The sequence below is a fragment of the Meriones unguiculatus genome, chromosome 10 (assembly GCF_030254825.1).
Source record: "Meriones unguiculatus strain TT.TT164.6M chromosome 10, Bangor_MerUng_6.1, whole genome shotgun sequence".
Lineage (NCBI taxonomy): Eukaryota > Metazoa > Chordata > Mammalia > Rodentia > Muridae > Meriones > Meriones unguiculatus.
This window is the reverse complement of record NC_083358.1, coordinates 69,379,532-69,956,247: the sequence shown is the minus strand read 5'-3', so window position 1 is coordinate 69,956,247 and position 576,716 is coordinate 69,379,532. Positions and strand designations below refer to the sequence as shown.

The window sequence follows — 576,716 nt, the reverse complement described above, 5'->3', positions numbered from 1 at the left end:
CTTAGTCTCAGTGTGAATTCCTCTCAAAATTACCCCCTCATATAATGCTCCAAGAAAGACAATTAAATGTCAGTGCACAATGCTCATCAACCCTACCCTGCAATGCCCTGCAATGCAATTGGGAGTCAAGGTTGCACCCTTATGATGCCCTATAAACTCATGTGTGCCCCCCTTTCTTACTCTCTCTCCCAACCTCTTCCTTTCATCCCATTTTGCTCTACTCTCTGTCTCCAACCCTTTTCCTGGAAGAGTCTAACACATTCTCAAAGGTCTTTGTTCTGGGTGATTTCACTCCCTAAAACAATCTCCTCTCTATCTTTCCTGCTTTCAGTATTGGCTCAAAGGACACACAGTAGCTGATGCTGACCTTGATGATGTCATTGAATGGCACAGCCCCATCTCTTACTCCAGATAAACTCTATCTAACATGCTTCTTTTGCACAGGATTCATAGGCTTTTCACTGACTACCCTACACCTTTGTAAGTTCCATGAAGACAGGGATTTTTATATTGTTTCCGTCATCCTGTACATTAAACACTCAGAATAATGCTTAGAAGCTAGCATTAATACAACAAGCTCTTCTAAAATGAACACATAATGCATGATTCCTTAGTGGGTGGGCTGAGGGACAATAACTGTGTCACTCTGTCCATTTGTTAGCAGTAGAGCTGTTTCACAGTCACCAAAGAGAAGCTCAGCTCTATGCATTTCATTTGCTTACCAAGGTATTCTTGTTTTACAAACTTGTATCCAAAAGAATTATGAAAATGGTCACCTTCTTTTGGGTTGTGAAGATTTGGCCTGATGTTCTCTGAAGTAATAGGCCACTCCAAGAAACACAAAGTATATATTCTGTTGCCATAATGAACTATGGGTTAGTTAACCAAGTGTTGGTATGTTTAGTGTCTTTCATACTAGTGAATTTTGACATTTCTTTTACATAATAGTTTTCCTAATAATGTAGTCCCATCAATACCATATCCCTGCCCTCAAACCAGGTAAACACAGTAGAAATTTTAGAATGGTCTGGATTTTCAGAAAATGATAAAATCCTGCCAGATGCTCATTCATGAACTTTTGTTATACCTCTACAGTTGATTGATTTCCATTCTTGCCTCTTGAAATACAACAATATCTAAAGTGGCTTTTAAATAAAGCCATCACATCAGCTAAAACAATATTTCTAGTGCCCATTGTCCACTTGTTCATAAAATGAATGTCCTCAACCTAAAAGAGATTATTTGTGCTTCTGATTAATCCCCAACAATTTTGTAGTAGTGTATAATATTTTTCATGTCCAAATACAGGTAGTGCCTTTAACTAAGGGAATTGTTGCTGCTGGTTGTGGGAATGGAGAAGCCAGGATTCCAGGATGACATAGCTGCTATGGAATCATCTGAGAAATGTGCCATTTGTGCTATTTCACATTTTCAAGAACTTCTCTGTGCATGTGTGTGTTTTGCAAATTTATATGGACTTGAACACAGAATAGTGAAAAAGCCAAGCAATGCTAAACTGGCTCCTTACTAGAAAGAAATAGTGAGGCAATCATGATGCAGATCATTATTAAGAAACAATGAAGAGCAGGTTATATAATCTCGTGATGCTTCAAAGAGAAGAGTTCAACAGACATGACATGAAGTTTTAAATGGCTTGCCACACAACCATAAAAAATAAAATAAAATAAACTATTGGGTGAGACATTTATCAGCAAAACATTTTTAGGATTCATATGATACAGCCAGAGTTGAGACAGTTTTCATGTTGTTTGCCTGGTTTTAGAACCAATGGCAGAAGCCTGAATAGGCAGCACAATATGAACTAGGAAAACAGATGACTGCTTTTTCAGTCTGGAGTTTTTTGGAAAATTGAAAGCATAGATGACAAACACTAGCAAGGGAGTTCATTCAAGACAACACATTCTCCTTTATGTGAAAAACATTATATTTCCTTGTCCCCATCCACTGTGAGTCAGCCAGTGTTAGTCAGCGTGATTTGCTTGGCATTCTTAGGTTACCCTAAGGAGACCCTTCTGGGAAGAACACTTCCCCTAAGAGAACGGCAGCTTTGGCAAACCTAGAAAATGAATGCAGTGCTGTCTACTATGAGGGGTTTTCAGAGAGCGTCACAGAGTACATTGACATTCCTCCCCAAGAAGCCAACTCTAAGACAAGATTTCTTTCTTGAGGTGATGAAAAGTAACCATCCTCAAACACTACACAGCAGTGACTCATGGTAAGATGGCAGTGTAGAAAACCAGAGCTGTGTGAAGGGACTGGTCTGCTGTGGGATTGTGGTAATGAATCATCACGTCTTTTCAATACTCCTCTCTTCTCATATTGGGTAGCTTCGCCCTTGATGGAAGACACTACGAACATTTTATAAACCAGAATTGGGAAAGGATTCCCTTCACTCAAATATTTTGGCTTAGGGAACTTCAAGTACCCATACCAACATTTCAACATAAAATGTTGAGTTCAACAGTTTAGTTGCTTTGAGAAATTTGGTGTATTTAAAGAAAATTTTACACACACACAAAAATGTGGAGAACAGAAATTTCTTTTAAAAGTTCTTACAAAACAAGTTAATTCTATGACAAAGAGAAGCCTTTCAAAAATACATTTTGGCGAAGATTGGTAGCTCATGGCTGTCATCCCAGCACCTCGGAGGTAGAGGCAGGAGGACTGTGTTTGAAGGACCATTATGGGTTATAAACTATACAGTGATTTGGTCTCTCTCTCTCTCTCTCTCTCTCTCTCTCTCTCCTAACTCACTTTCTCTCTTCATACATGTGTGTGACTGTGTGTGTGTGTGTGTGTGTGAATACATATAGATAACATATTTTGATACAAAGGAGAACAATAAATTTGGAGTGTCAACCTTTTCTCTTTATTCTAAGTATATAAATATGGACTTCCCTTAGCTCAATGGTAAGTTTTTGGAGAGTCTGTACTGAATAATGAGTTAAAAGTTTCTTAAATCAAAAAAAGCAAACAAACAACAACAAAAAATCTGCCACCAGGGATGGAAAAGAGCCTGGTCTATGTAGCTACATCTTTGACGCCATCAAGGATGTACATACTCATCTCTAAATCTTTTTGCAGGTGTCAGAAAATTAGCTTCTAGCCACAAGAGCAAGACATACACCTCAATATATGTTTTTCTTTAGATAGAGACAGTGGTATCAAGTGACAGGAAGGTGATGGGGGAAATGTTTTGAATAAATGAAGCAAATACTTTGTTTTTATTCTGTTTTGTTTTAACACAGAACTTTGTACCTAGATGGAATCAGGAATAGAGTGAATCTAGAGAAGCCAGTGGAGAGTCAGCAGGAGACTAAGTCTAAGTGAAACTGCATTTCACTTGCGTCTGAAAGCCTGCTCTGAACTGCAGCTCTGCCACCAACACCGGTCCTCCTCAGCAGCAGCACTTCTTGGAGGCTTAGCTTTTCATTTCTCTGCCCCCACAATGAAGGGATTTGAAGAAATGAACTAGTTACAATCATATGCAAATGTCTAACCAAAGAAGTTAAAGCTAAGGTGAGAACACACGATGACTGACATTTACTTTCCAAGGAAAAAGAGCCAAGAGATTTCCATTAGGAAAAGTATCCTTAGGATCTGGCATTGTTGATAAGCTTCTTGGTACTTGATAAATAAGAGAAATGCTTTAAGGTTTATTCAAACAAAAATGATTCACCAGTAGGCAGGAATATTCACACACATACACAGAGACTCAGAGAGAAAGAGGGAGAGGGAGAGAAAAAGATAAGGGATGTGCCCACACACATGCATACAGACTTGTTGGTAAGAGAAAATTCTAATTAATGATTGCAAACAAGATTGCCAAGCAGTATATATTGTGAAAGGTACTCAGTTTTCTCAATTTCTGTATAATCTTGATAACTTATAATACAATTTTAAATACACTCTGAATGATATAATAATAGATAATATAATCACCACTATACAATAATCAGAAGTGCCTCGTAGACATCACAGAATATCTCAGACAAAGATGGTTAAACTCAGTTGTCAACTTGATGGGATTTGAAATCACCATAGAAACAAACCTCTGACAGTTTCATAAGGGAAACCTTAGATTTTGCTAATTGAGATGAAAAACAAACAAACAAACAAACAAAAATCCCTACGTGGAAATAGCATTATTCCATGAGCTGAGGAATGCTCTGAATAGAACAGAAAACATTGAAGAGAGACGCAGCATTCACCACTCCCAGCTTCCTTACTTGGCTTGTTGTGGGGTCGGCTGTCTCCAGTTCGAGCTGCCATGACTTGTTCACTGTGAAGTGATGAACCCTCAACCGGAAGTACAAAGAAAGCCCTCCCCATCCCCATGTAGCGTTTGTCTGTTATTTTGTTATAGCGATGGAAGAACAACTGTCTTCAAGTTTTTTCTTGCTATTTCATAAAGAAAACCCACTAAGAAATCATGCTTTGCGTGTTCATTTTAGAAGTGCTTATTTCCTGAATGCTAGCTTCCAAGCATTATTCTGAGTGTTTAAAGTACAGGATGAGACAGAAACAATTGTAATAAAAAGGGGAAAAAGAAACTCATCCTATTTATGTGAACAGCTTCCAACTAAGATTCTTTGCAGACAAATTTCTAAACCTTGATGTGTACAGAAATTAGAAGCAAAATAGCAGCCAACTCTGTAGGTAGTATTCAATTAATGTAAACAAATGTCACTTTTTTAAAAGTTAATTTAATACTCTAGATGAAATAATAGAAGCAAAACTGGCTTTGAATTTACAGAATATAAATTCTAAAGAGAAAGTATGATAGATTAGAAAGAATTATACTTTGAAATAGATCAGGTCCAAATTTCTAAAATTTCTAAGTTAACCCTCTATGAGCATGCATTTCACTGTAGTCATTTCCAACCTCTAACTTCCCAAATGGTCAAATGAGATTTCCACTTTCAGAAAATTTACAAACATTAGAGATGCTACGTCTAAAACAATACCTAATCAAATACTATCCATCTCCTAACTTTGCTGTGCCTGTTCAAACTCCGTAAACAAGAGCACTCCCAAATCTAACACCCCCGGCTTTACTCAGCCTTTTCTTGAGATGCATTTGAATTGACGAACGAACGTGGACAAGCAACATCCTGCACATGCTCAAGCTTTTCGTTGTGCTGGGAACTTCATTCCTCAGCTTGTTATCCTTCTCAACAGCCATCAAGTCACAAGTCCTTCCAACAGCCAATGCCTTACCAGAAAAAAAAAAAAAAATCTAGGCTCTGCATGCCCAAACGGGCAAAGAATGATCTTTTATGAGGATTCATGAAGACGCATCTCAAATTTATCGTGAATCAATTCTTCTAGTGCTGATCTATTGTACAAATGATGTGTGGCTCATTGTGCTCTATTGAGAATACAAATCATTGTATTATTATCTAATTGCCAGATGTATAAGTCATCAGAAATATAGAAATTTAGGGAGAAAATTGTCATGGTACTAGGTTTAGGGGTAACTACCACAGGCATTATGACAACCACAACTTCTTCAGAGCGACCTGGACATGGAAACGTGTCTTCTACGTACATTGGTTGCAAGAAAATTTGTGACAGAGATTTGTCCAGTTGAAATCCTGAGAGTTTATGTAGTTCACAGAGAGTCACTTGACTTGTGCACGTGGAGGAGAACTTCACTTATATCTGTCAAGACAAAATCTGTGGTCAAGATAAGCACACGCAAGCCTTTTGTTAGGGTATGGACATCGTTCCTCAGCTGAATGTGGTTCTGCTTCTTCATGGTGGACATAGTCACAAGCTTCCTAGTGGTTTCTACATCTTAGGTTTATCTTTGCTTCTTTACTTCCTTTCACTTCTTGAGTCCAATCAGTCATCATATCTGGTAAATATATCCATCAAAATATCTAAGACACGTCACTTTAATCCAGACTCTCACAACCTCCTCTATGAGTTATTTCACTGGCTTCAGGATTCGACTGAATTTCAGACCTTCTGTCATCTACATCCTGACTGTATGATGCACAACAGTCTTACTTCCAACACTTAAAAAACAAAAAAATCAAATTTCTTACTCGGACTTAAGAGCTCATGAAAACTGGTTTATATACATCTCCAAATTCTATCATTTTGAAATAGAATTTTCTTTATTTATGTTGTCTTCCTGCTTCCTTAACTTTTCTTTCCAATTCCCCAACCACCACCCAAGAAGGTAAATATCCCAGGCTCTATCTTGTTTTCAAGTTTTCATGAGCTCATGAAAACTTTCATGTTTTATTTCTACTGAAATTATACCTCTGAACATTAAAATGTTTCTTTGTAAAACCATTGTGTTTCTATTGCTTCAGTCTCTGCATATTCTAACAGCTGCTAAGTATACCGTATACTCGAGTATCCATTCCAGGGTTAATCAGTTTCCCTAAATAACAGAATTCTGGTTTTGCCTTCCCACTTAAAACATCATTATCCACTTTATTAGCCAGATTCCCTGTTTACATTTTTTACTTTAGTTATTAAAATTTATTTACTGAAAATAATGATGTTTAGGGACCATTAACATTTATTTTTCTTTCCTTGGAACTTCTTTGTGTGAAAGCACTGAGACATAACAACTAGAATAATAGTGAATAAACACAAGCAAAATGCAAAACGGGGCAGTTGATAGTAAACATCTTGAGTAATAAATTACAGAGCCAATAGGGCCACATGATGTATATACTATCATGGAACTTTAGAGCCCGCACGAAGGCATTTAAATTTTTTTTCTCTCATATAATACATCCCAACAGCAGTTTTCCCTCCCTCCACCTCTCCTAGTACCCACACACCCACATCTTCTCGCCTAGATTCACTTCCCCTCTATTTTTCTTCAGAAAAGGTCAGGCCTCCCACGGATATCAACCAAACTTGGCATGACAAGTTACAATAAGACTAGACATCTCTCCTCATATTAAGGCTGGATGATGATATCCAAGAGGAAGGTTCAGAGCACAAGCAAAAAGAGTCAGAGACAGCCCCTCTCTCACTGTTAGGGTCACGCAAGCAATCCAAGCTGAAAGAATCACAGCACATATGCAGAGCACCTAGCACAGACCCATGCAGCAGCCTCGGTGACTGTTGCTTCAGTCTCTGTGAACCCCTATGAGCTCTGCTTAGTTGATTGTGTGGACCATGTTCTCCTAGTGTTCACAACCCCTCTGGGTCCTACAGTCCTTCCTCCTCCTCTTCCATGGGATTCCTGACCTCTGCCTAATATTTGGCTCTGGGTCTCTGCATCTGCTCCCATCACTTGTTGGATGAAGCCTCTTTCGTGACAACTGGGTTTTGGAAAGGCCCTGCTGTTTGAGGTTGCAGTCCTCCCAGTCTGGCTAGCCATTCTGAGCTCAGCGATAAGGTGCAGGACTCCCTCTCCCCAGCAGGGAGGGCCTCCTGCCCTCTGTCTGACTTCATCCGGAGTGTCTCTAGACATAAAAGCCCCTAACCACATCTGATATATGGCCTTTGACCCGGCTTCCTGCTAACTCCCTGAGCCTATAGGATAATTAGGTACTGTGTTCCCTTCATATGATAGGAGTGTGACGTTTAATGAAAAACAAGTATCTTAAAGTGCCCAGTTTTAACCAATTATGTACAGCAATCTTTGAGTTTCTCACCCCACACTCCCCAAGGAGTTCTCTGGAATTAAAGTTGAACTAGCTCCCTGAAGTGTTTCCTAGAGTGTTTGACCTCAGTAGCGCTTGCCAGCCTTCCAAACTCTGTACCTCATCTCGTGCCCCTCCTGCCTTTGTGGGGTGCTAGAAAGCAGCCCCCAGGAAGAAGGAGAAGCACAATTGGGCTAGGCACCAATCTGTTCTTCTGGCTGGTGTGGCCTGCAGTAAAGTAATTCAACAGAAATTTCTTGAGCCCTTACCTTGCGTGGCCACCTAAAAAAGAACAGTCTTTGACTCTGTGGAGCTGATAATAGGTGAAGGGTTGCTTTAATTTTGCAATGACACATCAGTTATTTTTAAACTCTCTAGAATTAAAAATTTCAGATCTAGGGCAACATGCCCCCTCTCTATGTCATACTGGTATGTTTTTTAAGTTCTAGGTAAAAATATTATTTGTCAAGGCTTAATGCACCTTTACTTAATTTGCTATTTACCAATGAATACAAACATCAGTAGTTATGAAGGTCCCAGATGACACTAATCATTTTGTAACTAACCCAGTTATTCTTTTAACTTATACTTTATATTCTTCCTTAAATGCCTTTAGATGAGTTACCTCAATGAACAGACATGCATTTTTGCTATATCCATGTGAAAATGAAAGCTAACCTTCTTTTTCACTGAACAGTGTAAGAAAGGGGCAAACGCCCCTTCTTTTAAGAACAATGTTGCATTTTATGTTCATTTGGATAAATTGCGATTTAACAGCTGGTTTAACTAAAATGTTTGCTTCACTTAAAAAAAGGGGGGGAGGCAAACATTTCAATTCCTGTGTCAATCAACACTGAAACTATTTAGGCAAAGAATTATCCATTGGGTCAATGACATGCATTTTTTCTTTTTTTACCAAATTATCATATAACAAACCAGAGAAATGACCATTTTATCTTATTGAAGCCCAGTATATTTTAATTGTTTACCTTTGTGTGTGAGTGTGTGTGTGTGTGTGTGTGAGCCTGAATATATATGTGAATGTCAGGCCCCAGGTGTCTATCCTCAACTTCTACCATGTGAGTTGTAGGGATCCAATTAAGGTTTTCAGGCTTGGAAGCAAGCATCTTTTTTTACCCATTTAGCATCTCACTAGCACATACTGAAACTGAAGCAGACCATGGTGGCATGTGTCCTAGTACTGGGGGCTTAAGCAAGAGGGCGGTGGACACAAAACCAACCTTAGCTACACGCTGAGATCCTCTGGGTGAGGCCCTGCGGGATTCCCCCCTTTTGTGTTAGTATGGCAATTACTATTGCAACTTTTCGGGTCTTGTTTAGGCAGCCATTTTGTTGCAGTATCATGGTTGAAGCTTCCCTAACATTTCTAGAATACGCTGTCTCATAACAGATTCTCTTCTGGTGCCGCCAATCTTTCCATGCTCTCCTTCGATATTCTCTGAACCTTAGGTGCAGGTTCTGTGTTGCAGATGTACCAAGTGAGGCCAGGCACCCCACGTGCGTTGTTCGTTACACTTTGACCAGTGGTAGTTTTTCTGTAATGATCTGTCTGTAGGAAGGAGAAGGTGGATAGTGCACTTCTCTGAACACATACAGATAAGTAATTAGAAAACAGTTAGGGATTACTCTGGTTTAGTAAAGTGGTCTTCGTAGATTCTCCTCTTAGACCCATGATCTCCCTAGCTCCAGATGGTTGGCCAGGTTTCCAGTACTAGGTTTAATTCCCCCCACCCCCCGTGGGCCATGTCTTACATCCACTTAGACAGCTGTTGTTTACTGCCAAGATATGCGTGGCACTATGGGAGCCTTAGGGATACCTTGCCATGTTGGTCATCGTTGGCCATGTTGGTCTTCCATATCATGGCGAAGTAGAATGATTGCTTCCCTCCCTTGGCAGCTTACATAGCACCTTTCAGTACTATTAAATCTAGTCCTCCGGGAGGAGGTTTTGAATCAGATCCAGCTTCTAGCCCCTATGTATTAAATGCATAGTGTTTTCAGCAATAAGGACTTACCTTTGAAAGGAACAAGTTAACTTTCCAGGTTTCTTTATAAATCTTATAACCCATATTAAACTAGGTTCTCCCTACTTTTCCAGAAAGCAGAAGGGCGAAAGGAGAAGTGGGTGAATTGAGACAAGACCCACCCTGTTGCAAAGGAATGCCAAAGCTCTCCACCCCACTGCTGAGGAATGTTGCCTCAACGGGGAGGGATGGGGGGAGCGGAACTGACCAGACCTGGCGCTAAATCAACCTCCCCGCTCCCCCCCACCACCCCGCATGCTTCCCTACCCGAGCTTATTCCTTTATAACCCCAGGCTTTTGTCCCCCGCTGGTTTGGGGGGCAGCCACAACACGATATGGCTTGAATAAACCTCTTGCATTTGCATCAATATGGTCTCCGAGAGTTGCCTTCATCTGTCTCTCCGGAAATTAGGCTTCCGCTAGGCCTAACACCTTCTACCTCTGAAAGGCAACCAAGAGCAACAGCAATAATAGCCTTTGTCGTTTTGGGAGTCTCCTGGACTCAATGACCAGCAACTAGAAAGGGGAGTTCTCATGTCTGGTAATACAGTGTTATTTGTTTGTTTGTTTGCCTGCTTGTTTGTTTGTTTGTTTTAGTTACTCTATGACTCTTGGAGGGGGGATTGTCAGCCTAACAGACACAACGTCATTTAAACCACAGGTATGTGTATATACACACACATTATATATAATATTAGGAAAATGTAAAATAGCATGATTCCTCTGGCTTTTTCAGACATCCTTAGTATTCTTCCCTTCTTCTCCTTATGTATTGACCTCCCATTCTTTTTTCCAGATTAAACCCCTCCCATTTTCTAATTTACCCCTTTGCATCACTTGGGTCCCTCTATCATCCTCTCTAAAGGCCCGCCCTCTCCCTGCATCTGCATAGTGCCATTTTACTTTCCAGGTTTCTTCAGTTAGTTCAGATTATAGGTTCACATCTGAAAATTTTGGATAATTTTTTTCAATACCATTTGTTGATGATATTATCTTTTCTTTAGTACATGTAAAAACTTTCAAATGCAATTAGAATTGTAGCTTCCATTTTTTTATTCCATAAAATGTCTAAGCAATACAGAATTATTAGCCTACTTATGAAAAGACTCCTGTTTAAGAAATGGTGGATTAATACCTTCAAAAGACTCCTTAAATTTGCTCATATAAAATACCTGAAATTATGTTAATTAAAATAAATCCATACAGATTAAAAGTAATCCACTGAGTTCAGACTTGGTGGCAACTTTTTGTGATATGATGTTGTTTTATAAGTATTGGGGATTTTACACAAGCAGAAGAGATAAATATCAACAGAAGGTTGAAATCTTAGCAAAGGTGGAGGCCTTCCTTGGAGTTTAACAGTCAACAATGCCATCTGAACAGAAATTGCATTTTCAACTCAGGTTACCCAGACCTTCACAAAGACCTCTTTCTAAATGCCAATAGCATGGCTATTCATTTCCTGTGGGGAACCATGGCTGTTCTCTCTATGGAAGCAATCATTTATAACACTAACAGCAAAGAAACCACTTTATTTCCAGGTTTCTGGAAAAAAATGTAAAACAAAAACAAAACAAAAAAACAGGCAGAAAGGGTGCGCACTGAAAAAAATGCACACTCATGAAATTTCAAGTTTGTTTTCCCATATCAACTGTGAATGTAAATTGAATATTTAAAAAAAGAAACTCAAGGGATTGAGTTTTTATTTTATTTTTTTATATCACATGCATTGATCATGGGCTGTACATCTGTTATTGGCTTATACAATTCCCAAGATATCTACTGATTTTTTTTCCCCAATTTTGTTTGGTTCTGTTTTGTGTCTTATCTTTCCCCATTTGCATTAGTCGTGGTCGTAACAAACAGAAGTGGTGGTTTCCTGAAATTTGGCTGAGTTGTTGAGTTGTTTTTAAAAGACAGAGAGATACTTTAGAGCTTGCAAATGTTTAAACAGTGGTCCTTTCTTCACAGTTCATCAAGAAGGAGTAATCTTTTTCTCTGACCCCTAAGTAAGCTGCACACTGTAAGCTCCCTATCTGCCTGTAAGGAAATAAAAAAGCATGGCATCAAAAGGCATCATAATCTTAGCATGTTTATTTAGATAAAAATCCCCATGTTCTTGACAACAGTGGACTTAAAGCATTTATAAGAACACTGAATTTGGTCAGAACAAGGGCCAAAGCAATTAAATCAAGCAGAAATATGACAAGGCAGGACACAAAAGTCAACACAGACCAGAGATCACAGAGCAAAACCCTAAACACTGAGACTGTTAGAAGAAACATAGGCAGCACCCTCCAAGATACTGCTGTTGAAAAGGACTTTCCTAGCCTATCAGGTCTCGTCAGGACTGCCTGCATTGTCTTCCTCTGTGGCCTGGCAAAGCTGAACCCCCCAGGGGGAGGTGATCAGAGAGCCTGCCACTGAGTTCATGCCAGAGACAGCCCCTGCTCCCCTTACTAGGGAACTCAAAGGTCCTCTCCTATCAATGGACTAGGGGAGGGGCACAGGAGGAGAAGAGGGAGGGAGTATGGGATTTGGAGGAGATGAGTGAGCCACAGCCAGGATACAAAATGAATAAATTGTAATAAATAATAATAAGTTTTTTAAAAGTTAAAATAAAGTAAAGGGCATTAAAGGTGGAAAAAAAAGAAAGAAAAGGACTTTCCAAAATTGAGTCCATTTACTTAGAAATTTAGGTTAACAATTGACAAGTAAACCTCAGAACGAAAAAGTCTCTGTATAGCCAGGAAACAATGGGGTAAAGGGAAAGAACAAAGAATGAAAGAAAACCCTTGCCAGCTCTGCACCTGATAGAGGACTAATATCGAGAAAATACAAACAACTCAAAGAACAAAGAACCAAAACCAAAACAAAAAAACACAACCCACTTAGAAAATAGGCTAAGGACCTGAAATAATACAAAAGAAGACATGAAAATTGCTAACATATATATATATATATATTCTTTAAAATTACAAAAAAATACAAAAGAAGACATGAAGGTTGCTAATATATATATGTAATATATGTATATATATATTCTTTTTTATTTTTTTATTAGTTACATTTTATTAACTCTGTATCCCAGCTGTATCCCGCTTCCTCATTCCCTCCCAACCCCACCCTCCCTCCCTCCTCTCTTCCCTGCCCCTTTCCAAGTCCACTGAAGGGGGAGGAGGACTTCCTCCCCATTCATCTGACCCTGTTTTATCAGGTATCTTCAGGACTGGCTGCAAAGTCCTCCTCTGTGGCCTAACAGGACTGCTCCTCCCTTGGGGGATGGGGAGGCCAAAGAGCCAGTCATTGAGTTCCTGTTAGAAATAGTCCTTGTTCTCATTACTATGGTTACTGAGCTACCATGGGCTACATCCGAGCAGAGGTTCTAGGTTATATCCATACATGGTCCTTGGTTGAATGTCAGTCTCAGAAAAGACCCTGTGCCCAGATATATTTGGTCCCTGTGGAGCTCCTATCCTTTCCCCATCATACTAACTCCCCTTCTTTCATATGATTCCCTGCACTCTGCTGAAGGTTTGGTTATGAGTCTTAGTGTCTGCTTTGAAACACTGCTAGGTAGAGTCTTTTAGATGCCTTCTGCGGTAGACTGCTGTCATACTTTCAATGCACATCCCATCTGTTTTCCTAAATGAGGATTGATCATCTTACCCTATGTCTGCTCTCTTGATTATCTTTTTTAGGTGTATAGATTTCATTATGTTTATCATATCTTATAGGTCTATATAAGTGAGTATATACTGTGTTTGTCTTTCTCCTTCTGGGATATTTCACTCAGAATGATCTTTTCTAGATCCCACCATTTGCCTGCAAATTTCATGATTTCCTCCTTTTTGATTGCTGAGTAGTATTCCATTGTGTAAAAATACCACAATTTCTGTATCCACTCTTCCGTTGATATATATATTCTTTAAAATTACTCAACATCTGAGAAAACAGGGAGAGGTAAATAAAAACTTAGGATTTCATCTTATGACAGTCAGAAAGGCCAAGATCAACACAATAAGAACCAGCAAACGCTGAGAAGAAAATGAGATGCTCCATCCCTGTTTGTCAGATTGCAAACTGGTGCAGCTACTATGGAAATAAATCACTGGTCATGAATTCTTACAAGGATAAAAATAGATCTACCATATAGCTAGCTGCTATTTGAGACAGGTCTCTTGTAGTCCAGGCTGGCCTTGAACTTGATGTACAGCCAAAGATGACCTTATTCTTCTACTCATCTTGTCTCTACCTTCCACCTTCTAGGACTGTAGCCCTGTTCTACCACACTTGGTTTATGTAGTACTAAACCCAGGGCCTCGTGCGCATGTGAGGCAGGTACCTGCCAATTGATCTACATCCCAAGACCAGCAGACAGATCAGACATAGTTTATCAGAAGAAACTATTTTCCTGGCTATACATTGCAGAAGATCTCTATGAATGTTTACTCAGTAAATGCACACAGCTGATTGTGAGACAGACAGACATGTGCTTAGCACGTGTAAGGAGCTTTCATTAAAGGACAATGAGAATTTCTTTACTGTTGTTTGGATGGTCGTGATGTAGGACTGGGAACGTTTTGTACTTTATTCCTTCTTGAAACAGACTGGAAATATCTTTTGTCTACTACCTTTTCTGAATTCTCCTCTCTCTCTCTCTCTCTCTCTCTCTCTCTCTCTCTCTCTCTCTTTCTCTCCAGGCAACTTTGTCAGTCTAACCTCTCCATGGCTGTGGTTATTTCTCCAATGTTCCCTTACCATAAAAATAAATGAAACACTAAAAGCTTAAGAATGGGCTCACATTCCATGTGTTAGCCTAGGACTAAACAATTCCTTTCTTGTGCCTGAGTGCCCTGATCTCCACATACCCAGGAGGACAGCAGTAGTAACACCTCTGTGTAGATGATGTTGTTTATTAAGACATCGCATGGAAAACAGATGGCGACAATCTACTCTCCAGTGACTGCTCTGCATGACCCTGTCATCACTAGCTACACAGTCTCATTAATCTTACTTTGTGCACCAACTGTGTAGCATCCCATTTCTGGGACATCCATTTATTCTGTGAGTTTCTCAGAAGAAAAACTACAATCATCTTCATCCAATAATGAGTTCTTGAGAAAAGCTGAGAATTAGATATTCTTCCATTATAGAATCAGACAAAATTCCCTTTGCTAGTCAGACAGCAATTGCACACACATTAAAAACAGGGATAAGTGAAATTACTTAGAGAGAAGGAAAAATGTTTTTCTCCATGTTTAGTGATATATTCATTTCATTTTTCTCTCATCTCTTATTAGAGAAAACTTATTTTTTTAGCATACAGTATGTAAAATAAATACATTTGATACTTTATATTATGGTTTTACTTGGTCTTTCAATAAATTTTAATTTATTCTCTGTGGTTTTCATACATTTTAACAATGAATTTTGATTATATCTATCTACCAATACCTCTCTCAAGCTCTGCCTAGTGCTTTTACCCCATCTCTCTTCCAACTGTATGTCCCTTTTATTGTTATTTTTTAAAATCTTGAGTTCAACCAGGTGTGGTGGTGCACTTATTTAATCCCAGCATTTGGAAGGCAGAGGCAAGTGGATCTCCGAGTTTAAGAACAGCCTGGTCTACAGAGAGAGTTCCAGGACAGCCAGGGCTACAAAGAGAAACCCTGTCTCAAAAAGCAAAACAAAAAACAAAAGAATGCCAGAAGAAAACAAAATCCTTAATCCATCAGCATGGATGATGGTAAATAACATTATATTTTTAAGCAAAGTGTCTTTTGCCTTATCCTCTTACCCTCCTGCAACCCTTCTCTCCTTCTAGCCTCCCCTTCCCAGATTCTTTTGAACTTTCATGCCCTTTGTGACTATAAATGTGAGTAAATAAATTACATGGATATATTTGATCAAAATTTCCAAAAACTAAACGACAAAAGATTTATATGATCTGAAGAGAAACCAAATACACATTTATTTTGTTTTATAGTTATCTCTTAGAAATCTATTCTTTTCGAATGAGAGACAGAAAGAGTGAATCTATATGGGAGGGGAGGTAGTAAGGAACTGGAAGATAGAGGGTTGGAAACTGTGATCAAGATTATTATATGAGAAAGGAATCTATTTTTAATAAAGGGGTAAGATTAAAACATAAAATGAAATATTCAAAGTTTCTTTCAAAGCAAAGTTAGGCTGTGCCAAAAATTGTTACCAACCATCAATAGTGACGTTGGGGTTACTATGCAGATGGGAAGGACCTGTATTTTTACTCTTGCCTTTCCTGTAAGCAAAGACTGGGAGAAGGTGCAATTTAGGTTTAATTTGACTTCCAAATTGAGGGTACCGTCTACTGTGGCAGGAAAGTGTGCTAGGGTTTATGGCAAAGCAAATATGTGGCTGAGACGCCTTACATTTCAGTAGATCGGGAAGCAGGATGGGAACAGGGTCAGGCTAAGTCTAAGTCCCATCCTGGGGCCCACTCCTCCAGCTAGGCCTGTACCTAACTACAGAGCAGCTTCACCAGCTGGGAACCAAGTGCTCAAGCACATGGGTGGGGTGCAGTCCATCCTGAAACCATAACTGCCCGGTGCTCTAGCTGCTCTAGCGTTGCCATGATGAGGCCTAGTTGTGCTGGAAACCACTGTTCCAGCCACAGAGCAAACCTGCTTTACCTTAATTGGCTCCAGACTCCCTAACCTTTATTTAAATCACATTAAATGTATTCTTCCTAAAATCTGGCAGGGTTGGAGTGTATAAGTGGAGATTCTCCTTCTCCCTCTCCCTTTTCTTCTCTCTCTCTTTCACTCTCTTTTTTTCTTTTTCTCCCTTTCTCTCTCCCTCTTCTCTCCCTGCCTCCCTCCTCCTCTTCCTCTCCTTCTCTCTCAACCTTTGTGTTCAGCTACTTGGGCACAGCTGTCCTCAGGAGTGAAAGAACAGGAGAGCTGAACTTGAGCTCAGTCTTTTCCTACAAAGCGCATGTGAATCACTTATCAAAGCACAAATCAAATCAACATTAACTGATTTTGTTTGGCTATTATAAGTGAACAAAAAATATATACGTATCAAACACTGCGCTCCATTGTCTAGAATCTGAAGCAAACCTGTGTCGCCAGGTACACACTCACTCCATTCCTTAAACGACAATTGCTGGTGAGGATTTAATTCCTGTCCCCTGGCCCTCCACACTTTAGACAAGAAAAAGGACACAGGACATCCAAGTCCCTTGTCCTTCCTTCTAAGCTAAGGATTTTGTCTTACGTTACAACCCTTCTACAGGATGTCTTCAGAACCTCAACAAAACATTTTGCTATTCATGGGGAAAAAAGTTGAGTTCCAAATTATCACTGCCTCTGCCTCCCATGCTTGTTACTTGCCTGCCAAACTAGAAACCCACACAGAACAAGACTAGCATCAGGTTCTATGGATGTCACAAGAGTCCCAACTTTTACACATCCCAGCAGCGCAGGTAACAGTGACATAGAGGGAAACATTTGTCTCCCGAGTCTCCCAGAGACAAACGGTGGGGACAACTGGGGCTGTCTTTCTCTGCTAAGAGAGCTGCAGCTCTCCTTCCTGGGTACACTGAAATCTTACATTATTCTCAAAAAGAACCTACAAATTCACCTAATCCAATCTAATGGCTTGGGCACAGTTTATTTTAATGTCTTTATCCTATTGACATACTTGACATGTCAGGAAACAAACAAACAACGAAACGCAAAGTGTACATAATTGGCTCTCAATATCTGTAAAGTAAAACAGGATCTTTGAATAAAATGTATTAGGAGTTTTTCAACTGTACTGAACATGCACAGACTCATTGTGTTATCTCCTGAATAATATAATATTTACACAGCTTTTACTGGTATCAAGTATTGTAAGTTATTGTGAAGTGATTTAGTGTACACCGGGAAAGAAGTCTGCATTTTCTATGCAAGTCTCATGTCATTTTACAAAGAGCTGAGTGAGCATCATGGACTTTGGTCTCCCTGGGTCCTTCTGGAATAAACACTAGGTAAATGATAGTGGATCATTACATGTTAATAAAAGTGTTTTTTTTAAATAGTGATATATGCTTATATATGCTTATATATCCATTTAATCCAAACAGCCATTCTTAGCTGTGTATCATTACCTCTGCTCTGCCTTTATCCATTCATCTTCAGATGAACCTTAGATTAGCCTTTACCTGATACTACTATTGTAAAGATTAAATGAGTTGGTGCAATTGTTTTTAAACAGTGCTCAAAATATGTACGTTACTGTTCTACAATTTAATAAATGTGTCTTATTATGTGTAATATGAGCTAGAGCCAATTAATTTCCTTATTACATAAATGATACTCTTGAAGTCCAGAGGGAGACCTGCCTTGACAACTTGGCAGTGATGTTGGCAAAGCCAGGACTATCCCTAGTGTGACACTTCCTACTGCCAACAGGACACAGTGGCAAACGCTGAGACACAGGCTGCTGCTAGGTATGAGGTCCTGGACTAAGGACGTCCCATCCGTCAGTTACCACAGTCCTGTGAAGTAACCTTAAAAGGCGACTGATGCTCCAATTCTAATCTTGTCTGTGAGAAAACTAGGACACACACAACTTCCAAGATGCTGAACTTACCCAACATTTCACAGCTAGCAAGCTCCAAAACTACATTATTTTTTTTTACAAAAGTACATGCAAACTTTATTCAAGATCACATTAATAACCAGACATCATGATTAAGCTGGTTTAATCCCAGGGATGCATCTTTAGTTCAAGGCGCGTAAATAAGAAAATATACCTCATAAATACACTGAAGGGTAAAAATCACAGTAGATCCAGAAAAGGCATTTGAAGAAATAAAGCATGTCTCTTTTTTTCATGCCTCCAATGACAGTTTAATTATGTAAAAACATTAACTGACATTCTATGTCTGCTGGCAAAACTCAAGCCATGCCTTTCAATTGGTTTGCTTTTCTTTCTTTAATTATTATCATTTATTACAATTTATTCAGTTTGGATCCCAGCTGAGACCCAGTCCCTCTGTTTTCCCAATTCCACCCTCCCTCTATTTCTCCTCCCATGCCCCTCCCCTAGTCCACTGATGGGGCAGTTCTCCTCCCCTTCCATCTGACCCTAGCCTATCAGGTCTCATCAGGACTGGCTGCACTGTTGTCTTCCTCTGTGGCCTGCCAACGCTGCTTCCCCCAGGGGGAGGTGATCAGAGAGCCTGTCCCTGAGTTCATGCCAGAGAAAGCCCCTGCTCCCCTTACTAAGGACCCCACTTGAATACTGAGTCTATGGGCTACGTCTGAGCCAGGGTTTTAGGTCCTCTCCACGCATTGTCCTTGGTTGGGGTATCAGTCTCTGCAGGACCCCAGAGCTCAGTGCAAAACTACATTTTAACTTAGCTATTTGTGGCTTCAAAGACTCGTTAATACCTTATCACATGAAGATTCCTTCATCTTAATGGTAACGCTCTAGTGAATCTCTGAAAGAATTAATTAAGCTTGTAAAGGTCATAAAACTCAAATATTTTCCTAGAGATTTGATTCGTCAAAACAGGAGTTAAATATCACAAAGAATCCAGTCTCTTCCCTTTCAGAGATGTGACCCAAATCCATCATGTGTATCCATGTCTACCGTCTGTCCTGCAGCTTCTCCTGTCTGTCTGGTCTACCTGCAGTGTGACACAGCCTCTGGGCCCATGTCTCCCTCAGCACACCTTCTATTTTCTTTCTGAACCATTCAGCGGCGCCCTGTATGCTCGTGGGAAGTCCTTCATAAGAGAAGTGCAATCGTAAGATCCCCAGTTCTTTCTAACTTGTTGTCAGGCTTAAGCACCGAGGCTTCTCCTGAGCCCCGGGCATCTATTTTCACCAATGTAGGAAAGAAATGACTTGGCGAAAAAAACAAATGTTAAATAGACTTGTTTATGAGCCCGGACAGAAGGTCACATTTCCCCTTTTGGATAGGAAAGAATCCTCAGCCGTCTTCTGTGTTGAAACAGGAAATTATCCTATCCATTCTGTTCTCCCCTAACTTCAGATATTGCTCATTACTGTTTCATGGTGAGTCAGGCCTGCCACAGTCTAAGCCTCCTCTTGCCTCATTGTCACCACCTGCTTTCTCATTGGCTCAACTGATGAAGACTTCAAGGCAAGCTGAAATATGTGTTTTACTTATTTTTGCGTTCAGACAGACGCCTCTGAATGAATGTTGGAAAGCTACAGCCACACATCTCGCTCATAAAACACAGAAGGCAAGTCTCCATAGTCAAGGGAAAGCTGGCCACTTAGAGAGAGAACTCCGAGTGTTTATTTCACAGACTGGTTACAGAAAGCGTACAGGCCATTTTATCTTTACATACAACAGATGCTTCCCATCTTTAGTTGTATATCTTTTTTGCCAAAGTCAGCTGCTGACAGGAGATATAAATGCTCTGTAGAGAGTTTTGGACAAAACGATGGTTAATTTTCCATCAACTCGCCTAAATGAGAGGAAGCCCAAATCGGATGGAAATATTATTTCTAAATGTGCCTGTGAAGTCTCCAGAAGAAATTAGACTGGGTAAAGATCAACCTGACCCTATGAATGGGCATCATTGAATCTATCAAAGGTCCTACGCTTATCATCATAAGCATAAAAGAAGAGAAAATCCGCCCTTTCTATTCTGAGATACTCATCTCTCTCCTTCATTCTTGCTTATCGTAGACCTCTGTTCTTAAGACTCAGATTTCAACCAAGGTTTAGAGTGTGTTCTCTTTCATTCCCAGGACAATAGTTTGGGCTGGAATGAGACCATCAGCCTTCCTGGGGCTCTGGCTGGCAGTGAGGGGATGGCAGGACTTATGAATACTCACATTTATATGCTACCGACTTTGTGTAACACATCTTTTTTTTTTCTATACATCTGTATGGATCCTACCAGTTCTGTTTCCCTGGAGAACTCAAATATAGGCAACTTAGGCTAACACCAAGGATCAAAGCTGAATAACAATGATTTATTAAAATAAAGTAACTATATACCATGCTGTACACTGGCTCATGCAATCAGCTTCAGAGTGGACCAATATCAAACAGGATCCAAGTTCACATTGAATTCTATGACAATGTGGACTTACAATTAATGGAAAACTGTTTTCTCACACAGTAGCTAAGGTAAGGGTCAAGTGGGGAGATTGTTAGCCAAGCCCTCCAAATTGTCTGTTACTAATAATTTGATCTCTCCAGATACTCATTTTCTCTTTTGCAAAGTGAGAAAATTGTAAAAGGTAATCTCCATTTTATCTTATCACTAAATTATGTTTGCTATCTGTAGAGAGCACAGGGATTGGTCATTTGGAAGAAATTATCTGAGACTGGTTACAACTATGCAGCATTTCCCTGGGAAATTCAGCAGGCAGGAAGCCATGACTTGCAATATTTGCCAATTCCCATGGTGCAAATATTTATACCTTTGCCATATTCATTTTGATGTTATTAAATACAAAGTCCTGAGGAGGAGAATGTATTTGACTCTTGAGAGCTGGTATGAATGAGTTACAGCACACTCCTGACTTAATTTCCTAGATCTAAGGTTTAGTCTCAAACTAGTTGAAAAGTATCCTTTATTACTTTAAAACTACTATCAAACCAAACCAAAGCTTTGCTGAGGAACATTTTCCTATTTGGACAAAAAGATACACAGTACCCATTTGTTTTGGCCTTGGGGAAATAAAAGTGCAAGCTAATATCCCTAAATGAATCACACAAAACACATCTCCATTTCACTTGCCAGTAAAGTAGGTTGCAAGTTTGCAAATTCTTACTCAACATAGGACCTCAAGTGAATACTTTCGCTCATATGGGCTGGAAATATTTCTTGTAACATCATGATAGATTTACACAAAATAAAGTCAAGGACCTAAAGAGTTTCAGATGAATGCATTCAATTGAATGCATGCAGAAATCTGCAGAAGACAAATATTCATTTCCTGAAGGCACCATCAAAAATATCTTCTGCACCAAAAGATCTTCAACAGACCTTCACCATTTATAGTACCAGCTATATTTAGAGTAGAGGGAGGCTTTGAAGAGAATGGCTCTTTACCCTGGGTACCCAGCAGTAAGCACACTCCTAGTACAAAGGCTCATATGTTACTAGTTTACTCCCCACATGGATCCCCGGAAAACAGAAGCAGAAGGTAGAAATGAAGGTGTCCAGGACAAAAACCAGTCAGAGTAGCATGCAATCAAGACGGCTAATGCTGCCAGCCACCGGACCTCCAAACTCTCCTCTGTGTCCGTTGCTTTTGCAGCACTAGATCACATGCATGACAGAAATAAGGAAGGAGGGTTTTATTTAGATGCACAGTTTAGAAAGAAATTTTGGTTCACCGGGACAGGGAAGGAAGGCATGGTGGTGGAAGCATCACACAGTGGCTTCACGTGAGCCTGTCCAGAAAGCAGAAAGTGGCCTTAATCTGGGGTAGGTGTCACTATCACACCCCTCACTCCTAGTGACCTAGTACTACCAGCCAGCTTCCGCCTTTGAAAGCACTGCAAGCTGGTGACTGAGTGTTTAAGCCTGAGCCTTTTGATGTCTTTCCTAGTCAAGCCATAAAACTCAGCATATAAAAATGCGCTTCAAACTATGCTGCCCTATGGCTTGAATCAGGACTATTTAATTTCTCCCTTTTTGTCACTTCCGTTAAGAGTGAGTTTGTTTTTGATTCACTACTTCATTGAAATAATTTTCAAGCAACTATTCTACATAGGATTAAAGACACCATTTGGGATGCACGCTCATAAACCATCACCATTATAAGAACCTCAAGCTTTACCACTGCCTCCTAAAGCTCCTCATGTCACTTTTCTCCTCACGCTTTTCTTACCTGATCACTGGGCAGCCACTAACTAGGCTTAGGCATTATAATTAATGTTCGTGTGTACATCTGTGAATTCTTAATGTACAAATAGATATCATCTGGAGGGAACACGCTCATTAAAGCATGGCATTTTTGTAAATGGGTGTGCTCAGCAAGTAACTCAGCATCTATATAGATATAGACCAGAACATTCTATAGTATCAGTTGTGCTATGATATAACCCAGCCTTGTTTACTGCCTGGGAGAAGTTTACGGTCTCAGGAACAACAAAATCCCATCTTAGCCACATGATCTTGCTGTAAAAACTATTCGAAGGGCAGTCTGACATGCTATTCAAATTTTGTTGCATTATTTATTTTGCTTACGCACTGAGGCACTTTCACTCAATAGCTCAACAATCAATAAAATAAACGTGAGAAACTTGTTGAACTTCCTTAAGATAATTTATAATTTTTTATAATTTTTTAGTAGAAAATAAATACGAAAGGGTAAAAAACAAATTTTCTGAGATTCGAGTAGAAAATCTATATAAATTGTTTGAATATTTTTATGACTAGTTCTTTATAAGGCAAGTTATTATGCAGCTTAGTTAAGAGCATAAGGCTAATGCTAAATATTAATAAATAAAATTAAAATGCCTCAGCCAAAGCTATTCTCTCTCAGACTAAAATTTAGGTAAGGATGAACTCTAATAATCCCAATGAGAGTCTTGTGTGGGTTACCTGAGTGAAATGCATTTAAGTCTTTTTTTTTTTTTTTTTTTTACTGTATTTCAGCTGTTCTCACAACTAGGAAGGATTTCCGAGGCTGATGCCTCATCCACCATAAATATTAATGAAATCCTCTCACTCACCACATTCATGCCTTATGTACATACTTGACATATTCAAGGATCTGAACTAAGTATCATGCCTTTACAAGCCTCCCTTTATCCAAACCAAGTCACCACTTCTGAGTATTTTAGATAGCAATGTCTAAACCAGAAAGCAAAAATGAGCATTTTTTGAGACAAGAAAAAATAGAGAAAAAAAAACTCATTAATTTAACTTGTGTATGTCATGTGAGCATCTCCTCCACCTCCTAATTAATGGTGCATAGATTACAGTATCATTTTTCTTACAAGTAAGTACACTTTGGAAAACATAAAGACTTTGTAAAAATGTTTATATGGTGTACTGTCAAAAGAACTGTGACTTGTGAAGTTCCTGTCCTCTCCAGGTCTTTCATCTCCCCCTTTTTCAGAAGATTCCTTGCACTCTGCCCAAAGTTTGGCTATGAGTCTCAGCATCTGCTTTGATACCCTGCTAGGGAGAGTCCTTCAGAGGCCCTCTGTTGTAGGCTCCTGTTCTGTTCCTTGTTTTCTCCTTCTGATGTCTGTCTTGTTTGCCTTTCTGAATGAGTATTGTTCATATTACCAAGGGTCCTCCTTACTTAGCTTCTTTAGGTGTACAGATTTTAGTATGTTGATCCTATATTATATGTCTCATAACCACTTGTAAGTGTTTATATACCATGTGTGTCTTTCTGCTTCTGGGATACCTCATTCCGATGATCTTTTCTAGTTCTCACCAGTTGCCTGCAAATTTCATGATTTCCTTGTTTTTAATTGCTGCCACAAGGAGAGCAACAGAACCAAAAAAATCCTGGCCCAGGGGGCTTTTTGAGACTGATACTCCAACCAAGAACCATGCAAGGAAATAACCTTGAACCCCTGCACAGATGTAGCCCATGTCAGCTCAGTGTCCAAGTGGGTTCTCTAGAAAGGGGAATAGTGTCCATCTTTGACATGAGCTCAATGGCTGGCTCTTTAATCACCTCTCCCTGAGTGTTGGGGGGCAACCTTATCAGGTCACAGAGGAAGACAATGCAGCCAGTCCTGATGAGACCTGGTAGGCTAGGGTCAGATGGAAGGGGAGGAGGACTGGGAGAGGGTTGGGTTGGGGGATGAGGGAGGGTGCTACAGCTGGGACAAAAAAATGAATAATTTGAAATAAATAATGAAAAAAAGAACTGTGAGTTGTTCACAATTAAAGAAAATTTGTTGTTGGTTTGGTTTTTGTTTTGTTTTGTTTTTCAAGACAAGGTTTCTCTGTGTAGCTCTGGCTGTTCCGGCACTCACTCTTTAAACCAGACTGGTCTTGAACTCAGCAATGTGCCTGTTTCTGCCTCCCGAGTCGTAAGATTAAAGGCATAAGCCACCAGGGCTGGCTACATGTAAGAGCATTATTTTTAATCATTTAAGGTTACCGTTCTACAGTGTATACATTACTTACTGTGCACTGTGGCTTGCTTGGTAGGCTTTCATGGAACGTTTTCTGTACAAGTGCAGCTTAGGGTAAGCATTGGAGAAACCAGAACTGTCAATCACAGGGTCCTATTTTCCTTAATGGAAGGAAATGAATGGTACCTGCTCACATGGAACACAGGAGTGAAAGGGATCAAACAACCTCATGGTGTTTTGCTGTTCTTTTAGGAGCCAGCCTCCATCTGAATCCCCCAATATCTTAAGCATTGGTTAGGCCCTAATCCTGAGTTTTGTCTCTCAGGGAACAGAACTCATCCCTACTAAAAAGGCCCCAGGAACTTTGCCTCCTCCATTAATAGAAACTCTCCTATGTTTGTCACTGATGCTTGCTCTCTGCTCTAGCCCTGAACTCTGGTTACCAGGCAAAAGAATTCATTCTTATTGTAAAGGTCACAGGTGCTGTGCTACCTTGCTAGGGAATTTCTATATAGCTATGCCCAAAGCGCTGTTGTGATAGTTGCACTGTGGAAACCCCTTCCCAAAGGGTTTCCATGCTTCAACGTGTAAGAAGAATGAATCATGAAGTCAGAACCTGGAGTTTGACCCAGTCCCTGAAAAGGTGGTGCTGATGTGGGTTTCATTCTTCACCTCAGTGACAGTCTCCAGCCAACTGTGATGCTTGCAAGGTACCAGACAGTTCTCCAACAGGATGAACAGGGAGACTAAACTAGTCAGAACCAATAGGTCTTATTAGTCCATCACTCTACAACATAGGAATCACAGAAAAACAAAAATTTAGGCCCAAAAGGAAGCACATCTAGATTGGAATCCTAGCTTTCTTTCCTTTCTTTGTGACAATTGCCAGACTGGTTAGCTTCCACTAGCCGCCATTTTCACACATGGACAAGATGAGTTGAATGATACACCCTCCTTACAGGCTACTAGTATATTCTTTGAACCGACTAGGGCCTGGCACAGGATGTCAGTGCGTGGAACAGTTGGAGTTGCTAATTTTTGTTGTTTGTCTGTTTGTTTCTGGGTAATTATCCAGAGCAGTACTGAAATCCACCTGAAGGGGAAAATTCAATTTAAAAGAGGAAAAGGTATTTCTAAATTAAAATTCTGATAGGACATTTTTTTTTAAAGAAATCAAGGTTAACATATGAGAATTGCACGTAGGCACACAGAGTGGAGCTTGACTCCTAGGATGCTCCGGCTCTGGTACCCTGACAGCTGAGCCAGCTCCTCCCACACAATGCCGCCCCTTATCACTGCCTGAATGTTCTTGATACTTGCTGACATCCATCCATATGTCACCCTTCATCATTCACTCCCCACTCACTGCTGGGATGGCACACTTTTCTTTATTCATAGGCTTTCAAAATTCATGAAAACCTTCAAATCACTGTCAGAAGATTCAGGGAAACCTTTCGGTTTCTGTTTCTAGCAAAAGAGGTTGACTTTTTCTGTAATAAATAGTCTTAAGAGTTTGCATTTTCAATATACATTTCTAAGAAGAAACTAATTTCTTTTGTCACTGTCTTTATGGGGGAGATAAATACTGAATTTCTGTCATCCTGAGCACTAAGAACGTAAACATAAGAATGCACATCATCTATATAAAATTTATTTCCCTTTTCTCCTTGACTTTTTTTCTAGTCCTTAGGCACTTTGCGACCTGCAAGTCACAACCTTGTGTGGTTTTATCTGTATAAACTCTGCTTTAAAGTGACGTCGTGAATTCTTTAAAAGAAAATGTAATTAAACTAAAGCAAAATGCGTTATTTTATTTCCTAAATATGTCTGGAGTCATGTAATCTATGAATGTTTCCGCACACCATTCCTTACCACCCTTACTCTTATTGTTTCAGTAATACCTTTCAGATATCACTAATAATAGCAAAAAAGTAATAATTATTTTTATCATGTTCCTCTTTTCAACATGCAATGTGTTGTATGAAGAAAACATACAACACATTGCATGTTGATTCAACCATAGTAACAGACTGAGCCCTTTTTGAAAACACAGGGTGAGGGGAGAAGGAGGTGTGGATGAGAATGAAGAAAGGAGAGTGGGAGAAAGTAGAGGGGAGAGGAAAAGAGGGGATGGAAGGGAAGAGAAAGAGAGGAGAGGGGATGGGAGGGAAGGGGAGGCAGGAGAAGACAGGTGAGGACAGGAGAGGAGAAGGGAAAAAAAATAGTTCCAGGAGCACAGCTCACTTGGTAGAGTGTCTGCCAAGTATATGCAAGTCCTCTAGTTTATGGCACAACATAAAACTAGGTATGTTGGTGCATGTCTTTAATCCATGCCTTTGTGAAATAAGCAGGAGGATCAGAAGGTCAAGGTCATCCTTGACTACTTAGCATGTTTGAAGCCAGCCTCTGCTAAATAGGAGACTCTGTTACAAACCTAAGAAAAAGAAGAGAAAAGAAAAGAAAAGAAAAAAAAGAAAAGAAAAGAAAAGAAAAGAAAAGAAAAGAAAAGAAAAGAAAAGAAAAGAAAAGGAAAGGAAAGAAAAGAAAAAGAAGGAAATTAAAAGTACAAGATGAAACTGAAACTAAATGCAAGTTGTTACTTGTTCATGGTTACTATGTAGCTCATGGTAAGGAAGGAGCAGAAGATCATCAGTATTCAGGGAATTGCTTTTGTTTTTTATATTAGTGTGTGTGTGTGTGTGTGTGTGTGTGTGCATGTGTGTGTGTGTGTGTATTAACTGAGATACAATTACTGCCCCTCCCAGCTACCCCCAAGCTCTCCTCTACTCTTAAGTTGGTAGCCTTTTTAAATTATATTTGTTGGACAGGTATGTATGTTCACATATATATAAATTCAAACTGCTGGATCCATTTTTGTTGTTTGTGTGTACATGGTTTCAAAGCATAGGCTAGGACATCCACTAAGGGGGCTCATCCCTGGGAAAGGCTAACTGCCTTCAAATTTAAACCATTTGTAAATGAGGTTTGGGCGTAGTGCTCCTCAGTAAAACTTTGCTGTATGGCCCCTGCAATGTAAAGCTAGACACTGGCCTGAAAAGGACACATGGAGAATAAAGGTAAGTTGATTGCTTGTCTTGCGTTAGAATGAGTTTGTCTGAGTGTCAATGCATTCACTTTCTAGTGTATTCATATGCAAAAGTGGTTTGTTCCATTAGTTCCTCATGTTTAGGATCAACACATAAAAATGCTTTTGAGACTATTTCTGATGCCTTACGGTTTTTTTTTTTTTTTTTTTTTTTTGGTTCCCTTAAAGGCATAGTGAATGCCCATCAAGATAACTCCCAGAAAACTGAGATGTTTCTTTTCACTACATACATTAAAGCCAGAATATTAGCTTTGCATCTGGGACCCATCACAAGTCCCTAAAGTTATGAACACAAGGCCATCTCTTTTCCTACAGGATAGCTCAGAACATCCCCATGGACGGTCTTTCCGCACAGTTTGCATTAGATCCGTGTGATATTTTGGAAGCAGTCAAGGGTTATATAACCAAGAGTTCACTGGAAGATCAGAAGATTATTCAGGAGGAGAGGGGTGGTGAACAGCCCTAAAAACCTAGGTCCCACTCCTCCATCCCACAAGGAAGCAAGGAAGAACTGACTTCGGACAGTTATCCTCTGATATCCACCTGCATGTGCACGCGCACATGCGTGCGTGCGCGCGCGCGCACACACACACACACACACACACACACACAGAATCATACACATACACTCACTCACACATACATATACTCACACATACATTCACACACACACATATACATTTGCTCTCTCACACACACAAACAAAATTAATTAATAAAAAAGCAGACATTGTAAGGAAATCTGGGTATTTTCATCTGTTTGTTTATTTAAAAAAAAAAAAAGAGTTTACTTTTTCTCCATGAATGACAAGCTGGATTGAGACACTTTCTAAGAAAAAGCCATGTGTTCTAGAAAAATAACGGAAAATTTAGATCTGTTTAGAATTGAAATGATGACACCATAACACAACACTTTAAGGGTCTCTGCCCAGTCTAAACAGCAAATACAGGTACAAAGTCAAGCCTAAACACTAAAACACAGCAATGTGAAAAGAAAACAAATAAAAAGATAATTATGTAGCACTCAAGGCCCCAGCAGGAAACAGATGTTACCCTCCGTAGGGTTTAAACTGTAAGGAAATGGAGGAGAGGGGACACGTGTGGAGATATAGCTAGGATTAAGACAATCAATAAGGGCGGATGAATCATACAGGGCAAGCGTCAGGGGAAACCCAAGGAGAGAAGGCAGCGGCACAATAGCATCAGGAAGAACACAGACTGCCTCAGTCACAGGCTTGTCAACACTGAGTCAACTCTCCCCAAACTAAATCCATCTCCATTTTCCAACTCACTACTTGAGCTGCTATAGGCTGAGACTCTCATTATCTCAGAAGCTCTGAATGTACCATAGTGATTCTGATGGTTGTAGTTCATTATCCTTCACATGTTAGCACCGTGTTACTTACCTTCTCTTCCCTGCTCCTAGCAAAAACCAAGTTCGTATCCTCCATACAACTGCTCTGTCTTTGTAACAGCTGGACTTCGCATGGTTCTCAACCAACAGTATGGGTCTCCATTACTAACTAAAGTCACAAACTTCTGCCATAAGCAAGAAGACACTAGGGAGTGACCTGTGAACCATATTTGGTATTCATCTAGCAACAAGGTGACACGAAACCTTGGTGCCAATCCTTCACTGCTCAGCTGAAATATATTTCACCCACTTGCTCTGGTTTCTTGGCCAGTGGAGCGTGTTTCTTAATTGCCAAGCTTTACCTGTGGATATACTGTGTATTTGTATAGAAGAGATGAACAGAGGCTTAAAATGTTCCTTCCTGTCTGAGTAAGCCCTTGGACGCTCTAGTAATCTATCATCTGAGCTGGGCAGCTTTGGTCTTTACCCCAGTGCACAAACACTTGTATCATGGAGCCGAGGTTTTACTGCCCGAGTCCCCAAGGCTGATGGCTCACCTATCTCAGAAGACTGGCAGCCACTTATCGACATATAAACACGGAAATCTGTATTTACTTTTTGATCCACTGAGTTAGACATGAAACCTTACTAACGCACAGCTAGATGACTCATACTAAGTCCTATCTGAGGCTTCGACATTTGCAAAAGCATGTAACAAATATCGATGCTAATACAAAATATTCTATATTCTCTTCAATTATATAACTGAGGCCACTCTTCACTGTTTAAGATTTTATCCAATTGGCAAATTCTGTATGCGTAATCCTCTTGATTTGTACTATGACAAAAATTTAAATAAAATATTTTAAGAAATATAATTTAGTTTTCCATTGAAAGTATTTTTTATTTCTAATCCTTTAGTAGAACTGATGATGAATTTCAACCCATGTATATCAGACCTTATGAACTCCACCTTCAGATATCTTCTGGCCTCAGCAAATGCAGTTATGAAGTAAGAGAACAGGACAGTCCATCAGATTTTACCACAAGAGGGCTGAGTTTTCTGATACAGTCTCTGTACAAGTTTTCTAGTACTTTTTCAGTGTTTGCAAAGACTGTGTTGGTGCCAGGTGTTATGTCATCAGAACATCAAAGCATTGTCTCAGTTCATGCCCCACACTGTAGCAGGCTAGAGGAGGGACAAACAACGCAGAACACAGAAATGATGAAATAATGATCACCAGCTAGAATGTAAGGTGGCTTGGTGTTAACCTGTTTCTCTTGATGACAAGTTCTCAGATATAAGTAACATCAATTCTTAAATAAAAGCAAAACATAGATGATGGGGAAGCAATATCTCTTTTAATGGGAATGCATGATACATAACTTTTTCCAGGAAATTTATACAACACTATAAACACTGGTATCTCTACTGTAGCTTTCCATAACTTGAGCTGACCAGTTGTGCTGATAAATGAGTCCTCAGTTCTTGTCTCAATCAGAAAAAAGCTGCTGGGTTTCTTTAGACCAAGAATGCTGCTGCTTGCAGATCTTACTGTTTTGATTCTGAACAGTCCAAAAGTTCAAGGCAGCAATTTAATAGCTAAAACCCAACTGCAGTAGATTAATAGTCTCCCTTAAAAGAGTAACCAGAAAGCACTGTAAGGAAGGTGTCTGATTGGCTGGCAAATACAGCTGTCAGTCACCATGTGTAAATGGAAAATCATCTTTCAGGTCAACTTCAAATTCAGTGCAAATGGATGTTCAAGTGACTTGGGAAGTGCTTCTTTCTCCCTTGATATTGGCAGGTGTCTTAATACTAAGGTCCCAATAGATGCATTTATTAAATTTCATTAAAGTGATAGGGTTGGCATGATCTTTTTTGTTTTCTCAAATCTGAAACTCATCCTTTGTCATCATATTAACTACCTCTGGATGAATATGCAGGGGGGAAAGAAGGTGTATGTTCCTTCAACCCCTTTCTGTCTCTGTCTCTTTGTCTGTCTCTCTGTCTGTCCTCTCTCTCTCTCTCACACACACAGCTATCACCTTGCACCTGTCATGAAAGATACCAAAGATATGTTACCAAAACTCTGTCTGTACTGCAGCACAGAGCAGGAGAGACCTCTAACACCTCAGGAGACCATCACTGCTGAAAATAGAAGATGGCTCTTTCTGCTTTAAAATCTGAAGATCCTCTCTCTATATTTGATCCAAATCAGTTCCATGGTAGTTAAGATCAATTAAATTGAGGTCATGACCTTATTCTATTTGATTTCGCAATATTTTTATGAGCTTAATGTAAATATACAGCCTGCAGTATTGTGCTTCCTAAAATATCATCATGTGGTATTCGCGCCGAGGAACTGGACTCCGTAAATCCTATCACAGGAGTTATATACAAGCTCCCTTTGAAATAATGATTGTGATGCGCCTGCCACATTATTTACCAGCTCCCATCATCCATTCAGAACCCCCTCATGCACCCATACACCTGTACAGGACTCCCACTAAGAAAAACAGGTATATGTGCAAAGCAAGAACAAAAGGAAACGAAACTCAATACAACTAAGTCCTTGAATCTCCTACCAGCCACCTTCTTTGGTCACAAACATCCTTCCTACACCCTTTTGTGGTCAGTAGCCAGTTTACAGCACTCCATTACTAACCAGAGTTAGGGCTCTAATCCCTCACTCCTGGAGAGCTGATTGAGAACACAGGTGCACCTTGAAGACTCTTCAGAGGTGGCATAAATGATAGAGGCCCTTTTCTTTTCTTTTCTTTTCTTTTTTTTTTTTACTTATAGAGTTTATTGGGGCTTACATTTTCAGAGGTGAGTTCATCATGCCAGGAACATGGCAGTTGGCAGGCAGGCATAACACTGGTTCAGTAGCTGTGAGATTACATCAGATCCATACGCATGATGCAGAGCTTGAGAGAGAGCTAACTGGGAATGCATAAACTTTTGAAACATCAAAGCCTGCTCCTCCCGATCACACATCACCTTCAACAAGGCCAAACTTCCTAATCTTTCCCAAACAGCTCCACTCACCAGGACCAAGCGTTCAAATACACAGCCTAAGTGGGGCCATTCTCATTCAAACCACAACAATGGAAGGCACAGTCTCACAGTAGTCCTTGCCCTTTGGCTCTTGAATCTTTATCCTTTCTTGTTCTCTAGTTTTCAAGAAAATGTATCCATTGCGGCTGGGAACACTATTGTCAATTGTTCTCTGCATTTTGACCAGCAGTGGCATTTCAGAAAGCTGTAACTAAGACCTTACTTGTAGCTGCATGTCATACTGACTTTCGTTCCTGTCCTGTAGCATGTGAAGGGAGAGACCTGAGCATGTGTTTCCCTGTACTTCTTTGTACTTTCACTCTGTTAATGGAAGGATGATAACCTCATTTTCAACAACACGGTACTAAACATCCATTGCCTCTTGGAGGTGATAATGTCTGCTGCTATGCTAACACAGACCCTTGGGGGAGGCTCAGCAAGTGGTCTAGGAAAGTAAAGTCAACTCTCTCCGGAATTTTGTGCAACAATGCCTTACACCCATTTTGTAGCTGAGAAGCAGGACTGAGGGATAGGGCTGGATGTGATGTTAACTGTTGTGCAGAACCACCATGCCACCTGACCTTTAGTGTGTGATTGGGCCTGCTTTTCCCTAGGGTGAAATGCTAGAAGTTTAATGAAACTTGGTGAGCAGTTCAATCACACACAGTGCATGCGATCTCTCAAGGTCAAGATACTAACAAGAAATCCATGTGCAGAGTACAAAGACAGCTGCACACATGCCATCTTCTACCACCCTTTCTCAAGTCACACCAAAGTCTTTGCATCTTCTGTTGCCAGTTCTTTCCTTACTAAGAGATAGAAAATAGTTGGCCTTGAATAACCTTAGTTTAAAAAAAAAAAGTGTGTAGGAGCAGGCATTTATGCTTTTCCTTTTAAGGCAATATTTTAAAATGTCATCACATTAACTAAAACAATCGTTGATGGTAGCTCTCCATGCATTTCTTCATTTGGTGATTGTCCCATGAGTACCTACTGTGTGCTATGCCTTGCCCTAGAAGTTCTACATATCATAGTACAGAAATAAAATCCAGCCAAATGGGTGTCATAGCTGTGTTCAGAACCTACGATACCAGGGATTTGCCTCAGGCAAGACAGAAGGACAGTGTGCAGTAGGAGAGGTCTAGAGAAGACAGAGAAGGCATCTGGCAGATCCTGCTGGAGGCTACTGGCTTAGGAAGCTGCAAGTTACTGGTCAGAGTGAGGCATCCTGTATGTGGGTCAGGCATGCTGGTGGCTCTCCCTGCATGGTCCTAATTTGGAAGCAGGGACAAAAAAATAGAACTGTCAGTTGTGAGCCAACTCCTGAGTGACCAAACTACGAGTCACTGGTTAGCCTCCTGGTGGTCACCAAGACAATGTGACTTTCTGCAGGTCTGACTGACAGCAAGCTGCTTTCCAGAGTTACTTAGATTACATGATGGTTTTGATTGCTTGGAAAAATTGCCATAGGTGTGGCCCCAAGTTTTAATTTTTTCCTAGAGATAATGTAACCATTGTCAGTTTGCTATAGATGGCCTAAGCTTTGTCAGTTTATATGTGACCAAAGCTAACAAAGAAAAAAAAAACTGTCACAGAGCAAAGAGGCATTTTATATGACTTTTGTCTTTCTTGGAAATGTTCCTGTTTTAACTGCTGTAATCATTAAAGGACATGAAGTCTTTTTCCTTAAATTTAGTACTTCAAAACTTGAATTTTTTAGTACAGACATGCAGACTATTAAATATCCATTCATTTAATATATGCATTGTAAACTTCTAAATACCAGGCAAGCTGGAGGTAGTACCATGCACTCAGTGATTTTTTTTTATATAATTAGAGAAACAAAGTTAAATTTCAGAGTTAATAAAAGTTAGGATTTTTTTTGGTTTACTGCATGGTAATAGATGCTATAAAAAAAAAAAAAACTAGCAAAAAAAGAGAATGCCCTGTAAAGACACATGACTTCCCATCATAAGTAGTCATAAACTGGGTAGTTGAAGTTGACCTCAAAGAGATGATGACATTGGGGAAAGAGATGTAGGAAGTGAAGACCATTAGTGTAGTAAAAAGCCACCTGTGTCAGTCTTTCTTAAAAATCTATCTTATTTGAGCTGTTTAGGCCTCTACCTCCCTTCTACCAACCCCTTCCCCCAAACCTTAAGTAGGAGAGAGAAAAGGTTAGTGGGTAGAGGGGGCTCAGATCCCTTTATTTCTTCTTGCTAATTAGGGCAAAGGGGTTCTTTTAGGACTCTATACCAATCTCTACCAACTAACTGCCGATGCAGCTCACAGGCTCCTCAATGCTGCACCCCAAACCCTTTCTCACTGTCTACTCCAAACCGTCTCTGGTCTCTGGTATCTCCAAACTGCTACCTGCTACACGCCAACACCCAACACCACACAGAACGCCTCTACACGCACCTCCTATTTTCTTTTTCTTTTTAATTTAGTTAACCTAGAACACAATGCTGGGCAATAATTACTCCCTCTTAAACCTCCAAGCCCTCATAGTTTCCTAACATTTAGATTTTACCCATTATACTTCCTTTTTGTGAAATCTTAGGTCTGGTTCATTCTCCATGTCCTCCAGCTCTGTTCTCCTAGCTCTGCCCTGGCTGGCCCTTTTGCCTCCCACTCTTTTCCTGTCCTCTAGCTCCTCCCCTCTTTCCTGTCCTCTGGCTCCTCCCCTCTCCCACTTACTCCTTCCTCTCTATTGTTCAACATTGTGGCTGGTTGTTTTATTCTGGATGTTTACACAAAGTTGAGACAGGTGATGCTTAGAATAAGTATCACAATGCAGTATCCGGATTGAAACCAGAGGGGGGGGTGATCATTATTTGAATGAACAAGGGTAAGGTGTATACATTTCACAGAATTCTGGCAAAAATGAGCAAGCTTAAATGCAGGACAAGTTGACTGCCAAACTGCCAAGGCAGGGTAAGCAAGTCCTAAATAGTTCCTGCTTCACATATATGTCTGTCAAATATTCTGAGCCAGAAAGCTGAACATGATGCTCCAACGTTATAAAGAGTTATGGGTGACTGTTCAGGCAGCAAACTGTCTCTGTCAATTTTTTATTGATTGAAAGCTGCTAACATGTACTTCCTAATTACTCTAAAAACTAACTTTATTCCTTCTCAAGTCTCTGATGTGGTTGAAGCCCAAATAGTCATAGTGCCACATTTAAGCTTAAGTTGTTTAGAAGTTAAGAAATGCACCTCCTATTTTCTTTCTCAGCTCTCATATTTATACTCTGAGTCCTGGATCATGCCCTTCTCCATGCCTCGAGTGGAGGGCCGTCACCTGCTGGCAAAAGCCATGCTCCGCACCGGATAATTAACAGGTGTGGACAAACTATATCCCAACTAAAATCCCACACTTGAGACTCAAACAAAAGCATATTTCCATAACACAAGAAGAAACCAACACTTCCATTACACAGGGGGACATCTAAGCAACAGGAATAGGCATCAGGACACCTTTGCCTGAGCATGTTGATGGTGTTTCCTGGGATACTAAGAAATCTGGTAATAGCTGTGATGGAGGGAATGAAGGATGGGGCATCAGAAAAGGACGAATCAGGGCTAACTGCTGGCCTTGTCATTTGGTTCTCATACAGACCTCTTTAGAGGGGTCAGTTGTGTACACTGAACTGTCTACCAGTGGGCATGAGGCCACTTCAACTTTATAATCACTTGCCATTATAATCATGAGTGCTGAGAACACTGCTTTAACTAAGAATATGATATTGACAGAAGAAATTTTAAAGCCCAGAAGAATCTTAAAGACCAGCTCAGAAATTCTGTCCCAGTCTTTTTTTTTCATAGGCAGATAAAGTGTTGGGACATAGGAGTTCAACCCACATAAAAATGAAAAGGATGGAGAGTTAGGGAGATGCTACCATGGGGAAAATTGGAAGATCAGTTTTAAGGCAAGTCCAAGGAAACAAATCAAGCTCATACCACAGTGTGCTGGGGAAGTGCATAGTCAGTATTCTAACACCCCTTTCCTTTGTTTCCTCACATTGAATAACTAGTGTTTTTCCTACCCTGTGATGAGGGATTGGGGGTCTATGGTTTTCTTTTCACAGAGGAAAGCACTGTACCTTTTCAAACCCTGAGAAATCATTAAGAACAAAAGCCTGAGGTTGGAGAAATGGTCCAGTGGATAGACAGACACAGATACATATAAATCTAAAAAAATAAAATAAAATTGATTAAAAAATAAAACAAAAACCTCAGGAACATTAGTATGCCTCAGCTTGAACTGCTTTTGGTGGAAGAGCCATTGGGGTGTTTCTTCACTGACTTGACACTTGGAGTTTACATCTTCCACAGTTTCCCTTCTGGCTATCTTTTGGTTTGAGTTTGTTTCTAAAGACTCCTCACTAGCCAGAGATTGTGGCTTGATTTGTGACCAAATGCTGCTTCTTCATCTCATGTGCTTTTTGAATGACTGAGCTGCTGCTGAGGCAGTGACTGAAGTAAAAATATTTCACTTCTGAGTTCTGATTCTCATTGGTCATTGAATCCAGGCCAGCCCTTTCTAGTCTCAACAAAGATCTTTATGACCCAGATCCTATTCAAATTTGGGACGTCTCCTTCCAGATCTCTCATGCACTCACATGAGGCACTTTACAACCACTTGGAGTTCCCTGTGAGTGCCTGTGAGCGCCTCCTGGCTTTGTTTTAGTCTTACAGCTTCTGTCTTTGGAAGTTCAGTACAGCTCTCCCAGAACACCTGCTCTTTTTAAACAAAATCCCAAAAGTTCAATTTTACTAACAAAGACTCAGGAGCCAGATGCTAAGGTGGGAGCCTACTAGCTCAGAGAGGCAGAGAACACGCCCAGCTGACCTTCCTACTCAGATGACGTCCCAGAAGGAAGAAGCCCCATCTACTTCCCCACGCTGTCTTAAAGACCCCTCCAGCTCCCATGGGGTAGATCTCAGGTGGGCTCAGGCACTGGTTGGGCGTTCCCTCCCATCTCTGCTCTATGTTCATCCTTGCTCCCTGAGACCCACCCCATGAGAGAAAGCCAACCCCTGACACTATTAATGACACAGCTATGCTTGCAGACAGGAGCCTAGCATGGCTTTCCTCTGAGAGGTTCCATCTAGCAACAGATTAAAACAGATGCTGAGACTCACAACCAAACACTGGGCAGAGCATAGAGAGCCTTGTGGAAGGATTAAGAAGAGTAGAAGAGAGGGGGAAAGATAGAAGGACCCAGAGGGTTCAGGAGCTCCACAAGAAGACAAACAGAGCCAACTAACTTAGGATGTGAGGAAGGGCTATGGAGACAAAAGCACCAACCAAGGACCATGCATGGACTGGATCTAGGCCCCCTACTATGTACCCAAAGGGCAGCTTAGTCTTCATGTGGGTCCTCTAGTAAGGAGAGCAGGAGCAGGGACTGTCTCTGACATGGACTCTGTTGCATGCTTTTCACTTCCCATTGGCAGTGCTGCCTCCGCAGGCCACCATGGAAGAGGATGTGCTTCTTCCTGATTTGACTTGATGTGCTGAGGTGTGTTAGTGTGTGAGGGGGTCACCTTTTGTGAGCATTAGGGGAAGGGGAATAGGGGGGAGAGGGAGGGAGAACGGGACCAGAAGGAGAGGAGGGAGGGGGCTACGATTGGGATGTGAAATGAATAAGTAAATAAATAAATATAATAATAATAAACTGAATGTTTATTATTAAACTGAATGTTTCTCCTTTCTACTTCCTGTGTGTTTCACTATCCATACTCTGGACTTCCTCTCACTCTCTATGTTTATTTATTTTTTCCTATGTCCACTGTCGGTCAACTGGTTGCTTGTTTCTGCCTCTTGACCTATGGTTGACTTTATTAAATCCTGTATACAGACAGTTCTTGGATTAAAGGTGTGTACTAGGGTTGAGCCACAAGTACAAACAGGTTTTTCCAGTACACAGTCTTGGGTTTCACAGTGCAATCAAACAGACAGCAGATGCTGCCTCTAGACTCCAGGAAGGAACAGCTTGCTGCCGGCCAGCTCTCATAGCACCAAAGCTCAGCACTAACCACATTTTGCTGAATGTCTTTCCTTGTTAGAGTTCCTCACTATTTTCTAAAATCCTGCAAAGTAGGCTACATTTTATTTCCCTATTTCCCTTCGTGAATCCATACCTAATGCCCTGACCATCATAATCTCATGTCCAGTGATTGTTAGACTGAACTGTATGTAAATAGGGTGAGGATTTAAAAAAAAAAAAAAACACAAAAACTAGAGTAGATAAAAACATAAGGCCCAGTACCGTACTCTCTTTTAAATTATGCACACAGTCACAATTTTCCTGTAGAATAAATTCTGCTACAAACACAGAGGGAAATGTTTATTGCTTGTCAACGTCAACTGGCTATCAACAAAATTTCTACAAAAGGTCTATGATAGAAATAACCACAATGACTGTTTCTTGCAAATAAAATCTAAATTTTTCACATGCTGGTTTTCTAAAGCTCACAACAGTACAAGCAAGAGCTGCTGTTATCTGCATTTGGCATGTGCAAAGCAGAGAGAGCTCAACTGTTTACCCCAATCACTTCCACAAAAATGTTCTCTAGACATCTGTCAAAGCACTTTCCAAAATGGTTACTTTGGGCACGGCTGACTACAATGTCGGTCTTTAAGTCACATTTGTTTCTCAGTGGAGAAACGTTACTGAATGTCAGTACCATCCAAAAGCCTGTAGCATCCCATTGCACCATGTTTTATTTGTGACTACGGGGGATGCTGCTTGCAGATAGGAAGCATCCATGAGCCATTTTTGTCCCCCACTGGACACATCACAGTTGTGAGCACACAGATTATTGAGGTAAACTTGCTGGTTAATTGTGTATTTGGAGAATTTTAGTGGAAGTTTCCGGTGTGCTCGCTCTATCTCTGTTTATGGAAGTGTACGTGTATTAGACACAGCTTATATTCACTGGAGGCCACAGCACAACTCTCTCCTCCAGTTTTGAAGCTCTTCAGTCCTCCATCCAGTTCCCTTGGCATGGAGCTCAGGCGCCGTGACAGGACATTCCATCCTTGTCTGGTGTTCTGTGTGCAACAGCATCTTTCCCCTCAGAGTGGATTTTCCCAATTAAGATCTGGACAAGTTATTGGTGTATTTTATGTAAGCCTTTAAAGATGCATTATCATTTTGCTGCTTCTGGCCATTATTTTTCCTGGATACATTTTATGAAGCTTCAAAATATTGATGCTGCTTCTTAATTGTCTAACCAAGTAGTTCACTTCCTGCATAGCTTATGGGTAAAACTTGCAAAAAATTAAAATAGTGATAACAAATTATCCAGGTCTTAAAAATCTTTGGAGATACTTAAATGTAGTTAAAGAGTAATTTTTAACTTCTTCCCTCCATAAAATAAAAACATTCTTTTTGCATCTCCAGATGCAGCACTCCGGAACAACTCTCCTTCATGTGCCTCCTCCATCCAGTTGTCAGCATTACAGCTGTTTACAGATTTGCAAGGACACCCAAGTCCCTGTTTGCCTTGCTGTAGGCTCATGGCTTACCTGTCACATTGGTGTACCAAGTGTGAAAGCAGACTTTTATAGTGTTTTTTTCTTGTGTTGTGTTCAAAAAGGAAGGGCCTTTTGCATGTGCAATCTAAAATTTCTGATATTTGTCTGCATTTGAAAACAAATATAATAAGATTAAACTCTGGTCAGTGTTCCTAGATAATGAGACCAAATCACATTTATTCCAAGATGTGGTTATGCTGAGTAGAAGACACACTACAGTCCAAATCATGCTGTAATTGGTTTTGTCTATCTGTATCCATTTGCACTATGCAATGTGAACTTTGTGTCCTTATTCTTTCACTTCTCCTTTCATGATAGCGAAGTAATTTTCCAATATGATGAGATATTAGAAATGGTGCATAATACTACAAGTGACATATTTTTGCTCTATACATACCCCTCATGAATCCTGACTGTCCTGAGCAAACTCATGCTAAGTTTGAGTAACCAGAGCTCAAGGTACTAATGACATCGAGACAGGGTGAACGATCTTCTGGTTGTTGTCTCCTAAAACCATTCTGAGCATGTGGTCTTTGGCCAGTTAAATGAGATGTGAAAAACAGATGCAAAAGGGAAAAAAGGCCAGGCATGGTGGCTCAGAACTGTATTTCTAGCACTTTTGGAAGGTAGACACGCAAAGTCCCTAGTTGAATCTACTCTGAGATACATAGTTTAACAGTTTGTCTTTAAAAACACAGGGAGAGAACCTTTGAGATCTCATCTGAGGAAAATTTACTGAGTTCATATAGCAACTTCAGGTGATTAATATAGACTTTAACCCCCACCCAGGAATTCAAGTACTTAATGACCAGCTACTAGCCTTATGACCATCTCTCAAATGAAGGCAGGATATACCTTCCTTGGAGAGTGCTGTGATTTGTCACTGAATGGTCCTGGCTTGTGCCATGACACTGACAACTGGAGAAAGGTTCTATGGTTTTTAATGCAAGGAGAAATGGAAACTAGCCTCATTTCTTATGTTTGCTCTCTGTCTTGCTTTACTTACATGTATTCATTCATCAATTGTTGTCTCTTTAACTCCAAACAGACATCTCAGCAAAATTCTTTGAAGGTTGGCAGCCAGCTCAGACTCCCTGTGGCCAAAGAAAGCCATGGACATCCTCACTTACTACAGCTATCCTTTTGTGAACCCCACCCCCAATATCAAAAGGGAAATCTTATTAATCGGTTGTCTTCATACTCTACATCCAACCCAACAGAGTTTTTACCTACTCAACTTCTACAGCATACCCTGGATTGTGCAAATCTCTCCATCACTACTATTTGTAATGTAATTCAGCCCACCATATTCTGGCATCATTGCAACCTCTCTTAGTTCATGTTGTGCAGCCACAGAATACCCCTGGCTGGGAAACGTACTGGCTGGCAATCAGGAGGCTGAGAAGGTCCAGCACTGAAGTGTCAGCATCTGGCAAGGGCTTTCCAGTTGCATCACCACATTGTAGAAAGAGGAAAAGAACAAGAAAGGTAGGACCAAAAGAGGCTTTGGTGTTTAACGAGAATTGTCTCTATGGGTTTATCTATTTGAGTACCTGGTTTTGGGTTAATGGAACTGTTTGGGAAGAATTAGGAGGTGTGGTCTGGTTGGAGAAGGTGTGTTACTGTGCACAGGTTTTTTGTTGTTGTTGTTTTATTTTTTTGTTTTTGTTTTTATTTTTTGTTTTTTAGGTTTCAGTAGCCCAAGCCATTCCCAGTTAGTTCTCTCTGCTTCATGGTTGAACCTCAGTATATGAGCTCTCAGCTTCTACTTCAGGGCCATATTTGCCTGTGTGCTGCCACGCTTCTCACCATAATGGTTACAGGCTTGGTCTAAAACCGTAATTTACAAATAAACTCTTTCTTCTATAAGTTGTCTTGATAGAAAATTAACCTCGACACCAGTATTTAATTACAGCATTCATTACAACTCTATAGATAGATCTTCCTGGATTTATCACCGCACAAAAGGCTTCATTTCTTTTTAAGGTTTTTATTTTTTATTTTTATTTTTTTCTGTTTGATTGGTTCTTTGAGAATTGCATACAACACACTTTGATCACATTCACCCCTTCTCCCAACTCCTTCTAGATCCATCTCCTTTCCCACCCACCTAATTTTGTGTCATTTTCTTTTAACCCATCAAGTCCATTTTGTGGTCATTCAATGAAGCATGGTTAACCTAATTCAGACCATCCTCTTTAAAAACAAATGGACAAACAAACACACAAAACAAATAACCTGACTTTCCTTCTTCTGAGGGCATCAACTACCAATAGTTCCTTATCTATGCTGTGATCACCTCCCCTTTGCATGCTGGGATTTTATTGTCTAGCTTGAGCTTGTGCAGGACTTGTGGATGCTGTCATAACCACTGCAGGTTCCCGTGTCAACCCATTGTGTCAAGAAAACAGTTTCCTTTTAGTCATCAGTCACTTCTGTCTCTTACAATCTTTCTGCCCCCATTTTGATTGCCCCCTGATTCCTGAGCCTTGGGAGGAAGAGGTGTGGTATAGATGTCTCAATTATGGTTGAGAAATCGGCATTTTTCAATCTCCTGTACCTTGGCTAGTTGTGAGTCTTTTTTTAAATTACAATCTACTACAAAAAGAAGCATTTCTGAGAGGGTTGAGAGATGTATGGATCTATGAGTTATAAGGAGTATAAATCTATAAGTTATTATGAGTCAGTCCATTCAATACTATGCCCATTTTGTATAGTGGCAGTTCTCCACTGGGGCCTATGACCTGTCTAACCACAGGTTCTTAGCCCTGATAATAAAGTCAGCTATGTATTCAATCTTGTGTGGTGGACCTTAAATCCAAACAGAAACTCCTACAATAATCATGCCCTGTTGCACCAGCAAACATGTCTTGACATGTCAGTCCTTGCTGAAGCTTGCAAGCATCATAACCATCTAAGGTTGATGATTCCTTTTCTCCTCCTATAGCATGCATAGAACCTTCCAGCACCCAACAGTACAAAAGCAAGCCAACCAGTAGAAATGAAGCACCAACTCAATACCACCTTGATTTTTCTGTATTCTATGACTCAGGTTGGAAGTGCCAAGGTTGGGTTTGGAGTTGTTGACTACTGAGATCTTATAGGTCCTCAAACATTACAGGCTGTTGCCAATGCCATTCTTCACCCTATGGAACTTGACAGGAAGCTTCAATTAATATTGTTACAACAGAAATTAATTGCTAGCTGACTTTCGGCCAAAGCAAACCTACAACACAGCATTTCACATGCCAGGATATTTAAAAAAGAAATCATTCAGATCATTGCATTAAATTTAAAATACAAACCTGAGTTTTCCCTTTGAGAAACAAAGACTGATCTTTCTTTTTCTTTGCTGACCCCGATGCTGCCATATGTCCCTCCCAACCCGCTGACCTTCAACAGTTTCTTTTCTCACTCTCAAACATGCCAAGTTTAGTCTGGCCTCAAAGGCCTTACAAAAATTTCTGGCCCACCTACTGAGCCAATTTCACACAGGAGAGATCCAACTGACCACACAGAAAACCCTGACTCTGCCAGGACCGTGGCCAGACTCAATGCTTTGTTGCTACCATTTAGAAACTTGTTCTATTTACTATTATTTTATTTTATTGTCTGATATTATGGTCTGTTTCATACTGTGTAAATAAATTTGTTTTTTTTTAATTTCTACTGTCAGTTTTGCTTGTTTATCATCCTTTTTTCATGACATTAGTTGTTGAATGAAATAATGGGTTTCTGCCATGACTTGCATGCCTGTCCCTTGCTCATATTTGCCCCCTCGCTATCCTAAGCTGTGTCCTCTCAACATCTTTAATTTCTTTATCTTTCTGCCTGTGTTTTGTAAATGAATTCCAATGTGATGGCAGATCACGCAGTGACAAGACACATGAAAGCTTCTTTCAGTCCCTTTACAAGCTGCAATTATCCATCAGCACAGGACTCTGGCGGGCTATCATATGTGGGAGTCAAGCAAGACTCAATGTGAGCACAAGATAAGCATGTGACAGCTAGAGCTGAGTCAGCAGGAGACTGGCACCTCCAAGGCACGTCTGTTAAAAACAAGGCCTTCCTTCAAACACAAGGAAAACATTGATCTCTTCTCAAAGGAAACATCATCCCCGAGTGTGGTGGCCTATGCCTGAGGTCTCAGCCCTTGAAAAGCTGTGGCAGGAAAAGAGTGAGTTTTAAGCCACTGTGGGCTCTGCATTGAGGCCCTGTCTCAAAAAAAGGAAATTACACAGGAACGAGAAGAGAAAAAGAAAAGATTAAAGCCACCAAAATACAGTTGGCTAGTACTGGTGGGGAGGAATTCAAAGGTACCTGGTCAACTGTGTTCTGTGTTTCCACTGTCTGCTAAGATTGGAATACATATCCCAAAATACCCATAGACAACTGTGTAAATACTCAATAATTTTGATAGTGCCATATGACTTAAAGATTCCTATTTTTGCATTTAATAAAAAAGAATGCCACATTCATGCTGGTAACTGACTTTTAGTACAACAGCATTAAATAGGAAAAGGTCTTAGAACAACAGAGGGAAGTTTTATAACCTAGGCAATTCAGTGGCACCCCAACCCTCCTCTCCTTTTTCTTCCTCCTTGTGTTCTGAACAACAGACCCTGACTACATTTTTATTTTGTTTTAGAGCCTACAGACTATGTGTCCTGTTCTGCTTGCATGAGGAGCCCTCTTCCAACTTTATAGAGAGGACTCCTTTATATCATCCACATGTCCTTCCAAAAGCAACTGTGGAGCTAGCAGCCCTCGGCAGAAACTAGATAGATCACCACATACTGGTCTAGAAAACCATCCTTCCTTAGCCAGCGGCACCACGCCATGTGGAGATGTTTGCATACATGTTTAGCTGATGATCTGTGTCCTCCCTCTGTGGAAGCACAGGAGCTTTCCCCTTACCTGTACTCAGAGCTGAGAACAGGAGCTGGCAGTTACTAGGCCCTCAGAAAATATGCACGGAGTTTGTAAACTCATAAATAAAATGGGTACCACACTAGACTATTAAATAATACTTCTTATAATGTGATCACAAAAAATGTATTGCACTATTTATAAACTTTAGAAAGTAAAGAAAATCAGTTTTGAAACAGGAACCACGGATTAATTTGGACGTTGGCACTACCTGATTTTTCACACACTTCTGTTCAGTGTGTATTACGGCTGGAATTTTTAATACCTCCAAATGCCTATATGTTAACAGCTTGTTCCTCACCTTCATACTACTGGGAGGTGACAGACATATTTAAGATGCGGGGTATGATAGAGGCTGCAGATCACTAGAGACATACTTTGGGAGCTGTTAACTTTCTTCCTTGCACATTCTGGGCCAAGTAGTGGACAGTTTGCTGCAGCATGCATTCTCCATCACAGTTCTTCCTTAAGAACAACAGGTCTGCTTAACTGTGGACCAAAAACCTCCAAAACCATGAGCCAAACCTTTTGCGTACTTCAGTAGAATATTGTGGATTTTAGCCAGAGTAAGCAGGAAGACGGCTTATGTTGAATAGCCGGAAACATAATAGCTCTTGCGATATTTCTCTGCTATCAGACTACTACATAAATTTAAATGCATACATTTTTATTTAAAGTCCTACTTTCTACAGCTGTTAATATGTTTCCTCTGGATGACCAACTACAAGCATCAGATGACGACTATGTTGTATTTATTTTATTTTGCAATAGTTTTCTCATCCAACATCCACGATACACAATGACAGAGGGCTTCACCTTCCATGTTACACTGATAGATAGGAAACAGTTGCCCAAAAGGTTCCACTTAAAGAGTATCAGGGTTACAGCTCAATTTGTCCAATACTTGTCTAGCATACTTTCCATCTCCAGCAATGTATGAATAGGTTTTGACGTCGCAAGCCTATAATACCAACACTGCAGAGTTGGAGGTAAGAGAATCAGCAGTTCACAGTGAGCTACACAGTAACTTTAACGCGAACCTGGGCTAAACAAGACCCTGTCCAAAAAAAAAAAGAGAAGAAGAACATTTTCCCTGACTGATTTCTGATGCCATCTATAGGTGGAACAATAGAGAGTAAGAGCCATGATATCTGTATTCTTACCCCAAGGCACTCACGAAAAGGGGAATGTACAAAGCTATAGCAATTTGGCATAGAATAAAAGTGTGTATCCTTTGTATTACCAAAGAGCAGTCATACCTGAGGAAAGGCTATGAATAGTTGTAAATGGTAATAAGAAATTTGGCAGACTATGAGAGTGTGTTAGCCCATGGTTTGCTATGAGATAGAATTTCTTGTAGAATATAAAATACATTACTATTCCTAATTATTTCAATGCTAACTATGTACTCATCTTTAGTATGAGAGACCATGACTTCTTCGAGGATACATTAAATTGATTTATTTGAGATATATTGAGGGTAAGAAGCAAGTTTAAATGTTAGAGAAGAAATCTGTTTGTCTTTTATATAAAGGACTCAAATAGTAAGTCTTTGCAATATGCTTCTAGCTGTCAAGATTTGTTTAGAAAATTTGTCATATCCGATTGCCTAGACCGAAAATAAGATAAAATGACTTTTTATCTTCTCATCACTAAGTGCTTCCATGATGACTGTCTAACAATTGTCACATTAACCATATTTCAGTGACTCTGAAGGGGGGGGTTCTTCTGATGGAGTAACAGCATCACTAGGAGCTCTGGGAGGTGCTGCTATAGAGGAATATTGAAAGCAACTCCACACAGACATATTCTACCATCTAGATGAAAGAGCAAATTCTTAAAACTCCAAAGGAAGGCAACAGTTAAAAAAATCTCAGCCTTGCTATCCTTCATCATATTAATGACTGGAGAAGACAAATCACTGGTCATATCATATGACTCAGAAAAGGGGACTTTACAGAAGTCATAATAACTGGTAAAAACTTGTTTGTGACTCACAATAAAAATTCCACATATAATTTTTTAAAACTCTTGAAACTCGGGGGGGGGCAAGGGGTAAGGAGGCATACTCCCTAAAATCATGATGCCAGGGAATTCTACCTTCACCAATATGACTCAACAAGCTAGAGTACCTAATACAAAGACCTAAGAAAAAGAAACAAAGAACCAACACATTTTAAAAATAATGTCTCTGTCTGAAGATAACAGTAACTTCTGAAATAAGTAAATATGTTCTACAAGGTCATGGGATACAACATCAACAGAAAAGATTTCCATTTCCAAACAGTAGCAATGTATACACGAGAATCAAGAATTACTGAATTGCATTTCTCTGATGAATAAGGACGCTGAGCATTTCTTTAAGTGTTTCTCTGCCATTCGATATTCCTCTACAGGGAATTCTCTGTTTAGCTCTGTACACCATTTTTTAATTGGATTACTTGATTTGTTGCTTTTTAACTTCTTGGGTTCTTTATATATTCTGGATATTAGCCCTCTGTCAGATATAGGGTTGGTGAAGATCCTTTCCCAATCTGTAGGCTGTCGTTTTTTGTTTTTTTTTTTTTCTGATGACAGTGTCCTTTGCTTTACAGATGCTTTTCAGTTTCAAAAAATCCCATTTATTGACTGTTGATATTAAAGCTGTGCTGTTGGAGTTCTGTTCAGGAAGTTGTTTCCTGTGCCAATGAGTTCAAGGCTTTTCCCCACTTTTTCTTCTAACAGATTTAGTATGTCGGTTTTATGTTGAGGTCTTTGATCCACTTGGACTAAATGAGCCTAAGATTTCAACTTACACCCATCAGAATGGCTAAGATCAAAAATTCAAGTGACAATATATGCTGGAGAGGATATGGAGAAAGGGGAACACTCCTCCACTGCTGGTGGGAATGTAAACTTGTACAACCACTTTGGAAATCAATATGGCACTTTCTCAGACAATTAGGAATAATGCTTCCTCAAGATCCAGCTATACCACTCCTAGGCATATATCCAAAATATGCTCAAGTACACAACAAGGACATTTGCTCAACCATCTTTGTAGTAGCTTTATTCATAATAGCCAGAACCTGTAAACAACTCAGATGTCCCTCAGTTGAGGAATGGATATAGAAATTGTACTACATTTACACAATTGAATATTACTCAGCAATGAAAAGCAAGGAAATCATAAAATTTTCAGGCAAATGGTGGAATCTAGAAAAGATCATCTTGAGTGAGGTATCCCAGAAGCAGAAAGATGTACAGGGTATATACTCACAAGTGGATATTAAACCTATAAGATTGGATAAACATACTAAAATCTGTACACCTAAAGAAGCTAAGTAAGGAGGACCCTGGGTAATATGAACAATTCTCACTCAGAAAGGCAAACAGGATGGAAATCGGAAGAGGGAAAAAACAGGGAACAGGACAGAGCCTACCACAGAGGGCCTCTGAAAGACTCTACCCAGTAGTGCATCAAAGCAGATGCTGAGGCTCATAGCCAAACTTTGGACAGAGTGCAGGGAATCTTAGGAAAGAAAGGGGAGACAGAAAGACCTGGAATGGACAGGAGCTCCACAAGGAGAGCAACAGATTCAAAAAAATCTAGGCAGAGTGGTCTCTTCTGAGACTGCTACTCCAACCAAGGACCATGCATGGCAATAACCTAGAACCCCTGCACAGATATAGCATATGGCAGCTTAATATCCAAGTTTCCCTAATAAGGGGAACAGGGACTATCTCAGACATGAACTCAGACCACCACTCCCCCTGAGGGGAAGTAGCCTTGCCAGGCCACAGAGGAAGACAATGCAGCCAGTCCTGATGAGACCTGATAGGCTAGGGTCAGATGGAAGGGAAGGAGGACCTCCCCTATCAGTGGACTTGGAGAGGGGCATGGGAGGAGAAGGGGGAGAGAGAGTGGGATTGGGAGGGAATGGGGGAAGGGGCTACAGCTGGGCTACAAAGTAAATAAACTGTAATTAATATAAAAAAGAAAAATTAAAATTAATAAAAGAATTAATGAAAAAAAACGTTCACAGTTGCTCAAAAAGAATGAATTTGATTAGAGCAATCCTGATGTAAAAAAATTTTCAAAAGAGGGAGATGCCCTTTTTTCATGGCTGCGATCCTGTGTAATGATGCCAGTGTCCCCATACATTAATAGGAAATCTTATACAATTTCTGTCAGTGCCTTAGTCAAATGATTTGTCGTTTTAATTAAAATAGAGTTACATCACTGTTCCCCTCCAGCCCTCTATGCTATTCCCCTGCAAGCATTTCCCATGTCTCCCCCTCAGGTTCATAGGCTCTTTTAGTTGTAGTATTATTGTTACATACATGTGTATTTGTTTGTATAACTGTCCTTATTATAGCTTACCATGTTCGCCGTTGGATACCCTTGATGATTTTTTTTCTTCTCTAGCAGTATATATAGTACCTTCTATCACTATGAAAGCTAGCCAGAAGGGATAAACTTTCTAAGCCAGTACCAGTTTGATTTCTGCACATTTTATAACTCAAATATGTGATATCTTCATCAAAAAAGATCTTACTAACCATGATAAATGACTATCATATTTTGGGATGGGGTTATATGGTAATTTCCAGGCCAACAAGCCCACTAGAAGCAGCCAATTTCTGGCATGGGTCTTTTGATTTGGTAGTTTATGGCATCTTGTAGGGACATTACAGTTCTGTTATAGGTGAATTGCAGCTAAGTTCTTTTCATCTATGTCTATATTTATATTTTAGGAGATTTCAAAATTTGGTAGTTCTTAGGACTTTTTTACACAAAGTCTTTAATGTCTGTTACACCTCCCCTATGCTCTCTTCATATCCACCGCCCTATTTAACAGTTCGTGTTCCATTACTGTCTCCTCCCTCTTCATATTACAGTGTTCTTTCTCCCCACTCTCGCCCCACTCCTATAGACCCTTACTAATTTACTGACCTTTGTGCATATTTCAAATGAAACACACACATCTAAAGATTCAAAACTATGATGCTGGAAAGATAGGTCAGTGGTTAAGCGTGACTACTGCTCTTCAAGAGGACCTGAGTTTGAGTCTAAGCTCCCAAGTCAGTTACTACTTGTAGCTCAAGCTCTGGGGATCTGATAAGCACCAGTGTTCATATGCACATACTTACACACAGACACCACAGAAAAATATGTATGTTTAAATACATATTTTAAAGTAAGATATATATATACATATATATATATGTATATATATATATATATTTGTATATATAAAGTATTCATGCTGGGCATTGACTTCCTACACTGGGACAGGGATGGTTATATTTCCTCTTCCAATTGTTCTCAGGCTTTGAAACTTCTACCTCTTTCTTTCACTTGAAAAGACACTTGGTACTACATTGGTTTGGTCTCTGAGATAACCTGGGATAATATTGTCTTTTCAGCACTCTTAATGATATTACTACAAAGTCTCGGAGATAGATATACAGATAGATTTATATATACATATGTAAATATATATGTAATATATATACATTATATATGTCTGTTATATATACCTATACATATGTACATATATGTCCTAGAACTAACACACATTAAATACCTTGTATAAAGAGTCATAAGAATTACCAAATTACCCAGAAAGATAATTGTCAGCAACACACCTCAATTTTCAATGTTAGCTTTGAATCCTAAAATACATACATATACATGTCTATATTTTTATATTATATTTTATATATGTGTGTGTGTGTGTATGTGTGTGTGTGTGTGTGTGTGTTTTAGGATTCAAAGCTAACATCCAAAACTGAGGTGGGTTGGTGACATTTGTTTTTCTGGGTCTGGGTTACCTTGCTCAGAATAATTGTTTCATGCCACATTTATTTAGCTGTGGATATTATAATTTCATTTTTCTTAATGGCTAAATAAGTATTCCATTGTATAAATATACTCTGTTTTCATTTTCATTTATTCATTTATCTGCTGGTGAACACCTAGGCTGTCTGCACTTCCTGGATATTAAAAATGAAGCAGCAATTAACAAGGAGTAAATATCACTGTAATAGAACATAGAGTCTTTGGAAAATATGCCCAGGAGTGGTATAGTTGAATCTTCCTATAGACCTAATTCCATCTTTTTGTGGAATCTCTACACTTGTTTTTAAAGTAGGTTTCATTCCCACAAATAGAAAAAAAAAAAAAAAAAGCATTCTGGTTACCAACACCCATGCCAGCATTTGTGATCATTTGTTTTGCTTTGTTTTTTAATTTTTTCCATCCTAGTCATTCTGATTGAGGTGAGATATAATTTCAAGGTAGTTTTACTTTACTAGTTTTCTGATGCTAGGGATATTTTACAGCTCAAAACATATTTCTCAGCCATTTGTGTTTCATCTTTTGAGACCTTTATGACTAGTTCTACAGTCCATGCTAATGGGATTCTCTGTTTCCTTGATGTTTGTTTGAGTTCTTTGAATATTCAAGACGCTAACGCTGTAAGGTGTGTAGCTCAGAATGACTTTTTCCTAATTCCTTGGCTGCCTCTTTACTCAAATGCTTGATTCAAAGAGAAATGTGAGAATAACACAGGAAAAATTCATTCTACCGGGGATTAAGAACCATACATCTATCCTAAGGAAGAAAGTGTGCTATTGGCCAAGGGATGGGCATGCAAACCAATGTAAGAGACTAGAAAATCCAAAAATAAATTCACAGAAGTGCAGTTATGGAATAACCAAAATTAATGTTCCTCCCGTTAGGTTACACACCATTGTCACTGAGACTTGGTAGTTGATATTTTACCAATTTATTTTTTATTTTATTAATTACAGTTTATTCACTTTGTATCCCATCTGTAGCCCCCTCCCTCAGTCGCTCCCAATCTCTCCCTCCCTCTTCTTCTCCTATGCCCCTCCCCCAGTCCACTGATAGCAGAGGTCCTCCTCCCCTTCCATCTGACCCTAGCTTATCAGGTCTCATCAAGACTGTCTGCATTGTCTTCCTCTGTGGCCTGTTAAGGCTGCTCTGCCCTTGAGGGCGGGGGTGATCAAAGAGCCAGCCACTGATTTCATGTCAGAGACAGTTCCCTGTTCCCAATATCTTTAAGAATATTGAAAGAACAAGATTTTCCAAGGTTATTTCAGAGACCAATATAGTCCCAAGTGTCTTTGCAAATGAGAGGGGGAGGTAGAAGTTTCAAAGTCAGAAAACATTTAGAAGAAGAAATATAACCATCTCTTTCCTAGTGTAGTAAGTCAACACCCAGCATGAAGGGTTGCACCACTGTACCTTAGAAATTCTAGGATGACACAAGCTCATTCCTTTCTAAGTGACCATATGAGAACAAGAGAAAGAATCCAGTAGCAAATGAAGACAAGCGTAAATTATTTTTTGAATTAATCAGGATAGATGTTCATTGTGCTATTGCTTTTAGGAAAGTTAGTACCTTTCAATGGTGTAAAATATTACTCTGCTGACTAATTTTAGTATTGATTTATCCCATTACATATTGTTAAAAACTGATAACCAATAAAATAATTCTTTAGTAAAGGAACTATTACTGAAAAGACAAAACCTTCTAAAAGATATTTTATATGCTATTTCCTCATGATTGTTGAGTTGCTGAAGCCAATTGGCTCCTAAAGAAATAAGAGGAAGATTAATTTGTTGAACATTCAAGCACAGAGAAATCTGGGAAGTAATGGTTATTTTAAAAGCTTCCAAATATATTTCTCAGCCAGTGAGGAAGTAATCATAGTTTACGTGTAGCTCTAAATTTTAAGACTTTGTGGAGTCTTCTGATTGTACAGGTCCACAGGTTTCTTGGTGATGGAAAGACACTGCTTGTCCATGGCTTTATCCTAGAGATGTTGGGTCTCTCTTGGGAATGCTGTACCTCACAAAGGTTTGGGTGCAGTTAGTCTCTGAAGGATGACATCTGACAATGCCAGTCACTGAATGGAGATTTTGAAGCCTGAGAAATCATTGTTATTACCAGGACATCATTATGAATACAAATCCCTTGGCTCCGTGTATCTGAAGCTGATCTTGTGCCAGATTTGTTGAGCACAGGTATTTGTGTTTCCGTCTAGTCATCAAAATTTCCCCAGGTCATGGTGACATTGAGGTAAGTTTGGTAAGCTCTGTGTAAGAAGCTGAGGTAATCTCCAGAGGCTATATTTCAGTGTTGCTACACCCTCCAAATGCTTTTCATAATACGTTTGTTTAAAGACCCTTTAGTGGATACTTTTCCATTGCCAAGCACAGAACTGCTGGGATACAGAGAGGAGCTCTGGAGACTGTAGACCTAGACCCCCTGGCTGGTTCTCATGTGGACCATTACAATACAAAAAAATTATCTGAAGGAGACACTAGACAGTAGCTAAATATAGTAACCCACTATGTTCAAAGACTCATCAGGAAATATGAACAATGTAACTAAATCTATCTTGAAACCACTTCCTCCTTAATAAGGATGATAAAGACAAAGAGAATAATTATTAACTTTTCACCATATGGGATGAATCATGCTCATTGCCTTTTCTGTATCCTACTTAATCCCTCCATATCCCTGGGGATGGATATCGTCATCGGGTGCGGAGCTGAGGTTGAGACTGATTAGGTCAGAGTTGTCAGATAGGAAGCATATTCTTGTCCGTCTCTACCTGAACTGCCTCTGAAGTCTGACAATCTTCCTTTCCACCTGCCTGGGGTGTGGGTGCGGCGGGAGAATCTGTGTCTGCTAAGCTCACTTGCTCATTTTTAGTTCTTTCTTCCTTTGGGCTATTCTCACCTCTAAGAATATTTAGACACTCTGATATTTTCCAATTTTCTCTTCTTTTCTTTTTTGATTATTTCAGTTTTGGATTCTAGACGAGAAACAAAGAAAAGATAGCATTTTCTTTCTGAATTACAAAGCCTTTAAAAACAACAACAATAAAAACCAAACCAGATCTATTGATGGCCAAATTTGAGCTGAGTCAGTCATCACAGTTATGCCTTATCCCATTCATATTAGACTTCATTGTGTAATCAGATATTTGTACTAATCTCCACTTCTAAACATGGAGCCTATCTTAGTTAGGGTTACCACTACTATGATGAAAGATCACAACTGAAATAACTACGTTGAGAAAAGGTTTATTTGGTTTACATATCTGGGGTCACAGTTCACTGAGATTTCCAAAGCAGGAAATCAAACCAGGCAAGAAACTGGAGGCAGGAGGTGATGTAGAATCCATGGAGGAATGCTCTTCCCTGGCTTGTTTCTATGGCTTTTTCATCTCACTTTCCTATAGAACCCAGAACCAAGAGCCTGGGGGCAGCCCTACCCACAATAGGCTGGACGCTCCCCCATCAATCACTAATTTAAAAAAAAAGGCCTACAGACATCCCTACAACCTGATATTATGGAGTAATTTCCCTCAGATGATGCTAGCTTGTGTCAAACTGACATACAATCAGGCAGCACAGACCCTGATTTCTCTGAATGCCTGTGTCACTGCACTCATTCACCTGCCCTGATTCCAATGTTTTCAGTATCAAGGAGGGTCACATATCAGTGCCATACAAATATCACTGCATAATTGACAGCACACATTCATGCAACTGTTCCCTTTAAGTGTGAACACTAAATTGTGCCAAATTTTACTCTTCTCACAAGGGACCCTCCAAGGACAGCTAGTCCATCAAGTCTCCATCTAGGATACAGAGCTTAAGCCAAAGGTGGGAGCAGCTAGACTTTCTACTACAACAGGAGTGAAATCGCTTTCCTGAAAACAGACAAGGAAATCTACACCAAAAAGGTAATAATCATAAAAACTGCGGCTCCTTATCTATGAGTGAATATTAAAAGGTTTTTCCTGGTCATAGCTAAATATAATACAAGACTTCAGGATTCCGGCTCGATTTCTGACAATGATTACTAATATTGATATTTTTTCTTTTGTCTTAAAATGTATTTGGACAACCATGTTTTTGTTTGTTTGTTTGTTTGCTTTTTGTTTTGTTTTGTTTTGTTTTGTTTTGTTTTGTAATACAAAAGAACTGTCAGTGCCTAAGAAGACTTTCTCTTGTCACACGTTTCTGTACTGTCAAGGACACTGTCATCAGATTTAGTTATTTCTAAAGAATCAAGTAAGTTGCCTCCTTTCCTCTTCCAGAACCAGGGAAAAAAAAAAGCTATCTCTTTTTTCCAATTTTCTAAACAAAGACATAAAACTTAAAATATAATGAATTTATCGCTTACAGTAAGATTGTAGAATATACAGGGATTTTTAGAAACACGCTATACAAATCCTTAACCTATGTCCTATCTCCATACTTAAATATGCCATTTATAGTCTTTCATTAACTCATAAATGTGATTCTCTTAAAAGAAAATTTAAATGTGAAATCTGCAATATGTGAATATAAATAGTTAATGTGCAAGTGATTGTGTGGGTAACTGAATGTGTGTGCATATGTGTGAGTGTGTGTGTGTGTGCATATGTGTTTGTATGTGTGCATGCATGTGCAGAATTGAATTATCATTGTCTCATTTAACCAGTAATTCTGAAACATAGGCATATAGCAACAAACATGGTAGACATGATCTCTGTCTCAGTTAGGGTTTCAATGCTGTGAAGGGACATCCTGACCACAACAACTCTTATTTAAAAACAAACAAACAAACAAACAAACAAAACATTAAATTGGGGCTGGCTTACACTTTCAAAGGTTTAGTTCATTATTTTGATGGTAAGAAGCATGGTGGCATGCAGGTAGACACAGTATTGGAGAAGGAGTTGTGAGTTCTACATCTTGATCCACAGGCATTAGAAGGAGACTATGTACCACACTGGGCATAGCTTGAGCATAGGAGACCTCAAAGCCTGCTCCCACAGTGACATACTTCCTCCAAAAAGGTCATACCTCCTCCAACAAGGCCACACTTCCTAATAGTGCCACTCCCTATGGGACAAGCATTCAAACACATGAGTCTATGGGGGCCATATGTATTCAAACCATGACATTCCCTTTCCTAGAATAGCTCATAATACAGAGAATAATGAACCAAAATGAAGGTTGAGTGAAAATCCTTTATGAAACCTACTACTTCATGGATCAATTAAAAAAATATAAGTTTAAAAAATTACAGGGCCCTGGAGAGATGATTCCTTGGTTAAGAGCACTTACTGTTTCATAGTGGGCACACGTTCAGGTTTTAGTATTAGTATCTTGGTCAGCTCACAGCCGCTTGCAACTTCAGCTACGGGAGATTTAATACCATGTCTGGCCTCTGTAGCATTCTTACACATGTGACATACACTTCACTCAAATACATATATTCAGAGAGAAACACACACACACACACAGAGAGAGAGAAGATATACTACGTGGACAGGTAGTACTGTTTCTATAACTCAAGGGTCATTAAACAAAAATAGTATTGGGTGTGGGGGGTATTTCCTTATGAGTTGTTGGAAGGGACCAGAGACCTTTCAAACAATACATCTTCTTGCAATTTCTCTTATTTTCCCACAAAAAAATTATGTGATAAGACCTCATTGCTAAAGACATCACAAATTTAGAGAAATCGAGGTGGAACTGATGAATCTTCTTGCCTGCTGGATGGTTTCCATAATGTGATGCCTACCGGTGCATAAAAGGTATCAATGGTCTTATACAACCCACAAACTTCAATGCCAATCTAGAACCAAGATATGCTCACTGGTCTAATAATTATATTATGGTTATTGGAGTGGCCAGCTGGTCTCTGATTATTTTGAAACCCATTACACAGATAATTCATGTCTGGTACAACAAAGCCAGTCAAAAACAAAAGACAAACAAATATCTGTGGCAGTCTTAAGTTCTAGAAGGGATCTTGCTATTGTTGTTTAGCTAAATTGACATGGCACTAAACTGTCTCCTAATTAATTATGTTTGTATCCAGAGACAAAATGCTCCAATTGGTCCTAATCAGAAGTATTTTTCTTCGCAAAGAATGCCTGTTGAATGTGGAGACTCATGGCTTCTCTAGGTGCTAAAAATAAGCAATGGTTGACTGCTTCTCCCTGGACAAGATGTTTCTACTCAGAGATCACCACAGAAGAGAAGGCTGAAGGAACACAAGAGCCAGAAGGTAGGGAGAAGAACTGAAAATGTGATATTCTTGGCACAACACCTCCTTTAAAAATTCTTGTGAAACTATGGCCTTTCACAAGAATGGGACTGTCATTGGCCAATTGTAGGCTGGGGAGGGGATTACAAGGCCCCAGCTGTCCCTTGTGAACTACTGTGCCTTCTGTGTGAGGGACAGTCATCATCTCCAGTTGTGTACAACTTATGAGTCCACCAGAATACCATGGGCAGTTTCAAACCCATGCTCACACAGATGGCCCTGGTTAAACCAGTGAGTCATAAAAAGAAGAAGAGGAAGAAGAAGATGAAGAAGAAGAAGAAGAAGAAGAAGAAAAAGAAGAAGAAGAAGAAGAAGAAGAAGAAGAAGAAGAAGAAGAAGAAGAAGAAGAAGAAGAAGAAGAAGAAGAAGAAGAAGAAGAAACCATGAATGGGAATAGGGGACTTTCAGGAAAGAAGGAAGGAAACAGGAGTGGGTGGGGCTGGGTTGAAAGAAACCAAAACCCATTAAACTCAAGCATTGAATTGTCATGGAGCAAATTTAACAAAATTAAACTTTAAGAAAGGAGCAAATAGGTGAGGGGATAGCACAGATGTATCAGCACACAAAGGGCCGGGGCAACAGTAAGGAACGGACTGCTGCAGGTGTTCTGACGGTACGTGGTCCAGCAGTTGTGTTTGATCACTGTGCAAGTCTGGCTGCTCAGCACACACTATCTTTTACTTCTTTTTGAAGTCAGTCTAAAATGAATAGTCTAAAAGATCTAACTAAGAGTGATTTATTCGAAAGAAACAAAAATTCACTATGAGTAATATTCTAAATCATGGTTTTTTAAAAAATAGTTCTAATTCCTGGGGTCATCGCAGACAGAAAACAGTCCTGGAAGGAGAGCTAGTGACACACGCATTTCTCTTGGTGCAGGAGAGGCATCTGTGTCACATTAACTCCACTACTTTTTTATTTTTATTTTTTTGCATAATAGTATGTAGGTTTGTTATATTATTGACTGAATAAAAGGACAACCTGAAATAAAACTTGCCCAGCCAGAGATCACCTCCATTGTACTGGTTTTGTACTATATGCAGTACAGCACCAATCATAAAAGCATAAAACAGCCAGTGACTGGCTTTCTGCTAGCTGCTGGAACTGAGCCTTGGAATTGCATTCCTACGTTAGTCTATTATCTATATTTTCTGGGTAGATAAAGATGATACTGGGTGTCTAATGTCCACTTACAAGTGAGTATGTACCATGTATGTCTTTCTGCTCTGGGATACCTCACTCAGGATGATGTTTTCTAGATGCCACCATTTGCCTGCAAATTTCATGATTTCCTTGTTTTTAATTGCTGAGTAGTATTCCATCGTGTAAATGTATCACTATTTCTGTATCCATTCTTCTGTTGAGGGGCATCGGGATTGTTCTCAGGTTCTGGCTATTATGAATAAAGCTGCTATGAACATGGATGAGCAAAAAAAAAAACTTGCCCAGCATGGAAGAATGACTTCTATGAGAGTAGAATTTTAAGAACCCTACTGAAGGAAGAAGTCATTAGCATATATTTTGTTTTGTTTTTAACATCCTTCTCTAAAATCTCCACAGGTGCTAGTATTTGATGGAAGGTGTAGGTGAAAGAGCCTGAGAGGGGAAGAGAGAATACATTATTACAAATGGAGAAAAGTGTCATCAGGTGCTTGTCTTCACTTAAGTCCATTGAAGCCAAAGCTGACCATTGGGAGTGAGATGGAACCAACTTCCTAAGAAGGATATCACATGATGCCAAACAACCAGATTTTCTTAATGCCTTGCTCTCTCTCCAGATGACAACCTATGGCATCTCAAAACTAAAAACCACTTTTATGACCCTTTTCCTATTTATTTCACTAAAAGGAGAAAAAGAGAAACGTTCTTAGATTTCCTCTTTTCACTGTCTAAAATGAAGATCTTCAATTCCCATCTATTGCAGAAAAAGGATCTAGAGGTTAAGTCAGCCTGGGCAACATGCTAAGACCTTATTAAGAACAATAATATTACTGTCAAACTAAAACAAAGGATTGGACACAATTAGATGGAGACATTTTAAAGTCAAGATAGGATGACTGAAGAGGTGATGGTGTGTTCATAATTCATGTACTCTCTGGAGGGAGGCTTTTACTGGCCTTCCTCCTTGTTTTGACATAGAATACTTAGAAACAGAGAGAAATAAAGTTGTGAATGACTTTACGTTCATCTGAAGCTCAAGACGATGCCTCGGCACAGATCTCTTACTTAAGAAAGAGTTTGAGAATTCTAGATATGGGCTTATCTGACACATAGACTGGGAAGGAAGGAAAACAAATAAAGTATCGATAGTGGCATTCCATGTCATCAGTGACCACTTGTTCCAAATGCAAATAAATTGTGGTTAGTTAAGAGAAGTGGCATTCACCCATGTGTAGCAGGATATAGAAACCCTGTAGACAGACACAGTAAATCTAAAAACTTAGGAAAAAATCTCTGCTGTGCATCTAGCTAACATACCAGCTACGTGAACTGCCCAACACTTAATTTTTAAAGGATAATCACAGAAAGACCAAGAGCAGAATGCCTTGCTTCACTGTAGAATGGAGATTGTGGCACAGATTTGTACACACATAGCCTGGACCTCTTCAAGTGTCTAACTTTGATGTCTGGAATTTTCCCTAGTTGAGATCATTGTTTTCTGGCAACTGTAAAAGCTCTTACATTCAAATCAACATCACTCATCCCTAATCCAGGAGCAATCTACAGTTGGTTACTACTTGAAAATAAAAATTTAGTTTTCTGCAAGGGAATCTCACTGGGGAAACTCTTAATGGGCATAGCTCATGCCCAGTAGTAGATGGCCCCAAAAAATTAAAAAACAAAGTTAGGGGCATCTTTGGAAGTTCCTGGTCATATAATGTTATGTCATTGCTTTTTTTTTTAAGTTTTTCTTATTTTTATCTTTTATTTAGTTTTTTTAAATTTCTTTTTCTCTTTTTCCCTTGTAAGTCCTTTTCATACAGATTATGGCTGCTGGTTTCCTGCTTTTATGGCATTTATAAGTGTGTTCAGTAACTCTTCAGACCCATGTCACTGAGCTTCAGAACTCTTTATTAATCCAAAGTGTGTTGATCAGCAGTTCTTTGTCTCTCAATAAAGTTGAATTAGGTATGGCTTACTCAGCCAATTCCAGGTATAATAATTTCCCCTGGAAAAATAACGGCTAAATTTAATATTTATTCTTGTAGAAGAAACATCAGTGAGAGGGAAAATTATAGAAACCAGACTGTAAAACATAAAAACACGTCCCAGAATCCAGCTGGATCTGTTTTAAAAGGCATCAGGTGTATATGCTTTGTCAGCTAGTCACGCACTATACTATTGGCCTGCTGTGTAGTAGGCTCCATAAGAAGCAACTGCTGTCAGACACTCCACCTCCCCCCCGGCTAGCTACAGAGATTAATCATAACTCTGAGTAATAAATGTAAATTTAAAATGTTCTTTTGGGCATCCAGACAGAATCTGTGCTGTTTATTATGTTTTCCATCATCAAAATGCCTCTTCCAATCACACTGTCCTACTCCAGGCACAAGACAGTCATCCTAAGCAGACTGTGTTTGTGTATTGGGGGGGACTTATGAATGTTTTTTTTTTTTTCACGATCTCCTGGAAGTTTAAATACTTGGCAGCATCTAACAGTTATATCATGCACACAGGGTGAGTTTCTGGGTAGTGGGGAGGGCTAGTCTTGGGGTTAACAGTACAAGCAGCAGCAACCCAGAGATGTGCAGACAATAACGGGATTGCAAATACCATCTACGCTGGGTGCAAACCAGTTTCTGCTCCTAGAGGAGGATGAAGAGTTCCTGCTAGACACATCGTAAGGATTCTCAGAAAACAAGTTGACCATGGTGGAAGGGACACTCCTAACTCACACCCCACACCCGAGAAAGTTGTTTTTCACTGACAAGAAAATGAAGTAACTTGATCCTCCTTGCTGCTACCTAAGGGCCTGCCACTCGGAGCTGACTGTTGGCCCAAAGTGTTTCTTATTAACTTTTTTTTTTTCTCTGAAGTTGCTTCTTCTAAGTTGCTTGTTTACAACAATAAGGAAAGTCACCAAATAGGCTATTATTCGAGCCATCTGCAGGAACTAATGTCAGGGTTTGATAGAGTAGAATCTGAAACCGGAAGTGAGTCTTAAGAATAGAAGAGAAGCTGGCAAGTAACTGGATTAAAATAAATATTCTGAGGACGCTAGACCATGCTTGATCACATGGTCATCAAGACCGGCGTAAGTACCTTGGACACTGATAATCTGAGGCTCCTCAGAATGTTAATCAGTGTTTCAGAATTCCTTTGGTTCCCTTTGTCTTCCTAATGTTTAGGGTAACTAGAATGGTAGAATTGCAAGTCATCATTACTGATAAATTCCTTTAAAAATGGCAACACTTCCATCTTTGTCCCTGCAGGTCTTGTACACAAGACAAGTTTTAGATGAAAGTTTTTGTGGGCGGGTTGGTGTTCTCCTCCCTCCACCAGAAATCTTCTCTACTTAGAGGTATCCTCATCAGTCTCCACGGCCTCTGCTTAGCTGGAGTCCCCTCCATATCCTCACAGAGCCTGTTCTGGCTTAGTCTCCAGCTTGTCACAGAGATGATCCCACACACAGTTTCTCTGCAGGCCTTCTGTCCTCTCGCCCCCACTCTCCCCAGGTCTGAGCTCTACTCTTATTTCTCTCTAGGCTTCCTCTCCTACAGATTGAGGGACTGTACAACCAATGTCTGGCCCAACCCAAGACCCGTTCCATGTCAGAGAGCCAACCCCAGACACGATTAACCATACTCTGCTTGTATAGCTATAACAATGCTATGCTTGCAGACAGGAGCCTATCAGAGTTGTCCTCTGAGAGGCTCCACCCAGAAACTGTTTTGAAACAGATGCTGAGACTCATAGCCAAACACTGGGTGAAAAATAGGGAGTCTAGTGGAAAAGTGGGAAAAAGGATAAAAGAACCTAGAAGTGACAAAACCTCCACAAGAAGACCAACAGAGCCAACTAACCAGGGCACGGGGGGTGGTCTGTGGAGTCTGAAAACAACTAAGGACCATGCATGGACTGGATCAAGGTCTTCTACATATATGTAGCTGATGGGCAGCTCAGGCTTCATGTGGGTTCATCAGTAAGCAGAGCAGGGACTGTCTCTGATATGGACTCTGTTGCCTGCTTTTTGTTCAGTTCCCCCTGATGGGACTGCCCTACCAGGCTGCATGAGCTGGGAGAGATGGGTAGGGGGACTCCCCTTTTCTGAGGAATATGGAGGTGGGAGAGAAGAGGGAGAGTGAGCTGAGAGGAGAGGAGGGAGGAGCTATGACTGGGATGTAAAGTGAATAAATAATTAATGAAAAAAACAAAAAAATAAAATGGCCACGATGAAATTATCGTCCCCATTAATAGAAAGATGAATTGGAATTCCTAAGGTGGGAGCATTTTTGTAAGAAAAATTGCATTTCTGTACAAGATAAGGCCAAAGCTATTCAAAGAATACCAAAAAAGTAGATCTTACCCATAGCTAATTTGAAGGTATTAAAGAAGATTTTGGAATTCATGTTCTTGTTCATCTTTTATTTTTATGGGCTTACAAAATTTCTGTTTCTGAAAGGTAGCACATGAACTGGAAATATCCGAAAGAGGACGATTAAAAACTTTGATAAGTTGGTTTGACTGATTTAGTTTTTTAACTGTGGTTAATATGAAACACTTTGAGTAAAAAGTCAGTTCTGTGTGGAAGGTCCTTAGATAACAGCAAGGAGAATGAAGTTATTTCACTATTGGTCAATTTCCTAAGAATCCTACAGTAGCTAGAATATTTCTGTATTGCAAGCATTTCAAAGTCATGGACTCACTAACTCAATATTATATATCTCCTATCACAACAAATACTCCCTCCTTTACCTTTCTCAAGCAATTTTTCTAAACAATAGATAGTCCTTGCCATCAGAGTTTATTTGATTACAACAAGGAGCTTAAATTTTATGGCTACATGCATTTGTGCTAAGCTTGTACCCATGGCCCTCGTGCTTCAGCATTCTGAGCACTGGGATTATAGACACACACCACCTCACACAGCTAGAAAAGACATTTAAACTATGACATTTTGATTTACTAACTTGGTACATGCATTCTGGAAAATAAAATCAAGATCAGTGGTGAGAGGAGACAGTATAGATCATAAGTATCTAAACACGAGGAACAAAAATTCCAATCAACATTTTTTAAACTTATATAAAACATAAAAAATATGCAGTGGTGGGTAAGGGAAGTGGCTCAGTGAGCAATCCTTCTTGCAAACATGAGGACCTGAGTCTGAATCCTCAGAACCCATTCTGAAAGGCAGGAATGGACCACCATGCACGTAATCAGACGCTGTGGGGTGGAGATAGGTAGATATATGGAGCTCACTGTCTGGTCAGACTAGAAAGAACTGTAGTCTTCAGGTTCGGTGAAAATCCTGTGTTAAGGAAATAGGTAGAGAATGATAGAACGAGTTAGATCCTTCAGCTTTTCTCTGTGTGTGTATGGGCTTTTGCTCACACATGTGTTCCCATGCACACACATACATATACATGTGCATACCACAGAAAGAGAGAGAGAGAGAGAGAGGAGAGAGGGGTGGAAGGATAGAGGAAGGGAAGATGGTTATAATGATCTTCATTTAGTTTTTGGTTTGGTTGTTTTTCAAAGAAATCATCCAAGAAGATTCCACTTCAGTCTTTCATTGCTAGATGCAAGCTCTCTAACTATGACAGACAAATATAAATGCACACACACCCCATGGGTGACAGCCAGGTACATACAAGGACACATTTCATTGTGTAGGATAAAAGCTCAAATTTGAAGTGAGTTATATACTATGTATCAATGGAACTGATCCTACAGAAGATCATTTATTGTATCACCAAGCCTAAGCCTCTCTGACTCTAATAATGAGATACATAGTAACTTTGTGGGGTAGTCTTATGAATGCCTGCGCTGGATAGTTTTTGTCAGTTTGACAAAGCCAGACTCATCTGAGAGGAGAGAACCTCAATCAAGAAAATGCCTCTGTACGATCAGTCTGTAGATTAACCTGTAGGGCATTTGCTTTTGTTTTTGTTTTTTTGTTGTTTTTTTTTGTTTGTTTGTTTTAATGACTGATGTTCAAGGACTCAAACAATTGTAGGTGGCGCCATCCTTGGAGAGGTGGTCCTGGATGGTGTAAAAAAGCAGGCTGAGCAAGCTATGGGGCCATGGAGAACAAGCCAATAATCTTCATAATTCCAAGGCCTCTGCCTCAGTTCCTGCTTGTCTCCAGGTCCCTGCCCTGTATGAAAACAAGTTCTGATGTCCCTCAGTGAAAGACTGTTACTGGAAGTGTAAGATGAAAGAAAGCCTTTCCTCTCCAGATTGCCTTTGGTCAGGACGGTTTATCACAGCACTAGAAATCCTAATGAAGGCAGTTAACCCTTACTTTGACACAAGGAATTATTTCTGATTGGAGGTAATATTATAAGGCATATTCATGTAAGGAAAAAATGTGCTGATAAAAACATTTTGTAAGTAAAAAAATAAAATAAAAGCAAGCTTATCTCAGAATATTAATCTATTAATCTGTGACAGGGTAAGGGAGAGCTGAGGCACACAGTTGCCCTTTCACTGGCTGCATGCCTGAGGAAGAGAGACTCTCACTTGCTTCGTCCCTGCTTGATCAACATAAGAGCAGCTCAGACTTACTGAGTTGAAGAACGTAGCTGTATATCCTCTGAACTGAAGTCCACCAAGCCTTCCCTTTTCACATCAGCATCAAAACATAACGGACAGAAGAAAACTAATTCATCATGACCCAAGTCACGGGCTCTTAGAGAGACTTCATCAGTGTGACGAGCCTTTGGCATTTCTCTTCTCATTCTGGCTCAGTTCTATCAGAGACATTTTAAGCCTTGCTATTTTCTCCTCAGCAAAATCAGTTAGTTACATTCCATCAGTGTCACAGATCAGCAAGATGTCCTGTTATCAGATGACTAAGCTTCCTGCAGATGTCATGTGCTGGAGAGCAGAAGGGTCAGCATAGTCTGGCATCGAGTGAGGGAGCTTCACCCACCGTGGGCACACATGCCGCTGCTCCTGCCGCGAAATGCAAATTGCTCCTGATTGTCCTCGCCCGCTGGGATGAGTGAAAAAGGATTGCAGATCAATAGCTGCAACAAGCTGGTCTGTTTGCCCCAGTGTAAGTAGCACATCTGGAGCTGCAGCTGCAATCAGCATCATCACTGAGGAAGTTTGGGATAATTAGCTGTCACTTTCCGTGGCCCCTCTGATTTGACTAGCCAAATGATCAAGTTTAAATAAGGACACCGTAGGAATCACCATCATTCTCTCTCAGATATTTGATGATGACATCAATCTGTGCGGTTCCAGGGAGAATGAAGCTGTGGTTTTGGTTTATTATCCCTGCTGGCAGAATCATTTGAGTGACCAGTGCTTGATCTTAGCTGCTGTTTAGGCTTCATCCCACAGGTCAGGAATTCTACTGTGTGTTTCCTGGGACTCAGAAAGTAAGTGCATATCCCACTCTAGCTAGGTACTTATGGTAGAAATGATTCTGTAAGCACAGATCCCCCACAGGACAGTGAGCATGCCTGTGTTAGGATTACTAGCAGGGTGCTTGCAGGCTAAGTAGTATTTACAAGACGCTGCAGGATGTGGTGGAATTCCAACGGATACTGCAAAAGCTTCTGTCAGTAGCAACTGTTATCTCCTGTCATCTCTGAAAAGATGATGGGGAAGGAGCATCTCTTAAAACCCAGAAAAAGCAGCTTAGATCACTCAACTGGTAAAAGTGCTTGCATTGCAAGTGTGAAGAGTCGAGTTCAGATCTGCAGAAGTCATGTAAGTGCCCGAGAGCAGGCCACACTATAACCACAGTACTGAGAGACCTTGTCTCTAAAACAAACAAACTAACTAACTAACCAAACTAACAAACAAATGAAAAACCAACACAACTCTTCAAAAAGCCTGAAGGAGACACCAAGTGCTGACCTCTGGCCCCTACACAGCATATGAGTGCATACACTCATGTGTGAGGAATGACCAACCTGAGTTTGTGAAATCACAGTATTATCACAGGACAGTACTCATGAGGTAACCTTGAAGAAGGAAAGGCAGAACTACCTTCCTCTTCCTGCCACTCATATCCTGTTGATAATCCCCACTGGCCAGAATTAAGTAGAAGCTATAGAGCAAGGTGAACCAATGGTGTAAAGGAGATGGTGAATATCCACGAGCAGAAGACAGGGAAATGGAGACTAAGGCAAGATTAGGCGAGGAAGAGCAACCTTTGGTTCACTTACACAAAGAGTTTTCCTTTTGCTGCTGACTCTGCTCTGCTGGCAACTGCCGCTATTGCTGGCGGCTTCTGTGAAATCCTTTCACCTCCAAATTTCCTGTAAGGGGCCTTTCCGGTCTTTACTGTTGCAGATTTTCCTATGGATGCATAAACCTCAAAATCTTCATATCAGTATTTTCCACTAAACGTACCTGAGGTGCTTCCCCTTTCCCTGCCAAACCTGACCGATCCAAGAAAGTTACCTCCATTAGAGATCGTTTCCTAGCCAAAAAGTTTTCTAAGAGAAACAAAACCAACCTATCTTTTTCCAGTTGCCCTGATTAGAAAGATGCGAGCTGTGCACAGAGAGAATGTTTTTCTTTTGTTTCCATGGAGACCAGGATGTTGAATGAATGCTTATGGGAACTTACAGTAACATTTAGCCATATTTAAGATAGCACAATCAGGCCAACACAAATGCATGTATGTAATTCTAATTGGCAGAAGAAATGAAGCTAGAGGGTCTTAAAAGCAGGATTCCTATAAAGGAGTCGACCTTTTTAATTCTTTTCTTCAAGCCAAAATCCAATAAACAGATAAAACCTATACAAAGTTTGCAGATAAGGAAGTCTAATTATTTCAAAACAAATGAAAAGTAAGGACCAAAAATAAATTAAGAGTCACTTTGAAATAAAATAAAATAAAGAACTATCTATAGCCAGGCATGGTAGTGCATGCCTGCACTCAGCGGGGCAAAGGCAGGCAGATTGCTGTGAGTTGGAGGCCAGCCTGGTTACAAAGTGATTCCAGGACAGCCAAGGCTACACAGAGAAACCCTGTCCTGAAAAATGAACAACAAACAAACAAAAAACAAACAAACAGAAAACAAAAATAACTATCCACTGTGTGGGTTTTGATATTCAATATGTAGACACAAAAGTAAAGATGAATCCTATATTAATTTTGAGGAAAATTATGGCATTTAATCTTAGATTTTAATTTTATTTATTTATTGGTACATGCACAGTGTACAGGTGCCCACAGGAAGCCAGACACATTGGCTCCTCTAAAGCTGGAGCCATCTAGCATGCATGCTCTGGCCTCTGAAAGAGCAGTGCATGCTGTTAACCCCTGAGACACCCTCTCCAGCCCCAACATTTACTCTCCTCTCTAAGTCTTCTTTGTTGTTTTTCTTCCTAATAATCCTCTTGTCTACTGAATGTTTCTTTTCTCTTTTCCATTGTTGCTTACATGCTAACTCCTCACATAAAAGTCTTAGCTTTGGGATTTCACATGTACTTGTTCACTGTTTACAACCTTATCCATGATGCCAGGAGTACTTGCTTGGACCCTTACAAGCCTGTTGTTAGGTAAGTTCCGTGTGCCTTATCCTCCCTAACTCTTGTAACAGGTTTCTGAGTTTATTAGATTAATATTCTTTCAAATTTATAGATAGGAAATGACAGTTTACTGCCAAAATCTACGAACTAGAAGAGTGGCATATGTCTGTTGCTTCTATAAACTCATTCTTCTTAACTCTAGATTCTCATATCAGATATATTTTCAAGCAAACCTGAGGCCAGTTTGGGGGCAATGTTCTTTCTCTGGCTTTCTACAGGGACGTTAGAATTCTGTGTTTGCCTCCCCTCTGTGAGTGCTCTCATTTTTTTGTAGTTGTATTGCTGGACACAGAACCCAAGGCCTTATGCATGCTAGAAAGGCACTCTACCACCAGGCCCCAGATGCCTTATTTCTTATTATATACACCTTAATATATACTGCCATGAGGAAAAGGACTGTATTCTATCAACTTTGTCAGGACGAATAATTTACCAGTCGAGGTTAAAAGTTCAAACTAATTCTTTAGCACGAGCTGAATGTGTTGTTACTCCCACATAACAGTGTGAAGCTAGAAAGAAACTGTTCATGACGTCCTTTCGTGGGGTTTCTGAATTGGGAGCTTTGCCCTTGAATTCTTTAGCAGCCTTTCATGTGTGATACGCAACAGTGGAGAGTACATGGCTTTGTAGGCACGGAGGAAGCACGGCAGCTAGCAGTAATTTAGGATCAGATTATTCAACACCCTCTTGCTTCCCTCCCCAACTCTTGCTGACGGAGGGAAACAGCTCTGCACACAGTTTTGCTCTTTCCTCTAGTCACTATAAACAGTAGTAATGACCTGAAATTAAAAAAAAAAAAAAAAAAAAACTAAAGAAACTCTAGCAGTGAACACACACTCCATTTTAGCAACTGAAAGCATTTTCCATCAAGTGCCCCTTTAGTCCAGGGATCTTTTAGTGCTTAGGAAAGACAACCAAGTAAGCGTTGCTATATTCTTATTTATCTGATAAGCTGCTTCAAAGCACCACTGAAAGGGTCAAGGAGGGCTCTTAATCCCACTGAAAGCCAAAGAAAAATAGGCCAGACCATCACGCCACTTTCAGCAGAGGCAAAAAGTAAATGTGCTCTGAAGTGAGCCTGAACCCATCTCGGTGATTATCTGAGGCCTTCTAAAGGCGCAGAGGCAGCCTTCCCAGAGCCTTCTGCTCTAGCTATGGGAGAATTGCCACTGTCTCTTGCATCTGTGTTGCCTTTAACAAGTTTAGAAAAAATGATTCGTAAAGAAGATTTTGACTCCAATCTTCTGTAATTGATACACTAGATGTCAGAGAATGATAAAAAATTCACGTTCTCTCTATAAGGTGTGCAGAGGCTGTCTCTGACATGAACTCAGTGGCTGGCTCTCTGATCATCATCCCTCTGGGGGCGGGGGTGGCCTTGCCAGGCCACAGAGGAAGACAATGCAACGAATCCTGATGAGATCTGATAGGCTAGGGTCAGATAGAAGGGAGGAGGACCTCCCCTATCAGTGGACTAGGAAAGGGGCAGAGGGGGAGAAGAGGGAAGGAGGGTGGGATTGGGAAAAGATGGAGACGAGGGAGGGGGCCACAGCAGGGGTACAAATTGAATAAATTGTAATAATTAATAATAATAATAGAAAAATACAAGTATCATAAAAAAGTTCACATTCATATTTAAACGTTCATCAGTTCAGTGTAAAGTCCTTTTAAAGATTTTTGAAAATGTAGTGTAGATGTGTGTTTTGCTTGCATGTTTTGTCTGTGACAACCTGAGAGCAGTACCCTCAGAAGAGGGCATGAAATCCTCCGGAACTGGAGTTACGTAGGTTGTCAGCCACCATATGGGTGCTCAAACCTGAACCCAAGTCCTCTCCAAGAGCAAAAGGTGCTCTTAACCAGCGAGTCATCTCTCTCTCCAGCTCCTCTACATAACTTCTGGGCCTTGGTTTAATTCATTCAGTCTTGAAAAAGAGAGTCAATATGTTTCCAGTGTGGGGACATCGGTTTGCAAAAGGCCATTTGGTATTTTTCCACACTGTTCCATATGCTGGTGAAGGTGGCAGACATTGACATATATCTTAGTCTAGTGGACTTCAAATGAAATCTGGAGAGGACTTACCTTTGAGTAAGTCCTTTTCTTTCTGATTACATTTAAAGTTCATATTCCCATAGAACAGTTTTAAAGCCAAAATGGCTTCTATTTCATTTGTGTTTAACAGTTTAGAGAATAAATTCTAAATAAAATATATATGATAGTATATCCTTCTACCCTGAGAACTGCCATTTATATGTTCATGCTGCCTTCCAAAGTTATTTGGAAGGAGATTTTCCCAGTAACAAATAAATGGTGCTAAAAATGAGTTGAACAGCTTTATGGCTTGTTGGTCATTTTCTTGGTAATATCTCTGATCATTTCCAATACTTGCACACAAAATGAGTTTTCAAGATGGGAAATGACATTGAACATTAAGGTAATGGGTTCAAAAATTGAAAGCCAGATTTATATAACTGAAAAAGATCATTTTCAATTGGTATAAAACTCTACATTTAATGAAAGAATGTTCTTGAAGAAATAACTGCAGTCTTAAGAGCTGATAATCAATTATGCAAATATTTGTTCCCAAAAGTGATTAAAATCTAATGCAACCATTTAATTCTGATGTGTAACTGACAAATTGAAGTTAATTGGAAATATTAAAAATTTTAAGTTAAGCTGAGAGAGCCCAGATGGTCTAGCAAAGAGAAAAACTTGGTTAAAAATTTTAAAACATACTGCAAAATAATAAAGTCTGCTTTGAAGGATAAAGCCATAAAAAATCTCATCATCCACTCGAAATCATTTTTAAGAAAATATCATTGACTTAGAGACATAGACAGGCTGTCTTTTCTTGATTGTCAGTACTACAGAAAAAAAATAGTGAATTCACATGCTCTGTACTGATCATACATTTCACATATTGCCTTGAATGTAGGCTTGACTTCGAAGACATCTTAATGCAAATGTGTCCACTAGTGTTTCAAATGTCTTGATAAATTAGGTACAAGTTATCAGTATTATCTTTGCTGTATGTGTAAAACCTTATGAAGCAACAAAACTATAAACAATAATAGAAAAATACGTAGCCTCCTAGTGTATGTCCTAAAATGCTTCCTAAATGCATTTACATATAAACTCATTAGTCAGCATTCAGCATCTTACTTAATTCCTACAACCACTTTATGAAGAGAGCTGAATCCATTTTAGAGAAAAGAAAACAGTTTTTAACAGTCTGGCTTTCCCCAAGTCATTGGGAGAACAGCCAGTGGCGTTGACATCTGAAGACTGTTAAGTTTCCAATTTCTGTTTTTGGAGGGCTCTGAAAAGAAAAAGTTGATGCAGAAGGGGTGCTTCGGATGCTTTGTGTAGAAATGTATTTATACCTTACTTACAGGAACTGCTGGAGTACTTGCCTATCCTGTTGGCCGAGTGAAGAGGCCATTGTCTAATAGAAACCTTACTTTCTGTTGAGTGTCACTCGTCAGACATGGTTGGAACTGGAACACAGTAGTGAACAGAACAGGTAAAAGTGAATAACTAGCCAGCAGAGAAAGGTTGAAAGAGTGAATAAGAGGAACATTAAAGAATTTTAAAGCTAGTAACTATAGGTGGGTGTGGGGATGGAAGGGAATAAAGGGATGTACATAGTAAGTGGGTCATACCGTGAGGAGGCCAGATCGGGCTATTTTTGTTGATAGTGGCTGGGTGTTTTTGTTTTGTTTTACATATCCAGGGACTGAACTCAGAACACCATTGCCATACTAGCTTCAGCTGTCAACTTGACTCAACGCTAGAGTTACCTGGATGTGGGGAGGGGGGTAAAGTGGAAGTTTCTGGTTTCCTCAAAAACTTAGTTCTGTCACGTGATGTTTTGTTGCAAGCTGGGCATGTGATGTTTTGCTGGAGGTTGGCTTGTGAGAAGGCATGTGATAGTTTGCTGTGAGCTCTCTCATGGGAGGAGAGTGACTTTGGCCAGCTGAGAACATCCATGGGTGGATTCTGAGGAGAGGAGATATATAGAGGCCTACGCACAATGAGACATTGCTTTTTGGATTGACATTACTGCATTGATCTTCGTGATTCAACACTTGACTCCACAGAGAAAAACATTCCAGAGAACTTTTGGGGCAATCCAATTGAGTTTTGTGACTTTCACCGACTTTGTGTTGCTGCTTGGTGTTGGCCTTTAGACTGGACTGCTGGTATCCTAATGACTGAGTTTGGTAATCCCCTAAAGACCCATAGACCCTCATCAGCAGAAAGTAGATAAAAGAGGTCTACAGCCCTTTTCCCTACTAATCTACCTAAGGCCAGGGCACTTGGAAGGGAGGTAAAGGTGTTTAAGATCCCTAAATAAGGTAGGTTTGGTTAAAAAACAAACAAACAAAAAAAAAACAACTAAGCCCACAGGGAGGAACGCAATTGATGAACTATATCCAGTAGAGTGGTCTGTGAGGTATTTTTTTTAACTACTAATTCTTGTAGGTGGACATAGTGGCATTATTGTCACAGTGGTAACCAACAGCTGTCTAACTAGACTTGAGCCCCATTTAATTCGAAAAAATAAAGTCAGCCTCATCCTGTAAACCTAGTCAACTATCCATGCCTGGAGAGGTCATCAACCCTAAAGGTAAAGCTGCTACTACCCTTGTCCTTAACCAACGAAATTTCTCACGGTATTGTAAACACTTATAAGTACAGATAGGCATTTTTCTCACCACTTATCAAAGCGTTCTTTTGCAGCAGACAGAGCTGCTACAGAGAGCCACAACTGGTCAAAATGAGATAATAAGTAACCAGCGCCCAGCCCCAACTTGTATATGTACAAGTCAACCCCTTTACCTGAAGCTCAATAAATATCGAAGATCAGTGGGAAGATTGTAAGAGCCAGAAGTCCAGGACATCTGCTGCAAGATACTGTCTCCTAGGCATAAAAAGGATGCTGCACCCGTAAAATCCTAACAATGTTTGCCTAAACATGAGTTGCATAATGAGAACACCAGATGAAATGCAGCCCCATGCAATCAATTGCACCTGAGACAGAGAGATTCAGTCTTCTCCATAGATGAGCTTTCTGACAGGTAATCCAGTCCCAAGTGGTCAGTGCTAAATGTAAATATGCAGAAGTAACATTTAAAGAGCACAGTAAGTTTTGGGTTTTGGTGTGTTTTTTTTGTTATTGTTGTTGCTTTGTGCGTGTGTGTGTGTGTGTGTGTAAAACAATAACTACAGGAGGAAGATAACTACAGGTTGTAAACTTGAGATGAAGTGGGGGAGCACAGGAGAAGGTGAAGTGAAGAGAAGAAGGGATAAAATGACAGATTTAGAACTCATGTCATATATGAAATTCTGAAGATAATTAAACAAACAACAAAAAACAAAACAAACACTGAAGGAGATGGAGAGATGGCTGGCTGCTCTTCCAGAAGACATGAGTTCCATTCCCAGCACTTATGTGACAGCTCATTAAATTCTATAGTCCCAGGAACACCCCTTTATGGCATTGAGGGTACCAGGAACATATGTGGTTTGTAGACATATATGCAGGCAAAATACAGAGAGAGACACAGAGAGAGAGAGAGATTTCTTAAAGAGCACTGAAAGAAAAGAGTGCACGAAGTTGGTGCTGCATCTTGACTACTAGATCCAGGAACCGGGAAGCTAGGATGATGTAGGTAGAAGCATGAGTGGGTAGGAATGAGTAAGATGGAAACTTGGTGATGGTGAGCAATCATGTCACCTTAGTCAGAGTTAAGGATCTGAGACTTTCCCAAAGGCAAAATGAAGAAACATTACAAAATACTGAATGAAAGGGAACCTGATTTTTACAAGATTTTTCAACAAGTGAAAGAGCAGGAAAACAGGCTCAGGAAATCCACAGAGAATTGGTGGCTAGGACCCCAGTGCTGGAGAGAGAGAAGCAACCTGACTCCACCTTAGCTTTGAAGTTTGACATCAGAAAGATTTTACAATGCCTAAGTGTAGATTGTAAGTTTACGGAAGTCAGGAAGGAGACATTGTAGAACTCAGTGATGACTCCTTTTGGTCTAAGAAAGGATGCACTTGTCGAGGCTTGGGTGTGAGTAATTAGTCTCTGGAAGAATTCCTCAGAAAAATTAGACTACCGTTCCCTGGAGTCCATAGAATTAAATTTTTTTTCCATTAAAATGTTTGCTACAATCAAAACCTTAAGTGACCCCTAATGTCCCATGTATTAAAAGGCTCATTTCCAAGTCTGGTACTTTTGAGAGGAGGAAGAAACTTCAAGAGATGAGCACAACAGCAGGGTTTTAAGTCCTTGGGGCAGTGCTGGGGGCGGGGTGTATGTGGGGGAGTGGGGTGGTGTTGGTGAAAATGCCTGCAGAACCCTGAAGCTCTTTTGCTTCTTTTATGCCACGCGTAGAGTCATTTCCCCCACTGCACACGGCTGTTCTGATATGTTGCCTGAGCCAAGGAAATGAGATCATCTGAAACCTCTAAGGCAGTGAGCTAGGACAGACCTCTTCCCTTTGAAAGTTGACTATCTTGACTATTTGTTGTGGTGTTTGAAAGCCAGTTAACATTCAAAATTGCTACTTATAATGGACGTCTTGTCTGAAAATAAATTTATTGATGCACATTCTTCCCAGGACTCTCCACTCGGCGCTCATGTGTGAACAGCACCGTGCGGCCTCTACATGCAACCAGCAAGCAAACGGTCTCTCTTTTCACTATGGTAGTTTAATATCAGCATTGTCAGGCAGCCACTCGCTGGTACAAATGCATAAGAGTAATCACTTACCTCATTTCTCTGTTGAAATTGGTTATTAACATCATGGGCCATTACCTTACTATTCAAACAAGTCCTAATCGTGTCCTATCACTCCACTACATCCTAATTTCTTTGCAGTACAGAAACTCAAAAGCGTTGCAAGCAAATGCAATTTACCAATTTTATTACCTCCCAGACTCCACAAGCACATCACTTCTGGTGTTAATTCACTCCCCCTTTAGATATTTATCACCTGAACTTTACTCTCAGAAGTGTCAATATGGCTCAGGCTGTATATATATATACATATATACATATATATATGTATATATGTATATATATATACACATATATATGTATGTATATATACGTATACATATGTATATATTTATATATACATATACGTATATATACATACATATATATGTATATATATCCACATATATTTGTACATATATGTGTGTGTGAATAGTTCTGCCTGTTTCCTCTGTAGGTAACTTTTTCCCTTTCTTTAGAACTATATTTCCTTTTTTGACTTACAATATATGCTTAGACAAGGATATGTTCTGATCTGATACAGGAAATATAACCAATCAGTGTAGACTATTTTTCTGATGAGGAGAGATTTAGAAGTTCTCATAATAAAATGGAAATACAACATAAAAAGGCATACAGGGAGTATAATGAAAACACCCTTAAGAGCACTGTGTTCAGCTCCAAGTGCCTACACCTAAAAGCCAGAGGAATCTTGTAACACCAGAGGATGTACCCCAAGGTTTAAAAAAGAAAAATAAGGGGGGGGGGGGACAAAAACAATAACAACAACAACAAAAAAAAAACAAGCCAACTTCAGCCCAACAGATGAGAGAACAATGAAAAACTGAATCTGAGACCAAAAGGTTTTATGAAACAGAGCTAATTATTTGAAATAATTAGCAAAAATTAATGAATTATTGTCTAAACTAACCTGGGGGTGGGGGAGAGAAAGAGGGGTTTAAAGTTCTGAAGATTTAAAAATCTTCAGAAAAAAGAAAATATAAAAACAGATAACATTGAAATACTGAAAATCATAAGGAAAAAAATTTAATGGTTTGATGAGACAGAGCTAATTATTTGAAGATACAAACAAAATTAACAAATTCCTAGCTAAACTAACTCAGAAACAGGGGGTCAAGTTCTGAAGATTTAAAGATCAAAAAGGAAATATAAAAATGTATAACACTGAAATACTGAAAATCATCAGGAAAAAATTTTAATGACACTGCAAAAAAACTATAAAACATTTTCGATATGACACACACGTAATACTGTTTACACAATTTAATCATTAGTATATAAAATCATAGTAAGATTGCTATAGTAATACAAAGGTTGTTTTTCTCAACAATCGAAAGCTTTCAGTGAATTCATAGCTGAATTTTATTGGCTCTTAAAGAACTAAGATTATTTATCCTCAAACTATTCCATGAGAGAGGAAGGAAAGAATCCTTTCCAACCTTGCTCTACAAAGCCAATATTATCAAGCTGCCAAAACTTGATAAGAGCACACCAGAAAGTAGAACAGAAAACTGTAGAACAATATGCCTGATGAATATATACTCAATAACATAAATGCAAACTCAGGTTAACAACGCACTGAAAATGTCATGCACTGCACCCAACACGTTTTATTCAGGGATGGAACTATAGTTCAACATATGCACATTGATAAACGTATGATAGTACATGAATAGAATAAAGAGCAAATATAATATCTTTTCAACAGATGCAGGAAATGGTCTTAAATAAAGCTGAGCATGCCGTCATGGTAAAAACCCTGATGAATGTACGTATAAAGGTCTATGCTATTGCATAGCAACAACTACCTACATACTGTGTCCATGTTCTACAAATGGGAAAAACTGAAGCCATCTCCTCTAAAATCAGCAGCGAAATAAGGCTGCTCATGGGTACCACCCTTTTTTGAAAAATATTAGTTGGTGTCCTAACTAGACAGTCAGATGATAAAAGAAAGAGAAGTACAGGTCAGAAAGGACCAAGTCAAATGACCTTGTTTGTAGATGATGTGATGCTCTACCTAAAAGGCCATAAATAGTCCACCTAAACTTTCTAGGATAGCAGAGAGAAAGAAGATGCTAAGGTAGGACAGGGAAGTGATGGAGACTTGTATGAGGAATTGGATGAGGAAAGGGGCTTATGGACCTTATATGATTGTATATGTATGAAATGATCAAAGAATAAAAAATCACCAAAAGAGTTTTAAATTTGATAAATGTAGAAAAATAGAATACAAATTCAGCATCCAAAACAAATGAGAAGCTGCTCTATATTCCAGTAATGAACCTTTTGAGAAAGAATTAAAGAAAACAACCTCATTGTCTAAAAATTGAAAAAAAGGAAATTCTAGGAAAATACCTAATCAAGTACATGAAAATCTGATACAATGAAAATCACCTAACACTACAGAAAGACAATTATGAAAAGCCCTCTTGTGCTGATGGGTTGAGAGATGGCTCAGCCATTAAAGGCTAGGCTCAAAACCATAAAAAAAGGAGAAAACAGGGAACAGGACAGGAGCCTACCACAGATGGCCTCTGTAAGGCTCTACCTTGCAGGGTATCAAAACAGATACTGGGACTCATAACCAATCTTTGGGCAGAGTACAGGGAATCTTATGAAAGAAGTGGGAGACAGTAAGACCTGGAGAGGACAGGAGCTCCACAAGGACAGCAACAGATCCAAAAAGTCTGGGCACAGGGGTCTTTTCTGAAACTGATACTCCAGCCAAGGACCACTCATGAAGATGGCCTGGAACCCCTGCACAGATGTAGCCCATGGCAGCTCAGTGTCCAAGTGAGTTCATAGTAATGGGGACAGAGACTGTCTCTAACAGGAGCTGATTGGCCTGCTCTTTGATCCCCTCCCCCTGAGTGGGGAGCAGCCTTACCAGGCCACAGAGGAAGACAATGCAACCACTCCTGATGAGATCTGATAGACTAGGATCAGAGGGAAGGGGAGGAGGACCTCCCTTATCAATGGACTGGGGGAGGGTTACAGGTTAGGAAGAGGGAAGGAGGGTGGCATTGGGAAGGGAGGAGGGAGGGAGCTACAGGGGGGATACAGAGTGAATAAACTGTAATTAATAAAAATAAAAATAATAAGAAAAGATGAAGATTCTAAAAAAATACATGAAATAGAAAAAAAAAAAACTTTGTGTGACACCCCAAACTATGGAACATAAGGACACACTTCCAGGTACTGTCACAAGCAAAGATTTCCTTAACTCTAATAACTGCAGAAATAAAAGCAAGTTGGCAAGTAAGACTTCATCAAATATCACACACACACACAGAGAGAGAGAGAGACAGAGAGAGACAGAGAGAGAGAGAAAGACAGAGAGACAGAGAGTCAGACAGAGAGCAAAGAAAACAATCTACAAAATGGAAGAAAATTTTTCCAGTGACTTATCAAACAGACAACCAATATCCAGAACCCATAAATAACTCTAGGCCCTTTCATGCTCACATTGCGGGGCTGGATGACTCAAGCACCAAACAGAGAGAGCTTCAAGGATTTAATGTTTCCTGCTGGGTTTTAGATCTAGTTTGGGTCCAGTTTCTCCTTTGCCTTTATTCCTGCCTTCTGGGTTAAGAATGTTTACTCTGTAACACTGTATCTCCAGAGTTTGTAATTTGCTTTTGTTTCATATGGATACACAGCTGTGAGTTTGACATGAGTTTCAGAGGAGACAGGCATTGAAAGAGGCATGATGAATAGTTCTTGGACTGTTAAAGTCCTGGAAACTCCTGGGTATAGGGCAGATGGATTTTGTATTAGGAGATACACATGAACCCTTGGAGTCAAGAACAGAATGCTATGGTTTGTATATAAACCTTGAAAAGGTTATGTACTAAAGAGCTAACACGATATGCAACATATATCTAGAGTTTTAAAATTAACAATAGCATCAGTAACAAATCGATTTTTGTATAGATTTTGCTTGCTCCAAACAATGATCCATGATTTTAAAGAGAGAAATCAATAGGGCCAGGAGCTAATTCATAAAACATTCTTATTATATGCTCAATTGAAACCAGACCAGAATTTGTACTGTAGCTGAATTAAGTGGTGATTGTGGCTAGACAGCTCACTTAAACAATAGAAATGTCAGTGTTGTCCAGTACACATAAAAATAATATGTTTGGGTGCAATAAAGCTAATATAGTAGGATATTATACTTAATCTGATTTTTACATTGTTATGTTGGTAGCAACAATAACAACCTAGCCAGCATCACTGTAAGCTAGACGTGTGGCTGTTTTACTTATTTCATATTTACAAATGTCTGTGACACATAACACTGGTAATCTTTATGTTTGGAAAAATAAGATTTAAATAATTGGCCAGCATTGTACGGCTAGTTGGTAAATAGTAGCCCAGAGTTTACTAGACACAAATTCATAAACTTTAACACATATTTTCTCCTCTTTGTATTGGTATAGCTGCCCCATTTGTTTTGCATTAATTTACATAATTTCTCCCCTGTGCTAGCATAACTGCATGAAAGCAAATTGAGAGGTGTCTTTCCATTCTTCGGGGCACAGGGCCCCTGTCTTCCCGCGGAGGCAGATCTCTTCTGAGGGCAACACTGTTTAACCCTTGCCCATAGCATCTGAGATAGCAGATTACCCAAGCCTCCAGTATCAACGCACTCACTATTTTTATATTGGGGCTTTATATAAGACTTCATATACATCCGGGAGGACACACATACACGGAATGTATGAGTTGGAGACGCTGTCTGCCATGCTCTTGGTAAGGCAGTATGCTAAGTCATTTGCAATTGCAGGTCTCCTAATGAGACTATTGCCTGGGAAGAAAACACTGTCCTGAACCAACATTCTTGGCAAGAGTGCATCAAGCGGGAAGTCCCTGGATTTCTGAATGTTTTTCCAGTTTCTACTGAGACAGAATGATATGAATCTTTTCCTCCATTTTTTCGTCATGGATACAGATAAGCCTTCGCCTACGTGAAACACAGTTTACAGATCACTGCTGTCACTGACTTTGACAACTCTAGAAACTCCCACGTAATGACAACCATGAAACTTATCTAAAAAAAATTACCCACCTTCTCCCTTCTCCCCCACACACATGCAATCCACAGGACTCTCAAAAATCAGCTGGAAATTAAGTTTAAAATTTAAAGTTTATAATGACTTATAATTGTTTTTCTTATCAGACTAAGACTCCAAAAATACAGTTTTTAATCAAAAACACTTGCTAGAATTCCCCTGAGCCTATAGGAAGGTGACATCTGCAAGAGTAGTTATCCTATGCTTAGCGTCCTACCTTCTTACAGCTTCCCAGTTTTAGAAGTCAAAAAAAGAGAAGGATGCTCTAGTCAGAAAAAGCCTGCCAACAGAATCAGTTCTAGGCATTTACTGGGTATTCTGGGTAAATTTTTCTTAACCACAAAAATCTGGATTTTTGTTTACTAAACATTATTTTCTCTTCATTGCATCAGGGTCTCACGTTATAGCTAAGGTTGGGCTTGAATTCCACAGCCCTACTAATTCCCAACTCATGATTCTCCTACCTCGGGGTTCCAAGGTCTAGGATTACAACTGTGTTTCACAATACCCAGCTCTTAACATGATATTGACTCCTCATAACCCTTCAGTACTTTCTTTTTTAGAATTAAATTGAAAATAAACACAAAATATATACATAAAACCTACATTAAAATGTGTCTACCACATACACACACATGCTTACTCACATACATGCAGGAATATGTACATCAAAAAAAATCCATTACTAGTTATTTCTCCTCTCAGGTTGCAAGAAAGCAATGATAGCCCCTCACAGATAAGGGGGAAAAGACCCTCTCATAAGATCTCAGGGCCCTTTCTCTTGCCCAAACCCAAAGGAAGCTAATGAACATTAACGTTAGCTCCATTCCACAATATTCTTACTGTTTTCAAATCATGATTTGCTTTTGAGAAAATGTCCTTCTCCCCCTCACCCCCCTTTTTTTTTCTTTTTTGGTTTGTTTTAGGCATTTGTTTCTACAATTTCTACCCAAAACAAAAGAAACAGCAACTTCAGAATTATGGATGGTAGTGAAATTACAAAATGTGCTCAATCCTGCCACGTAGCTGGTTCTTTATAATGTATGTTATGCTTCCTTTTTGTCTTTCAAAATATATGACAAGCTGTTTCTTATAGGTCTGTAGTAAGAAAGAAAATTTAAAAAAAACAGACCAATTCATTCTAATGAAGTCTTTATAATGTTTAAAAGTTACTATTATTATGACATATGATTATGTGTGTAGAGTTGTACCTGTAGGCTCATGCTCATACATCAGTACAGATTACATAGAGAAGTGATATATGGTGGTTTCCTGCAAGCTGAAATACCCTGTTCTGAGAGGAAGAGGATCATAGGAAAATAAACAAACATCCCAAGACTGAAAGCTGAAACTTAGAAGACTTACAAAGCCCATCCCCCAAGGTTGTAGAGACATGTGATGCAGTGTGGGGTGGCTTTTAAAAATGCCAAAGCCAACCCTCAGTGCCACCCTTCCTCCACCAAGATGCTGGAGAGAGAAGATACTTGTCTCCTCTGTCCCCTCTGCAGAGAGAGCAGGCAGAGAGAGCCGGGGTTGCTGCTGTCCTGTGAGCCTCCCCTGGTCTGGGATGGCTTGTTCGGTGATATGGCTGTCTTTGGGTCATCCATGCCACTGAGGTAACCCCCACCCGAGCTCCTGTTAGTGATCCCAATAAGCTTGCTGAGTTGGAATTTGGTAAAATCCTTACTTGGCTTGCTGTTTCCCTCTATGGGAGGAGTCTGCATCTCTTCCTGTGCTCAGATCACCCAAGAAAAAGTTTCTTACTAGGAAGTAAGTTTTCCCTTATTCACCTTACCAGTGTGGCTCACACAGCCTCTTAAGTATGTCATCACTGGCATGATCTTCATGGAAAATGACTGAGACCCTCAAAAATATCTTATTATGGAAAATGAAACTTTCAGAGGAAGTAGAAGAGATTGCAAGTCTAGTGAGAAAGTCACCAGCCTCTGCTGCCAAGATCCCCAGAGCAAAGCCCAGTGTCTCTACAGGTCCATGCAATTATGCGCAAGCATGGGCATATCCATATCCTCTCCATGGCTGTCAAGATGGAATAAGCATGGAGGGGAACAAAACCTCCTCAGAAAATGATTGAATGCTAGGCAGTGAGTCACCAGATGAAACTTAGCCACAAAAATAAATAAATAAATAAATAAAGTGATGCATGAAACCATGGAGGAATAGTTTCATTTCTTTATGCCTCACTTTCCTGACCTGAAAAAAAATGAATGGGAAAATGTCCATTTCAAGAATTTCTTCTAATGATCATTATAGACTAAATGTACCTCTCAAATTCATATTGATGCCCTGGCTCATAGAGTGTTGGGAAAAGAAGCCTTTTGGAGAAAACCAGATTCCCATGAACTTAGCAGGTTTGAAGTCTCCTGGTAAGATTGTTGCCATGTGCACAGAGAGACTGGCATGCTCACTTTCTCCATCCACCCTGTGACTCCATAGCAGGAAGGCAGCTATGGGAGCCAGCAAAGGAGGGAGGCACATGCAAGCTCCTTCATCCTGAACTCCCCAGCCTCCAGGACTGGGAGAGATGGATTCCTGCCATTGATTCAGGTTCTCCAGTGTCTTTTGCTTTGACATCTCAACGGAAAGAAACAGGGAATAAGAAGTGGAATGGGACAGTGGCTCTCTTTTTGTTAAGCGGCTTAATTTGTCAAAAACATTTTTCAACTCCATTGTCCCGTGTACCCTATTGACCAACATTACAGCTAACCTGTCATAGTGCTCACCGTATCATAAGAGAAATAGTACTATATTCAAAGTTAGACTTCACAAAGCGTTGTTAAGATGGATGGAGCGGCACATTTCTGTAATCCCAGTAGTCAGGGGGCTGAGCTACAACAATCAAGAGCTCAAAGCTAGATGGGGTTACTTAGCCAAACCCTGTCTCGAAATAAAAAGAATAGTTGAATTGTATAACAAACCTGTGTTTGGTAATTGTAATAATTCCATATCCTATAAGTGACCATGTTTGCAAAGAATGTTGATAGTCTATAAGCGTAATATATACCAAAAATTGCTTTGACCTTTTCACAGTAGTTGAAATTGCCTTTTTTTTTTTTAGACTGCTCTAGAGCTTAGTTTTGTATGAAGGTGGGTCACTGTTCTATTGTTGTGAAGAGACCAAGGCAACGCTTATAAAAGAAAGCACTTAATTGGGGCTTCAGAGGTTTAGTCCATTATTATCATGGTTCAGAGCCTGGCAGAACACATGGCACTGAAGCAATACACTGAGAGCTTTACATCCTGACACATAGGCAGAGAGAATCAGAGACACAGAGACAGAGATAGACAGAGACAGATGGCAGAGAAACAGACAAAAGACAGAGACACTAGGCACAGTGGGGGCGGCTTTGAAAATGGCAAAGCCCACCCTCAGTGCCACCGTCCTCCAACAAGGCCACACCTACTCCAAAAGGATACTATACCTTCTAAATGTTCTCAACCTTTCAAACAGCTCTACTCCCTTTTGACTAAGCATTCAAATGTGTGAGCCTATGAGAGCCTATGGGGCTGTTCAAAACCCCACAGTTTTGTCAGGACTGGCTGCATTGTCCTCCTCTATGGCCTGGTAAGGCTGCCCCCTCCTCAGGGGGAAGTGGTCAAAGAGCCAGCCACTGAGTTCATATCAGAGACAGTACCTGTTCCCATTACTAGGGAACTCACTTGGATACTGAGCTGCCATGGGCTACATCTGTGCAGGGGTTCTAGGTAATATCCATGAATGGTCCTTGGAGCTAGGGTCAGATGGAAGAGGAGGAGGACCTCCGCTATCAGTGGACTTGGAGAGGGGTTTGGGATGAGATGAGGGAGGTAGGATGGCATTGGGAGGGAATGAAGGAAGGGGCTACAGCTGGGATACAAAGTGAATAAACTGGAATTAATATAAAAATAATAAAAATTTTAAAAACCCACAGTTACAGAGGTAGCTCAGCAGTTAAGAGCACTTGCTGCTCTTCAAGAAGACTTGAGTTCAGCTCCCAGCACTTTTGTTTAGTGGCTCACAATTGCCTATTAAGTCCAGCACCCTCTTCTGGCCCCTATGAACACCTGCACATGTGTGTCATACACTCATACATACACACACGCACACACATACATTAAAATAAATTTTATACAGAAAAAAACAACGTCCAGATTGATGTCTGCAAACAGTAATGACTACAAATTCAGGAATATCCCGTACTTCCTTTTAGGTTTCTGTCCAAAACCTTTGGCATTTTCCTCAGCAACATTCCCTGCCTTGCCTGCTCAGCTCTGCTCCTGAAGTCTTGCAAAGTCAATGCAGGCAACACTATTGGACCCTCAGTAGAGGATCAACCCATAATGTCTACTTGACCATGGAAACACTTTTTGATTTGTCCAACATGGTTGCCAAAAGACACTTCTTCCCAAAATCTCTGGGTCAGTGGCCCTTGCAGGCACAGTGTCTTCTGCCACATGAACTCATGGGACTCATGGGAGATCTGGACATTTGGGAGTCTGAATCATCAACTTACATCACATTTGAATGAAAAGCCCTTTGTCAGTCCTGCATCAAAAGGAATGGTTGGTATTTCAGGCATAATGTATAAAGATTTCGTTTTATGCTTTATTTATCTTTGCTGCTGCATTTCACTTACCATAAGTCACCATTCCCAATTTCCATCATAATAACAAAGTCAAGCAGAATTCCTTGATTTCTTACGCCTTGTTTGCTTTGCTTGGCTGCCTTTGCTTCTTAGTAAATAAGCTTTATTATCTAGACCAAATTTAGTTCACAGTGAAAATGAGTGGAATGCAAAATGGGTTCTTAGATCCTTTTTTCCTCTTTCAGGCATAGCCGGCACCACTGCAAACACTGCATGGCCCCGCAGCACACATGTCATGACTGGTGAACCACATGGAGACATTGTCACCTAAGGTTTATAGTTCACCTTACTTACCTTTCCAAGAGTAGAGTCAGGTACATTCTATCGGATTTGAAATACATGATATGTGTTCACCATTAGATACTATCCAGTGGACCAGAGTCACGGCCTTAAAAGCCTCTGATTCCTGCATGATCCTCTCCCCCTTCCTGTCAACCTTGCAGCCATTAGTCTACTTATATCTAGCTTTACCTACTCCAAGTCGTATTACTGAAACTGTACATTATGCAGCCTTCACTGATGACATTTAGTAATTATAGTTCAGGTTGCTTTGTGGCTGGATTTCTTTTAAGTACTGCATAAGAAACACTGTAACTTCTTTGTTATTTTAACAAATCATTATCAGCTTGGTGAAATTTTTTGAGCAGTTATGGTTTATTGTTTCAGTTTTCTTACTAGAAATAGGTTTGTTCATCCCATCTCTTTTTGTATGTTACAACTGATTGTATCTTGCAAATAATTAGTACAATTTCATCTATCAAATTTGCAATATATCATTGCTCAGAGTAGTCCCTTATTACCATTTATCTGGGAATCCATATTGACAGCCACCACTCATTTATAATGTTAGTGATTTATGTCTTTTGCATTACGTACTTCACTAGAGAATGTACATTTTATTGGTTTTAAAGGAACCAGTTTTTATTTTCCTGAAAAATCTCTATTGATTTTCTGTTTCAATTCCATTGATCTCTGCTCTAATTTTACCATTTCTTTTCTTCTGCCTTAATTGGATTTGCTTTCATCTTCCCTTTCGAATTCTGTAAGATCCAAGCTTAGATAACAGCTTTTAGGTCTTTCTTCTGTTCTCACAGAAGTTAAACATCTCTACTGTGGATTTTGGAAATCTGAAATGCTCCCAAATCTGAAATTACCATACCCAACCTTGTATGACAAGTCACAGGAAAAATGTGTCTGAATAACACCTAGTATTTCTCTGGGGATGAAGGGATACCCTCTTGCATGCATGTACAGATTCTCCATGAAATAATGCCCATGAGGGTAAATAAGTAACAATTATTTGAGTCAATGTGCCAAAGGCAGTTTCCTCACAGTAACCCTAAGACTTGTGAGAATCATCAACTATGCATTTTTTATGGTAACTATTGTGATGTTTCTTCCTCTTTTCTGTTCTATTTCTTTTCTTTATGATGTTTATTATCCTTCCCATGGTGTAAAGACATTGAAAGAGCAGAAAAGGGCTGCACATATTCTGATAAAATGATAAGAAAGGAGAGCAGCATTTCTCTCTGTCAGTGGCATAGAATCATCAAACCAAGAGAAAAGCAGAACCACTGTTTAAGTGTAGAATGGCAGAGAAAAGAACACAGAGTCAGAAGGGCTTTAAACTTGTGAAGTTCTACGCTAAATGTAATGAACAGGAATTAAAGAAAAATAGAAAAATTCTACCTACAGCTAAAATTGGCATTCTCCCTTTTATGCTGAAAGAGTGGATCCACCAGCACTGTCTTCAACACCTGAACTAATAGCATGCTAATCTTCAAGCAAGCCATGTTGTACTATGCTGAAATAAAAATAAAGGAAACTATATAGTCAAGAAGCTAGTTACAGAAAATTAAGAAAACAAATACGATCTTGAATATTTGCAGATTCCAACAGTAACAAATCCTTTCCAATCATGGAGCAGTGAGAAAGTTCACTGATGAGCTGGCCAGTGTCATTACTGATGAAAATCTGAAGCCAGAGCAAGCCCAGAACACTGATGAGACAGCAATTTGGGTGTCAGTGCTTCAGAAAAACACTGAGTGCAGCTGATGAGACAACCTTACAGAATGAAGAAAGCCAAGAATGCCATGGGGCTGTGCTGAGCTAAGGCATCAGGCATTCATCAAGGTAAATTTGCTGTGATAAGCGAAAGCTCCGTTTTCTTGCTGCCTTAAAAGAGTGAACTTCTTAGCAGGGCCTTATCAAGCTAGCAGAAAGCTCAGGCTTCTCTGGGACATAGTTTCAAATTGGTTTTATGAACATTAGCGTCTGTGGCTCTTGTTCACCACAGGACTGGATGAGAACTGCATATGTTGTTATTCCTTGACAGCTGCCCTGCTCATCTCCAGCTAAAATTTTCACCAAAGTTATGTCTCTGCCATGTAATGTGCCTACATTGTGACCACAAATTTAGTTATGGAATCAAGATATGATTATGTCAATTCAAGGTGAATACGAGAGCAGCACACTGGCGTTAGTGAACAGGGGCTGGAGTGTGTAAGGTGTTCAAGAGGTTTAGCCTGAGGATGCTACATATGCTACTGGTGAGGGTTGAAACACAACCAAAGATGGAGTTCTGCATGTGGTCAGAAACTGTACAGTGATCACGACGAGTGAGGCAATGGCTTCCGGGGATTCTGAATATCAGAAGTAATAAAAAATAATACCCAACTTTTTATATAGGCAAAAATATGCCTCAGGGTACATCAATAGACTAGAGAAAAAAAATAGCATTTTTAGTATCAGTCAACCAGGCTTCATTGTTTGCTCCTTGACTGATGATGACATAGCCCAAAATGCCTCAGAGTCAAATAGTCATGATAAGAGCAATGCTGAAGATGATGCTAACACAACAGAAAAGGTGTCTAGAGGTCAGGTTGTGATGATTTTGGATGTACATGTTGAAGGACTAGAGCAGCGGAGCATTCAGAGCACAATGACAAATCCTAGAAAACACAATCAGAAACTTCCCAAACCAAAATCACCTTAATAAGGTAAATGTCTGGTGGGAACATTAAAAGGCCATTGAGTGGCCTATCTTCTCTGTCTAGAGGGCCTTCTTCCTTGTCCCTCGAGTACTTCTGATGTTTATTATCACTAAAAATAAAATACAGGAAGTGCACACTGGGCTTCTAATCAGTGCACAGCACCTGTAAGTAGAGGCTGAAAGCTGCTCTTTTTCCTTACTGTTGTGTAACAGCTTGTGAAGGCCTTCGGACCCTGCTGCTGTGATGTGTGCTTAGCTTGAACACATGTCAATGACCGTGTTGATACTCTGCTATAGAGTTACGATGAACTACCTGTATGGGAACACGTGTTAAATGTTAATTGCTTTATTGCTAACACGTGAATTCAAAGTGAGGCACGATAGTGATGACGACAGCTGCAGATTGCCTACACTAGGGGAGGGACCCCTATGCTGTCTATGGTTCAGTGTACGTAAACTCAGTTCCAGGCACAGAATCATTTACAATATATGATGAAAAATTTAGATGGAACATAAACCAACCCCATGTTTATATATGACTTCCACTCCAAATATATCTCTTCAGTTATGAAATATTCTGAAATCTGAAACACTTCTAGCCTCAAGCTTTTTGATATGAATGACACAGTCAACATACATATTTTTTGATGAAACAGAGACTTTGGAAAGAAGTTATTTTTTAATGAAAATGATTATAAAGGCTGGGAAGTGAACTCAGCGGTGAAGTGTGCTTGCCGCTGTTGCAGAGGTCCTGGGTTCAGTTACCAGAACGCATGTCAGGTGACACGAGGGCCTGTAACTCCACTTCCAGAGGATCCTAAACCCTCTTCTGGTCTCTGCAGGAATCTGTGCATGCGTGCACGGTTCACATACACACACTCAGGCCCACCCACATACACAAAAATAAATCTATGAAAACTTGCGTTTGAATTTAAAAGATTTTTTTTTCATTTTGAAATGTTGCTCTTTCTTCATGAGGATATTCTAAAACAGAAATAAGCAATTTAACAACTCCCTTCGATTCTAATTTATTTTTAGTAAACACCTTCGTTTTTTGTTTTGTTTTTGTTTTTGTTTTTTGTTTTGTTTTCTCAAGACAGGGTTTTTCTGAGCAGCAGAGACTTGGCTGTCCTGGATTCCCTTTGTACACCAGGCTGGCCTTGAACTCACAGAGATCTTCCTTTCTAGTGCTGAAATTAAAGGGATGTGCCACCATGTCTGGCTTAGTAAATATCTTTTCTGCTTGATATTTGATTTCTTGGCTTTATCTACTTATTCCTCATTGTAGTACACAGCACAGAAGAGGTCCTCACTAAATGGGCACTGATTAGAGAAAGAGAACACACACATACGCACGCGCGCACACGCGCACACACACACACACACACACACACACACACCCTCACTAGTAATTCCATTAGGTATCAAGTGACAATTTGAAAAAAGATAAAAGCTGAATAAAGTCCTCATTGGGTCTTAAATGCGTGTGTCAATAAGCAAAAATCTTACCACCTATAAAGAAATTTTATTATCTGGAATAATTCTGAAAATATTTGTTTACTTTTTAAAACGAGGAAAATATTGAAGCAAATAATGAAACTAAAAAATGTAAAATGGAAAGAATTAAAACACACACCATAACAAATGTTATACATGAAAACAAATCTGTAGCATATACAAGATGTTCATATATGTAACATTACAATTTGCTTATAAGTTAGTAATGATAGAACTCACAGAAGACAAGATGTGCATTAACATCAAGGGTGAAACAAGATACTCTTGGCTTTCAAGAGTAATCAGGAAGTATACAAACACACGTACAGAGAGAGAGAGAGAAATTTAAACACAGGGCACCATTTTCACCTACTGAACTGACAAAGCCTTAGTATTATGGTGAGAGTAAGTATAAAGTCTTAAAACTTATTTTTTTTATCAAAACTATTTTTTTTCTTATTTTAATTTTCTTGAGGATTCCATACTTACAGTAATGTGTTTTGGTAAAACCCACCCCCACTCCTCTACAACTCCTCTCCTTGCCCCCATCTTTTCTTGTCATGTCTTCTCACTCTCTTTTTAAACCCAGATTCCACTTAATGTTGCCAATACAAGTACATGGGTGCAGGGAAATCTATGTACAGAAGCATGAGGCGTTACTTCCTGAGACCGTCCCCTGGCTGTGTGGGGAGTTTATCTTGCTTGGTCTTCTACAGGTCTCGTGCATTCAGTCACAGCCACTCAGAGTTCGTATGTAAGAGCCCGGACATGTCCAGTAAATAAGGTTCTGCTACAGACATCCCCCACCTCAAGCCCTTGCAATTTTTCTGCCTCTTCTTTCACAATGATCCCTGAGCCTCAGTTAAGGGGATGATATAAATGTCCCACTTAGAGCTGAGCACAGTGGTCTCTTTCTTGGCACACTGAACAGTTTGGGGGCCCTGTATTAATCACAGCTTCTGTCAGATGTGTAGCTGCTAAGACCACCCATTGGGAGAAGAGGCTACAGAGAAGCAACTGTCCAGAAAAATCTGAGGAAGACAATATCAGTAACAATAAATGCAGATGAGCTGATACGCATGCCTTGCTTTCTTCTCCTGCTCTTTAGCCTGGAGAACATATTCTTTAGCTGAAAAACTAAGTAGACTGCAACAACAACAACAACAAAAAAAAAAAACTATGTGAGTGGCTGGAGAGATGTCTCAATGGTTAAGAGCACTGGTTGCTCTTCTGGGGAGCCAGGTTCAATTCCCTGCGCTGACACAGGGACTCCCAATATCAACTCTTGTTCCAGAAGATCCAATGCCCTCTTTTAGCCCCTGCCACAGGCAGAGAGGCCTACCTTGGAATGGGTTGAGTCTTTTGAAATCTCAAAGTCTACCCCCAGTGTCACACCTCCTCCAACAAGGACACATTTCTTAATCCTTCCCAGATACTGCCACCAAGTACCATATGCAAACATATGTGTGGGACCATGTTCCTTCAAACCACCAGAGGATGGCTTCTTTGGGCCTCTTCTGGTGCCAGGCACACATGTAGCGCAGACATATGCATGCATGTGAAGCCCAGGTACATATGTTTAAACACATGAAAATAAATACGTTTATTTTAAAAAGGATTGTATAAAAATAACACGTGCGGGAAATCTTACTCCACCCTTGAACATCAGTGCCCTACATCTACTCCATTATAGAGACTATCAAGGCAGATATAAATCAATACTAAGCCCAAATCTGGTCATCCAAGATTCCACCTTAAACGTTAAAAAATATGTAGATTCAAAATAAATGGATGGAAAAAGACAGACCTTGTCATTCAATAAACTCCATAGGCAAAGAAAGTCAGGCAAAAAGAGGGACATTATCTGACTATATAAGATCAGTTCTCCAAGATGACATCTTAAGAACTTTTAACCTGCATGCCCACAGCATCACAATATATACTATACAATATACAATATACAATTAACAGGATCTCTTGGAGGGCATCTGTGAGTCCACTATTTCAGTCAGAGTTTCACAAACTTCTTTCAGAAACAGATAAAATTGGTAAAAAATGATAATAAAATGAGTAAATGGGGACATAGCCCGACAGGACACAAGGTAATAGTGCACAAATGCCACCCACAGACCCTATCCAGAAGTAGCTGAACAGACATTTGTCCTAGGTACATAAGACATAGACTGAACTCAGAGCTAAATAGCAAAAGAACAGACATCATAAAATGTCTGCTCTCAGACTACAGTGTAAACAATCCAGAAATCAATAAGAGAGGAGTAAGTGAATAAGTCCCACATGACGGAGATTAAATGAAACATAGTTCAAAGGATAAATCTTGAGAACATTTTTCAAATATTTTAAACTGAAGCTGAAAACATTTTACACATCAGTGCATCATTTTCTTACAAAGCAAGGACACTCCTAGTCTGTAATCCAGCAATTGGGCTGCTCAAGCGCTGACCCCGGTGAATTGAAAATTCATATCTAAACAAAACCTTGCACATAGATGTTTTTTAACAACTTCATTCAAATATCCTCAATTCTGGAAGAAAGCAAGACAGTTATCAGTAAATGTCTAGATCAAATGTGGTTTGTCACACAATGGAATACCATTTAATACTAGAATGTTGAGCTACCGAGCAGTGAAAATACACAGAGAAAATTGAAAAGAGAGAAATCTTTTGGAAAAAATCAACACCCTGCATGATCCTGATTGTATGGTTTTCTAGAGAGCTAAAAGATGAAGACAATCAAAAGAGAGGAAGCACCCGTTAAAAGCTGTGCATAGCAGCTTGTCTCTGTATTTTTTAATGCTGGAAGAGTACAGTGAGGTTTTATTGGGGGGTAGGCCTGTGTTGGGGTGGGGATGGCATGCCAGCCAGTCTAGTCATTTAGTAAGTTCCAAGTGTCTCAAAAAGGAAGGTAGAAAAGCAGTGGAAGAGAACACCTGACATCAACCTCTGGCCTCCACGTTTGGCCACGCAGTCACACAGGCTCTGCAGACATGCATACACCACACACAAACTCTCACCATACATATACCCACAAACACACACACACAAGAACTCAATGAGAGCATATCTAGTGTGTGTGTGTAAACTGGAGTCACACACCTATAATGCATATATATTACTTTTTATGTAAAACATAACATGGTATATGTATCTTTAATGTACTTTATATGTTTTTATAGATGAAATAATTATTCTTTTGCATTTTTAATTTTATTTATTCACTTTACATCTTGATCAAGAACCCCTTCCTTTCTCTTCTCCCTGTTCCACCCTCCCTCCCATTTACCCCATCCTCACTCTCTTATTCCTCAGATAAGGAGAGACCTACCCATCCAGCCATCCCAGCTCATCAAGTTGCATCAGGACTGAGCATATCCTCTTCCCCTGTGACCTGGTGAGGCAGCCCTGCCAGGAGGGGAGTGATCAGAAAGCAGGCAACAGAATCCATGGCAGAGTCAATCCCTGCTCCCCTTACTAGAGAACCCACATAAAGCCTGAGCTGCCCATTTGCTACATCTGTGTAGGGGAACTAGGTCCAGTTCATGAATGATCCTTGGTTGATGCTCCAGTCTCCACAAGCCCCTCCAGACCCTGGTTAGTTTGCTCTGTTGGTCTTCTTGTTGAGCTCCGGCACCTACAGGCACCTACAGGCACCTACAGGTACTTCTATCCTTCTTTCCACTTTTGAACAAGACTCCCCATGCTTCCGCCAATGTTTGGCTATGAGTCTCAGCATCTGTTTCAATCCACTGTTGGGTAGAGCTTCTCAGAGGACAGCTATGCTAGACTTCTGTCTGTGACCGTAGCAGAATACCGTTAATCCTGTCATCCCCTGGGGTGGTCTCAGGTTGAGTCAAGCATTGGTTGGACATGCCCTCAATCTCTTCTCTATCTTTATTCCTGCACATGTAAATTTTGGTCGAGGTTTTTGAGAGTGGGTTGGTGATCCCCTCCCACCGCTAGAAGAACTGTCTAGTAAGAGGATCCTCTTCAATCTCCATGAGCCCTGCTACTAGGATCTCAGATAGAGTCACCCCCACATCCTCCCTGAAGCTTACCCTGTCTTGAGTCTCTGGCTTATCATAGCGATTCCTCCACCCACTGTCCTGCTGGCCCTGCTCTCCCCAAGTCTGGTCTCTGCCGTCATTTCTCTCTGGGCTCCCTCTCCTATCTTGATCCCTCTCTTCAGCCAACGAAATAATTATTAACCTTGTACTATTGGTAATTGGAATCCAGATTTTTTGCTTTATGAAGATAATAGGACAAAGCAATTGACAGATATATCTACACATTAATGACTATTTTTGTAGATTTCCTGCATGAAATTGGTAAGAGTGAAAGAAATGTTTTTAGACTTTGGATGTATTCTACGTTTGGACAATAACCTATGCAGTTACTGCCAGGTTAGATGCCTACAAAGGATACATAAAAATGGTATTACTCATGATAGATTTTAACGGGTTCCATACTTTAAATTTTAATTATTTGATCAAAACAACATAAAATATAAATGTAAAAAGTATAAATGACTAATAAACCTATGAAAATTCAATTTTTTTCTGTTGTCAGTTGTTCAAGTATTCCACATTTTGTTTTCATTTTTAAAATTTCCATTTATCTAACATTGATCCATGTTCTGACATTAATGCAGCAAACATTTTTCATAATGTGCCACTGGCCCTTTATTTAGTATTAGAATTTTAAATTTCTGTTAATCAAATAAATTCATTCTGTTATGGATTTTGTCTTTATAAATGTTAAAGAAATTCCTTTATACTTTTTTAGCTTTAGTAAATCATAAATTGATTATACTTAAAGTCTTTGCTATTTGTTAAAGAATTTTTAATTTATCAAAGTTATCTATACATATTTATTAATATCTCATGTCTTAAAACTGTGAGTTATTTTTTATTTCTAAAATCTTCAAATGCATGTGCAGTGGAAAATAGTATAATAGCCACTTACATACTGTATTTGTCAAGGTTTCCCAGGGGAACAGTGCTAGTAACAGACTCATAAATAGGAAGAAAATTTAAAAATAACTAACTTAAAGAATTGTGATGTTTGATGAGCCCAAATGTTGATGGAGAGGTTATTAGACCGGAAAGAGCTGGAGTTCAAAGTCCAAACTGAGTCTACTGGCAGAATCCCCACTTGTGCCCGGGATGTTAATCCTGTATCTCTCAAGGCCCTCAACTACTTGGATCAAGCTCACCACATCACAGAAGACAACAAACTTACTCAGAGATCACCAAAAGCCAAATCTCATTTGAATCCCATGCAAAATACCTCAACAGAAACATGGAGACTAACGTTTGACCAAATATCTGCACATCATGGCCCAATAAATGGCCCTATGAAAATTAGCCATCATCTAGATATGAGAACTGTTAGGCAGAGCATGAAGAAATTCTAGGTTATATGAGAGCCTGACTGAGAAGAATCAAGAATATTTAAATATTAAAAATACATATTTTAAAAAAATGGTTTAGTTGCAATCTATAGTAGCAAAACAGTAAATAAATTTTACTAAATTTTGCAGTGTTTTTATTTGTTTTTATTGAAGCTAGGTCTAACTATATAGTTCTAGCTGGCCTGAAATCCATTATATAGACCAGGCTGGACTTGAACTCACAAATATCTACCTGCTTCTGTCTCCTGCATGCTGGGATTAAAGGCATATGCCATCATTTCTGGCAACTACTTTAGGTTTTATTCTTTTTTTTTTTTCAATGCAGTTTATTCAGGAACCTTGAACAATCTTCTGACCCTGGGGAAAGCCAGCCCACAGCTTATATAGCCTCTGGGTAGCCAACCCCAGCGTGCCACGTGGGCAATGCAGATAGGTCCACATACATGGAAGCAAGCCAGATCCTCAGCCTTAGCCAAATGTGGAGTTGTTTGTGACAGAGAGCACTCACCATCGGGAAGGTGGAAGGTGGAAACCAGCTCTCTACAGTTCCCCCTTTTTGTTTTAGACACATCTGGCAAGAGTAGAGGTTTGATCTCTGATATTAGAAATAAATTGGGACTTTGTACCAATGTTCATTTAGGTGTCATCCACCCAAAGAGCATCAGACCCGTCCAATACCTTTTTCTCAGAGGCGGGACCTGGGGCATCAACCCGCATGCAATCAGACTTGCTCTTCTCTGGGTCGAAAGTGGCTGACCTTGAGTGCAGTGCTTAGCCTCACATCTTGAGCATAACATTTTAGCTTTTTATGGTAGCCAACCATGCTTGGGGAGACTGTCCTGCTTCAATGGCTGTAAAGGCCTGAATGGTCATGACTGCATTACGCTGTTGTGAGACTCTAATCTTGCATATATACCACAGGCAAACCAAGGAGACCAACACCAGAAGGCCTGCTAAAGCTCCCATGCCCGCCCATTCCTTCAGATGATTCATGGCTGCAGCAATCCATGATGATAATCCTGTGGCTAGTCCTGCGTCCACTCTGGTAGAATTTGCTGTGATAATGGCCACTCTCAGCTGCTCCATCGTAGTATCGAATTCTCCAGTCCAATTACCTAAAATATAGCTAGACAATTGTTTAGACAGATTTGCAGCACAGGAAAAATTCTCATGTTGTATGCTAGTGACACAAAGTCCAGCATACTTTCATTGACAGCCAGGTTGAGCGATTTGCCATAGGGTATCAATTTGCTCCTGCACGAGGTCAATCCTCTGATTGAACACCATCAAGCTTCCTTTTAGTTGAGCATTAATTCCTTTATGTACAACTAAGGCATGAGCTACATTGGCTAAAAGATTATTCAGGGTCTGAGCAGTCTGCCCAGTATGACTCATGGCTAATGCCACGGTGGTAGCTCCAAAAGCCGCCAATGAGATGGCAGTAACAGTGCGGCTGTAGTTCCAAGATCCCTTTTCTGTCTGAAGAGAGTCATAGCGTGAGGGGCATCAACGGGTACAGGCACCCAGCGAGGCATGTGAGTATAGGTTTTATTCTTTATTTGTTTTAAATCTGTAATTTTTGTTTATGAGTATTCTTATAAGCTGCTATATTTCCAGCTAGCTAATATTTTCTCTATATTCTTAAAAGACTTGTCTATTTTTATGTGTACAAGTGTTTGCCTGCCTATGCAGAGTCAAGAGAAAGACACTGGATTCCCTGGATCTAGATTAACATGCTGTTGTGAACCGCAGTGTCAGTGCTGAGAACCAAACCTATATCATCTACAAAAGCAGCCAGTTCTGTGGATCATGGAGTAATCTCTCCAAGCCAGTTGTGTTCTTTCTTTTATGCTAACTGAATCTCTTCAGAATGGCCCATAAGGCCAGACAGTTTTGAGGAGCTTCACCTTATAACACAATTCTCTTGAATTTTTTTCTTGCTTTTTGATATAAAGTGAAGCTCTCCATACTGACTGGCCTAAATTAAAAATCAGTTTTCAATAAGTCATTCTTGATCCATGCATAGTGGTGCCTGCCTTTAATCCCAGCACTCGGGAGGCCGAGGCAGGCGGATCTCTGAGTTCAAGACCAGACTGGTCTACAAAGCGAGTTCAGGACAACAAAGACTACACAGAGAAACCCTGTCTCAAAATTTTGCCCCAAAATTTTGTAATAATAATTATTATTATAGAACAGCATTGGCATACCAACCTCTGGGCACTGACAGTACTCATTGTTTTTGAGACATTACCTCTCCAGGCCTCATTGGTGTACAGAGCTAGGAAATCTACATATTTAAAATCATGAGTTTGGCCAATTATTGTTTGACTTTCTCTCAATCTTTGTTCCCTCATTCTCCCTGCACTTCTTGTAGGGAGGGTAATTTTTAGATCACAGGTTTTGTTGGTAGGTTGTTATTCCCTTCCTTCCATTAGTCCTGCCTGGCTAGAAGGTGGTCACTGCAGTCTTCATGTCCTACCTCCACCGTAGGAGTCTCTGCTAGAGTCACACCATATCCTCCCAGGAGCCTCCAGCTGGACAAAGAGATGCCCCCGCAGTGTCCCTTCTTATTCCCAACCCTCTCACCTCCCACTCCTGTTCTCCCCACATCTGATCCCCATTCTTGTTTCCCTCCCCATTCCATCTCCTGCCCACTTCCCTCTCTTTGTCCACTTCTGCTGTCTATTCTATTTACTGTTCTGAGTGACATTCCAGCACCCTCCCCTGGGCCCTCCTTGTTACTTAGCTTCTTTGGGTCTGTGGATTGTAGTACATTTATCCTATATTATATGGCTAATATCCACTTATAAGTGAGTATAAACCATGTGTTTCTTTCTGGGTCTAGGTTACCTCACTAAGAATGATCTTTTTTAGTTTCATCTATTTGCCTGCAAATTTCATGGTTCCTTTGTTTTTAATAGCTGAGTAGTATTCCATTGTGTAAATGTACCACAACTTCTGTATCCATTTCTAGGTTGAGAGGCATGTAGGTTGTTTCCAATATCTGACTATTATGAATAAAGCTACTATGAACATAGTTGAGCAAATGTCCTTATTGTATGGTGGAGCATCTTTTGGGAGTTGTATAGCTCTATCTTGAGGCAAAACTATTCCCAGTTTTCTGAGAAAGTGCCAGATTGATTTCCAGAGAGGCTGTACAAGTTTGTACCCCCACCAGCAAAGGAGGAGTGTTCCCCTTTCTCCACATCCTCTCCAGTGTGAGACCGACCCCACAGTAGAGTGCCAGCTTCTGTCACTAATAATAAAACTCTGTTATACTTTCAGACAGGAGCCTAACTTGCCTGTTGTCTGGGAGGCTCCAACCAACAGCGAATCAAGACAGATGCTGGGACCTGCAGCCAAGCATGGGGCAGAATTCTGGAGGTCCTGTGGAAGTGCTGGGGGGAAGATGGAATAACATGGAGGGGCAGGAGCCTCTCAAGAAGACCAACAGAGACAACTAGCCCAGTCCCATGGGGGCTTTCAGAGACTGAGACATCAACTAAGGCACATTCATGATCTGGACCTCGGCCCCCTGCACACATGTAGCCAACAGGGGAGCCTGGCAAGGAGAAGGGGTGGGGAAATGTTTCCAACATGGACTCTGTTGCCTGTTTTTGGATCACTTCCACTCGGCAGTGCTACCTTGCCTAGCCTGAGGGTATGAATATATTCTTCGTCCTGATGTAATTTGATGTTAATACAGGGAGAGGGGGCTCCCCTTTTGGGGGGGGAAAGGCAGAGAGGAAGAGGAAGGAGGGTAAGTTGTGGGACATGGAGGAAGGAAGGGTGGGATCACCCTCAGGATGTAAAATAAATAAGCTAATATATATAATTAAAAATAAAATCATGAGTTTATACTGATAATTGCAAGTTTGGTTTCTTTTATATTTACCCTACTGTTATGCCCGGAAATTTTACCTTTGTAATCATCTTAATGAAAATAATATTTTCTTATCATACAAAACAGTAATGTTTAAAAAGCAGTAATGTGGTCACTTCTACTCATTCTTTATTATCAACAACATTACCCCTAAACCTTTCAAAATCTAGAACATTCTTCTACATTAACCCCATATAATTTAAAAGCTATTGTTACGGTTCTACTGTTATGTTCTCCCCTTAGCCCAAATTTTTTTTTTCATGAAATATTTACTCTCTTTATACTATGATCAGTACAAAAGCTCTTTCCCACAATTTTCTACATTTGCCATTTCTTCCTTCAACTTTGGACACCCAACATCCCATTTAAACCAACAGATTTGAAGTTTAATAATAGAAAAACGTGCTCTTTGCTTTCTGAAATATGTTTAGGCTTTAGCCTTCAGCTTGTCAGCTTTATTTTGGTGTATGGGGGGAGGTGTATGTTGTTTACATGTGTATGTGTGTAAGTGGTGTGTGTGTGTGTGTGTGTGTGTGTGTGTGTGTGTAAGTCGGACAACAGCCTCATTTGTTGCTACTCAAAGTGTTGTCTGCTCTATTTTGAGTTAAGTTGTCTCAGTGATGGTAGACTGGCTAGCCAGCAAACCCTAGAGAGCCAGGGGCCTTTCTCTACCTCTGCAGTGACAGAATCACAAAGAGCCTCCATTCCCAGTGTGTTTGTGTGGGTTCTGCAGATGGAAAATAGGTGGCAATGCCCCTTGCTAAATGAGCCATCTCCCACCCCACTCTGTAGATTCAGAAATACCAAAGTGGAACGTTCTTCTGTGACTTTGCCCCTTTGTTCTCATGCCTTCATTAGTTTTCTCTCTGTAGCCCCATGACTTATAACACATACTTTTATTTAAACTCTACCCAACATTTAGACCATTAATTTACTTAGCACCAAACACACATTTCTCTGCTTAAATTTTCCTACTAGCCTAGAACATTTCTCTGAAATTGCCCACATACATAATATTATATTAGATCTTTCATGTTCAAGACAATCTTTTACTGTTCCTTTCCCTGCAGGAAATTTTAGCTGAATACCACTACTTGCTTGAGCATTTGTAGATATTGCCACGATGTTTTTCAGGCATTAAATGATGCCGCTAACTGAGCATTCACACACCAATATGCTCTTATGTCCTTGAAGAGGATTTTGAACTTTTATCAGGGAAGCCCAAGGGAGCTTATCTCTGATGTCTTATTACTATATATTACTATATATTCCCAAGCTGATCATTTAGTATATAGCTTCAATCTCCCTTAATTTCAGAAAAGTTTTCTTGAATTATAATTTGAAGGAGCAATTGTTTCTCATTCTATTCCTTTCCTCTTTGGGGGCTTTATTTATGGGTTATTTGTCTTATTTTATTTTGCTTTCATACCAATATGTTTACCCATGTTTCTCAGACTCCCCCATTTAAATTTATGCCACTCTACTGTCCAATCTTCTTTGTCCACCTCTGTGAGTCAATGGACTCCCTTCATCTCTAGGATGATTTAAGATTATTTGAAGTCTCTCTCTTCAGTTCTGTCAGAGATCCTTGTGTATCTTCTTGCTATTTAAGGTACTCTTTGAGTTTTCCTGTTTGTACGTCCTAATTGTTCTTTATATTCTCAATTTTTAATCTTCAATTTTTGTATTTTACTCTTGTTTCAACTTTTTTTATGTTGTGGCAGCATTTTTTTTTTTCATTTGCAAAACAACATTGACTTTCATCTATTTCCTTATAGTCTCACCATATGGGATTTGGATGGTTTTGTTTCCTTTTAACATATTTTAATAATGCTCATTATTTTTAGCATTTTAATTAGAGGGTGTACTCTTGAGAGTGGGAGACAAGGCCAAATGAGTCTGGCTTTTCTGGTTTCTCAACTCAAAGGTTCCCTCTTCTACCTCCACCATGAGCAGATGCTAGTTTACCACACGAGCCAGTCTGTAGGCAGGTTAGGTTGGTTCTTCTTTTATGTCCTGTTCTACCAAGGCTAACTTAATAACTTCTGGTTGCTGCTTTCAGAGAGTACCTTAGTGTCCAGATGCTCACTATGCGAACCCTGCCTATGAAGTCCTGTTTGCCTAGGATGAGCCAGTCTCCTGCACTTTGAAAGCAGCTTCCTTCAGTTCCTCACCTGTGAGTTCTCTGAGAAGAACTGTCTTACAGTTCCCCGAAACAATCCACTTGGAGGATCACTGTCACCTGAGCTGATATCGGATGTCCTTGTCGACAGCCCCTCTGTCTTCTTTACAGTTTTCTGTGCATTTTTTTTCCAGATCCCATGTAGCACTAGGGGTTCTATGTGATCCCCTCACTGCATTTGAACTTGAACATATATATTCCGTGCCTTTTGATGGTGGTGTAAAATTGGCAGTGAGAGATTTTATTTGTTCTCTGTTTACTGTATGTGCATCTTAGAAAAAGACATTGGGTGATTCCCCTCTGGTTCTACCTTAAGCTAAAGTTTCTATATTTCTTCAGTTTAATTTAAATTTAAAATTTTGCACTTTTCAGAAGAAATTAAGAGTAGTTGTTGGAATTCAGAGTATGATGGTTTTTCTGTACCATGACTGAGTGGAACTCTCGTGGGGAAAGATTTTTTTTTTTAAATTTATGTATTTATTATTTATACAGTATTCAGCCTGCATGTGTGCCTGCAGGCCAGAAGAGGGCACCAGATCTCATTACAGATGGTTGTGAGCCACTATGTGGTTGCTGGGAATTGAACTCAGGACCTTTGGAAGAACAGTCAATGCTCTTAACCTCTGAGCCATCTCTCCAGCCCCCGTGGGGAAAGATTAATACACCAAAGTTAGCATGTTAATACAGCAATCAACACTGTAATTAAACTAAAAAGAAAAGTTGGAAGAAAAAAAAGATGTCTGATACCTATGACTGACCCAACTGATATTGAAAATAGACCAACAAGATCAGTGCACAAACAGTGGAAAAAAATTGAAGATGATAAAAAGATATAAACAGATATTTTAATCCAAAAAACAAGTTTCCTGATCAATGAGTATATGAAAGAGATCTTATACCTCATCTGTGGTTGAGGAAATCCAGTCAATACACTACAAAAGGAAATGAGGTAACATATCAGAAAGAGACAGAGGTGTGAGAACAGTCAGATTCTGATGCACTGACGTCGCGTGCAAGAAATTGCAGTGTGGGTTTGGAGGGCTTCTGTCTGCTCCCTAACCAGCATGCTAATACCACTACCGTAAGGGATAATCTACTTGGCAAAATCGTATTAAATAGTAAAAGGTAATCTGTGTGTTTTTCAATATGTGCTACATGATTTCACATGTTAAAATTTTTGTATTGATCATTAGAATGGAAATAAAACAGACTTAGAATTTTGGTGTTGTACTTTAACAGAAGTTTATAAATCAAATTAAAGTTAATAGAGATGGAAGCTTTAAATATCAGATGAAAGTAAACACATAAGACAAGCGTTAATGACTTCAGATGACTCGTTGAGTATATAAAAAGTAAGGAGAAATCCACTTCATACAATTAATAAACAGTTTATGTGAACGTAAATCATCATAAAAAAGCTGCAATAAGTAGTGGGGATACAATGGAGGTGCTAAGGCCAAGGAAACAGAGTGCTACTTGTCATAACAGAAAGGGAATTCAAAGAAAAACAATCTGAATAAGACAGTAGAGAAAGCATATACCGAATGATGAGTCTAAACCTTTAAGTAATGTCCCACCAAAAACTAAAGCCTAAGACACAATTGTTAAGGCTGGGGTCTGCCTACTGAGAGGCTCCTCCCCCCTTCATCTGCATTCTGAACCAATTAGGAAACACAAGGGAAAACGAGTGAGACAGATGCCAATTAAATTAGTAAAGCTGAAATGAGACAATATGCCTTTCTTTTTTTTTTTTTCCCCTGGGGATGCTTAAACTCAACTACAACGAATCCTGACCCAGAACAGCTTCCTTCCACACCACAGGTCTGCTCTGCTCTGCTGTGGGAAGCGCCCAACCCTAAGTTCACCAGATACCCAGGAGTGGGAGCATACAGACAACCTCTTCTTAAAAAGTGGTTAACAGAACAACAGGAAGTCATCAGAAACTACTGCTTTCTCCCCAGCTCACCAACTACTGCTTACTAAGAAGCCAGAGTGAGAATGGCAAGCAAAGTTCAATGCTGATGAGCTAATGGCCCAGCCTACATCTGGCAGACTGGTACTTGCAACAAGTAACCAAAGCAATTCAAATACAGGGTTTTTTGTATTATTATATTATTATTATTTTATTATTATTATTATTATTATTTATAATTCAGTCAAATACAGTTTTTAAGATAGCAACTAAACAACCCCCCCCCAGCCTTAGGTAAGTAAGTGATGTCCAGTTAAATATTTCTATTCGTTTAAGCCAGTTCTCAACCAATGTGTCACAGACCCTTCATGACTACAGTTATGAAGTTAACAACAAAAAGAATTTTATGGTTGGGGGCACACCACAACATGAGGAACCGTCTTAAGGGCCACAGCCTTAGGAAGGTTAAGAACCACTGGTCTAAGCCTTCCCCACAAGCGGATGAAGCCAGAATGAAATGTTTATGTGCCACACACTGTAAAAGCTTTTCAATGTTCCTTCACTCCACTGGCTGAGGGAAGATAAAATCCTTGACCTGGATGTTGCCAATCTGTTGCCCCAGAGATGAGTGCTCCGCTGTTGTCAACGTAGCGCCCTCAAAAACCATATGGAGCAGTTATATTTTCAGGTGTTCTCGGTTATGGCTGTGCAGTCCCCAGCGTGAATAGCATATGACAGGTGGCACGAGGAGATGACAGAGTGTAAACTCATGGAATTACACGGTGATTAGCTGGTGTTTGGTGATAGCGGAAGACTGCTCACAGAAAAATCTATTGTGCTGCAATAAGCTATCACGTTCAGACGGTTGACAGTAAAATCTGTGCTCACTGAACACTGTGACCATAGCCCAAGTTCTTGCTTCCCTGTGTTAGAAACTCCTTTCTGCTTTCAACCAAAATCCCTACTCATGCTAATTAAGCCAGGCGGTACCGAGTGGTAGCGAAAAACAGAGATAATCGGAGAAAAGGTCCACACCTTTCTTCTGGACCTCAAATTAAAAGTTTTCTGTCAGACAACGAGAAGCGAGCGGACCCAGTATCAAATGTTTTCCTACCAAAGCCTAATTCTCAGAAGTGATCAAAGTGCTTAAAATAAATAAAGGGAGAAAATGATGGGTCAGGCAAAAAGCAATTTTAATAATAAAAAAAGAGAGAGAGAGAGAGAATGGAAAGCCTTAACAATTTTTTTTCCAAAGAGTATTTTTTCAACATGTAGACTGGACTTTCAAGAGTGAGAAAGAGAAACAATATGAATAAAAATAAATAAATAAATTTATGACTTCTGAAGGCATGTGACTATTTCACCCTCCAAAATGACTGCCTAGTACCAAGCCAAATTGGCAGAAAGCAGGTAAAAAAAAAAATTGTTCAGGTCCCAGAACCACTTTTGATATTGGCTCCTAAGGATAATGCTGCAATGTTGTCCCAGAGAAGGCAGATCCACAGGCCACACTGAACATTCATCCAGCTAGTGAGTTTTGCCCAGAGTGGTGGTGATAGTGAAAGAATTTTTTCCAGGCGGGGCGGAGCCAAGATGGCGACGAGAGCACACAGTTTCTGAGCGGTGGGATACCTGATCTTCTGAGTTGGTGAATGGAAGGACCCCTAACCCAGGAAAACCACGGTGAGGCTTTCTGAACACCAGGGAACATCGCAGGAGGTGAAAACTTTGGCCTCCGGTCACCCGGAGACTTGCTTGGGGAAGGAGAGAAACGATCCTTTGTTCTTGCTGCACTCCCTTCCCCCAGACCTCCTTCCTCCTCGGCACAGCGGCACAGTGGACTCATCTTTCTCAGCGCAGACCTAACTGCCTGGGGTATACAGCCGCTGAGACGGAGCCCCAAGCACTTTAGCGGCAGACAAAAGCCAGCAGTACGTACCCCGGAGTCCCAGATTCGCGCAGCGGCTGCACCATCCTCCCAGGGCGCGAATCTGCTAGACACAATACTAGCTCCACAGGATCGCCATCACTGACGGTGTGGCCCGCCCAATCCCTCAGTGACAGAGAATACGCTATATACTCACCAAAACCAGGCAGAAACGTCATACAACCTGGACACACCAGGCGCTGTGCCTCCCAAGCTTGGAGAGCACGATGAAGAGATCCCAGGACTTCCCAGAAAGCATTGGGACTAGCAAGCCAGTCTCCAGTTACAGCGGGACGTGGCAGCGGAGCAGTACTGAACTGGCGGGGCACCACAGCCCTCCAGTTTAAGACTAACCAGGGCCAAACCAGAGAACAGAGAGCCTGGTTACCCCATCCCTGCTGAAGTGACCACCCTGAAATCTCCAGCTGCAGCAAGACCTCAGAACCTGGCAGTGACAGCAGCACAGAACTGGCGGAGCACATCAAAGAAGCAGGGCCAAACCAGAGAGCAGAGAGAGCCCGGATATCCCGATCTCTGCCAAGTGACCTGCCTGTAAGTGAGTGCACCCTTGAGAATCTGCAGTTCCCCAGATCCTAGGTCCTTCTAAATCAGAAGCCAGGCATCGAACCCCCCTCCCACCCACATACCCACTTTGGGAAACAGAAGGGCACTAGGGACATTGAAGTTCCTGCCCTGTGGGTCTGATTGAGGAGTTAAGGCAGTTAATGCCAGAAATTGCGCTGCGATCATCATAAGCGCCCACGACATATACAGTGCAGAGCCCCTCCCACACTCTCAGGGGTTCAACATTAGCCATCACTCTGTCCCTCGAGAAACACGTCCACACACACTTACACACACAGACACACACACGTGCGCGCGCACACACACGCTTGCATTTGCCCTGTTTGTGCCTGCGTACTTTCCTCCCACAGGTACAGCTAGTCCTCAGCACACGCTGAGAGTGCTCAGCTTCCTGAAGAACTCTCCAGATACCAGAGAGAGACAGCACCAGTCTGATCTGCAGAATCCAAAAACAAACAGGGAAGGTTTCAGATAAGCCAATGGCCAGGGGTAGGTGAAAGAACACTTCCAACATAAATCAGGACATCATGACTTCACCAGCAAACCCCAAAATCGATTCAGCAGAAGCACAGGAAAATGATTTTAAAGCCATGCTTGCCCAATTATATGAGGCTCATAAGGAGGAAATGAACAAGTCTTTCAAAGAGATGGCCAGTCAATTGGAGGCAAAGAAAGAAGAAATAGACAACATCCTTAAAGAAACATAGGCAAACATAGCCAAACAAATAGATACACAAGTAGAGGAAAAATTAGTGGCATATTAGAAGGAAATGAAAAAAGAAATAGAGGCCATCGTAGAGAGACAGGAATCCAAATTCAAACACATGAAAGAAATGGTGCAAGGCATGAAAACAGAATTAGAATCAATAAAGAAAACACAAAATGAGAAAACCCTTGAGCTGGAGAACTTGGAGAAAAGATCAGGAACAACAAAAGTAAGCATCACCAACAGAATACAAGAGATGGAAGAGAGAATCTCTGGAGCTGAAGACACACTTGCAGAAATGGATACTTCTCTCAAAGAAAAAGTAAAATCAGAAAAGTTCCAATCACAAAATATCCAAGAAATCAAGGATGCTATGAAAAGACAAAATCTAAGAATAATAGGAATTCACGAAAAAGAAGACTCCAGACTCCAAGGTCCAGAAAATATTTTCAAGAAAATCATAGAAGAAAATTTTCCCAACTTAAAGAAAGAGATGTCCATAAATATACAAGAGGCCTACAGAACTCCAAATAGACTAGACCAGAAAAGAAACACATCACGTCACATCATAGTCAAAACACTAAATCTACAGAACAAAGAAAAGATATTAAAAGCAGCAAGGGAAAAAGGCCAAGTAACATATGAAGGTAGACCTATCAGAATCACGCCGGACTTCTCATCAGAAACTATGAAAGCCAGAAGGGCCTGGGCAAGTATCATGGAGACTCTAAGAGATCACAATTGTCAACCCAGACTACTATACCGTGCAAAGCTTTCAATCAACATAGAAGGAGAAAACAAAATATTCCATGACAAAACTAAATTTACACAATATCTACACAGCAAACCATCCCTACAGAAGATACTAGAAGGAAAACTCCAATCCAATGAAAACAAATTCACCCAAGAAAACAGGGCATACAGATAATATCCCAACAAAAATGAAAAGAAAACAAGCAATGAAACAGGGTTAGATTACCGACTCCATTACAAAAGGAACTAACATGCATTGGTCACTATTATCTATCAATATCAATGGACTCAACTCACCAAGAAAAAGACACAGGCTAACAGAATGGTTAAGGAAACAGGATCCAACATTCTGTTGCATCCAAGAAACACACCTATGCAACAAAGATAAACACTACCTCAGAGTAAAGGGCTGGAAAACTGTTTTTCAAGCAAATGGTTCCAGAAAACAAGCTGGAGTAGCCATCCTAATATCTAATAAAATAGACATTCAACCCAAGTTAATCAAAAAAGATAAGGAGGGCCACTATATTCTCATCAAAGGAAAAATCCACCAAGAGGACATCACAATCTTGAATATCTATGCCCCAAATACAAGAGCACCGACATTCGTAAATGAAACACTATTAAAGCTTAAATCATACATTGATCCTAATACCTTAATAGTGGGAGACTTCAACACTCCACTCTCACCAAGGGACAGATGAACTAGACAGACACCAAATAGGGAAATAAAAGCACTCACAGAATCCCTAAATCAAATGGACCTAATAGACGTCTACAGATCGTTTCACCCAAACTCAAAAGAGTACACCTTCTTTTCAGCACCGCATGGAACCTTTTCCAAAATAGACCATATAGTGGGTCACAAAGCAAGCCTCAACAGATACAAAAGGATTGAAATAATCCCTTGTATACTATCTGACCACCATGGACTAAAGCTAGACATCAACAACAACAGAAACAACAAAAAGCCGACACGCACATGGAAACTGAACAACTTACTACTCAATGACAGCTGGGTTAAGGAAGAAATAAGGAAAGAAATTAAAGACTTCCTAGAATTCAATGAAAAGGAAGGCACAACATACCCAAATTTATGGTACACATTGAAAGCAGTGCTCAGAGGAAAATTTATAGCACTAAGTGCCTGCAAGAAGAAATTCGTAACATCACATACAAACAACTTAATGGCCCAACTGAAAACCCTAGAAAAAAAAGAAGCAGATACACCCAAGAGGAGCAGATGGCTGGAAATAATCAAACTAAGGGCTGAAATCAATCAACTAGAAACAAATAAAACTATCCAAAGAATCAGTGAAACAAAAAGCTAGTTCTTTGAGAAAATCAACAAGATAGACAAACCCTTAGCCAAACTAACTAAAAAGCAGAGAGAAACTATCCAGATCAGCAAAATCAGAAATGAAAATGGGGACATAACCAAAGACACTGAGGAAATCCAAACAATTATTAGGTCATACTACAAAAGCCTATATGCCACAAAATTTGAAAATCTTAATGAAATGGATAATTTTCTTGAAAGATTCCATCTACCAAAACTAAGTAGAAAGACTGAATAGCCCTATATCTCCCAAGGAAATCGAAGCAGTCATTAACAGTTTCTGCTCCAAAAAAAGCCCTGGACCAGATGGCTTCAGCGCAGAATTCTACAAGACCTTCAAAGAAGTGCTAACTCCAATTCTCCTCAAGCTATTCCACAAAATAGAAACAGAAGGAACACTACCAAACTCATTCTATGAAGCCACAGTCACACATTAATGTCTAATGTGTCCCATTGTCCCCATATCTCTTCAACATAGTACTTGAAGTCCTAGCCAGAGCAATAAGACAACTAAAGGAGATCAAGGGGATACAAATCGGAAAGGAAGAGGTCAAAGTGTCACTATTTGCAAATGATATGATAGTATACATGAGCAACCCCAAAAATTCAACCAGAGAACTCCTTCAGCTGATAAACACCTTCAGCAAAGTGGCAGGATACAAAATCAACTCAAAAAAATCAGAAGCCCTCCTATATACCAAAGACAAAAAGGCTGAGAAAGAAATTAGGGAAACAACACCCTTCACAATAGCCACTAATCACATAAAGTACCTTGGTGTGACTCTAACCAAGCAAGTGAAAGACCTGTTTGAGAAAAACTTCAAGTCTCTGAAGAAAGAAATCGAAGAAGATATCAGAAGATGGAAAGATCTCCCGTGCTCATGGATTGGTAGGATTAACATTGTGAAAATGGCCATACTGCCAAAAGCAATCTACAGATTCAATGCAATTCCCATCAAAATACCAACTCAATTCTTTACAGACCTTGAAAAAAAGATTCTCAGCTTCATATGGAGAAACAAAAAACCCAGAATCTCCAAAACGATGCTGTACAACAACAGATCATCTGGAGGAATCTCCATCCCTGATCTCAAGCTGTACTATAGGGCAACAGTAATAAAAACTGCATGGTATTGGCATAGAAACAGAAAGGAGGATCAATGGAACCACATAGAAGACCCAGAAATAAATCCACACACCTATGAATACTCGATATTTGACAAAGAAGCCAAATCCATTCAATGGAAAAAAGACAGCATCTTCAACAAATAGTGCTGGACCAACTGGATGTCTACATGCAGAAAAATGAAAATAGATCCATATTTATCACCCTGCACAAAACTAAAGTCAAAGTGGATCAAGGACCTCAACATAAAACCAGATACCCTAAATCAATTGGAAAAAAAAGTGGGGAACAGCCTAGAACTCATTGGCACAGGAGACAACTTCCTGAACAGAACACCAACAGCACAGGCTCTAAGAGCAACAATCAATAAATGGGACCTCATGAAACTGAAAAGTTTCTGTAAAGGAAAGGATACCGTCATCAAAACAAAACAACTGCCTACAGATTGGGAAAGAATCTTCACTAACCCTTTATCTGACAGAGGACTAATATCCAGTATATACAAAGAACTAAAGAAGCTGAAAAGCAGCAAACCAAGTAATCCAATTAAAAAATGGGGAACAGAGCTAAACAGAGAATTCTGACAGAGGAATATCGAATGGCAGAAAAACACTTAAAGAAATGCTCATCCTCATTAGCCATCAGGGAAATGCAAATCAAAACGACCCTGAGATAACACCTTACACCCATCAGAATGACCAAGATGAAAAACTCAAGCGATAACACATGCTGGAGAGGTTGTGGAGAAAGGGGAACCCTTCTCCACTGCTGGTGGGAATGTAAACTGGTACAACCACTCTGGAAAGCTATCTGGCGCTTTCTAAGACAATTAGGAATAGTGCTTCCTCAAGACCCAGCTATACCACTGCTAGGTATATACCCAAAGTTCGTTCAAGTACACAAAAGGGATACTTGCTCAACCATGTTTATAGCAGCTTTATTTGTAATAGCCAGAACCTGGAAACAACCCAGATGTCCATCAACGGAGGAATGAGTACAGAAATTGTGGTATTTTTACACAATGGAATACTACTCAGCAATCAAAAAGGAGGAAATCATGAAATTTGCAGGCAAATGGTGGGATCTAGAAAAGATCATTCTGAGTGAAATATCCCAGAAGGAGAAAGACAAACATGGGATATACTCACTTATATAGACCTATAAGATATGATAAACATAATGAAATCTATACACCTAAAAAAGATAATCAATTGAACGGACATGGGGTAAGATGATCAATCCTCGTTTAGAAAGACTGATGGGATGTGCATTGAATGTATGACAGGAGTCTACTGAGCGCATCTGAAAGACTCTAACTAGCAGTGTTTTCAAAGCAAAGACTCATGACCAAACCTTTGGCAGAGTACAGGGAATCATAAGAAAGAAGGGGAGTTAGTCTGATGGGGAAAGGATAGGAGCTCCACAAGGACCAAATATATCTGGGCACAGGGTCTTTTCTGAGACTGACATTCAACCAAGGACCATGTATGGATATAACCTAGAACCTCCACTCAGATGTAGCCTGTGGTAGCTCAGTAACCAATTGGTTTCCCACAGTGAGGGGAACAAGGACTATTTCTAACAGGAACTCAATGACTGGCTCTTTGGTCTCCCCACCCCCGAAGGGAGGAGCAGTCCTGTTAGGCCACAGAGGAGGGCTTTGCAGCCAGTCCTGAAGATACCTGATAAAACAGGATCAGATGAATGGGGAGGAGGTCCCCCCTATCAGTGGACTTGGAAAGGGGCACGGTGGAGATGAGGGAGGGAGGGAGGGAGGGAGTGGGAGGGAATGAGGAATCGGAACACGGCTGGGATACAGAGTTAATAAAATGTAACTGATAAAAAAATAATAATAATAAAATAAAAAAAGAATTTTTTCCAGAATTAGAGCTGACAGTTGGGGTAATTCTTTTTCAATGAGATTTCGTCATGATTCTTTTTTTTTCTTTTGTAAACATTTTCTTTCATATTATTATTATCATCATTATTTACAATTTATTCATTTTGTATCCCAGTTGTAGCCTCCAACCTCATCCCCTCCAGGTCCCACTCTTCCTCCCTTTTTCTCCCCTATCCCTCTTCCCTAGTCCACTGATAGGGGCAGTCCTCCTCCCCTACTGTCTGACCCTAGCCTATCAGTTCTTATCAGGACTGTCTGAATTCTCTTCCTCTGTGGCTAAGTTGTCCCATCAGGGAGGCATGATCAAAGAGAAGGCAACCGAGTTTATGTCAGAGAACTCTCTTCTTTCCTTACTAGGGTACCCACACTGAGACCGAGCTATCTATTTTTTTCATGGTAGCCTATACTTCCGTTTCTTTTCTTCCCTCTGAAATATAAGAAAGATTTTAAGTTCATGAGTTCCAACTTGTCATTATATGCTAATTTACAGAGTGGTGGACTTTATATATCAATCTGATCCTAAATCCCAGAGCAACAGTGAGCAATACTGCAGTAGTCAGGCTCCTAGTTTGGCTCTCTTGGGAGGAACTGACTGTGTTCTAGGTAGAAGAAGAGCTTACCAAGATCTATGGGAAGAACTAGAAGGGGAGACTCTAGACCTGATGACTTATCTGCTTTTACCCATTCCTTCCTTCTTTAATGGGTCAAGGATGTCGACATGCATTAGATAAAAAGATCAACATCAGACCTTCTTAAAAGCCAGAAATAAAAAGAAGCTAGGTGTGGTGGCTCATGTCTGTGATCCCGGTACTCTTTTGAGATGCAGGCAAGAGACTCAGAAGTTCAAGGCGAGCCTCAGATACCCAGACAATGTGGCATGGGCTAGAGTTACCTTAGAGGAAAACCTCAGTAGTTAAATTGCCTATATCAGATTGGCCCGTAAGCATGTTTACCAAAGACTTCCTGGACAGTTAACTAGTATGGCCTGTAAACATGTTTAATTGGCCTGTAGGTGTGCTTATGCGGGACTTCTTTGATTGTTGATATTGTTAATTGTTAATAGCCCACTGTGGGCAGTACCATCCGAGGCCATGTTTGTAAACCGTTAAAGGAAGCTAAAGTATGAAGCAAATAGGGGGCTAGCTAATAAACGGCTGTAGTTCTTCACTGTGAGATGAGCTCTCTGGCTGGAGGTCATGATGTATGTTTGGTTTGGTTTGTTTGTTTCACTTATTAGTCATGGAAACTCCAAAGCTGCAAGCTAGAGTAAGCCTTTTCTGCTCAAAAAGTGATCATATTGGCTATCTGTTCTAGTGATAGAAGACTGACAGAGATTGTGGCTAAGAAGTATAGTGGCTTTTTGCCATTACTATACTTGACATGGAAAAGCCTTTGGGATTTATTTATAGGAGAAATTTGGGGAAAATGTTTAGGAGAATACTAGGGGAAAAAAAACCTAGAAATCTTAAGTGTTTAACCAGCAGTCCCAAAGAGAGGTAGGTATGGAGAATGCTGAGAGAAATGCAAAGAGAAATGTGTCCTTCTGGATAAGTGTCGAGATAGAAAGGAAGGTCCTACTGAAAACTGGACTAGAGGCCACCTTTCTTACACCATAGCAAAGAATGAATATGTTTTTGATTAGGTTTTCATATTTTCTGAGATACTCGGATTGAAGTGATGACTAGCTTATATTCCACAGGAAACTTCAAGGCAGCACATTGCTAAAAGTACAGCACAGCTATTCTTGCCTTCCTTTAGCCATATTTACAGTGAGAATCAGGAGCAGAGAGCACAGACATATATGGACCATTTGAAGCTTAGTCATAAAAGGAGAGCAAGCGTCAGACACTATATACTGAAGTAGAACAAGTCATGGAAATGCATTATATTGTACCATCCTTGGGCTCCTAGCAGGGTAACATGAACATTTATATCAACAGTAAGGGGCAGAACTTGTCTTCCATTGCTAGCTCAGTTGACAAGCCTATAGTCATCCAACAAAAATATAACCATCACAAGCATGTGCCTTCATCTGTCACATTCTGGGATGTCGAAATCATTTCTAAAGGAAGAATAGCATAGAAAATATTATCTAGTTACTTTATAATACTTTCTTGAATTTTCATACAAAAAAAGAAAATTAAGATTTTTAACAAAATCATATTGTCTAATTTTCTGCTGTTATGCATCTTGCCCTCCTTCTAGGAAATGACTCCTACACATAAAAATTGGAATACAGCCTATTCTAATACATATTTACAAACATTTTCAAGCTAGCTTTGATTTTTCTTCAAAGAAAAATAATCCCTTTTATATAAGAATATTAGGATTTGTGATAGAATAAAAGTCTTCATAGAAAAAATTATATTTATAAGACATTATTATATTTCTCTACATTTTCCTGATCATACATCTACAGAATTATAGATAGGAATAGAAAGAACAGAAAAAATATTAGATAACTATAGATTTCATGGATCTTATATAGGAACTTATTTCAGAAATTCATTGTAAATTTCTGTATACTTAAGAATATTGATGATAGATGAACATCATCATGATCTATCATTTTCCACTTTCCTATAAATTCACAGTTATTGTAGTTCTCAAATCCTGCATGGCTTTTCAAACCTATAATTTTTAGCTTCTTACAAACTCTAAATGCTTATATTTCATATTCCTGTAAAAAAAATTAAGGCCTATTGTGTAAAAAGAAAGAATAAAAGTAGATTTTTATGACAAAAATGACATCCAATGATTCTTAAACACAGTTGTTCCAGAACTCTGATGATGATAAAAAGAATATATACATAAAGTACCAAGAGCCAGAACTAGAGAGTGTACAAGGGGCTTTTTATATCAGAAAGTTCAAGAAATACATCAATTTAAAGAAAACCTAGTGTAAACACTGTAATATGATGCAAAATTTTATTTCTAACAAAATCATGTACTGTTTACCCAGTGAAACAGCTTAAATTCCTCATTAAGACTTTGTAAGTCTACATAACAGAAACAGCAATACTTACCCAACTAAATAAAGTCATCTAGAAAGGTGAACTCAGTTGAAACAAATAAAGATAGTTGCTTAAGAATATTAAACAAGACTTATTAAACAAGTCTTTATTGAAAAAATAACAATTACAGAAATTAAACAATAAGTGCTAAAGTGTGATTTAAAAAAATATCTTTGTTTCCAACCTAAGAAAACATAATATTAAACTGAGGATAGAAGGATGTTTCATTAGTCAGCAAAACATATCTACATAAAAAATTACAAGAGCTGGAGAAATGGCTCAGCAGGGGACCTACGTTCAGTCTCCAGCACCCATGTGGCAGCTCACAACTCTATATAACTCCAGTTCTTGGGCATCTGATGCCGTCTATTGACCTCCATGGACACCAACCTCTCCCCACCCCATGAGTGTGTACATGCTCACACGTATCAATATCAAGTGAGGTGACCCAAATGCAGAAAGACAAAGCCCACATATTGGATCTCATATGCCAATCCCGTCTGTAATGTATAAGATAGATAGATGGATAGATAGATAGATAGATAGATAGATAGATAGATAGATAGATAGATAGATAGACAGATAGATGATAGATGAAGCAAAGATAAGTGGATAGATAGATATATAGACACATAGGTCGATAGATTCATGGATACATAGATGTGCACATTGGAAAAGCCTAAAAAACTAAAAAAGAGATGAAAAGAGAGCTAAAACAGTGATGAGGAAGGGCAAAAGAATACAGAAAACTGAAAGATGAAAATCCTGAGATTTTCAAAAAGGAAACCAAGCAAACATCTGCAAAGACATTCTAATACAATTAGCCTATTTTAACCAGCACCACATCTGTCTCGTTCCCAATGGGTGAAGTGCAGGGACCCTACAATTTTTTTTTCAATTCCTTGCAAGCCCATATTATTTAAAAATAAAAAGAAAGATTGCACCTAGCAGAGAGACAGCTACAGTTAATGCTATAAAGCAATAAAGTCACTCAGAAAGGTCCTTGCATATCTGATGGAAAAAATGACTTCCCCCAAAGAATTCTAAACCTAGTCAGTCGCTAAAGTATGTGCCTGAAGGTCTGTTTGGAAGGGACAATGGAACCTGGCCTATTTCAGGATGATCCCCGACTTGAACCTGTATTCATTGAATAAGATTAAACTGAACATAAAAGAAAAAGGAAAGAAAAAAACAGAAAGGCTCTGTGGGTAAAGCACTCCCTGTTCTACCCCAAGGTCCAGTCCCAGAACCCACAGTGGAAGAGAATTAACTAGCAAAGTTGTCCTCTGACTTCTGCTTTTACTCCGTGGTACAACCCACCAACACACACACCGTGTACCTACAATAAAAATAAATACGTTTTTTCAAGTAAAAATGAAAGTCAAAGAAACCTCTACTTTTTCTTGATAAGAAGTGACCAAAGCTTCATCCATCTGCAACTACTCACTTGTTCTGAATTTTTTAATATTAAAATTTTCTCATCTTTCAATTTCTGGGAGTGGTAGCTCACACCTGTAATCCCAGCACTTGGGGAAGCACAGGCAGGCAGATCTCTGTTCCTGGTCAGTCTTGTCTACAAATCAAGTCCAGGACATGCAAGGCTACACGGAGAAACCCTTTCTCAAACCCACCCCCCCAAAAAAAATAAATAAAAATTTTAAATTTCAATTTTATAAATTTTATTTTTGCATTTTTATTTCCCTCATTTTTCATTAATTCTTTGAGAGTTTTGTATAAATTACTTTGATCACATACACCTCCCTCCCCAAAGTCCTTCAAAATCCATTTCCCTATCCTTCCCTACCCACTCAACTTTGTGTCCTCTCTTTTTTAAAAAAATCATCAAGTACAATTTGTGCTGCCCATATGCTTGATATAAGGCCTTTTGCCTGAGTATGGTTGACTTCCCCGGAAGCAGAGCTTGATGGGAAATGGTAGCCTCTCTTGGTACTTATCAATTGGTTCTTTAGCTTTAGCTAAGGTAAGACATAGCCCAACTGCTATCTCCATGTTGAGAGTTTTGTCTGGCTTGACGTTTCGAAGGTCTTCTGCACACTGTCACAGCTGTGGGAGTTCATGCGTACAACTGCCCGCCATGTCTAGAAAACTTCGTTTCCCGTCAGGAAGGACATTGATAACAGACTCCATTTTCAGAAAGCCAGTGAGTGACAGTGCTCTTTTTGGAGGACACCCTTGTGGTTAAGCCTGGGAGGTGACTCGGCAGGAGACAGCACAGTATGGACAGAAATTCCTTCTGCCAGGCAAAGAGGCACCTCCTGCCTGGGCCGGACCAGCTCCCAGGAGAATCCCAGCTCAGTCAACACTCCTCATCCTGCTGTTGGCCCCTTTAATGACTTTTTCTGGCACTGATTGAGAAAATAATTTCCCAGTAAAAGGCATTTGTGCTAAAGCCATTGGCTTTGGAGCCTGACTAAGCCAGAAGAGCCGTGGATGGAGTTCTTGGGAAGTGGCACATTGGCTTCTTGCATTTGAGGACTCTTTAGTTTTTAGTTTGGATTATATATATATATATACATATATATATATATGGGTTGTTTTTTTTTAAATTTTTTCAAGACAAGGTCTCTCTGTGTAACCTTGGCTGTCCTGAAACTTGCTCTGTAGACCAGGCTCCCTTTAGTTTCAATTTTACTTAATAGTAATTCCAATATCAGGAGGAACCCTTCCATTCACGATGTGAACATTTGATCTCAGTTTCTGAGATCTATTTCCTGCTTCTTTCCGTTCCAATCCAAGTGAAGCAGATGCATGCTAACTTCAGTAGTCATCTTAGTGGGACACAAAGAGGTAATACCCCAAACATGAGAGGAGTAAAGATACTCTTTGACATTGTATTACAAAGGAAACTATAACATCTGTTTTAACTTGAGCAAATCTCCCTTTGCCTCATGGACTTTTATTTAAGAATTGGACATGGAAGGACTATAGGATTTCAAAGCCAGGGTTTTGCAGCAAGCTAACAGGTCTGGTCTCTGCTTTGCTATTTGCAAGCTGTGCAAGACTACTTAATGTCTTGTATGTCTCAGTTTCCTCTTGTGCAGGATGCAAATACCAACAGTACTTAGATCATAGCATTACTGAGGGTGGGGCAAGTGATTTATTATACATTAAGCACTTAGTAGAATGTCTAAAGCATAGTTACTGGTTTAGCAATTATGTGATGGGGAGTTTGGTCTAGACCTCAGTGGTTTTAAAATTACTCTAAACTATGGGACATTGGTTCACGTTAAATGCCACACAGATATCTAATAACAAAGCTGATGAAATTAGATATGTTTTCATCTGCAACTCCAAAGCAACAGAGATTTGGAGAATCATGCCTTCTATCCTTCCAAGTCTCCCCAGGTGATCCCTTGGACATCACCAAGAAACCACAAAACTATGAAGCACAGTTAAAGTACTAATAAGCATTTCCCAAGCTCTCACAGCTATGTGCCTTTGGGGACTTGTGGCCAGTAATAGAAATCTGACAACGGAGGCTTAAACAGATGAAGATTTATCCTCTCATCTAGAGGTCAGAAGAGGGCAGCAGCAATTACATGGCAGATCTCCAGTGTCATGAAGAAACCACATTTTCTGTCCTTCCAAGCTCCAGTCTTCAGTCACCACACTACTGAAAACTAAAGAGAAAATGAATGGTGATGTGGGGAAGTGGGTCTTTTAACAAATTTCACCCAATACCTTCTGTCAACATCTCAGGATTCGTCCCTCCATACAAAGCAGGCTACAGAATAACCTTTCACTAGATGTAGAATCCATAATTAGGAATTTTATTTCTTTTGATCAAGGAGGGTGTAATGCTAGGTCATCCCTTTCTACGGAATCATTTTAAAACATCACTGTGCTTAATGAGTAAAATGTATGCTAAGGTTGCATTTTAAAGCAAAAAGGTGAGGAAAGACGACTACATCAATCAAAATTTGACTTCCTGAATTGGCTTTGAATAAACCTTAACATTCACAAAGCTTCTATAAAAGTACATCAATTTCTCTAGTGATAAAAATAATCATCAATGAAGGTCTAATTGCTCTAAAAGTATTTTCTCCTTGGCCTGGGGAGTGAAAGGTTAAGTAGATGCTCACTACAGTGTGAGAGTTAATTAGTAAATTTACAATGTGAAGATAATAAGTAAGTAATTATAAAATCATAAGTAGAAATTGAAGACTAGACAAGGCTTACATAGCATGCAGGACAATGAACAACACATATTTTGTTGGCATTGAATGATGCATTCCTCTTTATTAATTTGGGTGTCTATTTCTTCATTTCTATCCTGGGAAATTTAATTCCAAGTAATAAATAAGATTTTATAAAACTCAGATATCTTTTGAGACAATAGAAAAGTTGTAGTAATTCAAATCACAGTAAGGGAGAAAAGCTTTGGATAGCTTTATAAATAGGTGTTAAAACTACGGGAATCTGAGCTCTTATGGATCATGTTCTACTAGCGAGCCACCAAGGCATGCTGAAACGTTTGAGGAATATATCTTACACCACTGTCAACATGAAGTTACAGAACTTTAAATAATATGAAAATACATTTATAGTCACATAATTTATTTCAATTACCTCAATGAATTGGATACTATCAAATATTTATTAATAAAATTCATTGAGATACAATTATTAACAGAATGTCTCCAATTTCTAAAAACTTTATGGTAAATAATTATAAAATATTATTTATACAAATAATAAATACAAAAAGCAAAGAAGCATTAAATTACGAAACATAAACATAGCTTCTGTCATACAACAAGACAAATAAAAAACAACTGCCTTCTCAACGTTGAATGAGAGGCCAAAGGTTTGCGTTGGAGACACTTCTGGACATCAAATATTACACGCAGGACCATGCCATCAGGCACAAAGCGTGCTACATTATTATTCACACTCCTCACTTTAAAAGGCTTTTTATACTCTGTAGGTATCCTTTTTCATTATTTAAAGCTTGATCATTCTGTTAAGACAACATAAACCTGCCCTGCGGCGCAGAACAAAACCTCAGACAGTCTTCACATGGTATTCATTATTCCTACAAATGCCTGCAAGAGAGATCTTATTAAACAAGTCTGTCTAGAAAGACCAATGAAAATCAACCTCTCCATTTTAGAATTGATAGACTTGGGATTTTTGGGTAGGAGAAAATATGCTACATAAATCAGAAAGAAAACAAACTCAGATTCAAGTCATAAAAGGTCAAAATGAATATAGAGATTTTTTTTTTCCAATCTCAAGTCTCCAAGAGAAAATATTGGCAGCTTATTGTGTATGTTGTGCCGATCTGTTCTATTATGTATGTGCTGTACTGATCTTACTGTGTGTGTGTGTGTGTGTGTGTGTGTGTGTGTGTGTGTGCGTGTGTGCTGTATTGGTCTTACTGTGTATGCTGTATTATCTTACTCTGTGTGTGTGTGCGCACGTAGTGGCCTTAATTCTTGCGTCTGCGCTGTACTTATTTTAATGTGTGTGTGCCATACTGGTCTCATTGTGTGTACTGCACTTATCTGTACTATGGTGCGTGAGCTGCACTGATATTGCTGTACATACTGCAGTGACTTCGCTTTCATCGTCACCAAGTTTGTGGAACATCCTCTCCTACCTTCTCTGCCTTTCTTATAAATTCAGTATTTAGTATCTGTGAAATGAAAAACAGCCAGAGTTGCCAGATAGATAGTTACATAGATAGATACATACATAGACACATAGATACCTAGATAGATACATACATAGACACATAGATAGATAGATAAATAGATAGATCAACCCTAGGAAGATGATGGCTACCAAAGGAATGGGCTAAAAGAAAGTAATTAATAAATCAATGATGAGCACTGGAATTAAGACACTGCACATGGGAAGAGGATTAAAGATACTACATAGTGAAAAGTGAGATGCCGCTGAACAGGGTTGCAATCAACTTTTTTTTTTACTTGATTATTTTATTTTATTTTATTTTATTTTATTTTATTTTATTTTATTTTCTCAATGCAGTTTATTCAGGAACCTTGAACAAGCTTCTGACCCTGGGGAAAGCCAGCCCACAGCTTAAATAGCCTCTGGGTAGCCAACCCACGTGGGCAATGCAGATAGGTCCACATACATGGAAGCAAGCCAGATCCTCAGCCTTAGCCAAATATGGAGTTGTTTGTGACAGAGAGCACTCACCATCGGGAAGGTGGAAGGTGGAAACCAGCTCCATCTTTAAGGCGCGGCATTACGCAGCTCTCTACAGTTCCCCCTTTTTGTTTTAGACACATCAGGCAAGAGTAGAGGTCTGATCTCTGATATTAGAAATAAATTGGGACTTTGTACCGATGTTCATTTAGGTGTCATCCATCCAAAGAGCATCAGACCCATCCCATACCTTTTTCTCAGAGGCGGGACCTGGGGCATCAACCCGCATGTAATCAGACATGCTCTTCTCTGGGTCCAAAGCGGCTGACCCTGAGTGCAGTGCTTAGCCTCACATCCTGATCGTAACATTTTAGCTTTTTATAGTAGCCAACCATGCTTGGGGAGACTGTCCTGCTTCAATGGCTGTAAAGGCCTGAATGATCATGGCTGCATTACGCTGTTGTGAGACTCTAATCTTGCATATACACCACAGGCAAACCAAGGAGACCAACACCAGAAGGCCTGCTAACGCTCCCATGCCTGCCCATTCCTTCAGATGATTCATGGCTGCAGCAATCCATGGTGATAATCCTGTGGCTAGTCCTGCGTCCACTCTGGTAGAATTTACCGTAACAATGGCCACTCTCAGCTGCTCCATCATAGTATCTAATTCTCCAGTCCAATTACCTAAAATATAGCTCGACAATTGTTTAGACAGATTTGCAGCATGCTTTAGATGTACAAAAAGGAATTAATGCTCAAGTAAAAGGAGGCTTGATGGTGTTCAATCAGAGGATTGACCTCGTGCAGGAGCAAATTGATACCCTATGGCAAATCGTTCAACTTGGCTGTCAATGGAAGTATGCTGGACTTTGTGTCACTAGCATACAATATGAGAATTTTTCCCATGCTGCAATCAACTTTAAAATAGAGACTGACTGACAAAAAAGACTTGTAAATTTCAGCAACCAACTGATTACCATAATCTGAAGAATAAAATTATTATGTTTGATTAAATCAGTCATGTAAAACAAGTCATATTATATGTAGGTATAATAACATAGTATGAATAGATCTCTCAATAAATATTAAATTTGGCTAGTAACCTAAAACATCTAAATTTCAGTTTGTTGTGGGTTTTCTTCTTTTTCTCTGAGACTGATTAACTATGAGACAATTCAGAACTGATGAAGTAAAAGCTAATAGAAAAGGTTAGACTCAATGAAGCAAAGGACAATTGCTATAAAAAGTAACACTTTGACAGATATTCTTTATATTGAGAATCATGATCTAGCATCTTATTAGCTCTAGAGGCCCATGCAAAAGGAGAAATATAGACATGCCTAGAACTCAGAAGAAATGGCTTATGGTGAGATCACACGGTTGCAGTCTTAAGCACAGGTCAGTCAGCACTGCAGAGTTAGCTGGACACTGAGTATGAGATCCTGTCACCCCATCCTACCCCACAAAGTGCAAAGAGAAAGGTATGATGGCATGACAGCCAACCTGCAAGCTAACACATACCTCAGTCGCTCTTTCCTAGTTCTTTATGCTATTGTATATCACACTAATCTAACAAGGTTATTCTTTTTGGAATCCCTTCTGAAGATCAAAAGTTTACAGAAAAAAAAAATGTTTAATTCTACATGTACTGAGGTTAATTGAAAAGACCCCATGGAAAGTATTTGCATTCTGTGTTCTTATCATGTCAAAAGATAATAATAACAATTAAGATCTACATTTCTTGTTTATATACAGAACTCTTGATAGAAAGTCCTAAAAATGTCTCTTTTACATTAAAATCAAATTTTGCACAATTTATTTGATGCAAAGTGGCAGGGCTATACTTGTTCAGCCTTTTTTTTTATTACTGCAATGAATTGAGGCAATCATTTTTAAAAGAATTAAGGAGCTATATAGCAGAGAGTTATAGAGGTTTAAAGTCTAGGTCAGATGCTCACATTGTTTGGGCTTTAAGGAGGGTGGCAGAGGGCAGAAGATCATAACAAGATTATCTCAAACTAGAACCAAAGCATATGTGGGGAAGAGTTGATTTGGGTAGAGCACCACAATCCATTTGGAGATCAATCATACCCCACTGACATAAAGATCTTAAAGGTCCTTAGCACATCCAATTATTGACATCTTGAGAACCAAATCTGTAACATAGAGGGCCCTTTCAATTTACAGACAAACGATAGCAGAGGAAAAAGAAAGGGAGATTCTTCTGGTGAGAGAACTAAGTCACTTGCTTCCGTCATAAAGCAGGAAAGCATGAAGACTGTGTTCTTGGAATAGAAGAGAAGGTATCTTTCACTGTACCATAGACTCAGTTTTTTCCTGTGCCATAGACTCAGTTTTTTTCCCAAGGCCTGAAAAGATAATAGGAGAGTAAAAGATAAAAAGGTCCAGCTTTACAGGGACCTGAAAAGCTTACATTTGTGTCTAGCATTGTGTTAAAAGGCCCTAACTTGGAGATTATGTGTGAAGATGGCTCCTTGCAGCCAACAGTCTTTTTATATAATTCATGTGCAATAATAGTGTAATCCTTTATATTTAGAAATAGCTACCAAATCACACAAAGAATTTAGAATGCAATAAAAAGATTGCAAGTCATCAAATCCCATTTCCTTAAGATTTCCAAAATCTCCTAAACCTAAGGAGGGAAAGGAATGCAAATCTGTTGTTACCAAAATAAAAAAAGAACAGTGTTAAAGACAGTAACAGTAACTGAAGTTTCATTTTCTATACACACACTGGAGGGCACAACTTTTCCTTTCTTTTATTTATTTTTGTTGTCTGTGCATTGTGTATCTGTGTGTGCTGGTGTGTGTGTGTGTGTGCATGTATGCTCACTTTTGTGTGCTTGTGTAGGAACAGAGTGTGGTATTGGGTGTATTCCTCTGTATTTCTCAACCTTATTATTTTAAGAGTATCTGACTGAACCAATTGGGCAAGACTAGCTGACCAACATGTCCCACAGTTTCTCCTGTGTCTATTTCTAAGTGTGTGACAAGCACACACCACCACACCTGTAAGTGCTGGGAGTCCAACCTAAGTCTTTTGTGTTTGCACAGCAAAAAGTTTACCATAAGCTATCGCCTCAGCCCTAAACATAATCTTTTCTGAGGAAATGTCTCTGAACTACAGGAACTCATCAAAAGAGTAAAAAGAAAATTATTATAAAAAAAATAAAAATAATTCCTAGTAATAACAATAATACAACTTTCATCAAGCCTAACTCTATTATGTAGGTACCTTGTGAATTTTAAAATCATAAAAAACACAACAGGAAACCTAGAGTTTATTGACATAGGTTAGCCACCAGTTGATAGGCACACACACACACACACACATGCTCACACATATCATACACACAAATATATACACACACCACACACACAAACACACACAGAGATTCATCCACACACAAAAGAAATCAATTTGTTTTGTCTTACAAGTAAATATATTGAGCAAAACTTCCTCCTTTATCAATTGTATGATTACAGTAAAATTGTCTAGCTTCTGGCAAGGATGATGAAAGCTTGTCACCTACATGTTGAATTATAACTACTTAGAGGTTGTTAAAGGTCTTAAATACAGAACTGTAAAAAATTTGAACAGTATAGATATGCACACAGTGGTAAGAAGGCCCTGAAAACCCAGGGGCAAAAGAAAGCAAAAAGAAGTTCAATCGGAGGAAAAAAAAAGTTACAGTCTGATCATTGAAACCACTGCAATGAAGGAACTAAGAAAGAAGAAAATCTCTGACCTCAAATGAAAGGAAGAGGTCTCCTGGGAAGAGGGGATGTCAACTGGGGAATTGGCTCCATCGGATTGACTTATGTACAAATCTGTGGAGTATTTTCTTGATTAATGATTGATGATGGAGGGCTCCACACACTGTTGCCAGCCCTGAGCAGGTGAGCCTGGATCAAATAAAAATTCAGGTTGACCAAGCCTTGGGAGCAAATCAGTAAGCTGCACTCCTCCATGGCCTCTGCTTCAGTTCCTTCCCCTAGGTTCCTGACTTGAGTTACTGTTTCAGCTTCCCTAGAGGAAGCCAAATAAATTCCCTCCTCCTTGAGTTGTTTTGCATCATCGTGTTTCTCAGAGCAAAAAAAGCAAACTAGAATACCAGAGTCCGAGTTCTACTGACTTGTGACCTTATCATGCTGTGTTGTTTTCGGGCTCACGTATTGTCAAAAAGCAATCTAAATGCACACAGCATAGCTCTAACCTCTGTGGGTTATGCATTTCTAAATCTCTCTATAGTGTGAAAATTGAAGATCACTGATTAAATACTTGGAGTTTTAGACCTCAGGGTTCCTAGAAGGAAACAGGTGGTATGTTAGGAGTGATCAATGACAATTTAATTAAAGAGTTATTTACAAAGCACAGGCGAATGGAAAAGAAACAAAAATGGTTTGCTGGAAAGTACCATGGCTGCAATGAATAATGAGCATCTTAACTGCAGAAGGAAAAAAATCACAAGAAATAGTCAGTACATGCACTCTCTGAGAGAACATTTCAACATCTATAACTTTTTTTTTACTCACATCTGTGACTTTTGCCATAGGAACAAAGCCATGACAAAAATCATATTGAAGAAATGATGAAAGGGAACAAGAAAAAGGAAAGTTCAGCAGAGCCTATTTATTTTCCTTTGGTTTCCCATGAATGTCTCCAGTTGAAAAGCTCAGGGAGATTCACACCCCTTGATTTGGTCCTTGAAAACCATCCTCCAAGGGCACAGTACAGAGGGAGAGCAAGAGTATGAAGTGGAGCCCAGCATGGAATGAACATCCTGTGCATCCTCTGCACATCTGAGACAGGCTCAGCATTTATTCAGTGCTCTGTTGAAAGTCAAGGGGACGTTTAGCCAAACAAGCTCCATTTTGCCCGTAATTTCTTTTGTGTATTGCTCATAACCAACTGATAGAATAAAGACGTTGAATTGTCAGTGCACAAATATAGAATGGAGTCTGTGTAAAAAACTGAGAGACAGACCACTCCAGGACAAGAGGAGATAATTAGAGAGTGAGGGTTTCACAGCATAGATCATTTATTTTGCACTATCATCAAAGTATATATGCTATAAAACTCAAATCTAGATGAAAGAATGAATTATACTGATATGAAATAGGCACAGAGAGTACATTAGTAAGAGACAGCCTTGGATCTGGAGTACTAGAGAATATCATAGCAATCCCAGTACTAACTGGAAATCAAGCTATAAAAACTGTGAGGATATTTTATATCCAATTTAGCCAGATTCAGTCTTTGCAAAGTAATAAAGCATTAAAAACAGGTTTTTATAAAGTAATATAACAACTTTGGCTGAACAGCAATGAACAGTTAAGAAATTATTGGAGGCTCAGTTAGAACGTTGAAAGAATTGGGACCGCTAACAGAAATACATCTATCACTATGTAATTCTCATATATACAAACAAATATTCTGCTGTTCGGCTTTTGTCTGAAACTAAGTATTGCCCCATATGAGGCATGGGAAGTAGACGTTGTTACAAAGACCTGTCCAAGTTGTTGAACTAATGGCTTGGCCATAGGTTAGAGGATACAACATAGGCAGGCTTCTAATTAACTGAAACTAGAACGAACCCATTGATCTTTGTCAGTTCACTTTGGTGAGGGTTATGGCTTTTATCAAGAAGCTAGAGGAGAAATGAACACCCCATGACTTACTACAATCCTTTAGACTATAGTCCTCTATTCTATATTCTTATATTCCCAATGGAGGCTAGTGGGGAAATAAGCCCTTAGACCTTCAGATTTGTCTCTGTGCAGTCTAGTTAAAAGAGTCTGAGATAAGGCAGCAGAACAAGAAAAAATTCTAGAGCTGAAGATCACGTATCTCTAAGTCCGGTTTTACTACAGCCACCTTTGCAAGTTCCCTGAAGCACTCTTAGGTTTAAGAGAACATACATGATGAGAAAAATCCTTATTGATAACTTTGGCCAACCAGCCCCCAGTGCAGACTTTAGAAACAGGACAGTATCCAGGAGGCTTCTTTGCCTGGCCTGGGAATAGTCAAGAGCTTTTAACCTGGGACGTATAGTGAGAGGATCTGAGGGAGTTAGAGCAGTTAGTTAGCAGTTCCCCAAAGGCAAGGGATGTCCGGGCCTTATCAAACCGACACATACAACAAAGAGAAACAAGCCATTCCCATGAGATCAGCTGTGCTGGCAGGGCTCATGCATTGCCTCTCCTCCTTCTCATTTTGACTCCATCACTTCCTTCTACCATACTATTTTAGTAGGTTTTCTGTTGCTAGGAAAAACACCACAATCCAAAGCCACTTAGGGAAGAACGAGTTTGTTTGGCTTACAAGTTCTGATCACAGTTACTCACTGAGATGAGTCAGGGCAGAAACTCAAGGCAGGAACTGGAGCAAAGGCCATGGAGGAACCCTGCTTACTGGCTTCTGCTTCCAGTTTACGACATTATACTCCCTTTCCTATACATCCCAGAATGACCTGTCCAGGGCAGCACTACCCACCATATGCCTGCCCACATCAAGCATTAATTAAGAAATTACACAATAGACTTGCCTATAGTCCAATTTGATGGAGGAGACAACCTGGGTTTGTGTCAAGTTGGCAAAAATCTATTCAGCACATAAACGGGACATATATTCCTTTTCGTGCAGTCTATTTGTAGCTGTCAAGTACCACTAAATGTAATGGCCTGAAGCACCATCCTATTTTCTCTCGCAATTTTGTAGCTTAATGGTGCTCTCTTTGCCCTTGATGCTGAACTACCCTAGAAAGAACATTGTAGATGGCTGGCAATCTACAGGTGCTCACTATTGGCAGGGGCTCACTGTAGCTTTTGTCCACAATGCCTACATGAAGCTTGCATCTGGTTCTTTTGTTCTGCCAGCTTCCTGGAGAATATTTTCCCACAGCAAACATCTGAATAGAAAGGAGGCAAAACTTCCAGTGAGGCCTCAACAGAGTTCCTCCACCCCGTCCCATTGGTAAAGGAGCCTTAGGGATGATCCAGAATCAGTAGAAAGGAACCCCAGCCGAAACAGAACTTCTGCTATGTTAGGTCTCACACATGCTTACACATGAAACATTCCTACCAGTACTCCCAAGAACCAAGTCGGGGTGCAATGACTAGGAGCGCTGCGATGGCAACCTTGAGTTCTCTCCCGAGCCCAGCTTTCTGGAGGAAACATGAGTAACAATAATGCTAAAGTGCCATACTGTCAACCAGCGAGAAGCTGTGAGCAAGTTGCTTAGTTGCTAAGTAACTAAATTACTAATCAGAATTCGCAAGTGGAAGAATACAGGGGAATAAAGAAAAGAGTCAAGGTGAGAATGAAAAATTGGCTCTCTCCAATAGAGTCTCACTGGGGATTCAAACCACTCTTAAGTGCAGGCCCCATGCCCAGCAATAGATGACCAACACAAAAGAAATTCAGTGGAGGTTCGTTGTCTCAGAATGTTTCCTCAGGACCTTTCCACTTTTCACCTTAATATACCACGGCTTCCAGGTAGGTGTTTTTTTAATGGGATTCCTCTATGTACAAATTCCTCTGTACAAACGTGTATAGCCTCAAGTGTATGTGTTCAGAACTACATGTGTTTCTTGTGTTCTGGGGGGTGAGGGGGCCCTTTACCGTCTGTTTGTTAGTTTTGACCTATTCCATTTTGTTGTTGTTTTATCTTATCTTGTTTCATTATTATTATTTAGATGTCTGTTTGTTTTCTAATGAGAGACAGAAAGGGTATGGATTCCGATGGGAGGGGAGGTGGAAAAGATCTTAGGAGAACTGGGGAAGGGGAAACCATAATCAGAAAATATTATATAAATAAAATCTGTTTTCTGAGATGAGGGAGCGAGGGAAGGATTGGGAGGGAAAGAGGGAGAGGGCTACAGCTGGGATACAAGTGAATGTATAAAATTATTTAAAAATAAAAGTAAATGGAAAATTTAAAAAAACAAAAAAAACCCGTTTTTCGTAAAAATAAAATTATATTAAATTAAAAAGTCAAGGAATAAGGATGTCCAAAATGAGATGAGTCCTGGGTAACCTGATTCTAAATCTAACATCCTGAATTCAGAGGTAGGATTCAGCTGGGCCTGAACTCCAGGAACTAGGGGAACTGATAGAATACTCAGCCTCCTTGTAGAATGTGAAATTGGCAGAGGGATATGAGTATGACCACTTTCACTATTGTTCAGGTTATACTTGGTATCATCTTCCTCTGTTCAACCACATGAACATGATCGATATCGTTTTAAATTGTAATGATAAAGAGATTCCTTAAGCTTTCTAGAAGTATAATCAATGGAATCAATGAAAACTGCAAGCAAAATCCAGTTATATAATGGGAAGAAATGGAGCTAAGAGAAGTTTGAGGAACATTGGGCCAGTGTGGCTTCTTCTATTTGAACTATTTTTCTTTAATTTGCTGCTTTTAAATATAGTTTTATAATATTTGTCAGAGTTTTGTTTGTTTTTTTTTTTTAATCAAAAGGCACCTCCAACTTTACAGTGGAAATCAACAAGAAAACCTATTTTCACGAGCAGTGAATTGCACAGGCCCTGTCTATGTCAAGACAACTTCATCTATAGTCGCAAGCAGACAGCTCATCACCAGTAGCCTCTCTTTGTGACTGTTCTTCTGTACTTGTCTTAACATTGTGTATTTGCGATTATTCTATTGGGTAGGGAGAGGAAGAAAGACTGAGAAGCAAATAATATCTAATGGCTGAAACAGGAGTCATCCAGAAAAGTTCCAGAGGCTCTAACTGCCTTGTTCCCACTGACGTCAGTGTGAATAATAAAAATACACTCTCTGGGGAGACTTTGAAATTTTAGCTGCCATATCATTGGAAATGTTTCACAGTGAAATTATGTCTCTAATTCCACAGCGAATAGTCATTGTAACCAATTCTTTTCCTTCCTCCCCAGCAAGCAATAGCATCCAAGTCACTTATCTATATGGATCACTTCAGTTTTGTCAACTGCACCCAGGGTAGAGTAGCGAGGCAGCGCTCCTGACTTGCTCCTTTAGAACAGTGCCCCCAAAACAGCTCTTTTCCCTTCCAAGCTGACAAACGGATTGGGCTTTGCGACATCTTCAACCAGTGTGCTGAGTCACTGAAGGAGAAAGCAAGAGAGGACTCACAGGAGTTTGGTTAAGGGTTGGTTCTTACAGGTGGAGTCTTAAGACCTGAAATACCAACCTTACACCTCCTCGTTGACAGAGGAGATAAAAGGGAAAACAGGTTGCTTTCTCTGGCTGTCTCCCCACCTCTCTCTCTCTCCTCTCTCTCTCTCTCTCTCTTTCTCTCTTTCTCTCTCTCTCACACACACCCCTGTGTGCACGTACTCTTTGGCTTTCTATTAGTTTTAACCTCTCCCATCAGGATCCAAAGAACATCTACAACATTAGATAATATAAATAATGTACTTGATAAATTTCCAAATGCCTTTCTGTGACCCTTCTAAATGGCATCTATTCACAGTGGGCATTCTACAGAATGATTGTAAGGATGAATGGCGTAGATGTTACTGAGCACCTCTTGTGCAAGAATTGTGCAATGACATAGGCATAAGTTATATATGTATATATACATTATACATTATAATGTAAAAATGTATGTACAATATTTGTATGTTATATAATGTCTAAACTATATATTAGCCTATCGGTGAATGCAGTGCTTTGGCTGTGGTTTAAGTGTTTCCCAAAAGTTCTGTGCGGTTAAGGACTTGGTCCCCAGGTTGGCTCTTAGAATAAGAAAGAGATACAGGCAGGAAGGTGAGAACCAAAGACCTTGGCCAACTCCCTCATTATACTACCCTTTTTATATTACACGCAGTAAGACAACTGCCCAAACCTTTCATCCAATTAGGAAAAAAATGGCTCACTGGCTGTCCCCCCAGGTCTTTAAAATGACTATCAAATACAAAGTCCCTGGCCATGCACGGCCATCAACCTACGACCTCTCATTAATGTTATACCAGTAGGAGAAGCAAATGTAAAAGAACACTGCTGTACTGCACTTATCCTGCAATTCCAAGCAACCGTATGTGTGCTCCTATGGCATGTTAATGTAACTTTCTATATGATTCAATTGTCATAAAAGGTGGAACTAGTCAGAAAACCCCATTAAACACTCCCATCTCTTCAACATCTCAGAGGCCATTAAAGAAAATTGAAACTTAGTAACTCCAGGGAAGACCTCGCTCATAAGGTTGCCTGTACTCCTTACTGGTGTGTATGCTTTTGCTTTCTCAATATCTTTCCTCCTCTAAATAAATACCTTGCTTTCTGGCCTTCTGTAGCCATTATAAATTCTTTTAATAACAAGAGCAAAAGAGTTCAGAACTTCCTAATAGACCCACCCACAAGAGAACCTTTGGGAGGCCCCCATTCCTCTGCATCCCTCAAGAGAGTGAGTTTCAAATGTCTTTATTGCAATCATAAAGGAAAGCATGTTTTATATAACAATTCTGCACCAAGTACATATTTATATAATTTGGGAGACAATTCTTTGCTGTGTGCAATGATTTCTTGTTTCATAGCATTAAAATTAATTCTGTTAGTTGTAAGTTATGACACTGAGTTCCTGGTTCACATACTTTTTCTCAACATTACATTTAGTCTTGAATGTGGTTCACTGCAGAGTCTCAGTTGTCCAGACATCCTTCACATGCTAGTGTGTGGTAGAAGCTGAACACGAGAAACCAAATAGTACTTCTGGATAAGCTCAAAAGAGCTCACCAGATAATTGTAATCAAGACTCCAGAAGGCTTTTTAAATGATGCAATGTGTGTCAAAGGGGTATGTTGCTAAAAGGTTTTAATTAAGTGAAAAAATGTTGGGTGGGACTACAGTTCCAATAATTGGAACTAGGTGTCTTTTTCAAATCTCAGTCAAAACCATCTAATGCTGAAAGGGCCTTAGGTTGAAGTAAAACTTACTCTCCAATTTTAATATCCCACTGCATCGTTTTACTCCTAGTAAGAAAGAACACAAATTTGAACATCTACTTTCATCACTTTGGTCACTTGTTGCTCATACTTTAATTCATTCACTCAGCTCCCTAAACATTTATGGATATATAAATGTTTTTTTTTAATTTTTTAAATTCATGGTTGATGTCTTCAAATTAAGCTCTCAGGTGTTGCTATTAATATAAGCAAATTCAACAAACCATCTATGAAGCAACATTTCTGGATTTTTTTCTTCTTCTTTGTTTGAATTTCAAGAATTTCATTCTTAGGAAGACTCATTTATTGATAATATTGAGATCCAAATAGTGAGTGACACTCATGCAGCCAACAATTACCAACTAGATGTTAAAACCAGATAGCAAAATCTCAGTAAAGTTCAGTAAAACTAATGAAAAGTGTTTTCATGATTGCAGCAAAAATTATTATTTGGACAATAATATATATAAGTTTTTATTTTTAATCTCAAAGAAAATGGGAGATTTTGTTTTATCTCCCAAAAGCCCAGCACATTTTTCATCTAGTGGATTACTTTACACAGAAAGTTAATCTTTCCTGGTTTTAACAGTGTCTAGTTCTGGATAAATATGTTGAATAGTGCTCAGTGAGGACCTGGCTTATGCTACACCATTGTCCAAAGACCTTAATGTTCATAAACACATTTAAGAACAGAGTAAAGAGAAAAGTCAAGGACAGTTTTACTAGATCAAGCTACCCAGAGCGGGATGATAAGAGGAAGAAAGATTTTCATGCTGCTTGTTAACAGCACACATCAGAAGTGGTGATCGTTCGGGGAATAGCTTCAGAAGGAATGAGTTAAGAAAGTCCAGAGAGTGTGAAAAAGCTTGCCGAGGCTTTGGCAAGAATCTGGAAGGAAAAGAGATTTTATGTTATTTGAGTGATTTAGAAAAGTGGACAGAGGAAAGCAAAGTACATTATCTGAAGAAGGGGATAATTATTCCTCCCATCTCTTCAGCATGTTCAAAGTGAAGCAGCCCTCCTGAGGCACTGCCTGTGACCAGGAAATTGACGAGAATAGTTAGATTAACTCTCATATTTTAGATTAAATCTTGTTCAGGGCCAGAGCATAATCATCATTAGCTCTGTAAATTCTTATGTTGCCCTATTTGTGTAAAATAACATTTATCATAATTGCCAGAAAATGGGGAGTTTTGCCCACACGAGAGCTGAAGAGAAACGAGTAGAAATTTGAAGTATAAAGACATTGCCCATGGGGCCTGAAAAAAAGCTCAGTGGATACTTAGTGTGAAGACTGGATCATCAGCACACACACAAAAGCCAAACAGGCATGCCAGCCTTCCAGCAAGCCTAGTGATTAGGATGGAGAGATGAGCTCCCAGGGCAAGCTGGCTAGCTAGACTTGCCAGATCAACAAACTAGCAAGTTCTGCGTCTCAGGGCACATCTACTTCAATAAAGTAGAGAACAGTAAGGAGAACACCTATGTCAACCTCCAGCTTCTGCACTTATGTGCACATGCACACATTCAGGGCCACATGCATGTGTCATACACAGACTTCCCCACCCACACACAAACATGCATATACGCGTGCAAGCATACCATGCACATATACACACAAAACAGCATGGCCACATCCCTTCACTCAGTTCCATATTTTCATATCTAATGATCATAGCTCAAATGTGTGCGTGTATGTGTGTGTGTGTGTGTGTGTGTGTGTGTAAACATATATATGAATATAAATGTGAGCAGGAAGTTGAATTTCTTCATTAACCAGTATGCAATAAACACAAAGGAGTCAAGGCACCATGTATAATATCATTACAACTAAGATACAGGCTCTCTGTAGAAAATTGTCTTAAGTATCCAACCAAGGACCATGCATGGATATAACCTACAACCCCTGCTCAGACATAGCCCATTGTACCTCAAGTATCCAAGTGGGTTCCCTAGTAAGGGGGACAGGAATTGTTTCTGACATGAACTCATAAGCTTCCCCTCCCCCATGAGGGAGGAGCAGCCTTGCTAGGCCACAGATAAGGACATTGCAACCATCCTGAAGATACCTGATAAGCTAGGGCCAGATGAAAGGAGAGGAAGACACCCCCCCAGTGGACTTGGAAGGGGGCAGGGAGGAGATGAGGGAGGGAAGGAGGGGAAGAATGGGAGGGAAAGAGGGAGTGGGCTACAGCTGGGATACAAGTGAATGTATAAAATTATTTAAAAATTAAAAAAAAATAAAAATAAAAACAGTGGTGATTAGAAATTACTTATTTCCTCTTTGTTGTGCTCTCCTGACAGTTATCACTTCTTCATATAAAAAAATCACAATACTTTAAGTGTGACAGGGATCAGTGCACTCAGAGATTTGCATGTTAGACAAGTGCTCTCCCACTACAATACAACCTTGATCATTAATGGATTTACAAGTGAAATGCCCTGCTAAGTGTGGTGGGATACACATGAACTCCCAGCTCGTGGGAAAATGAGGCAGGAGAACAAAGAGTTCAAGAACAACTTAGCTAACATGGCAAATTGAGTCAATCAACTTTCTACCTCAGTTTAAGTCATCTCTCCTTCTAAACACAATATACAGCACTAAAAAAATTATTCTATTTTTTGAAAAATGTTATTGTTCTGCAAATGCCACTAGATACAATTATCAAAATGTGTCCCTGACGGGATGTTTTGTTCTGATGTTGGTGCTGTGAAGCTTATTTACTTGCCAGTGAGCATTGTTGCTGCTGATAGTGGTGGTGGTGGGTTTGGGAGACAGGATTTCACACACCTCATGCTAGCATCCAGCTGAAGGTGACTTTGAACTCCTAATTCCCTCGCCTCTACACTTGGAGTCTACTGGCATACCATCCTCAGACACAGCAGCAAATTTTAAGCATGTCAGTTTTGTCAAAATTCATGGAAATGTATGTCAAGAAGAAACCTCACAAACATAAATTAATCATTTTCTATGAGCAGGACTTTTGTTGAGCCTCCGAGAAGTGGTACAGACATGTATTCCTTATCATCATCCAACAGACCCTGGAGAGGAACAAGGCATCCCACAGGGGCTAGACTGGCTTCTCAGAGCTGCTAGACTTCATGAATACTGAACTAGTTAATGACTGCCTTCCATAAGGAATCACAAGAGTGTTTTCATTCATTGTTTTGGTGCTGCAGACATGCAGAGATGATGATTTGCAAATGATAGAATGATATAAATGTATTCCCCAACAGTTCTGGTGGTATGAGCAACTACTCTGTCTGCTGAAGCAGTTTCTCCTCTAAGACATGATTGAAGTGCAATCCTCAGGTTGCAGAAGAGGGAAAGACAGAAGGCTCCATGAATCTCCCTCTCTGGGGACCTTAATACCTTTTATGGGGACTCTGCCTTCATGACTTACATCCTGCTAACCAAGCTATGTTACAATTACACCATAATAGATTGATACAATAATGCATTTTAAAAAAGCAATTAAGTTTCAACATGTATATTTTTGGAAATATTAAGGCATACAAAAGTATCTATTACTTGTGAAGCAAAGGACAACAAACAGCTTGGGCAATAAACTGAATAAATATGCTAGAGTTAAGAGAAAGCCACAGGGAGAGAGAGAGGTCCAGCTGGGCTGCCAAAGGATCCTAAATGGAATTTGCTCTGGCTACATCTACCTACACACATGAGCTGAAATCTTCACTGCAATTATCTATGGCAATTACAAAAGCTTTCCCAAGCAAGGCACAATTGGAAGCTTTAACATCTAAGTTCCATGTAGAGGTGTTACTGCTGCTAATTGTCACACATGGAAATAGAACCACACATGAGCAATCACATGGCAACCAACTAACAACAGCCAAGATGCAAACATGCTTAGTCATTGCCTGCCTAGAAGAATTTACGGGGCAAGCCAGAACCTGTGCCGAGGGGATCCACTCAAAGTTGTGCAGTAGATAACCTCTTACATAAAATCATTTCTTAAGACATTAGAGATGGCTACAAGAAAGAAATGAGAGGCGCAAGACCATTTGTTTCCAATTTTCTAAGGAAAGGAGACCATGTCTTAACAGTGAGCATTACCTGAGCAAAAGTCTGCCAGAAAAATGCAGATCCCAGCAGCCTGTAATATTACAGGTGAAGAAGGGAAAGATGGATCCTTGAGGTCTCAGAAGAGTCTAGCACCACATGGAACAATTAGATGACAGGTTCTAAGATAAGCAGTCCCTGTAGGCAAAGCTATAGCAGAGCAAAGAGAAGGAAGGAGGTGGAGAGAGAGGGAGGGAAGAAGTGAACATTAGAGCATACACTTAATTGTAGGATTGCCCAAGCCCTTTGGAGCTACATTACACTTCCACACATGCAAAAATGGCTGACACAGAACTGTAGATTCAATGTCTTCTGTCCTGGCCTTTAGTCTGGTTTTGTTCCCAATCCTACTTTCTCTGTCCCCATTTCTCCCTTTTGTGACAGGAATGTTATTTTGAGCCATTGTGTACTAGATGTGTATGGTTTTCTCTTTGATTGTCACAGGGGATTGTAAGAGTTGCCACAAACTGAAGTGGAGACATTGAACTTGAGATTTGAACAGTATTGGAATACTTTAAAAAATATAGGGGCTATTGAAGTTGGGCTAATAAATTTAATGATATATATATGATATTACATGATAAATTACATGACATTATATATGATACTTGGGGGTCAAGGGCTAAATGAGGACTATCACATGACAAGGATGCACTCAGGATTTTTACATTTAATTTTTACCTTGACTATATTAAAAATTGCCTGAGAGCTGAGTAAGGCATACCTCTGGGTTTACCTCTAAGCTCAAGAATCCATTAATCCTTGATGGATTCATTATATCATGCCATTGTTCAGATGTTGTAAAAGGTTCAATTGCAGTCCTGAAAGACCAAATGATGGGCCTGTAAGCGTATTTCTCTTCAAATATACATTTTATCAAAAACATTATTATGTAGCATTAGATTATAGAGGAAAATAGAATTGTACGTAAAACATACAAAGAAGAAATCAGTCTACAAAGTATAGTATTAAACAAATCAAGTTCTTAAGCCATTTATAAAATAGTGCTAGATTTTTTTTTTTAAGTACAACACACAGTATATTTGTTACATCTGAAGCAAGGGCTAATCCTGGGGAATGCTTCATGTTTCTTCGATAGAAACAAAGCGGATGTTCCTATTTCATATGTAAAACTAAAATAAAAAGCTCTGGGGAATGATAAGAGGATGAACAATTAATCACAGGAAAATAATAGAGGAAAAATTTTGTAAGTAGTAAAATACAGGTGAAATAAACACAGAAAAAATGACTTATGACTTGAGATCTATAGAGAACTCTGCCAAATGACACCCACACATTGTTAGAAGGAATACAAAACGGAGTAATTAAAGAAAGGGTCATTTTGCAACTGGAAGTATATATACTAGGTCTCACCATTTGCAGTTTTGTTTTTCAGTTTCAGTTACCTGTAGCCAACCATGATTAAAAATATTAAATGGAAAATTTGAGCAATAAGTAGTTCTTAAGTGTTATACTTTGTATCATTCTGTACTCTCATCCTAGCTACAAAGGACATGGATTTCCAGTGTGTTCAACACACTCATACAACATGCACTACATCAAACTTCCACGTAAGATCTACAGTAAGAACAAACCTTCCTCTGAAACTGTGAAAACAGGTTAGTTCCCTTTTGTAATTCAAACTTCAGAACGTATGACCACAGGATGAGAATAAATGTTTATTTAAAATACGAAAGCATTAGATTCGTGAGTGGGAAATATGAACGGAAAACGTGTTCTTATTCAGTGGTAACAATTTATTATTGCATAAACCATTAGAGCCTATATGAGGACTTCCGCCAGAGAACCCTCAGCACAACTGATTGCAAGCCATTTGCAACAGGAAATAATGTTTACAAGGATGCAGAAACAACTGAGGCTAAAGGTATAAAATTACCGAACTTACTGCTTCTGTTAATACACTTTTGCCATGTTTATGTTATATCCAAGAAACATGTTTCCAAATAAATTTTATGATAATTATCATAAAACAGAAAACACAGGGTACAAATATTTCAGTACTACTCATGTGTCAGATGGCCACTGGGGATCTTAGGATATATAGCCCTCAGAGGGTGGAGGGATAGTATCATCCCACTTAACAGCAATTCCACTGCTGGCTGTTGTTTGAGCCTGCAGGTAACATCCTTTGTTAAGTAACATATAATAACTACTCACTATAAAGGGTGTTTATAATATTAGAAGCTTACATGAAAATATCTACCAAGAGAGCCTGGTTTCATGATTCACAGGGTATTCTTCTATTCATAGATAAATCTATCTTCTCACAGGAAATCTTGAATATAATTTAAATGAGAGAGTATATACCAAATAGTATCTTGGAATGTCTCTTAGTTAAGGTTACTATTGCTGTAATGAAACACCATAGCCAAAAGAACTTAGGGAGGAGAGAGTTTATTTGGCTTACACTTCTACTGTTTATCAGGACAGGAACTCAAACAGGGCAGGAACCTGGAGGCAGAAACAGATTCAGAGATCATGGAAGGGTGCTGCTTACTGCTTGCTCAGTTTGTTTTCTTACAGCACCCAGGACCACCAGTCCATAGATGGCACCATCCAAAATGGACTGGGCCCTTCCCCATAAATAACCAATTTTAAAAATCCCCTACAGTCATGCCAGCCACCCCTTATGGTGGCATTTTCTCAATTGGGGTTCCTACCTCTCAATTGACCCTGACCTGTGACAAGTTGACATGTGTATTGACATAACCAGCACAATTGACTTATTTTCTAATTAACACACAAACACATCACTTTTCAATTAGAACCTTTCATTTCTCATTTGTTCCCAAGATTATACATTAATATCAACATTGTATTATAAACATTCCAAATTTTACAAGTCCTACAGTGTTTGAAAATGCAAACACTTAAAAAAATTCAGTCTCTTTAATATAACCAGTTTTGCTCAGAGCCGACCCTTCTTCCCCCAAGATCATCCTCTCCTCTTTCTTCATATCCCAACCCAAAACTCTGCCAGAAGCCATGTTGGTATCTAAAATTCAAGAGGCCATGCCAATACCCAGAAGCCAAGAGGCCATGCAAGATCCCCCAAACCCTGAACCCCAGAAGCAACACTGGCACCTAAAATCTCAGAGAACACAAAGGTTGCCAGAACCCCAGTGGGAATACCTTACCAGACCTCAGGACTCAGGTCACTGGAACCACAGGCCACTCTGGCCAGAAGATCAGTGAAAAACAAACAAAACAGAAACCAAGGGAAAAAATTCAACCAACAAATGTAAATTCAGCAATCAGCACTTAAACCTATAATTACTCCAAACCCAGATACTTAAACGGCAGTGTAAGAACACACTCAACAAAGGTCGGGGCAATATGGCACCCTCAGACCCACGCTATCCTACTAAAGCAATCCCTGAATATTCCAATACCACTGAAGCATAAGAAAATAACCTTAACACCAACATTATAAAGAAGAAGAAATAAATAAAGGCATTAAAGAAATTCAGGATAAACAAAAATAAACAATTGGAGAAAGATAATAAATCCTTTTAAAAAATTATTTATTTTTATTAATTATAGTTTATTCACATTGTGTTCCAACTCTAGCCCCCTCCCTCATCCCCTCCAAATCCCACCTTCCTTCCCTCTTCTCCACCCATGACCCTCCCCCAGTATACTGATAGGGGAGGTTCTTCTCCTCTTCCATCTGATCCTAGCCTATCAGGTCTCATCATCATCAGGACTGGCTGCATTGTCTTCCTCTGTGATATGGTAAGACTGCTTCCCCCACACTCAGGGGTAGGTGATCAAAGAGCCAGCCACTGAGTTCATGTCAGAAACAGACCCTGTTCCCATTGCTGGGGTACCCACTTAGACACTGAGCTGCCATGGGCTACATCTGTGCAGAGGTTCTAGGTTATCTCCATGAATGGTCCTTGATTGGAGTATCAGTCTCAGAAAATATCCCTATGCCCAGATTTTTTTTCTCTCCTACTGGGGCACCTGTCTCCTCCAGCTCTTTCTATCTCCCCCTTTGTTCATAAGATTCCTTGCACTCTGCCCAAAGTTTGTCTATGAGTCTCAGCCTCTGCTTTGATACCCTGCAGAGCAGAGTCTTTCAGAGTCCTACTGTGGTAGGGTTCTGTCCTGCTCCTAGTTTTCACCATCTTCAAATGTCCATCCCATTTGATTTTCTGAATGAGGATTGATCATCTTACCCAGGGTCCTTTTTCTTCCTTAGCTTTTTTAGGTGTACAGATTTTAGTATGATTGTCCTATATTATATGTCTAATATCCACTTATAAGTGAGTCTATACCATGTGTCTGTGCTTCTGGAGTATCTTGCACAGTATTCCCTATTCACGGATGACATGCTAGTATAAATAAGTGATCCCAACATTTCTACCAGGGAATGCCTACAACTGATAAACACCTTCAGCAAAGCGACTGCATATAAATTTAACTCAAAAAAAAAAATCAGAAGCTCTTCTATATATAAACGATAAAGGGGCTGAAAAAGAAACTATGGAAACAACACCCTTCACACCAGCCACAAATAATATAAAATATCTTGGTGTAACTCTAGCCAAGCAAGTCAAAGATCTGTATGACAAAAACTTCAAGCCTTTGAAGGAAGAAATTGAATAGATGTTAGAAGATGGAAAGATCTCCCATGCTCATGGATTGGTAGGAGTAACATAGCAAAAATGGCCATCCTGCCAAAAGCAATCTGTAAATTCAATGTAATCCTCATCAAAATTCCAACACAATTATTTATAAATGTTAAGGGAACAATACTCAACTTCATCTGGGAAAACTAAAAACAATCGTGTACAATAAAAGAACTTCCAGAGTTATCACCATACCTGATTTCAAGATCTGCTATATAGAGAAAACAATAAAAAGTGCATGGTATTGACATAAAAAAAATAGAATCAGTGAAATCAAAGCAAAGATCCAGACATAAATTCCCATACCTATGGACACCTTATTTTTGATAAAGAAGCCAGAATTATACAATGGGATAAAGAAAGCATCTTCAACAAATGGTGCTAGTCTAACTGGATGTTGGCATGTAGAAAATAGATCTATATCTATCACCCTGCACAAAACTCAAGCCCAAGTGGTAAAAGAGCAATTGGGGGATAGCCTTGAACAAAGTGGCACAGGAGACAACTTCCTGAATAGAACTCCAGTAGTGTAGGCACTAAGATCAACAATTAATAAATGGGACTTCAGGAATCTGAAAAGCTTCTGTAAGGCAATGGACATTGTCAATAGGACCAAATGGCAGCCTACAGATGGTGAAAAGATGTTCATCAACTTTACATCTGAACAGAGGGCTAATTTCCAAAATATATAAATAACAGTAGAAAGTGGACTTCAACAACCAAATAATCAACCTTTAAAATGGGGTACACATCTAAGTAGAAAATTCTCAACAGAGGAATCTCTAATGGTCAAGAAGCACTTAAAGAAATGTTCAACACCCTTAGCCATCGGGGAAATGCAAATCAAAATAACTATGAGATTCCATCTTATACCTGTCAGAATTGCTAAGCTCAAAAACACAAGTGACATTACATGCTGGAAAGGATGTGGAGCAAAGGGAACCCTCCTCCAATGTAGGTGGAAGTGCAAACTACTAATATTCTGCTGTACTTCTAGACAGGAGACTAGCAGTATCATCATCAGAGAAGCTACAATCAGCCTCTGATTGAAACAGGTGCAGAGACTCACTTCCAAACATCAGGGGGAACTCAGGGAATCTTGCAAAAGATAAGAAGGAAGGATTGTAGGAACCAGAGCAATGAAGGACACCAAAACAAACAAACAAACAAAAAAGCCCATTTAACCAACTAACCTAGGCTCAGAGGAACTCAGAAAGACTGGACCAATAATCAAGGAGCCTGAAAGGGCCATCAGGGTCCTTCCCTGGCCTCTCATAGTGCGAAGCCTCAGCTGCTCCATGACCCCTTCATGCCTTCAAAACAAGTACCACCTGGCTGAAAACTCACACTTTTCAAATTCAGCCACAGCACAAGGTACAACTTTGGCTGCCTCAGGAAACACTTCCCAGAAGATTTCACCTCAGTGATGCTGTTCTTTTCTTAATCATTGCTAATTTCTTAGCTCCAGGTGGCCAACATCAATTGTCTCAATAAAACAAAGGTTTTACTTCAGTGTTTCTGGTCTCTTGTTAACCACAGTCAATAATCTTCAGCCTCAGCTGACCAGAACCACAGATTCTCAACTCAAAACAGAAACTGGCCCTGATTCAGTCTTTAAGATACTCTCAAACTTCCTACTGGAACTTCATAAGCCAGGCTTCAATTATCTACATTACTCTCACTATTCTTTATCACCCAAGCTCCCACAGAACAGCTCACTAAACTTTGAATACTCAATGGATTTGCTAGCCCAAAGTTCCAAAGTCCTTCCACAATTCTCCGAAAAACAACGTAGTCAGGTAGGTCACAGAAATAACCTATGATCTTGGTACCAATTTTTGTCTTGTCCTAGTTAGGATTACTATTGTTGTGATGAAACACTAAAACCAAAACAACTTGGAAAGGAAACAGTTTATTTGGCTTATACTTCCACTGTTTGTCATTAAAGGTGGTCAGGAGAAGAACTCAAATAGGGCAGAAACTTGGAGGCAGAAACTGAAGCAGAGGCCATGGGGGTGTGCTGCTTAGGGCTTGCTCCTCATGGCTTCCTCAGTCTGCTTTCTTATAGAACCCAGGACCACTAACACAGAGATGTCCCCAACCATGTGTGCTTGGCATAACCTACCTTAATTACTAATTTAGAAAATGCCGTATAGTTGTGCCCATCACAGCCTAGCTTATGGTGACATTTTCTTAATTGAGGTTCCTATCTCTCAAATAACTCTAGCCTGGGTCAAGTTGGCATAAGGCCAGCATAAATGTTGACATAACCAGCACAACTGACCTCTTGTCTAATTAACACACAAACACATCACTTTTCAAGTAGAACCTTTCCTTTCTCATTTGTCCTCAAGATTAGAGCTTAATATCAACATTACATTATAACCATTCCAAATTTTTACATAAAAATTTTCACAACAGAATGTAAAGATTTGTTGAAATAGGGAAACAAGATTAACTGGTTTCATTCCCTTCTGTGATATATGAATTAATTACAAATACACTTAGCCAGAGTCCTCTTTCTTGATTAGTTTCTTTAGGGGAACAGATTTTAGTATGTTTATCCCATATTATATATCTAATATCCACTTATGAGTGAGTATATACCCTGTGTGTCTTTCTGCTTCTGGGATATCTCACTCAGGATGATCTTTTCCAGTTCCCACCATTTGCATGCAAATTTCATGATTGCCTTGTTTTTTTATTGCTGAGTAGTAGTCCATTGTGTAAATGTACCACAAATTCTGCATCCATTCCTCAACTGAGGGGCATCTGGGTTATTTCTAGCTTCTGGCTATTACAAATAAAGCTGCTACAAACACGGTTGAGCAAATGTCCTTGTTGTGTACTTGAGCATCTTTTGGATATATGCCTAGGAGTGGTATAGCTGGATCTTGAGGAAGCACTGTTCCTAATTGTCTGAAAACACATCAGATTGATTTCCAAAGTGGTTGCACAAGTTTACATTCCCACCAGCAATGGAGGAGGGTTCCCCTTTCTCCACATCCTCTCCAGCATGTGTTGTCACTTGAGTTTTTCATATTAGCCATTCTGATGGATTTAAGGTGAAATCTCAGGGTCTAATTAAGAAGGAGGACTCTGACTAAGTTGCTCAATCCCCATTCAGAAAGGCAAAGAGGATGGATATCAGAAGAGGGAGAAAACAGGAAACAGGACAGGAGCCGCCCACCACAGAGGGCCTCTGAAAGGCTCTACCTTGCAGGCTATTAGAGCAGATGCTGAGACTTATACCCAAACTTCAGGCAGAGTGCAAAGAATCTTATGAAAGAAGGGGGAGATACACAACAGTGTGATGCAGCCATGATCATTCAGGCCTTTGAAGCAGCCATTGAAGCAGGACATTCGCCCCAAGCATGGTTGGATACCATAAAAAGCTAAAATGTTATGCTCAGGATACGAGGCTAAGCACTGCACTCAGGGTCAGCTGCTTTGGACCCAGAGAAGAGCATGTCTGATTGCTTGCGGGTTGATACCCCAGGTCCCGCCTCTGAGAAAAAGGTATCAGACGGGTCTGATGCTCTTTGGGTGGATGACACCTAAATGAACATCGGTACAAAGTCCCAATTTATTTCTAATATCAGAGATCAGACCTCTACTCTTGCCTGATGCGTCTAAAACAAAAAGGGGGAACTGTAGAGAGCTGCGGAATGCTGTGCCTTAAAGATGGAGCTGGTTTCCGCCTTCCACCTTCCCGATGGTGAGTGCTCTCTGTCACGAACAATTCCACATTTGGCTAAGGCTGAGGATCTGGCTTGCTTCCATGTATGTGGACCTATCTGCATTGCCCACGTGGCATGCCTGGGTTGGCTACCCAGAGGCTATTTAAGCTGTGGGCTGGCTTTCCCCAGGGTCAGATGATTGTTCAAGGTTCCTGAATAAACTGCATTGAAAAAAAAAAAGTTAAAAAAAAAAAAGAAGGGGGAGATAGTAAGACCTGGAGAGGACAGGAGCTCCACAAGGAGAGCAACAGAACCAAAAATTCTGGGCACAGGGATCTTTTCTGAGACTGATACTCCAACCAAAGACCATTAATGGACATAACCTAGAACCTCTACACAGATATAGTCCATTAGCAGTTCAGTGTCCAAGTGGGTTCCATATTAATGGGAACAGGGACTGTCTCTGACATGGACTGATTGGCCTGCAATTTGACCACCTCCCCATGAGGGGGGTGCAGCCTTACCAGGCCACAGAGGAAGACAATGCATTCACTCCTGATGAGACTTGATAGCCTAGGATCAGAAGGATGGGGAGGGACATCAGTGGAGAAGGAGGAATGATGGTAGGATTGGGAGGGGAGGGGGGGCAGCTACAGGGGGGATACAAATTGAATAAATTGTAATTAATAAAAAATAAAAAAAGAGAAAAAATTACAAATACACACTGTAAGGTGCCTCAGCAGTTGGCACAGAGCATACCCAGACACCAAATTCTCTCTCACAAAGGAGCTTCATTACCCCAGGGGATGTGGGAGGGGCTGCTCCTGGATTGGACAAAGACACAACAGGTGGCTCTGCAGAAGTGGGTTTTATGGAGAAATAGGAAAGTCTATGTTAGTTGGTAAGCCCTGATTGGACAGGTTAGCCAATGTAGCCCAATAATAAATTTTGATTGCTGGACCTTGTAGTTTTAGCCAGGCATAATAGTGACTCAAGAAGGAATAGACCTTGGGGACCATCTTTAGCAATGTAATCTAGCCATTTAGCAAGGGAGAGTGAAGAGGAGTGGGCCCTCCTTGAGCCTGTTAGAGGCCTTCAAACACCCTAGAAACTTGTAACACAAATGTAATTTCAATGTTTACGGTGCGGGGAGGCATATAAATTAAGTTAATTAGAGACAATGAAGTACATACTTTTTACCTAATTCTCAACCAGACACCAAAAAGGAATGACAAAGGGATAGTATAAGGGAACCGAAGGCAGTATGTGAGAACCCCTTGAATAGGTACAGTAAGGCCCAAATCTCCTACATCAAGAGATTAGGGAATGGTGCAGAACAGCAGAAAGTAGCAAAGAGAACTATGCAAGAATGCAGCTGGGTGAGATGCTGCATAGATCTAGTGAAGGGACTCAGCTACGTAAGATGATCACACACATTCCAGACGAATATTGACCTAACTCTCACATCTCCTCCCCCAGACTCCCTTCTAGCACTAACTGAAGAAGAAGAGAGCAAGGAGTCTGCTTATGAAGTTCACAGATACAGACTCCATTTGTAAGGCAGCAACATGAATACACCTCAGTGAGAGTGTAGAAGGGTGTCAGCTCTCCCACTCTATCCTGGGGTTAAGGCCAAAGCTGAAGTTAAGGGACAAACAAAATGTCAGTGTTCACCAAATTATCATCTGGCAATGACAAATACTGACTTTCCTAGAAAGGCCATTACAAAATGGAATAAACAAGACAATAAAAATATATGTGACATAAATATGTCTTCCATCTCAAAAAACAGAGGTTACTGACATTATACTGCCATCATTCTCCCCACTTACATGTACAATGTATGTGTATATGTAAATCCCCTGGCTCAATACATCTGTTTTGCTCTGTTGGATTGCTCAAATATTTGTTATTGCAGAATCTCGTCTTTAGTGGAGTAGTGGAGGCGCTTGTTGACATGAACTACAAAGGAAAGTAGTAAGGTACCCAGCCCCAGCGATGCCTCCTTTCAGGTACCAGCCTTCCTATGAGTACACTAACTCTTCAGCCCTTCCCAGCAGCTAGGACCAAAGTATTCCATGGCCAGATCTGTCTGGCTATTGTCACAAAAGGATAGGAAGTCCAAAATATCTAGAAACATATGGTTCTTCAAAATCATTATTTCCTTACGTATGCGTCACATCAGAGGTATCATGCTTAAGGTCATGACAAGAAGGAACAGTTTTTAAAACTAGTTGACAGATGTCATCCCAATGGCAGTAATGCCAATGTCAAAACCTAACTTCTTACACAACTTGATAGACTAAAACCTGCAGCATAAATTGGCAATTATTTAAGTCAGGAGCCATAAAACACGCCCAGTCAGCCTTCCCTCCTTTCTGCTAGGCCAATTGTTTTTTGATGATGCAGTAACACCACTGAATGTCATATACATAAGCCCATTGCCGGAAGATGTGACTCATAATCTGTGGGCCCTGATCAACGGAATGTTAGGACAGGACAGAATGGCATTTTGCCATTCCACAAATTGAGGTGCTGAGTGAAGACTGAAGTCAGGGAAGGCCAGGGTAAACCTCAAAAAAAAAAAATTAACAATTTCCCTGAGTAAACACGCTTCTTTCGTTAATGAGCAGAGACTAGTATAATGATGACTTTCCAGTTGTCACGCCTTGAAACTGGTAACATTTTGGGAATGCAACACTGGTCTCTATGGGTGTCCATAGAGTTCTCCTCAAGATAACAATAAAATCAGATTTGGTAAGAACCTCATAAGACTGAACCCATATGCAGCCTCCATATTTACTATCACAGCCATTTTGCTCATGGATCATTGTATGATGTTGAGGAGCTTTAGACAGAAAATAACCAATAGCAAGTAGTAAAATCATTTTGTGGTCTCAGTTGTTAATAACCCTATTGATTATAAATAGAACATACACAGATACATATGATCCCATTAACAAAGGTTTGAATATGTATTCCCCACCCAAGCACTGGGCATCGGTTTTACAATTTTTCTTGTTTCATATCACTAATCCCTTAAACAAACAATAGCTATTGTTCATAAATAACATAAACAAGTGCTTCGAATCATCCTTCCTTCGACAGAAAGTAAGCAGGCAGAGAGCTACCCTAGTTCAGTTTACTTGAAGGGTTTTACTGCATCCTACTCTTTCAGAAACAACCTAAATGCAGAAGCTATCCACTTCCGAATCATAAAGGCGTGCTGTGCAGAGGCATCCACATGGACGATTATCCCATTCTTTTTCTGTATTAACTAGAAATAGGGAAATCCTTGTGACTGTAGATGTAGGTTAAGATGGAGACAGGGATGACTGAACCTCATGTTTATGCAGTGTGCTGTCACAGGCTGGACCTGTGCAAACAAAGAAAACAAATGGCTTCTATTTTACAACAGAATGCTGCTGTGAATGCAGTTTTGTGTTTTAATGGGTCCTAAGTCTAGCTCATTAGAAAAGGCTAGTACATCACAACGATATTTCCTATATCCTAAGAATAATGGGTTAACATTTGAAAACTCGCAACTTGTCATATTAATAGAGAAGCAAAGGATAATACATGATATCACCATTAGATGGCTAAAAAGATAAAATTCAACTTTCTTTAATGATATAAATTCTCAGCAAACTACCAATAAAAGATAAAAGGTGCTTATTAAGATCTCCACCAACCATCATAGTTAAAGGTGCAACCTTGGGAGATTTCCCTTTGAAATCAGAAACAAGGTAAGTATCCCTACAAAGACTGTTTTTATATAACATACTAGAAAACTCTGTCATAGGAATAAAGAGAGCATTCCTGAAAATGAATTAAGTTTGCAGTCAGGGATGGCGGAGTATTTCTATAATCCCAGCTACTCAAGAACTTGGGGGAGGAGGATCGAAATTTGAAAAGCAGCTTCAGTTACAGGGTGACTGTGAGGCCAGCCTGAGCAACCTCACCAGACCCTGGCACAAATCTAAATTATTTAAAAGGTACGGATGTGGCTCCATGTCAGAGTTTAAAAGGGTAAACAAAACCTCTCCTTATTTGTAGATGATACATAGTTTTCTTCATAGTTCTTTACCTTTACCATGCCACAAAAGCAGCATGCACCCAGTACAAAGCGCACTCCGACGTTTGACTTTCGGTCTTTTCCTGGTTTGCTGAGTGCTGTGCGACACTCACGGAGCAGAGGATCAACAGTAATTCCCAGCTCTCCATGCAGCTGCTCCATGATGCGCCTTGTTGCGCATTCTGATGCTGAGTAGGTTAGGTGCACTAACGACGTTTTGACCTAAGATATTTTCAAGAGACATTGTTTTTTTTTGGAATTTAACCCCATTATAGGCAGAGGAGAGTCTGTATAAACACATTTAAGCCTCCACAATAAATTAGCAGACAAGTTTTTGTTTTTTCATCGTTGTAAGAAAACGTCACTCACATCTAAAACTACATTTCTATAGCATTTCTATATGGAAGGTCAAGAATAGTGTTTACGATTCTAAAAAGAAATGCAATGTTGATTTTTGCCCCTGTAGTTTTGGCTTTAACGTCCTTCAAGAGCATGCCAAGACCACAAGGGGCCCTGGCTTGGGCCTCTTAGGAGCAAGGTCCTCTCGAGGCAGGCAGGAACTCAGTCATTGTCTGACCTGACCCTGCCCAGGCTAAGTCACCCTCATTGTTGTTCATGCCCAGCATGGCATGAAACAGTGAACACTGAGACCAGTTGTTTTTATTCTATTCTCTATCATGCAAAAGCTTTGAATAATCCATTGATCCTAATATTTTTATTGTTGGAGTCTTGTGACTTCTCTGAATAATTTGTTTTATCGTATTGTGTCGAGTTAATATCCACTAAGGATATGTCAATAAAGCTGCAATGCATAGTATAATATACAACAACAGTACAGGGTAAGTAGCAAGAGAAGTGCAAGCCCAAGGGGGCAGCAAGTAAGAGCACATGATGCCACAGATGCCAGAGACCCACAGCCAAACATTAGGCGGAGCTCCGGGAACCTTGCATAAGGGGACGGGGGAGGACTTGTAAGAGCCAGAGGGTTTGAGGACACCACAGGAGTACAGCCCACACAATCAACTAAACAGGGCTCTCAGAAGCTCACAGAGACTGAAGTGACAAACACAGACCCTGTAAGGGTCTGAGCTAGGTCCCCTGCATATGCGTTATGGTTGTATAGCTTGGTGTCCCTGTGGGAATTGGCGGGGCTGGGGTGTGAGGGGGTTCTGACTCTTTCACCTGTTCTTGGGATCCTCTCCCTCATATTGGGTTGCCTTGTCCTGACTCAACAGGAAGGGAGGTGCCTAGTCTTACCGTAACTTGTTATGCCATGTTCTAAGTTCTGTAGATGTCCCTGGGAGGTCTGCTCTTTTCTGAAGGGAAGGTAAAGAGGAGCGGATCTGAGGAAGAGGGGATGTGGGTGAGGGGCTGAGAGGAGTGAAGGGGGGGAACTGTGCTTAAGATGTAATGCATAAGAGAAGAACCATTAAAATAAACATCAGGCTGCTCTTGCAGCAGACTTGTGTGTTCCGTTCCTAGCTTCCACGTAGGTAGCTAATAACCAGCTGAAACTCCAGCTCCTGGGACTTTGATGTGTTCCTGTGGCCTCAGCAAGCACCTGAATTCATGCACACCTACTCATACACAGACACATACACATGCATAGAATTTTAAAACTAAAAATAATTCTAAAACAAAAGCACAACGATTGCAAAAGCAAGGGATTGGGAAGAAGAGGGGGAAAAAACATTGTCTTCTGGGCATGAGAGGATCACTACAGTCACGGACTCAGAAAAGCTCTGATTGTCTCTCTACCACCAGCATGAAGAGGGAGGGGCTCATGAGCCACCACCCCTCGCTGTAGAGCTATTGATTAATGCATGGCTTCTGAAGTAGGAGGAAGAGACAATTTATTTTAAGGGTGAATCAAGCACAGTAGATGGCCCAATGCAAAGGAATATTTGGTAAGCCCAAATTGAACCAGTGAGTAATTTAAAAGCAAGAAGAGCAGGAGTTTGAGAGGGAGTGGAAAGGTTGGGTAGATCTGGAGAAACTAGGGGATAAAATAGGGAGATGAGATGATCAAAACAGATTGTGTGAACTTCCCCAAGAATTAATAGAAATATACTAGGTGAAAGTATATTAATATATAAATCTAATGTATTGCCTAATATTATCTAGTATAGATTTATCTATACTAGATAATATTAGGCATTTTTTTATTTATTTAAGATATAAATTTTTTATCTTATTTATATAAATAAGATAAAAGGATAACCTGAAAGGAGAAATTTTACTAAATAGAGAAATTGAAAAATTTGTAAAATCAAGCACAGTACTACAGTGCTTCCTCATAATACATGAGGTCACCAATTTAACTTGGTTTGTGCTACAAAAGAAATAAACAAAATAAAAACATCGTAAGTATGCTTAGTGAGACTTCACAAGATAAAGTTGCTAAATTCTTGGGGATTGGTTTTCATGGTCAATGATATTCTTAAGTGATCCTCAAGACCTGTTTTCAAACAGTCAACCTCATTCTGAAAAAGTAACAAGCAAATTCTAAAACTTACGTGAAAAGGATAGTCGAGAAAACCGAAAAGGTCACAATGGAACACATGGAATTCATGTTCAGGGTGACCCCTGCCAGAGAGGGAAGTACAGAAAGAGCGGTTTTCTGGCAATTTGATGCTCAACGAAAAAGCACAGTTGGGGTTTAAAAGCAACCCAAGATTTCAGCGAGTTTAGTGGGAAAACATTATTGGCTTCAGTGATTCATAGAGCAGACAAAATCCTATTTAAAGCAAGGGTGTCCACTAAGCACAGCTGGATAGCTGTGTTTTTCAGGTGACTCAAGCAGGAACAGAATAACAAAATAACATTAAAAATATTTTTGTTTCTTGTTTTTTTGTTTTGTTTTGTTTTGTTTGAAAAAGAGAAAGAGTATAAAGTTGAATGGGTGGGAGGTGGGGAGGATCTGGACTCCCTGTAGGTAACTCCAGACCTGGAGCCTAACTTAGTTGGCAAATTCCAAAACATTGAGACTCTGTCTCTGTCTCTGTCTCTCAAAATAAAAAGGAGGATTGATATTAAGGAATGGCTCTAAGCAATGCCGTCTGGCCTCTAGATGCTGACACATGCAAATAGCCTCAAAAAATGTTTTAAAAAGTAATGAAACCAAACGATTATCTCCCATTCTGTTACTCTACCTTCCTTCCACTACCCGCTCAGGATGCCAAGGCCCTTTCCTACTGTTGGCTTCAAATCTGTTTTCCAGGACAACGACTCTGTTTGGAGATTTACCGGCTTCCTTTAAGCCTCAGTTTGACAGCTCTAAGCGTGAGTGGCTACATTTTGGTTTGGCCTCTGGAGGCTTCCCACAGATCTCAACTCAAAACAATGCCTACGATCATTCATTTCCCTTCCCACATACAAGTATCAATTCCAGGGGCATGAAAAATGTAGGAATAAGCCACATAAATAAGTAAACAAATAAAATATTAATACGGGATATAGCTTCATGACTCCAGTGCAGAGAGGAATTTCATGCGCAAACAAAAAGAAATATAAAATGAAAATTTGGCAGTGCAGGCTAAATTAAAATAAAGGACATTTCCCAAAAGGCAGCAAAAATGCCGAGACAAAGAAAATGGGGAAACATACAGGCAGTAACAACAATCTGGTTTGTTGTATCCAAAATGGGTTTTAAACGAATGTGAAAGAGACCTAAAAAGAAAATACAGAAAGTCATAAAAGGAAAATCTAAATTGCTACAAATTAAAAAATTAAGTAATTTTTGTTGATAATGGAAAAATTTAGACTAAAATAACATGATGGTATTTCAAAAGGCAAAATGACAAACATAATATAGCAATATTTGTCATATTTTGATAATAATGTGCATAAATGTTTACATATAACCATGTCTATTAATATCAAACTTAACATTAAAGAGTTCAGGATTCCATTCAGTCTTTGAACAACTCAGGACTGAAAAGTTTCTGTTTTTTCCTGTATTGTTCATTGTTGTTTTTATTTTAAATTGTTCTGATTTATTTATAATAAAAATTTGTTTTCCCACTTGAATTTTGTTGTTTCCCTTGTTGGAAGATCATGTTCTTCCTGACCCAAAAGACCATAAACCAGAATAATCCAGTAATAACAAAAGCTAATCTATAAGGTTGTAGGTTCCTCTTGCTAGGGTGTATACAAACTGGCTCTTGTCTATGAGAGAGGGAGGTATTGTCATTTATCCATGGTGTTATGGAAGGCCTAAGACCTCATCAAACTCAAGCAGCAACACAAATCCTTATGTTATTTCCCGGGGAGAGCACACATACTCATGACCAGGGAAGCCCTCCTGCCTGCCTTCTGCCTCTATCTTGGGCAGCTTTGACTATATGTTGCCAAAACAGCAACGGGTTCCAAGACAAGAAGAGGGGGGGCAGGCTGGCACCCAACAATGAAGATACCCACCAGACTACCCGAGTTCATGCGTGCTCTGGAGCAGGGGAAAAACTGGGTTGTCCCTGGGAGCACCAAGAGCTATATACACCTAAGAGCCAGCTGGATTATTTTCGTCTAATACAAGCTGGACTATGTTGCACACTTTCACATATGTGCTCCATTTCAGAGTTCGTGCAAACAATACAAACTACATCAAAATGATAACATTTTACACAGTTGGACTCAGTAATTTGTATTATAATATTAATTGCATGGTTTATTTCACCTGTTAATGTTGATACACGAAATTTTTAAATTACATGGGACCCCTGCTGTGTTTTCTATTGAAGAGCATTTCTGTGGAAACTAAAGTAGGGTTCCTGCTGTAGTCTGCTTTATCGTTATGATAAAACCCTCTGGTAAAAAGCAACGTAGGGGAGGAAAGAGATTACTTCAGCTTAAACTTCCGGGTCACAGACCATTTTTGGAGGAGCTGGGGCAGGAAGGATGCTGCTTACGGATCACTCTCTGGCTCATGTGCAGTTTTCTTTCTCATACAGCCCAGGACCACGTGCCTAGATACGGTACAGCCCACAGTAGAATGGGCCCTCCTGCGTCAATGAAGACAGTCTCTCACAGACATGGGCCACGGGGCTACAGGAAAATCGGATCTGAGCAAGTCTTCATTAAGGTTCCCTCCTTTTTGGATCACTCTAGATTACATCAAATTGACAATAAAAACTAAACCAGCACAGACCCCAACCTGCTACTCTGTGAAATAAACAGTACTGATGCTCAACTGTTGGTGCCTTATAACAATAGCCTTAAGCTTTAAACCGGGGTGCTCATTTTGAAAAACCATGACTTTTTCCTAAACATGGACTTCATTTTTAAATTAATTCATTTTGTTTTTCTTAGAAATTCGGGAAAGGAGAATCACTGGGCCCACTCTGTGGCCTGTTCCCATTTTCTAGAGAAGGAGATGGTACACTAGGAGGCCTTGCTTTAAAGCAGGCTAACAGGGTCAGCTGTAGCCATGGTTCTCTCGCCAGAAGTCAGTTCTTTTTATTTAATTAACTAATTAATTAATTAATTTCTTTATTTTTTACAACTTACTCACTTTGTATCCTGTCTGTAAGCCCCCAATCTTGTCTCCTCCCAGTCCCACCCACACTCCCTCTTCTCCTCCTATGCCTCTTCCCTAGTCCACTGATAGGGGAGGTCGTCTTCCCCTTCTATCTGACTCTAGCCTATCAGGTCTCATCCAGGCTGGCTACATCATCTTCCTCTGTGGCTGGCAAGGCTGTACCCCCCCCACACACACATCCAGAAGGAGGTGATCAAAGAGCCAGCCACTGATTTCTTTTCAGAGACAGCCCCTCTTCCTCTTACTAGGGAACCCACATGGAAACTGAGAAGCCTATGTGCTTCCTCTGAGCAGGGGTCTAGATCCTCTTCATGCATGGTCCCTGGTGGAGTATCAGTCCCTGCAGGCCACTCTGGGTCAGGGATTTTGGCTCATGAAGTTTGCAGGTAAATGGTGGGAACTAGAAAATATCATCCTGAGGTAACCCAAAAGCAGAAAGACACATATGGATATGTGGATATTAGACATAAAATATAAGATAAACATGTTAAAATCTATAGTCCTAAAGAAGCCTAACAACAAGGAAGACTGTAAGGAAGGGGCTGAAACCTCACTCAGGAAAGCAACAGGATAGACATAGGAAGTAGGAGTGAAAGAATCAGACTAACAGTGTAACCTATGTTTCTTTAATTGCCTTATAACTTATATTTTCAGATTTTAGGCCCATGTTAATTAAAGCCTCTTAGTGCTTCCCCAGAGAACAGAGGAATGTCAAAGTTCCTGACATTGGCCATCTTCGAGGGAAGAGATAAAGAAGAGAACAAGCAGAGATCTCTACTAAGTGGAGAGAAAATCACCAGCCAGCACCTGTGAGATAAACTTTGTTTGGAAACTGGGCCAAATGGCCCCTATCCTTCTCCTGTATAGCTCCTGACCTTTGACACAAAGCCTGTAGCCCCCACTCGTCAGAACAGACACGGGATGAGTTAATCATTCTCCCACCTTTAACTGTGGCTATATCTCATATGGCAGGAAATTCCAAACTGACTTGAAGATCAGGTATTTACCACAGGGCTGACCAGACCTAAGGGTGCCCAGAACCAACCAATTATTTTAAAAGTTAAATACCTCATCCAATCCTGAATTGCCAAGACTGCAACCCCTGAAAATTCCTGTGCCTTGTCCTTTAAAAACCCAAGGCCTTTGTCTCCCAGTGCCACTCCTTGCTGACCAGCAGGGGTGACCCCATTGAGCAATGGTCAAAATAAACCTCTTGCAATTTTGCATCTAGATCTGTCTCCAGAGTTTTCTTCATCCCTTCTCGAAATTAGGCTCATGCTGGGCCTAACAGGAGAAGACAAGGAACAGGACAGCAGCCTTCTACAGAGGGCCTCTGAAAGACTCTACCCAGCAGGGTACAAAAGGAGATGCTGGGACTCTTAGCCAAACTTTGGGCAGAGTATAGGAAACCTTATGGAAGAAGGTGGAGACAGAAAGACCCGGAGGTGACAGGAGCTCCCCAAGGAGACCAATAGTCTTCAGTTCTTAAAGGTCTGGTGTGTGGGCTTCTGTGACCTGCCTGCAGAAGGCAGGCTTGCAGATCTGTCCTTCAGTACAATGTCTCACCGTCAACTTGTTAGGGGGCGAACTGTGCCGTGTTTTGGTGATTGCATGACTGATATCTCATTCCATGGCCCATTTCCATTTCAGATTATGCACAGGAGAAATCTACGATTGCTAGCAGAGAAATCACCTTAAGAAACAACTGTTGTCAAGTTAAGTAGGTGGAGGAGTTAGATGAGGAATCCCCACTTGTTGAAAGAGAGGATTATGTTCCAGTCTGTGAGGATCCCACATCCGGGAGTTATTAGGGATGCAGGTGTGTATTAGGAAATAATTCAACACAACATGATTTGTTGATTCTTCTTAAGAAGGAAGCAGACGGCAGCCAGCCAAGCCTCAGAATCAAAAGTCACAGGAAGCTACAAATCAGTACAAACAAGGAAACCTTGCTGAAGTGGCCTGAAATCTGAGAAGCCCTCCCTCCACTTTGATGATCAGGTTATAATATGACCACCAGGAGCAACTTCCAAACATCAGCCTTTGGGATGCCCTGTAGTTGCTCACGCTAACCTGAGTAAACCCTCTATTTGCATACTTTGTCCTCTTCCTAGTGTCCCAATTTCCCCTTTATGACCCTTCAGCCATTTAGAGAGCTGGCCATTCAGAAAGCACACAATTGTACATTGTTTTCAAGCTCAGTGCTGCTCCTGACAGAATTATTGAGGAAGCATTATGCAAATCTATTGTTTACAAAGGCCATAAAACCATCTGGTCCAAGAGGTTCCCTGACTTCTGGACACCAGCATGGGTTGAACTTCCTCTGTCCTTCCTATTCTGGCTGCCAAGCCACTGTTGACAAAACACAGGTGAGTAGTTTCTCATTCCTGACCGGGCTTTCCATCCTGGCCTTTGCTTATTTAACTTTGTTCTAGTTTCTGTAAATCACCGTACCCACGTCACTTACCCTGCACAGGTGCCACACTTTCCCTGAGGTTTCTTTTGAAGACCTTCTGTGGATTTCTAGACATAGTCAAACATTTACAATTACATCTCAGAGACACAAAGCACATTTGTAGAAGGTCGTAAAAAGGACCTTGGTAATAAACCCCGGGGTGTGGCCATAGCACACAGACGGCAGCATCTAAGCTTTCACAGGTCATGGGCAGGCCTACATCTATCCACACATTTTTGAATTGCCGACCATAAGATGTAAAATTTCATTGCTGTGAGTAACTTGGATAAGTGGATTTCATTTCAAGATCACTGTATAAAATTATGTCTGATTTTCATTTTCTATGAAAATATTAGACTTTTAATTATGTGTATCACTCGTCTTTAACACTGCAATTCATCTAAATCATAGCGATTTCTGCACATGCTAAGACATTAGAATGCATTTCAGAAGAATCGGAGCATTGAAGCTGCATGCTGCTCTTTCTCAGGTACCAAATTCCCAAATAGAGGGCAGCTGTCAATTTAAAGAAGCTAAAACTCCTTTTTAATCTTCTTACTATGTATGTAAACACGAACATGAAGCAAAACTTACCCTGATCTGGTGATGTCCATAAAAAAACACCTGCTTCAGTATTTCTTTTTTCTATAATATATAAAACCTGAGTTTTTAAGGCCACTGTAAGCAAGGCTAGATTTAGCACATGATACTGTTAGAACAGGTTGGACCTTCGGCATGCCTGATCTTTGCAAGTTATAGTCAAACAGACAAGAGACTCTGAGGGTATTTTGGAGATAACAAAGAATAGATCATTTTCAACAGAACAAGCAACCATTGTTTGATTGTTATTTTTTTCGGCTTGCTCATATTTATCCAGTTTAGCTAAGTAAACGTGGTTATTTGAAATCCCTAACACCTACTGTTCTCATAATGGGACACCCTGTGTTCTTTACAAAGCTTATCTTGAGAAATGCTCATGGAAAAAAATGAGGATATGAGATCATTTTTTTAAAAAAAGTGAATTTTGTTAGTGCCAGAATCCTAGGCACTACCATTAGCTATAAAAAGAACTGGTAGGAGGAGGATGTGGCTCCTGCCCGAAGATATACAGCACTTCAGGCAGCCACATCCTGCCTGTGGCTGGGTCAACCCAAGTACCATATCTGCTGATATTCTTAAACAATAAGCCATCACCTGCTCTTGTAAAGGGGAACCATTGTAAACAAAGCAGCATCCTGAAAGCCTAATAGGTATCTACAGTTGTAGCAAATTTAGGGGTTGGAGCCTTGCAAGCATCATACAGAAATAAGAGAAGGATTGAGGATATCTTATGAAATATGGAGGTAAGCTATCACAGGAAAAAAAATGGGGAAAATGCACAAAAGTTCAAAGAAGTTATTCAAATTTAGTGCTTCCAAGACATTACAAATACCATTTTCCTTGTTACTGCATACAGTGTATGTGTGTGTGCAAATGTGCTCATGCTGATTAGTTATGATAGGACTGTAAAATGTCCCCTCAGATTCATGTTCTGAGTACCTGTTCCACAAATAGTGGAACAAAAGAGGTGTTGTTTCTGAAGCCTATGGGACCCTGGGAACATGGGTCCTGGCTGGCAAAGTGACATGAGGGGCACTTGGTTGGAGGTGTTTTTGTTTGTTTGTTTGTTTTTAACCTATCTCTGGTATGTATTGTCTGATTCCTGACCTATTGTCATGCCAGTGGTCAACACTGCATGCTCACACTGACAGAGACTGAATCACTCCACTACAACCCCCCAGCTATTCTGGCTGCAAACCTCTGAAACCATGAGCCAAAATAAACTTCTCTTTCTTGGAGTTGCTTCTGTCTAGCATTTTGCCCTAAAGATGTTTAGGAATTACTTTGACTTTCTAATTAATTTTATTTGTGTCTTTATAAAATTAAAGTCATGTGATAGCCAATTCACACAGGATATTTTCTAGATACAGATGGCATTAATCTCCTGTAGTCACTTAGTATAAAATTACAATTTTGCTATTACGTATTCTTTGAAATCACTGTATTTTTCTAATATTTCATGGCATCAATTATTCTCAAATATTAACAGAAATCAAAATGACCTTGAAGGCTTTGTGAGTGCTAGGGACCATTTCCAATTTCTAAATTAATACACATCAGGTCAGACCAAAATTGTGATTTTCTAATATTTCACTGGATGTTGAAGACAAAGCTGTTCATTACTTTACTCTAACTTAATCTTTCAATTGTGTATTTATATTACTATATTATTTTCATAAATAACACTAGAGTGAAAATCATTTTCCATAGCATGTTTTTACTAGATAAAATTAAGAAAATTGTTAACATTTTTGGAAACTTAATGAATATGACCTAACATTTAAATTCTTTATACCAATTTATATTATAGGTGGATATTCCTTTTCTTCTCCAAAACCTATGTGTTACATAATATATCCTAGATTTTCTAAGTTTAAGTCTAAGAAACATGTTATTTCAGACTATGGTTCCTTTATCTCAGGGAAATTGAAACATTTCATCATGTTTTCAATGTTTGCCAAAACTAAGAACAATTCCACAACTGGTTTCTTTTTGTTGTTGTTTTTCAAGGCAGGGCTTCTCTGTGTAGCCTTGGTGTCTTGGTTTCACTTTGTAGACCAGGGTGACCTTGAACTCACAGAGACCCAGCTGTCTCTGCCTCCCTAAGTGCTGGGATTATAGGTGTACACCACCACACCTCACCTACAGATCCTTTCTTAAAGCTATTTTCTAGGAATCTTTTGCATTTTCAGGAAATAAAACCCTAGTCATCATATTCATCATGAATATTTTCTCACTTTGCTGTTTGCTAGTTTTGACAGACCATTTTTCTTTTTCCAGCCTCTATAAAGACTTTTTATTTGGTTTTGGGGGTGTTTTATCGTTATTGTTGTTGCTGTTGTTGTTTTCTGAATGCTAGGACCAAGCCCAAGAATTCTGGTCATGCTAAACAAGTACTCTAATGAGCCACTTACATACCCCAAGCCAATGTTCTTTGTAATTTTTAAAAATTTGTTTTGCTTAAAAAATAGAGGTCTTCTATACATTTTCCCAGAGTTCTGCAAGACTCCCTGTGCTCTGCCCTAGTCCTGGAGGGGACAAGAGCCCCACAAAAAGACCAACAAAGACAACTAATCCAGACCCATGGGGGATTACACAGACTGGAGCAACAATTAAGGAGCATGATTGTCTGGTCCTAAGCCTCCTAAATGCCTGTAACCAATGGCAGCTTGATCTTCATATGAGCCCCAAGCAAGTGGATCAGGGACTGTCTCTGATATAGACTCTGTTGGCTGCTTTTGGATCACTTCCCCCTAACTGGCTGCCTTGCCTGGCCTCAGTGGATGAGGATATGCTCAGTCCTGATGTAATTTGATGTGCCAGGGAGGGTTGATATGGGGGCTCCCCTTTCCTGAGAAGAAGGGGAAGGGGGAGAAGAGGGAAAGAGTGGGAGGATGGGACCAGGAGGAGATGAGGGAAGGGGCTGTGTTTGGAATATAAAGTGAATGAATAAATATATATAAATAAATAGATAGATAAATAAATAAAATAGATGTTTTAAAAAAGAATACTTTACTAATTTTGCCATAATTCTATGACAGTTTCCCATTTCTTGAATTTTTTGCCTTTCTTCCCTCTCCCTTCCTCCCTTGTTTTCTCTTTCTTTCCCATCCTTTCAGTTTTTTTCAATTTTTCTTTTGTTTATTTGTTTCTTTGCACATGTTTTACACAACACGAATGAGCCCTGGACAGTTAATTGCATGCCACATTTGTTGAATTGTCATGCCTTTTTCTGTTATAATGTACATGACCACATTAAAATTTAATTTTCAAGCTGGTAAATTCATTTGGATGGCATTTGCGGGGAATATGAACTAATATAAAACTGTTGTTTTTAGGAACTTGCTTAAGGAAACACATGGATGACAACAAATGAGAAAACCAGAAATCAAGGCACCGTGAAGCCAAGTGACCTCTAATTTCAATATGTGTCTTGGCTTTAGCTTCGGTTTCTAAACAGGGTGTCCTTGTTTTGATCATTGCCTTTATGATAAAAGTTTTCACAGAGGGGAAAAAAAAAGACTCGTTGTCTTTAGCAAATATTGAGCGTCAAGCTTGCTTTTGCAGTTTGGAACAAATAGAAGCTCTTGTTTAAAAAAAAAAAATAGGCCAAGCAAGATAGCTCATCAGGTAAAAGAAATTGCAATCCGCCTGACATCTGATTTTAATCACCAGAACCTACATGATGGAAGAAGAGAACCACCTCCCAAAACTTGTCCTCCAACCCCTACATGAATACTGTTTTATATGCACCCACACAACCTAAAGAAATAAATGTAAAAATAAATAAAACTTCAAGATCTTACCACATTACTGTACAAAGCAGATGCTGTTACCATCCAGCCCGGCTTCTTCAGTTCCCTTCGAAAGTACCAAATGCTAGATTTTTTTTCTCAACCCATGATACCCGAGTCTTCTCTCGCTTACTTAGGAACATGACAGAATTACCTCGAGAAGCCAAAGAAAGGGAAAATAACTGCATAGCTCCTGCTTTGACAAAGTCAGATTTTGTTAACAAATGGGAATGTTCTTTTGTAAGCAGTCTATGATTCTATAATATCGCCACAGCTCCCTCAAAAAAAAAAAAAAAAAAAAAAAGACATAGCACTTTAGTTCTAAAAGGAGCAGAAAAGTCCATCACAGTATCCCACCTCTGGGGCAATGATAACCCCTCAGCATGTGTTCAGTCAGCTTGGACAATCAGGGTAGCTAAGGAATGCCCTGCCCAGCGGTCACAGTGGCAAAAACTGAAACACACGAGCTTGAGAGTCACAATTATTTTTACAATAGGCATCTTCTGAGAAGTCACATCTTCAGACTTTAGAAATACAGAAAATTGTTAGTAACAAAAACACACAGTTCAAAGTTAGTCATACTCAAAAATGATTTAGCAGTTGTGTCTGAGGCTGTTGGGTTTGTGTGTGTGTGTGTGTGTGTGTGTGTGTGTGTGTGTGCATGTGTGTTTTCTTTTCTTTTCTAGTAGTTTTGGCTTATAAAGATTTGTGAGGATTCACTTTAAGGTTCATAAAAATTGTGCCCAGACATTTCATCCTACACCTCATGTTCATTTCTTTCTTCTGTTGGCTTTCATGTTCATTAAAATAGCACCATACCTGACCTTTTCATTTTACTGTCTACACAAACATCAATAATGATCAGAACTAAAGCTGATAACAATCTTCACCATGCACTGCCATTTCAGTGGCTGTGACAGGGACAACTGACTAATCACACTGCTCTGTGTGTTCTTTTTCAGCTGTTTAAAGGCAAGGAGATGACTACACAAACAAACATCCTTCCTGAGCATCCAAGAAGGCATCTTGTGAAACCTTTCCTTTCCAGTCGGAATGGTCAAAAAGAGACGTGAATGTTTAAGAGGCAAGGTAACAACCAACTGAGGACACTTGGAATCTATTCAAATTGTTTCAGGCTACCTACTGATAGTTACTGAACATATGAGGATTCCAGAAGCCCTAGTCATTGCTATGATTAAGCTGAACACAGTTCTGCACAAACTGAATTCTGCATGTGATGTCTTTTCTGTCATATTGACATGGAAAATGAAGACTGAGAAATAAGCCACTTTGTTCTGAATGGAAGTTTAATTTTCCTATTCTTTCTAAGAATATAGTAAGTAACAACAAGCCACTGCATCTACTTGACTAGATTTTAATCAAAGCTATCTCGAAAACAATTTCTCCGAGCGCAACAGGTGCATCTAAAAATAAAATTTAATAAAATAAAGACACACAATATAGAATTACAAAACGTACTTACTTGCTCTATGAAAGTAAATACTTTTTACTTTAGATATATTTAAAGGGAATACATTTATTTTAAAAAAAATGTCTTTTTTCTGAAATATGTAAGGTCTTTTTTCCCCTATCACAAGCAGAGAGATTGCAACAGAGAGAACGTGTGCAGTGGTCACTGCTCTTCAAGAGTCTGTGGTGTTCTGTGCAGTCACACAGGCAGGAGACACCGTGGAGGTTTGCAAAAGGACTGTGGCTCTTCTCCTTTATTTTTCTATGCAGCGTTCATCACTACTACCTTCCCAAGAGCTGCATTTGGGTTTATTATATACTGAAAATGTCTGTACGTAGCTATATGAAATATAAATACTAGTCTCAGCTGAGTTTCTAATGAAGAGATAACTGGTATTCTATAATTTCCTTTTCACCCCCCTTCCAACTGTCATGATCCAGATCACACACACAGTTGGCCAATATCTGGCGGCGAGACTCTCTGCCTCCATCTGGGCTCTTCGCCGCCACCGCTTACGGATCACAGAACGCGTGCCCATTGTTCTCTCTCAGGACAGAATTCAAAGCACCCTGTGCCAAGAAGCCACTGAAGAAAGTTTAAGAGGTGAAACAGAATTAGCTCCCTGACCTATGCTTAGGTCAGAGGGTGAAACAGAGCCTCCAAATACAGCTGTAAAATACAATTATTTTGGCACTGAGGCATAATTCTGAAACTCAGCTAGATTTACCAAATGTGGAGGCCTAAAATTTGAATTTTATATAATTTCAAAGGGATGACTAGTCAGGAAGCCACATTTATACCTGTTCACAGATTGGCTATAGAGCATACAGAGTAGAAAGGAAAAAGTTAATTAACAAATTCAAGGCCTTTGACTATCAGTTTAATTAACAAATTCAAGGCCTTTGATTATCAGTGTGCTACTCTATGAAGATAGTATCAAAATCATTTCCTCAGAGGAGGATTCCTTGGCAAACAGAATGAATGAAATCATCCACACTGATACATTGAATACTTGTCTCAGGATAGGGCAACCACACATAGCAATTCCCCTCATAGAACTGTGCAAAAAGCTATTGAAAAATGTGATTAACTCACTAATAAAATCAGGAGAAAGGCACCCCCTTATTTTCTTATAGATTCACATATTTGAATAGCTCCACAGATAGATAGATAGATAGATAGATAGATAGATAGATAGATAGATAGATGTACAAAGGTATGTAAATAGGAAGATATTATGGGTAAAAATAGAAAAATATATAATAAGTAGATGATAAATATCAATGATTTTCTCAGTTATTGACATTTTGTTCAAATATTCACATACATATTTGCCATAAAATACCTGACCAATAAAGTGCATAAGAAAATTTGAGGTTCATAGTCCCAGGGTACAGTGCAGCATGGCTGGGGAGTCATGGTGGCAGGAGTCATGCTGTATCTGAAGACAGGAAGGACAGGGATGACTGTTCATGCTCCTCTGGGCGTCCTTCTTTTCACACGGTACAGACCCATGTTCTTAGAATGGCGCTGCCCGCACTCAGAGTAGTCCTACTTCCATTTCGCTCATGTAGGAACTCCCTCATAGGCTTGCCCAGAAGTGCGTTGCCTGTATGATTCTAGAGCCTACAAAACTGATAACCATTATTAGCCATCACATAGCACATTTTACAACTATTAGAGTTTGGGTTCTCCATGTGGCAGGTGGACTAATGAAAACAATAGTCTCTCTAGCCCAGTATTTCAACAGTATTTCTCCATAACTATCTGTGAGTCGCATTTCACATGAATGGAGCATCTCACAATATCTCCATGAATGGTCACAATTCATCTGAAGAGAAAGGAAGACCTTATTTAGTGGTGGTGGAGGGTAACAACCCCTGATTGATCGTCAAAATCATACCAAAAGTTCACGTGTACCTTTTGTTACTTTATATAGTACCAAGATTTTCCCCTGAAATACCTTTAGTAGGACGGAAAATTAAATAAAGCTCTACACTGAAGTGAAGAGATGGCATGAGAAAAACATTACAAGTTGTATAGAAGATACTCCATTTGGCCAGGTCAGGGTAAAGTATCCTATGTCCCTGAAGCTCAGGGAGGCCGGCTACAGGTCCATGAGCATTAGATGAAATTAGAAACTCCATAAAAGCCACACAAACCCTTGGATGGGTTCATTCTGGAAACCTGATAGGCATGACCGAGGAAAGAATCCTAAAGAGGAACTGAAAGGGTGGAGACATATACACAGCACATTTGCCTAGCGTGCACGAGGCTCTGGAATCAATCTCCAATGAGGTTAAGACAAACAAATCAGACTGCCTAAATGAAAGCCAGTTTACAGGTTAACATAGGATAATGCCATCATTGAAAGCCTGCATCGTTTTTATTCCAAAATACTGGAATCACGTCAATGGAAAAGTATTTGAGTGGTACATGGTATCACTATGAGCAATATCATTAATCATGAAGGAACTGCCAATTGGAGCTATAATAGTATCACTTCAGCTAGCGGGTTTTCTAACATTTGAAAACGCAGGCAAAGCATAATTTCCTACTATATTCTGAATCCTATCCTTACAGGCACAGATAAGTATAGAACCACCCCTCATCAAAGAAGCTTCTCTTTATAGCAAATGGAAACCATTACATAAAAACACAATGCAGGGACTCATGCACAGCACAGCCCCACGGGATAGATATTTTAGCCCTGGTATCCATGGACCATCAGGGAAGGGTGTGTGTGTGTGTGTGTGTGTGTGTGTGTGTGTATGTGTGTGTGTGTGTGTGTGTGTGTGTGTGTGTGTGTGTAAGAGCCAAAGGACAAAAACAAGGAAGTCTGCGAAAGTTTCCCCTAGATATGGCTGCATAAAAAAGACCAGAAGGGCAATATTAATCAAATCAGCAGTCTAATATTAAATGGGAAAAATCTTCTTAGGATCCTACTCCTAAGATAAAGAACTCCAGACAACTACTGATTGCTGGGAGAACACTTTCTCCTGGCGAGGAGCCTCCTTATTGGTTGTCTAATGCAGAGTAGTCACAAAAAGAGACTCAGCGGGTTATATTTATATATTTGTGTATAGATATTCATGTATGTATATATTTGAGAGACAATAATAATAACACAGCAAGAGGCTAGATTTTGACATTTTGTTGCCTGCCTTTTAATATCTATAACTGAAATAGAATGGCATCATTTTCCCCATCTGTCTTCTCCCTCCAGACTCTCCCAGGTACCCTTTCTTCAACCATTCCCATGACCCCCACTCTCAAGTTGATAGCCTCTATTTCTTTTATTGATATTGAATACACACATATATATTATGTATATACATGAATAAGTTCACTTTAATGTATTAATTAATGCGTATCTATTAAAGTGGTTTACAGAATGTGGTCGCGGTAGTACAGCCTGAGCTGTCTCCCAGCAGAAAGGCCAAAAACCTTGTACTTTTTCAGTCTATAATATTGTAATCAAGATTGAAAAATAACCAGAAAATCACTATGCCAGAAAAGGGAATTCACCCAGAAGTGCATAAATATAGTTACTTGATAATTGACAAAGTAACAAAGGGAATAAAATGACCAAAGACACTCTTTAAAATAAAATTAATTAAAACAGGAGCCTTATATTCTTTTACAAGTATTAATTCACAGTAGATGAGATCTAAATTATTGTAATATGCAAGTGTTACCTTTAATGTAAGCTAAAACCCAGGTGATCTGCTGTCTGGTAATAGCTTTTAGGTATCAAATATGAAAGGCATGAGCCACACAGATGCCATAGATGGAAGAAAATATTCTCAAAGACATAGCTGAGAACTGTTTTCCAAAACATAAAGAAGAATTCTCAAAACTCAGCATAAGAAAATGCACAGCCTTTCCTAGCACTAACGTGATACTCAACAGGGAAAACTACAGAACAGTTCCACTAAAATCAGGAATGAGACAAGAGAGTACATGTTCCCCACTCCAACACAAGGTAGACCTTGAAGTTTCAGGTAGAGCAAGAGGACAAGAAATAACGGGGATAAAAATAAAGGGCGTGGAGAGATGGCTCAGCAGTTAAGAGCACTGGCTACTGGTCTGGAAAACCTGAGTTCAATTCCCAGCAACCACGTGGTGGCTGACAATTGTGTATAACTCCAATTTCAGGTGATTTAACACACTCTTCTGGCCTCTTTGAGAAGAGTGTATACATAGTACACAGACCTATAGGCAAGCAAAGCACGCACACACATATTTTTTAAATCACCTTTTTATGAAAAAATGGTTAAAAATGGGATATTAAGAAGTCAAATTATTATTTTATTTTCAAATAACATAATCTTGTGTATGAGATATCCTAAAGGGCTCTACCAGAAAATTTTGAGAATAAACCCCCTCAGCAAAGTACAAAAATAAAAATATTATCTTATCTCATTTCAGCCAAAATGCTTATTAAGAAAGCAAAGAGCAAAAATTGAAGATGAGGAGAAAAGGAACCCTTATACACTGCTATCAAAAATCATTATGAAGAAATATGACTGTCATACATCCCAGCTCTACCACTCTTGGATATATACCCAAAACACTGCAAAGCATCCACAAAGACACAGGCACATCCACCGTTATTGGACCACTATTTTCAGTAAAGATATAAGACCAGTCTAGTTGTCCATCACCAGATGAATGGATAAAGAAAACATGTATTAGCAGACAATTGAGTTTTATTCAGCCATAAAGTAGAATGAAATTATGCCATTTGCTATAAAAAAAATTAAACTGGCGTCATCTTATTATATGAAATAGTTCAGGTGCAAAAGATAAAAGGTATGTGTTCTAACATTTGTCATTTATAGAATTTATACACATGCATGCAAACACATCTGTGCACATGTATATGACATAACAGCAGAATGGGGAAAAGGCCCTCAACTGGTCAATACGTGGCAAGTAAAAGACTGTAGTATTCCGCCTTGAGTGGGACTTCTACACAGCATGCGCTGGCTGACAATGCTCGGGTATCCTTGTGGAATGCAGGACAGAAAGACTGTGTGAGCCAGAGGCAGTGCATGACTACAGAGTCACAGTGTTTTCCAGCCACAAGAAGGCAGTTGTGCTCATGAGCTCATGATGACCGCAGCAGCATGCACAAGAGCACATCAAGATGGAAGAAAAATCCCAATATGGAGTCACCCTGAGTCCCAAGCCCTACCTGAGGAGCTGTTGGAAGTTGCCTGTTGCTGAGAGAGGGAGGGTCAGTTTTCTTTGAGGAGGTAGCCTCTGGTAAGTTACCCATGATCCAGCAGATGGCCCTACCTCCATGCACATACTGGCAGCCATTAAGTGGACTCATTGGGGAAGAAAATGGAACTTGGGGGTAATAGTGGTGGGAGAGCTGAGAATATTTGAGGGGACTACATTAGAGCATATTATGTGATTGTATGGAATTCTCAAACAGTACAAAAGTAAACAAATCATACTGTTTACTTTTAAATAAGTAAATAAAAGTGTATTTATACTCCCAACTATACCACATTTCCAGAAGATAGGGGAGTGCTAGGGGCTAAAAGGAAAAGGGACTGTGTAGGCAGAACACTGAGGAAATGTTGAACTACGGGACACTTCTATGTCACATTGCAATGGAGGATGCATGTCACTATGGCTTTGTCACTCTGGTAGAATGTCCAACGCCCAGCATGAAAGCCAATGTAAAGTAAGGACTTTGGGGTATAATGATGCCAGTGCACGCTTGGTGACTGTAACAAATGTGTCTTGGTCATACAGGATGTCTGCAGTGGCTGTGCATAGACAAATGTGACAGTAATATGGGCTACCCACAGTGAATGGGCTGAGAGTGTTTGCAGAACTCTTGAATTTCCTGTTCTGTATTTTGCTGTGAATTTAAACTTCTCTAAAAAAATAAAAATAAATAAAAAGCAATAAAGCTTATCACCATTTAAAGTATTTCTGATCGTGCTGGAAATTTTTGAAACGTCCTCCGTTGCTAGCGGGAATGTAAAATGGAGTCACTTTGAAACAATCTGGCAGTCCTTCGTAATGGGGAACACAGGGTTGGCATGAGATAGAGACAGAATAGAGAGTCCCAAAGTTGCCCATGTCCTGATAACCACAATCTGAAGAAAAGTCTCCTCCTACAGCAGGTTAGACTGAAGCGCACTCAGCTTAAGGTCGTGAGAAGACCATCTGCGTGTGCTGGTTGAACTAGTGTAACAGGAGGGTATAAGAATAGAGCGCCGTTGTGACACATCTACGTTCCTGTTTCCAGAAACCTAACTCGAGCAGGACAGACGCACAGCACAGGCAGGCCGCTCCTGCAGACTCACAGACAGTCCGCTTAGCCAGAACGGCATGTTCGTGGTTCCGGGAGAGATGCCTTCTGAGAAGAAAACGTTCCAGCTAAGAAGCAATGAAGGGGAGGAAAATCAGTGTCCTCAATGGACAAGCCCTTAGGTTGCCTGATCTCAAGTGGTCAGCCTTGGACATAAACACATATGAGCAAAGCTAAATGGATTCAGGAGGTTATTTGTGAGTGTGTGAGTGGGGGTGTGTGTGTGTGTGTGTGTGTGTGTGTGTGTGTGTGCGCGCGCGCGCGCATGTACTAGCATGTGTGCCTGGATGTGAATGTGTGTGGGGTCTCACTATAATAATTAAAGAAGATATCATAGATCATAGGAACACATAGAAGAAGTTGTAGGGAAGGAGGCAGGAGCGAGAGTGATACAGATGTAGTGCTCACGTACAAAATTCTCACAAAGAAAGTATCTTTTTAAGTTAAAAAAAAGAGAGCAGCTAACAAAGATGCCAACGTCTGACCTATACACACACCTGCGGAGTAAGCACACAAACACAAGCACACACATGCATGTGCGCACACACACCTTTATGAAGGAAAAGGGAGTTGCAGGACAGTCGTGGAAAGAAGTTTGATGATGCCAGCAGAAACCAGAGGGATCGGCTGCAGCAGTGCCAAATCTTGGGGGTGGAGAAAGGTGTGTCCTGAAACCCGGGAATCCAGGAAAATCTTAAAATGAAGAAGGTCTCGTTCTAACTCAGTCCTGATCTCTAGAACGCTGATGCCTAGACATGTAAAATAACATTTAAAAAAAATGTTTCATTAACTAAGTTTGTGGTATTTAATATGTTCATGGCAACGTTGTAAATATAAAGCACCATATGACCCAACAATCCACTTTGATATGTGCCCATGCCAACTGAGACCATGTGCACACGCAAAAATACAGGATGCGCGTTTGCAGCATCATTTTTCATCATAGCCAAGGAAAAAAAACCTCAAATATCCATTCATGCAGGATGGAAACACAACTGTTCTGTGTGCATATATGATGCTAATTCAGTACTGGAAAGGAATCGAAGGCTGGGGCCTGCTAGAATATGAGTGGACTCTGCAAGCATAATCATAAGGAAAGACTCCAGAAACAACATGCTACAAATCTTCTATCTTCATTTATGAACTTTCCAGAAGTAGCAAATCTATAAAGATAGAAAATATGTAAGTGACTGTTAAGACAGTACAAGACAGACAATGGAACAAAACGTGGTGACAATGGATACAAGTTTCTAGGGTGTGTGGTCACTGCTTGCACACCTTAGTAAATAGGTTTAGCACAACTGAATCACATAATTTCTGAGACATCTTATGGAATGTAAATTATATGTCAACAAAACTACATACACTTACATTTATGTAAGTACGTCTATGCAGTTAGTCAGTTCTATGTTAGATGCAGGGTTACTACATAATACAGATGAAATAATGGCACACCAGAATGCCAGCCTGATGCTGACAGAATTAATTCCTAGATATTTTATCTAGATATTACACCTCAAATTAATTTCAAAGGATTGATACTTGTAAGTTCACAAATTTCATTGCATAAAACTCTATACTGAAAAATATCACATCTGAATGAGTTATCAAATCAATGTATATAGATGCCTGGGAGCTGCCTCAGTGGTTACACTGTTTGCTGCACAAAGAGTGTGCATTTGAATCCCCAGCACCTACTTAAAAGCCAGTCATGGTCACTTTTTCAACTCACCACTGTACGGAGGCTGGGGGCAGAGACAGAAGGTTTACTGGTGCTTGCTGGCTGCCAACCTCGCTCTTGTAGGAGACCCTGTCTCAAGGAAACAAGAGGAAATGTGATAGATAGATCAAGACTCTCAACATCAAGACCCTCAACCCTAGGGCATCCATGTGCATGCAGGGCTTGAGGACGCACACATGGGCACATATACCACACACACACACACACACACACACACACACACACACACACAGTTAAAAATAAATAAATAATGATGTGTTTATTCCGCAGCCAGAGGGGTGAAACTAGCCGACAGGATCACAGCACACTTGAGAACTTCAAAGCCCTTGCTCTCCACGGAGCCACGCTGAAGAGCTGAGGAGAGATGTCTCTGAATAAGTGAACTTCCTGAAAGCAACAGAAAAATAGAAAGGCTTCATGTTACTATACACAGGAGAATTAGAAAGGTGAGTGAGTAACGGGGTTAAACTTACTGAGCCCGTGTGGACGGATCGTAAGAACAAGAGGTAGCGGGTGATTTTAAGGAAACAGACTTTTCCAAACATAACAGGGCAGATGAACTCACAGAGACTGTGGCAGCATTTAAAAGACCTGCACAATATAAAGCCATACAGAAAGGAGGAAAAGTGGGCACAAGGTCTCACCCCTAGCTTAGAAGCAACCCACAAATAGCAGCAAGTGGAAGAGGGAAAATCCTTTTTCTTCAATGGAGTGGTTTCTTTTTTAAAATTTTTATTAATTACACTTTATTCACTTTGTATCCCCTTATAATCCCCTATCTCCTCCCCTCCCAATCCCACCTTCCCTTCCCCCTTCTCCACGCATGCCTCTCCCCAAGTTCACTGATAGGGGAGGTCTTCCTCTCCTTCCTTCTGATCCTAGTCTATGAGATCTCATCAGTAGTGGTTGCATTGTCTTCATCTGTGGCCTGGTAAGGCTGCTCCCCCTCTCATGGGAAGGTGATCAAAGAGCAGGCCAATCATTTCATGTCAGAGACAGACCCTGTTCTCATTACTATGGAACCCACTTGGACACTGAACTGCCATGGGCTACATCTGTGCATGGGTTCTAGGTTATCTCCATGCATAGTACTTGGTTGGCGTATGAGTCTCAGGAAAGACTCTGTGCTCAGATTTTTTTGGTTCTGTTGCTCTCCTTGTGGAGCTCCTGTCTTCTCCAGATCTTAATTATTTCCCACTTCTTTCATAAGATTCCATGCACTCTGCCCAACTGTTGGCCGTAAGTCTCAGCATCTGCTTTGATAGTCCCAGAAGCTGGAAACAATCCAGATGCCCCTCAACTGAAGCATGGATAGAGATTGTGGTACATCTACACAATGGAATATTATTCAGCAACAAAAAACAAGGAAATAATGAAATTTGCAGGTAAATAGTGGGAACTGGAAAAGATCATCCTGAGTGAGCTATCCCAGAAGCAGAAAGATACACATGGTATATACTCACTCATATAGACATATAATATAGGATAAACCTACTACAATCTGTACACCTAAAGAAACTAATCAAGGAGGACTCTGGCTAGAATGCTCAATCCCCATTCCGAAAGGCAAAAGAGGAAGGACATCAGAAGAAGAAGAAAACCGGAAACAAGCTAGGAGCCTGCCACAGAGGGCCTCTGAAAGGCTCTGGCCTGCAGACTATCAATGGAGTGATTTCAACCATACAACAGGACAAGCCCCATGCTTAGGAGTAGTTGGCCAAACAAACCAGACTCCATATTTTTAGTGGCTTTTTTTCTTTTTCCTACTTTTTTCTAGAAAGAGAAAGAACTTGAAGCTTGATGGGAAGGGAGGAAGGAGAATCTGGGAGAAGTTGGGGGGGTAGAAAGTAATAAGGTAAAAATATACTGTATGACATTCTCAAAGGATAAAGTTTTAAAGAATAAAAATACTAATTGAGCCCAAAATTAATGGAGCTGACAGGACTAATGCACAAAACAGAGCAGTCACATGGCCAGAACTGTCTAGAGATTGCTACAGCGAAGTGCCAAGGTTGTGTGCTTTTGTAGGATTCCCACAGGGATTTGCCTCACCTAGAACAAGTTCACAAATGACATTCACAGTTTCTTTCATTCATCACCATTTATCCTTTCTATTCCGTTATTTTTTCCTTTCCTGTCACCTCTTCATTTTCAACATATGAAAACTCTTCAGTCTTTCACTGTTTCTACCCTTTGATGTATTCTGAAGTTGTGTCTCTCTTTCCTGGATAAATATATTTATTCTGTGTGAAACTAATTCCTTTCACAAAAGCCCTAAAATCAGTCTCTCTCTCTCTCTGTCTCTCCCCCCCCTCTCCTTTCTCTATAATTCTCTGAGATATACTTTAAGTAACTAAAGGGGAAAAAAATGCCCTTATTTTCTGTATCCTGTAATTGTCACTGGAAAATTTTTTTAAACAGGAATAGAAAAGAAAATAAGATTTAAAAAAAGAAAGCTGGTAATTTCTTGAAAGGAAGCTAAATGTTCCACAGAAATATGTGAATATTTGAGAAGATATACTCAATGAGAGTTTTTTTTAATGTGGCATTGAATAGGGGAGAACAGATAGTGAAGGAAATGGGTGGATATAAAGATTTAGCAGAAGAAGAAGAGGTGTTGACCTTTATATCCCCCAATTTTTCATTTTTAATCAAATGTTTACTCAAGTCTCTTTTGCAGAAAAGCTTTCAAATGATTTGGGTACAGAAAATCTGCAAGACAGCAAGGCTAGGCCACTGTATGACATGAAACTTACAAATGTAATCTAGCACATAAAAATATTCCCTACTTACATTTATTTTCTCTTTTGTCTGTAAAGTTTGCTTCAATAGTCTGTATCATTGGGCTTTTGTCATTTTATAATTACCTCAATCACTTCACTTGTTTCCTTTCAGTGGCTCATATTGACTGACCTCATAGCTACATTCTGCAATTAAAATATCTACAATGGCGTAAAGTTCTATCACCAAATCAATTAAAAAATGGAAATCCAAAAAAAAAAAAAATCCACCCCTGGAAAGATTTTTAAAAATCAAACAAACCGATAAGTCTGGTCCCTTAAGGGAGAAGGTGATCAAAGAGCCAGCCGCTGAGTTCATGTCAGAGACAGTCCTTCTCTCCTTACTAAGGAACCCACTTGGAGACTGAACTGCCATGGGCTACATCTGTGCAGGAATTCTAGGGGTTCTAGGTCATCTCCATGCATGATCCTGGGTTGGAGTATCAGTCTCTGCAAAGACCCCTGGGCCCAGATTTTTTATTTCTGCTGCTCTCCTGTGGAACTCCTGTCCTCTCCAGGTCTTTTTATCTACCCCTTCTTTCATAAGATTCCCTGCACTCTGCCAGGCCACCAAGGAAGACAGGGCAGCCAGTCCTGATGAGACTTGATATGCTAAGGTCAGATAGAAGGGGAGGAGGTCCTCCCCTATCAGTGGACTATTAGAGGGGCATAGGAGGAGAAAAGAGAGGAAAGGTGGGATGGGAGATGAGGGAGGGGCTACATCTGGAATACAAAGTGAACAAATTGTAATAAATAAAAAATACAAATAAATAAAATAAATGTGAAGATAAAGCTTAAAAAAAACAAACTTAGATGATAAACCACTAATATCTTATCCTGTCATGTGGTAGAAACTTGGCGGCGCTCAGCTCCCACCGCTTCAGCGGTGGGGGCTGTGTAGGCCCAAGCTGCAGCTTGTAATTTACAATAAAAAGACCCTTATGTGTTTTGCAAAAAAAAAAAAAAAGAAAGAAACTTGGCAAGGTTCATATTAATAATGTATCATGGAGAAGTTTTGAAATTGAACATGTGGAAATAAGGAAATGGGTAGCAGTTCAGTCAGTACTAACATGGGGATGTCACCGTGAAGGGCAGTTGGAAAGGAAAAAGATGGAGCTCTTTTCCTTCATTAGATGTTCTGAATGCCTTCTCCCTCTCTCTCTCTATATATATATATAAAAAGAAGAATGTGAAGGGGAGGGGAAGAGGAAAAGAATAAAGGCAAAGCCCCACACACCTGTATTGCCTGCAGAACAAAAAAAGCACTTGTACTGATGACATTAGGAACAGTAGTTTAAAAAGAAAAACTCAGACCCACGAATCCTATGAATATTGTGTGCATATTGTCATGAACATTCAAGGATGTGTGATTTTACCCTTCTTGCAACCTTATGGGTTAGCGGGAGTTCCTGGGTGGCAGAAAGGGAGTTCTCAGTGCACAGCAGTCCCACAGGGACCAGGCCTGTCTTATCTGCTTGTTCTGTCAAATCCCACATGGTGATACAGAGCAGCCTGGGAGGAGGCTGAACAGTAGGGGATTGAACCCTAACAGAAGTCTCTAACTTAGAAACATAAAATTCCCACAAGGAAGCCATCATGTATTCCCAAAGGCTCTTCCCATCCACAGTGGCTTCTGGAAAATGTCATCATTTGTCTTTAGGGGAATCCAACGCTACTGCAGGCATTCTCAATGCTTTACTATTCTAAAAGGCACCTGATTTGTTTGTATGTTCAACATCCCCAATGTCAGGATTGAATGTAGCAGCAAATCTTCATACCCAAAAGACTAGCGCTACAGGCATGATTTTGTCTCTTTCTCTTTCTATATATGTGTTTGTTTCTTATCAAAGGAAGAGACAGACAGGAGGCAGGGGAGAAATTTGGGGATGTGTACATCTCCATGACTTTAGAAAAGGTCAGGGCTGTAACTAGGATATATGCCTCTGTTTATAGTCAGATTACATTGTCATTCCATAACTTGCTTGTAGACTCACCTGAACCCTTCTCTCATCAGCATCCTCCCAGAAGGCAGCAGTCTCTGTCCCTGTATAGCTTTTAGAGAAGATAATTAATTCACAGGAAGATCCACTGCATTTGTTGCTGCTGACTGTGTTAGATAGGAATAAATGCTTTGAGGACCTCAATTAAATATTTTGACTTAAATTATTTTTACGGATTCCCTGTGTGCAAGGAAGATCAATGAAAACATCTGGACCTCGCCAGAGAGAGCGGTTTGTGGCCAGATGACAATGATCACTTGTAGCTGGGCAGGTTACAGCGTGCTAATGAGGGATATTTATACGACGCAGGATGTAACTTTTGAGAGGGCCATCTATTTGTTTTATTGCTACATGAAGCACAAACGTTAAATATCACTGGCTATTTGAGCCTCTGGGTAAAACAGCAGCTCTGTGCAGGGAGAAAAGATTTAGAGCCATTTTCACTGCGCACTGAGGGCGGCAAGGAAAGTCCCGCGCAGGCTGCATCCAAGAGGCATACAGTTCAAACACCAACTCCCGAAACTCAATAACGGTCTATTCTGTGAGCACTAAGTAAAATTTGAAAAAACGCAATGGTATATTCTCTTGAAAGTTTTGGCTTTGTTTCATTTTACTGAGATTATGAATATGTAGTCTAGACCTGGAAAGTCTACAAAAATCAAAATTACTATCAAAAGTTACTGTTTACATACAAGCTATTTTCAATTAGCTTGTCATATCTAGATTTCAGAGTTCTGTTTTGTTTTCTGAATTGAAAAAGAAATTGAGTGGCTGGAGAAAATAGCTCAGCGGTTGTTGAAGTCACTTGTTTTTCCAGAGAACTCAGCATGTACATGGTGGCTTACAACTCTCTGTAATTCCAGTTCTAGGTCTGGTGCCCTCTTCTGGCATGCAGATGGACCAGGCATATACAAATGTACATGCATGTATACTTACATAAGTGCCTGAAAAAAAAACACTCATAATAAAATAACTTAGAAAAGAAATTGAAATCAGTTCACAGAAGCAAAAAAAAAAAAAAAAAAAAAAAAATCACATTTTATAACCAAAATCTTTGTTCTCAGTAAGGAAGTCAGGCTATTCCAATAGAAAATGAAAACCAATAGAGACTTGTTACAGAATTGGTGCAAAATGTCAGTGTGTTGGGGAGAAGGAGGGACAACCCTACTCTCTTTTTCTGCTTCTTAACCCAAGACACTAAAGTCCACATTCACGGGGTGATTGTCAAAATTATTTTACCAGTCTTCTCATGCAGAAGACTAAGAAGCTGAAGACTCCATTTAAAGGAATGAAAAGGGAGAAAAAGAAGAAAAGAAAAAGAAAAGCCAGAGACATGCTTCTCACAGGAACACAATCATTTTCTTCAGTAACTATCCAAGTCAAATGATGGCTAGGAAAGGAAGTTTCACCTATGAATGACCTCAGCTGAAACGCAGTTCGATGTGTTCAGATTGACTACTTCCTTATATACATTAACAACTACAAACTGGACATTTCTGAAAACAATCCTGGAGATAATATTCTACGTTAACTATTTATCCTCCATGACTCTGCCATACTGTAAAAGGACTTCTGTTTCTTTCTATTAAAATATTCTACAGAATTACTTGTTTTTGGTTAAGTGCTCTGCTTCCTAAGAGTCCTCCTTCAATCACATTAATTTATGCATTATCTTGTGACTTTTGATTATGCTGATAACAACTTCTTCTTCCTACTCAGCAGGAAAGAAGAAACCACAGATAAAATAATAGGGAAACAAGCAAGAGAAGGCAGAGACACAGACAAAGAGGACTAAGCAGTATGTTGAGTTTCATTACACACCAGGTGTCTTCGGGATGGCTCCCAAATCTCTCTCCACTCATTCAGGCCTCAGAAAGGCTCAGAAGGGCTCTAAAGCAAATTCCACTATAGTTCTCAATTTAACTAAGGGGAAAACCTATGACTAGAGATATCTGGTAACCTGGCCAAGGTCCATAGCAGTTCTCAAAGTGCACACCTTCTAAATTGAGTACACTGACATAGCCTGGCCCTCTGTCTCTTCTTTATAAGGTCATCCTGTCTCTCTGTGTCTGGTTGGCGTAGCTTCTGGGAAGCTGAAGATGTGCTTCTGGGAAGCTGAAGATGTTCATTCCTTCCACAAGTGTCTACAGAGAAATATAATGTAGCATTAATTTGTCATGAGATCTCACACCATCCAACCTAACCTGGCATAAGCTTAAAGCTTCACACAACCCTTTTTATGTACAGTCCTTTTACAATAGATTGCCTTCTTAAAATCCCAGGCCCAGGATAAGGCCTCTCTTTGTCTCAGCTATCAAAATTCTTAATGGAGCCAGTGTAGCTGATATTCCTCAGTGTTGGGCCAAATTTGGCAAGGTCAACATTAAGCCTGTTTTTCCTGGTACCTCCTAGATTTTTATCAGCTGGCTGACAATCAAATGCAGTTCACAAAGCAGCAGCAGGAGCAGCAGTGGCCAGGAGCTTCTCAGAACTGCACAATTTTCAGGCTCACCTGAGATCCACAATTCCTATGCACAGCACACATTTGAGAGCAGGTATTATGGTATCTGGCCTGCCTCTTGGTAAATAGAAAGACATTATCTACACGGCAGATTTCAAACTTTAGCAGGCCCTGGAACCACACTGCAGGTGTGTTAAACAGGTTTGTGGATGTATAGAGTGGCTGATTCAGTGGGTCTGAGATAGAGAACTCCAAAACTTGTTTCTGTATGAAGTTGCCAGGTGTTAGGGAAGGCAGCTGAAGGAAAGAAACAGGAAGGACCTCTATTCTAGTTCTTTCTGGATTCTCTTTTCTCTGTATAGAGCTTTCACATCCAACCTCAGGGACTCATTTGTGAATATGCTCTGTGAAGCTACAACTTGAGAATAAAGTTTTGGCTCATGAGAGCCTACACATATTAAGGGTGGAGAGATAGAGAGGACTAAGTCCAATCCCTGACCTGACACTGGTATCTGGTAAATGTGGCCAACATTCGCCATCCTGATTCAGTATTGTCATCCACAAAGTTAACTCTTGATAAACATGCAATCCAGTTAGAAAAAAGTTATTTAAAAATCTCATAATGTTGTAAGTGATTTTATGATTTTTGTCCTGGGTGACTTTTATAACTATTTTCTGCTGTATTAGGCCCCAATGAGCCACAGGTTGGGTGTGCCGATTTAATTCTATGTGATAGTTCCCCAGGGTAATTTACTTCCATGTTTTATTGAGAGTTTCAAAATCAAAAACAAAATGAGGCAACAAAAAGGGAGAAAGGACTGAGAAAGACATTTCTGGGGTGAGGTAGAAATGTAGGACAATGGAAACTTCTAGGAATCTATGAAGGTGACCCTAGCCAGGACTTCTATTATGGGAGGATAACAGATTCTGAAATGGCCATCTCCTCTGACCAGGCAAGACTTCCAGTACAGGGATTGGGACACATACCTAGCTACAAAACCTTTGACCTACAAGTTGTCCTGCCTACAAGATGTGCTGGGGCAAAGGTGGTAGAGAAATTGGGGGAGTGACCAATGGGTATTGGTCCAGCATGAGACCCATGCCAGGAGAGAGAGCTCACCCCTTACACTGACTAAACGGCCAGGAATCAGAAGCTAGATAGTCCAGACACTTAGGATAGAACCAAACAATATCGGGGGGGGGGGGAAGCAATTAAATGTTTCCTAATGATATTTTGCTATACTAGCAGGTAGGAGCCTAGTGTAATTGACATCAGAGCAGCTTGACTCAGCAACGGATGAAAACGGATGCAGAGACCCACTGCCAAGCATTAGGCGGAGCTTGCAGGATCAGGGAGAAAGGATTTTAGGAGCCAGAAGAGACAAGGACAGCACAAGATAACTAACAGAATCAACTAATCTGGGTTCATAGGGGCTCATGGAGTCTGAGCTGACAATCAGGGAGCCTGCACTGGTCTGACCTAGGTCCTCTGCATATATATTCTGGTTGTATAGTTTGCTCTTTTTGTGAGACTCCTAACAGTGGGAATGGGGGCTGTCTCTTACTCGTCTGTCTGCCTGATTTTCAGTCACCTCATCAAGCTTTAATAGGAGGAGAAGTGCCTAGTCTTCCTGCAATACAATATGCCATGTTTGGTTGATATTCCTAGGAGGCCTGCCCATTTCAAATGGTAAACAGAGGAAAAGTGGATGGGAGCAGGAGATGAGAGAGACTAGCAGGAGACGAGAAGGGGGAAACTGTAGTCAGGATACAATATATGGGAGAAAATATTTTTTAATGTAATTAGTTTCTCATAGCTATATTATTGAATAAATTACTAAATAAAAACAATCATAATAATACAGCTGTAACTCATGAAAGAAATGTTTTAAGATCCTAAAACTTTGAACAGTGTGATTTATTCATAAAATACTTTCCATTATTCTTTAATACTATCCAGTGAAAACAATAGAAAAAAAAAAAAGAAACTGGTTTAATTAAGCCAGTTTTTTAACTGAGCAATACCTTTTACTCCTCAGCAGTGAAAAATGTAGTTTATGGTTTTATACTAGAATTTTTTTTAAGAAAGTCAACTTTTCCTTTCAGTAATATTTTTGTCTTTAATGACGACGGGGGGAAAACACCTGTTAAAATAAATCTGTCAAAATCCTGGATAAACTCCCTGCACATAAATGTTTGGATTTAAAACTTGCAGTATATCCAAGAGATGGAGCAATTGGAAACCAGTGTTATAATCAGCATTGACAAGTTGGCAGCCACAGAGCTTTGGCTGAGCTTAGTAATCAAGGGGTGTGGCCTTTAAAGGCCACCTGAAACCCTGGACATCTGTGAGCTGATGAGCCGGAACAAAGGTGACTGAGCGTGAGGCTCATTAACATCTGTGTCTTTAGAAATGGGTATGAACTTTCTGTGGGACTTTGTCTCTAGATGAAAACAAGAGTGTTGCCCGGAAGATGCAAACTCAAACCATTTCAATAGTGATAAATCATGAGTCACCCTTCCCAGGTTCTAACAGATAAAGACAACTGAATATGATTTTGCATTTCAAAGTTACATAACATATAATGAGCCAAAGCCAACAGAAAATGAGTGGCAGAAAAGAAATCTTAATAATTCACATTAGGGACATTAGTTATAGTGTCTAACAATATAAAAATGATAGGTAAAATAAAAGAATAAGTTAGACAAATTTAAAATAAATATTGTCCAAAATCCCAGGCAGTAATAAAGAAATAGAATTAATTTAGAGTAATAAAGAAATAGAATTACAATGAATGAAGGTGAAATTAGTTATGGAATATTACAGCCAATGATTAGCTTTAAACAAAAATTGAAAATAATCTGGTAAAATAGAGTATATATCTTGAAAACAATGTCAAAATACAATAAAATAAATGAAGAAAATAAGAAATGAAAAAACAAAAAAGGACACACAGTATTAAATGAAAAGACTATTGTATATCCAATTAACCATAAGAAAAGTTAGGCAAACAACAATTATAGAAGCCATAAATCAAAAACAATAGAGGTCATAATTTCTTAATATCAACAAGCAAAATGACGGCCAATGTGGAATTGTAAAATCCAGTTTTCTTTATAATCTACATACTTCCTAGTGAACAAACTAATCACAGATGACAGATGATCTTAAGTACAACATAAATTCTCCATCAAAATTGCAAAATCACAATAAATTCCACAACACCATCAAAGCCACTTATTTTTTCAATAATACTTTCACATAATTTTTTATTTTATATCCAGCTAAACTATCATACGAACAAATTAATTTTCTAAGAAAATAGAAGAGAGATAGTATTTTAAAAACACTAGGAAATGGAGGGGACAGGAGCTCCACAAGGAGAGTAACAGAACCAAAAATCTGGACACAAGGGTCTTTTCTGAGACTGATATTCCAACCAAGGATCATGCATGGAGATAACCTAGAACCCCTGCACAGATGTAGCCCATGGCAGCTCAAGTGTCCAAATGGGGAACTGGGGCTATTCCTGAACTGAAATCAGTGGCTGGCTCTTTGATCATCTTCCCCTGAGGAGGGAGCAGCCTTACCAGGCCACAGAGGAAGACAATGCAGCCAGTCCTGGTGAGAACTGATAGACTAGAGTCAGAGGGAAGGGAAGAAGGACCTCCCCTATCAGTGGATTTAGGGAGGGGCATGGGAGGAGAGGAGGGAGGGAGAATGAGATTGGGAGGGAATAAGAGAGGGGGCTACAGCTGGGATACAAGTGAATAAACTGTAGTTAATATAAAAATAAAAATAAAAAAAAAACACTAGGAAAGAATTGAAGACAAATCTTGAGTGTAGAATGAAAATCAATAAAGTCTAAAAGGATAATTATGGGTAATTATTGATCTCAAAATGCACTGTATGTGTTTAAACATATACTATCAACTAAAGAACTACAATCACATTGTAGTGACAACTGTTATTTTCATAACTAAAATTTAAAAATAAAACTAAGGAAATAAATTAACAGCATATAAAAATGCATTTTATCTAAAGGGGTTTTATCATTTATACTATAAAAGAAAGAAAACTCAACAGAAAGAAACAGAAACAGTTTTACAGAAACCGTTTTTAATTGGCATACAAAAATAAGGCACCAAGAAATTCTAAGACAGTGGAGAGTTCAGGATGTCTGCTTTCAGATTAATTAAAATGGGAATAACAAATGGATATAATTTAGATACAGGTTAGTGCCAAGAGGACATAAAACAAAAATAAATAAAATAATCACCCATAAAGACATCTTTAACATTAATACATATTAGCAACATATTACTTTGGAAGTTACACTCTTATTTAAGTCTGTATAGTGTTACTTTCATGAAGAAAAAGTAATATAAACATCAAGATAACTGAAGATTAAACATCTGAAAAATTCAGTTCTTTATAGATGAAAACAAAGAATTAAGCTTAGTGAACTTAATTGGCAGAATCTACCAGCATACATAACATATAATGTTACAAAACTAGAAAATTTTCACTAATAATGAGGAACAAAAGAATATTTGTGTTCTATTTATGATTCTGTTATATCCCCTTGTTCCCCAAAAGATTCTATAAACAATGGACTGAAGCTTTGACCCCAGGGTTCCAGAGGACAACACAGGATCACCCCAGGTCCAAGGCTTTGACTACAGAGCTCCCAGTGTTCACTCCCAGACCAAGGCTATAATCTCCGTGTTTACTGAAGTTTAGGGCTGAGATTTTTACTACAAAAGTCCCAGAGTCCACTGTGAGACTGGTTTTGACTCCAGGCACTAGCTGGTTCATTAGACTTGCTATTAGTTTATGGTCCAGTTTGAGGCCCTGTTTTCACCTAGACAAGGCCAGATCACCAGTTTCCACAGATGAACTTGCTACACATACCCCTCTGAGAAAACACACACAGCACAAAACAACCCAAATAGAGTTGGAAGAAATTAAAACTGGAAGAAAAATTCATTCCAGTGGACATGCTAAACACAAACTGAAACACAGAGGGCATGACACAACTGTCCACTATGACTCATCCCCAGTGTCTGAAGTCCCCTATAATGAAATCTGAAAATTATGAAGATAGTTTTTGTTTTTAAAATTTCCAGTCTCTGAAGAAAAAATTAGAAGAAGATATCAGAAGATGGAAAGATCTACCATGCTCACGGCTTGGCAGGATTAACATAGTAAAAATGGCCATCTTACCAAAAGCAATCTACAGATTCAATGCAATTCCCATCAAATTACCAACACAATTCTTTACAGACCTTGAAAGAAAGATTCTCAACTTCATATGCAATAACAAGAAACCCAGAATTGCTAAAACAATCCTGTACAATAAAAGATCTTCTGGAGGTATCTCCATCCCTGATCTCAAGCTGTACTATAGAGCAACAATACTAAAAACTGCATGGTACTGGCATAGAAACAGACTGGTGGATCAATGGAATCGAATAGAAGACCCTGACATAAATCCACACACTTATGGACACCTGATTTTTTACAAAGATGCCAAATCCTTTCAATGGAAAAAAGACAGCATCTTCAACAAATGATGCTGGTCTAACTGGAAGTCTACATGTAGAAAAATGCAAATAGATCCATACTTATCACCCTGCACAAAACTAAAGTCCAAGTGGATCAAATACCTCAACATAAAACCAGACACACTAAACCGCTTAGAAGAAAAAGTGGGGAATACCCTTGAACTCATTGGCACAGGAGACAACTTCCTGAATAGAACACCAACAGCACAGGCTCTAAGAGCAACAATCGATAAATGGGACCTCATGAAACTGAAAACCTTCTGTAAAGCAAAGGATACTGTCCTCAGAACAAAATGACAGCCTACAGATTGGGAAAGGATCTTCAGCCCAGATGCCCCTCAGTAGAGGAACAGATGCACAAATTGTGGTATATCTACACAATGGAACATTACTCAGCAATAAAAAACAAGGAAATCATGAAATTTGCAGGTAAATGGTGGGATCTGGAAAAGATCATCCTGAGTGAGCTATCCCAGAAGCAGAAAGATGCATACGGTATATACTCACTCATATAGACATATAATATAGGATAAACCTACTAAAATCTGTACACCTAAAGAAACTAATCAAGAGGGAGGACTCTTGCTAAAAAGTGCTCAATTCCTATCCAGAAAGGCAAAGAGACTGGACATCAGAAGAAGGAGAAAAGAGGGAACAAGTCAGGAGCCTGACATAGAGGACCTCTGAAAAGCTCTGCCCTGCAGACTATCAATGTAGATGCTGAGACTTATGGGCAACCTTTGGGCAGAGTGCAGGGCATCTTAGGAAAGAAGTGGAAAACAGTAAGAGGACAGGAACTCCACAAGGAGAGCAACAGAACAAAAAAATCTGACCACAGGGGTCTGAGACTGATATTCCAACCAAGGACTATGCATGAAGATAATCTAAGACCCCTGCACAGATGTAGCCCATGGCAGTTCAGTATCCAAGTGGGTTCCACTGTAATAGGAACAGGGACTGTCTCTGACATGAACTGCTTGGCCTGCTCTTTAATTATCTCCCCCAGAGGGGGAAGCAGCATTACCAGGCCACAGAAGAAGACAATGCAGCCACTCCTGATGAGACCTAATTGACTAGGATCAGAAGGAAGAAAAAGAAGTCCACCCCTATCAGTGGACTTGGGGAGGGGCATGCATGCAGAGGGTGGAGGAAAGGAGGGATTGGGATGGGAGGAGGGAGAGAATCACAGGGGGAGATACAAAGTGAATAATGTGTAATTAATAAAGAAAAAGAAAAGAAAAAAAAAGAATTGATGATCAAAGAACAATCAAACATATGTATGAATTCAATAAATTCATCCAAGACTTTTCTACAAGAAAGAGTCCAAAATAAGTAAAAAGTAAAACAGTATAATGTGAGAGAAAGTACAAAATATGAAGGTTAAAAAAAAGAAAGCATGGAAATGTAAATATTGAGAAAATATGAATGAAAAAATGATTAGAGTTTTGAGATATAAATTTCAGAAAGCATCAACAAGACAAGATTATGCAGAAGAATGAATTCCAGAAATAGAGGGAAAAGTTGAAATAATAATATAATAAATATATAATAAGATTTAGAAACAATCAATATTTTCAAGAAGTCTGGGATATACTCAAGAGGCCAAACTCGAGGATTCGTGGAGCTCAAAAAGAAACAAAAACAAAGTCAAAGGGAATAGGCAACCTATGTAATTAAATTACAGAAAAACTCCCCATACATAGAGAAAGAAATGGATATCTAACTACAAAAGACATTAAAAAATCTAAATGTATGTTTTTTAAAAAGCTCTGCATGACACACCATAGTCATGTTGTCAAAAATACAAAGTAAAGCAGTAATATTTGGTTTACAAATGGATAGAACAAAAAAAAAAATTGTTCCAAGTGTTCAAACATTTGTTCCAAAACAAATGTTTTGTGTTTCCTCTTATATGCAGGTGTTAGCTTTGAAGCTTTCAATATGTGTGCTACAATTCAAATAACCACAGAGGGTTAGCACCTGGTTAGAGACCAGGGTAGAAGAGATGATCTACGAAGGAAACAAAAATACAACACAGTGTTATGGAGAAAGAAAGTGGAAACTAGAATAGGAAGATTAAATAGGTAAGGAGATGGGAGAGAGAAGTAAAATCATGAGTATGATGAAGGATAAGAAATGTTAAAATCCAACACTAAAGATAATATGGGAATCTACTACTGTAGAAGCTTCCTAAAATATATACATACATGAAAGGAATATAAATGGAGTCACCAAATAATAGGAGAGACAATGCCCCAGTTAGATGTCTTAACCCACCTAGTAAAACTTCCAGTAACAAGAACTGAGTTATTGAGTTATTGCTCAAAAGGCATCTTGTGGCATCCCCCAAACATCAACGGCTATTGACAAGGCTGTTGGTAGTTCTCCACCACCTGATAATAAGGCCCTATTGCTGAAGGCAACGCTTATTTATATCATTGTGCACAGAGAAGTTAAACTGGTACCAAACTAGAAGCTTCATCCTTACTGACTACCTTTCATTGACTAGCATACAGGAAGGTAGTCTTCATGCCGCCCGAGGAGGGATGTAATCATCAGTATCACCCAGCTACAAACCTTGCAACCTGAACAGTGACCTGTGCGATAAACTGGTGCAATGGTGGCACAACTGTTATGGGATTAACCACTCACTTTTTTTTTTTTTTTTTTAATTTAAGGTTTACTTTGCCGGAGCCCATATCTGACACTTCTAGAATAGCAGAGATTAGAGATATAACATGGGCTTAGGGGAAATTTTGAAACTATTTTTCTGCTAAAGGAACATAGAAATGAAATGACTGTTCATGACATACTGCTAGGCCCACACGTCAGGGCCTCACTCAGCCATCATCAGAGAAGCTTCCTCTTGCAGTAGCTAACCATTAACACAGAGATACAACTGGGTAATGGTCAGAGAGTAAGAGGCTTTAGAACACTCTGCCCTAAATGGTATGCATTCATCAAACTCCTCACTGAAAGCTCAGAAATATATTTGGAAGAGGAATTGGAAAGAGTGTAGGAGCCAGAGGAGACAGGTGACTCTAAAGAAGCAATGTTTCCCAGGCACCACAGGACTATGCAAATTAACTCATAGATTCTGTAGCAGCACACATAAGACCTGCACAGATTCAAGACAGAAGGGGTCCCAGTGCTGAGAGGGGAAATGAACATAGGGTACCCTTCTAATCAGGAAGCAAACTGCAACTGATACCCACAAGTAAAGGAAAAACCAGCTTCCTCCAATGGAGAACCATTTGGTAAATCAACCACATTTCAGGGCAGGTCCCATGCCCAGGCCTAGTTGCCTAAGAAAAGAAGAACTCGGGATATTTTTGTGGACTTTTGTTTAGTTTTACTTTGTCTTGGCATTTTTTTTTTTTGTCTTCTTGGTCTTTTGCCTTTTTTCATTTTTGTGGTTTGTTTCTTAATGTACAAGAAAATTACCAACTCATAAAAATATGAATATTATAATAATCCCATTCATCAGCAATATAAAAGCAGTGAAATGATATATTTCAAGTTCTGAATGCAAATACTTGAGAATCAAGAAGGCTATATCCTTCTTGATTTTATTTTTTTTTCTTTTTTTTTTTAATTTTTCAGCAATTACACTTTATTCATTCTGCATCCCCCCATAAGCCCCTCCCTCCTCCCCTCCCAATCCCACCCTCCCTCCTCCCTCTACTTGCATGCCACTCCCCAAGTCCACTAATAGGGGAGGTTCTCCTCTCCTTTCTGATCTTAGTCTGTCAGTTCACATCAAAAGTGGCTGTATTGTCCTCTACTATGGCCTGGTAAGGCTGCTCCCCCCCAGGGGGAGGTGATCAAAGAGCAGGCCAATCAGATTATGTCAGAGGCAGTCCCTCTTCACATTACTATGTAACCCAATTGGACTCTGAACTGCCCTGGGCTACATCTGTGCAGGGGTTCTGGGTTATCTCCATGAATAGTCCTTGGTTGGAGTATGAGTCTCTTGGAAGTTCCCTGTGTTCAAATTTTCTTGTTCTGTTGCTCTCCTTGTGGAGACCCTGTCCTCTCCAGCTCTTACTATTTCCCAGTTCTTACCTAAAATTCCGTTCACCTGCCCAACAGTTGCCCATCCGGCTCAGCATCTGCTTTGATAGTCTGAAGGGCAGATTTTTTTTAATGCAGACACTCAGAGCTATAGTTTCCATGCAGCACTGTTAATATGTCCCATGGGATTTAGTTTACTAGGTTTTCATTTTAATTTATTTCCAATACTTCTCAAACTATTCCAAAAAGTAGATATAGAAGAGGTACCGCCAAACCCTTTTACAAAACAGTATTACTCTAATATCAAAGCCAATTATAGCCACACAACAAAGAGAGAACTATCATCATATATCCCTGGTGAACATAGATGTAAAACTTCTAAACACTTGCAAACAAAGCACTCTCACTATATTGGTAAGCTTTCTATTGCTGTGATGAACACCATGATCAAAATCAACTTGGGAAGGAAAGGCTTTCTTTGGCTTACACATTGTGCTCACAGTCCATCATTGAGGGAGGCCAATGTAGGAATTCAAGCAGGCTCTAAGAGGAGGCAATGGAGGAATGCTAATTACTAGACTGCTCCCCAAACTCAAACTTAGGTACCTTTCTTGTATTCTACAGCACCCCCTGCCTAAGGGTGGCACAACCCACAATGGGCTGGGCCCTCCAACCAATCATTACTCAACAGAACACTCCATAAATTTTCCAATAGGCCACCTGGATAAAGGCATTTTCTTGGTTGAGTTTCCCCTTTTCCAGAGTACCCTAGTTTGCATCAAGTTGCCAAAAACAAAACTGGGCAGCTCAGGCATATATTAGAAACATCATCCTCTGCAATCAAGTTGCTTTAACCTGGAGACAGAGGGATGGTTTAAATACTGAGGTTGATAAATGAAATAAGTTATATAGATGGACTTAAAACAAAAAATTACATGATTGTCTCAATAGACGTAAAAAAGGGCTTTGACAAGATCTAAAATGACTTCATAATGAAAATCCTGGAGCAACTTTCATAAGGTATTAAGGTCATAAAAACTGTATCTAATAATTCCACAGCCAACAATATCCTAAATGGAGAAAACTTAAGAGTGGTGCAGAAAAATCATATATTGCTAGCGGACTGTATCAGTTCAGTTGGGTTAAAAAGTAATTTGAAATGGCAAATAAAATTGAAGATATGCATGGCCTTCACCTCAGTGGCTCTTCTCATTTTGCCCGATACGCACATTTACCCAAAGACGAGCTCATCGAATGCTCATAAACAGCATTAGCTCTAACAGCCGCATACATAAATAACACAAAAGAAAATTAAAGTCCATTAATGGGATTTAGATAAACATTTATTTATGCATTAGACAAAATGTATATAAAATTTCAATGAGAGAGCTGGGGCTAAACATATTAACATGAATAAATCTTAAAAGCAATGTACAAAATGCAAGTCACTAAAGATATATACAGCGTAATAGCATTTGTATAGTTTTTAAAATGTAAAATAACACTGCATATATTTATGTAATTCATACATATGTATAAGACACAAAAAAGTGCTCTGAAAAGTGATATCAAATTCAAATGAACTTAATAGAGGAGAGTTCACAGGAAGATTCAATAGCATTCATAATCATTTAAGAAATGAATTTCAGAAAGCATCAAGAGTTGCTCCTTAAAATGACTGAAGCATGTGTCCTTGTTTTATTTTTCTCATACTGTTTTGTCACACTGAACTCATCTCTTCTAAAAAGAGAAAGCTCATTTTTCAACGTATGTCTAATTAATTACCTGCCTGTAAAGGCAGACACTTACTTTTTGCTGTTAAGCATACTAGAACATTATCTAAACTTTAGATTTTTCATCTTCATTCAAAGATTTTTTTCTTTCTTCTCATATGCAATTAACTCTAGTTGTTAGATATATGTAAGGTGTGACTGAGAACTGAACTCCAGGCTTTAAAATTAAAAAATACCTTTTCTTTTCCTTTTAAAATATTTAATATATTTAAATACAAATTGATTTATTTTTTTTTTGTTTCCCCGGTTGAATTTCTTTTAAATAAAAAGACAAATGATTTATTCTATACAGTTGTCTCCTAGAGGATGATATGAATACTTCCACCTATTCTAAAATCTGATTATGCCTAAGTATATTATATAAAATGAGATGCAATTTGCATGTAACTTTTATTCTCCCATGACCTGTATTTTCAACCATCTTTAATTCACTTGTGCTGCTGGAATAATTCAAGAACAGCGCTAAGCCAGAGAAATGCAAAGACACACAGGAGAGCAGAGTTTTTGGAAAGTCTGGAACTACACCTAGGCCCACAGCCAGACCACAGTTACCTAGATGTCTAAGGGCAGGGAACACCATGCTTGACACCACTGTTTCATTAAAATGCACTTGAAAACAGAATGACCTTTTTCAATTCCCTTTCATACAATTTGTAATTGAAACTGAATAGTGTTTTGTGTCAAAACAGTTTACTCAGAGCAACCAAACACAAATAATATATTTAATTATGCATATATACTGCTTAGGCCTTCAGAGAAGGAATATGATATTATTTCCTCAGAGTAAAATGTTGATTAAAGATACGTTCACGCACAAATTTTATTTCTACAGGTAGATTTATATGGGGAACGGCCTGATGACTGTTGGTAAGTAAACATGTGCATTTGTTTTTTTCCTTGAGGAAAGTAGACATCAGTAATTAGGTGACTCTGAATCGGGGACTTGACCTACAAATAAAGTGTATAGTACTATATACTTTCTACTAAGCATTTTTTTATTCTTTACATTCATAGCTTTTTTTAATTAATTTATTTATGTTTGTTTGTTTTTCAAGACAGGGTTACTTTCTATAGCCTCGGATGTCCTGGAGCTTACTCTGTAGAACAGGCTGGCTTCAAACTCAGAGAGCCTCCTGCCTCTGGCTCCCAAGTGCTGGGATTAAAGGGGTGTGCCACCACTCACCACTGCCTGGCTACTGTTTTATTCTTATGAAATAAACAGATAGCAGAAATGAGACTTCAGGTTGGCATTGTGGCTTATGCCGATAATCCTAGTACTCAAGAGCTGAGGCAGAAGAGACTGCCTCAAGTTCAAAGTCAGCTTGGGTTATATAGAGAGTTCTAGGCTACTGTGGTGCTTTGTATTTTTTGTTTGTTTGAGGGGGTTACTGATGCTTTTTGTTTGTTTTTATTTTTATTTTATTTTTTACAATTTATTCATTTTATAACCCAATTGACACCCCTCCCTGATCTCCTCCCAAATCCACTCTCCCTCCCTCCCTCTTCCCCCCATTTTCCTCCCCTAGTCCACTGAAAGGGGGAGTCCTCCTCCCTTGCCATCTGACCCTCGTCTATTAAGTCTCATCAGGACTGCCTGGATCTTCTTCCTCTATGGCCTGGTAAGGCTACACTGCCAGGAGGAAGTGATCAGTGATCGAAGAACAGGCAAACGAGTCCATGTCAGAGACAGTCTCTGCTCCCCTTACTCAGGTCCCCGTATGGAGACTGAGCTGTCTATGAACTACATCTGAGCATGGGTACTAGGTCCTCTTCATGCATGGTCTTTGGTTGGTGCATCAGTCTCTGCAGGTCCCACCGGGCCCAGATTTTTTGGCTTTTGTTGGTCTCCTTCTGGCGATCCTGCCTCCTCCGTGTCCTATCTCTCCCTTCTTCCATAAGATACCCTGCCCTCTGCCAAAAGTTTGCCTGTGCGTCTCTGCATCTGCTTCGGTCCCCTGTTGGGTGGAGTTTTTCAGAGGACATCTATGGTAGGCTCCCATCTTGTCCCTCTCTTCCACTGCTTCCGGTATCTTTCTTGTTTGCCATTATGAATGAGAAGCATTCTCTCTAGGGTGCTCCTTGTTGTTCTTCTTTCAGTCTGTAGATTGTAGTATGATTGTCCTATATTATACAGCGAATATCCATATATAAATGAGTATATACCATGTGTATCTTTCTGGGTCTGAGTTACCTCGCTCAGGATGATCTTTCTAGTTCCATGCATTGCCTGCAAATTTCATTATTTCCTTGTTTTTAATAGCTGAGTAGTATTCCAACATTCACAGTTTTTCAGCACCAAACGTATATCAGTCATTTTAAGGATCAACTCTTCTAACAGACTTGTGAACAAGCCAGTCAAACAAATCCTGCTTTAGTTTTAATTTAAATATACTAGTTTTAGAACAACTATTATGATAGGGTTACAGAATAAAATTTCTTTGATTTTTTAAATAGGAACTTTATTACACTAAAAGCCTGGTTTCTTATTTGGGAGAGAAAAGCAATTAATGCTGGATGGAAGGAATTCACAACAGTTTAGCTCACAGCTTCAGAGAGCTGTTCATTCCACAATTGCCTGGTCTTGAGTTTCTGCAAATCACTATGGAAGCTGGAGCGTGTTTAGGGGAAATGTCTGCCTCTTGGCAGACAAAATGCAGAATGTGTGGCAGAGAAAGGACCAAGACAACATAGTCCCCCAAGATGTACACTGACTGTCCTACGCCTCTAGGCAAGACACCGCCTCCCCAAGTTTCTAAAACCTCCCAAAATACTGCCACCAGCTGAGGACCAAGCATGGAACAGGTGTACAAGGAGGGGAATATTTCATGTTCAAATTTTAACATTCCTTCCCTAAATTCACAGGGCTATTGTGTGATGAAAAATGAGTCTCCCAGTAGTCTTCACTGTTCTAATATTATCCAAATATTTATATCCAAACTTGTTTAAGGCCCAAAGACAAGTTCTGCCTGTGAGTAGTTGTATGAATAGGAAAAAGAATGACATATTTTCACCCTTTAATCAACAAAGTAAATGTTTCCACTTCAAACAGATAATAGCAATGAATAATGGGCCTGAATCAAGAACAAACCCAGTATGATCAACAGTAAGTCCTCTATATACATGTCTCACATCAAGCACAAATGGTGGCTGGGACACCTGACCCTGTAGACTTTTCATTTGCAGCCTCTTTTGGACTGGGTTCACCCATTGTCTGAAGCTTTACTTAGCAGGGCTACATTCTATGTTGCTGGCATTTCTAACATCCTAAGGTCTCTGTTGGACTTTAGGGTCCAGTCTTGTTTTTGTCTTTTCTATTTATTTAAATAATATTTAGTTTAGTTTAGTTTAGTTATGTACATAGATGTGCCTGTATGAGGGCACAACACGTGTGTGAGAGCAGGGTGCCTTATGAGAACAGCCGTATAGGATCCTCTGGAGCTGCAGTTACGGGCAGTTGTGAACCTGCTGATGTGGCTGCTGAGACTCAAACTTAGGTCCTCTGGACCTAACTGCTGGTCCCCCTGTCCAGCCCAGGATTTACTTTTAACAGCTTCATGCATCCACCTTCTGCTGGGATCCTGATGCTCCTATGTGTTCATTCATTGCCTGGCCTCTTAGGCATGTTGAGGATAGACCTTTTGAGCATACCAGGGTGGAAAGAAAGTGAACAATAAATGGCGATTTTCATGGGTTTTTTGTGACATTTCTGATGTCTTAAGCTAACCTGCTTGCTGTTATTAGGTATAAATCACATGTATCTACACATACATGTTATCCAACACAGTCATTAGATTACTTTAATCTGTCTATTTATTGGTAAAGAGAAAAGGAGATTAAGGGAATATTTGGTGCATATTACACTGAGTTAGATGTGACTGTAAGTGAATTACATGTATTTTTTAATCTTCAGGACACTATCATGAGTAATAATCATTGGTCACATTCTTCAGACTAAGAAACCAAGACTAATAAATATTAAGTAGCCTGTCAGGAATCATATATCCAAACAGTATTTGCTAAAAGACAAAGCTAATATAAGAGGTTGATTTTATGTCAATTTGTTTAACCCTTCAGGTGGGTATTATGTCCTGGGTATAAAGCCACAACATCAGAACAATAAGAACTTTATTCACATAAGACCTCAATTTATTTACAATTCCACATCTACTATTTACCACAGAACTTTCAGGCAAGAAACGTAACCATTCAGAACTTTGGTTCACTCATACCTATAACAGAAAACTGAAGACATTGTTAGTGTTCCCCCTATGTTCTCACCATCCAGAACACCAGTCCCTCAAGTGTAAATGCTGAGTGACAGTGGGCCTCTTCCTCACTGAACTGTACCCAGCGTGCTGCAAACAGACATCACCATACGCCCCCAGAGAGCTCGACCACTAGCTCACGGCAGCTGAAAAGCCAAATCGATATGATACGGGCATGCAACAGTGCGGCTTAAACTCCCGTGAGGTAAGAGTGGAGCTGAGAATACCTTGAGACTACCTCCTTGCTTGCCTGCTCTTCCTTATGCTTCGCTGCTTTCCTTGCTACCTGACTATCATTTGAAAAGAAGCCCTGAGAAGATTCTCCTAAGACAGATATATTCACTCAAACATTAAGAATAAAATAAGACAAGTATCCATGAAACATGTTGTTAATTGTAAAGGATTATGAAATGTTTATATTTATCTCATACAAAATTATGAAACAAAGAAGGTTCAGCATTTTTACCTCTTTTCCCTAATATATCTTATTCTTTTCCCCTTGTAATAGCTTATAGATGCATTAAATGTTTGTGCTGTTCTGTCCAGCTTTCACATCAGAAATTTTGGATAATTTTATGTCTGGGTTGCAAGGCTATTTATCTGTATTCTTATGGTCTTACAATGACACTGCATTCATGGAACTTCAAAGGAAAAATGAAAATAGCCAGCTGTCCTTGGTTACACTGGTTGGTTCTGGGTAACTGTAATTTAATGATCAACAGATATTTGACATTTTCATCTGTGTATTCAAAATATTTTTTCAAATGATACTGTTTGTTTTAAAGATTTAAAGTAACATTTTCATAAATGTAGTTGTCTTTTTTAGGAAATTTACATTATATTTCTTTGATATATTTATCATCAAGACATTAAAGTGGCAATTCAACTTAGAGAAAAAAGGCTGCCAGACAACCTACTTGGCAACACTGTCTGTTATAGTTATTTTTACATAATTGTGTTTGTGTCTCAGTTTCTCTCTTATCACAGCTAGCATTAAAATAGTTGAGCCTGAACTATTAAGTTTGTTTGACATACTTTATGGCACAATCCTAAGTAGTAAGTACTCTATTTTTTTTTTGCTTTTGCTTTATTTTTTAAATTTTTATTAATTACACTTTATTCACTTTGTATCCCCCATGTAGCTCCCTCCTTCCTCCCCTCCTAACCCCTTTCTTCGTCCCTCTTCTCCACACATGCCCCTCCCCAAGTCCACTGACAGGGGAGGTCTTCCTTTCCTTCCTTCTGATCCTAGGTCTCATCAGGAGTGGTTGCATTGTCTTCCTCTGTGGCTTAGTAAGGATGCTCCCCCCTCAGGGGGAGGTGATTAAAGAGCAGGCCAATCAGTTCATGTCAGAGACAGTCCCTGTTCCCATTACTATGGGACCCACTTGGACACTGAGCTTCCATGGGATACTTCTATGCAAGAGTTCTAGGTTATCTCCATGCATGGTCCTTGGTTGGAGTATCAGTCTCGGAAAAGACCCCTGTGTTCAGATTTTTTGGTTCTGTTGCTCTCCTTGTGGAGCTCCTGTCCTCTCCAGGTCTTACTATTTCCCACTTCTTTCATAAGATTCTCTGCACTCTGCCCAAAGGTTGGCCATAAGTCTCAGTATCTGCTTTGATGGCCTGCAGGGTAGAGAGAGAATCACACCTGACTTCTCAACAGAAACTATGAAAGCCAGAAGGGCCTGGACGAATATCATGCAGACCCTAAGAGAACACAGATGTAGGCCCAGGCTAATATATCCAGCAAAACTCTCAGTCATCATAAATGGAGAAAGCAAGATATTCAATGACAAAAACAAATTTAAACAACCTACCCACAAATCCATCATTATAGAAGATACTAGAAGGAAAAATACAACCCAGGAAAACTAACTACATTCAGGAAAACACAGGAAACAAATAACCACACTACAGCAAAACTAAAAGTAGCCTAGCACACAAACACACTATCATAGCCAACAGCAGAATCAAAGCATCTAACAGCCGCTGGTCATTAATCTCCCTTAACATCAATGGACTCAATTTTCCAATAAAAAGACACAAACTAACAGAATGGATGTGTAAACAAAACCCAACAATCTGTTGCATACAAGAAACACATCTAAGTCACAAAGATAGACATTACCTGAGGGTAAAGGGTTGGAAGACGGCTTTCCAAGCAAATGGATGCAAAAAGCAAACAGGAGTAGCCATTCTAATAGCTGATAAAATAGATTTTCAACCAAAATTAATAAAAAGAGATGGGTAAGGTTGTTTCATACTCATCAAAGGAAAACTACACCAAGAAGATACCACAATTCTGAACATATATGCCCCAAATACAAGAGCACCCACATTTGTAAAAGAAACATTAGTAAAACTGAAACCACACATAGATTCCCACACATTAATAGTGGAAGACTTCAACACCCCACTCTCAACAAAGGGCAGGTCAACAAAACAGAAATTGAACAGAAACAATGACTCTAACAAAGATCATGAATTAAATGTACCTAATAGACACCAACAGAACCTTTCACCCAAACAAAACAGAAATTATCTTCTTCTCAGCCCCTCATGGAACCTAATTATTCTATTCTTAACCCACCAAGTTAGTCTGGCTTCCTCCCACTGTAAATCCCCAAGATACTTGCACTTTATGGCATTCACTACTCTGGCTCCTCTCGATCTCTCCTGGACCTCTGGCCATGACTAAATCCTTTTGTTCCTCTCTCTCTCTTCTCCTCTCCTGAAGGGCAGGAAGTCCAGCCCTACTCTTTTTCCTGCTCAATAATCAGCTGAAAGCTGCTTTACTGTCATATCAGGGGATGAATGGGGAGCAGTGTTTACACAACACTGAAACAAGAAATTCTCAGAACAAGGATTGCAACCAGATATGGGGAGTGTAGAAATCAGCATTTTAGTTACACAATAACCTTATGCCTACATCTCCCCCTTTTAGTCTAATAAAAGGCTCTTTTTCTTACAATAACAAATTATATGTAATAATTAATTTGTATTTTTGCACCTTCTGATAAAGTGTTCTACTATGCATTAATTTATACCATTAGAAACAATTTAAGTTTAACCATGAGACTATAACTATCTACTATTCAATCCCATCATAGACTTAAGAAGGGATAAATATCACCTAAATATTTAGGGAAGGTTTTCTGATCTATCTATTAAAGCTACTCTGGCTTTGCTATCCAGGTTATTAAGGGTCTATATTCAGAGAAGTGTTGTTTAATTGTTCTGTGGATGAGTTTTTCTTCTGTTGACCTGAGATGACCTATGTGAATTTGATATCAGGTCTTCTTGGGGCATTTATTGACAAGGGGTTACCTTGTTTATCTCTCTTTGATCTACATTTGTTAGTCCAGTTTCAGCCTTTGCCACACCTTCTGCATATTCCAGAAGGTGGGGGCTTTCCTTTTGGGTTATCTTAGAAAAAAACAAAAAACAAACAAACAACAAAACTTTGTTTTTAGGAATGCCTTGTCTACAACACCTTCTTAAATGACCTTGCTTACCACAATTAAAATATCTGAGAGTTTGGCTATCTTTAAAACTTCTACTTTCATCCTTAGGAGCATCTTTAGCCCTATTAAATGGTTTATCTAAGTTTTCAGGAGCTCTGTTTACCCTATCAGGCCTTGAATTTTCTAGTTGTTTTTGAGAGTAATCCTTTTTTGGTGGACAGGAAACAAATGGCCAATGTTATTTTCTGTCAGGCCTTGAGCGAAGTCCCTTTGTCAGTTTTTCAAAGTTAAGGAACTGCCTCCGATATCCTCGGATGCCCTACATTCATGAGCCATGTGACTATTCCTCCCACATCTTCTACATTTCACAGAAAAATCTCTTTCCTGAATTATTACTATTATAGAAGAACTTATCCTTAGGAACTCTTTGCTCCCAGTCCTTCAGGGAGTGATTTGAGTTTTCACAGCCACAGTAATGGGCATTTTGTATTTTGATGTCTGCTGTAGCTGTTTGTCAAACCATAACTGAATCAAGAACATTTGTTTCTACATCTGCAGTAGTTTTGATCCACTCAGGAAGAGGTACGGATCTTGCCCTCAAGGGTCTAAGAGCCCTTTTGCATTTAGCATTAGCATTCTCAAAAGCTAGGAATCCAAGTAGAATTTCTCCAGCTTTTGGATCTGATAGTGTTCTGTTCAGAGCTTTAGTTACTCTCTGTAAAAAGTTAGTGAAAGATTCATTTGAATCTTGGGTTATCTTGGTAAATTATTCCGGTTGTTCACCTTGTCCCTAACATTTAAGGCTACTGCATGAGATTGCTCTAGGACAGCCTCAGCAAGGGTAATCCGTACCCTTAATTCAGAATATGACCTTTACCTAGTTACTGAGCTTTGACAATGTTGATGCCTCTAGACCTATTTTGTTCCTCGTAAGTGAAACCTCATCTTTCCACCATGCCAGCCATTGCAATTGAAGGCCAGGCTCTAGAATGGCTGTCATCAAGTCTCTCCGATCTTTTGGAGTTATGCAATTCCATGTGGCCCAGTTATTAAATATCTGTTTAACATATGGTGAATGTAATCCATGATTCATTATTGCATTTTTAAACCTTTTCAAATCTTGTGCCTCTATAGGTTGCCATTTAAATTCTTGACAAGCCTATGGAGCTCTCCTCAACTCCGGGTACTTCCCTTATCAAAACAGGAAAAATGATTTTGTATTTTTTTAATAGATATAGGCCATCCTGCGGTCTTATTACAAAGTGGTATTAGAGGTTCTGGCTTGTTTTCTTCTGTCTCTATCTCAGTATCATTTTCATTCTTAATTATAAACTTCCCTAATTTCTCTTCTAAAGTTTGTTCCCAAATTTTATATTTTAATTTTGTGTTATTTCTGATACCTTAGCATTTTTCTCACTCGAATCTATAAATCCCTGTAATTTATCCAAGGTTTGTTTACATAACTCATCTTTTTCTCTCTGTTGTTAATTTTGATCCATAAAAATTTGTATCTTTTGTTCTAAACCTTGTTTCCACCTTCTAATTTTTTCATTTTCTTGTTTATTCTGACCTATAAACTTCTGCAATTTTCTTCCATTTTTCCATATTCTTCCTTTTCCTCTTTATTTTTAATTATAAAATTTTCTAAATCTTTTTGTTAGGTCCTTTTTAAAAAAAAAGGGGGGGGAAGGAAAGTCGTTATCAACATGGCAGAACGCATAATCTCTGTCCTTACATCATCTAAAATGACATTATATAAAGTCCAACAGCTTGGAATCATTGTCTTCCTCCATTTCCAATACAAAAATAATCTTTAATCTCAAAACCTCTTTCTAAGGACTTTACTTTCTTATAACCAGCTTCCCTTCTAGACCTTACCCGTTCAGATGGTTGAGACTTCTCAGTCTGTCTCTGGCTCCTGCTTCCAGAGAGAAACATTTTCTTTTATTCTGCCTCCCTTCCCAGATGCTGACTCCTACTCCACTGTGGGGAGTTATCGGGTCCATAAGTGTTCCCTCTTCTGGCTTGCATGAACCAAGCCAGCAACATCCCCTTCTTGAAGGGATTTAGCTTCTTCCCTGGCAAGTCAAGTCTGGCTTTTAAAAGCTTGCTTGTGTTAAAGAGCCACTTTCTTTCCTCTTCCTCAGTAAGGGCTTCTTAAAAAAACTGTTCTGCTCTGCCTCTCTCACACAGAAGGCCTTGCTGCACTCACTGCAGGGGGTCTAATCAGGAAGCTGTATCTGCCTTAGGAACTGTGGTGGCTTTGTTAAAGAACAGAACTAAGAAACTGTTTTCTGTTTAAGTTTAGATTCTATGTAAGTTCTGGCGAGATTAGCGTAAATTCTGTCCCACTTGGTACACCAAAATGTTAATGGCACTTGTAAAATTGTGAGTTTGCTTTGCAGTTCCTCTCTTAACCTGACTAGCACCCAAATAATTGAGACTCTATTATGGTGTTTGTTTATCAAGCATTATAACACAAACCTGGGCAATTTTTCATCTGTTCTTAACTCCATAAACTAGTATGGCTTCCTCCCATCATGAATCCCATAGATACTTGCACTTTTAAGGCTTTTACTGCTCAGCTGCTCTCTTCTCTTGATATATCTTAGACCTCTGCCTTAAGCCCTCACTTCCTCTTCTAACTCCTCCTCCCTTGGAGGGCAGGAAGTCCAGCCTGTTCTCTCCCCACTCAGTGATTGGCTGTAAATAGCTTTATTGGGATATCAAGGGACAATTGGGGAGCAGGGCTTAAACAACATTGAGATAGGGAATTCTCAGAACAAGATTAAAACCAGATACAGGGGGGGGGGAGGTTACAGAAATCAGTATTTGAATTACACAATAAGCCTATGCTTACAATAGTCCTTATTTGTGACAGCAGCAATTTAATGTAGACCTTTTCTGAGAAGAAAAATCTCCCTACTTTGTTTCTCAGTTTCATAAGACAACGCAAATAGGTGTCCAGATGATTACTCCACCTCTGACACAGGTAGGTGCCAGTAAGTTTGGGGGAGATGGATTACCTCACAAAAGGCAATTGCCAGCCTTTCACCCGCACAAGAAAAAGTGCTGTCTTCCCCAGTACCATCTTCTCCAGCTTCCTGCTTTATCTTATGGTGAGGCTCTCTTGGAATCAATTCTCAAATTATGTTGTTGTCTGAGCACAGCAGGAGGTTTTCACATTTTTGTATAAAACACAATGCTTGTTCCAGAACAAGGGGAGGCAAAGTGTTCCTTGAAAGGGAGAAGGGAGACAGAGGGGCAGATCACCGCCTCCGGCACACTCCAATAAGGTGTAAGTGTGAATCATACGGATGTGAAAACTTATCTTTGGAAAAGTGTTCCTTCCTAGGCAACTTCTGGGAAGCCTTCCTTCTTGTGTCGATCTTGTTACCTCAGCCTCTGGGTTACTGCTTTTCAGCTTGATAGCTGATATGTCATGGTATCTGCTGTCTCTACCCAAAATTCCTCCTAGACTTCACAGAAGAAAACATCGATACTCTATAGTTTTCTGGTGTAACGATTACTTACGACTTTATGTCTTAATGACAGTTTTAGGCTCATAAGACAGTAGACAGGAATGGACAGAATCTTCCCACAGCCTCCTGTTCACCCACATGAACATTCTCCCCATTAGAATGTCCTCCACCAGAGGGCATGTAAACTGATAAACTCATTCAGAAATAGCATCATCACTCACAGTGCACACTTTACACTATCATCACTGCTGTTGAATATTCTATGGGTTTGGCCAGATGTATAATTCCATGTACTTAAAATTGTCCTGCACAGATTTTTTTCACCAATCTAAAAGTTTGTTTGGTTCCATTCGCCAAGGACTACACTCTCCCTGTTATCTCCTGGGAGCTACTCATTATTCTACAGTTCATATAGGGCAGCAATTTGGAAGTGTTTCCCTCCCCTCGAGAGTCTCATGTGTTGGCAGCCTGGTCAGAAGTATAATGGTGTTAAGTGGTTCTAGAGCATCTAAGAGAAGAAGCCTTGTGCCAGGCACTCACATCATGAGGGGACATCTCCTTGAAAACAGATCAGCAAAGCTATCAGGGAACCCTAGCTAGGTCCAGAGAATGGGCTATAGAGAGTGAGCTGGGCTTCACAATCCCTGTGGCTCTGGTCTTACCAGTGTCCTTTTCCGTGTGTGTGACCATACCATTGTGACATTCCTAGTATCATCCCCCTGGACCTCTAAAACTGTGAGCTATGTGAGTGAGTGAGTCTCTCTCTCTCTCTCTCTCTCTCTCTCTCTCTCTCTCTCTCTCTCTTGCAAGGTACTCAGCTCCAGGCATTTTGTTATACAATCACATTAATATAGGTTCATTTTCTTTGTCCTGAAGGCCTGAAGATCACGCAGTTGGAATCCTCTAGAATGGACCTTCACAGATTGTCTTCTTTCATGCACCTAACTCCCTCACCCTTCACTTCTAGGGCTAAGTAAATATGCCGTTGTATGGTTGTATCACCTACTGAAGGAGATAGTAATTGCTTCCAAGTCTTCGATCTTAAAAATAACATTTTCTTGTTATTCGTTATTCTGTGGTATAGTTTGGCTCTGAAATGCTCTCCAAAGGCTTGTGTAAAATAAGACTTGGTTCCCAGCTTGATATGATTGGAAAGTGGTACAGTCTTCAAGAGGTAGAACCTAGTAGGAAATCTAGCCATTTATGACAAAGACTACTACAATGCCACGTATCTTTCTTTCTTTCTCTCTTTCACACTTTTTCCAGCCACATGGTAAATGATTTGCTTTTTGTGCCACGTGCTCATGCCACAACGTGCCACTGCAGCCCCAAGCAATGGGACCAGTCAGACATAGATTGAAACATTTCTCCTCTATAAGTTATCTAGGATATTTTGTTACAGTATTAAAAAGCTAACTAACACACACTGATTTTTCATGACTGAAACATGACTGAACTTTGGCACAAAACAGAAAAGAGTCATTAAAGTATCATAGGGTCATATGGACCTTAGGGGCATGCAGCTGGGCCTCAGGAATGTAGTGAAATCAAGAATCGGATTACCGGTAGTCATTCTTTTCTCTCTGTTCTCTTCTGTCAGTGTGAATCACATTTCTTTCTTCCTGTTGAACCCTCTCTCCACTTTTCTTACCCAGAAGTTGAATAGCGTGGTGGGTGAGGGCAATGCAGTGATATTCTAACCTTCCAAAGAAAGACTAAACTTACTCAGCTTTCCAAAGAAGAAAACTGGTAAGGGAAGAGGACATTGAGGGCTCAGTTTTGAGCCATGGAACTAGAGCTGGTGTCATGTAGAATCATGTGGATGAGTCATGTGTGAAATAAGTCTTTGAACAAATAAAACACTCAGTACACACCTAATGCTTTCCCAGGCTGGGGAGAGGACCCAGCTTCAAACACCTGGAACAGAGTGTAGTTCCAATTTTAGTCAAAGTATTTCCTGTCTTAGTAATACTTTTATTTTTCTTTAGTCTAACTATAAAGGAATTAACGGTTATGTTGTTTGACTCAAGACTCTCAGGAAATAAAACATTCGGGCTTTTTTTTGTTTTGTTTTGTTTGTTTGTTTGTTTTTGGTTTTTTTTTCTTTCTTTCAGAATTAAAAATGGGGTGATGGTGCGGCCATCTGCACATGAAATCACATAGTATCACATTGTATGGGATGTGTTCCTTCAATGCCATTTGGTTATTTGTCTTGCCTTAGCCCCCTTTCCAAGTTCTTTTCAGTTCTGATTGGAAGATACTCTCTGTGGTCCTCTTTTTCATTCCTCTGGCAGTTCCGCATATGCCTTTACCTCTGGCTACAGCTGTCCTAGCATTTGTCTGCATGTTGGGAGAGCTGGAGTGTTCAGGAAATTACATCCTTCCATGGTTATCTTCCTAAAGACCTCTGGGTATGTGCATCAGGCCCTCGTGGGTCCAGGTGTAAGGTGACTTATACATTCTCAGGCTCCTCTGTGGGATTGAGCCAAAGTTCCCATGTCTGTGGGTCCTTGTTTCATTCCTTACACATTTTCTTCATCAGATCTTCAAACGGTGGAATGAGGCCAATCAGTGTTATCTATAGTAATCTACTTAAAGCCAATTGATGACAAGTGAATAAGTGTATCTTTAAATCACCTTTATAGCAACATCTTGATTAATAATTAACTAAATGCCTGGGTATTCCATATTAGCCAAGCCAACTAACCATAATAATACAGGAGCAAGAAAATTAGAAGGGAAAATATGTTTTGCTAACTGACAAATCCAAACAGGATAACCACAAAATCTGCTTGGAATTAATCAAGCATAATGAAAAAAAATTATATATTACTAAATTGACAATATTAGCTTTTTAGAAAAGGCTATGCTTCACAAAACCATCTACTCATAACATTCTGTATATATATACATACATATATAAATATTCATATTTGTAGATAATATGGTTAGAACTCTTAAAATGAGAAAACTCTTTTTACTTGTAGCTGTAATACATTAAAAGAACTTTTTTTAAAGTTATTTTCTCATTAATTGGATTTGTTGCCAATTTCATCCAAGTATATAATGCACACTTACCAGTCTTACTCCATAACCTCTCTGATCTCACTCCCACCCAACCTTCCTCCTCCCTTCCAGTCCCTTTCCTATATTTCTATCTCTCAGAACATATAACAGGGACTAGGCAGTCTGTGTGACCATGAGTTTGAAACTATCCAGTGGAACCTGGTGGGTTCACCAATGAGTACTCAACCAAAGACAATGATTCTCCCGTCTCTGTCTCCCAGAATCAATTAGTAGCCAATAGATCAGCAAAAGGGGGTGGGATCCAACAAACCTCTCCTACATTCATGCCCAACCACTGACAGATCCATTTTTGTGCAGGACCAGTACAGACAACAAGAACTGTTCTGAATTTATGATGGCAGTGTCAGTGGTGTGCTCAGCAGATGGCATTGTGTCGTCCTTCTCCTGCCTTACAGCTCTTACGTTCTTACTGGCTTTTCTTCCAAAATGTTCCCCGAGCCTCTGGGCTGTGTGTGTGTGTGTGTGTGTGTCCAATGTCTTGTCTAGGGCTTGAGTGTTCAGCTACCAATTATACTCAGCTCTTGGAGCAGTCATGAGTCTCTGCATTCACAGTAGTTCACAATGTACAAGAAAGGTTTCTCTTATTATAAGAGGCTAGCACTCACCTGTAGATATAGATATTAGAAGATAGTCCGAGGCCATGCCCATTTAGCTAGACAGCAGTAGTTAGCTAAGCCAACCATGAGTTTGACAAGTACGAATGCCTTTTTGAGTGAGCCTTACACCAATCAGAGAACAGTTGCTTAACCCCATAACAATCATGCCACTATTGCTCAATTGGGCATATCTACTTTTGGCAGGTTGGCAGTGTAGCTTGTGGGTTCAGTAGGGTAAGACCATTTGATAAGGTACCTTTTGGCATTATGAAAGTGAGCCAGCAGAGAGGAAACTTTCAGCTCAGGTCCAGCTTGATTTCTTTGTATCTTGCAATGACCGTGTGTTGTACGTTGTTTCTGCAGGAATCCGGGAATTTTCATTTAGTTCTGGTCAGCAGCCAATATGAATGGCAGGAGCCTGTAATAGTTGCAGGGATCGGGGTTGGGGCATTAAAGTACAGTATTTGCCAGCAGTGGAAAAGGAAATAGTCCACATCTGGCATAGAGATTTTTGTAAACCTACTTTCTTGTCACACAGTTTTTAAAAAATGTAATCTATAAAGGGTTTGAGGGAAGAGAACTTTTTTTTTGTTTTGTTGTTTGTTTGTATTGGTTTTTAAAATCTAACTTCGTTGCACACTGCCAGCTGTTGTCAACTGCTACTCTAATACCGCCTCCCTACAGTGGCACTGGAATGCTGAGGCTGAAGCCCTAGCTTGCTAGGAGTTGGGAAAGATTGTAACAAATGATACTCACAAAAGGAATCTAGCATAGGGCCATAAGGTCTCCAGGGAAGAGGGACTATCAAAGCCAGTCCCAGCGCTGTGAATCTTACAAACATGGTAGCGGCCACACGATAGTGGCAGAAGCTTAGTATGCGAAGCAGAGCAGGATCCAAAATTATTCTGGGAGTACTCTTGTGTGTGAAACACAGGTGAGACCCATGCCTAGTCACTGATGTCAAATAGTAATGCCTGTCAGTCCCATGGGGTTGAGTGTATTAGTTAAAAATTCATGTGGGCACTGCTACCTTTTATAAATATTTGGTTTTCCTCTAATTGTGGACATGTGAGAGTGTTGCATACCATTGCTCTCTGTGAGGTTAGGTGTGGTCCAGTGATGAGCTCATGCCAACGAAATGTGAGTGTGGTCATTTGTGAGTGCCACTTCTGGCAGCGACTCTTGATGGCTGGGCCTCAACCCTGAGCACTCTGCTCTCCTGCTCGGTGGCTGTGGAAACACCTGCTGTTTTTTGTGCCATTTGAGTGTAGCCACTCAGATGACAAGCCAGTACACAAAGGATGGCGCTCTGCCCAGATCTGGACTTCAAGCTCTTGTAAAGCTATTGGTGCCCTCAACCTTTACTGTATAATATTCTTAAATGTGGCCATGACCTAGCAACTGGCATGGAGAATACTTAATAGCCCAAAACCTTACTTAGACTTTAGTCAAAGTCTGTCTGTCTTTCACTCTTCCTTTTGGCATCCTTTTTGCATTTATACTATTTCACTCTTTATTTTTGTCACTGAGTATGCTGTAAAGGAAACTGAGATGGGCAAGGACAGGAACAGAAGAGAGTCATTTTTTGAATGAAGCTTGAAAATCAGAAGGTACGGCCTGTTGAAACTCTATAGGGTGTATGTGTGTGTGGAAAAGGCCACCTTGGCTGTGAGAGATCTTACTAAATCACAGCATGGGCTTGTAAGGTGCATAACATATTTAAAGCTTCTAAAAAGTGTATCGAAGGAATCTTTTCTATCTTGAAATAAATAAGTCCTTAGGAACAAGAAGCATATTTTCGAGTTTTTTTTTCTCTGCTCTTCTGACCAATAACCAATAACTCTTCTCTCCAGAGAGTCATGTGCCATTGGCCACCTGAGCTTCATCCTGAAATACTTCTATTCAAACTTCCTTGTGAATTTGACAGCAGGCTCCACAAACAGGGCATCTGCCTGACATAGTTTTTTTTTGCGAGTTAGGTTGGGGAAGAGTTATGAGTCCTTTCCCTAGTTCAATGTCCACCCTTCCTGTTCCTCACGGTAACAGTGTTGAACAAGCTACTGATTACTTGGCAAGTGAGGTGACTGAACATCTTACCTAAGATAAGGATGCTGGCAACACAGGGGCCTTAAAGCAAATGCAGCATGATTTACACAGCTGCTGACATTCGGTGGGCTTGGACCGCAGATATTACCTTAAAAAGAGAAGGGAACTCTTTCGGATCTCCTCTAAGGAATCTCTGTGCTGCTCACTTCCTTCATGAAAGCTGCTGATGTCTAGCTTGACTTATCACCATGGAAGAGCTCAGATACTGCAAACAATAGAACTCTTTGTGCATTTGGAAAAAAAAATTATGAGTAATACCGTGCCTTCTCTGGTTCTTCACAAGCAATTCTCCTAACAAGGAGAGACACACCTTGCGCTGAGACCTGAGCTTCTGAATTCCACTTTTTAACCTGAAAGCCTGATCAAACTGTCATGAGGGAAAAAAAAGTCGTTTTATACGTTTAAAACATCTAAAACTGAAATTTCAGTTGTTTCATATAAATTTGTTGAAGTGCTTAATGTCAACAATAAAGAAAAGCAGAAAAAAAAACATATTAGATCAGTGTTATAACAGAGTTGCTGCAGGCACTGGAGGCCTAGCTGGGCATTTGTTAAGTCCCTGCTCTCAAGGTTGCTACGCCTCTGATTTTGAGAAGACAAGTAAATGCATCTGGTCTATACCTGTAACACCCTGTAACACCTGCCCTTCAAGCACAATGTCAACTCATCAAAGTGCTTTAAACGATCCCAAACTTAACATAATTAATATAAGTTTTAGAGTACAAAATGTGCTCTACATTTCTAGCACTCAATTCCTCAGTAATCATCCATTTGCTCAGGCCCAGAGATTTTTGTTTGTTGTTTCCTTGTTTGTTTGTTTGTTTTTGACTATTTTAAACTTTACAAATCATGTTTACATTCCCTGAGCAAGTCCTGTGAAGTCAACTTTTTAAACATAATTGGAGTTGGCTCTTTCTCTCTATTTTCTTCTAACATGTACAATCCAAAGCAACTTCATTTTAGCTTGGATTATGAAAAAGTCTACTGGCCTTTCATTTTCACTCCTTATCCTTACCACTGCATTTACTTTCATGTCTTCAGTTATGTCTTATCACTTTCCTATTAAAGTCCTCGTGCTAATCTAGAGGAAATGTTGGTCATCTTAGTGATTTATAGTGCTCTATGTAGTCTGATCTTAAATGTTCACAACGGGTCTTTCAAATTCATTCTGTTCCAGCAATCTATTGACAACCGGTAAAAAAAAAAAAAAAAAAAAAAGACGACAACAACAATAAACCAAGAATCTCATTCCTTATAACCTTTTCATCTGCAGTTCTTTTTACCTAGAACTTGTCACTTGTGTAGCTGCATAGCTATCTCTCCATCATGACATGATATATGTAGCACTTATATGTGTAATTGTTTTTAATTGTTCCTTTTCTGTCTTCTATCTCTGCTCACTTGAATATAAGTGTCATGAGATCAGAGGTTTTAGATTTTGCATGCTGTATTCCAAAGGCTTGATAAATACAGGTCGGAAATTAACTCACACTAAATATGTGCTGTCCACTGTTCATGAATATTAGTAAAATAAAACTTTGCTAATTGGACTTACAGGTAAGACCACAGAATAGAAACTGACTTCTTGTGAGTCAGCGAAGATGGGTCAGGATAAGAATATTATACTCATTTCTAAGAGGAGGGAAAGGAGAAAGGAGGTTGTAAATTAACAAAGTGATAACATAGTGTAAGGGAAAAGGCAAAAACCAAGCTGAGCACAACAGCTCCAGCTATGTGGCTTCCCAGAGTAGAGATGAGTGGCAGAAACCTCCGCCAACAGCAGTCTGCTTTCTCCTTTCTGAGTGTGATACAGACGGATCCCTCAAGAACAGGCCACTCAATAAAAAGATCCCCAAGTGAAACTAGAAGAGATCAAGCCAACACATGATAACATAATAATGCAAAAATAGAGTAATCACAAAGCAGCAAGGCAACATGATTTGCCCAAAAAGGCAGTTTTTCAACTACTGAATTCAAAGATACTGAAATAGGTAAAATTCCAGATGTAGGTTTCAAAAGATTATTATTAAAAATGATCAACAACCAGAAAGGATAAAAAGAAGCAGATGAAACACCAATAACATGGAAGAAAGAAAGCTTCTCAAAAAATGTGACTAGATTTTATTTATTTTTATTTATTTACTTATGTTAGTGAAAAGTTACAATATATTTTATTCATGGTTTCTCCTCCCCTATCTCCTCTCAGATCTTCCACACATCCCCATACATCTAACTCCAGGTCTTTTTTTCTTACTCCCTTTAGAAAACAAAAAGACATACACAAAAAAACAAAAACAAAAACAAACAACAACAACAACAAAAAACAAATTTAAAAAAAAGCATCAGAAACACATACACCAAAACAAAACACATTAAAATACAAAATTGGAAACCATAATGTACAAGCAAAAGACCAGCAAGATATATCTAAAGCCCAAACATGGCACTGTGAGTCAAAACATATCTACAAAAACACCACAGAGTTCATTTTGTATTGGTCATCTCCTGGTGGGCATGAGGCCTGCCCTCAAGCATGGATCATATGCCCTATGAAACTCCACTGGAGAAAACTATTTTTTTTTCTTTGCAAGTGTTTGTCAGATAGCTTCTTGGTTGTGGGGAGGAGCTCACATCTACCTCTTCCTCTCAGCACTGAGACTCCATCTGGCTTGAACATGTGTAGGCTTTGTGCATGCTGCCACCATCTCAGTGATTTCATATGTATGTCAGTCCTTCTGTGCCCAACTAGATTTTTTTTTTAAAGAAACCAAGAAACACACCTCACTGACAATGATATTCACAAATGTAGAGTCAAAGTATAGAAGTTAATCTGTCAAATGAATGAAAGTCAAAAGCTATTAGGCACAGCTATTTTGATAGCTGATGAAGTAGATCTTGAGCCAAAATTAATAAGAAGGGATAAAAATACTCCATATTAATAAAGAGAACAATGCATCTAGAATTAGAATTATTCTATACACACATATATTAGAGATCCCATTTTTTTTAAAACAAATACTAGTGAACATGAACATTCAATATGTCCTGATACCTGATACAATAATAGAATATTTGTGGGTGACTTTATTATTCAACTGTCACCTTTATAGGTCATGCACACTAAAAAGAAAAAGAAAGAAAGAAAACAAAAACAAAAACAGAAAAAAATGTTTAATTATACCTTAGATTGAATGGACTTAAGAGATAAACAGAGAATCTTCTAACTAGCAGATGAAGTATACGTGGTCTTCTGAACAGCTGAAGGAACCTTCTTTAACAGAGACCACATTCTAGGCCATCTATTGAGTCTTAACAAATACAAAAGGCTCAAACTAATTTCTTGATCTCCTCAAATCATACAGAAACACAACTAGGAATCAATAGCAAGAGAAAACACAGAGACTACATAAATACATGAAGACTGGATAATGTGTTCTTGAATGACCAATGACTCTTTAAAGAAATCAGGGAAGAAACTTAAAAGTTTCTAGAGTCAAATGAAAAGGAGAGCCCTATTGACTGGACTCTTTTGGAGGAAATCTAGGAAGTCCTGAAAGGGAAGTTTAGAGCTATGAATGCTCACACTAAAACAAAAGAGCAATCATTTTCTTTTTTTCAAGAGAGCAATCTTAAATAAATAACCTAATGATGCACCTCTAAGTGTAAAACAAAAAACAAAAAAATCCAAATCTCAAGAGATAATAAAGATCAGTGCTGAAATTAATAAAATGGAAAATAAAAATATAATAAAAATAAAAATAATATATAATAAAAAGATAATATATATAATAAAAAGATAATATAGAGGATCACTAAAAGTGTTAATTTTTTTTCAAAATGACAAATATTGGTAACTTCTGACAAATCTAACCACATGAAAGATAGAAGACTTAATTAAAAAGATAAACAAGACCTAGAATGTTACAATAGCTTTTAATCATTAAGAAATATTTTGGTAATTTGTATTTCAAGTAACTGGAAAAGATAGAAGAAACAGTTACATTCCTAGGCCTCTATACTCTACTAAAATTAGATCAAGATGCTATTAACAACTTAAACCGACAATAAGCAATGGCATTGAAAATAAGGATGGAGGCACAGCTCAGTTGATAGAACGCTTGGCTGGTGTGCATGATGCTCAAAGTTTGATTCCCAGCATTGCATCAAACTGAGTATGCCGATGTGTGGCTATAATCCCAGCACTCCTGACGGAGACAGGAGGACCAGAAGTCCCAGACTGTCCTCTGCTACACAGTAAGTTCCGGGCCACCCCGGGACATCTGAGACAGTGGAAGCTTGTGTACACGTGTCTGTGTCATATTATTTCAATTTAGTGTTTTGTTTTTTGTTTTTTTTTTTTTAAAGTATTCTAACAGAGAAAAGCCTTGCCAAACAGATTCAGTGCCAGATTCTACCAACCACTCGAGGATAGAGTAACACCAATATTTCTCAAACTGCTCCATCAGGTAGAAAGGAAAAGAATAGTACAAAGCTCATTCTCTGAAGCTAGCATTGGAAACTAGACAACAGCACAGCAATGAGAGAAAACTATGCTTTTATTTCTATTTCAAATGCAGAGATAAAACTTCTCAACAAAATGCTGAGTAACTGAATTTAAAAACACGTTACAGAAATTTAATTTATTCCAGTGAACCAAGAAAATGTCCAAAATCTGAAAATAGGTTATTTTTTTTAAATAGAATACAGAATATAGCATATTTAATTCCTTCTTTCATTTCTCTTTTCTCTTCCCTTATTTATTTATTTCCTCTGAAACTAACAAGATTCATGTTTAGGATTTTCATTTCCACGACAAAGTAACATGACTGAAAGCAGCTTTCCACGGAAATAATTTATTTCTTCCTTTCACTGCCTGCTAATAGTTTATCACAGAGGGAAGTCAGGACAGGAATTCAAGCACGGTAGAAACCTGGAGGCAGGGACTGAAAGAAAGGCCATGAGTGCTTCAATGGTTTGCTTCCTATGGCTTACAAATCTGCTTTCTCAAATAGCCCAGGATCACCTGTAGGTGCTATTATTACCTACTGGGACTGGGTCCTTCTATGTCCATCACAAGTTAAGAAAATGCCCTACAGAGATACTTACAGGCCAATCCTATGAAGACATTTTTTTTTTTTTCAATTAAGATTCCTTCTTCCCACATGGCTCTAGTTTCTTTTAAGTTGATATAAAACTGACCAGCACAGCACATAATAAAATGTACAAGTTGTTTTTCACTGTCTGTGATTTTTACCATTGGGAGAAATTTGTGTGGATCATTTCAATGCTGTGGATTACACCCTCCCCCCCCAAATCTGCTCTCCAAACTGTTATCCAATATTCACTCCATAAAGCTAATTATAAATTACTCTGTGTGGGAGCAGCACTTTGCACACTGATGTCTGCAAGGATAACATGTCTGTAAGACCTATACATCAAAACTAAAGAGAACTAAATGACTGAATCCTCTAAACCTCACATTTATTACCACTGAGCCAGTATCTTGCGCAGTTATTCGAAACATAACCAGTACATGAATCATTCATTCACAGAAGTAAAGATTAGATGTCCATGTATTAAAACAGAGAGAATGTTCTTAGTCTTCTGGTTGCTGTCTTATGTAATAGTGAGGTAGCACTTCTTTATTTTAGTAGATATTTTACTTCAGAATAAAATAAGTAACTATATTCAATTTCCTAGTGAATACATTTATAAATCCTAGTAACCAATGCAGAAAGGATTCTTCTTTTCCATTGAAAGCCTCATGAAGTCTTTCGAAGGAGGTAAGCAGCATTTCTTACTGTGGTATGAACAAGACTTGGTTCTTTTTCTGATACTCTGACCTACCCAGTGGCCTTCGAAGGCTCTGTATTCAGCTGAGGAAGCTTACAGGTGGAAGGAAACATATCCATCACTCTGCCTGGCACACCACAGACCACTTTAACCCATCTTATCAATACCAAGAACTAATCACACTGACTCATCATGGTCAGGCTGGGAAACAGAATTTCCCTGCGAGAGCTAGAAAGCTGCTTCCTAGAGAAAATTAAAAGAAGGAAGGAAAAGCACGTATTTTTTTGGTTCTTAGTGAATGAAATGTTTATCAATTTTTTTTTTTTAAATCTTGCTTTTTCCTTCATAAGCAAAGGACATTTCCAAAGTCAGCTTTTGGAAACTGAAGTTGTCACCTTGAAAATGTTAATTCCAAATGTAAGTTAATCATTGTCAGTGTTTGGGAGTCTAACAGGATTCTAGAAGAAAAAGGATGGTGGTAGCAGAGAGCTGGCCACCTGACTATCAGAGATTCCTTGGCTTCAGTTGTATCTGGACCTAGCTAACTCCTAGTTGACATGCCCCTGCACAGTGCTTACTTAAGATGTGTCTTCATTCTAGTGCTTATGGACACACACACAGACACACACACACACACACACACACACAACGTATCTGATGATGGGAAGATACGCTACAAAGTGATTGCCATTTGTCCCCCCACACCCAACACACACATACCTTAGCTAGGTGCTGTTCTAGACTTGTGGTGGACTCCAGGGTGTGTCTGAAAGGTGTGCCTTTAGTTCCTATCTCTATCATAAAACTTTTCAGTGTGGCTGACACTCTCAGCCTCTGATCCTAGTTCAAGGGTGCTTTTTCTGTGCTCAGGGGAGTTACTCTAAATAACAGTTGCCTCTGTGTGCAGCGCGTGGGTGAACAAGCCTTGGCCTTAAAACTGAGTATCCCCAGATAAAGTTTCCTGGTCTTTCCTGAAGCAGGCCTTCCTCACCCACAGGTCTTGGCATCCCTCCCTTTCTGCCAGCCATCTGGCCATGGACCAGCTTCCCAAATCTGCCTTGGCAACTACCTCTGCTCTAGCTGAGGAGGCTGTTTGCAACAACCCCTAACTGAGGAGATTATAGAGTCCTCTTGGAGGTAATTTTATGTTCCCTGATAATTCCACTGGACTAGATAGATCTTACTGGAGGCAAAGACCCTAGAGGTTGCGTATCAGGCAGCAGAGGCTGGCCACCAGGGGCAGCCTCCCTTTGCTGGTAGGATTTGCCCAAGCACTCCGTGTCTTCCCTTGGCTAGCATGACTCCACCAGGTTGCTCTTTCCAGCGTCTGCTCCAGTTTCTTGAGGCCACACACTCGTCATGCTTCAGCGCCACCAGTCTGCTATTAAAATTTATTTTTTCGGATTTGACTTTAATCTAATCCCTGACGCCAAAACAGTTCTCCTGGCTCCATCTCTTAGCTTCCTAAACCTTTTAATAGGCCTTTTATTGGGCCCACAGTCCAATTCAGGAAATAGGAAAACCCTGATATTGAAGGAATTTGAAAGTAAAACAGAAAAGACGAGGGTGAGACATTTATTCAGCTTTCTTCATAGTCTCCTTGCTGGTCCTTGTGGTTGGGGTAGGCCAGTGAGAATTCTGGCTGTGCCCAGAAGACTTTCTGAAGAGAGAGACCCTTCCTCAAGCCAGAGTGGTTTGAAAGGAACTAACCGGGATCTCATATTGTGTCCCTCACTTTCCTTCTTAAGAGGGACTGGTGAGAATCTACACCAAGGCTCCAAGGTCCTGCATGGATCTTGAGCACCAAGTGACTGACTGGAAGGAGCAGGAAGACATTTAGCGTCACCTATCAGCACCAGTAACTGCTTGCTCGTGTGAAAAGGGAAAAAGAGACCGCTCCTGTTTCTCCTAGGAGACCTGAGGGCTTCCTGGGTCACTGAGCATAACCAGGGTCCCGTAGGCTCCAGTCGGCCCCCATCCTCCCTGGATAGCCAGCCCCCGCGTCCCGCAGCGCCGAAGCACACTTTCTCCAGAGGTCCCCTCGTCCCGTGAAGTTGTGCACACTTGCTCACCACCCCACCAGCAGTAACCCGCGTCCACCTAGCCCAGGCAGAGCGGTCTCCCCAAGGTAAGCTGCTTAGGCTTCGCCGTCCAGGCCAATCTCCCTGGACAGCTGCGGCGGCGACAGCAGCTGCGCCGCGGCCCCGAGCTCCGGGCGCTCCTCCTTCCTCCCTCCCGGGGCTCCCAGCTCACTCCCGCGGGCCACGCATACACTCCCAGCGGCCACGACACGCCCGGGAGTGTGTGCGGGACCCGGGGTGCCGGCAGGCGCAGTGGTACCCCGCAGCCCTGCACCCCTCGGGTCGTGCTCCCAGCCTGGCCTCCCTCCTTCCGGACCACCCCAGTGACACCTGAGCAGCTACCCGGGCAGTGGAAGCGGCAGGCCCGCGGGACCGACCGGCACACCCGGGAGAAAACAGAGCAGAGGGCGGGGAAGCGGCGCAGGCCCCCGCCTTAAAGGTGACAGGCGCGCGCCCCAGCCAATGAGCTTGCGGAGATGCAGCGTGGGGCGGGCCCCGGAGGGCGGGCCCGGAGGAGGAGGTGGAGCCGGGAGCTGGAGGCGGGGGTGGTGAGGAGGAAGGGGAGGAGGCGGAGGCGGGCGCGGTGGTGGCGGCGGCCGGCGCGGCGGCGGAGGCGAGGTTGTGCCCCGGACTGTGTCCACCGAGCTCAGCGGCTGTCGCTCGTGCGTGGAGGAGCAGCGGCCGCCGCGAGGCAGAGGAGGATCGCGGACGAGCGCGGCGGCGGGACGTCCACGGCTGCCGCGGCCCCGGCGGCGCCCGGCGACGATCGGCGTGGGGGAAGCAGCGGCGGCCGCAGCGGCAGCCGCCTCTCCGCCACCGGGACGCCGAGGCGCGGCTGGCGGCGCTGACATCCGCGGCCCTGCCTCTCCTCCCTCGCCCCCGGCCCTCCCCATGTGATCGGTCTTAATCCCGGCCGTGTGCGCGCGTGGGGGCTCTCCATTGCGCGGCGCCCGGTGTCGGTGCCGGGGTGGGTTGCTCGCGTGCGCTTCTCCTCCCCATCCCCCGCCCCGTCCCCAAGAATAAAAGAAGAACCGGGAGGCGTGCTCAGAAAATAAATAAATAACCAGCACACACGCGCAGCCCGGAGCGAGGCGGCGGGGCTGGCGGCGGCGGCGGCGGCGGAGGAGGAGTGAAGGCGGCGGCGGCGGAGGAGGGACGCGCGGAGCCGGCAGTAACTTTCGAGCCAGCCCAGAGCCCGGAGCTCCAGCCGAGCGGTTTGCAGCGCGGCGGCGGCGGCGGCGCTGAGTGTCTGGCCCGCCGGTGCGGTCGGGGTGTGCAGTCGGACGGGACGAGCAGCGCGTCGCTGTGCCCCCCCTCCCGGCGGCTGGAGATGTCCGAGCCCAAGGCGATTGATCCCAAGTTGTCGACGACCGACAGGGTGGTGAAAGGTAAGCGCAGCGCCGCGGCGGCCCCCGGGGAGCAACCGAGTGCGGCAGGCGCCCGGCCGCCCCTCCCCCGCCCCGGTCGTCCCTCTCCGGCTTGCGCCGGGGACCTTCTAGGATCTCCTGCAAGAGGCGATCCCCCCCACCTCCTCCTCCGCCGCCGCCGCGCCCTGCCCCCACACCGCCCACCCGGCCCTAACCAGGGCATTTTGTGTGTGTGTGTGTGTGTGTGTGTGTGTATGTGTGTGGACGGGGGCAGCCCTTGGCAAATGGCTGAGCGGCTGGGAGGCGGTGGCGGGGGTGGCGGTGGCGGGAGGGGGGCGCCCGGGGAAGGGGGGTGACTGCTGGCAGGGTGTAGCTGCTGTGACAGAAATAGGAAGTGGGTGGCTGCTCGCGGGCTTGCATGGGATCGGGTTTATGGTTTGCTCTTTGTAGAGGGAGGGGAGGTGATTTATGGCTTTTTAAAAAATTAATAGGGCATTTTTTTTTTTTTTTTTAATGTGGCCGTGGCTTGCCGCGGACTGGCTCGCCCGGGCACGGTGCTCCAGGCGCTCCATTGCAGCAGTTCCCCCGGGCTGCCCCCCTCCCCCTCCGCGGGAAGGGCCTGCACAGGACTCGCGAGAGAGCGGGAGAGCGTGGGGGGAGCCCGGCTCCGGCTGCCGCGCGCCGCGGGGGCGGGGGGCCGCGGGGCCGCGTGGGGGCAGCGCCGGGGCGGGGGACGACCTGAGCCCCGGTCGCTGCCCCGGGATTTCCCCGCAGGGCCCGAGCGCCGCGAGCCCGTGGCGGTCCTCCGTCGACCTCCCCTGCCACCCATGGCTGACTGCCGCCTACCTGTCATTGCTCTTAAAGGGTTCCCTGCTGGTGCACGCCTCTAGGGTGGGAAGCTCACTCCGCTCCCTTCCCCCAAGCTCCTGACACCCCCTTGGTAACGGGCTATTTGGTTCTCTTTATTGCCAGGGATGACATGGATGTGTCCAACTGGTAGGGACAGCTCTGAGTTGCTGGCTAGGAGAAGCCCCGGGGGATGCGTGGGGTGAGGAAGGGGACAACGTGGTTGCCCTTTCTATCCTCCTGCGGAGGAGGGATCCCACCATCCTCGCTGTATTCCACCGTGGAATGGGGGAGGAACCGCAGATCCGCAAGGATTAAGTAGCGCCATTTATTCTTGGGGTCAGGGTGCTGACCAAAGCTAAGATGCAGAGAGATAGGGGTGGTGTGTGTGCGTGTGTGTGGTGTGTGTGCGTGTGTGTGTGTGTGTGTGTGTGTGTGTGTGATTTGGGCAGAGATGGTATCTTATGCAGCAGCAGAGCGTTCAGCTAGAGTGCAAAGCAATCAAGTCATTTGCGCCAGAACACTTAGGTGAAAATAACCCAGCGCCCAAGACCATGATACATAATATCTGGAGCTTTAGAAAGGATCCTTGCTCCTTTCGCATTTGCTCAGCTTTTAAAGTTGTGTGTGTGTGTGTGTGTGTGTGTGTGTTGTTATGTTCTCTTATGAAAGAATAAAAGAATAAAGTATCTTCTCTCCTTTTGCTGATATTGCAATCATTCCTACTTCAAAGTAGGTTTCATAGAGCCATCAGAATAAAGAGGGATCTGCAAAAAACAAAACAAAACAAAAAAAAGATTGTTAGGAGAGCTTCAGATGCACAGCTCTCTTTCTGCAGGCATGCAGCCTTGTGTAAACACTCGATGCAAATCCACTCCAAAGACCTGTGCTGCACCGAAGGCCTATGTTGACCTAAAAATTAAGACCTTTTGTGTAAAATACCAGAGAATGCCCAGTGTCTCTTTAATGTGTGAAATTTAGGTGTAGCACCCATCCAAAGATAACTTGTTTTCTAAACAATTAAGGTAATAGTTACAGTTCAGGTGATACTGTGTGTTTGGAATGAAAAAAAAAAAAAAAAAGAGTCCTGTGCACATGTAATAATACCACATTTCCGGTTTTAAATTACAAACTGTGGATTTTTAAAATGTGAATTTAGTTGACATTGTTGTCAAGTAAACCATATAAAACTAATTGCTCACCCATTTGTGATGTGTTTACCAACTAATACGGCAGAGCTAGCGTTCGGCTACTCCACGGCCCCTTTGCCTTATGTTTCAGTGTTGGCCTTGATAAGCAACTTCTCCCAGCAGTACATAGGCACACCCATCACTCCTAAATTTTGGTTTATATATTTTTGCAGAAGTGAACTATAGATATAAGCTGTAGACTCAAAATAGGAAACATTAATGTCCCACTTGTTTTGATAGGGATCCTACAGGATGATTCTGTTTATTAAAAAAAGTATTGATGACTCCTGAGCTTCAGGTGGGCACACTGCCATGGCTTTGTTTCTCTCATAGTTTCTGGCACATTTTATGTCATTGGCTTAAAGGTCCTGACACAAGCTTCCCGTCAACATTGTGCCATGTGTAAGATTTTCAGGATTAGTATTTTGAGATGATAATCTATTTTGATCCTCTTGAATACTGTATACAGGTCTAGCAAGTGGAAATCAACATGTACGCTGAGGCTGAGTGGGAAAATTATAGAATTATTTTTATATTAAAAAGGCATAGGATGTAGTAGACAAAAACATGATTTTTTTCTCCAGATTTTCCTGAGAACCCCATGTCAGTTGTCATTCTTGAAATCATTCCTTAACACAGGAAATGGCTTATTTTTGAGGGGCTATCTATGCTCTTGAGGCCTTTTATAAAATGTATCTTTTTATAAAATGTATCTGCAGCTGTATTTGATACATATAGAAATAGTCAGATCAGTTCTTTGGCATGCTGTGGCTTTTTCTACAGTTATCTTTATTGCTATGATCTGGCTTTTGCTGGATGACAAATTGCTGTTTACAAATGACTCCGTGCTTGTGGTTTTGTTTATAGTAATATGAAGACAGCCTTCTACAGCACTCTTGATTTGTGCTTCCAGAATGCAACTTTAGAAAGGTAGGTAGGTAGAATCTTAGCTTCAACTATGATAGTGTAGAGGCTTTTTGAATCTGCTGCAGCATGTGTAGAGTCTTTAAACTTCAGGAATGAAAGAGGAATGGTGGCTGAAACATTCGGTTCGATTACTTCCAGAAAAAAAAAAAAAAAAAAAAAAAGAATGACTACAACCAGCAAATCATCTGCCCATTTATTTGATCATTCTTAAATTTAAAACCAAATTCAAAGTTATTAGAATTCAGAGAAACATTTTGGTATGTTGTTTGTTAGGAATCACCATAATTTGTTCATTTATTTTTTTTGAGTATCCAAGCTGTGTTTGCTTGTTTTGAGAAAGACTATGTATGTTGAGGGCTTACTCCAAACGCAAGATCCTCCTGCCTCCATCTTCAGAGTTGGATTCCAGGAGTGCCCCTCCACTCCTCACATTGTTTTAAGGATACATGGAGAATACTGTCATCAGTAGAAGACAGAGGTTAATAGGGTAACGAGTTCTCTTCCCCACCCCCAACATACCCTATGGCCTGGTTTCCTCTGTAGTGTACTGAGAAAGTCTATTGCAATCTTTGTTTCTGGTCACTTTTCTCTGTCTTCTCAGTAATGTTCCTTTTTGGCTGTGAGTTTTTGCTCCTTGACAGTTAGAAGTATTTGGAGCAGATTAGACGGTGATGTCCAGTTTGTGGCAGTGTTCTGGCTCTGTATTATTCTTTTCTCATCTTCAAATGTTTTATAATGGGCCTTTTACCTTATCCCAGACTGATTATAGTAATAGACTTTTCAGAGTCTGGCAGGCAGTCAAAAGGGGAGATTCCTGGGAAGAGTCCTGTAGACTGTGCTCTGTTCTCCTCTGCAGATGTTTGCTTTTGGTTTGGGGGAGATAGCTGCCGTTCTACTTTCTGTCACCTTTGAACTCTGTGTAGTCAAGTACATGTAGAGAGGTTCTGGGAAGATGTCTAAGATCTTACAAGCAGAAATGTGCAGGAGCCAGGTACACTATTACTAAGTAATTGATGATGGAAGCCATCTGTATTTGTAGCTGAAAAATACTAGTGTAACAATTTAAAAAGAAAATAAGAACATGTTACCTCACTATGACCTTAATTTGCATGTGAAAACAAAGTAGGGGCTCTCAAGAAGAGCTCTTTTCAAACTCATTTTACTTATATTTTAATTAGTTGATTGGCTAACTAATTAATTTGCCATCAGTTGATTTGTTTTATTTGTCTGGCCTACCTTGGAGTATAGTTTAATTGATTTAAGTTCCTTATCATTAAATAGCAGATTTGGTGGGTAGAGTTTATGTCAGCACTGGCTGTTAGGAAAGGCATTTGCTAGTATAGCTAATACCACAAATGACATAGTTCTGACATGGATGATATACTTGAGTGACTAGCATACAAATTCATGCTGCTAATTATAAATTGGGTTGATGTATTCAGTAATATTTGCTTTCAGAATTTCTTAAAAGTGAACATAATACAAATTCAAAATGCTCAAAACAATTCATAAGAGGGTGACATTTAGGGAAACTCAAGTGGTTCTAAATGTTATCAACCTTTAGAAGAACTAAATACAATGTTGACTGTTGTTACTGTTTTAAAGTACAGAAATGAACCTTTGCTTTAAATGGATACTATATTTAAATATAGCCAGTAAAAGGCAACAACTTAGCTGCCTTGAAATCTAGACACAGAGGCTGACCGCAGCCAAACATTGGGCCATGCATAGGGAGTCTAGAGGAAAAGTGGGAGGAGGGATAAAAGAACCTAGAAGTGACAAGAGCTGTTTCCACAAGAAGACCAACAGAACCAACTAACCAGGACCAAAGTGATCTGTGGAGTCTGAAGCACCAGTCAAGAACCATGCATGGATTAGACCTAGGTCCTCTACATATATGTAGCTGATAGCAGCTCAGGCTTCACATGGGTTCACAAGTAAGGGGAGTGGGGGCTGTCTCTGACATGGACTCTGTTGCCTGCATTTTGATCATTTCCCCTGGGACTGCATTACCAGGCCACAGGGGAAGAGAAGAAACTCAGTCCTAGGCAGTTTGATGAGCTGGGGTGAGTGGGTAGGTGGGGCTCCCCATTTCTGAGGAGTCAGAGAGGAGGAATGGGGGAGGAAAGGTGGAATTGAGAGGAGGGAGGGGTCTATGACCAGGATGTAAAGTGAATAAAAAATAAATAAATAAAAGAATCTAGTTAGTGAGTCTTATGCTGACATTGATGTTGAGAAAAAAAGTCTGCCGTTTAGAACCAGTTTTTTCTTCCTGATCTGTTTAAAATGGTAATTATAGACATGTGAAGGTATGGTGTCTATGCTCTGCAGTCAACTTTGACAGCTGTCATCCTTAGGGTTTCCTTTATCCTTCTATGGCACTGTGTGAAGTTGGAAATAATTATGAAGCCAAAGAGTCCATTTGGAGTGTTGTCTTTGGGAAATAGTGTTGTTCCAGTCCCAGCCGTTAGTGAGTTTAGATCACCATTGTGGAGTCCTTGTATGGAGATGTTGGAACTTGGGAGTTGTGAAGGTAGGCAGAGAATGACTCAGCGGCAAATGTTATGTTCATTAAAAAATAATTGTGTCCAATTTTCAGCAGCTCACTGGTGCAGCAATCACCTGATGTTTAAGAGGGCTATGATGAGATCTTGATTTATTCTGTAATTGTAGGTTATATGTGTTAACGGGCCGCCTTCTTGTTTCATGTGGGATAAAGAAGGCGAGGTGCTTCTTTGGCAGCAATAATTCTCTCGTTGTTGACATAGAATTACAAATGACAACATGTGTGTTTTCAGGTCACTCTAGAATGGCCAAAATTGATAATATTCAAAGCCACCCACGATGCTGCTGGCTTACAGCAGTGACTTGTCATGGCAATTCCTTATAACTAAAGAAATGAAGGCGAAATTAGATGAAATGGTGGTGAATGTGAGACTAGGATGCAGGTAAGGAAATGATTTCTGTGAGGAAACGGGCTCTTTTTGCTTGGAAGCAGACACTTTTTGTTTGATTTAGCATCTTAGCACATTTTCTGTCCAGTTTGTTTTACCAAATCACTGGCTATGTATATTTGCTATATTTCTGTATTAGCAGAAATAGACCATCCTGCAGATATATATGGGAAAACACTTTAATCTTTTTTGATCTTGGCATAAGGTTTACTGAAGAAATACTGGTGAACATGGATTTATTTTTAAGGTGTGTAACTAGAGATAGAAATAGTATATTCTGTTGAAAAGTACTTTCATCTTGAAGTTCCTGCTGTTACTGATAATGACATTGGCTAATACTGCTGTTTTCGGTATTAATTTCTAGAGGAATTTCAGGTGAAACTATCACCAATGCTATCAGTTTTTTTTTTGTGTGTGTGTGTGTGTAGTGTGTGTATATGTGTGTGTGCACACGTGTTTTTTTTTTGGGGGGGGAGGGTATAGTTAGTTATCCAGTGAGGAGGCATGGGCCCTGAAATGGGATTTGTAATCTAAGTCTTTGGTACTTGTGTTTTTAGTGCTGCAGCAGCATTTTGTTTTGTTTTATTTTTACACTTCTTCCACCTCATATATGAAATTATCAGTTGACTTTCATGTCTAGAGCAGAACATACATTTCTCCCTGATTAGGGCTTCTGAAGGAATCTGATGTACCATCAGCTTGGGGACCCAATCAAACTTCTCGGGTCTCAAATCTACTGATAGTACGTACTAAGGGAGCAGAAACCGAGTCCTACATAAGCAAGTAAATCAATTATAAAAATGGCTTATTTTTTAAATTAAAGTAGATACTTTTGAGACCATAATAGGAAGGAATTACTGTGCTCAATTGCATCCTCACCCTCAGAGGTGCTGTGCCATATTTGCTGGTAGCTACCCTTGGATGTAAAGGGCCTTTGGGTTTCAGGTTGGACACAACGGGAATAGAACTTATGTGTTTTTTCCTTTTATTCCCTAATCTGTGCTTTGGCCTTGTAGTAAAATACACTGCAGCTTGATTTTTATTTAGACTTTGGATCTGGTTCTCTCTGAACTTCAGTGTCTTGCGGCTGGAAGTGGTGAGTGTACCAATAGAAGAGTTAGACAAGAGAGCAGTTACCAGAAATTTCTAGACGCTGCCTCTGGGGTGTGACACCCCATCTCACAGTGGTCCTCGGCTTCAGACATCGGCCTGCAGTTATGAAACCGGAAGAATGATTGTTGGCCTTTGGAGAGAAGGAGTTAGTGTGTGTGTGTGTGTGTGTGTGTGTGTGTGTGTGCGCGCGCATATGTAAATTAAGAAAAAGAATTCCGGGAGACATGCAGTCTTAAGACACACACAGAAACTCTTTCCTCAGCAACTGTGTTTCCTCAGCTTTAGGAATTAGTTCTGATTCAAAATGTGTGTTTATTTCTATGCAGCAACAGAATGCTTTTGGAAATCTCAGTCCACCAGATTCTAACGTATTTCTTAGGTTGCTACATATACTTGGAAGTGGGTAAAATTTGTCAATATTTCTATTCAGAGTTTTGTTTTGAAAGTTTGGTCATCAGACCTGTGGCGTTTACCTCAACGCTTTGCCTACTGTGTACCCAGAAAATACTTGGTGAATGATTTGAGCACTGTAGAGTTTTCATGTGTCATCTTAAGCTATAAACAGAGACAAATCCTGTTTGTTTTGGATGTTTTTATTTTTCCCCTGATTCTGTGTAAATGGTTGTATTTGGCGACTGGAAAATTCCTTCTTCAGCCCACTCAGGAACTGGAGGATGAGAAGGCAGAAAAAGGTGACACAGCTGTTGTGGAGGGCGGTTTTCTCATTTGAATTGCCCATGGCTGAGGAATTTAAAAGTTGTTTTTTTTTAATGTGAATTATTATCTTGAACTTGAACACTTTATTTTGTAGTCTTGGCTCTTAAAGCAATCAGTTGTTGACATGTCTGACAAGATGCATTACACATCCAACCCTGGGATTTTTTGATGATCTTTACCTGTCAGTTATTGTCCAGACTTTGGTTTCACGAGAAAGAAAACAAAACAAGCAAAGATCAAACCGTCTTTAGTGTGCATCTCAGTTTGTTATTTCCCGTAGTGTTTTGGAACTCACGAGTGCCCTTCTTGCCATTGTATCCTCTTGTCATCTTTTGGCCCTGACATGCCACTGGTCACCATACAGGTGGACGACGTATGGGCCATGAGGAGTTAAAAAACCATGGCACCAACACTGCTGAGTCGTTGCTTCTGCTGAGTGGGCTTTGAGCCATTGGTTGGCATTTGGTCTTTAAGTATCTTGTAAGCAATGCTATTTTATCAGATTAAATGAAAAGTGTAATCTATATTCTCTTCAAATGACAGAGCCCTAGTTAGAGTTTGTACTGTGTTTCATTTGCTTTAACAAAGACATGTAAACAGTTTGCTTTCTTTCTTTCTTTCTTCCTTTTTTTTTTTTTTTTTTTTTTTTTTTTGAATGATGAGGTTCAGCCTTGTTGGTTTCATATATTTAATGTTACCTTTCCTGGGTGGCCTGCTTCTAGGGAGAGCCATAGTTCTTTTGGTTACTCAGTTCCTGGCATCTAGTCTTCAGTTTATGCTCCTCTCTTGCACCCCTCCTGACTCCTTCAGATGAAGTCAAGGAACTCCCCCTAAGACTACTACAGGGACCACTTTGCTCTGAGCAGGTTGTTGCTATGGTTTGTTTTCTTGTCCACCTCTCCTCAGGAAGCAGAAAGCCCTAGATCAGTTGTTGTCAACCTGAGGGCCACAACCCCTTTGAGGAGCAAACAACTCTTTTATAGGTGGGGTCACCACAACATGAGGAATTGTATTAAAGGGCTACAGCACTAGGAAGCTGATGACTACTGCCACAGAGAGAGGAGGGCCTTATGCGCAGAGAGCATGTCCCACAGTAGGAATGTGATCCATAATTGTCATGTGTGTGAATTCATAGACAAACTAGGAAATGGATTTCAAATTTTTAAGTTATGATTTCAAGTTTTTAAGTTATTGAGTTCTGTTCTGAAGTTTTGTCCAACTTCAGTTAAGATTAGTGTACAGACATCTGATAATTTCTTGATTTGTGAGCCACAGGCCTGTGGAATGTTCTTGTTACCTGAGCATCATTTTGTTGCTGTTGTTTTGCTTTGTTTTGATTTCCCAGTGACTAATATGTAGGAATATAACTTGTTGAAGAAACTGTGGGAGTGTTTTTTTTTTTTTTAAGTGGATCTCTCAAAGGCAAAAAGTTAAAAGATACACAGAAGGCTGTGTACATCGCTCATTGCTGGAGCCTAGCTTACACAATATGCTACGTTGCATTCCAGGCACCAGGGATTGGGGAAAGTGTACAGATGACTTTTTCTCAGTGGTGGTTGATGGTGATTTCTCTTCTGATTAGTGATGCGAGTGAGTTACAGGAAGGCCATGTGACAAGTTGTGTGGCCTGGATCAAGCATCAGTTTTGTGTAAATGCAGATTTGTAATCGCGAGTTCACAAAACAAAACAGATGTAAGACGTCTCACATTTGTATAGGAAGTGAATGAGTACAAATATGCCAATAATAAACTTCTGGGACCAGTTTATGAACAATAGAGGCAGCACACAGTTCTCCCGCACCTAAATAGTGTTAGAAGAATGCAGCCCTTGCATGCACACCCCTGAGCCCCTTTCACAGAAGAGTCTGGAACCCGAGCCTGCCCACTCTGGATTGTGTACTTCCTTCAAGCAGGTCCACTGGGGCTCTCCAAGCTCCACGTTCTTTTTGTGCTAAAACGGGATCAGATAGCCCCCACCCCCAAAATATTTTCATTTCAAGCCATTTAAGATGAAGGGAACCACAGTAACCTGTGCAAAATATTGTTATTAACTTACAATTTTCTGTGTTCACCAACAGGAAAGGAATCTTTCTGTTGCCTCCACTTCTGGTCAGGAATTCTTTTTGTTTGGCTTTGTTCCCTATGCCCTTCCAGAAATGGATGTGTGAAACTTAGGAGTCTGTTGAAAAAGAGAATGATGACAAAAGGGTTTTTAGTTGTGACAGGATCTGGGAGATTTTGAATTCTGATTGAGAAGAAGCTGAGTCGCTCTTTCAGTCTTAGGTTCCCTCTTTGTGTGTGAGATCACACTCAGTTGAGCCAGTTTTTGGAAGCATCGGAAATGTAGGTCACAAACTGAAATAATCATTTAAAAGACAACCAGGTTAGGGATATTTAACACCAGAATAAATTATTTTGTCATTTTAGCATTGACAGGACTTGTTTTGAGTATAAATGTGAACACATATACTAAAGAATTTAGTTTGAATTATGAATTTTTTTTTAATGCTAGAGGTAATCTTGGGAATGCAGCTCACCGTCTGTCACAGACCCCACTCTTCTTTATTTTATTTTATCTCTTAGTCTTATTCAGGTCTGGGTCTGTGTCTGGCACATTAGCGTCTTGAGGTTGGAACGTGCAGCTGAATTTCAGCTAAAGCCACTGCTAATGTGAAACTCCTGTTCAGCCTTCCTGATGGATGGGAATCCTGCCATTTCAGGCACTGATCAAGTGAGAGGGCTCTCCCTGCTTCATCAGGCCTCTTACTCATCCTGCCATCCTGGACATCTCTGCGTGTAAGAAACGCTTCCACCCACCCACAGTTGGATTTTTCTACAAAGGAATTTGTTGCATTCCAGAGATGGTACTCTATCTGTTGTCTCTGAGAGAACGCAATCCATAGTAAAGACAGCGCCCTTGTTTCTAGGTCTTCTGGCTAATGAGCTAGAAACACAGGGTGGTTTCTGGGTCATTCTATATAGTCTCAGTAGTTCTTTAAGTCCAAGTCAGGTAATCGGAGTCCGTGAAGTTGGAGTTTTGGAGAAACTCCATCTTGGAGTTTCATGGCTAACCGGCTTTCATGGTCCATCAGCATTTTGACTTGGGTACCTTGAGTTTGTTTTTGCGCTTTCTTGTACCTGCATGCTGACCTTTAAACTGCCCAAGGCTCAGAAACTCCTCACAGATAGGCTGTGTCCACCATGCCATGTCCTTTGACTGGATAAGGATTGCCACTGTCATGATATGCTAAGCTTCGAAATTCCCTTTATCTTCTCCCAGTCCCTTACGGCTTTAGGGTGTCTAATACTTAATCCCTTTAAGTAGGAACATCCCAGGACCTGGAAAGTATTTGCATCTCACCAGTGACTTTCTGTATTCTTTCATTTCTATTGCAGGCAAGCGAGGAAGATGGTCTGATAGCATAGCACCGTGGTGGTCTGAGTGGGCTGGCTGAACAGCACTCCCCATGGTTAATTTCATAGCACAGCACAGTGGCAGATCAGCACCCTACTCTGTCAGAGCCGCTGTGCCCAACGTAAGGGCTGTGGCTAAATATAGCTTTAACGACCATTCGATTTCTTTACCCTGCTGGATTCTATGTGATTTGATAATATATTTCACTGAGATTTGAAGTTGGCCGTGGGCTTGCAGCTGTGGTATCAGAGAATATTGCTGCGTTAACTCTGCTCCGAAGTGTTAACCATGACAATGAGTGTTTCACAAGAGCCTTCAAGTTCCCCCATGAGAGGGTGCTCTCACCTGTGTCCTGACGGGAAGAGATGGAGCCACACAGCTACAGAGTACGAATGGTGGTGGTAGGGGATGGGGTGGTGGTGACGGTCAAGGTGCATGGCCTGCAGTGTGCTTGGTCTTGTTTTAAATCGTGTTCTGGAAACTATCCTTGGATTTCCCTGAACATGTTTGATGACAAGTCTTTTCTTATTCCATCATGGTAGTGCTCTGGCCAAGTGATGTCAAATCAGGTGCATCAGAAAGGAAAGAAATGATTAGGCCTACCATGGGAGGATATACCTTTGAGAGCCAGGGCTATACACAGAAGAAGCTTGGGACATATGGGAAGGTCTGGGGACATTTTAAAGTTCCCCTCTTCACAGTATCTCGCAGTGGCTACTTTATATGGACATTTTTAAAAATTATTTATTCTTATTTTATGTGCATTGGTGTTTTGCCTGCATGTGTATCTATGTGACGGTTTCAAATCCCCTGGAACTAGAGTTACAGACAGTTTTGAGCTGTCATGAGGATGCTGGGACTTGAACCCTGGTCTTCTGAAAGAACAGCTGGTGCTCTTCCCTGTAGAGCCATCTCTCCAGCTTCTGTATGGACATCTCTGATCAGGTAGGAATTTAAGAGACAATTGATGTTTTGAAACAAAACTTTCAGATATGACATAAAACATAATTTAGTGAATTCACTGTTTTCTGGACTTTGGTGCCCAGAAAAAAAAAATTCCATGTGTCAGGAACCTACCTTTTATAAGTTTCAAACAGCTTTCTATACTGTCTTCCCCCATTCTCAAGAAGATATGTTTCCTGAGGAAGATTACCAGGCTTATCCTATTGAGTATAAAATGGTTATTGATCCCTTATCAAAATGAGTTTGAAGCTACCTTTTTTTTTTTTTTGTAGGCATCAGACTTTTAGTGCCCACCAAAAGTAGCTTTATATATGTTCTAAGGCCCAGCTGACACTAGCTTATAATGGCTAAAGTCCCATATAGAAGACAAAAATCAATTTTAGATGACTAAGTAGCAGTAATGACTCACCCAGCAGGCGGTGCCATGCACAGAGTGAGCACAGGAAAGAGACTGATTGGCTCTCTTTAAAGGGTGGGGGTGGGGGAGGGGCTACAGCTGGACCACAAAGTGAACAAACTGTAACTAATAAAAAAAAAATGAAAAAAAGAGACTGTTCTTCTATTTTTAGCAAAAAGAATAGTAACCGATCTTAATTTTCTTGGCTGTTTCAAGTGACACTGAGTTTTTTTATTTTAAATTATCTGTGCCTCAGAGTATGGTGTGTGTATGTATGTATTTGTGTGTGTGTGTGTGTGTGTGTGTGTGTGTGTGTGTGTGTGTCTGTGTTTGTGGCACGCACACTCATGTGCGTGTTGATGCCCAAGGAGACCAGAGGCTTAGGATATCCTGGAGGAAAACCTTCACACAGTTAATTGTGAGCTGTCTTATGTAGGTTCTGGGAACTGAATCTGGGTCTCCTTAATGGCTCAGGGACAGAAAGTGGAGTGATGGGTGTTTTATAACTGGAATTCTGCAGTTACTCCAACTAAGTTGTGAGTGGTGTATGATGAAACACAATTGGGGGCATTTGAAGAGAGGGCTGACGTCAACCAGTTTTTAGCTATTGAAAAAAAAAAAAAGAACGAAAGTCTTACCCGGGGGTAATAATGCACACTTTTAATCCCAATCCTTGGGAGGCAGAGACAAGCCAATCCTTGTGCGTTTGAGGTCAGCCTGCTCTACGTACAGGGTTCCTAGGACAGCTAGAGCTAGATAATAAGACCCCATGTCTAAACGAAGAAGCACACAATAAATAGAGATTCATGTGAAATGGCCAAGAGGCTACCTACCTGTGGGAGCGGCCTTGCTTCACTTCTGAATAAATCTGGATTTCAGCCTTGCATTCTATCTGTGTCACTGCCTGTCCATGGCAGGAAGCCATGTGCCTAGGATGAATTTAGTTTTCTTCTTGAAAGAACTGACGGTGCTAAGTTTGCTAGGTGAGACAAGGAGAGAAATTTTATGTAGCATCGCCAAGCCTGGTTCCTTTTCAGAAAGAACCTTTGGTACATGGTAGGTGGTGTCGCTTTATTAGACAGCTCCTTTGAAAGCCAAGCTTTCTGCTTCTAGAAGTGCTTTGCATTAGGTATGTATTTCCTTATATCCTGCCCACCATCTCTCCTGATGGTCTGGGGCCTCTGCCCTTTCACAGCAACAGTTCATATTAGTCTGCAAAGTTCTCCAGTATCCAGGTTCTGTTCCCCTTGAACAGATGGGCGGTTTGGTACATGGATTTACTCCTCTGTTTTCTTTACAGCTCCTCATGACCAAGTCCTGCATGTTAATGTTCTTGTATCTCTTTCCTCATCTTTCCAGGCTGTCTTGTTTCTTTCAAGTCATAGGCTGATGACTGCGTGTAGACTGATGACTAGCACATCTATATTTACAACCTGTTTTTTTCTCTCTGGAATGATTTCTCAAGCCCTACGACAGTTGCTATGTATGGGTGTGGTGCAAATAAAGTGGGGAATCTGCTCGGTGTTTCCTGGCCTGGTGATGTTACCACCATCCATCCGGCCAATTAAACATGTCACTCACTTCAGACCTTTAACATGCTTCTATTCTGTTGCAAGCTCCCTCCTGACATCGGTCTCTGCCTTCGGTCTGTCTCCTGTACGTTAATTTTCTCACATTATGTCTAGAATTATTATTTTTTAAATGAAAAGATTATACAGGCTCATATGAGTGGCTAAGGGTAGCCTTATACTGGACACATAACTGAGGATGGCCTTGAACTTTTGGTCTTCCTACCTCCACCTCCCTAGTGTTGGGATTATGGGCTTGCTCTACATGCCCAGTGTATGTGATGCTTGGGACTGAGCCCAGGGCTTCATGAGTGCCAGGCAAGCTCAGGTACCAACTGAGCTACATTGCTATACCTAACCATTTCGTTATTGATCTTTGTTTTACTCATGTGTAGAAATGCGTATATTTGACCCTTCTGAATACGTGAAGTCTGAAAACGTTTGTTATAAACACATGCTATTTTGTATTGAAATCTCATCAACACCTCATTAGAGTGTCTGTTCCTGGCTGCAGAGAGAACATTTTTATTCATGAATTTAATGGGAATGTCTGAGTCCTATGTGATCAAAGTTGACTAAAACATACTAATGTACCTTGAATTAAAAAAAAAAAAAATCTGGACCTGGGAATTGGGTTCTGTCACTGAGTTGTAGCTGCAGCTGCAGCCCATTTTCTCTCACCGAGTTACCTAGGCTGGCTTTGCAGATGCCATCCTCCTACCTTGCCTAGGCTTACAACCCTGAGTCCTGATGTTGAGCTAAACTTAAAATCCACACTAGACCTTCCATGGATACCTGCAGCCCCTTAGCTTGTCTCTCTAAACCTCTGCACCTCTTAGACTCAGCTGTGTGCCCTCTGCCCTTTGTGCACACAGTGCATCACTAATATCTGCAGCATTTTTTCTCCTTTTTGGAGTGCAACTTTTCAGTTTATTCTCACACACTCCACCTCCCAGCTGGTGAATGAAATGCCTGGAATATGATTCTGCCTCTTTACCCCTTTAAATCAAATTGAAGGAGCTATACATACATACATACATTCATATATATATACATATATATGCGCAGCAATTTTACAGAAATGGTGACATAGGCATTTTTTTTTAGCATCATACTTTTAACTAATGTAGTCCATTACCTTCATTTACCTTCTTGTCCTGTCTTCATGGAATTTTCATGTGATAAATTTATAAACCAGCTAGGCCTTCTTTGTTGTAGACTGTACTTTCTGTATAATTCTAAGCACAACATTTAATAACTCAATTGGATTTAATCTTGCTAAGCTAACCCACATGCCTATGGTTATTTCATTTAATATTTTTGTTGTAATTTATGTCTGAGTAGATTTATCTGAGAGTTTACCTAAACCTGGCTACCAAATTAATTTCCACAGAAAACACATTCTCAGATTCCTATTTTAGGCTCTGTATATATACTATTGGAAAAAAATGAGAATGTGTTAAAAAGAAGCTTGTACGTTCTGTTTGAAAAAATGGAGAGTAGGAAGACAAGGAAATAAGTGAAAAGAGAAAAAGAACTGAGATTCTGGGATAGTTATTGCTCCAGTAGTTTCCTTTACCTTATTGGTATACTTTATCACAACTTTGAAAAAATATCCAGGGAGAAGTCTCAGTTGGTAAAGCACCTGCTGCACATACATGAGGTCCTAGGTTCTTGGCCCCAGCACCCAGGTAAAAGCTTACCTGTAGTGACACGTATGTATCCGGTACATTGGAGATGGTTTAGCAGTGTAGATGAGCTCCAGCCTTTGCGATGGATCTTGTCTCAAAGCATAAAGTGGCTAGTGAGTGAAGAGTGCAACTGAACCTTGATCTGTGGTTTCCACATGCATGTGTACAGGCAAACACACGTGTGCATTCTCATTTGCTCACATGAGCACTGGCACAAACCTACTCACATCAAGTCCAGGGACCTCACTCTGCACACACATTGTTGTGATTCCAGACAGTGGGGAAATGCATCTTCCATGATGGAGGAGGTTGGAGGGTGTTTCTCATTGGCCACTGTTATTATTTAACACTTAATGCTATATTATTTAGCCCTGTTGTTGGAAGAGAACACTTTATTAGTAGTTTGTAGGTTTCTTTGTTTCTCCACAGGCTCTTCCTCAAAGTAAGTAAGTGACACATGAAGTGACTTTATACTTTCGGAACTTTTATCCACAAATCGTTAATGCCATTTGAAGTCTGCCTTTCAAGAGGATGGTTTCACTCCCAAGTACCTTGCGTGCACACTGCAGTGAGCGGGTCCTTGAATAACTGTTTACTCAGCTATTTCTCCGCAGTCTTGACTACAAAACCTGAGATTTCATCCCAGTGGCACTGATTGGAAGAGAGATGCACAGTTTCTGTATGAATGAAAAAGAAACCTTATAAATAAATTTATTTTGAGGCAGGTTCTCCTTTTAAGCAATGATGTTTATGTATTTGTTGATATGTGTACATGGATGCAGGTGCCTCTGGAGGCCTGAACAGGGGATTGGATGCCTTAGAACTAGATTTCAAGCAGCTGTGAGCCTCCCATTGTGGGTGCTAGGAACTGAATGAACTTGAGTCCTCTGCAAAAATAGAACACCCACTTAATTTAGTTTTTACAATTGATTCATTTTATATCCCAATTGTAGCCCCTTCCCTCATCTCCTCCAGGTCCCACCCTCCCTAACCCCTCCCCTAGTCCACTGAAAAGGGGAGTCTTCCTCCCCTACCATCTGACCCTAGCTTATCAAGTCTCATTTGGACTGCCTGGATCCTCTTCCTCTGTGGCCTGACAAGGCTATGTCACCAGGGGGAACTCACTTAACACTTCAGCCCTGACTCAGGGAATCTTGTGGCCCAAGCATGTCTCTAAGTGGCTGTGTACCTGAGGATGACCTTGAACTTCTGATCCTCCTATTTCCCTTGATGCTGGGATCTGTTTATGCAGCTCTGGGATGAATCCTGGCTTCCTGCATGCTAAGCAAGCAGGCTTACTGAACTACAGCCCCCCAGAACAAGGACTTGTTTTTATATAAAGTTCTGCTGCTGCTGGAATTTCATTTTTTTTAAAGTTGGGGTGGGTAAGATGGGGATATGGGTGTTTTCTCCATTTTAGAAATATTTGAAGTGCATGCACAATAGGATTGGAGTATAAGTGAGGATTTACTGATCCGAAACATTGAGGTACTTGCTGGAGATACTCAGAGGAGACGTTTTTATTAGATCTTGAGTTTTTCCTGTTGTTGAAAACTGCACAATGAATCTAGTGCCGGTTATTGCACACTGCTGACATTCACTGCAGGGGCTTTGCTCTCTTAGATTCACTTCTATATTTCTGTCACTAAAGCAAAGAAAGGAAGCCGCACATAGCCAAAGTGAAAGCCACTTCAAGGAGACATCACATGAAACATTCTGAGGAGGGAGTCATGTGGTTTCATTGTAGCATTTTTAGATGCAAATGTGAACTGTTTTGAGATCAGAAAATTTCATTTATTACTTTCAGGATTCTGTGACCTGTTGAGTGCAAGCACAGTTGCTCTTTTAAATGGAATACATAACCCTTCTTGAAGAAGAGGGGGTAGCGATGGCCCTGCCTTCTAACGCTTTAGCCAAAGCAGGCAGTTGGAGAAATTTGTTTCTTGAGCCCCAGCTGATAAACATTTCTGATTGAGCTGAAGCTGGTTTGACTAACGTTGTGAAACCCCGTGGTTGAGGCAGTTGAACAATCCTTTGGCTGAGGTGGCTACAAGTCACAGGTATAACAGAGGATGTACACACTCCCTGCCTCCATCTTTAGGTCTCTACATTCAAATAGCTCAGTTTCTTACTGGGCCTCTCACCTTTCCTGGCTTCATGATGAGTACCTCTGCATGGGGGAGAATTTGGTGTCCTGCTCTGTCTGGGTGGGGTCATAGTTTCTTTTCTCTGTTGTGCTCCCCATGGATTTGTTTTGTGATCTTGGACTTCATTATGACTTCTTCTTCTTCTTCTTCTTCTTTTGGTTGTTTATAAAAGTATTTGTTAATGTATAGAACACGACTTTGGATATCTTGAGTTTTTAAGTAGGAGGACAACTGGAATGTTTTATTGACAGTCCTGGTTTTGTTAACAGTTTACTGAAACATAAGGTTTTCATGACTTGGAAAAACAAAATTTATATTACAATTTTCCTGCTGTGGGCATTTAGTACTACAGTCAGGTCTTTCTTGAAATAAGCCTTTTCTTATAAGGCACTACTGTATCTAGTGTTTATCATTATATACATGGATATTTTTACTAATCAGGAATATCAGCTAAGTCTGAACGAACTACAAATATCTCAAACAACCAGTGACTACACACACCAGTGGATTTATTTATGAACGAAGTGAGAAAATTTATGAGAGACAGTTGGGTTTCTTTTCCAAAAAGATGTGAATTTAATTCCTGGCTTAAGAGTAAGTTTTAAAGTAGGAGATAAGAGGCCAGTAGAACTCTGTAATTTCAAGGCTAACTTGGTCTATATAACAAGAGGTTCAGGGCAGCCATAGACAGTGAGGCCTTGTCTCAAAAGTGGCGAGGGGCGTTTGGGACAAGGTTCAGGGGTAGAGCACTTGTCAGGGACAGGGGAAGAGTCACATAAAGAACACTTGTCTTCTGAATCCTCTAGTAAATACCGTCTTTGAGAATATTTCACTGATTTTGCTTCCTTCTGACCCAACTTGAGTGAGTAGTGTATTTGTACTACACAAGAAGTTTTTCCTATTGGAAAAAGATATGCCTGTGTCTCATTCAGTTACCATATTGGAATAGAATCCATTGGACTTCCTGTACCACTCTTTATGTGTGTCACTGAGAGATGGAGATCAGCATTGATTGATGCAATGCGTGTGTTTCTGTGTGTGTGTGTGTGTGTGTGTGTGTGTGTGTGTGTGCGCGCATGCGCGCGCGCGCGCAAGCACTGTGCTTGTGATTGAACCCCTGGCCATGTGCCTACTAGGCAAGTGATCTTACCATTGAGTCATGTCCCTGTCCAGTGGAGATAAGTTGCTCAGGTGGGCCTACATTCACAAAATCCTCCTACCTTGGGCTTTTGAAAACCGGATTGCTGGTGCACACTCTGCCTGCTGGCTGGTTTTTTTTCTTTTACTTTTATGCTGAGCAGTGTATTGTTGCACTGGCTAAACTTTTGTCCTTTTCAGGGTTTCAAACTGTGAGGTTTGGTGAGTGATGGATGGGGTTTATTTCCACAATGATGGAATTACCAATGCTAATGTATATTTTAAAACGATTATGTAATTATGTTGCAGATGATGGTGGTTCCATCTGTTCTTAGCTGAACTTCTGTCCTATGGAGAGAGTTCCAGCAGTGACATTTGATTTTGATTGTTCGGTCTGTATCTAGCTTTCCTCAGTTACTCAAGGATTTTGTCCAGCGAGCAGGGGGATGGGAGGAGACCGTGTCACTTGAAGACACAGTGTTGCTGTCGCTGTGTTGTCTTGTCCACCCAGCTCTTCATGTGATGTGACCACAGCTTTTTTTTAAGGTTTAGCCTGGAACACAGAATTCTGGGATTTCCTGAGTACCCCTGTCCATTTCCAGCATTCTAATTTTGAACCTTAGGCGAGACCATGGGTGCATTGGGATCATGGCACTGACAATGCTCAGTCTTCAGGATTTGTCCATTTCTCTTTCATTTTGCCATTCCTTTGCTTTTACTGCTGTGAATTAGACACATTGGATTAAAGTTTAGTTGATGACTCATTTGGTGTCAAGGATTTTCCTGAGTGCCATTTCTCTTCATCCCTGAGGTAGTTTTGTGAGGTGGGTAAGATACAAACCCCTTCTGAAGTTTAAATCACATAAGTTAAAGGAGTTTCTTCTTGGCTACAGGGCCAATGAGCAGTGGAGCCAGAAGTGAATCCAATTTTGAAGAATTTTGAGTGTGCCTGACAGTTAAAGGATTAGGTCAGGTGGCCTCATGTACTTGTGAGGCAGAGTAATTATGAGTTTTTTCTATATTGCTTTTCTTTCTTTGAAAAAGAACTTTAAAGCAGGCCCCAGAGATCATGCTGTCAAACACACAGACTTTGACTGTGGGCTCATGTTTCCCTTCATAGCAAACCTGGAGAGTGTGTCCCGGCATGCAGAGTAGTAAATGGATAAAAGACATATCTCTCTAGAAAAGTGGTTTTATATATATATATATGTGTGTGTGTGTGTGTGTGTGTGTGTATACATATATGCATGTATATGTGTGAGTGTATCTGTTGTCGGTCTTGGTAAGTAACTCATTATTTGCTAATTGATTAATAAAATTCAGATGAAATAAGGAATAGAGAGTAGTGACTCTGGGCTAGGAACAATCACTCATGCTTAATGCATATTGGTTCATTAATTTAAAATAGCGCTATATTCTAAAATCATGTCTGCAGGGCCAAAATTGCTTCTCAAAATTTTATCTGTTTTACATAAGATTGAATTATTTTACATTTCCTTGAATTGTGAAATTCTTTCTACTCTGCCACATTTGGATGAGGTTTTTCCAAGACAGTCTCTCTCTTAAGGTCTTTTGAGGCAGGTTAGTAAAAGTGGCTATAGATTCAGGCCTGGGGTCTGCCAAGGAGTTGTTTTTTCTCTTTGAGTTCTCATATGATAGAAGTGTGATGGGTCTTTCTGGGGCTGATCCCACACATGTCCTTTGTTGTAATTCCATCACCTTGAAGGAGAATATTCCCACATTCAAGTTTCAAGGAGATATAATTCAGATTATAGCAGTAGCTATTTGCATGCATTTTGGCATAACTACAGTATCTATTTTTTTATGGGCATGATTAGGCATGTTTTTGCTGGCACAGAAATATGTGCTCTGTGAAGAAAGTGACTGTTATTTACTTAACATTTAACCATCAAGCCTAAGTATGTTCAATAGAGCTCATTTGACAAGGTCCTGAGGCCCAAGTATTGAAGGACAAATGAAGGAAGACGTTTTTCAGTCCTCATAGAGGTTGAGAGAAAGTGCCAGCCTTCTGCAGGGGGTTGGACGCTGAGTGGCCCTTGTAGTTGAGACATCATCTGTTGCAACAGCCACCTTTTGGCCGGCTTGTTTTTCCTCTTTCTTCACAGCATTGCTGTCGAAACACCTTTCTTTAGGCACTTGAGCTCTGCCATTTGTCTCTGCAGTCTCATCTTGTTTCTGTGTAAAGTCCAACTCTCTCCCTCCTGTGTTTGAGGCTCTCTTGGTGCAGAGCTGTCTTCATTTTGCCGCTCCCACAGTAGAGACCAGTTCATTGCCTCTTAGTCTGTTTGATATGGACCTCTCCTTTCATGCCAGAGGACAAGTGTATCCTTCTCCTTGGTCTTGAGACGAAAATTAAAAACTAAAAGTGTGTGACCATATAGAAGGTGAAATTTCTCGTCATCTGATGGGTATTTTTGTCTGTGTGAATATTTTGAAGCCTCCGGGCAAGAATTGCTCTGCTTGTTTATTGACACAACAATGCATTCTAAGGCAACACCCAGCACTAAATTGGCTTTGTGTTTCTTCCTTCAGATAAATGCGTGTGGCTTTCTGAAGCCTGTTTTTAAAAAGACACTACTACCACCACAACCTCCATAGTAAGAGCATAACCCTGCCAGTTAGTTGTACCATCCCCTACCTTTATAAAGATACATTTAAAAATAAGCATGCACAGACAGATTTATTGGGAAATCTGCTATTCTGGAGTTCAGTTGTACCATCTATAAATTATAGGTAAGAAGCATAGTTTTGGGTCACCTAGATCACTGGTGCACATAAAATCACACATCACATTTATTGTATTGTGATGATTCATTTGACCAGAAATAATACAAATCAGCAAACCTTCCTTGTCATGTGAGTGAAGATAAACAGGCATGCATGTTCTTCCTCCTACTTCTGTGGTACTGTACCCTTACTGGGGCTACAGTCAACCAGGGTTTTTCCACATTGTAAAAACCATACCCACCAAAGACTCAAGCTTAGAGTGCAAGCGAGGGTCCATCTGAATATTCTGTTCAGGACATTTTGTGGCTATGATAATCTGCTTCAGAATATGGTTTTCCTTAAGCACATATTATTTTGACTGCATTGAAATAGTAAGTGAACAAATTGTGTTTCAGCTGGTATAATTTTGGGTGACTTACCGGGAATGCTAACTCCTTTATGCTAATGTTATCTCAAATTGAAACTGAAATCAAAGTTGAGAAATCCTACTCCTTGAGCAGAAGAGATACAACAGTGCCGGGCATGAGTATTAATTATGAATGGCTTCTATGAGATGGATTTGTTTCCCAAGTTGTTCCTAACATTAATGTTTATTTATTTATTTTGGCTTGTTATCCTTCTGTTCATTGGTTCCTCGGATACTAGGCAATGATAGAGGGGATTTAGACACATGATGTCTTATGTATCATGATAGTCAGTGTTTTTCTAAGAAGCAAGTGCTGTTTGCATTTGGGTTGAAGAAATTGAGGTAAAGAGATTAAATGAGTCTTACCTAATGCAGATGATACTACAGACAACTTTATTTGTGGTCTATTATGCGAGGCTTAGTAGGCTATTTGCTTGCATTTAAAATAGGTTTACTTATGAAAACGTAACCCTTTCATGCTTTAGCAATTTTCAGTAATTGATGCTGTCTTGTTTTTAAATAAAGTTCCCCTCTTGATTCTGGACTCAACCTCCCAAAGTCGTTTGAGATTTCCTTTCTCTCCTTTAACATGCTCTCTGCTTAAACGGAGGGACTACTGGTGTCACCTAGCCTGCTACCCATTTAGAATTGTTTGGGATGTGTATTAGGTATTTTGCTTATCGCTGTGGCTGAACACCAGAAAGATCTCAGCTGAAGAAAGGCTCACTCTGACTTTCAGGTCAGTCCATGGTGACGTCATGCCAGCAGGAGCAGCCTGCCGTGATGGGGACATGTGGTGGAGCTCCATGCATCGCAGCTGTGCCAGGAAGGAGAGAGTGCGAGACTGGAGTCAGTGACGGGTTTAACCTTCTCAGACCTTCTCTCATGATCTAGGCCCTACACCACCAAAGTTGCATATTTTCCAACTAAGCACCCTCGTTTGGGGACCATGTCGTCTAACACAGGAGCCTGTGAGAGACAGTGGGTATCAGTCAGATCAGGTTGTGAAGGAGTGTGTTTTGGTTTCGTGTGTTAAGGAACCTGATGTGTGGTGTGAAAATTTTGGATACTCTTGTAAATGACTAGCTTACAGGACTTGGGGTTCTAAGGAATACTGGCACATGCTTGTGACTGGGAGTCCATGTTAAACTGGTCATTTCTGCTAATCTGTAGCTCTCTATGATGTTAGGGAAGACAGCCGAACTAAGATAAATTCTAGTCCCATGTGATCTTTATTTATGATAATTCCAATCCCCTTTGATATTTATTTTTTTTATTTTCTAAATTGGCATAAAAGCATTAGCTCTCATAGTGACACCTTTGAACAAAGTATGTTTTAGCGTGTTCTCCTGCCTCATCTCATCTCTCTGATACTTCCAATTCTACCTCTTTTAAAATAATAGTGGTAGTTCAGAGAAGTTTTTCTTCTTTTAAACTAGTTGCAGGTTTAAAGGGGTACTTCAGTCAGGGCCTGAGTTCAGTCAAAACCTGCAATAAGAAAAGTTTGGTGCGGTGGGGTGTATGGTATGTAGTTGTGCTCTCCTTACTGTGGAAGCAGAGACAGGTGGATAGCCCATGCTTGCTGGGTAGCCTAGGCTGACTGTCAAGTGCCAGTCCCCAGGCAAGGCCTTGTCTAAAAAATATATGGGTAGTGTTTGAGGTGCTTTCACCCAGGATTGCCTTCCGATCTCCAAATGCACATACATAAATGTATACCCACACACACACGCACACACACACACACACACACACACACAGTGGTGGGATGGAGAAAAAGAGAGAGGAGAAAGAGAGAGTTTCTTTTGTTAGTTTGGGTTAAGTGTGAAAAGAAAAATTATTTGCTAACAAACACTAATGCTGTCAATGAACTTACCTTTAAAGAAGTCCCCTCTCTTACGTTGCCATGCACTCTTGATTTAAAAGACTTTAAACATTTAGTTGAGTGGTTGCTTCCTCAGCAAAAGTAGGCCAGAGTATCTCCAGAAGTATAGAAAGCTGCATGGAATCATTTGTGAATGCAGAGAAGTGAGAACTGGCAACCCAGATATCACTGTCCTTTCCATGGCCTTTCTTCAGCTTCCAGTGAACTTAGTATGATGCCTGCCTGTCTTAGCAATTTATCTGGGATATAAGCATATCATTAATGTAGTCGTTTACTTACTTACTTTCATTCTAAAATATTTCATCATTCAAGAAGGGATACATGTGTTTTGAAAAGTTTAGTTGTGCTAAGGGGATAGCACAGTCTGTTAAGTTACTTGATTACTTGATGAGCAATCAAGAAGACTCAGGTAAAAGAACTAAGTGTTGATGTGTCAAGCTTGCAATGCCAGGGCCAGGATGTGGAGATAGGCAAATGCCTGAGACTTCCTGGCCAGTAAGCAGAGCATAATGGGTAATTTCCAGGCTGAAGAGAAAACAATGTACATGATACCTGGGGAACAATAGAGCTGTGCTTTCACACACACACACACACACACACACACACACACACACACACGCAAATATACTGTATATACATGTAAAAACATGCAAGGCAAAACTGTTTGTCCATGCAAAAATCACTAGAGTACTAAAAGTACTAGAAACTATAGAGTTCTCAAGCACATTTGTTATTGTTATTAATTAGTAATTTATATAGCTAAATTCTTTTCCTTCACTGTTAATCACACTTCAACTACTTACTTCCACAAAGCAAGAAAATAATCATCAGATTTGCTGAGTTAGTTCATGTGTGGTGCTGTCCTGCCTGTTTTTTATAGTAACCCGTTCAGTATCTAGAGCCACTCTTCAAAGGTGAATACTGTTTGTGTTCCTTTCCTATAGGCAAAGGGACTGAATAGCACAGTGAGTCACTTGCCACTGTTTGAAGGTTCTAAACTAACCCTGGGATCCCCACCCAATGATGAGTTTTGGAGTCCAGTGTGTGATTGTTCTGTAGCCCAACTTTGGGCAGACTGTGATCCTGCAGCTGAGGTTCTAGGATCATCAAATAGAACATAATCCAACCACCACTACCACTGCCACCACCAAAATGCTGAGGAAGAAAAGAGGTTCATGTTCATACTTTCTTAAGGTCAAACTCCAAAGAGCATGAAGCAGTGTCAAGATTAGACAGCCCTTCCTGAGTGTCTCTTCATGGTAAACAGTGATGGCAAGAATGCATGGACTATTAGGATTACATCTCCAGAGAGAGAGATGTAATGGGGCAGAGAGAGCTGGGTTGTTTTGCTCCCTTTGTCTTCTGTTGGACATTCATAATGTGCCTTCCTGGGGGCATGCCTTCTGAAGCAGTGGCTCCCACTAAGCCCCTCCCATTAATGGTTCTACACCTTCAGAGGGGAAGGACAGCACCCTGGTTTATAGGAAGACTCTTCTCATATGAGCAAGTGTCGGGGGCAGTTAAACCTTGTCTAGACTGTAGCGGTCAGCGTCCCAGTGCTATTTGACACCCCAGATGATAGGGAGAGTATTTTTCTATGATGTCATGTCTACATTTAATTTTTAACCTTGTATTTTAATCATGATCTGCAGATATCTGTGTAAATCTTAAAAGTGCGGTAAAGTAGACATGAAATGCAACTAGATGAAGGAAATTTGAAGACCATGGGGATGCTTATTATGTAGGATTATGAAGAGATAAGAAGTTTACTCACCTGATAAGTTTTTAGAAGTATATGAAATGGATGGAAAACTTACATGTCTTGATTTTGGATTAGGTTGCTGGAAGTTGAATTCTTTACTAATTTCATGCCCATGGGCACTTGTGCTGGCTGTGTGCCGGAACCCCGGGATGGTGTTTAAGGAACAGTGCTTATCTCAGGTGACAGTTCGGCTTTGTGAAACAATACAATGAAATGGACATTTGAGAAGGTTTTGGAAAGTGGGGAGTGCTTATGAAAGAGAAGTGATGGGAAGAAAAAAGAGGTGATGGATGAAGAAGGTGGGGTGAACATTAGGGAAAACTAGAAAATTCTCAGGACGTTTGTTGGGTTTTAGGAAAATCACTTTTTTTCCCTCCAAGCTTCTTGCCAAACTTTTGGGAAATCTCCATCTTTGCGTTGATACTTTGATGATTTTATTTTAGTTTTTTCTTCATTATCACTGAAAACTGACTGCCAGGGAAGAAGCCCGACTTGTAGGAGACCTGCCCATGCTCAAGCTGCAGATGCCCAAATCTGTCTTCAGATGCTGACTTCCCTGGAGTGTGCCTGAGACCAGCTGGGGAACTACAGACACACGAGGGCCCAGACTGATGCATCAGTTGTAACAACTTTCATATCTAATTTCTCGTCAACATTTTTGTCATTTTCTTCCATTCTCTATTTTGGAATTTACTCTTCACACCTTGCATGACAAAGACCCCTTTAAACTCAGTGATGCCGTGAGAAACTTACCTTAGTAACCATGTAACGGAGTCCCCTGTAATCTAACGCTGGAGAAATATTTCTCTCTCTTTTTTTAAAATAAACATTGGTTTTTCATAATAGAAATCGAAAACTCTCCCAAATGTAAAACCACATCAACCTTTTTGATTTTTTTCCATTAATGAGAAAAATCCAGTGGGGTAATACATTCTTCCTAAGACGTTACCCTGAATCTATTAGTCCCAGTTACCTTAAATTTGTTTGAAAGATTGAAAATATTATGAATAAATTAGGAAATACATGCAAATCCCTATGCAGGTCCATCGCATTCCCTTTAAATATCCATTCTTTTATTCTGGAAGAGTAATACTAAAACTAAATTTGAGCTTAGATTGCCCTCCACGCAAAGGGCACCACATATATGTTTCTAAGTGTGCTGTGGTGTCAGGTGAGTACTGGAGTTTTATCTATTGTAAGGAGAGGGGATCGTTGAGTGTTGCATGGATATAGAAGGAAGAGGTGCCATAATTCTTTTCGTGATTCTTTTAGTCTGGCCTCCTGGAACATAGTGCTGGCATTCCTTTTAGACCACATGGATGAGAATCTTATGCTAGAGAATCTAATGTAAGGTGGTCAGGTAAAAGGAATATGGTGATGAATTTATAGTCTTGCCATAGTAAGGCTGATAATCTACTTTTGCCAATCAAAAAGATAAATTTTTTGTCTTAATTTAGACTACTTTTGTATTAAGAGATAGAGCTCCTTCCTGTATAGAAAGGCCCTGAGCACTGTCCTTGTTGTGTAATACCCTCCCCCGTGCTTAGTGCTACACCTGATGACTGATACTGATTCTCACATGTAAATGTCAGTGGATAAAGAGACCTGGTGAAATAGCCAGAGGAGAAAGGGCATGGCCCCGGCTTTGCATCCTACTTACTGCACATTCTCAGGAAATTATTTAACCTTCTTTAGTCTCTCAGGTTCTTGTTCTGAAAAACCAGTTACAGTGTGCCTTAATCTGCTCTCATCAGGCATCTTAGACTATGGTCTGGACACAACAGAAATTGTTTGCTCATAGCTCTGAAGGCAGGAAACCCATGACCAAGGTCGCAGTGTGGTTGAGTTCTGGGGACGGGCCTCCTCACACAGGGATGTCTGTGAATGTTGTAACTGAATGTTGGTTCAGTTTGGGAGCTGAGCTCCACTGGGCCCTGTATATGAGAGAACTAATCCCTGTCATGGCTGTTCTACCCTCATGATCAACTCCCCAAGGTCACACTTCTTTCTACTATCATTTTCACACTTAGGTTTCAACGTGAATTTTGGGGTAAAAACATGCAGTGAATATTCTCTGAGTATAGGCTTTTTTGGGTGTGTCATTTTGCAGTTCTTCGAGCAATGCAGTTTAACAGTTCAGTGTTTGCATTATATCACTTTTAGGGAATCTACAGATGATTCAGAGTATCTGGAAGGATGGGAACGTAGAAACATCAGCTCAGTTTTTTTAAAGAAGGTGAACACCTGCAGAGCCTGGAGGCTTCAAGATTTGGGAACCAGTCTACCTTGAGTATCAAGGCACAGCTAGAAAGATTCATAATGATTTAGCACAATTATGGAAAAGAGCTCCAATTTACATTTCTCTATCTATCTATCTGTCTATCTATCTATCTTCCACCTATCTATCTATCTATCTATCTATCTATCTATCTATCTATCTATCTATCTATCTAATTTATAAAGGCAGGGTTTCTTATGTAGCCAAGGCTGCCATTGAACCCTTGAGCCTCTGTTTATACCTCCTAAGTGTTGGAGTTAACAGCCATGCCCAGTGAGCTAACTAATTTGGGTGTTCATTTTCCTTGTTTTATTTTTCTTTGATGCTTCTGAGTTTCTAGAAAATGATGTCCTTGCACAGAATAAATGAAGCTGTCAGGAGATGAATCATGCACATGGAGATGGGGTATCCCTTAGGCAAACTGAAAGGATCACTTTCAGAATCGTCATGGGAAGAAAGGGAATACCGCAAGGAGCTTGAAGGAATTCATGGGACTTGAAAATTGGGTCCTTGGCACCTTGTCTTTACGCTTTTAAGGCTAGTCTCAGGATCTTACATAGAGGCAATAGCTATTTAATGGATTCTGTTTTGTCTTGTTTTGTTTTTCCTTCCTAGGTAGGACTGTTACAATTGAGAACAAAAGTCAAGAACTAGCTGTTTCTAGACATGCTTTGGGAAAGTACAAATAAAATACATTGTGCCATGTTTCAGCAGTTTTTATGAAAGACGGAAAGAGTCCATGTTGCTAAAGAAGGTGTGGGTTCAAGGCATCAGGGAGTAGTTCAGCAGTAGGAATGGATGGAAAGTTGGTGCTGCTTTTCCCTTTTCTTCTGTGTGGCTCAAGTGAAGATGTAAAGCAAGTGTCTAGTGGAGATTGCTTCTGTACTCTGGAGCCTATGTGCCTGCCTCTGGAAGGTAACCTAAGTCTTAATGCTTCCGGCTCCATTTACCAGCCTGCAGCCCACTAAGCAGGTAATGCTGGCCAGCCAATCCCTGTGCCCACCTGTCTCCTCCACCCATCTTCTCCCAGGGCTGAGAACCATCATTATACTCCTTCTTTCTTGTTTGGGTTCTGGGGACTGAACTCATGTCCTTCTCCTTACAAGGCAAGGACAGGACTAAGCATTCTCTCCCTTACCCTTTTGCTCTCGCAACATATAGTGAGCTATATGTGTGTGTCATTAAGTCATTTCAGGACGTGGTCAGAGGCGTTGCAATGCCACTATAGCTTATCCCATAGGACAGCCAACAACATGAAACTTGTGTGGTAATGTGCATTTATTAAAGTGTGGTAAGTTAGAAATCTCCTTCAAGATCTTATTCTTGAAAATCAACATGTATTGATACGTCAGTGGTCATCTTTGCCAAAATTAGTTTTGAAGATCACTGTGAAGACACTTGCAAATTTCTGATTACTTACTTGCTTTCTGGATTGTTCACAGCTTGCATATAGAATTGAGGCTATGTTCTTGGGCATTAAATGCATCCAAAATTGCAGATCCCATCTGCTTTCTCTTCCAATGAATTGCAGGCTCTAGCTAGTGTTTTCCGCTGCACACTGCCAGCTTTCACCCCAGTGTCCCACTCAGTTGCAGAGCTCATAGAAGACAGTGGTTGGGATCATGTCCCACCCTTGTTTTCACATGGTCATTTGTCAGCTGGAGTTGACATTTAATTATTTGGCCCTCTTTTCTCATTGCAGCCACTTAAAAGAAGTCTTTTCAATGTTTTAAAATATCTAAGCAACATGGATCATTTGTGATTTTGCTCCTAGTAGAAGTCAGATTAGTATTTGCTTATGATTGTTCTAGGAATTTTTATTTAATGTCTTTTGAGGAGGAAGCTGTGCATTATACTTACTGTAGACTGAGAGTGCCAGGTTCAGCGTGCTACCAGTGTGGAGCACTACCAGCATGGAGCATCACCATTGTCGAGTGTCACCAGTGTGGAACTAGCTCCATGCATTGCTAGAGGCATTTTGGGCATGACAAGGGCAGGATCTTTTCTTGCAAACCTAACATGAAGTGTAAATGAAATGATGAGAAAACCACGTTAAATTCCCATGTCTGCCATGTTGGGAATGTTACCTCTACAAAGGGGTAGTAACTTCAGCCTTCCAAACAGAAGAGAACAAAATAAAAATGAGACCTTCTAAACAGCAATGTGCCTTGTGATGGAAGCAGGCTCTCTCTTTTCTCTTTTAAGTCAAATGTCAGTGGAATATCTCAGTGATCAGTACTAGACCCTGAAAACTCAGAATTTCCTGGAATAAGAGTGATGTACTCTGAAAAGAGGTACTCTGCCCAGGGGCTCCTTGTTACAGAAGATTACAGAGGCCGAGGAAATGGAAGAATTGCAGAGATCTGAGGTGAAAGATTTGGTTCGACTGGGAGAAGGAACCAGGTGAACTTGAAGCTTCGTCATGGAACTCTTCTTAGGATCGTAAATAGCAATGTACTTTTCATGTCGACTTGAAGTGATGCCTCTGCACTCCTTGGATATCTTATGGTCAGATGATTCCCATGTCACAGATGCTGCTTCTCTTGCGTCCAGTTTCTGCTGTCTCTGGTGCATACACAGGTCTGGGCCAGAGTGCTTAAGTTCCCATTTCCCACTGTGATTATCCTGTCCATTCCATCCTTTGATGGCCATTTGTCTGCAATGGTCCCAAAGCCAAGTAGTTTCCTTTTAAAATTAATTATTAAGTCTCATTCAGAATTTTTTTTAACATATGATGAGCTTAGTTTTTCTAATGACATTTTTATTAAAGGTGTTTCGATTCACTCCATCATGTTTCATACAACTCTGTACATTAAAAAGTAATGTAACAATTATAAGCTTATAACTTTATAAGCCAGTATAGCAATGAAAATAATGAAGTTTAGTTAAAAAAAACAGTGTAAAATAGGTTACTAAATATTTTAATTATTGTTCATAATTTGCTTTTTTAGTCTTAGGAAAATCTCTTCTCCCAATGAATTGCTTTTTATTAACTATTTCATCACAATGTCATGTTTGAGAAATTCTAGCTTTCTGTATATGTCTTACAGTATATAATTCAAGTTCCAAATTATATAATTACAATTAAAATGAAATTGAGCTTATTGTAAAGATCCATTTTATAAATGTGTATTTTCTTTTCTTTTTTTTTTTTTTTCAAATCAACAGGAAGTTATATCTTGGTCAGGTCATACCTATAATTCTAGAACTCAGAAGACTAAGGAAGGAGGAACACTAGGAGTTCGAGGCCGGTATGAGGTACACAGTACATTCAAACTAGACCAGACTCTAAAATGAGACTCTATCCCAAAGTAATTAAATAAGTAACTAACTGTAAAGAGTATCTGCACCATTTTGTACCATTTAATTCCTCCCTAATGTTCTTCTTCTAAACTGCTTATAATTAAAGAGACTCTAAGAAGGAAAATACCAAGCAAGGGGTAGTCATTCATTGATGTCATTATTACTATTTCAGTGTTTGATGATACATTGTGGTAGAAAGTAACTGGTTTAGAACTGAGTCTGGATAGCTGCACTGGGACCTTGTGTGGGTTGCCAAGCACCCCTGGAGTTTTAAGGGAAGTTTACATGGCCTGGCTTGGATGAGGTGTGACTGTAAGCAGACCCCAGCTTCGCCATCAGCACTGGCATTCCCACGTTTGCTGTTGTCTCGAAATGCAGAGATGTTGCATGAGCTGGGGTGCAGACATCTAATAAATGGCTCATGACCACACCTGACTTCCATTCCTAGAATGAGTACATAATTCCTTAAATGTACAAGGGTAAACTCTGAAGCAGATAGGCCAGGTTATAAAGATCAAGGTAGATGACAACAATTACAAGGCCCAGTTACCGTCTTGTCACATATGGGGCATCAACAAAATTCGGTTCTCTTCCTCGGGGACAGAGAAGAGAAAGGGTATGCATATGTTGGAAATGTGCTAGAAGCTGAGTGTACTCCACCCTGGTTTTAGAAGTTCCAAAACAGCAGAAAGTGTTCTGTTGGAATATTACCTGTATAAGGACTACAAGGGAGATGGGAAAGCATGATGTAATGAGTTACTTTATTGCTGTGACTAATTAAGGTAATTGAAAACTGACTAGGAATTCTTAATTTTAAAATTAATCTTTTTTCACTAAGCATATGCTTTTTATAATTTTAGTTGTGGCTTTAGAATTTTTTGTAGTTCTCACTATTCCATTTACTAAAATTTAAGATGTTGAATTTCAAATAATTTACTTAAAAAATACATTTAATTTAAATTTTATCTTGCCAAGGTTATCTGATTATCTGACAAGACTATGAGTAAAAAGGGTACACTTGCACTCTACCAAATTTTTCATTAATTATTCTCAACTAGATTCTTTTATTGAAGTATGTCGTACATCCAACAAGTTCTTATTTTTAATAGAATTTAGGATTTTATATAAGTTATTTTGTTTTTTGCAGAGAAGCATTTTAATATGACTATATTCAGATTTGCATAAGTCAAAGTAATTTTAAAAATAGGCTCTATTAATCATTACTGGCTACTGAGAAATCATTTTTTTTTTAGGCACCTTGTTTTTATTTTTGTAGCATTGTGTTAATAATTAAGGATTACAGAAGTCTTGGCAGTGGGAAGTAAACTTCTATGAGGAAAAACAGGAAGTTAGTCACAGGGCACTTTTCTTCTTACTAATGTAAACACCACAGCAAGGATTACTGGAGTAAACGCTGTATCCTCAGGTTTCACGTCAGCTGAGTAGGTGTTAGGTAACATGCTGAGTGGTTGAGTTTTTCTATCTGTTCATAGCCGAACAAATCATTTTATACTGATCTTTTTGAGTGGAGTATTGAATCATTAGGCCTAAATTGGTAACATGAACTTTGAAAATACAGGCGTTATATACATTGTCTATGCCAGAATTGTGTATATATGTGTGTGTGTGTGTGTGTGTGTGTGTGTGCGCGCGCGCGCACGTGCAGTAGAGGACCTGATCTTGTTGTTGTGACTGCTAAACATCCTTAGGTAAACTACCAAGAGAATCAACATGTCAGAAATTCATGTTTTCATTGTTAAGGAGAGGCACAGGGCATCTTTAGGAAAGATGTACAACCCGAATCATCCCGAACACCCTGGCAGACTCCAGGGGTGTGTGCTTCAGCTGCTCTATTGCCAAGCAGGGGCATTCTTTTTTTGATCATTGCTCGAGTTGACCATATTTTGGAATATTTTCCCCAAGTCCTAGAACAGTATTGGTTGGTAGGACCGTGAGGACCCTCACCTACTTGGCTTTTTGAGGTTCAGGTGTTTCTATGAAATATACATCACAGCTGTTTCAGAAGCCTGCCGGCCTCCATTGTGGAAGGATTGTGTTCCTTGTGTTCTATTATTTATGGGTGATTGTCAAGTAGGAAGAGGTGTCATTTCATAATCGGCCCAGGAATAAAGCCCCTTCGCAGCTGCAGCCACAGGAAGTCCCGGGCTAGCCGGAGAGCAACTTCGGTTTCTGCTTGAATAAATCATGTCTGGTGAAGGCTGGAGAGCACCGAGAGCAAAGCAGCTGCCATTGGTGAGCTCCTCAGAAAAGACGCAGGCTTCCCCTTTTCTGGTTAATTTCCCGGAGGTAAAAAGTTTAATCTCAAGCCTATCTGTATGTAAGTTGACCTTCAGAAGGGTTGCTTTACTGGAGTATTATGAAGCTTTTTATGACTGCGGATTAACTTTGGCTAATGTCATAAATCAAAATGATTCTGAATTACTGCATAAACCAGGATTTTGTGAACATTGTGTGTTATAGTATTGGGGTCGAATGATAGCCAAGCATGCTGTAGGCCCTGCTGGTGTATAACACAAATATTTGCCTGTTATTCAACAATTTTTTCTTTTTTTGTTGTTGTTGTTCCCGATTGTAAAATCTAGGGCTGTTTTGGCACAGGTATGTTTATCTTGGAGGAAAATAATTTTTAAAAATTCTATTCGTGTAGTGTAGAGATATTTTAATGTGAAAAATACAGACAATCTTGATAAATCACTTTTAACGTCACATTCCAGGCCAGACTTTTGGCAGTATGGATCTTTAAACTAGCACACACTGGAGTCCTTGGAACACAGAGACATGAGTCATTCGAGGTGTATTGTTAAAGTGTTTTGGGACACACCCAGCAGATGAAAAGGCTCAAAACTCTAAGATGCAATTAGGAAATTCTCCCCTGATTACTCAGTTACCATTGTGCTTTCTTTATCGCTAATTATTTTTAGATAACAGAGTCAACAGATGGGCAGCGCGGAAAGTTGCTTATGAAATGGCCATTTGGGGCAGCTCTGCCCGTAGAGCTAGAGAGTGAAGAAAATTTCTAAAAATGAGAAGTTAGTCTTGTAAAAGGCCGATACTTTGGTTTCAGCCTTCCTGCTTTCTTTGGTCTGAGAAAAAGCTTAGACAGGGTTTTGCTCAGGAGAAGGTTCCTTGAAGCAGGCGGCCAGATTCCAAGCACATCTGCTGAGCTAGAAATGTAAGAAAAAATGGCCACTGGGGACAGGGTTCTGTAGTTGACCTGGTGTTGCCATCTCAAATCCTGGACAGGTGGTGGTTATATAGCCTTTTGGAAATTAAAAACATTGCCCTTTTTTACATAGTCCAGGCAAGTGATATGGGCAGAGTTACTTTGTTTTGGGGTGTTGGTTTCTTGATCTGTGAATGCAAAAATTCCTCTTTAGCTGATGACCTGTCTAGCCTCCTGGGTTTATGCTGCTCTTCATCACTGTCAGTTATTTCTCTGAGTTATGAAGCCCTCCATGCCCAGTGTATGTTAATTAACCATCTTCTTTGCAAATGTTCCCTGTGTTTATTAAGTTTCTGTAGCTCATGTATGCATTGTTACTGTCAGTTTTGTGGACGAAATTTTTCTTTCATTCCACCAGTGGAGCTGTAGGTGTTTAGAAGCGAGCTCTAATTCAGAAGGGAGGTATAGGGAGAAAGCTGGCTACTGGCTCAAGCCTCACCTGAGGCAGCATTTCTTACATTGAAAAGGGCCTTCCCTAATTAGCTATCCCAGTATGCAATTAAATTAATGACAGCCAACAACTCCAGAAACCCCATCCATAATGAGCTAGCAAGACAATAGAATGTTCCATAGATAGGACAAAGGGCTGAATTTTTTTGCCCTCCAGAATCTGTAGCTTTGCCTTTGTGTCTTTGGTGGACTGTCTTAAGTTTTTTTGGCAGGCAGCGTTTCTCAATCCGTGGGTAGAGAAGAAACTCTTTTTAGGGGTCTGGGGGGTTACATATCAGATGTGCTGCATATCAGATACTTACATGCTGATTCATAACAATAGCAAGATTACAGTTATGAAGTAGCAATGAAGTAATTTCATGGTTTGGTGTCACCACAACATGAGGAACTGTATGAAAGGGTCGCAGTGTTAGGAAGCTTGAGAACCGATGCTCTAGTGAGTGTATGATTTCACAAGACATCCATGAATGTAATGTACCATCTGAGCATTTCCCCTCCTCACAGCGTCATCACAGCGTCCTGTGATGATTTGACTTGGTTCAATCAGCAAGGAAACCTGAAATTGCCGAAGGACAACCTATTGCCATTTTTTGAAGGAATCATGCTTGAGAATTGTGAAAAGCACCTAGAAAACTAGGTGAGGGTGGATGGTTTCTGATGTTATATTATACATATGCTCTTTAAAAATGTTACATTGTTAGATGCTGGAAACTATGTTCGTAAATTAAAACTTTATTATCCTTAAATGAACCCTTCCCCTACAATCTTTGATAACCTGTTACTTCTCACTTTTAAAGTAGGAAGATTGTAAATAATGTTCTTTTTTTTAAAAGAGCTTTTGACTAGGAAGTTCAGATATTCCAAGTCTTTTATCATATTTAAAGAATATCTTTACCTGTACTTTCTATATGAAAAAGGGTGACTTATAATTTCTCTGCATGTTTATACTTTAGAAAAAAAAGAGACCTTTCCATCAATTAGCATAACCCTTGCTGACATCACTAAAAGAACTATTTACAATTCATGGCTTGATTTCTTGTTGGTTTTCTAGAAATCTTCAGTTATGACTGAAAGTGCCCATGAAGTTTTCTTTCATGTTTTTTCCTGAGATGGGAAAGGAAGTCGTTCTATTTTTCTGAAAAGCACTAGATCCTATCTCATGCTCTCAGAGTTCTATAGGAAAGGCATATTACTTATTGCTCTGTTCTTAAACCCACCACTACTAAAAGTGTTAAGAGATGAGACTAAGAATGCACAGTGCCTTTCAAGGTCTCAGATACTTGGGTTTTCTGCCATGATCCTTGGAGCAGCAGCTCCCCTGTAAGAACCCCACAGAGTTCCTCCCTGGATGCCCAGACATGGTTTTAGGCCACTCCAAGCCAAGGAAGGGGATCATTTGCTCTGATTTCAGATAAGCAAATAAAATAAACAGACTGTGCCCATGTGGGAACTGGTTTCTGCTGTCTCTTGTAAGTCTCCTCAGGTCTTTGAATGGGTCCCATTGTTTATTTATTGTGCTTTTCACAAGTGCTAATAAGTTCACCCTTGTTTTACTAATAGCTTTCTTCTAAAGTGGCTTGACATTTAAGTTAACTGTCAATGGCCTCAATGTTTTCCCTTAAATTGGGCCAAGACTAACTGGCTTGTTTAAAGTTAGACAGCCTCATATAAATTGTGGCATATAAAAATAAGGGACATTTATTAGGCATTTTAGAATTTGCTTTCCTAGTTACAAAATGTAAGGTTGAGATAGAAACCTTGCTTTTATATTCTTACTTGTGCTAGTAAAATTAAGTAATTGAATGCAGATTGTAGAACCTGTAGAATAACTGAGTAGTTATAAGCTTTTAGTTAAAGTCTGCTAGATATATGGACATATCTTATTTTTCAGTGTAATTCTGTTTAAAGTCATAGAATGAAGAATTTAGATGAGCAAACCTGTACTTAAGGGAATGTTTTACTTTTAGATTTTTATTGCATTAATTTTAAAAGCCATAAATCAGAAAAACAAAGTCTTCATTAGTGGAAATGAAACTAAAACTGAAATTAAAGTGGAATGTTGACCTTGTACCAAGAATTAAAAATTGCAAACCAAGGCCTGTGTCTGAACAGAAAGAGGCAAAGTTGGGGAAGCAAGACCCAAGTCCTGCTGATGTGATGAAACACCATAACAATAGGACAACCATTGATCATTCAGTGGACAATCTCACATGTTATTAACAGTGTAAGTAAAGTCAAAGACAGTCTAAGGAGAGAGGAACCAAGGAAATGATTATTAAAGTATCCAGATGAGGATATCTGCAAACCTGCTGAGCAACTTTAGTCCATAAAGTGATTTGAACAGAGTTAATCACAAGGGGATACTTTGACTTCCAGAAGACTGCAGAGACATGGCAGGAGGTAGGTCAAGGCTTCAGGGCACTGGCAAAAAGTACAACAAACCAGCAAACAGGGATGATGAGATGGCTCACTAGATAAAGACATTTGCTCCAGAGCTTGGCAACCTTTTGATCCCTGAGACCCACATGGTTGAAGGAGAGGACCAGCTCCAGCAAATTGGCCTCTTCTTACTTTAACATGAACTCATGCTATGGTGCATGTGTGCATGCCTGTATTTGTGTGCATGCACACACATACACACAACATAGATAAGTTTATAAAAGTCTATTTTTTTAAAAAGTGAATGGAGCTGGCAAAAAATTCTGAGTGAGGTAAGCCAGACGCAGAAAGTCCAACAAGCATCAGGTGTTCTCTCCCACATGTGGATGCTTGCTTTGAATCTTTAGGTGTGTGTGTTTCAGTTTGAGTACCCACAGAAATCAATAAACTATCATGGAGCCATGAGGGTCGGGTGTTCTAGGAACGGGATATAGAGAGTACAAAGTCAATGAAGTGGGGAAAAGGGAGCAATGGAACATGAAGGGTTAAATGTGGTAGGGATGGGAGTCGGGGTAGAGGAAGGAATTTGAGCAGGGATAGCTGACCATAAAGAGTTTTGGAATCTAGATGCTGCCTAATGTGTATGTGCAAGTGACACACACACACACACACATACACACACACACACACACACACACACGAGTTTAAATGGAGTTATGCTGTAGTGGGGGAGGGGTAAGAGCACTGAGTTTCCTAGACACTGTAGGATATCAACAAAAAAGTCCAGTTTCTGATATGAGTTGTTGGTCAGTGAGTGGAGTCCTGTAGACTGTCTCCAATCATTATGCCATTGCTCTTGGATATCTTCCAGAACATGATGGTAAGACTATTGCTGAAGGTGACACATATTTGAGATGCAGGACATGGAGAAATCAAGCTGCGACTAACCTGAAAGCTTTATCCCTATTGGCTAGCTTTCCTAGTGCTGGGAGATTCTGCATGTGCTCTGGGGGAGAAGAGTAATCAAAGACTTCCCGAAGCTGTGAGCCTAGAGAGCTGTGACAGCAACTGCCCTGGCAGCATGTGCTTACTGGGTAATCATGGCAAGAATCTTAGGACCAACCTGTCACTTCAGATATGCCTGTTCCACAGGGAGGTACCCATCTCACGCCTGGGTCTTCTCACCGGGCCCAAAACCCCTGACCAGGTAGGTAAGAGAACCTAAGGGAGATTATAATGCTATTATTCTGCATTTACAACTGGTCAGTGTGCAGAGAATATGACACTGGAGTGCTTATGTCTAAATGAGATATCCGTATCATAGCCCTTCCCTGAAGGGTCAGGGATCATTAGGGAACAGGAGAGTGGGAAGACTGTAAGAGTTAGCGGCAGTCAGTGTCTACAGTAAAAACGTTCCTTGCTCAGCACAACAGGGCCACTGCACATACGAACTTGCAGTAGCTGGGACTGAAGTCAGAAGACTTGCATATCAAGCCAGCCAGAGTCCCAGTGTGAGGTAAGGTGGTGAGGAAAATCCCACCCTTAGCTGACGAGCCATTTGTAACTGATGGTTGCTGGGCAAGGGAGAGCCAGTTTTCTTCAGGGTTGTGGCCCTGAAGACTAACCATGTTCTAGTAGGTGTATGTTTCTACACGTATGAACATACAGCCAGCAGAGATTTTAAAGAAAACGTGAAGTTGGGATGTAAAAGGAAGCAGGGAGGCATGGAAGGGAAGGGAATAGGGGTGGATTTTATCAAGTCCATCTTGCTCATGCGTGACATTCTCAGAGAGTGAAGTGCGGCAAACAAACCCTGCACTTCAAACAAATCCCAGCTGATTTGAAAGGACACAACGGCAAACATGGTCAGCACAGGTGCAGCATCTGTGTGGTCAGAATAATACCAACAGCAGCATGCCTCCTGTATCCCATCAGGCTGGGAAATTTAAAAGGATTCAAGAAGACGAATGGATATTCACTGGCAAAGATATTGAGTAGTTGCCATTTTTTTTTCTATACTGTTAACAGGTTAGCTAAAACACAGTCTTTTTCTCAGAGATCCTGTCCTATTAGGAATGCCAGAAGATAGAGAGAAAGCACGTCTGTTAGTAAACTGCAGGTTAATAGTCTGTCAAAAGCGTATCAAAATGGAGTGACTGAGCACATTAGTGTTTTGTAGCGGTATAGAGCATATCTGGGTAGCTAGTCCCTTGACAAAAAGATTTTGTATGAACCCCGCGTTTGGCCCTAATGTGTGCAGTTTGTTTCTAGTGCCTTCTAATTGTTGTTGGTCAGGAAGGCTGGAGGCCTTAACTCCCGAAAGGAAGTGGTTGAGAGCAAGGGACTCATTCTTGTCTTGGTCTGCCCAGCTGCTTGCTGATTGAGCCGGGGGACTCAGTCTCTTCTTCTCTGTCGTGAACAGTTCCGCTGACTTACCTGCTTGGTATTTTAGATTTGGCATTTTGCATATAAGCACATCCTCAGGACAGCCTCAGAGATGTGTTGTTAGAGGATGCTGTAGCTATTGCCATATAGCAGGAGCTTTGACTTATGCTAATTAGGAAAGTTAACTCTCCTTTCTTTTGCTTTATCTGATACCAAAGTGCTTATAATCATGTATCATTGCAGCTTGATTTTCTTGTAGCATTAATGCGAGTCAAGACTCTCAAAATGAAGATGCTTCTGGATTTAAAGATGAGGACACCTCTGCACATAAAGACGATCGAACTGAGTGACTGACCTGTCTGGCCACACAGCTGGTTAATGACAAGGATGCTTCTTTATTTTAGCAGCTTGTCAGGGAATATTTCTGGCATAAACGAATGAGTAAATCTGTGTCCTTGCTCTAGACTCAGGCATTTATAGACTGTATTTCACATTTCCTTACTCTCAGGCAGGTAACAGATATTCATAGGTCTGAGCAGCATTTACCATGAAACTTTTTTCAAAGAAAAGGAATAGTCTTGCAAGTTTTAATCCTTTCAACTAAAATTGAAGATGTTGCACAAACTAAATGAAATGGGCCTCATTACAGCAAATATGTACTGATTTTCATTGTTTTAATTTGATAATTGGTATTTGCCTTGGGTTTCACATATGACTTTAAAACACACATATCCCTTAAAAGAAACAATTTGTTAAAAGGAGAAAGCATCATGTAAAGTGCATACGATAATACTTTTTAAAATTTGGAAGCCATTCTGTAACGACCTCAACAGTGTTAATTTTTCTTTAGTTGCGCTACTGTTAACTCAGATCTAAACTGGTCCTTACACGATCGCTCACTCACAGCTTGATTGGAAATATGTGACTAGGAAGTAGTGAATATCGTGTTGTAATTGGATGTTAATCAGTGAGTTTTTGTAGTTTCTTTAAATCTTGGACATTTGAAAGCTCTAATGTTGCTTTTTTGTGTCATTAGAGGTTATGTGTATTTGTGTAAGACTCATTTTATATAAAATAGTGTAAATGTAAGTGAATAAAGGTTTGGGAAATGTTCACCATGTTGGCATATTACATTGTTTTGAATGGTGATGGCTTAAGGATGTTTGAAATGTTTTAAAAGTAGAATCTTATCTCTTAAATTGTTTACTTAAAATGATACATTTTATTTTTTATTAATTTAATTTTCAAATGGAAAAAATTCTTCTATTTTTTTTCTTTTTTTTCAGAACTCTCCTCTGTGGTATTCTCAGAACTGTCTTTGTTATCCCTGATTTAATCTACAAAACAAAACACTAAAAATGATATATTTTAAATTTAATACTTTTTTTCTTTTCTTTAGTTAATAGTGATGGAAACAGTACTAATCTTGGTGTGGGGAGGACTCAGTTGTCGAGGGATAAATTCCTCTTGGGGAAGGGCACAGAAGTTTAATCTAGAGTAAATTTCAGAACACCATGTGAAATTATCTGATGAGGCTTAAAGTGATTTTCGGAATTAACTGAGAAAGTCATGACAACTGTTCCATCACCAAGGCAATTTTTTTTTTCACTAGTAGACTGTCATCACAGTTTATGTTTTGAGCTAATCTTGCCCTTTGTCAGGAAATCCCTAGCCAAGATGTATGTCTTTGCCAGCCTCTGATCCAAACATGTTTTCTGACTAATCTTCATAACATTTCTTATGTTTTATAATGCAACCGAGGTTCACATTTCCTGGATACAGAGAATACAAACTATGCAGGTGCAGTTTGACTTGACAGCTTGAAAATTTTAGTCTGTACATTTACTGATCTTTACTAGTTAGCATTGCTAAACAGTGGGTGATAGTTTACCTTCTTTGTTTTTATGACCCACATGACTTATGCATATAGAATGTATTCAGTGTGTTAGCCCTTTAGGTTTATTTACTTTTCCCTTCTTCTCCTGTTTTTGCAAGGCAGAGACCATTATCCTTATCAGATTTGCAAACTCACTGCCAATCATAAATCTGGGCAAAAGTAAGCCTTCAAATGAAAGCAGCTTCAAAAATTCTTTCTAAATCATCAAATGTAGAACTGTGCAGATACCAGTGTGTTAGTTTATACATTTTTTTTTTTTTTTTTTTTTTTTGCTTTATAGTACTGAGGACTGGATCCAAGGTCTCATGCATGCTAGGCCACATTCTCCAGTTCTTGATGATATAGGGAAGCTGCTACAAACATGGCTGATCACAATGGGATAAAAATAAACGAGACATTGTGATCAAAGTTGTCCATGAATTTATGTGGCAGTATTTACTACATGTTCAATATAGCATGGTGTTAAAAAAAAAACAAAAACAACAAACTCATGCATCCATTTCACTATTTCAGAGCATTGATTACAAGTATAATATTCTGATGTGTAGAATTTAATTATATATAATTATATACACATGATCTATTTGTCTGTCCCGTCCATGCATCCATCTAACCATCTAAAATTGTGCAATTTGTGCTATTGACAACTACTTGTGGCTGATGGAAAATAAAGGTTGACTTGCTGTAGTTTACCTTAAGAGAAGCCCGATTCTGGAGTTCTTAATAACATTGGCTGTTCTTAACATCTGTGAGGGAGTGCACTAATCCTGGCTTGTGCCAGCCCTAGTATCCCTAGGGGAGATGTTAGAATCTAGACCATTCGAACTAACAGCACTGGCAGGTGTGTCCAGCCTTCTGACAGCTTCTGTCACAAGGTAGGTAGCCAAGGAGTTTATGTTCAAGAACTGTGTAATCATGGTACAAAAAAATAAAACAAAACAAAAAACAAAACCCAAACCTCATAATGTTTTAGTTGGTTTCATGATTTTTATATTGTATTATGTTTTATTTCTATAGTTAGGGGTGCTCAGCCTGGGTTGCCGGTTGGACACACCTGGATCTCAACAGAGAAAGTTGCAGGAGGCACTTGCCACAGGCTACACAATTAAAAGAGAACAGAGCCTTTGAGCTTAAAAGCTGGCTTCAGATTCCTGGTCCCAGAGCTCTGCATCAGCAGTGTTCTCTCATTACTGCCACAGAGCACAAGCAGCTAAAGCAGTCAAACTAGAGTAGCAGTAAAGAGAATCTTCATAACAAGGCTTGAAAAACAAAACAGCCTTCCTGGTTTTATTTAAACTCACTTGGTGTGCTGGGCCACCAACCTTCAGGGTCTAACAAGAATACATAGCATCTTCAGTGTCCAGATTCATAAACCTCACCAAGGGGTGAGAGGAAAAGACAGCAAACATTCCTGCTCCAGTAGGGTATTTCACTGTTCTCTGCCCCCATCTGGGTTGTTTTGGGTGGGACTTGCTTCTTAGTCTCTCTCCCTAGACTGGTCACCCATTGGCTTCCTAGCAATCTGGGACCTGGCCAGTCCATTCTCGAATAGTAACGGCTGGTTTTGGAGCGATCATGGGCTGGGTTCTATGACTTTTCATGGATCTTCTTGTCATGCTGCTGACTGCTGACTTCTGCTGTTACTCTCAGACTGTGATGCAGTCTCTCAGCACAGGTTACGTCATGGTTAACTTTGCCCCATGTCTTGGGCCTGTCATTGGAAATACATGATAATTTTTGTCCTTATTATGCGTTAGGCACAGAATTAAGATGGGAAATCTTTATAGTGAGTGATTAATCGTACTGTAGCTGTAAAGAAAGAGATGAGGAGAGAAGCTGAGAACATGGCTTCTTAAATACTTTCTTCTCATGATTCTTTTTCCTGATAAATTTTTACATGACCTTTGGCATAGAATAAAAAACATTGGTTGTGCAAATCAAGTGTTTGCTGATAATAAATATTAAGGACATTTATTTTAAAGTAATTATTTGGTGTGTATGGTATGTTATGGTCTTTTTAAGGATAAACACAAATTTGCGTACTATTGAGATGGATGTACTTTTATTTTCATGTAAAAATTAAATCTTAATATTTGCTATTGCAGGGCATTTTTGGGGGGTTGACTGATACTTTGATTTTTAAAAGAAGATCACTTTGTCTAGAAAGTATAGTATAAGATGGAAAAATTTGCAGAAGCTGTGTTAATACCCAACCACAGTTTATGTAAAGATTATTTTGTATGTGAAAGTAAAGTCAACAACTTAAACAGTGGTTTTAAAACATTCTAATATAGTCCAAGACAAGGCCACACTGATTCGATACTTCCATGCTGTAAAATAATAGTAGTAAACTATTACAAGTCTTTGTTTTGCATAAGCCACTGTGTTTCTAGGAGAGCTGAAAACCGCGTGTGTGCTGTGAAAACCCTGAAGGCCTGGCATGCAGTGTTGGAACTGCAGTCCCTCTCTCGGGTGTGACAGTGTGCACTGTGCAGAGTGTGTAAGTTGTGTAAGTTGTGTGTTCAGCCCCCACGCTGCAGGGAATTCTGACCATGCATCATGGGCAAGTGGTGCGACATCAGCTTAATTATGCTTGAATTTTGAAGTTAACTTTTGCACATTGTACATCCAGAAACCTTTTACCGTGGCCCTAATTTTCATGATCCTCAGATTCATTTATGCGACCCCCATATGGGATTGAATCCCACAGTGTAAGAAGTTGAGGAATAGACAGACTTGTCCCTTGTCAGTGTCACTGACAGAAGCAACTAAACTTTATTTAAAAGGTGAGATGGGCCTGGAGAGGTGGTTCAGTGATGAGGAACACCTACTGCTTTTGCAGAGGATCCGTGTTTGATTCCTAGCACTCACATGGTGGTTCATAGCCATCTCTAGTCAACTCCAGTTGTAGGGGCTCTGACTTGCTTTTCTGATTTCCACAGGTATCAGATATGGTGTACAGACATACTTGCAGAGAAAGCTCTCACACAACTTTAAAATTATTTTTTGTTTTTATTTTTGAGACAGGGTTTCTCTGTGTAGCCTTGGCTTTCCTGGACTCTCTTTTTTAAACCAGGCTGGCCTGGAACTCACTGAGATCCACCTGCCTCTGCCTTCCTGAGTGCTGGGATTATAGGCATGTGCCACCACATCCATCTTAAATATTTTTTTTTAATTTTTTTTTTAGAACAAGTAATAAGAAAAATATTTCCAGAGAAAGAGGATGTAAGCAGTCCTGATGAGACTGGAGTCAGATGGTGGGGGGGAAAGATCTCCCCACTTCTGGGGACTAGGGGAGGAGAAGAGGGGGGACAGAGAAGGAGGGTAGGCCTGGGAAGAGACAAAGGAGGGGACTACAGTCAGTATATAAAATGAATATTTTATAAAAATAACACAAATATTTAATTTACTACTATCTTTGATCCAATTATACTTTGGATTTGAAATTTTTAAGTTCCAAGAGTGATATTGCACCCAATCGAATTTACACTTTTTAGAATTTCTGTTTAAGTTTATTTTGTTATTTAAATTCAAACATCTTTGTTAATTTCTTTTTTTGCAGATATAGTTTTGAAGGTTTGAAGTGTTGGCTAGGAGCCATTGATCAGCCCTCACTATTACTGAGTCTCCTGCCTCTCCCGTATGTGTGACTTTTTACTCAGGGAGATGCAGATGTAAGCTTTTGCGCAACTATAGTGATGAACTTTTAAAATCGTGAATGCAAGATTGAGAAAAGGAAAAAGTAATTAGACTGAAATCTCTAGGAAAATAAGCTTGTGCTCAAATCAAAGTACATGGCTACCAATGTTTACAGAACATCTGAGATTCTAATCTTTAAAGAGGCTGTGCACTTACTTGTTATTCTGTTTACCCTCTGACGTGTTTTGAAGCTGATACCCTAAAGCAAAGGTGATAAATTGGTTTATGAGATCATGTGATCCAGGGAGCTCAGTAGTTTGATTTATCTTTTGTTTTCTCAAATGACTGCTTAGCAGTAGAATGAACCAAAGGTAGACATTTGGAGGGATGTGGACAGGCAAGGCTCTAGATAAATCATGAACGTAGGTAAACAATTTCCAAACCTAGAGTGCCCATATTTAATTACTTAAATGCAGAGCACCTTGTCGGGAGTGGCAGACTTCCATCTTCCATTGTGAATGAGAAACCAGCAAGACTTTAAAGTGATTTAAAGTTTTCTGCAATTGAAACCTATTCAGAAAAACTTACTTTTACAAGTTGCTAATTCTTACAAAGGTTAGGTTATATCTCTTATTCCACCATATTTAAATGTACATACATGTTTTCTAAAGGGTAACATTGTTCTTCCTATATCTTAAAAGGCATGTTTCTATTTAGAAATGTAAATAAAACAGAATTCTTGACTGTTTTCAAGTCATTTAGAAAGGAAAACTTAGGGAGAAGGATAGATTCTGAGGCCTTATATTTGCAAAGAAGTGTTGGGTCTCTATTGAAATTGAAGTTGGCTTTCTATGGCCAGACTCACTGGGGACATGGATTCCCTATTAGAGTTGCAGGATTCAAAGCCAGTACTAAGGAGGGCTCACAGAAAGGGGTGGAAACATCTTTAAATCATTACAGTAATAAGTGCTTACATTGAAAAAGTTATTTGTCAATTTGCTAATTATCTAGTTAGATTTATTAGTGTTGACAGCAGCATGCTGTAACTCAGATCCCGAGGAGAAAAGTTTAAAGCAAAGTAATCAGAGCAAAGGAATTGCTTGCTTCCTTCTGTCTAGACTCGGTCTTAAATCATGAACTCTGTCATGAGGTTCTGAATGAGGGTCTTTGATTTTCCAAAAGAAAAGTTCAGGAAATATTATTTTAAAATTTCTGATGTCTTAAGACATGCTATATTGGAGGGGGTTCTTCTCCTATATTGGAGGGGGTTCTTTTTTGGTAAGTGTTGTGGACTATCAGAAACCCAGGAATACATTAGTATTTTTTTTTTCAAAATTTAAGAATTTACTGACTAACAATAGGATCACAGGTATCGTTGTTTTTATGGCATTGGTTTGCCGAATACGACTTTCCTTGATAGCTCAGGCTGAGACAAATACAAGTTGTTTATCATCATCGTCGATGTAGTTGATGTCTTTCTAATTTATTACTACTGCTCTGGGATTGATTGATCACACATTACACATAACATAGTAAATATATCCCTACTTACCTCTCTACCTACCTACTTTCTATGTATATATGTAGGTTACAGAATGATTATAAAGGGCTGAGAAGACAGAGGTGGGGAAACTAGTAGAAATGCAACGAGTCTGTAGTGGTGATATAGATACCCAGCCAACTGGAAGTCTCTGGAGGGGCTCTTCTGTGGCTACTGTAGAGTCATAGATTGGAGCAGAGTTGCACAGTTAAGTCTAAGAACGAGGCAGAAGGTCAGGACTCTGTCCAATGGATGGTTGAACAAATGGTCTGTATTGGTGAGCAGGATGGTGGGTGGGTGGCAGCAATTTGAGTAGGAATATCAACAGTGAGACAAAGCCAAGCTAAAGCCCCCAGGCAGTCGTTGAGTTCTCTGCCTGTTGGTCCTTGACAGACATTCAGGATGATGGGGTGACATGTTGCCGGGGCCATCACCATTGCAATACTAAGTGTTCACTTAAGTGATCCAGTTGAGATAATTCTATCATTTTCTTGATCTGTTGTGTGGAAAAGGTTCTCATGACTCTGATTTTAATATACTTGTGTGCCTCTCCAGTCTCCGTTCACTACAATGTTTTGATAAAGTGGTCCCCTCCTGCTCTCAGGAGTAGGTAATTTGTTAGTCTGTGCTGTGTGGGGAGAGCTGGGCAGAGAGTGCTGTTCTTGAATTCACCCAGATGCACAGATATCCTGCATCCCCCCTCCCCCCCAATGCAGGGAAAGCCTGCTCAGAATTGATGCCTCTCAAGGTGAAGAACAGTTTGAAAAGCTGTTGTTTCCCACAACATGGAGTAGCTTAGGATAGGGCAAGGCCTGACCTCCACAGTAAACCTTGTTATTAAACTTAGAAAGTAGATACATTTTTGAGAAAGCCCTTTAGCTTGATCACTCATACAGATGTTTAAGCCACTAAGAGGAGTGGATATTCCTTCAGACAAGCAGACCCCTTTCTTAAGTAACCGCCTGTAGGGACCATTGTCCATGTTTGTGTAACAATTACCCTCAGGTATATTTTATATTATGAGACTCTGTGATAAGTTTTTCAGTGTTTTTCCCTCAGTGGTTTCCAAGGCACGAATTGGGGTGGGTTGGGCAGAAGCTGCCATCATTTTCAGAGGTTGAATGAACAGGGACCCAAGACACTGCTAAGCATCTTAGAACACACAAGAAAGTGACACAACAAAGTATTCATTAGGCCCATGGAACAGTACAGGGATTGAGAAGCCCTTCCCTGGGTGAAGGGGCTCCCCCGTTTTCCCTTTGGTTTTAGGTATGACCATCAATGAAATGAATCTTTGGTCAAGTTAGCTACAGATGAGACAAATGATAGCATCTACTTAGCATTTACAGATAAAATTATAGTACTTGGGAAAACATAAGAAGTTTAGTAAAACATATTGTTTATCATGAGAGCTAGAAGGGGCTTTAAAGCTCTTATGATTCATGGCCATTCATGATTGGGTGCTGTATTAATAGTGGCCTGTACTAACATAGAAGAAAAGGGTTCAAGTGCTTTTCTAAAGTTTCTGAACTTCAAGTGAACTTTGGTAAGTTCACGCACCCTATGTGGTACTTTGTCTTAAGTGTCTGTCTCCTCTCCTCTCCACTTCCTCTACCTCCTTGAAAACCACTGTCATTCGCTGCCCCATTTAAGATGTGGTTGTCCCTCACATGAACTAAGAAAACAGATGATTGTTCTAGCTCCGTTAGTGTGATACAGAAGCTTTAAAAACATGCTTTCATTTCCCTTACACTTCTAGAATGCCTCAGGTGCCTACAGTCCTAGTGCTCCTGTTGGGAAATGCATACATTGTCCTTGCCCTCATGAAACAGGAGAGACAGAAGATAAATCAGCGAACACAATGAGAGCAAAACCGTAGGGCTATCTAAAATAAATGGGCCCGAAAGACTACAGAATCCCTGGGTTCTGTGGAAAGGAGTGAGCGTCATAGGGTGGTATAGATGGATTGCGGACCTGGGAATGGAGTCTTCCATCCACTCAGTGTGAGTATATTCACAAGGAAGGACGGCTGCAGCTTCCTGTTGCTGCAGGTGTGCGGGAGTGTGCTAGAGTAGGAAAAAGCCTCGAGTAAAAGACCCCGTGCCTTAGGAACAGAAGCCATGGCTGGGCTTGGTGTTCCTTGAGAGCTTGCAGCATGAAGGCCCTGAGCTTGCCTCTACCCTGTGCTCTGTCCTGTGCTGGGTTCTAGCAGTCAGTAGCTTAGGTCACTGGAAAGGGAGACCCACAGGAAGGTTCCAGGTGGTGGGGTTCCCTTACTTCATTATGTGGTGCTAGGAGGTAAGGAAGAAAATTAATGTAGTGGATTACAGTTCCGGGAACGGAAGCGGTCCTGCCCACCCTCTCCTCGCTGACCCTCAGGATGTACTTTTCCAGAGGCCACCTGGTAAGTGTGAGTTGTTTCTAGGCCAGCTTCTGTGCTAACATCACAAATCATGCGTTTTCGAAATAGCACAGTACCAAAATTATAACCTAACATTTTCAAACAATGGATAAGATTTGGACAGGATGGCCAAATATATATATTATATGTCCAAATATAATTGAAAGCCTATAAATACAGATTTTTGTAAAAGGCTTTAAAAATTTATAGCATATAATGTTGTGTATGAGATTCTCTTTTAAATAAAAAAAAAAAAAACAGTTCAGTACAAATTAGAGTCATTCATCATGAGAGAAAACCATTTTTTCCCCTTTAAGCTGTTAGGCATCAGCTCTTAAGACCAAAATTTCCTTCAAGAGCACACAACCCCTCCCCACCTCATATGTTGTTTGTTTGTTAGCTTTGATGTTTGTTACGTGTGCCACTTATCTTAAAATTCAAAGCTGCGCTTAGCTCTGTTTGGTTCACGTGTCTTTTAAAACTTAAACAAGTAAAATTGGCAACAGTCTGCTTGTGTAATTATCTTGCCCATCACATCACCACAGTCTACACATTACCATGTTTGGTAACCGTTATCTTCTATTTGCTATTGAAGGTATGTCTTCTAGCATTTCTGTTGCCTTTTGAAATGTCCTGGAGAATTACTGTCTTCTTAGTATTGTTCTTAAGGCATGCTGAACATTGACTGCATAGGATAATAGGTGAATGCTGTGTAAACCAGACTGAGCTATGCATGTAGATGACAGCAGAGGGCACAGCCCTCTATTAATAAAGGCCATGTTGGATAATGGGGAAAATAGTGTCAAGCTTGTACAAAAGGATACTACTTGCGACTTTGGCATATTAGGAAAACAATTAGTTAACTTTATGTGACAGATGAGAAGGTATAGAAATGCAGACCCATCAGGTTGCAGGATAGAGTGGATTAAATGGTAATGTATGCCACAATATCTCACCATTCTGAAGAAATAACCCCCAAGAGAACTCCCATTAGTGGAAACAAAGCAGAAAATTTCCTCAACCTGTTTGGGACTGACAGTTGAATAAGAGGTAAGTCACCAGGTAGCTCAGCATGCACAGGTATTGGATGTGGGTTTGAACCTGTCTAGTGGTACAAGCTGTACTGGTCATTCTCCTCTCTTGGGCACCCTCCTTCTCACCATAGCTTTGTTCTCATGGCCAAATGGCTTTGGGAGCCGCAAGCCTTTCCATTTGTGACTCTATATGAGAGAGCTTGCCCGCTCTTATGGCGTCTGGAGGACTGTATCAGGGATTTGGGTTCTGCTAGTCTGTCCTCATCCTATAAACCACTGTCTTCTGACTGCCTTTTCTGGTAGACATGGTTCTCATACATCTCTAACCTCATGCTGGCACTTTTATTGTTTCTTCCTGTTTTCTTCTACCATGCATGGGCTTTAGTAGTCGAAGGTGTGGCTTTGTTGGAAGAAATACTCATGAGAGAGCACATTTCTGCCTGTTTTTACTACTTCCCCATCATTAATAAATGTAGGTATTCAGGAAATATGTTATTAACATGAAGAAAGAATAAAGATAATATTCTGTACTGTGTCATGCTTACACTCATGCTGGGACACATGTATTCAATACATGAACAAGAAGATGGTACTTTAACAAGCAGGCAACTAAGATGTGGCCCTGGGGACAGACACTTGGGAGGAATAGCAATTTCATCTCGGATTTATGGTTACCACCAGCCGAGACCCTTGGTGCCTAGGACTGCACCAAGGTTGGGTAACAAAATGAGTCAAGAGGTAACAAATAAGATCTTCCTACTTAGGGCTTATCATACTAGAAACATGGGTATGTATCAGAGAAATAACTATTTCCCATTCTTTTGATGCCTTCCTTCCTTCCTTCCTTCCTTCCTTCCTTCCTTCCTTCCTTCCTTCCTTCCTTCCTTTCTCTTTCTTTTTCAAATATCATAGATTTCTATTGACTTTTCTCACTCATTTTTTAAAACTTTAGGTTGTCCTGTTGGCATAATACGTTCTTGTCTACTGACAAATGACTGGCACATTCCTGGCTTCAGGATGCCTTCTTCACACCAGCCTAGCAACATAGTCTTAGGGTAAATAAGGCCATTTCGTTGTTATTCTTAAACTAAGTAGGAAGGTATTTTTCAGTCTGTCTATGGGCATTTGGGCTTACATTTTTGTTTCTGGTTACCTGAGACTGGTAGTTAGTTGAGCATTGACATGGTAGTTAGTGAAGCTGCTAAATTTAATGTATGTGGGAATCACATGCTGTCTGATGGAGGGATTCCCAGCAGTTGTATTATGAGTACATAGCTGATAACAGGGAAAGAATGGGTTTCTTAAAAGTGAGAAGTTTTAAAGATTCACACCTATACACAGATGCTTTCTCATGTGACAGAAGAGGCGTGCACAAAGACATTTCTGGAAGGTAAATGTCTTAAATTTATCTAATTTATTTATTTGGATTCTAAAAAAGTTAAGAGGATTAAAAGTTTGACTCTTGGGCCAGGGAAGTGAGTAAGCAGGAGAATGCTGGCAGCCTGAGGGTGGTTCCTGGAACTTGCATGGTGGAGCAAGAGAACCGCCTCCTGTGGAAGTCCTGTCACTTCCACAGGTGCCATGGCATCTTCCCCTTCTTCAAAAATGTATTTTAACAAGAACTTAAGACATTAGTTCCATTGTTGTTGTGATACCAAAGCAACTACTGGACTTTCTTGCTTTCCATCTCAGTACTACAGATGCCACAGTCTAGTTCCTAAAACCGTTTGCAACTTTTGATTCACTGACACACCTGAGAATTAATCATGAAAGAAACCGTTCAATTGAGAAAAGGGGAACTGTACTACAGGAAGTTAATGACTGCACATGTCAGCTACAAAAGGAGAAAAACAGAGGCGAAGGTCTCCATATCCAAGAATAATAGAGTGAAAATCATGGTAGCACGCCTCTAGCAGGAGTGATGCAGTTAAGTCTGTAAGAACGCAGACTTGAAATAGGTTAAATGGATGGACAAATAGCTCTCATAATTGGGAGATATTATGTAATTCAGTGGTTGAAATAGTTGTGAAATAGGGTCCAAATCGTAATGTTGACGGCAAATAACAGACCAAACAGAACTGTGTCAGCACGCTGTCTACAGCTGTGCCACCTCTGTGTGCTGTGACAGAAGGGGAAGGAAGCTGTGAACTCGGCGCACACTTTAGATTCGAAGCTATTTTGTTGTAAACTTCATCTCACATTTTACAGAAACCAAACCTTTTTAATAACATTGGCATTGTCTAGACAGTGGATTTGCAGGGAGCTAAAGCAGATCGGCATCATTTCTTGGTTTCAGTTGGCAGGTAAGACTGGAGAGTGACAGGGGAATCTTCACTTCATGATTTTCATCCTGTTTCCTCGTGGAAGAAAGGAGACTCAGGAGGCATTTCTGTGTGTGTGTTCTGTGTTTTAACACTGCCTAAACTTGGCTTATTTCTATTCTCAGAACAATGTCTAAACATCTTTTGGGGGGGGGGTAGCTAAAATATTTAGACAGCTGCTTCCTTTATTTTTTAAAAATTACAGAAAACACAGATAGCTTTTTTTTTTATATAACTACTGCAGCGATATGGCCATGCTGTTCTGTTAGCATGCTTGTTTCAGCTCTTGATAGCACTATTTTGATTTCAAGCCTCCCCCATCTTCCAATCATCATTCTTTATGAGTTTGTTTGAATCTAAAACTTTAACACACTTGAAAACAATGATTGCATTATTTTCCATGATATTTGTAGTGACACCATTGTATTCAGTATTTATTTTGTATCGGTGAAATGTATAAGCTAAGCCTTATAACAAAGTGACGAATGCTCTTCACCTGTGAATCTGCAGTGCCTAAGAATGTTCTCACTTTGGTACTTGGGTTGTTTTTAGGATTTATTGAGTTGGGTTGTCAGAGCAGGATAATTCAGTAGCCCCTGTGGTCTATATCCTTGCACTCCAGTCTTCTGGGGTGAGGGTGGGCTTCACCATGGCTGGATCATCTGCTTTCTCTTCTGTGGGTGCCTTAGGCTCCTATTTTTAAGCCAGGTTCACTTTGGTTGCTGGCATAATTTTGAGCTGGCAGGGCAAAGGGCTTCTTGAAGGTGTTGAGAGGTCCCCTCCACCTGTCTGCCTTCAGTTTTGGGGGTCAGGGAAGGAAGAGCTTGTAAGCATCAGGGAATGGACTAAGATTTCCTTTTTTATTTGAAGTCTTTGAAGTTGCATGGAAATGAATTTAGCACACTTAGACTAACAATGAAGTAAGTGTCCAAGTTTGCCTTTGGACAAACTTACTGAAGACTCACTAAGGTATTTTCCCCACATCAATTTTAAAAAGGTTAACGTGGAAACCTAGCTCCTATTAGGTTTCTTTTTGTGTGCCACATAACCCATATATTTTGGAACACAGAAAAATAATTCTCTACGTGTCCTAAATTGTTATAGTGAGCATCTCTCTTTCCCTGGATGGGGGGCGATGGGTGATCTTTAATACAGATCTGTTGGAACACCGTTTTAAGTGCAGAACCTGGCTCCTTGGTCCTGAACCTGGATTAGTGGTTCATGGAGTTGGGTTGTTTTTAGGAAGGGAAAGGGAAGGCTTTGCTACAGTGCTGAATGTTTTCAAAGCAAGAGCTCTGTCAAAACCTTGATATCACTTCTTTCTTAAGATCCTTCTTAGCTCTTTATTTCTCTTGTCATGCAGTACTTCACATGAACATTAAAAGGTTGTAGACACAAATGAAAACGAGTGTGACTTTTCAGGTTTGTTTCTAACATTTAAAAGCATACGCAAGGCTTAAAGCTACTGACCATTTCAAAGATTTTAAATGTTGCTAAGTCTGATAGATTTGAGAAACGAACTAGATTTGAGAATAGCTTTTAATTTAATATTTTAAACATCAAGTGTTTTGTAAACGGTTTCCTGAAAACACTATTTTTTTCTGCTTAAGAAAAATGACGTGCTACAACGATACACAGAGAGCCACACACAGACCTTGTGTTCTACATGTGTTTTCTGCTAGGAGAAATGCCTTTTGAAAGTCTGAAGTTTCAAGTCCCAGCTGTTGAAAACTGATTCCTCACTGCTGCTCATGCAGTCTCCTGTGAGAGGCTGAATCCTGTCACAGGTGACAGCTGACCCACTTTCCCAGACCTTGTTAAAGGACCAGGCTACTTCCAGCACCTTCCCCACTTCAATTTGCCAAGGCTTGTTGTTTTACAGCTTTGGTTTAACTAATAAGTTTTGCTGTAATGATTAAGATAAATTTGTGCACATACAGTAGCCAGTAGTGGTATTTCAAGTTCCATGCTTGAAATGAAGGCATGGTTAGCACATCCATCAGAATTTGATGGCAGAGTTTTTTCAAAGATACCGATAAACTTTTATTTTGTGCTCAGTGTTCTACATTTTGTTAAATGTCATAATTAGAACACATGGTTTATGTATCTCTCTCTCTCTTTTTTTTTTGGTAACTTTTCAGTAGAGTAAATATATCCAGGTGCAAACTTTTATGACCTAAATAATTTGTGATTCTGTCCCTGGAGCATGCAAGCATTTTAAGGGAGTCAGGTGTCTTAAGTAAAACCTTTTTCAGGATTATGGCTGGAATCTGTATTCATTGGCCTTGAGATACATTGATTGTTTCTAACATATTTCATCTAAAGAACACATGCCTTTGAAAGGATGCCGTTTTTGTTGTTGTTGTTGTTTTGTTTTTTCTTTGCTTTTGTGTGGTCAGCCTTTGTGTAATGCCTGGAGCTTCTAGGTTTGTGTTCCTTGGGCCTGCCTTGTGATGACTCAGTCCTCACTAACTGATAGTATGAGTCAGAGCTGCAGCCCTGAGTTCAGCACCTCCCCTTGCTGAGCCTGGGGTCAGATCTGACCGCTCTGGGCGAGCTATTTTTCCCCAAGGCTGGCACCTGGGTTTCCTTGCTACAGCTCTTTGTAAAATAGTGTTAAGTGATACTCTTGGTTTTTGAGAGAGAAGGAAACAGAAGTAGTTTTGGCTGATTCTTTGAAGTTTGTAGCTTTGTTTTTTGGAGCTTTGGAAAACTAATTTGAATGACATGGTAGGATGGGAAAATCTTCACTGGTTTAGAAATACTAAAGAATAACGGCACACAAAGAGGGAGCATGTGCACTCAACTGTTGTCTGTTCATCAATATTAGAAGCAAATCTGTAAGGGGCAGGGGCAGTACAGATGATTGACCTTCAGAGGAAGGGCCTTTGAGGTGATCATCAATTCCCCATCATTGACACATCTTACTTTGTGTAAGGAAGTAAACTATAAGGCTACCTTCAAAAGAATTCTTTGTGTCAGATTAAGACTGTGTGGATCTTGATTTCTGTGTTTTGCTGGAAAGAGACGTGTGGGTCCTATGCCTGGTAGATGATTGCAGGTGTGTTTGAGGTATGCAGTGAGTATGTGTAATCCACTGTTTGACATTTGTGTACAAGGCTATTTTTTTTTCTTGCTTTTTGTCGTTAAGAATAACTTGTTGCTTTATGAAGTTGCTGAAATAACACGTTTTACCATCTTGGACTCTGTTCATGATTGGGTATGATACTTTAGTCTACTTATTTTTTTTTTCTCTTTTTTTTATTTTCACTAATTACAATTTATTCACTTTGTATCCTCCCTGTAGCTCCTTCCATCCTCCACTCCCAATCCCACCCTCCCTCCCTCTTCCCCAACAGTCTCCCTCTCCCAGTCCACTGATAAGGGAGATCTTCCTCCCCTTCCATCCTCCCCTCCCAATCCCACCCTCTTTCCCCCTTCTCCACCCATGCCTCTCCCGAAGTCCACTGATGGGGGAGTTCTTCCTCCCCTTCCTTCTGATCCTAGTCTATCAGGTGTCATCAGGAGTGGCTGCATTGTCTTCCTCTGTAGTCCACACCTTTTTAATAATGTTTGGTTACTATTTGTGAAAAAGACCTTCACACCCTACTCAAGTCTCAAAACCAACCAACCAATCCACAAACCAGCTCTTTAGATCCCAATCTATACTCATGACTAATTGTGTAAAGTGGTTGAACATAAAAGTTCTAGGAAGAAAAATGACAATAGAAATGTACTTGCCAGTTCCCTAACTGAAAAGTGTAGAACGTTGCTGTGTTTCTTAGGCACTGGAGCTATGGCATTGGAAACAATGGTAACCACAGCAAATGCACCTTAGAAAGCTGATGAAAAAAGAAAGGTGGGGGTGGGGAGTGGGGAGAAGTAGGAGTCTATGTAATAATGCTTTGTTACTTGTGTAACTGGGATTTGCAGTTGGTGTGCATTTTATATTTTAGTTGGCATCTTATTTATCTTGTGTTAAATAGCCTATTAAATCAAATTGAATTGCTTTGAGAAACAACAGCTGTCTAAAAAGCTTCTGGTTCTTAATATCTTCATCTTCTCTAAAAAAGTCAGAAATTGAATTTAGAGTCTTTTCACACTTTTCAAACCACGATGTTGGGACCCAAGAAGAGTCTAGAAGTGATGTGAATGCATTTAGAAGTTTTTGAGTACTTCTGGTTACAACTTACATCTGTGGGCATGTCCAGAAATACCACACAAAATTTCTAGGAAGTTACCTTCATGACTCCTGATTTAAGACTGTTCTGGACAAAAACACAGAACAGAAAAATAGTCACACATACTTTCCCTGACATGATGTAATCATGCCAGTATTTGTACTATCCTGCATGGCAGCTAGTAGCCCTCTGTAACTCTGAATCCTTGAAATATAGTTCACCCCGTACAGGAACTAAGTTTTAAATTTCACTTGGTTTCAGTCAGTTTCAATGTAAAATTTTTAGTTTACAGAATCACTGGAATAACTGAACGGCCAGGCTTGGGCAGCATAGGAGAATGTAGGGCAGAGCTATGGGGCTCTGAGCCTGTTTCATTCAGGGCCTTCATTGCTGGGCTCCTTAGACTTGCTAAGTTGTTTGAAAACGTTGTAGGGCAGTAGCCTGGCTTTGTCATTGTCAAGACCTAGTGTCTGCATGTCACTCCCTCAACTCCTGATTGGGTTGAAGAGTTTCTGTGTACATATTAGACATTTTCCAAGGAAGAAGGAACTGTGGACCAGGCGGTGGACTCAACAGTTGTCTACCATATTATTTAAAGCAATGTCCCCTCCCCCCCGAAAGCATTGGTTTTTCTAGATTTCAAAATGCTCTGTTAATTTCCTTGTGTTTTGCCCAGCTTAACTTTTTTTTTTTTTTTTTTTTTTTTATTTTGCGGGTGTAAGGTACTTCTAGTTTATGGGGAGTGAACTTATATTACTAAAATCAAACTTTTGTAAAACCATTGTTTTGAAATTTGGGTCTTCAAAAACATTTTTTTTTAGTAAGTTGCTAATGCTTAAAGTTTGCGTTAAATCTGGGTGCCAATATCTTACATTCAAAAGTAAATGCTCTAAGAACGCAGTGGCTTTTGTCTTCTCTGTCACCACCATAATTCCACTTTCTCCAGTATTGCCTTTTTCTTTATTGGGAGCTCAAATTCTAAGTGTGGAGTGAAGGACTTCGTGAGTATTATTTCTGTAATTTTTTTTTTTTTTTCATTTTTCTCCCCTAGGCTTCCCTTTCTCTTTGGTAGTGGTGGCAGCAGGGGGAACGATGACAGTCCTCGCTCTTTAAAGAAAAATTTCCACCCTGTGCCTTTTCTGTCTACAGCTGCCTCCGATGGAATTGCTCAGCCCAGCTTCTTCTTGGAGTGAGCTTCTCCTCCTCTGAGCTTCCCTTGGCTCTTCCCCCTTGGCTTCTCTTCACCAAGCTTAGCTCTGTTTCCTGACCTCCCTGAGCTAGCCCTTTTTATAGTCAAAGGCTTGTGATGATGTCACTGGCTCAGCTGGTTTCAATCAGCCTGCTCAGTGGAAGCTGGTGAATGACTCTGCAAGTTATCTTTTGCCCGGCCAGACGAGTTCTGACCCCAAATAACGCGCGATGTATAACATTAACTATTTATCAGCCATTGCTTTTCTTCACTCACAGACGTGCAAATAGGAAATGAAGGTGCCCTTAGCAAGCAGCTTCAGCAGCTGTCTCCTGCGAGGTTCCTGCCTTTCTTTTCCTCTCTTGCCTGCCCATTTCTACTTCTGCTTTCTAAAAGTCACAGCCCAGACCCTTAGTTAAGCTACCTGAAGCTCATTTCCCTGCTTGGGACTTCTTCCTTGTTCTCCCCACCCCCACCCTGACAGTCTTTTTTGTTTTTTTGTCAGTTTGTAAAATGAAACTGAATTACGAGTTTTTCTCGTGGTTGAATGTTCTCTCCATTTTTAACCTTTCTCACTTGATTTGAATTCTGGGTCTTATCTGTTAATCTTGAATTCCACAGGATGGTGGTTTGATGTTAAAATATTAAGCTTGTCTTAGAGAGAAGGTGCTTGGTTTATGATTCACTTGTAGGAACCTCTGCTCTCAAGTCTGCAGTTCTGAGACTTGTAAGAAGTAAGATCTATTGATTACATACTTTATTTAATTTATATCTTTATAACATATCTTAGATTGGAAAGAGGCATTCTTGGGAACTTTAGTTTTCATAAATTGACTTTTTGTGGAAGCATCCAAGCACAGAGTACAGCATATATAAAAATTCTGGACTATAGGGTCTATGTAGATGATCCAGCAAAACTCTGAATGTTTTGACCCTGTAGGTTATACATGGGTGATGTGTAAAGGGATGGCAGGGTTTGTAATCGGCAGGGGATGGCTGGAAGTATAGAGTGCGTATGACCAGTATGCCCATCTAGGTTATTGTCCAAACAAGGACACTTTGGAGAAGAAAATATGACAGGCCTAAGTGGTCCTGGTGCTGCATGTACAACTTGTGCCATTGCTAATACCCATTAAAATTATGGCTATGCGCCATTAGTTTTCAGGCTTTATTTTGCTTCCTATCTATCTATCTATCTATCTATCTATCTATCATCTATCCATCCACCTACCCCTTTATTTATGGTTGATGTTGAGAGCACAAGGGAATTCTGTTCTTCCTGGATGGTTCTAATGGTCTGCCTGTAGGTTGCCACTGTTCCTATGTGAGCGTCGGTCTGTTCCTGTGTTGTTGTTTTTTTTTTGTTTTGTTTTGTTTTTTAGTGAGCGATGTGCTGAGCCACAGCAGGTGGGCAGGTGGTGTAGGTAGTGCTCCATAGGATGCTAGGTCTCTCTTGGATGGTTATTGGCTCACATTCAGAGAGTAGAGAGAGCTAGTCTCAGTGGACTGACAGGGCAGAGAGAGACCCGCTGAAATCAGTATTCTTGTTAAATGTAGTTTTTGTAGCTGTAAATGTGTACATGGGTCATATGACAATTCAGTACATGTATATAATGTGCAATGGCCAAATTGGGATAACTGGAAAATAATCTTTAAATAACACAGATTAAAAAGTTTTACTTTTAATTTATCACATTAAATGCTTATGATTTTAAGAGATTATGTAATGTGATATGAATGCATTAAATATATTCCCCAGACAATGAACTGTTGTGACGTTCTCAGCGAGGTTTTTACTTATTATTTATTTGTATGTTTACAAATTAAGAGGTGTCTCTCCCCTATATAAAATGAAGGGACTGCTATATGTTACTGAGACTTAGAGAATAATATTTGGAGTTACACTGGATTGGAGAAGAGTCAAGATGACCCTAGGAAGGTTGGGAGGACGCCCTGGCAGATGATAGCGCAGTCACTGTCTCAGTGATTCATTGCTTTGGTTTTCACTGGAATTCCTGTTTAAGGAGAAGGGTGTGAGTCACAGATTGATACTTACAGAGCTCGGACACCCTGAAAGCCCTGACAAGTAGAAATGCGAGCACCCGTTTAGAACCAGCCCGGTGACTTTCCCATGGCAAGTTTTTGGTGAATATTGTTTATTTGATTTGGTTGAGAGTTCTCACTAGAACATGATGAGAGCATCGAGTTCTCATTTACCAGTTCATTTCAATGCAGGTGAGCTATCTAAATTCCAAGTCTGTATATGTCTTCCCTAAAATAATAGTTCCTTTCCCTCATTTCCAACCATTTCAACTCTCTTTCCCTCTCCTTGTTTTTCTCCCTTCTCTTCCTTCCTTCATCCCTCCTATATCTAAGAGCCACAGAAAAATGCTGCACTTCTCAGTTAGGAAGGTGGCAAATAGATTTTACTCTCATTTTTTTTTTCTCCTAGAACATTGTGTTCAACCCCTCTACATGATCAGCCATCAGTATAGATTAGGATCTGGAGAGCTGGGGGAGTGTTCCCTCTATTTACCTAAAAAGTAATTTTTACATCCAATTACTGTTGATCTTGGGCCAACATGTTTTTCTTATTTAATTTTTATGTTAGCCTGAAGTGTTGCTAGGTTTTACTCTGACGATGATGTCTCAGTTGCTTTAATGTGTCCATATACCCCACAGCACAACTCAAAGCAGGAATGATTTATGATTTATTTTAGCTCATGGTTTTGGAGGGTTTCAGTCCACCATGGCAGAGAAAGCATGGTAAAGCTCATGGTGGGGTTGGGGCGTGGGGAAGAAGATGTTGCCATCGCAGCTGACAAGCAAGCCGAGAGTCCAGTGAGAACTAACATTAGGTACCACCTTCAGAGGACTGCCTCTGCGGAACTGTTTCCTCCAGCCTCTACCTCTGGAAGGTCCCATGGCCTTCCAAAATAGTGCCACCAGCTTGGGAATTGGTGTTGAAGACATGAGCCAGTATGGGGACAGATCAGAGTCAAACTGTGAAAGAATGTAATACCTTCAGCCATTATTTTCTGAAATAATTTTTTCAACTCACTCCTACATTGATAGAGATAAACACATAGGTGATTGATAGATAAATGATACATAAATGATAGATGAGAGATGATAAATAGATGATAGATAGAAAGATACATAGATAGATGGTAGCTAGATAGATAGAGAGAAATCTTAGGTTTGAAGAGGCTGAGTAAGACTCCACATTTGAAGTTCTTAGGTGAGCTATCTTATAAAATAAGCAGTTTTAATTATTTTCTATTATTAGACCCTGAATGTGAAGAATACATTAATTCTTTAAGTTGAGAGTAGTGAAAATATTTATTTAGTGGCAGGGAAGTTCTTGACTTAAAAAGTAACAGAAAGTATTTTAAAACATTAATATATAGTGCACTTTGTGAATTAAGACGCCAACTGGAGAGGCCTGGTAAAGATTTGTGGTATCTTCCCCCTTTGAACGGGGTATAATCTTAAGATCCGATCCTATTTTAAAGCCTGGCAAATGTTATTTTGGATTTCTTTCTGTTTTCTTCCTACTCAGCCCTTAAGCTCTTCATTCCTACCTGAGAACAGTTTGCTCATTGTCCGCCTCTTTCAAACAACCCCCTTGCCCTAAGGAAATGTTTCAAAAGCATTTGGGTTACAGGGTGCTTTTCTATAAATAAGCAGATATGCTGTGAATAGGCTCAAGTCCCTAAGCTTTGATGCAGTCTACACAGGAAGAGTATTTTTGTTTAGGAAACATTTACATAGACCTTGCTCTGTGCCTGGCACTATTTCTAGTATTACAAACATTAACTTGTGTAGTCTTATTGGATAATGTTATTATACATGTTTCGCAAATGAAAATACTGGGGCGCAAAGAAGAGGTAGGAGTGGGCGTGGGAGTGTTGTAGAGCTCTCTTGCCTGACTTATCCCTGGTCAGTTACTTCCGATCACAAGGAAGACTTGCTACTAAAACGACTGATGGTGTTGTTCAGTCATGCTCTTTCAGAGGGGTGAGCTTCAAATGCTTACCTCTTACCCTGTACGTGGTCCCACAGGCCTTGTTTATTATAAGGTGAAGTATTATATCTCTGAACATCACCTTGATTTTAATACTTACCAGACCTGGTTTTCCATCCAGCTGTAATTACTTGTAATTCTAGGCAGTGGAACCAATAGTGAGCAGTTCTGGGAGAAAGGAAGTTGCCTGGAACAGGCCAAGCCCCAGAGAAGGCATTCAGTAAGCAGGGTGCCGTGTCAATCACTGAAGTCTCCCGGCCGAGGAGTAATGCCTGCATGTCTTATTTTCAGTATCATATTATCAAGGAGAGTAAGTCTTATATCCACACAGATGTGGCAAAATCAAAATCCCTGCCTAACTTGTGGTTGGGAACCTTATGTCAGGTAGACCGGGAATAAAGTAGGTCTGATAAATAATAACAAAAATAATTACATCATTCTGAGTTATTGACTGTATTGCCTATCATGTTCTCATTACCCTTTGTGTATCAATGACTAAGACTTAAGAGGTGATTTCTGTCAGGGAACAGCCCAGGTGTTTGGTAGCATGCACACTGTGTGTGTGAGAGTTTAGGGTTTCCCACCTCTTTTGTCTGTCTTTCCCTGTGTGTTCCTGGTTGAGCTGGGCTGGGTCAGTCCTCTTGAGAGAAGTCCTTTCCTTTTAAGAGACAATAGGAAGCTGTCCACCAGTTGGTGCTGACTCCTGCAGCAAAGAAAGCAATAGAGGCTAGCAGGGGTGTGGGTGAGTGGAGGGGGTTTGGGGTTGGTAGTGGTCCTCTTCCAATCAGAAACAAACTCAAGGTAAAATCACTAAGAGGTTGTGTGATGGGTAGCCCTGGGTTAGAAGAATCTGCCTTTGTTTAAGGCCGATTTGTTTATATTCTTCACCAGGCTTGTCGAGAGAGCAGTTTGCAAGGCTTCCTTTTTACTTTACACTTCTTTCTTTATCCAGGAGGTAAGAGAGGCATATCTTGTTATGCTACAAGTCTTGATTCTGCCACTGATTTGTGGTGTGTATTTGGGAAAATGGGTAGCTGGCACTTGCATATAATGGCAGCCACTGAGAAGTTTGTATGGGTTGAACTGAAAGAGTCTTTGAAAGATTTTTAATTATGCTAGACACAACTTTCTAGCAAAGTTTGAGAATTGCTGGTATTCGTTACAAGCTCATGGGTGATTTTAAGTGCTGGCTTTTCATAATTGGTGTGCAGAACCCACAGACTCCTTAATGGAAAATCAAGATTTGAGAAGATGTGTGGGATTATTGGTATTTGGAGGGTAGAGTCGTGTGTGTGTGTGTGTGTGTGTGTGAGAGAGAGAGAGAGAGAGAGAGAGAGAGAGATTAAGCTTATGGTGGGACCCAACCACATGTGACCTGACCTGAGCGAGTCAACAGCTGCCCCTGATTCTGGCAGCCACTCCATCTGCACAATTCAAATGATTGCTTACATTTTATTTGATGCTTATTATATAATATGAAGTACATTATAGTGTGCCATATTAACTTATCAACAGTATAATTTTTTTAAGAAAGAAAAATGGGTTGAGGTATATCAAATAAGTACGGACTGTAGTAAACTCATTAGGACCATAAATCTTTCCTGTTTTGGAAAGAGTCAGAGCTTGGCATTTCATATGAAGCAGAGGTCCAGACAAAAATTATTAGAAGTGATTTTTACATTTAGTCTGTAGAACTGTTTTAGAATTTTACATAGACATAGTTTATTTCAAGTACTTTGGGATAAAAACCTAAAAAAAAAAAGAAAGACCTTTGTACCATGGTTCATTGGTTCATTGGGATATCAATGGTAGTGATACTGTAGTTAAAAAGTAGATCCTTCTAATTGTAAAGACACACAATGGGAATCCAGGACTGGCCCAGTCAACCTGAAATGAAGAAATAAATGTTCTTCAAGTTAAACAAAGTGAGTCTAAACTGGACAGGTTCTTGTTGCTATTATTAGACAATATACCATAAAGTTCTATCAGAAAACAACCTTTAATATCTTCTTGTTAATAGCACACTGCCTCTATTATAATTGATAGACACCTGTTTTATGTCCGTAGACCATTTTGGGGACTTGGGTATTCTGCAATGATGGCCCTTTTTTTTTTTTTTTTTTTTTTTTTTTTTGTGCTCCATGGCTGAGAGGGAAGCCAAGTCTACTGTCTGTGTTTCTGCGTGTCCTGTGGCCGCCCAGCAGATTGGGGTGTGTATGTATGGAGGTCTTCCCTGTGGTGCTTTGCTTGTGTGGGTGCTGTGGGTTTGGCAGGGAGTGCCCAGTCACATTGAGTGGTGCACATGTGAGATTGCAAAGCTGAGTAGCTTTATGTTCGCTGTGACCTCTTGTGAACCACAGCCCTCTCGCTGGATTTCCTAGTATTTCTGCTGCAGAGCTGTGGAGTGTGCTGTCAGCGCCACTTTACATGTTATGTGCTCTTATCTCCATTTGTGGGCACTCTTCCTAAGAATGATTCTCCTACAACCAGTTCCTTGCTATGGAGATTGCCATGGGAAAAATGAGTGTTAATGAAATGTTCGTGAGTTCCAGGCAAAACTATCGAGTCTGACCTGCAGGCTCAGCCTGCTTCCTGTCTGTAACAGAAGGAAAATGTTCAAGGCCTGACTGTGCCTTTATTTTCAACAGTCCAAGGAATAGTGATTCCTTTTAAAACTGAGTTTTCTTAGATTTTTAGCCTGTTAGTAGTTTAAACACACACACCCCTTCACATGCTCTTATATATTTTTTCTTTTCTTTGGACTCATGTATTATTTCTTTAGAAATGCATGGAATCATGGAATGATTGCTGCTGAATAAATTATTATATTATATGTGTATATGACAGAAGGCAGAGACAAAGAGAGAGAGTTAGTTCAAATATTACTTATTTGAATTGTAGAATGCAAGTCAGAGCCGAATAGAGTTTTAAAAGGCAGTTTGAGCTCCTATTATGAAAGCGTTGTGTAACAAACAAAGCCATTTAGACGACTTGTAAATGTGGAGTTAGTGAGGATAGGGGCACAATTGTTGCTAAACTTCTAGAAGATTATCCTCTTCTCCAGGATACAGGGTAAATTATAGTCTAAGTAGAAAACAATTGTCAGAAACCAGTCCACTTGCACCAAGAGTTAGAATGGACGAAGGTGAAAATATCTACTGTTTAGTGTCGTAGAAAGGGTAGTCACGAGGTGACAGAACTGGATGCATCTTATGTGACTCAGATAATCTTGCAATGGAAAGAGACTTAGGTCAAGGGGTGTTAGGACCAGGGACACACATTTCTACAAAGAAGATGGCTCAGCAGGTAAACCAGGAGGTGAAGTGTAGGGTGGGAGTGGAGCCTCTAGAGCCAGCTGGGCAGTCTTCAGGTTAAAGAGAGGAAAACTGATCATGTTAATTAATGTGTGCGGATGAATTGTTTTGGGAGAAGATAGTTCCTGTTCTCTTTTATGAGGGAGTGGGTAGGTGAGGAGGCAAGCGGGAACTCTACAGCAGAAGGATTCCATTTCCTTGACGGGAGTATTTAAAGGCTAGCCCACAGGGGCTATGCTTAAAGGTCACATAGGAATGAAAGGCTAACTTTTTGGCAACTGCTCTTCCGTAAATGTCCATAGCAGTTTTCTTCTGAGCTGAACAAATAGTTTATGCATTTAGGCAGCTAATATGTAGCAAGAAATCTCAAGAGCCAACTCAGTTAACAGCACTACATGCCAAGACCAGGTTCATAAACAGACCATAGAAATGGAATTATGATCCAGTTGGCTTTTCTCCATAGCTATGTAAGGTATACAATACTGAGTGGGCAAAGTCTTTTACTTTGGGTTTATAAATACTGGAATATGCATGACTAATATGCAAATGGCATTTTTCCAACAAATGTAAACAGTGTGCTCTTAGGTTTATTATGGGGCCTGAAAGGTTGAGATTTTATTATTTTTAGTTTTGCCTCTTTGTCGTGGTAATGAAAGCTACAGAAAGCAGGGAGTGAGTGGCTTTGCCTACATGGGGATTACAGCCTGTGGCCCCCTAGCACAGTTCTCTCCCAGTTGCAGAAGACCCATGAATGAATCACTGTCTGCCACCATGGAGATGTGGTAGAGTTCTGTTCTCAGATTTCCTACACCAGTGAGGCACCGGGCAGGTATTTGTGTAGAAAAGGAGAACAGTGCCTCCTTCCCTTTGCCTGACTGAAAATAGGCTGCCGAGGGTGTAAAGTGAGTAAGTAAATAAACTATTGAGAAAATAGGCTACTGAGAATTGATAATTTCTGTTTTTCTACATACTGATTTTACTTCAGGAAAATGAATGAATCCCTGAAAAGGAGCCAGTTACTTGTATCAGCTAAAAAGTTTTAAAAAAAATTGTCTAATGCAAGTTAATAGTAATATAAATTACATGGATATTACATTGGAAAATCATAGTCAGTGACCTATGATATTATTCTTGTACAGTTAATAACTCATCTTGTCTTTGATTTTATAAATGATTTACTTTCTTTTTAATTATGTGTGTGTGTCTCTGTGTGAATATTTACAAGTGTGTTCAGGCGTCGTTGGGGGCCGGAGGTGCTGATTCCCTGGAGCTGGATTAAGGTCACTGTGAGCTGTCTGCTTGGCTGTTGTGAATCACATCTGGGTCCTGCTGAAGAGCAAACCCATTTACCATTTTTGAATATTTTAAATAATTTTGTTAGACTGAAGTTAATATTTTGCTAATATTATAAACAAGTACTAGTTTTCAGAGGTAATGCATATTAATATTAAAATAAATATCCAGCCAGAATTTTAATGGTCAAGAGGACTAATCACATATTTTATAGATACTGTTCTCATTTGTAATCACATATTAGTCATATAGGAAATTATATTCTGGTAAATTATTACAACTATAAATTATACTGAAATAATTTTTCTTAGTAAATACTCCTACAGAAATATTTTCTGAACTTCTTACTTTACATTTGAGATTCTAATTAGATAAAGTTAATAGAGTCTGCTGTTTTTAAGGGTAAATATGAGTCAAATTATGGCACCTTAAACTTTGAGGCACGTCAGTTATTTGTATGCAGGGTAGTACACTATCACTTTATTTCCATGTTTTTGCCTTTGGGATATAACCTGTAGATGGTAATGTTGGCCGCCTGACATGCATTTCCAACTTCTCCTACTTGCCTTGTGAGCTCAGGTACCAGCTCCATCCTGCCTTTCCTCTAATAATTGACTCTTTGCAGTAAAGTTGCATTGAAATTTAAGTGTTGATTGCTGTCAGGCTACTCCTGTCATGGAGCTTGGCACAGTTGGTAACTCTTAATACATGGATGAAATTAGAGTGATGATTTCCTTACTGGAGAGGAGACTCAGCTTATGACTTACTTTAAAATATGCTCTCAGTATGCATTCTCAGTTCTGGGTGTCAGCAGATGTTTTAAAAGAAGAGCCTTTGAATTTCACTGGCTGAGAATATCAGGCAGCTGGCCTGTTGCTGTCGTCTGCAAGCTTGCTTATGGCTCGGTGAAGCTGATTGAGGTGTTCTGTCTAAAAACCTCTCTACTCTTTTCCTTTCTAACATACGTGTTGTTAGCATGTTTTGTCCCATTGGGCCTTCCATTTTCTTTATTTTATTACTAGCCTTAACATTTTCTTGAGGCTTTCTGTGTCATGCTTAGTAACAGGTTTACGGTGTCATCCCGAAACTGAAGTTGTGATAAACTGAGTTAATAGTACTATACTTTTAAATGAGGGGAGCTAGTCAGAGCGATTTTTGTAGCATGTCAGTAACGCTCCCAGGCAACCAGGGCTGTATCAGAGTTTAATAACTTCAGGGAGAGTGTGCTATCTCATAAGTCTGCTTACCACATGGAAATCGTAAAGGTACAGGGATGCCTATAACTGTTTTTCTTAGTTTTTCCTTTAAGAAGTCATAAGTGACTTTATATATTGCAACAGTTTAACAAAAATAACAGAATAGCTACCTATGAGCAGAGTTCTGTTGGAAAATGGAGTAAGCGAGTCAGTCACAAAGTCACAGAAAAAGAGAAGAGATTATGAACTGCAGCTACATTTTAGGCATTTGTTAGGAAAACGAACTCGAAAGTAAAATTTCTTGAGTCTGTGTGAGTAATCCAGACATGAGTATAGATACAGTATAGAGTTCCCACTTCTCTTCCTGTGGGTCCGCAAATATCCTTGTAGCAGCACAGTGTTTCTTTTCACTGTTAACACTCCATTGCGTATAGAGCATGTTTTCTTTATCTGTGCACTAGCCCGTATTTTATACTTTGAATATATGCTAGTAATAATAAAAAGTAGTTACTGAAAATGGAGCATCCCTCTCTGTAGACCACATGGCAGGGCCTTACTGCAGAGATGGGCGTTCTTTTTCCTCAGTCTGCACACCAGTGCCACACACCACACCGTTAGCTCTGTCTTTGGTTTGTACTGTAAACCGCCAACACTGTTTGTATCGGTTTTGTTCTTTTGTATTAGGCACAGTGGGTTCAGTTTGGTTTGAGGCGGTGTCTGTATCTTGCCAATCATGTGGCTTTCATTTGCTGTGTCTTTTGACTGTGGAATTTTATCCACACCTTTCATTCAGCTTTTCCCTGAGTATTGACAAAAAAATGGAGGAGAGTGAACAAAAAGCCTCACTGTTGATAATTACTTGTGTTTCTAAGTGATTCATGTTTCCTTTCCGACTACCTGAGTCACCAGGCATCAAAAAGCAGCTTTTTTTTTTTTTTTTTAACTAGTGTCCTCTCTGCATGGTAATTGTAGCACTTGGTGTTCTGTCTGGGTTAATAGAAAAACTCAAGATGTGGGTATCTTTGAATATCTTGAAAGAAAGCAGACACTAAAGTGTTGCTGCGCATGGCTAATGCTTTGTAACTTAAAAACAAATGACGTAGAATGGAAAAGAGTAATAATTAAAAATTTTCAGTTCTTTTGAAGTGTCCTTTTTAAAATCATTGGGGGTGGAGGTACCTCTAACTTAGGAATTATTATTTGGCCCACATAGAAGTTTAGATTCTGGAATGAGAATAAGGCTTTATGTAGTCTTTTCACATCTCCTTATCAGCAAAGGTATCTGCTGTGTGAGCCCCTCTGTGTCCTCTCTGCCCCTCTTCTCCCCATACTCACTTCAGCCACCTTGCCTGCCTCGCTGCTATAGCACATCAGCCTGCCTCACTCCCATAGCACAGCCTCTTGCTGACCTTTCTTGCTGAGGCAATGAGATTCTTGTTCAGTGGCTGAATTTAACAGATTGCCATGGAAACCGACTCTGCCATGTCACCTGTGTATCTGCACATACAGAATCTTGATCAATACTGAGGCTGCAGGGCAAAGGTCAGCTCAGTTGATACATGTGCTTTGGGTGTCTTTCTGTCTGTTGTGTGCTGATGGGTCACTGGCTTCCAGAAGCATGTTCTAGTTCATGAATGAAATTCAATGGGTTCTCTCTGCCCATGACTCAGAAATCACTTCAGTTTTTGTTTAAATTATAAATGCCAGTAGTTCAGAACTAAAGAATTAAGCTCTTTCTAATTTAGTAATCAAATATAAATCATGAACACACACACAAACTTTATACACACACACACACACAGAGAGAGAGAGAGAGAGAGAGAGAGAGAGAAACAGACAGACAGGTAGACACCAACCTGTGCTGAAGGTACTCCCTCCAGGAACTTTATTCCATAGATAAAAGGCATAAAAAAGAGCCATGCTTCATTTGATTTACTGTGTAAGAGAAGGACTTTATGAGACTATGTGAGCTACACGAATTTTTCTGTTTGTTTGATGATCCAGATGCCACAGCGGGCACAGTTGGCTGTTCCTGTGGATAGCGGTAAACTGAGGGTATCCCATGGAAGGGTAGCACTTGTGGAGACTGCCGGTGACCGTGCTGGACAGCCAAAGCTCTGTCCTGACTAACTCTGTCCTCCCAGCTAACTAATCTAGTGGCAGGTGAAGCATGCTTATGAAGACCTGGAATAGCATTTCTGCATTTCTACTATACCTGAATGAAACTTTCACACAATACATAAAGAATACAACATTAAAAAATGGTAAGGTGAGAAAGGAGGTAATGATGCTAAATGGATTCCCCCTACACATACACTTGAACAAAGGAATGGGGACTTCAGCTAATGGATTCTGTTGGTTCAGAAAGATGCTTCTAATGGCAACTGGGGAACTCTAATCTCTCTCTCTCTCTCTCTCTCTCTCTCTCTCTCTCTCTCTCTCTCTGTGTGTGTGTGTGTGGTGTGTTTGTGTGGCTGTGGATTGCTATTTTAAAATTAATTATGGTGAAAGCAAAAATCCCTGAATGATATCAGAGCAATAACGTAGAGTTGAAGGTCCAAAATGCCCTGAAGTGTTAGACAGTTCCTTTCTTTGAGAGGAACCAGGGCATCTTCTCCATGAATTCAGTATTCAGAAACTTTCCTGTTGACTGACTGAGATATACCACACATTTGCAAGTCCAAGCACCCAAGTGGCTTTGAAGCCTTGGGTCCACACCCAGAAATTTTGATCTGAGGTGGAGTCAAAAATATTTTTGTATGAGCTCTTTGGGTATTTTGGGTGCTTTGCCAGGGTGAAAGGCCTTGAGACTGTTAAGTATTTGAAAATCTAAGGATTCCTGAGCTGGATGATATTCAGCAGATTCCTAGGTACTCTACAGAAGGAGATACTGCGAAGTACATGCTTTTGTTGGGGGTGTTTCCTTGGTAAGAGTGAGACCTGAAGAAGAAAAAAAGAAAAAAAAAAGGAAGGAAGAAAACATAAAACTTGTTCCAACTACAATGGGATTCAGTTCATCAGCTCAATTATATTTATTTTTCCCATTATGTACCGCACACACACAGGCATGCACACATACACATGCACACTCACAGGGTTCCAGTGTGCAGGTTAGCACAGTGTCTCCTAAGGATCATGGTGGGGCTTTCTTAACTTTGTTTCCCTTCAGGTACTTTTTCTGCCTCTTTGTATTCCTCTGAGGCTACTACCTAACAGCATAAGAAGGCAGCCTTGGGCACCAATTTTAATGCAGTTTTTCTCTTAGCCATGCCCTTATTTCATAACCATGGGAATAGGGGCCTTGGATAGATTGTTGTTAGAGCTAGCATCAACCTGATTTGCATTTTCCTCATTATCCTTGGAGGGCAGTATGTTCAGTTAAAATTGCAGCGCATGCTGTAATCCCAGGAGACATGCCTCCTACTCTCTGATGTGTGCAGGCCACCTGGCTTCCTCACCTGCCCTTTCTTCATTTTCTATTCTGTAGAACAAGAAGTTTGAATTAGGCACTTACTGGGGTGTCTTAGTTCTTACTATCTAAAGCACATTTTTTGTTTTTAGATGAAGTTAACTTTATTAATATTTCCTCTGTTTCCTCACTCAATAAAATGACCTTGATATCAAAAAGTACATAAGTTAGGAAGTCATTTCCATTCCATTGCTTCTGTTAATACATTGTAACCTATAGGCTCTGCAGCAAGGAGCCTTATAATCTATCCATATCTCTATTAGTTGAAGCAGGGCCTGTGATGGCCTGTGCTTAAGGCTATTCTGCGTTTTAATCAACTGGAACTTTGATGAAGTAGACTGAGCTTCTTATTCCAAAATTTATGAGATACATGACCATATCTAATTTGTAGATAATCTATTATAATAGAAAAAGAAAAGAAAATCAGCTTTTGGCTTTATCTGTCTGCATTGTGTTCGTTGGAGTTCTAATATTTTAGGCATATTTGTTACATGTGAACATTTTCTTTGTCTTTCATTGACTTAGTAAAGTTTTCCATCATCATTAGAGAGTGTGTGTCAACATTCTTATGTCTAAGCCTTTAGGAATGCCTTCAAGGCTCAGAAAATGATTTAAAAATGTGCATTAAAATACTAATAGACGATAATTGATTCTGGGAATGAGCTTAGTAATTTGAATAAACATTTCTTTAGTACAGTCCTTCAACAGATTTGGGCTTTGTAGAGTGGATTTCAAAGTTTCAAAAATACAAAATACCACACATAAGCAAGAAAATATTATTGCTCATTCTACGGTTGAAGTTTACATTTGTTTTTCCTTCCTTTCTCGCTCTCTACTTTTTTCCATCCAATTTTTTGATCTCTCCCTTCATTATTTCCGTATTTGCCTCTTTTCCTCTACAATGTTTTCTCAATTGTTCTGTCTTTTTGGCCTATTTTGTTTTATTGTTGTGTATTAATGGTAAATGAATGTTGCTTTTTCAGTGAGCTTTTTCTCTAAAGCACATTTTTAATACCTCTCATAAATACCATTTGTCTCTACCTCCTGTTTTCCTAACTTAAAAGAAATCCAGCCCAAGCACTAACTGTAATGATGTCAGCATTAGCTAGTCTCATATGTACTCTGAACTCTTAACAGGAATGTGTCTTCATGGTATGAATCAAGATCCTACTGTCATCCTGGATGAGGGCAAAAGCTATGTGCATAAGTGTGTACTTTTATTGATTTTGCTTAAAATGCTTTTATAAGATGTTGGTCCATTGTTTCTTATTATCTATATTCAGAATTATAAGAGACCGGGAGAGTCCTCCTTTTTCACTGAAGAATAAGATAAGTGCTGTGCTAAAAGTCGGTCTTCGTATTTACTCTAGTTTCTTGTTAGCATTTAACTCACTGAATAAGTCTTAGAAAATTATATTTGAAAATAATTTTTTGCTACTATGTAGGAATGTCCACCATTGTCTCAAGTAGTCCATACTTTACTCCTTTGGGCAAGTGTAAGTAGTTAGAATAATTAAGTTAGACAAATCTGAAGACATTAAACATGTGCTTGATTCTTTGGTAGTTTTTTGTTGTTGTTAAGGAGACAGCTAATAATAAACATAGGATGTTTGTATTTTTCAAGGGAAGAATTGTGTGAGGTAATAATAATTCTAATTATTTGGAATTTTGCAGAACTGAATTTTGAAACGAATACACTAATATGTGATTTAACTCTCTGGCCCAGTGCTTTGCAATAATATCATTGATATGCTTACAAAAACAAGCATTTTCTAAACAGTTTTTAAATGTTTACAGTCATTTATTTGCTTTGTGTGTGTGCGGGCATTTATGTGGCTGGGAGTGTTTGTGGAAGTCACAGGACAGCATGCAGAAAGAGGCTGTCCTTCACTGTGGGTTCTGGGGATTGAACTCAGACCCCTGTACTTGGTGGCAAGTGTCTTTACCTGATGAGACATTTGCTCCCAAGTCAGTGACTCTGCAGTGTCTACAGATGCTTTGGGAGCATGAAGCTATTTGAGGCATGACCTTTAGAATCTGAATCAGGAGAAACGAAGTAGACAATACTGAAGTAAGATAGGTAGAATCTCTTCTAAATACTAAAAAGAAAGTACATTCTTTCTGTTGCTTTCGGTTTAAGTTTTTTGGGTTATGAAGAGTTCAGTGCTTCCCATGTATGTTGTTACATCCATCAGTAGACATTTTTCTGATACTCCCTCACTCCAATTCATTAGTGACTATAACATTGAAAGAGTTGAGTCAGGACTATTTGTCAAATGCTGAAAGTGCCTGGACTGTGCTCTTTGAATGTCTCTGGAACATAGGTTTGCCAGGTTTATTATCTCCAAGATGAAGAAAATAGCAGCACTTACCTCTCATCCAGTTTGATGGATGTTAAGTCAAACAGTGCATAGCATGTGCTTAGCTAGAGACTGAAGTATAGCACAAACTCAGGAAAAGATGCTGCTGCTCCCATACTTAGGAAACATTTCTTCTTTGACAGTTCCCTTTCCTTGCTTCTGAGAAAGGTTCAATGCCATCTTTTCCCTCCCCACCCCCCCACTCCATCCTCCCTTTTTTTTCCTCCTGATCTCACTTACTCTCCAGGACAATAGGAATAATTAAATGGTCTGCTTTAATGAATCTGCGCTTCTCTGCAGATAGGGGTGGCCGAGAAGTAGGGTGCTGCTGAATAAAAATGAAAATTAACACTTTTGAAAGATAACCTTAATGATATATACAATTGAGATATAATTGTAAGGTTGTCAAGAGTAGTTTATAAAATTGCTTGCTTTGTAAATGTCCTTTCCAGAGGACTCTTTAACAAAAGAGAAAGGTCTTTTGGGCTTAACATGGTGGAGAGACTCTTAGCAAACTGTGCTCTTTGCCTCCAGTTGTCAGTAACTCAGCTCAATGGGCCTGAGGCTGAAATTGTTTCACAGTGACATACCATCTGAGATGAAGGTGTATTTAGATGACACAGTTATCATGCTCGGAAGATTGGCAGCGGCATTCCCAGACACATTAGAATGGTATTAGGAAAGGAAAAGATTTCCCGAGAAAGCAGATAGGCTATTTTGAGGAATGATTTTATCAGGTCATTTAAATTTCGTGTAAGGCTATAAGTTTTCTCTTTTTGGGTTGTGAGCTGTTCAATAAGTCTAGAAGGAAAGTCGGTATGCTGAGGAAGTTTTAAATGTTTTTATTTAATAATAGGACACATACACTATTGTTACTCGAGAACTGTGTCCGTGGGAATTTGAATCAGGGACATTGTGACATGTGGTGCTGCTGAGATCTCTGTTAGACCCGCAGCTTGTACCTTTCCTGCACGAGCATTTGCTCTGTCTCAGGCAGCTGCTGGTGAGACATTGAGAAAACTGATCCTCAGTGAGACCACATCTTACGGAAAAGCTTCTTGAACTGGTCAGCTAGCTGAAACGGACAGAGGCTGCAGATAGCAACTTCTGCCTGGAAAGACAAGAGTGATTAGAACTAGAATGCTCAGGAAGCTTCCGCTGTCTCCAACAGTACTTACTGTTTTGCCAAGGTACACTTTTGAAAGAGGTGGCAGTGGGGAACACAGTTATGGGGGCTTGTGGCTAACACAACGGCCCAGTATGCGGAATGTGCTGGTCTGAGGAATAAGAGATGTACAAGCTCCTTTCAACTTGTATACCGTTGCTCTGATCAAAGGCATCCTCTGTTAAGGAAAGATTTTTTTTGTTTTGTTTTGTTTTTTTTTTTGTTCCTACCCAAGAAATCTAAAATGTCATTCAGAATTTTTCTGTTGATCTGAATATAATGATATCAGTAGAACACTATGAGTAAATCTTATAAAATAATATGGTTTATAATTCTAATCAGAATGCATTTAGCTTTATCACACACATTACAACATTATGTTTGCTAAGATAGTACTAAAATACCTCATATTTTAGCTCTTCTGTTAGAAAATTCTTGGTGTTCCTGGAATGACAGAGCTATCACAGAGCTAAAGCACGAGCTGTACAGAACTGGGCCTCACTCTGTGGGCTTGCCTGTGCATGTTGGACGCTGAAGCTGTGAGGATTTCTTGATCTTCCTACAGATCCTGGTCACCTTATTGTAGACAGTTGTTGAACTAATGATTGTTGGCTGGTCAGCTGGGGAGGGGGGAAAGAATCCCAGAAAGGTTAAGAAACTGCTCAGCAGCAAGATGCGGGACCCATTTTTACTTAGTTTCATGGCCCATGTTTTGCCCAGTTTACAAAATTGAGTTTATTTCAAAGACACATGAGAGGGAACAGTTGGCCGGTAGGGTAGTTGGGAGCAGTGATGAAAGGGGGAAATGTATGCAGGCAGGTTGCCTTCCTCTGTGGAGAGAAGGAAGTGTTTGCAGTAATAGAAGTACTTAAACATGAACTGAAGCAAACCTCTACTTCCTGTTTTGGGTAAATGGCGAATCCCGGGACAAAGATGAAGAGGCCCTGCCTGTTTCCTGTGTGCAGGTTAAGAATCAAACTCATAAAACCAGCATGGCTTTTGCAGGCTAGGCCTTCATTTATGGCTAGGGATGCTTGGGGGGGGAATTCTTATTTAGGGTGAATAGTTAGATTTTGAGAACTGACAGTTTGTCTGTTTTCTTTGCAATAATATTTCATTTCTCAGAGCTGCACTCGGGTCCAAGAAGGTAAGCTGAAGACCTTATTGCCAAGGTCGAACACAGCCAAGCCTGAGCCAGGCTTTTATGAGAGGGATCTCTACCATGGCTTTCTGGGAGAGGTGAGGGAATGGGTGTGAACTGAGAAGGTGAAAATGAAAAACTCCTCAAAAAGAGAAGCCCTTAAGTAACTTTTGTTGCTGCTTTGTTAAACTTGTACCTTTCTTGTCATAGTCTAGCTAAGGCAATTGCCAACTCAGATGGCCTTGTTTTGTTCCTACTTGGGAAGTGAGTCTGAAACACAGGGACATTTGAGGGTTGTGTCCCAGGGCCCAGTGATGTTGCACAGTTCAATTGGTCTCCTTGCCTCCTTCCTTTCTCATGCTTGCTCTACTGAGTTCGCAGAAACTTCATGAAAGTTGACAGTGGCAGCTCCTTCTCCTTCTTAGTGATGACACACTTGCGGAGTTCCTTTAAGTGCTCTCTCTGCAGTGGCCCCTCTTACAAGTTTTACTTAAGTTACTCATTTTGTGGGATTTCCTTCCACAAATAATTTATGTAAATGAGTTTTTTATGTTCACATTTTAACTTTTGGTTTAAAATTGATCCTTTGTTAACAATTGAATCCAGTAATCTTTTAAAAGATTTGTTTTTACCGGAAACACATTTAATTAATACCTTTATTTTTATAGGAAATGTATTAAATTAATATTACATGTATTAAGTGTATTAAGTACTCACCGCTTAGGGACAATTTTGTGATTTCCTACTTACAGACAAATAGGGCACAATATTAATAAATTAGTTTTGAATACAGATTTATTCTTTAATGGTTTTAAGGTGAGGTAGGTCACTGGAAACTGGTAGTACATTTTGGATGTCTAAATGGATGTAGAGAAATAAATGAAAAATATTTGATGGCACATTCTGAACCTTATTTGTACCATTAGAACCTAATATTCATAGAATTAAAAATAAATAATAAGTGTTCTAAAGTTAAATCCCATTACATAGCCATTAACATTGTTGATTACATATGCGGCAACCTTTAAGTAATTTATACCGATTAATATTATCTTGTGTGTGTGTGTGTGTGTGTGTGTTTGTGTGTAAAGGCTCTGTATGTTGCATTGATAGAGAGATAGGTCATCCATCATAATAAAATTAAGTGGGACTTAACATAACAGGCTAAATGCCAGATACATTTCCAAGTATTTCATATATAGCCATTCAGGTACTTATCATAGCATCACTGTCTTTTAAATACAAATATACTTAGTCAGTTTTCTCTGGTTTCCAGACTCTAGTAGGGTTAACATAGTTCACAAATAATGAGTATCTGTGGGCCTATTTGCAAATTAATAGCAGTTTCTAAGTGATAAAATGGGATATTATGCCTTTAGTGTTCTGTCACTGAATTCAGAGCTTTGTGGAAATGAGACCAGAAGGAGACCTCTGTCTGTTCAACCATGGGGAAGCAACCTGCTTCTTTATGCTTTCCCTTGGGAACGTACCTTTTTCCCTTATTCAACCTTTTAGTCAGTGTTCATGAACACAAGGCAAGAAAACGAAATGACCCTTGAGTCAACAGTAGTATGAAAGTGTCTTGGGATCTCTTTCTAAGTTACAGAAATTGTGACTCTCAGATAGATAAGGGCATCTCCAAAGATGCCTGGAGGCAATGGTGAGCTCTGTCATCACTAGTAAATCCATTCAGATCTTACCAACTATTTCTTAGATGATCCTGGCAGCACTAATCTTTCACAAGCTCTGTTTCTTTAATTGTGAAAAAACCTAGCAGTGAGCAAAGTAACTTCTTGGCGTCAATGAGAACACTAAACAGAATAATATACTTGAAAACATTTAGCTCCATACTTTGTTCCATCATTGACACACACAATAAATGCCAATTCTCCTTTGTCCTCATTGTTTCTTTCAGTGACTGTGGCTTTATCTGCTCTCCTAGACAAACAACCCTGATTGTGCTGCTACTCCTGGGACCAGACAGTCGTGCTGGCAAACACTCCCCAAATGCACAGCTGTTTCATAACAGGCCTGTTGACTCCTTCCATCATTAGCATTCTGCAGTCATCATCACTCAGTCTAACTGCATCAGACTTCTTAACGGTCATTTAAGTGGAAATTTCTGTTGTAGATATGGTTTATTTGATATCGGCTAGTACCAGCACAAGTGAGCTGGCAGCTTGCTCACCAAATATTTGCCATCTTGTTGGCTAGTGATCTTGACTGCTGTGCTTTGAAAACACGCGTAGTTACATTTCTCACAGGTGGGCATTTGCGGTTTTTAGTTCTGTCATCTGATTAGACACCTGTATGCAATCATTGATTGGACCAAAGGAACAATGGCTGAGACTGTTCTTTGCTGACTATAGTTGATTCTAATGTAATCTGAAGGACAACATCCTTTTCTTGTTTGGTGTGAGGCTCTCCTTGTGTTTGGTGACTTTAGACAGTCTAATTCATAGACTCTGTCCTCTGCTAGGATGATAATGATGATGATGCAGTCCCTGTGGTATGTTAGTGAGGAATCCACATATGGACCTTTGCAACATCTTCTAATAATACATGTTCTGAGTTGAGAGCTTCAGTGAAGCAAGAATGGTGGATGGAGGGTCAGCATAATGTGTTAGATGTACTTACTGCTAATTCCCCTCTCATCTTAGCCATCAATAACGGGAAAGTATGTCCAGTGACAAATATGTAGATAAAAGAACAGAATGATTTAAAAATCACCTACCCTACTTTAAAAGAGGAATGAAAGAAGAAAAGACCAACAGTAGACTTGAAATGTTTTTTTTTATGATTTCCTTAAGAAAATATTATATTAACACAGTATGAATGGCAATAATAACAAATCAAGATAGCAGCTTAAAGGATCTTCCAGCATGCTTGTGAACAGAGCATTTCCACATGGAGATACTGTCCAGAAGACAAACATGTAAAAACAGCATTGAGATAAGTCTTAATTTCTTAAAATTTGGAAACTTTCATTTCCAACAGATTAACATCTAAGTTATAGTACTACTATTTATCTGAAACTAAGACATTAGAATATTTTTGTTAAACAGTTCAATTAATTATAAATGTAACCAATGCAATAAGATATTGGTGAAGGGAGCAGAGTCTGTCTTCTGTAACCTCTGATGTACTTGAGTGCACAGCTTTGATTAAAAAAGCTTTAGGAAAATGGATATTGCAACACTGAAGAGCTGTAAGTGGAAAACAACAGCAGCTGATGTAACGTGAGGGTTTACAATTAGTCTTCTCACTATTATTATTATCATTATTATTGAATAAAGTGAGAATGAAGAGATTACGGTCTCTGGTGAAATAATGAACAGAACTACTGAGGTTGGGAGGAGAAAAGGAGCAGATATTTGAAATTGCTGTCAGTGCTGACTGTAGATTCCTCTACTCCATAGCACCACATTCTAGCTGCATTCCCTCTCTTCCTCTTGCTCCCTCTATTTCTTTCCCAAGTATTTTGTCTAAAAGTTTTACAGGAATTAATGAAAACTTGGAAATTCCTGGGCGAGTGAATATTTTGACGTGGGGTGGCTCTCCCTGTCCATGAGTGACAGGTGGCATAAAACACTTGGAGTTTTGATCAGCAATAAAGAGCAACAAGTCTCAGGAGGCTTTCATGGGTATAGAGGCCAGGCCTCTGGTCAGAGGAGGAATGAGAAATTCGGGAGTCACGAGGGACAGGATTTTCCTTTCTTTTCTTTTCTTTTCCTTTTCCTTTCTTTCTTTCTTTCTTTCTTTCTTTCTTTCTTTCTTTCTTTCTTTCTCTCTCTTTCTCTCTCTCTCTCTCTCTCTCTCTTCTTTCTTTCTTGACTTCATATCATAAAATTTGAAGGTTTCTACTTCCTCAAAGAAATGGGTGTAAATTACATAAGGTTGGATGCTGTATGAAATGTGAAACACACAGATGGATGGGACACATGTTTATATTCAGGAGCTTTTAATTTCAGAGAGTCAAGCTGAGTGAGAGAAGGGGACCCCCTTCTACAGCAGCATAGCCCATGGGGGCAAGGTTCAAAGTTCAATAACAAGATGAACCAAGGTGACAGCAAGGAAACATGGATTCAACTTCCCAGACTTGCCAGCTGAAATTGTTCCCCCTCTGCGCACAGTGTGCTTCTTTGATCATTTCTTTGTGATGTCATGGAGTACTATTTCAGTTTTGCATGAGGACATGCATACCTTCTTAAATGCAAAGGCCCCTCTTTAATTGCTGTTCAGAAACATTCCCAAAACCCAGAAACATCGCATGTGATAAAAATGAGTAGTGTGGCTTAAAATAAAGTGCTAAAAGTAATCACATCAATAACTCTTGCTTTTCAAAACAACTAAAATGCAAGACTTTTTTTTTTTAAATAGAAGTTTCTTTCATGATTATAGAACTTGTGTGGTAGTGTTGTTACTATGGATGAATGGAAACAAACTCCTGAGTTATTTTCAGTTTGCCTTTTCATTCTTTATGAAATGTTGAATATGTATGAAATTCTTTTGCTGAACGTCTCTTGCTGATGTCTGATGAGTGCCTCCCATGGCTTGCACTTTTGATGCCCTAGGCAGACACGTAAACCCGTGCATATGTAGCAGACTCTTCTAAATCGCCTTTGGAAGAACAGACCATTGAGGGTTGGTGGGGACTGATTCATTCTGAGGCCTGTTTGGTCATTTCTTGTAGAACACAATGACTTTGCTTCTGATTTTTCATAGTAAATATAAAGTAACTGAAATGTACTTTAATATGTAGTAAATATATGTTAATATATATACCTTAATATAGTATATAAAATAACTTGCTGTAAAATGAATTCTAGTGGTTAAAGGTTGAAACTGAGAGACTGAAGGTGTTCATGGGCAGAGTGGTACCATACTGTGCAGTTTTTATAGGGACTGTTTATCACCACACCCTTTCAGGGGAAATTAGAGTTAATCTCTGTCTGTCTGCCTGCCTGCCTGCCTGCCTCTCTGTCTGTCTGTCTTTGTGGTGAATCTTGAGAGAAATCTGTTGCTTCCTTCCCCTCCTAGTCATTCACTCACACATTTCATAGACTAATCTGTTCTTTGGAGGGTCTAGAATGGTGTGAGTCTGGTGTGGGGACTGCAGGAAGCCCTACCCATGTCTTAACATGATTTTCAAGAAAACTGAGACAAAACTTTCTTTTGCTTGGTGAGGTCGGGCAATAGTGCTGGGTGTCAGAGCAGATAATGGCCAAGGTGAAAATTTGCCTGGGAAAAGAAATGTACAGTGCCATTCAGACGTCCTTATTTTCTTTGAGAAAATCCAGAATCAACACCTGAAATGCTAATGTAGGTTTCTGTGACGAGGATACTCCTGACTCTATATCATACTGGATCTTTTCAGATGCTGCTGGGTTCTTTTCTCGGGTCTCCTACCTTCTTCCGACTCTCTGGTAAGGGTAGAACAGTTAGAGTTGGGTTGTCAAGTGAACAGTTGTGCCTGTACTCAATGAGTGGGACAGAAGAGGGACCTAGCATTGGTAAAGACCTGCTTTGGTCTACACACATAAATAGAAGGTTGATAGAGAGAAAAAAAAGTACAAGACAGAAGCAACTTTAGTCTGCATGACTCTTTTTTTTAAAGAATGTGTTTTTAATTTTTTGAGAACTTTCCAAACTGACTTCCACAATGGCTGCATCAATTTGCACCTCCACCGACAATGAATCAGTGTTCCTGTCTTTCCATATCCTCTCCAACAATTGTTATCAAGATTTTGAGGACAGCCAGTCTGACTGTGGTAGTATCTCAGAGTAGTTTTAATTTGCCTTTCTCTAATGGCTGGGAATACCGAACACTTTTGAAAAGAATTACTGACTTTTTTAATTTCTTTTTTTGAAAAGTGTCACTTTAGGTCCCTTGCCCATTTGTTCATTGGCAGCTTTATTTCCTTGGTATTTGATTCCTACACTTCTTTGTAAATTCTGGGTATTAGCCCCTTGCTTGAAGTGTAGCTCATTGGTTTTCTCCTAGTCTGTAGATTTTCTGTTTCTTTCTGTTGATTGTTTTCTTTGCTGTGCAGGAATACTTCGTTTCCATGCAGTCCCAACTGTTGACACTTGTGGTTAGATCCTGTGCTGTTGGTGCTCTATTCAAAAAGTTCTTGCCTACCCCAAAGTCTGGAAGGCTACCCCTAGATATAAGTTTCATTGCTTTCATTTTTAAATTAAGGTCTTTGATCCACTTTGAATTGGTATTTGTACAAGGAGAAAGATAAGAATTTAACTTCATTATTCTGAAGGTGGAGATCCAGTCTTGGCAGCACCATTTGTCCAACAGGCTTTTCCCTCAAAGTATGTTTTTGCTTTCTTTGTCAAAAATTAAGTTGGCATAGCTTTGCCATTGTATTTCCCAGTCCTGTGTTCTATTTGGGCAATTGGTCTTCATGCTTATTTTTATGCTGAACCAGGCTGTCTTTATCGCTAAGCTCTGTAGTATAATTTGAGGTCTGGTATTTCACACCTCTAGCAGTGTTTTTAGTCTTTAGGATTGCTGTGGGTATTCACAGCCATTTCTGATTCCTTATATCTTCCTATATTGTTTGCTTAAACCTATGAAACATGATGTTACAATTTTTATAGGTATTACAGTAACTATGTAAATGAATTTTTATAGCATAGCCACTCACACATTATTAATTCTGCCAATCCGGGTACATGTACAGTCTTTCTATTCTCTATTTATTCTGCAAGTTCTTTATTCAGTATCTTAAAGTTTTCATTGTAGAAGTGCTTTACTTCTTTGGTTAAAGATATCCCTAAATATTTATTTTGTTTGTAGTTACTTTGAATGGAATATTTTGATTTCTCTAAGAGTACACTCTTATCATAAGTAAAGGCTGCTTTTTCTTTTCTTACATTGATTTTGTGTCCTGCTGCTTTGCTGTAAGTGTTTATCAGTTCCAGAATGCCCTGCTATTTTGCTCCTGGGTATATACCCAAAGAACACCATACCCAACAGGGATATTTGTACCTGCATGTTTATGTTGTTTATTTTTGCTTTATTCACTATAGTAAAGAATTGAAATCAGTCTCATTTTCCTTCAAAATGGATAATGAGAATGGTATGTTTGGTGTGTGTGTGTGTGTGTGCGCGCGCGCGTGTGTGCACTATTTGGCTTAGAAGAAAAATAAAATCGTTAAAACTTCAGGAAAATGAATAGAGTTGGAATTACAGTATCAAGCAGGGTCACACAGTGTATATCTGTATATATGGACGCAAACATACACATGTGTACATCATATAGAAAAGATAACAAGTACTGGCCGTTGCTGGCACACCACTTAACTCCAGCACCAAGAGACAGAGGCAGGTGGATCGCCATGAGTTAGAGGCCAGCCTGGTCTACAGAGTGAATTCCAGGACAGCCAGGGCTACACAGAGAAACCCTGTGTTGAAAACAAAAACAAGACAGGACAAAAATAAAAAGAAAACAAAACAGAGGACAAGCAAGTGTATATATTAGGAGGCGAGGAAGGACTGGATGCAGTAGTTAACATGAGAATATAAATCTAACTGTGAGTCTGTCATGGCTCTTTTGTTTTGGGTTGCATGTAAGTGCATAAAAGTGTATTTAATAGTGAAAGTATAACTGTGAAGCTATTGATCTGTTTAGTCTTTTAGTCGGGTTAGTTTCTGTCTGTGATTTTTTTTTATTTTAAGTTTTGATTTATAGCTTTATTTCTGAATTGAATTTAAAAATAAAGAGAGTATATTAATTTTAGAAAAGAAGGGGCTTCATTGTGGATTATTTATTCATGCATCTTGTTCTCTGTTTAGATAAGGCGTTTCGCTTCTGCAGCAGGCTGCGTAAGTTGTGGGGCCATGCCTGGGTGCTCCCAGGACTTGAGAGCTGATGTTCTCAGCAAGCACCATCCCCAGCATACAGCAGCACACTGAAAGGCTTGGTGGTGTTGCTCCCTCAGGGATTTACATATGTAACTTATTATCCAGTTAAGTCGCATTAGCCACTTTTGTGTCATAGTATCTGTATACAACCAAGCGATTTTTCTATATGAAAAGAGGCAATTAAAACCACTTCCTTGCATACATACTTGGGAATACTATTTATTTCACTCAGTTGGAATTTTTAAAACAAAACTTGCCTCTAATTGGTCACTATGGATGAGGTCTTGGCACTGCTGTAAAATGATTTCATTGGATTTTCTAGTACAGTGTTATGAAGCATGAAAGTGACATGATGGTGTAAGGTAAGTGCTCAGCTCACACTTGGCCACTGTCAGGCCTGATGTCATCACGTCACAGAGGTGGTTCTTACTGAACACACTTTCTTCTTCGTTTGGCTCTACTGAAAATGGGAACAAACTGAGCAAGTGTGGACACTTCGTTGTAATTTTCCCTTGTGAGCCTCTGTGGCAGGTGCAACTTTTCTTCTTCGTGCTTTTTAGATATATACTTGGTTAATTCGTTCACTTTTCAAAAATATTCCGTAAAATAGCTGTCCTGTTTGACAGAGGTGAATTTTTTAGTGTTTATTAGCTGTTTTTTGTAGATGACTTACTGCTCTGGCATGTGCTTGCCGTGTGCTTTGTGAAGACCTATTTACTTGTACGTGTCATTATGCCTGCATGTTGAGAGAGCACAATCAAGACAAGGACTCTTGCTTTCCGTCGCATCATTGTATGTCTATAAGCTTTGAATAATGCTTTTGATTTGACTAGCCACACAAAGAGCAAATGGTAAAACTGGGCCACGTTGACAGTCACCATTTGCTTCTCATTTATATAATTTGTAAGAATGTGACTAAAACAAAACAAAACAAAACAAAAAACAAAAAAACCTCATGTCTCAGAGACCTTCTGTGCTGTAGTTGATGGGAAAGAAGGGCCATTTTGGGATAATTATATTTCAACGTGAATAACTTTATTAAATCAGCATCTTTCTTCTATGAGCATCCTCAGTGTGTGGTTTTTGTCTGTTATTGTCATGCATATAGCATTATTGTTGCTGTTTTTGGTCAAAATTTGATCAGTGCCTAAGAATCCTTGAATGTGTGTTGACCGTTAATTGCATTTACCAAATGTAGTCACGGAGTAAGAAGTATATGTGTTTTGAAGTGGAAGCCGAGGCTTAACTTTAACCGGGAAGGAAGGGAAGACAGATTTGGGTTCAAAACGCTTGATTTTATTTCTGGTAAATATTGGGAGCACCCCACTGGATGTTTTTGTCTGCTACATACTTAATAAACCCAACCAGGGAAAAACAACAAACAAAACCTAAGAACCTGTTGCCACCAACCAACACATTCTGTACCTGGCTTCTGAATGGAGTGTGTTGGAATCGCAAGGAACACACCCTGTTTCAGCATAATTTTTCCTCCTTCATGAAGGCCTAGACAAGAGGCTACTGACTGCTTTCTCCATGCTGAGGACAGGTGCCTCTGAAAGTGGCTCCCCTCTGGCCTTCCTCTGTGTACTTCCCCTGAGGTTAAGGCTGGACTTCAGGACAGAGTGACCTTGGAGCTAGAGCAGCTGTTGATCTGACAAGATACCTTTAAATGAGAGGGAAGAGACGAGGCAGGGCAGCTGTGAGCCAGGCTCACAGCACGTGCATAACAACAGTGGTTTGCTTTAGACATTCAGGTCTGTAGAAAGCATTATATATAATTAGACTTGGATGGCTATGTATTTGCTATGTGGATTTCTGAGGGGTCAGGAAACTTCAGATTCTGCACAGGTATTTTATTGCTATTTTGTTGATTTTTTTTTTTAAATAGATGCAAACATGTAACAATTTACTACGGAAGTACAAATGTGAGTGCAGGTGTTTGCCCTCAGTCCTCTTCTTTTCTCTTGTCTATACGTTTGGGTTTAATTTTTGTTGTTGAATCAGCATCAAGCACAGAATCACACCTACTTGCAGTAGGAGAAGTAAAAACGCTGTTTCATGGAATGGATGTTTGTAGTTGTCTAGAAAGTATCTAGTATCTATACAGAATCTGTATTAAGTCATGTAACAGATTATGAAATAAATCAGGGTTATGCCAGGTAAGAAACGACAGTGTTTTTGAGTGGCAGTGCGTTGGTTATGTGTTGGCGCTATGGTGTTTTGGCCAACAACATGGACTCAGGAATCAGAAGGAAATATGAGAGTGACTCCGGGTTCTGCAGCACATGCTGAACGGCAATGTGCTTACCTGGACATTAGGCATAATCGATTGCGTAGACGGATTTTGATCTTAAAATTCTTATTTTCTGTATCAGAAGTGGGGTCTGGAAGAATGCTTCATTTAAGCAAAGGGTTGTCTGCCGAAGACAGCAGCCCTGCAGCAGAATGGTCACGTAGAGGTTCTGAGGTGCTTGAGGACACTTGTCCCAGTCTTACCTTAAGGAGGAGGTGGTTTCTGACTGTGCCATGTCACTTATTCTGACAGCCTCCGGTGTTCACATATACACTTGCTTACAGGCGGAACATGAGATCCTGATGTATTTTATGCTTTGAAGATGGTAAAGGTGTCTTTAGATGGCTAACAGAAGTAGAGTTTTTCACTCTCAACCAAGGAAGGGGGGAGGAGGAAGGGAGGGAGTTAGAGCCACCACATTGATTCAGTGGTGATGTGCTATTGTGCATCTGCAACTTGGATGTTCCTTTTTTTGTTTTAAATATTTTTCTATTTTTTTACATTAATTACATTTTATTCGCTTTGTATCCCAGCCGTAGCACCCTCCCCTCATTCCCTCCCAATCCCACCCTCCCGGATATTGCTTTTAATCTGTGTACCATTTTGTTTTTCATCATTTAGAACCACAGTGGAGAATCCCTGTGGTTATCCATTATAGAGCATTAAAAAAAAAAAAAAAAAAAGTTGTTGATTCGAGATTGTGAAATCCCTTATCCAGAGAACTAATATTCCAGAGAACTAATCTTTTTTTTTTTTAATATAATGTCTTCTGTAATTTTTGTAGGTATTTCAGTTTACTTTCAGCAGTTAGCAACACTGTGTTAGTCCTGTGTTTGTATAGTGGGAACATTTTTTGGATTGAGGTTTGCAGTTATTCAAACGCAATACAAATGCTTTAAGACTCTTAATTTATAGGTGGTATAATGTCAGAATGTGTTTCTCCTTGGAAGAGAAACAAGGCAGCTTGTACATACATGCTCACTTCTTTCTCTGAGAAGTGGCACTTCAAAAGACTTTCTGCTTCTTTCCTCTGCTGTTTTCCTCTCACTAGTTTAAAACAATTTTCTTTTTCATGTAGATGTACTCCTGTGATTATATCTAGTAATCAAGTGAGAGAGCTAGTGAGGTCATCTCCTGCTTCTGATAAATCAATATTAAATGCACAGTGAAGACATTAGATTCAAGAAAAAAAACTATTCTTTGGGTTAAGCTGGCCATGGTAGCTCACACCTTTAGTCCGAATATTCAGGTGGCATAAGCAGATGATGTCTGTACATTGAAAGCTTGGGTGGCATGGAAAGCTCCAGGCCAGGCAGGGCTAATTAGCGAGACCCTGACACTATCAGAAAGAGATGAGGAGAAGGAGGGCTGGAGAGGAATCCAGTAGAGGGAGAGAAAGGGTAGAGGGAGGAAGAAAAGGGAGGGTGGATAATCTTTTTTTTTATGTTAAGGAATGTAATAAAATCAAAAGCATTACTCTCTTACAGGCCATGAAGATATTTTATTTGATTAAAGGAGCAGCCCTCCTTATCTCTGCATCAGGCTCACGCAATTGCCCAAAGGAAAGAGCAGTTGGTAATCACAGATGAAACACTTTACTTGCCTTTAATATTTTCCCCCTTAATGTAAATGTTAACAATCCATGGTATCCACAAAGGGGAATATTTTTGCTCATTAACCCTATTAAACATTTCACAGGCAAGAGAAAAAAAAATTAACCTCACTTGGGGGAAAGCATTGAGGCTAATGAGTTGAATGGAAAGATTTTTAAAAGTCACTTTGGGTTAGCTAATTATGCTAATTCGATATTGAGGTGTCAAACAATACAGTTTGGAGCTTACGAGGTTAAATATTTGGATGGAGTTTCAACAGGGCACAGGGGATACAGGTTTTGAATAAACGTCACCAGCAGTCAGGCGCGCACAGCAGCATCCTGCCTGGTGGCTGAGAAAGGGGCAGGAGATGGTATTCTTTCTTGCTTGGCTCTGAAGTCCACACATTCTCATGCACCTCGTTAACTTGTTACCATGGCTAAGGGACTTACACTGTTTGAGGACAACTTAGTGACATGCTAAGGGGAGGCTTAGTCTGATTGATACAAGGTGTCACACCAACCCTTCTAACAACTACATCTTTCTGTTTGTTTTAAAGCACATTTAAATGTACAGAGAATACATACATATTAAATATGGTGTCCAGTAAACTATTCTCTTGATACCTCGTATAGCGTTTCAGAAATAGGGTTTACACACACCCAAAATATTATAGTCAGAGGCCATTCAGTTGTCCTTTAGCACCTAGGAAATTAGAGAAATGATCATTGCTCAGATTTTGTATTGTTACAGCTGTGTTTGTGGAGTGCTCTCTAAGATGTGGCGTAATAGAAAATAGCAAATTGATTTGCGTTAGTTCAGCTTTGTCATGTGCACTCATGCGTCACAGAACTTATGGGAAGGCCAGTGACCTGATGCTGTCATAGTCTGACTTTGAAAATAAAACAAATACAAGAGTAAATACTTTAAAGGTTTATCTGTATTAAGTGGAACTGGAAGACAAAGTTTGCTATCAATTCTTTCATGTCCTTAAAACTGTATTTTTTCATAGCTAAAATGAATATACAAGAAATTAATGTGTTATTATCTATCTTCTTTGGATTTTTAATATTTTAGTATATGGCTTTCGTATTCATGAGCAAGGAACAAACTGGAAAGAAACATTAAAACATTAAGAGTTTTTTTTTTTTTTTTTTAAAGTGGGGTGCCACTTTCCTCTTGGAGTAGATGAAGCGTTTCTAGCAATCTTGTTACAAGGTTGTTGATTGTGTTTTTTAATGAGTGGTTTAATAGAAGGAACAGGTTTGCTTAGTAAAGGCAGTAGTAGATGTTTCACATTACATAGTATAAAATAAAGACGCAAAGCTGAATTTTTTTTGCCTTATTTATTTGTTTGTTTGGTTTGGTTTATGTAGCTCTGGCTGCCCAGGAGCTCATTCTGTAGACCAGGCTAGCCTTGAACTAAGGTACAATAAAGTTATCCACATGGTGTATGAAATGGGCGTAACAGAAACTGATGCGGTCTAGCTTTGTGGCAGTCTCTGTCTACTTCATCATACTCTACAACTCCAACAACAGTAACTTGCTGGAGTTTGCTGTTAAGTGTGGCTTAACCTTTGAGAATCTCTGGTAGAAGGCTTTATGATATTCCAGTAGAGGCCGGAATTAAAAAAAAAAAAAGCTACTGATGAAGGGCAGACAGGAAACTTAGAAAACTCTACTAGTTAGAAGTCTGATCCAAGCATAGCAGGCAGCTCATATGTATCATTTAGGATTAGAATACTTTCGATGGTTGCTAAGGGTTCAAGGCAAGCCTGAGCTACATGGTGAATTCTTAGACTGCTGAATGAAGCCCTGTTTCTAAACCACAAAATAGGAAAGGATGGCTATTTGTCCTTGTATCTCAGGTTTAAACCCAGAATGCCTTCCAACCCACAAAAAAAATTACAGATTGATCCTTTGAAACACAGTAAGGAAATCCAACATACAACCGTACCAGGTAAATGCTGATTGAGTTGATCCTGTATGTCCATCAGTTAGCGCAACTGGTGAAGATAAAACTCTGCCCCCCAGTAGTTGGGTGGGTCAGTGGGTTCCACATTTACAGTCTGGTGACAGTGATAACACACCAGTGCCTTTTAGTGTCTGAGAGATGAGAATTCATCCTGCATTTTGTGAGGTAGCTTTCTCTGAGGAGATTTGCCTTTTCCTCCCATACCAATTAGATTTGCCTGTCTTCAGTGTGTCATCTCTAATTGTAACAAGCATAATACAAGGAAGGAGTGTTAATCTGGAATTTGAATGCAACTCCCTTCACATCTGCCTGTCTTCAGAAGATGCCTCTGTCCTTCTGAATAGCAAAGGGATATAGGGGGTTAGAGTTCGAAGGGATCTCACTGGTCATATTGTATACGTGCTTAGTGGAGCTGCAGGCGAGACTGTAGGATGATTGCATCTATGGCCCTTTTTTCTCCTCTTTGCTGTCTGCAGCCTTCTTTCTACTATCATTCATGGTCAACTGAACACATACTCTCTTATGACATTGCTTTTCTTGTTGCACTCTCCATGCCAGTATCACCTCCAGCTTCTTCCTCAGATACATGTGGATTTCTCTCTGTCGCTCATTTTATTGTATCTTGTAAGGCACAGAAGGGTTTCCTGTCTTTTAGCCAGTGCCTGGTTAATAGGCACGTTTACAGCATGTTCATAAAGGCCAATAAAGTTGTTGATAATATATGTATATGTGTGTGTATACATATGTATACATATATAGTATTTGTACATATGTGATATATATATATATATGTATATAAGCATGGGATACATGTAATGGTGGGCAGCTTAACTTTTGTCAAGGCTTTGTTCCTGAGAACTATAGAAATCATGTTGATAATGTGCTTTGTCGAAAATGCCGAATATTGTCACGTGACACGGAAACCTCTGGTGGGGAAGGGTCTTCAGCGATGACACAGAGGCAGACATAGATTGATCCAGCTTTTCCAGTCAGATGTCAAGCATCACCGCTCATCAGCATGTCACCAAGTACTCTAAAACTGTGTGACTGGGAAGTTCTCTATCCTAGTTGTTAATTTGTGTATAGCTTGGTTTTATTCCAAACTAATTTTCCTTGCTCTGGAGGAATTGCTTTCTCTGTAGTCGTGGTATATGCTTCTGTCCTACAGCTGGTGAATCTTTCTTTTTCTTTTATCTTTTTTGGTCTTTCAATAGCTGCAGAAGGTGAAGGCCACAGGAAATAGCTACAAATTTATAGTTTATCCAACTGTCTCAGGAGGAAACATTGTTTTTACCTTTGAGTTGTTACCATATAATTTAAAGAAATATGTCAGGTATCATAGTAACAGAGCCCTTTATCTTCCTACCTAAATCAGGGTCCCTTTTAAAGAGACACATTGTTTATCTATTTGTGTGTGTGTGTGTGTGTGTGTGTGTGTGTGGTGGATTTACTTTGTAGCTGCTTTACACTTAGAACTGTATATAGTCTATTTTTCTCTTTAAAAATAGATGAAATAAATAACCCAAATAGCTTGTGATTTCTAATTAGTAAGCTTTGTTTTTCCTAAAAAAATAGATAAATAAGTACATACATGCATGCATATCTACATATATACATACACGACAGAGTTTCACTTTGTAGCCCACATGCATACATATCTACATATATACATACACGACAGAGTTTCACTTTTTAGCCCACATGCATACATATCTACATATATACACACACGCGACAGAGTTTCACTTTGTAGCTCTGCTGGCCTGGAATTTCCTAGGCCTGGAACTCACTATGTAGAGCAGGCTGACTTGGAACTCGCAGAGAACCTCTGCTCTCTGCCTTTACTAAAGGCAGCAGTCGCCATACCCAGACTGTGTTTTGACTGGAAAACACACATCTTGTTTCTTCTCTTTCTAAATATTTCCAGTTTTCTTTTAATTTTTTCTTTTAGGTGGAAGTCACTAAACAGTATATTTTTCAGGTCACTTTTGATTGTAGTATTTCTTTTATTTTTTATGTTACTTTGTTACTTAAATAATTTATTCATTAGTTTTTATTGAGTTGAATAAATGGTAATGGATGTAAGATAGTTGGGAAATACAATTATGAAACTTAGTTGTGCTGCAGAATGCAGATGGTAAGGGAAAGGAAGGGAAGGAAGGAGGGGAGAGAGAGAGAGAGAGAGAGAGAGAGAGAGAGAGAGAAGAGAGACCACTTAAGCCAGAGAGAGAGAGAGAGAGAGAGAGAGAGAGAGAGAGACCACTTAAGCCTGTAATGTTAAGATCGCTAACAAGGTAATGTGTAAAAACCCGGAAGACTTAAACACTGAAAGGAAGAGTGCATATGGCCACACGTATGTTTGTCTTACAAGGTGATTTCGACTTGGATCAATAGGAAACATAATAAATAAAAAGGTGTGAGGCACATATTGTGAGACAACTTTGAAAGTATTGACCATTGATGATACTTGGGTTGAGAGAAGAAAATCTGTGTCAGTCCCACTAATGTATAGGGTCACAGAGCACCTGGTCTACATCTAATTATCACAAGGAAGGCACTAACAAAATGTAACATATTTGAGAGTCTTAGGACTCCAGCGACGTCAACAGTATGGCCCAAATATGCGGCATAGAAGAGTCCAGAAAACGCAGTTGAAAATTCAAACTGTGTGCTGATCTGGATAAGCTGATGTAGTCTCACGTCATCCCACTCTGCCACTGTTTGTGTCACGCATTGGCAGTGGTTGCTACCTACGCATTGGTCAGATCACCGTCTCAGTTATGTGATCAACTGTCAGGGTAAAGTACCGCTGTGTTCAGGTAATCCGGTGACCTCGTAGTAGAGGTTGGAGCTCTTGCACAGTGATCTCCCTCTATCATTTCCCTCCCTTCACCCCATCACATAGGCCTTTATTGACTCATAAAGTGGCAAAACAAAACAAAGCCCACTGACAGAATATTTTGAGAGAAAGAGGAATAGTAACCCGCTTAGGTTTCGTTACTATATATTATCAGATTTATTATTAACTGTACATCTTTGGACCTGCTCTTATTAATTTTTGTTGATAATTTCTTACTGCCCCCAATTTATGTTAAAGCTTATTGTAGTTTAGTATACATGCATAGAATAAAATCGTATGACTGGGCTTTGGCACGTGCTTTCAGGCATCTTGGGAGAGCCTTGAATGCATCTCCCACAGAAAACAGGGACTCGGGCATAACGTGGTGGCTTGGGTGAAAAGAGTAAGTGCTTAGCAGTAGACGTGCTAATGTGTAAGTGCCTCTGGAACATACAATAAAAGCCATCTTCTTGAAAGTCATCTGCTCATAACGAGATGAGAGATGAGTGAAACTGTGTCATCAAAGACTGCCACAAGAGAAATATAAAACAGTTCAAGTGTGTAACTTTAAATATGGCTTTGTTGGTGTGTGAGGATAAGGAATAAGGAATGCCCCGTTGGCCTTTTTCTTGACTTGGCTCCACCTTGTGTTGCAGCTGATTCGTCGCTCCTGTATGAGCATATCTGAGCATATTACTAGACATGAAGAAAATACTCACTTCTAAGCAGGATCATGCTCTCCATTAAGAAGTTTGTTCTTGGACTGATGAGGTTAGGGGCTTGGAGAAGAGGGAAGATTTTCTGAATTAAGAATGATCTCTATAGGTAGATTTTTAAAAATAATGTTGTATTGTTTTGGTTTGGTTTTCACAGCAAGATAAACCGTGAGGAATATTATTATACAAAATTGACTGGGTCAGTGTACTTTTTAGAGAACCTGTGAATCTGATGTTTAGGAAGACAAGCCTTCTGCAGATAAACCAGATAAAGAGAGAATGTTAGATGCTGCTTTGACGAGAGTGATACCAGTGATCCTGGAGGACCAGAGGGAAATGGCAGAGTTTTCACACTGGCACACAAACAGTACCATACAGGTCGTGGCAACCGCGTCGCGGCAAAGTGGATAGGAATACATGTAGATTTTCACACTGACTGAGGACAGTCATTACTTGTGTGTGCTGTTAGTGGTAAAAAGAAGCATCAGGGGCTGGAGAGATGGCTCAGAGTTTAAAAGCACTGGTTGCTCTTCCAGATCTCCTGAGTTCAATACCCAGTCACAATGACAACCACCTACAATTAGATCTGGTGCCTTCTTCTTCTGGTCTGCATGTAGAACAATGTATACATAATAATTATTTTTAAAACTTAAAAAAAAAAGCATCATTCCTGAGTCTTAGGAGGTCTAGTTGCATTGCAATCATGTGACTGGGCAGGCTGTGATTTGCTGGGCTGAGGTGGTAGGTTAATCAGGTGACACAGGACATTTGGGTGGTAGAGCTGGGAGATCATGGAAGCTCACCTTGGCTGATGGTCCTGTAAAATTTCTGTGAAATTTCTCTTCTGTGTGTTCATGTTGCCTCCTCTTTTAAAGCCTTTGCTGGGAAGGGCTTTAAACAAACAAACAAACAAACAAAAAAAACAAGAAAGACTCCATTCAAGCGAGTATGGAGAAACTATATGCCAGTCATTACATTCTGCAGAATGTTGGGCCGATGGTTAGGATTGCTCAACTTCATGAGCACAATCAGCGTTTCTTTTTTCTGTCCGTGACACCTACAAACTCATGACGTAGCATGGAGGTGACTTTAAATAGCCTCCTTTCATGCAGTTTCTCCCAGAGCCTGTGTTTGGCATCTTTATAAACACTTCACAGGCAGGTATCACAGTGTAGAATAGAATCGAGAGCATTGACCCAGCAGCCCAACTCGGAAGAAATACTGTTTTAGACAATTCCACACTCACCTAAATCACCAAGGAAAAAAGCTATTAAAATATCTGGAACTCTTAAAGTATAAAGTGCGAGTAACACCACAAGTCCCAGGGTCTGTTCTATCCCTTCATTTCATCGACAGCAGCTGCGTGTGTGTGAGCTCATGGCTCTTCCGTGTGGTGGGGACTGTGGACCTTTACTGTCTCAGTCAGTCTGCATTATCTCCGTGGGAGGAAATCTCATGGTCCTGATGCAACCCAGGGTTATGTGCTCTCAGTAGGATGCTCTGGTGCTGATCCTTGAGGATGCTTGCAGCATGAAAGGGTTCATCCTGTAGCCTCCTTTTCAAAAACTCTTCTTTGCCATTTCCAAAATTTAAACCACAAGATAAGGGGGTCTTGTAGAAGTGTGTAAACTAACTTATTTTTGCGTGGTAGGGAGGGGGCTTTCCTTGCTGTAAAATAAAGATACACAACCTATTGGAAGAAAGTTTTAACGTGAGTTTCCTGTAAACCCCATGTCAAGAAGTAAGCTTTATATATATATATATATATATATATATATATATATATATATATATATATGAGAAGTGTGTTTTGAAATATGATTTAAGAACTAAAAATGAGTTTATTTAAAGATGGGGTGATGGCTATATCATTTCATTTGCTTCATGTTAATAATATGTAGATCCCATGTTGGCAGAGGAATGCCATACCAGCTAGACAGTAAGGAACCATGATCACAGGGAAAACATACTTTTATCTTTCAAAAACATACTCATATCATCATATAACCCGAAATTTCTGGCTCCCTTTGAATTCACTTTTGTGGTACATATGGAAGTCAGGGCGTTGCTTGAAAAAGATTAATAATGCCGGTAGGATTAGGCTCTTTGAAAGTTGAAGGGAAGGGGGAAACTGAGGGGGTTTCATCAGTTTAAGTTGTGAAGGTGGGTGCAAAGCCTTTGTTCCAGGGATTTCCTCTGGGTGTGAAGCATTCTTGATTTAGAAAGAACTACTACACTCAAGATTGACGCCTGTGCTCACTTATCTGAGCAGTATTGACTGTGGCAGCTGCTGCGGGTGCAGTGGCATCCTGAGTCCTTGTTAAAAGGCTCAGAATCATGGTATAATAAACGCAGATTAACAGCCTGGAAATTCTGTGATGCTTTAATGCACCATTTTGACTACTTTTTGACATGGCAGACAAAAGGAGGGCCTGACTTTATTTTCTGATACCTGTTTCCCTTCCTATTTTCTTTTGGACTTCTGTATTACACTAAGAGCGTATGTGTTTTCAAGTGGATTTTCAAAAAGTAGTTTCCAGGTCAAGTCACATAAGTATGTTTGTGTTTTAATTAGATTTTAAAAATAACTGTTGAAAGAAAACGAGTAACTCATTAAGGTCATGTCTTTAATTGCTAGTCTATCTCATTTAGTGTCTAACATAAAGCTTCAGAATGGCGGCCAGAAGTAAATAAATTGTTAATGAGCCACCTCTTAATACTCGTATAATCAAGGTGCTTTATTATTATTTATTCTTTGATTAAGAATTTCAGTATTGAGCACTGGTACTTCTAAATAAAACAACTTAAGATATCTTCTTTTTTAAAGTCTTAAAATGTTATTTATTTAAATTTTTTAAAATTTATTACAATTTATTCATTTTGTATCCTAGCGGTAGCCCCCTCCCTCATTCCCTCCCAATCCCACTCTCCCTCAGTCCCTCATCTCCTCCCATGCCCCTTAACCCAGTCCAATGATAGTGGAGGACCTCCTCAGCTTCCATCTGACCCTAGCCTATCAGTTCTCATCAGTCTTTCATAGTCTTCTGTGGCCTGGTAAGGCTGTTCCCCACTCAGGGAGAGGTGATCAAAGAGCCAGCCACTGAGTTCATGTCAGAGACAGCCCTACTCTCCTTATTGAAGAACCCACTTTGAGACCGAGCTGTCATGGGCTACCTCTGTGCAGGCGGTCCAGGTTATCTCCATGAATGGTTCTTAGTTGGAATATCAGTCTCAGAAAAGACCCCTGTGCCCAGATTTTTTTGGTTCTGTTGTTCTGCTTGTGGAACTTCTGTCCCCTCCAGGTTTTCTATCTCCCCCTCCTTTCATAAGATTCCTTGCATTCTGCCCAAAGTTTGGCTATGAGCCTCAGCATCTGCTTTAATACCCTGCTGGGTAGAGTCTTCAGAGGTCTTCTGTGGTAGGCTCCCGTCCTGTTCCCTGTTTTCTCCTCTTCCAATGTCCATCCCATTTGCCTTTCTGAAGGAGGATTGAACATCTTACTCAGGGCCCTCCTTCTTGATTAGCTTCTTTAGGTGTACAGATTTTAGTATGATTATCCTGTATTATGTCTAATATTCACTTATAAGTGAGTATATACCATGTGTGTCTGTCTTTAAGATATCTTCTTATGTGTATCTGAGTACATGAGTCCTACCTGTGTTTGGTACACACCCGTGTTCTAGGAACCAAACCTCCTGTTTGGTTTGTACATTTGTACAGAGAAAATGGTCTAATGTTGACCTATAGCCCCAGCCCTGTGAGTACGTCTGAGGGTCAGAGAAGGACCTGCTTTCAATAGACTAGAAAACACAGGGAGCCATATGGTAGATAGGATACCATGAAACTGACAGCTGCTTATTCTGGACTAGAGGAACACACCAGGGAGTGACGGGGCACACTTGAAATCTCAGTTCCCAGCTGCCTGTCACTTGAGAGGCTGAAGCAGGAGAGTCAAGAATTTGAAGACAGCCTGTGTTATATAGCAAGTCTATCTCTGCCTGACTCTTGTTCGTATAGAGATATGAGAACATACACTATATGTAGAGCATACATACACACATTAATGGTGATTATAAAGCAGCAGTGATTTTTTTAATTGATCTAACATGAAAATATTATTTTGGTCATTTATGATAACATTTGTGTCATGTAACATTTGACATTACATACATATATTAATGAGTGTGTTTGACAGTATTACATACATGTATTGATGAGTCCATTTCAGTTAAAAGTCCAGTTACCGAAGCCATAGTTCTAGATTTGAGTTGAATCTCCCATGTTCTTAATGTATATATAAAGATCTGCAGATAAAATAGAAGTAGAGTTTCCTGATCTCCCCCTTTGGAACAAACTTTCATGTAGCTGGAGCTAGACTCCAACTTGACTATGTAGCTGAGGATAACCCTGAACAGATTTAAATTTTTTTTTTATCACATTCTGTGTGTGTGTGTTGCTCATGTGCATTGCCCAATTGTGACCAGGATAAATTTCTGGAATTGGTTCTCTCTACAGTTTTACGCCCTGAGGATGGATCCAGGTACTGTATCCTGAGACTTTGGTAGCAGTGCCTTTACCAGCTGGATGATCTTGTTGTCCTGACCTTTACACTCTTTTGTCGACCTCCCATGATACCCTGCTGTAGATGAAATAGATTCTGAAACTAGGTATTACATCATAGAGTTGTTAGGTTAATGGTTCTGCATTTGAAAAGAAAGTTTGTAAGTAACACTGGGTTGATTGTTGCTTATTATAAAGAGCTAGAACATTCTAGGATGTAATTCTTCAATTTTTTTATTAATTAATCTTGATGGTAGGCCCGTCCCTCTTTCCTCCCAGTCCCACCCTCCCTCCTGCATCCCTACTCCCCTATTCCTCAGGATAAGGGAGGCCCCCTACCCAGACACCCCAGCTCAGCTCTTCACATAAGGACTGATTCACTAGAATGTAATTCTGATCTTAACATTAATGTAAAGTGATTTGAGATCATTTGGTCTTTGATGTTACAAAGACCAAACCTTTATTATCTTACTCTCTTCAAACCTTTATTCCTTTATTCAGTCACATGTGTAGAGCAATTGTGCTGTACTGAGCAAGCCTTTGGTACTGGCTCTCATTGAGGGTTTGTGGAGTCCATGTTATTGCAAGAATTAAAGCGAGGCTTTTGTGTCTGTTCTCCCTACTCCACAGTCCCTTCACAGGATGGGTAGATGGGTGTGCTTTGTGTTCGCGGGATGGATTTTTGCTACTGCAGGTTTACGTATGGAACTCTGTGACTTGGGATAGGGGCCCATGTTGGTTTTGATTTCCACAGAGTTGGATTGCAGGAATTCTAGCCTTCAGGTTTGGCTTCTTAAGTTTTTGATGGATCTTTAAATTTTTAACATTTTTGTTTCATTTTGAGAAAAAAATATTTACTCTATTCAAAGAACAGGTCAGTGTTTCTAATGTATCTTTTGGTCTTTTTGCATCTGTTGTAACTGAACCCAAGTTTCTTTTTTTTTCACCCTTTGCTATCTGTTTGATTGCCCAGCACCCCAGATTTTAAAATCAAAGACCAGTCTCTTTCTTTTTTTCTTGCAACACACACAGAGATGTGAGTCAGGAGGGGGAGAGAGAAAACTGTCTGTGAGAGAGACATGGACCATGCCTCTCCAACAGGCCTGGGGGACCGTTTCTTCTAGCTTCCCACCCAGAGGAATAAAAAGCGTGAGGTACTCATCATTTAGTTATAAATTTATTCATTACCGAGAGCCACATCCCATTAATTTTAGGTAATTTGGTAATTCCCAGTAGCTTCTGCTGCTGCATGACATCCCCTCGGTTTCACATCATGCTGGTCTCCGGAGAGATGAGAACTCTATTATGTACAGAAGCTCCAAAGGGCCAAACAGTTTTCAGAGCGTTCACTAGCCTAGCTGCTGCTGAGAATCTTCACGAACTCACTCTTGAAACTGCCTCCATCTACCCGCTCTGAATCTAAGCCTTGGCAGAAATAGAGATCATGAAGAGCTGCAAACCTATGGTTCCCATGCTCTCGTCGTTTCCCAAGAACCCTTCGCTGTAGCTTTCTGTTACCCTAAATACACTTAATGCAACTAGTCTAGATTACATGTAATTAAAATCCAGCCGCATTTGAGTCATACACCACGGGGTGCCACATTTTAATTATTATTATGTCCAAAGAATGAGACTCTTGGCTGCCTTGACACATGCGTGGGGAATCCTTGAGGCAACTGATTTATTGAAGACAGAATGGCTCCAGTGAGTTGGTTCAGGCAGTGGTGGGCTGGTAGCTCTCACAGCTGCTTGTTCAGTGTGCAGGGCCTATTCCAGCTTGGGTGGCAGAGATGGATTATTGAGGGGAAGTTTTCAACAGTTTCCTCTACCTTGGAGCTTCTGTTCAAGCATCTCAGGCATGTGCACTGCCTGCTTTGCTCTGGTTTCTCTTTGCTTCTCGAAGGTGGTAAAAGTGTTTCCGGGCTCGTTGGCGTGTTTCTCACAGAGTGCCTTGCTGAAGTGCACACGCACATGCACGTGGAAGGACATAAGGGCCAACTAAGTCTCCTGGGTGGCCCCTGTGCTACTGACAGGGTAGACGTGTTTGAAGTTCTGCTTATGGGGCTCTGCAGCAACTGTTTTCTGACCTTCGGTAAACTTTACCTGAAGGACAGTGTTTGTAGATAAAGGAAGTTCATTTAATTGTCGATGAGAGGTTTGTTGGTGAGCTCTCTCCTTAGACTCAGAGGACCGGCAAGCAGGAGGGTGGTTATGTTAGATTTTTGATCCTAAAAATAATTATGAGTCATCCAAGTGCCGGTAAAGCAATAACTGCAAGACATCCACAATGTCAGAGCACGAATTAAGTCTCTGAGGAGGCTGGTTGAGCCCTGGGTGATAAGGTATACTGGACGGCAGAGTTCTAGGTGCCGCCTGATTCATTCTTCCTACTGGAGAGAGTACCTCACATGCCTGCCTTTGGTGGGCCAGTGGGAGCACAGTCCCCGTCTCATAGCTCTGTTTTCTCTGTAGGAATCACCCTCACCCCCCTGAGCAAAAACACATGCTGCTATCATCAAGACGGGTCAGAGCTCTAAAGAACTAATGATGATCCTCTTATTTAAACTAATTAATTTTCAAATGTATCTCAAGTCACCTTAGGTACTGAGGTCAGTTTGGTGAGAGTTGGGATCCTGGGTCCTTTTGATCTCAGGAAGAATATAAAATATACTGAAATAACTCTCTTCTGCTCAGAATATTGAGTGAGTGGTAGAAATATTCGGGGGGTCCAGGGTGGAAGGAAGTACTTAGGGGTGGGAGGGCTTCTCATTTATAAGCCTTCTGGAGATTTAATTAAAGTAAATTATATCTGTTTAATTTCTATTCCCCATTTCTCTTTCTCTCTTGTCTGTCTAAATCTAGTCTTTAATGGTCAAGCCATCAGAACAAAGCAGACAAATTTTAGTAAGAAAGGTATGCCTTCCTTTCTGTTTTTTATTTCTATAAACTGCTGGTGCATTCCCAACCATCTCAGTTCTGATTTGTAATTTTAAGATAAGTGGCTTGATTAGTTTGAGACACCAATGGCCTGGTAAATTTAAGCTTTACCTTTCCCTGTTACTATTTCTCTCTCCCAGGATTGCTCCTACAGACTTACACTCTGTGCTGTCTGCGTGGCTTGGTGCTCCATAGCCCTCTGCAGCCTGGACTGGTGTACCCATGTCAGGAGGAGAGTACTTGTTACAGAGATGGCCACAGGTGGAGTGCAACTTCTGTCCTTGTACCTGTAGTTTTAGGGAAGAGTAGACCCTGACATCTGCAAACTGGCTGTTATAAAATTGTCTATTTCTCATATGCCTTTGGGATGACTATGGGGTTTGAAGATGCTTCATTGAAACCCAGACTATGGAGTATAAAATTTTCTGAGATGAGGAAGGTGGGAAGGAGAGGGACTTCAGAAAATGCATGCAAGTCTGAAAAGAACATGGGATGTGCCATGAAAAGTGGAAACCTTTGGGGTAGTTATCCTGGGATTTCAGGGTAGGAAACTGCTACCTAGACCTAGCCTTCAGACCCCAGAGATGGCCTTTCCAAGCTGTAAGACATTTTTTTTCCCCAAGTGTTTTGCACATGTGCATGTCTGAACTACTGAATTAAAGGTCTCATTTTGGAACAACATTACCTTTTTTGGAATTCCAAAGTGTTATCTTTAGTAATTTCTGAGGCTATATTGAATCACTTTTGAATTGTATTTTTAAAATATGTATTCTGCACCTCTCCACTCCACATGCTTGAACTAATAGAGTTACTTGAGACTTAACATTCTGGTATACAACAATCTGATCAAGTCCACCTAATACTAGAGTAGAGGATACTTACTCATTTAATGCTGGTAAATGGAATGCTGAGGCATCACATGCTGGGCATCCATTAAAAAATTCCCTAAAGAGCCAGCTACTCAAATTGTGTTAATTGCAAACCCAAGCCTGTTGTCAAATGGGACCGCACCAACTCTGCTTTCCAGAAGTTACCTTTGCAGAGTGTATGCATTTCCTCAACCTTTCCAATTAAATGGCTCAGCTCACAGTGGCTGCTGCTATCAGTGACCCCTGGGCTGCTTCACCTGGGACACATTTCTTCTTGTTGGAGCTGGCTAGCCCTATCCCTTTTCTACAGTTGAAATTGTTGATAGTTGGGATTTTGCAAATTTCAGTAAGGGCTGCACATCCACAAAAGCATATTTAGGAGAACATACTCAACATCAACTCTCTACCACAAAGATTCTCGTTTTTTATGCATAGAGAAACTGTGTTTTGATTTTTTTCCTGCAGTAAATGGAGTCCTGATTAAAGAAAAATTGGAAAGATAAAATATAACATTCCCCCTTTTAAAGCAAATCTGCTGTTTAGTTTGTTTCTGAGATTCCATATCTCAGATTGAAGTGGATAAATAAATGCATATATTTCAATTTGATTACTGTGTAATAGCTTTCGTAGATATTTTGGATACTGTGTGTGCATGATTTTGAGTTATAAGTCTCTTCTCATAAGGCTTACTTTCTATTACCATTTCAGTAATTCTCATTTAAAAGTGGTGGTGGTGGTGATAGTTTGTAGTTCTGCCACTTTCTGTGTTTACCACGTGAAGAAGAGTCTCCTGGTAATTACGAAGGAAACTGCCTTTTTGGGTGGCTATAAAGTTCACGTCTGTTCTAAGTTCCTTGATCGCCAAGTGTTTTAAGTCCTTATCCTCCAAGATGAGGAATTCACATTCACTTGAAATCATTCAGCACATCACCTTTTCCTGTGTTACTTCTCCACATTAGATAAGCACAGCTTGACGACATGAACCACTGAGGAGAATTCCTATGAAAAGGTGCTGCACAGAGAGGGAAAAGGTATCACTGAACTCCAAGGACTCAACATGAGGATGTAAATTAATTTGTTCTATGGTTTACTGTAGTCCCCTACAGAAACATCAGCAGAAACATCTTGAATGAGTTTCTATCTGAAAGGTATTAAGCGATGCACACAAAGCTCTAGTTCATTGTCTTACACTATTCAGTGAAGAAAGAACTAAACTGTAATTGATATACAGTTGTGCTTTTCTCCATATTAATATGGCATGATCCTGCAGTATAATAAAGGGAAAAGCAAAACCGAGGGGGGAAAGCAGGCAGAAAGGATAATCAGTTGACATTGAAATTATGAATAAACCAATGACTCTCCTAAAAATGATCAGTATTCCTTTTCTAAAATGTATTTAACTATAATGTTTTCCATTGTGATTATAAGCATGTTGTCTTTATGAAGTGCTATACTCTATCTTATGTACATAAGCATTACTATACACACTACGCCTGTGTTTTCAACATTTAACTCATCAGTAAAACCATATTTATTTTATTTCTGAAATAGCCTTTAAAATATACCTTGCCTGAGTTTGAAGGTACCTGAAAAAAATTTTATGTTAAATGCTATCTATCTATCTATCTATCTATCTATCTATCTATCTATCTATCTATCTAATGTCTTCTTGGGGCTGGATCCTTGCAGAGGACCCAGTTTTGGTTCCTAGCACCTTGGTCAGGTGACCCACAACTGCATGTGACTGCAGCTCCAGGAGATCCAGTATGCTCTGGCCTGCACGGGTACCTGCATACATGTGGCACGTAATACAGACATACCTACATACACATAAATAGTAATAGCAAAATCCTCCTCTTGAACGGTAAGCAGGCTTCCTCTTTGCCTGAAGTGATGTTTTCCCACCTACTTGAAATGATACTTTGTGACATCAGTATCCCTCACACCTTCATGGGAGACAGCCTAAGTGAGGGACTTTTCCAAGTGGGAATAGTTTTTGAAGTCATCACACGAAGAACAGTGCAAGTTCCTCCAACAATATGTTTGTTTTTTTAATCCAGAAAAAGGTTTCTTATAACGTCTGCGAGGAAGCAGTGCTCCAGCAGAAGCCTCGTTCTGAGAAGCCAAAGTGCCATGTGCGCAGCTGTGGGTTTGGAACTTGAGTTCAGTATAGCACTCCCAGCTGATTCGTTCGCTGTGAGAGCTGGATTTGCTTTTGACAGTGGTGGGAAGAGTCTCTATGGAAACTCGTTTATGCAGCCAGGGCCTCTGGGAATGCCACCTCTCTACTTTGGCAGCAGTCTTCTCTACTCAGTGCACTCTGCAGGGCCTTCCCAGCCGTTCCTTGCACCACATACTTTCTTCTAGCGATGGGGTGTCAGGAGCTGCTAATTTGTTTATTTTTATTTTTTATTTTTGTGTCTATTGGGGAATTCTTACCTGGGCACTCTAGATCATAACAACCATGGCAGAGGGAGGACAGAGACATCTGGATGTGTGCTCCTGTGCCTTCACCGGAGCCTATGCATGTCAGTGGTTTGCTTGTGTGTACGTATGTATGTGTCTCTGTATGTGTGCCTGTGTGTATGTTTGTGTGTGGTATGTGTATATAGCTCTGTCTCTCTCATGTTTGTATATACATGTGTGTACTTGTATATCTTGTATGTGCACTGTGTGAGTGTATGTGTGTGTGTGTGTATGTATGTTTGTGTGATGGGGAGCTAGAGAAAGTTGTAAAAAGCCTCGGGTGTTAGAAAATTCATATGTGGATCCCAGACTTAACAGAGTAGTAAAACAATTCTGTTTTACCACTGGTATTCAAATCCTTTAATGACTAGAGTCTGAACCCATACAGCTTTTATATACAATATTCAAAATAATATTACTTTCCTACTGTATTCTCAGAATTTTGGGTATTTTAACATCAATATCATGGCCATAACCATATTATGTGGCACTGCTCTTTTTCCATAAATATTTTGTAGAAAACAATTACGGATTTTTAACTTCTCATTGTCACTCTTTTCTTTTATTTTCATGGGTCAAATTTTTATCTTACACAATAAAAATTCCAAATTGATTGCCTTACTTCAAATGTTGAAAGTTTTTCTTTCTAAATAGCTTGGTACAAGACAGGCTTCATTCAGTCTACATCCATAACATGTTCTAAAGAAAAGAGACAGTCAGTGTTTTCATATTAGCCTTTTGCTATAATCTCTTGTCTTAAAGACGGTTTTATTTTTCATTTCATGTGTTTGCCAGTGTCAGTATATGTCACATGTGTACCAGTGCTCACAGGGGCCAGAAAAGGGTTTCAAATCACTGGACCTGGAGTTACAGGAGCTTGTTAGTTTTCAGATGCAGGTTTTGAGACCTGAACATAGGTCCTTTGGAATAGCAGCAAGTGCTCTTAGCCATGGAGCCATCTCCCCAACTCCTCTTTGTGCTTCATATATACACAGCACGTAATAGCATCTTTAGTTTTCCAGTTTAAATCCCCTTTAGCAGTTCAAATGTGCAAATTTTCTATTTATTCTAGTAATGCACTTGTATATGATCAATGCCAATGTACTATATAAGTTTTTAACGTCACTCTAGAGCCCATAACTTCTTTGAGATCTCAGGAGTTGTGCATTTTTTTAAATGATTGGCCTTTTTTATTGAAATTTGAACTACTTTTTAAGGTAACTACTGTTGCAGAGGTATTTGTGAGCAATGTGTCCTATCAGCATTTGTTTTTGTGAAGTTCTGTTAAAAATTACAGTCCTTTGACATTTGCTTTATTTAATTAACGCACATTCACTGAGCACCTTTTTGGAGTTTTTTCTTTTGAAATTATGTGTATGTGTTTACATGTTTCTGTATGGGTGCATGCGTATGAAATAGGCATCCTCATAAGCCAGAAGAGGGGCCCGGGTCCCCTGCAGTTGGAGTTACAGGCAGTTGTGAGTTTCTGTCATGTGTGATAGAAATTGAACTCTGGTCTTTTGTAAAGAGCAGACCTACCCTTAACTACTGAATAACTGCTTATTCCCTCTGGAAACCACAGTCATTTTTATATTTGCCATTACTTATAAAGCACTAAGCATATTTAACAACAATAACAAAAATTTCCGTCCTCATGTGCTTTGCATTCTGGTGGATCCATGGCAGAAAAACACGAAACAAAACATATGATGCCCACACAGGGAGCTTTTTGGAATAAACTAAAGGTAGTCATGTAGATGGAGAAACCTTGGGAGTGTGCACCTTTAAAATAAGGTGGTAGGGAAGATGCCAGCAAATCGGCCTCTGTAGGATCCTGAAGGAGATGAGGGAACAGCTGACAGCTTCAGGGAGAAGGGGAAATATTCCAGCCCCGAGGAGCCCTGGTGTCCTCAGCATGCAGAGTGGTGTTCCTTGAGGAGATACAGCAGAGGAGGTGGCAAATGAACATGTGCAGCAGAGAGGAACCGCCTCACACTGTGAACTCTTTGGCTTTCTTGTAGACGAGAAGCCATTGGGCAGCGTCAGCAATGAGACTTACTAAAAATGTCGGTTGGTTCAGAGAGACTTACTTATAAGAACTCGTTTGTTCTCTCTGAAGTTTTTCTACTTAATCAGAAAATTTTGTTTCTGTAGGCTCCATGCTTGTGGTATATGTCTCAAGTTAGATACACCAGGCTTTTCAAAGCCCACTGTTGGGTGCCCAAACACGGCACAGTGTGTTAGTGTAGGCAGACACCACTTCTGACCTCCGTGGGGCTCTGTAGTAGCATTTTCAAAATGGAAACACAAGCTGAGATTGTAAAAAAATAAAATAAAATACTTTTAGAGGAAGTTTTAAACTAGTAAATGTCCCTGCCTTGTTTAGGAGATAAAAAATGTTCATGCAGAGAAGAAACAGTTACAGGACATTACTAACCTTTGCCTGGAGAAGGAAAGAATGATAAGAAGGAAGAAAAAGCCAAACCTTGACTTAAGACAATAAGGAAAGATAAAAAAAAAAAAAAAAAGGCTCAAACACCAAAAAACAGAAGTTAGGAATCCTAGGAAAACACTCAGACAGTGAGGACTTATAATCGAGGGTGATGACCCAGTGTGTAGGTCACTCCCATGAGGTTGATCCTGATTTGGGTTTGTCACAGCGTGAGTATTAGCAGCAGGCCAGCAGGCATATCATTCCTCATTGTTCCCTGCTGTAGGCAGCAGGTTTGTGGCCCTCCAGTGTGGGTTTCCACCCACACTGCCCTTCCTGGCTTTTACATTAGTCATAAGTCATTCCAGATTTTGGTACCTTTGTAGTTTGCATCTCATGAGTTACTCTATGTGTTGATTCGTGCCGTATTCCCCCAGCTGTAGAACTTTTCCTCACCTGGATGAGTTCAGATCTCTACCTTAAATATGAAGAAACTGGAGACTGCAGACCTTCTAGGTGATTCCAGTAACTGTACAATTTTTATTTTAGGGAATATTTCTGTTTCTCTGACATTACTCTGTGTGGCATAAGAGCCTATTTTAGATAAAACTGGTATCAGATAACATTTTGTATAGTCAGATAACATTTTGTATAGTCATACATCAAGATTATATACATTTTATGCTTTTAAATGTCATTATGTAATTCATTGTAAATGGTACTATGTTACATAAGGACATTTTCATAAAGTATATGCTGTGTTGAACATACTCCCTCAAAATTATATCTTTATGTATTACATAAAAGCATTAGTGATTTTGGGCTTCAGAGATGGTTTAGTGGGTGAGAACACTTGCTGTGCCAACATAAGAACCCAAGTTTGGTTCCCGACGCCTGCACATAATTCTGGGAGTGACCACACACACACACACACACACACACACACATACACCTGTTGGCTCACTGTTGTGGATGGAGGAGGCAGGAGGGTTCCTGTGACGTGCTGGCTGTCAGCCTGACTCCAGGGTCTCTCAATGACATGGGCTCAAGGGAATAAAGCAGGGAGTGATGAGGCAGGACACATGATGTCTTCCTCTGGCTTCTGCACACACAGGGCCACACCCATCATCCCCACATTTTCACATAGCACACATACATGCATACACACATAGATTCACCAAACAAAGTGTCAGCATTTTTGCAGATGGAGATAAAGGAGAAAAACAGTTTCATTCCAAAGAGAGTTTTCTATAGCAGTTGCCTTCCTGTGTGTTTCTCCCTCTGCTTTGCTAATGAAGAATCATAACTCAAAAAGTAACTCTATTGTGGTAGCATTTTTACGGATGTGTCATTGTGGAAGAAACTACACTCGGGATCTTGTTTTCTTTAAGTGACATTTACCTTATGTGGACCTTCAGGTTGTCTGTCCTATTAAGTCACCAGTTTGTTGTCCAGAACCAGAGAGCTAATAAGTTTGAGTTTAACAAGTTATAATTTTATCTAAATCTGAGGTAATACTAAGTAAATGAAAATGAGGAAAGCCTGTTTAAGTGAGTTACATATCTTTCCTAAGGAAACTCTGAACCAGTAAGCTAATCACCTATTTCCCCAAAAGAATGAATTAGCTAATTATAAAGGGAAAGCCAAGGTCAAATTTAAGCCAATCTTTCCATTAGTCTAGGAGGCTGCTTGGTGCATTCTTTATATGGGGGAGTGCAGGAGTTACTGTGAGCAGTGTGATGGGTTTGAAATAACACTTGGGAAGATAATCGGGTTTCCATCTGTGCTGTTGGAAGACAGAAGGGATGCCCTTCCTCTTTCACAGTTACTCTTAACACAGAGCTGAAGGAGAAAAAGAAGCTAACCTACCATGTTTTTTTTTTTTTTTTTTGAGGACTGGAAAAACAAAGGTGAAGAAAGATTAACTCTGGCATACCCTTGTCACTGGGTGTTGTGTGAAGGTGTGCTTGAGGGAGAGTAGCGAGGTGAAGGTTTCAGAAGGTGGCTTGTCCATTTTGGTCTGGAAGTTAATTCTGTCTGTGTTGATGTGCTTCTTGTGTTCAGTTGTTTTTTTTTGGGGGTGGGTGGGTGGGGGGATTAGACAGCCTCTTCTCCTTTTCTCTAGTAAGAAAAAGGAAAAAAAGAAGAAAAACAAAGTAGACTGAAGCTCATGGCTAAGCCATGGGATTGGTTCTCAGAGGGACTCATAATGGCTTTGGTGACTGAGCTGGGCCTAGAGGTAGTGGTGCTGGCTTACTGCGGCCACCGTAGCATTAAGCAGAATGAGGATACAGCTCCCCCACAGGTAGTGATATGAGATTTGTAACCCAACAGTCATTCCAGATCATGTATCATTGCACCAGAAAAGATATGTGTTTGATTTCAAAAGAATGGCCTGTACCCGTGTGTCTGTTCCCATAATTCCTAAAGTAACAGTGACGAACACATCAGTAATTTCTCAAGGGGTTTGAAAAAAAATTTAGTAAACGCCTTACAACAATTTAAAGTATTTTCAGAATTCATTTATAATCCATTGTAAATCATTCATCCTGTACTGTATTTTTGAACAAAGGAATGAGAAAAATGAATCAGGCCAAGTTTCTAAAGAAAACAGGCAAATTAAAAGAATTTGTATGTCTCCTGTGGTTGGATGTCTCCAACTGCAAAATGTTTGTCAGTGTTCAGAGTACAGTCTAGAAGAGGCTGTATGAACTGGATGACTTGCCATGTGAGGAGGACGTGTTTCAGTGCTGTCCAAAGGCTGTGCTCTGTCCTTAAAAGCTAGCTACCTGGTGGTGGTCTATACTGTTTTTGTAAAATATGTATGCTTTGGAGTGGCAGATGGTATGCGCTTTACTCCCTTGTCCCTGTGCAATCATTCCTACAGATCCATGCTGGAGAACTCAGTGCGCTTTACTGAGGCATCAAAGCTGATGGTGGACTTGTTTTCAGCATAGCTTTAAGAACAGTGTGTTTTAGGAAACGTGGCTGCATGAGACCTGCGGCTCCAACTTAGAGGATCTTCTTCTCCCACCACTACCTCCTCCTCCTTTGCTTTGTTTGAAATCGTGTGCGTGGAAACTAGTTAGCATGCCTTTGAGTTTCCAGAATTGAGACACCCAAAACACCCACTTTGAATTCTCTAACCTATAGTATGTCAGATGGGATGGAATTAGAAGTCTTTAATATTGATGAAATTAATGCTTTACCAATAGGATGAATAGGAAAGGCTAATTTCATGTTTCTATTCATAGAAACTATAGACCTGCTGAAATTACAAGTAATTCATGTAATCTTTATGTAATTTCGTGACCCCCTTGAAATAAGCACTGTATGGCTTGACTCTTCAGGTCTAGATTCTCTAGAGAATCTATTCTGACATTTAATGAAGTGTGCACTCTGAGTTAATGCTTCCCACCAGTTGATTATTAATGGAGAATATATGGGAAATTTTTACAAAAGCCATCCATTTCATAGGAGAAGTCAGAGGCTTTCTCTTATCAAACCCTAATTTGAATGATTTTGCTTAGGAAATGAAGACAAAAATACCCATTGGGTTTTACCCAAATTTTTGTAATGTGGTCTTAAAGATAAATATTAATCAAACCTATTCAAATGGGAGGAACAGCAGCTGTAATTTAGTGAATGATTTATATGTAAGCATGAGAATAGTTAACTGATAGTCAGTGTTTAGAGGGAAAAAAATAGCAAATGGGTTTCCTGCTCTTCCCATGTGGATTACTGTCCTTTACCGATGCATCAATAAAATGTCATGGTCAAAAAGCAATCTAAGGAAGAAAGGCTTTATTTTCTCTTACAGTTCCAGAGGGACAGAGTTCATCCTGTCTGAAAAACTATGAGAGCATATAGGGGAATAGGTCCTGGTAGAAGCAGGAAGTAGAGTGCTCATATTTCATCCTCCTAAAGGAGGGAGGAGAGAGGAGGGGAGGGGGAGGGGAAAGGGACAGAAAGGAGGAAGAACTTAAAGAAGCGGGGTCAAGCTGTAAAGTCTCAAAGCCCTCCCCAAGCAATATGTCTACTCCAGCAAGGCTCTACCCAGAGGTTCTGTAACATCCTAAATAGCTCCACCAATGGGAACCAGGTAACGAAATAAATGAGACTGGGGGACATTTCTCATTCAAACCACTACATCATGAAACAGCAAAATGAATAATTCATTTCTAACAAAAGGTTTCACTTAATCCCCTAGATAAGTATATTTTCCTTTGAGCATCAGAAAATCTAAATGGTTTTTAGTGAAAGGTCTTGCTCCGGGCCTGGGATGAGCCCAAGATTCTGTTAAAGAAAATTCAGTGTTATTAGAAAATCTATTTCATAAATATATTCTCTCTCAGTTTATAATGAAGTAGATCAAAGTACAAGTAGAGATTTTCCGAATGGGCTAGTTCTACCTTTTGCATTTGGCTATTATTTTCATAAAAGAAATAAACTGGAGGGGACAACCTAAAGGTCAGGCCCCAAATATGTTGTTACTGTGAGCTGCAAATCATTATATGTCCATCAGGTCATCTTAAGAAATTACCCTCTGAAATGGTCCAAGGGATTTAAAAATGGAAATCTGCTGGAAATATTCTGGCTTCAGTTGGATGTAAATATACATATGTATTTGGAACTTAGCTGCTGAGCTGGCAGGGAACTGTATTTTCTTCTCAAGCGCCATTGTCAGTTCTGTACTTAACAGCCAGTGTCTCTGCATTTTCTGATCGTAATGATAACATGGAGTGCCAGAATGCAGAGCACATTAATCCAACTTTAGAATTAAGAGCTTTTCTTCGTGGAAAATGATCGCTGTATGCCCAGGAACTTTAGCTTTCTTGCATGTAAATTCAGCTTCAATCTTAAGGGGACAGGGTAGGAGAGGCAGCCATTTTTTGGTGTATCTGGCTGAGGAAGAAAATTAGGAAATCCTTTGGTCCTGAGGTTCAATTCCCAGAATTCCTTAGCCATTTAAACAGCACATGTGGACAAGTTACTTTGTGTTCTTACACGGTATGTAATTTGTTACCAGCCTACCAGGGCATAAGGGCTGTATAGTATATATTGAATATTCCTTTCATTCTAAGTATGTACTACTTTTAAGATTACTTTAACTAAAAGAAGCTAATCAGGAAGGAGGACTCTGACTAAGATGCTCAATCCCCATTCAGAAAGGCAAAGAGGATGGACATCAGAAGAGGGAGAAAACAGGGAACAGGACAGCAGCCTACCTCAGAGGGCCTCTGAAAGGTTCTACCCTGTAGGGTATCGAGACAGATGCTGAGACTCATAGCCAAACTTTGGTCAGAGTACAGGGAATCTTATGAAAGAAGTGGGAGACAGTAAGACCTGGAGAGGACAGGAGCTCCACAAGGAAAGCAACAGATCCTAAATGTCTGGGGTCTTTTTGAAACTGATACTCCAGTCAAGGATCACTCATCGAGATGGCCTGGAACCCTGCACAGAGGTAGCCTATGGCAATTCAGTATTCAAATGACCTCCATAGTAATGGGGACTGGGACTGTCTCTGACATGAACTGATTGGCCTGCTCTTTGATCACTGCCCCCCCCAGGGGGGAGCAGCCTTACCAGGCCACAGAAGAAGACTAGGATCAGAGGGAAAGGGAGGAGGACCTCCCTTATCAGTGGACTGGGAGAAGGACACGGGTGGGGAAGAGGGAGAGTGGGATTGGTAGGGGAAAAGGGAGGGAGGTACAGGGAGGGGGGATACTAAGTAATTAAACTGTAATTAATAAAAATTAAAAAAAATCAAGTTTTGGGTAATAAATTTTTTTGTTCATCATGGCTGGTTTAGTATAGTGTTTAATCTCCCGTGTGTGTGTGTGTGTGTGTGTGTGTGTGTGTGTGTGTGTACAATAACTGTGCAATCCAGAGGACAATTTTGAGGACTGTTCCCAAGGCATTGTCTGCCTTGATTTTTGAGACATTGTCTGTCTTGGTGTCTGAAGCTCGTTACATAGTCTATGGTGGCCGACCAGCAAGCCTCAGAGATCAACCTGTCTTCATGATTTTGTCGCTAGGAATGCCTTCTCCCACCCCTCACCCCCAGGTGTTCTAGAATCTAACTCAGGTTCTTAAGCTTTCAAGGTTGCACGGCAAACACTTTTCCAATGGACTAATCTCCCCAACACATTTTTGGATATCATACCTTCCTGGTGTTGCTGAGGTCCTCAGCCCCACACTCCTCTGTTTCCCAGTGTTGGTGTTCATTCCAGTACCCCACAGCTCAATGTCGGACAGACAGTAAACAATTACACATGCCTTAAAAAAAAAAAAATTGAATGAGCAAATTCAGATCTTCCTTAGATCTAAGCAAAAGGACTGAGAGTTTATTAGTGGCATGAAGGAAATTACAGAGCTTCAGGGAAAATGATGGGAATAAATCAGTGGTAGAGAATTCTTTAAAATGCTGTCTCAAAATGTTACTTATTCCCCCCTCTGCTCTCTCATCTATCTATCTCTCTCATCTACTAGCCATTTATATTCTTTGCTAGTCATTTTTTTTCTACTTCTTCCTTTTCTTTTCAAAATTTCTTCTTCTTCTTCCTCTTCCTCTTCCTCTTCCTCTTCTTCTTCTTCTTCCTTTTCCTCTTCCTCTTCCTTTTCCTCTTCCTCTCCCCACTTCCCCCAATCCTCTTTTCTGGTGATGAAGATCTTACCATGTAGCCTTGTTTGGACTGGAACTTGCTGTGTAGACCAGGCTAAAGGGTAACTTCACCAAGCTCTGTCAAAAACAAAGTAGGGGTCATAGGGATCGATCCCAGGCCCTTTTGAACAGTGTCCCCCATTTCTGGTTATTCTTACTGGGACCCTTGCTTAACACCCTCCCTTAGGTATTTGGAGCCTGACTTTATCACTGGCCTCCTGTTATTCTTGTCCCTGTTTTACTGGGGTAATGAGTGAGCTGCACTTTTCCACTGTTACACATCCCCCTTTTTTTTCTAAATCAGTTGTTTCCAGAGTGTAATTTAAATGCAGTAATTAGTATTTGGTTTTCCTGATGTTTGTGAGAAGTTGACCTTATACTATCACGCACTGTGACAAAATTTGGGTGTAACAATCTCTTTTAATTAAGGGGGGGGGGGGAGATTCAGCGACAACAGGGGATTACATGCTTCAGCTTTTCCACAGTTCAATTCCAAACTTGATCTTTCCAAATGGAAAAAAAAGAGTAATTTAAATAATACAGTGCAGGTTTGTCTGCAGTTAGTATAAACTAAGTTATCTTTGACAATAGAAATAGAGTTACTTTTTTGATGTATTGTTTACATTTGCGGGAACTGTGAGGCTGGTAACTTTATTTTTTTGGAGATATTAGTCTTTTCTTTATTCCTTAGGATAAAGCAAACTATATTTTCGGCGCTGTACCACACTCTTTTTGTCCTCACTTTTTTCTTGTCTCCAGATTCCTCTCTGCATTCTTTCTTTGTCATTTATTTCTCTTTGCTCTCTTTTCCTTCTTGTATCAAGTTATTAGGACTCTATTCTACTCCAGGCTGGATTTTCTAAGTCCAGTTAGGTCCCAGAAGCTCTGGACTGAGAGAGGAGGATAATGAGCCCATGGCACTTCCTCTGGTGTTGCCGGTTGACAAGACTTTTTTTCATGCTGGGTTCCTTGAGTATCACTCAGACCTCTGGCTGGGTGTTCCCCTGTGCAGAATGTAGAGGAGGTGGGGATTAACTTATTTAGCTATGTTAGGATATTGTGATTTTTTTTTTACCTCATTCAGTTACTTTTATGCAATTTTCATTGTGTACAGGTGACTGTGATTATATTAGCTACTGATCTCAAACCTGTTGCCTGGGATACATACAGAGTTGTTAAATAGAGGGCATGGCAGCCTATCCCTCTGTGTCCTGTACTTTGAAAATGGAAAGGCCTCTTCCTTTTCCCACCATACCAGGAATGAGATAGGATTTTTCCAGCTAAGTGGAAGCTTGTGGCCTGAATATTTCTCTGCTAACTTGACAATCTATATAAACAGCTGGCTGTGCTATGCCTCTCATTCTTCATGTAATTCGATAGTCTAAATCCTGGATATGTTCTTGAAAGCTATTCAGAGCACTGATTTATTTAATAGCTTAGGTGGTTTAGCATGGTACTGCACATGGAGTTGAATCGCTGTACCTGGGTGCACACCTAAACTCTTGTCACTTAAGGTCAGAGTGAAACTGTAAGAGATGTTTAACTTCTCGTTCTTAGCCTGACAGATAGCGGAGTAGTGTTTCCAAATGGGAAGCCTTGTGTGCTGCTTTGTAGCTAATGATGGGAAATGCCCTTCTCATTGCAGCACTCTTCTTCAGCTAAGAATTTAGCTTGACATTTTTAGAGTCTTCTCTTAGAGGCTCTTTATTGGTATGGAAGTTCAAGACTTCAGTGCTTGTTTGTTTGTTTGTTTGTTTGTTTTTTCTGTTGGTCATTCTAGTAAGTTGTTTAGTAGGAGATGTTCTGAGTTGGTGCTGGTTCTGAGTTGTCAGCTTCTAGGTAGAGTTTGCATCTCTCAACCCTTTTAATGCTCTTGTGGAGTCTTAGTGATGCAAATTTAACTGGATCATGTTTTATTTCTAAATTCTCACTAAGTGACATATATTGTATTGTTTTGTTTTGTTTTTGTTACAATACGTAAGAGTAACATGGCGCTTTGAATAATAGATTTTAATTATTGTAGAATGAATTTGGTGAAAAGTGCATAAGCTTCATCTAATTAGGAATCAAAACATCAACAACAACAGAAGTAGCTGAAGTGAGTTTGGTTTAGTTAGGACTAACATTGGGATTGGACTGGATGTCCATCTTCAGTCCCAAGCACACACCTTTCATATAGTTTGCCTTTCTCTGCCAAGGACATGAGAAAAACGTTCAAACTGTAACTGATGAAGAAAACATTTTTTTTTGTTTGTTTGTTTGTTTCACAGATTGCTCAAAGGGAAAGGGTGGAGAAGAGAATATGGAGAAAACATTTTTCCTTTTCCAGAATTAGTGAGGGATTTTAGAGAAATCAATAGATTGCAGAAAAATCAAAACATTTTGTTATTAACGCCATGCACAATAATATGCATGGGTTTCTTTTTTCCCCTGCGTGTGTGTGTGTGTGTGTGTGTGTGTGTATACTCATGCTCACATGCATTTGCATCTGTGAGTACAGGAACACATAAAATGTGATTATATATGTCAGAGGACAACATTAGGTGTTAGTCTTGCCTTCTATCTTTGCTGAGGCTGTGCCTCTCCTTTGCTCCTTCTGAACTCCCGGCTAGCTGGCTTGTGACAGGTGTTCTGTCTCCTCTTGCTCTTTCACAGAACCACTGGGGTTACAGATGCGTGTTACTGTAGCTAACACTGACATGGGTTTAGGGGATTCGACTCAGTTGCACTGCTAACCCTTCAGTCACTTAGCCGCCTCCTCAGCTATCCTTTCTGAATATTCATGTTCTCAAGCAAGTCTATGTTTTTTCATAGTTTGATTATTTTTTTTCTCATCTATTTAAAATTATTTTGGAAATTATTGAGACACAGATTCTCTCTGTGGTTTGAGAACATGAGCATGATTGATAAATGTAGCAGCACATTTCTGTGATGCTGTTTATGTTGTTGGCTGAAGATGCTATTATTTCAGTTTCACTTTTGGTTGAATGACTTTCTGTTGCTCATCCCCACCTCACTGAGATTAACACCAGGACAGTCAGTATGGCTAGGGATGGACATGAGGGTGTCTGTGTCAGTTTCTGGGCCTCTGTGTCATCAGAGCTTATTAACAGTCATCAGACTGTTGGCACTTGGCATTCATTTTTTTGTTTTGTTTTGTTTTGTTTTGTTTTGTTTTGTTTTGTTTTGTTTTTCAAAGGGATATCTCAGGTGATTTTAGTGGCTAGTCCTTCCAGTAGTGAGATGTAAGTGACATCCCAGAATGGAGCAGTCTGAGAACAGGAGTAGGATTCTTCAGTTTGAGTTCAAGTTTTGTTTACCTAAATGGGCAGGACAAGATCTCCCTCTCAATTCTGAGATTCTGAGAGTCAGTCTCTTCCTGGGTACAGGACAGCTCTGGATGTTGAACCCTGAATGACTCCTGATGTTTTTCCTATTGAATTACAGCACAGGTAGATACTAGTTGTGGTTTTGTTTGTTTGTTTGTTTTGTCTGTATTTGGTCTTATTTTATCAGCAGTCATATTGCTAGTGGTAAACGTTTCACAAGGACCTAGTATATGCTAGGTGTTGTTCTAAGATTTTATGTGATGTGCTTTTTCAGTCCTCACAAGCCCTTTATGCTATCGTAATCCGTATTTTGCTGATAAAGGAAAATTCTGCGATTCAGATATAATGTGTAGCCACAGGGAAACATACTGGTGTAGCCCAGTCTTCTTAATCCAAGACCCTCAAATCAGGAGCCAAGTCCCCTGTAATTAATGGAGCACACGAGTCAGTGATGACCCTTGCTTTCTCTAGTTAGGATGAGGAAGCCTGACCTGTCCCCTGAGCACAGATGGAAAATGCAGGAAAAACAGGAGGTGCCTGTGGCTACTACAGCTTTATCAAGGTCAAAAGCCCAAAGGTTTTCTTTCTTTTGGCTTTAAGTTTTCTTCATTTTTAACCAGCCTTGGAAGATAAATGCAACTGCCTCTAAGAGCCTTCAGTCTGTAGGCGGCATGTGGGTATTTTCAACTCATGCTTGGTGGTTACCTCCTGGATCCACAGGAGTTGAGTTAGTTTACACATAATATAAACTCGGTTCTTATAGGCTGTGGAATGGTGAACATTGCCACTTATCCCATGTAAAGATTGGACAAGTATAAAGCATGCATGATTGTTGGCCTAATGGTCAATTTTGTTTTGGAAATCTTGTAGTCTTAATGATCCTTGTACCCATTTTAGCATCATCAAGACAGTCATGGCAGAACAGAAATCAAAGATCAAGAATTTATGTTATATGATACTAAACTGTTAAGGTTTTAAAGATACCACATATTACTCTATCCCTTCAGATCATATTAACTCTAATCAATATTGGGTGGCTGCCATCGTATACTACTAAAAAGGACCATTTATCGTGTTCTTAAGTTGATGTTAAGGTTGTTAGTATGTGTGGTATAGGAATCAAACCCGGGGCTTCACATATGCTAAGCAAGTGTTCTATCACTGAGCCAAATCCCTATTTATTGCATTACAATGCAGTTTGTGGCTGAATATGTAGAAATGAGAAATAAGCAGGCCTTTTTAACAGCTTTTAATTGATAGACAAATATGTCATACTAGTTTAATAAATTAATATGTTTTTGATTTTGGGTAAATTCTCTGACCAATTTTTCTGATCTTAGTCCTAGATATTTATGATAGCACGAACTATCATTTTTGTCAGTATAATTGGTTAATTTGTATATTATATTTTTTTCTTAAAGCACACTGTAAATATGTTTAATTTAGACTGAGTTTTATGGGAATAAAGTTTAAGAAATTTGACCATATTTATCACCCTTTAACATAGTTATAAGGTGTACATCATCTCTGCAAATCTCTAAAAAATACACTGTTAATAAGCCCTGTTACCCATGTAAAATACATGTTATTGAATCCCTCCTTCATGAACATTTACTTATTTATATCATGCCTTTATATTTTATAAAATGTAAAGTAGCTCAGCAGTGTAGTTGACAGATTTGTGTTTTTAGGTAAAAATCTGCTTTCTTCGAACGTACCCCACACTCAGTCAGTCAGTCAGACAGTCTGTCTGTCTGTCTACCTGTATGCCTGTCTGTCTATCTCTATCTCCATCTCTGTCTCTGTCTCTCTGTGGGGTATGGTGGGGGGTTGGGGTTGGGGTTGGGGCGGATGTGTGTGAATTGTGCCTTGGAGCCTCCCTTTGAGGTCACAATACATACCACTTAATTTCTTATTTATCAATGAAGATGAATAATAGTATTGATTAGTCCACAATTTGGGGATCGTTTTTAGTGCTGGTTGTCAAGATATGTTCTTTGCTTTTAAGCCAGTTTGATGGTACAAACATTTATAGAATGCTCAGGTTTTTTTAAGATGTAAATATATTGAGTGTAATGAAAATTTTCAAGCAAATAACAAAGTGCTGGCATCCAGAGCAAATAGAACCAGTGGGAAATCACTGAAGCACAAGAAAAACAAATAGCAGAATCGTGTATGCACTTAACAAAGTTGAGTTCATTCTGTATTCCAAGTGCTGCACTGAGCACTTGAATTGGGTCTGCCTTCATGCCGTCCTTTCACCATCTTTGGGAAAATGTGATTCCATTTCTGCTTTGCAGGTTTTGGAAACTGGTTTCCTAAGGGTTTTCTCAAGGACACAGCCTTATCCAGCCAAAGTGTAAGAGCAGCAATTACATAATTCAGAACTAATAACCACTACACCTCACTGTGTTTAGAGCTTGGATTCTGCTTCAGATTGCTCGAAATTGTCAACAATAGGTTGGCGAAAATGCTTTCAAGGAATAAGACTAGGAGAGGTGCACTTTAACAAAATTATAGGCCAGTCTGTGAGGTAGCAGCTAGCCCAGATAGAAAATACTAGAACTGTAGTAGAAGCCATGCCTGGTGGAGTTATTCTGAAGGACTCAGTCATTTGTGAGTCAGACCATCAGAACCCAAATAAAAGCAAAACCTTTGTATTATTTGCAAACTGGGTAATGAACCACTTATTGATTATGATATACGATATAATATTTGTTCTTCTTCTAGAATTGGTGCCAGTCCTTAAGAAAACAAGCGCCAAATAACTGTTGAAAGAGGGAAGTGGCTGCAAGATAGAGCCTGTTATATTTAGAGAATGACACAGTGAAGTGGGAAACATATATGGTTAATCATCACACAAATGATCTGGGAAGGACTATGCCTGCCACCATGGGAAGGAATGGTGAACTTAGCCAAAGGAAAAGGCATTTTTCAGGGAAGCTGGAAGCTAAGAGTGCTCCTCAGAGCATCCTGAATGCTCTGTAGAACTATGTCTAGGTCACATTTCATGTGGAGAGGTGGTAGAGCAAGAGTTAGGAAACAGTGACTGTGCCGAAAGCTTTGGCTTCCTCTTCTTACTACCTATGTAAACTTACTAGTGTCATTTTATTCCATTAGTAAGAAAAATATAAAAATGGCACCTACATCACATTCTCAGGATGTATCAATTATACAACACATGGAAAAGTATCTACACTATATCCAAGATGTTGATTATTGCTATATTGGTTTGGCATTATTGTCATAACTCACCTTTGGTCTCTTTAATTCTTTTGTTGTTATTTTTCAGTTAGATTCTTGGGGGGTGAAACTGAACAATCCTTAAGGATACAGTTTAGCTTTCTGCAAGATTAAAACCGTTTAGGACTTGTCCAGCAATTGTGGAGTGTCTTATGAATATGACACCAATGGAAGCGTCAGTTGCCAGATCAAACACATTAAGACAAACTAAGGAAAAATTAAAATGGTGACCAAACGTTACTTTGTTTAATGTTTGGTAATTTAAGTCTGTGGAGGATTTATATGGAAAGGCAACTTATTTTTAGACATGACATTTGAATAGGGATGGTTCTGAGGTCACATGATAAGTGAGGTAAACACGTCATGGAGGAATACACAAGAAGTATTACTATGCAAATCATAGCCTACACCATTTACAAATATCTGTTTGTTTAGTGTTCTCAGTTAACAAAAGGAAAACTGTAGTCGAGAGCAGTTAACTAAACTGTTTGAGATAATGCAGTTTTCCAAAGCAGTCTGGATTGTGAGTTCAGACTCTTAGCGCCTCACCAAAGTATCTCTGAAAAGCTTGAAGAGACCTACATGAATTTGTGGGCTAAAAAGAACCTTGAGTAGATGGGGCAGCCCAACCATAGGTCATTATTGTAGGGTTCATTATGAGGGGGTAACCCTGGCGTGGGGAGCAATAGTCTGGCCATTATTGAAGTAATCTAGACAAGAGTATAAGGAGGAACCAGACCGTTCCTCCTTACTAGATGGTTGCCATGGTGATGCTGAGGCAAGCCTGGTAAAGTGAACTTAAAGCTCTTTAGGTCATGGATTCTTAAGAATCTGTTAAGTGATTTTTCCCAAGGAATTTATATAGAACAAGAACTCACAATGAAAATCCAACATGCTCTGAATCTTTTATTTACTTGCTTTTAAAAATCTTTTTGAATGCTTACATTTTTAAAGGAGAGTATACAGTTTTGGCTTTTGTTCCATGTGTGATCCTGAAGTAATCATATTTTAAAATATTTCATGTTTTAAAATACCTGGTTTTAGTAACATTCATAAAATTAATCTTAGCAGACTCTTGTTGGCTCCTGTTCTTTCTATTCCAACTGTTTCAACATAAAAACAAAAACAAAAACAAAAACAAAATAAAACAACAAAACAAAAAAAAAAACAGTAGCAGTGAAATTACACCTTTCTTACTTTGTTGCTTATGAACAAAAACTGGCCTGAGACTTTGTGGCAAAATTAATGGTGTCCATAGCAAGCACCTCATTCCATTTTCCTCATGAATACTCGTGATTGGAATAGCTATATCTTCAATGGAAAATGTATTTACCAAAAGAGAAAGACAACAGTTGTATTTTTGAAATGTGTCTAGATCTCTGTCTCTGCTTCTGGGACACACTTTTTTTCTGTCTCCCGGGCAGGAAAGCCCTCAGGGTAATTAGTATCTAGTGGTATGGGAGTTCAGAAGATGTTGGGTGACTGATTATTGTTTTGTTTATCATTTGGTGAAAGAGTAATAATTGGGTCCCCCTGGGCTGTGCAGAGAGTCATTGTACCCAGTGCCTGTGAGGGAGTGCTCTAGTAAAACTCACAGGCTATCACATGCTATGGAGGATTTTGCTTTAAACACACACACACACACACACACACACACACACACACCTTCACACCTTAGTAAGCTAAACTCTTTTCTCCTTATGTCATAGAAACATTAAAGTTTGAAAATTCTTTTTTTTTTATCTTAATGCCCCCGGAATAGACATTTATGATCTCTATAGTGAATGTATAAATTATTTCCAAGTGATAGTGAACATCATAAAAAAATAATGTATGGACCCACTTGGAAGAAGCAGTCTTATATTTGTCCATTTTTTTTCTTCTTGTGGAAATCTCCTTCTAGTTTTACACTCATTTATATTTTGTTTGGATGCACTGTCAGACCTTTCAATGTTTAAAGAATAAGTATATTCTACATACTTAACATCTATCCACCTGAGTGACTTGAGAGTTACCTCAGTTAAGAGTACTTGCTGCTCTTGCAGAGGACCCAGCTTTGATTCCCAGCCCCCACATGGTAGCCTTCAGTCGTCTGTCACTCCAGCTCCAAGGGATCTGATGCCTTCTCTTGACCTCCTCAGGATGAAAACTTCATATTGCAAGGACATATCTCTTTTCACAAGTGCAAACTTACTGATTTTTTTTTTTTCACTTATTTGGCATGGATTTGTCTTAGTGGTGTAAGCACACTTGCCGAGGCATGCATGTGGAAGTCAGAGGACAGCTTTCAGGGGTCTCTTCTCTTCTTCCACCATGTGGGTCCCAGGGACTGAACTGAGACCATCAGGCTCAGTGACAAGATCCTTTAGCCACCGGGCAATCTTGCTAGTCCCAAGCTTTTAAGCAGTAAGCCACTTACAGTTCTGTTTAATGGTAGTATATTAAAATGCTATTACATGCTTGCCTGTCTTTGCATCAGCATACTCCATGTAGTAATCTAGAATAAGAGATCATTACAAAATGTTACAGGTTTACCACCAGGGACACCATGGCTTTGCCCTGGTGTCCCTTAGGGCCATAGTGAGCAGAGAACTGTTTGCCTTGTATACTCAACTTCATCCCTTTTTTTTTTCATGTACTCGTTCTTTGCTGTTGACTGAGGGGCATGAGTTTTGCCAGGAGGAACTCTAGGAAAGTACAAGGCAGGCGCGGCACACACTGTAGGGTCTCCTGTTGTGTTTGTGCTTACTGCCCACTGAAAGTATTCTTTCTGCACTTATATGTTAACCATAATCCATCTACAGTCGTGATGATTTCCTCACTCCTATCTATCATGGCAGTTATGCGGTCTGTTCATGACATCATGGGTGCTAGACTGACAAACTGTACTTTTTAGCTGCTTTGGACTCTGCATTTCACCAGAAATCCTTCATTTGTGACTCCTTGTTGAATTTAGACTCTGACTTGTCATAGGTAGCCTGTCCTCCAGGTAGAAAAACAGGGGACAGGAGGCTCTTGTCCTTGTGTTACTTCTCATATGTTGAGGTACTGAGAGAAAATTTGTTTATTAAATTTCAGATAATAAACCTATATTGATAGAAATCCTTTTACCTGGGGAAATTCTTGCCAACTGAACTATATGAAATATTTTTCTTTAAAGTTCTGGGAGATGGTGCCTTGGGAGCACTTTTCAAAGCCACAGGAGTTCATTTGACTGACAAAGCATCATAGCTATCGGTAATAGGTTCCTTGTATCTTCTATATTTTTAGGACACTGGATCATACCTCTGACCATGTTTTTCCACAAACTAGTGCCTTCTCCCACCTCCCCTTTTTGCTTTTATCTATTGCTCAATACCAGTCTTTATCATCTAGGGTGTGACCCTACACCCATGCCTCTACATGGCATCCACAGCCTCTCTTCCTTGTAATAGGCTCCTTTAGAGACATGAGCCAAGTGAAAGTTTTGGTTTCTGAGTTATACTGGCTATCACTTTTTAAAGCTGCTTTCAGGTTTGAACAAAGTCCCCTGTTGTTTCCATTTCCTCATCTTGTATGTAGTACCACAGAGATGTTGTCTAAATTGTGGGTGCGGTAGGAAGAAAAATCCATTCAGTATTTCATTTATCAAAAACCACATTGGTTGAATATTTATCAAACATAAAGACAGTGTGCTAGACATACGGGTTTCATTGTGAATCAATCCTTCTATGTAATCATTTTCATGTTTTCTAAGCAGCAATGGCCTATTGACTCCTTGGCAAGCATGAGATTAACAAGACACAATTTCAACAATCTCCTTTTTTCATTATTTCAAAGTTTTTTTTTTATGTATAAGATATGCCTGCATATCTTGGGAATATTACTGGGAATATAAACAGTTTTTCCAAGAAACTTACTAATTTTCAATTTAAGGATTAAAAAAAAGAATCTTTGATTTTAAATTATAATTGGCAAGTTCATTTGAAGGATGAACAGAATCTAGAAAAACAGTTTAGGGGTCTTATCAGATCTATTCACTAAAGTATCATTAGGATACAGTTAAACATTAGGTTTGGTTCTGTGTATGCATAAAAACGATCGTTTGAGTTGATGAACAGGCAGTTAAGGGCTCTTGCATGCTCTATTTCTCATAGGAGTGAGCAGTTCTTAGAAATAGCCCAGCTACAGTGCATGAGAAAGCAGTTTGAGCATTACTCCAGGGTGGTGCCCTGGGGGCTTGTGTTTTTCTGCAAGATGCCATAGCGCCTCCTGGGAAGAGGAGGGTTTGCCGGAGCAGGGTAGGAGGGAACCGAGTTCACTTGGGGTTTAGCTCAGTGCTAGTGTCTCTGAAGGGTGACAATGAGGCAAAATAGTCCTTTCTCCCCGGTGATGCATAAATACAAAGTGTTCTATGATAGCTTTACTTACAAAAATTTTTTTACTGTACACAGAAGTGGTAACCTGGTGGCATCCTTAAATCTACTTAGAATTGGCATTATTATTTGGGGGATTTTTAAAAAGACCCTTTCAAACAGAAGAAATTTATTACTCATTAAAAATTGTGATATTTGTAGGTGTTTTAATCTCAAAGTATTGGGCCAGTAGGTGAGCATGGTGGCACAGAAAGTGTGTAGTGTTGGGAGAAAAGTGATCATTGTGAGCATCCTGTGTGGGAATAGATTTTATTTTCATGTCATGTAACAATTGGCTACTTATTCTTATTTCAAAGATTTCTAAAGTTCATATTTATTAGGTATTGTAAAATCAAAATGTACTATTTTCATCTGCAGTCTAGGTAAAGTGTTTGCTAATATTTCATGTCTTAGGCTGTTGAGTTGAGGATACCTGCATGATAAAGCATGCATTGGATTGAACCAAGTTTTGGAAACCCAGGTAGACCTCACTTCTCAGGGTAATTACCATCCGTGCTCAAAGGGACTTTCTCCTTTGGAAATAAATTCACCTTGTCTTAAACAATATTTGTTTATTTCATGGTTTTAATCATTTCCTGTGACATATTTGTCTAATGAAAAAAACTGGAATATATATCTTACTTTTAAGAATATAATTTGATTTCAATCTTTATTAAAACATTCAATATTTATTCAAAATTCTTAATTTAGGAAAACCAATATAATATTTCAAAATCAGCAAACACATTTTTGCTTTCCTTGTATCCATATATGAAATCGTTTGTAACCCATTAACCAGCCGTATAAAGTCATTGGTCTTGTGTATATATGTTTATTCTTTTAAAACATTATGGTTTGCTGTTGTTTTGATTTTTTTCAACAATGTTGAAACCTTTAAAACTGCTCCAGTAAGTCCTTTTCATAAAAGAATCATGTTGAGTCATTATTACATAATTCATTGTATAAACCATTTGCAATTGTAATGAAATGAACACCAATAATAGTCAAAAGTTAAACTGTTTTGTGATAGAACCTCTCGAAATTGCAAATAGATTCCGAGTGGTCTGTCACCTGTTTGTGTTTCCTGGGGTTCTTAGGGCATGGTGTTGAAAATTCATATGAAGGATTCGTAGCAAAACATTGTCATATTTTAGTGGAAATCACTTTAAAATTTAAATTATATAAGTATCCTGCTGGTGGTGTTCTGCGCTCATTTTCTGTAATTATTAATACTTGAAATGGCAATTATTTGATTTAAGATCTGATCTTAAAAAATTAACTCTTGTTTGGCATACATAGGTTTCTTTGTGACATTTTCATATATTTGTTGAAGCGCCATTGTGCCCTTTTATGAGCACTTTTGAGCTACAGCATAAAACCCCATTGTGCTGCACTTGCATGACAACAACCAGAAGAAATGAAGGAGGGCCTCAGTTTGCTAGAGAGTCCATTGGGACAGATGTATGTTGTCTGAGTATATTTTAAGGCTCAGGACTTGTGGGTGGTCCCTAGAGGAAGTGGGTTAAGAGGACCTTGGATAAGGTCAAAATAGGGTCAGGAATGGAAACGCCAAGACCTTACTAAGTTGGAGTTTTATTTATAGGTCCGTGGAGAACCTTTTCTTTTTATTCTTAAGTAAGACCTGATGTTTAAGCATGCATATTTTGGTTTGACAGACATTAGTATCTCCAGGAAAAGCCTGATACTTTCAAGTCAGTGTGAGAGATGTAAGTAGAGGCCTATTGGGTATCTTCACAAAGTTCTTAGAGTCTGGCTTTCTCCCCCAGAGGTGGTTTGTTCATCTTTGCATATACTGCATGCACAGATAAACTGAGAATTGTTTAAAGCTCAATGTAAATTAAGCTAAATCGCTCAGCTTGAGAACATAAAACCTAGCCTGGAATTCCCCCGTCCCTTCCTTTTCCACTTCCCTTCCCTCCTTATTCTGAGTGGTCCTACTTCATTTGCTGGTGGTATGTGATTACTAGCAGCAGAGCTACTTCTGCACACACTAACTGGCATTTTGTAATTTTAGATAGCTCGACCCAACAAAGCTCACCACTGTATCACCTTAAAACCACATTTTAGTTTGTATTCATATAAAAAGTATGTGACTTTATTCATCCTTTCAACAAGAGTAGGGGCCTTTCTTTAGATGGTTGCATCCTTACTTCCTGCAGGTTCCTTGTCTCTTCATTTCTTCTTTAGTCTTGCTTTACCAGTGGCCTCCAGGAAAAGCTCCAGTGCACCTCAGAGTCCCAGTCAGCTCATACTCGTTTTCTGTCGCCTACTTTTCCCCAGCCTCTTCACTGACTAGAATGGAAGGTAGTGCCTAAGAACTTCATAAATGATTAGTTATTTAATATGATTATGATTTTGTCATCAAAAGCAAGGGAACACTGCTCAAAACTGGTCCTCTAGAAGCCTGAGGGTATCTCCTTATAGGAGTCAACTCAGGGAACCTCAAGTTTAATACCCCCCTACAGAAAACAATCTCAGGATGGATCAGTGTAGAGCAAAGTCATGAGTTTATTAGGTAGAAAAAGAGAAGAGAGAGATAATACATACTTTGTATTTAGGCATACGAAGGAAAAGAGAGAGAGAGACAGAGGTAGTTTATGTATTTGAAAGGACTTTATATAAGACAATGATGTTGATTTTTCAAGGGAGTTGTTGAAAAGTGTCTTCAACAAATCTCTCCCTCTGCCCGACCCCCCTTCCTCTATCCCTATCTACTTTGGAAGTTGCATTGCACAAAGGATGTAATGTATAACTGGTTTCAAAGATTAAGCAAAGTTTGCAAAACACAAGGGCTATAGCAGGTTTACATGTTTCTTGAAGAATGTGTTGTTTGCAAATGAAATTATCAGGTTGCTTATGAGATTTGTGGCCCAGGTTACGGTGAAAGAGGAGAGAAAGCTGGTTAAGGCTAGACTCAAACGTCACAAACATTCCTATCCAAGTGAGTGTATGTTGTTTTATTGCCCTCAGTGTCTGAGATAGCTCTTGGAAAAGGGGAAGCTGGCTCTGAGAGCAGCTTGACTTGTCAGTTGCTTTGGATTGATGACTGAGCAAGCAGGAAATGTGAACTGCCCTTTCCATGTCCCTTAGGTTAGCCCTTTCTTTCTATTCTGCCAGCCTTTGATTAGAACAGAGGTTGGTGACATACACAAATGCCCACAAGATTGGAGTGCCAATCTAAGGAGGTCAGGCCAGAATGTGTTTTCAGTTGTGTCTGACATGTGATATCCTTAAGCTGTTTTCTTAACATGTGCTGACCTAAGTATCTTTGACAGCCCTTTTGCAGGCTTGTCACATGAATTATGGGACAAGGGCTCTTCATGTGTATGCTCTGGTTATAGATAGGGATGAGACAAACGCGTCTAGACTTACAATTACATTTCACCTGCCCTCGTTGATCCTCTGGTGTGGTGCTTGTTGGGAGAGGGGAATCTGGATACAAAAGGAACTGGCATTCTCTGTGCTTTTAGTGATGCCCTTGGCCAGTGGGTTTCAATCTGGTCTTCACCCTAATATTGCCAGGGGTTCTCTTACATTAACAGTGCCTCAGTCAGTCTCTGCCTCACAAAGCTGAGAGCTCTGCATGTGATTCATGATCCTGAAAACAATGCAGAGCAAGAAGAAATCTAATGACAGGATTGTCTACAAAGGCCTGTTTAGTATTTGTGCATGATGTAGTCATATAGGTAATCTTAACTGTTCTAATACCTACATTTTAAAAAGTAAGAAGGAATAGAGAGAGTGAATATTAGCACCAAATTATAGTTAGTTTATTAAATAAACATGGTATTTTAATATTAAAATAAATGTAAATATTATTGAGCTATTTTACAAACACACACACAAATATTGTGGTTTGAATATGAACCTTCTCCTCCACCCCCAGGCTTATGTGTTTTTATGCTTTGTTTCCAGTTGAGGTCACACTTTGGGCAGGTCAGTGAAAATTTAGGACGTGGAGCCTCCTAGGCGGAGGTGTGTCACTAGGAGGCTGGCCTTGACACTTTATAGCCTGGCCTCATTTCTGGTTTCCACCTCTCTGCTTTTTGACTTGTTTTGTTTTTTGCCTGCTGCTATATTTTCCCTGCCAAGAGGGTCTTTATCCTTTTGCAACTGTAATAATAATAATAATAATAATAATAATAATAATTCCCCAAGTCATAAAACTGTCCTCCTTTAACTTGTTTTGCCTGGGTATTTTATAGCAGCAATGGGAAAGAAAGACATATACACACAAGCACACACACTGTACCTTCCTAATGCAGAGCTGGTTGTTGGCTCCCAGTATACCTTGGTTCTACTTTCCATCCACCTATGGCGGGTAGTACCGTGGTAAAGCAGTGCCTGTCTAGAGGCTTAGATACTGACATAGAAATCAGGGGATATTGATGGCAGTCCTGATGATGGATAAACTTTACTCTTGTTTAATATTAGTGATTAATATCGAAGGGCAGTTTACTGGCTTGTTTCAAAGCCCACTGAATGAGGGGTTGTTAGCTTGGAGATGGAGCCTGTGCGTAGGGAGCAAAATGCTCTGGGTTCAATAATTCCTACTTACAATGATTAAGGATAAACACATTTATATATTCTGTGAGAAGAAAATAGAACAGGAGTTTTAGTATTTAGGTGTACCTGTGTGAGCCTCCTTGTCTTTGTGTGAGTTACATTCATGCAGCAAGAGTGGATTCCAGAAGAGGGTGTCAGAGCTTCGGGAACTGAAGTCTCAGATAGCTGTGAGCTGCTCAGTATGTGTGCTGAGAACTGAACTCTGGTCCTCTGTGAGAGCAGCAAGTGCTCTTGACTGCAGAGTCGGTCCTCTCCCCAACCCACCCACAGGAGTATGCTATCAGTGGAGGAGCAAGCAAGCCTGTTGTGTATATGCCCTCTCTCCTTTGTGGAATTTATAGTGCTTGAGTTTTCAGGTGTGATACCACTTACGGGTTAAAAAACAAGTAAGCTAGGATTTTTAAGAAGTCGCTAGGCAGAATATCCTTACAAATCCATGGTTCTCTCTTGCCACTATTTCATGAAAATTTCCCTAAAAGAAGCTGGGCAGCAGAAATTCGTCCCTCCAGTGAAGTTGTTCCCATGGCAGCGATTCTTAATTGTTTCCTGTAGAATGATGGAAATCCCCTCAGTAGTGGGTGAACTGCCTCAGATAAGAGAGACAGTAATTCTAGGTACCAGGATAAGACCACAAGAAGCCAGAGATTGCGAATGGCTGTTAACGCCCAATAGTGGTTTGTTTAAATCCCATTTAATTCAAAACTCAGGAAGAGGCTGGTAGATTTTTTTATTTTTTTTTTTTATTTTTTTCTTTTTTGAGGTGTGGTCCACAAAGTCAGACAGACCCAGGGCTCTGAACCCTCTTACTACTGAATCTTCTGGCTTGGAGTTTCTTTCTGGTGAATGTAAAACTGACAACAGTTTCAATAGATGACAGTAGTGAAAACCAAGTTTGACCACTGGAGATGAGCCTACCAAGCCCCCTTCATCTGTGACAGGAGAATTCATCCTAGTCCAGAATATTGTCCTTACGGCAATTTCATGTTAACAGTGAAAGAATTGCATCATCCTTCATCCCACATTTAACCTGGTATTTGTTCTGTTATTAATTTAAAGGTGAGAAAGTAGCATTTTTGTGGGAATGGTAAAGTTAGAGAAAGCTGAGTGTTCTCATTTCTCTATAGGATGTTTCTGACATGCCTTGTAAGATTTTATTCTGGACTTAAGATAATTATAATAAGGAAATTGTCTCAGCAAGAGCCAGCTCAAATGTCAGCAGCTATTGATGAGATTTAGTAGCATTCAGAAACTTCACTTCTCAAGGTCCAACCCATGTCACTGAAAGCAATTGGCTGCAATACTCAAAGTCCAGGAAGGAGGGAGAACTCCAAGTTTATGTATTAAGCAAAGTTACTTTCACAATGAGTTAATGGGAAAAGATATCTTCCAAGCCCGTGGGGTTCTTTGGTCCAAACAGTTTTTGCTCAACGTTTGGCACAGGTCTGCATGTAGGGCTCTGGGTGAAGAGAGAAAGCAAATAAATGTGACCTTTGAAAGGCTGGTATTTTTTCTGTGAAGCCAAAAGGTGTACAAATACACAAATATTAGTCCACTCTTATTTTGGTTCTGGAAAACTTCTCCCTGGCCTTCAGTCTCTCTGCGTATCATTCTTGGCATCATGGCAGCCCAGCTTGGCTCCTGCAGGCCTTACCATCTGTCTAACTGCTGAGAGGCCCCTTCACAGCAGCGTTCCTCTCAGCCAATGGGAAGGGAGGCCCTACTATTGGCTCTTTTTCTCTTCTTCCTCCTCCTGTTGATACTGTTTGTTCGGAAACTGCTCCCAAACCTTGGAACAGAATGGCTAGCTTTAAGTCAGCCAAGCCTAGTGGCTAATGGTGCTTGCTGCCCAAGCAGGGCAATCTGAATTCAATCCCTGGAACCCATGTATGGGAGGAAGGAGAGAACCCACTCCACAGAGCTGTACTGTGACCTACATGAACATGTGTTACGTGCCCGCAGAAGCACACCTACAAACACACACGAGATAAAATGTAAACATCTTATAGGGAAAGGGTGGAACATCTGTTTTCAGTTCAGGTTGGCCACAGAAAAGGCTGAGGTCTGAGAGAAAGTCAAATTCCAAAGAGGATTGTGTCCTGAGTTTTCTTCCATTGTGTTTCACCTTAGATGATTTGCGGCTTTCCTGTTGGGCCCTTTGCTTTACATTAGTTTAATGAGGTCATCACTTTCACCTGCCTGACCAGCACCCTCTGTCCTTCCTGCGTGCCTGTCCGTCTTGCTGGACATCTTTATAGAGCCACTTAAACCTTCACAGTAGCCTCACCTGCACCCTGAGAAATGGCTTCTATTAAAAAAAAAAAATGAAATGAAACAGCTCTTGCCCTTGTCCCAAGGATCATTTTGAAGTTCTATACCCTTCCATCTATCAGATCCACCTTGACCTATGCCTCAGTAAGTTTTGTAATGGCAAGTAAGATATCTGTGAATCTCAAAACATATATAAATTCTCAGTTTTAAGATGAAGATTGGAGAGCCAAAATACCTGGGCCCAGGGGGCCCTGCAGAGACTAATACTAAGGTCCAACTAAGGGCCATGCATGGGGAGGACCTAGACCCCTTGTTCAAAGGAAGCCCATTGGTTACTTAGTTTCCAAGTGGGTTCCCTAGTAAGAGGTGCTGGGGCTGTCTCTGACATGAACTCAGTGGCTGGCTCTTTGATCACCTTCCCCTGGGTGGGGAGGTACAGCCTTGTCAGGCCACAGAGGAAGATGATGCAGCCAGCCCTGATGAGACCTGATAAGCTAGGGTCATATAGAAGGGGAGGAAGTCCTCCCCTATCAGGGGACTAGGGGAAGGGCATAGGGGGAGAAGAGGGACAATGGATGGAACTGGGAGGAGACAAGGGAGCGGGCTGCAGCAGGGATACAAAGTGAATAAATTGTAATAAGTATATAAATAAAATTAAATTTAAAAAAAAGATGAAGGTTGATTGATGGGTGTCATGGCACATGCCTATAGCATTCGGGAGACAGAGGCAGACAGATCTCTGTAAGTTTGGGACAGGCATGGCTATATAGTGAGATGCTATCTCCCTCTGCCCCACCGCCAAAATAAGTGATCCATTGATATATCTCTGTGGTTTCTTTATTCCTGGGTATGTACACATATTCAAGCATCTTTGGAGGTCAGAGTTCAGCCTCTGGTATCATTCCTCAGTTACTGGCCACCTTGTTGTTTCAGATAGGGACTCTTGCACTCGGACTTGGGGCTTCCTGATTGAGGCTTACTGCAAGGCTAGTCAGCTGGCCTGTGAACCTGATGGACCACCCGTGCTGGAGTGCCTGCCTGCTGTTGGTGTGCCTGATCGAACTCAACTTCTTCCTGAGTCTGCTAGAACTATCTCCCTGGCCCTCCACATTTTCCTAACAAGAAGTATTGTCAAGGGCCAGGAACACCTAAGCTCCATGACCTAATACCCTCCCTTTCTCTCTCCTGTCAGGAATGGTTATGTGCTGACATTCTGCTTTGTCTTTGATAGCCCGACATATCCTTTTGAAACACAATAAAAGGACTGTTTTGTCATAGGAAAATGGTTTATCTACAAGAAACAGCTCTCTGTATCAGAATTCCAGTTCTGAATCATGACTTACTGATTGTTTTCTAATGAGTATGCCTCATCTTGAATAGATTTTTGGGAAGCAGTGTAGTTTAATTGTACACATGAATATCCTGGCATCAGACTGCTTAGGTTTAAAGTCAGTGAGTTTACACATAAATCAGTAGGTGATTATCTTAGGCAAAGTGCTTAATACTATTAAAGCTCAGGTCTCCCACACATTAATGTTCTGGGGACTCAGTGAGTTTATACGTAAACATATGTACAGAGGTACGCATATGCCTTACTGGGCTTACACTTTCCCCATCGTATCTGATTTTATTGCCTACATAATGCCTGGTATAAAATAACAGAGCTATAGGTGTTAGTTACCCTACTATTTACTTTTGTTATTATAACACTCTGCAGGTGGACATAACCTCACTCTACAGTCGAGGCACCCAAAGCCAGCGGAGGTTATACTTTCCCAACGTCATAGAGCTGAGAGTTCACAGCCAAGATGTATGCTTAGGTTCCTTGTGCTAACCCCCAAGTCCTCCTGGTCACCCATGGAGTCTATCTGTGCCTCTTCATGGCCTCAGCGTCGTCAGATGCCCATGGTTGGGTTGTTAGGAAAACCATGGCCATGTACCCATGTAAAAGTTCATTTCCTGTTTTTTTTAAGTGTGTACAATTTTCATAGATGCTGCTATGTTGCACACATTTCTTGGCATGGATCTGTGTGAGTCTTGCTTCTTTGGGAAAGTCTATTGTACAAGCAAATTTTTTTGTTGTTGTTGGTTTTTTTTTTTTTTTTTTTTTTTTTGCTGAGAGGAGAGTCTTCATGAAGATTCTCTCAGGAGCATCTTGGCACTGTGGGTATGGCACAGACAAATGCTACAGATGACATTAATGGGCGTTAGTTGTCCAGTGGACAAATTCTTGTGTGAAATGGACAAATAATAAATTTTTAAAACAGCTCATGGCCTGTTTATCAGAATTCATGGCACCATCCCTGACAGGGGGGGTCTTTGAATGTCCTTTATAAGCTGTTCGAATACATGCTGGCAGAGTAAGCATGCCACATGTATTCGGCAGATGTTAGGACGGAAGTTGCTGTAAGAGACATTCTCATTGTACCAATGTGTGGGGTAGATGAAAGCAGAAATGTGTTTTTTTGTTTCTTTTACCTAGGCGATCGTATTTGTCTTCATGACATTTTCCTGGTTGTGTTTTTTTTTTCCTCTAACTTTGTATTGTTTCCTCCCACTTTAATGTGTGTTTATGTATCTATGTGTATTTGTATCTGTGTATGCAGTGTACATGTGGGCACACGTGTGCACGTGCATGTGGGAGCCAGAGGCCAATGTCAAGTGTTCTTTGTCCCCCTCTATCTTACTGCTTTCGGGAGATATTGTCACTCACCGAGCCTAGTGTCTGTCCTGTTGGCTAGACTGGCTGGCCTTTGGGCTCCAAGGCCCCTTTTCTCTGCCACCTCCCCCAGAGTTATAGAGGAATGACCTTGCCTGACTTTTTATGTGGTACTGGGGAATCCTCATGGAGGTCCTTGTGCTTACGTGCATGTATTTTACCCACTGAGCTACCTCAGGAGTTCCTTCCCCACTCTTCATAATGTCCCTTCTGTAGTCGTGTGTGTGTGTGTGTGTGTGTGTGTGTGTGTGTGTGTGTGTGTGGTCAACCCCTGGTATTGTTCCTTAGGAGACTCTCAGCCTTGTATTTTGTAAGACCCCAGACTCACAGGTTGGCATAGGATGGCTAGACAATCATCACAGATCCTTAGGGATCTTCCTGTCTCGGTTTTCCAGTGCTGGGATTTCAAGCATATATCACCAGGGTGTCTGGCTTTTTAAAAATAGGTATAGGGGATCAAACTCATATTTTTAAGCTTGTGTGGCAAATGCTTTATGGGCTGGGCTATTTGCACAATTTCAAAGGCAATTTTTTTCCTTCCCGTTCAAGTTTCAGTGCAGTTTTGCACTTTGCTTTAAAACCTCTGTTCTTTTCTTTAATAATGAGTAGTTAATAGCAGGAAGCCCACTCAGGGATGGTATTTCAGTTTGAGCAGACACTCTTGTCAAGATGCCTTATTATTTGCATTGGTCCTAACAAACTAGAGCCATCTTTGCCGGGGTGAATTATGAGTGGATGTTTGGGATCAACTTTTATTCATGGAACGGATAATTGCCTAACAGGAAGCTTTCCCCTTAAATGATCATGTAAACTTAACCAGGATCCTTCATATGTGCCGCAATAATCCTGACTCAAAAGAACTATACACCCCTTTTTTCCATGGTAGCTAATTATTTCTAGAATCAAAAGAAGTCAGTCTTTAAGTCAGTCTTTAATTCTTGATAGACAGTGATTGAGTTTTGATTTGAGAACGTATTTAAAACAGCTGGCTACTGGTCATGTAGGTATTCCGTGGTCATTAGCCTGTTGTTGATGTGCTTTGGTTAATGTAACCTCTCCGCTTTTCTTCTTCCAGCCGTTCCATTTCCGCCAAGTCACCGGCTGACAGCAAAGGAAGTGTTTGATAATGATGGGAAACCTCGAGTGGATATCTTAAAAGCACATCTCATGAAGGAGGGCAGGCTGGAAGAAAGTGTCGCATTGAGAATAATAACAGAGGGTGCTTCGATTCTTCGACAGGAAAAAAACTTGCTGGATATTGATGCCCCTGTCACAGGTAAGGGCCCAAGCATGGAGGCCATGCTATACCAACCACCGTATCGAATAGTAAACCTAAGGTCTTACCCACTGGTGGGCCTTCAGACCCCTTTTACACACCATCTGCTTTTACCATTGAATCTGTGCATTAAGGGATTATGGATATAGGTCGTGCATAAAGACATTTTTATTGTCACTACAACGGAATTGTTGTGATCTGAGAAGGGACGCCCAACAGTGCTGGTACAGATACTCTTAATATAACTGATTGACAATGTTTTGTCAGAAACCTTCCCACAAGGCAAGGTTAGAGGCATGTCCTCAGCCTTCCACAGAGGTGGAGGCCATGTCCAAGGGAAACAGAATGAATGATGCTCTTCCAAGGATGGTCTCCCAGCTGCATTCTCTCATCAGCACCTGGGGACTTGTTAAAATGTAGATTCTCTGGCTCTACCCTGCAACTACCGGGGTCAGGCCCAGCAATCTGGTTTTGATGACATCCTCTGAGATGTGGTGCTCCACATCAACCTGTAAGAAGCTGTGACTCAAGGAAGGAGCCAGCTTGGCTGCCTTCCCATGGTGTTTTGGGGCTAGGGTTTACTTCTTTAATGCCTTTGTTCTGTCACTTTTCTTAGAAAGGTAAATATGTTGTTCTAAGTATTCTTCTCTTGTGTTATAAAAATTAAATCTCATTATAAGAAGGGCATCTAATAACCAGAGAATTTAATCTACTGTTTATGGAGTTTTCTGAGAGGGTAGGCTTTTACTTTCAGTGGAGCTAAAAAAATGTTTATTTAAAAAAATATACTTTGAGTTTGGCAAGGGGAAACATTTAAATGGAGACTATTTGAAAGAGAGGAGGCATTGAAAGTTTTTTTATATACACTGTGTTTTTCATGTGCTGAGCATTCATATGCTTACGCTATTGTTCTCCAAGTACATTTTGAATATATTAGTCGAGAGATGAGATTCCTTGAGCAGAATAAACCTTTGCTGACTGAAAAATCCTTAAGGATTCCTAGTCCAAAGAAGTTGACACTATCCGTAGTTTATTTTTGGTTAGTAATTTCAGTGCGGCCAGAGGTTACGGTTAGATAACAGAAGCCATTGGTTCTACTGGATTCAGTCTGTATTGCTCCATTGTCACCAAACCAAACCATATACCTACCGTTTGCACATTAGACTGAGCCCTAGTTTTCATATTACCAGATGGAGCCCTATGTTATTTCCTGCTCATGACTTCAGGACATGATGGTACTTTTCTTTCTTCAGTACCGAACCCTAAAAATGAAATGAACTAAAATTAGTATTTTAATAGGAGTCAAGAATCCGCACTAGCAAAATTATCTTAAATTTTGATTATTATTGCCTTCTTATATTAGTGATAATGTGTAAGCATTAGATAATATTGTTATGATTAAGTTTGTTTCCTATAAAAATAAATGACATATTAGGTTTATTTTTTTCTGCCTTTCATATGATAATATACAGCTTGCAATGAAGATTTTATGTTAAATTTACTAATGAGTCCAGTAGGCGTTAATGGAGGTGATAATTACACCTAAAAATAAACATTTAAAATAAATGTTTAGGGTAATATGTTTTCTAGAATGGCTCAGTCATAGCCACTGTTTGATTTGATGATCCCAGAAGAAAACGCAAGAGTATTATGGAAGAACCAGGCTCATGAAGCTTTATTCCTGAGCTAAATCCTGAGTGTAGTCTAAGGACTGGTCACTCCTTGATTCCATAAAGAATACACCTGGCTCCTCTAGAAAGATTCCAGATGACATTTTAACAAATTTTCAGGACAGAGATATGAAGATGTTTGAATATCATGAATCAAGAGAAGTTACCTAGGTTCGCTGGGGTCACTACTCTTTTGCTGTGAATATAAAGATACAAATAATAGTGGCAAAGAGAATGGTCAAAATGTTACTTAACGTTTAAGTAAAGGGGACAAAGCCTTTCTTCTGTCTAGGCTTCTGTACAAAAATATCCAAATCCAACTCATGTATAAGCAGCAGAAATCTTATTTCTCACAATACCAGTGCCAAAGAAGTTCAAGATCTTGCTGTTGGCAGATTTAACATCTCCTGTAAACCTGCTCCCTGTTCACAGACAATGGCTTCTCCTGTGTTCTTGTATGGGAGAGGCTTGAGGGAAGGGGGCCTAAGTCTATAGACACTGATTTCATTTACAAGGGCTGTACAGTGCCATTCATGCACCCTTCCGGAGTCTCTCATATTGAGTATTAGATTTCAGCACAGGAATCTGGGGGCGACCTAAGTGTTCAGACCACAGCAGCTACAGTAAGGCACAAACTCCAACCATGACTTTGTGAGCACTGGAAAAGAAAAGCGGGGCAGACTGATCAAGAAAATGGAGAGGCTTTTCTTTGTGTTTGGATTAAAAGGGAGCTAACAGTCATTTGGAATCTAGAATCCTGCCATATCTGAAGCCTTCCGAGAAACAGGTGACCATTCAAATATTCAAGAAACCACAACATGCCAGTATTCAGATTTTTGGATTCGGGATATTCAACCCGTAAAATCTCTTCAAATACTAAGTCCAGGAAGCATCTCCTATCAAGCCTAAGGGGTTCTGAGCGTTGGCCAAAGACCTTGGTCATGTTTTATGATGTGTGGTTGCTATATTCTGAGATTTTACCTTTTTTGGACTGCTGAGCCTGGTAGATGGTATTTATATTTTAACTTGGAGTTTATTTGTTTGAATAATTGAATCAGCAAAGTTACATTTAGTGTATACTTGAAAATTTTCATGATAAATTATCCTTTATGTAGTTCTGATTTCCACACTTAAAAGACAGCTTGTAAAAGAAGTCAGAGAAGGAGGGAGAGAATAAAAGGAAGAGTTTGGCAAAGATCATGTATTGGGAAGCTGTGAGGAAAGATGAAGGGGCTATACATACGTTTTGGTGGGATAAAGGCCTGAAACCTGACCTTAGGGTCTCTGTTTATCATCGTCCTTATGTTCATATATATATATATATATATATATATATATATATATATATACATATATGTGATTTTGCAGTGTGGGTTTTTCACGTGTTTTTGAGTACATGTATGCACATGTGTATAATTCCACATTAAGTACAGAAGATCAGCAAGAACTCAAAACAAAGAAAATGGCAAATATTGTATTTACAGATATTTGCTGGTTTTTAGCTTCCTTGAGGCTCTTTTGGACTTTTATTAATAAAATATTTTTGTGTATGGCTGAGTGATCCTGAGATCTGCTACACTTTTTGGGGTGAACCTGAGAACTACTGTTCCGGTTATTGGCAATCTGGATATTCATCCCTTTGTAGTTTTTCTTTTTTTTAATGTTTCAGTATGCCAAGTCTTCCCCTTCTAGTGTTCATAAAATACTGCAACATTTGCAGTTATTTGGTATTTCTTCATTTAAAAGGTTGCACACTTTATTTTGAAGATGTCAGAAGTGGCAGGAGGCTTCCTGCTCCACCTTCGGAAGGAAGTGGAGTGGAGCCCCTTGGAATGGCGACCTAGGAAAGCAAGCAGGCTTTCCTCTCTGCTTTTTCAAGCTAGACAAGGGGGTGAGGATCATAAACAGAGCCCTGCTCTTCTCCCTAAATTAAATTGTCTAATTAGAATGTAAATTCTAATTCTAAAGGTACATTTTGAAGAGCATATTTTCCAGTCAGAGGCATGTGAGGAAGAATTTTTATTTTCACTCCCTTCTGAAAGTTGGGCTGTGTTTTATCATTGTTCCTTTGCAAATGTATATGTGATACTTTTTTTTTAATATATTGTAGGCAGATATTAGTGAGACTACTCAGCTTAGTCCTTCAGTGTAATAGATAATTACTTGTGTATACCTCTGGTAGAGATGATGTGAGATAGGCACTTGTGGATAAGGCCTGATCGCTACCCTCCGAGGACACAGTCTATAGCAAGAAAGAGTGTTTGCCCAAAGGCACATCAAAGCACTGATTAAACTAAACCATGACTAACTCAAGTATAGCTGACTCAAGTCCTGCACTCGTTTTTATCTTCTAAATAGCAGTAGTATCTACTGATTATCTGAGCTTAAAATAATAGTAATAACTGGGACCCACGCTGTGCTAGATCTAAGCAAGACCTTCTTAAGATAGGTAGGACCGTGGAGGTGTCACTTCCACCTCAGGGCCTAGCTAAGAAGCACACCACATATGTACTTTGTTAAGTGCTGGCGGCGGAGATCTCTGTTGTGGTCACCAGAAAAAAAGAGGAATGTAGGCAGGTTATTGGATGTTTGAACTGGTCCTTGTGTAGTTTTGCTGCATGAAATAGCTGTGGAAGAGCCTTCTGGGTAGCAAATAACAATATAAATTGACGCAGCTTTTTTGTTGTTGTTTTGTTTTGTATGGTGGCAAGGTGTGTTTGTGGACACCTGGTGTGGGCAAGGGACCGAGGGGTGGAATGATCTGGGCCAGTACTGTTGTATCAGCAGCAGGAAGGAGGCCAGAGCAGGAGGAGGGTTAGAGCAGGGAGGTACTTGATGAAGTTCATAGCTAGGCTAGCATACCAGATGGGATGAGAAGGGTGCGCAGGGAAGAGCTGTTGGGAAAGCATGGTCAGAAACCCTTCCTATTCTTCCCTGGGAGCCCTGATTTTGGCGGAGGAGGGAGCACGGCTCTGATTTTTTTAATTACTGGGCCTTTTTAAAGAGTGACTATTTATCTCGACTTTCAAACTTACGTTTTAGTTTGTGTTTTGAAAACAAGTATCTATAAACAGCATCTTGATGGGGGAAAGATCATTCATGCAGAGACCCTGTGCACTGCGTTTCTCCCGGAAGGTCTTACTTTCTCGGTTTCCCTTTGGCTTAGCAGAGTACTCTCTGGCTCTCTGAGAGGAGAGGCAGAGCTGGAGCCGGAGCTTCCGTAGTGAGATTCAGAGCCCCGGTTTCTGCTCTCTGGGCTGAGGGGGATAGGCTGGTATCCTCTGGGAGAGCTGCTAATCTCTCCGGTTTGCCTGCTTCCTGCAGTGGGGGAATTTGTCCCTGGTGCCGCGCAGGATTCCCTCAGTGGCTAGGACTGCCATTTAGCACGTCAGGCAGTTGCCAGGAGAACCCTCTGGCTTTGTTCCTGGATGCGAGAGTGGACCTGGGGCCAAGTTTAAGGTCACGCTATCCCTTCCCTTGAAGCAGCTGACGTCAATTAGAATTCCCCTTGCCTGGGACTCTGGGGAGAGCTAAGTAGGGATTGGATTCCTAGTAGGACCTAAAAGATCACTGTTTATTCTTTTCCTACTATCGTTTGTCGCCGTGAAGCAGCATGGACTTGGTTTACATGGGGACAGACTATTACCGTGGGGCCCTCTGCCCATTTGCAGTTTCAGAGGCCAGATTTTCAGGGCTCTCTCGGCAGCTCCAAGCCTGCCCTTGGTGTCTGGCCGAGTGTAGGCAAGTCAGTGTACTTCTGACCTGGCCTGTGGGAGCAACACACCCACGCACACACGTACCCACGCACACATGCACGCATGTAAGCCCCTTGGTAACGGTATTTTGCTCATTCTTTTCACCCCTTGGTCTTGCACGTTTGACCTTCTGTTGAACAAATGAAAGAAGGTACTGAAAGAACCATGGTTATCATTTCCAAAACCTACTGTTTTGGAAACCACGGCCTCATACAGTGGGTGGTTTGAGAGGTCTACAGCGTGGTGGAACAGACTTTGAGTATCTGAGGAGCTCCTGGGTCATAATGATGCTCTTGATAAGTAGCTGCATTTTGGGACCTGGTTTAATACAAGGTCTCATAGCTGAACACCTTGATCTGCCCAGGCTCTTGTCTATATGACTCAGAATTCACAGCACTGTGGGTGCTCTTCACTTCAGAATAGCTTTAATGTAAACCCTCAGCTGATTTACACATAGTAAATTATAATAAGAGCCTAATGGAACCATATGGGAAGCTCAGGGTGTGTATTTCTGTGTATAATTTCTGTGTATGTCAGTCATTTCAATATTTAAACAGCAGTTAAATAGCAATAATTTAAGCAGCAGATATCGTTTTATTCTTTTCCCCATTTCTGACTTTTCCTTCCTGAATTTATTAATCTTGGTCTTAATGCAGTAATATAAAAGTTTGAAATACTATATAAATTAAATATGTAAATTAGTCAGAAATCATTTCTGATTTTTAAAAGGTGTTATTAGCTTTTTAAATGTGTGTGTGTCTATATGAATAAGAGCCACCATTATGCAGGTACCTACAGAGGCCAGAAAGGATGTCAGATCCCTTGGACCTGGAGTTATAGGGCCACCGAATGGGGCCTTCTGGATGAACAGAGTACTCCTGACTCCCTGACGTGGGCAGATCAAACACGTTCACCCTTTTTTATACCCCGACCTAGCACATGGGCCTCACCCTAAAGTGCTCTAGCTGCCCCTGAGAGAAATGGAAGTTCTCTACCCAGAAGCTGAGTTCCAGGCTCGTGCCAAAAGCCAGACTCACGCTGATATATATCAGAGAAAGATATATACTTATATGCATTAAATATTTCATATATATGGGTATAAGTTATGTATAACACAAACATATATACATGTAATATGTACATGAAATGTGTATGTTGCTCTATAGGCTAGGATTCAAACGTGAATCGTGAATCCTGGTTTTGTCTTTCTGAGTTTAGGCCACCTTACTCAATGATCTTCTTTATAGAATAAATGCTAACATGATCATTTTATTTATGTTACCTTTCTTGTCAGGATCAATATTTTTTCTTGTATTCAAAATAGTATTTTTTTTTAAAAAGTGCTATTTTTGTTTCTATTTGGATTTTATGATCAGTGTTGGAAATTATAATATTTAAAACTCTGTTTGAGGGCCTGTGTGATGGCTCAGCAGATAAGCACTCTTTCAGACTGACTGCCTGAGCTCAGTCCCTGGGTTTCATGTGATGAAAGGAGAGAACCAGCTCTCAAATGTTGTCCTCTGTATAAAGAAAATAAGCTGAAATTTAAAAAAAGTCCTCTGAGCTCCTCCATATGCTCCAACACAAACACACATGCACAGGCATAAATAAATAACAGAATAAAAATTACACAAATGTATCTGAAATTCATGGACCTAATCCCACTTTACATGGAGTCACTAAGGCTAGCCTGTGGTTGTGCCATCTGATCTAAGATGCCATCTGGTGGCTTGCACATGGCAGGTCTATCTGGGCCTCACGTGAGCATCGGAAGCCTATGTCTCTTATGCTTATGAAGAAGAACTGATTGAAATCATGTGCAATGTCATTTATTTTTCCTTTTCAAACAAAAGAGCTCTTGACTATTCCTTTCTACTTTCTCAGAGTGATAGACACATTTGCTTTGGTCTTCTGTAGTGTGATAATCTGATTCTTTAATTTAAAGCAAAGTTAAATAGAACAAAACATAATTAGGCTGTGTCCATTTTGCTATTCTACATAGCATCTCCTCTGACTAAGGGACTTACTTCCTAGACAAAGAAGTGCTGCCAAAGGCTCATGTTCATAGTGTGACCAAGTATGCTTCCATCCTAAAACAGCCTGCTTGATAGAAAGGTGGGATGGCCTTTTAAAGTCATGGCTAATAGTCCAATTGGTTGGCATTAGCCCGGAGGGGTAGCCGTGCTCAGACTTGGTGTGGATATGTTGAATCTCCTTGTTTGTCCAGTTATGTATGTTTTCACATCGTTTTTAAAAGGTAAGGTTTGAGTGAATATTTGGATATCCTATGGTAAATGAGGAGTATCAGATAATCACAGTCCCAAAACAAAGGCTTCATTTGGTTGAAATTCTTTTCAGCATGTTTTAAACATTAATGGCTAGTGGCTTCAAAGGAGGGCCTTAGCTTAATTTTTAGTTTATTAAGTGTATATCATAACTAGATGAAAGTTAGCAAACTGTCTTCATTATTGATATAAAATACCCCTTCAAGTTGAGACTCTCAACTAAGGAATCACTAAAATCTTTCTTTTTACTTTCTTTTGCAAAACAGTTTGTAGCCAGTTAATTTGTTTTTATTGTAGACATAACCTAACACATAGATTGTTTTTCCTCTCTCACTGTTGCCTATTCTAGTATTCACACATTCAAGTATTCACATATTAAACTGGTCAAAACAGTTCATGCACGTGTTTGTTTTTAACTAGAGTATGGTGGGGTCAGACTAAGATGTGAAATTCCATCCCTGTAGCGCAGTCACCTGTTGTGTATTGGCTAATGACAGCCCGAGACTGTATTTTCACTCTGCCCAACATGGCATCTGGGTAAGTCAGTGATGATTGTTCTACTCCTCTAGCTGCTGGCTGTACCACCGGGCAGGTTATTTCCTCTGTCTGCTTTCTGCTCCACTTGGATCAAGAGCTTCCCCACACTAGAAGCTTAGGTTCACTGAAGCGAGCTGTGGCAGAGAAGGAGTAAATGTTCCAACAGCAGCTTCTCTCTTACTGTTGGAGCTGTTTTCTCCTGGTTCTTGCCGTTGCTCTATAATGGAAATGACAGCCTGTAGTTCTGTTCTCTTGCTTAGTGATTTTCAGTGTGGGCCATTTAACTATATTAATTTGAACAGTATCCTGGATCTTGTAATTACTTTTTTTTAACTTTTATTAGTTATACTTTATTCACTTTGTATCCCCCCATAAGCCCCTCCCTCCTCCCCTCCTAATCCCACCTTCCCTCTCCCTTCTTCATGCATGCCCCTGCCCAAGTCCACTGATAGGAGAGGTCCCCCTCTCCTTCCTTCTGATCTTAGTCTATCAAATCTCATCAGGAGTGGCTGCATTGTCATCTTCTGTGCCCTATAAGGCTCTTTCCCCTTCAGGGGCAGGTGATCAAAGAGCAGGCCACTCAGTTCATGTCAGAGACAGTCCTTGTTCCCATTACTATGGAACCCACTTGGACACTGAGCTGCCATGGGCTACATCAGTGCAGGGGTTCTAGGTTATCTCCATGCATGGTACTTGGTTGGAGTATGAGTCTCTGGGAAGACCCCTGTGTTCAGATTTTCTTGTTCTGTTGCTCTGCTGTGCACCAGCTAGCCTACTGCCACCAGGTAATTACTTTTTGATATAAGGAAAAGACCAAGAGGGGCATGGAGTGAGTTGGAAAAAGGTATAGGTACATTTTTGGGTACTCGGCTATCTTACATTCTAAGTGAGTTAAAATTCTTATTTTTTAAATATATTTTAACTTTTTTATACATTAATTACAGTTTATTCACTTTTTATTCCAGCTGTAGCCACCTTTCTCCTCGCCTTCCAATCCCACCTCCCCTCTTCATTTCCTCCTATGCCCCTCTCCAAGTCCTCAGATAGGGGAGGTCCTCCTCCCCTTCCGTCTGACCCTAACTTATCAGGTCTCATCAGAACTAGCTGCATTGTCTTCCTCTGTGGCCTGGTAAGGCTGCTCCCACATCCAGGGATGGTGGTCAAAGAGCCAGCGACTGAGTTCATACCGGAGGCAGTCCCTGTTCCCCTTACTAGGGAACCCACTTAGATACTGAGCTGCAATTCATGAGTGTTGACAGTGATCTCAGGACATCAGTTAGAAAGGAGAAGATGAAAAAAAGAAAACTTTGAAATCTTAGCTGTGAAATAGTTTCAAATCACAAGTCATTAACTAAACATGCAAGAGTGGGCATCTCTGGTTGAAGCAATGATGCTTTGTATTTGATGGCTGACACCCTTGTCATACCGATGCACTTTATTTTCAAATGTTAGTGATTGCCTTTTTAAAATAATAGTTTGCAGAAACATCAGCAAAAATGTAAATTTTCTGGGTTTTACATTTGTAAATAATGTGCAACTGTATATTGATTTCTGGTTCCCAACTCAGAAGAACAGTGTTGGTTTCCTCAAAAATCAAACACTATTTGGAGATAATTTTCCCTGTACCTTTTGTTGAAGGCTTTCAACAGTTTCTAGAAAGCCGAATGCTGTCTTTATAATAATATCTTAGTAAGTTTCAAGATATGTCAGTATATCTTTGAATAAGATAACAGTATGCAAATATTAGAAGTACAGTTGGAGAAAATAAATTGTAGGTTAAGAGATTGTATGTCAAAATAATGTATATTGATTGGCCTCTAATATGTTTTTATTCTTTTCTATTGTGTGGAACAGTGTGAACCATATTCAGATAATAGCTGATATTTCAGTTTCTATTTTAAACAATCAATCAACCTGATAGTAACCTAACCGACTAGGTACCAAGTTTTACACATGAGAAAATTATGACATATATCTACAAATCCAAGCAATATTTTAAAGGCAAATGCATCTCCCCCTCCCCACTCCTCCATGGCCCACATGTCCTTACTTTTAAGGCTAAGACTTATAAAGTATAGGAGACTGGACTCATTTAAAAGGAAACCTGAAATTGTTTGAGTACTCCTTGGTACAATTCAGCCACTTAGTGAAGGAAGGACTCCAAAATAGATTTTCTTTTCTTTTTTTTTTTTTTTCAAAATATTCATTAAACAGTATTTGCTGCAAAACATTAGTATCTGCCTGCCTCTCTCTCCCCCTAAAAGTCAGTTAATTAAGGATTTTTTTAAGATTAAAAACAAGGGTTGGGGAATTGGTTCAGTGGGTATCTACATACAAAGCTGGGTGTGGTGGCACACATCTCCATTCCCAGCATTCCTATGGCAATGGAGACATAGAGATAGAAAATTACCCAGAAGCCCATAGGCCAGTACCCTGGAGTACACAGCATGACAGCAAAGACAAGAGAGACCCTACCAAAAGGATGCCTAACTTTTGTGTTCTGTCTTAACACATCATCAAGTAGAAAGAACTTACATAGTGAAATGGGACAGTGTATTGTTCATGCTGATAGCACAATACAGGTTTTAATATCTGTAGATAAAACAGTCAAACACTTTCTGCAATGGCCTTTACAAGTGTTTATAGTATTCATCTTTACTTCTGATGTATGTTTAGTTAAAGTACTCATTTGATTTTAAGCTGTCAAGAAGAGTTAAAGAGAAACTTTTTGATACATTTTCAGAGAGGACACCATAAAATGTTGTGCTGTCAGACTGAGTTGACTATAAACTATTACTGTCTCTTTTTTTTTTTTCCTCTGTGTTTTTTTTTTGTTTTGTTTTTTTTTTTTTTTCAATGTAGTTTATTCAGAAACCTTGAACAATCCTCGGACCCTGGGGAAAGCCAGCCCACAGCTTAAATAGCCTCTGGGTAGCCAACCCAGGCGTGCCACTTGGGCAATGCAGATAGGTCCACATACATGGAAGCAAGCCAGATCCTCAGCCTTAGCCATATGTGGAATGGTTCGTGACAGAGAGCACTCACCATCGGGAAGGTGGAAGGCGGAAACCAGCTCCATCTTTAAGGCATAGCATTCCGCAGCTCTCTACAGTTCCCCCTTTTTGTTTTAGATGCATCAGGCAAGAGGAGAGGTCTGATCTCTGATATTAGAAATAAATTGGGACTTTGTACCGATGTTCGTTTAGGTGTCATCCACCCAAAGAGCATCAGACCCGTCCAATACCTTTTTCTCAGAGGCGGGACCTGGGGCATCAACCCGCATGCAACCAGACATGCTCTTCTCTGGGTCCAAAGCGGCTGACCCTGAGTGCAGTGCTTAGCCTCGCATCCTGAGCATAACATTTTAGCTTTTTTATGGTATCCAACCATGCTTGGGGAGAATGTCCTGCTTCAATGGCTGTAAAGGCCTGAATGATCAAGGCTGCATCACACTGTTGTGAGACTCTAATCTTGCATATATACCACAGGCAAACCAAGGAGACCAACACCAGAAGGCCTGCTAACGCTCCCATGCCCGCCCATTCCTTCAGATGATTCATGGCTGCAGCAATCCATGATGATAATCCTGTGGCTAGTCCTGCGTCCACTCTGGTAGAATTTACTGTGACAATGGCCACTCTCAGCTGCTCCATCGTAGTATCGAATTCTCCAGTCCAATTACCTAAAATATAGCTAGACAATTGTTTAGACAGATTTGCAGCACAGGAAAAATTCTCATGTTATATGCTAGTGACTCAAAGTCCAGCATATTTTCATTGACAGCCAAGTTGAGCGATTTGCCATAGGGTATCAATTTGCTCCTGCACGAGGTCAATCCTCTGATTGAACACCATCAAGCTTCCTTTTAGTTGAGCATTAATTCCTTTATGTACAACTAAGGCATGAGCTACATTGGCTAAATGATTGTTCAGGGTCTGAGCAGTCTGCCCAGTATGACTCATGGCTAATGCCCCGGTGGTAGCTCCAACAGCCGCCAATGAGATGGTAGTAACAATGGTGGCTGTAGTTCCAAGATCCCTTTTCTGTCTGAAGAGAGTCATAGCGTGAGGGGCATCAACGGGCACAGGCACGCAGTGAGGCATGCGAGTAACCAGGGCATACCTAAATTTACTAGCATTCCAGCACCTATATTCTCTGGGCCTCACCTTTTCCATGCTGTTCACAGGGACAGTCACTTGAAGGCTGAGCATGGGCCAGCCTACTTTGTAGTCATCCCTAGCAGACAGACTGAATTTCAGTCAAGGAAATTCGAGCAAAAGTGCCATATATGTACTTTGAGACCATGCAGCTATGACAAATTAAAATGTCTTTTACATATCTCTTTTCCTTTCTTGTCAACATAGTTAGACTGGCAAGAGCTAAAGGTGTCATTCTAGCTGTGAGTCTGATGTCCTGTATCAAGTAGACCAAGATACTGGCATAGACAGTTTTGAGTCTTGGTTCTTCAGATGAGATACATCTATTTTATTATTCATTCAAAATAAATGATCTTTTTTTCCCCCCACACATTTAAGCCTTATATCTGGGTCTTTATTGTAATTCCAGAACCCATATTCTAACTCAAATAAAACCCATCGACTTCTCCCCCTTTACATTTTTACATTGTTACATTCCTACCCAACTGCAGCTCTATTGAGTCTCGGCTGGAACCACAGCAGTTTCCATAGGTGAAACACTGTATTGTACACTTAATTAACAATGAATGACTATGTCATGAACTTTTCATCTACTTGATATTCTCTCTCTCTCTCTCTCTCTCTCTCTCTCTCTCTCTCTCTCTCTCTCAGAAAGCTGTTGATACCAAGTCTGTGTATGTTTATGAGCAGACTTAAGTTGGCTGGGACTTTCTGGAATCCTCACGTAACGTGTCTGCCTCTGCCTTGGTCCCCGCAGGGTCTTACTGCGTATGCCCATATTATTTAATATTTCTCTTTCGATGTTTTGTCTCATAGCATGGCTGGAATTGCTGAAGAAATATCTGTAACTCAGACTTGACAAAGAAAGTCTTCTCACCTATGCCCATGCCTGTATCTGATTTTAGCTTGATTTAATGATTTTAGCTTGATTTCAAGTCTGGATCAACAAGTGTTCATCTATTAGTGTGAAAACTTGAAGGTCTGAGAGGTACTGTCTCACATGATTTTTCTGGAAGGGAGGAGAATGGAGGCTGCTTTCTGCCTTTTTCCAGTTTCATTGTTGCAGAAGTACAGAAAAGCCCCAGGGTACCTCACTGTGATACCTAGAGAGAAATCATAATCACATCACGTGTGACACTGTAATGTCTTAGCTTTTTTTTCCACACAAGACACTTACTTTCCATTATTATCCTATATTTTGATTTTGACAGACAGCCTAATGATTGTAATTATCACAGTTTTATTGTGTTGTTCATATTATCATTTTACCCTGTATATGTCTTCTCATAATTTCTTATGTAAGGATTTGACATCTTGCTTTTGTAGCTCTCTTGGGCCCATTCCTAATTAACAAATGTTCAAAGAATTGTAAGAGACTTTATTTTCTCTAAGCTTTTTATTGTCATATATGTCTCATATAAAAAAAAAACAATTGTTAATGTGTTTCCATTTTATACATCAAATGCAGTTTTTAAGCAGTCTGGTTGAAAAGGATAGTTGCCTGTGGGTTTTTTTGTGTGTGTGTGTGTGTGTGTGTGTGTGTGTGTGTGTATTGTTATCAGATTCCCTGAGATCACAGATTCTTAGTATTTGAAGAGAACTAAAAACTGGAAAAATAATTTGCGTAATTCAGAATACTCCATGTTACGCTATTTAAAATAGTTCTTAAGATTGTCTTTTGTTTCCTCGTGGTCAAAGAGGTGACTCCACAGTGAAGAGGACTTTCTGTTTGTCCTGAGGACCAGAGTTGGGTACCCAGCAGCCACACTGAGTAGCTCACAAATGAACTTCTGCTCCAAGGGAACTGAGGTCCTCTGCAGGCCTTTCCAGAGACTTGCAAGCATGTGCCAAACACAAGGACACACACACAAACCCATGAAAACAAAATAAAATCTTTAGAAAAAGATTTTTTTTGTTTTTCTTTTTATTAAAAATTAATTATGAAACATTTTTACTTATTTGGAGTATATTATTTTCTTTAAACTTTATACGTTACCTTTTGGAGATTTAAAAAAGACTGTCCTCAGAATTTTTGACAGATGATTTCATATTTCTTCTGATATTTAATTCTTTCCATTCAACAACTGTTGATGAATAACCAAAATATAATAAGGTTAAATCTGGAAAAATAGATATATTTTTCATGTTATTAACACATGTTCTCCGTGTGAGCAAAAGCAACACATAACTTAGGACCGTTTTTCCTAGTCATCATCTCCAGATAAATATTGTGAGCCCCCAGTGTGGACTGTGATTACCGTCACCGTTGCTTCACATCCATGTTTTATATATGTAAATCTTCGGTAATTTTGTGTTTGAGAATAGAAATCAGTTATTTTTCCATAACTAGATACGGGGAGACATTCAAAATTTAGTGTAGCACTAGACAGATGTCAAGGATTTTCACAAAGCAGAAACTGCTAGCTGTGTATATTTTTGTACACCTGTGGGAACACATGGACTAAGGAAACACTATGGACTGATATAAAAACTGTGAAAACTTTTCTTAACTTTCATTTTTGAATCAGTTACCTTGTAATAGGCATCGTGCTGGGCACACACATTCTGTGGCGTTTAGTGGATCTTAGTAACCCATCATGGGGCAGCAGCATGACAGTGCTGTGACCTTCCCTTGCAGGATATGACAGAGACATCAGGTGGAGCCCCAGTGGCAGAGGCAGCTCTAACTTCTGTGCACCTGCCTCTTTCTACTGCATGCTCCTATTTGCGGTTCTTTGGGCGTCCAGGGAGCAGGTGAATGACCTCAGCAAGGAGTAACTCTAATCCCTTTAGCCAAGCTGTAGACTAGGGGGAGGGTAAGACAGAGATAGGATACTGAACTTTTCTCAGACGTGTTGTGAGGTCATTGACAAAATTTATGTTTGGTTCTAAAAGTTGGTTTTGTTTTGTTTTTCCTAAAGACCCTCACTGGGAAGTAAATTCCCCTATAGAGGAATGTGTGATGTACAATACATGACAGAGAGATTTCAGGGTTAGTGGAGAGAAGTGAAGATATTTAGAGGTGAGGAGGTATAAGGGTCAAATGTAATGAAGCCATTTGTAAGACTATAGATGGCCAAAATTCTCAGGTTTCACAAAGTAACAATCCTTAGAAACTCATCAGAGTCAAAAAAATTATTCAGTGGCTAAGCGGACCAGAGAATGCCAGGTCGGAGAGTGAGGAAAGGCTGTGTGAGAGTGATCTATGTATGGCCGTATTTGAAGAATCGCATAGCACGATTCTTCAAATAGGGACACTTCATGCCATATGAGGGAGAATCAGGGGACGTGACCAGAAGGTCTTGTTGGATTCAGTCGTTACTAGATCAGTATTATGGCAAATACTCATTCCTAGAAAGGGCCGATGATGACAGTGGAAACACTGGCCTTTGTTTTGGTAGACTACCGTAGATCTGGAGGGTGAGTCACAGTGAAGGTCTAGTTCGGAATGACAGAGAAAGACAGGAAGGGTTGGAACAAAGTAAATATTTTAGCTGATCAAAGGACTGGGGAAGCCACATGTGTCCACAGGAAATTAAACATAGCCTGGCTTGCAGAACTCACTGGAAGATGCTCTTTATATTTGATGGAAAAAAATAATTTATTGAATCCAGTAATTAGCGTGATTTTAAGTAGTGGTTTTAAACATGAAGAGTACTTTTTTGGAGCCAGTTTTGAATTTGTGTTGAAATACTCAGTCAACCAATGCTAGTGAATCTTCATCATAAAAACAGTTGACACCTGTGTAGAAAGCCACTCTGAACCAAACAAATAGTCACTACCATGTTATCAGTTTAGTTTTTTTTTTTTTATAGTTAAGGTTAAATTTTATATTCTCCCATCTGTGTACTGTTTTAAGGGGTGCAGTAGAGGCTTTGGATTTAAATAGAGTTTTGATCCTAGCTAGGAAGTGAACGAGCTTGTGCCCATGCATCTGCTCATTGTCTTGGAACTCACAGTGTACCTCAGCCTGAACTCAGACTCAGAATGTCCCTGCCTAGGGTTTCAGAAGGCTGCAAGCACAAGTGGGAGGGACCTTGCCTGTTAAAGCACCCTGTGCTGGAAAACACAGTCTTTATTTATTGGATTTGCCCTGGGAGTACCTGAATTCTGCTCATCTGATTCATTTATGAGTTGCTTGGCATTTATTTTTTGATTTCAAGTTAAAGTATAGTTGTTTCATTTAGGATTTTTCCTGCAAGTGTGTAAGAAAGAAAAGAAGAAAAGAAAACTATTTTCTGCATCTTATAGGAAAGGAAGATGAAAATAAAAGCATCTGTGCAAAGCACTGTTGAAATGCTCGCATACACTGAGGCCAGGACTTTATCTATACCCTGAGAGGTGTTCCCCTCTGCTGTTTCCTGCCTGTTATTCACAGGGAGATTAGCTTTGTGGGGGCAAATCCTGGTTCAGCTTTGATGGGTTGAGTGTCTTTGTAAGTATATACCACATGACTTTGAAGTGGCATCTTGATCTTGAAGAGAAGCTCCTTCAGGCTAGTCAGGGCTTCTTCCTGCCACCATTTAAGCCTCCTCTCTACCAAAGTGAGAGGTAGCCTCAACTTCCCTTACTGTATGACTCAAGCCCCTTCCATGGCAGGGTTCCGCTGTGTTCTGGTCTCAAGAAACTCTCAGAAGCTCTCGTGTTATTTTTATGAGTTCTTCTTTCTTTTTTTGATATCCAGAATCTCACCTGTGATCAACATAATTTACATATTTCATATTTTTTTTATTTAAAAATATAGGTCTGTCTCACGGCCTATATTTTCTTTTTAGAAATAAGTTCTGCTTTACAGTCTTCTCACAGAAATAAGTGAATCAACAGCTTTTTAATTGGAATTATTTTATTATGACTAGAAGAAGGCAAGGTGAGAGGGAAACCCATTTATTAATTTTAATAATATGTCCCATTGCTATAGAGGCTCTGTCGGATATTATTCACACTGCTCTGTGGTTGGTAGGTGGAGTTACAGTAGTGGCAAAGCTGTTTAGTGGATAGTTCCATCACCACCCTTTCACAAGGATGGTCCCAAGCGCTAGCCATTTGACCCTAAGCATTGGATTTTCACTCTGATTCTTTTCCCACTGCATTCAGTCAGTTTATTTTATTTTCGTCAGGGACTTGGTGTCTCCCTGTTTACTCAAGAAAGGAAGCTTGGCAGGGCGGAATGAGAGTGACCTAGCAGTAAGAGGCACAGCTGGGTTAGCCGAGCTGTGCCTCAAGCCCAGAGCTCTTGCTCTGTACCTGGCCCTGTTACCCTTTCGTCATTCACTTCCTTCGAAACAGCAGCGGGACACACTGATGTTTTACTTCTGCAGCATGTTAATACTGCTTGTGCCATTTAATTTCTGTCGGCTTTACAGCCTGATATATGTGTGCGCATTTACTGCACCTGAACAGGTATCCATCAGCAAGAGGGCTGAGGTTTTCTGTCCTCCCCTAGCCTGCGAGGTCATTAGTAAGTCTCTATGCTCCAGTATTCTTTCAATAGAGTAATCCCTTCAGGGTCTCATTTTGCCTTTGACCTGGAGGCTTTCTTCTGTTCTTACATCACACTTGGCAGCAGGACGGAGCTCATGACCTATGAGGCGTGATGTTTGTCCAGGCTGTGGCTATCCCTATCTCACTGCTGGGAAAGGTTCCCGTACCTTCCCCTGCAATTACCTTTAAATGGCTTCAGCCTTGAGAAAGTAAGGCTATGTGCCAGACCACATAATGCTCATGGGAGGCTACCACAAATGACCATTCCCCTTTTCCTGTGGAAAGTGGAACAAAATAGAATGTTTAAGTTTCCCAAGTTTACACTTCCTTCTGTGTGGGAGATTTGGCTATGCTCTCTACATTTGTGCCTTAAGAGCAAACTCCATTTGGCCGCACTGCTTGTTAAGTTTCTTCCTGGCTTTCCTGCTCACCTTAAAAATAGGTGTGCCGAAGAGTGTTGTGTTCTATCTAGCTGCTCCTCTCTCTTTGGGTATCTTGAACACATTCAAATAACATTTTAAAACTGTTGTGTTCAGTGTCTGCAGGCTGCATGAAGATATCACAGAAGATAATAATCTCTGTGAGTGTGTGTGTGTGTGTGTGTGTGAGAGAGAGAGAGAGAGAGAGAGACCTTTACCCTCTTTGTTTATTTACCCTTTGGCTGCTTTAGATAATGATAAGCTGCAATTTTTATTATTGTTATTATTATTATTATTATTTATATCTGGAAGAAACATTAAGAACTTAAAACTGCAAGTCATATAGCAGAGTGAAAAGAATGTTGACTCTCCCACTAGCTTGGTGGATTAAATTCGGTGCAACTCACTTTGCCTGGCCATGTCCCAATTTTCTCCAAGAAAGAAAAAGAGTAGCAAGGTAGAAGGATTGATTTCTTGTCAAACCCTGTCTTCATTTGGTTATGTTCATCTAAAACTGGTTATTAATGTTCCCTGAGACTTAGTCCAGGTTGAGTCCTTGCCTTAATTTATGCTCTCTTTCTTCATGGTCTCTCATTTCTCAGAAGTCAGGGTCCCATTAGATATCTGCACCTTTTAAAACACAGATGATGTCATTCCAGCTTCCAGAAGTCCTTTGTTTTGTTTTCTTTTAGATACTCATATCTCTTCTCCCGAGATGCCTTTATAGAGTGTCTCAGATCTTGGCATACTTTCCTAGACTTGACCTGCCCTCGGCCCCTGGGTCTCTTCTCTACGTTTCATGGCCCAGAGCCCCAGAGCCTTGACCAAATCTCAGCTTTGTCAGCTCCCGGTTTGGGACAGCGCACTCTGTGACTATCAGTGCCCATCTTAGAGCGTGTGGTCACGGTTCAGTGAGCTACCATGGAAGGACACACACACACACACACACACACACACACACATACACACACACACACACAGAGTGTGCTCTAGGTGGGTGCAGGTAGCTGTACCATTTCTGTAAGCTTTGTTTCCTGTCCTTTCTTGCTGCTCTCTTTGAACTGCTGGTCTCTTCTTATCCATCTCTGGAATTCATATCATTTTGTATTCTTTTAGGTCAAGAAGTACATATATACTAGTACCTATATGCACATGAACACATATATGCACATATACATACATGCACACATATATCTATCTCATGTTAAGGCTTACATGTGTATAATATATGTTCTTCATGTTTTATAACTCATACTACTAAGAAAGCTTTAATACATTGTTGGGAAGAAATGCCCAAACTAAATATGACTTATAAAATAATTTGTCAGATTAAGTGAGCATATAAGTATAGAATGGTTTAATTTCTCCTTTAAAACATGAAGCATAAACCAGACCGCCAGTGTTTTTTCCTTGGTAAAATATTCCCCAGTGGCAATTAGTTTTATGAAATGTTAGTGGAAAAGTTTATTCCACTGGGTGATTTGATTCCTTCATTTCCTTGGAAATACAGCCTTTAGGTCCCTGTTTTAAAAGAGCTAGGGTTAAACAAACAATGTTGAAGAAACCGACCTTATTGATAAAATCATATGTTGATGGGACCCACTGAGCAGCAAACTTGAAGGTAAAGGTCATTGATTAAATCGTTTCCAAGCTACTTATTAAAAGCCCAAGTCCCAGTTGTGAAATCAAAATAGTACACAAAGCTCCAAATGTAAAGTAGAGGCGCCCGGGGAAGAGAATAAGATGCTGTGGCCACTGAGACAGACTTGGCCTGCGTGCTCACCCCTGAGAGAAGCTGCATGGCTTTGCAAGGCTACTTAGAAGCCAACCTGGGTTAGGGAGCAGTTGTCCTTCACTCTTACACAAGCATGCCACACTTCATACCTCATTCATGCCACTCTTGTCCTTTAAAAGTGTTGGTTTAGTTACCTCCAGTTACTCGGCGGGTGAAGGATGTTAAAAGAATCTGCTGCATTGTGCTTCGGCTGGTTTAGGTGCAAATCCTGCGTCTGCTGGGATTGCTACTTAAGCACCTTACCAACCCCACACCTTACTTACCTGGTAAGGTTTTCCTCTGAAGCCAGAATGGCATTAACAGAATATGGTCCAGTAGGTTTTTGTTCTGCAGTCTTGTCAGCAAATGTTAGGTTACTGACGCTGATGTTCTCATTGTTCAGAGATATGCATTTAACTACTTAATAAGACAAAAATTGTTTGTATGGAAATCTACCCAACTATTATATAGAGTTTTTTAGATATAATTTATTTATAATATATTATGTATGTATGTATGTATAATATGTTACTTACATAAAATATATAATTTATATATTATTATACTCCTAGAAGAATACCATCTGAGCCAGTGTTTGTGTCCATGTGGCTATCACAGTGTAAGCATCTCCTGACACCGCTGTCTCATCTAAACTACTCCCTCTATGTGTATGAGGACCTGAGTTGAGTCCCCAAACCTTTTAAAATGGTGATGTATGTTTGTAATTCCAGCCCGGAAAGGTAGAGACAGGAGAATCAGTGGAGTTCCTTGGCCACCTAGCCTCGTATTTTAGGTGGATTCCAGGCCGTCGAGAGACCCATCTCAACAAAGAGGTGGATGGAACCTGAGGAAAGTCATCCAAGGTTACCATCAGAGCTTAACATGCACGTACACACGCATGCCTGTGTGCGCGCACACACACAAACACAGGTGCACCGGCTGAATGAAGGCTCCTACACTAAGAAGCAAAGGTGGTAGAGAGGCACCTGAGGAAAGAGGCAGGTTTGTAGAGTTTAATGTGAGTATCACAAATCTGAGAATTCTGCATTTAAAAAGCCCAGCCAGTGTCCTTAGGAGTAAAGAAATCAATTGTGTGAGTGTGGTGACTGGATCTCACTGGTCTTGGCTATAGAAATGAAGCAGTCATTGAAACTGCATAAACCTTGTTTTGCAGTGTCATAATTATAAAATGTATTAAAGTATTGCTGTGGTTGTTAGAAAGGAGAACTCACAGAATTCTCTTGAATACGCCTCTAGGGAATGAGATGGCAAATGAACTTCTGCTGTGATATGAATGTCCTGATTTGAAGATTAAATTTGCACATGCGCACCACCACCTCCCGTGAGTGAACTAGGTGATTTCACAGAAATAGGTCTGCACTCCGTAAGACTCATGCAAGGGCCATGTGCTCAGAAATCACCCGGAATAGGGAAGGGTAACACAGTGCCTCTTTCAGGATTTTAAAGGCAACAGGAAACGGGAATCAAACTTTGAGGACATTTAGTCACAGAGAGTGACCGACATGTGCCAGTCATATTTAAGGCCTTTATGAGCCCTGCAGTTTGGTAATTAATTCAACACCACCTGTATGCCAGATGCTCATCTCAGTACTTGGGATATGTCAGGGAGGAAGATACAAAATAGAGGCATACCTCACTTCACTGCCGAAGTAGCTGAGACTGTGAGGACCAGAGCTTACTGGAAGGTACGAATGCAAGAAAAATGAGATTTGAATACTTCTGCCTTCAGTATGGCAACCAGGGCACAATGGTGTTGAGAAGTTTTGTCTACAAAATATATGACTGATAGGTTTGCCGATTATCTTGGTTGTATTGTGAGAATCAAGTTGCTACTTTGCATAAGATGGTTTTCTTCTTCTTCCTTTTTTTCCCCCTCAGCCTGTCATCGTTACATTGCACTGGCCCTCTGATAGGTTTTGAGTTGTGAGAAGGCTGGCTGGAGTCTGTTTGTAACTCTTAACTCCTCCAAGAGCGGATGCTCATCTGTAGCTCCTACTTGCTTCTGCTCACTATCCAGCCAAGTCTTTGGATGCGCCCAGTGTTGGCCACCTGGCTCTCTTAGTGAACAGTAGAGACAGGCTTGCCTTGTCAACACTGACAAGACTCTGCTTTGTGTACCTGCTCCTGACTGGAAGTGATGGGTAACCTCTGTCAACATGATTGACTTTGGAGCCACAGAGAGACACATCTGTGAGGGAACCTGAGAGAGGGCGTCCAGAGCAGTTTAACTGAGGTAGAAGTGATTCATCCTGACTATGGGCAGTGCCATCCTGTTACTAAAATGGATTAAAAACAAATTCAGTGAGCACCTCTCTTGATTCTTAGCTCTGTGACTAACCATATCATGTCCCCATTACCATACTCTTGTCTTATAAGTTTATATTAGATTCTTGAATGCTTCTCTGCCCTGGCTACATCTAAGAATGGTCAACTCAGACATTTTTTTGTTTTGTTTTTTTGTGGGCAGAGTGGGTGCGGTTTTGTTTTTGTTTTTGTTTTTGCTATCATTCAGTTGACTCACTCTTTCCAAGTCCTCAGCTCCTTTCAGATGACTTAAGAGTGCTTATTGCTGCTGGCCAGTGTTCTCTTTGCATCACCTGTAGCTGGAGCACACAGGGAATAGAGGTTCAAGTCAGCCATCCTAGGTAGTAGCAGGTTATGCTTTCTGCGGGTTACTCACAGAGAGAATCAGGAGGTTGTCCCTTCCGCTGTTCTGTGTAGTTCGTGAAACCATAGAGAAAATAGCATCTCGATCTTTAGATGGTAGGCTTGCCTTGATTTGTTTTGTGGTCCATACATTTTTGTGAGTGCACCTGGCAATCCAGAAGTGCTGTCTGAGGGTTATTTAAAGTCACTTCTGTGTCCTTTATTATGGCTCTTAAGGGGACAATGTTGAGGATGGTGCTGGCCAGAAAAGGTTAGCAAATTTAGTAAATCTGAATTTCACAGTGAAATTCATAGAAAATCGGGGATTTCTGCAGTTATTGGTGGATCAAAACAACATGTTTGTTTTTTTGGTTTTTTTTTTGTCACTTTTCTAATTCAAGTACACTGCCTGGGGACAAACTTAGTGGTAGGAAAAGGCCTATAATCCCAGCACTTGACAGGAAGAGGCAGAGAGATGCCGAATCCCATGCCAGCCTGGGCTACATTGAAGACAAGGGAGAGGCAGCGCTGCAAAAGGTGCTGCCTGCTGAGACGAAGCACCTGCATGCTGAATCCCTAGCATGGTAGCAGTTAATAATCAAACCCTGAAAGTCATGCAGTAAAGTAACTATTTAGGCACTTAGTGACCTTCTCTTTAGTCTCATCCAGGTTTACACTGACCTCAAAGGATGTTGAGCACACGAGGCTCAGAAGTGTGATTGTCTTCTAGTGTCAAGATCAAAGTCAGGGACTGACTAATGTTCACAGAGCTGTCCATGCGTTTGGTCGCGTCTGTACAGCAGGCTTCAGGACCTGGTGAGCCAGTGTATAGTTCTCTCCACAGTGGTAACGGACACAGCTTCAAGGCCCTTTGCAGTTGCTCTAGGTATGCTCACCCTTTCTCCCCAACTTTACTGAGCACTAAGTATTTTGTCTTGGTACTCTGTTAAATACAAGATGGAGTTGTAGGAGAATCTCCTTAACCACTGTAGCCAGCAGAGTATGGTCCATGGGAGGCAACAAGGTAATTCAGTTCAACTCAAGAAAGTGCCTGGGATTGGTTCAAACTTCTGGAATCTGAGCCAAAGCAGTTTATTTTAAGTATATTTAAGTACAGCACAATTTGGTGAAAACTTCCCAATCCTGTGTGCCCAGTAAAATTTAAAACATGACTTCATCTAAACTCTTTGTAAAGCATATGTAATATCCACAGAGATGGGCTCTATAGAATGACAAGCTTATCATAAAGGTCTGGGAGAGGACCCTGTATAGTCTTGGCCACAGAGACAACACAAAAGGTCATCAGGCTATGAACCGTGTCCACTATAGACTTCTGGGAGGATAACAGGTTATTCATCCATCTCTTTGAAGGTACAACACTGTGTGTTTAACTTTCCTGGTTCCCCTAGTGCTTCCCTGTGAGCTCAGGGGCCTCGCTGCTTCCTACGTGGGTACAAGTGATGAGTTCACAGAGCCTCTTGATTAAGATTTAAGTAATATATCCAGTTTCCTAAATTATGGGTATGTGATTACCGTACCGGGCACTCATTTGATCCTCTATGAACAAGCAGGGTTGCTTGTTGACCTTTGTTTCCGATGTAACTGCTTAATTGGAATTCCTGGTCCTAATTAGCCACTCTTGTAGAAGAAGGATTGTCTCAATTTCCTGTTTGCATTTGTTATTGACATCCAGGAGGTAGCCTTATCACTGTTTAATTTGCTGCCTATTGATCATTCAGTGGTGAACACAAATAAAGGAAGGTAGAGCCATCAAGAAATGGGTCCTGATCCTCACCATTGCTTTATCAGAGTTACAAAATCTTCATGTGTATGTGTAAACAGATGTAGCTAACCCATATGACCTCTAATGGCACAGTGAGGGTGGTGGTGTATCTTGCTGGATGTGTAGACAGGACAGCTCTCAAACACTACCTTTCCAGGAGTGGCATTTTATAGATGAGATACACTTTACAGTATCTACATATTTTCCCCGTTAGCATTTTGGGCCTCTTGAAGCCAGCATTTCTTCCTTGTAGTTCTTTCTCCATTTCCTTTTCAGTGTACAACTCTTATACTTTCCTCTTAGCTCAGGTCATTAGTTTCTTGATAGTTCTTCCTTCTCCAGAGAATACCAAGGTATAGTCTTTGGATTTCCTGAGACTTCTCTACCTGAGCCTGTGCCTGCTGCCTCCAGTTACCATGTTTATTATCTAGTTTTCTTCCAGTTGATTTCTAAACATCTTCATCTCCAGCCTCGTCCTTCCGTTTTTAAATCTTATCTTTGTACCTTTGTGGTCGTGATCATTTATTTAAGAGACATCTGCAATTGTTCAAGTATGATCTCAGCACCTTTCATCATTAATGTGATTGCTTATTGGCTTTCTTTCACACACATGATGCTTATATCTTGGCATTTTTTTTTGTCTCTCTCATGCTATATAAAACCTATATTTAAATGTTTGCAGGTACCTTTTTAATGTGTGCCCAAATTTTAACATTTCTCTCTTGTACTGACCTAAAGCATCTCCCCTGATCACTGTAGTGGCCCTTTCCTCATTTATGTTTTAGCTCCTGTCTTGATCCCAGTTCTCTACCCATCCTTGTTGCTCTGTGTAGAACTTTTATCTCCTTTTCTCCAACCTCATGATTTCTCAGATGCTTGTGAATAGGAACCATAGTTCATATTCTCCCTTTGTGTATTTACCACCAAGGATGCACTTTTTAGCTTATGTTTTAACTGTCCATCTTCCTTATTAGAATGAAAGCTCCAGGATGGTAGAAGCTTGCTTTGTTTTGTTTCTCCCACCCTATTGCTCTACCTGAAGCACACAGAAGAATAGCTGGCATTTAGAAAATGATCATCCTATTAGTAATGATTTAAATATTGACTCTCTACTAGCTAGGTTCTAGGGCTCCACAGCTGAAAATATTCCTGGCCAACCACAGTTCCGTGATTTGTACCAAAAGACATGCTGTCTTGTCCGCCTCCAGAAATGATTTGCGTGTAAGGTACCTCAACCAAGAATCCTTGCTGGAGCATGGGCTTCACCATTTCCATTACTGTCCAGGACTGTGGCTCCTCATTCTGCCTCAGTAATGGCCACCTGCAAAGCCCGCCACCATATCCCTTTTACACACACACACACACACACACACAAACACACACACACACTTGTCCCACTTCCTTCAATTAATGACATAAATGTTTGTTTGACTTAAGGCAAATCAGTACTCACCTACTTTTCTCCTGAATTGAGGTCAAAATGTTCAGTTGTGAGTAGAATTTAAAAGAGAGGGCAAGAAAATCTAAGAGACTGGCTGTGTGCTATTTATTTCCATGCTTACGGTTGCCACAATGTTTTCCAGTGTCCTACCTCTTGTTAACATCACAGTATAAGGTAAAGCTGTAGCCCTTTGTCCTGGAGACAGTGTAAACAGATTTCAGATGTCTTGATGAACTCTGAGAAAATATACAATCTGAAAAGCACCTAGTAAATGTGTTCATGTTGTTGTTGAGCTCTAGGAGGTAAAATATTTTGTCCTGTGTTTTAAATTATGCATTCTTTTTGATAATGAGTTCCATAAATGGCAGTGATGCTTATGCAGTGCACAATAATAATAACAATGAAGAATGTACTTCCAGAAGTAATTGATAGATCAGAACGTCAGTGTGGCACGGAAGTCTACTTGCGTACATATCCTAGGCAATAAGAGCTAAAAACAGGATGTTTGCTTTTCTTCCCACGTCCTCCTTGTTCTCCCATCTTCAAAACTTCTTCTGGGGACAGGAGGGACTATAGGAAAAATATACTCCAAGGAATCAAAGGGAACCCTCTAAATGAATTCCAAACATGGAATGTCTGTGCTGAGACTAAATTTGGCATGATAAAAGTCTACTGTGTTAGGTTGGGGGAACTTCCCAGTGCCCCAGCAGGGCATTGTTACATAGCTTCAGCACCAAAATGAGGTACAGGGCAAGAAGACATTCTGGACTTAAAAAGGAAGGTAAGCATGCATTGTCCGTGGTTGGAGTATCAGTCTCTGCTGGGCTCCCAAGGCTCAGTTTTCTTTGACTCTGTTCATCTTCATTTGGAGCTCCTGTCCCCTCAAAGTCTTTCTATAGTCCTTTTCTTTCACAAAATTCCATGCCCTCTGCCCAAAGTTTGGCTATGAGTCTCAGCCTCTGCTTCAATACCTCGGTTAGTAGAGTGTTTCAGAGGTCCTCTGTAGGCTCCTGTCCTGTTCCCTGTCTTCTCCTGCTTCCAGTGTCTATCCTTCTGAATGAGGATTGAACATCTTCCCCTAGGGTCTACCTTGTTATTTAGCTTCTTTAGGACTATGGATTTTAGGATGTTTATCCTATATTTACATGGCTAATATCCACTTATAAGTGAGTATATACCATGTGTGTCTTTCTGCTTCTGGGCATGGAGAGGACCCAAAACCCTGGCTCAGATGTAGCCCATAGACTCAGTATCTAAGTGGGGTTCCTAGTAGGGGAAGCAGGGGTTCTCTCTGGCATGAACTCAGTGACAGACTCTCTGATCAGTTCCCCCTAGGGGATGTAGCCTGGCCAGGCCACAGAGGAAAACAATGCAGCCAGTCCTGAAGAGACCTGATAGGCTAGAGTCAGATGGAAGAGGAGGAGGACCTCCCTCATCAATGGATTAGGGTAGAACCATAGGAGGAAAAGAGGGAAGGAGGGTGGGATTGGGAGGAGATGAGGGAGGGGGCCACAGCCAGGATACAAATTGAATAAATTTTAATAAATTATAATAATAAAAAAGGAAATTTTAAAAATAGGAAAAAAAAAAGAAGGAAGCTAACATTTGGTTGAAGTGAAAGGAAACATGTTGACTGATTAGCCTCCACATCATTAAAAGGATATATTGGTTCACTTTACCATAGCAAGAATTCTTTTGCCTAGGAGTATTTGATTAAGACATTTAAACCCTTGTTGTATATTATTAACTCTAGAATACTTTCAACTTGGACTACGATGTGTATGCAAATTCAAGTTCAGTTTTTTGTAACTTACTGAGTGTATGTCTTCCAGGTTCTATATCCTTGTGTTGCTCCACTGTGACTATAAAGTTTACTTCACAACTTTAGAAAGTGTATCTTTAACCTTTGTCTGTCTAATCATGGTGTCATGCTTCTGCCTTTGTTTTAATGAATGAAGTGAAGTGTCTATTTAATAGAAAATAGAAAATTTATTTCTCTTGTTCTTTTGTAATTTTAAATATACACCTGTTCCAAGTCTCACTCTTACCAAAGCTGATGAAAATTTGAGTGTGCTCCAGTAAGTAATGCTCTTGGAAACATTCCTTTTCTTCACATAGTAATATCCACTAATTGATGGCAGAAATGTTCCATGTTCATATAGGCAAATGGCCAGAGTGTTGTAGATATGTATTTGGAAGTTGTATAAAGTTTGCAAAATTTATATATTACTGAAAGGAACAATTTTAGTTATCCACATTCAAACCTTTTGTTTTCATCATTAGTGAAACAACAAAGGAAAATGGTTTACAACATTATGTTTGATTAGAGAAAAAGATAAGGAGCTACATGAACACCAGCAGGGTAACTGGCAGCCCATGTTTCTTTGGCTGGAAGACTGTCTGGGAACCAGCAGATGTTTTGCTGTTTGTGTCCAGAATCGTTATCTTATATTTTAAAATGGCATTGCCACATTTTATAACATCTGGAAGACTTTTTATGCAAAGGAAAGTGTGAGGCATCTGTCTTCTATCCGTTCTTCATCTTCCACCATCACGATGTTCTGCACAAGTTACTCACATGGCGGGGAGATGAGGGAGTGTCTGCTACACTAAGAGTCATGTATCACAAGGGATTTTGTTCTTGGTGACTTTGCTGTTGTTTTGTTTAACTGCTGTGTCCACAGGATAGGTAACTTTGTTGCAGAAATAATCTTTCAGGGAGTCTTGTACTGGGTAAATGACTAAACAAAGACTTCAAATCACTGTTGAGTCACTACCAGTTATTACATCATTAGCTTATGGCAACTTTAGAAGGAATAAATTGATACATCTGTCACTTTTTAGTGATTTTTTTCAAGTAATGAAAACTTGTGTGTTTATTAAATTGGAATTAAATGAAGTTATATACATTTTGATCAATATTTTCTTTCAAATATATTGAATGTGTTCCAGTGAACATGAGTAGAATGAATGAAATTCTAGATATGGGATTACAGATGTGAACATATTTTTGTTTACTACCTTTACCTGATCATGAGAGACATCTGTCCATGAGGCTGAATAGTCCAGCTGCAACAAATGGAAAGCTATGTTCTGGTTCTATGAATTAGACTTAAAAAAAAAAAACAGTTTAATACATCTGTTCCTATTTTTTTTACAACTAAATTTATCCAGTCTTTAAACTGTGGTGTACTGGTTTTAAGGCAAGCAAAAAGGGGAAGAAAATGATGGCCAAAATGTGTATCCAAGTTCCTGGAGCTGTGTCTTGTAACCCAGCCAAGCCTCTTCATACATGCAGCGAAAAGGGAGAAGTCAAAGATGAGAGAACAAACACAGTGTGTAAATGTTCATCCTTTATACCCTTACAAAGGGTGTGGCCAAAAAGGACAGGAGAATATCAATACCATCTTCATTAAGGCCTCTGCCTAACAACCCAGGCGACCACACACTGACTTGCTGTATGCCTCTGTGTGGTCTCATTGAAAACATTAACCTTGACCTGGTGGCCAGCACACCTCTTGGAATTTGGGAGATTCAGAACATTGTACCTTTGGGAAATAAAGGATTCGGGGCCTGCATAGAAAACTAGTATTTAAAATTTAAAAACAAGCAGTAAATGAAATACCTTCTAAACACTTAGAAATGTCAGGAGGAATATGTGTGAGAGTTTTTGTTCCTGTGGATTCTGTCGACTACAGTGTTAGGGATTGAGTCCAGTGAACTATGTCTACTCTGCATTTTTCTAAAGAAAACAAGACTTCTACCCAAACTGTTAGAGGAACTCCTACCCAAGCTCTAGCCACCCTGAAGCCCCCAAACCCAGGGCTTATCTTGAACCATGGAATTGACAGTCACTAAAAATTAGTTACCAAAGATACAAACAGCAGCTGTTCAGTCTTAGGAAAGGATGCTCCCATCCCTCTTACTTTCAAACATCCATGGATGGATCTCTCTGGCAGCCAGGATGAGCCCAGAACTCTGAAGGCAAGGACATCTAGGAAACACAGCTCTTAGCCTTCAAGCTGCTGCTTCTCCTGCAGTGACAGGAGAAGGTGTGTGGTAAGCAATGCTCAGTGACAGTAAAGGCTTATCAGAGCACCCTCTTTTTAAAGGATCCAATGGAAGGTAAGTGAAAAGTCTTAAAGGGAAAGGATAAAGAAATACGATACTGAGAAATTTAGTGCTATGGAATTTGCCCGTTTGTGGAGGTCTGGGAACTCCTCTAAGTGCATTATATGTAGAAATTAAAGTTTAAAGGTAGGACAGTGGTCTAAAAAAATGATAAACCAAGTAGTTATCTAGCTAACAAGTATATTTTCTTTTTTTAAAGAAAGAAATATGAAGATCAAGTTAGAATCTTTGTACAGAGTAAATATCTAGCTAAATTATTTATAAATTTATGCTTTTGTAAAAAATTAGAATACCTGTTTTAGGAAAAAAAAATGTGTGTATAATGGGATGTTGGTGAAGACCCTAGCCTTCTCTATTCTTTTGGGTGCCAGTCAGTGTTCGCTCACATTTTGTCTCCATCTGTTCCTTTTCCTGTAGGCTTTAGAAATTCTGTAATTTCGGTGTGCAGACTTTGTGCAGCATTTTTAGCACTAGCACAGGAACTACAAGGTTCACTTTCATGAAAAGACATTCTCATGAAGGTGTGTAAAATTCTAATTGTCAACTGAACATGTTTCGTCTGAATATAAATGTCTGAATATAAATGGTTCTTGGGACTGCCTGTCTTCTGGAACTAATGAATCTGTTCCCATTCAGCAGCATACACTCACTCCCAGTGCTTGCTAGCTGACAAACGTTCCCATAGCAACACGGAGGCAATCTGTTTAGTTCCTTTAAATATTGAAATTAAAGCCTAAGGAAAACATATATGGTATTATGTCATGTTACAGTGCCTAGAAAAACTGATTGGATTCATGGTGGAGGAAGGAAGCTTGTTCAAATAATTAATGAAAATATTAACTTTTTTTTCTTAAGAAAGAAGCCTTCAAGTTGTTATTTTAAATTTCAACAGAGATTCAGAATTTTATTTCATGTTGGCAGATCCGATTTTCCAAATCTGCTCTCTCATTACCCATTTGGATTTCTCATTCACATATGTATCCTGAGTTGTTTACATTTGTCCGGAATTAAAACTGTAAAAAGAAAATAGATAAACTATAAATATATAATACTTAGAAATGGTTTACTGACTTCCAAAAATTAAAAGCACACCCCCATGTTTTTAACAGCAGAATTGTTGGGAGGTGTTTGCTGCTCATGTCTTGATTTCACAGAAACCAGCAGGGGATCATTAATCATCTTGTAAAACATACTGTCCACACAACTGATCCACCATAGCTGCCCCGTGAGAGCCCTTTGCACACTGGATGTGGTTGGACTCCCACATCTTTTATTTATACATCAATTTCAGATGATCATTTTTGGACTGGGTTGGTGAAGAATAACCATGGAAGGACCACAGGGAACCCATTAGCCCTTTCCCTCCTTCTTTGGGTGAAAAGATCCAGGCTTTTCTGAGTGAGTTATTAGTGTGAGCCAGAACTTGTGGTAAAGGATTAGAATTACTGGCTATCAGTGGTCTTTGTTAATGGATTTTCCATGGTGAAATTAATACGGGGTTCTTCGGGATTTTGTTAGCCACTTCATCATCGTAGGCATTGCTGAAGTTTGTACTTGCCACACTATTAAATTATATGGCACAGTGTGGTTTCAATTAGTGTATGGAGTGGAGTGGGCACGTAGCAACAGACATTTTGATTTTTTCTTTCACGTGATCGTTTTCTTCTCTCCTTTCCCAGAATCTCTGTCACCTTATCATATCTTCCAGAAATGCACACATTAGTATTTTTATAGGAGTCACACAGAATAGTTTATGAATAGCTCCAATTTTTGTCACTCTAAGAATAATACTGCCCCTAGCAGTGGCCCCATTTCTGTGTACAGATGGTTTTGATGTATATATTTCAGGTATCTGGAGCGAGCAGAACGTGGCAGTCCTGGCTCATCCCTATTTTAGAATTAGCCCTACATCCATAAATGTGCATTTTTCTTTCAGGACTATCATGGTGCTGTCAGAAGGCTGTATTTTGTGAATTTTTAAAATAGTGACAGTACAGCATGTTGTGCAAAAGTAATTTTAAAACTAGGGCCACTGTGAGCATCTCTGTATCAGTTCTACTTCACAAACAACATAGCTTTTCCTTAGAGCATTATTAACCATTAATAAACAGAGCTGTCTTCTTGTTGGCCACACAAAGCAGGCCAGTTTACTCAATCAGAAAACTTAAGGTCAAAAAAGAGTCATATGTTTGTACTTGTTTCTTTTGGAGGAAGAAAGCATGCAAGACTATAATACTTCTGGCTTTCTCTGCCATAATGTAGAGCCAAGTGAAATCAGGAGCTAGCCACTGTTATCCTAGGGTGGCATTGGAGGGCTGTTGTGGAGACACACACATACACAGAGAGAGAGAGAGAGCACTCAGGGCAGCCTGCTTGGTTCAGTCTGTGGCTCTCGTAGAAGTGCTGGCATCTGAATGCCTATCTGGCCACATTTCCCCTGCTAAGGAGCTCCCTTTAGGGGCCTTAGTCCAAGCTGCCAGGACTGAATTGGCTGAATGATTTAACTTAAGGATTTGGGTCATTTTCTTAAAAAAAAAAAAAAAAAAAAAAAAAAAACAAAACAAAAAAAAAAAAAACAAAACAAAAACCAAACACTGCTCTGAGACTCAGTTTCTTATCTGTAGAAGGGAGATAACAATAACACCTGCCTTGGGGAACCATGAGGCTTAAAGCAGCTGAAGCTGAAAGTCAGCTAAGCCAACTGCCTTAATCATGGCTTAAGTCGCTTATGCGTTTGGAGCCTAAGTTTTTGCCATTCATAAAATGGACTACCAGGAATAACGATTCAATAAAAGGATACCGTTCCAAGTCCTTTGTGTCATTGAGATATGAATTAACCTCACCAAAATGCTTTAGCTAATTCCATTCAGTATTGTATTAGCAAGTTCAACCAGGCTTTTCCTGTTTGACGAGTAGAAACCAATTCATAGGCCATGCATGTTTCAGAATTTGGTCATGGACTGTTAGAATCATCAGATCCATACATGTATTGATTGTCAAACACCAGATCTGATACAATAAAATCCACTTATAGCTGACATCACCAAAGTCAGAAAAACCTTGACTGTCCACCATGTGGTAGCAGGTTTTAGCTACTCTCAATATTGTGTCTTCAGACATTGAAATGAGGTATGATGCATAGGTCCAAGCCCTAACCTCGACCCTGAAACAAAAGCCCCTTTAACACATCTTTTTTTCCCCCTCACCGGAACCTCAGAACATTCCAAGGCTTCCTTTTTTCCAGTGCTGATTTTCTTGGTGCTCAAGGCTGCAGCAGCAGCATTCTCTCCTCACCAGGCTCCCGATGGAGATGCCTCCTAGAGCAGTTTTCATATAACACATTCTCCTGATTCCTGCTGGTCCTCTCTGGAGTTGCTGCTGCTCTTGAGTGGAGAATACAGATGAGGCTGGTGAAGCATCAGAGCAGGCCAGGGGCCAGCAGATAATTGCTCTTTGCCACCATAAATTTCTGGATTAGCGGCAGTTTCTGGGCGGGGGGGGGGGGGTATTTCTGTTTCACCTTTCCGGTAATTATAGACCTTTCATCATTTCACAGCACATTTGTCACTCTAATGCTTTTCTTGCAAAACAAAGGCAAAAATTATCAGTAAAGTTCTTTTCATTGTTCTTGTTCTTGTTGTTTGTCTTCCTCCTCCTCCTCTTTCTCCTTGTCCTCCTCTTCTTCTACCAAAGGCCTTCCTCTCTCAGTCACCATATGTAGCAGCAGGACATCATTATGTCAGTGCAATGAGGTTTAAGCACTTGTAGTTCTTAGATACCAATCGAAATCATATTGTTCTAGAAAATTGAAGACCTGGGAGTTTGCAAACTGCCCAGGGAACCAATTTAGGATTCATAAAGCATTTTCTGAAGTAATGCAGAATGACAAAGTTCGATGTAGAGACACCACAGTTAGGTACCCAAACCTGCACAGTTAAAAAGTAAAGAGTACCGAGGGGTAACCCAGCACCCAGCTTTCAGAAGGAAATCTCAGAAGATCCAGAGGTTAGTGAAGATACAGGCTAGCACAGGTAGTGCCGGGCACCTCCCTTTGTTTTGGTCCCTCTGGGATTTCTTCCTCCTGTTTAAGGCACAGGCATGTTTTGTGTTGGGAAACTTTGTTCTACATCTCTGCTTGGCTACTGATTTCTTCATTGTTTCTCAAGTCTGTTTGTATCCATTTTCTGCTTGCTGTTTCTGTTTCCTTCTTCCTGACAGATCCCTGAAGTGTAGAAGGTACACAAAGCCCTGACACTCCCACAGGCCTCAATCGGGGAACGTTCAGATTGCCAACTCAAAACGTTCTCATTGTTTTTTTGTTTGTTTGTGCAACTGCGGGTGCAGTTTTCTTGGGTGCACTTTGGGTAAAGAAACCTATTTCATCACCAAGTGTGCAAGACTGAGGCCAGGACCTTTGTCCAGAAGAAAATAAACGACTTCTGGAAACAGAAGCATGGAGCTAACAGCTTGCTTTTCCAGACCGACCTCATAACTCTGTGCCCCAGAAAAATTAAAAATGGGAATGTTTGGAGATCGCTTGGGAAAAATTGAAACTTTGAACATTAAATCCGGCATTGCGAAGGGGCTGTGGCATTTCCTGCCTTCTTTGCATGTCACTTGTTTTCTTTATAATTCCTATTTTTTAAAAAAAAAAATCTGCAGATTAATTTTGCTAAAATGCCATTTTTGCATTTTCATCTCATGTTTAAAAATCTGCAGTGACTCACCTTTAGTTTTAAAGACATCAGCTGAAGAGCTTAATGAAGCTGACTTGTGCCCTCCCACAGCCTGGCCCATACCCACAAGTCTCTTATTCTTTCCTTCAGGAACATTTCAGATATGGCCAAATTGGTTTGTTCTGGGTCCCTGGGGTGTATATTTTCCTCCATCTATGTCTTTTTCTGAGTTTCCCTCAAATAGCTTTTGATTGGGATCCTCTGGTGTCTGTGCTCAGGCTCTCGAAGCTTGACCTGTGGGAATGTGTAGGTGCTCTTGGAGTTGAGGAGTATGCCAGAAACTTACATAAGGGAATGTCACTGCACCCATTATTGATGCTTATTGACACAAAAAGGTAATTGAATTAGGACTCTGAGAGCACTGCAAAGCCATTCAAGTATTGCAGAATTGCTTATCTTTGATACTTTTTTGCTTTAGGGAAGGTTTCCTGTTTTACTATGAAAGCTGTGATTGAATCAGAGCTTGATTCAGATAGGCTGGCTGTGAAACCTCACTCCCTCTCCCAGGAGCTCTTTGACCTGAACATAGTTTCCTTACCTGAATGCCTTTAATGAGGGGGCCTGAGGACCTAGCTCTAGGGTGGTTGTGAGAGCAAGAACAGTAGTCATCTCAGAAACTCTCATTCACCACCTATTCTTTTGAGTAGTAGCTTTGGTGATATTATAGCCACTTTGTGATGAATTTGAATATATTTAGCATTTCTGCACTTAAAAGGTATTTCCTGCTTTGAAAATGAAGTCTATTTCAAGTTAGAATAAAAATCCATCTCCTATGCCCTTAAGTGGTGAGAAGGCATTTAGTGCAGGGGGGTGGGGGGGTGTTACTCTGTGCTTCTTGGAGTGGGAACTTACAACAAAGGAATCATTTGTGCTTAACAATTCCTTATGTTACTCATGCAATTATGCCTTCTCACAGAAGCCTGTGGCCAAATGGATCGGCTCCCAAGAGAAAGGCACTATCTCTCCTGGCTGAACAAACATTGAGCCATAAAGGGTAGCCACTCTGAAAGCCGTCGCTCCTCCCTCATCCTGAAGTGCTTGCTTCCCTTTCAGGAGCAAGAAGCATGTACCAGGCAGTAAAAGTAGGAAGACTGTTTTGTACTCCTGTATGTGGCCTGGAGTGCAGGGAGAAGAGCTTCCTGAAGTTCACGAGGGTAGGGAAAGAGATATTCCCATATATGAGCTGATGTTCATTGGTGTCTGCCTCCATTCTTTTAAAACTTCTTTCTATTCACCAACCACACATTGTGTATATATGTAGCAGAACACAGGAAGTTAGATACTAGACACATTAAAGAAAACACTATTTATTCTTCCTAAGAGAGGTTTTCTACTCTTATGAGTTTTAGCATAGCAAGTTGGGTTAAACCTTAAAATGTTTTTTGAGGGAACGAATATGTTCTGAGGCAGATTTGTACTGGTGAAGCTCCATGCCAGGTAGGAGAAATGAAATGTAGTATATGTTAAGAAATCACCAAGTGGAAGAACTCAGGTACATAGGGCTTCTTTCCCAGCGGCCAAGGAAATAGCAGAGGCTGGAGTCCTGGTAATTAGGCAACTCTGGGGTAGATTTCCAAAATCCAGCCACTCCACATTATCTCAGATATAAGATGGTAGAATTTATGTCACTACTGGACAGACCCATGTTTTTTAGATGTGATGTTTTCATTATCCCGAAGCTTAAAATTCTGGTGCCCACCTATTTTGCAAGCTTAGAAGTGGAACGTTAGGCAAGTTGTGTATAGAATAAGACAATTACTCACTGAGACAGTCTGTTCAGAACAGCAAACAGTATTTCTTTCTTTCTCTCTCTTTTTTTTCCTTTTGGTGTGGTATACTTTGTGTGTGTGTGTGTGTATGTATGTATGTCTGTCTGTTTGTCTGTGTGTCTCTGTATATAGTCCAGAGGTCAACTTTAGGTGTCCTCCTTAATTGTTCTTTACCTTCATTAATTTATTTTCTTGATACAGGGTCTCTCACTGAATCTGGACCTCATGGATTCTGCTAGGCTAGTTGCCCTGCAAGCCCCAGGGATTCCCTGCCTGTGCCTTGCCAGCACTGGGATTGTAGACAAGTGCCATCTTACATAGCACTTATAAAGGTGTGACAGAGCCTGTGCTGTGGGCACTTTCCTTACTGAACCATCTCCAAAGTCCAGCAAATACTATTTCTGTAGACTAATCTTTTTATAGGACAATTCCGATTCCATGAAATAGTCAGGGTAAAAAATAATTTGCAGAGGAGAGAAGAAAGACTCTCTCCTTCAAAATGGGAGGCGTGCCAATAGCTCAATCTTCATGATAGAGATAACACAAGTATACATGTGATATGTTCTAAAACTAAGTTTGTTGTAACAACCTCTTAAAAATGTGGCCATGAGTGTTAGGCAGTAATTTTTATCAAAGAACAGCAGACAAAGCTATGCTTATTTTCAGGCCTGTTAATTGCATTGGAAGTGGCTTGTGTTGGTAACCCATCCATGATACCAAGCAGGAAGGGAACTTCAGTAGGCACTGCTTCCCAAGACTATGGTTCTGAGACTTGTTTGTTTTGAGGCTCCAGTGAAGCCCTCCAGATGATCTAAAACTCCTTAATCCCAGCAAGGTAAGCCATGGTGCTTCCAGTGATGCAGAATGCCTGGGCTAGTGTTAATAGGAGCCTTCATTGAGTTTTCTAATTGGAAGCCCTAATTAAGTGCTGCTGTGATCTCTATCTGTTGCTACTTTGACATCCTCTCTGTTGACCTGGCTCATTGTTCTTTTTTCTTTTTTCTTTTTTCTTTTTTTTTTTTTTTTTCACAGCTAAACAAACACATGCCAGGAATTGCTTGCAACTTTATGTTCTGTGTGCCCAAGAAACAATGCTGCTTTGCTGTTCATATATCATTAAAATCTTGAGCTACACATGTGCTGTTGAAATGACTTGTGAAAAGAAAATAAGCTCACTAGTTTAGTTCTTGCTGGTGGCTGACTCTAACAAAGGATGCTCCTTTACTTGGTACAATACAGTGCTTTGTTTAGTTTCTTTGTTAAGGAAAGTCCAAATTCTTTCTATCTGCCTCGTGCAGACTCTCGCACAGAGGTTGTGCGCATACACATCAGGCCAGTGGCCCTGAATCAGGCACTCGAATAGCTCCTCTTTACCCTTTGGCTTGGGGTTTAACCCAGTGTGGTTTGGTAGGCAGAGATGGCTGTTCTCTCTCTATGAGCACCTCCATGGCCTCCTCCCCAGTACCTGCTATTCTTTCTCTCTGGCAAACCGTTCATGAGTTTAAGGTCCTCTTTAACACAGATACATCTCATTCACCCTTAGAGTCTCAAGCTAAATGTCATTCGTGTGTGGGAGTCTCTCCTTATCCACAGAAATATGCAATCTGCTGCCTCCATGGTTTTCCTTTCCTTAGGATTAGTGCATTTAAATCTACCCCTAATCAAGCATTCCTTGGCCTATTATTATCTATGTTCCTTTCTGGACTCTTTTTTTTTTTTTAATATTTTTTATTTTTATACTTGCCTGGTCATATCTCTGCTCTCCATTGTGTAACACTGTTCCTGCCTTGCGGGTGGTTATCTTAAGTATTTGCTGATTGGTGGATTCACTGATAAAAACAAAAGTTGAGCAAGGACTGAATGAACTTCCTGATGAAGAAACCTGCTTCTTGGCAAGTTAACCCTCGAGTTCCATTATTGCACTTCATTTTACTTTCATTTTATTGTTGTTGTTGTTGCCTAATTAACTATGGATTAGCCATGGCCTATTTTCTTACTTTAAAGTCAGAATCACATTGCAGCATTCCATAATGATAGTGGGAAACAAATGCCTTCACTTAGTGCTTTCTTCAGCAGAAGGTGATCAATTGGACTGAGGCTGAACTGACAGATTTTAAAGACAGCTCAGAGAAAGAAAATGATTCTTCAAGTACCCAATTAATTCTTTTACAATTTATAAATTGTTTTCCTTGAAATTCTCAGTTGCTGTGGCTGGACAGATGGTTCAGGACTTAAGAGCACTGGCTGCTTTGCAAAGGACCTGGGTTCAATTCCCAGCACCCACCCGGTGGCTCACAACAGCCTACAAGTCCAGTTGTGTAAATTCAACTCCCTCTCTTGGCCTCTGTGGGCACTGCAGGTATCTGGTGCACAGGTACTCATGCAGGCAAGCACCCATACACATAAATAGTAATAAATTAATCTTTTTTAAATCGTAGTTATGCATGTCTTATTGCAGTCCCAGGAAGTCTTCCATTCATTGCTATATGCTGTGGCTATGCAGTATATGTATTTTCCACATGTATTTAAAGATGCATTAAAAAATTTAGGGTGGTTGCCAGTTTTTAAGATGAGTTATTTGGGTGTGTGTATGTGTGTCTGCGTATGTGGGGGGGGGATACCCGTGGAGGCAGGAAAGGCTTTCCCATGCCCCGGAGCTTGAAAGTTGCAGGAAGTTGTGAGCTGCCCCACAGTGCTGGGAACCAAGTTCTATCATCTGCAAGTAAAGCGTGCATTCTTAAGCATTGAGCCAATTCTCTAGCCCCCAAAGATGCCGTTTGTATGTGTTTACCGATTTACGCAGGCAAATGTTTGCCAAGCATTTTCTAGTTCTGTATTTCCGGTGATTCCCGTGGGGCATCATGTTTCTCCTCACGCTGAAATGAGTTCTTTCTGGATTTGATTTTCAGAGTGCTAGAATACTTGAATGTGCGCAGAGAAATAGGACGCTTTGCTTTAGCTACCAATTAAGAATAATCGGATTTTCTTTATATATATATATATATATATATATATATATATATATATGAAGATGAGTGAAGGTGGGTGTGCTGAATTCCGTCATTTTTAAATAAATGACCATTTCTTCATCAGTTTTTAAATAGGTGACAGTTGGTCATAACAGACATTATATTCGAATCCCGAATAGTTCATGATCATGGGAGACAGACGTAATGTATCACTGTCACGAGTCAGTAGCGGTAAAAGCAATGTCTGGCCAGGCATGTAACCATGACACGGAACCTCATGCCTGTCATCACAGCACTTGGGAGACTGAGGCAAGAAGAACTGTTAGTGTGTTCCAGAGTGACCTGGGCCACGTGCTGAATGAACAGCAGGCTTGGCATAGCTGCACAGTAAAACCCCTGCTGCAAAACTAAACCCACAGACAAAAAGAGCAATGTCTGCTGTTAAAAATAAAGCCACATCAGCATAAAAACAAAGCACTTTGGGGTATTATAAATCCCCACTAAATCACTTTGACCTTGAGTGTGCACTGTTTTTCTTTAAGCAAAATTTGGTTGGCTGCATAGAACATATGTAGGAGGTTGGGTTTGTAAGATACACATATGAAAAAGGAGCGTCCTCTTCCCTGAAGATTGGGCCTGTACTTGTTTCGTCTGAATAGCATGTGTGCCGTAATGGAATCTGGAGGGAGAACAAAGTACTGTCTGAATGCCATAGAGGAAGTGAGTACTTTCTTCTCTACCGTATGCTCCATACTGTGTGGTTTTTGATCAGTGTCTTCTCTTCAATTGTGAAATACGTTGCTTCTAGTGAGTTTAGTGGGAAACGATGATAGATTATCACTTCCTTGATAGCCCTGTGTCTTTATATTTTAAGTGACAGTGATGGCCACATACACTATTTTGGGCACACATGTTGTCTAAGTAATTCTATGATGCAATCAGGACAAGTGCTACCTTCAGTTAGGAACTGAGGCGCACAGGAAGTTATGTTGGGACAGTATGCAGCCCGTGCTCACGTCTCCCAACTCCATGCAGCACTCTGCTCACACTGTGCCATGCTGCCCAGCATGCTCAGAATTTCAGAGTTCAAGAGCTAATAGGGAAACAACAAAAGACTCTACTGGAAACCTCAGGTGGCCAAGTTCAGGATGCCCGGTGCACTGTGGAGTAAGCTGATCAGCTCTGTAGCTTTTGGTTCGGAGTTCATAGATTCAGCTACACAAAATCAGAAACATTCAGAAATAATATGAACTCTTGTTGTATTCAACATACAACATGTAAAGATACAGTGTAATGCCAGTACATCACATTTATTCTGTTGTTTTTGTGTTTTTGAAACTGGGTCTTATTTGTAGCTCTGGCTGGCCTAGAACTCATATGTAGACTAGGCTGGCTTGTAACTTGTAGCAACCGTCTTGCCTCTGACTTTTATTCAGTAATCCACAGGTAATTTAATGTTTATCAGAGCATGTCCATATGCTATATTCAAATTCCGTAAGGAAAATAAGCATCTGTGGATTTATTTATTTATTCATATATATATATATATATATATATATATATATGATGCATTTTATTTAGAGGATGTCAGACAGCCCCTCTACCATGTATACTAAGGCATGAGTGTAAAATACTTCAGATTTAATGTTCTTTATACCAATAGACCTATTCTGAATCTTTTAACTTTCTCTATATTCTGGTAAATTTATTCCTTCCACCATAGTCTTCATGAAGTAGGGAGGGTAAGGATGTGTACATTGGAACTCTGTCTAAATCTATAGTAATATAGTGTAGAGATGGAGCTGTCAGGCCCTGGGGTTGGACGGCTCCATTAGAGATCAGGAGTAACCATCCATGTGACCTTGTGTCAGGACGTGCTAATCTAAGCTTTGGGTTGCTCATCCATAAAATAGAAAGAATGGTAGATGTCCAAAAGATCATTGTGTTTTTTTTTTCTTTTTATTACATTTATTTATTTTCCTCTGTGTGTGAATAACATAGGTTTTGTTGTTGTTTTTATTGTGTTTCAAGTCTGAATTTTGAATCTCTAGTAGAAATAGTTCATTTAGATTAATGTCTTACTTTATCCTTTCCCTTTGTAGTTGAGTTAGGGTGGGATCTCAAAAGTAATCTTTTAGTTAATAGGTCAGAGAATGAAGTTAAGTTCGATTGGTCTTTTTGTTTGTTTGTTTGTTTGTTTTAACTCCCCATTAATACATTCATCAGTTCCTAACATGGACCATGCATGTACAGCAGTATTTTCTATCACATGAATTGTGTAAGAAAGGGGGTGAGGCCAAAGTTGCCAAGCACAGTCTGGTATGTGACATAGCTTCTCTGCTACGGTGTTTCCTTGTGGTTAATGACACACAGCATGGGAAGCTGGGAACTGCCTCACATATGCTGAGGACCCATAGAGTTCATAGACTCCAAAACCTCTTTCTATCTGGTTTATTCTTGCATAACTCTTTTAGAATTTAATGTTATATTTTATATATGCTTCTAGTTTGAAAGATATAATTGTAGCATTTTAGATAGATGAAGTTCTAAAATGTATCAATTTCTGGAAATGGTTAGTTTTTAAATAGAATAGGAAACTTCACAAAGAAACAAAATCTCAGGGTGTCTTTAATTTTAATGTGGAGAACCAGGGTAAGTATTTGCCAGCCTTCTCTCCTTCAGTCTTCTTTCTTTGTTTCTTTCTTTTATTGGAGAAAAGGTGTTACTGTGTAGCACAAAGTGGTCTTGCCCCAAAATCTTCTGCCCGAGCCACCCAAATGCTGGGATTTTTAACATGTGCCACTGTGCCAACTGAAATATATGAAAACACTATGTTTTCATAACGTGTGGGTTTTCTGATTTGGACTCTGGGGCTGGGCTATCCTAAGACAGTTGCCAGTTTTCTCCCTTTTACATAAATACTCAATGTTTAAGCAAATACTGCGGCATCTTTAAGAGGACTTTCACCTTTGCCTTCTTCCCTGCTGTTTCCTGTGCATGATGGAACAGTTGCCATCCGAGATGCCATGTGGACACAGGCATCAGGCTCCTTTCTGGAAGTGCTTTCTGGCCATTCATCTGCTCCCTTGTAACATGTTTAGCTCTTTACACTCTACACTCATTTATCTAGGAAGTCACTTAACAACACTATACCTGTTAAATGGGATAGCAAGAAATTATATCAGTGGACTTGGGGAGTGCCATGGGAGGAGAAAAGGGAAGGAAGGATGGAATGGGAAGGGAATGAGGGAGGCGGCTACAGCTGGAAACAAAGTGAATAAATTGTAATAAATTAATTTTTAAATAAACAACACAAAAGGGAAAAAATGAGTCTTGTATTTTAACTATCAGAAATAAATTATGATAGTAGTTTTCCCCATAACAACCATATTCCTGTACTTAGAAAAAAAACAGTACCCTTCATCATCAATACATTGAATAAATTAATAGGCAGTGAAACTGGAGCAGATCGATTAGAGCTATTTTTGTGGAAAACCCATATTAGAGAACTGTAATATTTCATAAATTGCAGTTGAGATAGTAAGACTGGTATAATTATAAAAATATATATACATGTAATTTTAAAAGGTAGGAAAGTCACAGTCACCCTGTCTAGGTCATTATTTCACTTAATATCTACATCAAAAGAAAGATATTTGTCTAGGCTTTGGGAGGTTGAGTATTTTGACAGAACTTAACTTCAAATTTATTTTAAGAATAATGCTGCTTTGGATGTCTCCTACAGGAAAGGACAATTTATTTTAGTTATATCTTAGATGAAAGAGTTGAGATAAATATTTTAAAACATATTATTATTTCCTGACAGATGGTGGAAACCAGTGGGACAATTTGATTCTATTTAACCTTCGGAGAATCAGTCATGCTCCTTGATTTGACTGTAGAAATATGTAAATGTCCTCATGGCTGGAGACTTGGAAAGATAACTCAGCTTACTGAATGTTTTGTAGTTTCTAAATGATAAATTCCAGCTGTTTTACTGACTGGGCTATTAGTTGTAGGAGAAATAAGTGTGGATTTGGATCTATAAATATATGTATATGTGCACACATGGTTCTCATGCACCTGTCTGGATAGGGTGATGATTAAGTATAAGAGAATACAGAGCAAGGGAAAAATGGCACTTGTAACAAATCCACTAAGCAGATTTCACATTTGAAAGAATGACTCTTGGAGAGAATACAGGACAGGGTTCAGGTTCAGATAGCAAAGGTAATCATATCTGAATTACCTGTGTGCCAACATTCCTGTATTGCATTTCAGTAGACTCAGCTTTTCCTTTTTACTGCCCTGGGAACTCTGTATCCTTTTTCAGTTAGTGGCCTTTGATATTCTCAGATAAAAGCCATCTCCTGAATCTTTGATCCTACACTTCTACAAGCTGGAACTTCTCACTTAGGGTGTTTGAGAAATACTTACTGTCTTCAGAGTGTCTTAAATTATTTAAGAATGCAGTGACTTTTAAGGAAAAATAAATGAAATTAACAGAGAATTTAAATGCATCTTCTAAGGAAATATTTTTAAAAGGGTGGACAGTTATCTGCCAAAACATAAAATCCCTAAGCTCTGAATCCTTTACTGTATCTATTGTTGGATACTCAGTATATTTATTGGCAGAAGTCCCTTGGGTGGTGCTGGGTTGATAACTCAGTGGGTAAAGGTGCTTGATATTAAAACAAGAGGACCTGAGTTCTCAGCACCCATAAAAGATCTGGGCTTGGCCACATATGCCCGTAACTGTCACACTGGACAGCAGAGACAGGCAGACTCCAGGATGTAGCCAGCCAGCCCACCTGGCCAAAAAAAAAAAAAGAGAGCTTTGCTTTCAGTGAGAATCCCTGTCTTAAAATAATAATAATAATAATAATAATAATAATAATAATAATAATAATAATAATAAGTTGGAGGCAATAGAGAAAGAATGCCAATGCCTTTCTTTGGCCTCTGTATGTGTTTATAGACATATGCATGTGCCCACACACACACACACACACACACACACACACAAATAGCCTCCTTCATGCAATCTCAGTGTGAATAGCCTACCTCTTGGGGCAAATCTTTGTTCAGTCCTCAGCTGTACCACCTACTAGCCAAGTGTTTTGTTCTTATCTTTTTGATTTGTTTTATTCTCCCAATCTGACAAATTGATGTTAAATCAGTAACTATCTCAACTGAAGTTACACGAATTGAATGAGACAGTGTATGTAAGCCTCTGGATCCAACAGTTAGTATATATTCACTAAAATAGGATGAGTTTTCATTACAGCCACGTGAAATTCTAGCTATGTTTTCAAATCCTATTACTTAATGCAGCCATTGTCAGTAGAGGCCATCTTGGGATGTCGAGAGAATCATGAATGACAAAGAAGTTGCCAAGTAACGTTCATTGTCGTTGGATAACAGGTACCAGCACTTAGTAAATGGTACCTGGATTGCAGTTCTCCCAACTTAATCTTGCTGTTGCTTAAGGTGCCCTTGGATAAAAAGAGAATATATGAGCTTCCTAGAGACTAAGTCTTACTTAAAACACAATAATAGTGTAGATAACACTTGCATGTTTAAGCGTGACTGGAGAAAAACATGAATGGACTCTTTTAAATTTAGGTTCTTTATAATACTGTCCAGACGAGACTGGGAATACTTCGTAATCACTTGTGAATAAATGGCTTTTTTTAAATATTAATTTTTTAATTTATTACAATTTATTTAAATTGTATCCTGGCTCTGGCCCCCTCCCTGGTCGCCTCCCAATCCCACCCTCCCTCCCTCTTCTCCCATGCCCCTTCCCTAAGTCCACTGGTAGGGGAGGACCTCCTCCTTCCCTTCCATCTGACCCCAGCCTATCAGGTCCCATTAGGACTGGCTGCATTGTCTTCCTCTGTGGCCTGGTAAGGCTGTTCCTTGCTCAGGGGGAGGTGATCACTGAGTTCATGTCAGAAACTGCTCCTGTTCTCCTTACTAGGAAGCCCATTTGGTGACTGAGCTGCCATGAGCTACATAAATGGCTTTTTTAAAACTAAATAAAATGTGAAGCCAAATTCAAAGGAAATGATTAGCATTTGGCATATGCTGATGACGGTGGTAAGGTGAGAAATTGTAAACAAAACATTTTTATATATAATCAGTAAAACCAAGACCTCACATTTTCATAGTTCAATCAATGTGTGAACTTCAAAGAAGTAGCGTGTTGTTCCTTTTCAAGTGGTCTATAACTTTTTCCATGCACACCATCCCCCCCCCAGTTAAGACAAATTTAAGTGTTTCCATAATTATACAGTTTAGGTAAGTAAAGCACATAAGGCATGCAGAAAGTGAAGCTCTTGAAGTTCAGCTGTTTTCTGGAAGCACTTACAGTAGAAGTTTCCAGAACATAGGCCATGCAACCCTCAGAGAGCTGAGCAATTGATTCTATCCATCTAGGATTTTTATATTACAAAAGTAGATTAAGAAAGAAAATACAAGTTTATCATAAAACATTATAAATTAATTATTCATAATTTTATATTTGTATATCTGTCTGAGTTGCTTGTGATATTCATTTATGTATTTGAGGTGAAACACCATCTATCCCAAGATGGCTTTGAAATCACTATGTCCCAAGAATGACCCTGTAAAAATCCTCCTGGCTCTATCCCTCAATTGCTAGGATTCCAAAAGTCCACCACTGTTCCTAGCCGGGGATGTAAATCTATATCAGACCTTAGCTTGTCAAATATTCTGGAGAGCACTGCCTATAAGAACACACAGAGAACCTTGCACATAGTTCCATCATTCAGAAGAACATCCATGACAGCAGCCTCCACAGCATTAGCACACGCAGAGTGTATTTAGAAAATTAGAAGAGAAACTCAATAGGACATTCATTCTTTTTCTTTGCTAAAAGTAAGTGTTATCCTACAGGCACAGACTCGATGAATACATGGTAAGGATTCATAAATAAATGTATGAAATTTTAAATGCTCCAATTGCTGAAGCTTTTTGAGTGATCATGTGACACCATGAGTAACAACTTTGGTATGCAGCATTATGGGATAAATTGATGGTGTTACCCACCTATAATCCTGATATTCAGGAAGCTGAGAAAGAAGTGTCCAGACCAACCTGGCCTACATACACCCTATCTCAAAACAACAGGCTTCCCAAAAATACAACACTAAATTTCCTGCAGGCTTGACTATAAAGTGGACACAAACTACAAAGGAATTTAGCATTTAGACTTGAGGTTTTCCCTGCAGTATCTCATTGTGCAAATTGCTTGTGTTTAAAAAATCAAAACACATCTGATTTCAAGCATTTGGGAAAGGGATACGTAGCCCGTCCATATTCTCCACCTTCAGTACCTCCATAGCATTCGCAGAGGAAGGGGTCTCATATCTGTCTAATATAAAGTGTGGGGAGCTCTGAAGAAGTATTTGCAAAGGATAAAGGGCTCAAAGTGAGAAACTTTGGGAGAACTCATCAAACTCAAGTGGTGCTGACCTCAAATTCCATCCAAGTTTGAAAAGGCAAACAGGTATGTAGCAAGATCGCTGGGGTAATGGAAAAAGCATTCTAGAGTAACAGGGGCCAAAGAATAGAAGTGTTTGAACTTCCTGCATTTGGAAAACTATTAGGGTTGAGAACAGACAGGGGAAAATCCCATTTGCTCTGTTGTAAACTTTTCGAACTTTATTACATACAGACACTCCAAAAGATTGAAAGGGAAAATGACATACAGTGTGTTTAACTCCTGTGTTTCATTCATTCGCACCTCTGAAGAGAACACTGTGGGAATCGAGACTAAGAGCAGGACAAGCGGGAAATGTCATGCAGGCATCCAGACAGGCTCTGACCCAAGACATAAGCAGTGACGGCACAGTTTGGAAATCAACCCGAATCTAATAAACATTAAAATGTCTCAGGAAGGTGATGATGGGAACGAAGAGAAATCTACGATGATTTTCAACTTTCTGGATAGGAGATTAGGTCGCCACCCAAGACACTGTATATACACGGGCAAATCTGACTAAAGGAGAGTAGATTCATCTTAGACAACAGGAATAGGATGAGTATGACTCCTACTTATAACAACTGCCTGGATTTTCTGGAAAACCCCACCGCCACGAATAAAAAAAAAGCTATGGTTTAGAGTCCATTGTGACCTCTGGCATAGAGTGCTCAGCAACACCCACGGGCTCTTGTTTGTAGCCAGTAGGAAAACGTGGAGATACGTGGAATAATTAAGAAGGCAGCTGAGTGATGCCACAGCTGGGGCTGATACAGCATTTGTTGAAAATAGAAGAAAGAGGCTAGACAATCGAGGAAATGGAGTGGACCAGCTGTTCCAGTGAGTCAAGGGTCATGCAGCTCATGGAGATGCCCACTCAGTGGGCAGCGAGCTTTCTAAGTAATCCATCTCTATGGCAAAAGTGTATTCCAGAGACAAGCAAAGATTTTTTTTTAGATATGTTTTCTAATGTATTGTTTTTATTAGATGTGTATTGGTGTGGGGCCTACATACGTCTTTGTACCACCTATATGCCTAGTGACTGCAGAGGCTAGTAGAGGTTGTCAGAGCCCCTGAAACTCAAGTTACAGAAGGTTGTGAGTCACCATGTGTGTTCTGAGAATCAAACCAGGTCTTCTCAAAGAGCAACCAGTACTCTTAACTGCTGAGCTATCTTTCTGGCCCCATAACCAATATTTTTTTAAGCATGAATACACACAGGCGTTTTTGAATAAATGGAACAAAATCTTTAGAAAAGAAGTTAGAAATAAACAGAAGGTTTAGATATGTTTGATGGGACGTGGACTCTGAGAAAATACGCACACTGAAGATTGTGTGAGATGGAAGGGCTCTCTCATAACAGGAAAATTAGGAAATGGAGAATGTGGTCCCAGCTTGCTTGTGTACTAGGAATTAAATGGTGTGCTGGATGCCCCTGGAGATGGACTAGAACTCTCCTGAAGGATATCTAGAAAAGAGGTCTGGCCTGTGGCACAGTAACACACACCAAGATCAGCTCTGGGGTCATGGTGTATATCCACAGCTCACACATCTCTCATCACTATGGAGTGACACCTGTGGCCATCATGGACCGTGGCATTTTGGTCATCAGCTGTTGATAGTGTGCTTAGACTCTTGAGTCACCAACTGCCTCTTTGTGGGCAGATGTATTGGACAGGATGATCTTTCTCTTTCTCTTTCTCAGATTATATACATGTTTGGGTCTGGGTTTTTATGAGACAGGCTCTCCCACCATAGCACAGGCTAGCCTCAGGCTGACTGTATATTAGGATAGATTTATACTCACAGCTGTCCTCCTGGTCAACGTCTATACTAAGTGGGTGACCAAGCTTGTGTGCTCTGATGTCTTAAGTCTGTTCCTACTTTGTATGGTGAAAGTTCTTAAAGGCTTAGTTAGCCTTTGGAACTAGGATAAAGTTAAGCAGGTGATGAGTAGAAAAACTTCCTCAAGCATAGTAGAAATTCTGAGTGGTAGGCATGGCACTACTGTTCTCAAAGTCTACCGTGTGTGTTTTCCAGGATGTACGGGTCTCTTGTCTCAACAGTCTCCACTGCCTTCAGGTCACTGCAGACTCACCATTCTACCTTATATGTCAAGGTCGGCTACAGACAAGCAATCATACTAACTGTGTCTGCAGGCTCCTGCTGGGAAATTACACCAAGTGCAATTCAGTAGCTATCAAATTCTCTGCTTTTCACAGTGAGCTGTAGATATCCATGGGGATATGAAGTCGTCCAGTGTAGTGTATTTTCCTTCTGTGCTAAGTTTTTGATGAAGACTTTAAATGTGTTACCTACTTTCTTTATATGGCCAGCTAACTTATAGTCAGCCACAACTCTTTTTTTTTTTTCTGTCATTCCTCCTAGGTGATCTTAAATGCTTGACAGTTGTACTCTTTCTTTTCTTTGTCATTACTATGCTTATGCCAAGTACCATTGTCCTACAATCAGCTAGAAATAAGTCGATTTTACTACTTTGCTTTATAGCTACAAATTCAGCCAGTCACTCACTCTTTTGTTTACTCATTCATTCACTCTAAAATCTGGTCATGGTCACTGATTGTTTGCTGGGATTTGGGTTGAATAAAGGAGGATTTGATCTCTAGAATTTTGTTCCAGTGAGGATCTGATCTCTGGAATTTTGTTTCAGTACGGAGAGAAAAGCAAATGAGTTAAATGTTGATGGTTAATGTAGGGAATGAAGAAATAGCTCAGTAGGTAAGGTGTTTGCTGTATAAACATGAGAATCTGAGCTTGCATATCTAGTGCCCATGTAAGAGCTGGGTGCACCCAGCACTGTAGAGCTGGAGAGAGAAATTCTGGGGTTCAGTGGCCCACTGGTGCACTCTAGATTCAGAGAGAAACCCTGTCACAGACAAAGTGGAAAGTGATAGAGGATGACATCCTAGGTCCACCCCTGGTGTCCAGTGCTCAGACTCATGCTTGCATGTGCACACTTCCACTTAGAAGATTGTAACAGATGCTCTGAAGATTGAAAAAGGAGTATGGGATATAAGGAGCAAATATATGATGAAGACCCAGTAAAGATGAAACGGGATGGGAGAGCACATGGCTGAGGCAGGGGGTATTAGGGAAAGAAAGCACAAAGGCTCTGAGGTGGGTGTTGGCATTTTGACTAAGGAACCCTATGAGCACTGCGGCCATGTAGCAAAGTAAGGAATTGGGTGAGAGGGACAATGAGGGTTGAGGATGAGCTTCAGACAGACATGGAGGGCCTTATCTTTTACTCAACTCAAATCAGAGGCAGTGGTAGGACTTTTGAGCAGACCTAAGAAACATTTGTCTTGTCATCTTGAGATTGTGTTATCTCCGATTCCATTATATCTTGGCCTCTCTTCTTGGATCATGAGCAACTAAGCCAAACAACTTGCTATTGTTTAACAACAAACTGCTATTAAAAGATGTCTCCCAGATAGCCACTCTCACACCCTTAAATCTACCTACTTTTATTTGCTTATATGAGCAGAATCCCGGAGACAGATAACAGTGTCTATGTTCACTTCTAACATGTCCCTGAAAGAAGCACATGTCTGTGCATTGAGAGGCAGCCGGTCCCGTGATTCTGCAGTTGTATACACTGAAACTGAATGTTTTGGAACGACCAGCTCTCTACACTGTAAGGCTCATGTCATTTCTCTTTGATGATAACATAGTATTTATGATCTGGGCACAGATACATTTGGCTTTTACCAAAAGTGAATTCAAAAACAAAGGATGAAGAAATTTTTCTTGTACTTGAAGAAAACAAAAGTTAGGGAATAAGATTTTTTTAATGACATACTGAAACACAGAGTTAATGTACCTTATTCACAGAAAAAAAAAAAAAGATTGGGTGAAAGAAAAGTGCTCCTGGGGCCTGACAGGCTATGACCAGCTCTTTGTGTGCCACTGTGAGCTGTACTGGTCACCCATCACACCCCTGGCATGAATGTGACACCATGTGCATAGGGTACATTGTGTGTGAAACTGAGGTCTTAAAGAGCAGTAGTGTGTGTTTGAATGTGTGCGTGTGTTGCGGGGAGAGTATCACTGAGGTACTGGAACTGGATTCTGCACTTAGAACCCAACGTGTATGCACAGTAACATGAATCATGGAGAGAAACAAGCATTTCTCTGTCAGGACGGGAGCAATCTCCTGCAGCAAACAGGAATTGAATGATCACAAATTGTCATTATCTCTAAAAAAACAAAGCAAACAAACAAATAAAAAAAAGGTTCTGTTAACTAATAGCTTGTAAGTGGGAAGGGTTTTTTGTCATCATAGAGAAGTATGAGTTTACTCTGTAGAATTCATTAGAAAGTCAATGCAGAAGACATGACATTTGACCCAAAGCTTCAATTGCACATCGATGTCATATTTCTAGAGAGTTTAAGAGCTCTGTAAGAGAAATTATTTCAGAGTAATCAGAGGAGGATGGTCTGACTCTGAAGTAGAGGAGTTGTGTGAGGCCTAGCCTGTATCTGCAACACTGTTAGAGAACAAAGACACAAACTAGAAAGGAAGCGGGTAGAGGGTAGAGGGGGAGGGCTGGAGATAAGTGTTAGTCCAGCTCAGGGTAGTAGTTGTTTTCCGATAGAACAGTTACAAGAGCATGATTACACTCAGAGCATGAAAAAACAAACTCACAGCCTCTGTGCTTCTTGTCCAGAAGGTGTGGGACAAATCGGTAAGCATGGAACAAAGTCCGTTTACGGAAAGATCGTTCCACGGCAACAGTTTATCAAGATTCAGTTTAGGTTCATTGGGTGTGTGTTGAAAGTCCTGCCATCCTTTCCTGACGAAAGAAAACATTTTCTGTGTTTATACAATGTGCATAACATAGGATTAGGCAGCACCAGAGAAAGCAATAGGAGTGTGTTAGCCTTCCAGTTGCCTGCACACATTTGGAAGGATAAAAAAGTACTGTGCAAAGAATTAAAAGTCCTGGTCCTCTGGCACCGTTCACCACCGCTCACCAAGATCCCCTGGAGCACATTAAAGCTGAGACTTAGATTCCACTTTTGTAGGATGCTTCAACTGTTTGTTTCAACCAAAATATTTAGTTCCTTCTCCCCGCCCCCCCCCCCATTTCTTTCAAAAGGTATTTATAAGCATTTTCTTTAAATCAGGGTGGGGTTATTTTTGGTAGTCAATAAATGTTTTATTGAGAAATAATTCTCATGACATTTAATTGTTTCCTTCATACAAATTGTTTTTGGTATATTCATGATGTTATGTAGCCTTTATTAAAAATTATGTAGCTTTTATTACATTTGACCATTTCTAAAAGAAACCCTTCACCCGTTAGCACCCCTCTCTCCTCCCTTCCTCCCCCACACTAGGAACCACTGCTCTTTATTTTTATCCATGAATTTGTCTATTCCCTAGTAGAGGGCCTAGTAGTCCTTGGGAGGGTGGTGGTGGGATCTACTCTAGCTCAAGATTAGTGGGTGGTTTTTGATTGATTAAGCTTAAGCTTTGTTTGACATTTACATTGAATTTGGGTTTGCTCGCACAAGAGCCCAAGACAGCAGAGCACAGCAGGCTATCAATTAATAAGAAATTAATACTGTGCAGTCATCTTATGTTAACCTTATTTAATGTAGTTTGCATCGTATTGGGTTTTCAGTTCAATCAGTACATTGATTTTGTAGTCATAAGAAAATTATTTTTTAAGTTTTTTAAATAAATTTACATCACTCATTTTACATTGCGATTGTGAAGTGATTGTAACATTGTCCTGATATTTAAGTTTCAGAAGGTTGTATTTATTATAATTTTAAAACTATTATCCATATTAAAGGTATGTACAGTTATACATGCAGCTTTTTACAATCCTCATTTCATAGAATCTGAAGACGTCCCATGTAACTCCCTATGCAACTCTGGGTGGGCACATGATATATATGTAGGTTACAGGACAACTAAGATTCAGACTAAAGTGTGGAGTGGAAATCACTCATCACAAGTAGCCACCGTTATATACATTGTTTCTCAGGAGATGTGCTGGGGGCTAAATGCAATCTCAAGCAATAGTCCGGTATGTAAGTGTAGTCTCCCCATTTCAGAGGTGACAGCTCAGAACCCATTTGGACTTTTTTACTTGTCCCCAAATGAGACACTTATTGACAGGAAGGCTACACATTGAATCTGCTGAGCTAACAGATCAGACCTACAGTTACCATAGCATCAACTGCTTCTCCACAGCGACTGGCTGGCTGGAGTCTGGGCTAGAGAGGTGTGTAAGAGGAAGAGACAGGCAGTACCACAGTAGGGAGGAGGAATTTTGTCATTTCTGCTCAGAGAAGGGTCATGGAAAAGCAGGGCTCTGAGGTCAGTAAGGTCTCAGCTTTACATGTGGGACATACAATGGCTCATTTAGTCATCACTTATAACAATCTGTACTGGTGTTTTAGTATTTATGGAAGGTTATCTTCTTCACTTTTGAAGATTGACAGCTGGGTTACACAAATATGCCTATACTCAAACCACCAGAGAGTAGTTAGTTGTTCTCTTTCTCTTGACAGATTTAGATTAGGAGAAAACATTGGGGGAAGAAAATCTAATAAACTAATAGAGGCTGTTGAGCTTCTAGAAAGAAAAAGATCAGCCACACAGACAATTAAAAATGGCCCACTGGCAGGTACCTAGGGCCACCCAGCATGGGGAACTCAATTACTCCAGTGGAGGGCAGCTCAGCCTGCTCTGGCTAGCTTTCATTAGAGTGGGTGTGGAAAGCATGGTTGTATCAAGATGGTCCTTAGAGCAGCTGTGGACGTGGCCCGACCATCAGCGACACACCTGGGAAGGCTCAGGCATGTTGCTGAATCTTCTCACACCAGCCGGGCATGGTGCCCAGGATCTGTATAATGTTCTCTGCCAGCTCTGTGGGTCCTAATTGAATCTGGTCTTTTAGCTGCCTTTCAAAGAGTGAGCTTAGTCAGGTCTGGAGCTCCCATGCTAGTTTTGCCTTTCAGGGCCCAGACTGAAAGAATCATAGGTTCAGAAAGAGATTGAACAGCCTGCTACACTAGACACTATCAGAAAATCCCCTTTGTGATATGCCTGCCAACCTCTATTCCATTAAGCAAATATTCATTAACTCCTCTTATGTAAATGCAGAGGTACCTATTAAGAAAGACACTTCTTGTACAATTGAGGGGAATTATAATAATGAAACAGTGCCATATTTCAGAAATTCTCAAAGTACTTATTTCATATTTTAACTCCTGAAAATTACATGGCCTTGAGTTCCCCGTGCTTTTGATATGGATATCATTGCCTGTTCATGCACAGATGTAGATGTAGCTGTTTTAAATACACATTCTTGTGCCTGAATTGGGAGTATTGTTGGAACCATCTGTAATGATTTTGATCACTGTCTTCGGTGCCTTCGAGTAACTTTAGGATATTTTTCAGAAAGGCTCAAGAGTTAGAGCAATGCAGTCCCATTGAAGGAAAAAGTCCATTACTGATGGCCTGTCTCATTTCCTACTTAAGAACCTGTGTGTTAAGGATGACTGTAAACTCCTGAACCCATTCTGTTATCTAAGCACAGGATTGCTTTATTCAGCATCCGACCCAGAAGTCCAGCAAGGAAAGCTGGTTATGAGAGTCAGGAGTGCTTGAGATGGCCCTGATGATGCTATTGCCTAAACAGCATCCATGATCCTGATGCAGAAAGCCATTGTGAGGAATCAGATCCAGCAGGATGAAGATTTAGGACTGTAATAATGTTTTCCATAGTATAGAGGGTAGAGATTTTAAATGATGCCCAAATATGGCTGTGTTTTTTAATTCAGAACTCACACTAATCGCACATCATCTATTCCCTGATGCCTTAGGCTCCCCTGGAAGAGGATTGCAATGGAAATCACTAGTACAGTGTGATAAGATGTGTTCCTGTTCTTTCTCCAGCACTTTTAAGAGGCATCATTCTTCCGCTGGTTTCTCAGATAAGGATGTTTGTTGACTAACACCCCCCCCCACACACACACACACATACACATCCATTAGTTGTGCTGCTGCTCTCTGAACCAGAATTACAGTTTTTGGCTGCAGAGGAAGAGCACTGTCAAACAAAAAGGGGAAAGTGCAGAGATGTCTCAGGGCCCGAGGAAGTAACAATAGAAGCTCACTGAACCTCAGGAGGCTCTTGTGCATCTGTTGCTGGGTGCACCTGCTGGCTACTCAACTGGATGGTTGTCTTGCTGGAAACTTGTCTGCCATTGATTCGATCAATTGGGGCTTTCTTTGGATTCTTGTACATTCTGCTCTTGATAAAAGAAATCAAAATAACAAAGTGAAGCCATCCTGGAGGTTCGTCCATGCTTGGCCTCAGAGCAGGTGTCACCTCACTTTCTGCCTGTTTTCCAGAACAAATACTCCCTGCTTTTCTTGTAAAACATGATTTTTAAGGCCCTGCTTAGTGGCAGTCCTGCTCCCCTTGTGGCTCTGTTTGGTTGTTGTCTATGTCCAGCCCTGAAGTACAGCGTGAGCCCTGTGTCAGAGCATCCTATGTCTCAGTACAAGCAGGACACAGGCTGCAGTTTCCCTCAGCAGAATCCTTGTCTGCAAGGTGCTGGAGGTGATGGTTTTCCCTTACCCTTCCTGCATCTTTTTTTTTTTTTTAACTTTTTTGTTAGCTGACAAGTAAAGGAAGAGCCTAAACTCTTCCTGGAAGAAAAGGCAACTGACTGAAGTCTGTGTCCTACCATTTTCATCTGGAGAAAGTTTTTCTATAGAGACCAGATGCTGTGGTGGTTGACAGTCCATGCAGACAGGACTATCAACCACCAGCTGACAGAGAGAGGCTCAGCTCAGACAGAGGCTGCTTAGGTCCCAATCCAAGCTCTACCCTTTACCTGTTGGTCTCTCTCTGAAAGGGGGTACTGATCAACAGGTTTTATCCAGTAAGGTTGTTTTAGGATTCATTGAACTAGTGCATGTAAAATACATAGAAGTATTTTAAGTGCCCAAAGTGTTAACAGATTTTAAGAACCAATGACTTTGTTCTCGTGTCTACCATGGTAGATCTTGACTAGTTGAACAATAGCAAAGGATTTTTAACTAGGCCTCTTCACTGAACCACTAAGATTTTTTTTGTTGTTGTTAACTTTCACTCATTTGCCTTTTCTTTCTCTCTTTTCTTTTTTTTTTTTTTTTTTTTCTCTTCACAAAAAACAAAAGAAACCATTATTCACATGGCTCTGAAGACTAAAGTTTACAATGATAATGATGACAAGGCCATTCTGCCTGCTGAACCTCCTTGGAGAGATCTTTCTTGACCTAATGCAGCTTTTGGTGGCCCCAGATCCCCTGTAGCTTATGAATCCAAAGGTATAATCTCTGACTCCATCTGCATGCTCTCTCGGTGCCTTCATCTGTATCAGATGCACATCTTCTAGTAGGTTATACTTGAATCAAGGCTCACCCCAGGGGGTGACCTCATGTTACCCTGGTCGTAGCTGCAGAGATTCTGTTTCCAAATTAGTCACAGTTTGTCTACCAGAGGTTATGAGAGAGAGATAGCTCAACTCATAATTTCTAGAGCACAAGTATTCAAAACTGAAACAGTTGGATGCTAAATACAGAGAAGACTCGAATGTGTTGGAAAAGGAGGCACAAGATCTACTGATAGTTGATGCTTAGAGATTTCACTAAAAAATAGGTTTTAGGAGTTTGTCAAAGAAGTAATGTGTCCCAGGCTTCTATTAATGGATAGCAAGAGTTTAGTCCCCTGTTACAGAATGAAATGAGACTGCAAGCACAACGGTGACAATAATGAGCACCTTCCTGGGATAGAAGAGGTAAGCCTACAGCTGGCATTGTGGAGCCTGCTGACTTTGGCAAGTGCCTTCCCTTGAATATGGAAGAAATAACAGTTTGACCGTGTGAGGTATTAAGATACTTGTAGCAGGCTTTTCATGAAAAAGCATTGCAGATTTTAGTTATCTGGCCAATTTCCAACACAGATAGTTAGTTCGTGCTTATGTAAGATGCTTTTGAAGTCTCCTGAGGATGAGAATGTGTTTGCTTGAAACACTTAACTGTTTGTTTCTGTGGCCAACAGAGCTTTGCCAGAGGATAAATCTGAGTTGGTAGGGTTTGTGAAGTGTTTAAAGATCCCATGAATAAAAGGTGCATTATAAACAGAGGTTTACTGAGATAATCTCTGTGCTCATTTCACCAGTAACGACTCTTGATTTCTCAAAGGAACCATGGTGACTACAAATGACAGAGGTAGCAAGACTGAGCTATTAAGAAACACATCTCTTTTATGTCTTGGTCAAGAAGTCTTTTGTAAATATCAACTTAATGACAACTTTGGAAAGAGAAATATGGAAAGAGCACTCAATGTAGAATTTTCTAATCCGTACAGGAACTCGAATCAACGAAGGTTAGATCATCTGCTAAGTGGGTTTTTGTATAGTTGTTTCATTTCCAGTTTTCCATGCCTTACTAACACTTGATCTTTGTATGAACACTGCTGCCACATTCAGACATGAGTCATGGTCCTTAAAATGTTTTTCCCACATTTGAGACATCATGGGGATTCTGTGGAAGTGCAGCCTCTCAGCATTGGCATATTTTACATTCTAATGCTTGACCTTCCGCAGTAGTTCATTGTACTAATTGAGCTTGGAAAGTAGGCCTGCCGACCCCTCAGCACTTGAAAGTCTTTTTCCACCACTTAATTATTGTTTATCTTTATATACATCCCCCCCCCCCGGAAGTATGTATGCATCTTCTCTATGAAGAAAGGTGCTATAAACAGAAAGCCAATTCCAGTGGAGATGAAAACAAGCTGAGGACGGCCTTGACTTACATCAGAAAGAATGGCTTTCGGATGAACTGTAGATAGAATGCCGTGGTCTTCCAGGATTGGGTTTGTGCTGTCAATAAGCCTGCATTAACTCCATTCTCTGTATGAAGACATTGTATATATTTACCTATCTTTATGGTTCGTACACTGTTGAAATGAGAGCTTAGGAACTCTAGTCAAAACACTAAAATGGCTCCTGAAATTGCCTCACCCTTTTATTTTAGTATGATGTATCCTCCTTCTAGCCAACCCTGGCCACTAGAGTAATTAATTAAGGTCATTTTTCCCTACACATGAGTGTGCAGGAGACTTCCAGGGGTCAATGGTGTTTTTTAATTTAGAGGCCCTTTCAAGTCAGAAAGCTAGCAGGCCCTGGTTGAAAAAAGTAATTGGGGCTGTCTGATTTCCAGTCGCTCTTCATATTGATGAAAATAAGCCCAGTGTGCAAAAGGACATTGGTAGAAAAGTGGCAGCTAAGGAGACCTTGTTTAAGCCAGCATCTTTTGTGCCGGAAGCCAGTCATTATTACTTTGCTGAATTCTGTAGAAAAAAAAAATTATTCTTAGTAATAAGACTGATGATTTGCAACATACATAAAGATCTCAGAAGTAGAGCCTTCCTTTGCCTAAGTGTCTGTGGAATCTTAGGTTCCTAACTTTACAGCAATGTCTGTTTGGATATGCTTGTTAGCTTTGAGATTTTAATGGCATATTTTAAATGTTACCACACTTTCTTTCATCTTTTCCTTCCACCATATTGTACAGGAAGAGGTAAACAAAGAGACAGTACTGTCTTTCTGTGCTCTGCCTCTACAAGGGAAAACTCACACGAACAACTTCTCATTAACTAGCATCGAGGAAGGCAGAATGGCAAACAATACACAAACATTCCTGAAAGCACAGGCTGGTGTCCCTGAGAATATGAGGCAGGTGCAGTCAGCTAGGGCTGAAGGGCAGCGTGGTATGACTGAGAACAAAATTACCTTGTGTGGAATTTCTAACATTCGCCAATAGCTTTGTCTGATTTAATCTTCGTATCTACTCAGTGTGTTATTGTCCTTATTCTACAAATTAGGAATGTAAGGCTTAGCAAGGCAGAGTGACTTGCCAGAGTCAAGACAATTTTCCTCTTGCTCAGATTCCTTCCATGGTTCGTCTTTGGATGTGGTTCAAACTTCCTACGTTGGATGACAAGGCCCTGTTATCTGTCCCTTGTTAATCTTCACAGCTTCATCTCCATTCGTTCCTGCAACTAGACTCCCACATTTACAGATCTTCTTTCACTTCCTAATATTCACAGATTGTTTCTTCTGCTAGGAACAATATTCCTTCCTCATAGTGATATTCCTGTCCCCACAAAGTAAATTGTCTTCAATGTATAGGTTTCAGCCTGCCACATCCTCCAGGAAATGTTACATTTTCAACCTGTTCCAGAACTCCTTTAGCAAAGATTTATTGAGGATTCCATACTGTCCTGGGCCCTAGGAATACAGCAGAAAACAGGAAAACAAAGACTGCACTTATAGTTAAACTGTGGTTTACTGTTGCTTCTCAAGACACCCCCCCCACACACACACACACACTTTTTCTTACTTACAGGTTATTGCAAATTTCTGTAAACATTGCGAGTCTGTCCCCTTAGTTAAGTCATCTTGATAATGCAAGCTTACCATTGTTTCTCTGATTTCTGGTGTTCTGGAAGGTTTACTGTTTATTAGAATTCTAAATGAAGTTCTAAGCAACAGAATCTATGCAGACCATACCACTTCTATCCACACATGTGTGTTAAGGCACGCACAAAGAAAACTCTTAAGTGGAAGGAGCTCCAAAGGATGTGATCAGGTGAGCCTCTGGTGCCCATGGTTTCTGGCAGGCCTCCTGTACTCTTTGGGTCTGCAGAGTACATTTGAAGCCATGTGGGATCTGTGCTTCATGTTAATGTTTGCAAAGGAAAGGTCAAAATGAATCAGGATGACTCAGTGGGAGGAAAATTACTTTTCAGAAACAGAAGGAAAAGAGTCCCCTTTGCCAAGTGCGCACCAGCACACATTTTCAGCCTTGTGTTCATACTTTCATTCACTTCTCTGGAAACATGGAAGTGGCATCAACAGCAGAATCTGATAGTGTCCCTTTCTCTGACTCAGACACCTGAGTAGCTATGTGACTTCTGAACTAGACTTCAGCCATGTACATTTCAATGTATCTACTGGACTCCAAGAAAAGTTTGCAAATGAAGTTCTGCTCTCCTTAATGGGTGGTCAGGTGAGTGGCAGTTAAGCTGTGTAAACCTCACTCTGGGCTCACTTATATATGTAAGTCTGTAGTTCCCAGCACACTCCATATCTCTGAAGAGAAGCTACTGGTTGTATCCCCTTAATATACTATCACACGTATGTTAAAAATTATTTTATTTGTGTGTCTTCTTGATTCATAAAAAAGAGCAACTATTTTTAGTTCTTTATAACCTCTATCTATAACATGAGATACATAATCACCACATACTAATTAAAACTTAATAAAGGGCTAGGGAGATAGTTCGGTTAGTACAGTGCTTGCCATGCAGCGCTGAAGATCTGAGTTCCATCCAGGTAAAAAGCTTGACCAGGTGGAATGGTTTGCTGTCCCAGTGCTGAGACAAACACAAGCGGATGCCTGGGGCTTGCTGGTCAACCTGCCTAGCTTAGTCAACAAAGTTCAGGACAGAGAGAGACTCTGTCTCAAAATCCATGATGAATAGCACCTGAAAAATATCAACTTAACCTTTAGAATAGTGGTTCTCAACCTGTGGGTTGTGAACCCTTAGGGGTCACATATCAGATATTTACATTAAAATTTATAACAGTAGCAAAATTACAGTTATGAAGTAGCATAGAAGTCATTTTATGGTTAGGGATCACCACAACATGAGGTACTATATGATAGGGTTTAGAAAGGTTGAGGGCCACTGCCCGAGGCTCTGCACAAAGTTATGCACACATATATATGCACCCATGACATGTGAACATACACCCATAAACACATAAACTCAACAAATAGAAGAAAGTGTCCTAGTTCATATGATTAAGCATTATTTAAGACTATAGGAAAAAATTGTTCTCTCTGAAATGCAGTATTTAGAATACTATATCATGGAAGAAATTAAGTGGTATTTTTAAAGTAATTTTATATTAGTAAAATGATTGGTGACATATTCAAGGTTTTTATATACTAATTTATTTATTCTGTTCCTATGTCTGTAAGTGTGTGGGTGGTTGGAGGCGTGCCAGAGCACGTAGGAGGAAACCAGAGGACAATGTACAAGAACTGGTTCTCCCTTTCCACCATGTGGATCCTGAGAATCAAACATAGGTCATCATGATTGGCAGCAAATACCACTGCCTGCTGAGTCATCTCAAAAAACCTAAAGAAATAATATTTTAGAAGATAATTTATATATATGTGTGTATGCGTGTATTTATGTATGTATATGCACATGTACACACCTGCACACATATAAATAAACCATCCAAAGTTTTTGTTTTAAGCAAAATAAACAGTGAATGTGGAAGGTGCAAAGAATCATGAAGTTCAAAGAAGTAGGTCATTAAAGAAGTCTAACTTGAAATTATGAGGTTTTGTACAATAAACTTTTTCCCTGGTGAGAGCCATTTAATCATTTGTGAAACATGTTATGAATGTGTTTTCAATCTTCTCTATTTTGTCAAGGGGAAGAAGAGCTGACTAATAATCGTGATCACTCTTTTTAGCAATTCAAATACATAACAAACATTCATCATTCTTAATTAAGAAAAATTAAACTAGATCTGAAATTATGATTGCTAATGCATCACAAGTTGTGACAGGTTATCAGCAGCTATTCTGTGTTTTCTAAACACTTGCATTAATTTACCATGATCACCCAGTTTGTATGCCAGATAGGACATGTTAGGCAAACATTGTTTGCATAATTTAATTAGATATTTCCCATACACTACAGAAACAAGGAGCATAAACTCATGCTTAGATCAGAGACAAATGCATATATAAGTGTACAAAATACACAGGGATATGCTGGAATGATTTGTTTGTTTGTTTTTTAAGAAGGCTGTGACTGGCTTTTTTTTTTATATATGTTCCAAATGATATTACTGTGTCATATAAAAACTTCCATAAATAATGTCCATTCTTCATGTAAATAAGCATTAGTCTTATTATCGGAGACCCTAAAAGAAATTTAATATAATTTTAAAGCTGTTTTGTTTTGTCTCTGGGTAAACAAAATAATCTCATTCTTTTTCTTGCTTTGAAATTTTAAAATGAAAACTACGTTTGTAATTCAGCATTTTCCTTGACAAGGTGTCACTGTAGAGACCAGGCTGTACTGGAACTCACTATGTAGACTAGACTGACCTCCAACTCAAGAGATCCCTATGCCTTCATGTTCTGAGTGCTGGAATTAAAGGCAGACATCACTAAGCCCAGCAATTTAATGATTATTTTCAAAGTGACATTTTATTGTCCTTTTTAGAATTTATTTCCATTTTAAATCAATGTTTGATGCATTTGCTGCCATGATGGCATTTTCAAACAGTGTACACTGTAATTAGTTCTCTTGCCCCTCTCTTATTCAGTTGCCTCCTTTGCTCTCCCCCTTGCAGTCAGTCCCTCCCATCTGCTTTTGGGTCACTTATGTTCTTTTATCTTCTCCCCACCTTTCCTCCTCCTACTTCTAACTCTCCGATGATGCTCTTTTTTTTTTTTTTTTTTTTTTCTATTTGTTTTGGCTTTCTCCACATGTACATCCTTAATATATATTATAAACTAGGATCCATCTATTAAACAGAACATGTGGTTCCGGTCTTTCTGAATCTGGGTCACCTTGTTGTAATCCACTGTTTTTCCAGTCCATCCATTTTCTTGCAGATTTCCTAACTTTGCTTTTCTTTTTCTACTTTCTAAAATTCCATTGTGTGTGCATGCTACATTTTGATTATCTATCCTTCTATTAATGGGCACCTAGGTGTTCATTAAAAAACTGATGAAAGGCAAGCAGGCAATGAGATGATGTGCCCAGTAATACACTAGTGGAAGATATGAGTTTTAATGCATAGTTCTCCACCATAACCTATTGTCCAGAAATTTCTAGGAAGGGATTATATTGATAGCCAGAAAACCAGTACTTTCCAGTATTACTTTTAGACACAGTACCTCTCTCTTTCTCTGTCTCTCTTCCTCTGCTATTAAGTTCTTGGGGCCATCAATTCTACTTTTTTATTTATCAAATGCAAATTCCATCTTTACACACCTTTGGTATTGTTTATTCTTTAGTATAGCATTCTTGGTAAACTTTTTTTTTTTTTCATTTCTGGAATGTCCACTTAGGGAGATATAAAATAAAATTTAAATCAAAGAAAATTAGTTGGAGTTGAAGAAAAAGTCATTTGTGCCTGGAGAGATGGCTCAATGGTTAAGATCACTGGCTGTTCTTTCAGAAGTCCTGAGTTCAGTTTTCAGCAATCACGTGGTGGTTAACAACCATCTGTAATATTATTCGATGCCCTCTTCTGGTTTGCATGAAGACAGCATGCTCATATACGTAAAACAAATAAATTTTTAAAAAGATATATTAAAAAAAGAATCAGCCATCTCCTTTGTCAGACTTATTTTTCAGATATTAGTTTCTTAATTTGAAGATTAGTGAGTGCTAACGTGTCTGAGCTTTTTACATATTTTAGTATTTTTTACCTCTGCATGGAATACTTGTACATATTTATAAAATAGAATGTCAAATAGCTTAAGTGGTTGATCAGTTCAGCATTTTAAAAAAAGGTTTCAAGTTTTCATATATGACAAGGAAGCACCAGCAGTCCTAGGCCACCTTTTGAGTATGGCTATTTGAGGGCAATGCCCTGCAGAGGCCCTGACAGCTTTCCTCACTTGTCCTAGACATAGATGGAACTATATTCTTGAAAGTCACTTTTAGCTTTTCTAATGCCCTTCTATGTATAATTGTAAGATTAATAGCAAATGTGTAGAATTTAGAATGGTGCTGTTTATTTTCTTGCCTTTAGTTTAAAAAAAACACATAATAATTAATTCCCTAAATTGACAAGTTTTAGGAGTATCATGATGAGAGAGAGAGAGAGAGAGAGAGAGAGAGAGAGAGAGAGAGAGAGAAAGAGATGACTGACTTTTTTCCTCAGTCAAAGGATTTTTAACTGAGTTTTCCAGAGAGCTGAGAAGGAATTTTTTTTCTTTTTTTGAAAAATCCATTTGGTGAAATGTCATCCATTTCTTTTCTTTACTATGTCACTTCCAGCTTTTAAAACATTACCACCATTACCCAGCCAGGGAACAGAGTGGTCTTGTAAATGAGGTTTGCTACAAAACAAAATGAGACTAACTGGAAACTGTCGTGGGCCACCCGCTGAAGGGCTGGCAGAAATCACTGAAGCCATTTGGAGATATTTCCACCCTTAAGGGAGGAAAAATGGAAAGTGAGCATCAGGAGACCTCATCTATTTGATATTAGGCCTGGCAGCTTTCAATATGGGGTAGCACGTATTTTGATTGAAAGGAGAAAAGCATAGAATGAGGTTTTTTTTGTTTTTGTTTTTTTATCTTTCATTTATTGCTACAATGAGTACAGAAGGGCCGCATATTTACCTTAATCTTGCAGAATATTCAAAATCATTCTTCTGTAGACCATCCTCCACCTAAGCTGCACCTTCTTAGCAAATACTCCATGTACTAAGAATCTTCTCTCTCCTATATTTTCAAAGCCCATGAAGTAACCTGGCGGAATTATAAAGGAGGTAGCTGGTGCGTTACAGAGAATAAATATCCTGACCCAGTTACACAGGTGGTAATTTACAGAGCAAGATGGCCCAAGTCTTGAAACATGGACCAAAAAAGAGTAGAAGTGTGAATATGCAAGAGAGGGGATTGGGAAAAGCAGACTGGAAGTGCCCATGTGTTCTGTAGATAATGAAAGCTGCTTTAGGGAGAATGAACAGAAAAGTAATTAAGAGAGATGGCACAGTTTATTGTCTAGGGTAAAACACGAGGAACTCATATTAAATCCTCCCCCCCCCCAAAAAAAAAAAATAAAACACAACTGACAGCAGTTATGAAGCAAATGATGGAAACCTCTGAGGAAATGGTAAGGGCTTTGACATAAACCTTTGTTCTGTTTCTTCAGTAGCTGGGCAGTTTTAAGCACTTAGCCACTCTTAAAAAGTTTCCTTTGAGGAAGATGCTGTTTGGGTTTTATTTTATTTTATTTTATTTTATTTTATTTTATTTTATTTTATTTATTTTATTATCTAAAAAGACAGACAGAGAAGACGCAAATTGGAACACGAAGACATTGCAGCATGCCTTAGTTCTGGTTAGAGTAAGGAATGCCTGTGTCTCGGGGTGTTCCTGGGAGCCTATAACCCAAGATTAATTTTTTTCATTAAAAGTATTAGCATTAACTTATTAATAGTAAATTGAGTAGCTGTATATATTTAATAAAATCATAAATAGTTGGATTGAATTCTATCAATGCCTGATGGTTATGTGATACTCTTGATTGATGATGACAAAGACTCAGTGAGCTGCTTAAGATAAATAAACTGCATATCAAATAAACAATTATTCTTAAGATAATCAATGAAGTCATAACTTTGAGAATTCCAGAAATGTTATAAATACTGATTTATTTTTATATCTTACATCGAACCATAACTGTGATTTATATAATTCTATAATGTCATAATGAGCTTTTAATAATTATGGATCTTTACTGAAATCTAGACTGGTGATGAGATAGAAAACTAACAATAATGCATAGAATGAACACTTAACAAGTTTTATCTGACAAATTGTTTTATACTATTCAAAAATATTGAAAAAAATCTCAACAACAAAAAGCAAGAATACTTATGAGGGGAAAAATACATGACTATAACTTTCAATTGTTTTCTTTCTTTTGACTGGAGTCCACCTTGCCTGTAGTTGTTATTAATGTTTTGAATATGCATTCTTTCAGTAAATAGGATTACAGTGCAGACTGAGTCTTTCTGCTGTCACTAACAAATGGAGATTCATGAGACTAATGAAGTATTTGGTGATAGAGTATAACTTTTGTACCAGCAGCATATTTTGCCCTTGTTCTTTCAATTGCCTTTTTCTGTTTCTCTCTAATATCATGTGGCAGATTATTTATCTTCCTATAGCACCCTTATGAAGAAGGGAAGGTTGAAATTAATGTTCCTAGTCCTTACTGAAGCTATTGCTTTGTACCTGATTCTTTAGATTTAAAAAAAAATAAATTCTTAAAATTTCTGGATTCAACCCGTATTAGTTGGATTGATTTTCCATTATTGTTCAAAGGTATAAAACTAGAACGACCTGGTTGAGAATTTGTTTTCTATGGAAATATATGCATTATTTGAAATATGCTACCTTGGGGAATTAGAACCTCATGAGGTTTTTGTTTTGTTGTACTTTGTTTAGATTTTGTTTAGTTTCCAGTTGATGCTGTTTTCCAGGTTTTAGCAATCTTCAATGCAATCCTTAGGTTTCCACCTTGTCAATAACCTTTTGATGTCTGATGAACCATGCCAGTGGTAGGCTGGCTGGTTTGAACTCATCCACTAAAGATTCATTAAACCTGGATTGTCCACAGGAAGAAGGACAGTACCCCCTGTGGTGAACCTTTAGCATTGCTTCTACAGGCAATTTTTTTTTTTGAGAACTGCAGATTTTAGAAATGAAAACATTTTAATAGAAAAAAAAATATTTAAAGAACCAGTAAGGTCAGTAGGTTAAGCTGTATTGCTGAGAATGAGACACACTGTTAGTTCCCTCACATCAGGGCCATTGTTGTTCTGGGAAGATATGGCTTAACGTCCTGGACCATACAAGAGTGAAGTACAGAGATCGGTCATGCTGTTTCTACAGGGAAAGTTGCCACGTGGTGGTTTAGTACACACTGAAGAAGAGGTCTACCATGCAAATCCTCCAAGATGATAAAAGTCAGTGTTTTGGAAGAACTGAAAGGTCTCTTTAGAAAAATAATGAGTCATGAACTAAAACCACTTTACTTGTAAATCATCATACCAGCCCCGTCCTAAGAAAATTTTAAAATATTTGTCCTTAAATTTTTAGTTTTTTGCCTGTTATTTATTTTTAGTGTTTGACAGTTTAGTGGGAGGCAGTGGAATAGTGTGCCTTTTGACATCATAATTTATACACTCTTTCTTCATCCTGGAACTATGGGACATGAAAATCTTGCTCAGAGTGAGCCTGAAATTGACTCAGTGATATTTCTCGATAGGTCTCCTTTTAAATGGGTGAGTAAATAGAAGCCATTTTGTAGGCTTGTTCTCACCCAAAGCTATTGTACATCATCTTATCTGAAAGTGTATGCTTTAAATTTCATTTATTATGTGCCTTTGAACATGAAGGACAGCTTTATCAAAGCCTTTTCAAGTTGTTATTTACATGGCTCTTTTATCCTAATCCTGGCATGGTCAGTACTAGAAGTTTTGGTTTACATTTCTAATACCATAATTGAACTGACAATAAGAGCTTAGAAACAATAAGGTTCCTTTAAAAATAATTAAGTTGTGATACAGAAATTCTCTTTTGTATATTTACTAAATTAATTTAGATTTGTAGACCTAACACACATGTGATATATAAGTTTGGTTCTTGATTTGAACACCAATGTCCCTACCCAGAAGATAGAAGCCAGACTTCATTCATGTCTGGTTGTTCCCATCTTGCTGCCCTGGCCTTGCCTGATCCTCTGTTCTGGGGGACTTGTCAGACTCAGAACGCTGCTCATTGCCTTCTCTATACACAAAAGTGCTGCTCAGGGGCTCTTAGACATGCCTTGTGATGAGTCCATCATCCTGCTTCATATCACAGGTTAACTCAGCTAACTACCAAAAAAAAAAAAAAAAAAAAAAGCAAACCCTCTTTCAGGACTCCTTTGCTCTGTTGCGTAGTGAGTACTCCTGAGTATATGCTTCATAGCCTCTGACAGCTTTACTGCCCCACGATGCCTACGTGCCTACTCTGCGGTAGGAAGTGTTATATGCACACACATTCTTACACATTTATGTTTATACACCCAAACCCTCTATGCCTAAGATGCCAGAACTAAACAGCTTTCTAGCAAGGATGTTAGGTGTGTGTGTGTGGGGGGGGAGATATTGCCTTCTATGAAAAATAATAACAATAATAAGAGAAAACTTTTCATAATGTTTCCCACTTCACTCTTCGCACTTCAAAACTTAGGAGGATTCCTCTTGGATCAAAGCTATAGGTCTCAATCATGTATGAAATTGCTCCAATATGATTCTAGTAAAGTGTATCGGGCATCAAGGGTGTGGGGGAGTAACATCAAAAGGCAAGTATGAAAAGCTAACTATTGCTTGGATCTTTTATTTATTTATTTATTTATTTATTTATTTATTTATTTTGTAACTGATTATCTAAGCAGCATGCTTGGACCTACTGTATGAGCGGTGCTGTTGGTCTCTGATGCCCCATGAGCCTCTACCCTGGATGCTGTGAAAAGCGGTACTCAGTACCCTGTCGCTCAAGAGCCCAGAAACACCACCACAACAGCAATGGTGGCTTCCCCTCCTCAGCTGTCTACAGCACTTACTGGTTCCTACTTCTCCATCTAAAAACAAATGAAGGGCTAGTCTCTGCACGAGAAACATTGTGTTGTAACTTAGCAGCTAACTAAAGGGTACAATAAGCAGTGGCTCACGGCAAAACATTGTATTATATTTCAGTATCTTCATTGTGCTAAACGTATTAGCATTGCTGTGTTTCTCTATATTTATGGCATCTAAGTTTATTAATTGTCGTGACTGTCTGAAGGTCTGACTGTTAGCATACTATCTGTTGAAGATAGAATTTGGGAGCTATTCAACCCAATATATGGATATTGTCTGATACATGGATATTTTATTGTTTGCATTATGTCTCTGTATGATTGATGATTTTTGCTTTCTCTCTTAATTGACACATAGCTGTGAGTTCCAGTGTGAAATGTGGATTCATTTGTACATTATTTAATGATCAAGAGAGGGAACTAGCGTGTCTCTCACATTAAAGATGTGACGTTTCTTCCTCTAGCTGTTTTGAAGGGTACAGTATGTTGTTGTTAATTCTTTTTCTCAGTGCGCAGTGGAATGCATAATTCATTACTCTTCCACTGAGCGACTTTGTACCTGTGAGCCATCCTCTCTCGCCTCATAGGTCTGTCAGTACTGGCCTCCTGTTGAGTAACCCCCCCACCCCCAGCCCTAGCCATTGGGAATGGGAAGCCAATAAAAGGAGTCCAAGGGGACAGAACAGATAGAAATAAACTTGTGTTTGTGAAATAAACTTGCCTTGATATTAAGATAGGACTTTCAAAGCCTGTGTCATCAGCGGTGCTGGGAAAGCCAAGGGCAATGGGATATAAAAGGACCTAGCCTCCCAGGGAGATCTGGGTAATGACAAAAAATGCCAAAATTTCATTGGAGATCCAATAGTAACTATTATGTGTGTATTTCAGCTCTATGCTAAATAATTTATCCTAGGGTTCTAATATCTAGGAACAGTCAGTATTTTAATGTCAGGCTTTGGGAAGAATATGACCATCACAGAGTTTCTAAGAGGATGAAAGACAGGACCATTATGTCCCACAGTGGGAAGGTCACTGGCTACATTTTCCACTAACCATTCTGTCTGTCTAACACGCGTTGGGAAGCGCAGTCCATCAAATGCGCACTGAAGAAGCACATGACTTATCTGCCAGGTTGCTCATCTCCCCGAGTTATTCAGGAGGAGAGGTCCTATTTTGTAATTACATGAGTAGTTTGAAATCCCTCTTGACTATCAACTCATTACTTCATTACTTTATAATTATTTGAAATAGTAATAAAATGCTGATCACATACCAAGAAAGTGTGGAGTCCAAAGTATGTTACTTTCCCAGCATATATTTCCACCTATATATAATCACTGTAAGCCAAGCCATACCAGCATACTCAACAACAGCTAAAACTGATGCTCAAAGGTATGAGTCTAAATGGACTAGAGAAGAATCCTCCAAGAGCTTGTTAATAAGGTTACATCTTAGCCAGGAGTGGTGGCGCACGCCTGTAATCCCAGCATTCAGAGGGGCAGAGGAAAGCAGATTTCTGTAAATTCAAGGCCTGCCTGGTCTACACAGAGAGTCCGGGACAGCCAGGGTCACACAGAGAAACCCTGTCTCAATAAAAACAAACAACAATAACCATAAAAAGTCTACATCGTGAGAAATTCTTGTGGAGTCAGGTGATGTAGCCGAAATAAGATGCTTACAGAGCCTGTCTGTGGCTCCAGTCTGATGGATCCCGTCCAGAATCCAGTGATGGAAAGGCTTAAAACAACTTGCAACTCGGGTAGTTGAAGGGTTCCTCTCCCACCAAGACAGACTCCCCAGAATTATTGTCATGTCCGTCGACCCCAAGGGCACCTCAGAAAATTCTCAGATTTCCAGATGTAGCTTGGCCCAGGTCCAGTCGAGGGGTGGGGTGCCTTCTGAGTTTAGACACCACTGTAGGCCCTGGTGATAACAGTGAACAGGGCTGCCCGCCACCCATCATAGCAGCAGTTCTGGTCCACTGCAGGAGAGTCTGGGGAAAAACACCTAACAAATAAGTCATTGCTGAAAATACAGTGAAGAAAATAAAGTGCAGCAGGAGGTTGAAGGATGGGGGCAGCGAGAAGCTCATTTATGTAAGAGAGTCTGGGAAGACTTTAAGCATATGACATGCAAAGTAGGCAGTCTGTGAAATCTGAGGGGGAAAACGGCTTAAAAAATATCTTAAGTGCTCTTGAAAATCCTTAAATGTCCTTATAAAAAATTCCTGGGACTTGGGCATGCTTTATTTGAGTTTCTGTTTTCTTTGGTTGGGCTTCAAGCTTTTAGATAAAATTATGTGTGGAAGCTGTTTTCATTCGCCGACAGTCATCATAAGTGGTTGTGTCTATAAAAGCGTGGGTGTGGTGTTGTGAGATAAAGTTGGTGACAATGTGAAAAATCAGAATAGTAAGTGTGTGTCCGGGTACCGCATTTTAATTGTTTGGTTTGATATAATTACTGTCTTTTTCGTGTCATCAATCTATGATCTAATAGTTGCAGAGTTATTTTGAATCAAGATTATAGAACAAAGAAAAAGCTTACTTTTCTATTATGTAAATTTACATTTAGGAAAATGCTTCTAGATTTCAACAAAAGAAGTCTGTAATTTTTAATTATATAGAAATTTTCATCACCTGTTATATTTCCTATTGTTTAATCATGTGCCTTTGTGATGCATGCTTGACATGTATGTATGTGTTTACAGATGTGTCAGTGCGAGCATGCACAAGCCATAGCAGGCATGTGCAGATCCAATGGCAACCTCAGTTGTCTGTCCTCACTTTCACCTGGAGATATGGTCTCTGGTTTTGCCATCGCAGAGACAAGGCTTGCTGGCCTCTGAGCTTCTGGGAATTGTCCTATATCGATCTTCAGTTTCATGGAGAAACACTGGGATTAGAGATGCTACCACAATTGGCTTCTTTTACAGGGTTGTCTGAGGACCCACATTCAGGACCTTCTGCTTATGTGATAAGCGCTTTACCTACTCAGCCATCTCCCAGCCCTGTTCATCATGGTTTTAATGCTGGTTCTCTAACTGCTACAGTTGTGTCCATTGCTAAGAAGCCCTTTGTTTCTAACCTGCGGTCCACAACCTCAGTGAATATCCTGCTATTTCCATCTCTGACATGGCAAAGGGAAACCAATTACTCTGGATTTTTCAGGCATGGTTGGGAATTGTAAAATGCCAAGAGAGGATAGGAAGGGCATGGGAGGAGAGAAGGCAAAAGCTTCTGGATGTTTACAGAAGGCCTTCCTTCTAGCCCCAGCCGGGAGACTCCCTTCAGCTTGGGATCTTGACATTCCAAATGCAGCCATTTGGAAGCGGTGCTTGGTGTAATATTTATCAGGTCCTTAACAAAATGCAGAAATGCCTAAGCCTGTTACAGTGTTAACCTGGTTAATCGCACAAGTAATCTTTTTTAAGGGATGAGGCTATTGTCACTGTATTTTATATATAAATATCTTATGACTTCAAGAACTTGAGAAACCTGCCCAAGGTCATTCAGATTGTGAGGAACTCAGCCCAGGGTGGGCACTGGGTGGTCAGGGGTCCATGCCAGCAATTGTGGTTCCACATTTCCTTTTGTGGTTCTCGTGGGACTGTTTTAATTTGGGGGGAGTTTAATAGCAGCCTATGGTGATGATTAAATTTGTCACTACCCTAGAAGTTGGAAATAATCTTTGAAGCCTGTCTTACCCTGTCATGTAGCTTCATGTTTTCTCTGAGTCTTTTCCAGTAACCAACCCACATGCCCTGCTAGGGACTCACCACACCAAGAGCAGTGGCAGCCAGGCAGAATAGAGACATTTGGATCACAGTGATTGCCATTCTTTGGTGTTATTTCTTTCACTTTGCAGGTGTAAAGGAGGATATGCGAACATACATTTTCCAGACTAAAGCTTTCTTTCCTTTGAGTTTTGGGTTGAAACATACATACAGGTATAAAAATCCCTCCAACTTCAGAGAAGTTGGTGTTTGCGTAACTAACCAGGCCCTCCGCACTGTAATGTAAGTCACTAGAATCCTTAGTGCCTGTGTTAGCTGATAAATTTTAGTCTTGCTTTTCAAAACTTAGGATAAAGACAAGCCAATTACTCTTTTAAGATAGGCCCTTTGTTTTATTTTATTTATGTTATGTTATGTTATGTTATGTTATGTTATGTTATGTTATGTTATGTTATGTTATGTTATGTTATGTTATGTTTGAGCTGTAGTCTCCTGCTCTCCTTTTTCTGTTTTGTTTCCAGACAGGATCTCACTTGTTGCCCGTGAAGGTTTTGGATTATAATCTCGCTGCAGCCTCCTGAATGGAAGAGGTTGCAAACCTTTAGGTTAACAGAGCTGTCATTTCCCAGGGATGTGTGGCAGTCTCTCTCTCCTAGAACTAGCTTTCTACCGCTGGCAGTATGTAAGCCAACATCCTCGCTGTTCTTTCCTTCTTTGTTCTTGCTTGAAACCTTCATGTTATCCCAAGAGGAACACGATGTGCTCAGTCTTAGCCCAAATTCCTTAGTCCTTCAGAATAAAGACCCAATTGTGAAGTACTCAACCATAAGTATAAAAATGTGCTTGCTTATAAACAATCTACGACGAGATTCTATTGCAAGAAGCAAAGAGTGTTGGAGGTTGGTCTAATGTTAATTACTGGCCCTCGAGATTTGGATACTGCCCGCTGGATACATCCATTCTTGTTTGTGTCAACGTGCCTAAAACGTTATGCCTGATTGGTTCGTTGGTAGCCTATACCTGGGCAGGGCAGAAAGGGGTAGCCATGGCTAAGGTTCCCAGGTGGTGGAGGACACAAAGAGGATCTCAGGACAGAAGAACGGGAAGAGAGGAGGAAGGAGGACGCTATGATGGGTTTTTATGTAGAAAACACCACATGGGCCAAGAGAAAGTACTCCAGTGGTGGCATGAAAAGGCCCAGATGAAGTACACAAGCAAATACCGTGGGATTACGGATGAAAGGATTCCAGTTTAGGAGGATTAAGATGGATGGCATTGGATGGGGGTGTGGGAGATGGATGGTGAGGATACTGAGGTAGTGTAAGTGAACTATCTGCCCGGCCAAAGATAAATAAGGCAATTGCAAAATCAAACAGGTGTCTGTGTCTCATTATTTGTGATAGCAGGTGAGATAATACCGCCATGATAATCTTAGGGCTAATAATAAACATTATATAGCCTAACATCAACTTTTAAATTGCTGCAATAAGAGTACGTTTCTGATAATTGTACAATGACCGTTGCTGAAGTGAGGGAAGAGGCTCAACCAGAACGTCGGGAAAGTGTGTCCTGACACTCATGGTTCTCTAATGTCTGCATCGTATTAGCAGCCCAACAGTGTGAAGCACAGACATCATGTAACCTTCCCTGCCTATACCTGATACACGGTCATGATTTATTCATGGTGAGAAATAAGATTTTACAGATCATCTAGACATCATTCATTGGCTTATGGTTGTTTCATCAGCGGTTTCTGTACTATACCTGTATTCCTATAACTGCTGAATGATGAACTTCAGCATATTTTAGTAAGTTGCTGGTGACCACAGCATATGGTGTGTTACAATTCAGCTGTCCGGATGCCGTCATTCTATGAGGAAACATCCGCATGGTATCCATTGTTTAAGCAAAGCATGCTTCAAAGTAACCAATAACGTTTGCACATACATGAAAACAGACGATGATTGAAAAGAAATGTTTTTAATCAACCGAGTCTGAATTAAGCTCCAGTTTTTTCCCTTTGGCAGTGACCATGTCGAACTACACACTGTGTGCCCTGTTTCCTCTCGAGAGCAGAGCATGGTGTGCATGCTTGGAGGGTCCCAGCAGTTAGAGAAACAATAAATACTGGGTAACAAATGCAAATTCTCTCTAAATTTTCACTTTACAAAGTGAAAAATTTAAGAAATTTCAGTTCCTAGTGATTTTATGCAGTTACAGTTCTGCAGATGTACCTTAGAGAAACATTTTGACAATGGATAACATATTTTACAAAAACATGATTTTAGGATTTACATTTGTCAATTGTGTATTAGATCTACCAAAACAATACTTCTACAATTTTTTTTTAACAAAGCAATTAAGAACAGTGACTATGACTGTACACCTCGCTTATACAAAGATTATGCCAGACTGTCAGCCTTGTCTTTCCCTCCTTTCCTTACCTGTAAAATGAAATTCTGTCCCATGACATTGTTAGATATAACTTAGGAAAAAACAGTTTTCCTCATAGGATCTCAGGAGAAATTGTTAAATGCATGACAACGGCCACAGCCATCCTAATGACGACCATTTTCCCTGTTAATTTGTAAATTAGGAGACCTGAGTGCTAAAGCAGAGTCTGCCGCTCAGGAACTTTGGCATCTTCAACAAAGGACCTGGGCTTCCTGAAATCTTGTTTTCGGGCCCTGAGCATTTTAGTATATACTTCAGACATACTAATGTTAACTTGAAATGTCCTCTATCTTTTAGTTTGCGGAGACATTCATGGACAGTTCTTTGACTTGATGAAGCTCTTTGAAGTAGGAGGATCTCCTGCCAACACTCGCTACCTCTTCTTGGGGGACTACGTTGACAGAGGGTACTTCAGCATCGAAGTAAGTGCACACACTTTCCTCCTAGCTGGTCAAGGATCGCTGATAGCAAGGGGGAGAGATGAACGCCTTGCAGAAACCCAAAATCTGTAACAATCAGTTTTAATACACGTAATGAGATAAATCCTTCTCATTCTCCTGTATGCTTTTATGCGGAGAGATGTCAAAGAAATGGTAAGATTTTGTCTTTCGTGTAGTTCTTGTTTTTGAAAGCTGGTAAAAACAGTGAATGGTTTTATCTCATGTTGAAAGAAAAGTGACTAGCATTAAGTGGACTGACTTTGCTCATCTATGGCTTGTTAATTGTGAGACAGTAAGTCCATTTCATGATGGACACAGAGGGCAAGTGTGTCTCTCTGAGGACACTGGCAGCTGCTGTATCATGGCACCTGTCACCTAACTAGATAATTTGTCAAAGTCATTAATCAAAACAAAAAAGACAGCCATTGAATACAGGCTCTTTCCAAGCCAAATAAAAGCAAGGCCCTCTTGTCCTCATGTTTGCTCTTTCTGGTGCCTCAAATGATGTCTTGGAAGAGCCCAACAGTTATATATTGGAAAACATTAGTTCTGTAAGACGAAATTTTGAAGCTAGAACTTATAGATACTAGTTGATATGTGGAAAAAGAAACAAACAAAAACACCAAAATTAAAATAAATGAGCTATTCTTATGTAATAAGTCAACGTTACTGACTCTCTCTTCACACCATTTGCTCACAATCATCATATAAAAAAGGATGTTCTAAAGTATTTTAATATTATATTTACTTAAAAGATATTTAATGTTAATGCAAAGTGTCAATCTCAAAGATACCAATTGAAGTTTTAGGGTATTTAATTACATGCAATTGTCACTGCCTCTGTCTGTCTCTCTCTTTCTGTGTGTGTGTTTATGTGTGTATATGTATATGTGTGTGTGTGCATATATATAATATATGTATATGTACATATGTGTATATATAAACCTTTGTAAACAGACATAAATATTTCATATTTCTTGACAGATAAACAGGTACATATGCACTATGATTCAAACTATGAAGAAATGTAAAATATCTCCTTGCTCTCTAGAAATCTAAGTCTAGGCAAGGAAATGGGACTCCAAAAGATCTAAATAAAACCAAACCCTGGGGTGGGTGGCTGCCTGGGTGAGTACTTTTGTTTTTCTCTCTGATTGTGTTGTCTCTTTAGTGCGGGGGTCAAAGCTGGCCTCACACACCCTGGGCAAGCATCATAACCCTGAGACACACCCCCAGTTCAGTTTGGTTATCCTGAAAACAAATTAAGGTTTATGTATCTGTAGCTGTAGCCATTTGAAGTATTCTAAATTTCTCCTAATTAGAGTGTTTTTAAAGCTCTATTTTTAAAAAAAAACTTGAAAAGAGAAGTCACTGACCTGCTCCTTAGCACGTATTTTTAAAATTTCTATAGTCATTCTAGATATTTGAAGTTAGAGAGCTGCAGTATTTGTCTGTTATGTTCATACTGAAACTCAAAATTCATACAAAGATCAAAATACCCAAATAAATGCTGTGCCATGCTGAATGTAGTTCTCACAGAACTCAGAACAGAAGTTCTGAGATGCAGTTGCCAAAATTTCCATCTTCAAAACTGGCTCAGTTAAACTGAGTGTGCAGGCCCATGGACTTGCTTTATACACACAGAAAGGAAACAATGTTTCCTCTGTTGTGTGATCCATCTCATTGTGACCCATGAGTAGCTTTGCCGGAGCTGTGATATGATCAGCATATTAAAACAGAGCAAGCATGTATAACAGGTGGTTCTTAACCTGTGAGTCATGACCCCTATAGGGATCGAAGGACTCTTTCACAAAGATTGCCTAAGACCATTTATTTTGGGGGGGTCACCATAACATGAGGAACCATATTCATTCAGGGGTAACAGCATTAGGAAGGGTGAAGACCACTGTTGTGTATGAAATACTTGCACTATTTCAAGGTCTCTACTGTGGAGTAAGGAGGCTGGCATTCTGTAAGTTTTGTCAATTGGTAAATGATCACATTCATTCCTCTATTTTGGAAGGAACCTGTAAGGAACTTCCTCTCATAGGATGTTGACAGTAAGGCTAAGAGAGGGTTCAGGATTCCATGGCTCAACTTGCCACCGTCCTGAACCCTAGTCACATGTACTTGAAAAAAAAATAAACACACCCTATTACAGAAGCTCATATACAGCCCCATGCATTCACGTAGGGGTACACACAGTTACACAGGTTCCATCTTGTGAGGGTTAAATTATCAGATATAAAATATTCCCTGTGGATATGAGTGTTTACTTAGGATATGCCTGGGAGGTTCCTGGAGAGAAATGGAGAAGTGGATCTGGGAAAAGAAGGATATGCCTGGGTAGGGCACTGGGAGAAGCGGGGGCAGGGACTGAGAAGAGTGGAGGGAGGGGAAACCCTGGTCAGGATCTATTCAAAACAAAACAGAACCGAAAAGTAAAAGCAAACAAAGAAAGAAAAAGTTAGTCTTCTGGTGTGTGTTACTCTACCAGGTTTCAAGGCGTTTTGGAGTCAAGTCCATGACTGGGGTTAGTCATACTGCAGACACTCTCCTAAGGTTGTCGTCTCCTTGAAGAGCAGATTCTAAGGGACTCTCCTGACTCCAGTTGCAGACTCTGCACAGCACAGACTGTTCATTTTTGTACTCCACCTCCCCAACCGCCAGTAACCCAACTTTCCCTTTTTTTAACCGTGATTAGAAATCATTCCTTACAAAGTGAGCCCCCAAACAAGCCAGCTTTGGAGTAGCAATGGAAGAGGCAATTTTGTTCTCAGCCATAATTTGTCTTACAACAAACCTTCCTCTTTCTGATGATTGCATTACCCTACCTAATCTCTTTGATCAAGCATGTGTGTATATTTAGGTCCACAGCTGGGCGTGTTTCTCTACAGACCCTAGGCAAAGTCCAGAATCCGCAAACAGAGGCACGCACAGCTGTTTCCTTGTGTTTGCTTCATTAGGCTCTTTGCAGGCGTTCTGCAGTGCACCGCCTTGAGTTGAACAAGAGCTGGCCTCTCCTGTTCTGCTTGCATCCAGACTTCAGCCCAGGCCTCCAGCACATTGAAGTGTGAAAAGTTGTTGTGTTTATTAGCTGTGAACTCGTGGACCAGAATGAACCACAGCAAGCCAGGCGGCATTCCATGCTGCTGCCTGAAAATAACAAGCAAGCAGTAGGACACGTGACGGAGGTGACAAAACAGGGCCACTGGTCTTGGTAGCTAGCGGTCTTCACAGTGCATTGATATTCCACTGCCACTTCGTGGTTAGCTTCTCAGACAAGGCAAATGGTGTCTTAGAGAAGCCACATTCTAAATTCCGGGAGTTTGAATCCTTTCCAAACTTGTGTTATAGACTGCACTTAGCCATGCATGTCAAGAGAAGCATCAGTTTTGATGAGTAAGTTTTGAGGCATGGGTATAGTTACCAGTTCAGAGAGCTAATCAGTATATAGTTAAAACAGTACTCTCCTTTTGACTCTCTTGCTTCTTATTCTGTTTTGCAATTGCTAAGAATCCTATGCAATTTTGCAAGAAGACTGCCCATCTAAAAGCCTAAATTACTAAGTAAATTATTATACTGTTAATTACCAGTGAACCAAGTGAACTAAGATAACAACGTCCTTAGTGCTGTGTGGTTAGGGATGAGTCGTAAATTAGTGAGGGCTGTGTCTGTGACGGAAATCGATGCAGTCTTTCATATTGAACAACTAACTAGAAGTTGAAAACACCTGTTTAGTTAACAGTAACAATGGTAACATGATTGAAGTGATTGGTACGGCTCATTTGCGTCTCACCATGTGAAAAGGTCCATGTAACATGGTGCTCCTTCTGCCTTCACAGACTCAGACAGTGAAGTGCTGACTCATGGCCGTCACCCAAGCACATAGACATAAATAATCTTTACCTGAGTGACACTGATTTATCTTGCTTTGTTTGGTTGTGATGTTACAAATCTGTACTCTAAAGTGAATCTGAGGTCATAATTTCGTTAAAGATCTTCCACTTTTCAGAATGCTGGAACTTTGTATGACTAAAGAGTTGCCAGCATGTCTGTGCTGTGCTTGGCAGCTGCCTCGCACCAGATGTTGAGGGTTAAGGCTGGCAGGGTTCCACGCTCCAGTCCACCCTTGGCCTTTCATTTACCATGCCATTTCTTCCATGCTGGCTGTGTTTGCGGTTTTATTTAGTGTTCAGGAGAAAATCTATGCTTGCCACAGAAGAAAAGGAAATAATATGTGAAAAAAAATACTGCAATTTGAGACTACTTTGAACCAAAAATTAGTTATTTTTCTTCTCTTTCCCCTTTTCTCCTTATTTTCCCTTTCACTTTTTCTTATTTATTTTTCCTGCTCTTCTTCTTCTTTCCCTCCACATTTCGTTCTGCAAAGATGGGATTACATCCATAAAGGAGTTGTATATCGTATCAGTTTAAATGTGTAGATATGAATACTAGGAATATTTATCAGAGAACATTTCTGAATTATCTTTTAGGTTCAGTTGTGAAAGGATTATAGTAATTAGGAGTAAAGGGATAAAGTTAAAAAGTTGTAGACCAAAATCAAAATAAGATCCTTAACAGCTGTCAAAAAGAAAATATAGGACTTAAGGTCTGATTCCTCTAGTCTGGTAGTTGAGTGTGCTTACAAAATGCAGTTTAGATTTAAGATGGGGAGAGAACTGCTTTGTTTTAAAATAACTTATCATAAAAAAGAATGAATCTAAAGATGTCAGAACTTTGGCTAAAATTTTCAGAATGTTATTGACCAGGAAGGAACAAGAGAAAGTCTTGTTGATCCTCAGTTATATAACAGTTTCATGAGGTCAATATACGTACATTTTCATAGTTGTGTGAGACGGGCACTTATTATTATGTTATACTCAGACGCTTAAAAATATTTTTATTAAAGAGATTTTATGCATCCTTGACTGAATTTAAATAAAACACACCCAGTATGGGAATTTTAGTAGCGCGTGTGTTTTAGGCTCTAAGGTAAGAATCTGATCACAGGAGTCTCCTGAACTAGGTTCTAGGTCAGCTGCCTACCCTGACTGTCCAGTCAAAGAGAGTAGGGGTAAACAGCAGAAAACAGACTTTTAATCAACACAGCAAACTGAGGAGAGGATCAAAATCAGGATGCCAGGACCTCAAGTCAGTCTTGAGGATATTGACAGGAGTTTCACGTTTAAGTAGAGGGAGGATGGGGGAAGGGCGACTGCAGCAGCAAGCAGTCTCCAGTTTTAGGGAGGTCTGACTGATGATGCTGTCAGATCTGGCTCTGCAAGGTGTTCCTGTTGCTTGTTCTGCAAGTCTCCGTTGCTCCGTCGCTTAGCAGAACAATCCAGTTTCCCTGCTGTGACTGTCTCTGCTTGAGCGTGAGCTCATCAAAGGGGAATATGTTGCAAAACCCTGGTGTTCCTAGAAGCTGGTGTAACTGCAGGTGTAGGACAATGGCTGAACCCTAGGACATGGTAAAACCTGATAGTAAGATGCCTCAGTTACTGTCACCTTTGTACCTTCATCCATCAAGGCGACTGGGATAGGTTAGATAGTACTAGCTTTACACAGACAGGAGTGACAACATGCCTGTGTGCAGGGTTAAGCAAGATTCTGACCTAAAGACTCAAGACAAAGCCAACAGTGCAGAATGCAGACAGAGATGCCAGGCTTCTGTCCCGCTCATAGCAAACTGATGAGTCCAAATGAGGCTTTAGTGCTTTTTGGCATAAGCTGTTTCTATGCTCCTGTTAGCATACATTTAAAGGGTCTTTGTATAACTATTCCTCTTCCAAATTAGACATTCTGATTTAACCCCCAACTTGCAAGCACCTACGTGTGCATCCACATCACCTGCATCAAGGGACAATCTTCAAAATTTTGAATTGGTAACGATTCCCTCGTTGACAACTCATGGCACTTAATTACTCCCTTCTCTGAAATACAAGGCAGAGTTTGAATAATATAGCCACCTTTTGTTTAAGCATGTAAGTGCAGTCCTAAAATAGGATTCATAGCAAGGACTCATGAGACTACCCACTCCTCACTGAGATGGCAGGGAACTTTGCGCATTTGGTGGCTCCTGCTGGTACAAGGGCCACTTAGGGAGGACAGCTGGCCAGCTCTTCAGATGTGCTCATATCTTAATCGCATGAACTCTAGCTAATGACTGTAATTAGAAATTAATCAAAGCAGCAAACGTACACACACACACACACACACGTAAACTAACTCCAGTCTATCATTTTTGTTTATTTCAAACACTTTCATATTTGAAGATGGCATGTTGTTGGAACATTACAGTAATCTACACTTGTCTCCTTAATTAGTATTTCCTCAGCGCCCCTGGGTTGTATATTCAAGCGTTGTTTCAGCACGTTGGGAATTCGTTCCATGATCATCACAGAAGCTTACAGGTTGACATCTTTCACTGGTAGCCAGCAGATACATTTCCTGTAGACTTTCCGTTTAGCATTACCCAGTGTCCCCGCTATATGTTGGGTAACTGGTGAACGAGGCATGAACATCGTGTGTCTCAGTCATCAGAGTGTGATCTGTCCCTGTCTCTGTTGTGTCCCTGCCATGGCCTCACTTTGGGAATACAGGTGTTGTGAAGAAGAGACTGCGGGCTTGTTTTTCAAAGAATTGTTTTCTGCTCTGTGTGGATTCTTAATGAATGACACTTGAGGATAATATTGGTATTAATATGTGATTGTTCCACTTACTCTTCATCTTCTATACAGATCACATCAATGAAGATTAGTCCCAAACCTAGTCTTTGTGTAGTCATCATGGTCACACAATATGGAACACTCAATTAAGTCATTTGAGAGTTTTAAGGTATAAGGAATATATTCCCTGTTTATTAGCAGTGAATGAGTTGACACTCCCTTCCCTTCAATTTAATTATGTACTTATATAAAAGAAGGAGGATGGATCTGCTCTGTATTATAAATGCTGTTAAATAAAGGGCAAGATAAGGGCAAGCAACATTGCTCAGTAGGTAAAGGCACTTACTGCCGAGCCTGTTGCTCTGAGTCCAGTACAAGTAACCCACATGGTGGAAGCAGAGAGCTGACTCCACTGACTTCCATACATGTGCGCATGCTCGCCTACACATACGTAAGTAAATAAATGTAATATTTTAAAAATTAAAATTAATTAGATGCCAAGAAGACAGGGAGTTGGTGAAAGTGATACCCTGAGTTATATTTGGTTTGCTTCTAAGTATCCTAGGTTGAGAATGTTGGCCATGATAATACATTGAGTTCATGTTAACTTATGAAATGCACAAGTATAATGGAAGATGCTCACTTTATGTTTATTTCTTCCTTAGTGTGTGCTGTATTTGTGGGCCTTGAAAATTCTTTACCCCAAAACACTGTTTTTACTTCGTGGAAATCATGAATGTAGACATCTAACAGAGTATTTCACATTTAAACAAGAATGTAAGTATCCTGAGACTTCTTCCTCTGGCATCATGTATACTAAACTGCCATTTTAACTGATAAATAAGAAGACCGTGTATAGTGTATTGTTTATTCTCTGTGCAAAGTTCAAAAGCCTTAGGTGACATTATTTCATGTCATCTTTCTAAACATGGACAGGTTTCAGAGTACATAATTGAAAATATGTTTTTATAGTCCTCGGAAACTATCATACAATAGATTTTAGTTATATATTTGATCTCCATAGCTCCCTCTAACTCCTCCCAGCTTCATCCCCCCACCCCACGCTCACCCCCAATGTGTGTTATTTATATACTCCTAGGTGTAGGGCCATCCAATAGAATACAGCCAAACCTACCATGGCCCACACCCTTGAAGAAAACTGACTCATCTCTTCTGTAGAGGCCATTACCTGTCCACAGTGCCTCAGATAGTACAGAGCTCATGAACTCATTCCCCTTCTTTACTAGAAGAGGGGCGGAAAGACTGTAAGAGGCACAAGTTGGGGAGATTGAGAACGAAACAGTGTCTTCTGAACATGACAGGACCACTGTACCCATGGAATCACAACGCCTATTGTAGTCTACAAAAGACCTGCACAAGATCAAGCCAGAATGTCAACTTTAATTATAAGTGTTTTATCAAGTAAACTATTAATCTGAGCTAAAGATTCATGTGTGCCATAGTACAAAACTAGTGCTTAGAAATGCAAGTCTTCTCTTTAATCTTTCAAGTCAAGAAAAGGAAATGGGGGGCCAAATAGAACCTATATTTTGGGGCTTCATTGATGTCAGTTTCTAGGGCATTAGACAAACTGAAAACTGATGCCTTCCTTTACACATACATACTTGGATTGGGGGATGCTCTGAGTTTCATTTTTCTCATGTCTGTTTTTCCCATTGTTTACTGGGAAAAATTTTTAATTCTTTTTACCTGTGTAATTTGGTTTTTATATTCAGTGAAGTATAAAGACTTTCCAAGAAACATTAGCTCTGAGTCAATATGGGCATAGCAGAATTCTGTGAGGGAGAAAGAGCTACAGAAAGTTTTGTGATAGTTGCCTTTTTACAATACAAATCAGCTGTGTGGCTCTCTTTCTGTCACCTTTATGTGTGTGTTGAAACTATATAAAAAGATTTGCATTTATACAAATTAAAAAATATAGATAAATGATAGAAATAGAAAACATTGTATATTAATGTTAATCTTTGAGTCTTGAAAATCATATTCATTCTGTTTTAAAGGGTCATATTCACATTATCCTGGCCAAATATATATAAAAGCAACAAAGCAATTTCAACGAAATGGTCCTAGTCATAAGGGCGTAAGAGTAAAGTTTTGCTTTTCATATTTCAAAGGTAAAATAAAATATTCAGAACGAGTTTATGATGCCTGTATGGATGCCTTCGACTGCCTTCCCCTGGCCGCGCTGATGAACCAACAGTTCCTGTGTGTACATGGTGGTTTGTCTCCAGAGATTAACACTCTAGATGACATCAGAAAAGTAAGCTCTGTTATTGCCCAAGTCTCCCCATTCTCTGTCCAACAGCGATCGCTGGAAGACATTAATTCCTCTGCCTCTGTCAGCTGTTGCATCCTGAAAATTAAAGCAGCTAAATACACTCACATTGCCATGACTTGTATCCAGTTTTTAGTTTAGGGCTTGGGGCTTGGCGTGGGGCTTGGCTTAGCAGGTGGCACATGTCATTAAAAATATCAAAATTTAATCTCTAAAGCAGGTATGCGGTTTCATTTTACTTTCTCCAACTAGTCCATCAAATATCTGTGATATGTTGGAAAAGTTGCATGACCCTTAGAGAAAATAGCACAATTTGACCTTTAAAATGTATTTATTGTGATGGTTTTTGTTGTTGCTATTACAACGTAAAATATTTATGTCAGCATCTAACAATAGCAAAGATAATAATGTTTTGGCTTTATTGGGTAAATGAGTGAAAACAGTGGAATTTTTCAGAAGCGTACTTTTACTGTGGTGTGGACTGTCACTATTGTTTTCCAGGAGGAGGCTAATTTGGGTGGAATGTGGAAGTTCATTGTGTTCTTTTCGTAGAACAATGGACCAATACATGGCAGTGCTGCAAAAACAGACAAGCTTTATTTCTCTATGTTTATGATCTTAACTGCAGCAGTGTAAGAAAAGACATGAGAGAGTATCAAAAAATTCTCAGTATATTTTTGGTGTCCAAATCTCCAAAAGAAAGCACAATGACGTAGAAAGACAAATGAGATGTGCATTGGATGTATGACGGGAGTCTACCGCAGAAGGCATCTGAAAGACCCTACCAAGCAGTGTTTTAAAACAAATACTAAGACTCATAACCAAACCTTTGGCAGTAGGGGAGTTAGTATAACAGGGAAAGGATAGGAGCCCCACAAGGACCAAATATATCTGGGCACAGGGTTTTTTTCTGAAACTGTTTCTCTAACCAAGGACCATGTATGGATATAACCTAGAACCTTTACTCGGACGAAGCTCGTGGTAGCTCAATAACCAATTGGTTTCCCATCGTAAGGGGAACAGGGACTGTCTCTGACAGGAACTCAATGGCAGGCTTTTTGACTCCCCACCCCCAAGGGAGGAGCAGTCCTGCTAGGCCACAGAGGAGGACTTCGCAGCCAGCCCTGAAGATACCTGATAAAACAGGGCCAGACGAAAAGGGAGGTGGTCCTCCCCAATACGTGGACTTGGAAAGGGGCAGGGAGGAGATGAGGGAGGGAGGGTGGGATTGGGAGGGAATAAGGGAGCGGGATACAGCCGGGATACAGAGTTAATAAAATGTAACTAATAATAACAAACAATTAAAAAATATTCAGTTACTTAAGCAGAAAAAAAAAAAAAAAAGAAAGCACAATGAGAACATTTTCTTACATTTTCAGGACATATCCTTTGTAGTTGTCTTAGCACATGACATTTGTGTGTGTCAGTGTGCAGAACGTGCTATAATTTGGGGATAAGTTTGACCATTAAGCTTTTGGGCTAAGAAACCAAAGCTACATTATTTTCCGAAAGACTCACTGATGCGCAAAACAGAGGCAGATACGTCTCCCTTCCTTTTGAGGAGACCTAAGAAAATCACTTATACTTTTCCAAGCACAGAAGGGAATGTGGAAATGATTCTGAGCCCCTTTTACTACTTATGCCAGTCATTTTAGAAAGAATAAGTTGCTTGAGTTATCTGAATTGCTGTATTTCAGCTATTAAAATTGTGATTTGGCTGAGTTTTGCTAGAAAGATACATGCTGTCTGGTATTTGAGCCTGGTGTGTTATAAGTCAGCCAATGGGTACAGTAACCATGATGTCAGTGAGTATGTGATAGCTGGCTCAGGTAAAACCTTACCTAAGATTCCTCATGCATAGAATTCAGTTAATGCCTGTGGGTATTTATACAGGACATTGTATGGTGTCATTTGAGTAATTGATACTTATTTTTTTCTAGTTTTCTTGAGCTAAAATGTTTCCATTGCTGCCTCACAAATTTGTATTTTGAACAGCATTTACAAGTTAATTATATAAGCTGCCTTCAATTAATATTAATTTAGTAAGTATTATTTTTCCACTATGTTTAGTGAAAAAAAAAAAAAAGTGATCATACATCCTTGTGTGCTAGTAATGTTATAGCTGATCACGGCAGGGAAAAAGGAACATGTAGCAGTGCACCGAACCAACGCCGTGCTGTTAACAGATGCTGAGACACGAGAGACAGGCATGACTGTTGTACTTGCAGACATGGACAAGTTCATGGGCTTAAATGAAAGGACACAAAGTGTTCATCAGGAGGAAGTGATGAAAATCCACTCTCTAAGTGTTTTCTTGTTTCAGAGGGAGAAAGATGGAAAGTTATAGCTAACGACCTATTTTGTTAAAGATGCAGACATGGGCAGAGAGAGACCTAAACTTTAAAATGAATAATCATTTTCATATGACTTACTATTTCTCTAATAATTTTGCTAAAACTCACAGCATTGAGACAATAATTTATTAAATTGCAGATATGTTTCCATATTATAAGAATCTATTGCCATGAAACTAATATTTGTTTTTATTTCAGAAATCCAAATAGTCCAGTTGTTCCTTGCAAACTCTGTCATTAAGGTGCAACAGAGACTACTCAGGAATAGAAAGAATAATATGTTCTTTTTTTTTTGGAGAGTAATGATATTGTCATTTTATCTTTAAAAATCAAACAAGGAACTAAAAAGAAGGCTGTGGGAGAGGACTGAAGGTAGAATCCCAGCAGCCATGTCAGGCAGCTCCTAACCACCTGTAGCTCCAGTTCCAAAGGACTTGATGCTTTCTTCTGGCCTCACTGGACGCCTGCACTCAACATGCTCATATCAGTGCACACATACACGAAGAACACCATTCATTGATTAATTAATTTTTATTTCATGGGCATTCATGTTTTACCTGCATTTATGCCTGTATAAGGGTCGTATCCCTGGAACATGACAACTGTGACAATTACAGAGAATTGTGAGCAGTCATGTGGGTGCTGGGAAGTGAACCCAGGTCCTCTGAAAAAGCAGCCAGTGCTCTTAACCACTGAGCCATCTCCCCAGACCCCCACACCATTTATTTCTTAAATAAATTCTTAAAAATGAAACAAAAGCACATTAAATAAACCACAGAGTCTTCTTTGTGTGCTAATAACTTCTTGTGTGAGACATTACTGTTTGTCCTGGTGCCGTAGAGCACACACAGCGATGATACTCAGTGTTGCATTGTAGGAAGATGATCATAAAGCAGTTTATAACTGGAAAACAAGTTTCAAATGAAGACCCAAAAGAAACCGGTCAAGCGAAGCAGTGTGACTGTACAAGTGGCCAAAGAAATTCAGCATCACTTTACTATCATACTCTTGCTCATGCCAAGAACAACCGCAAAATGGCATGTACTTCAGAGATGAGTATCAGTACGACACAAGGCAAGTGGCTCCTCTTAATGTAAAAGCCACATGTCCTCAAAATCATTTTGTCAGATAAAAAAAAAATAATCAAATAAGTAAATAAATAAAAAGTGAAATCACAGGGAATTCCCATCCTGACTTTATATGGATGGCAGTTCTCTGCAGGTGGTACATGGAATCACTGCCAAAAATCAAGCTATTTCTTTACAAAGGAGACAGAAATGGATTTAAAATTTTTTAATAGAAAAGAAAAGGGAAGGATTAAAAGAGGAAAACCAGAGGAAAGTGTAAGATTAAAGAGGCAAGAGAGAAGCAAAGGGAGAGATGAGCGTAGCCACGACTTGGGTTCATTATGAGAAAGAAGAAAGGGAAACCCGGAAAGATGAGGAATGGGGGCAGGGCAGGCATTGGAAGAGGGTTGGGTCATATTTCTCCCATCTGAGGTTGGGGGAGGGAGATGTTCACACTCGCAGCTAACATCCCGTGGGTTCTGAATTCTAAGTGTCCGAAGATGAGTCTTTTGTTCTCTGTCTTCTATTTTTCTTAGTTAGACCGATTCAAAGAACCACCTGCTTACGGGCCCATGTGTGACATCCTGTGGTCGGACCCCCTGGAGGACTTTGGGAATGAGAAGACTCAGGAGCATTTCACTCACAACACAGTCAGGGGGTGTTCGTACTTCTACAGGTGAGGAGCCAGCCCGGGTGGCTGGAACATCTGTCCTGTGGTACTGCAGAGCATGAGTGATAAGTGAATAAGTAGATGTGAAGAATGTATACCTACATACAAATACATGGATAGGGGCTGGAGGGCTGGCTCAGAGGTTAAGAGCACTGGCTGCTCTTCCAGAGGTCCTGAGTTCAAGTCCCAGCAACCACATGGCGGCTCACGACCGTCTGCATTGAGACCTGGTGCCCTCTTCTGGCGTGCAGGCACACATACAGGAAGAATATTGTATAAATAATAAATAAATCTTTTAAAAATACGTGGATATGTAATTTCTGTGAACAATAGGAAAGGAATGAAAGAGTGTGTGGGCTGGGAGAAGTCAAGTGGCGGCTGCAATTGATAAAAGGTACCAAAAACATCTTCTCAGCTGCATGAACTGAAAAAGCTATTAACCTTGCCTTTGTTCATCCATAAATGTGCTGTGCCTCACCAGTTCTTATAACTGAAATCAGAAAACCAGCTTCTCCTCCCTTGAGTAAATCATGCTCAGCTCACGCTTACATCGAGTGTGTCAGGCTCCCTGGGTGGGTGAGAACCAGCAGTTACAGATCTCCTAGGTGGCTCAGCACATCCATGTTCACCACTTTGATGAACCACGCTGAACATACCGTAACGGTGCACTTAACATTTGCAAAAGGGACTGCGTTTCTGAACATTTCAGAAAGGGATCCATAGCACATTTGGGGTTCTGTGTGTCTGAAACCACTTTCCTGATGGGGCACCTCACGTTTAGCTGCTGCATCGGAAACTCCTAAGGTCATTCATTTGGGTCCCTTTCTGTGTGATGTAACGGTGTGAATGTTGCCAGAAGGAATCGATTGTGAAAATTTTAAATTCTAGAACACAAGCTGGGTTTTATTTTATTTGCTCTTCCAACTTCAAAAGTAAACCTGGAAATAATGTTCATTTACACTGATCAGTCTGGCCCAAAGAACTCTGTAAAACAAACTCTGTAAAACAAACCCATCACACACACCTCATGTCTACACTAAGCTGATAACATAACATACTCTTTTTAATTGGCTACTCTATAGTAGAACATTTTGTTCTATACATTAAATTTTATTATGGATGAAAAGTTTCTTTTTTATGTTTGTTAGTATAATTGGAGAATTTAGTTTTGAACATAAAGTCATATTTTCTGTAAGCCATAATTTTGAGGGTGGTTTTTGTTTTAAATGTCAATAGCACAATTTGTTCTGAACATATGTGTTGTGTTATGGATTATCTTGTGATTTGGAAGCTGAGATACTAAGGCCGATGAGTATGTGTGGGCAAAATACTTCTGAAATGCTTAAAGCTTCTTTTTGATAATCACTCAACCCAGGTGTAAATTTTATAAAGGTGCTTGTCCTTGGATTAAAAAGTTGTTTGAAATGGATTAAAGCCAAGGGTCAGATCGTACAAATCTTCCCCAATTATATAGTCTCTAGCTATAGCTGTTGTGTTCCGCTAAAATAACACCATACAAAATCCACATGTAATTTTAATATTGAATCATATTGTATTTACACACAGTACAGTAATCTGCTGTCATTCTTCTGTGTCAGCCATTCAAGAAAATCTTATTCTGAGCAGAGTCCTGGAGTAAGCTTACACGGTTGCATAATATTTTTGTTTTGTGTCCTAGTTTCTTGTCTGTCTATGCTAAGACACCATGACCAAAGCCACTTATGTTAAAAAAGGATTTATTGGGGCTGACAGTTTCAGAGGGTTTGTCCATGACCATTATGATAGAGAGAATGACAGTGGGTAGCCATGGCACTGAAGAAGAAGCTGGAAGTTTGCACGTTGAGACAACAACCATGAGCAACAACCATGGTCATGTTTTGGGTTTTCGAAACCTCAGAACCCATCACTAGTGGCACACCTCCTTCAACAAAACCACACCTCCTCATCCTTACCAAACAGCGCGTGAATATAGATACAGATATAAAATATTATCTGTCACCCAGGTAGTTGGAGTTAAGCACATTCTCACACTTTTATTCTCCAAATTGTCTGAGGTTCTTCACAGATGTTGGTGTTTAGTCTTGACAAATGATTCTGTGTGGCTGAGTGTCTAGCCCCAAGGCTTCTATCACTGACTGTTGGCAGAGAATTCTGGTTTATAGTCTGTCAAAGGGAAAGAAGAACATCTTGTTTGCATAGTTTTTTTTTTTTTTTTTAATCTTTTGCCTTTAAGGTCACCTTGAAAGAACCAGAAATGTTAAGTTCATGTTTTAAAGTTCATCTAGACACATACAAGTGAGCGTAAAACTAAGTAATGAAGGAACTTAGTGGCCATTTCCAGTTGGAGTTGGCAATTGTTTTGGCCTACAGTTTTATTTTGCATGTCTTCATATAGCCTGGATATTTAATTTTTCATGCCTACCTATTGTTTAACATTTTATCTGGGCTATGGTTTAGATAACACATAGTCATATAGAAAAAATAATATCAGGATAAAGCTCAAGAGGTGGCTCAGCCACTAAGAGTACATACTTTTCTTGCAGAGGATCTGAGTTCAGATTCTAGCACCCGCATCAGGTGGCTCAAAACCAGCTAAGCCTAGCTCCAGGCAGCTCTAACACTCCTGATCTTGGATACCTACATACATATACATATACATACACATACACATATACATATACATATACATATACATATACATATACATATACATATACATATACAGAATTGACAAAGAAAGAAGTCTAAATAGCATTACATCTGTCAGAAGTATTTTCCTAATTTTTTATCACATTCTTGATAATGCCATACATGTATGTACTGCATTCTGATAACTTTCTCACATCAGCCTCTCTTACCTGGCCTCTCCTTCTGTCATTCCACACAACTATCCCCTTCCCAGAGTCATGGCTATTGACATTGGCTGGTGGCTCTTTTGGTTTAATCGGTGTCATACTCATAACCCGTGAATTGGGACAAAAGTAACTGATGGAAACAAACAAACAAAAATTCTTAACACAGGTTCCCCACCGCCCCTAGGTATTTTTCCATTGACTTCATAGTCACAGACCATAGCTTACATCCTCAAAGGCCTGCGGTGTCCGGAGAGGTAACTGAGATATTGGTTGCGGGCCAGCATTAGCTGGAGAGTAGAGAGGACCACAACATGTGGAAGAGAAAATCATCTGCATACAAAACTGTTGCTAGTATTTCGGGTTACCAGTTTCTCTCTTCATTGGATAAATCATGGACACATGGTATTCTGGATTTTGCTGCTTCTCAGTGTCTGAGGTTGGTAGGACATTCCAGCCTTGGTCTGGAGATGCAGTGACTCGAATATTAGTGTGCCTGTGGCCGCACAGGAAGCTCACTTGAACCCCACAGCAGCAGCCTCCAGCTCTTCATTACTCTCTAGCCCCTCCAGCTCCTCCAGCTCCTCCAGCTCCTCCAGCTCTTCATTACTCTCCAGCCCCTCCAGCTCTGAGCCCCTCCCCTGCCACACACACACCCAGACTCTCCTACTCTGGCCACCATAGTCTACAAAGTACTAGACATGCTTTGCCCTTCTCCTGGATTTTTTTTTGGTGGGGGGGAAGGGGTCTTTTTCCTAAATGCCTGTCCAATCTGAAACCGCACTTTTCTATTTGATTATCTACTAAATCTGAACATTCATTTAAGTCATTTCCCTGTTTTTATGTCAGGAGAAGTGTTTACAAAAGGGTACCAAAGACAAGCATAAAATTGTTCATTGTGTCAGGAATCATGATAGCCAAAAAATTAAGAAAGTCCAAACACCTACTCAATAGAATAGTAAACGCTAGTGTATCGAGATGTACAGATAAAGGCAGAAATAGCATCTTTTCTACATATAAAAGTATAATTAGTGTGTGTCTGTACAGTAACTATTATAAGTCAAGTATCTGCACAAAGTATTGACTGACTGTAGCAAGTAAAAACAACCTAAACAAAACCACATGTACCGACATGGATGTGCAAAAGACAATCAACCATCATACAATGAAATGAGCTCAGCATACAAGAACACTAGTCTGCAACACTGAAAGCCACGGTGGCACTTACCCTTACTCAGAGTGAGAGCTGCGACAAGGTTCAGTGTCTAAGTACGAGGTACAAGAGTGTTCCCTCTGTGAAGGGATGCTATCTTCTGATCTGTGATCTTTTTATATCGATATTTAACTTCAATAAAATGTTAGCCTGAGGGTTAGGAGTGTAGCTCAGTGACAGGACACTTTGTGCATACGTAAGGAACTGGGTTTGATCCCCAGCTCTACGATAGTTTGTGTGCATAGTAACTGCTTGCTACCTGTGGAGATGCAAGTGAGGACTGGGTTCCACAGAAGTTGGTTGCAACCTCAGCATCTAAGATCTGAATTCCTTAGAGCACCCAGGAGCAAAAGAGAGACACAGGAAGTCCTAGGAAAAGAAGGCAGACTGAAGCCCCAGGGCGCCCCAGGGTGGAGTTCCCCTTAGTAGGACCAAGTAGCAGAGGTTCGGAGCATCTGGGCAAGCTAGAGAAGGGTAAGAACAGCAGGAGGAAGAGGAAGAAGCTTCCTGTTCACACCATGTTGCAGGTGCCTGTTCTGCTGACCTGAAGCAGCCAGAAGGACCAGCGGCCTCTGCTTCCCCCAACCATCCACTGCCCTTATTGAGCTCTTCCAGTGACTGCACATGAGCCCCAGAGAGGGACAGGCTGTTGCTAGGTGCTCAGAAGAGTGAGTAGAGAAAGCAGTGTATTTTCTCTGCTGGAATCTTCCATTGCTAATGGGCAGAACTGTAGCCATACTTTACATAACAATATGATGAGTATCAGGAAGGTGTGAGGTGCAAACTCTAGAGGTAGAGATTTTTTAGGCCTAGGGGTGAAGTGGGCCTGACCTTGATGGAAGGCTTCTTGTGGGATCATTTAACTCATAGTGGAAGAACTGGTCTTTTCAGGAGGAAAAAACCCGCAGGGAAAGTATCTGAAAAGGCCCTTGCATGTAAAAGTGTCATAGTAATACCGGCAGGCAACAGCTTTGTTAAAAAGTCTAACGTACTTAAAATACATGTGCTGTGTTAGAGAAACATAAAGAAGAAAACAAGCAGAACGAATCCAGTTTTTCTGCTGCCGGGTTCACTGTTCTTCTCAGCCTTCTCTGTTCACACTCAGTCTGCAAGGGGCCCCCTCTGTGTGGAGTTCTAACCCTCCGCTTATCCACATCCATCCTGAAGTGTTATACCAGACCATCTTCTCAGTGTTCCCTCATGACTGACAGACTTGGGGCAGGGAGCAGTGTTGCCGCCTTACCCTGTAACGCCTACATAACGTGTGAAATACTTCACCTTTAACATGTTTTGTTTTCTGTGGATTTTTAAATGTTTTTCTTTTTTTTAATCACATGGAATGTTTCTAATTTATAAAAGCCTTCACGATAGAAGTAACACATCACCCTTACCACGTCACCCCACTCAGCCCGCTCTGCCGTCCAGCAAAGGGAGCAAACCATGGCCTGCTCTGATCGGCAGGTCACTACATTTCCGTCCCTCTGAGGAGTCGTGAATCCAGAGCTCTGATACAAAGTACACACATGTGTGCTGTGAGTGCAGAGAAAGCGAAACTCTTTACAGTTTGTACGAGGACCAGTTTGTCAAAGAACTAAGTCTTCTTCCATACAGTTTATATTAGTTACTTTCCCCCTGTTGGGACAAAGTACCTGACAGAGAGAGCAGTTTGAGGAAGAAGGGAGGGTACACCCTGTCGTGGCAGCTGCTCACATGGCATCTGCTTGCAGTCAGGAAGCAGAGAGAGACTGGAATGCTGAAGCTCAGCCCACTCTCACCGTTTTGTTCATGCCGGGATCCTTGTCCAAGAAACGTGAAACGTGCTACCAGTTATGGTAGATCTCCCCGCTTTGATGAACCTAATGTTAAAATCTCCTACACAGTTTGTCCCCTCTGTGCTTCTATACCTGTCAATTTGACCATCACTACAAACCATCACAGAGCTGGTATCTCTGGCATGTACCACCTCAGAAGTATTTGTTTTTCCTGTTGATTGGATTTTTCATGCAACTACATAGCATAGAAACTGTTTGTCTTCTCAAATACTTTTGTCCCATATACTAAGTACTAAATTGTTTCTCCAAAGTAGGTTTGTTCAATTTATTAATATGTCTATCTACAGGTATACATTAAGTTCTTGTGAATATTTTCTTATAAAAATATTTACTTACAAAAAAATTGGTTTTTCTGTCCTTAATTTCAATTGTCAAAAGTTTATTGATTTTGAATTTATTTCAAGACATCTTAGAGCAAAGACATAGTGGTTGTAAACGTTATATTTTAAGTTTCAGTTTGTCATTTGGCTCTCAGTTATAATAAAGTGTGGAAACTGATGTTTTCTTTTTAATATTTTTTATTACTGTGGTATGTGATGATAGGTGTGTGTGAGCACAGGTGTGCACGCCAAGGCACACATGTGGAAGTCAGAGGACACCTTTCAGGAGTAGCTTCGTCCCTTCCATCTGTGTGTGCCACATCTGACACAGGGAGGAACCTGTCTCCAAAGCCAAGGGACTTGTTTCTGGAGTGCTGTGTGGTTGTGCTGGGTGCCGGCAGCATCTGGGAGTCTGCGTGATGTACCATGACTCCTGGAGATGTTCTAACTGCCTCTTCTCCTTTCTTTCTGTGTCTGGCAGTTACCCGGCTGTATGCGACTTCCTGCAACACAATAACTTGTTGTCCATCCTCCGAGCCCACGAAGCCCAGGATGCAGGGTGAGCGATGCTGATGGTTTGTCAGTGATTACCACTTTGTCGGGGGCTCTTCACCCAGCTTAGGCTGTGCAGGCGCCCTCTGGCCAGGCCCATTTCCAGAAGGGACTAGTTGAAAGTGGGCTTCTAGCAACACAGGTATGGCAGAGCGACAGGGCATGTCTGGCTGCTGGTATCTGGTTTTATACTCATGGTTATCACCGTTAAGTTCATAACATGGCATTAAGTCTAGGAACCTTTTTAATGTTCTGCCACCTTTAGAGTTTTCTTAAGGACTTGCTTTCTTAAAGGCACCTCCCCTTATTTCTTCCAATTCTTGTAATTATTATAATGCCCAGGAGGTAAGTCATCAGCCACTTTCCAGTCTTGGTTCACATGTGAATTAATGGTAGTCACAAATATTTAAAAGCTATTCCAAGCTGTAGGCTTGTTAGAAATCATACCCCTCCTCCTTGTACAGTTTTTATAGGGTTGACATGAGGACATTTATTAAACAAAACAAAATACCATTATCTATCAAATAACTCCCTGGAAATAATTTTGTATTTGGTGAACTCTTAAAGCTTAGTTTTAAAACTTTGGAAAACTGAATAGTTTTGAGCTTGAGAGAGAGAAACAAGTGCGATCCATCAAAAGTCTGATCGCCTTTCTCATCAGGCTTTATGGAAAGGCCTTTGCCTTTAAACAGAAAACAAAACAAAACAAAACAAACGAACAACAAAAAAAAACCTCACCCCTTTGAATTTTGCATTTTCTGAAAATGGAAGCACTCCTTTCCAAAACCCATGTGCTGAAGCGGGTGTTTTGCCTTCCTACAGTGAGTGACACGTGTGAACATGACGGAAACTAAGATCCTTCTGAGCACTGCCTTACTTAGCAGGTTGGATCCGAGCTGGCATCATTCAGTCAGTTTGTCACTGCAGATCATTGCAGTAATGTGTTCATGAACATAGCACTTAGACCCTCAGAACTGTTTGTGCTTTTCAGGAATGCAGTGTATCCGAGTTACTTTAAGTATCTTTTCCAGCAGGCTAGATATTTAGAACAGATGTTTCTTAATGACCATACATACCTTAGATTGTTTGCTTACTTAGTGATGGTTGGATTGATGAGCTAACGTCAATTAACATCAGATATTTCTGTTTAAAATGAGCAGTGTGTCAATTGTTTGAGGAAATGGAGAACATCATGTAGTTTTTATTATTTATTTACTTATTGTGAAATAAGCCTAACCAACCTAATTTTATAAAGTCAAAAAACTAGAAAGGAATATTTGGGCCTTAAATATTACTCTTAACTTGAGAAGCCCATCGCTCACTTGCAACATATGTCATCTATACTGCCACTTTGCTTTTGAGCAAGCTTTTCTTGTTACTTTGTGTGGTTTTGGGCGGTTTCCACTAGGCCAACCTCTGCCCTGCCCCACTACAAGCATAATTACATAAAGAAAATACATCTGAAATATTTTTAGAGGCTTTTACTAGAGTGTTTCTTTTGGGAAAAGCCAGTGTCAGAATATTTCCAGAAAGAAAAAAAAAAATCAAAATCTGCTTAAAATTAAACCATTAAAGTGGCTGTTTGTGTAAAAGCACAGTTTGGGCTGCTTTTAGAACTCAGCTACATTAAAATACCAGGAAAAAGTGGTTGAACAAGTCTACATTCCCACCAGCAATGGAGGAGGGTCCCCCTTTCTCCGCAACCTCTCCAGCATGTGTTGTCACTTGAGTTTTTGATCTTAGCCATTCTGATGGGTGTAATATGGAATCTTAGAGTAATTTTGGTTTGCATTTCCCTGATGACAATGTGAATAAATTGTAAAATAATGATAATAATAAATAAGACTTGGTAATTAAAAAATACTAGGAAAAAAAGAAAAAATAAAAGCAAAAAAGAGAAGATTTTATTGTATAAAAATGCTTCTAAACTAATGCTTCTAAACTAATGCTTCTAAACTTCTAAATTTGTTAAGTCATAAGACGCATTTTCATAGGTATAGGAAAAGAGCCTCAACCTCATGTTCTTTTTGATAGATAGTTAAAGTGTTATATTATGAATTATTTTTGTCCTCACAGAGGAAAAGTAACAGGATAGTTTCTTTCCAGAAGTTCTCATGGATGCTCTGTTCATTACCGATTGATTAAATCTCACCCTGCTGAGACAATAATCTTTGCTGTGCAGACACCAGCAGAGCCTGGTCATAAATAAAGTTCTAAAATAGAAAGACTCAATTAGTAAAATTCATAGTTTTAATGAGACGTTCTTTGAAGGAAAAAATATTGCTGTGTCTTGGGAAATCAGAAGCCAAAGGTTCCTATATAACCTTCTATAGAAATGTTTACAGCATGACCTACCTAGCTCTTCGTGGTTGGTCTTCCTCTTTCAACTCACTTGATTGGCCGTTCTCTGAAAACCACTGTGGTCATGGACTACCTTCTTGTAGTCCCTGGCCGCCATTTTTTGTGTGGAGCATCTAAGGATGAATTAGAACTGTACTGGATTCCCCCCACCCTTGATTTTTGCTAAGTTTAAAAGATACCAGATGTATGAGTGTAGATTTGCGTTCCTGTCACTCCTGAAATAGATCCGTGCCCGTGTTCCAAAGACTCAGGTTTTATTTAGCGCATGTCATTGGATCCTCTCTGGGAGACAGAGCTGAACTGAAGGCCCGTGTGCAGGTGTGTAAGTTGTCCACGCTCACTTTGCTCACCCTGTGTTTCTTGTCTACAGGTACCGCATGTACAGGAAAAGCCAAACAACAGGCTTCCCTTCTCTAATTACCATTTTCTCCGCACCAAATTACTTAGATGTGTACAATAACAAAGGTGAGTGTGACTCTTGGTGAGGTCTTAAGTAGTTTGTGTCCTCATGCTGAAACTGATTTTGACTTGACTGTTAACATTTTAAACCCTCTTCCTCCTCTTCCTCCTCCTCCTTCTTATTCTTTTGTTAATCCCTTAAATATTTAAGTATTTGGAGGTAGAATCTGGGTACTGTTATATTTTTTAGGTTTGTCTTTTCTGTAGTTGAGATACTGTCATACTGTCTGCTCTCTGGTAGATACACACTTTCAAAACAGTAATAATAATTGGAGGTAGCCCAAACTCATGTTCCTTATAAAGATTGCATTTATATAGTTGACATGTAATTATGTTTGTTCAAGAAAGACATGTCTAGCAAAAAAATAAATCTCAGCTTGAAATTATATTTATTGAGCCCCTACCATGAATCACTTTCTAAGCAAGTAGAGGCTCAATTATTTAAAAAGAATATTAAGGGCCTGGAGAGATGGCTCAGAGGTTAAGAGCACTGGCTCTTCTTCCAAAGGTCCTGAGTTCAATTCTCAGCAACCACTTGGTGGCTCATAAATATTTATGGTGCAATCTGGTGCCCTCTTCTGGTGCACAGATTTACATGTAGGCAGAATGCTGCATAAATAATAAATGAATGAATCTTAAAAAAAAAAAAGAATATTAAGCTTCATGTATCTTAGTTGGTCCTTCCCATTTCCATATACAAAGCAAGTGCCTGTAGTCAGGTGCCTCTCACAGAGTCATTTAACCAGGAAATCATGAATCAGATGAAACCCACAGTTCTGGACTTCCTTCCACAAATTCCCCACCTGAAACAGGGAAACCAAGGGGCATTATGTGCTTCTGTGAGGAAGGGAACCTCCCTCCTTCCAGAAAGTCATCTTGATTTAAAAATGACGTATGTCCTAGGTGTGTCAGACAGGTGACATACTTGTGATGTAATAGCTATTGAGTCTAGTGGCCATTAGTCTGGGTGTTATGGGAGTAATATCTCTGAGTATGATTTTCAGAGATTAGGAAAAAAGAAATAAGTTAAACAATATGTAAGCTGAAGTATAGTTCAGGCAGGGCAGGGAAAAGCATCTTTGAAACTGGAATTAGGGCACTGCCTGTGCTTCAGCTGATGTGATAAATATCCTCTTACAAAAGGGTAGGATCCAGGCCTGGACTCTAATGGTCCCCAGGAACTCGTCTAGGCCACCTTTTCTTGATAGGACGACAACCATGAGAAGAAATTATTTGTTCAACAGAACAAATAATGATAAGCATTGGAGAAAGGAGATTTATTTCACTGTGCTTGTATTGGAAACAGAGGCAGAAAGGAGGTTCTAGTGACCCTGCCCTTCCAAGTGTAGCTTTATGGTCCTGACATGAAATTTAGGTTTAGATAGAGAGCAAGAGGCTTGCATAGTGAAGCATCGTGCTCAAGGTGTGGTCCAGACTATAATTGACATCTGGCTCTGGTTTCTCTTACAAGATGGTCTGACAATAATCAGTGCCAAGCTTTAGCTTGCTCTTTTTTTCTATTTTTCTACCAGCATGAGATTCCTGGGGAAATTCCCATTTCTTGTTTCAGTGGTATACAGTCTCCTGCCCTGGCCTCCTGGTGTCTAATATATATATATATATATATATATATATATATATAATATATATATATATTATATATATATATATGCCTTTACCTCCATTATTCCCAAGTGACTGAATTACTTGGCGGCTTGTTGCATTTGTTGGCCTTATATATTCTACTTTCTCTACATAGTACTTCGTCTTGCTCAGAGCTGGACCCCTGTCTCCATACCTTCTAATGCTCCCAGGAACCCTGCTCCAAAAGTCTAGGCGGCTTGTCTTCTTTCTGCCGGCCTCTTGTACTGCCCTCCCTGTTTTGCCTGCAGTGAATAGAGTCTACTCTCAGACCTTCCTCAGAGAGTGAGGACGGCTAGATGGAGTGCGCTATGGCAGCATAACTTTTGCTAAGACCACGCTGGCTGTGACAGGCCTTCCTCTGAAGCTAAGGAGGGCAGGTATCCACGGACAAACCACAGCCACGTGATAGGTGCTTAACAGCAAAGTTGTGCTGTCTTTAGAGAGGCAAGAATGCCAGACACAACAGCGTGTGTTTTCTGCATGGTGTGTGCTCTCAGGGCCAGTCCATAAAGTTGGATGCTGAGGGTTCACTAACAGTGTCAACCAAGGGGAGCCACAGGAAGTGCCTTTGTCAAGAAGTCTTCTGAATTAGCCTTGTTGAAAATTTTGATGCAGACATAAAAGAATGCTCAATTTTTATAGGAAAGATATAAAAAGTCAAGGCCAGTGAATTTTTTAAGCAATAAACTTATTTTGAATTAAACTAATAAATGCTATTTATTTGGATTAGTTAGGTGAAAGTTTTCAACATTTCTCTGGGTGTGGACACTGGCTAGAACATTCCTCACCACTCTGCTGTAATCCATCTTAAGTGTACAAAGTGTATAAATATTATGCTGGAGCATTTAAGTCGTTTTTCTGTTAAACCTAAGGAGCAGTGTGGTAGCACATGCTTGTCTGTGATCTTAGCACTTGGGAAGTGGAGGCATTCTAATCAAGAGTGTGAGGTCATCACTAGCTAGCAATTTCTAGGCTAACCTAGGCTACATGATACCCTGTCACACAAAAAAAAATAAAAATAAAAATAAACAAGCAAACAGAAAGCACCAAGGGAAAGAATGCCTTTCCGAGACATTTTCTGGACAGAAACTGGTTAGCTAAGTGCATTGACTATTCTTAGGCACTTTATGACAGTTAAATAAAATCCAACCCATTAAAAGTGAAGGCAATTGGCATCTCATTCCATAATGTCCTCAGACACTTATCATCTGTGTCACACTGTGTTTTGGTGAAGATAGCCCCTTCTCACACAATGTCAATGTTTCCCCTTTGTGTGTGGTTCCAATTTGACAGACCAGGGACTTGAGTACAGAAGGCAGTATTTTGCCATCTTTGAGATTTCTGTTGATCTTCAGCTCTGATCTCTTGCTGTGGTAAGCCACAGTCCTTCAGGAAGAGGATAGAACTGTTTGCATTTGGGAAACCTTTTCATAAGGCAGAAATTCTCTCAAGAGAAAAGAGAGACTAAAGGAAAAAAAAAAAAGAAAGGTGCATTCTTCAGCTAGAACATAATGTCAAAAGACTTTTGTGTCAGATTTCTGAAGCACTTTAAAGCTATTATGCAGACAGCTTGTACAGTATATAGGAGTGGGAGTTAGTTATTCAATGCTTCAGTGCGCATTGCTTAATTTGAATAAAATCAGTGTTAACTCGAAATTTTAAAATCCATGCAATAAAATTGAGTTGCAAGACTCTCCACAACATTAATCAGTGGAAGAATAGCAGTGAGGGTCTGTGAGTTAATCTTTGCTAGAGACAATGACCACAAAGAACATTAGTTACATTGTAGTTAGGGGAGCTACTACAAAATAAGATAGAAATGAGCCTCTCAGGTTTAGTGAAAGTATGAGAAAAATCGGTTTACCATGCAGCTTTAAAACCAATGCTAGCAAACTGGCACTTCCTCAGACAATTAGGAATACTGCTATCTCGAGATCCAGCTATACCACTCCCAAGCATATCTCCAAAAGTTGCTCAAGTATACAACAGGACATTTGCTCAACCATGTTTGTAGCAGCTTTATTCATAATAGCCAGAATCTGGAAGCAACCCAGATGTCCCTCAATGGAGGAATGGATGTAAATATTGTGGTACATTTACACAATGGAATACTACTCAGCTATTAAAAACAAGGAAATCATGAAACTTGCAGGCAGATGGTGGGAACTAGGAAAGTTCATCCTGAGTGAGGTATTCCAGAAACAGAAAGACACACATGGTATATTAGACATATAATATAAGTGGATATTAGATATATAATATAGGATAATCATACTAAAATCTGTACACCTAAAGAAGCTAAGCAAGAAGGAAGACATGAATAAGATAACCAATCCTCATTCAAAAAGGCAAATAGGATGGACCTCGGAAGAGGGAAAAAACAGGGAACAGGACAGGAGCCTACCACAAAGGGCCTCTGAAAGTCTCTACCTAGCAAGGTACTAAAGCAGATGCTGAGACTCATAGCCAAACTTTGGGCAGAGTACAGGGAATCTTATGAACGAAGGAGGAGATAAGAAGACCTGGAGGGGACAGGAACTCCACAAGAAGAGCAACAGAACCAAAAAATCTGGCACAGGGCTCTTTTCTGAGACTGATAATTCAAACAAGGACCATGCATAGAGATAACCTAAAACTCCTGCACAGATGTAGCCCATGGCAGCTCAGTGTCCAAGTGGGTTTCCTAGTAAGGGGAACAAGGGCTGTCTCTGACATGAACTCATGGGCTGGCTCTTTGATTACCTCCCGCTAAGTGGGGAGCAGCCTTACTAGACCACAGAGGAAGACAATGCAGCCAGTCCTGATGAGACCTGATAGGTTGGGGTCAGATGGAAGGGGAGGAGGGACTGGGGGAGGGGCATGGAAGGAGAAGAGAGAGAAAGGGTGGGATTGGGATGGGAAGAGGGAGGGGCTACAGCTGGGATACAAAGTGAATAAATTGTAATTAATAAAAAAAATATATTAATTTAAAAAACCAATGCTAGCTGTGATCAGATGTATTTAACATGAAATCGTTCCCACTAGCAGATTCTTCTTGTAAGGTTGGCAGGACTGACATCTCATCATGTGGTGTCCCCCTCATTAACTCCGCAGTGTCCATCCTTTGCCATCTGCCTTATCAGAGTTAATCTCACCTATCCTCCTTCATCTGTCCTCCCCTCACTCTGACAACTCTTTGTGAGATGCTGGGGGCAAATGATGAAAGTTCAGATCACAATTATCTCATCCCACAACAAGCTCACGTATGTTTATTATAATGCAGTGACAGCTCTATAAAGTGAAGGAAAGAATTACCTTTTGTAAATAATGAATGGAATTGCTTTGGGATTAAGTGCTGGGCAGCACGAATAGTCCATCATTTCTGATCTTAGCTGCCATGTGCTAGCTAGTGTCTGGCTTCTCAGATGCTGCCAAGAAAACAGTCCTCTTTCAGCAATTTATTTATGGTTTCACCACGTATTATTTAGAATACGCAAGTTATTTCCCTCCATCTATATAACTCATAATAGCAGACTTTAGCAGTTTTTCAACTTACGACCCTGAACAAATTTTAAGTTTGCATCTAGCTACATATCTTTTCCATACTAAAATAATTTGCTTATACCTCTACTTAAATAGATTAGATGTACCCATAAGAAGAGTTCTCTCTTTCAGTATGTGTGATTCCAATTGTAGTCTCTTATACATAGCACTTACTTTGTTTTTCTAGTTAGCTTTCCCATGTATTTCAGTTACCAGTCAAAGTAACATTTTGAGTCACAAAGTTTGCAATGTATATCATGTAGCCAAGTTTTATACCTTTGTTTCAGTTATCTTTGCTATCACTGTGACAAAAATACCTTAAAGGAGAAAGGTTCACTCTTGGCTCACAGTTCAAAGCCATGGTCCAGCATAGCCAGGAAGTGACAGCAGCAGGAACCAAAGGCAGATACTAACATTTCATCAGCCCTGAAGAAGCAGAGCATAATGAATGTTTGTGCTCAGCTCACTTTCTCCTTGCTATACATTCCAGGATCTGCAGCCCAAGAAATAACATGATGCCCAGTGGGCAGGTCATCCCACCTCAGTTAACATCAATATAATCACCACAGACATTCCTGGAACCCACCTTTTAGCTGATTCCAGATCTCATCGAGTTGACAACTGAAATTAACCATCAGTGCCTTGTACATAGCAGATACCCAATAGAAGAGTAGTACCCTGTCAGGACTGGTCCAGGAAGTGTTAGCTCACTTGCTGTTCCTACTGTTAGTAATGCTGTTAGTAACTCTTTCAAAGCTGAAATTAGACATTTGCCCAGTGAATACTTGGTATATTTAACTATTTTTATGTGACTCTGTAGCCTAAAGTAAAAGCTATTTTCTATTTACCCAAATATACCAAACAGAAGAAAAGTGCAATCAAGAAAGCCACATTAAAAAAAAAAAAAGTTAGTTTCCATCTGTAAAAATGGCCAGCCATATCTAATTACCAACACTGAACAAGGTTATATCAGTGATTGACTACATTTAAGGCTCCATGCTGAAAGATATCTGGGTGATGTGTTAAATGTGGTCTTTGCCCTATTGTATCTTCTGCTCTGTTTTCATGGGAGACATGATTAAATACTTCTGTCAATAAAGATTTGTGTGTTTGAGAAGTTCTGTAAGGAAGAGAAAGCAAGAGAGGAGAGTGGAAATTACTCCTGATGACAGGATAGCTTAACTCAGGAAGAGACAATTAAGAAAATAAAAAAATCATTTGTGACAGAAAAACAAAAACAAAACCTGTACCAGATAAGAGTGGTGCTTTGGCTGACTATGTTTGACCAAATACTGGAATGAACCTCTGAGGAGAAAAAAAACAACAACTGTATTTTATACCTTGAGAGAAACAAGAAGGTCCTTTTAAGGTTCTTAAGGTATGTCCATCCTCACAGATTGGACTCTTCCGTGGTTTACAGGAAAACTTTTGTCTTTAAATGTGCTTCTGAAGAATATAATGTAGATTACGAAAGAGTCTGCACCAGAGCAGTGTTCTAGTTCAGATGGGTTTTTAGGTAAGTGGGAGAGTACATGTGTGGGATGTATGCAGAGATACGTCAGTGTGCATAGCAGGGATTTGTGACTGAGCTCCAGAGATGGCTGCCGACAGGCTGTAATGATAAGGAAATTTATTCAATGTAGTTTGTGTTTGAGAAGAAAATCTAAATGGCAGCAAAACTCAGATGAGAGCAGATATGAAAATGGCAATCAGAGAAAGTGTCCACAGAATATTAAGTGGCTTAAGGGAGATACATATATATGTATTTACATATATGTATGTATATATGTATGTATGTATGTAACTCATTGTATTATATACTACATTATAACATAATACATATTATATGTTATATATTATATAATGTATAAATATTAATGGCTCATACGTTATTATATAAAATATATAATATATACTACATTATAATGATTTTAATGCTGTCATTACACTTTATTTGGAGGCTTAAACAAAACAATCTGAAGCACTCAGTTTCAGACTGTTCATCTTTTATTTTTTTAAATAAGCATTATTTTTCACTCTTGATCTCTTATAATCATGCTAGAAACATAAACACTTGATAATGATTCTTAAACCTAAGGTCTCCTGAGCAACTGGAATATAAGCCTTTATGAAAGAACAAATCAGAGGCAGAGTAAAAACCCTTTTAACTAACATTAATAACTCTTTTGTTACCAGTTTGAGGTACTACATTTTGTGTAGTTTATATCCTAACTTTATGTAGACATATAAGGCGGAGGAATACTCAAAATCAGGGTGGGTTGATTGCTCTTCTGATAAGTCACTTCCGTAAAGAGAAGGAGTGAAAATCTACCTTGGAGCATGCGACAGTGTGTGACTGTTCGCTGCCTGTCACATGCGGCACCCCTGTGCAGGAATCCTACCGTCATGGTTTCCATTTGCTTTACCGTGCTCACCTAGTGTGCTGTCCCTTGATACTTATGTTTACAGACTGAGGTAGGTAACACGTGTAGAAAATAGGTGGTTTACTTCAGCGCTCATAGTGTCCTGTGCATGCATTGTTCGGTTTATGTCTGCAGCCACGTGTGCTGTCAGAACATGCTAAGCACTTACCCTCTGACAGACCACACTCAAAAAAGTTACTACATTTAAACTCATTTAATCTTTCCATTCCTATAAGTTAGTTACCTTGTAATCTTGCTGCCTTTGTTGATTTCAAAAATGCAAAAAAGAAAAAAAAACAAAAGTAAACTGGAGGAGGCAGGAGACAAGGGGTGGCACATTCGCCCCCAGGTTCCCTGACGCTCTCAGGATAGTGCAGAAATCGAACCTCAGGACGCTGATTTGGGAACCCTTCATGCTCTCCTGCCGCTGCTAGTTTATTTCAGAGTCCTCAGGGCGTGTTCGCAGAATCTGCTTGCTAACCCAAAGCTCTATTATGTTTCCACAATGCTGGCTATTCTTTAGTATGAAAGGAAAGCTGTAAGAATAAAAATCCATTCTTGCCTTCTTAAGACCAAATAAGGCCTATCCATCTGGAGGTTGGTGTGGGTTTTACAGTTGTCCTGGGACCAGTCATCCATCTCTCATTTTAACTGTGTCCCTTGGAGCATTTGCACCCCTTCTTGTGTCTCTTTAGCTCTGCTCTGTGTCTGTCATTGTCGGAAGCCAGTGGTTAAACGGGGTCCTTTTAGACAGGTGTTCGCTGGCAGCTATACAAACATTTCACATGTGGAAAAAAGGTAAGATAGAAAATCACACGTAAGATAGAAAACCACACATGAAGGTTTAATAATTTTAATCACTCCCATTGCATGTTTTAATTAATGCATTGCGTATGTAAGTGTGTGCAAGTACAGGTGTGCATTTGCCACAGGATGCCTGGGAGGCCAGAGGTAAGCTCTCTGGAGGCATCTGGCTGCCGTCACCTTATGGAACCTGATCACTGACTTCAGGTCATCCAGCCTGCATGCCAGCGACACTGCCTACCCAGCCATCTCTCCAGCCTCCGCTCGCTGTATATTCCATACAGAATTCATGCGTCATTGCTGTAACAGCATTCCCACTTTTTGCAAAAAGCACCACTATGTATTGAGCTTAGTCAGTGAGGTAATTACAAAACTTCAGCAAAGTAGTAGCACAAGTAAGATAGTTGCTTTTCATTGTTCATTGCTTATGAAACATGCTAAATTTCACTCTTCAGGGTTGTGTGAATTGAGCTCCTTATGAAAGTGCAGTAGAGAGAGACATACTGCATTGTAAGCTAGTTTAACAATTACTTAAAATGTTTTTAAGCCTTCATGTTTCGTTTTATGTATATGGGTGTCCGGCCTGAGTACATATCTGTGTACCATGTACATGAAGTATCCAAAAATGCCAAGAGAGGCCACCAGGCCCTCTGGGAGGCTCAGAAGGTTGGGACCTGTGTGCTATGTGAGTGCTGAGAACCCAACGCAGGTCCTTTAGAGATCATCCAGTGCTCTTAACTGCTGAGCCACGTCTCCAGCTTCTCACCAAGCCTTAAAATAGTTTTAGAATATCCCCCCCAAAATAATTTTAATAAGAATAACAAGTAATAAGAGTAAATTCTATTGCCATTCTGTTAGTTAAAAGAAATAAAGTGATCCTGGAAAGGTGCCTTAGGGCAAGCAACATTACCCATTCTACCCAAATCTTAGCTTCCATTTTTTATTGATTTAATTTTTTTTTTCATTTATGTGTTACTGAGTTGCTGTGCCTCCTCTCTATCATGTCGAATCCTGTATCTTTCCCACACATCCACAACTGAGTGCTCTTTTGCTACTTGAACAAGAACAACTGGATTCTGACACACTGAAATGCATCTTGAATCAGACCAGTGATTGATTAGATTACTACACTGGACTGAAACCTAATAGTCTAGGAATCTCCACACAGCATTTAGGAGAGAAAACAGAGGTAACCAAACTGAATTGTTGGGTGTTTGGTCACTTGGGAATCATCACCCGGAAACCACAGACCATGAGAGCCTCTCGGCTTCCCCCAGACTGTGTTATTTAGTTTTGCATGAAGTTTCGCCTGTGGAGAATAATGTGGATGGTAGGCATGTGGATGTGTGTTAGCAGGTCCCCGTGCCCAGGAGATAGCCGTCTGTGTACAATTACAGGGCAGCCTTGAGCTTGAGCCTGTGGTGGCCTCTGTTGTTACGTTCTAACATCCTTGGTCCTGAGTCACTACCAAGCCCATATACCTCATTTTAGTTCTGAGGAGACACGGTTCTTCTTTTCCAGGTCCCACCTGCACCCTCTAGATGTCTGCTTGTACATAATCGGTTCTGGTGTTACTGTCTTGGAAAGCACCTTTGTCTTTTACCCACTGTCTCTTTCTTGCTGTTTCTCACCTGTTCACTACTTTTTCTGTTTCCTTTCTTTGATCTTTTCTTTAACACAACTGAGTATCAGTTCATACCAAATATGATCCACATGACCATAAATGAATAAAAGGATTTATACATCTTCGTCTTTTCCATCACTCTTTCTTCAACTACTTTACTCAAAGTTCTGGAACTAAATACTCACCGTGTTTAAAATTGCCTAGTACTGTGCTTAAAAAGTAAAACATAGGAGCTGAGGCAGAAGATTTCCACATTTGAGGCCTGCCTGAACTACCAAGCGCACTGTAATACAGCCGACACAAGGCCTGGGTCAGAAATCACGTTTTAAAACCGTGAAGGAGTAGGAGATAGCACAGTGGTATGGTGTTTATCTAGCATATGCAAAGCTCTAGAGTCCAATTCTGGAATCTACAGATAAAGAAAGGAGGGAACCATGTGCCCAAGTGTGTGTGCACTCATGCACATTGAAGTCCTAAGATTCATTCTGAGTGTTTCATAGAAGTATCTGGTACACACGCTTTTTTCCATTGCCTAAGATAATATCATCCAAATCTTCCACAAAGGAGTTTGTAACAAAGTTTAAAACAGATATTTAAGTTCCAAGAAGGATGTGCACGTATACAAATAATAGCGATGTGGAGGTTAGAGATGCATTCCGGGCTGGTGATGAGGGAGACTAAAGCGTGCATACACAGACTGATTATGGCAGCATGCCTGTGTGTGCCTGATACTTAGAGTAGGACTTAGGTTGCTAACCACACAAAAGCAATAGTAATAAATAAATAGCTCAGTAAGTTGGTGGTCAGTTTGCTTCGTCACAGCAAATCTGCACTATGTTTGTGTTTCTGAAAATGTCCCTTAAATACATAGCCTAGTTCACAGTCCACCAAATCATGATCACATTTCAAGTCATGCATACTGTTTCTGACCCATAGTAGTAAGGACTGTTGTCTTGCTCACTGCATGGGACTGACTAACCATGTGCGAGGGATAAACTCAGTGTCAGGTACTGGATAACACAGCAAGCCAGCTCACTATCGCACACTGTGGTTTAAAATGCCTGGAAACTGAAGGCTTGAAATCTGTCTTGACAAATAGCTTGGGCATGCATTTTGCACCTAAGTGCGTGTGAGGTAGAGTGACTTGCAGAGACAGTCCATCACCACATGTAACTACCATGGCTTAACAAGTTGCTCTTTACCTAAGCAGTTAATGCTATTACAGTCTTAAATGAAAAGCACCAAGCGGGTCCTAATAGGGAAACCAGAAACTAAAGTGAGAGTCGGGTTTAGTATGCAACAGACCATGGCATAGTCTACTGTGGAGAAGTTTTGTATATACATACATATATGTATACATATATATTCTTTAATAATAAATGGAAATCAGATCTCCCAAAAGCAGTCGATAGGACAGGATGCATAGTATTTCTGCCAACGTCAGAAAGCCCTTGCCTGTGGCATCCTGAACAGCTCATAGACTGCTGCTAGAAAGTATTCCAAGCACATGGGTCTGACCTCAAGACTTTTCCCTCCAAGCGTTTTTGCCTCCTTCTGTGAAGGTAGGACTTTGCAAAAGGAACATAGTGATGCCAGTTTTTCTGCTAGAGTATCTGTGGGTGGAAAAATTGGAAGGAAATCACATCCTGGATCTATTATGCATTTTTTTTTTTTTTTTGCTATTTCTGGATAGATTAAGATGATTGTACTTCTAGCATGTCCCCATTTACATCTTTCACACTTTTATTGCATTTACTTCCATTTTCTCCATCTCTTTATCATGGAACTAGATGATCAATTACAGGTAATGAAATGAAAGATGTTAACGGTGAGAAAAACAATAAAATTCAAGTTGTTTTTCTGTTTGATTTTTGTTCTTCATATCTTTCAAAAAAGATTAGTGTTAAAAGTCTAGGCATATTGGGAGTCTTCCTTTGATTTTGCTGTTCTGGCCATTTATTTTTGCTTCATTGCCAGCTTCTCTGGTTCTTAATAATGATGTAATAGCTGTATTCATTGGGCTTCACTAGATACAAAAGCCAGTGGTGCTACTGATAGTACTGGAAGATTTAAGATAGAGCTCCATAATAGAGTCTTTGCCTTGTATGCCAGAATTGCAATAAGTAAGTAAGATCCAGTATCCATTTCACAAGGGCCCGTTGTTGCTGGTTTTAAGTATACAGAAATATACTTTTGTGCCTTTGAAGATGGAGTTCTGCAGGTACAATAAAATGATTTGACCAAGTAACTGCATAATTCTAAAATGATTTATTCTGACATCACAAGAAGAGTGAACAGTGAAGCCTCCAAATGTACATGATTAGTATTCTTTCCATTGCATCACAGGCTCTTCTTGCAGATTGTCACACCTGCAGCTACAAGAGAGAACCATTTGTTTCTGTGCTGTCTGGGCTGCTGTAAGTCATGGAGAATAACTTAAGGCCCACAGTGTCTCTGCATCCCTCTGGGACAAGTGTAAGTGATGTGAGGTTTTAGGAAATCGCCAGTGGAATAGAGAAGCTCCTGGTTGGTAGACAGGACGTGTTTTTCGTTTTTGTTGTTGTTGTTTGTGTGTTTCCTCCCAAAGTCATAGCAGGTGTTCTCCGGTGTTTGTGGAAATATAATCATCCGTACTATGTTCAGTGCACCAAGGGAGCTTGTATCTCAGATACGTTAGAGGATCCTGCACTTTTAGGGGCTCCAATTGCACTTTGTAATCCCGGTGACAGTTACGGGCAGGTGTCAGAGAAGGAAGATGTGGGAAGTGGAATATGAAATGTTAACCATGAAGTTTTGGATGTAGGTGTTTTAGATTAACTTGAGTTTTTATGCGCTGTGATGAGGTATAGTTATTGTGAAGAAAAAAAAACCACCAAAATTTATGAGTAACTTGTATATGTGGGATTGTTCAAAGGATTCTTTTGCAAATATGTCATGTCACTGGAAAAAAGAGTGTCTGTTATGGTTCTGCATTTTAAGTTAAAGATTCGATTTTTTTTTTAATGCAGAGAATAAGAAGTCCAATTAATAATAGCCTACAGAATACTGAGAACATTGATCAGTCATTGTATTAATAATAAGGTTTTTTTTTCCTGAAAGTTTGTTAATCCCATTCAAATAAGAAATAGGTCATATCAATCTTGTAAATCAATATTTCTCAATCTCTGCCTGGCAGTAGTCTCATATCATATGTCCTGCGCATCATATATTTACATTACGATTCATTAGAGCAACAAAATTACAGTTATGAAGTAGCAACAAGATAATTTTGTGGCTGGGGGTCACCACAGCATGAGGAGCTGTATTTAAAGGATCTCAGCATCAGTAAGGTTGAGAATGACTGTTCTAGATAAACCCACATATTCAGGTAAGGAAAGAGACCTAACCCAGGGACATTAAGTAACCCTGAGTGTCCTAAGAAATTAGTTATAGAGCATACTAGCTGTCTAGGCACTGGGCCTTCCAGACTTCTGCTTTTCTTTAAAGAGAGTAATATAAAAGGAAGAGGGGTCTGTCCAAAGACTGATAGACATTGAATGCTTTGTTATCACGGTAAGTATGGAGGTACTACATAGATGATTTGTATTTGGGCCAAAGTTGGCATTCACTGGTATGAAAGTGTGGGTTCGTAACTTACTTCACCTCTTTCCTTATTTTCAAAGAAAAAAGAGAACACTTTAGTAAAACATTGTGATTTGTGATGTTATGTATGAAGGTCCAAACCGAGTGCCCCGCTATGCCTACAAGCTAAGTGTAGCTACTATTGAAATGTATCATTTCCATCATTAATAAAATAAGCAGCGTTAGCTTCATCAGGAGGTACTGAAGCTGCAGTGAGTCAGCGTTGAAACAAATAAATCACTTTTGCCGCACTGCTCTACAGAACACAACTTCTCTTTAATTCACTCAACAGGGCAGCCTTCGATTGTGAATTTTCATCTCATTTCACTTCCGCATGTACTCTGGCAAAAGATGAACCATCTTTAAATATGAATACCACGTCTAAAGTTGAGTTGGTATCACGGCTAGGACTAGCATCCATGCATGTATAATTTATGAAGGCCAGCAGGGGATAGCGGGAAAGGCATAGGCTTGGTGGCAGGCACAGCTGAGTGGAAAGCAGTTGAAATGTGTCAGTTGCAGGTTGCGTGATCTGAGCAAGTTTCTCCATTTCCCTGCTGCTGTTACTCTGTCTGAAGATAAGGGCACGCACGTACACACACACACACACACACACACACACACACAGCTTGTCAGATTTCTTTGGAGGATCAAATATTACATAAAGCTTCTCCCTGTTCTCCATCCATGGCAATGTTAATCACAGTTTAGTTATGTCTGGGTAGCAACTAGGCATATACTCTAAGACATTCTGAGAATCCCACAATCCACAGATGCTCAAGGACCTTGCATAAAATGGCACAGCATGTGCTTAACCTACAGGCATTATCTTTTATGTCTCACATCATCTGCATTACTCATAATACAGTGGCAGTGTCCTGTGAGAAGTCGCTGAGTTGTTCGGGGACAGGTGGCAAGAAAAAGAAGTCTGTGCGTGTCGGTATAGACACAGTTTTCCTTCTTATGGGACCTGTGTGTGCAGGCCTGGTGGAATCTGTGGCTAGCAAGAACCAACCGTCCTTCCTTTCTTTTCTCCTGCTAAACCACAAGCCTGGTTTTTAAAAATTGTGGAGCAGAAGGTGGAGGAGCAATTACTCTGAAAAGACAGATTTGAGCCTTACAAGATTCTTTTGAAGATATAAAAACAAATGCAATGGTTACAAATCCTGAAAACCATTAGCATGAATCTTTTGCTCAGATAACTAATGTCAGACACTAGAAATACTTCATCCTGAAGATCATAAGTACTGATGTGATCATTTGTCAAGGTGTTTTTATGTTTTGTTTTGCTGTGTTTTGCCAAATGAGATGTTGTATAAATAATAGAACAATGCCAAACACAATTTCCAGAAATATATACAGAATTCAGCATTCTATTAGAGGAGAATTTTTCCTTCCTTCTTATCTGTGCTGACTGTACCATCTGTGTTCCCAAAGTGCCCAATTCTATGTTTTCTGGAGCCATATTAGTCAGCTAGGTCTGTAATTCAAAGCAAAAGCCTCACTGAAAAAAAAAAAAAAAGCCTCACTGAGCACAAATACAAGCTAAATGCAAGTTGCTAAAAACATCAGCACTCTTAGAATGCAGTTTAATACAGGAGGCAAATCATAACATAAAAAGATTTGTCTTTCCTGAACTCTGACACAAATCAAGCCACAAAATATTATACAGTCCTGAGTCCCAATTTCAGAGACACTGTCCATCTGACATGCATTCAGATCCAGGATCCACAGGGAGACAAGCAACAGGAAGTGTCGTATGTGAAGCAGACCAAAGGAATGAGGGGCCACTTGCTTGAAAGAATGTTGTAGGGGATTGGCAGGGTCTGTCTCAGCCTCTCAGATATAGTCTGAGTGAAATGGTACAGGAGACAGAAAAACCTAAAGCCTGTTTTATGATATCTGTCCTTCTGAAAAGGGTCAGAAGTTAAGCCAGTGCATACATGTAGAATAACCCTGACCAAAATTCTCTGACAAGTGTGCCATTCATGTGTAAATTAAAGGCTTCTAGAATTCAAGGAGAGAAGATGATCTGTCTGTCGAAGGGAACCAGAAAGCGCTTCCCTGAATGCATAGTGTTTGGGCTTCGTGGAGCTGATGGGAGAGCTTGGACGTCAGAGACAGAAAACATTCCTGATGAGGAATCAGTTTTGAAAACATTGCTGTGTTGAAGGCAGCATTACACAAGAGGCTCTGCCTTGCTGTGGAAGCTCAAACCCAGTAAAGGCATCTAGTACATATTAAAGGTTTCTGTTCTGTTATCTGTAATCACACACTGTAACATATTCTTCATATAAAAGTCAGTGTACAAATACAAAGTAATAAAACAACTTTCTGTGTTTTCAACCAATCAATGTAAATCACCCATTTTACATTATCCAGGATCTGCTCCTTGTACACTATTGATGCAATACTAATCATGCTAGGGAACGAAAATAAAAATGAAATCCTGTATAATTCAGGCAGGATGGAAATGAGATAGCATCATTATTAAACAGGGAAGCATTAAAGCGAGAACATATTTGTTCTATGTCTTTTCAGGTAGTAACAGGAAGGTCAGTCGGTAGAAAAAACAGGTGTAAATTCAACCTGAGTCTGTCCCATAAGGTAATATTGTTGATCCATAAGCTGGGTCTCCACTGAAGCATGTGGCTCCGCTGTCATGGAGCCCTGCTCACCCTGCATGGATTGACTAGTTTGGGTACATGGAAGTAAGAGTAGCCATGCTCGTGTGAGAGTCTTTGTAGGCCACAGATATCATGCAGAGAGAAGCTGGCAGCTTTGATTCTGGAGGCCTTGACTGCCACAGCCTAGTCAAAAGTCAAGGCATAAAAACCAAATATCTTAACTATATTCAATAAGAAAATGCGGTGTAATTTATGCTGATTGTTATACCTAAGAAGTATCCTTTTGCTAAGAGAGAGAGGCAGAGTGAGTTCAGAATCTGGGGAGCTTATTAAATTATATCTGGCCCACTTGGCATTGCTACCTTTTTGGTATCATCAGGTAGTAAAAGCAAGACAAGAGTGTTCCTGGCTACAGGAGGTTCTTGATCTGATTCCTGATAATTGCTTAACTACGTTACAGGAATAGTTTCCAAAAGATAATGCCACTTCAAATGACTACCCACACATTTTACACACAGTAGCACCCACAAAGGAGTAAGGCCTAGGATGATAAATAAGGAAATCAGGGCCCATGAGGTATTCATGGTTTGGAATTTTCTTGATCAGCTAAAGCCACGTGTAAGGACAGAGGTGCACACTGACTCCAAAGTCCTCTCGTGCTGTTTTTGTTCTAGCTGCGGTGTTGAAGTACGAGAACAACGTGATGAACATCAGGCAGTTCAACTGTTCTCCCCATCCATACTGGCTCCCAAATTTCATGGATGTTTTCACCTGGTCGCTGCCATTTGTCGGGGAGAAAGGTATGCTGTGAAGTCCCGAGCTGTTCTTAAGGAGATGTCCTGGGAAGAGCCAAGAGATGTGTCCAGGAACGTTCAGACAGAAGTTGTCCGATCTAAGAAATAACATGCACACTGTGTACCAGGGGAGGAGGGCTGCGACAGCATGTCCTGAGAGTGGACTCAGCAGGGAATGTGGAGAATGGGTGCAGGCCCAGTTGAATAATAGCACTCTCGAAAACATGCATAAAGTAGTATTTGGTCTCAACACTTTCCTTCCTGCCTTTGGTTCTCTAGTCCCAAAGCCATGGTTTAGTATCACAAATTAGAACAGTCATGCTTCCCCTGTATTCCTCTCTTGTGAATAAGCATGATTGTATGGCACTGCGTAGTTCCTACAGCATGTTGAAGTTCAAGATACAAAGCCACCGACCCATAGCATATTAAGAGCAGAGCATGCCCTAGTGTGTTACAAGGTAAGGAGAGGAGGCATTTGCGTGTAAAGGATCACCGTAGCTGGCTTGCACCAATTTTTCAGAAAGGAGCTTTTCTGTCCCTTCTGCCATTCCTCTCTTCCTGCCATCTTCCATTTCTTCCCCCCTTGTCTTGTTTTCATTCTTTAACCATAACTTCAGTAAAAAAACAAATAAACAAATCTATCGATCGATAGATAAATATGCAAAAGCCAGGAGCCCCTGGAGTTAGAGCCAGGAGACCTTACTGACAGACTGACTCAGTCCTCACTTATCTTCCCGTGTGGTCTATGAGAAGGTCATGGCACTGTATGAAGATATATTTCCATGTGCTTGAGAAAGTCAGCTCTTACACCAACTTTTAGAGAAACGCCACATTTCTTTTGAGACTCTACAAAATTTGGGGAGGGTGGTCTTACGTAAATATCTGATAATAATTCCACAAGGCAGATAAGGAGCTGTTAGTGGAGAAGTTGTCCTTCATGCACAAAGAGCTCACAGGTGCTGGCAATCTCCACTGTAGCCTGCTGTGGATCCTGACATCCACCAGGCCTGAGAGAACACTCTTTCACTGGGTGCTTTCTGTTGATTGTTCAAATTTGCACCGTATTTTCTAAAAGAAATCAGTGCTGTGTTAGGAAACATGATTCAACTTTGAAAATTAGATTCTAGGTTAATGTTGGCATTCGTAAAGGACATTTCTTGAAATGCTGTGTAGCCTTAAAAACAGCTTCTGAAGATGCCTGGGCCTCTCGTTACCTGCTTGAGCAAACCCAACCAAATTTCAAGAAACATTAAACATGATGGCATGCACATCGCCAGCAAGGAAACTCAGCACTATGTTATAGAAACCTATTACCATCTATTTACTTTACTAAATTCTGGTTCATCTCAAAGTAGCTTAAAGTCTTTTTGGAAATCAAATGTAATTATATTTCTGTCAACATATTTATTTCTAAAAAAATCAATATTCCCAAACCTACTTCAAATGTATTAGCTCATCCATCAGCAGTTTTTATTAAACACACAGCCACTCACCTATCACGAAGCTGGATTCTATGGAGGATTAGACAAATTAACTAAAAGGAATCTGGCATTCGCTCAGTCTCTGCTGAACAGAAGTCTGTAATCTAATCTAGATCAGGCAGCATCACTGTGGAAAAAAATACAAAATTCCAAGACAGTTCTCTTCTCCCTGTAGCTTTACAGGGTGTTCTTATCCAGTATTTGTTTTGTTTTCCTGTTGACCTGGTGTTTAGTAAGTATTAGTAGAGGGTTTTGTAAGGATGAAATAATGATTTAATTTTAAAAAGTCTACATGGGATCAGACAGCGGGTCATCTCATATGATGGATAAAGGCAGATACAGATGCAGTTGCCATGGATAAAGATAGAAGCATAGAAACGACTTTAGCTAAGACAAGCTGTTGCCGAAGTTGCTAATGAGCGATGACAGAGCAATAAGTTATAGCTGGAAACCGGGACTGTCTCTCCTCTCTTCCATGTCGGGCGGCAGTGACTGAAATGCTGGTGAATGTCCTCAACATCTGCTCAGACGATGAGCTGGGGTCGGAGGAAGATGGATTTGACGGTAAGTGGTTAAGCTTTGTACTCGTTCCATTTGCCATGTGATTACTCAGGATCGCGATGCTAACCCCACTCATAAATCTTTAAGATTTCAGTTTTATGTTTAAATCATAATGTTGAAAATGAAGGCGTTTGTCTGAGGCAAGAAAATGTCAGAAATAAAACCATGAGCGACTTTCTCCATGACTTTGAGACTGCTGATGAAATGTAAACTATTTTAATAACCATCTTTCAATTACCCGCATGGCTATTGGATATGCTTTCACCTCCTATCTCCTAGCACTGTCTCCTATCATTTATCTTGATGTGTGTGGTAAAGAAAGGCGTTTTCATTTGGGTACGCTTGTGCTGAGGTGAGTCCTGGTGAAGCGCATGAAATGCAAGAAAGGGACAAAGATGTGGCAAGACCAGAACACACAAGAGCAAGCTTTCTTCATGCCTATGTCAGAAGGCCTATCCTGTGTGGAACACTCTGGATTTCTTAGTGCCTTAGAGATACTAAAGTCCTCTTTGAGGAACTGATGTGGAAATAGATAGTGTCAGTAGAATAAGATATTTTGAAATGAAGAACAAAGACAAAGATAAAAGTAGATACTCTGATTAATTTAAATGAATAGTAGAAAAGGTGATTGTGCCCTTTTCTAAAAGTTAGTATTTAGAAGGCATGATTTAATATTTTATTGGTATTAACTCTGATAACAGCTAAAAGTATAAAATGCCTATTGTTTCAGCCAAAATTAAAATGCCCATGTGCTTATGTAAATTATATATATATATATAATTGATAAATAAAGAATATTGAATATAGAGTTGATCTAAACATATACCAATTAAGCATGCAGCTTATTGCTGGAATTCAGAATTTCTCTTTTCTGTAGCTTCTCTCATCTTCTTTCCCTGTCCTCATAAACCATTTTTAGGTACCACATTGGAAAGGAATAGGATAGGGGTGGTGATCAGAAAGCATTCAACAAAGTCCATGTCAGAGACAGCCCTGCTCACTTTACTAGGGGACAAGTGTAAGAATTTTATGCAGAGTATTAGGTAACATATGGGGCCATCATAGAAAACTACTTAGAACGTTAAGAACAAGCATCTGATTGTCTGGCTTAACTTGGATAAATAATGGACAGATAAATAACAGTGTGCCTGGATAAAGAGGTTGTGATGGGAGGGAACTAGCTAGGGGACAAGGCAAGGAGCCTGTCTGTCCAGATGCGCCTCAGCATGCTTGGGTGCCTTCAAAAGGGAAGGGGGGACTTTCTAAGGTTTTATGGCTTGCCTTTGGAAATGGGGACACTGATCTGGATGCTTCAAGAGAGAAAAAGCAGGGAGGGGTGGGAGGAAATCAGAAAAGCATTGATTTAAAGGCTTACCCACTTTCCTTCAGTTCAAAATAACTATCTCATGCCAAGTTCCATAATTTGGGGCATTATCTTCTGAATGCAGATACTTTCAAAATTAATATTAATTAGCATTCATACAGTAAACATCCCAGTAAGCAAATTGATATGTTAAGCAAGTTCATAAAAAAAAAGTTATGAAGCATACTCTGTGCAGACTAAGGACACATGATTGCATTTGCATCCTGATCCATTCCAGTAGCCAATGATCTGCTGAGCTCTTAGTCCAGACAAGTCAGCTCTGTGTGACTTCACAGGCTGTGATTCATAGGCTACCTGACAGGGCTTTAGAGCCTCATGGCTGCTGGCTCCTTACCCGCTCCTTCTTATCATTCATATGGAAACATTTTGGGCCATTTTGCTTTAAAAGAATTCATTTCAGTCAGTCTCAGAAGATGTATTTTTCTTTCTAAGCACACTCCACCCTCTAAAATTTAAGGTGAGTCCTTCAGACCACAACAGTACTACAGTACTGCCCTACTTGTGTGCAAGAGTTGGTCTGAGGAGGACCCAGCTGGTCTTGCCAGCGGGAATTGATGCAATCTTGTTCCTTCACGGCTCCGTTTCTGTCAACCTTCCTATCAATGGATACTTTTTTCCTTTTTGAAAAGCATCTTCTGCTTTAACTAAAGTCACTTCTGCTAGCTGCACTCAACTCACATGATTGGTGCTTTCAAATTTTCAAGCAGCATTAATACTTTCAAAAATGGTTGCTATGTTGAAAGTACCTAGTTCCTCCGTATAGTTGCTACAAGTTTGGAGAGGAGCAGAAGGAAGTAAAAGCGTTGTTATCTACTTCTTGGAGAAGGTATATGTCCTTATCATTATGGTCTTGGACACAACATAACCTTCTTAGCAGGTAGTGTGAGGTGTTTTTTCCCCCTACTCCCTTTTACAAAATTGTTCACTAGTCAGACTAAAGAGAAGGACTCACTTCGTTCAGTGGGTTTGTTGCGTTGTGATGTGATGTGATGTGATGTGATGTGATGTGATGTGATGTGATGTGATGTGATGTGAATACGGGGAGAGAAAGAAGAGTTGGGAGCAGCAAGAAGGAAAGATTTCCCCTAGCTCCCTAGCTAATGGGCCTCCACAGCACATGGTGGCATTGCAGGCCCTGGTTTCCCTTACAGCACAGCATCCAAGATTCCCAGAAGCACCTGGGGGCTGTGGAAGTTTTCACAGCTAATGCAGACCTAAATTCTGATTCCCAGCACTCACTTTAAAAGCCACAAGGGATGATCTGATCCATACCTACAGTGGCAGAGCTGGGGGCACGGAGAAAGGCAGATCACTGCAGCACACTGGCCAGCCAATCTAAACTAATCAGTGAGCCTCCAGTCTGTGAGATCCTGACCCAGGAGACAAAGTGAAGAGAGGTCAAGGAAAGACACCTGACGTTGATCTTTGGCTTTCAAGTGCAGAGGCACACAAGTGCTCATGCACGCACACCAACAAGTACATATATCACATGCACATGCATGTGCGCTTGCGCGTACACACGCATGCGCACACACACTTTTAAAAGGTTTAAAGTAACTAAAGAACAATGAAATTCCATAAGGGAAGCTGCCATCTGCACCCAGTTTCAACTGATGAGAAGCCGAATCCTTCAGGAGGATGCTTCGCTTTCTCTCTGCTTTGTGCCTTGTTGTTTCTGCATGTAGGATGAGAACAGTCTGCAAGCAAGGAGAGAAAAGAACGTTCAGTGTAGATATTCATACATAAACTGTAGGAACACCCAGCATCTTCCAGCACCAGCACAAGCCTGGCAGCTCTCTCTTAGGTGGAAGGCAGTTTCAGGGTCTGTCCTGTTTGAAAGTTAAGGGTCTCAGGATGCTGAGTCTGAAACAGATGAAATTGAATACTAATGGATGCTACCCTCTCATTTCATGGCTCTGAGCATGACTGAAACGTAGCTCAGTTCTCAGAAATGGTCCCCACCAAGAGGAGAAATACACAGAGATAAATGTTTTAATGGCAAGTTTGTTCAACTCTGAGTGCTGTCCATTTTGGACTGGCCAAACAAGGTGAATCCTATCAGTTTATTTTATCAAGACCCTAAAAATGAATGGGTTCCTGCAATGTCCAAAGAACAGTTCTGGGGGACACCCCAGAGTGCTTTGATTTCTTTGGGATCTTGCAGCATGTATTTGAGTTTATTTTATTCGCACATCCCCAGCTCTGAGGAAGTTTGAAGTTCTCTCTCTCTCTGTGTCTTTGCCATGCTTGGAGCCCGTCTGTCATTGAGGGGTGGCCCTGGACTCCTGCCAGGCTCCTTGTCTGTTTGCTGCAGACATCAAAGGGTTCAATTAAAGCTCTTCCTTCAACTGCTGCTTATTTTAGGTGGGGCCCCCCCTCGATGAGTGATTTATCTAGCCCTTCCCAATATTCTGCCCATATCCGGTGGCAACTAAAAAGTCAGAGGTAATAATAGGAGCCTGCAGCTCATGTTCCTGTCATATCAGGTTGACTTCTAAGTGTCCGCAAAGCCTTCAGCAAGAAGGGATCCCTCGCGTTGCCTTCCAGGTCTGTCGCCTACCCTTCAGCATTTAGTGATGCTGCTGCTGAGTGACAGCAGCCGACACTTAAAAGTGTCACCCATCATTCTTACTTGCTGGTACATAATAAACACTTCCATTAATTTTGTCATGTTGGACAGAAAAAAAAACACCCTCTATTAAGTATGATTTGTTTTAAGGTTATTAGACAATTTATTGTGCTGTTTTTATTATGTTTAACCTTGAAGACAAACTTTTAATAGAGGTACTATGATTGTCCCTATTTTAACATAGGAAGCAAAGAAAAAAATCTGTCAGGATAAAGACACATAGCTAGTAAAGCGACAGCCTGAGTGCAAACTAATTTATGCATCTGCCTTGTTCTCAGATACCTGAGATGTTCAAGACCGAAGATTACCATTGTTAAATCTCTTCCTTGGACTCAGCATGCTTAGGAAGAAAGAGAGATCTAGAAGGAGAGGAGGATGGGGGAGGGAAGGAGGAAGAGAGATAATGAGGGAATGTATAAATATATGTGTTATTGTTAACTATGATATAGAATATTTTATAGCGCTGGATTTTGCGTTATCTTTGCCCATAAACATTAGTGCAGAACTTGAGAAGCTACAGCAGGATTGTGAGTTCAAGGCCAGCCTGGGCCAGTGTTGAGACCTTGTTCTTAGCACCCAAAAGAGTAATACAAGAGATGGTTTCCATCTGCCTGTCTCAACGTCCCTTTCTGCATCTTTTCTGAGATGTTGCATTTGTGTGAAAAGTTTAAGTGTGTGTGAGCACACAGAAAGGCCCCTGGTCATACCATGATTCTTTCCATTAGCTTCTGACTTAGGAGGAGTCTGCCTAAAACAGGGCAGCTGTTGTATCTGCCTGTGGTGTTTTGTTTTGTTTTCCCTTCCCCCAGTATCGAAAGCCAAATACAGACTGCCTGCCCGTTATCTTGAAAAGTTTGGAAAAAGTTTACTACCATGGAGTGTCTTCTGAGCCCCTAATTTATATGTACTACGGCCCCTGTTCCTTTCCATTTCTGATTTTGGATGATGAAACAAGAGTCTGCTTTCAGTTTAGGCTCATTTTTCACCCAAACATTTCAGAGAGGAATGAAGCTCAAACAGGTGACTCTCGTTTGCTAGTTAATCCTCATTTATGAAGAAGACTCGTTTTAAACAAGGAGTCGTAAGTGATCCCAGAAGTGAAGGGTTTTCAGCACCAAGGCTTCTGTTTTGTTCATTACCATGGTGAAAAAAAGCCGGAATGGCGGAGAATACCAGAAAGCGAGCCACAGATTTGTGAGTGAGACACACTCGCTCACTCGGGATTTGCTTTTAGGTCTTGAAGTCACAGACTCTGAGATCACTTTTTCCCCCCCTTAAATACAAATTATGTTCGAGACTGTGATATTTGATAAGCCTCGCTAACAAGAAAATGTTGTGGAGATGAAACTGAAATCCCGCCGCATGAGAAAGAAAAGAATAATAAAAAGGAATGCATTTGAAACCCACTATAGTTCCAGGCTGCCCTGGAAAGACAATATTAAATTAGAATTTCTTGTCTCTGCTTTCAGCTAAAGCGAAAGCCACATGGTAGAATCCCTGTCCTTAGCCACATGTTTTCCTATCCTAATGCTGACCACAAGCAAGTCGCCAACCATACTGAGCTGACCAGATTTCCCCATGCTTCTGTGAAACCATTTCAACTGTGTGCAAAGAAATGGTCTTGCTCTGAATTATTAGGTAATTCTTTATATCTAACATCACAGATCTCAGAGTAGCTTTCTACTTATCTTGCTTTAAAAACTCACACATGGATTTTTGTAAAGAATAAAGCTAGGGACTTTAGAGTCTGGTGTGGCGTTTTAGTGGCTCCTGGGGTAGCCCTGTGTTTTTATGCCATGACAGGTGCTCAACCTACTACACATGACACCATTTGACACAAGTTACCGGACTCTAAGTATTCAGAATTTATCACCAGACTTGGGATTACTTTCAGCAAGTTGTGACAGTATGTAACTGTATTTTTTTTTTACTTTAATAATCTAAAGGGGCAAATCAGTTAAGCCTCTGCTTCATGCTGAAGAACTTCCCACTCAGAACTGTTCTCATGTCTCTGATTATTATTTCCAAGCCACTTATACAACACTTTGGCTCACAATATAGGGAGGAAAATTGTGTGCCCTGTAATAATTGACAGGTTAGGGAGGACGTGAAATAATTGTTAATTGTTTCTTGTATTTATTTTACAATGCTAAAATCAAACACTTGGCTTTGTGTGTAAAGGCACCAGGCATATGCCCCCAGAATAATATGCCCCCAGAATAAATCAGATATTTATGTAGAAATGTAAAACAGAGATAAAAGCACAGAGAGCTCTCTGGGTTGGCTGTGTGGCTCTCCTTCTGGCTACACTCAAGCATAACCTGAAAACAAGTTAACATAATAAAGGCAGAATTTTCAGGCCTGAAGTCATGCATGAACATAAATAAAGGATGAACAGGGGTATAATTTAGGAACATGGTAAATTATCTCAGTTGAAGTGGTTAGATCTAAACAAAGGTTAAAACACAATTTAAAGGAAACTGTTCAAAAGAACTCCTAAGCATTTCAAACTGTTCTCAGCTCAGTTGAATTCACAGAACTGAGACTGAGTAGCAGTGGAAATGAAAGCTAATTGTGATGGTACAAATGAAGGAGGCACGGAGCTGATATCGCTTAGGGATACTAAGTCAGTTTGAGGAAGATGACTTCTTTTATCTGCATGTTTGAGTAACAAATGGCACCACTAACTCAGAGTGCCCACCAGGGGTTGAAAAAAACAAGCCTCTGAAACAAGAAATCTGGGTTGATGATAGACTCATAATGGTGAAAACATTGTGAGTAAACTAGGCCTCCAGAATTGCTTATAGAGGAGGAAGAATTAAAAAAAAAAGAAAAGAAAGAAAAGAAAAATCAAGGGCTGGCCCTTAAAACTGCTGACTCAGTAAGGAGCTGACCCGAAGAAGGCAACCCAATGAGGGAGAAGGAGAAACCTCGGGTATGCGCTTGAGAGCCAGGGTGAGGGGGCAGGTTGGACACAGCTGTTCCAAAGTGTTTGCACACAAAACTGCAAATATAATGGGAGACAGAATTCTGGCCAGAGAAATGAAATCTTGAGATGATAACTTTGGCAATCAGACACCAGATGATAGAGCAAGGAGGACTGTGTGAAAGGGTTTGAAGGGAGGAAAAGGAAGGAAGAAATGGTATATGTAATGTCAAAAACTAAAAAAAAAGCAAATATGTGGCTTCTTCTATGACAGAACAAAAATGGCAGCAATTGGAAACTAATAAAAATTTAATATGGAACACCTTAATTTTAATATCACAGTAAGTATCTGTCCTTATATATTCTATAACCTGATAAATAAAAGATTGGAACTGTTCTCATGAGTCCAACGTATAGGAATCATTCTCCTCAGAGAATGTATTTGATCTCTACTACACATTTAATGGTTATACTTTAAAAGGTGTATAAATACACCTGGTGGTAATGGTGCACACCTTTAATCTAGCACTTAGGAGGCAAATGGATCTTTGTGAGTTCAAGGCTAGCTTCGCCTGCAGAGTGAGTTCTAAGACAGCCAAGGCTACACAGAGAAACTGTGTCTCTAAAAACGAACAGCAGCAACAGCAAAAATTGTATAAATACTCTAAATTATATAGTTTTGAAATTATTTTTCAATGATATGGTCTGTGTTCTCTTATGAACACTCTGTTTTATTCTATCTTTAGCTCAGGAGAAAATGGCCTCCCTTCTCCCCCATCAACCTCTTGAACTCCCTAGACATAGAAATCTTGCTTGTTTTTGGTCCCCTTTGTTCTGAGAGCTTACTAGGCATTCTCCTGTAAGTTTTGTGTTCTGGAGCCTATCCTTGAGCTTGGATGGCAAGAGCAGGCCCCATTCCAGAGCTGCTTGATAGTCAGTGGGATCATGTAATCAGTCTTTCCTTATACAGAGACAGATGTCACGGTTGAAAGAACAGGATTCAAGCATCTTGTTCTTTACAGCCAGCATATCTGAGCACTTCCCACGCACCAGCACCAAGCACCGCAGTGGGTAGCTTTGTACCTGCATTCAGACATAGAGAAGGTTGGCCGTCTGAACATGCTGCTTTCTGAATTCTTCCACATAGTTCTGAAGGAAACCGGCAACACGCTGTTTTCATGAACCCTAGCTGTGGCGTAATTTTTCAGATGGTGGCTTTAAACAAATAAAGCCTTTGTGAGTGTCTCCTTCAAATGGTGATTAACAGAACCACCTCTATGTAGTTGTGTTTTGAGTATTGTAGGAAATGATGCAAGTAGTGCATACAGAACACTATTGTATAGATAATGAAAAGAGATGTAATAAGACTTCCACAATAAGTCACCCAAAATAGAAGAGTGGCCAGTGTGACAGCAAGGGCTTCAGCCAGGTCTTTTATTCTAGGGCACAAGCTCTTAACCAGTGTACTGCTCTGTCTCTTGCACACCACTTCACTTAAAGGAATGGCTGAGTCAGTCAGTACACTGTCTGAACTTTCACAGTAAGCTCACTGGCTCGGGCACAGTACCCCCTACATATTGTCATCACTTGCCTTCACTGCTCTGTGAATTGCCGCTCTGCGCTGATGGCAGCCCAAATCCGCTCTCATTTTCCCTTCTTTTTTTTTGGGGGGGGGGAGGTGAGAGTAAAAAGGGACAAAAGCCTCACTGCATGTCCTCTTCATCGGCAAAACACCTTGCCTACATTGTGAACCACTAGAAGATCTTGAAATAGGCTTGTTTGAAATAAGCTTGACACATGCCACTGTGACTGGATCATTCTCTGTCCCATGCGTCATAAGCTGCATTTCTTTTCTGTTTCACATATGACATGTATGTTGTCATGTGACTTTCTATCTACACTATAATGCATGAGACAAACCTAGCACTTCGCAGCATTTACCCACATTTCCCATTCAACTAGTGGGCATTCAGAGAGGACATTAAAGTATCATTAGAATATTAAATGTATAAAACCCCAGGGTACTGAATTACATTCTTACTGGTATGCTTTGTCACAGTACTTAGCATGGGTTCTAGTTTCCATTCTATTGCTGAGACCATGACCAAAAGCAACTTGGATAGAAAATAATTTGGCTCACACTTCCTGATCATAGCCCACTACTGCAGGAAGTCGGGGCCAGAACTCAAGGCAGAAACCTAGAGGCAGGACCCATGGGGGAAAGCTGTTTCCTGGCACGCTTTGCTGACTCAAAACAACTTACCTAGGAGTAGCACTGCCTGCTTCGGGCTGGGCCCTCGCATGTCAATCAACAATTAAGGCAGTTCCAGAAGACATGTCCACAGGGCAGTCTGACCTCAGCAGTCTCTCAGTTGAAACTATCTTTTCCCAGTTTGTGTTAGATGATAATAAAAAGTTACCAAGACAGAATGCATGCCTAATCAGGACCATAATAGAGCTCTGATAGAGTCATTACATCTTCATCTGTAGCCAGTTTTTGGAGAGATACCAGCCATGATAATTACCTCATTCCTAGAAAATAAGCTTACTTATTAACTTGACAGTTACTAGGTTTAAACTTTCTGTTTTCAGTATAAAAAATATTAATGTTTTTTTTTATTTTATTTGCCTTGACAAAGGGATTTCCCCAACTAAAACTTTGTAGGCTCTTAGTTTCTCCTCTGATAAACAGAGAAGCTTAAATGTTATTGGTAAGGCACACTTGGGTTAGGTGGCCTTTCCTTGACATTTTTAGAGAGGGTCTCTAAAGTCTTTAATTTTTATCCCAGTGAGAATTACAGATGTGGTCCATTTCTGTGGTCTTTCTCAGTAACCACTGCGCTGATTGAACACACCAACTCAGGGAACAACAGTACATAGAATAAAATTGGAGTTTGTAAGTGAAGTACTTTTAGGTAAGTGGGAAATGACCAGGTAGTGACTAGAATCAGGCAGGTAGGTCCATTCCTTCTTAAGGCTATCCAGGCAAAGAATTCACTTATGTTTTATGACAAGGCAAGTAGACAGGCAGGGCTTTCTTTCCTTCCTTAAAATCTGTTAGATAGCAGGGAAGAGATAGATAGATAGATAGATAGATAGATAGATAGATAGATAGATAGATAGATAGATAGATGGGTAGATAGATCCATTTTCATTTTAAATGATATTCAGAGACTTTCAAAGAGGGATATTAGAGTAGCCTTGTGTCAGATATCATACCATGGTTACCTATTAGTCATGAGTTTTTTGTTAAGTCACAATACTTACGGGAAAAATAGAGAAATGGTGGCTTACAGTGGATAGGCACTAGGCTCCAACTGCGGGTGGTTATGTAGCAGAGTTTCATTACGAAGGAGAACCCCAACCTATGCTTGGAAGAACTTTTCTGTCTTTTAGTTTTGGTTTAAACAAGCATTAACCCTGACAGTAATCTAATTGTCACCAGGATAGCCTACAGGCGGGAGTATGTATTCTACCTGCCTCACCACAGACAGTTCATGGAGACTTTACAGGGACCCCATCATCACATCCTCTGTCCAAAAAGCAATCAGCATGAGAGCATGCCTGACCTGGAGCCTAGAGTTTTCATGACAGCTTTCTCAGTTGCCTTTGCCCATTCTTATTACTGTGGTCTCCCTGGACCCAGTCACTGGGAACAGTAAAGAAGTCTCCTTAATCAAAACAGTGTCAATTCCTTCTCATCCCATTCACTCAGAGATCAGTTCCAATAAAGTTTAGTTCTTTGCATACTAAACACTGATAATAAGCATCATGTGTTTGTGCTGTCCAGCTGAATTGTGAAGTAATTATAGTTAGGATAGGTATTCTGAAGTTTTGAAGATTTAGGACCAGTTGTCTTAGAAAATTTAAAACCTTTAAAAAAATCGTTAAAGTTTAAGTCTGTAATGCACTAAAATTAAGTAAGTTGAAATGGAAATACAATTTCAAAGATGGAATGGAATAATGTACAAAAAGTACCAATGAAGATCTTGTTCATGGACTTTTTTTGAAAATGGATGATAATGGGAATTAAATTGCTAATATAAAACATGCTGTGGACAACGGTGATACAGCCATGTCACTTAAAAGTGATTATGTTTATAGTATTATGGTTTTTACAACTAGTAAACCTTGAGAGGGGATAGTAATCTATAGGGGATATTGTTTGAGGGCTACGGTTTTGAAGGACTTCTATCGTAATAAGCACTTAGGTTCCCTCCTATAATCCAGGATTCTGGATTACAATGCAAAATGTGATGGAGCACTCAGCACAACTGTTGGTCCAAAGTGAAGCACGATGCCGAAGTGCCGTCTGGAAAGCAATGGCAAGCCTTGTATCGTAGAAGCTCAAGTTTGCTGTTGTCAGGCTAGGTCAAGAATAAAAGGGCAAGGAAGACAAGGCTTAGGAATGGCTTACCAAAAAGTTGGGACATGTATTCTCCCAAATGAGACCTTCTACACCATTCATAAATGTCATCATCATCTTTAAATGACTGTAAAAACTGACTATGTCAGGCTTTTAAGCATGCATCTACCATCATGTTCTCTTTCACACTAAGGCAAGCTGTTTCTAATGTCGCGGTTAAGATAGTTCATATTTTAACTCCTTTTGTTTCACACCTTCTTCAGATTCAGTTATTGTTCTATTTTGCTAAAGTGAAATCTGAAGTTTTTCCTAAATTCTACTTAACTAGCAGTCTGACAGTGGTCTGTGATAGAATAGTGCTTTCAGATACTATAGTTCCCAAAGTGGTGAATTGTTTAATTTAACAACACTAGAAAGGTGCATGCATGCCTGCTTTTGTGTGTGAGTGTGTGTGTGTGTGTGTGTGTGTATGAGAGTGCAGGTACCCAGAGAGACCAGAAGAGGGCACTGATTACTCTGCAGCTGGAGTTACAGGCAGATATCAGCTGCCCAATATAGGTGTTGGGAACCAAACTTAGGTCCTGTTCAAGTGCAATATGTGCTCTTAACAACTGAGTTATCCCTCCAGCCCTGTAATAATGTTTAAGATTGGGTTTTCCCACAAAGGCTAATATGAAAACATTTCTCTTTAGAAGGCAAGACTGTAAAGTTTCCCCAGAAATAGTTAACTTCATTTCTTATACATGTAAGATTGTACTTAACCAACTCAGGATCTCTTCAATTGCACTTTGAAGACAGTATCTTCTCCGTTGGGTTTTCTGCAGCATTGTTTTGGTAGAGAACGCAATCCCAGGGAGACCTGTCATTCACGGCCTCTTTTAGTCAGCTTCTGCATCCAAGTCACATGAGGAAGGATTGGACCGAGGCAGCACTGCTCCCAAACCCGTTCTCTCACTTTTCTCACAAAACCGACTTTATTCCACGTATAGTTTTACTGTATTTTCCTTTATTACAAAAATATTTCAACACGATTAGAAAGTCGAAAGCACTGTAATGCCTGTATCCCGTGTGCCCATCTCTGATTTCCTACAGCTAGCATCTTATGCAGATAGCAACCCATCCAGTCACAATAATTTTTTGCTTCCTCAGTTCCAGGCAGAGTAGCTTCAGTTTATGTCTGTCCTTTCTGTGAGAGTGCCTAACTTTGCTGTCTATGTATATTCCTTTGCTGGAACCTTTTCAGTTTAGCATCAGCCCTTGCCTGCTTTTCTTCTCACCCAACCTGACAATCATCCAGTGTATCTAAACACTCCATTCGTACTGGATGTTTGGGCACAGCCGTTACCTGAATGTTTGTAAGTGGTTGTTGCACACATATTTGGAAACTGTCTATGGGGAATGTTCCCTATTTCTTTCTCTATTCTCCCTGCTTATTTATCCTTCACTGTGATCATTCCAAGATATTCGAACAGTGATTTTCAACTCTTAAGTATTACCATTTTGTGACTTCAAGCAGTGATATGCTGTGAGATGTTTAATAACCTATATCCTGGGAGAAGAAGACCGTGGTTTGTATCATTTGCAGGCTTCCACAGTATAAATTGTCCCTCACGGCTGCTTTCAAGGTGCCACTTTAAAAATCTGGAGACAGAGCTAAGAGCTATGGTCAGTGTCTTCATGCCAGCTGGCCTTTATCAGCTCCAGCACACTGTTGCTGTTCCCACTGTGTTTGTCATTGTCTATGATAGTGCTTCCCAGGAGCTCCCATGAGAGACCATGCCTTATTCATCCTTCTCTTGCTAAATGCTGCAGGCTGTTAGTAAAGGCACACATGCTGAGCGAGTGAGTGATTTGGAGAGAAAGCTGTATTCCAAATATGCCAGGCTCTATACCTTTAATTCGGTTTACTTTAGCCGAAGCAGAAGCTCCTCCATGCCAACCATGAACTGAGTGACAAGGTCGGCATCTCCTACCGGGCAGGCACTCAGTGTGGTTGGGATCTCTCCATTCTAGCACTCCCGCACCCCTGGAGGACTGTTCACAGCACCATCCCAGGCTGAAATCCACCCTGGGGGAGGTGGTGGCACTTACTCAGCAGGACACTTGGCACGGACACCTTTCCTAGGAAGTCGTGGGGGAGGGGTTGTGCCACGAAGAGCAGAAAGGACACCATATAAGGAAATCTTTTGATTGCCTTAATGTGTATATGGGCCTCCCCAACTTTGAGGAAAACAGTCTGCAGGGGTTGCTTGACTCCAGAAATGTTAGAATAATTAATGTCCAGGCACACAAGAATATCAGAATTTCAAAGATGGAAAAAGGTGATAATTATTAGAATAGAAACATAAAGTGAAATTCTACTTTGAAATTACAATTTTGTTAGCATATAAAATAATAACTTTCAGTTTGAGACTTCCAAGCTGAAATAAGAGATTTTATTCTTTTTAATGAAAAATACCACAGTTTTTATGTAAAAGGTATTTTGTAGATCTCCCTTACTTATATAATCATGGCACAGTACCACACAAACAAGGCAAGGTAGTACCAAGACGACTTAATATGGTAATGGACTTGCTTGCATGTTGCAAATGTAAAAAAAAAAAAAAAAAAAAAGTCTGGAATGCATGCATTTATTTTGCTGATCTTTCTGCCAGAATTATAGATTGAGACAATTTGTAATGGAATGTGCATTTTCAAAACAGAGCTTAAATGATCTCGGAAATATATGACCAATACTAAGAATATTGGTCCTGTTGTGGATTACTTCCGTCAAGTTTAATGAGAATCCCTGTCAGCCGTGTAGGCTAATCTGTTTTGATATTTCACATTTTGTGAAGTTGTGATTGTACAATATGGAACCTTTGAGTAATTAAAAAAAAATAATCTAAGGTCATCCCCAGGAAAAAGTGTTTAAAGGCGAGCTTTGGCAGATACACTGGCTTGCAATACCAGAACCACTGAAGCAGAGACAGGAGAATTGCCACCTTGAGCTTTAGACCTCCCTGGACTACAGTTTGGGGCCAGCTTGAGCTTCAAAATAATACTATGTCTTGAGGCTTAGGGGATAAATGTGGTCTTACTATCTCTTCTTGGAGCTTATGGTAAATGTATTTTGGGTTTTTTTTTTTCTTTTTTAGCAAATGTATTTTAGTTTTATGAAAAAGATGATAAAACTTCTGTGTTATTAAAGAATTTCTAAAGAGAATTTTTCAAGAAAAATTCTATAGTCACTATTTCTTGGGGGGGTGACTATGTAGATGTGATAGAGTATTTATTACCTACTGTGCAACAATCATTTGATACAAAAATGTAAGCAGCAGCATATGGATTGTGACAGAATGCTCACTTCCTGTCTGAAGTTTAGTACCAAGCATTCTTCTGCAGGTCAGCCCTCAGAGAGCTGAGCAGCGTGGTTCTATATAACTTATTTTCCTTTTCTCCCTGCTTAGACTCCTGCTTTCCATGGCCCTGGTCACGGTTTTTACAAGTCCTTTATTGCTGACTTTTCTGTGAGCTCCTGCTTCTGCGTTTCTCACTTGTCTGATCTTAGGTTTGACCCTTCTCATAAAGACGCGCAGTTTCAGCTGTAGAATTTTAACTGCTCCTCCCTACTTTTCTCGTTTGCATTTCTAAATATAGTCAGCCATGTTGGAGGGCTCCCACACTTTCCGTTCTGTGTGTTCTGGCCCGATGGTAAGCTGGAAAGCGCCCGTCTTTTCCCTTGCCCAGCACATCATGACCTCAGAGGTGACTGGTCAGTGGCGGGTAGGAAATATTAAAGCAAACAGGGAATAGCTGTTAGACTGAAATCAGAACTGAGAAGGAAGCTCTTATCATCAACGTGGACCACTTCCATCCCACTTAGGACGTTGTTTTGTTTTGTTTTGTTTTGTTTTGTTTTGTTTTTAAACAAATGCCCTTTAAGTACTCTTGGTCATTAATCACCTCTGATCTAAGCACAATGAATTCATCCTCTTACTTATCTCTAGAGCAAAGATTTGATGTGTGGAATAGTCTAAATTACAAATACTATTAGAATCTCAGGATAAGGTTTGAGGTGGGTTTGTGTTTTCCTTTCTGGTGTTCAGGCAAGTAGATAATAACACAAGAAATTCTTGGTGAGTAGTATCTCATGGCTCTTGATTCCCACGGATTACAGTTGGACAATAGTTGTCTTCCACATGCATTGAACTCAGCATCATTCAGGTTTGAGCAGAATAACTGGAACTAGCAAGCCAGCCCTGCCCTTCAATGTGAGGAAGTATCTGCCACAGTGTGGTCACCACAAGAAATAGACAAAGATGTGGGCTGCTTTCATGACGGAGGGGTGGTGAAATGATGCCAGCTCGCTGGCTGGCACCCGTCTCCTGGGGATCCCATATATCTTGGATGGGAATATGCATAAGCATTACCTCTGGAGATTAATCACACAGAAGTCTCATGCTGCTTTTACTTAGAAAAATAAATTCTTTTAAATGGTTCCTCAGCTGGGCATGGTGGCACAGGCCAATAACCCCAGCACTTGGCGAGGCAAAAGCAGAGGGATCTTAATGACTTCAAGACCAGCCTGCTCTACAAAGTGAGTCCAGGACAGCCAAGGCTACAAAGAAACCCTGTCTTGAAAGAACAAACTAACAAACAAACAAAAATGACTTTTCTCTAGTCATTTTAAATGTGTCCATGTCATCACAGTTTTTTTTTCTTCCTGAAAAAATGTTAGGGGGAAGGGCAATTGCTTAGCTTTTAACAAACAATAAAAACAATTTCAAATTATGTTCAGAAACAAAGGTATTTCCTTCAAAAAGTTTGTTCTTATCATGGATTAAGGGAGCAAAATATATTTCACATATCACCTGCTCTCATCAGATCTTAAGGACTTAAACTGTTCTTTCCAATTAAGAATACTTCTGATCTTACCAGGGCCTTGGGGGACTTTAAACTGTGTGTGTGTGTGTGTGTGTGTGTGTGTGTGTGTGTGTGTGTGTGTGTGTGTTTTAATTACTATGTTAGACTTCTTGTAAACCCATATGACAAGATTCTTGAGAAAACAACTTAAGGGACAGTTGGACTCACAGTTTCTGACGTCTTCGTTGGCTTTGGCAGAGGAAGCATGGCGAGTAGAACAATTCACAGAAAGAGAGATGCAATGCAGTGTTAGCTGCATTTCTTACCTTCCCCTTTTTAATTTCTCCATGCCCCAAGCTTAGAAGAAGATGTCACCCACATTAACCTGGAAATTAATGAAAGTATGTGTTTCACTAGTCTCCTGAGCACTGCTCAGTCCAGTCAAGTTGGCGGTATCACCCATTACAGAGATATTTTTCAAGTTTTTTATTTTTTAAACTTGAATTATTTTCTTAAGAGTTCTTTAGAAAGCATAGAGGATGGGGATGTGTCTTAGTGCATGGGTGTTTGCTGAGCATTCACAAGGTTCAATCCCCAATAACACCAAAAGAGAAAAAAGAAAGAAAAGAAAAATTCTTAACAAGGAAAGTGTTTTTATGAGTTTTGTACATTTTGAGAATTATCAAATAAAATAGATTTGTTAAAAATCCTTCAGCAGGGATGGAGAGATGGCTCAGCAGTTAAGAACATTGGCTGCTCTTCCAGAGGACCAGAGTCCAATTCCCACTACCCAGTTGGCAACTCACAACTGTCTATAACACCTGTTCTAGGGGATCTAATGTCCTCACACAGACATATGTACAGACAAAACACCAATGAAGATAAAATAAAAATAAATATATCATTAAAAAGTATTTTTTAAAATATACAATATTATAAGAAGTTAATTTAAAAGAATATTTAAGAATATTTACAAGAAAATGCTTATATTGGTAGTTACTCATGTAAATTTTTTATTCATTTGGAAAATTATAGAGTTTTATAGAACATACTTGGATAGACCCATACATCATCTACAAGTTTTTTTTAAACTTACTTATGTTATTTTATATATATGAGTGTTTGTATATATGAGTATTTATATATTTGTATATATGAGTGTTTATATATATGAGCATTTATGTATGTGCACCACATGTGTGAGTGGTACCCTCAGAGGCCAGAAGAGGGTACCAGATCCCCATGATTCTGGAGTTACAGATAGTTGTGGGTTCTGGGAACCAAACCCAGGTCCTTGGCAAACTAGTACTCTAGCAACTGAGCCATTTCCCCAGCACGAGGCCTGTGATGCATTTTTATTATCATTTGTTTCTTGACAAATTCCATTCAACTTTCCACATTTTCCTGCAGAACTCTAGTGCTATAAGAAGTATTTTTGATCAGTAAATAACACAAATATTCTTTTAGAAAGCATGAAGGCTGCAGGGGCCCAGGTCTGTTCAGTTTTACAAGAATTTTGAGAGCCTGGGAGTTTTCCAAAGTAATCTTTCAGCTTGGAGACAAAGAGTAGAAAACACTAATTCACCATCTTTAGTCTCAGAAGAGAAAACAAACTCAAACCCCAGAGGAGGAAGAAAACCACCCATTCTCTGCTCTGTGATCGCCTCACCTGGGAATTTGCTTCAGTTCCTCTTTGCCTTGAGGATCACATCCTGGTATCAGTTGTCCAAAGTACAGATATTTGAGTTAAGTTCAAAGATAGCGAGAAGGCAACAAAACTAAAGAAAGCAAAACCCATCGCCCAAATTATAACTGTTAACTGGTAGAGCTGTGAGAAACTGTGGTCAGATAAAAAGTGACTGACTGGTGTGTTCTGTTTCAAAATACAGGAGCCACGGCCGCAGCCCGGAAGGAGGTCATCAGGAACAAGATCCGAGCGATAGGCAAAATGGCCAGAGTGTTCTCGGTTCTCAGGTGGGCTCATCCTTCCTCCCTTTCTGTTTATTGTGTGTCACATAGTGGGCTGTCTTAACACTTTACTCCAAGAGTTTAAATGTTTCACTAGGAAAGGTTTGTGTTCCTTGAATTGTTTCTCTCTTTTTAAATGGAAATTGTCAGTTCATCTGCATTTTACTTATGTTTCAAGCTACTCAATCATGTCCATGAAGAAAGGCTGTGTAAGTGGATTATGGGGTCTTTTATTTCTCCGTTTGCTGCAGGATTTAAGACATTTCACAGGGAGAGTGATTAAGATCTGTTGCAGTTTGTAGTCTGGCTTTTGGGGTGAACATTAACCTGTTAACATTAACAATTAAGCTGTTTGTGTGAACCCTAATGACTCACTTATGCGGAACAAAAGGCATCTCTTGTAGTTTCCTATAGGAGTTTGTTTGCTTTTCAGTGGATCATGAGTCATCCTATTGATGTTATTAAGCATGTGTTTTGAAAACGAATATTTTATTGAAGAGACTTCCCTGCACCTTACTTTAATTATTTATTCCTAGATAATATACAGTAACTATATTTCTCTTCAAAAACCACTTTTAAATATGGCGTAGTTTTTACGTAAGTGCTGTTCGTTCATGGTAGTACACATCAATGTAGATAAAGTGCTTTAAATGACTGTTGTAATTCCTCTTTCTCTCCACCTCCCCCTCTCCCCTTCCTTCTTCCCTCCCTTTTGCCCTTCCCTATCACTTCTCTCCTCCCTTCCTTTCTCTTTCCCCCCATGCCACACTCTCTCTTTCTTCCTCTCCCTTTCCCTGCAATTGGAAGTTTGAAGTTGAGTCCAAGTGGCTTACTCCATCACTCTCTACTGTATCTGTTGAAGCAGGGTCTCTTGTTGAACCCGGAGTTCACCCATTCCAGCTAGGGTATCTAGCCAGCTTGTCTCTGTCTACTGAGTGCTGAGAACTCTGCCCTTACATTCCCAGCAAAGGTTTTATACATTGAGCTATATCCTAGCTTTTAGTTCTTTCTCTGCCAGCTTTTGATTTCTCTCCCTGCTAGTTCTGCTACTCTTGGAAAAGTCACTGACCAATTACTGAATAACTTGATGCTGAAAGCAGGGATTCATGAGAAGGATGAAAAGCTCCCCCATCCTTTCTCAAGGACACCCCAAGTCAGCAGCAGCCTCAGTTGGAATGGCAGACAAGTAAAATACTGCAAGACTGTGAAGCATGCGCTGCATATCTGAATAGGTGCTTTCCTGTGGCATTGAACTGAAGAGAACCTTTATATTCCCTAGGTGGATTATTCTTAAGGAGACTATTGGTGGAGGAGGGCTGTCAAGAATAGGTTGAACTCTGCTGGGTGGGACTCCAGAGGTGAAGGTACTTCAGTAAAGAAACCATGACATAGTCAGAAGAAGTCCTAAGGAGCAGTCATTCCAATGCTGTTGGAATCGTTTTGAGGTGCAGGCTAAATGCTTGCTGTAGGTCCCCATACACATTTAACAATAATCTATTTAGGAAGCTTATTGGGCTGGCTTTGGGTTTGCTTTGTAACAGGTAATATATGTGTGTCCGCACCCAGTAGAAGAGCAGCACTAGTATGAGTCTTACTTAAAACTCAGCAGTGTAGGCTAGAATGATTGTAAGTAATGCCAGCAAGCTGTTGATGAATTGTAGTTACGTGAAAGCACTAAGTAGGAAAAAGCATGAAGGTAAGCAATTTGGTAAAACTTGAGGCTGGAAAAAAAAAAATAACTCAAACCTAGATCCTCAAGGTTCTTGAATACCATGATAAAGCATTTAATCTTTCTGTGTGTGGCTACTGAGCTAACTTGTTAGTAGATGGAAGAATTCTTAAGAAGCTACTGAAGTAATACAAGCAAAAGGCTGAAGCAGGCTTTCAACTGAGGAATGCAAAGGAAAGGACAAATACAAGGACTTGAAGACACCATGGTTTGTAAGCCAGGAACCAGTAGAATTGATATTGGATGATGACACAGATTTCTCAGGTAGGGAAGGATACACATCATGTGTGTGAGAAACATGCAGCACAATGGGGAAACTAGAAAACTGTCTTTTAATACCCCTTGTTCAGCCAGGCATGATGGCACATGCCTTTAATCCCAGCACTTGGGTAGCAGAGGTCAGTCTGGTCTATAAAAGAAGTTCCAGTAGAGAAACCTCTTCCTGAAAAAGAAACAGACAAGCAAGCAAAAAGAATATCCCGGCTGTGGATGTGCAGGCAAGTTGCCTGAGATCTGCCAATGACAAATAGGACATGTGACCTGTTTCAAAAAGAGCAGCATGCAGAGGCAACAGGAATAGAAGCAAATGCTCTCTTGGTAGAGATGAGATGCCAGCAGTGGTTGAAATTTGGCTTTTGGGGTAACTGTATAGTGTTACTGTGAGCTTAGGGCTGGCCCAGAACAGGAGTAGCAGCACTTTTTATAAGCTGAGGCCAGCTCGTGGGGTGAATGAGCACAGATTCATCCTGGTGGCAGTTTTTAAGCACATTTTCTGGAACTGTGTACTCTCTAATAAGCTCTTAGGTGGCTCTCCACTGGTAAGATCAGCTGGCCTAGATTCTGTTTCTTTCTACAGGAAGCTTTCCCTGTGCAATAAGTAATAAGGAAGAAAACACATTTGGGGAGTAGTCTTAGAGCCATACACTCCGTGATTGATAGGATGCTGTTTTCTGGGGAAGTACGAACATCTCTCCAAAGAGCTAACATTTATTTGGATGATGTAGTGATTGTACCCGGCAGAACCTTTATTTTGAGGTCATTAGAAATTCCATCCTGGAGATTCAGAGAGAAGCAAGAGTCAGAAGTGCAGAGGAGGTTATGAACAGTGGTGTGAATTGGTGGTCTTGCTGAAGGAGAGCATGCAATATCTGAGTGAGAGTCCAACCAAACCTCTGAGTGGTGCCTTCTAACAGGAACACAACACTTGTCACATCCATCTTCTTAAATGTTCTGGGAACCACCATGAAAGACAGATAAGCACAATTACCCAGCATTTCCTAGTTCAACTTACGATCGGTATATCTAGGAGGTACTCCTTTTTTTTTTTTTTTATCAGTTACATTTTATTAACTCTGTATCCCAGCCGTGTCCCGATCCCTCATTCCCTCCCAGTCCCTCCCTCCCTCCCTCATCTCCACCGTGCCCCTTTCCAAGTCCACTGATAGGGGGGACCTCCTCCCCATTCATCTGATCCTGTTTTATCAGGTATCTTCAGGACTGGCTGCAAAGCCCTCCTCTGTGGCCTAACAGGACTGCTCCTCCCTTCGGGGGTGGGGAGGCCAAAGAGCCAGTCATTGAGTTCCTGTTAGAAATAGTCCTTGTTCCCCTCACTTTGGGAAACCAATTGGTTACTGAGCTACCACAGGCTACATCTGAGTGGAGGTTCTAGGTTATATCCATACATGGTCCTTGGTTGAATGTCAGTCTCAGAAAAGACCCTGTGCCCAGATATATTTGGTCCTTGTGGAGCTCCTATCCTTTCCCCATCAGACTAACTCCCCTTCTTTCTTATGATTCCCTGTACTCTGCCAAAGGTTTGGTCATGAGTCTTTGCTTTGAAAACACTGCTAATTAGAATCTTTCAGATGCGCTCAGTAGACTCCTGTCATACGTTCAATGCACATCCCATCTGTCTTTCTAAACGAGGATTGATCATCTCACCCCATGTCCGCTCAATTGATCTGACAGAGAACTAATATCCAGTATATACAAAGAACTAAAGAAGCTGAAAAGCAGCAAACCAAGTAATCCAATTAAAAAATGGGGAACAGAGCTAAACAGAGAATTCTCGACAGAGGAATATCGAATGGCAGAAAAACACTTAAAGAAATGCTCATCCTCATTAGCCATCAGGGAAATGCAAATCAAAACGACCCTGAGATATCACCTTACACCCATCAGAATGGCCAAGATGAAAAACTCAAGCGATAACACATGCTGGAGAGGTTGTGGAGAAAGGGGAACCCTCCTCCACTGCTGGTGGGAATGTAAACTGGTACAACCACTCTGGAAAGCTATCTGGTGCTTTCTAAGACAAATAGGAATAGTGCTTCCTCCAGACCCAGCTATACCACTGCTAGGTATATACCCAAAGTTTGTTCAAGTACACAAAAAGGACACTTGCTCAACCATGTTTATAGCAGCTCTATTTGTAATAGCCAGAACCTGGAAACAACCCAGATGTCCATCAACGGTGGAATGGGTACAGAAATTGTGGTATTTTTATACAATGGAATACTACTCAGCAATCAAAAAGGAAGAAATCATGAAATTTGCAGGCAAATGGTGGGATCTAGAAAAGATCATTCTGAGTGAAATATCCCAGAAGGAGAAAGACAAACATGGGATATACTCACTTATATAGACCTATAAGATATGATAAACATAATGAAATCTAGGAGGTACTCCTAACCCAGTCTTAAAAATTGGCGCTTTCTTGGGAAGCACACCCTTCAACTTCTACTCTCCGGGTTTCCAGAAGTTGAGAGCTGTTGTTGGCAAGGGCTAGAGAGAGGGAAGAGGTCCATCAAGAGACCGAGAAGGACACCTCTGCAAAAACAGGATGAATATGATAAAAGGAGACTTTTGAGGAGGTCACAAGTCACAGTCCTCAGTGGGAACTAAGGAAGAAAGCAGTTTTCACGAGAACTCAGCAAGAGATGGGTGGAGTTCAGAATGGAGGAGTATGAAGCACTGTGTGAAGCAGTGAGTCAGAGTTGCAGGAAGGAAGAAATGAGGTGAACGAAGGACGAGAGATGAACGGACACGCAGGCAGATGGCTATTTTCTGTGGGAGGACTTGTGCATAGTTTATTATTTAATCCCTGTTTCTATAAATGTGGTTTTATAGAGGAGGAAACTGAAGCCCAGAATAGTGAAAGGCAACTTGACCTCCATTGTGTGTCTGGGAGATTAGCATGGCATCAGTTAATTTCAAAGGGGGTTGGGGGAACTTCCAAAGAAAGGGGCTCAGTATCTTTGATACAAAAATAAAATTTTGAAAATTGAAACATTACTTCAGCCCACCAAAGAAAAAACAAAAACAAAACCACACCCTGACATTAAAAGACTAGCAACCATGTGATTGGCTTCTAGTGATCATTTTGTTTGAGCAGCCCTGCTTTTACAATGGATGTGACACCATATTTTATTTGGTATATATAAATGTTTGCCACTCATGAGGTTAAAACCTAACTTTGAATATGAATCTCAAAGAAAGTTGTGTTCATCTTTGTAGAGGTATTTCTGAGTTTTCTGGATATGCATTATTAATATTCAAGGTATCTCTTTTTTTTCCCCATGACCTAGTGGTTTGACATGAGAATCGTGAAAAGGTTGAAATTCCCATATGAATGTATTCAGCGATTAATTGCCTGGCTCTATCCTAATATTCATGAGTAAACTCTCCAACAAATGAGACAGCAATCTAAACTGTAGGTCAGAACTGCCAAGACCCTGTTCAGTTTTTTTTTTTAAACCTCCTTCTGGTAAATACTTGATGGATATGGACAGCATACAAGGTATTGATCCAGTGTAGGTGCTGTGGAGCAAGAGTGGTCAAAGCAGAAAGGCACCTGTTCTCCAGAAGCTTGACAAACAGAGAAGAGGTCCTTAGAGACCAAAAATAGTAGAACAGGTGAGGTGAGGCATGGAGTGTGGAAAGCGTTGTTCAGGGAGAAAGGTTAAGACTTGAAGACAGAGGGAATGAGATTCACAAACAATCTGAGGAGCACTAAGAGCAGTACCCTGGGATAAGGGGTACCATGTAAGGACACTGTTGGGAAAGGTAGCCTAAGAGCTGGGTGAGAGTGAAGGCATGTAGATGGAGGAGCTAGTCTTTTGTGGTTCCGGTGAGACTTGCTGAAGATATTACCTGCGCCCCCGATAGAGAAGGCGTTGGGTAATTTTGCATCAAGGAACAACAGAGTTGCTCTTAAATGTCTCAGCTTGCCTTTTTGTCTGAAAAGGGGCAGACAGGGCAAACCTGTGAAAGATGGAGGAGCAGAAAGGCCTTCAGCAAGGTTGTTGCCATCAGAATAAGAGATGCTGGTGGAGGGTAAAAGACCATCACAGAGGATCACGTGCTGCATGGTGCTCTTCCTAGGGAACACCGCTAAACAGCCCGCAGAGTATGAGGGAGGCGTTGCCTAGGCCTGACGGAAGATGAAGAGTAATGGCTAGTGGATACTGAGATGCTTGGGGGAGGGGGGTTACAAAATATTCGAAAGTTGATTGGGTTGATTGTTGTACATTCATTCTGTAACTCTGAATAGGTAGTCGAGTTGGGTGTGTGGCCTGTGTTGGTACAGCTGTTTTCCATAAGAGAGATAGTGGGCTTGTGAGAAGCACTGAGATAAAGGGGGTTTTGGGGGGTGGAGGTACCCGTGGAGCAGTGTGGAATGGGAAGAGGAGCAGAGCTGCAAGATGGAACAACCGAACAAAGGAGCCCCAGTTTCTGAATTGAGGGAACAATCATGTTAGAAATCATAAAAATCTTGACAGTTGTATGAAGCACTGTGTGTTTGTGCTAGTGCATGCATGCGTGCATGTGTGTGTGTGTGTGTGTGTGTGTGTGTGTGCGTGTGTGTGTGTGTACGTACGTATGTATGCGTATTGTAATCTTTCCCCTACACATGTAGCATTGCATGACCTGTTGTATAGAGAAAACAGGATATTTCTATTCCACCGTTGTTCTTTAACTCTTGAGTCTGTGTAAGTCAGAAGTGATTGCTAGGTGATAAGCAGAGTTGAAACCATGACTCACTTACAGTAATTTTAAAGCAGGGTCATATGAGTAATGCATTTCGTGTAAACCAGTCTGTGAAGAGGCTGAGCAAGAGGAGCTCAGGAATGTTACCAGCGGCTTGTGGTTACCAGTTGCCATCAATCTGTGTGTCTGCCACGAGACACATGGTCCTTCAGTGGCCGCCTGAAATAATTCCCGAATAGATGGGTCTTCATAGACTGTGCTGAGCCCTTCACTACAGAGCAGGCCTGCGCATGCGCTGCTGCTTTCCAGGTACACAGGTCCTTGTCCGTGGAGACCCACAGCAGCAGCTTTGCCTTGCAAGGCGTGCTTCAAAGCTACAGTCATCTCCAGGGCCATCCCTATGCAGAAGCGACCCCAACTCCACAGCTCCATCAGGTGCTCTTCTCGCTGCAAGCCGCGTATAGAATATTCCCTCTGTATAAATAGATAAAAATGTTTTATATCTTAAAAAAAAAATGAAAGATCCACAGAGCCCATATGAGGTAAATATGGGTTCTCACGTGCCTTTTTCTTTTCTTCCACAAAAGAAAGCAGGCATTAACTTCCGTGACCCCTCTGTGTCTTCCAGAGAAGAGAGTGAGAGTGTGCTGACCCTGAAGGGCCTGACCCCGACAGGCATGCTCCCCAGCGGAGTGCTTTCTGGAGGGAAGCAAACCCTGCAAAGCGGTAAGCAGGCCGGGCGGTGTGGCGGGGAGCACGCAGCCCGCTGTGATCCATGGAGCCTTGAGTTTCTTGTTCATCGATGCTCACTCATCTTTTCAGTTCTTCTCGGCTGGAAGAAGGGCAAAAACTCACACATCAGTTTGATCACTCATGTCCAACGTGAAAGCATCCTCAGTCACGGCGGCCCCTCCCCTCACCAGCACACGCATCCGTGCCCTCACGTCTACCTCCAGCACAGCTCATTTCTAGGGAACCTGTGTGCACAGCAGTAGGTTTGAGCCCTCGGAGCTCCCTACCTCAGCTAATCCATTAGTGCAAGTTTTCAGTTATATCCTAATAAATACTCTGCTTGTCTGCATGATAGGCAAAATGTATACACATATGTATGTACAGTTAGAGATTTTATTAGAAAAAATATAAAAAGGATAATTCAGTTATCCGCTTGAATAGAAATCAGACCTACACAAGCTTTTTCTCTGATTCATCAGAAGTACAAGAGAGCAACCACAACCACATTTTGTCAAGGTTTCTTGTTTGTTTTATTAATAATAACATCTCTTTTAAGTAGATATTTTACTTTCTAGTCATAACTGACTGGACAAGTAACATCTAGCATAGCTTTTTATTATGATGAAAATTTCTTATGTCTGCAAAGGCTGCTAGTGTTACAAAACCATTGAACATTTGACATATAATTAATGCAAATGAAAAGATCTTTTAAATGGCCCCTAATTTAAATTAAACTTAATTTAAATATTCACATATAGCTAGTATCACCCATGTTAGACAATTACATATACTCTTTCTTCTGTTATATTTGTCCTTTATCAGTCTTAATTAATATTATCACCAATTAGAATATAACTTATGAACATTTTTGCTGTTAGGGTAGAGTTCAACAGATAAAAAAATTACAGCAAAAATATACTGTAGTGTTTTCATACAATCTCAGCCTCTTCTTTTTCTCTCCCTGGATCTTTCTCGTACTTTCTTTCCTATCCCTATCCTCCATCCCAAGAGACTCATGTTTTTATACCATTTTGTTAATCAGACATTTCTTCCACACAACACATAATGGTCAGCTCAAGAGCACACCATTACCAGACCATCACACTTGAGTGACAACAGTCATAGCCTTTACTTTCAGATGACTTTCCTCAGAAAATCGCTGTCTTTGAGCTGCCACAAGAATGGAAAACCAGTTCAGTGAAAGTAGGACAGTCTATAATAGTTGAGGGTGAAAATCCCTCTATAAATAATCTATAGCTGGAAGTCAGTCACTTCATACACACACACACACACACACACACACACAAATTTCCACCAAAATGAACATTCTGAGAAATTAGCATAAGGAGATAATTTATATGCCCATTTATATGATCATTTATATGCAAGTCTGCCCAGCTTATGGAAAGCTACGGCCTTTATAAAGTCATGGTGCAGCAGAGGCTCACGCTGTCAGTGACCGACCGCAGACTTCCTGCGCAGACAACCCACTAGGCCGTGTGTGTTTCTGCACCAGGGATGCTGGCATGGTTCCAGGGTTTTTGCTTTGTGTCTAAACTTAAGGTCTTTTATGTTCTTACAGTGCACAGTGTCCCCATCAGAGGGTCACCTGTATTTGTACCTTCACTTAGTCAACTTTTTTTAAATCTATGTTTGTGTTATTCTCTGTGGATTTCACATACACATACACACACATACACACACACAGTGGGTTAAGACTCCATCTGTCCTGAGAATTTAAAAACTCAGTGTGTATTTAAAACCACTGCATTCCTGACTCCTATCTGACCCCCTTCCGTTGGCATCAAAGGAAAGCTGCTCAAAGCTTAGGCATTCAGATCTTCCCCATTGTTATGAGGAATCCAGAATGCATTGTTAACTGATGCATATGAGAACATTGTAGTTTTCAATTTTAAATTATGGGAAAAAAATGCAAATTAATGTCCACGGGTAGAATATTAATGTCAAGCATTTGAACTTAGAGAAATGTTTCATGTTTTGGCCTTTAGTAAGGGAACATCAGCTGGCCTTAATAGCACAAAAAAAAAAAAAATCTATACCTGCACAGGCAAAAAAGCATGGAGCCTTAGTAAGCAGTGGGCTTCCTCGACCTCTGAAATTGCCATTTCAGCATTTCATAAGATGCCTCACTAGGGGACTTGAAGGTGCTGATGGAATTGCTGCTCCTGCTGTGCCGGTACTAGCCAGGCACCACCTCCAGACTGCTATTGCAACAAGCAAAAGAAAACAACTTGAACTCAGCCTCTGACAGAAGATGTCCAGGCTTCATTCCCTCTGTTGTCCCTCTGTTGTGCGTCCCTTCCTTTCCCTTCCCTGGCCTCCTCCTTCAGACAGCTTGCTATCATCTCCCTTTAAATCCCCACCCCCGCCACTGTGTGTTTCTCTCTCTGGAGGAAACACTGCCACTCACGATTCAATAACATGAAGTACAGCACCAACGTCACACACCAGCTCCAAGCTCGCCCTTTTTGGATTCTAAAATGCCCTTAGAATCAGAAACACCTTGTAGGTTTCTATAACCCAGTTGTCAGTTCAGGCCAAATGACAGAAAGGCCTTCTGCATGTTTCCCTAAAGGGCGTTGTCATTGATTCAGCCAGGACTTCAAGCTGCCCATTCATTCCCTCAGGTATATGCAGGCCATGACTGACATTTCTCACTTCTGTGGTGTTTGTTTATTTTTATTTCCTTTCTTTTTAGCTTTTCTGTCTAGTTGTCTATGCCAGAAGCCAGCACTTAGAGGAACATTAATTCTCCCTAGTTCCTTTGATCGTCACTGACTTGCTCTTAGACTTTAAAAAAAAAAAAATCCTCTGCTCATTTTCTCATTCATTTTGCACCCCCTTTCTTCTCTTCAGCTACTGTTGAGGCTATTGAGGCTGATGAAGGTAAACTGGCCAGGGCCCTTTCTGTTGTGCCTGCAACAGATAAGGGTTCTGCTGGGTGTATTCATTTTTTTTAATTTTTTTTTTTTTTATTTTTTCTTTGCTGTAGCTTGTACAGAGTGTGTGGGTGTTGGGCTAACAGTCGTGGCTCAGTATTAACCGAAATGTTCTTGCTTTAAAGGGGAAAAATGTCCTTCTATGGTTTGTTTGTTTGTTTTTCTCTCTCCCTTAAAGCTATGTTTGACTTTTGTATACAATGAACCTAGCCTAATCACAGAAAACGAAAGGATTATATACATTTATAAATTTCTATATATCATGAATGATGTGGGGTGGGGGTTATGGCAGCTGCTTTGACAAGTGACATGTAAAAACAATGTGCTCTGAGCTGAATCACCCCTCCCTCAGATCGCTTTCAGGTAGGACAGAGACGAAAGAGAATAAAATTAAGTCTTCACAAGCTCGCAACAACAGAAATGCTTTTTTACGGTTGGACGTCACTTATGTCTCCAAAATATTCCAATGTGAGACAGATGTGTAGCCGTAAACATTCATCTTTATCAATTTTAAGCAATCAATATTTGGAAGAAAGTTAACATTCATAAAATATTTTAAGGAGTCCAAAAGGGATCTGTGGCTGGGGAAGTGGCCGGTAACAAGACTATCAAGCAGACAATTAATTAATCATTCCGAGTGTCTGCTCTGTTAGGCCTCTTGCTAGGAGCTTCAGAGGAAATTGAGAATTATACATCTCCAACTGCCTTCTAGCACTACTCAAGAGCAGTATGGTTGACCCTTTGGTAACTAATTTGTAATTGAATGCCATTTTACTACATGGTTATAAGAGACCTACACGTGAAAATAGTTTTTAATATTATGTATATCACATCCTCTGGAATTTTTTTTAAAAGAACAATTTGAAGTTCCCCTTTAAAACAAAATTCTTCAGTTGTATTTTGTTCTTGCAAAATAACTTACTTTTTTTAAAAAAAATGTGTGCATATAGTCCTTTGGTATGATGTAAAAGTGTCACTCTAGCTTTACAATTTGCTCCTGATTTGGATACGGTAGGGGAAATGACAGTGGTGTAAGAGAAAAATACAACTGTTTCCTAAATAGCAGTGAGCAAACTGCTATTTATGTGGGAATTCTCCATTCCTCTTGGCAAAAATCTAATCTGCAGTGTGCATTCCTGTTGATAGTTTGGCTGTTTTCTGTGACTCTGTGGCTCTGTGTTGTGTTCAGTAGACTCCCAATGTAAATTGCTAACACCCATTGTCTGACCAGCAGCTAGAGCAGAGCGCTTTCTTCCACACAGGGGAGACAGTTGTGATCAGAAATGGAGCCCCATCCTGAACTAGAGTCTATTCAGCTACATTTTACGTTCCTATGCTCCAACCTTGTTGATTTCAAACCTAGAGCCTCCACTGTTTTTATTTATATGAACGAAAGTTCCATCATTTATCACGACAGACTTCTGACTCATGAGATGATGTCATTTAGAAAAAGAGTAAGGTGTCTGCTAATTTTTGCCCCATAAAATAACTGAATTAGTTTTCAGGGTGGGTGCTCAATAGACAACTCTATTATTTTTTTCAGTTTATTACTGAATTGCAGAATTAAGAAGCTTTGCTTTGGGCCTTGGTCTTTCCCATCTCCCCATGTTCTTCTTCTCACACTTGACTAATCACCATTATGCTAACCTTAAAATGCAGAGGGGGAACAATCTGTTTCTCTTTATAATGAGCTTTGAACAACTGTGTAACTCTCTTAGGAATGTCATCCATACTAATGAAGGGCTGCACATTTGTGTATGAGTGGCTGGCAAAGTGTCAGCTTTAAACTGCTTTACTTCACCCCCCTCCTCCCAAAAATTAATGAAGACGGGAGGATACAAGTACCTTGAAATTTACCTTAATAAGCCATGGAGGTGCAGCCCAGTTCAGCATTGGTGATTGGCCTTCCGTTCATCCCTGGCTTGCACTTCACAGGAGTAAAGCAAACTGATGTCATTGGTTCCCCATCTGTGTGTTTCATTTTCAGCTCACTGTTGGTGCACCCACTGAGGAAGTTATTAAGTTTTTCACAAATACCTGTCATATCTCTCTGTAGCACACTAAGGGTCACTAGAGGAGAACACAAGAGTAGCCAAGATTTTAATTAAAAGGACCAAAACCAATTCAAAAATTGTGAAAAGCATCCACCTCTGGTTTCTTCAACTACCACTTGATGTTGCTCTAGTGAGAGTAAAAGTTTTTCTCGGGTTAGATAGTGATGGGTACCAGATGAAAATCAGTTTGACCTGTTCGCTGCTGAACGGCAGAAAATGCTTGTCTACCTAGTCATCTGATCTTTATTTTTGAGTTTCTCTTACCTCCTCACCAACTATAAATCTTCCAGTGCTAAGTGGGAAAATAGATAGATTATAATTTCTTTTTCTTCCCCCATACCACTAAATCGAGATCCTTGTAGGATTTAGAGATGGCAAAGAATTGTCCCTGTCAATTCCTTTTCTAGTTCCTTAGACTTCTGTTCTAAGCCATTGCTAGCATTCGGAGGATGCTCCCACCGAATTTACCATTACTGGCATGGTGGCAGAGTAAGACTAGGGCGGAAGTGCAGCCTATTTAAGTCAGGGCATCAATGGGTCATCCAGCCAATGATGTGGCTAGTGTTGCTGGATCCAGAGGCTTCCCCTGGAACAGCTTTTCCCTTTACCTACCCACTGTGGATTTCTGTTATCTAAACTTTGATGAAGACAAGAGAAATGCTTACATCTTAATCACTTCAAGAGGACATTTTGGTTGGCAAGAGACATTGGCTGTTTTCAAACCCTTGGTTCCCTCCAGTATGGTAAGGAGTCTGTTGTGTTGTCTTCAGGTCCCGTCACGTTGTTCTCCACTAAAGGACTCCCACCCACTACGAAGTCTGTAACCTCACCTGACGCAAGCGCGGTGCCCTTTCGCTGTGCTCCACCTAACGCTCTCTCTCTTTTCTTAATGATTGTCTGTTTAGCTATCAAAGGATTTTCTCCACAACATAAGATCACTAGCTTCGAGGAGGCCAAGGGCTTAGACCGAATTAATGAGAGGATGCCGCCTCGCAGAGACGCCATGCCCTCCGACGCCAACCTTAACTCCATCAACAAGGCTCTCGCCTCAGAGACTAACGGCACGGACAGCAATGGCAGTAATAGCAGCAATATTCAGTGACCACTTCCTGTTCCCTTTTTTTTTTTTTTTTTTTTTTTGAGCTGCAGGGCATGATGAGATTGCTGCATCTCGGCAGTTGGATGTTCTTGCCCCTGATGGTAGCTTGTTTGCTCTGGGGGCCAGGAATTGGATTCAGTTTACACTATCATGAAAAACAGAGGGAGAGAGATAATAAACTATATTTTGGTGAGGGCGGTGATTAAACACCTCTTTTGGGTATGCCTTTAAAAAAATGCTTCTAGGAAAAAAAGTTTTAAAAAGAAAGCTAATGCTAGTCTATACTGCAATGTTAGGGGAATGAACATGTTTTCCTACTGCACTGGGGACTTCTAGATAGCTTAATGAAAGGCCTTTTATTCTGTTACTGGACACGAAAACTTTGTCTAATTTCTTATACTCTATTGTACGTTTACAGTTGCAGCACTAAAAATGGATGACATCTAACATTTTTAACAAAAAAAAAGATGTACAAACTAAATAAGGACTATTTATTGATAATGTTTTGCTACTCTTGTCAGACAATGGCTATAAAGTGAATTAGGCAGTCTTAAGAAAAACAAAAAAAAAACTTGGAAAAAAAAAAGAATGTTGCAAATTTGTTAAAATGCCAAAAAAAAAAAAAGAGGACAGTTTAATTTTTGTATAGATCATGCTTACCTCAGGTTCCTTTAGTTTGCTTGAATGCCCTTCTTTCCCATAGAACACTTACTAATTTGGCAGTGAATACATTTTCTTTAAGTTAAAAAAAAAACTGGAATAATTACACCCATCTTTTTTGCTGTTTATATTTAGGGGTTTTGTTGATAAATCAAGTCTTGGTTGTGGCTTGCTGAATTCAATATTTATGAGTGGTGCATTTTTAAGTATAGTGAACACGACACCATAGTGCAGTGATGAAGCATCTATATTCTGTAAAAAACAAAAACAAAAAAAAAATCTGCCTATGCATGTTTTTTAAGAAAAAAATAAAATAAAATGGCTGTATCGGCCTGTATGGGACTGTAATGCGCTTAGTGGTCTGACATATACTGGAAATGTATGTATACTGGCGTACTTTATATTCTCTAAAATGCTTAATGCCTTTGAAATTTTGTAATCAAAAAAAGCTTTGAAAAAATCTAAAGGGGAGAGTATTCTTAAAAGTTTTTAACATAAGCTTGTCAGTGCACACATAGATGGTTGGCATGTTTAGCAAACTTTGTGAAATTTAAATAAGTTTGTAGTTACATGTGAAACTCTAAATGCATGGTAACCGTTAATGTCATAACAGTTTAGTTATTTCGTTCTGTTCTGTCATGTGCCACAAACTATGTACTTTTTTTCACTTTTTTTCCCCTTTGTATATTAGTTACGGGTTACAACTGGTTCATTCTGAAAACAACAAAAAAACAACAAAAGTCCATTCATATTTTTTAACAATTGTATAAGTGCCCAAGTCATTCACTACAGCCTAAAGCCTTGCCTTTGTAATTTGACTTCTGAAATGTTGGCAATCAGAGCATGCACCTGTAACAATGACAAAGAAAAAGCATTTTATATTACTACTCAATAAAATGTGCATGAACTTAAAAAAACGCTCATCCTTTCACTGAGTCTGCTGAAGGGAATCCTATGCACAATCACCGTGGTGTTCTCTGGGTGCTGGCCTGACCACCACCCTGCACGCTCACCACAGGCTGCTTCCCAAGGGCCTCATGATCCAAGGGGTGGTGCCCTCTTCTGCTGTAAAAGTCTTGGTGGGTTTGTGTCTCAGAAGTCAGCAAAAGAAGTCATCTTCTGGCTCCCTTGAATACAGGACCTGTTTCAGAAACCAGAGTATTCCTTTTAATTGGAAAAAAGAAATTGTCATCAATGTATTGTCAGATTGTTTCAGTTGTATGGGATGCCCTCCCTGCTACAGCAAGAAGGACTAGTCTCCTGAGAGCATTTCCATTAGAGAAGAGCTGCATTTTGTACTGATACAAAGTTTGTATTCCCATGCTTTAGTTGTTATCATGCGGAGATTTAGGAGACACCACATTTTGGTTTGTTTCTGACATTGTTCATTTTTCGGTGCACTTTGTTTATGTAATAAATTATGCCTATTATATTAAGTAATAAGAGTATGGCAATTAGAAATAGAGTGTATCCAAACAAAGATCTATTCGCTGACAAAAACTTCCCCATGGTTATTTGACTGAATCAAACGTTTTTCACATGGGTATTTCCCCCATCTTTTAACAAAAGTGACATCCAAGGAAAAAAGATGCAACTTGCTAGAATGGTGTGAAAGAAATGCTGATTCTGGTACCAATGTGTGTATTTTCTTTCTTCTAACTACAGAGAAAAATATCCCAACAATATTAATAATAATCAGGTTTTTTGGATTTCTTTCTTTTGCAAATTGTGCTAAGGAAACTATGGCATAGAAATAAACATTTGACATTGAAATAAGCAGTTGATGTGAGTATTGCTTGTCTTTTGCTCAGTGTTAGGAAAGAAACACTGAATTTTTTTTTTTCACATAATTTGATCTGTCAAAGAAGTCAATCCAGAGTTGAAGGTCTTTCTCCAGACTCGACAACAGTTACAAATCTTTCTTATTAGTCCTGTCTCTTTATGATGTGGACAAACTATTGGATTCATGAGTTCTCTTGCTGGGTACCTGGGTATAAACACACGCGCATATATGTGGGCACTCACGCATACGGCCACACACCCATCACCAGCTGCCTTTGTGCCAGGGTGACTCATTTTCACAGGGTGCCAGTTCCTCGGAATTTCTGTGTAGTGTTTAGAGGACTAAAAACTACATCTGCTAGGCCCTCCTCGGCAGGCTTTCTTGTCAGAAATAAATTCATCTAACATGTATTATCAAAAAAGACAAAATGAAAAAGGACTTGAGAGACTCAGCTGTGAGAAGAATCAGTGTGGTGTCTCAGCCTGTCTCCAGCCTGTCACTTGGTCACGTAAATACTGGAATATTTCGTGCCATTTGTCCAGACAGTGTTCCTGTGATGCTGTGAAAGCCCTCTGAACCATTTTGTCCTGAAATACTTGCTTCCTGCCCACCCTTGCTGAACCCATGTGAGATCATTTTGATACCCACGTACCCATTTTCCTATCCCTAAACTGGGCATTAGATGAAGTTAGCTACTTGAATGCGATAGATGGCCAGCCTTCCTTAAATGTGTCATACTTGAGCCTGAGTACTTCATGTCAGTCACTCACTAGGCCCCTTGAATGGGACAAACCCGAGATTGCCACACCTGAAGATGCTTTGTCTACCTGGTGACATGGCCATCTACTTTATTAGTTTATTTCACAAGTAGCCGGTCTCTGCTAGGCTGTGACTATCCCTCTCGCTTTTGTATGTTCTTATATTTCACTCTCATGCATGCACACACGCACAGAGCCACTATGTCATACCTCCTTCAAGGCACATCCAAGTTTTGAGTATAATATTAAATATTATATCAGCATTCTGCAGGACAGTGAGTCAGTGTCAAGCTTAACGTGGAGTGTTTTTCCGGTGCTTCATGGACTCTCTCTCCCAAATTTTTCTTTAAAATAATGTAAACCAGGAACTTTTCTAAGTAGGCCACTGATGATATGTTCATACATCGTAACAAGAAGCACAAAAAAAAAAAAAAAAAAAAAAAAACTATTTCTGGTGACCATATTGTCAAGAGGCAACTGCCGTACTGGAATTTGTGTCGAACAATGAGAGACCCAAAAGGAGAGCCTGTTTCAAGGAAAGACTAAGAAACTCCCCAGGTAAACAACAGAAGTCCTGTCATCGACCATATTCCAGAAGACAGTGCCGACGCTGGAAAAAAACATCTATTTATCAGAAAGTTCAAGTGGCTGTGAGATGAGCCTGCATTCCATGAGAGTAAAACTTCATTCGAAGAGATCAAAACCAGACACCCAGAGGTTGACACCATACATGACTCCTAAGGGAAAGTACATGGTATGGGTCAGGCACAGAGCATGGTAAGAAGCTGACCTCAAGGGTGGAAAGTATCCTACTCAAATCTAAATGTGCCAAAACACTACAGGATTATGATTCTTCAATAAGATTTGGGATACCTTGTCAATTATTCGATCTAAACTATTCCTTCAGAACTTTATGTTCTCAAACATACTGTCTCAGGGCTGAGCTCTGCATCAACTAACACAGCTCTTTATGGGTTTTATACATCGGGTATCTTTTACAGATAGAAAAAAGATACCAGCTGGGAACAGTTTGCAGTAGATTGGGGGGGAGGGTTGAGATGATAACCTGAGATCTCAGAAAATATTGAGTTAAATTCCAATCCAAAGGCATTCTTCCCACGTTACACAGAATGAGCATCCCTTGTCCAAAATGCTTAGAACCAGAAATGTTTCCAATTTTAAGATTTTTGAGATTTTGTAACAAGGCTGCATAGATTTTCCATTGAGATCCCCTCTCTGAAATACTCCAAAACCCAAGATATTTGCAGTTACTTCACAAAGTTCCAGGATTCAGACTTTTGGCTTAGAAATGTTCAACCTGGGTTTAAAAACAACAGCAACAAACATGCTAGAAATAGCTAGGTTTGTTCTCAATAATACCACAGTGTCCATAGGAATTAGACTTGCCTCTTCAAGGTAACATGCAAGCTTACCCTGTGACTCTTGGCAGTCAGCTGACGTTCCAGGCTGGACAGTACTTGACATCAGCCAAGTTAGACTATACAGTGAGCCAGCTTCTCTGCTCTCTGGGTACTCACATACATTCTCTGTGTGGGATGGCTTTCCTCCGAAGATGTCAGATTCATCTTCGGAGTGGGGAGGAAGGAGGTAGCCTGTACTACCTGTGTTTCAACATTTACTCACGTGCAACACTATTGTGAGAACGGTGGCTTCTCTTTGAAGCAATATGCCACTCAATATGGCACACTTGGTGTGCCTTGGAGAAAGTAAAAGGCAAGCACAAATAGATTTTTCCCTACATGTCCTTAGAAGACTTCATGCAGCAAACATTTAAGGAAAACTGGATAGGAGCTTTGCCATTCAAATGGCCCAAGGCCTCATAAAAATCCCCTAGAGTCTAACGTGAACTTACAGCATTCTTTTATCTTACCCTGTTTATCATAGCTACTGTGTTCACCATTATAACTTGCCAGAATTTATATTTAAAAATAAAAATGCTTTGTGAGGGTCAGCAAGTAAAAGCACTTGCGAACGAAGCACTTGGTGGCCTTAATTCAGTCTCTAGAACCCACATAGTGGGAGGAGAGACCTGACTCCATCGAGCTGTCCTCTGACCTCCACATTTATGAAATGATGTGTGCACGTACATGGGGACACACACACACATATGCTAATGTTAAAAATATACTTTTGAATATATAGTCAGCACAGCCTGTCTCAAAGAACCACATAATGGCATTGAAGTTTTAGCATGAGGGAACCACTCCTTTGGATTCAAAGCAGCACTTTCTTTGAAAAGTCTTTTGTTAAAAGATAACACATTAGCAAAGGGAACTGAAAGCCATTTGCCAGCTGCTAACACCCTAGTGAGAAATAGTTAATCACAGTTCTGACAGGTCCCATCAAAGACTCACAAATCTAGGTCTGTTTATGGAGAAGAGACTGCTGGGGCATGGGAGAGTGCTTCAGGAGAATGGGGTGGATGCTGGAGCTCAGAGACAACTGATGGGGCAGTTTGGTTCTTCCTCAACATCTATGCCTGTGTGAGACATGACACACAGATTCCAATAGAGTCGGCCCCATTCTGCTACTCATTACATGGCTGTGAGACCTTTGCTGAGCTTCATAAAATCTTATTCCAATCTTGGCCAAATGAGCGATGGACTCTTCAGCTCTCTGTGGGAATTAAAAAGAGACAATGCAAATGAAGTACTTGACAGGGCACAAAACAAGCCCTCCAGAAACGTTCGTTTTATTCAGCAGCCTGCTGCATTACATGAAGGCTTACATGTTCTGTGACTGAAGATCCTGTGTGTGTGAGGTGGTGTCTGTTCAGAGTGTTTGTGTGATCGGAAAAACCTAGTAGGAGAAATAGGATCCAGCTGGAGCTTTGCTAAGAGGGTGAGTTGGGGAGGAGAGGAAGAGCTGGGACAGCAGGTCTAGCTTGGGAGATATAACAGCAAAGAAGGCAGGTCAACCACTTTGGAAACACTTTGCATACAGCACAGGAGGAATGGGAGTGAAAGATGACACCAGATACTGCCAGATGAGCTATTTACATCCAGAAGTCTTCAGGGCAGAAAATCATATGTACCTGATAGCCTACGTGCAAACCACAGCGACATCTGGGACTGTGTGCCTTCAGGATTTATTTGGCGGCCGACAGTATCATCAAGGACTCAGGCCGTCCCCATCCTTCTCAGGATGTTGGCATCTGTCCTCGGTTGCAGAGAACTGTCCATGAGCACCTGGCATTGCTTCCTCACACAACACTGACTAGTGGAAAATAACAGCAAAAATAACCTATAAATACAGCAAAGCCGAATTTATTGCTTATTGCAGCAATGTAACCACTACCTCAGTAGGGTCGCAGTAAATCCAGAAGGGTGGAAGGCAAAAGCAAAATATTTATGATGTTTTGTTTGGTTGAGGTTGGTCGTTCTACATAGGAGTCTAATAAAAATCAGAGGAAGTTTGTGGCTCTGTGGGTTAAAAATGGCACACACAGAAGGGGGCTACTTACTAAGAGAGTTTGAAGAGGTAGCAGTAAGTTTCTGGGTAAGGATGAGACTTTGTTTCTTCCTCAGATTCATTAAGCTATTTATCACAACTGAAGCTGTGTATGTGTTTTTAAAAAAATGAAAGACCAAAAATGTGCTGCGTCACTGAATGGATGGGTTGGGAGACTCAACGCAGCTAAACTCAGTTCTCAAATGAACGTATAGATTTAACATACTTCTACAGAACTCCTATAGGACTTACATATAGATATATACAAGCTGATTCTAAAATCTACAGCAAGAGAATCTAAGTTTGGGCTGGCAATATGGCCTAGTGGTAGCATCCAGAAGGTTCTGCTCAATCCCCAGAACCACCAAAGACAAAATGCATTCTGTATCTGTGCTGCTGAGGAGCTTTCTACCTATAGGGCTCAAACAAAGCTCTGACAACAGCAGGGACACCAGATACCTACAAACGGTCAACTAGAAAACATGCAAAGACCAATTAAGCAAGAGATAATTTTCAACAAATTCAGGAAAACAAGTAGTGATCCACTGACAGAAAAAAAGTCATGTGATGACTTGTCCCAAAATTAAAAAAAAAAAAAAAGATTGTAGATTTCCATTTAAAACATGAATTACAAAAAAAAAAAAAAAAATCACTAGATGAAAACATAAGAAGGTGTTTGTGGCCTTAGCTAGGCATGGAGTTTACATATGGACGTTAAAACCATAAGCCAGAAGTGAAAATTACAGATTAACTAGGCTTTATTAAAATGATGTTTTTCTTCTTGCTTCATAGAGTGCCTTCGTCTGAAAGAAAATGTTATGAAATCATACCTCTGTCAGAACACTTGGAAATGTGCGAATCTTCCTCAACTCAATAGCAAACAAAAATTTAAATGCGAAAGACACTTTGGGGAAAAAAAGTATACCAAAAAAATATGCAGAAAAATAAATGTTCACATTAAAAGATGTTCAAAAATCATGGTGACTAGGAAAATAGAAATCAAAGCCACAGAGATGGCTCCGGTCTGAACTGTCTCACACAGGCTCTTAGGTGCGAACACTTGGTCTCCAGCTAGTAGCAAGTTTACGGACCATTTGGGAAATGGAGCCTTGCTGGAGGAAGTTCAACACTGGGGAAGGCGGGGCTTGGAGGGTCCATAGCCTGGTCCTGCTTCCCTCTCCCTCTCTACTTCCTGTATGCCAATGGAATGTGACCTCTCTGCTTCATGATGGAGAAGCTGGCCAAGTGTTCCTGTTGCCATACCTTCCTTGCAATGAGGGACAAAGTTTTCGCTCTGGAATTGTAAGCCAAAATAAACCGTCCCTGACCTAAGTTCCTTTTTGTCAGAGTATTCTGACACAGCAACAGAAAAGTAAGCAATACAGTGCTGTAGCAGTACAGTCCTGCCATAGACACATAAAACTTCTAGATAATATCAGATGCTTTTAAGAACACGGACAACGCGATCTTTGACATATTCTTGGTGTAAACACTCTAGAACACCATTTAATAGTTCACATAAAAATTAGCACACCAGCAAAAACTCTCACCCCTACATATTTGCATCAGAAAAATGAACACCTGTTCATGTGAAAATTAATACTAACTGAAGTGCATCCATTCAGTTTTATAGTGACTAGCAACACGCAGAAACAGACTCAACTGCTGATTGAGGCTGAATTGTGAACACCTAGGAGATACCTCGCTATATCCATCCCTACAATATTAGAATATGCTCTTTTTGGAAACAGTGATTGTAGATTTAGGTGGATTTGTAGGATGGACCTCTAAGCCAGTCTGTTAGTTTGTAAAAGGGCAGTGATATGAAGACAGGCTGGGAGGAGGTCACGTGACTGTGGAAACAGAAACTGGGGTTTTACTCCTGAAAGCTTGGGGTCAGGAGTTTTCTGGCAAACTATAAGAAGCTGTGAAGAAAGCAGAAAGGGTTCCCATCCCGACTGCAGAGAGCTTGCTCTTGACTGGCAGTTTCTTAATTTCAGAATTACAGCCTCCAGACCTGTGAGACCATAAAGTTCTCTTGGATTTTTAAGATTAGTTTTATGTGACCAGCTGTTTTTGCCTACAAGGATATCTATGCACCATGTGTATATCTGATGCCTGTGAGACCAGAAAATGATGTCATATAACCTGGAACTGGAGTTACAGATGGTTGTGAGTTACCATGTAGGTGCTGAGAATCAAAAACAACAACAAGAAAACAACGTCAGCTCCTCTGGAAGAGCAGCTAGTGCTCTTAACTGCTGAGCCACCTCTCCAGTCCCCATCTTATGTTGTTTTTAGCCAACAAATTTGGGGAATGTTTTTATCACATCCCTTGGAAACCAGTGTTATTAATGAGTGCAAAGACATAATGAATCAAATTGGAGCCAGAAATGCTAAAAAATTGTGGCGGGCTGAGGGATTACCTGAATAAAAATTAATGGTTTTAGTCTTTTATGAATGGCGTCCATGCTGACAGGAGACAGGAGAAATCCTGGATATGAGATGAAGGACTTTAGCACTCACAGTACTTCAACCAACCATTTTCCAATCTGTTCCTCCAGGCCCCACTCCAAGGGCACCATGCAGTGGCACACCCAGATAACTACAGTGTGCCGTAGTTAACCACAGGCCTTCTGTCCTGTGGACAACCCTGCCTTAAAAATGGCCTCTGAGCAGTCCTTTTAAGCCTATACCTGAGGAGACTGTTGCCATGATATCTGCCAGGAAATCCATCTGTCTTCAGCCTCAGAGTGAGAGGCCACCTCTGTCCCAGCAAACGGCCTTGAAACTATCAAAGCAAACAAATGGCCTTGAAAGGAGTCTACAGCCATAGCTGTCACAAGATGTTCAGAAGCGCAATGGGTACCAATCATAAAAGTTTCCATACTAAAATGATCCCATTTCTGTCATATTGACCACCTTCTGCAAAAGACCAAGCTGGTGTGATGGGCAGCAGAGCTCCTTGCTTCAGTGGGGTTAGAGAGGGGTGAAGATGACCGTCAGCAGGGACGTGACAGAGCCATGGTGTTTTCCTGAGTAGGGAGAAAAGAAAACAACCATTGAGGTAGAATATTCTTCTATAAGGGCCCCGGCTGTCCGGCAATTTGCCCTGTACACCAGACTCAGAATGCTGGAACAAGAAATGTCAGATGGCTTGAGCAAATTGTTCTTTTATGTGAACCTCTTAATGTGCTAGGACTCATAACAGGAGGGGTGAAGATGGAGCTCAACTGGTAAAGTGGAGTGCTTTCCCAGCATGCCTGAAGGCTGCATGTGATCACCCCATCACATATACCACAGGCTGGATGGCATACACCTGTTATCCCAGCACTCAGGAGGTGGAGTCAGGACAATCAGGAATTCAGAGTTTGGCTCAGCTATATACCAGCCTCCACTAGCGATCCCATCTCAACAAAGGCAGACAGAACTATGCATCAGAAAGAAAAAGAAGAAGGAGGAAGGGAAGGGAAGGCAAGAAGGAAGGAAGGGAGGAAGGAATTGGAAGAGAGGAAGGGAGGGGGGAGGAAGGAAGCAAGGAAGCAAGGAAGCAAGGAAAGAAAAAGAAAGAGAAAGAAAGAAAGAAAGAAAGAAAGAAAGAAAGGAAGGAAGGAAGGAAGGAAGGAAGGAAGGAAGGAAGGAAGGAAGGAAGGAAGGAAGGAAGGAGGGAAGGAAGGAAGGAAGGAAAGAAAGGAAAAAGAAAGAAAAGGCTAATTTTGTTGAAATTAAAATATTTTAAAACTAACAACAAATCAGACACTAATTAACAAAAACTGCTCAAGTAAAAGATGACTGATTCCAGAAGGCCTCCAATCACTGCTTGTCCTTTTAGGTGGAGTTTGCTAATATTTTCTATAACGCTCTTTCTATTTAAGGGCTGGGTGAACAGAGGCAGTTTGGTCTGAACAGTTTACACAAACCTAAGAAAGTTCATGTACACAAGTCTACAGGAAACACACACAATAAAGTCTTTGAGAATTAAAGACAAACATTAGGTTTTGAATGTCTCATCCTGACATTTGCTCAGTTTAAGAGGAGTACGTCTCTAGGGGAAAGGGTTCTCCAATTGTGCCAACTTTCAATTACTTTCAAGAAACCAATTACATGATCTATTTCTTTAAAAGATAAAGTTTTGACCTGACCTCCTTGGCTGAATCCGAAGAGCAGACTTCCCTGCCAATGTGTAGGCATTTTTCATCTTAGAAATGAAATGAAATGCAATATCACACCTGACCTCTTTCCTCATCACAAACCAGGCCATCTGCCCTGAGTTTTAATTTCTTTTTCCGATATTCTTTTTTTCTCTCTCCTCAGGAACATTGCCACTTTAAACTCTAAGCCTGTGTCCTAAGGCAAAACTGATGCATTGGGGAGCTAGCTTAGAAGGTGGTTAATTAATTCCATAACAAATGCTTTCGACCTCCTATTAGCGGGGTTTTCAGCAAAGAATAGATATCATGTGGAAGTTATGGACTTAAGTCAATAAATACAACAGCCGAGTGACAGTTGTCACGCCTGCATTCAGTCTAATGCAGGAGGTCTAACATTTCATCTATGACTTGTTTTGCACTCAATCAGTTAAATTCCTGAAGCTGTTGGTTCTTGAGGAAAGAGAAGAAAATTAATTATCATAATGTGCTTAAAGAAGCCACCTGACCACGCTGAATTCACTGTTATTTCAAGTCTCCTAATGTTCTTGTTTTCCTCCTTGTTCTTTACGGAAGTCAGTTTAACTAGTTATATTTATTTATCTTTCTCTGAATGCTGCCATGGACAGTTCCCAGGTGTGGCGAGCACACGTGGCGAGCACACGTGGCGAGCACTCTTTACCTGTCTCTTGCAGACTTGAACTGTTTCACATTGCTTTGTCTCTCCAGACTTCTCCTCATTGAACACCACAACATTGTAGGGCTAGCGCACTTTGGGGGCACAATTACAAACACAATTTACATGGCAGAATTGCTGGGCTGACCAGAATTTAGTGTGGTGCTATGCAGAGAAGCCATAAAAATACAAGTCTGCATCTAAGACTTGACCTTCCAGTGTCACTGCTTGGAGGGAGAGAAACGAGCAAGCAAACCGTTCTTTGGCTTTTGGAAGAGTGATACATTTCTCATAAAAAGCCTAGCCAAATTCTAGTCAGAAGACCCAGCTTTCTCCTCTTTAGTTCTTGTTCTTTCTGAACCTTGGAGGGAGGGACTTGCAGGTTCTGAACAGAAGTCGTTGAGAGCATCTGCCTCATTCCTCTTCAGCATCACAGTGCCATCTAACTCCAATACCCTTCATGAGCTTCTGCCTTCTGTCCTCACCTGTAGCCTGAATCACAGACTTCATGGGTCCCCAATGTCTTCCCATGCAGTGCCTCGCTTCAGTTTTCCCATGGCAAGTTTCTTATGTGTTTTAGTTTATTTAAAAAAAAAAAATGCCTAGGGTGACCAATATATGCTGAGTGAATACATAAGAGACAGGAACTCTTCTCAGAAGGGCGGCTCCTTGGAGGAAGGCTCTGGCGGTGCTTGGGGGTACTGCTTATTAAAGATTAAAAGCACAGTGAAGTGGAAGGGAAGTGCCGGACAAGATTAATGACATGCTGCAAATTAGCAAAGGAAACAAGGAACATGATTACCAAAAGGCTCCAGAATAAATAGCAACCACTTTACAGAACATTCACACTGTGCTGCTTAGACTTTGTCAGCTTGACCCAAACTGGGGTCACCTAGGAAGAGAGGACCTCAGTGGAGGAATTGCTTTTATCATATTGGCCTATAGGTATGTCTGTAGGGTATTTTCTCAATTAATGATTAACAGAAGTGGGCCAATCCCGCTCCTGTCCGTGCCACCTCTGGGCAGGTGGTCCTGTGTTCTATAAGAAATCACGTTGGGTAAGCCATAGAAACCGACCCAAATCAACACTGTTCATTGCTGCCTCTGCTACTGCTTGAGTCAGGAAGTCTCCTGCCTTGACTTCCCTCAGTTATGGACTGTGCTCAAGACATGTTAGTCAAATAAACCCTCATGTGCTGGAGATGCTTTTGGTCATGGCATTTTACCAGAGCAGCAGAAACTGAATTAATTTACACCCTAATGTCGGAATGAGCACGAGGATCCTGAGAGCAGCTGTAAATAGAGAACAACAGAAGTGTCAGTGCTGAGGTGAGTATGTAAAGAAGGGACTCTGTTTCAGCTTATGCATATCATCAATGGCCAACAGCAGCCAGGGAGGGACACAGGCCAGTGTTTTTGACTCTGACCTTCTCTTTCTGAGTAGTCTGCCTTGGACTCCCATCCAAACACACATTGGTGAGATTTGATTTTTGTTGGTACATAAAGACCATGACTGACAGCAACTTAGAAAAGGAAAGTGATTTTCTAGTTTACACTTCCAGGTCACAGTCCATGACTGAGGGAAGCTGGGGCAGAAACTCACATAGGAACTAGAGCAGAAATGGTGCTTACTGGCTTGCTCATTGGCTTGTTGCCAATGGTATACTGCTCAGGATCACCTACCAATGGATGTTGCCACCCACAGTGGGCTAGTGGCCTCTCCTGCATCATTAAGCAATGAAAAGAATGTCCCCACAGACTTGCCCACAGGCAGGGTGATCTGAGCCAAACAATTCCTCTCTTAGCTGACTCTAAGTTTCAGTATATTGATAAAACCTAGGCAACCAACCAATGAAGTGAGAGAGGGAGAGAGAGAGACAAAGAAGAGAGAGGAGGAACTGCAATGTTTTATCTCTGTGGAAAAAAAACTGTATACGATATTTACATTCTTTCTTGTTAGGCAAAGAGAAATAATTATACTCTAAATAACCAGATAAGATGGGAAAATGAGAAGCTGAGAGAGATTATTTGAATCTGAAAGACTAGACCTAAATTACTTGTTGATCTTTGACCCAATTATCAAGTTCTCTTATTTTATTGAGAAAGTTACACAAAAGCTTGCCTTTTTAGCTGGATTTAAAATAGGCAGGCCTGAATCCTCAGCGAACTGATACTTCAGAAAAGAAACTACGATTTCCCTGATTCCCAAAACAAACTCAAAGCAACAGAAATGCTAAACCTACTTAAATAAAATGAAATGGAAAGAGTAGAAAAATGATGCTTCAGTTAGAGTTGAGTAAGACGGGGAAAGGACATCAAAGGTGCTGTGGTCTGGAATATAATAGCTCAGCTACAGACAAGTGTTATGCTTGGGAATTGCTTAATGAACCAGTTCAACTAATGGTCTAGCAAAATTTTGTCATTGGGACTGTAGTGAAAGTACATGCTAGTATCTATTTTTTTTTTTTAAAGTTTGAAATGGAGAAACAAAAACAATCAACAAGCACATAAATACACAAACTACTCATATTCAGGCAGTGGAAACAATAAGGAGGCAAATTAAAGGTGTGGAAATTTGTTTCTAAACATAATCTGGCTACACTCTCAACGGTGCTTTGCTCAGTTTAGATAACAATTTCCTTAGTTCAGTAAATCTATTTCATTCTTACTCTCAGTGGATTAGCATAAGTGGCTTGTTGAGAAGCACCCTCACTCTGATTTACTTCCTCTTCCTCTGCTAATATTTTTATCCCCTCCTTTCATCCTTCCTCTTCTCTCTCTTTCAATATCCCTTCTCTTATTCTCTGTGGTTCCAGTTTATGAACACAATAAACAAATTGTCCAAGCAAAGAAAGAGTTGCTCTTAAACACGGACTGAACAGCTACTGAGATCTACGTAAGGTCCTTCAGCAGTTGCTGGCCGCTGCTGTTGCTAATGGAGATGAGCCTGGCTCCTCCCTTCGGCCCCTCGGAATGTGTCCAGTCAGTCTACATGGAAGAGGAAGGAAGTCAGGGGCGATAGCAGAATGGGTAGTACGCACAGGGCACGGTAGATGTTCTGCCAGAAGCAGCCACTGACAGACCCCAGATTTAGAGAAGTTTTCGTGGTCCAAGGGTAACGACGTACTGTTTCTCCGTCGGCATACTGACGCATTGATATACCACATTCTTTATGATACTCTAGATATCATACAAAATGTTAAATTTTAGTAAACACCGTGATAAGTTGACACATTTTTTTCCCGAATGCTGCAGTTTTTGAGATTTAGGATAGTAATTGTGAAATTAAGGAGAGTAAATTAGTCTTGAATGATAGTCATGCAACTGGGAGAACAGTTACAAATTTTTTTTTTTTAAAAGATTCTTTTGTGTCATTTTATTTGTTGCTTTGGCACTTTTTTAAGCAAGGATTTCTTTCCTCAAGTAACAGGACAGGCTCTGGAAAGGAGTGTTTTTATAAAAGAAGCACGGGATTTTTTTTTCCATCACTCAGTAAAGAGTTAACCCAGTTGTGTTCTGCAGAGCAGGTGTCTACATATGAAAGGTCAGAAGAAATTTCAGTTTCCCTGAGATAAGGTTCTCAGTGCTGACAATTTATCTCAGGAGAAAAGAAGGGAGGAGAAAGCAAGGGGAGGAGATGTGGGGAGGGAGGAGGAAGTGAGGCGAGGGGAGGGGACAACGGGAAGGAAAAGGAAGGCAGGGAAAGAAGGGAAGCAAGGGGAGAGTAGGTGGAAAGACTCCTTATGCACTCTCCCAGCTTTCCACCCAGGGCTTGAAACAAGGATGAAGAGAGCCCCTGTTGTGCCCAGGCAGAGGGGTAGAATACTGAAAGGCCCTTTTTGTTCTCAAACTGACACTAAAATGACTCTCCAAAGGAAAAGCTGGGATTGAGAACACAGGATGGATTCGAAGGAGGACTACCTTTCCTGACGCTAAATAGAAACAGGATTCAAACCTTCAAGTGAGAAAAAAAAGTAGCAGAATGCAAATTCTTCTGTTCAATTGATCTTGTAAGATTAGATTGGGGATAAGCGGTAGCCCCCTCCCCAATGTCTCTGTTTGTTTGCTTTTTACAACCTGGGAGATACTATACCGGTCCAAATCAAATACTTGGATACACGTGGATTTCTTTCCTTGCTGCCTTAGCCTTGAAGTCCCTTTGCTTTATGTTGTTTGGAGAAGAATTGATGGAGAAAAGAGGCAGGATGCTCCAGGCAGAAGCAAACAGACGGATCATGTAGGCTTCACCAAAAGAGCAAGAGGGAACTATTTTTATCTCTGAATTGTGCTCTTATTTGTATTTGCCTGTGTGTTCAACTCATCACAGGTACAGGATAATGCTGCTTTCCTCTGCGTAACAGTGACAGACTTTCATTCCATGCCCACAAGGATTTACCATTAAATGTTTGAATGAAAATAGAAGTCTATGCTTCAGGGACTGAGTCGACAGATACTACTTAACATAACATTTATAAGTGTTTATTTGATTAAAATATTTCACAATAATGTTTGCTTCTTAAGACTATTTGGGAATGTATTATATTAGTCTTCTACCTTTTGTAAAGTTTAAATTTGATTACATTAAATTTTAGCAAATAAAGCACAACGTATTGAATGCCATGACCAAAAAGCAATTCGGAGAAGGAAAAGGTTAATATCATCTTACAGTTTAGAGTCCATCATCCAGAGAAGTGAGGGCGGGAGCTTAAGGCAGGAGCTGACAGGGAGGCCGGGAAGGAATGCAGCCTACTGGCTTGCTGAGGGATGGCATTGCCCACTTACTTCAATCACTGATTAAGAAAATGCAGCACAGACTTGCCTACAAGCCAGGCCTGTGAAGGGATTTTCTCAGTTGAGAGCCTTTCCCCAAATGACAATAGCCTGTATCAAGTAGACATAAAACTAGCCAGCACAATAAATAACGACACAGGAAATCATACAACTTATAGAAAAGGGTTAAAAGTGCAATAAGTGAGATTAAAAACACATCAAGAGGCACTTTAATTAAATTTTGCTATCATGGTCTATACTTTCCCCCTTCAAAAAAATCATATAAAAGTATACATACAATTTGAAAACAGTGACTATATCGTGTATGGCAACCTTTCTATAAGGTAAGTTTTTCTTAAAACTTTCATAATCTTTATCTTTCAATAAATGTCAATGTTTTGTTTTCTGAGAAAGTCTTGTATTTCATTTTGAGATATAAATTATAAATATTCAAAACTGCATTGTTGAAATATTTGGATACTGCTAATTTTCCATTATAATTACTACTGTAAAGAGTGTCTTTGAACATCCATCCAAGATCACCTGTGGGAAAATTTTATTGTGATTATTTCTGAGAAGTGGGAGAGTTAAAACTGGCTACATATTGTTGAGACACAGTTTGTGAATACTTTGGCTTTAATTATATAGAGTAATGTGAATTTAATTTTTTCCTCTTGCTTAAAGCAACAACAACAAAAAGATAAAGTGTATTTAAAAAAAAAACAAAACTAACGTATTAGATGTGAGGCAAAAACAGACTATGCTCCCTGAGAAAGCGAAGCCCTTGCTAAGCCCCATTGTCGCTCTCAGCGCACTCAGAGAGAGTCTAGGCCACAAACCCCGTGTGGAGCCTCCCAGCTGGAGTCCTGACTCCATGAAGCCACGAAGCCATGAACTGAGCTTCTGGAAGGCTGATGTGTTGCACATTCGCAAGACAGAGTGACAAACGAAACAGACAGCGTCAGAGAGCTCTGAAGTAGGCCGCACCGGTGAACAGTTAAACCCTGTCCTTGCACGAGTGTGAGGAAACTTCCCTAGGATGGAAAAGATTTCAGAAGGATGAGAGAATGGAGAGCAAGTGCTCACTCAGCACGGAAACAGTCCCTGCTCCAAAGAGCCGACTAGAAGCTCCTGAGGAGCACATACACTGGGTAAGCATGAAGAAGGGTGTGGCTTCGAAGGCTGGCCCCAAACTGAGCTTGCTCAGAATGCACAGAACATGTTTCGAGGGCCACGCTGTTGAGGGCTACTGCCTTAAGTTACTGTGCTCATTTCTGTGGATGATGGACTGCAAGCTGTAAGAAGGTATGTCCCAAAGTGAACTAACTGTAATCCTAAACAAAAGTCAGGCCTCCTTTTTGATCCCAGCAGGGTGGCATGCGCCCATAGTTCCAGGTACTTCAAGAACTGACACAGAAGGATTTCTTGAGCCTGGGATTTCCAACCCATACTGGGCAATACAGCAAAAATCTATCTACAAGGGAAAAGAATTAGTGATTATTTATGGGAATATAAAAATATTCACTAACCAAATAGGTATAAGTCACAATATCTGATCCCTAGTAACAAATCTCTAAGCATAAAGTAAACTAGAAACATGTAACCCATAGAGAAGAGAGCAGACAGAAAACTAATAGAAACTCAACCAGGACTCAAACAGATGTTAGGACCAACAGTTAGGTAGAGATGTACAGATTATCATAACGTTTCCATATAGAGCGGGGTGAGCACAAGGGCATCTCTGAGGCAGAGTGCCTTATTGACTGTGTGCACTAGACAAGTCTCCTTCCTCAACCTACTCATGGATCTGACTGCAGATATCCAAACAGTAAACAGAGAGACATGAAAGATCTATACATTGACAAATGGTACATAGGCAACTAGAAACAACATAGCCCTGAACACTAATGAGACAGATGGAAATTTGTTAGATTCTTTTGAAGACTTGACTGAAATTCTAGAAATAGAAACTATAGTGTTAAAGTGGAAAAAAATATGCCGAATAGCATTGATGGCAGATTGCATAATATTGTGGGGAAAGAACTTAACTTCAATGGATAACTAGAAAAGCTATGAGTATTGGGTTAATTGAAGAAGCTCAATATGTTAGAATCCACAAAGAGAAGCTGAAGCATGGTAAAGACACGTAAGACGGCTGAAAGGTTTCTAAACTTGACGAAAATGATAACCTTCATATTGAAAAGCCTTAGCTAGTAAAACTCCCTTCAAGAGTCTAGCGGAATCTTGTTGCGATGACCAACACAGTTTCGAATTTGACTAACCACACCGCGTTTGGTTATTTGATTTCCAGGTGACGTCCTCAAAGTGTTTGGTTTCTCTTTACTAGACAACTCTTTGGATGTTGGGCTGCTGAACTGCTACACTGCATACATGCAACAAGTTGTGTTAACTGCACTTTTGAGCTATTGTGGCAATGTCATTGTGTAGCAAATCAACACACAACATGGAAGGGTGGACAGTGCAAACCAATGACCTTTCTCTCCCCTGGTTAGTCTTGTGAATCTCACTAGTAAACACTTTCATATTAGGAGAAAAAAAAAAGTCTGCACTTGTGTGATCTATTTTACCTCTTTGTGGGTGTTTTCATCCTGGCCTTACATTGTTTTAAAACAGACCGTTGAAGAGGATCATTATAACAAGTGCAGCTGGACCATAGCTCGAAGATGTCTCCTAAGGAGTTTCGTAAATCATTCCTGGCGGGAGGCATCACAAATGAAGCTTCACAGAGAGTTGCTGCAGACTCCAGAGGAGGGCATTCTCAGTCTACAGTATCTATTTGCAGCTCTTACATTAGGATTGGTTCAGCGAGGAGAATGCTCTCGCTGCCAGGAAGTTTGCAGCAAACTACTTGATGATAGATTGCTTTGTAAATTAGCGGCTGGACTGTTGTTTTAGGAGTTGGCCAGGAGACTCAGATGAGAAAGTGAAGTGAAGACTAAGGGGAGGGAAGGTCTGCTTGGGAGTGGTATTGGCAGAGCCATTCATTCTAATCTGACTGGCTGTGTTCAAAAAAGAAAAAAAAAAACTTTAAAGAATGAAAGAGTAGTATTTTAATGTATGTAGCACTCGCCTTAAAATGGTCATTTACACTTCTCAAACTGCACGAGACAAGCTGAATGTTAAACTGCAGCTTTTTATAGTTGAAGCTGGAGTCTAAAGAGTCTCTCCGTTTCTCATGAACTCCCAGATGCTGGTGACGCTGGTCACTCTCAGGGTTTGGAATTCGAGATCCCCATCGACTTTCACTTGGCTCACTGGCACCTTCAAAGCAAATTTCAAATACCATGTCACGTCAGTCACAAATATTTCAGCACATATCCCTAAAATGTGAACTCACTTGAACAATGTCACCATAATTTTTCTGTGTGTGTGTGATTTAATAGTTGCCTGGTAACATTAACTGTCCTGTCATTCAAACATCACTCACTGCTTTATAATTGCTTAATTGATTTCTTTCTTTTTTGAGTTCAGGTTGAAATGAGTTCCATACGTTGCAGTGGGTAGACAGGGAGACTGATTACCCCAGCTAGCTCGTGCTTCTTCTCATCTACAGGCTCGCTCAGACCCAGCTCTGCACCGTTTCACATCTCATTTTGAAGAAATTAAATAATTTGTCCCATTGAGTCTCCAGTTGTCCAATTTTTCTTGATGACGAGATCTTCATTAAATTTTCCTGGTGATATGGTCTTCATTAAGTTTTCTTGATGACATTCTCTCTTTAGGTTTTTCTGATGACATGATTTCCATTAAATTTTCCTTACGACGTGTCTTTCGAGTGTAAGTGACTCCTATATCCTGCATATCACAGTCACCCATTTTGATACAACCATGCCTGAGTGCACTCATAGATGCACAAACACACTGTCTCCGTCTCTCTGCTTCCTGGAGCAGAGCTTCTAAGATCCTCACCAGGGGTCAGCTTCTACATACATCTTTGGTTCTGACATTTGTCTTCCCTTCTGGTCCCAGCAGAGTTCTTCAACACCCTGGAATGACCTGAGTGGTAAGAGTGATCTCTGTCCTGAGGCAGTGACACTTGCCAGCCAGTAGCTACTGTGAAGATGGAGACTAGTCACCAAATATAAGTCATGGTTAGAAGCTGTGAGCAAAGCCCCAACCTCCCATCCCCCAGTGAGAGGAGGGAGTCTGGAATTGGAGATAGTGGTGGAACAAGCCTTTTATCCAGAGAGGATAGAAAGCTAATCGTTTCTCTAGTTCTAACTCTGTCATGGAATTTTTGTTTTGTTTTGGTGATAGATAAGAACATAAAATCTATTTGATACTAAAGTGTAAAATTTTTATGAGAAGCCTCACAACTTTCTGTTTCAAATGCTAACTCTAACTGCATATAAATTCGTTACGTTGTATAGATCCTGGGTCCCTTTAATTTGAATGTATGGTGTTTTTATTTATTTGCAAGTTTTTTTTCACAAAACTTATTTAAAAATTAATTGATTGTGCCTATTTCATGCAATTTCCATGAAAATTCCTGAAAGATGGGTTTCGCCTACGGCAGGGCAATATTCCCAAATTTCCTGGAACAGTGACTCACTTACTTGCTTATGTACCTCTTCAGCTATAGAGCTATCTCCTTTACAATCAACTGCTGAACACATGCATCTCCTTGGCTTTTCTGGAACATCATGGCATATCACTGTCTGTGAGAAGCAGGCCCTGGGATGGTAAGTGATGATATTCAAGATATTTTATTTAGTTCATAAGAACATTATTTTCCTATTAATATTTTATTTAACCTTTATATTTTTAAAGGGGGTAAAAAATGTTGATCCATTTACTAATTTTCAAAACAGAAAATTTACTCCACAGTAAATTTCTTTCATTTTATTTTCATCTCAATTTACTTTGAGATAAACTGATAATTGGCATGAGGGGACGCTGTTGTGATGGGTCCTTAGTTACATTTGCTGTGTCAGTCCTGTTGTCCTTTTCTTGATCATCGGATGTTTGTCCATCAAGCCCTTGAGTTGCCTCCTGCACAGCCTGTTATGAACAGCCTCTCTCTCATAAATGTTTTAATGATAGTGTCATGTGTATTCTGAGTATTCAGTAATCAGCTCCTAGGAGCCTGCGTAACCTGACTTTAGTGATTCTTTTCCTGAGACTTGCTGGTGTCACCTTTCAAGCTCCCAGTGGACCAGGTTCAACAGTGGGCTGCTTGTGTCCATTTCCTGCTCCTGGTCTGGAAAACCAGTCATTTCTCCAAGCAACTGTTTTCTTTCGGTGAGATGTGAACCTCCATCAATGTGATGTATATTACCACGTGGCAAGTTCTTGCCTTCTCCAGTGGGCACATCTGGAAAATTTATTTCTTTTCAAAGATAACCTATATTTCGTATTTAGATTCGAGATTTAAATGGTTTTTCTTAGTTTATCTTTCATCTTTTTCTTGCCCCCAAACACAAATATATAAAATGTAAAATCATGGTTTCCAATGAGTCAACATAATTACTCATTTGATTTATGCCACAGGAATGCACTGCCATCTTAGACTAAGAATATGAAGGTGCCTCTAGCAATGTGCTTACTGAAAATGCCCTATGTTTTCTGGTTGTTTTTGGCCCAATTCTTTGTGTCTTTAACATAAATCACCAGGAATATGCAATCAATTTACTGTGCTGTAAAGTTCCTTGAAACAAGCCCTCCCTCCTCTGTATGCTACCAACTTGCTAAATGCATGACTCTTTTTTCTTCCTTGACAGTGTTGCCTCTGCTTTTTAGGCACTTTTGAAAAACACTGACTTGTGTGTCTTTATTATGGAAATTTTTCACAGTCAATTTTGCAAAGCAGGTTTATTCAAATAATTCTGTTCCTTTTCTCTTTTTGCTGCACTTCCTCCCGTTTTAGTAATAGTTCTAATAAAGGTTTTTTTTTTTTCCCCTTCCATTTTTGTTCTGTTTTGTTTTTGAAAGAGGGAGGCTCTCACATAGTCCAGGCTGGCCTTGAACTAAATTGTCATGGAGAATAACCTTGAGCTTTGTTCCTCCCCCCCAATACCAAGATTACATATTGATGATGCCACACCCAGCCCTTTTCTTCCCTTGAAAAGCTGGTGCTAGTGTATAAATTTAGATTCTGTGCTTTCTCACATGAACTATACATTGCACATTTTTCTCTAAATGTGTTTTTCATGTTTTTCTTTTTTTATCTTTCTTGACTGTGGACTACCCTTCATATGTAAAAGACAGAGACTATGCCTTTCTAATTTATGTAACAAACATTTGGACTGGCAAGAAATTTGGTTTTTCATGAGGACTCCATTCTTTTTTGTTAAAAGTGTTTGATGTTTGGGAGATTTATTTCTTTTTATCATTTTATGTACATGGGAGTTTTGTCTACTTGTATGTCTCTACACCATGTGCAAGAACACGGCATGATTATCTTCTAGAACTGGAGCTACATGGTTGGGAGCTACAACATGGGTGCTGGTGGCCTCTAGAAGAGCCACCAGGATTCATAGCCACTGAGCCATCTCTCCAGTCCCTGGGAGAATTTTTGAAGTGTTCTAGTACAAATATAACATCTTTTTTTTAAAAGTATAGGTGTAATGGTTATGGGACAAATTAAATAATGACGATTAGGCATGCAACGGATCTTCTATATGAAAGTGGTTTATTAGGTGGATATAAAGAGAAAGGGAGAGAGGGGAGAGAAGGGCATGATGGGGGAAGAGACGGAGAGGGAAAAAGAGAGAAGGGAGCACCCCGATAGAGAAAGGGGAGAAGGCCAAGAGGCCAAGAAAGAAGAGGCCAGGAGCAAGAGAGACCAAGAGAGAAAGGGCTAAGAGAGGGACCACATGGCTGGCTGGTCCCTTTAAGGGACAAGGTAACCACGCCTTCCAGGTGTGGCCACCTGGCCAGCGACACATGATGACATCGTAAATTGCTAGGCAACCCAGAAGCAGGTTTAGTTCCAAAACCCTAACAATAGGAACATGATTTTTATAGAATTTTAAACTTAAAATCCATTGAATATATTGTTTCATTTTAAAAGGTAGAGAGAATAGCTGCTGGGCAAAACAAACAAAATTGTAATGTGTCTTATGGATAGGCTGGGGTAGAACCCAGGGCTCATTTCTCATGTCCCATCCTCCTTCATTTGCATCTGGAAGCTTTAGGCTGTATGCTGGAAGAAAATATGTTACATTTTTGGGCAACTCAACTCCAGAGTCAGCAATTTGATTCTTTCAGACAAAAGAGAGAAAGAGAGAGAGAAAGAAAAAAGAAAGAAGGAAGGAAGGAAGGAAGGAGGAAGGGAGGAAAAGAAAGAAAGAAAGAAAGAAAGAAAGAAAGGAAAGAAAGAAAGAAAGAAAGAAGAGGAAGTAAGGGAAAGGAAGGAAGGAAGATAGGAAAGAAGGAAAAGAAAGCAACAAATATATATGAATTATATATATATACATATATATATATGAAGCAACAAATATATATATAGATTAATGTATATATGTAACCAGACATTGTGTGTGTGTGTGCGCGTGTGTGACATTATGGGCCACAAGGGCACCAGTTTTCATGTTTGCTCTGAGGAACTCTGTGGAAGAGTTTGCGCAAGCTGGCCAGGCTGCACTCTCGTTCCCTGGAAGTTGGTGGCTCATGTCCCAGGCCGTTGATCAGTACTTGCTACAGAGGTGATTTTCCTGGGAGGAGGAGCTCTCTGGCCTCCTATACATCACTCTGGGTCTTGTACATGCACCCCATAGAAGCTGTGAAGTTTGACATTCTCACTGCTTCCTGCCTCATAAAGACTCATCACAAAGAGCTAGAAACTTCCTTAGGAGAGACATACCTTAGGAGAAGGAATTTATATTCTTAAGGACAGTGGAATAGAAATCTGAAGGTCATTGCAAACAAGAACAAGTAGCAGAAAAGTGGCTCATGGCACAATTTGAATACTTTGTCATTCCTCTGAGTACAGAAAAAGGTAAGTCCCTCACAGAGGTCCACAGAGAGTGGACTGCTCTGTGCACACATGCAGTTCTATGTAGAGTGACCTTTTGCAAATGCAAATGTGAGCGGAAAAGCTGCATGCAGATGCCAAGCCATTCTCTTTCCCAGTTAACTATTAAATCCCTTGGAGTTAATAATAAAAGAAGAGAAAGCTCCATAATTCCCTTTCTTACAGTGTTTACATCCTTCTAACTCAACTTTTCAGCTGTAACTATCAGGACTCATATTTAAGAGGCTAAAAGACAAACAGAAACTAGTTCTAACAGGCAGTCTGTTCTGATTCATTCCTGCTTTTGTGTTTTGATGACTATATTTGTTAAATATAATGTACTTGGGCATCAGATAGGATGCTGGAATTTATGATGTTTTGTATGTATAGGTCACAGGAAACGGAGTTGTCTTGTATAGTATAGTTTCCATAGATAAATTATTTTTAATTAGCCTAGTTATCTTTGTACGATCCTATGACGTACAGTGTATACCAAGAGGGGAAAACGTGATTAAGTCAAATGAACTGAGCTGGATCAGCCAATAAGCTCTAGAAGGGTGGCTTAACTAATTAAGATAAAAAGTTCTAGTGTTGTCCTGAGCAGATGATTTTAGAGACCAGACAGGTTTCCCTTTGCATGCAACCAACCTCCTGTTAAAATCTTGCATGCATGTGGGAAGCAAGAGCAGTTTGTAGTTGGAAAGTTGCTTAAACCCTCACCCAGCTGAGAAGCAGAGTTGGTGGCTTAGAAGCAGTGGAAAAATAAGATTGGCTGGGAAAGGCTTGGGGATGTTTTTAATGTTTTTGGATCTCTTGCCTCAATATGCTTTCATTTATTTGATCACCAAAATGTTTTTTTTTTCTTCTAAGGAAGAGATTTGCCTAAGTATCTTTTTGACTGTAGAACTCTACAGAGTTTGGAGGATAAAAGGCCACGACTCCTGATGTGTGTTCACAGCAGGGCAAGAGGCTTAATATTTACGAAAGCCTTTGACATAGAGCGGACCTGAAGGATAAGCTTGGGAGAACTTGTGAAAGTACGACAGCGGGGGACGGTCACCTGATAATGCCTCACTCCTGTCACACCTTGTGAGCTAGTCCCCGTGGTAACAAGCACAGAGTGCTCTGCTACAGAGCCGAGCGCTCTACAGGTGAGCTATAGCACCTGCTACCAAGTGAGACACACATATTCCAGGTCTGTGCTCTTCCGCTGCCCTGGGCTCTTGGATCGCACAGCTTAAGGATATGTTTCCCAGCCAACACACATAGTCTAGTGGTGTGACTCTGCATAGAATTCTGCTAAGTTTGTTTCCTTACCTCCCCACGATGCCTTAGTGACCCTTCAAAATCAGTCCTTGGAAATGGCCCAGCTGGATCCATTGTCAGCATGAAGCAGGACGTGGCTGTTGTTTAGAATCCAGTTCAGAGTTTCATCTCCCTGTATGCCAAGTTCTATGGCCTTAGACAACTTATTTAAGCTTCATAAATCTCGGTTTTTTTTTTCATCTGTAAAATGGCAGTGACTGTGTGTTGTATCAGAAAGAAAATGTTGAAATGTAAGGATGAAACTTACAGGTGCCCCATTTATCTCCTGAGCCCACTGTTACTGCTACTTTGAAATTAATTTATTCTCATAGGAAGTATATGCAATGGCGGATGGCTAACAGTTTCTGACACATCAAACGATACCTCTAGATAGTTTCACCTTATATCAAACTATCTGCGTGTGGTGACTAAATAGACATGGTTGATTAAGGAAATGATTTAAAGATTGGATTAGATAACCCATTTTGTCGGATTGTTCAATGTGCACTCCCCACTGTGTGTCCCTCTAACTATTGTGTGTCATTCTATTAAGTCCCCCAAAGCAGGAGCATCTTAATTTAAATTCAATATCAAAAGGTGCAGGTTCCCCCCCCCCCACAGGATTCTTAACATTCCCATGGATATGAAGGGAAAGGAAAGAAAAACACACCACTTTACTTTCTACCTCACTCCTGGCCTTTTTTTTTTTTTTAATCCCTGTGATTTTTCCAAATCAGAGACAAGCAGGTCACGTCCTACGTTGGAAAACAAGCCACGCAGCCAGCCCACGGTTCAAAGCAGTGAAACGTCCCTCCCCATGGAGAGGAAGAGAGGAGAGCGTGTTGTGTCTTCCATTCTGGCCTCAGAATGTAGAGACTTTGGAAGACACACTACACATCTGACAGAGACTCTGGGCAAGGATCACAAAGCAATCACGCTTGTGGCAGGAGCCAAAATGAAAGGCAGTTGTTTCTTCTTCCTTTGCCAAGCTGATGGTAGACTCCGCCCTGCAGATCTCAGAATTTTAAAATGTGCTTTCAGCAAGGAAATGTTTTCATGTTTGTCTCCTCCTCGAGGAATCTGGATCGCTTCTCACAGTGTCTTTGCGTTAGGCCCAGGAGCCTCTTCTGCTTTGGAAGAGTTTTGAGTGTTCTCTTAACGGAAATCAAGCCTTGAACTTGCACTTTCCTATGCCTCTCCCTACAGTCTTGAATGCTGCCTTCCCATAATGCTCTATGGGGAAATCGGTCCATGCATTCATATGCATGGTGAAGTGCTTTGGGATTCTGCTATGAAGTTTACCTATACAGGAGCTGCTAAGAGGCCATCATCTGTGTGTGTGCAACAGGAAGGGAGGTAACAAAATGTATGTGTGCCCTTCTTGAAGAAGCCGATATGGTGTTATCTTCCTGATGTTTCTCTTCTCTGTTTTGGTATATCCTGAAATTAGGAATTTTGTGAGGGTTTTGTATATGAAAAACTATTGGCTTTCTGGAAGTTGGGAGAAAAACTTGGAGGAGGAGGTCAGGATCATAGGTGCCCATGTATTCTTTCTCAATGGGCACTGTGGATAGAGAGACAATGGAATAGTTCTCTACATGGTGGCTTTTCTCGTCTAATTAGAGAAGACTTAAAAAAAAAAGAATTTTGAATTTGGGTGCGGGTATACACAGGTTGCTATGGTAAAACAGATGGCAGAGGAAACATACTTTTACCATCTTCCTAAAGAAGAGAAGGGAAAAATGATGAAGATGTCAAGTAATGCATTTCTGTCCCGGAAACAATCATGTACAAAGCAGAGGAGTGGGAATAAGGTTCTAAAGATGCTGACACTTCAGATGCTTTTCTAGGAATCCCAATTTAATTAATTTCCTGTGGTTATTGGGATCTATAAGTGCTCCCTCAGTCATTAGAATGTGCTGTGAAGACTGAGAAACACTTCTTCATCAATCAGGGTTCTCCAGTGGAACCGAGCAAAATTACAATGAGCAGAGATTTAATGACTGGCTTGTATGATGTAGACTGGCAAGACTGACAATGAGCACACACTGGAGAGCCTGAGAACCTGGTAGCTGCTCATGGTCCTCATGTCTGGAAGCCTGAGCAATCCTGATATGATGCTGAAGGCCTTCAGGATGCCAGAAAAGTATTTGGAAGGACAGAGAAGCTGGGTTCTGACATTAGCAAGGACTGGCAACCAAAGGATAGATGCAGTCATCAGAAAAAGTGAAGGAAGTCAGCAAAGGAGCATGCTTTCTTCTCTACTTCTTCACATCTGGGTGACCCACAGAAGGTCTACCCAGCATGGGGGAAGGTCTTATATACTCAGTTCTCAGTTAACCCTTCCAGGAGAGGCACTCACATGCCCAGAAGTTTGTCTCTTGGTTGGTTTCAGATCCAAGGAAGCTGACACTCAAGATTAACCACCCCATACCTATAAACTCTCTTCAGTCTGGAAGGCGGGGCTTGTGGGAATGAGTAGAGATGAGGAATGTAGAGTAGTTGGCGTTTTCTATGTCCTGGTCAGATTAAATACCAAAGATAATGAAATCACCCTTAAAGGATACATATGATGGGGTCAGGGTGGGGAGTGGGACAGGATCAAAGGAGACTTTTGATAGGTGTCCAGTGAGTGGACAGGTTAGAATTGATACTGGAGAATGAGAGGATGTAATGGGAAAAACGTGGCACTAGAAAACAGAAATAAAGCTTTATAAGGAGTCTTCGGCTCTGAACGGGATAGTACAGAACCCTAACTGTTTCACCCTGGTGAGTGTGAGAATTCACAGAATAGCATCAGCCTTACATACCCATGCTTTCTCCCGTCAGATGAAGAAAGGCCTCTTCTTGGTTAGCATATTAACAGTTCTCTTTCCTTCCCTGTGCTAGTGGAGAGCTGCTGCCCATCTCAGAGCCTGTCAAAGTAGCAAGCATCTTTCAGTAAAGAAAGTGATACAGCTTAGTGCGCTTTTCTTCCCTTTCTTTGGGCAAAGCATGACACACTTCTTTGCTTTTCTTCCCATTGCTTCCCTAAGACTATGGCAATTTTTAAAAAGACACAAATTTGAGTTTTTTGAGATTGACCACTTCTCTTAATGAAACCGCCAGCTGCTGGTTTGGAAGCAACCCTCCACAAGGAGCTAAGCCCTTGTGGACTGCCTCATCACGAATATGTATTTCTCTTGTCCCACAGAAGAACTAGTTTCTTCCCATTCAGGTTTTAAACTTCTAGACAGCTTGAGAGTTACATATCAGAGAAACTGTGGTGAGCCGAGAAGGAGCAATGGTTTCTGGATAATTGGCAGGGTGAACTCTGGCTTATGTAACAGTTACCTCTGGCAATTTGTCCCAACACCCCTCTTGGCAGCCACACTGTGGTATTTTTAATAGCAGGAACTTGGCCAGTTTTCAGCCAATCTGCTTTTTCCTTTGGCTGGCTGCAACCTCAGTTCCTTTCACCTTCTTTCCAGATCAACCTGGTTCTGTAAACACGTCACCCAGGGTTTACATGGAGAGGTGTTCTGCCTCAGCGCCTTCAGTCCATGGTTTCAACTAAAGCAGTCATTTTTACCTTTACACAAAGAGAACCTGTGATTTAACCTTAATCCCAGGTGGCAGTGGAACCAGTGGAAGAGTTTGAATGGTCCCAGATTTTACAGCATTTTACAATTTGGAAAGAGGCTTTTAGCACCATCAATAAAGAGGAAAGTAGCCGAGCCCTTGGACTGGTAAATCCATGAGCAACCGTTTTATCTATCTCAGCTCCATCATCCAGGGGTACTTGGCTGATGTGACTGTGTCACTAGAGGGGTATGTACAAAGTAAATTAGTTCTGCTTCCAAGAGTTCATGTGTCCTTTACCCTTATCTTCCCTGCCAGCATCTGACAGTATAAACTGTAGATAAACGAAGCTTCCTTAGTGACCTTCATCAGACCTAGGAGTATTCTGTAAAACAGACTTTATATTGAAGAGATAAGCTAGAAATACAACTTTTAAAACTAACAAACAGCATATGTGCAGATAGGAAATGGAAGGTTCTTTTGCCTTAATTTCTCTTATGTAGAGAATCACCAAGTTTCATAAAAAGAGAAATTCCCATGTGAGAGGTAGGCAGGTCCACCCTACCCTCTTTCACCTATCTGCTAATGGGAAGTCAAGTCCAAATTTTCTTTAGCAGTAAATATTACCTAAAGGATCTGTATTGAAAAGGAACTGTTTGGTACAAATGACTACTAGTAGTAATAGTAATGAGAAGAAGGAGGAGGAGGCGAGAAGAGGAAGAAGAAGAAGAAGAAGAAGAAAAGAAGAAGAAGAAGAAGAAGAAGAAAAGAAGAAGAAGAAGAAGAAGAAGAAGAAGAAGAAGAAGAAGAAGAAGAAGAAGAAGAAGAAGAAGAAGAAGAAGAAGAAGAAGAAAAAGAAGGTCATTGCTTTATAGTTTGGTTGTGGTTGGTCCAGAAAGAGTCTCATGTTGGAAACTTGGTCCTCCATGAAGCGACAAAGTACTTTAAGGATACAGAACTTGTGCACAAGACCTGCATAAGATCAAGGCAGTAAGAATTCCAGCATGAAGGGAATAAGCCCTAAGTCATACCCCAACTGAGGACCCAGGACATTTGTTGGACTCTGGGGAGGAAAAGTCAGTTTTCTTCTAGGTTGTGGCCCAAAATTCATGCATATATGGTGTCAGGGGTTTGCTACAACAACAGAACGTGGGCTAGTTCCTGATGCTACAGGTAGTCTGGAATCTAGGAGGAGAGCAGCCTTCACAGTGTACGGGAACATTTTGAACACGTGTCTAGAAATATTTTCTGTGCCCTGAAAACAGAACATCTGTCTGTCTCCAGAACATCTCTTGTTTGAATGCATCCTTTCTCCATGTTTTGATGAAAACAGTGCAGTGTCCGTTTCAGCTAAATAGTGATGACTTGCATGAAACCCGCTAATCTCCATTTTAATAAGCTGGGTCCTTTGCTGTCTCCTATGTCAACAGCAACTATGGAGGCTGGGAAGACAAATAAAACTGGGGAGGCCTGGGACAAAGCTACAGAAAATCTTTTCATTCTCTGCCCTCTTTTCTATCTTTAATCTTTACCTGCATAAAACTAAATGACTGGTCAGAGGACCACTTAAATTTCCTAAAATTATTTTATCCAAATCCCAAATTATTTGATCCAATTTAGCAGTTGAAGTGGGAATTAAAATAAAAATCTGTTTGGCATCAACCTGAATGAGTGTATTTTCTGGCACACACATGTAGGCAAAATTATACAATTCATAATTCATGAGCACGCCTAATGCTTTATCTGGAACCTGCAGTTATTTTATTATCCAAGCTTTAACCCTTATGCTACAAAACAGATGGGCCAAGGCAATCTCATAGGAAAATGAAATAAAGGATGAAATCAGGGAATGGAGGAGATGTTAGCTCGCCCTTTTCCATATCAAAGGGCTTCCGTTATCTCACAGAAATGATCAGTGAATCCTCACAGGAGGTGCTTGATAAATTCACACATAATGAAAATTCTTGCTTGTATCGCCAAGACAAAGAAATAGAATATTTGGAGGACCCTGGAGACATCTTGAAGTCTTTTTTCTTCTCAGTCAGCACTTGTTCCTTTCTCATAGATGATCACAGATCAGTTTCGCAGTTGCGTGCATGTAACTTTTAGTAAATGCTATTGTTAATGTATCTGGGTTTTTCCCCCTCGATGTTTGAGAATCATCCTCGCTAAGCGGATAGTAATCTGTCAGCCATCTTCCCTGATGCGTAGTATTTGGCTGAAAATGCTGTAGCTTCTTCTCGACTGTGAACAGTGCTGCTCACCTGATAACCAAGAGCCAGGTTGCTGGGCTCATGGCATCCTGGTGTTAGGCCATCACTGCTGCCCAAAGTTACTTGATTCTATCATCAGAAACACAGAAGGATTCCAGTCACTCAATCTTCTGTGCCAAGATACTGTTGCTCCTTTCTTTTCTGAACGCTGGTGTGTTTAATTCTAGCTTTTCTTAGGAGTTTTTCACAGTTGTGCCATTAAGGTCTTAACTGGCATTTCTGGGTGACACTTGGTCACTTTTCCTGTGTTTAAGGGTATCTTGATACCTCTTTAGTAAAATTCCCGTTAACTCCTTTGTTATTTCTGCTGGATTCTCTGTCTCAACTTATACTTGTGTCTTACTAAACAATTCTTTTATCTAAATTATTTTCTTTATGCTAAGTTTTGGGGGGTCGTTTTGCAGAACTGTATGTGGCAACTAGATTGATCTTTTTCATTATAGTATTCAAAATAAAGATGAATATCACCCTCCTTCTCCTCCCTCCTCCTCACCGAAATTCCATGGGAGTTATGAATATATACTACTTTTTGATTTATTGTTGTTGTTTTAGGGGTTGGATTGGCACTCACCATGTAGACCCCTCTGCCGTGGAACTCACAGAGATCTGCATGTCTACCGCTGCATGTATTATTATTCCTAGTTCCATTCATTTCTGATCATCTCTATCTCATATATTTTATTTTCGACCTGTTTTGTCTCCCTGGTGAGACGAACCTTCTGTCATGAAAAACCCTTTGCTTTGCTGGACTTTTCCCTTACATGGCACTTCATCTGGCATTAGGACGCCGACCCTGGCTGCAGTGTTTTAGTGTTTACTGGATTTATCTTCTCACCCCACTTGGTTCATTCTTTCTATGTCCCAATGTATAAATGTTTCCTTTACAAGGAATTTACATTTCTATTTTATTGTTTGCATCAGTCAGCTAACTTTAAGGAGCATGCCATTCACCCCAGCACTTGGGAAACAGAGGCAAGCAGGTATCTGTGAGTTCTAGGCCATCCTGCTCTATATAGTGAGTTCTAAGCCCGTCAGCCTGAGTGAAATTATGAGCTCACAAACAAACAAACAAACAAACAAACAGAAAAACATACCAAACTACCTAGGTCAGGTATGGAGATATTTAAATGTTCTGAAAACATATGTCCACGCACAAAACTGGAAGAATTGGGAAATGCTTTGGGATTAGTTATTTGTAATATTCTTTTTTGGTAGGTATAACAATATAAACAATTACTGGCTGGTCAGTTCATTCAAAATGTAACAAATTCATAATCTAAAAAAACCACATACATGTAATAAAATAGTACATAAAATACAGTTTGTCACATTAAAACAGATTTAAAGGAACATTGACTTTTTCTTTTATTAAATAAATATGGGATTTATTTTTAGTTCTAATTCTCTCATGGATTTTTTTTTGTTTCAGTGTTGGCTAAGTGTGCAAAATATATTCAGTACTGAAAATATAAAACTTAATTGCTTTAATTAAAATTTTATTCATTTTTCATTCTGAATGACATATATGTGTGTTCGTTATATTGTATAGACTATAGACTTGAGTCTAGTTAATTTTTCTGTCTTATTTTCATGTATTTGCAAACTTTTTATGATATAGTATATAAAATTAAGTAGATAGTCAGTGTTAAATGAATTAACAAATGTTGTCTAGAAACAATTTTAAATGACAAAATAAATAAAAAAGCATTATGGGAGCATGCCAAGTGGTTATGAAAGGTCTTACATTTGAGAGTGACTGTTTTTCCTATCTAATATTATATGAAGATTGCTCTTTTTGATAGAGCAATCTTTTTAAAAAGATAGAGCTCTATCTTTTTTCCATGTTTATCAATCAGCATTGGATCAAACCATCTTATTAACTATAAATTAAAAAAATAGAAAGAAACAAAGTGGAATTACAAAACAGCCAGAATTAAAAGTAAGCATGCAATTCAGAAAGAGATTGGTGAAGGGTTCATGAAAGACAGGATACTTAGCACAGTCCAAGTTACGTTCACTCATAGAAAGACAAAATCAAGAAACTGAATAGCTTTCCAACATTCAACTGACCTTCCCAATGTAGCCTAAGACCTGGTGAGATTGTGGGTGGGGTGTATTTACAGCACAGGAAAGTGAGCGAGTCAGCCTCTGACAATGGGTGTGGCTACCTATAGTCCCAGTGCAGGAGCTAGCAGAGGACAGGAAATTCTACAAAGTGGGAGTGAGAATAAGTTTGTGTCTTGAGATACAGGTTTTGACCTGAGGAATTGTCAGGGATTTTGGTCTTTGAAGCACACAGTGCCTCTATGTTAGATTCTGTTAGATTCGTCAGCCATTTTTCCTTGCCCTCCAGACTTTATTTCCCTGATTTACCCCCTGCTTATTCCTGTCTGGAATTGTCTTCCTGAACCTGCTGTGCAGGCTGCATGAGGAAGGGGTGTGGGCTTCTTGCCTTGGCTCATGTTTTCCCATGGAAGGCACTGATAAAGGGAATCTACACAGAGGCCCACCTCCCTCTGCCTGCCATGGCTTTGCTGTCTCGATGGTGTGAGCCCCCGAGTAGTGGCTGGTGCCAGCACCACACGGAGCCCTGTTCTGTACAGCGTGCTCACCCTCCCATATCCCACATTCCCTCTGAACTGAGTGGGAGAATATTAAACACACCAAAACTCAAATGAAAACATTAACATGGAAACATTTCAAGATGAAATTTTACAAAATTGGAATTGTCAGATCATTTGGATTGCTCCTCAGTGTCTCCCCATCTCAGGGTAAGCAGCAGCCTATGAATATACGTGTTACATACATGAGTATTTCTATGCTCTGTCTTCCCCATGCTGGCAGAAATTCTCAAAATATTGCTTTGGAGTTGTTCTTTTGATTTTTATTCCCAGAGCATTTATTCAAGAGAGTAAGTTTAGCCATTTTTCAAGCTGTGAGAATATGGAATGCATAACTTTTTTTGCTATAAGTTGCTTTTTTGGAACGTTTTTATGTAATTCAAAACAGATGCATCTACGAAATTTACACATGGAAACACAGATTACTGGAGGAAGGGAGTCAGGTCTGGCTTGGAGACATTTTGATATTTCTACCCAGCAACTGATTGCAATGTGTGAAATTCTTGTAGGGACCTGGATACAATGGCTGGGCTCTGGGAAGAGTCAAATATGGTGTCAAAAATACGCATCTGACTACAGCTCATTTCAGTTTTAGGTCTCCAGCTTGAGGCATAGCCCTGTTTGTTGTCAGATAGAAATGGTAGTCAGTGAAAGGCACCTTCTGCAAGGGTTTCTGGAGCAGAGTATCATGGTCTAGCCTGGGAAGCAGAAACTTTCACCAACTGAGAAGCAGAAACTTTCTGTCATGTGATCAAAGCAGCAATGTGGTCCTCTGAATTAGCTGCTGATATAAAAATGTTTCTGGATTTCAAGATGTAACATGTAGGCAACCTGGGAAACAACTCTTCTCTGAGACACACTTTCAGATGTGAACTCTCAGTGCCAGTCCTGCCTTGAGGTGAACAGAGAGATAAACACCTTTCTCTGTGCAAGCTCTACTACCAGAGAGTGCCTTTCTGTTTGCCTTGGAAGACACAGACAGAGGAGGGAAAAGAAATGTAAGTTATTTTGCGTCTAACAATATCAAAGGCAATTAAAAAAAGAATGTGGTTGGTGTTAAGGTTAAAGGCACGCATCAGATCTTTGATACTGACTCTCCTCACACTGTCTTTACATTGTTATTAAATTGTCCTAACATGTGCTTATGTCTCCATTGGATTATAATCTTTCATATAGATGTAGCCTCAGTTTTCTATTCATGACTATTTGTCTTAAAATGGTTTCACAAAAGACTAGGCATGGCTAGAGAAGCCATAGAGCCTAGGAGGGAACTGACGATTCAATTAAGTTGACATGTACTTTAAGTGCATGTATTTACATGGATATGACATATTTTGCTCATTTTTATGCCATATTACTTTATTTCACTTATCCCCCCCACTCCTCTGAAACTCCGGTTCCCAACAAGTCTCCCTCCTACTTTCACTGTTTGTGTGTGTGTGCATGTGTATGTTCCACTGAATTTAATAAAATTTTCTTGTATGAACATAGGTTGGAGATCATTTTTGCTCCACCTTTTCAAAGCTGTTTCCAAACCTTGAAGTGGGTAGTGTAGCTGTCCCATTTAGGCCTAAGCACCCAAATACAATTCATTCTTAGCACTTTGACCAATTATGAATCTCTACATTAACTATTATGAAATGAAAACAGCAGGTTCTTTGAACAAGTTTGAGAGTCTGTGGATGAACAAATATTTGGAAGACAATTTGATATAGTGTCTATTCAACAAAATAGAACCATGGATTCGTTGCAAGATTTACCACATCAGGAAATAATTTCATTACAAGGCATAGACAAATCAGTTGGAACAGAGAGACAGGCATTCTCATTGCTGGAGGAGAAAAATCATCAGTGATTTAAACCCACCGTTAACTTTGTTAACTACAACAGCAACCTGCCAGAAAAGACATGTCAACTGATGAAATACTGGCATGACTGTCACTGAGGCAACCAATGCTTTCTGGATGGATTTTAAATAGTCAGTTTTAGTTTAATCTTAAATTTTAATTAGACTTTTAATGTATTTGATTCTTTTAAAAAATGTCAATGATATAGCAAACAAACAAAAAATGAGAAGTTCCTTATTATAACTCTAGAAATGTAGATAGAAAGATTATGTCATAATTATGTAAGAAAATATTCCTACGTTTTCAAAAACCACAGATATGAAAGAATAGTTACACATTTTAAATTGCCTCTGAAACTAAACATGCCATATTCTAAAATGAGACATATTTGAAATTGAAATGTGTAGCATTGTTTCCCCTCTTCTTTTGGGGTACTGGTATAGAGTTCCTTTGTGTTAAGAAAGTGCTTTATCACTAAGCTACACCACAAGACCTGCTTCTTGTTCTAAGCATGAGTAGCAATAATCTTGTTTTAAATTACTTTATCATTTCAAACCTTGGTTCCCAATTTACCTAGGATTAGACATTTTTTGTTCACTACTTCTGTGTGTTTTCCTTCTCCAAACAGTTTGTTGTGATTCATCTCATCTCACATTTTGAAGGGCAGAACATCCATAGTCCTTAGTAGGTGACATTGGGGCAAATTTTTGTAGTCAAAGTTCTACGTGTCATGCTCTGCACTTGCAGATGGACACCGATAGTGAACACTGATCTATGTGTGAAGAGCTGTTGGAGAAGTGGCACAATTTACAGAATGAAGAAAGATGAGACAAAAGTGTATGAGAGAGAGACCATTTAGTGTTTCACTTAAAAAGTGCTCTGTTTGAGAGGCCGGTGCATGTTCAAAAGATTTGTTATGAATCTGCAATACATTTCAAGGCAAAGGCCTAGACCAGGAATGTAAATCATGGGGGAACAGATAGTGTTTACATCTGTCAAAAGGACATGAAGAAGTATACTCGGCGATAATGAGAGTCTGCCAGACAGAGGCCTGGGTGATCTACAGTTGGGAGCTTAGGGAGAAGAGAAAGAGCTACAATGAGATAAAGAGAAGGAGCAATGCTGCCCAAAAATTCACTGAAAGCATGAGATGGTATGCAAGGCAGCAGAAGGAAGTGGAAAAATGCAAAGCAGAGGTGAAAACCACAAGGAAACAGTATCAATGTAAGCAAATGCAAACAATGACTTTCGTACGTCGCAAATTGAAAGGAAGGAAAACACTGCAAGGCAACATCATTTCAGGAAAAGAGATGTGAATGACAAATGGGAATAAAAATACAGAGGGCAAAATGATCAGCACATGTGGGCAAGCAAAAGAAATTTCTAATGATTTAAGTAGTGAAAATATTTCCTAAAATGAAGAACATATTGAATCTTCAGAAGTCTGAGCAAAATTAATACAGAGTTGACAGCACAAGTTGATATGCAGCCAAATTAATGAAAGCCAGGGATCATGAAAGCACTCTGGTGGGCTTGGAACAACTCATTAGCACGTGTAAGACATGAAGGTTGGTGACCAAGCGTAACAATCACTTGATTAAGTGTCTCGCTTTTCCCCTTTGCTTTGCTTTCTAGTTGTCATTGCCACCATCATTTTTTTCTTTCAGTATTGTTGTTGTGTTGCTGACCTCAGGATCCTTGGCTTTATTTTTTCTTCAGGAAATCTGACCAGTACCCAAAGCTTCAATTGTTCTCTCTTTACTGATCACGCTACACCTCTACTTGTCTGTCCACAAAGCACCTTGAAAATCCCAATGCCCGTGATGTATTTTGTATTTCATCCTCTTTCTCTTTTCTTTGGCCCCTCTGTGTGTTTTTGTTTGCTTGCTTGTTTGTCATACGATACGAGCTGGAGTTATCTGAGAACAGGAACCTCAATTGAGAAAATGTCTCCATGAAGAAAATGCTTGCAGGCAAGTCTGTAGAGCATTTTCTTGGTTAAAGATTGATGTAGGTGAGTACCACCTCTGGCTGCTGTGTAAGGTAGGAGGCTGAGCCAGCCATGAGGAGCAAGCCAGTAAGCACTGTTCCTCCATGGCCTCTGCTTTTGCTCCTGCTCCAGGTTTGCAGGTGTTCCTGACCTGACTCCCCTTCATGATGGATTACAAATTAAAGAAGGAAAAAAAAAAGACAAAACTTTTCCTCTTAAGTCATTTTGCTCATAGTGTTTTATCACAACCATAGAAACTAAGATAATCTACCTTCAGTCCAGAAAGTCTGAAACCCTAATCCATAGAGATGGTGTGACTTATATTGAAGATGAGATTTGCTGCCTCAGATAAATCACTCTGGAAACACTATCTTACATACTCTTGAAGGTAAAAATAAATCCAAAAAAGTTGATAATAAAAATTAACTATCATATAGGGTTTTGGAAACCTACCAGTCAAGACTTTACTGGAGGATATGGAACACTATAAAGTAGGTCCTTTAAGTTGTCTTGTTTTTTTGTTTTGTTTTGTTTTGTTTTTTTGTTTTTTTGTTTTTTTTTTTTACTGTCTTGCTTCCCTTCCACTATGAGGTGAATATTATTCTCCCTTTACCTAATTCTCTCACACACATGAGTATCCACATATACACTTGTAACAGGCATGGCTTTGGGAATGACCAGATTGGGGTGACCAGAGAAAGGCTCACATTCTAAAAAGCTGGGATAAGCACTCTGATGGGGATTCAGCAGCCAAACCCCCAGAAACTAAATACATTTATTGTATTCAGCATGAAAGCAGAGGAGGTGGTTCTCTGGTCTCGGCAGGGGGTCTTTGGCAAGGAGGAGTCTCAGGGTGCAGTTATATGGATAGAGGAAGCTGTGGTTGATAGTTTCAACATACACTGGTTTTTAGCTACAGGTCAATCCTTCGTAAACATTAGTGCTTTGATCAGGGGCATGTTTTGCCATTTCTTTAAACACCTGCCATTTCCAGGCGCTTGAGGTACTGGGGTTTTTGAGATAGCTATGTTCATGTCAGTAATACACATTCACTCAGGATTTCATCCATGGCTATCACCCACTAGACAGACAGATAGGTAGGTAGGTAGGTAGACAGACAGACAGACAGATAGAGATGCATGGATGGATGGATGGATGGATGATTGACATAGATACAGTGTTGCACTAGCCTTTAAACTCTATTTTATTTCAGGTGTGTAGGCCTCCATCTCCCTTCCATCAACCCTTTAACCCTAGGTAAGAGAGAGAAGGTTAGTGGGGAGAGGAGGTGCAGACCCTTTTACTTCTTCTGGCTGTTTAGGGTCAATGAGTTCTCTGTCAACAGCAAATGCAGCAAGCAGTCTTCTCCAAGCTGTTGCATTGAAACATTTCTCTCTGTCTTTCTCCAAGCCACCGACTCTGATCTCTCCACACTGTCATTTGCTACATGCCATATTTTCTCTCTTCAGGATCTCTTATTTATATCCTTCAGAGCCCTAGACCATGCACCTCTCTATGCTGCAGGAGGCAGGCCCTTACCAGCGGGTAAAGACCAGGCCCCACAGGAGGCAATTATCAGTTGTGGTGAAACTGAAGCCCAAACTAAAATTCCACACTTGGGATTAAAACAAAAACATATTTACATAACATAACTGAGTTTTTAAAGATACCAAAACTTCATTACAATATATATATAGATAGATGATAGATAAATAAATAAACAAATAAATAAATAGATATAATAAGAGAAAAAAGAAACTTTCCCCTTATATTTCTTAGAATTCATTTGTATTGATCTGATGTGATTATTTTGCATGATTATTTTGTCTTCATATAAATTAGTTTTCAGCTCAACATGATGGTGTTTCCTATGTCTAGTTTATAACCAGCAAAGTCAAGAACTCAAACTATTTGATAGATGAGTAATGAGCCATGGGACCTTATAGCAGTGTCTCTTTGTTTTTTGTTTCCCAATACAGCAACAGTTCACTTTAAAATGACTAATAACTACTTGAAAATCATCTTCCTTCAACCTCCATTACACCACTTCCAAATCAACCTTCCTGAAACTAAGTTCAAGTCAGTTCTTATGTATCGTTTCCTATTCCTTTGAAAACAAGTAGGAAATTTTGCCATTCAGGCCCCTCCCTTCTTCATGTTCAGCATTATCCTTTCCATGTGAGACTTTGAGACTTTGAATAGATGTTATGGGTAAATGACTTGTGTCTTATTTTGTAAGCAAATAACACTGTTATAAAAGGGGCTAGGATAATGGGAATCTACCTAGCAAAACCACCTAAGCTTTAAAATGTGAAAAAGCCTCTGTGTCAGTATTTTACCCCTGGAGGTCCAAGAGAGTCCTGCTATGTGTCCATTTGTAGCTTTGAGGGTCTCTATCATCAAAACAGGGATGGAACGATGTAAAAATAGGAGAGATTTTCAAATGCATAGACCTACCTGTAATAATCTTGCATGAAGCAATTATACTTGAAAGTTGTATTTGTTTGTTTTTTGTTTGACTGTTTGTTAAATCACACCAAGGGTTCAACTTAAAGGTTATTTATCTTCCCAGAGGATACATCAAATCTGTGATTTAATGAAGGTTATTATTCTTTTTTGTTTGGTTTGTTTTGTTTTTGAGACAGTTTCTCTGTGTACCTCTGAATGTCCTGCACTCAGTCTGTAGAACAGATTGTTCTTGAACTTTGTGATCTGATGCCTTTGCCTCCAGAGTGCTAAGACCAAAGGCGTACACCACTTTGAGCAGCTAGGACACTGTTTTTATTTGGAGTGATGGAGGTAAGTTTAGCTGAGGTCTTGGCAAATGATATGAACATGCAGACCATTGTATATTCACCTCCTCTCCCACTGCCACTGTGTCATGTAGCTTCAAACCACCTGCAAATACTGTGTCAGTCTTTAAGCAATGCTCAGCGGGAAAAGAAGACACTTATCAAGTTAGGTTGTTTCACGGTGCTGCTACAAACCAGTCATTTGCAAATAGACAAATACTCTATTCATATACACAGAAGCACAAGTAGTGCCAGCACTGTCTTTTGTACAGGGTGGTATGAACTTGAAACCACTCAAGTTCTTTTTTAGGAGTCTACAAAGCATTCAAATAATTGTTTACATGTTTCCAGACTAAAACAATCATACTGTTGTTTATTGGATGCCAGATAACTAACTGATAATAGTTTGAGCTTCTTGGGAAAATTCATCTATAGGGGCGAAACATCTATACACAGGTTTGGATCCTTGTGTAACAAGAATAGTGACAGTGACTAACAGTGGTGACCTGAGTTCGATTTGCTACAAGTTGATCCAATATTTGGCAAAGTATCTGAAAAATATGGGCAGAAATAGAAATACAAGTAAAATAAAGAATATTCTATTAATTCTTTGTAACTTTGTAGTAGTATTTCAAGGGACATATTGTGTTCTTGATAAAATTATGTGGAGAGGAAAGGGCTTTGTGTCTACATGTGCCTTCATATCAGGTCTCTAATCTGAGTATATGCAAATGTTGAGCTCATTGCACTTAGTGATGGAGCTCTGAGAAATTACATTCACATTATGTGCTTGGCCAATTGTTTTAAGCTGTTCAGGCTACTATGATAAAATGCCATAAATTCACTACTTTCTACACAACAGAAATTAATTTTTGCTCCTTTGAGGTTGTAAAATGCAAGATCAATAGACCAACAGGTGGTGAGGACCCACATTTCCAGGTCATTAGCACTACCTTTTCCCTATATCCTCACATGACAGAAGAGGTGAAGGCCTCTGTTGGACTTTTATAAACTCTAATATCATTCATTCCAACTCCACAACAGACCTGCTCACCTTGCCAAGACCTTACTTCCCACTCTCATCATGTCAGGGCTTAGGGTTCCAACTTAGGAGTTTGGGAGAGGTGGGTGAACACATACATTCAGACCACCGCACAGGTCCATGTGAGCCAATGGTCACATTCAAATGATGGACAAAAGGGCAGCTTAGCAAGTGTCCCAGCCACTTCCCCTGAGGTTTAGTGCAGCAGTCTTTGCCGGCTGCAAGTACTGCTCTCTTGCCCTAGGATTATGAAGTTAATTTCCTTTCTGGTCTTCTGGTTACTTTATGCTTCTCCTGCAGTAATAGCAAGGGCAAGACAGGCATACACGTCTCCGTAAGCAGGGAACCAGGGAAACATGGCTATCAACCTTGATCACTTCCTGGGTTTGAACGCAAGCTGAGAAGGCTCCCTAAATCAGCGTACCAACAAATGACTGTAAAGTAGTTTGTATAATCCCTGTTCTAACATGCTTTGAACAAACTGTGTCATTCGAGAGCACAAAGCTTCTTATTGGAAAGGAGAGTTCCATTCTTTCTTTATAGACAGAGCCTGTTTAAGGCGGTTGCACGTGACAAATGGGGGAACTTTAGGAGAGGAAGTTTTTTTTTTTTTTCTGAGTCCAAGGTTTCCATCTGGACAGAAATAAAAGTTAACAAGACACAGTAGCACACGCCTCTAATCCCAGCACATGGAAGGCTGAGACAGGTTAATCTTTGTGAGTCCAAAGCCAGTCTGGCCTACATAGTGAGTTACAGGTAAACTGGCACTATGCAGTGGACCCTCTCTCAAAATAAATAAGTATAAATAAGTTTGAAAGCTGAAAGTCCCTTGTATGAGTGTCCAGATTATATTTCCAAAGAACTCAAGATACTAGAATGTTCTTTCCTCAACAGTTGGTAGGTAAATATGCAACACCAGAAGTCATGGAACCTTTGGTTTTCAGCATTAAGCAAAATTATTTCATATTATAAAAAGCAAGTGAAACAGAGCAGAGATTCAGGTAAAGAACTACTCTGCTCTATGTTTGTTTGTTTTTTTTATTATTCTTATTAAGGAGTGTTGCATTCTCTAGGAGCCAGCCCATGTATGTGCATGTGTAGAGGGGTGTCTCAGACTACACAGTGTGGCTAAAAACATACCAGCAATTCTCTATAATAGCATGACTTTAAAGTAGAAAAAATAGGTTATTTGAATATTTTCTTTAGCTTGGAGAATAGTTTCCATTGGTTCATTTTCACAGGCCACAATGAGAGCTGGATATGTAGCTCAGTGTTACCACGCACAAGGACTTGAGTTTGATTCCCAGAACCACCCCTTTCATGTGAAAAATAGCCTCAGCCAATGACTGTCTAGGATAGATACTGGACTCAGCTGTCTAGTTTTATTTTTAAAAATATATAAAATGTCTATTGCCAACAGCTAATGTATCCTTGGGCCAAAAAGAAGCAGTATCTTGGTTCAGTGCAAGTAAATTGCAAATATTTACTGGCAAAGAATTTGTCCAGTTAGTCAGGCAACATATGAAGCAGATGAATTTTGTGCCATAGTTAAATGGGCAGGTGGGTTAAAGAGGTAATAGAGAAAAGGTCTTTGATAGATGCACAGTTTTAAACATTAAAGCCTTATCACCGTTTTGATACTAAGGTATCCCAGTTTCCCTGGCAGTAAGAATTTACTTTATTAGGTTGTGAATACTATAGCAAAGATGATTGATAAAATGATTTATAGATTGTATATAGGTATATTAGAGATTATAGCTATATAATAGATTAAAGACATTTAACTGATAGATGACAAATGGCTTATATAGGCCTATAGATTATAGACAGATAAAATATGATTGTAGAAAGATGATAGATCAATGACATGATAGAAAAAACATTGTAGATAAGACAGATTGCAGGTGTTGGATGAATAGATGGATGAATGGATACATGATAGATTATAGATAGATGATGTGATAAATTACAGATAATAAATAGGTAGATGGGTAGATGTGAGGTAGATACTTAATAGACAGATTACTCTTGCTTTTACAGACCACTATTTTGTCATTCTCAGCTGAAAATATATTAATCTACATAGTGTTAAATACTTTCCATTTTGTCACCATGATGAGCTTTATACTGTGATATTATGACCTGTGTAGCATAGATATGACCTGTGTAGCATAGATATGACCTGTGTAACACAGAAGACAGGTAAAGCAGCAGAGATTTAAGAATATAAGACTGAAATTGCAGAGCCCTTGGAATCCTAATGGTGTGACAACACCAGGCCTCAGACCTTGCTGAAGTTCAGTTTGCTCTGCAACAAGATGCTTAGTAATCATTAGTAATAAGTACTTTACTTCTTGACTTGTGGATGAAATGACAATTTTATGTGTATTTTTAAGCAGTGCCTGATAAAAATAAAGACTATCCAGTTAAATTTTAATTTCAGAGAAACAATTTTGAATGTAAGTATTTAATATAACTCAGGCAATATTGAGACACACTTACATGAAACACAGTCAATTATTTATCTGATATTATTCTTGTTGTAGATGACAACCTAAATTGTAAAAAAACAAAAACAAAAACAAAAAAAACAACAGGCTAAATAGTTTCAAATCCTGGATTTTCTGGCACCAACTGTAGTTTGCCAGATCGTGGCCAAGTCATCAATAGCAACAGAGATTCAGTAGGAGTGGGACTGTGAAGGCTAAAATTGTTCTTGGAAATAGATATAAAGAGATCAGGAATCCAAAATCCATGAGACAAATGGGAGAGCATCTCTCCACAAAGGGATTAAGGAATCTACGGTTAACTTGGGGACTAAGGCAAGGGACGATACCATGCGTGAATGAAATTAAATCGAAACAAAACAACTCTCTAGTGGATAGCACATCCTGAGGACAGAGAGCAGAGCAGTTGTGCCTCCTCTGTGTTGCTCTATGGATGCACCCTTTCTGTAAAGAATGTAGGTGGATGATCACTGTTGGATGAATGTTTGGAGAAGACTACAAAGCATCCCTGTGTTCCCAGTGCAGCCTGAGTGGCTAGTTCACCGCTCTTCTGATGGTGAGGGGAGGTCTTTAAAGGAGACTGCAGGATGCTTTCATTCATAGCACTGTCCTGACCGGTGGTAATCAATAACATATCTCCTTCCTAGACAATGTTTGAACTTAATTATGCACAGAATATATCAATTCACCAACCCTATTTACTCCAATATATTAAATTGATGAATTTACTTAAATAGAGTGGTTTTATGTCCTCATTCTCTGCTCTCTGATCCCAAAAGAAAAATGTAATGTTCAGTTGGTAATTATGCTCAAAAAGGCCCAAAAATTAGGCCACAAGGCTTGAGGATGTTAGCCAAAAAGACGGCATAACTAACCCGCTCTGGAAGAACCCAGAGACTGGCTGACATATGTAGCCATGCTACCGGCCCACACTCAGTGAGAATCATTGGATTAGAGTTGCAAACTGGAATTTATGTCCTTGGGAGATGAGTCCACCAGACAGACAGGTTTCTAATGTAAGGATATTGCTTTTCAAAACTATAACAACCTCAACAGAAAAACATACCCATAAAGCAGTTATTACATTTCTATATTTTTGTCTATTTTTTTCTAGACAAATCTCAAATAGCATACAACTTCAAATTCTATTCTTTCAGGATCATACTCACCCTAAGCATCCTTTTTCAAATCATTCACCTCCCCACTCCTTTTTCCCGTTAGAGTGCCTCTCGCACAGACATAATTACAAGCATCTGATGCCCAGTGTCATCGCTCGTGGCTCTTCTGAACCCCCTGACTTCCAGAACCTCTGGGGTTTGACCCCAAGGTTCGGTCACAGTTCAAAACAGAACCGATGCATGGTTAACCGTGACATCTGGCCTTGTGCTGGGCTTACCCAGCATCCCGTAAGGTTATGTAAATTGTGAGGACCGAGAGCCTAAACAGTTCCGGCAAGGGCGCACAGCTGTGGTTGAGCAGCTCTGGGTTATGTTTATGGATTCGGAATCCAAAGCCTGTGTCCTGTCTTTTGCCCCAAGTTAACCAGAACTTCTCTTAGGCATATTTTGCACAATAACATGCAAAAGCGTAGGTTCATACTTCAGTATCTTTGGATGCCTGAAAGCTTCTTGATTTGAAGTAGTCACATACTTGCTTTTGCTCCTGGATGTATGAATTTGTTTCCGTTAAACCAGTTCGTTTTAGACAGGGCACCAGACAGATGTGCCCTCTGAAGACTTTTCGAGGAAAGGTGACTGGTTGGCAGGTTTCCGACTAAAGATTGAATAAAGGCAGGCTTGTGTAACGGCTAGATCTCGGAATACAGACTGGCAGAAATTTCCTCCCTCAGGAATCTCCCCCGCCCACTCTCTTAGTTGACTTGTGGCACTGTAAGACATTTTGCAAGATGCATTGAGTCCAGCCCAGCTCTGGGTTTTCTTGAAGGTCATCTCTAGTGCTGGCATTCCAGGGCCTATAGATTTCCATCTGTTCTGTATGTTGACCACATCAATGTCTCAGCATGCTGTTCTCGCCCTTCCACAGGGCACCTTCTTCAGGTCTTCTTTCTCACCTGCTAAACATGACGTTTATGTCATTCGTGAATGGGGAGGCTATAGCTTTCCCTATACTTTCATGAATGCTGAAACTCTGACTCACCCTCAGCCACTTGCTTCCATTTCCTCAGGCATTGACGTTAAAATACTCGAGATAGTCTGCTGAGGCCCTCCCCATCTTCTTTCTTCTCACTGTATGCAGAGGCCAGGACATCCATATTTTCAAACAGTTTTCAAGATGTATTTCTGTACAATGGAGTATTATGAAGGAGAAAATCAATGTCTTTTGTTGTTCATTTCTGGAACAGGTGGAGATTCCCAGCTCAGAGCAAATCAATGACAATGGGGTGACTTTCTGGTGTTAGGTTCATACTGCTACTGCCTCCCAGTGGTCCTTCTCATTGCTCATAATAGTGATCATCTAACAGAGGGGTGTGACTCTTGGTGGAAAAGGATGCACCTATATTAGTGTGCTGGGACAAGGCAGGAGAGCCCTTACCTGCTGATATCAGTCATAGTACAGCATTAGAAATCAGCCGAGTTTCTCTGAACAAATGTGTTCTAGAATACACATAATACTTCAGCTTCCCAATGTAAGCAGTGTCGGGGAAGAAAAACAGCCACTCTGAATGGTAGAGATGACACCTTATTATCAAGGTTTTGTGTGAATTAAAACATGGGGTACTAACTTTTCCACAAAACACCTAGTAGATAATTGGGGCTTATACTGTGGTAGCAACTTCCCTTCTGGTGGAAGGCTTTGGATGTAGACACTGGACAAACATTGTGAACATCCCCGTAACTTGGAAAGGGAGCTCACTGGTGTTCAGAGGGAGAGATGGCAAGATTTGCTGTCTGTTTTTTGTATTTTTGTATTTTTTTTTCTGTGAAGCATTCACTAGCATTATGGGAATTGTGGCATTTAGTGATCAAAGCCAGTAAAGGTCCTAGCAATTATAAAAGAGTAAATGCTATAAATTTTCCCAAAATGTATCATATTTAATCATCTCTTTGGAAAATAAAGGAAAAGCCAAGAAAAACCTTTTTGAAAAGCTCAAAGAATCCTATATTTTCCCCAGTGTCATGTAATGGAGTCTTAGCATGAACTATTTTGATTTTTTGTAACTCCTTAACCAAAAATTATTAGAAGAATATGAGGCATATTTCTTGGTCAGATACCAGATTGTGACAATATCCCCTCATTTATAAAGTTTTTTTTTTTTTAATTTGCACGAAGCTGTTTTCTTACTAATTTTATCATAAGGAGGAGTTGGTGAGGGTGGAATGCTATTTGTGGATTAGCTTTTCAAGAAAAGATGATCCAAAATACTCCAAAAGATGAACCAAATAAAGTAGCATTTGAAAGGAAAGACACTGAATGGTAGGCCATATAATTCCTGTCTACATACCAACTGATCAAGCCAGAAGTATAAACAAATAATTTTTTTATTTATATTTCAAATTTAGCCTATGATATTGTTTTCCTGATTACAGCAGCTGAGGTTTTGAGATTAACACTTAGAAAGGTAAACTTTCAAGAGAGTGCCTCCACACGCATAAACCGAAATACCCCACTTTAGAGGAATTTAATAAGTTGATCTTTTAGGACTATCGTGTGGGTTTTTCCTCTGTAACTAAATTAGATTGTACATACATTTCAAGCTATGTTTAAGAAAACCCAGTTACCATGGTGACATGATACCCCTTTTAAAATTCAGTATGCAATATCTAATTTTGTGTGTTAACTATTTGGATGCAAGTTACAGAGGGACACACCACAAACATTAACCCAGTTTTTTTTCTTTTCTTTTTTTTTTTTTTTTAAATTGCCTTACCTCTGTCCTGGTCAGTCTTTCCCCCATTTAGACTAAATCTATTTTTTTCTACATGATTAAGTAGATTATTTCTCCTACCTGAAACTAGCTGCAGGTTTTCAAAAATAACACAGAGAGGTGAGCAATTTCTCCTGTTTAGGACAGAAGAAACTTCAACATATGAAAACAAGCACACTCAATTTTTAGAAAATTTTCTTGCTAGCCCTCATTAGAAATGACATTTTCAAAATAATTCCCTAATATTAGAGCTTGTTGCTCTCTCTAATTTTAGTTTCTTCCCTCCCACACCCAGTCACGAGTTTTTCATTTTAGAGTCGCGCTCTCTGGCCTAAGAATGATGGAGCTGTTTTACATGGAAAAATGGTACACAAGCCCATGTTGAAGCAAACAGGGTGTGTGTGTGTGAGTGTGTGTGTGTGTGTGTGTGTGTGTGTGTGTACATGCACACATGTGCTAGTGATGTGTGACAGGCACTCCACTAATGAAACAAAAATTTTTTTTAAATTTATTTTTAAAATTTCCATTCATTTATTTGTTTATATCCGGATCACAGCTTATTCTCCTCACATTACCGACCTCCATTCCCACTTTCTTTCTGCTCAGTTAAAAGGAGGGTTGCCATGACTATCAACCTGCCTTGGCATATTAAATTGCGGTAGGACTAGGCACATCTTCTCCTATTGAGGCTAGACAAGACACCCAGTGAAGGGAATGGACTCCAAAGGCATACAGCAGAATCAGAGAGCTCCTCCTCCAGTTGTTAGGAGACCCACAGGAAGATCAAGCTGTAGGGGTCTTAGGTCCATCCCATGGTTGCTCTTTGGTTGGTGGTTGAGTATCTGGGAGCACCTATGAGCCCCAGTTAGTTGGTTTTGTAGGTTTTCTTGTGGTGTTCTTGATCTCTCTGGTTCCTTCAATCCTTTTTCCCCCTCTTCCACGTGATTTCACAAGGTCTGTCTAATGCTTGGCTATGGGTCTCTGCATCTGTTTCTATTAGCTGCTGGGTGAAGCCTTTCAGAGGAGAGATGAAACAAAATCTTGATCCAAAATTATTTCTTCAATTTCTCTTCATACCATATTACCCCTCCATCCCATGCCAATAGATTGTTCTAATCATTTGCTCCTTTTATCACTTTGGTGCCCTTTTTTTTTTTTTTTTAATCAAACTGCTCTTTTGTTATGTTCAAATACTCGAGCATCATCTGGCAGAGGACAGGAGAGGTTTTTTCTTTAGCTCCTGGACATTGTCACTCTGGAGCTGGGAGCCTTGCATATTCCTCACATGTAAATATCCCAAGCCAACTCAGCATCCTCTCTGTTTAGCATAGGTGAGCTCTTTAAGCAAATGTTTCTGTGTTGTATTATGAAAGTATCAGTGGATTATTAATCTTGGAAAGTTGCATGGCAACAAATTACTAAATTACTACTAAAATTATTGAATTCTTAGCTATGATTTATTTCTTGAAGATATTTGCCTTCTGGATATTTTTCTAAATGTCCTCTTTCGTTCTTGATATCATATGATATTAGTACTATGTCTTCTGTATTTATATGCCGGCTTGCCCATACATCTGTCTATCCATCCCTCCATCTCTGCTTTTGACACACAAGTATAACTCCTTTATAATAGGAGATAATTTACCCCAACAAGGAGTTTAGTAACTGGAGGGGGGTTAATTAATAAAAAAATAATTAATTACAGTTTAAATAAATGTTAATAAAGAAAAACAGTGGTTACAATCCTTTCTAATAATATTGGAAATTTAACTGCAGAACTCTTGTTCTTCATAAGTCAACTGCTCACTCCACATTTTCTTTTTTTATTAATTTATTTATTACAATTTATTCACTTTGTATCTCTGCTGCAGCCCTCTCCCTGGTCTCCTCCCATTCCTGCCCTCCTTCCTTCCCTCTTCTCTCCCTATGCCCCTTCCCTAGCTCCCTGATAGATGAGGTCCTCATCCCCTCCTATCTGACCCTAGCATATCAGGTCTCATCAGGGCTGGCTACATTGTCTTCCTCTATGGCCTGGTAAGGCTGCAACCAATCAGTGGGAGGTGATCAAAGAACCAGCCACTGAGTTCATGTCAGAGACAGCCCCTGTTCCTATTACTAGGGAACCCATTTGGAGACTGAGCTGCCTATGGGCTACATCTGAGCAGGGGGTTCACTCCATATTTTCATCCTGAGTAACCTGAACCCTTGGCTCCTGCTCTTATCAACCCGCAGTACTCCCCATCTCCTCTTCTTGACCTTTAATCTCCTCTGCTGCTTCTTAGTTCATTTCTGTGACTTCACCAAACTTAGTACTCCAAAATCCAGAAGAGTGTTGACACGATGGTCTGAAATTGTGACAACACGACTTCCTTGTTCCCACTGAACATGCTTTTGGGTCCTCCCTGGGAGTGATAATTTCAATCACCATTTACAATGAAAATATTTTATATAAATTTACCTCATGAAATCTTCCATGAATTCAATTAGTGAAAATAAAATATTCTTAGCACAGAGTTATTCAATGGCATACAATTAATTGAAGGACACGAATCAGTTCTATTTGACATTAAAGTTCTTAGCCCGTACATTATTGTGGATCAAATACTTGCTGGCCTGACTGTGGAAAAATAAGTTTCCAGTGAGGAAATGCTGATATAGAAGGTCGCAGTTCAATATTCTCACTTATATAGACCTATAAGATATGATAAACATAATGAAATCTATACACCTGAAGAAGATAAACTCGAAAGAAGACACTCGGTAAGATGATCAATCCTCAATTAGAAAGACAAATGGGATGGGCATTGGATGTAGGAGAAAACAAGTAACAAGACAGGAGCCTACTGCAGAGGGCCTCTGAAAGACTCTGCCTAGCAGTGTATCAAAGTAGATACTAAGACTCATAATCAAACCTTGGGCAGAGTGCAGGGAATCATATGAAAGAAGGGGGAGTTAGTATGACGTGGAAAGGATAGGAGCTCCACAAGGACCAAATATATCTGGGCACAGGGGTCTTTTATGAGACTGTTTCTCCAACCAAGGACCATGTATGGATATAACCTAGAACCTCTGCTTAGATGGAGCTCATGGTAGCTCAGTAACCAAGTGGGTCACCCTAATAAGGGGAACAGGGACTATTTCTGACAGGAACTCAATGACTGGCTCTTTGACCTCCCCACCCCCCAAGGGAGGAGCAACCCTGCTAGGCCACAGAAGAGGACTTTGCAGCCAGTCCTGAAGATACCTGATAAAACAGGATCAGATGAACGGGGAGGAGGTCCCCCCTATCAGTGGACTTGGAAAGGGGCATGGTGGAGATGAGGGAGGGAGGGAGGGACTGGGAGGGAATGAGGGAGCGGGATACAGCTGGGATACAGAGCTAATAAAATGTAACTAATAACAAAAAAATGAATAAAAATTAAAAAAAAAAAGTAAATGCAGGCTGCTAAGACCCAACCAAAACTGTGATGACTTCCCTCTTCCATCTCTGAGGGCACAAGGAAGATAAGAACACCTCTGAGCTACAGTACAACAGTGCCAAGGCGGCTTGTGAGGGACATGGGCAAGGGTTCCATCAAACAGTGAAGGGGGAGCAAGGGCACAGGAGTGTGCCGTCAGAGTTATTACCCACGCCCCAAAGATTTGCCCAGTACTTTTGCCAAGTATCATAGATCAGTTCCTTAACCTGTTTTCCACTCATGACCTCTTCCTCCTCTGCCCCGGAAAATTTTACATGTTTCCAGATACACAGGTACATAAGATGGGCCTGCCAATCAAATGTTTACTCATAATAAAACACACACAAGTTTATTTTAAAACAATTAATTTCAACAGTGTATGAAAGCAAACTTGTACACTAATAAGATGGGTGTGCCTGCTTGCTTTTACAGGAAGAATTAAATCTTGGCTGAATATTTACTACATCATGCAGGGAGAATCTTCAATGCTTGTCACAGTTGACCGTGTTTCCATTTCACAATCATTGGTGCTGAGAATGCCACTTTGCATAAGTACACAGTACAAAATGGCAGGAATAGATTTGGGGTCATTTCAGAAATTGTTGGAATTCTGTCCTAATGGCCATTAAAAATCAGGCCAGCAATTCAAATAGCGTCTTATAAAATCAGACATTCAGATACAGTACAGTCCAAAAACATACTTAATTTGATTCACACGAAGGAATGATGGCAGGAACTTGAGTCTATAAAAGTGGGTAACTGCGCACAGTAAAAGTGCTGCAATTTATAATGCACGGCAGTCTGAAAACCGAGCCAAGGTGTCCTATGAAATTTTGCTGGAGGTCCACGGTGAGGCAGGGTATACAAAGCCCAAAGCACGAGTGCTGTATCCAAAGCTAAGGTTTCAGTGAGATCGTGGGATGTGACATGGGTCAACACTGCCAGGGACACCTCCAACCGATGGCGTTTTGATTTCTAGTACCATTTGGCCAGTGAGTATTCAGAAACCTCCTATGGTTGCAGATGGTTTTGTGATCTGCCACGTGCATGGTCATTACCGTATGTGTGGTCCTCACACATAGTTTAAGTAACTGGGCAATGGCAGTGTCCTCTGTAAACTTCCTGAGCAAATTTATCACGCATGGTTGCTTGTTTTCGTTTGTTTCCATTACACTTGGTTGGATTTAAAAAATATTTGCTTGTTTCTGTCTGTTTGCCCCCATTGGGATGTAAACTCTGAGAGTAGGGAACTTGGCTCTCTCCACTGTTTTATTACCCGCCATTGGATCAGTGCCTGGACAAAGATAAAAAAGAAACATTTGCTAGATGCATGTATGAGACAAAGGGAAAGCTAATGTAGTAGTCAAAAGAAAAAAAATTTTAATGCATCCATTTGTCATTTTTCCATTCCTGCTTTTTAATGTTGTTCATTTTATCTTGTTCTTCTCAACCCTGTGCCAAGCACTGTGTTGACAGGCATGAAGAAAGTGAAGGCAATTAGGTACCATTGTTCCAGTTGTATCATAAGAAGATAATGACCAATGGAAAGAAAACTGGATGGGAATATATATAGTCAGGAAAATGAGCTCCTAGTTATCTTGTTGAAATTCTTGGAAAGTTAAAAAAATCTCGACTAAAACAATTAGAAAATGGAAATTGTTTTTTTAAAGATAAAAACAGTATCTCTAGATTTAGTGGCCTTAATGTTTCATATCTTTCCAGGTATTTCAAATATGCTTTTCCAGAGGACTTTGTTGCTAATAATTAACTCTGGGAAGAAAACAACAATAAAGACCCTACAAACAAAGAACCTCAGCCCGGGGAATTTGGCGTTGCGTCTTGCTCCCATGTGGATTGAGTTTGGTGAGCTTGGTTAGCTAGAATTTCTCCCTACAGTCACTCAGAGGAGCAGTGTAAGTGAGAGGTTCAAGCCAGCAGCTCTCGGGCTCTGGTTCCAGCCAGTGGCATCAATAGTGTCTGGGTATTTACTGCTCACCCTATCCTGAGGGCACCCCAAATCTTCTGAATTAGAAGGAGTGTATCTAGCAGGATGCATTTTTAACAGCCTCCCAGGACTCCAAGGAATGATGACACGAGGACCCCGAAGCTCTACTAACATTTTTTTTCCTCAGAGGAAGCGCAGGAAAGTGTGATGTCTGCTTCTTAGAGCTCTTGATCCAGGCGTACAATCCATTAATTATTTTATATGTTTTCATCTAAAATTGAGCACAACGGCCACAGTCTCCTCCATGGAAGTCTTACATGAAACTTGCACCACGGTGTCAGAGGGCTGCATGTTGGAGACATGAGTGGGGGCCCTTGCCTTGAGTTATTGACCATCTACCATGCTGTAATGGTCATAATACAGTTTAGCAGGCCCTGGTCACCTTTTGGTATATATAAAGCTCTTCTTGTGATGCACTATGGCTCACAAATGGGGAGGGGACCAAGCGGGATTGCTGTGAGGTCCAAATCTACTTGGCCTATGGATGAAACCTGTCTCGGAAACCCAAACAATAAATACAAAAGCCCATAGGAAATGCCCTTCTTGTATTTTCATGTCTAAATAGAGTATGCTCTTTTTGAAAGACATAACATATAGTGGCCAGTAGGAAAAAACGGCTCCATCAAGAAACTCACAGGGGCAGGAAAAAAAAAAAAAAAAAAAAAAAAAAGAGAGAGAGACTTCTTGAGAAACCTGAGCTGTGGTTTTATCTAGTTTCTAGTTTTGTTGATTTAGTGGGGCAAAATGAGGTGGAGTACTTAGAGCTGATAAGGAACAAGCAAACAACACCCCCTCCCAAATAGCCAATGTCGTAGAGTCCTTCAGATACCTGTCATTCCCCGCACAACACACGCGCGTGCGCGCGCACACACACACACACACACACACACACACACTTCTGATTCAGTGGGTCTTGGGGATACAGATTTGCCTTTCTACTTCCCCTGTAAGGCTGCTGCTCTCCAAGGGAAGAGAATATCCCACCACTTCGTGTGAATAGGGAGTGTTCATCAATTCTCATTACACCAGGAATTCTAAGGATCCAAAGGTGGAATTACCTTCATTAATTAGACAAATAATCTTTTCAGATACAAAGTATTTTCTTGCTCTACCCATTAATGTTTCTTAACATTTTCATTTACTCACATAGACATAAACACACACACACACACACACACACACACACACACTCACATACCCATACAGACACAGTAACATTTTCTAATTCTTTCACCTTCAGGAAAAGGTCTGGCTTTATGTAGCTACCGAGAAATCAGCCTTCATTATGTAAAAACACCAGGAACTTTACATTATCCTACTTAATTCCGTTGTCTCCTAGAGGAGAGCTTGCCTAATACGAATTGCTTTTTCCCTCAGTATAGGCTGAGTGAAAGTGTGCTGCATCTCATCACTCTTGATTCCTCTGCTGTCTCATCACTCTTGATACTGAATTAAAATTCTGTCGTGGTAGAAGCTCAGTGTTCTTGCGAGCTGCAGGAACTAAGTGCTTTCCTTATGTGATATTGTTATTGTGTTATGACTTATAATATACACAATCAGCTGAATACCAGCAGTGCCGCGAGAATTGTACTTTGCAAAGGCTTCAACAAGGTCCCTGTGGAGGCGCTATGTAAAAGCCACCCAAGTAGAATTGAATGAGCGTATGAGTAGGTTTAGAGCATAAGAACCTCAATATCGATTGCTTCTTTGGATGTGAAGGAGTGACTTTTACAAATATACACTTCCCGTTAGCCGAACCATCTCCCAATTTACCCTGAAAAACCCAGTTAGAAAGAAAATGATCCTTATTTATTGTTTTACTCTTTTGAGCTGATAGGATGGAATTATTGGTAGAAGAGCATATATGGTGCCACGAGTTTTAAGCACTTCTCTTGCCAGTCTAACCACGTGATTACACTTAATTTTTGAGGTCTGCATCCTCTGTACCTTCTTTATGCTATTGGTTATTGGTGGCTGAGTTTTAGTGTTTTGTTGTTGTTGTTGTTTAGGCTGAAAGGTTTGATAATTTCTACATGTTTCCTAGGACACTCTCTTCTCTCTCTCTCTCTTTAATATCCCTAAAAAGTAATTACAGATGCTGCATACAGAGGCAATTTTCAGACTAAGAACATCTTTTAAGTGGCTTCATACAATATGCAATGTGCTTTCTTTTGTGCCTGATTTCTGGGATGATATCTTAGAGAGTAAGACAAGTAGTGTGCTCTTTTATTGTAGTGTAGCTCTCCAGTTGGTCAATAAACATGAAGGTTGTTAGCAGTTGGTACTTTGATGATTACAGCTACTGTCAACAGTTTTGTATTTTTTTTCTGCTCTATGAAATAAGTACTCTGAAGTTGGCAAATATTGTTGTGCCCGATTTGTGAGACCCCCAAAAGACCACCAGGAGTTGAGTCCTTTGCAAAACACATAAGGATCTTTTTATTACAAGATAGCTTGGGCTCACACTCCCACTGCTGCAGCAGTTGAGAGCAGAGAGCCCTGTGCTAAGGTTAGGCAGGTGATTTAAAGATTCCGGTCCCTCCCAGCATGTCCAAAGCAGGAGAATTCCTGCCTGGCAAAAGTCTATTGTTTGAAATACAAAAGGGTATGCTGCATTTTGATCTGATTAGCTGTAGGGAGGCCATAAAACCATTAATGGTCTGGCTTCCCTTGTTTGACTGTCCTAGGGGAGTGGGGTGATTTGAGCCGGTTCCCTAGCAACTGTATGTTTAGTGTGCAGGAAAAGAATGCAGTAAGGCTGGTTCAAATGTCTCCACCTGTCTGGCCTTTGTTCAGGCTTGTGCTTTAAACTTTAAACCAATAACTCAAAAAACTATTTTTTAATTCTTTGGTCTCTCAGTATGCATGTGATTAACTCTAATTTATTATGATGGCAGATCAAATGATTGCTCTACTCTACACTCTGCAGTGTATTGGATTTTCAGTAACAGGGCAACCTCATCAACACTTAATATTATCAATTTTAAGATGTTAAATATTCCTGTGGTATGTAATAGTAGCTCTTTCCCAGTATAGTTTTTCTATCAGTTGTTAAACTTCAAGATTAAATGAAAAATATCTGTAGCTAACAGTATTCAGAAATGAACAGCTTATTTAACTGTCAATATTTTAGGCCCTTAAGAAACATCTGCACAGTTTTGACTAAGTTCTGTGACCGTTCATGAGTGGAACTTGACCAAACAAATTAATAATAATTATTAAGTCTTTACAAGGTCATAAATGATTTGCTAAATTTTTTATGTACAGTGACTTCTTAAGGTAGAAAATTTGGATCAGAGATTTGTATAGTTTTATTTTGATCATATACTGAATTTTAGATTGCTTTTGGTCAATAAAATAATTCAGGTTTTCTTCCCTGCTGTAGGAACATTTATTTCACTGGATCCATAGATTATTCCTAGTTGCTTGCATTTTAATAATATTTGTTCTAAAAAGCTACTATTGATAGAATTTCAATAAAGGCCGATTAAGTTAAAAATCCTCTGGTCAATACAATAGAATATCTTGCCAGGGTGAAAAATCTATATTGCAGCTGAGTGGATCGATCACTTGGCCAACAGATAACCCGTGGGAAGGCAAGTCTACCCTAAGCCATGCTAAAGAGATAGGTGGAGTAATTATCCCTTTAAGGAAATACTTTACTCTTCCTTCCCAGAATTCCCATGCCGAGTCTCTCACAGAGCCACAGGTGTGCAGCTTCCTTTGTCACGTTTGCCGAATTACCCAGAAGAGCCCAGCTTTTCCTTTTTTCTTTCTTTCTCTAAGTGTGCTTTCTGTAACACTTCAGGTGTCCTTCTCACTCCTTTTATAAAGTGCCTTTCTATTTCTGATAACTCAACTGGCAAGACCTTTTTTCCTGTTCCTCTATTCCCCTCCTCTGAGTAGCTATGAAATTAATAACTTGCCTGCCTTGAGGTGTTTTCCATTTCAACTCTAATAAAATTGTTCTTGAGCTTCTGTTTGTGTAGATTGCTAAATTCTCTTATTAACGAGATTCAGAACCCTAAAAAAGTATTCTTCCTTTTTATCTATCTATCTATCTATCTATCTATCTATCTATCTATCTATCTATCATCTGTCATCGATCCACCTAGAAAAATGAAAAATTTGAGTTTGTACCAAATAGCAATCTTAAAGTAAGAAGATAATTTTCCTCTTTGAATTGCTTTTGAGAAATGGCTGTTGCCCAGAGGGTCTTTGGCACAATTTCTGTACCTTTTTTTCTGGGTAACACAATGCAGGGTGACCTCTCCAGAGACGACAAGCTCACTGGAGCGATGGAGGGGTGGAATGGGAGGTGTTCCTTGTTCAAGTCTCCTGAAACTGTTCTGATACTAAATGGTGAGTAGATGAGGAAAGCTATAAATTAACTTTTTAGGATTCTTTAATATTGCCAGAATGATTTTTATTTGAAGCTAGACTCCACTGCTGAGGTCAGAGAAGAAAGCAGTCATGTACAAGAAGAGAATGCTGCCTCAGTCCTGTGATAGTGAAGAGACAAAGCCCCAAAGAGCACTGGAATATATGAGTGATTTCCCGACATAACTTAATGGAGGAGACATTCCCTTCAACAAAAATAGACAGTTGAGTCTCTACAAATATAAAGTTTAACTTCAGGCATATTAAAAAGAATCACTCTGAAATGGTGAAGTACACAAATGTGGTGGTTAAAGTATAAAAATATTAGAGAAATACATAGCTGTAAGTGTCTATAACCTTGATTTAGGCAATTATAATCAAAATAGGTTGACTTTAGTCAGTATTAAAACAGTGTATTTCATAGGATCTTGTCAAACACACACACAAAACCCCACAAAATGGGAGAAATACTTGCTAATCTGTATTTGATAATGTGCTGGTAAACTGTATTAAAAATAAAAACCCTCAAATTCTGCAACAAAAAATTAAAAATTTCTACTTAAAATATGCAAGGAATTTAGAAAGTATTCCTTTAAAGAGGATATATAGTGACTAATAAACTCATAAAGAGATATTTGACATTAGCCTTTAGAGGAAACATAAATCAAAGTTACATTCAGATACTGCTTAACCGTCAGACTAAAACTCAGGTCAATACTAGTCACTGTTATTGAGGCTTTGGAGAAATGAGGGCTCTCATGGATTGCTGATCTGAGTGTAAATAACAGCCACTTTGGAAAACAGTTTGGCATCCCTTGATACAGTAAACACAGAGGTTCTGTATAATCCAACGGTTTCATTCCTAGGTAAACAGTGGCCAGTACTGAGCACATGACCACCTGAAAATGTGTCCACTGCATGTGCACAAGCAGTTAGTGATCCAAAGTATCCCCACAGGCTAGTCTCCCCATTTAAGCCTTCAAGTTTCCAATAAATCGAAGGCTGTTAAAATGTGACTAGTGTTAAAGCCAGGGTGGTATAATTTTATTTTTATTATTTATTTGTAGTCTCACAAAAGTCTTCTTCTGCTTCTGCTTCTTCTTCTTCCTCCTCATCTTCTTCCTTTTCTTCTTCTTTCTCTTCCTCCTCCTTCTTCTCCTTTTCCTTAATGTCTCTCCCCTGCTGCACCCCTTGCCAGACAGTAAACAATAAGGCCTGCATGTAGACATTGTGTGACACACACTAGGATCATGTTGTTTGTTAGAATGGAACTTGACAGGCACATTTTAATAAAGGGTTTGTTATTGTGCAGTTCTGCACTGTGACACACTTCTGGGCATATACACATAATTTATTTGTATATTATGTAAGAAACCTAACCTCAGATGCCTAAGGCAAAATATGATTTTCTTTTAACCTGATTTGCAGGAACACACTCAGATGAAAGCGAAACATAAATGAAATGAGATGCAAGGGACTGAAACACCTTCAAAGTGCTGGCTTTTAGATTGCAGGAGCTCTCTCCGCGGTGGTTAATGTTAACTGACTGGACCCACAGTAGCCATCCGTGTAAGTGAACCTGTTAGTACGTCTGTGAGGATATGTCTAGAAAAGTCTAACTGATTGGAGAAGACACATTCTCAGTATTGGAAACTACATCTCTTGGCTCTTTGGCAGAATAAGAGTGAATCACTGAGCACGATTGCACTTTTCTCTGCTTCCTGCCTGGGGATGCACGGTGACTGGTCACCTCCTGCTCCTACCACCCTGCCTCCCCGCTGGGAAGGTCTGTACCCTTAAACTGTGAGGCAAAATGCACCTTCCTGTCTTTGAGTGGCAAGACTCAAAGTTTGGAATCCAAACTCTCTGTTTCTTGAAGGGAAACTGGTTACCATGACCTCTATGCAGCCAGGTTTCTGGAGAAATGAGAATACAGTAGATGGAATAATTTTTTTATTTTTAAGTATTCCATGTTGGGGGGAGGGTGTGAGTATTGACCGACAGAAATTCCATCTGTCTGCAGTAATGAACTCCTCAGTAGAAACTCTGAATTGGCTTTGTGAATGATAATTGCCATTGTCAACTAATTACCAATATTTTTGAGGAAAATTGTAATTCTACCCTTTTTTGCTGGATGATCACTTTTATTGAACAAGGAGACACTGGAGTTGGAAGTCTAGGGCTTTGTTTCTTGTTTCACAGACACCTGCATGTTATTCATGTTTTGTGGCAAAGGGAATGGCCAGTATGCTAGAGATTTCCCTTTTTTTAAATTTATTTTTGTTGACATTAGGTCACAACTTTGTTGGGAAAACTCAAGTGTGCCCCATGTCTTTCCCAAGATGTAAATTCATCAGCATGGGCTGCTAGTTGAAGATTCCCCACTTTCTGGAATCTGCTTTTTTGTAGACACAAAAAGGTTGGTAACACTATTCATCCAGGATTGCACAATCTCAGTTCTCCTGTGATTGTAAAACGTTCAATGCATTCATCCAGTGTGAAACTACTTGAATACCTTCTGGCTGAGAAAGAGGGGTACCATGGGAGATGGGCAAATTGGGAGGAGGCAGGGAAAAGGCTTTACTAGAGCTAAAATTCTACCTGGAGGCTTGGCTTAGAGGCCTGGGAAAACAGCAGCACAGCACAGTAATGATATAACTAATGGGGAAAGGTTAAAATTAGCCCAACAACCTTGTATTTCATATCACCTGATATAGTCGCCCTTCTGTTTCTGCAAAGAAATTGGTCCCGGGAACATGGAGGACACTAAAATGTTGACATGTTCAAGTGGCATGTTTAAAACAGGATTTGATGTAACTCATGCCGCTTCCGGGTTCAGAACATCTCCGGGTTGATTACACTATTTCCTGTAACACAAGGGTATTGAGACAGTGGTTGTGCTATGTTGTTTAGTGAATGAGAACAAAAGAAGCCTTGTGTACATGTGTTCTGAAGAATTTTCCAGCCTCCGCTGAATCCATAGGTGTGGAAAGTATGGCTACAAAGGGCTAAATGTACCTCACGTCACTCACGTGGTTTCCATGTTCCAGCAAGTGCGCAGCCTCTAGAGAATGTGGTCTTTAAGAAAAAGTATGCATGCACACAAAAAACGTGTGTGTGTGTGTACACCTGTGTACACACACACACACACAATATATTCAAATATCTAAAATGTGAACAATAAAAGGCAGAATAATAGAGGCAGAGAGCAAAATGCTTAAAAACAAAATTTGGACATCAGCAGTGATGAGAACTAAAAGAGCTTCTGTGAGGACTGTTTTTATCTTACATTTGTTCTCACAGAACTGTGAGCATTTTTGACAGCGTCTTTTATATAAACAAGAATCCCACACATGAGAGGGACAACATTATAGATATGGAGATAGAGGTTTCTTCTATTTGAAACAATATTTACGGATAAGAAGGCTCAAATCATCGCTGTGGTGGGGCTGACGCTGCAGCAGTTGTGTGAATTCGTGGCTTTTTGCACATTCCTATTGATGTGAATAACATCAAGTGGATGTGTGCACGTGCGGATCGCCAGACGTCTACACACGTGTTCTGACCCTCTGCCCTGTGAGGACTGAGAAGCGATGAGAGTCCAGTAGCACTGCACATAGCTAGCTCTGCTATATTTGTTTTGGTAATGTCGACATTACTGAAACATTTGGTGAGTAAGATTGCACGAAAATCGCATGATAAAGTCCAAACAAATTTGGGTCCTTTGTGACAGTTGCAAAACAATTGGGGATCTGAACAGAAATGAGGGGAAGGAAGCTCATTGCTCTCCAGAGCCCAGATGCCAGAAGCTGTAATCCACTCCATCTGGAGTTGCCTTTTCATAGATACGTTATGCTGGGTGAGCTGGTCACCAGCATTTCTAATACGCTGGACGTGTGTGAAGAATCTGGTTCATATTCTTGAAACTTCGTGAACACAGAGCCCATGCTTAGACGTCTATCTAATTACCTTTTCTTCAGATTAGCAGCAGTAGATAGAAGGCAGGAAAAACAGGGTTATTTCTCTGGACAGATTTACATTCCATACGGTTAGTTAAGATGGGTGGACACAAGAGACCCACACGTGTAAGTGTTGAAGAGACTAAGACAGCAAGCACACCATATTGTTGGCATTTTCCCTTGCCACCCGTCCCATCTGTATTGTTTAGGCTAAGGCAGTATTGAGCAGATGGACCATGTCCTGGAGGTCAGAGAAAACATAACAGCTGAGCGGACAGCCAAATTGATAGAGAAACAGCTTGTTCCCAGAGCTTCTTACTCAGAAAAGCCTTTCTCTCAAACCCATTGGTATTTTAGAAATATAGCTGACTTCACCCAACCAATCCCTCAGGAATGTAGACAGTGAATGTGAGGCTCTTCAAAATAAACAGATCTCATTCCTAATTAACAAAAGACAATGCCATTTTGTTACAGTAAATTGCCTTCTGTCATATTTTCTTTCCTTGGGCTTTCATACATTCTCAAGCAACCTCAATACCAGCAAAAGTGTTGCTTTAGCTTTAAGCGGTCATAACACAGTGATATGCAAAGCCACCCTGGATACCCTCCACCCTAGCTCTGAAGTACTCATTTTCTTTTAGTTCTCCTTCACCAAATTCTGCTCTAAGGCAGTGTTTCTCAAGCAGTCTGATTCTCTCCTCTTAAAGGCATGAGCAAGTTGTTTCTTCAAATTGCATCCTTTGCTATGTCGCCAATTTTTTACAAGTTGAACTCCAAGCTTCTTCAAATGACCTACAAGTATTTTTTCCAGTCTTTAGTCCTACCCAACAACACTCTTTTGATTGCTACACCGGATGACACAGACTCACATGGGACACTCTCAGAACCCTGAGCCTTTTGTTTCTTTACCTGAATGATCTCACTTTCTTCCACAAGGGTACCTTCCTGATGTCCTGATCGTCAGCTCAAAAGTGTTTTCTTCCATGAACTCCACTCAGTCTCGCCCAGTATGAATCAATCACTTTTGTAGTGCTAGAATTACTAAAGAAGGGATTACAAAGCCTGTCTATAGATTAAGATTTCTCTGAAGGCAAGTTTCATTCTTTTAATTAAAATTGTATGTGTCAGGGTCTCCACAAGGAGAGCAACAGAACAAGAAAATTTGAACACAGGGAACTTCCCAGAGACTCATACTCCAACCAAGGACTATTCATGGAGATAACCTAGAACCCCTGCACAGATGTAGCCCATGGCAGTTCAGTGTCCAAATGGGTTACATAGTAATGGGAAGAGGGACTGCCTCTGACATAATCTGATTGGACTGCTCTTTGATCACCTCCCCCTGGGGGGGAGCAGCCTTACTATGCCACAGTAGAGGACAATGCAGCCACTTTTGATGTGAACTGATGGACTAAGATCAGAAAGGAGAGGAGGACCTCCCCTATCAGTGGACTTGGGGAGTGGCATGCATGCAGAGGGAGGAGGGAGGGTGGAATCGGGAGGGGAGGAGGGAGAGGCTTATGGGGGGATACAAAATGAATAAAGTGTAATTAATAAAAAATTTTAAAAAATGTGTGTGCGTGTGTGTGTGTATGTAGGGTATGCGTATGTGAAACTAGAGGTGTTAGTCTCTGCATATGTAGATTTACAGGAGGCTATGAGCTAGCCACACCCTGTCAGTACAGGGAACAGAATATGGGTTCTCTGAAAGAGCATGAATATTCACTCTTACCACTGAGACATGGCTCCAGCCCTGGATTCCATTTCTTATTAGTATGGCTCATTCTTTTTGCTGTTGTTGTTGCTGTTGTTTTATACTTAGTAGAACTCATATGAATATTAAGTGTATGTTCAAGAAAATCCATAAATAAATGGCAAAATATTGCAACCATGGTGTTTTGTTCTTACGTAGACACTTAGACAAATGTTGCGGAAATTCACAGACATGACTGAAAGTTTTCTATTTACATCCTTTACCCTGTGTGTTGAATCAAACATACTGGTGGGGCTAAAGTTGCCTCAGCATGCTGGGACGTTGGCACCCGTTGTTTGTGGTGCCCTTGTTTGTGATGGTGGACAAAGTTTGTGTTTCTCCAATTCCCGTGCAGAAGTCTTAGCTTCTAGTAAAGCTGTCTGTGCAGATGACAACCATAAGAGAGAAGTCATAATATCATCACAGTGAGCCCTTTACTTTACAGGATTATTAACTTTATGCAGACGGGCCTCAGTGGGCTGCCCTATTCTCCACCTCTTTTTGTACCATGGAAGGTGAAGTGAGGGTCTAGGGAAGTGGAGCTGTCTCAAAAAAAAAATCCTTAAAATGAATGTTATCTTATTTCTACCTTGGCATTTGATTTCCTGACCTCCAATGGGTAAGGAAATAACCTCCTGGGGTTCAAGCTTCCTGGTCTTTTTTTTTTTTTTTTTTTTTCTAGCTGGAGCAAGCTACCTTAGAGGTAAGTGGCTGTTCCTTCCTTAGCTCAGACTTGAGAAAATGAGCCGAGGAACTTTGGAAACAACTGGAACCAATGCTTGTGAGTAGGCGGTGAGTAGGTACAACAAAACTACCCCGGTGTCATGGCCTCAGATACCTTCCAGTCTGTACCCAGTCCTAGTGCTTCAGAGTCACCTCCTGGTTCTGAGGTTTCTTTCCTATTAGGTTCTGCTTGGTCCATCCTTACATCTTCTCTCACTGTCAGTCCAAAACGCATATGTGCCAAGTCACAGGTGAGGGTTGTGATGATAATTCTGTGCCACACGTGTCAATGTGCAGAGCCCGAGATGGAGATGGCCAAATCCCCATTCTTAGAGCATTCACTTGGCTTGCTTCCATTTCTGTCTTGTCATAAGTGAGGACGTGAGGATCACTGCTGTCATGAGAAAGGTGGAGTCCAGTGCTGAGGAGTCTGAATATCCTGCAGTACATGAGCCACGGCACCTTCTGTTCTGCTTTGAAAAATTATCACATCACTTATTAGTATGTGTGTGTTCTGTGATATATGTGTGCATTTCAGAGGACAAACTAGAGGAGATGGTTCTTCCTTCTACCTTCTACCGTGTAGGTCCTGGAGATGAAACTGTATCAGTTTTGGTGGCAGGCGCCTTCACCCGCTATTTTGACTTGCTTTTTCTGGTTGTTGCTTGGATAAACCATTGACCAAAACAACTTGGTGAGGAGAGGGTTTATTTCAGCTTGCAGGTTACAGTTCAACATCAAGTGAAGCTAGGGTAGGAACTAAAGCAGAGACAGTAAAGGAGTGGTGCTTGCTGACATGCTCTCTGCCTGCCTCACATGAAGACACCATGCTTGAAGAGGGAACTGTCACTTGCCTAGAGATGGTATCACCAGCCACAGTGGTCCTCTTCCACCTGTGAACAATTAAGAAGATGCCTATAGACATCGTCACTGGCCTGTCTTATCTAAGTAATTCCTCAAATGAAGTTCCCGTGTCCCAGGTGACTAGAACTGTGTCAGGTTGTGAGCTGAAGCCGACCCTGGCATTTTCGTTTACAGTTTCCTCACCAAGAAAAGTCAGTGCCATGTGTGAGCTCTCCTCAAAGTTCAGTTCTGTACACGCACCTCGGTGTCAGCAGTGTAACGAATCTCTCCCTAATTTGGGTCATGTTTTAATTTTACTTTACATCTTTCGGTCATGCAGCCCCGACCTTCTGTTTGCTGACAGATGTCCTGATGTGGCTGATTCGTGGTATTGTACCCGATGGCAAGTTTGCTAATGCCAATCCTCGGACCTGATCTTTGACTTACTGTGACCACCTTTAGGTGACGCTTCTGTCATCCACCACGTGGTGTTAGGTGAACAGAGCATCCTCCTCCCAGCATCTGTAGCCGAGTGTTCTTTTTCTCTCTCACCCCCTGCCTCTGCACCTGTGCGGCCTCCCAGGGTGAACCCTGTTCCAGGTCTCTTGAAGCAGGTTCGATCACACTACAGTCCTTCCTACATTGCCCTGAGGAGCAATGTACCTTGTCATGACGTAAGCACAACATTAAATCTGGCTGCAACATAAAGCGAGGCTACGGTGCACGCCACTGACTAAAGAACAGACAGAACAGCCAAGGCTTTGGAAAAAATGTGGGGCAGATAAAATGACCCAGCATTTTGTTCTTATTTCTAAATAAAAAGTATATATGAGGTGGGGGACATGGGGCAGGCAGGCCTTGAACTTTCTATCCTCCTGCCTCAGCCTTATGCTTTCTGTGTTACAGGCATTTGCCATCACATCCATATTTACCTCTAATTTAAAAAAAATTATGGATGTTTTAACCAGCAACCTTTCCTTTTTACATTCCAACCCTTAGGTTTTCATTAAGGTATCAGATATGTATTTTTTCATAGGCCTTTGAGTCATGAGGCTTTCTCGGGGTAGTGTAGTCTCTCTTCCTTTCCCTGTTATCGTTTATTACTCCCACTTCCCTGGATTCCTCACCAGTGTTTCTATGACTTTTTAGTTACCCAGAACCGAAGTGTGGGTGTCCTCAGTGAGGAATGCTTTTTCACCCTCTGTAACTCTTTGTCAGATGCTTGTGACCAAAGTCCAACAGCCATCCACACTCCAAATGCCTCCTCCTTCAACACCGCCCTGCTCTGATACTGTGATGCGCTTTTCTCCTAAGCATTGTTATTATCATGCTGGTCTGAAAAGCAAAGCACAGAATGATTTCTTCTTGTCTACTCAAGTTAAGTTCACACGGGTCAGGCCTGGGTACTCTTTCTTCCTGTGGCACTGCCTATGCTAACACAAGTGTCAGGTTTATTCCAATTTTTGGGATCCACTTAGAATCTAAACAATTATTCTTAGTCACACTGAGCGTCCCCATTTTCAGTCTTCAAGTTAGTGTCCTGAGAGGTTTGGTTCTGAAGAGTCATCATACTCACTCTATCCCACTGTCTGTTTTTGGTCCCCACTGGTCCCCAGTAAGAACATTTGTGTGTTTGGTGAATATGCAATACAGCTTTCTGCTGCTAGTCTTCAATCATGAGCTGCTCACCTCGGTAGCACTCTGTTTTGTTGTTGTTGTTTTTCTTCTGATGAAGTAGAAAGCAACTGACTATAATATTTGTCATTCTTGGCTGTGACTAACATGTCTTGTACCTTTGCAGGACTTACCAGAGGGTGTCCCTGCTGGAAGGACAAATGATGTAACGTCACAGCTTTCCTCACACTATCATATCTCTTTCCTGAGATACGTGGCTTGGTAAAAAGGCCTGGTTTCTAGCTCCCATTCCCTCCTTCCTTCAGCAGAACACACACACATACACCCTTCCCCCCATGTACCACACGGTACATGGTACATAACAACTATATTCAGTCCATCACCTTGGGAACAACTTGGTTGACCTGACAGGTAAAGATAATTTATTTGTCTTTCAATCTTCCTTCAGGTTACTCCAATCTGATCCAAAGTTTGTGGATCCCTTACTGGCCACATGAGAACACTGGCCCTCATAGCTTCTTCCCTGCATAGTGTGTATATGACTCAGGGATCAAGTTGAATGTCTGTTTATGGTCTGTTTTTCTTTCTGAAGATTTATGGAGTAGAATTTAATTTTACTAATTAGAAAATTACCTAAAAATTGAAAATATGTATTAATGTACTCAAATTAAAACTAAGTATATGTAGTTATATCTAAATTGCCATTAGAATTATTGATAGTCTGATTATTTACTACTTGGTACATGTGTAAAGTAAGATCTTCAAGCTGAGCATATTGGGTAAGATATTCTTAAACTTAATAGGTTCTACTTTTAATAATTTTTCAATTTTGTCATTTTAAATTCTTAATTACATTATGTTTACTTGGTGTGTGTGTGTGTGTGTGTGTGTGTGTGTGTGTGTGTGCTGTGAGTCAATTTTATTTATTCATTTACCATATGGGTTTCAGGGATGAAACACTGAAACTCAGGTCCTCGGGTTTGGTAACAAGCTTCTTTACCAGCTGAGCCATCTCACCAGCCACTATTTGGTTGTTGAGGTTTGTCATTTCCAATGATAATCTCCTTCTCTTACTAAGCAAAAACAGCAGCACAGTCAAGTTTCACTAGTACTTGGCAGATTTTCCTAAATGTATACTTTGCAAAGTTTTGAAACTAGATCCTTCTTAGTCTTATAATAGAAAGCCAAACTCAATAGTTAAGCCAAGGGGTAATTCTCCCAAAGTTATTCAAGGGACTCTACAGCTAGTGATTAGAGTTTGTAGTCATTCAGTTTTACTCCTAGACTATCAAAGACCACATCTGAGTAGGTAATCATATGTATGCCATCACTGGCATCCACCAAACAGAAGCAAAAGACACTATGGTTTCATTAGACTCCTTCTTACTTTTGATGTGGGAATAAATATGTAATTATTTTAGCACTCTTTAAATACAGGAATATCTGTTAAATGAGTGTGTATTTCAGTAGATTAAAAGTGATTCAATGGGGATCCAAGATGGCAGCAATCAGCATGCACTGTATCTGAGAAGCAGAGGATCTGAAACTTTGAAATTGGTGAGCAGAGGGGCAACTAAAGCCAGAAAATCAACATTGAGCCTTCCTGAACAAGAGGGGAAATCACATGAGCTGAGACCTTTAGATTCAGGCCACCCATGGACTTCTCTGGGAACGAAGAGTGGGGAACTTTTGAACCCCTTGCACTCCGATTTTTGGGTCTCCCTCCAACTTGGTGGAGTCGGCTCACAGTGCCAGAGACTCTCAGCACAGAACTCACTGCCTGGGGACTAACACTGCAGAAGCAGGGTTCCTAGCCCCTCAGCGGTAGCTGCCAGCTATACTTGTCTTCTGAGATCCAGATCTGTAGTACCATCCTTCCAGGTCCTGGGTCTGTGAGTGGCTATACCAACTCTGCAGGGCCTCCCAGCCAGTGACTTATGATCCACCCAATCCCTCGGTGGTGGGTAGCCAACCATACAACCACCAAAGTCCAGCAGACCTGCCAAACAACCCAGGTACACCAGGGGCCAGGCCACCTAGGTCAGTGACCACTGTTGGGACCCTCAGGACTTCCCAGTAGGCACCTGGACTGGACTTCCAGTTCTGAGGTTGCAGCTAGACTCCCTAGTTCGGCAGCTGAAGCACCACTGAGCTGACGAAGCTCCTACACCCGCATTTGACGCAGGAGGTCCAAAGCTGAGAGTAGAGAGCAGGGGGAACCCCGGTGCTTGCCCATTCGAACTACTATAGAGTGAATGTGCCCTCAAGTGCCTACTGAGCCCTAGATCCAGGGTCTTTCTAAGATAGCAGCCAGACATCAGATTCCTCCCACTGTGGGAAACAGAGGGATTATTGGAACACTGAAGTCCCTGCTCTGCAGGTCCACCAATGGAGTTCAGGCAAATAACTCCTGGAGCTCAGTCAGACCTGAATACTAGTAACCTGTAGGGCACTGAGGTATTCAGGGAATTTGCATAAGCAAATTGCACCCACAATCATCACCAGTGCCAATGACACCTCCAGCAACTGCAACCTTTTGATGCCTACAAGGCAGCGCCCCTCCCACACACTCAAGGCTTCTACATTCTCTAGCACACTGTCCTTCATGGCACACTTCCATGCATACTCACATGCTTGCCCACATTTGTCCTTCTGTGCCCATGAACTTTCCTCCCACAGGTATAGCTGAAACACTGACACACACACTGAAACCACTGGACCTCTCTCATCTTTCTGAAGAATTTTCCAGACACCAGAGAAGGACGGTACCAGTGTAAATTGCAGAATCCAAGAACAAATAGTGAAGGTTATGGAGAAGCAAATGTCCAGAGGTCTGCAAAAGAACACATCCAACAAAAATCAGGACATAATGGCTTCACCAGCAACCCCCCCACCAAATCAATGGATTCTCCAATTTATCGGAAACACAGGAAAATGACTTTAAAGCTATGCTTATCCAGTTATTAGAGGCACATAAACAGGAAAACAACAAATCTTTCAAAGAATTGGCTACACAAGTGGAAGCAAATAAAGAGGAAATGAACAAAGCTCTCAAAGAACACAGGCAAATATAGCCAAACAAATAGAGGCACAATTAGAGGCACAATTTGTGGCATATAGAGAGGAAATGAATGAAAAAGTAGAAGGCACCATAGAGAGACAAGAATCCACATTCAAACATATGAAGGAAATGCTGTAAAGCATGAAAACAGAATTAGAATCAATAAAGAAAACACAAACGGAGAAAATCCTGGAGCTGGAGAACTTAGAGAAAAGATCAGGAACCATAAAAGTAAATATCACCAATAGAATACAAGAGATGGAAGAGAGAATCTCTGGTGCTGAAGATGCACTCACAGAAATTGATACTTCTCTCAAATAAAAAGTAAAATCAGAAAAGTCCCAAACATCCAAGAAATCAAGGATGCCATGAAAAAGCAAAATCTAAGAATAATAGGAATAGATGAAAATGAAGATTTTAGGCTCCAAGGTCCAGAAGATATTTTCAAGAAAATCACAGAAGAAAATTTTCCTAACTTAAAGAAAGAGATGTCCATAAACATACAAGAAGCCTAAAAAACACCAAATAGACTAGAACAGAAAAGAAACTCCTCATGTCACATCATAGTCAAAACACTAAATCTACAGAACAAAGAAAAGATATTAAAAGCAGCAAGAAAAAAGGCCAAGTAACATATAAAGGTAGACCTATCAGAATCACGCCAGACTTCTCATCAGAAACTAAGAAAGCCAGGAGGGCCTGGGCAGATGTCATGCAGACGCTAAAGAACCACAGATGCCAACCTGGACTGCTATACCAAGCAAAGCTTTCAATCAACATAGGTGGAGAAAACAAAATATTCCATGACAAAACTAAATTTAAGCAATATTTATACAGCAAACCAGCCCTACAGAAGATACTAGAAGGAAAACTCCAATCCAACGAAAACAAACATATCCAAGAAAACATAGGATATAGATAATTTTCCAACAAAATTAAAAGAAAACAAGCAATTAATCACAGTAAGACCACCAACTCCACAATAAGAGGAACTGATGTTCATTGGTCACTATTATCTATAAACATCAATGGACTCAACTCTCCAATAAAAAGACATAGACCAACAGAATGGTTATGGAAACAGGATCCAAGAAACACACCTCTGTAACAAAGATAAACACTATCTCAGAGTAAAGGGCTGGGAAAATATTTTTCAAGAAAATGCCCCCAGACAACAAGCAGGGATGGCTATCCTAATATCTAATAAAATAGACTTTCAACCAAAATTAATAAAAAAGATGAGGACGGGCACTTCATTCTCATCAAAGGAAAATTCCACCAGGAGGACATCACAATTTGACATTCCAATTTTGAACATCTATGCCCCAAATACAAGACCATCTACCTTTGTAAACAAAACATTATTAAAGCTGAAATCACACATTGATCCCAACACCTTAACAGTGGGAGACTTCAACACTTCACTCTTACCAAGGGACAGATCATCCAGACAGAAGCTAAACAGGGAAACAAGGGCACTTACAGAGGCCCTAAATCAAATGGATCTAATAGATGTCTACAGAAATTTTCACCCAAATTCAAAAGAGTATACTTTCTTTTCAGCACCTCATGCAACCTTCTCCAAAATAGACCATATAGTTGGTCACAAAGCAAACCTTAGCAGATACAAGAAGATTAAAATAATCCCTTGTATCCTGTCTGACCACCATGGTCTAAAGCTGGACCTCAACAACAACAGAAATAGCAAAAAGACATTCAAACATATGGAAACTGAACAACTTGCTATTCAATGACAGCTGGGTTAGGGAAGGAATAAAGAAAGAAATAAAAGAATTCCTAGAATTCAATGAAAATGAAGGCACAACATGCCCAAACTTATGGGACACAATGAAAGCAGTGTTAAGAAGAAAGTTCATACCACTAAGTGCCTTCAAGAAGAAATTTGAAACATCGCATATATGCAACTTAATAGCTCACCTGAAAGCCCTAGAAAAAAAAGAAGCAGACACACCCAAGAGGAGTAGATGGCTGGAAATATTCAAGTTCAGGGCAGAAATCAATGAATTAGAAACAAATAAGACAATGCAAAGAATCAATGAAACCAAGAGCTGGTTCTTTGAGAAAATCAACAAGATAGACAAGCCCTTAGCCAATCTAACTAAAAGGCAGAGAGAAACTATCCAAATCAGCAAAATCAGAAAGAAAAAGGGGGACATAACAACAGACACTGAGGAAATCCAAACAATCATTAGGTCTTACAACAAAAGCCTATGTGTCACGAAATGTGAAAATCTAAATGAAATGGACAATTTTCTTGATAGATTCCACTTACCAAAATTAAATCAAGATCAGGTAGAAAGATTGAGTAGTCCTATACCTCCCAAGGAAATATAAGCAGTCATCAAAAGTCTCCCTTCCAAAAAAGCCCAGGCCAGATGGTTTCAGTGTAGAATTCTACCAGACCTTCAGAGAGAAGAGCTAATTCCAATTTTCTTCAAACTATTCCACAAAATAGAAACAGAAGGAACATTACCAAACTAATTCTATGAAGCCACAATCACCTTCCTACCTAAACCACACAAAGACCCAACAAAAAAGAGAACTTCAGACCTATCTCTCCCTTGGTAAAAGTGAAGTGTCAAAGTCTCCCACTGTTAAGGTGTTGGGATCCTTGTGTACCTTGATGTGACTCTAACCAAGCAAGTGTAAGACCTGTTAGATAAAACAAACAAACAAACAAAAAACAAAAACAATTTTAAGTCTCTGAATAAAGAAATTCAAGAAGATATCAGGATATGGAACGATCTCCTTTGTTCATGGATCAGTAGGATTAACATAGTGAAAATGGTCATTCTGTCAAAAGCAATCTACAGATTCAATGTAATTCCAATCAAAATATCAACACAATTCTTTACAGACCTTGAAAGAAAAATTCTCAACTTCATATGGAAAAACAAAAATCCAGAATTTTCAAAATGATCCTGTACAACAACAGATCATCTGGAGGTATCTTCATCCCTGATCTCAAGCTGTACTACAGAGCAATAGTAATAAAAACTACATGGTACTGGCATAGAAACAGAATGGTGGATCAATGGAATCAAATAGAAGACCCAGAAATAAACCCACACACCTATGGATACTTGATTTTTGACAAAGAAGCCAAAACCATTCAATGGGAAAAAAAGACAGCATCTTCAACAAATGGTGCTGGTCCAACTGGATGTTTAAATGCAGAAAAATGAAAACAGATCCATATTTATCACCCTGCATAAAACTAAAGTCCAAGTGGATCAAAGACCTCAACATAAAACCAGACACACTAAATCGATTAGAACAAAAAGTGGGGAAGAGCCTTGAACTCATTGGCAGAGGGGACAACTCCCTGAATAGAACACTGACAGCAGAGGGTCTTAAGAGCAACAAACAATAAATGGGGCCTCATGAAACTGAAAAGCTTCTGTAAAGCAAAGGACACTGTCATCAGAACAAAACGACAGCTTACAGACTGGAAAACGATCTTCACCAACCCTTTATCTGACAGAGGGCTAATATCCAGAATACATAAAGAACTCAAGAAGTTAAATAGCAAAAATCAAGCAATCCAATTAAAAAATGGGTTACGGAGCTAAATAGAGAATTCTCTGTAGATGAATGTAGAATGGCAGAGAAACACTTAAGGAAATGCTCAATATCCTTAGCCATCATGAAGATGAAAATCAAAATGACCCTGAGATTTCACTTTATACCCATCACAATGGCTAAGATCAAAAACTCAATGACAACACATGCTGGAGAGGTTGTGGAGAAAGGGGAACCCTCCTCCATTGCTGGTGGGAATGTAAACTTGTACAACCACTTTGGAAATCAATCTGGTGATTTCTCAGATAATTAGCAATAGTGCTTCCTCAAGATCCAGCTATACCATTCCTAGGCATATACCCAAAAGATGCTCAAGTACACAACAAGGACATTTGCTCAACCGTGTTCACAATAGTTTTATTTGTAATAGCCAGAACCTGGAAACAACCCAGATGTCCCTCAGTTGAGGAATGGATACAGAAAGTGTGGTACTTTTACACAATGGAATACTACTCAGCAATTAAAACAAGGAAATCATGAAATTTGCAGGCAAATGGTGGGATCTAGAAAAGATCATCCTGAGTGAGCTGTCCCAGAAGCAGAACGACACACACAGTATATACTTACTTATAAGTGTATACGGACCTGTAAGATCAGATAAACATACTAAAATCTGTACACTAAAGAAGCTAAACAAGAAGGTGGACCAGGGGAAAGATGATTAATCCTCACTTAGAAAGACAAAGGGGATGGACATTGGAAGTAGGAGAAAATAAGAAACAGGACAGGAGCCTATACAGGGGCCTCTGAAAGACTCTGCCTAGCAGTGTATCAAAGCAGATGCTGAGACTCATAACCAAACCTTGGGTAGAGTGCAGCGAATCAATGAAAGAAGGGGGAGTTAGTAAAACTTGGAAAGGACAGGAGTGCCACAAGGACCAAATATATCTGGGCACAGGGGTCTTTTCTGAAACTGATTCTCCAACCAAGGACTATGTATGGATATAACCTAGAACCCCTGTTCAGATGTATCCCATGGCAGCTTAGCATTCAAGTGGGTGCCCTAGTAAGGGAAAAAGGGACAGTCTCTCACATGAACTCAGTGGCTGGCTTTTTTTTTTTTTTTACCTCTCCCCTTCTGCTCCTGAGGGAGGAGCAGCTTTGCTAGGCCACAGAGGAGGACATTGCAGCCAGTCCTAATTAGACCTGATAAACTAGGATCAGATGGCAGGGGAGGAGGAACTCCCTATCAGTGGCCTTAGAGAAGGGCAGGGAGGAGATGAGGGAATTGGAAGGGAATGAGAGAGGGGTTTATAGCTGGGATGCAAAGTGAATAAACTGTCATTAACATAAAAAAAAGAAAAAAAAAGAAAAAAAGTGATTTAATTTCTAATGAAATTAATCACATGTATGAAGTAGCAGTATTACAGAAAAAGATGATTTGTCTCAGGAGCTCTGGTCCAGGCTTTGTGATGAAATCATTTTTTTTTTCACCAGTCTGCATCCCAGAGTTTTTATCAGGTGAAAGATAAGGGAACTTCAACACTAATTGCCTAGGCACTCAAAGGCAACAAGACTGAAGTTGGAATCATTAGTCCAGATTCTCATCCAAGACAAAAATCCCTTGGACCACAACTCTGCCTAGAGGTTTGAATTTATCACATGAAATCTGGCACAAGCCCTGTGTGACAGAAGTAGAACACATGGGGGATGATAATGCACAATCCTCATCTATTTGAGAAGAAATTGTCCATATGCAAAGTCTCCGAGGCCTGGAGAGAAAGTAATCACAGAGATTAACCCAAGAGTTCATTTGTATAGAAAGAGCTAGACCCTTGGAGATTTCAAGTATTTTTTTTTCCTCCTGAATATTGACAAAAAAACAGAGACATTGTGCTGGGAGGAAATTAGATTGCAAAATGGTTAATCCTCCCCGAATGGAAATCTGGTAAAGAATTTATGCAGTAGCCTGAAATATACATAGCAGAGCTGAGTGACTCAGTCCATTTAGAAAAAAAAAAAAATCACATTTTAATTAAATGCTATGGTAGGGAGAAAAGAGGAGAGCTGTTCTCTTGCTTTCAAAGATATATAGAACCACTGTGGACATAATACGCAAGTAATTTTATTCATATTCTTGTTCTGCAGTCAAACCATGCGATATAACTACTTATTGTTTTATTATTATGATGTTTTATTCCCTTTCTTTTGAAGCTAGTCCTCAAAAAAAATCATTTTTTAAGGAAGTTACATGCTAAGGTAGTGGCATAAAAACGAAGAATGACTGCTAGGAGGATTCTGTGTTTCACTGTTTCTTTTGCATCTTAGACAAATAAATAATTGTAATTATCGAGAAGCATTGAGCTTTGGGGGAGAATGGGTTCATGATATCCGAGGTTAAATAGCCCAAAGGCCTGTTGTGTGTGGCTTAAATACGATGAGAAGAAACCTCTTGAGCATAGTGCAGCACCTGGAAAGCCATTCAGTAAAGACAGCCCTTACAATAAACAGTGATATTGAGTGTGTAAGGACCTGGGATCTGAATAGAGAGGCCAGCCTGTCTGAAGGGCAAAGGAGCTTCCGGCAGCATGAACAGCTGCCAACGTGCACATAAGAACCAGGGCTCTTTCCCAACCCCTCAGTGGCCACCTAAGATCACTAAGCTCTGTCGAGTCCATGTGACCTATACAAAGGGTTAGGCTATGTTAGTGTTCATCTGGCACTCATCTGAATTTGCATATTGGTTAAAATAATTCAGATCAATCGGGAAATAAAACGGTTAGTCCTTTCTCTAAATTCATAGAAATTACATCTTTTATGTTTAACTGTGAACTTTCACCACATAGACTTTATTCACATATTTGGAAGTTTTTGTTTCTGTGTGTATGTATGTATCTTTTTGCTTTAGGCTTTGTTTCTTACCTGTGAACAATTTATTTTATCTGTAAGACTGTCAAGATCTTATCTGAGTACAAACAAAATTTAAATGTTTCTTCCAACTCTGCTTGTACTCAAAAAGGCTTTGTCATACTCATTTGGAAAAATATCATCCAGAAGTATGTTTTATTTAAAAAGTAATTTTATGTTACAAGGAAAGAATATTTCTGTATTATTCCAATTATACACCCTAGAAAGAGACTATTCTGTCTGCAATAGAAAGTAGTTTGGATAACTATTCCCATAATTAGCTGTAACAGTATCCAAATTTGTAAGGAATTAAATGTTATTTATTTTTGTAATTTATTTATTTTTATTCACTTCACATCTTGGTTTAAGCTCCATTCCCACCACCCCTCCTAGCCCCACCCTCCCTCTGTACCACCTCTTCCACCTCCCCTCCTTCCCCTCTCCCATTCCTTATTCTTCAGAAAAGGGGAGCCCTGCTGCCTATCAACCCCAGCTCTTCAAGTCACATCAGGATTTAGCAATCCGCTCCCCCTGTGGCATGGCAAGGCAGTCCTGTCAGGGGGAAATGATCAAAAAGCCGTCAGGAAAGTCCTTATCAGATGCAGTCCCTACTTTCCTTACCTGAGGATGTAGCTATCTACATTCTAAGCTGTTCTTCGGCTATATTTTGTATGGGGCCTCGGTCCAGTCCATGCATGGTCTTTGGTTGGGTGCTTCAGTCTCTGCAAGCCCCTCTGAACCCTAGTTAATTGGCTTTGTTGGTCTTCTTGTGGAGTTCCTGTTACCTTCAGGTCCTTTCTTCTTTCTTCCCACTTTTCCGTAAGACTCACTACACTTCACCCAAAGTTTGGCTATGAGTCTCAGCATCTGTTTTGAGATGATGCTGGGTAGAGTCTCTCAGAGGACAACTCTGACAGGTTCCTGTCTGCAAGCTTAGCAGAATATCCTTCATAGTGTCCGGGGTTGGCACTCTCAGATAGAGTAAGTCTTTGGTTGGGCCAGGCATTGGTTGGGCAATGCCTCAATCTCTGCTCTATCTGATCTACCTTTATCCCTGCACATCTTATAGACAGGGTAAAATTTGCATCAAAGTTTTTATGGGTGTGTTGGAGTTCCCCTCCCTCTACCAGGAGACTAGTCTAGTTAAAGGGTGTCCTCTTCTGTCTCTATGGCCTCTGCTACTAGGAGTCTCTGCTTGAGTCCAGCTCATGTCCTGCGAGGAGTCTACCCTGACTTAGTTCTCCAGCTTGTCACAGAGATTCTCCAAATTTCAGTTTCTCTTTTTGCTACAGACCTTTTGTCCTCCTGCCCTTGCTCTCCCCAGGTCTGATCTTCACCCTCATATTTCTCTGCATCCCCTTGTTCTCTGTCTTCAACTACTATCTCTGTCTATTCTATTTCCCCTTCTGACTGAGATTTATGCATTCTCCCTTGGATCCTCCTTGTTACTTCTCTTCTTTGGGTCTGTGCATGGTAGTATGTTTATCCTGTACTATATGGCTAAATCCAATTATAAGTAAGTACATACCATGTATGTCTTTCTGGGTCTGGGTTAACTAACTCAGGATGATCTTTTCTAGTTCCATCCATTTGCCTGCAATTTTCGTGATCTCTTTGTTTTTTATAGCTGAGTAGTATTCCATTGTGTAAATGTGCCAGTTTTTTTATTCATTCTACAGTTGAGAGACATCTAGGTTGTTTTCAGGTAATATCTATGAAGAATAAAGCTGCTGTGAACATAGTTGAGCAAGTGTCCTTGTTGTATGGTGGAGCATCTTTTGAGTATATACCCAGGAGTGTATATCTGGGTCTTGTATTTCCAAATTTCTAAGAAAGCAACAGATTGATTTTCAAAGTGTTGGTACAAGTTTTCACTCCTACCAGCAAATGAGGGGTGTTCCCTTTTCTCCACATTCTTGACAGCATGTGCTGTCAGTTCGGATTTTGAAACTTGGCCATTCTGACCAGTGTGAGATGGAATCTCAGAGTTGTTTTAATTTGCATTTCCCTGATGACTAAGGATGTTGAACATTTCTTTAAGTGCTTCTCGCCCTTTTGGGATTCCTGAGAATTATCTGTTCAGTTCTTTGCCCTATTTTGTAATTGGGTTATATTGTTTATTGTGTTTGATTTCTTGAGTTCATTATATATTTTGGACATTAGCCCTTTATCAGATGTAGGATTGGTGAAGATCCTTTCCGAATCTGTAGATTGTCTTTTTGTTCTATTGATAGTGTCCTTTGCCTTACAGAAACTTTTCAGTTTCATGAGGTCCCATGCATTAATTGTTGATATTTGAGCCTGAGCTGTTGGTGTTATGTTCAGGAAATTGTCTCTTGTTTCAATAAGTTTGAGGCTCTTCCTCACTTTCTTTTCTAATAGATGTAGTGTACCTAGTGTCATATTGAGGTCCTTGACTTAGACTTGAGTTTTATGCAGGGTGATAAATAGGGTCTATTTGCATTTTATTTATTTATCTATTTGCATTTTATTTATCTATCTATTTTCTGCATATAAACATTCAGTTTGATCAGTACAATTTATTGAAGATTCTGTTTTTTTTCTCTCCATTGCATGGTTTCGACTCCATCAAAATCAAGTGTCTGTCTACCTAGCAGTGTATCAAAGCAGATGCTGAGACCCAAAACCAACCCTTTGGCAGAGTGTAGGGAATCATATGAAGGAAAGAGGAATTAGTATAACCTAGAGGGGACAGGGAACCCCATAAGGTCCAAATATATCTAAGCACAGGAGTCTTCTATGAGACTGCTTATCCAACCAAGGACCATGCATGGATATAACCTATAACCCCTGCTCAGACATAGCCCATGGTAGCTCAGTATCCAAGTGGGTTC

At 40.1% G+C, this 576,716-nt stretch overlaps 1 protein-coding gene across 2 annotated transcripts; it reads left to right on the top strand.

The window, feature by feature from the left end:
• Positions 1–213,182: 213,182 nt before the first annotated feature.
• Ppp3ca (protein phosphatase 3 catalytic subunit alpha) lies at positions 213,183–499,106 on the top strand. 2 transcript variants are annotated; one of them, XM_060392657.1, is made up of 14 exons: positions 213,184–213,801; positions 348,686–348,886; positions 423,958–424,082; positions 431,437–431,548; positions 432,907–433,052; positions 437,025–437,164; positions 443,857–443,934; positions 446,659–446,753; positions 463,687–463,812; positions 465,777–465,851; positions 483,888–483,972; positions 491,313–491,410; positions 494,294–494,323; positions 497,336–499,106. In XM_060392657.1, the coding sequence occupies exons 1-14, from the start codon at positions 213,744–213,746 to the stop codon at positions 497,530–497,532; spliced, it is 1,566 nt and encodes a 521-aa protein (XP_060248640.1). In that variant the 5' UTR covers positions 213,184–213,743; the 3' UTR covers positions 497,533–499,106. The 2 variants fall into 2 exon arrangements, with proteins under 2 accessions (XP_060248641.1, XP_060248640.1); XM_060392658.1 differs by lacking the exon at positions 494,294–494,323 and having other exon boundaries at positions 213,183–213,801.
• Positions 499,107–576,716: the final 77,610 nt, after the last annotated feature.

Excerpts from the sequence above, each read along its gene's own strand:
- Ppp3ca (XM_060392657.1), top strand. The coding sequence starts at position 213,744 with ATGTCCGAGCCCAAGGCGATTGATCCCAAGTTGTCGACGACCGACAGG. Across the intron at positions 443,935-446,658 it reads CACGAAGCCCAGGATGCAGG|GTACCGCATGTACAGGAAAA; the intron begins GTGAGCGATGCT and ends TCTTGTCTACAG. Across the intron at positions 446,754-463,686 it reads AGATGTGTACAATAACAAAG|CTGCGGTGTTGAAGTACGAG; the intron begins GTGAGTGTGACT and ends TTTTTGTTCTAG.